Below are 524,738 nucleotides of genomic sequence, written 5' to 3'. Positions count from 1 at the left end.
ATCTGAAATTTTCTTCTAAAATTATCATTTTTATCAAGCTCGTATATTTAAGTTCAGTAATTTCACTTAAAAGCCAATGAAAATTACCTATTAATTGTCATTTAAGTGAAATTACTGAACTTAAATATACGAGATTGATAAAAATGATCATTCTAGAAGAAAATTTCAGATGGCACTTAGAGGCTTTTGCATCTGAACTGAATATGTATTTTATATATTTATACTCTTTATTATATAATTATATACTCTTATATATATATATATATAGTGTATAAATTAAAATAACATTAAAATAAAATGCAAGGTAATTATCCATATGCTCAGGCACACAAAACTTTAACACTGCTTCTTTTTTTTTCTGTTAGGTCTTTGATTAACATCAGCTTGACGTCCCAAGCTGGGGGAATTATCATATTAATAAAATATCAGAAGAAATACAGGAAGATAAGGAAGGAAGGAAAGGGAGCAAAAGAGAGTGAGGGGTAGAAAATGGGTAATGGGTAAAGTGAGAAAGAAAAAAAAAAGAAAAAGAGAGGAGCCACTAAGTGAGGATGAAATAATAAAAGGAAGTCAGCATGCTTCAAGAGACATGTGACTGAACAAAAATGAAGGTGAGCAAGAAGAGGAAAAACTACAGCATGTAAATGTGTGTGTGTTTTCAGGCTGGAGTGTGGGAATGCATCATGTGAGTCCAAGGGATTGGAGAGACAAGGTAGGTAAAAAAAAAAAAAAAAAGATCTGAGAGAAACATTAAAAATGAAAGCGTATGAAATGCGGTCAGAGAGATGCAGGGAACTGGTGGAATTCATTTAGTCATTTCCAGTGCCAGAAACACAATCATTCTTTTAACCAATTAAAGACATTGTAAAGACATTAACATTACATTTCTATTTCAATCTATTTATCAAATGATTATTAAATAAATGTATCACGGTTTCCACAAAAATATTACACAGCACAATTCTTCAGCACCAAATCAGCATATTATTAGAATGATTTCTGAAGGGTCATGTGACACTGAAGACTGGAGTAATGATGCTGAAAATTCAGTTTTGACATCACAGGAATAAATGACATTTGAAAATATACTGAAATAGAAAACAGATATTTTAAATTGTAAATAAATTGAAATTTAACTGTATTTTTGATCAGATAAATACAGTCTAAAAGTGCATTAGAAGCATTACATACATACATATATATATATACAGTACCAGTCAAAAGTTTGGAAACACTACTATTTTTAATGCTTTTGAAAGAAGTCTCTTATGCTCATCAAGCCTGCAGTTAAAAAAAAAAAAATGGTTCTCTTTTTTAATATACTTTAAAATGTAATTTATTTTTGTGATGCAAAGCTGAATTTTCATCAGCAAGTACTCCAGTCTTTGGTGTCTTATGATCCTTCAGAAATCATTCTAATATGCTGATTTATGATCAATGTTGGAAACAGTTGTGCTGCTTAATATTTTTTTATAACCTGAGATACTTTTTTCAGGATTATTTGATGAATAAAAAGTTAAAAAGAACTGTATTTATTTAGAATATAAATCTTTTGTAACAATATACACTACCGTTCAAAAGTTTGGGAACAATAATTTATTTAAAGATTAAAAGAAATTAGTACTTTAATTCAACAAGAATGTGTTAAATTGATAAAAGGTGATGGTAACGATTTATATTGTTAGAAATTTTTTTATTTTGAATAAATGCTGTTTTTATGAATAAATGCTGTTAACGTTTTACTCATCAATGAATCCTGAAAAAAGTATTCCAAAAAAATATATTAAACAGCACAACTGTTTCCATCATTGATAATAACTGAGTATCAAATCAGCATATTAGAATGATTTCTGAAGGATCATAAGACACCAAAGACTGGAGTACTTGCTGATGAAAATTCAGCTTTGCATCACAAAAATAAATTACATTTTAAAGTATATTAAAAAAGAGAACCATTATTTTAAATTGTAATAATATTTCATTACTGTTTTTTTTTTTGTTTTTTTTTTTTTAACTGCAGGCTTGATGAGCATAAGAGACTTCTTGCAAAAGCATTAAAAATAGTAGTGTTTCCAAACTTTTGACTGGTACTGTATATATATATATATATATATATATATATATATATATATATATATATATATAAAAAAATCTTACCAACCCAAAACTTTTGAACAGTATTGTACGGTATTTTTCTTAGAAAATACATCACTTACTCACTGTTATGTCATTCCAAACCTGTTTTTGTCTATAAAATAAAAGTCACTGAGGGTTCAAAATAACACTTAACCTTAAGTACTTTCATTCTATCCAAAAAGGAAAGCAAGTCATAAGGTTTGGTAAAAAAAAAGGATCATCTAGAGCACTGCTCTTTCTTTCTCTTTGCTTTCAGCAGTGTTACTCTACAAAAGCAGCACATAAAAGCATGGACACAGTAGGAGAGAATGAAACCCATGACACAGTACTCATACATTTCCACACATTCACACACACAGCAGGCATTTATGCATGAAACATGCACACACTAGAAAATGCACACTCTCAAACACAAATGGTGTTAAATGCCATAAATGCCATGTGATTAATTCTTAACAATGCTGCATTTTTTTATTTACACAAAATGCAACATAATTTAAATTAATCACATGGCATTTACGGCATTTAACATCAGTTGTTTAGAACTGAGTGTGTGTGAGCAAATATGCCAGGTTTCAAATCGTCCACGTCAACCAACTACCATTGATATGAAAGCTAACAGATAGTTTTCTCTAGGTATTATATTATAATTAAATTTGAAATGATTTAGGTAAACTGATTGTGTAGACTGCAACATCTTTTTAAGACACTTCTCCAAGGCAAATACTTCACTGGCATTTTTCCCAGAGAAAATCTGTATGCATTTAATTCAGGCAGGTCCTTGAGAACTAGTATAAAGTAAGTGGATAACATGCATTTAATATGAGCCTGGGGACGAGCAAACAATCAAGCATTGCTGATACCTCTGACTTGTTTCTTTGACACATGTTCCTCTGTTATATCCGGAGCTAGTAAAAACATCAGCACAGCTAATGGCATGTTCTTGTAGTGCATGTTTGCACTGCATATGGGACCTGCGCTTCAGCACAGACCACAGATTAAAATGTCACCCTCCTCCCTCTTCCACAGTTTGAGAGCCAGGCTTAATGATGCCTGGAACCCTCCTTCGCCCAGAGCGCACCCTCTCTTCAACTCTCTCTCTACCATAACAGCAGAGACAACAATGTCAAAGGCGTAATCGCAGTGTCAGAGTCATCCTGAGATCTGCATTATCTCAAACGGTCAGACTAATTACAGGACACAGTCTCATCTCCGCTACCAGATAATAAATAGAGCAGGAAGTGAAGGGGGGGAGATGAAGCATCCAACTGACTTCAAGTAGCCTACATAAGAAGTGGAGTCTCCTCCTCACAAAGATGTACAATTAATGATGTTACAACTGCAAGACAGACGATTTAATGGTTTTGCATAGTAGGAGGTACAGTATTATCAAGGATTTGTTCTTCTGACATTTGGATTAAATTGGATTATTTAAGTTTTACCAACTGAAAAAAGGGATAGTTCAACCAGAAACAACAACAACAAAAATCTGTCATTGTTTACTCACCCTCTTGTCGTTCCAAATCCGTACGCTGTTATTTTTTCAGCACGCACATTACTCCGACCTGCAGATACCCACACTTGGAAATTTTGAGGGATCTTAATGCAGGGTTTTTTTGCTGCACATTTTTTGTGAATAATTGGTTAAATTTGAATCTGTTTCTCACAGAAAAACCATCCTCAGAATTTGTCCTCTGCATTTGAACCCATCCAACTTGCACATACATTAGCAGTAGTGAGTAGTGAGCACACACACACACACTGCAAACTGTGGACACACACACACCCTGAGCAGTGGGCAGCCATTCACTGCGGCGCCCGGGGAGCAATTGGGGGTTAGGTGTCTTGCTTAAGGGGACCTCAGTCATGGGTATTAAGGGTGGAAAAGAGAGCTGTTCATTGACTCTCCAAACTACATTTTCCTGCCGTTATTGAGAATTGAACCCACAAGTCTCACTCTCTAACCATTAGGCCACAACTGCCCCCAGAGCTGTTTTCAACACTGATAATAATAATATTAAAAATGTTTCTTGAGCAGCAAATCAGTATATTTGAATGATTTCTTGATTAGGATGATCATGTTTCACTAAAGACTGGAGTAATGGCTGCTGGAAATTCAGCTTTGCCAGGAATAAAGTACTTTAAAATTATATAGAAATACTGTTTTACTGTATTTTAGATCAAATAAATGCAGTCTTTGTGAGTTTAAGAGACTTAATGTTACATTAATGTTACGTTAATGTTACAATTCAATGAAAAGAATAATTATTTTATACAATATACAAACACACACAAAAATAATTCCCATTTACAAAGCTGTCAGAAATCAACAATAGCTAACCTTCCATTCCATCCACCAGGATATCGCATAAAAAACGCTGGGTGGAAATGCCAAGATGTGCATAAATTCTGATGAAAAATGCGCAAGTCATTTATCAAGTAGGATAAAAGAGCCACAGTCTCTTCCCTGATTGCAACTTCCTTTTTTATTACTGATATTTTGTGGCAGTTTCCCAGGAATTGAACATTTTGTCCTCTTGAACACATGGGAGGGAAAGGCTGCTTTATTCGCAAAGGTTTTATGCGACATTCCGATTTTGTGCATAAATTAAATTTGCAACTTTGGATGGAAACGTAGCTAATGATAAGGTAGGGAGATAAACACTGCTGATAAGCAGCCAAGTGGATTTGGTTATTGACCAATGCTAATAATATCAAATCTGACAAATACTGTCTTATATATTGGTCAGTTGTTAATATGAACTACTACCAAACTTTGTTTTTGGAACTTGACTGTCATATGAAAAATGTGGACCCAATGTGTCATGTGGCCAGTGCCACACACAAAAAAAAACCCAAAGCTATATATGAAAATCTTCATAAATTCCCTGCTTTGATATTTAATATGAATATACAAGCTATTTTTAATATGCTGAAAGGAGGGTGACAACAGGGTTATGGATTTAGATCTTTGCTGGGAAACTATAAGCGTCTGAAATGCCAGCATTCTGCAGATTTATCCGGGGCCCAAAGATCAATGAGTCAGATCTCATCAGCCTGCAGTGTGCTGGATCAAAACACACTGAAAAAGAGTTCCCACTCGATGTCTCAGACTAGGCTTAAAGAAAGGCAGACTCTCTTCAGATACTGCAGGCATGAGAGAATATCTGGGATGCTTCCTTAAAAGGTCCCACATAGGTCAATGATTTTCTGTGTCTGTTTTAAGTGCCACAGAGATTATGTTGCACTGGACTTATGCAGTATTGCCTCTTTTTGCTTCTTAGATGTTTTGTTGGAAAATGAGATGAAAATACAGATGTAAAATGTTTTTTGCAGTGTAATAACTTAACCCTTAAATGCATGAATGTTTTGCAAATCATTTAAACATATTCGGGTCTTTATCTAACATGGATGGATCTCTACCTGTCGTGATCATTTTTTTTCCTGATATTAGAGTAACAATTGCAGAAGAATAAAATAAAGCATATTTTGTTACCTTTTGGAGCTTGTAAGGGTTCAGTTTGAGCAGATGTTTTTTACTATCAGCATATACATTCAGCATCTGGCTCATATTCACAATCTCATTTATCATATAATTTTCAACATCTTCAAAATCAATATTTTGATCGCTGACAGCTGAGCGGAGCCACTTCAAGTTTTGCTGATGATACTTCCTATTCTTTTGTTTTCTGCCTGCAGTAACTATGAGTGAAACGTCACTTCATCATTGTGTATCAGACATTCCCACATTGTGGAATAAAGGTGAATTGCACTTATTCAGTCATCGAAGATTCAATTATTACACTGAAAAATATATCTGTATATTTTATATCTGTATATGTATATTATATCTGTATAAAAATATATATATTAAAATATATAATTACACTGTTACACACCTCAGGTCGTTAGCAACCCTATTCAATATTTACGGCAGGTGAAAACAGGCTTTCATTTATAATTTTATAGTTTTTTTTAGTGAAATTAGTGAAATTATTGAGGAATACTAAGAAGGCTGATGTCTAACTTTAAAAAAATGAATGAGGAGAAGGGTAGTGAATGACTTCACGGGTCACTAAAGACCAGAGGTATGCGTTTAAGGGTTAAGGCCAATTCACTCCACACCGCCAGACGCGGACAATCACCAGATTACATTATGTCACTTCTCAGACATTCCACGACCCGACAAGCGCCGATTCAACGTGTTCAATCGGTGAAAACTAGCTCCGGCAGACGCCGACAGGGGTAACACATTAATCTGATGAAAACCCCATGAAGTGTCAGTTGCCGTCTGTCGGTGCGGTCTGTGATGTGAATAGGCTTTTACAATTTGGAGGTTTTAAAAGTTTTCACACCACAGTTTAGTTTGGCAATGATTTTAAGACACGTCTTACTGCTTATTCCTCAATGACATTCTCATCTAATTCTGCTAACCCTATTTTCCATCTTCATCGTTATGGTTTCACACTACAAACAGCAAAGACATAACAACTGGATCTCTTTATGTAGTGGAACATTTAAGGTACGTGTCGACAAAAGACTCTAAAGATTCACAAAATAGAAATCTGCATGTATTTGTCTATATGAGACGGCGTGATAGCATAGCCAGTGAGTCAGCTCATGAATCAGAGTAAATAAATCATACAAACACTGTACAGACCAGGCTCTCCATGCTGACCCACTGGCCCTGAAAGCATTCAGCCCAAAAATGACTCAGGCAAACTGTAATAAAAAAGAACAAAAATGAAAAAGACCAACAGGAAGAGCCCATTGCATAAGCCATATGAAGTGATTCTAGGTAGAATTTATTTTTTTATTGCTACACTACACAACTAGGGGCCATTAGTTTGAACCTGAGAATGCAACTATAAACGCACGACATGGCCAAGCTGAGAAGAATTTAAGTGTAGTGCAGGATACTTCCTTTTCTTTAGCGTGTCAGAGTGGGCAGGGGGACTACTGATCCTGCGTGTATTCACAGAACATGGACCACCTACAGATTTTGGTTTTGAACAGCACAGTGGTCATCAGGCACGGCGCCAGGATTCCAGTTTTGGATGGGCCAGACCAATTGTGGGTGGGCCTTAAATTAAAAACGTTATCAAATCACTGTTTAACCTAATAAAAATGCCTGTCTGATATACTGTTATATTATCTGTGCTTACATAATAGAGATTTTAATAGCTTGATGTTCTTTAAATATTTTGTTGCATTTTAAAAAGTTTCGGTGCATAGGACGGACCTATCCACGATCGCCCTCCTTGGTTCTGACCAAAGAAGAGCGCTTTGGAATCAATCATGCCTGGCTGTGCTTTAGCGCATCTTTCTATAGACCTAAGGCCTATAGACTGTAAAAGTGGTCAGGAATCTAATATTTCCCCAAAACATAGTTTAGTTCTGCTCGTATAACATGAAGGCGAATATTTCACAATTCTGTTTAATTGTTTTAAGTTTTCAACAATGCAGATCAACAACACTGCCCGACAGTTTCAATCAAATCCGGTCATAAATGGCAATAGACCTGTTTGACGATTTCATACAACATTAATTTCTTTCGATTTCATTAACAACAGACTGAGCTTGGCTTATTATACAGAGAAGATGCATTAAAATGAAGCCTATAGGCTACTACGAGATAATAACTAATAGAATAGGCTACCGCCAATTCACGGTCGTCCACGAAGATTAACAACTACATCCGATCCCGAACCTCATTGTCTGCTGAACTTTCGCAGAAACATCAAAATAGACATTTTTTAAATTGTTTTGAAAACTCGATTGGTGCTAGGTGACGTCACCTCGCCCCACAGGATCCACAACGAGCCGTAATTAGAGCTTGATTAAATAAATTCTTCGTTTATAGGGAGGACGTCTTAAGCTATGAAACTTTGAAAACTAAACATTTAAGACTATTTTAGCACAAATTATGAGCTTATTTGCTGAATTTTAATAATTCTTGACAAAATTTAAATATATTAAAAGTTTATTTTATTTTTGAAGAAAAGTTTTGGGTGGGCCTGTTGAAAAGTGGGTGGTCCTAGGCCCGTCAGGCCCATAACCAGGCCCACAGTGCCTGGTGGTCATGATCCAGTGTCTGGAGAAAGAGCAGATTACCAGAGACTGCCTTCACGTAGTCCAATAGATGTTCAATAGTAAGTCAGCACAAAGCGTGTGTGTTGTTCCAATCTGTGTTGAAAATGACTAGCTTATGACATAAAAGCCATTTCTCTGTCAGGCGTCTAATCATAAAGTGACAGGGTTTTAAATTTGGCTTCGGCTGATAATTACTCTATAGCACAACACCTCTTTCTTTGCTCAAAATCACTATAATTTACAGCCTATAATAACACAACTGCCCCAGGCCAATGACTAATTCCTTCGCAAATGTGCGGTTTCTTCCTGCAGGGCACAGGTTCTACGTCTGAAGTCTGAATGCTTTCTGATTACTATTTCATTTCATTCAAGGCAGTTTTATGGCCCCTTTATTTAGCTAGAGACAAACCTTAGAGCAGTGGCTCTCAATTTTTTTTTGGACTCCAAGACCCTCTATTGACAGACAACATTTGAAGACCATTTTGAAAAACATTTTTATTACATGACTTTTTTAGTTTGTAATTACCGTCCAAGATCATGAGAACCGCGGTTCGTAAATAAAAATGGCCGCTGTTAAGGGAACTATTAAAATAAGAAATTTGATTTCAAGTTACACCTTGATTGTTAGCTGTTTTAGCTAATTTTAAAGCATGTTTTAAACCTTTTGCCTTATTTAAAATGATTTGAAGCCACCTTGCGGCCTCCGTAGAAGTGTGCTGAGGCCCCCTAGTGGTTCCCGGTCCCCTGGTTGAGAAACACTGCCTTACAGCTAATCACCTAGAGACTTTCACCAATTAATTGATCATAATTAATCATAATTAATCAAAAAAGGTTCATATTTTCAGCATTCAGTAGATTACATTTATATTGTTTATATAGGATTACTCATTCTATTCATGCCATTAACATGTTGTGTCTGCTTAGAATGCTGTCTACCGTTCTCTGTTACATCGGTCATTTCTACTAAGCATTCAAAGCCGTTTGCACAAATATACCTGCCCTGCATACTGAACAGCCACTCGTTCAGGCTTATGACACACACACACACTTAAACGCACTGAGGTAAAGGAATGCCATCCCATTCACCACCTCAATCCATGCCTGAATGCTGTATGTCTACGGCAGGATTTAGCCGACAAGGTCATTTCAATGTCATCTATCTACAAGGAATGACAGTGCCATTGTTTATCTGTTCAAATGCAACAACCAATCCATTCTGCATGTGAACATTAAGAATGTAATGACTCACAGCATCCCTGAGGAACCAGGCCCAGACGAGAAGGTGAACCACCTGCCATCTTGTGAATTATGACAGACGTGATACACATGAGAGCTAAACACACACTAGTTTATGTAAGAATGGGTCTATAGGCAAGACTAGAGGTCAATAAGTGGTTTTCATGAATAATAGTGAAAAGGTGCTGCTAAGCTGTCTTAAAATAACATGTTGATTTAATGCTTGTGGTGACTATATCATTCTCTAGGTTACAATGCTGCAAGTCGGTTTTCCTATGACAATATAATTCACTGTGACACAGAAACACCAGGCGCAGCACGAGTCAGTCACGGATAATTGACAGATAGAGTCAGTCTTGTGCCTACTTGCCTGTTGCAACCGGTGAAGGACGCTGTCAATGCTTTGATCTACAGTTGGGACAGGCGAGAAGATTACTTTAATAGGCTGCAGCCCTGCAAGAAAATCCATCTTAAACTGAAAGCTGGTCCAACAGCATGGGCTAGACCATCTTAGACCAGCAACAAAACAGCTTAAGGCAGTCAAGCAGACTTTTGGAATAAAATGGAAGTTTAAAATGGATTTTGCAACAGCATTCTCACATCTATGCATATTATTAGAGTTCATTTAAAAAAAAAAAAAAGTTGTTTTCTACACTCAAGAGTAAATAATAAAATGAATTACTGAATAAATATATGAATTAAGTTGTGGGACCCTTTATTTAAAGGGATAGCTCACCCAAAATTCTAAATTCTGTTTTTTCAAAACCTGTATGATTTTTTCTTTAGTCTTGGTAACTGAATATGTCAAGGATGCAAAAGCACCATAATAGTATCACCAAACACAAACAAAATTATTATACACTATACATTTTTACAAAGATGTAGACTTTAGAGCCATAAAAGTAGGAATGATTCAATGGAAAGATTCAACACAAACGAATCTTTCATGAATTCTTCTATGCTCTAGAAGACTTTTATTATTCTTTTATGAACATATGATTTTTTTATGAGGCTAGACATATTCAGTCACCAGCCTTTGCATTTAAAGACATACTTCAGATGTTTTCCCCCTGTGAAATATGGTCATACGATACGGGTCTGGAACAACATGAGGGAAAGTAAATAAAGACAGAAACGTCATTTTGGGTGAATTAGCCTACCATTCAATGTTCACATGATATGGTAACATTAACAAATACACTCGTATTCATGACATCTATCTTCAAAATGACCCGTCTGCTCAAACAAATATCACGGCTGACCTTTCTTTTCGCACATGAATGAGAATCCAGATCCCCGTTTTGTAAGTTCAGTGGCAGTGCGCGCAGAGCTCTGAATACACACGTACGAATGCAGAGCTGATGGGCTTCATGCAGTGCATGACCCAAAACGAGTTGACAAAAAGCAGACACTCACCTAACTTTGGCTGCCACCGAAGAAATCGCATCATTTCTCAGATTCTTCCTTTTGGACGCTGCAGTTCCCATGCTGGCATGGAAACAACGCTTGCAAGAAAACAGCACATTCCAGATGTCAAAGCATTGAAGAAAACGCGTGGAAAACGGGATGGAACAGGTTGCTTTAAGAATGCGGATCCTTTGGCGGTCACATAAAGGACTGTTTATATCATAACGCAAAATTTGAAGATGATGCGGGACAGAGGATGCTGCCGTCTCCTCTTGCTGGGGTCAACTAGTTAAAGAAAAAACACACGCACGAGCACGTCCCTCCCCTCCTCTCTCTCTCTCTCCCTCTCCTCATTGAAATGAGAAAGACACGATGGCTTGAAGAGTGTTTATGGTAGTGTGTGAGGGTCCAGGCAGGAAACCCAGTGGGACCATATATGGAGCGACCACTCCTCCAATTCCACCCACTCGTCCAGCGCTAAATGCCAGGTACAGAATGAGCTGGAATACCGCACTTCTCATATAATGTTACCTGAATCATAACACTTTAGGGCATTGCTGTATAAATAATGGTGCAATTCTTAGTGTGCGTAATCTATATCTATGGAATATTTAAATGCCCGTCCATATCTATCTATCTATCTATCTATCTATCTATCTATCTATCTATCTATCTATCTATCTATCTATCTATCTATCTATCTATCTAGTCTGTCCGTTACGTCCATATCTATCTATCAAATATTCCTCTGTCCATCCATATCTATCTATGTACTATTTCTATCTGTGCATCCATATCCATCCATCCATCTATATGTTTGTCAGACAACCTAAAAATGCTTCATGTGCTAGCATCTAAATTTTGTATATATAAAAAAATCGTATTCAATATTATTGTATTAGGTTACACAAATCAGGTAGAAATAGATAATTGATTATCCAATTTAAAAAAAAACTTTTGCATGTATATGCATACCTTATAATGGTTTCAGACATTATGAATGTGACTGTAGCGCCATGCACACTCACACAGGCACATGCACAGACAGGTCTGGAGTGCAGCATTGTGTCCTTGCTCCACAGTAGCATGCTGCTGTAGCCTCACTGTAACAGACAACAAACAAATCATCCCTCTGCTGTAGGATGGCTGCACAAGCAACACGGGCTTTAGTGTAGCAGCATCAGTAGAATGAAGATCCAAACTAAATATGCATTAGTGACACTACTGTATGAACTCGGCCAAGTCATCTGAAGAGGTCACAAAACCTGATTCTTCTTTGTTTCATGTTTCTGTCCTAGGTAAACACATGGGGTATCTATCTGTGTCATACAGGGAAAGAAACAGAAGTCAGATGGATTTAAGAACAATATATTACAGAGCTTCTGGGTTTTTCCCGTGACCAATGCCGTTTTTTAAAGCAAATAATCCGTAGCTCTGGGCTGCGAGTGTGCGTGGTGGGACTGCCGATGAAGGGAGGAAAAGCAGAAATGAAATTGACAAAATGCCCTTTCTTTAACACAGCACCAAGAAGTGCAGCACTGTGTACAACATGTTCTGGCGATAAAGCCGATAGAATTTGTTAATTATCCCCACACAGACGGCACTGGAAGTTCACATCATGCACAGCTAAGCGTTACAGATTAATTATTTAGAAAATGTTTTAAGAACAATTCCCCACCTCTGCATAATAGACTTATTTTCCAACTAAATGAAACACATTGGCAACCTTGTGAACGCTGAAGTTATGGCAAGAAATGTCCTCTGAGAAGACAAATGTTAAATGAAGTGTAAAAAAAAAACACTCAGCACCTGATGCTCGCACACAAATGAGCTCGACATTGCATTTGCGCTTTTGTGTCTTATTCTTTTAGATGATGATGATGATTAAGAGGGAATGGTGAAACATTATGTTCCTCCGGACAGGATGCCCTCATCCGTTTGAACTCTGGACAAAGTCTCTATTTTTCTCTCGCACACACACCTGGATCATTTCTGGAGGGGGGCACTGCTGTTCCCATCACTCACTGTGTGTTCCAACACAAATAACCTAACAAGGTCAGCCAAAACACTCACATTCCATTACTCCACTGGCTCATTGCGTGCCAGAGCTCCTGCAACACATTTGTGTTTTGACAGTCGCTAATAATGGCATGTGAAATCTCATAAACTCCCACTGACACAAGCAAGAAGAGCCATCCTTAAAACTCATTATGATAATTGCAACAGGGAGACCCTTAATCTTTGCCACTTAACATAATTTGAAACTTAATTTGAATAATGCAATAATTGGTAATCATGTATAGGTACACCAGGCAAGTGTGTAATTCTGATTATCATAGCGTTTCAGCAAATGTCCTAGAGAAATAAGTACATATCTGATGGAATTATACATTATTTCCACATAGTACACAACTTTCGTTGTTTAAAGTCGTTTAAAGAATTTTAATGTAAAACTGACACATGTAACACAAAACACAAATATTTACACTATTATCCCATAGAAAATGACATCCTGCATTGGTTTCACAGTAAAAGTCTGCATGCATTATTGCACCCTAAATAAATATTCAAAGGTTTAATACAATGTGTCAATTACAACAAAAATTTATTTTCACTTTATTTCACTCAGATGTACTGCCACTTTATTTTCTCTCCTTTTCTATGGCCAAATATGCACACTTTAATTTCCGTTTCAGTAAAGACAGAAGATGTCAACAATATGCGTGTTAATATTACTTTAATTTGAAAAAATGGCTTACTAACCTTTCCTGTGTAAAGCTTCATCTAATTTTACATCTTCGTTTGCCATGACAATGTAATTCCTAAAACAACCTTAACAATTACAGCTTTATAGCTAAAATAATATACAAGTTTTGACAAAAGAATCAATGTTTATTTATAACATTATAACAATCTCCCAAAAGTTGCCCCATTTACTTTTATGGTAAGTGCTTGATCTTAAACTTCATTTTTAAGAAAACAGGGAAAGAGTCAAAATTATTTTTGTGGTAATCAACATTATACCACATTATGGGCTTAACTTCAGCTTAACAACCTGCTAAATGAACAAATGTAAATGTGAGAGACTACATTTAGGCCCTATCCCAAATGGCACACTTCATATGCACTTACGGTCTAGTGGACTAAGGATTCAGAAGGGTGCTCTTGATGCCCCCTTTGCGGTTGATGTGCGCACTTTTGCCGAGCCTGCACTGAAGCGACCCGACAGTCAAAGCGGCATTACGTCACAAAAGTGCTGACTTGTAAGAAGACCACGAGTGTTTAGGGTGCTATTTGGGACAGGGCCTTACAAATTGGGTCTGCAGTAGTATGGGGAGAGACAATGAAACACTGATAAGTCTGGGTAGCAATGTAGGTCAGCTAACATTGCCTTAGATTCAACATTACTCCTAGCCCTGCCAGTAATGAAAAGGTAATGATGCAGAAGATTTTTTTTTAAACAAATCCTTTTACTGTAAAGTAAGTGATTATTTCGAGACAGGAAAAGTCACACATGCTGTATCATCCTCCAGATGACACCACTGTGAGGAGGCAGCGGCGTTGATTTATTTAGAAACCCTGGATGTACACACCATTAAACAGATAATTACAGCGCAGACCCCCCCGGATACCTTTTGAGTCATACGCACACACCCCCAGACTCTCCACCTCTCCTCTGAAACCTGTCACTACAGACCATCTTTAGTCACAAGGGATGACGAAAACGGAAGGACCACAAATTTTAATGGATCATTACAACACGCTTGTTATTTATGGTTTAGTGCTGTTTGCTTGCAGTTATTTATAACCCTATTAAAAGTATTGGTTGACCCCAAAATAAAACTGTCGTCACTAACTGCTGTTCCTACCCTGTACTATTTTCTGTCGTCCTTGAAACACAAAGGTTAGGCAGAATGTCAAAGCTGCTTTTGTCCATTCAGTTAAAAACTGAATGATGATCACCGCATGAATAAGTTTCCGCCACAGAATAAAAAATAAAAAATACTTTTTTCTTGTAATTGCGAGTAATAGATTTGTGGGATATAAACTCTATAACTACAAAAATTGTAATATAAATAAATATAAACGATAAAAACTGATGCACTTCTTGATCAAGAGGTTTCTATGAATTTAAGGTCTGGACTCAGAAGTGCCAATTCATGTGTGGGAATGATTCTTCATGCTCCCTCCCAACCGTTCTTTCACAATTTGAGCCTGATGAATCTTGACATTGTCATCCTGGAATATGGCCATGATTTGTTATCCTACATGGTTGTTTAAGAAATGAAAAGCTACACACTCCATCAATTAGGGTTAGAAGAACTGTTGCCAAACATATAACATGCTAGAAACATTATAATCACTGCAATAATGATCCAATCATAGAGTCTTTAAATATCTTTAATCATTTAAATCCAGACCTTTTTTTTTTTTCTGGCCCGACAGTGTATATATGCTTATATTGAAAAAGCAACCAAAGCTGTATCTACAGATATATATTTTCACTTGATAAATATCAAGACTTGAGGATAGGCTCTTTTAATAAACTAACAACCACCTAAAAATGGCCTAGGACAACGGCCAACCAGTACACCCTATCAACCACTTAATATGGTCAAGCAATCTCTTGCATTTTTCTAGAAAAATGTGAAAATACAAGATTTAAAATTGTTCTTTATTAAGCATAGTAATCAGGTGACCGTTTAGAAAACTTTACCATAACAACTCCATGCCCTTTTGCTAAGTAGTGAGCCATATGGAGAATGAAAACAAAGAACCTTCCAGACAGCAGTACAATGACTACTTCAGAGAAGGTCAAACGCTCACATTTACAAAACTCCACCAGGCTGATTCAGACTGACAAACGAACAAAAGTCAAATAACGTAAATGCTCACATACTCGCACACATACCCCAGCTACAACAGCCCCGTCTAGTCAATATCATTACGAATATTGCTACAGTTACGGGGATTTTTTTAATACAGGTCAGTTATGCTAAATGACCAAATTGCCACTGTCATTCTCCTTGGCCACAGAGGGCGAACATCACTTCTCTGTTGGCATGCCTTCTCTTTTCTTTCAGAACACACTTACAGTGGTCCCAAAAAGTATTTGAACACTTTAGCCAAACTTAAAATCTATGAACATAAAAAGTTTTTAGGGAAGTCAGTGTTACGTTAAACATAAGTCCTGTCAGGCTTAGGTCAAAGTTTAAAATGTTTACCTTAGGCATGAGAAGTGACAACAATGATCAATCCTGAAAACAAAATTGAAATCCAATCCACAATCTACAACAATACACAAACATGCCAAAATGTACCTCGTTTTTCATTTCCATGATTGGTTATAGTATCAGTACCCTGCAGTCAGATCCCACTACCCAGTACCAATTTATTTCAACACGAGTCCCTGTTTCAAATGGCACCCTCAGCCTTCATAGTACTCCTCCAAACCTAGACATTGTGGCAAGGACTGTTGGGTTACAGTTCGCTGTGAATTTTGAACTAATCTTGGATCAGCAAAAAGCAATGCATAAAATGACTACATTCTTGTGGACTAAGCAATGGCTACAAGACTGCAACCTTCATGACAACACACAACACTTTCCCTTAACAATGCTTTCTTCCTTTCAAAATGAATGTCTGTATTCTTCTTTTCAAAAGCAGGTAGACAGGGTACACCCCACACAGTTCTTACAATAACTATTCCCATCATTGCCAAACATGTCCAGTATTGTATGTGTTAATCTTCACAAGTGTCTGAGGCTCATGGCCTCTTCTGAACAACTCGAGCAATGTCATCAGTGCTGCAGCACCGGGACGGGCACCATTAGTGCTTGCCGGATTATCCTGCCAGAGAGAGGGAGCCCTCGCACCGTACGTGAGACTCATGCCTATCAGCTCCTTGTTTCACCTTGGCACATACTGCAGTACTGAGCACTATAGTAGGGTGACGAACAGTATCATGATTTGTGTGTTTGATTCACATGTGAATATTTGCACTGGCTGCTGCCTGTATCTCACCCTGACATGAGGCTCTGAGAGAATGATGCATGTTGCAGGGAGATTATTTCTTTACACTCTCTCACCCTTGCCTGCTGTTGGCTGCGACCACGTGGCCTGATTCCTACCACGGAGGGAGGGAAATGGGAAGGAACAGCTGGGAGGGAGAGAGGGAACAATAGAACAGAGGTGGATACATGAAAGTATGTAGGAGACAGATGGAGAGGGGTACAGGCAAGGTGTTTAATACTAATGTACATGTATTGTAATTGCATACAGTTTTATGAATTATGCATTCTCTGCTGTAATAATTATATATAAAAAGCCAGGTAATAATAATAGGACTAATGACTAATTGGCTCATCCTCAGAAGTCCACACACTCATGGTCCGACAGATAAATAGTGCATGCAAGGTGCACTACTTTAAGCACATCAGAGGAAGATCTAGTTGCTTGATTTGAGAGGTTTGGTCCATGGCATCAAATATTTGAAAGATTTTTAAACATTTTTGATATATAAATATCCTGGAACACAACCATATTCTGTTATGTCTGATTTGATAGTTACCCGGAGCTGAATCATGGAGCAAACCAGAGTGATTAGTGCCCTGGAGCCTTGGACTGCCTGAGGCCTCCAAAACCTCAGGGCACAGGAGATTTCCAAGACTTCCAAAATAAGGTGGATACCACATACACTTTCATGACCTCCAAAAATGTGTACCAAAGGGTCTTGTGGAACCATGATCTTGTCCTGGAAAAGAAGGAAAACTGTGATCGGTCAATGTAAATGTCAGTCAGATGGGTTATTTCTTGTTGAAGTGCATGGGTAAAATAAGTTGAATTGTGGACTACACATAAGGGTAAATATTACTACTCTAAGTTATACATCTTTTAGATGTAAGTAAGGTACAAAGTTGTCTTTTAAGTGTACTGCCCATAGTACCCCTAATGGTGAAAATGTAGACAAGGGTATCCTGTCCTACAGAGTTTACCTCTAAACTTAGACAATTGAATGTGCTATTCAAGGTCTTCAGAATTACGAGGCATGCAGAAAAAACTGACATACTTGCTCTAAAGCAGGGGTAGCCAACCCTGATCTTTGAGGGCTATCAACCCACAGAGTTTACATCGAGTCCTAATTAAATACTCCTGAACCAGATAATCAAGATCTTCATGATCACTTAAGAAGCGTTTTCGTCAATCGATCATGAGGGGACTGCTCCAAGAGGGCTACCATCCTGCAGAGTTTACATCCAGTCCTAGTTAAACACCTGAACCAGCTAATCAAGATTTAAGGATCACTTAAGCCGTTTTCACCTAGTATTAAGAAGCATTTTTGTCAATCCAATCACAAGAGGACGATGTAAAATACAGGTGTAAATGGAGTCTAAAATATTCTGAGCTTGTCCAATTTCAACCAATTCCAGAGGTAGTTGAAAACGCATTTGACTGGATTGCTTTCATTGTGTAGACACTCATGTGGTCATATGCGTTTGAACAACCACAAGAGATGGCCTACTCTCCGCCTACTGACCTTATATGTAAACATTATGGGAAGCGAGCTGATCAGATGGGATTTAAACTTCATCGGTTGAAGACCTACATTTGGTTTGAAGACGAAAAAAGTATCAAGCACAATGTTCTCTCAGTTCCTGATTTCGGAAATGTGGATCACACGCATCTGTTTGATCGACCAAATCGCATCTTAATACCAGGTGTAAACTGGGCCTTAGAAAATTCCAGGCAGGTGTGTTGGGGCAGATTGGAGCTAAACTCTGCAGGAAGTTGGTCCATCGAAAGCTGGATTGGACATCCCTGCACTAGAGTATGTCGATTATTTAGGCTGCCCTGAACTTTGACCTCTCTGTCCTTTAGAGTTCACTATGCCTTTCTAACTCATCTTCAGTCACTACGTCTGCCTCATATCTTGTTTTACAGTTCCCCATCAGAGCCCTGGAATGGGCTGGCACTCATTTGTCTAAATGTGACTTTGTGAGGTGAGGTAGGGCCGGGAGATGAGCATGCTGCCTCAGCCGAGCCCTGGGAATGAATGAAAGCCTGGCAGCTCTCCCGTATGCTGACAGATGAATTATTGAGCTCTGTTTACCAAAACAAGAAGCCTTGGGGTGCTCATTCAGGAGGAGACTGGGGGAAGGCAAAAAACATGCCTCAAAGCAAACAGCTGGATTCTTGCTTGTTATGCTTTTTCGCATATACAAAGGCCCCAGAAAATATCTGGACGCTTAAGACACCCTTAAAAATAAATTGCATTGCAAAATATATTGCATTACAAACCCCTAAAGTTTGACAAACATCTATGATGTGTCATTTTTGTAAATAAATGCTATTTGGTTGGATGCATCTTGTTATGTAATGCTGTGTGACGTTCATTTTAAAGGGCAACTTACATGTCCAAATGCTGTTTGGGGCCACTGTATGTGGGTATTGCAGATACTAACAAACACACCTACAGACATCTAGGTACAGTAAGTGAACGTCTCTCTAGTTTTCCTGCTCACACAAGGTTTTATGTACATAGAGCCAGCTGGGATCATAGTGTTCTTTTCATGTCCAGTTGTGTGGGTGTCTGTACTGTACGTGCAGAGGGGACTGTTCTCTTATTAAGAGCAGTACAGTAGGTTGTGTTTTATGTCCCATGCAGTCTACTGAGAAAGCAAACATTGTGCATCCATGGTGATGACCCGTATCCTTGTTAGGACACCAGAGCAGGAGGAGGGAAAAGATTCTGACAAAGGCCATGATAAACAAATTACATCTGACTTTATGACTCATCTCTCAGATAAAAGGGCAGAACTTACTCAACTACTACTTTCTTCATCCAGCCTCTCTGTTCTTTAACATGACTGTAAAATCAGAAGAGTGGTTTGCTAAATAACAATGCTATGCTTTTTACAATGCGGTGCGCAATTTACATGTAAAGTGGCAATAAATACTTGGACACTATCACCCCGCCACCCAATAGAACGAGGGAATGTATTCATTAATTTGTGGCCACAATAAATATATTTTTTTTGTATGCATGTCATGTGCAGTAATTTCTCATTTCTCTGTAATTTCTTGTGTGCACGTGTGATTTTTTGCACCCCGCGGCTGCCGTAGAACTACGCCGTAATTTTTTTGACGCTGCACTACGTGCAAACGCTGCATCGTAGCGCCAAAATAAAAAAGGAAAACAGTGTGTGAGAGGTTATTTTTGTTTCAGCGGAGCGCACATTTTTTTAAACTGAAGCTAATATAAAAAGAATGAAAGTTGTTGGTATTTTACTGCCATAGTGTTCCTTTTAGCCTGAAAGTGCAGTGATTTTTTCCAAAAAAGTAGATAGAGGTACGTTTTTCCAATGAGCATAGGTTGAATACATAGGGCCCTATTTTAACGATCTGAAACGCAAGCATCAAACGCGAAACACAACTTTGTGGCCGGATCTTGGCGCAAATCTAAAATGGGGTGGTCTGAAGTAGCTACATTACTCATAGGTGTGGTTTGAGCGTAACGTGAAATAAACCAATCAGAGCGTCATCTCACATTCCCTTTAAAAGCAGGCACGCTTGTTCCATGGCGGATGCTATTATAACGGTGGATTTGCCAGGAGCGGTCCACAGCCAAGGAGACCGACGTTCTCGTCAGGGAACAGACAGAGGACAGAGAAGTGACATTGTATGGGGATGGGAGAAACCCACCCCAATAAGCTTCGGTTAAACAGGCGTATAATAATTTGGCTAAATGTGTAAGCTAGATTTATGCCTATTTTTTCACATCTTCATGGACACCACAATGATTTCCCTCGTGTGGAATATTTTTCCTTGTAATTATGTATGGTTTGCAAAAATGTCAACTGCTGCGTCTGTGTGTAGATGAGAGAAGCAAAGTGTATGAGTGTTGTGCACACACTACATTATGGCCAAGCATTCGCCGTTCCGCCCTTAAAATAGCATCTGAACGCACCACTGAAAACGCACCACTGACTTTAGACTAGGTTTTTCCTGGTTTGTGGCGGAATTGTTTTCTGAAACTGCAAAATAGCACCAGGGAACGTTTGCGCCGGAACGCGTTGCCTCTTTTCGCTGAACCGCCCCCGGTATCGCAAGTTCATTCCCTAATTTACCGACGTGCGTCTGTGGAGGGAAAAGTCCGCTGTACATCGGGTGCAAATTCAAAATAGGAATGATACATGCATCGGTGTACAAAGTCAATTGCGCTGGGTGCAAGATAGCATCTAAAACAAGCAATTTCAAGTCACCCTCTCTCACTGTTCTTTAAAAAGACAGTGAAGTCAAAGGAGATCCTTTAGCCGCTTAACAGTTTGCTACATATAAGTTAGCATAGCATTCCTAGCTATATATATATATATATATATATATATAAACAGTATATATATATAGCTTCTGTGTATATGTGTGTATATATGAACACACATAAAAGAAAGCTGAAAACAAGGATTGTACAACCAACATCTTTTTCCCAAGTAGTCATTTAGCAGACGTTTTTTTCCAAAGCAAATTACAGTACTCCCAGTAGTACTCTTATGGCATTATAAATTATAGTAATTTTAAAGTACAGGAATAAATCCCTTAGATCAAATGCCTTGCTCAAGGACAGGGTGATTGTTGCTCTTATGGGAATCAAACACTTTGCAATTGTCAGCCCTGACCTTTAGCCACTACTTTGAATATAGTGTAGAATAAAAGTGGGTGAATACATATTCATTTAAGATAAAACAAAAAAAAAACCATTGTCAATAGCTTTATTAGTAATATGCAACCGTGGCTAAGTGGTTAGAAATGTGGGCTGTAACCAAAAGTTTGTAGGATTCAACTCTAACAGGAGAGATTTATGAGCAATCATCACTGTTATGGCCTTGAGGATGGCATTTAACCTCAGGTTAGTTCAGGGCAATTGCCCCTGTTGTAGGTTACTTAGGATAAACAACAGCTAAATGTGATTTTGAATGGTGCTTTGTTCTTAATGTCACAAAATATGCAGTGCAATGACAACAGCATAAGTTCTGCACAGTGATTTTTTCATACGCAACAAATATAATTAACATGCAACAAAATCCGATGACATAATTTGTGCTGATTAGCACATAATTCTGCAGCCCAGATGTGTCCAGAAACCATCTAATGATGCAAAATGAAGTTGACAAAAAAAGTGCAGTCAATTCAAAATGTCCAAGAACAACATGTCTAGTCTGTGACAGAACAACCTCACACATTGATTTGATCTATCTGCCTTGAGGGCCTCAGCTCCTGACGTCACCACCTCTCAATAAACTGGAGCGAGAGATGCATCTTCAATGCTACAGGCCAGCGAATAAAGGTTTGTTTTTTTAGTGCAAACCCAGAGTAGCAGAGGATTGGCGGTAATAAATTGCTGCCTCTTTCTGAATGAGTTCAGGTATGGCACATCCACTTCAGTACACCACAGGGAGATTGAAAGAGAAAGATCCGGCCACCGCAGAGTTAGGAAGACAATGTGATGGGAAAACAACCTCAAGAAATAGATAGAGGTGTATAGATAGAGAAACAGAGACAGTGGAAACTGGAAAAAAACACACAAAAACAAGTGGTAATAAATGTTCAATCAATACTGTAAAAGAGGCTTAAAGAGGTCATATCATACATACATATACACAACACACTATATATATATATATATATATGTGTGTGTTTGTGTGTGCGCTTATATGTTGTATAATATGACCTCTTTAAGGCCCTTTTACGGTATTGATTGAACATTTATTACCACAGTATACACACATACACAATATGGTCACACTTTAGTTTAGGGTTCAATTCTCATTTTTAACTAACTGTTAACTACAACTTTTGCCTCAATAAACTCCTAATTATTGCTTATTAATAGTTAGTAAGGTAGTTGTCAAGTTTAGGTATTGGGTATGAGGGATGCAGAATAAGGCATTAATATGTGCTTAATAAGTACTAATAAACAGTCAATATCCTAGTAATATGCAGGCTAATAAGCAACTAGTTAATAGTGAGAATTGAACCCTAAACTAAAGGGTTACCCATAATATATATGAACACCAGGGCCCACAGGTCCCAGCTTTACATAAAAAGGTTTGACTCTCACCTACGAACTGCAGTTTGGGAAAAACATAGGGAAGATAAAATGGTTCTCAGCTTTTAAAGATCTTTTTTGTGTGTGTGTGAAAATACTGCATTATGTCTTGACTAAAAAATAAGGCCCTATTCTATCACTTCATGTTCATTTCTGCACAGGGAGAGAAGGGAACATCCATAGAAGGGAACATCCCCACATGGGACCATGATCCTGCCCGGCTTAGCGTTGGTTCCTGATAAGAATGATAGCATCGTCTTCTTCTGTTGTTTAGGAATAACTGAATCTATCCTACTTCACTGCATTGGGATTCAAAAGTCTGAGACACTAGAGAACATTACTCGTTTAATTTGATACAATATTTTTAACTGTCATTTATATTATGAGCAAAACATTTGAGTGAAAAGTTTATTTGAAAAGTCATGAGTATTACTATTCAAATAGTTTTCTTAGTTTTGAATTTGTGAAAATCCTAAAAGTTTTTTTAATTATATGAAATAAATAAATAAATAAATAGCATTTACATAAGGATATTCTTGATCTAACTAGACAGTGAGAACAAAAATAAGTAAATACATAAATAAATACATGTATACATATATAAACATATCAGTATAACAAAATTTGAGTGAAATGTTTATTTGAAAATACATTATTATTATTTGATTAGTGACAAAAAAAAACTAAAATATTAAACTATTCTTTCACTATTGTTTGATTTGTAGCCTGTACCTTTCAATTTTCTAGTATTATATTTGGATAAAAGTGTCTGCTATGAATGCTGCAGTTTGGGGAAAGACACAATAAATGAAACATATTTATAATCGAGAGTGAGAGCAATGAAGAGAGGTGGCAAAATTGCAAGGTAAAGAAATTTCAGAATATTACCCAATATGTAGCCAAACTGTGTTACTCACATAATAATAAATCACTCATAATCACATCTGTCACGACTCCCACCAAGGACCCAGGCTGGCTTCTTCACTCTCTCTCCTACACTGCAGCTATGGAGAAGATGAGCAAGCTAGACAGATGAATATTAACGTTAGTGTAACATAAATTATGGACAAATGAATACATATACACCTGTGCCAAGCATTTCAGATTGAAAAAACAGCCAAATTGATAATGAATATTTTATATCGTCATAAAAGAATCAGGTCAGAATTGGTTATGTGGAAATGTGTGCTAACAATGAAGACCATTTTTGTCTAAGAAAAGATCTGGTTTGGTATTTTTGTACTAAAAATAGCAGTTTCCCTCATCTCACATTGTGTGTGGGGTGCGTTGTGTGTGTCTGTCTGCGTTAGTGGCCACGTGTGTAGTGGATCTGTTTTTAGAAGCTGCATGCGCAGGGTGACGCACTTTCACAAGAGGTGAGTTCCCACCTTTCACAGCACATAAAAATATAGTCCCAAACCTACAAAAATAGAACAACCGGCTGATTTAATCTCCAGGTGCGCACAGACCTGCCGCTTCTCCAACCTTTAAAGCGAGATCAATCAACTCCATCCCTGGACACACACACACACACACATACATACAGTCGTGACTAACCTCAGAGGAGAGCAGCAGAGACAAACAGAAGCAGAGAAAGAGAGATGAAGAGCAGAACTCATAATCCCTGCCTCAAACAACGTACGGATCAGTGCAACCTCATGGGTCTAAAAGATTTCTGAAAATATTACCATTTTTTATTTTAAAAAGTTTCTGCAGCTGTATTTGGTATGTCTCCCTCAATTTTAAGGTATGTTTTATAATGACATTTTCCTGTACAAAAAAAGTGCTTTGGTGGCACAGTATTAGATTCCAATACTATGGTATTTTGATATAATGATACAATGATTACCATAATCATCGACAAGGTACTCTAAGGTAATTCAAAAGAATACAATTACCTTGGTGGTGCATGTCCAAAAATATGCTACCATGGTATCCCGTTCAAAAAATGGTAATACCATGGTACATTGTACGTTTTCATTTTCATTTTAGTTTAAATTCCCCCAATTATGTTATTTTAAAGGTTTCTAATTTTGTTTTGGAGTCTCCTACTATGGAAGCTTGTTTCTGCCACAGAATAAAATAGATTTTTGCGACTTCTCACAAATTCAGACTTTTTTTCTCTCGCAATTGCGAGTTATATAGTCAGAATTCTGAGAAAAGAAGTCTGAATTGTGAGATAAAAAGATATTTACCTTTTAAATTTTTTATATTTAGTCGCGGAAACAAGATTACATAGGTTCACATGCATCCAAGGTCAAAAAACACTTCTCATAATATTCATTGCATATCACCTCATTTCTCAAAGAGTCTGAAAACTGTATTTTAAGATTCAGTCTCTCTAAACCCCTTCTCTGCTCTGATTGGTCAGAGGGCCCAGTCTGCTGTGATTGGTCTATCACTTACAGCGTGTGTTGGAAACAAAACGCCCATTACCATATGTGAATTTCAGCTCCGGAGGCTTCCTCAGCATTTGATACACACAGGGATACGAACGATGGCATGTCTCCATATCAATTCCAGCACAAGTCCTCATCCTTTTGAAGTGCATGCAAAGTGGAATCGCAAACGCTGAAAACAGAGTCTTTTCGACATGTTAACAATAGCACTTTCCCAAGTCAAGGAGCCTCATTCATCAAGAACGAATTTCTGTGTAAATTATTATGCAAATTCAATGCAAATTTAAGCAAGAATGTTTTACAAACAATTTCCACAGATATTCGTTCAACTCATACACGCACATCTGCAGCAATTTTCTGTCCACTTCTGTCCATCAGTGTCGACACTGGGGGAGTAAGGAGATGCATTATCCTTTCTTTAATTTAATTGATTTAATTTAATTATAATTTAACTCATTTATCACAGCTCGAAGCTGCTACAGGACTGGACATGTTCTGCTCAAGCCAAGAGTGCTCAAGAATGAAAGCAGAGGTTGCCACTCTTAGAACGAAAGGTCATGTGACACCAACACTTATTATCTAGTCTTCAAATTAGAGGAACGACTATAAAATTGTGGTTGATGTAAACTACAGGTCATCAAAATATGAAGATCAATGCAACAGCCAAAATTTACACTTTGTATTAACATCAGTTTTTGATCACAAGTGATTGCTAAATACAGATGTAAATGGAGTCGGTGGTGATCCGATTGACAAACGCACCGGACACCAAAACCACATTCAGATACATTTAGAAATACACGTGTAAACACTTCTATATTATCATTATTTAATTAACACTTTATACTTTATTTTACACGTTATATGTAGTTACTATAGTACTATGACAAGAAAGAAAGAAGCTAGCATGAATTAACGTTTTAACACAAGCATGCTAGCATGAATTAGCATGTTTTGCTAACATTTTTAACAGGTTGTTAACATGAATTAGCATGTTGCTAACATGTTCTAACACCTTGCTAACATCAATTAGCGTGTTGCTATCATGTTTTAACGCATTGCTACCATACATTTTCATGTTGCTAACATGATTTAGCATGTTGTTAGCATGAATTAACATGACGTAGCACATTGTCCTGTGATAATCATTTACCTTTGCTAGTGATAGACAGCTTAAATACTTTATAAGTCTTACTGTACAAAAGATTTGACCCCCTCATTGAAATTCTGAAACTTCTTGAAGTTTTGATTGTATGTTGAACAAAAATCGTATGTCGGATCAGTTAAAAAAGATAACCTGAGTAGGAACAGGTCTGAGGTCTGACCCGAGTTCGGTGGTTGTAGCTTGAAAGCCCTAGGAGGAGATGCTGTTTACATTTTTGCCAAGAATAATAAGCTTTGTCAAGTCAGCATAATGATTGTAACTAAGGAACAGTTCACTTGTTCAAGGTCTTTAATTTGTCCCTGCACAGGAACACAAACAACCAAAGGCCACTGAATCAGAAAAACCAGCAGCCCTAACAAAATTAATTTTAAAAAATGTCAGTAATAAATTGAGATGTTCAATAAATCAGACCTGGTAGTGAAAGAATACACATGAGAAAAGTCCATACAGGCAAGATAAAAAAAAAGGAAAATTAGTATGTCCATGGGCCACTAGCAAAAAAGGAACCTTTATGTAGCTGTCACACTTTCCAACAAGAATTAATCACTGTACCGGCTACCTACATAGAGATGAGCAAGCAATTAATAGAGCAGAAATAAGAATAGAAATGTGTTTGACTATGAGAGAGAAAGACTGAGCTAATAATGATATAGCGCATGGCCCCAACTGCCCCATTTTAGTAACAAACAATTTTGCATACAAAGTGTCCAATCTAGCAGTAAATCCCATCAGGGGTGCGAGAGCCCCTACAGTGACGCTGTTTCTAAAAGAAGAAGAAAAGCCATGATATCAACAACAGGCAGAAGGCAAATCTGGAACATTCCGATTCACTGGATTTACAGTGGAACCAATGAGGCAAACCCGAGGGCAGAGTGACCATGACAGTTCAGCTCAAAAGAGTCTATTAGACACTATAGTTCAATTACTCTGAAGGTTGATTGGGATTCTCACCGACATTTATGCTCACGTTTATGATGCTTTCAGAAAAATGAGTACACAAATCAGTGAATCTATGAAGTGTGTCACTTCTGGATAACTATTTGGTCATCGAATTGAACTGCAAAATTAAACTATTGTTTTCAAAACATTGTTTTTCTTTTCTTCTAAAAATCACAAATTACCAACAAATCATGAAAAAATGCAATTGTGGTGAAGAAGTGTAAATAAATGACCAGATTTGGTGTATCATTTCTGTGACAAACACTTCCTTGTCTTCTATTGGTTGACCAAACCTATAGCCCCTCCCCAGATTCATGCATTCACATTTACATATCCAAAGCAACCTAAATGAGGAATACATCAAAGTGATTCATCCTAAATGACAAATGACAACCAAGCGATTCAACAAAGGGATTAATCTTAAAGCAATTCATCCTCATAACATTGGTTGAGTCAATGTTGCTGGTCAAGAAGCTCAGACAAACAGTTAATATGACAGAAATATGTCAGATTTGACAAACGTGTCTTAGTATCGAGCAGCATCCATCGATCCAGCAAATGTCGACACAAAGATCTGAGCGATAGGCTGATGCTGAGAGAATTTGATGTGAAAAAAGAGGGAGATTCAAGTCAAGGCAATTTTTTTTCCATCTGTTCCCTTCTAATAGAGGTTATGGAGTCAAGGCTTCACATCCATATAAAAACATGCAGGCACATGCATGCAAATGGAAACAAACATTGGTACGGCTTGTGAATAAACATATTTATCAGAACACAGGGTGAGATCTGATTACATTAGCGGAAACAAAGGCACCTAAAGAAACCTGCACACACACACTGGGTTTTCGTTTTATGGGGACTTTCAATACACAATGATTTCCATACTGTACAAACTGTATATTATATCCCCTAACCCTAAACCTATTCATCACGGAAAACTTGCTGCAGTTTTACATTTTCAAAAAACATTACTTGTATGATTTACAAGCTGTTTTGCCCATGGGGAGCAAAAGAATGTCCCCAGAAGGACAAGGATTTCAGATATTGCTATCTTCATGGGGACATTTTGTAACCATAACGTCGTAGAGTATACCTGAAACACACGCACAAAGTATAACTCAGACATTTCATTATGCACCCTATAAGCAAACTCTGAATTGCAAAAAGAAATGACTTTATAAATAGTAAAATAGAGCAAAAATAACATTTAAACTGAAGAAAATGTATTTAGACAGTTTCGCACATGTCAAAGCTTTAAATGAAACCGTCTAATGATGCAATGGCTCCAAAATTAAATGAGTTCCTTGATAGTCTGGAAGCCAGGGGGAAAGAAATCTTACAGCACATTCATTTTTCACCTAAATTGCTCTTTGAGCCAGCGGCAATTATTTTCCAGTTTTTGTTAATTCAGTTCTCAATGAGTGTGCTTGGAGGCTGAACTTACACCATAAGATCTTCTGTCCTATTCTGTACACCATTAATGCATTGTTAATGTTCCTCCTCTTGCTCCACCCAGCGTTCCATTATATAGAACCTTTTTGGCATAAAGGGTTATTAAAAATTAAGTCAAGAACTACATAGAACCACATTAAACATTTTTTTCTAAGAGTGCAGGTTCACTGCCACATAAAAATTTAGATTTGATCGCAGTTTGTAAAAACAAAACAAAAAACACATTTACAGTAATGCGCAATACCATGGGAGTCGATGGGGCAAGACATTCTGTAGAAATGTCAAGCTTGTCCATGTATTTCATAATGCAGATTTCAGCATCATAAATGTAGCGGATATGTTGATTAACTTCTGGTTATGCATTACGGATCTAATCGCTATGAGTAACTGATCAAACGGCCCCTTTACAGTATGTGCTTAAAACGGTCATTTACAGGAGTTCAAATATCTTTAATTAAAACAAAGTCAGCAATTGCATCCCACTAGTCTTGTGTTAATGCGTATAATGGTAATACTTTCAAAACGGTGTTTATCCTGGTGCAACATCTTGCTCACTTCCAGCTTTTTCCCCTGTGTCGACACATTTCCTATAGACATTAGAAGTTTTCTTTATTCATTAAAAAAAATAATAACAAATCCAGTATCTTACAGTTTACAAATAGTTATATACAATATTCTATTCCTAGAGAGCATGTGATCGGATTCATTTTATCGACATTTAGGTACACTACTATTCAAAGTTTAGGGTCAGAAAGTAATTCATATATTTTATTTAGCAAGGAAGCATTAAATTGATCAAAAGTGACAATTTACAGAATCCTGAAAACAATATTAAGAATTAAATATATGAATCATCACAATTGTTTTCAACATTAATAAGAAATGTTTGAGCACAAAATCAGCATATTAAATGTGACACAGAAGACTTTGCCATCACAGAAAACAAATAACATTCTTTAATTGTAATAATATTTCACAATATTACTGTTTTTGCTGTATTTTTGATCAAATAAATGCAGCCTTGGTAATCACGAGACTCCTTTCATAATCTATAACAGACATGGACTAAATGCTACAAAGCAGACAGACTCAAAGTCAGACCGTCCTATGAGACCGCAATTTGCTGTGTATTTCCCAGATAAAATTGTCAAATGGGAAACGAGGACAGATTAACTTTGAAAGAGGGCCATGGAAATCTAATGAAGCACAATGGCTTATTTGTATAATATAAATGCATAAAACCAAAATTATGCAAATTATTTTAAATGAAATAGTTTTGTGTTAACGGTCTGTGCAGTGAGCTCAGCGCTCACATTGGAGACTCATTATCTAGGGAAATAAGAGGTCATTAGTTAACACAAACTCAGAAACGCTGTTCTTACCGCGGTCAGCAATCACGTGTTCACACTGCCTACTCAAAGTCATCAGACGCCAGTGGGTTCTGTTGAGTTTGTGCTCCATGGGGCCCGCTGATCATAGCGTAGGAGTCTGATTGTACATGTGCGTCAGAGCAGGAGGGAGATCCGACTTCAGTGACCCATTTACCTGTTGTAACCCGAATTGCTTTTTAAAGACAAGAGATGAATTGAGACTGGGAGAACGAGAACGAGAGAGAGAGAGAGAGAGATGCGGCATGTCAGATTGGCAGAAAGGAAATTACAGTTGAATGTACTGCAAAGTGTTACATTTGTCCACTCCTGCATTTCTCTGCAAGTGCCAGAAACTGCAGCATTGCTCTCTTTGTTTCTTGCATTCTTTGCTTTAATCTACACGGTACACCAAACACTTTTCCGATCTACACAAACCTGCTGGACCGCTCTTTCCCACTCACATCAAACAATATGATGATATGCACACATACAACTAGAATAGTTCAATGAAAATCTGTCAGCATTTTCTCGCTCATGTCGTTCCAGACTTTCCTTCTTCCATAGAACACAAAGGTACATTTCTGAAGGCCATTCAGGCCATTCTTTTCAAAATAAGTGAAATAACTGGGCCTGTCAAGCTTTAAAAAGTGAAAGTGACATACTTGGAATTAGTCCTCTGCATTTAACCCATCCAAGTTAGTGCACACACATTAGGAGCAGTGCAACTGCAAACCATGGACTAACACACCCTGAGAAGCAGTCAGAAATTTTTTTTTTTTTTTTTTTTGCTGTGGCACCCGGGGAGCGATTGGGGGTTAGGTGCCTTGCTCAAGGGCACCTCAGTCATTTCCTGTCGGTATTGAGAATCGATCCCGCAACTTTCGGGTTTCCAGTCTGACTCTCTAACCATTAGGCCATGACTGCCCCGAAAAACACAAAAGCAACAGCAAAAAAAAAAAAAAAAGTAGTAGTAAAGAAAGAAAGTAGTTCTTATATCTTCTGATTCACTGAAAGTAGTCCAGCCTTTAACTGCTGTGACCAAATCAACTTGACAAATAAGGTCAGTCCAATTTGTGAATGATTCATTCAGACTAGGCTCGTGAACTACAATGTGCTGTTTGGATTTAAATAGGCAAATACTTAAGACTATGTGACTGGATCATTATTGCAGTGATTATAATGTTTCTAGCATGTTACACGTTTGGCAACAGTTCTTCTAACCCTAATTGATGGAGTGTGTAGCTTTTCATTTCTTAAACAACCATGCAGGATAACAAATCTTGGCCATATTCCAGGATGACGATGTCAAGATTCATCAGGCTCAAACTGTGAAAGAACGGTTGGGAGGGAGCATGAAGAATAATTTCCACACATGAATTGGCACCTCTGAGTCCAGACCTTAAATTCATAGAAATTCTTTGGCATGTGCTAGACTTTACAGAGTGCTTGTTTCTTGCATTGTCAATACAAGATCTTGACCAAAAATGTATGCACCACTTGATGGAAATAACATCACAACATTTATTTCCATCAATGGGTGCATCAATTTTTTTCACTCTCATGAATGCTGCAAAGAGAACTAATTTGAGTGAATTTGAATAATGACTACAATTTCAGTCTGTTCTTCACACAAAACGGTCATAGGCTTCAGAAGGCTTGGAATATTGTTCACAAGTCACATGGAGCACTTTTCTGGTGCTTTTTTTTGCTCCCATTTGCTTTTATTATGACCGCCGCTAGCGTAGCTAGCGAAAGCGGTCATATAGGGATTGTCAAAGTTTTTTTTTTTTTTCAATCTACTGAATTTTCCGTCAACGATACCAGGGACACCGAAACACCGGGGAACATGAAATTTGGTGGGCATGTAGCCCCACTAGACTTTTACGGAAAAATTTCGTTTGGTCCCCGGGGGCCACTCCCCTCCCCGCGCTGGGCCCCCCCAAACCCCAAAAATGCAGTTTTTCCTAAATAACTTCCTGAACCGTGGCACCGAGGATGAAGAAATTTGCAAAGTATGTTGGTCTTAAGGGCCCACATCAACCTAGCCCATAATCGATTGTCAAAGTTTTTTAGTTTTTTTTCCCCGTCAATCTACTGAATTTTCCGTCAACGATACCAGGGACACCAAAACACCGGGGAACATGAAATTTGGTGGGCATGTAGCCCCACTAGACTTTTACGGAAAAATTTCGTTTGGTCCCCGGGGGCCACTCCCCTCCCCGCGCTGGGCCCCCCCAAACCCCAAAAATGCAGTTTTTCCTAAATAACTTCCTGAACCGTGGCACCGAGGATGAAGAAATTTGCAAAGTATGTTGGTCTTAAGGGCCCACATCAACCTAGCCCATAATCGATTGTCAAAGTTTTTTAGTTTTTTTTCCCCGTCAATCTACTGAATTTTCCGTCAACGATACCAGGGACACCAAAACACCGGGGAACATGAAATTTGGTGGGCATGTAGCCCCACTAGACTTTTACGGAAAAATTTCGTTTGGTCCCCGGGGGCCACTCCCCTCCCCGCGCTGGGCCCCCCCAAACCCCAAAAATGCAGTTTTTCCTAAATAACTTCCTGAACCGTGGCACCGAGGATGAAGAAATTTGCAAAGTATGTTGGTCTTAAGGGCCCACATCAACCTAGCCCATAATCGATTGTCAAAGTTTTTTAGTTTTTTTTCCCCGTCAATCTACTGAATTTTCCGTCAACGATACCAGGGACACCAAAACACCGGGGAACATGAAATTTGGTGGGCATGTAGCCCCACTAGACTTTTACGGAAAAATTTCGTTTGGTCCCCGGGGGCCACTCCCCTCCCCGCGCTGGGCCCCCCCAAACCCCAAAAATGCAGTTTTTCCTAAATAACTTCCTGAACCGTGGCACCGAGGATGAAGAAATTTGCAAAGTATGTTGGTCTTAAGGGCCCACATCAACCTAGCCCATAATCGATTGTCAAAGTTTTTTAGTTTTTTTTCCCCGTCAATCTACTGAATTTTCCGTCAACGATACCAGGGACACCAAAACACCGGGGAACATGAAATTTGGTGGGCATGTAGCCCCACTAGACTTTTACGGAAAAATTTCGTTTGGTCCCCGGGGGCCACTCCCCTCCCCGCGCTGGGCCCCCCCAAACCCCAAAAATGCAGTTTTTCCTAAATAACTTCCTGAACCGTGGCACCGAGGATGAAGAAATTTGCAAAGTATGTTGGTCTTAAGGGCCCACATCAACCTAGCCCATAATCGATTGTCAAAGTTTTTTAGTTTTTTTTCCCCGTCAATCTACTGAATTTTCCGTCAACGATACCAGGGACACCAAAACACCGGGGAACATGAAATTTGGTGGGCATGTAGCCCCACTAGACTTTTACGGAAAAATTTCGTTTGGTCCCCGGGGGCCACTCCCCCCCCCGCGCTGGGCCCCCCCAAACCCAAAAAATTCAGTTTTTCCTAAATAACTACTTGAACCGTGGAACCGAGGATGAAGACATTTTTATGGTATGTTGGTCTTAAGGGCCCACATCAACCTAGTATATATAGCCCATAATCACTCATTTGTGATTTGCGCCCCTCTCATAAAAAATGAAAATGCAATATTATTCTGCTTTAATCGCCCCTATCTTCAGTGGAGATGTTCAGAACTGCACCATATTTCATGTGTATGATTAACTTGACATCCTCTGGGGGTATGCTAAGTTTCGTAGAATTTCATCCATGGGGGGGTATAAAATAAATTCATTTATGTGCACATTTAGTGACTGTACACTCATCGGCCTGTAGACGGTGCTGTTGAGCGAAGGGTTGCTGGTTTAGGATGATACTGTCACACACACACATGCAGGAATACAAACAAACGCAAGCATGCACACACACTGACATCCACACGCACAGACACACACCCATACACACACATACAAATCCACATGCACAGACACACACACACAAACACACACAAACACACACACATACACACACACACAGACAGACATGCACATACTACTACTTGTTTTAGGTATATACATAAACACGCAATACAACCAAATTGCTCCACGTCATTTATTTTTGTGGAAAGCCAGTGCAGGCCTGAGCGGCGGTCATATTTTGTACCGCCATGCGGTACATCTAGTTATATTGAATATAGAGTGGCCTGGGATTCACCTTTTGTGTTTTAAAGAACAAAGAAAGTAATACAGGTTTTGAAAAATGTGAGGGTAAATAAATGATGATAGAATTGTCATTTCTAGGTGAATATTCCTTTAACCGCTCACTTTCTCAGAGACTATGACCCATATTTCTCCTCACGAAACTCATTAATTAATGGTGACGTTTCTGCCTATTCCTGGGGGACAACAAGACAGTGAATTAACAAGGCTGGCAAAATATAAGTGTGCTCCAGCAGAGCAGAAAGGTCACAGCGGCACCTCATACGTCATTCTGACAGGAGCTAAACAACAGAGTAAATAACCTTCCTTTACCTGCTTTTTTTATTTTATTTTTATCTACTTGCCCTTTAGGCTAAAAATATCAACAAAAAGATAGTCTATAGGTTAAGTGGTTCAGGCTGAATTAATTGCAGAAAATTGTGGGAAAGATAAAATAAAAGAGGACAGTATAGCTCGTCTTGCAAGCAGTGTAAAAAATACAAAAAGGTGAATGCAAATAAAACATGTTCCTGATTCATACACTAATGACTGCATAATTACCACACTGTCATTGTCTGTGCACTGACCCTTCCCAAAGCTTTACAGTTTAAAGACCAGCTTTAATGGATTCTCTATCCTACATCCAGACACATTCCTCACCTTTGACCCAAACTGTGCCATCTCTCATGATCTTATTAGCACTTCTGCAAGCTCATATCTGCTCAGCCTGACGGACACACAGCCTCCTGGACCCTGTAGAAATGAGAAGAAATTTGTTTGTCTTTAGATCAGTTAGTACAGTGGTCTCATACTCGGGGCCGTTTACACGACACCGTTTTTAACTAAAAACGGAAAAACTTCTAGGCCTGCATGCGCAATACAGCATTTTTAGTCGTTTTGATCATTTTGACAACATTGTTTGTCGTATGAACGCGAAGGAAAAGCTTTTCTATTTTTAGTAGGCCTACTACATCGTTGTCGTGTAAACATACCCTCCCTCATTTCCTGGAGGGCCACAACCGTTTTTTTTTTTTGCACCAACTAACCAAACCTGCTTGGAAGTTTCTAGTAATCCTGAAGTGAAGACCTTGATTAGCTGGATCAGGTGGGTAGAGCTGAACTCTACTGAGTTTGAGGCCGTTGAGTTAGTGCATCATTGGCCGGGTTCACAGACAAGGCTTAATCCTAGTCCCAGACTAAAATGCACGTTTGAGCTGTTTTTACTGAAAACAAAATTATCTTAAAATATGTCAGTGCCATTGTTTTGGCTCATATCTTTTCTAAGTAACATAAAAAAAAAAAACATATACATACATATATATATATATATACACACACACACGTTACTTAGAAAAGATGTAAAAGAAAAGAAAAATGTTAAATGTATATGTACAGTACCAGTCAAAAGTTTGGAAACATTACTATTTTTTATGTTTTTGAAAGAAGTCTCTTATGCTCATCAAGCCTGCAGTTAAAAAAAAAAAAAAAAAAAAAAAAAAAAAAAAAATTATGAAATATTATTACAATTTAAAATAATGGTTCTCTTTTTTAATATACTTTAAAATGTAATTTATTTTTGTGATGCAAAGCTGATTTTTCATCAGCAAGTACTCCAGTCTTTGGTGTCTTATGATCCTTCAGAAATCATTCTAATATGATAATTTGATACTAAGTTATTATCAATGATGGAAACAGTTGTGCTGTTTAATATATTTTTTTGGAATACTTTTTTCAGGATTCATTGAGTAAAACGTTAACAGCATTTATTCAAAATAAAAACATTTCTAACAATATAAATCGTTACCATCACCTTTTATCAATTTAACGCATCCTTGTTGAATTAAAGTACTAATTTCTTAAAAAAAAAAAAAAAATTATTGTTCCCAAACTTTTGAACGGTAGTGTATATTGTTACAAAAGATTTCTATTCTAAATAAATACAGTTCTTTTTAACTTTTTATTCATCAAATAATCCTGAAAAAATATTGAGCAGCACAACTGTTTCCAACATTGATCATAAATCAGCATATTAGAATGATTTCTGAAGGATCATAAGACACCAAAGACTGGAGTACTTGCTGATGAAAATTCAGCTTTGCATCACAAAAATAAATTACATTTTAAAGTATATTAAAAAAGAGAACCATTATTTTAAATTGTAATAATATTTCATAATATTACAGTTTTTTGTTGTTGTTGTTGTTTTTTTAACTGCAGGCTTGATGAGCATAAGAGACTTCTTTCAAAAACATTAAAAATAGTAATGTTTCCAAACTTTTGACTGGTACTGTATGTATGTATGTATGTATGTATGTATGTATGTATGTATGTGTATATATATATCATAATGTCCTAATTTAACTAAATCCTAATCCTGGTTTAATAGAAGCCCTGTCTATGAAACCGGGTTCATAAATATTAAGTATTTGAGGAAAATTTAGATCATCATTAATTAATTTGAAGTATTTATCAAAGAATATGAAGAGGATGCAAAGTAATAAAACATGTCTTTAAACTCAAATTTATCTACTGTGTTTAGACAGAGCCAATCCAATTCAAAAGTTTAGGATTGGTGATTTTTAAAAAAATGTTTTTGAAATAAACCTCTTATGTTCACCAAGATTTGCATTTGATAAAACAAAGTAAAAACATACGTTGAAATATTACAATTTAAAATTACTATTTTAGTATATTTTCAAATGTACTTTATTCCTGTGATTGCTAAGCGGAATTTTAAGCAGTCATTTCTCCAGTCTTCAGTGTCATTATAAAATGATGATTTGCTTCTCAAGAAACATCACAGCAGAAAACAGTTGCTGCTTAATATTTCTGTGGAAACTGATAGAAATATTTTTTTTTTTTGTCAGGATCCTTGGATACATTTTAAGAAGAATGCTTTTTTTTTTTTTTGCAAAAATCTTTTGATCAATATTAAAAAGTATTTTTTTTATATATATATTTATATATATATACTTTATTATGTATCATTTTAATTTGCAAACAGGTTCTCCAATATCTCTAAAAAGCACTTGACTGACCAGTGTGACCACACACCCAGTGCAGTTGCACACGTCAGTTCACGTGATGCATAAGACGTCTGTTTATCATGTACGATTATCTCGTAGTTCTCACTTCACAAAACTCATCTGGGAAGTGCTTTTTCTTCATTACATGTCTGAGTGCATTAAATCTCACGTGCAGCGTCCTGCTGAGGCGGTTTTGCTCAAAGTTGGCTCTGAGCAATGATTGAAGACAGCAGAGTTTCCATTAGGCAGAAAAAAACGTGGATTTAGAGTCGAATCTCATAATTCATCTCCATAATTACCGCCGGGCACACATGGCTCCTGGAGTGCAGCAGACAGGGTAAACGTGAGCCTCCCTGCATTATGCAACATATGCAAATAAACAAATATTTCAAAAGCTTCACACTAGAACTCAAGACAAAGGCAAAACGCAGTTTATTAGAAATCAGCATTTTAACACGTTTGCAGAATGACACCAGATTCTCCCGTCGTTAGAAAACAATTGCATATTTTTATTGTTTGGACTTTCAGATGTCCATACTGTGGTTTTTCTAACTTTGAAAAGAAACTGATCCTAAACAACCAATGTTGACAACGTAAGTGCTTTCTTCATAGCTTTAGCACAACAGATTTAAAGCAAAACTATTGGCACAAAGCATTAAGATTGTTCCAGAAGATTCAAAAAGAATGGCCTGACCACAAACCTCTAAATTAATGTCAGTCCTGGCAACATAATCAAAACACAAACATTACCTCAAACATGTATATTAATCAATACTGGCATTATGATTAGACTGTTAATACATTTTTGGACCACTTACCCATTTCATAGTTACTATTAAGGTTAAAAGGCACAACAGGTATCATACGGCTTTTTTGTCAACAAAAACAAGAAATACAAAAAATATTGCATTGATAGGCTTGCTTTTTTGCTTGTGTTTGATCACATGCAGCAGCAGCTAGAGGTATGGTTAACTCATCCGACATATTCGGTATGATATACAATGCTGTTTAGTTTAAATCGATCACTCAACTGTTCACAGATCAGGTACCCCTCAGCAAGGAGAAGTTGGCCTGCATGAACAGCCAAGCTGTGGGACAAATCGACTTGTCAAATGGTCTAATGAAACAAAAGTCAACATTATTTTTCTGAGCTTATAAATAGAGAACTCTACAGTCAATATCTTTCCTTTTTTATCTCCAAATCATCATTTTACTGTTTTCTGCTACTTTCATTGACAGTAGAAAGAATCAACTGTGTGTGCAATCCAATATAACTGTTTGTAAATACAATGTTTGCAGTGTTGTAGCTGATTGTCTTACTCGTGCAATTTCTTCTGTTATTGACCGGTAATTCAAGATGGGCTAGAGTTGAGACTTAGTTCATTGTCAGCATGAAACTTCAGAGAAACTCTGGGATAGTCTTGAGTTACCGCTCAGATGCAAGGACAGGTATTATTTCAACCCCATGCCATGTTACCCAGTGCAACAGTAGAGATATAGATGTTTTCTTAGGATTTTTTTGCACAAGAGGAGGGGAAAAAGGCTTGTGTAAATACACAAAATACAAATGTTTTGCTCCTCAAGGCTTGGACGTATTTGGTTGGAGTGTAACTGGAATGTATACACGGGGCCAAACCCCAAATCTTGGGACTGTCAGTGTTTGTACACTACCATACTGATATCTGGGTCAGTGGTCAGGACGGAGGGGTTTCTGTCAGTGTGCTTTTCTGGTGTGGAGGGTGGGAGGGCTGTTAGGGCTGGAAGTTTGCAGTGTTTCGGAGGACGCAGGCCCCACGTCTTCCACGTCTGAAGAACGCACACGCTGTCTGCGAGTCCTCTCCAATTCTTCATCCTGGGCATAAGGACCAATACAATCAATTCATTTATTTTTTAGGATTTTGTAGGACTTTTTTTTGTTGTTGCTTTTTCACCACCAAGGCTGCATTTATCAAAAATATTGTAAACCCAATAATATTGTAAAATATTATTACAACTTAAAATAACCTTTTTTTCTCTTTTTAATATATTTTAAAATGTAATTTATTACAGTCATCAGTGTCACATGATCCTTCTGAAATCATTCTATTATGCTGATTTGGTGCTCAATAAACAATTTTTGTTATTATCAATGTGAAAGCAGTTGTGCCGTTTAATATTTTTGTGCAAACTGATACAATTGTATATTTTTTCCATGATTATTTGATGAAGAAAATTTAACAGATCTGCATGCATTTGAAATAGCAATCTTGAAATGGACATGAAGCAAAAACAGGTCATCATGGTGACTGGTGGTGATGGTGACATCATTAACATATGGTCACCATACTGACATAACATCTTAAAGGCACAGTAACAGTTTGATTGTAAGGGGGAGAAAAAAAGGGTGGACATTTTTCTGTGGTTCAAGACACTAACTCACATTAAAAGCAGATCTAAAGGAAGTAAAATTATAAAAATGTATAATTTAAATAATGGTGTCTTGTCCTCCTTAAGAACCACAGCTGGTTCAGCACAACTAATTGTAAGGGAGAAAAATGTATCATGTTCACTTAAATTAGGACTAAGAAATAATCGACATGAAGAACAAGAATAAAATGCTACAAAAGTGTAGAATGTCCCTTTAAATCTGTGTGTGTATGCAAGACTTACAGTGTCTGCGGTCAGTTCCTCCTCTGTGTGCTCACTGTAATGGTTGTAGAGCTCCATGTCTGACAGAGCACTCTCTGCCATCTCCTCTTCATAGTCAGTGTGATAGTCTGATTCATCTGAGGGAAAGATGGCGATATTCCGACCCATTAGCTTAATGATGTTTGTACACAAATCACACAACACTAAATGACATCCAACTATGAAGCAGCCAAAGAAAGATCAATATGCTGGGAATTTACGCCAAAAATCCCTGAAACAGACTGCCAAATGTTATCTTAAAAAGTACATTTACAAGAGGTGTAGCATTGATTTACCATCCACATGAGCTGGTTTGACTGGCTCAATCCGTGAGACGATCTCAGCCAGATCAGTGAAGGAAGCATTGGGACAGGTCACCACCTGCAGAACAACAAACTGAAGTAAGGAACTGTTAACACAACTTACATCTGAAAAGTCTTTTAGGTGATCTATGGCTTACACTGTTGCTTTGGGTTTTGTGGAATTCTTCCTGATGTCTGTCCTTCATCATCTTTTCTACCACGCCACTCCTGCACCACACGTCAAACACTGTCTTCCCATGCTGGTACCCCACTTCCTATATGTGCGCACAGCCACGCACGCAAACACACATGTGGCAAACCAAAACAAACCCAAAAAGTATAAGTGCAAGAGAAAGACTGAATATTTAGGGTGCAGACGGTAAAACAGTGAAGGAGATAAAACTCACGCTGATCTCATCGAACTTGCCGAACTCAAGAGTGCGGTATCTGTCGATGGGAGGTCTGATATATTCACAGTAGTCGCTGTTCTTAACAGATTCAAGCTGTCTCACTGAGCACACATAAGCCAGTCGGGCCTGGATCTCAGTCATGTTCAACACCTGAAACAGTCACACACAACTTTCAAAATTCTGAATCCACAACAACTTTTTTGCTTGGATGTTCTGGTAGATTCCTGTTTGCTAATATGTTCTGTGTTTTTTTTTTTTTTTTTTGCAGTTGCTAGGGTATTCTGTGTGGTTGCTAGGGTATTGATGTTGGGTTGCTAGTTAATATGGCTCAGGTTCCCCCAATAATGCAATTTTATCATCCGTTTAAACTGGTATAACGGTAAGACACGCACCATCACATGAATGACACTGCAACTTGTGTAAAAAGTTTAATAAATCACTAGCAGTTGACACTTAAAGTGAGGTCACATAAGTGAAATTTCGCTGCCAAAAAAGGTTCACTGTCTATTGTCAATAGTGTAGTGATATATGATGCACAGCTCAGTCATTTTCAAACCAAGCAGCTTTTACCTTCAGACCTTTACAAGTATGAGTAATAGTAATAGCAATAGCCATGCTTGCCTTAGAAAACACAACTAATTAAGTAAACACTGCACTTGGCTAATGTCTCCCTCACCTTGACTTTCTCAGCCAGTGGGTTGAACCGTTTCCATAGCAGCCACCAGCCAGAAAGGGCATCCCCATAGTTAGTGAGGTTAGTTTCATCTTGGCTTCCCACATCAATAGCAATAACCACCTTGGCACCCATGGAGCGTGCCACATCCGCTGAAATAGGGACAGAAATCAACACCCTCACCAACAATTAACCACTATCATTAAAAAGACCAAAATTGCCAAATCCTTCAGATCTGATCAAATGCAGTAGTCTCGGCCATAGACGGCACACTCACAGTCTGCCCCAGGCCCGGCGCCAGAGGGAGGCGCCCCCCCATGGACATCCCTGTGCCCCCCTCCAGGCCGAGGGAGCTGGACTTGATCCTAGCGTGTAATTTTCTCCCTCAAACCACTGCCTGCTTCTGCTACTGATTGCTTTTAGAGGGAAAAGCTGCCCATAATTGCTGGTCTAGGATTTGTTTTCTTCGTAATAATAGTGAAAAAGAGTTGGCAGATCCAGCTTATCTGTGTTTGCGCTCGTCAAATGATTAAATTTCCAACATGTTTTTGCTTTGGTGAGTAATGTGTAATCACAGACATGTTTGTTGATTTCTTGAACGCAATGGCCAATCACAGGTGTTTAAGTTACAATCCACTCACCGCTCAAGTTTTTGCCCAGTGCTGAGTTCTGTACGCGCTAAAATCCTCTCTAACAAAGTGTAGACATTATGTAAATAAGAGATTCATTGTGTAGTCAGCTTGACTGATTAATATAACGGAACTTTGTGAGATCGCGTTCATTGAATGTTTGACAGCTTTTTAGTGATTATAAAGCGCTCTTTGCACGCTGTCTAGGAGATATAAAATAATAAATAGGCCTATAATATATTCAGAATTTGAATAAAAACTTTGTTTTCCATGCTTGAAAAGCAGCCACATACACGTTTCAATACATAGGCTCATCCACATATAAATGCGGAATTCACTCTCGAAATTGTGATGACTGACAGACAGTGATAAACATAGCAAAGGACGAGACAAAAATACCCTCACTATTTTCAGAAGAAATGGGCATGGTCCAAACGCAGGATTTTGCTGCATTAGATAAGGCAATTGTTATTATTTGTATAAATATAAATAACCCCCCCCTCTTTCCTGTCTAATTAGGCGGTTCTTGGATAAGAATAAGCCAGAATTTTGCGGCCAGAATAACCCACAAACTTTGTGTGCCAACAGTTAAAGTCTGGCAGTGTTGAACGTTTTTAACAGCTTTGCATCCATGAAGACGTGTGACTGTCATGGCATTTTGGGATTTCACTGTCGAGACCTAAAGAGGTTTTACTGCGGGGAGCTGATGTCCTACTACACACCTGGCAGGTTGTTGATGTAGCCTCCGTCCATGAGCAGGTGTCCATCTTTTGGATCACACAGTGGTGGCAGGTAACCAGAAAGAGACATGCTGGAACGCACATACCTCCACAGAGAGCCTGAGATGGAGGGACAGGAAACATCAGACATTTATTCTGGTTAAGGAGAGGCTCATAAATGCAGGTGGAGTATGTGACAGTACCAACCATCAGTGTGCACTCTCATCGTGGAGGCGGTGATGTCTGTGGTGATGTTGAAATATGGGATCCAGAGATCCTGTAAACAATCCAAACACATTTAAGCTGCTGAATTTGGCAGATTGCGATCCTGTGTAGGATTTCCCGAGCTAAAAAGAACTAGTTTCCTACCTCTATCTGTTTGTCCTTGAAGACAGCATTAATGCTAGAGTTGAACGAAGCTCCGGAAAACATAGAAGTGATCGGGTATGTCAGGTCCAGCACTTTCTTAAACACTGATGTCATTTCCTGAGAGGGGAAAGGGGAAAGAGACAAAGTTAGACTTTTGGTGTCCAATTTAAGTGGCACTTTATTTAGATCCTAAACAAAAGAAGAAATTAAAAAGAAAAGGGGAAAGAAATGCTAATGAAGGGAACAACAAAACAAGAAAGGGAACAAGAAAAGGAATAGGAAAAAGAAAAAAGAAATGAAAATCAATAGAAAACCGAAAGAGGACTGAAAAGAATAGAAAAAGGGAAAGGAAATGAAAATGAGTAGGAAACTGAAAAGGTACAAGAAAGGAAAAGAAAACAAGAATAACAAAACAAGAAAGGGAACAAGACAAGGAATAGGAAAAAGAAAAAGGAAAAATAAATTAAAATTAATAGAAAAAGGAAAAATGACACAAAAAAAAAATAGGAAAAGGGAAAGGAAAGTGAGTAGGAAAATGAAAAGGTACACGAATGGAAAAGAAAAAGGAAAGGACAAATTTAAATGGAAAATTAATGGACAAGAATAAAAAAAAAATAGGAATGAAGAAAAGAAAAAGAAAAAAATAATAGGAAAGATAAAAAGAAAATTAAATTAACAGAAAAAAATAAAACAAAAAAGGGAAAGGTAAAAGAAAGAGAACAGGAAAAAAAGAATAAGAATAGGAAAGGGTTCAGTGTACTTTACTTTAATACTTTATTGTCAGACAAGTCTGACATTTTTCTTGCATAACAGTACTTAATTTACATTTTTTAATGAGCACTGTGGTGTATTTTCCACAAGGTTCATCTTTAACATTACAGTGGTCTCTCACCATGGCCCATTCTCTGGCTCTGATCTTCATCCTGCTGTAACTGCGGTCCTCTGCATACAGCGCGCCCATCATGGAGCCGATAGAGGTGCCGCCCACCAGATCAATAGGGATTCCTGCTTCACTCAATGCTCGAATGATGCCCACCTGAGAACAACCCCTGAAAGGGAAGAAGGGATGAAAAGAGGGATGAGGGGGGGGGGGGAAATAAACCCAGTAATATGAGGCCAATCAATACATAACCTTTCACTTTGGTTCTGTTCTATCTGTCAAAAAAAATTATGATGCCCAAATATGGCTTGATTGGAATCGACAACCCTGTCCTAGCCTAAAGGAGACTGGGCAGATTTAACACTGAACACAGAATCAATCACAGGTTACTACACAGAAATCAAGGGATAAAACAGCAACCAACCTTTAAACACCTCCTGCCAACCACAAAAAAGACAATAGACAAACAGAGGATGTCAGATCAAATTAAATGACAGAAAAAGAGCAACAGAGGCAAGAGGTCAAACAAAGACTGAGAGGAGGTGGTAAAGGGCTTTTAAAAGAAAATGCCACAGTAGTGTCAACAAGAGTGGGAGTGTGGAAATGCATTCAAAACAGTGGAGGTGTTTTTCTTCTCTTTTACAGTTTTTAAAAAAAGGTGCAACAAGTGAGAGTACCTGGCTCCTCCGCCCCCCAGCACTAGAGCGATGGTGTTGCCTGTCAGCACACGGGCCAGGCGTGAGAAATCAGTGTGGCGATCGGCGTGTTTCTGGAACACACGCTGGTACATCTCTCTCTGAAAACACAAATGACACAGGAACTTCTATACCAGAAATCCATGTTACATTCGCCAGTGACTATGAAAATTCTCTCACATCACCTTGGTCTTGGGTCAGATATGCTCATTACTACAGCTGCCAACCCAACTCGTTGTGATGGCCACTACTGGAAACCCTTTTATTAAGAATTTTACTGGTTTTGGTGCCATTCATAAAACATTAAAATTGTCTTTATTCCAATCTCAGCTATGAAGCAGATCAGAAAATTCATTTCATTTCATCTCATTTCTTCAAGGTTTTTGTAAAAATTGTCTGTAATTAATTCTACTTTGTGGTTTGTTTTCTCTTTATATCCTGAAAGAGATGAATATTTGCCATGACATAACACGTATTCAATGGAGCTGAAGGACACACCAGTAGCAGCCTGGGAAACTCAGAACAGAATATCAAAATGTATCATTTAAAATGTGGCAAATCAATAAAACATTTTCTCTTCACTCAAGAGAATGCTAGGGGGGGTCTGTGAAAAAAGAAATTATATTAATTTATAATAATTTTTATTTATTAAGATTATATAAAATAAATAAAAAGGAAACTCTTGCATCATTACATTTTGGGGTCTGTGGCATTAAAAGTTTGAAAACCCCTGAGCTAGACCATCACATGACTTTCAAAATGTCAGTTATTTCAGTGAAACCATGATGTAATATTGAGTGCTGTACCAATTTTGGCAGGCTCCTCTTGGAGAAGACTCTGCGGGGGCAGGACAGGTGAAGGTGCCTGGAGATCCAGCTCCGCATGTTCAGCCATTCGGCTGTTCCTTTGGGAGGAGGGCCATCCTCCCGGTGCAACAACACCAGCTGTTTCTGTGCTCTTACCGCACTCCCCTCTAACATACGTTCCAGCTGAGTGAAATAGAGACAGACAAACAAAGAGAGGGATGAATATCATCCCTTCAAAACTAGACAACACTCCATCAAAATGCATTAAGATAATAAAATCATTTTCTTTAATGGAATGCACTGAACGCAGAACCAATCCATAAATGTAATAGAAATATATCCATTTCTTTCACAAGGTCACTTCTTTCAGAATACTTATTGATTGGGATTGGGACGTTTAAGAGAAAACCTATGTCCTCTCTCAATTCTTTTCCTGTGAATACAATTACCTATTTCAAACTTGTTTAAAACATCTTTTGAGTCCCTGATTCAAAGAGCAGCGCCATAGTGGCCATCCCCTTTAAAGTTTGAAGGATATACACGATCAAAAGGAATGTTGCTCTACCCCGGACCTCTGATCCAACTTCAAACACAAAGCCGAAAGACTGCCCAAAACCCTGGATTATCTGAAACGACTCTCCCTGCTGCACTAAAATGATGAATCTCTTGCTCTTTAGGAAAAGAACTAAGCAAGTCCTGCAGTTCAACTGGAGTCCCGTCAACATGGTTGAATACCGCCTGTGATCAGAGTAGTTCGGCAGTGACTTACAGTACAAAAGAATTAAACAGCACCTGGAGTAGGTGTGTTATGGTTCAAACAACCTAATATTATTTGGCCCCAACGTATAAAAGTACCTATCATCCAGAGAGAATGATAAATTAAGCCTTGAAGCCCATTTCATTTGAGTCTGTTGAACTAAAGAGTTTTTATGATAAAGACTCTTCAGGGATGTAACAAAAGTGGTGTAGCTCAGAATCTTGGTACATAATTTACAGTAGCACCAGTTCATGTAAGTGTTTTTCACTCTGATGATGTAACACCATCATACCTCTCCCACGGCTGGGTCCTGCTCTCCCAGTCCCACGATGATGATGCAATCAGCCTGTCTGATGCAACGCTGAGTCCATGGGGTGAGTGACACATCTGTCTGATACAGGACTATGCGGTGGATGTCTTCCTGCTGACCCAGCCAACTCGACAACCTGTACTCATGCACACTGGAGTAGAGCAAAACTATTTTTAGCTACTTTTCATGGTCTCTGCAAATAACTTGATTTGTTCACTGGATTGTAAGTTATTTCTAAAAGTTTAGATAATCGAACCGGTTACATTTTAATAAACAAACAAACGAAGTCAATTGAAATAAGGATTCTAATGACGTCAGTTCTTAAAATTATGAAATGTGTGAACAGATGTAGGGGTCCCACACCTTTTGACAAGTAAATATCTATGATGTATAGAGTGCAACAGTGCCCGCCCACTTTTTCAGCGGCGTTGGTTCCGGAAGTAATTTTTCCATTAATTTCTCCCACAGGGATTTCAAAAAAGTCTTTGTTGAAGCGTTATAAGACATGAACCAATATAACATAACAAATTTTGATTTGAAGCAAAAAAAGCATTTGAAAAATCAGACTACAAGGACCACAATCTCTTGAAACATTGCGAACAACATAATCGAGTGAAAACCGATGGATAGATATAAAACTACTCATTCAAAAATGTAGAGATATATAATATATTTTAAGGTTTTGCAAAATATGCATTCAAATATTTAAGTATTTTGAGAGCATAGGGAGACCAACTCGATTACGTCATTTACGGTGCTTCATGGGAGTGGGCGGAGCTAAAGAGTTCTTCTGTTAAGCGCGCTGCCAGTCACAACACACTGGGCCAGCTAACCAATCACAGCACTTTTCTTATTTCATTTAGACATTTATAATGTTTTTGTTTCAAATAAAAGCTGTTCTTTTTAACTTTATATTCTTCAAAGAACTCAGATTTTTTTTTAACAGTTTCCACCAAAATATTAAGCAGCACAACTGTTTTTAACATTGAAAATAAAAAAATGTTTCTTGCGCAGCAAATCAGCAAATTAGAACAATTTCTGAAGGATCATGTGACACTGAAGACTGGAGTAAAGATGCTGACAATTCAACTTTGCCGTCACAGGAATAAATTACATTTTAAAATATATTAAAACAGAAGACTTTAAATTGTAATAAAAAAAAATATCTTACTGACCCTAAACTTTTGAATGGTAGTGTAGCCTATGTGTATGTCATGCACTCAAATAAATTTAACACCATGTAAGATTTAACAAAGACATTCCTACAGTTTATGAGGAATAGATTTTACATCGTCAATTTTTTTGTGAGGATGTGTGAACATTACACTCAGGAGTCCTCTTGAAGCTACTCTGATGAATGTGTGTTGGACTCGGATCCTTGTCTCAGTGGATCTGTTGCTGTTAAACTGACCAATAAACATGTGATGGATGAGAGCTTGTCAATAATCTTGACAGAAACCAGGACAGTATTGGCACTTAAAGATTTTCTGAATTTAATCTAACAGAAAACACAAAAAGCGGTTCACAACTGAGACAAACATCAGCAACAACAAGGAAAAAGGAAGATCTCATGCTGGGTTAGAGGGACCAGGACTCATGCGGACTGATTAGTTATGGGGTTAATTTACATATCACAAAACAGCTTTCATCTCGCTCATCAAACGACTACTTTAATGTGTAAAAACAACAAAAAATGAGTGTTGTTGTTTTTCATCTGAACACACAAAATCTGCATGTATTAATACATTTGCATATTCTGATAGATGGAGTGGGCACACATTTATATAAACTAATATTTGATGCCATATAAATTATATAATGACACTTTGATGCCGTACCTGTCTAATGCAGCAGAGCCGAGGCGCTGTTTGATGATGTCACTTGTCAAGAGAAGAGTGGGACCTGGAAGACATACATTTGACTCAAGCTTCCTCTCCAATTGTAAACCTTCTCATCTTTTTCATTTAAAATCTATGTAATATAGCAGTCCTCACCAATAGCTAAGAGTGCATGCTGAAGTTCCAGGGTGAACGCGGTCAGAGGAACCTCCTCTGATACCGGGAGCACAGTGACGGTGGAAAGGTTTGAGGCAGGGTTCCCCGCGTCCCATTTACTGCCGGGAGTGTGTAGAGCTAGACTGCGAGCTGGACGTTAAAATACAGATACAAAGCTGTTATCATACATTAACGGAGCCTAGAAACCTTTGCCTTTGATGCAGGGGATGGAACACTAGCCGCGTTTCCACTGTCGGGCCAGGGCCGGGCCGTGCTAGTGCGTGCCAGGGCCAGTCGCGTTTCCACTGTCACTTCCGGGGCTTGATCGGGGCTTACTCGGGGCCAACGGCCAGGATTTCTGGCCCGTCGAATACCTTGGGCCAAAGCGGGCCAGCTCGGGCTAGAGGAGTGGTTACCAACAGAGGAGGAGTTTACCGTTGGGAGACGGCAGCGCCGGATGATTCTGTCAGCATTTAAGACTTAAAAATAAAATAATTTAAATCGCGTTCATGTTTGAATGCCTTCTGTTTGTGATGCAAAAGACTATGCGCGCTAGCCGTTACCATAGTAAACATAGTAAACGCTTGAAGATACGCATAGTAAAAAAAACAACATAGCGAACGCTTGAAGAAATCAGACCAATCTTAAAGGCTATCACAGTCATGTTTTTATTTTATCTGTCAGTAGCCTACGTCTCGTCTCTTTAAACCGGACTATCAAAAAATAAAGTAACTTTTTTTTTCGGGAGCTTCCTCTGTTTCTCTGACTGAAAATATCTGTATGGGAGTCGAGAGAGTGCTAAAGCAGAAATTATCATTTTTTCTAAATGTGATGTAAATATGTCCTGTAAGTTACCAGATAAAGAAACAGACGCGACTGAAAAAGTAAGTGTGTCCTCTTTCTTTTGTGAAATAGACCTAACGCTAATTTATTTCTGAGTGACTAATGTGCAATTTTTACATAAATTAATTCATTATGATCAATGTATCACTTTTTATTGTAAACCTGTGGAAAAACATCGATGCTTGGGTTTTAAATATTCAAGTAAAGTTAGCTGCTAAACAAACAAACAAAAAAAGCTAGCAAACGGCCGCTTTTATCGTGTTTGTTTTCAACGCTGTTTCCAGTGATTTCTGATTAGTTTTCTGATAAAACTTCCATTTGTTGGTGAAATGATGGGTTAGTGTGACGTTGTCCCAGAGAGGCGTGTTACGGGCTTGTTTTAGTGAAGCGCTGTGGAGCTTCTGGCCCGACAGTGGAAACGCATGCCCGGTGCTATTGGCCCGAGGCTATTAGCCCGGCACAGCCCGTTTAAAGCCCTGGCCCGGCCCTGGCCCGACAGTGGAAACGCGGCTACTGATAGTTTTACACACACACCTGTTAAAGGTCCATTAACTTGCTGGAGGATCTTCTGTCCGAGCAGATGAATAAGCCTTGTGACTACCTAATGAGATCAAATACAGAGAACAAGGCTGATATTATACAGACACAGAGGGAGCAGAGAAACTCTAAACACTGCAGTTTCTGGCTATAAAGCAAATACAGTGTGGCTGGCATACCTGTGGGAATTTTCTCTTGATGGAACTGAGAGCGCCCTCAGGTAGTTTAGCCAATTCGGAGTCCCGAACAGCATGAACAGTAGTTGCTCTGTTCTGATGGGTCAGAGCTTCCACCTACATTCACACACATACATGCACATAAAACACATGAAAAACGTACTTGAAAAAAGTTAAATAAAAAATTAAAGCTATACAGAAACACATTTTGTATAGAAACAAAATTACCAAAAATAAAAGGAAACCTGAAAATATAAAAATAGAAGAGAACTCAAAATATGATAGTAGTAAATAATTCTAAAACAACACTATGACTCATGCTTTATAACTCAAGTCTTCGGAAAGCATATAACTGCTTTCAGTGAGAAACAGACTGAAATTTGTTATTCACCAAAACCGTAAATCATACAGGTTTCATGATTAGAGCAAAGATCAGCAGTCACAAAACTCCAATATCTAGAAATAAAGTTAATCTGTGACGTAGATTGAGACTAAATTTGGATCTTCGAAACAGGCGTCACATCACTCGCATCCATGGACAATGAACCACCGTTCTCCAGACAACGTAACCATGGCATCGCCATGGAAAGGTATTCTTAGCAGCATAGGCGTCACTACGGAGACGTCAGCCAATCACAATAAAACATTATGAATAATGAGACAGAGGGATCTCCTGGGAGATACTGGGATACTGAGATACTGGCACACCTGATTAGGTGGCACATATTCACTGAATACATCAATGCCATTGCCAGTACATTAATGTCACTACACATTTAATAGGCAGACTTTCTATATAGTACATTCACAGCATTATATAAAATGGAACGATATCTGATGATTCATTGTTGAGTCATCTTAGCACAAAATAAAGTCAAAAAAGGTAACAAATCCTGAGAAACTCTGGCCAAGGTGCAATAATTGGTTGCTAGCACAGTTTTGAACCATTTGAAGACGTTACACTATATGTTGTGCATGTGGAAAAGCTCACCACTCCAATGAGATCTCCTCGGCCATACTCTCCAGTCAGCTCCTTTTTCCCATCCTCCTTCATGATGACGGAACGCAGGCGGCCACTGAGCACTATAAAAGTACTGTCAGACTTATCGCCCTGCCTGAGAGAGAAAGAGAGAGAGAAAGGATGGGGTCGTTTATCATAAAAGATTTATGAAATGCTGAGAAAGCTTATCTGTCTCAGCCAGAGGGGGCTGAGGAGAAGAAGAAATCGCCAAGTTTATTAGATTGTATTCTGTCCAAAGCTCTTACTGAGAAGGCATAGGAAAAGATGAGAAAAAAATATCATGACAATAGAGTGTTTTTGGCTCTCCAGAGAGGAGCTCCCAGATAAACTGTTCAGGAATACACTTAATATTAATATATAGACTACACAGCCAAAAAAATATGTGGACATACAAACATCACACAAACAGACACTTATCGAACGAACGCACCTTATATATTTTGTTTTATGTTTTAAAAGAAGTCTCTCATGCCCAAGGCAAAATCAGTAATGAAGTGAAATTAAATATTATAACAACTTCAAATAACTCTTTCTATTTTAATAGATTTTAAAATGTAATATTAAGTGCTGTTTAATATTTTTGTGGAAATCGTGATACTTTTTTTCAGTATTCTTTAATGAACAGAAAGTACAAAATTCTAAATCTTTTATAGCATTATAAATGTCTTTGTCACCTTTGACCAATTTAATGCATCCTTGCTGAATAAAAGTATTAATTTCTTAAAAAAATAATAATAAAAAAATCTTCAGGGTAGTTAATTATTTTTCAAAATCAAGGGTGTTAATAAGGAGTTCGTCCTCCTGTTGCTACTGTAACTGCTTCCACTACAAAGTCACCAACCTTATTGGTACTGGTATAAAAAAAATATATATAAAAAAAATCTTTACCTATAATAACACAGTGTTTGTTTACCCATACTAAAAATGTTTGTCTAAGGATATTGCATGATTTAGTGAAACTGGGTGTAGCTAATCAAACAATAATACCTGTTAATAAGAAGGTTACATTTGGCCAAGTAGTACACTAATAGTACTTATTTACACTAAAAAAGAGGTAGAGAGAAAATAAATAGTGTGAAAGGAGAAGAAAAAAAGTAAACCTGTAGACAGCTCTCCCTGCCTCCACAGCCATCCAGTCAAGGGCAAAATCAATCTGTCTGACGAAAGATGACATCCTTCTTACAACTGTATGAGCCACATTCAGCACCACTGTGGGCTCAGCTCGCATGATCCTGACAACATACACACACACACACACACACGGGAGTGAAGTGTCAGTTGAAAAACCATTAAAACCAGCAAAAAGAGTGAGCTTATGTTCATTATTTGCAAGCCAATGTCAACAAGAAGTTACATATAACTATGTATTATACTATAGAAGACATACTAGGAATTTATAAGCCAATTATAAAGATTTACTTATTTTATATTCATGACAAAATCAACAGTTTTTCAATAAAAAAACAAAACAATTATAGTTACAATATCATTTCAATACATTGTTTCACATACATACATTAAGAGGTCACACAGAGGTAAACATTATTACTTGTGGCCAGAAAGAAATGGACACAAGTATTAATGCTAATTTCTTCTGTGCTTTCTGTACAGCAGTCATGGATGACACTGTTTTTCCATAATGGCCTATTATATAAATTGATAGATCATTTTAAATATCGGTCAGATATTAACTAACTGTTTTAGCCAGAATAACCAGAAAAGTGGGCCAGACTTTATGTTGATAGTAGTAAAGTTTGGCTACACTAATATTCTAAAGTTTGGGGTCAGTAAGATGTTTTTAATGTTTTTGAATATGTTGCTCAAGGATGTATTTATGTGTTCAAAAATACAGTAAAACCGGTAATATTGTGAAATTTTACTACAATTTAAAATAACCTTTTTAGAAAGGTCTTTACTGTCATTTTTGATCAATTTAATGCATCTTGCTGAATAAAAGTTTTTTTTTTTTTTACTAGAAAAAAAAGTAACTGACCCCAAACTGTTGAATGGTAGTGTATGTTGGATTAGAGTGATTTTGGATCATGGTCATGGTGTAAACTGGACTAACATTAGTAGTGGACTTAATACCTACTCATAGAAATGTGTTTTAGAAATGGACAGGAAGCTGCAGTCACGATGTGCCCGCACGGTGAAGATAAGTGGCTCTCCCGTCAATACAGCCAGCTGACCAACCAGCTCTCCTGGGTGAGCCACGAACAGACATGTGTCCTCCTCTCGGTCAATCATCCGCTGGTACACATGCAATGTGCCCGAAATCAAAAACTGCACACTTACTTCCTGAGGAACACACAGCCAAACAGTCAAGCAAATGATTTTGACGAAGTAAAACATTAGAAATCCATAGAAACTACACTGTCTAGATATTCTCACTGAATGTTTCAAAACCTAGTAAGTTGCCTACTTAGACAGCATTTTTGGCCAGCAAAGGTCTTCTCCTGAAGCAAAAGCTAACTTAAAAGTAGATAGTAACATTAAACCTCTTCTAAAATAGCTCATTTTATATGTATCCTTACGTAATTCTATGTTAATGAAGTTGCCGCCCATGTAGTTAACAGATATGCATTTACTGTGATGTCTGACCTGATCTCCTTGGCGAGCTACAATAGATCCAGCTTTAACTTGATGGAGCGTCACCCTGCCCTCCAGCAAACTGGGGTCCTGGAAAAACACAGCACCAATAAATATAAACAAACACAAAAATCCATGTAAATAAACATAAACCAAGAACCCATATCCCACTAATGGTGATGTATTTTGACCTGCAGTGGAATAATCCCCAGCAGGTCCTTCTTGGCGGCCTGGAATATGGCGCCTACTTTACTAGGGGGCACGTCAGAGTGTGATGCATTGTCTGTGTAGTGAATCACAGCGGACGGAGCATGCTGCATGGTCACACTCTTCTTCAAAATGGACTGAAGAACATAAAACAAATTATATGTTTTGATATATACAGATATTTAGGATGAGAGAAAGATGAGATGGAGGAAGAAAAGACCTTGTGAATGACAGAAATGGATGGAGGATCGTCAATGGTGACTCGGGCCCGTTCATAGGCCATGTTCAAGTCATTTCCTGCCACTCCTGCACAAACACACATAGAAACCAGATCTAGTTTGTAGATTTCAGTACTAGAGGTCTCATTTGTGTGTAAAAGCAAGTCTGTGTGGCGTGAATAAGAATGGATGGATAGGCAGGCAGATGGTAGGTGAACTGTTACCTGAACTCTCTACAGGCATCGAGACCGAGCGAGTCCTCCGTGCAACTATGGACGTATTTTCGTATGAACCTGCTTGCCCTCCATCTGGTGATGAGTGATGAGACATTTATATCACTCTCAAAACAGACAAGTACAATATTACAGTAAATCTGTTTTGGTTTTTTTGTAAAAAAAAAAACTAATTTTTTTTATATAGTTTTAGGCGAAAGACAAATCTGACAAAATGCCAAAAGCAAATAGTCAATGTAAATGCAAAAACTTATTTTACTTAGGCTAAAGCTCAGTCTGTAATAATTAAAGGGATCCAATTCTGGATTGTAAGAAGATGGTAAGATTTTTTTATGTTTTTAAAAGAAGTCTATTATGCTCATCAATGCTGCATTTATTTGATCAAAAATACAGTAAAACAGCAACATTGTGAAATATTATTACAATTTAAAAGCAGTCACTCTAGTCTTTAGTGTCATATGACCCTTAAAATAATTCTAATAAACTGATTTGCTGCTCAAGAAACTTTTCTTAGTATTATCAATGTTGAAAACAATTGGGCTGCTAATATTTTGGTGGAAACTGTGACAATATTTTCAGGATACTTTGAATAGAAAGTTCAAAAGACCAGCATAGAAATAAAAATATTTTGTAACATTATAAATGTCTTTACTGTCACTTTTGATCAATTTAACAAGTCCTTGCTGAATTTAAGTGCACACACACACACACACACACACACACACACATACATATTTATATACATATATAGAGTGTATATTTATATATATATATATATATATATATATATATATATATATAATGTATATTATAGAAAAACAAACGTTTACCTGAGTGTGTCATGTGATCTCCGGAGTCCTGCAGGTGCTCGTCTTCTGGTTGTGCCTGGAAGTGGGGTCTGCGGGGGACTCTGCAAGGACTCCCCTCGGTGAGCACACTGTTGACCGTGAACAGCGCCACTGCTTGTCTCTCCTATACACACACATTCACAGTTCAGACAGCCACTTACAAGCATCTGACACACAAGCTATTGTCCTGGTCTGATGTAACAGCCATTGACTCCCTGAGGTTTTTCTCCAAAGAAAGAACAATTCAATAAACAACTTGTTATTTACAAAATTACTAAAAAGTACTATAAAACTCTCATGAAATATAGTGATAAACTAATATAAAGTTTTCTAAAGCCAGCTTGACTTAAAAAAAAAAGTTATGACTTAAATTTCAAAGGTATGAAACAAACAGGAACAAAAATATATTTCAAAACACTTTGAAGTAGATCAGCATCCTTATTTTCCATCGAACCTTCCACCTTATTGATTTTTACACTAAAACTCATCACTAGCTTTTTATTTTTTCATCTCAAAATGACAAGTGTGAGAACTGCACTGAGTTTATGCTGTGTTGTCACGTAACCTTGCCTGCTGACAGGACTAAATCGCATTTATAGCCGATGGGAGAGCACTCAAATTCACAGTGCAAGCTAAAAGTACTTCTTAAATCAAAACGGAAAACAACTCCCTCGGCCTACCCGCACTGTGAAGGTAGAAGAGAGCTGCGTGTGTGTAGGGTTGTGCCGTGACATACAGTGATGGCTGATGGGAGATTTTCACCCAGAGGGTGTTAAAGTCGGTGTCCTTTAAATGAAAGCCGAGGTCTTATGATCCATGTTATTCAATCAAGCTGAGTTTTACGGCTCCAGCACAGGAGTGATAATGCCGATGGAGGTTAACGTAGCATGAAATAACGGTGTGTGTGTGTGTGTGTGTGTGTGTGTGTGTGTGTGTGAGAAAGCACATATTTTAGAAGTGATTGAGTGTGTGTGATCTTAAAAGTAATAATGCTGAGATGTACGTGTGTACGCGCTTTCTCAAACCTGATTGAAAAGCTCGGTCGTCAGCCCCAAGTAGTTGTGAAGTGCCAGGAAAGTGACTCTCTGCAGGCGCACCATGATTATCTAAACAGACAGAAATAAGCCACAAATTAACGCTGTCGTTTTTTGTAGATTACTATGCTTACTCCAGTAAATAACAGTTTGAAATCTTGCAAATAAGACACCAGTGTCTATGCAGTTAAATGGGGAGTAAATGGGAAATTTTTTTTAACATTTATTTGCTTCTATGAAAAAGATATTTGATATGCAATTTAGACACAGTCTAACTTTTCACATTATCATGTTCCATACCAAGCCCACCTTGACCATTTACAAAGACTGAACTGCAAAAACAAAAACGTAATTTAATTTAATTGTACAAACAGCATCATTAAAAGTTTTGGGTCAACATTACATATTATATTAATATAATTTTTTCATTTACTTTATCAGCCAATATTCGATATTTAATTGTATTCATTTGCTTCATTTTAACATTTAAATAACCTTATCCATCATCTAACATTTCCTTTAACTTAATATTTAAAAACACTAATAACTGATTAACACTGTTGAATGTAATTTTTAGCAAATCTCAAAATTAATATCCAATTATATTGCATAATTTATAATGACTGATTTTGGTTTTTAGTTTAATTGTATAGATTATAATAGTTACAATTACTAGTATTAGTAATAATAATAATAATATTTATTTATATTTGTTGGTACAGAATTTTAATATTGGCCATTTAATTCTAGGTCATAATATGAAAATAATTACTGGCTTATCGATATCCATCATCATTTTTATATTTGTGCATCCCTAGTATTTAGCTACTTGGCCACCCTGAAGAACTACAGTGTGAACTGTGCTGAAGTCATTTACATATAGATCTATTAAAGGTATATTATATTATTATTTTTATACAGTCCTGCCCTGTCTAAAAAAGAGAGAGAGAGAAATCCTGGTCAACATTACAGGCCCAAATATACTTCAAGCGAAATTGAAGAACGAACTAATATGACGTCCTTTCAAACAAAATCAGGCCAAATCTAAGTTTGTTTGGAGTTTGGAGAAAGATTTTGGAGAAAACAGCTTGCCAAAGTCTTCTCTGGTTCATTTCTTCTGTTCAGTCCGTAGAGGTCAGACGCAAGTAAAACATGAACAACTGGGAAGCAGCTTAATAGTAACAGTGGCAGCAATCTATAGTATAAAGTGCTATATTTTTAAACATGACATGCTGAATTGCAGAGCTTGGGCAAACATATCCACATCACTATGATCATATGCTTTTTTAACTGCTGTTTTCTCATCGCAGTTATTTTTGTTGTTGAGAGGAAAGTGCACAACACAGATTTACATATTGATGTAAACTAACACAATATTGCTACTAAAGCATTTCAAACTTATTTATTAAAAAACATGATATAAAAAGGTGTAGAAAATGGCCTGTTATTATAGTGTGGTTGAGACATATGTTCATTAAGACAGAGGTCACATTGAAGCAGACATCCATGGGGGAGTTCAAGCCCATCTGTACCTGTATGACTCTCACTAGCGTCTCTGGGTATTTCTCAAACACTGCCTGGAAAGCTGAGGCTGGCAAACGCAAAATGGTAGACCTGACCGCCGCACGAGCAGACACAGTCTTATAAGGAGCAGGATAACCCTGAAGAGAAAGGAAATATCCAAAATTAATCTCAATGCACTAGAACAGGATAAGTTATTAGGAAGGCAGACAGAGAACTTACTGTAATGATGTCTAGAATGCTGAGCAGACTGTGAACGCTGTCCCCGGGCAACACGTCCTTCACCACAGGCTCTGTGCCATCCTGAAAGACACACACACCCCAATGGAGAATGACAACATCAAGGGGGGCACAAAGTTTAATTACTCATTTGCCATTTAGCTGACAGTTCTTATCCAAAGTGACCTACAGGGAATTTATTGCAGGGACAGGCCCCCTAGACTAACCAGAGGTTAAGTATCTTAATCAAGGAAATTATGGTAATGGTTAATGAATCAATTGCTGTAGGTTTCATACCTGTAACATTTTTGTTAACAGACCAGATCTTTAATAAAAGTTATTGGACCCAATCAAACACTATTTTATTAGTTGTATTTTCATAATTAAAATTGTACACCCGTAGCCATTATAGACCTGGGTTTAGTGTTTGTTTATCTGTTAAAAATGTATAAAAATGTTAAAAAGTCATGTTTACTAACACACACACACACACACACACACACACACACACACACACACACATATATATAGCCTATACACACACATACATATGCTATATAAATAGGCGCTTTGGATTCAGCTGTTTTTTCAATAAAAACATTAAAATGTATAAAATATAATTAATATACATAATTATAATTTATAATTATAGCATTATGCATACATGATTGGTTTTCTGGGGCTGAGCAACTTTTTCCACACTTTATAAAATGCATCATATATAATTTCCTTTATATAATTTGTATAAATATATACAAATAAATATAATTCAAATTATTCATAATTATACTACTAATATAATAGTATCATTTTAAAAGCATTAGTGTGCATGAGGTTGATAACCAAGTTAACTGACATTCCCTAAACCAATGCCTCTAATGAAGTCTATGAATTTTAAAAGGTACTCCCATGTCTCATCCTTACAAACTCATGAATGCAAAGCTCAAGCCTTCCATCCTGAACCACATAAATGCTGTCATCATCATCCCCTGGCTTGAACAGCCCCTCTCCCTCCTGCAGCTCCACAAACACCATGTGCCGACACAGCTCCAAAAACAAGGGCTTTTCAAAATGACCAAGTACCCTGAAATGGATTAACAATCAACTTTAGAAGAACACCAACATTCCACTAGGCTGAAAAAGTATCATTTGATTTGCAGTTCAGCTGCGATCAAGTGAGGGTCAGAGTTGTTCACCTGACGTTCTTGAGCATGTAGAGCACCTCTGAGGGCAGGTTTGAGTTCTGCACATCAAATTCGGTGAGATCTGCTTCTAAGAGAGAGGGAGGGGGTTCTTTGGGCTGCAAAGTGGGTGGTTCCTTCCTGATCCGCAAGATCCTGCATGACATCATAGCAGGATTCAAACCAGAAGCACTGATTGGACAGCTTCTGACTTAAACTGTGTGGGCGATAATACGAGATGGCATTTGTTCCGTAAAAATGAGGTATATGAGAATCTAAACATACCTGCGCGCTATACTTAGAACTTTAGGCCTCTTCCGAGAGCGCTGCTTAGACACCGAAGTGGAGGTTGGTGTCGAGGACAAGGTCTGGACCTGAGAGACAGAAATAGAAAAACCAAGTGGAGGATGTATAGTAAATAAATAGATCAGGCTGTTAGTCATACAGGTTATGAACAGTGGCACATGCTCAGGATGTTCCACTTCGCATACTCTATGCTGCCCTCTAACGGAGGAAGACTAAACTTTCAGCTGATGATGTACATTTTAATTACACCAATAAATGAGCATTTGTGGAACAGGTCTCTGCAGAGTCAGAGTCTGAACAATCAGCTATTTATCTTGGAGCACAAATAGACTACTGTGAATGTGACCATTAATCAGCAGCTAAAACAGGGTGCAAATCACAGGAAAGCAAATGGGTTTCAGCAAGATGTGACTCACCTTTCTCATGATTTTCCTGCCGTAAAAGAGCACTTTATCTCTTTTTCTGAAGCGATAGCGAGGAACACCAGCCTGTTGACCTTAAAATACACACAAGCAAATGCATAATGAGATTCCAGCAAACTGCTCAACATTTTTTAAAGGACTTAATAGTTTTGTTTAGCAAAGATGCATTAAATCGATCAAACGTGACAGTAAAGACATGTATAATGTTACAAATAAAAAATTACAAAAATACTGTTCTTTTAAACTTTTTTACTCATCAAAGAATCCTTAAATGTATCAAAGATCCACAAAAATATTAAAGTCACCATGAAATGATTTTTTTTTAATAGAATATTGCAGTGTATATTATACATGATTTATCCATGCACATATTTTTAAATTCAATCAAAAAAAAAAAACATGCGCTTGCGCTGACATCACTTTTTTGGGGACATTTTTTGTTTTTTGGCCCAAGAGTGGGACAACCTGTCACGCACATGAGATTGCAGCAAAAGCAAAGCACAACGATCCTATCAATTCCAAATGGACAAATCAAATGGAGACCCGTCCTACATTTTTTCTTGTTTGAGAAGTTGTTTCTCTTAGATATACGTCACAATAGGGAAGAAAAAACTAATCGCAACTTCTGTTTCATGTTTTCAACATTGATTATAAGAAAAGTTTCACTGAAGCAGCATATTAGAATGATTTCTGAAGAATAAATATACAATATATAACGTATTTTACAATATTACTGTAATTTTGATCAAGTAAATGCAGACGTGAGCACCTCCATCATATTAAACCCACACAACATTTATTCAAGAATCAGAGCTGAGCAACACGCTGAAAACAACACAATTTGGAAACAAAAGGGAAACCCACTCGCCAGTTTATATCTGCGGTAGAGGAGAAGCACAGAGATTCCTATCAGACACACAGCCACCACGGCACCGATCAAAATACCCGTCAGCTGGAACAAACAACAGTTACAGAAATGTAAGATAAGGGAATTTATCTGATATTACAGGAAAACTGAAAGATGAACTTGGACTTGACAAAACAAAACATGCTGTCAGTAATAGAGCAAATAATACTGATAAAAACACTGCAAGAAATTATAATCTGATTAAACGTTGTATCGGTCAACACAAACCTGATTAAACCTGAACTAAAGTAGCCTATTTGAAATGTCTGTCACTTGTTTCATAATCTGTACGTCTGAATCTGAGCCAGTTCAGTGTCTTCCCTTTCACATGGGAAAGTAATAAGGGATAAGACAGTTTTCCAAAGAAATTCAGGGAACACTTTGTTTCTGTACCATGGTGGTCTGCATCCTCTCCTCCACAAACTGCTGCAGGCGGGAACGAATTTCACTCCCAATAGCCTGAGGAAATACATACCAATATACCAACAGTCAGACACACTCCCAGGGTTTTGGTTTGAAAATAAAAACCAGGGATAAAACACTCTTTTATATGTGTATTTATAATTCATTTATTTTTGTTCCACAGAACAATACAGAAAAAAACCCCGGCTCATGTGGGATTTCTTTGAAATCATGTTTATTTATTTTTATCCATACCAAGATCATATGAGACTCAAAGGGGCCAGTGCTTGTTCAGGTCCTTCCTGTATTGCACAAAACACAGTACTTCCCCTTGCAAAAATAAAGGGATCAATCTGCTCAATACATAATCGCGCATTCATTTTTTAAAAAGGGATAGTTCACCAAAAGAGAAAATAGTCTCTTTTTTCACTCCTCCTTTCTCATGTCATTCCAAACCAGTTTTCTGTAATTTTTCTACTGTGCATTTCAAATAAAAAGGGAGTGGCCAAACAATTAAAAAGAAATCACATAAGCAGTGTTTTTGATTTATTGTTGTATATTTATTTATTTATTCTTCTTTTCTTTATGGCAGAAATTATGAAACATATTCTTAATTATAAATATACACAGAACACATTTCCCATCCTGACTAGCCTAATCCCTTTGAACAAATTAAATTAAGCAATTACGCATACAAGTAATATCTTAAATTTGTATATGTAGTACTCTGATATATGTTAAACTTTACTTGATCTATATTGGTATTACTCTCCTGTCTATCTGTTTATCATGTCGGTGTTATTTGTTCTCTTGTTTTTCAGAATAAAAAAAATGACACAACTGATAATGATCCATTCACATGCATGATGCATAACAAATCAACTGCAACAAAAATGACATGAGATGTTGAGATCCATGATACTTACAGGATACAGGCACCGAGCTTCATCCTCCTGCTCATCATCTCCCATTTCTAAAAAGACAGTCACTCAATTTATGGAGAATGCATTCAGTTGCATCATGTTCTCAAGCTGTCATTCATTCATGAAAACAGTCAAGAAGTCTGAACTGCGACTTTTCTGGAAGTAAACTTCTGTTTTAGTTGATCTTAACACACCTTTGCAAAACCATTTCCGAGATAATCCGATGGGAATGTAAGCATGCCAGTTAAATATGACGCAGTGTTTCTGTTGTCATTGAAGCAGTGATGACATGCATTAGTGTTATGGGCGTTACAGCTATTTAATGTGTAAACAACCACGCCAACTTATGGAAACAGATGAATTCTGTTTTAGGTTTAGACTAGTTGCACAAAAATGCCAATAAAACCAGCATATCTTACAAAAACACCTGTTTAGCAGGTGGTTTATACGTGACAGAGTAATATGCTAATTAGCTAGCAAACAGTAGCTTACTTACTAAAGACAGCGAAATTGGAGACCGATGCTGAAATAATCCTTTTATTTATACCGCAGCTGCTGGCTTGGTCACTTTCCTGTCATTTCCACACAAAATTAACTCCATTGTAAACTTTGGCAGCTTCTTTTTCGCCCCATGAAGTCAAATCTCTGCTGTTGCCTTAACAGTCCTTCACGTGGCAGTGATATGCAATTTCATTGGCTACAAACAACATGAATAGGCCAATCGGAACCGCTGTTGTTTTACTTCTTTTTTTTTACATGCAAAAACAACATACACAATCCAGTGCTGCTAACCCCAATAATTCTGCAGATCATAAAATAAAAATGGGAAAAAAGTGGTGGAGTATAATAAAAAAAAGTCATTTAACTAATAGTTAGATTACATTTTTATTAGTCACATAATAATATTACATGCTTTGATAGCGTTGTTTTTTATTGATGTAAAACATAAAATATCTGTATGACATGCAGGAAATGCAAATAAAAATTATTTGGGGCCAGAACACTGTATGCAGATTTTGGGGAAGTAGGCATTGTATGCAAAACTTCCCAAATAATATTAGGCTACTGTGCGTGTGTGTGTGTGTGTGTGTGTGTGTGTGGTGATTCAGTGTACATTTCTGTTTCTGTTTTAGCTAGCTCAACCAAATTCAATCAAACAAAGCACTTTTCTTCCATCAAATTTTAATTTGTTAGCAAGCTGTTTTATACATGGGCTACTGGACGTTCCTTACAAACATTCAAATTTGACATCAATAACATCATTGTAGAAGTTGTCTAGTGCTTTGTCTTCTTTATTCTCATGGGGTAGAATTTCAGACCAATTACATGTCTCATTTCACACGGCCTTCAAAAACAACATTCATAGACGTTTCTGGCTATCAAACAAAAGTAATCCATCAAAACCACAGACAAATGCAACATACATTTAAATACAGCAACAGCAAAAAATGACAGGAACAAGCAAGACAGGCATCTGATATTCACAATTGTGTTTTTTAAATGAAAAAAATAATGAAAACAACCTCCACCAATATATTCAGATTATTCAAATCCCCATTAGGAATACATTCATAATAAAGGCAGTTTGGGGCATTAGACATATTTAAAAATGTACACTAAATTCCACACAATCTTTGTCCTCCTCCTCATTTGAAGTCCAGTTCTACTTGTTGAGATATTTGGCCACTGAATGGTAGGCAAGCAGGATCTCCTTGTCTTTGGGGCAGGTGAGGTGGAACACATCTTCCTTGTACGCTTTGTCCAAGTACTTTGTCAGGCCTTTTAGCTCTCTAGGGATCTCAAAACCACGGTACTTCTTGCAAACTACCTACAAAGTCAACAAAATATTTCGATTTAAAATAGATGAAGTTTAATTGAAGACTGTTAGTGTAGAGGAAGTGATTTCACTTACAGTAAACAGCAGTACACTGCATTATATCAGCACTACAATATACAAATTACTGCATTGCTGTCTAAATGAGAAAAAGATTAGTAACCTTGACAATGTGCAATTTTGGAAGCAGGTTGCAGTCAGCAAGAGAGAGCGAATTTCCGTCCAGGTAATGTCTTGTGGATTGGGCTGAATCTGGATTCTGGTCCAGTTCATGAGGAAGGGGAGTCAACAGGTACTGATCCAACTTCATCAAACTCCTTAGAAATTTCTTCTCCAGCACTGAAATGTATACAACCATTAAGGTGTTGATATTCAAATGCAAATATTTGATGTTGTATCATCTATCTATCTGGCCATCCATCTGTCCACCCAGCCATCCATTCACCATCTATCTTTGTCTTATATCAATTTTGAAGTGACAGCCCCCATATTTCAAACACAAAATGACATCAAGCCTTGAAGCTAATTTCTGAATTTCAATGCCTTCTGATCAGATACAGAACTCACTGTTCACTGGCCAAAAAACTTTAGAGAAGGGTGACCCTTACTGTCATTGAGCCCAGGATTGGGATTTTTGATGTAAGCCGAGAATTTGTGAAAGATGTCATCTCCAGCCGTGTTAGACTCCTTATAGCGGCAGCATAACTTGGAATAGCTGCAATGCAAAAATGGTGCAAAACTTTATATTTCATGTCATAAGGGGTGGAATTTGTAGTGGAACAAATTTTGCCATTTTGTACAAACATTAAGATACATTTTCTTTCAGGAATTCCTCTATATTTTAGGAGCAAATTTGATTACAAGTAGGGCTGTGCGCATCTCGTCAGTAAAGCCGGTTCCTTGATTAGTAGTAAATCGCCATCACCTGCTTTCAGATGGAGCGGCATTTACTACCCAGGGGTGCGTTTCCCGAAAGCATCGTTGGCCAACTATGGTCGCAAGTTCATCGCAATGTCCATTGAACTCTATTGGTAACGACGGAACTTGCGACCATAGTTGGCCAACGATGCTTTCGGGAAACGCACCACAGAGCCGTAGTTCACTAACAAGCTGAGCCATATCGCATTAATTATCGCAGGCGATATGTCCATCATAATTAATACGATATGGCTGAAATCTGAAAGCAGGTGATGGCGATTTACTACTAATCAAGGAACCGGCTTTACTGACGAGATGCGCATAACAATGTCATACGATATATCGTCCAGCCCTAATTACAAGTAACACGAGTTACGTAATCAGATTACTTTTGTCAAGTAGGCTAACTAGTAAAGTAACACATTACTTTCCTACGTCCCACTTCTGAAGTCGTGATTACGAGCTCATCGTTATGACTTGAGTGAGCCTTCGTGTCCAATTTTTAACTAAGAAACTAGTATTTACGATAACGTGAAGGCAGCATACAAGTGCAGAGGCGTTGTGTGAACATGGTTATTGTAGTTCTAGTATAAATGTGAGCATTTACTCATCTCACTTACACAAAACAGATTCAGCATTCCTCAAAATGAATAGTGAAATGCAAACTCAGAATGTTACACAAACCTGCAAAAATTAAACGTTAATTTACAAATAATTTACAACACAAATACACTATGTATTTAATCTAACTTTTTTAGCCAATGTCTTTGCTCCTGACATTTGATGATCCAGTTCAATCATACAAATAAGCATAGCTAGACTTTAGTTTTTTTTGCTTTTATTGCTAATGAGAGTGTTAAACTTTCTTCTCCATCATTTTCTTTTGCAGTTCAGATTGGCAGCACAGCTGAAAAGTTTGGTTTGAGCGGCACCCTTTGGTTTGAGCGGTTTGAGAGGCATACATTTGCATTTCCTTCGAACTGAGGCTTATTCATTTCACTTTTGTTGTGAAAGTGCCTTTACATTTGCAAAAAATATAACTTTTTTTATTATTATTACAAAAAAAGCAAGCAAGCAAGCCCAGTCCAGTTGATTAAAGAAACACATAAGTAACATAAAGCATTACTTTCCTAAAAAAGTAACTAAGTAAAGCAATTAGTTACTTTTTTAGGGAGAAACACAATATTGTAATGAATTTCACAAGCAAAATTCTTGACATCTTTGGACCGGTGGTATGAATGCATACTCACTGTGGGGGCGCAAGGGTCTCTTCCAGAAACTCTTCGATCTTGTTGGTGTCAGTACGGACCTCTTCATTATAGATGAGGAAAGGGGGCTGAGAACCTGGAGCCAGGTCCTTTAGTACCTCTGGAGCTCTAGAAAGAAAGAAAACATAAATAAAACAACAGATTTTGTTATTAAATGTAAAAAATTTTAGGGATTAAACTATTGGATCAATTCTAATGTATTTCCCTTCCTACAAAGCAAAAATCATTTTAAAAGATTTTAGAATTGCCCTGAATAGAAAAACTGAGCCATATGAAATGTTATCAATATAATATTAACCTAGAGGAAATGTTATTCCTCAGAGGTGGCTTTTTTGCAAGGTCTATTGAATACATAGTCATGTTTAGTTTGTACTACACTTTGTCTCCAAAGTTCACTAAGATCAATTAAAATAGAGAATGAGACAAATGACCCACAGTAAGAGTGCTTAGTTATAAAACTAATTATGTGGATAAAAGCTCAGATCATTTTCTAAAACTTTAGAGGAGATGTGTGATATTACTAGGGTGTATTTCTTCAAGTAAAAGGAAAGATCTTCAATTTGCACTCCACTTAATCTCATTGTTGACTAGAAGAAACAACTAAATGAAAGATTCCATTGTGAATTGTTGGCATCTCTCACCTCTTCATGTCCACTGTGGTGAGGGTGAAATTGACTCCCTTCAGCCAGAGTATCATGAAGAGCCGCTGACAAAACGGGCAGTTACCAACACTTTCACCATCATCGCTTGCCTAAAGACGACATTCAGTAAGCAAAGTGTTAAAACTCCTAAGATGGAAATTATTTAATGTACAACAAGATACATGGAATTACTTCCTGAAAAAGTACTAAAACATTAGCATCAAAATGTTCATGGTTTTGTTACTTAAAGTAATTTCACCCTTGTTCAGACATAGTTTTAGAGATCCTATCATTAGTCCTACATTCAACAAGACCAGTGAGGCCACAGATGCTCTTTTCAAACAATTGACAGGGTTATGTCAAGAATGATTGGAAGTACAACCATTTTGAGCAAGGGTTAGATCGCAAGAGACACACTTTTAGGTCTTACATCTTTAAGAAATGACAACGAGTTGTCATATATGTGACATTTGGAACTAAGCAATTAAGCTCTAACCTTGACAAAAAGTTCAATCTTTGCTGCTTCTGCCATCTCTTGTTCTCCTCCTCCTCTTTCTTCGGTGTCTCAGTTGCCCAGGATCTCAGGAGAATGAGGTCAGTTTAAATCAGTCCACTTCACCTTACACGATTTCTGTCTCAAACTGAAATCAAACTGTATCGATGGCACTGAAAACAGCACCTTCCCTTCTTCCTCTCTCAAACGCAGTTTCTATCATTTCCTTTTAGAACCCAAACTCCAACCACACCTCACCGGTCTTGAGCGTTCAGAATACCAGCCCACTGGCCGAACCTGTCCAACCTGTATCTTCCTTAATTCTCAGCTGCTGTAGTCACTTTGAGTTTCTCTCTTAACTGCTCAGTGCTGTCCTACTCCCATCATTCTTCACTCCCAGCACAGTCTATAATCTTTTTACACCCCCCCCAAAATGATTTTTTTTTTTTATCATTTACACACTGTCATGTTGTTCCAAACACACATACCCCCAGTTTCACAGACAAGGTTTAAGCTAGTCCCAGACTAAAATTGCATGTATAAGCTGTTTCACTCATTGTTTTGTCTCGAGAGATGCACACCAGTAATGTTTTTTAAGGCACGTTTATAAAAGCCACTTAAATGTCCTAATTGAACTAAGGCCTAATCCTGGTTTAATCTAAGCCCTGTCTGTCTGTCTGTCTGTCTGTCTGTGAATCCAGGCCATGATTTTGTTTTTCTTTCACAGACCAAAGGAGGAGATGTTTGGCAGGACGTTCACACTGCTCTTTTGCATACAATAAAAGTGAACGGCAACCAAATTTCAAAAATGACAAAACTGCACCATAAAGGTAAAATTATACAAATTATTCATTCATCTTTCTGAGTTTTCCTAAAGCTGTACAATAGTTCTGTGTGATAAGACTGAAATGTAAGATGTGGGAAAGAGCAGCACTAACATTCTGATACATTTTGTGTAAAAAAAAAAAGTGAGCAAATCATAACAGATTTTGATTTTTGGACTGGACTACTATAAAAATGTTTAAGTGTCATCATAAATACAAATAAAAGTTCTTTATTGGTGTTCTATAAAGAACCTTTAACATCCATGGAACCTTTCCATTGCACAAAAGGTTCTTTATAGAGGAAAAGGGTTCTTTAGATAATTAAAAAAGTTCTTCACACTAAGGCAGAAATGGTTCTTGAACTGTTCACTATGTCCACTGTTCTTTGGGAAACCCAGAATGTTTTTTTCTACTGTGGCATTGCTGTGAAACCTCTCTCTTGGAGCCTTTACTGTATGGTAACCATTTTGCGCCATGTAACCTATAACGGTACTTTAATTTCCTGTAGCATCGATCAGTGTTTTGACCCTTGATCTGATGAATGTGTGTGAGAATGAGGATACTCAGGACTGGGGAGTGATTTAAGTATGAGGTGTGACATCTAAACTGTGACAGTGTATGACAAATCATTAATTTGAATACCTACTGTTTCGACTTGTGTTGTATCTTGTAACCACCCCAACATTTTTTTAAATATATAAACATGGTGACACTTTAAAAATGCACATAAATCCTATATGTCCTTGAATACTATGCCAGCATCTGAGCATCCGACGGGTTGTCATTTATTTATTTGACATTTTCTGCACTTAAGAGCTGAGGGTCCTTCACTCTTATTGGTAGCTGAAAGAATCATCAAATGAACACTTAAGGGGCAGGGAAGTGTAGACTTTTGTGAATGATGGGCGTCCCAAGCACAACCTACTACATGTTAATACAGAGAATGAATGTACTGAATCACCACACGGCCTTTGTTCAAAATAGTCTGAGTCATTTAACTATTAGTTATGAATTCAACTGAACCAGTTTTAATCTGGAAAAATAGGGTATCACCCCTTGCAATTACCAGGGTAATTATAGATGCCCAAACATTAAAATAATATTGTCACAATAAAACTATGGCAACTTCGTATCAACCACTAATGTCATAAAAATAAATTAAATACATATTAAAATAATAAAAAAAATTGTATGAATGCTTCTTAGTGTTTTTAGAAGATAAACATATAGTAGTAGGCTATATATAGTAATATTTATTGTAAAAAGCTTTTTCATAGTATAATATTCACTTTACATGATGCCATCTTTGAGGGGACATTTTGTCCCTATAATGTATACCTGAACCACTCACACACACACACACACACACACACACACACACACACACACACACACACACACACACACACACACACACAAAATCATCTAAACATCATGTATAAACTCACATTGTACTGTGGTGGTTAATGTATTATCATTTAGAATCAGTTAGTTAATAAGAAGCACGTTTAGATTTATGTTTAGTGATAGGTTACCTTCATTTCTGTCACTGTATTATGAAAGGACATTTAAACAGCACACAGTACCTTTTAATCATAGACTGTAAAAAAAATAATAGATGTGAATGAATATGGCCTACACCTTAATCCAATTATGAGAGTTCAAGGGTCATTTTGTGCACGCTTTCTTTGAAAAAGCACCACTGCCATCTAGTGTTAAGTTTGGGCTATGTAACTCTGAGGCCTGAAAGTACACAACATTCGGAGACAGACAACAGCAAAAACGAAATGAAAACGCATGTCGTTCCAAACCTGTATGATCTTCCTTCTTTTGTGGAGCAAAAAAAAGGAAATTTGTAAGAATTTTTCAGCCGATTTTGACGTGTAATTAAAGTCAGTGGAGTCTAAAGCAACATTTGACTCTCATTGATGGACAAAAGACACTTTTGTGTTCCACAGAAGAAACTATTTCACAGAGTTTTGCAATGAGGATGAGTAAAGGGCGACACATATTTTGTGTGGACTACAATATTGCAAGAAAGCATTGTCAACAACGTTCACCAAAAGGAACATGTTGGTCAATCAACATCAGCAGTTTCCCCTAATAAAAAGAAGTATACTTAAAGTTCATTTTATGAAGTATACTTAAGTAATGTTCAAGTATATTTTTAAGTATACATTATGTAGTAAGTACTAATGTCAATATGTACTAGTAGTAAACTTGTAAGTGTACTATTTTAATACCGCTTGGGACTAAATTGACCCACTTTTAGTATATAAAAGTATAAGTGTAACAGTAGTAGCCTAAACTTTAAGTGCGCAACTAGTTCATAATTACGTTTCTCATTTGTACTGCAAGTGAACTGTATACTAGTAGTTTACTATTTTAATACTTGTAGCAACTTTGAAGTATACTCTCAGTAAACTTATACTAGTAATACTTATAGTTTTGTATTTATATATAATTTTTGCACTTGCAGTAGGCCTATAGCCTACTACTATGTTCAAATGTTATTTTTTATACTTTTAATATCATTAACTGTACTTTAATTTTCAAAACATTTTATTAGCTTCATGCATCCTTTTTTATCAACACTTGAATGTTGGTAAGTTTCATAAATAAAAGCAACATTTTAAACAAAAAAGATGAGAAAATCTAATTTTTGTCAAAGACTACGCCTTAATCAGATTCAGAAACGTGATCAAACACAGATGGAGTAGATCGAGTCCAACACCCACAAAGCTTCACAGTCGTTTCCTCACTGCAGAACACAAAATCCAGGGGGAGGAGTTGGATCCAGATCCAACTCCTCCCACCTTACATATACCTAAACCTACCCATCTCCACCCCCTGATCCCTAAACCCACCCCTAAACCTACCCATCTCCACCCCCTGATCTGGATCCAACTCCGCCCCCTGGATCTCGTGTATTGTAGTGAGGTGCTACTGGAATGGTGAAAGAGTAAAGTAGAATTAAAGTAAATTCCTATGTGCACTACCAGTGGACTACCCAAAAATTCAGATACGCAGAATTAGAAACATATCTGTTTTATATCAATATTTTAATCAATATTTTCAAACAATGTATAAGTTTCATAAGACTGTATATGAAAAACTATGTAAAAAAAAGTATATTTAATAGGCTACTCAATCAAAAGAGTTAACACAACTAGGCCTACAAGCCAAGTATACTTTGAATAATTCAACTTTTAAGTATATCTCGATCAAAAGATTGAGTACAAGTATAGGCCAAATATACTTGGACTTTTCTCTCAGTATAAGTCAAGTACACTTAAGTGTATAATTAAGTATATTTCTGAGAAGTACATAAAGTATATTTTTGAGAAGTATATAAAATGTAGACTGAAAGTATGCTTTCTTCTTTTTAGTTGAAAAGAAGTATAGTAATAGAACACTTGAATAAACGTATTTTTCGTAAGGGAATTATTTTCGCTGTGTACACTCTAAAAAATGCTGGGTTGTTTTAACCCAATGTTGGGTCAAATATGGACTAACCCAATGTTGGGTTAAAAATTTAATTAAAAAATGGACAAACCCAGCCGTTGGTTTACATTTTTACTGTAACCAATGCAATTTGTCCATTTTTAAATTGCATTTTTGTCCATTTTTGATTTTGTCCAAAATGCAATTTGTCCATTTTTAAATTGCATTTTTAACCCAACGTTGGGTTAGTCCATATTTGACCCAAAACTGGGTTAAAACAACCCAGCATTTTTTAGAGTGCAAGATCGGGTTCAGTTCCATGCTTATTTTATTTAGGCTACTCTATAAACTATTCCACCTGAAAGCTTGTTACTATATAAACTTGAACATGTTAGTTTATAAGACAGTGTGTAATATTATGTTTTAAAAAGTATTTAATAAGCTACTCAATCAAAATAGTAAACACAAGTACAAGCCAAGAATACTTAGTATACTTATTTATAGGCTACCTTTAAGTATATCTCGATCAACAAGTAGAGGCCAAATATACTTAGACTTTTCTGTCAGTATAAGTCAAGTATACTTAAGTGGAATTTGAAGTATATTTCTGAGAAGTACATAAAGTATATTTCTGAGAAGTACATACAAAGTAGACTGAAAGTATACCTTTTTATTTTTAGTTGAAAAGAAGTATACTAATAGCACACTTGAATAAACTTCTTTTTCGTAAGGGTTGTTAGTCATGCTGGGCTCAAGCTATTATTTTCAGCAGGTCTATGATACAATACTTGGTTAAGTGATTATAGATTCTGAAAACACACTATTTAATCCGAATGACATGAAAGTTGAGAGTGTTTTATCTAATGTTTTCTTGCCTTTACATTGACTCTCTCTCTTTTCATGTTCTAGAAAGACTCTTTTAGCCAACATTATACGAGTTTACAAAGAGTAGAAAAATTTTACATTTATTATATATATATATGTATATAGCATCATAAATCACCAGTGATATCACTTTTTTACTCTTTTACTCACTTACTATTTTTGGGGGACGTTAGACAAATGTCATTTGATAATGTCTATGTATCACTTTTCACTTCTCTATTTACAAAAAAGGCAACAAGCAGACGATGAATGTGTGAGAGAGAAGTTTCAAAAGCACTCACTTCCTTTTCCTGTAGTGTGTTTCAGTGCCCTCAGTACAATTCAGAAGCCAAAACCACACAACTGACACTGATACATGCACTGATACATGTGGAGCTGCCAAAAGCTAATGCTTTATCCTTATTCGTCTTGCTCTTGTAGCACACTTTATGGTTAAAGCAAACTCATCACATTTAAAAAAGAAAAAAAGAAAAAAAGAAGAAGAAGAACTTAGCAGTCAATTATTCGTCAGTTATTAGAAGGCAACACATCACATTCTACAGACTTGACCTGTAAATAATCAGATGTGGCATGTTAAAGTTAGATGCTTTAATGATCAAGGAGCCATGCAAAATGGGAGGGAAGACGTGTGAAAGGGTGGAAGAACATAACAGGAGTGAACTCAACAGGAAGCTCTTGTTTCCTATAAGTCATTTCGCAAATCTCTCCATCATTAAATGACAGCACAGGCCTCCACATCACTTCGTTTCTCAAAGGACACGACAACTGCGGTCTTCCCCACAAGCCACATTTCTCAAAGACACAGGTAAGAATTCTGCAAATCCTTTGATCTTTAACACGCTTATGTTTTTCTTTAGATCATCCGCATTTGCATACACATATGCGTTTGTCTTTTACATTCTACTTATACTTTCTCTTACATTACTGAAAAGCATCAGCAATGTAAAATCGTTTGTTCTCCTTTGCTGGAATGTGATGATCAAGAGAAAACAAAGTATTTTGGGGCTGGTTATGTGACCAAAAAACAGCGGCCCATATGAGGCAACCTGCTTGATACAAATTAAACAGCTTCAATGTTAATGTTAATAACATGACAGGAGTCTTTATCTTGATGTGAATGATTTAAAACATATTTCAGAGTAGACTTTTGTTAAATAATACCTTTTTTGGTAATTAAAATGAACAATTAATTTTTAACAGCACTTGCATTACAATTTCTTCAATAAAAGATAGAGAAAGCACAATAAAGATAAAGATCCAGGGATCCAGGGGTCCCTCTACTGGTCACTCCGCTTGTCATCTTCAGAAAGGAAAAATATGTCATAGATCCTGACTGACAAAACCTCAAGTTGTAGACGAAGTTCTTGCATAACGTCCAACAAAAATATAACAAAACAACAAACTAACGCCCAGTTCTGCTACTTCCACAGCATACGAATGGGCTCCAGCATAAGATGGAGGTGGAGATGGATAAAGAAGCGTCTTCAACCCCCCAAGACTCTCATTATTATATTCCTGACCATCAGCTTAATCTACAGTTTGGTGTTAATGGTTCAAGAACAACATCTCAATGGCAGCAATGAGTCGATCACAAACAATATCACCATCCTGTTCTGGCACTGGCCGTTCGGCACCCGGTACAGCCTTACGGGGAACGTGTGTCTGAGGGACTACGGCATCTCTGGATGTGTGCTAGTGGACAATCGCACTCTCAACGAGAGCGCCGATCTGGTAGTCTTTCATAACTTTGAGCTGAAGCAGCATAGAGAACACCTTCCAGTGCATCTCCATCGGCCCGCCAAACAGAGGTGGGTATGGCTTTCGTTAGAAGCATCACAAAACAATGGCGACTTGTCGCAATACAACAACCTATTCAACCTCACCATGTCATATCACCCTCGTGCTGACATCACTGTGCCCTACGGGAAGCTGTTACAGAGGAAGAAACCAGGTCTAGACTTTGTTATCCCAAAAAACAAGAGTTATGAAGCCTGTTGGGTGGTTAGTAACTACAAGAAACGGCACAAGAGGAGCGTGGTTTTCCAGGAGCTGAACAAGACCCTCGGCGTGCAACTGTATGGCCTTTTCGCCAAAAAAACACTACCAAAGGAGGCCCTGCTCCCAACGATTTCCCGCTGTTATTTCTACCTAGCCTTTGAAAACACAGAGTCTCCGCACTATATCACAGAGAAGCTGTGGAGAAACGCCTTTCAAGCCGGGACCGTGCCTGTGGTGCTGGGGCCGCCACGCAAAGACTATGAAGCCGTGGCGCCTTCGAAATCCTTCATCCATGTGGATGATTTTAAATCTATTAAGGCCCTGGCTGAGTACCTGAGAGGCCTAACTAAAGATCCAAAGAAGTATAGTGCATATTTTACCTGGCGACAAAACTACACAGTCAAACTATATACAGACTGGAGAGAGAGATTGTGCAATATCTGCCCCATCTTCGGACAATTGCCAGCTCAAAAGGTTTATGAGGATCTGAGAGCTTGGACAAAATGGTAACGTAACAGGACACAGAGCATGTTTTTGCATTTAAAAATGCGAAAGGTGGGGCAGAACAATATGGTCTACAGCTGTGTTTTTTTTAGGTTTGCAGTTTGCAATAAGCGAGCGCAATGGTCAAAGACATCAGTCTTAAGGCCTCATTATACTTCTGCGTCGGACCTACGCCGGAGCCTATACGCCGTAGGCAACGTGTTGGTTTTAATTTATACTTCAGTGTCGTTGTCCGCGTTGACGCGCACCTAGGGAGCATGTGAAACCCCGAGGGAGGCAATCACAGCGCTTGTGTCCGCGTAGAATTGACACGTTGTTACATTTTTGGAGAGGTGCACGTCAGGGTATGCCATATGGTCCACACAGCCTACGACGTAGCTACGGCGGCAGTTCGACGCAGAAGTATAAATAGGCTTTATGTTTAACGTTACATAGCAAAAATGCAAGACGCAGGAATGCATGATCTACAGATGTATTTTTTAAAAGTTAAACTTCTTTTAACTTGAGGCCTGCGTTTTTAGAACACTGTGTTTTTCGCAACAGCTGCAAGCAGTAAGCGCAAAGGTCAAAGACGTCAATATAGTTTAACATAAGTTGAAAAGTAGCGCACAAAGACCGAAAAATACAAATAAATAAAAAATAAGTCTAAATAAGTCTAGACTCTAGAGACACGTTGTTAAAAGTTGTACTTCTTTTAAGTTAACTTTTATCTGCGTTTTTAGAGCACTGTGTTGATGGCGACACTGCAAAAGATGCAAGACGTGAACTCTCCAAATTGTCTTTGCTGCAGCGCGATGATATACTGCATTAACCCTCACTCGTCCCTTAGGTCATTTTGACTCGAACAAAAACATTCAGTGTTCATCATCAGAGTGGTCCAAGACCTTGGGACTTTTGACGCACTTGAATCACGTATGCAAAAAAAAAAAAAGTTTATGTGGTAAAAAAAAAAAAAAAAAAAAACCTAGGAATTTTCGGAATGCAAGGAATGCTTCAGTATACATAGAAAATGCTCAAATTTAAAACTAAACTTTACCTAAAAAATGGTTTTATAATGTCTATAGGCTATGTGTATTTGAATGCGTACTGAAGAGATAAACTCGACCTTAAACGAGAAACATGTTTTGGGTAAACGATTCTATTCTACGAGTCAATTTACGCATTTTTAAACGCTGTGTCATGCACGAGACGCTATATAAGATGCGAGCGCAATGCGTATCACATCTATTATATCTAATGCATATTTAGCCTATACAAAAAAAAAAGAACAGTGGGAATGCAAAACCATGTTCTGTGTGAATAGGCCCTTAGTCTCTACATTACAGGTTACATGAGGCAATCGTTTATTTGAAGTCACAGTGGTAGACAGCACCATATATGAAGAAATAAAGCAGTGTTGGCGGCGCACACCTGCATAAAACACAAGTTCTGTTGTGAACTACCGGTACGCGCTGCTGAGGCCAAGGTGAAAAACTGAAACCACAATGTGAAAACCCTGCTTCCTCTCCTGTCAACATGCTTAGGCTATATCCTCTGTACACGGACTCTTGAAGGATGGAAAGTCAGTCGGTCAGATCTGTTTTGGGGGTGGGGAACGCTAAATGCAAATACCCATATGTCACATACACGCTTAGCCTACATTAATCTTTAAAAAATTCTTGCAATAGCTTTTGTTGTTGACAGAAGCTGTGCGTCCATTTAAGCTCCATACAATGTTTGAGAAAATAAAATAATTGGTTACATTCTAGATTGCAAAAAATTAACAGTCTAAAAAACTTTTAGATATGGGCCCTCTTGTAACGAAAATAAACTTGTTTTACATACCATGTTTTTTTGTTTGCAGTGAATTATTGGTTTAAATTTATATATTTTGGTTTGAAGACATTGGTAAAGATAAAAAAGGGGTTTGTGCTGCATGGATCGGCACTTGATACAAAAACAGCTGGGTCTAAAAGCAAAACCTGTTGTTTGGAAGACAATAAAATACACAAAAAAGCAAATATTCTCAAAAGAAACTAGAAATGACTGTCAATTGAAATGGTTTAATTGTTGCCCAGAAGATATTGTGTTGATTTAGAGCAGAATTTCAATAAATTATCAGATATAGCAGATTCATTTCCATTGCACAAGGTTGAGTGAGCATGCATGATACAAACACCAAACGATAAGGCACATGACCTCCACACAGAGGCTTTTTAAACTGGTAGCAAATTTCTTCTATAATTACCCTGATAAAAAGATATTACACGGAATTATTTTCAACTGGAGATGGGAGAGTGCAAATATTTAGAGAAAAAGAACAGTGACTGATGTTCTTTGTGGACCATCTGAAAAAGGTCTTCCTCCACATTGTAATAAAAAAAAAAATCCATCTCTTTAAAAATTCAACAATTAGTCAAAATACAAGTTCTTGAAGTATTGAATTTGCTGCCCGTTCACACAGAAAGGTTGATGAGAAAAACGATAAAGTATGGAGACATATGGAAATATACTTTTTGAAAAAAAATAACCAAATATTGAACAATAAAAGACAAACATAAGTACATAAAAATTGATACATGAGTAAAAAGTCATAAAAACAACTATAAAAATCATCTGAACCCATGACTTCATGTGCAAACGCATTCAACAAAGCACCCATTATACAAAGATCCATCAGGCTGCTAGTGTGCATGGTAAAGTCTAAACCAGACACTATACAATTAAGAGTGTCCAAAGGCATGTATGGAAAGAACCAAATAAACGGACACAATGGTTACATAAAAATAAATCTTATGACTGATTTGATCCATAGCTTGGCTCGGAGCGTTACTATAAACTTTTAGCGGGCATCTGTAGCCGGTTAGCTGGTGAGGTGACCCATCAGTCCGGGATGCAGGGCGTTTTTAAAGACCTCCTGTCGGTGGAGGGATGGCATGTATAGGGCAGGGGCTCCTCCGGGATGGGCTGGTCCAGGATAGCCTTGCCCTGGGAGGGATGTGCCACCCATGTGGTGCGGAGGTGGTGGACTCTGCTCATAATACTGCACTTCGGAACATTCGTCATCAAAGGGCAATGCTAGGCGCTTTCCCTTTTGTCTACGATTGCAGAACCACACACGTACTACCTAAAGAAAAAAAAAATAAGTCAAATGGGTTTTTAAAAGCACCGACTAATTAGGAAGGGTCCACAGACTTTGAGGCATGCTCACATCTCTCTCCAGGCCTAGATCGTCAGATATGTGTGTGATCTCTAGAGTGTTGGGTTTGGGACACTTCACAAAATACGACTCAAGAGCAGAACGGACCGTGCCTTCCAAACTGGTCCTCCGCTTTCTTTTTCTTGTGTCAACGAACACCCGTTCAATTTTGTACATCTGGAAGATATTGAAAAAAAAAAATGTATCAAGTTTCAATTAATCAGTTGATTGTACAAAGGTAGATCTTAAATGCAAGCTTTCAGTCAATTGCAAGAAAGGGGTGGGATTAATGCAGGAGAAACAATTGGATAAGTCCTGCATACATCACCAGAGAAGTATGTCAAAAATCAGTGTGGTTTCATTGTAAACTACGTAGGCTATTCTATTCCACAAAAAGCACGCGCGTTGTAAACGGGTGACTGAAGCAAACTATCCTCAAGTTCAGTGACAGGTAGTCGGTTTTGAACGCCCCTAGTGTAATGTAGTGTAGGCTACTGTAGTGTACTTACATCCTGAGGGTTTTCAGAATTCTCTGCCTCATTCAACCACCTCTGTAGCAGCGGCTTCAGTTTACACATGTTCTTGAAACTAAGTTGGAGAGCCTCAAAGCGGCAGATGGTCGTCTGACTGAACATTTTTCCTAGACAAAAAGTACAACTTAAATAAATCCACCATCACACACATATAGGCTACATTTATTTATAATGGTTAGAGACCTCAAACTCACCATACAAGTTTCCAAGCGCGAGTCCCACGTCTGCCTGCGTGAAGCCAAGAGTAATGCGTTTGTGTTTGAGCTCTTTAGCAAACTGCTCCAAGTCTTCTGTGGTCAGATTCTCCTATTTTTTTTTTTTAAATAAATAAAAAGATAAGCAAAACAATTAAATTATACTCAAACAACGCTAGATCTGAAACTACATTTAAAAAAAAAAAAAAAAAAAGCTCACCTCCTCCTCAGAATCACTACAGCCTCCACTGGAGGACCCGCTGCTCCTGGCTGCGCCCTGCGCCTGACCCGAGATGTTTGGAGCGGAGCCTCCGTTGAAAAATCCGGGGCTTCCGAAGCCATTTCCGGGTGGAGATGGAGACAGAGAGGGAGATGATGCAGAGGGAGTCGGAGGAGCTTGAGAAATATTGGCGGGGGCCGTGATATGAGCCAGTCCAGGCCAAAACGAAGGGTTCCAGGGTGCGTAATAATTCACCCCCGTGGGCACGGATGATGTACCGGGAGTGAGATGATATTGTGACGGCGGCTTGTTTTCTTCACTGGCGTATTCATCAATATCTTTCTCAGTTTTTACCTCAGATGGCATCTTGATTTGTTCCCTGGTTTCAGCGATAGGCGGGCTTATGTTTGCTGGTTGGGTGGCTGCCGTCACCCCCGCCACCTGACCGGTGAACTCGGGGGCTGCAAACGGGTACCAGTGTTTGGGTTGCGCAAAATCACTACCTTGCAAATCGTTCGTTTTAAAATCGCCAGAAAATGGGAAGAAGGCTTGGTGTGCCGCAGAGCTGATCCCGTTGAAATGGGCTTTGTTGAAAAGCAGGCTAGGATCCTGAAGCATGCCGTGCGCGAACTGCAAGGACGCACCACCAAGTCCATCCAGGCCCGGGGCTTGATGATACATGGCCCTGTTGACCTCGTAAGGTCGGCAGTCTGCTCCTGTCGGGCTTTGCGGTCTCTCCGTCATCTTCCCACAAAAAAAGTTCTTTAAGTTTCAAACAAGAAAGCGTTGAGACTGCTAGTTTGATAATCAATAATCGACGATCAGTAGCTCCATGCCAGGATGTTCTTTTAAAAATGAGCGAACCAAAACAGATCTCTAAGCCTCAGATTGTGTGTCCCAACGTCAGCCTGTGCTGCAATGCGCGCAGATCTTGTGTGATTGCCATCAATTAGGCCTTTAGAATGAACTAGAAACTCACCAACTCTTCCCAATCTCAACTCTGATCCTGTCCCACACAGGTTTTCCTAATCAATCGGAGTTGGAGGCTGGGGTCTAAACCATCTCCTCTCCTATTGGTCACCCGAGACAATAAGCCACAGCTGACTTTGTGAATGAACTTGGTTTTCTCATTGGGTGAGGACACGTTTGAGAATGTGAGATGTATATGCATTTTCCTAAGGTGCACAAACTTCAAATAGAATCTTATAACTTCACTCAAACCTTTAAAAAAATCCATAAAATGAAATGCATAATAATCTGTTGCCTAATTAGTAACATCCAGTAACATTAGCTATTATGCGTGTTGAGTATTTACAATGCAAAATAGGACTATATATTCAGGTGTTTTATATTCATGCCATTAAGTAAACTTTGTTTCAGTAATATGCACTTAATGAGATGTTCTTGATATTGAAATTCTTAACTTCCGTGGGAAATCCACTTTGTGCACACGTTTTATGTGGTAGCCTATATTATAGCCTATTTTTCTAACTTCGTTTACCATATTTCATAGACATTTAATTGATTATATTGTAAACAAAATTGGTCATAAAACGGTATAATCGATAAAAATGCATTCACATGCATTATTCCTGTTCTATTTGGTCAAGACATGTAAATAAAAGGTGAATTGTTTTGTTTGTCTGTTGCTGATAAGCAATTGGATTACAAGCGTCACATCTCCCACCTTCACGCTGAGAGAATAACAAGTTAACAAAATCGCAAAATTAAAACAGCAGTCAATGAGCCCATATATAGCGCAAAAATACACACAAAAAATGTTTTATTGTCTGAAACCATGGTGCGAAATAAAAAATGTATGATGATCTCATGTTCAGAATAGTGTGCTCCCATATCCCATCATTACTCCCTTTAAAATATGTCTACATTTCAAATACATTTAAAACCTGTTTTCTACTTTCTACTTTCCTATTATAGGCTATAGGCCAAGGGGGAGCGAACAAGCTTATATTCGATCTATTCAGTCATAGTCGAATTTATCTGGTATTTATTAGCCTATATTTTTTCATTTATTTTATTTATTCATTTATTATAGCCAATAGGAGAAATTTAGTCTGGGTGGGCGACAAACATAAAAAAAATAGAAACGTTGATTAAAACGTCACGGTAAAACAGTTTAAAGATATTGTAATATATAGCCTAAAACGAAAGTGATTGTTTTGTTAATATTAGCCTATATATGTGTCTATAAATTATATAGGCTAGCTTTTTTGCAATATTAATATTTAAAAAAAGAAAATGATATAGCCTAGGCCTAACAACAGCGCAAGCTTCGTCCACGCACTTTAAGGCTTAATATCGAGCTTGCTTTTTTTGTTTCATTAAAGTTGTTTACAGTTTGTGAAAGCGCATCGATACAGCTGTGCACCCCCGACCGAGCCGATCGGTGCAGATTGCGGCAGGAAGACGCGCCGCAGGAAAGTGGATGGGGGAGGCATTGTGCCACAAGAGCCCGAGGCCCCCCGCCGCTTCCAGAGCCACAGTTGCGATGGCCGGCCATTAGCTGCCTTTCAGCACTGAACAATAAGTCTCAACCCTTTGATTCCTCCCCTACCCCCCTCCTCTGCTCCGAAACAAACACAGTTTCAAAGTCGTCATAGTTTCACCATGCACTAGTCCAAAGTCTCTTTCCAGTATATTGCACGTGTATACTGGAGTCTGATTGTAAAGTAGACCTAGCCTATATGTTAAGGCATGAATATGTCATGCACACATATAACTCTGCAATCTGCTTTGATTTCCTGTCTAATCCCTCTGATGCTTCATCACCACCCACCCAGGGCATCACACACACACACACACACACACACACACCAACACCATCAGTACAAGCACGGCCAACACAAATCTACAACAATCAACCCCCTGCCTCCAAACACACTCTTGCAGACCAGGAGCTATAGGTCACAAACTGAGCTGTCCATCTCTCTTGGCCACAAAGCCGAGGAAAGGACACACAGGAGGACTCCGGGGCCAGTCAAAGCTTTTAAAAGACATCAAACCACTGCTGCAGGCATTGTGCTGGCCCATGGACTTGGTGGGGATTGTTATGTAAAGTGCAGACAGAGGAGGAGAAAGTGGGAAGAGATGACACAGGCCGGTGGGGTGTGCATGCAAGCGAGGGACGGCAGGACCAGGATTAGACCACAAAACACTCCCAGGTGGCTCTGTTTGGCAGGCCGTGTCTATTTTTTTTGTGTACTGTGAAATTTATACAGATAAATTCAGAGTAAACATTAACTTGTTCTAAAGACAGAGCACATTTCATTGCACAGAGCAGTTTCCGGTTGCTATTAATATTGAGCAAAAATCATCACCCCGCCCTTGTTATCACTTTGATGCACTCTGGATCATTTCAAAATGAGGCTACATCTGCATCAGCTTTTTTAGAATTACACATACAGGTGTGAAAAACCAAATCAAATAATGGTGCTAATCAAAGGGCGTATAGTGGTAAAGGGCAGGTTGAGACTGTAACATTTTTGTTACTTGCAATAAAATAAACATTAACTGAATTTTTTTTTTAAACTTATTTTATTTCATCTACTTGCCAAAACCAGCATAAAAAAAAAAAAAAAAAAAAAACCTATATAGATACATAATTATTATTTTTTTTTTATAAAATGACAAAGACAATAAAAGTTAAACTTTAGACAAACTCAAAGAGAAGGAGAAAGTGGGAAGAGATGACACAGGCCGGTGGGGTGTGCATGCAGCGAGGGATGGCAGGACCAGGATTAGGCCACAAAACACTCCCAGCTGGCTGTTTGGCAGGCCGTGTCTATTTTTTGTGTACTGTGAAATTTATACTCGGCAAATCTTTTCTTGAGATAACTTTAGAGTATAAACATTAACTTGTTCTAAAGACAGAGCACGTTTCATTGCACCGAGCAGTTTCCGGTTGCTATTAATATTGAGCAAAAATCATCACCCCGCCCTTGCTATCACTTTGATGCGCTCTGGAACATTTCAAAATGAGGCTACATCTGCATCAGCTTTTTTAGAATCACACATACAGGTGTGAAAAACCAAATCAGATAATAGTGCTAATCAAAGGGCGTATAGTGGTAAAGGGCAGGTTGAGAAACTCACAAAAAAAAAAAGAAAAAAAGAATGAATTCAAATTCTAAAATATAATATTATCTTAATGATACTAAAATAACCGATGATTAAAATGATTAATATCTATCAACATAAAATGGAAGTTGATTTTCAGTTGTTGACTGTATTCTTTTGAATACTATATATATTTCTAGAGAAATGGAGATATACTATTTTATACAATATAAAATATTTTAAACAAATATAAAATCCCATGTCATACTCTAGAAACCATTTATGTTATATTGAAGGTCTTTTTTTTTAAAGTTCCCCATTATTCTGACTTTATGTCTGAAGCTTAAAAAAACGGCTATAAATATGGTCTGGTAATCAGTGAACAGATAAAAAAAAATGGACCCTGAAGTTTTAGTATCTGATAAACAGGTATGTGACCTCTCTCCACTTCTGCCCCATTGACTTATACAACCTGTCCGATGGCCTTTTGATTGCTTTCGACACCCTGCTGACGACTACTGCCTCTCTCCCCACATATCTTGATCAGGTGGCCTATGGCTGCCTTCCTCACCATTCACAGTTACAATGGCCTTTAATGGCTCTCCCCCATAGACACCTCAATGAGGCTGGATCTGTGATGGGCTCCTCTGAACCACACCTTATGGGACAGATAAGTGGCCCGTCGCAGAAAAGAGCCTGTGTTGGGGGGGAGGTTGTGTCTGCTCTCGCCACGTTCTGTTTGGATGCTTGAGCTGGAGTGGACACACATTTAAGCTAGTTTCTTTCAGAGAACAAGCGTCTTTCAGCTCCAACCTAAAACAAATATGAATAGAAATGAAACACTGACAGATGTTTCATAACAATCAAAGATTTGAGGTCAAACATTGACAATGAAAGTCTTTGATATTCACATAGTTAATGCAACACTATCCATACAGTCCTTCTTGATTTATGGAACAATGCACAAATATGATGTTATTTACTGTAAGGTGACAATACATTAAAGTTTGATGAGAAGCTTTATGTAAATATACAATACAAAATAAAAAGTCATCTAACTGAATAATTCAATGTATTCATTCTTTAATAACCATGTGGTCTAAATACCCGCTTGAAATATATTTACTTTCTGTGCCATATGCCATCTTAATCGTTTTGAATACCGTTCAGTACAATATCATTCAAAGGTTTGGGGTCAACATTGGTGTGCAAAAGACTTCTTTCATAAACATAAAAAAAAACATTTGAACGGTAGTGTGTATGCATTATATTGCAAAAAATGAAGTATTAATAGTATCATAACAGCAATTCTTGAATCATAACATTCATCACAGCTGTGATGATATGCAAGATTGTGATTGTCATGTCATTATTACCCATAAGCTTCAAGGAAATACAATATAATACATTTATTTAAGTTTATTTATTTATTTATTTATTTACACTAAAGTGACTTGAGCACAGGAACCTCAACAACTCTGTTTCAGTCGGACTAATATTTAATTCCCAGACACAATCATTATGGATTTGATTTTTACTGAGGGATACAAAGAAAACAAAGATATAAGAGAGGCTTCATACTTCATTGAAGAAACATCCAGTGGAAAAATTACTAAAGTGACAAAAATGTAACTATTCTTAATTTTAAAAAAAGAGAAAGAATATATTGTTGTTTTAAATCAGCACAAATAAAGACAACCAAATGTTGACAACAAGAAAACAATATTCAGAAATGGAGAGACAAATAACAATGTTTGAGAGACCACTGTGTACTTCATATACACAATGATGAGAGGTGCTTCTGGAGGCAGCTTTGCCCAAAAAAGATGAACACTGCTTAAAAAAAAAACGACATCTAGCCGAAAGAGATGCTTATAAAGCTTCCTAACATGACCCTTTTAAAAGGTAGGAGACATAAAAAGATAGCAAGAGAAAACAAACTCCAGACTTATAGATAAAGATTGTGGTGGTGTAAAGAAACCGCATTAAACGGCCGCTTTGAGTTTCCACAGAGTTTGCGGTGCAAGAGTTCTTTCAGATTCAATATGTGCATTTGAGTACAAGAAAAACTTCTTAACCACTGCTGTCTTTTACTTTATTTACCTCATCATTCATCTACATATCATCCCTTCTTCAGCATCTTTAGAGTTTGAGTAATCTTTGTTCTGAGGGGGCTGGGTGCCAGCTCAGATGTTCCAGGAAAAACAGAGTCATAGTTTTTTCTTGTCATCATTTGTGTGTGGTTTCACCCAATAGCGGAGTGCTTTTAGGTGTGTTAGGCCTATTGTAAAAGTATGCAGGGTTGTGTGTGTGTGTGTGTGTCCAGGTCACTTGTGATTTGTCTGAGATTGTAAGGTGGAGTCGTCAAACAGTGGGTTTTTCACCTCCATCTCTCCAGTCTGCAGAAAAAGAAAAAAACACAGTGATCATACTCGTTTCTGGACAGAACTGCATTATTAGATGTGCATCTTATATATATATATATATATATAAATAGGAAGTTAGTAAGATAAGTGAGAGATGGAGATGATGATGATAAAAGTGTACACACCGGTGCCAGTCCAGGGCACTCATACACAGTGAAATCTCCCTCTTCATTCTCCTCATCTGATGTGGCCCCAGACTCTGACACTTTAGGTTCTGCTTTATGTCTGCGTTAAAATAAGACATGCATATTTATAACAGCTGCTTCAACTTCGTTTTCATGATTTCATATTGTTCGCACAATAGCCGTATATATATAATATATATATATATATATATTGTACATGAAAGTGGAACCAAATAAGTAGGAAGGAAATGAGTAAGGAACATTCTTGTTTTTAAAAACGTGTGTTTTTAGTCAGCAGTCTCTTAAAGCGATTTAACACAAATGATGTTAAAGGAAATCCTCAGATCAGAGAGCTGAGAAGAGACAAGGCATGCTAAAGCGCCTGAACTAATCAACAGATCATGTTTTGTGCTTACTTCTCCATAGAGAGCATCTGTTGTTTCTGATGCTGGTAGTGATACATCTGAGCACTGTGAGCCAGCGTTTTATCCCCAGACTAAAACATGGAAAGAGAACGTTCGTAAACACTTAAACATTACAAGAAGAAGTTCTGAAGTGTATATTGTATTTTCAGATGCATGAACTGGTATTAATGTGAATTCTCTTACGGAAGTATGGTTATTGGCAGAGCCCGCTGCATGAAACGCAGGGTAATCGACCTTCTGAGCCAGTTGAGATTCTCTCTGAAACCTGTAAAAAAATAAAACATAAGGCTTGCAGTATAAAACACTAACATTTACACTGACATTTACATTGTCTTAAAGAAGTACACAAATACCTTCCTAAAATAATAAAAATAATAAAAAAATCCAACCTTTAAGGACACCAATTTTCTTTGTGAATGAATAATGTATCGTAAATAAATAAATGTTCTTCCTTAAAATACATGGTGCATAAGTGAGTACACCCCTATGTTAAATTCCCATAGAGGCAGGCAGATTTTTAATTTTTAAGTATTTAAAAAAAAATTTTTTTAGGATACTATGCATCCTGATAAAGTTCCCTTGGCCTTTGGAATTAAAATAGCCCCACATCATCACATAGCCTTCACCATACCTAGAGATTGGCATGGTTTTATTTCAGTTAGCCTAAAAGCTAGTTTGATTTGCATTGAGAGATGATCTTATGGAAAGTACCCCATGCCAATCTCTAGGTATGGTGAAGGCTATGTGATGATGTGGGGCTATTTTAATTCCAAAGGCCAAGGGAACTTTATCAGGATGCATAGTATCCTAAAAAATTTTTTTTTAAAATACTTAAAAATAAAAATCTGCCTGCCTCTATGGGAATTTAACATAGGGGTGTACTCACTTATGCACCATGTATTTTAAGGAAGAACATTTATTTATTTACGATACATTATTCATTCACAAAGAAAATTGGTGTCCTTAAAGGTTGGATTTTTCCTAATTTTTTTAATTAAGGCATTAAGTTCAATTTCCAAAATATGATTTTTTATTCCTCTTTTTAGTCAACTTTAGCATGGGTGTATTCACTTATGCATTGCACTGTATATATATATACTATTGAAAAAGATGAACTGAAAAAATACTAAAAGGATCTAAACATATTTTATTTAAAATACAAAATACTGGAGAATTGTCTTGAGAAAGGCTATTTTCATTAGTTTGAACTGGAGGATTGTTTGAAACATACTACAGTGACATGATCATGGTTTTGGCTGACAAAACCAACTGTATAACTGATAATAAATAATAACGTTAATGAAAAGATTCAATTGACCTGATCCAGCAGACGGCAGCAACAACGAGTGCGACGGCCCCCACAACAATGCATAAAGATACCATCACTGCTCCCGTGCAAACACAATTATAAAAGAGAGAAACAGAGACAGACAAGAAAGTTTGAGGAGGACTGTCATAAACAGGAGATTTTGCTTCATTAAAATGGGACAGACTCAATGCTACTTTAATGAGAGCACAGTGTGTAAATTGATAAATACAAAACATCATGGGATGGGCCTACTGTTCAAATGTCATCTTTGTCAGGGATGTAGGCCAGCCAAACCACAGTAAATCCGGTAAAATTACATTAAAATTTGTGCATTTTGCACTCAATTTCTGTGGAAACCGGGTCAAAGCATGATAAAATAATAATAAAAAATAAAAAACCTTACATCAACACATTAATCATAATTAGAACTTAATCAAAAAAACGAAATCAAAAGACACATACGGACAAGCACGCTGTCTCTGGGAGGGTGGGGGTAAACCATCGGCCCATGGCGGTTGGACGAGTTTGTGTTTGGCTGGGGAGATTTAGAGGTTCGGTGTTGTGGTGTCGACGGGCTGCCGGTTGTTGGTTCTACAGTTGTGGGTTTATGCAGACTCTTCTGCTTCGATTCTGAATTGGATTGTGGAGGAGACTGTGAGTGAGAGTCTAAAGAGGGGATGAAGAGAGAGAAAAGAAGAGAAAGAAACATTAAAATCATTATTTTGATCAAATGTCCCTAATTACTACAGTGTCTTTCCACTGTTAACTAAGCGGCAAAGGCATCGGAAATCCAAACCTGCCGTTATTTGTCATGTCATACCACACTAAAACTGAAACTGCATAGCGAAGAGCGAGCGAGGTGGAAATTCAGTTTGCAATGAATCATGACCACTAAACCGCTATACTACCTCAATAACCATAACCACACAGATTTTTAAGAGCAGATAGTTCAAACCTGGCTGCTTGACTTCTGGGATTTGCTGCTTGCCAATGACAGACAGATGGTCGATTTCTTCATCAATTGTAGGATAAAAGGGCATTTTATCTGCAAAGACAAGGACAGAATTTCATTTGATAAAAATACTTTACCATACAAACATGGTTCTGCCATGCAATGCGCACAAAAATCATGGCACCATGTCTTACAAAGAACATACCACACATGTGAACTGGGAGTATATTCTGAAAATTCATAATCATTCATAAATGATCTATGAAAGCAGAAGTCTGATGACTGGGCTGTGTGTGTGTCCTGAGTGAGAGTGTGCCAGGGAGTTGTTTGTTTGACACGCTCTAAACGGAAAACAAAAGCAGCACATGGTTTAATGGTACGTTTGGCCAGACAGTAAGCTGCATTCCAAGACTATGGAAGATCGTCCCCCCCGGCAACCAGCCTGAGAGTGTGTGTGTGTGCGTGTGTGTGTGTGTGTGGCCAGTGTGAGGGGGTGTGTGATCGCTCTACCTCTTACACACAGAAACTGATTTGAAAGAACTTATTCACAGAAAAGAAGCAAAACTCTATTGTCCTTTATCTTAAATAAATCCATTTAAAATAAAATACACTGTTAAAATTGTTCTCTTATTGCTAAAATCAATAAAATCACTGTTATTGCATTAAATTACCCAATTTATATATATATATTTATACCTATTTAACATATATATATATATATATATATATATATATATATATATATATATATATATATATATATATATATATGTTAAATAGGCAACAACATAATATAGACTATATCGAACATATTTATTATATCTCCCAGCCCTCTGCATCAAAAACATTGAATACATCATAACTATTTAACATATTGCCTAGCCCTGGTTCTGTGTGCTGTTCCAGCCTGATCTGACACGTTGACAGCGATGATCTAGATGTGGTTAACTGCTATGCCGTTGAAAGGTGAGGTGTTGCATATGGTACAAAGTTTGTATCTGCAATGAGCTGCTGAAAAAATAAGTAATATTTCCATATAGGAAACTTTATCGTAATCATCGCTTCACGTTGCACACAGAAATAAATCAAGACTTTATTCAGCACTGTACCAGAAAGTGCTGACAGACTGGAAATACTGGAAAAGGGAATGTTTATTGTCATGAAAGTGTGTGTTTAGTCTACAGAAGACTGGCCATCTGTCTCGTGGAACAAGACTGATGTGATACAGCAACACATATCGCTGTCTCAACACCCCCACAGTCCAGGCTGTGTGTCTGTCCTCCACAGCAGGTGTCAAAGGAGGCGGGACAAACCATCTGTACAAGTGGACCTGAAAATCGGAGCTTTACACTACAGCCTGACAAAAGTCTGATGACCAACAAGAAGAATGAACAAAATGAATCAAGTTTTGATTCAGCTGGTGCTACATGGACAAGATCAGACCAGGGTTATATAGTTAACTAAAACCATAACAAAAATGGTTGCTTGAAATAAAATAAACAAACTTATTTCTCATTCATTTCTCATTTTCAAATAGTTTAACTTGATGTACTAAGATAACTAAAACTAAAATAAAAAATGAAACATACAAATGACAAAAACACAACAAAATTACTGCAACTCTGACTAAAATGAAAATAAAAATGGAAATAATTAAAATAAAAAGTAATTCCAAATATTATTGAAAACTACAACAGTATCTCATTGATACTAAAAATAACACACTGGATAAGACAAGTAGTTCCACAATTTTACATATAATCTTATCTTTAAACAATATAAACAGAAATTATTCAAATGATTGATTTAAAAAAAAAAGAATACACATTTGTGAAAAGTGTAAAAAGAAAGATTAATATTATATTACTCAATTTGCGCAGTAAAAGTATGGGCTTGACTGAGGGTGGGGAAGTCCATACTTGAGTGTGCATTGAGACAGAACAGCAGTACTGAGACATACTATTGTGTCATTACAAAACTGTGCCTTGGCACCACAGATTCCTTACTGTTTGCATTTGCAAGCAAATTAACCACAAAAAAAAGAATGCATGGAAGCATATACTTTAAAAAAAAAACACTTAAAAAGCGGCACCTTTGGCTGACTGTTTTCGGTATATGATTTGGGACACACTAATTTCTCTGACCTGTGCAAGTATATCATGCAGCTTTCTATAACTAGCCAGACACAACAGCTCTGAGTCTGACTGACTGGCATCTAAAGCCAATAGGCAGTATCTAAGCTATTTTTTAAATGAGTTTTTGACACGATTATGCTGCCATCTAGTGGTGACTTGGTCAGCGGATATCAATTTTCAGTTGTTTTTAACAGACTATGAGTTCTTACATCTGAATCAATGCAAAGCAATGACACATCAAAAAAAAAAAAATAATAATAATAATAATACAATTATTATATGTGATTTACTGACATCAACCAACTTTGGACAACACTCAAATACTACCGTACGTCCAGCCAAGCTATTTCAGTCAATGTGATCATTAACACAGTCATGTAAGTGTTTAAATCAGGCAAGTGTTTACTGACTGCTGTCCCCGCTAACTTCACTTTGTCGCACAAGTGCCCACTACAGGCGGAACCCTTGAAATGTGTTTAAGTGTAATGCACTAAGCCCTTTAATCACTTGGAATCCTCAATGGAGCTGATTTATTATTTACAGTTTTTCCTAATGAATCTGTTTGTAATCTCCCCCTCGCATTCGTCACGGCGCCACTGAGTGTAAAACGCGAAAGGCGAAGCTTGAATTTCCAGGTATGTCCCTATTTGGCGAATGTATTTTTAAGATGGAGGCGCAACATGGCTGCCGCCATTCGAGCGACTCGCTCGTATGTATTATAAATGGCAGATTATACGCTTACGAGAATACTTTATTAGTTGGTCGAAGTAATTACACATGAATGAGCACATATACTTTTGATAGAACAAAGTGTTTTTTGCTAAGAATCAACTTAAAAAGTTACACAGTGTAGCTTTAATGTAGCTACAAGTATTATGCGGTTAAATGTCAAAATAACTCCAAAATCATACACAAGAGTTGTGTGGGGGTAAATTAAGCGAGACGTCACAATCACGATGCATTGTGGTCTATGGATCTGCCTGAAGTGTACATGTTGAGAAGACTCGCTCCCTCAGTCAAAATCAAGGGATCGAAGGTCTGTCTAAATAAACTTCCCTCATCCACTTGCTGGGGATTTCCCCCAAGGGAAGAGCTTAAGGAAGTTTGAGTGTATGTATTTAAGTGGAGTTAAACGCAGCCATGGCCTCTGGTCTCTCTCTCTCTCTATCTGGATTAATTTCCTATCAGTGACGTAAAAATGAGACTGCTGACCTACATAGACGGATGATGGTTAGTGGCAGAGACTTCGGTTCAGCTGATGTGGCCCAAATTCAAGGGCTGAAAAAAAAAATTTCAGCATTTTAAAACCATTATGGTGGAATAAAAAAACAAATTAAATGTGATTGTGCTTTAAAACCGAAGAGCCAGTGTTGTTCGCTCGTGGCAATATTAAAGCAAATATGACGCATGACTGTTTGATAAGTAAACTCTTTAACAGCAGGTTCCACCTTGGTCTAACATACACTATCGCTTCAATTGTGCTCTTTGAATCTTTAAGACTTTCCTGTAAAGCATTTCATAAGACCAGAGGTAAAGGTATAAGAGACAAAACCGCTCTAAAAATCAAGATAACCTATCCTATTCGAGAATTCAATTCAGCAAACATTCATTAATATATCTCTGTTTATCAATAATGATGTAGAATGCACAGCAAAACACTGAACATTCATATCATGCTCTTATTTTTGAAGATATTCTTAGTAACAGAAACACACAGGCTCTGGCTACACAAATGAAATGCTCAAAATGAAAGTTGTCAGCTGTCGTCTTCAGCCCTTTATCAGGCTCTTCATCATTCAGTGAGCCAGGCCTATGTTTGCAGAGCTGAATTACAGGAAAAGTATTGCAGAGTATGAGAAAGAGAGAAGATAAGGTGGAAAGAAGGTCTGTTAGCATGAGAATTGTGGGCAAAGACAAACCCTATGAAGGAAGTGCTGATGCGTTACCACAATAGCCACTTTATTGCTCACATAGAGTACATACACTTCGATAATATGAAACAAAATGTATTAAAAATTATATATATACATATATATACTGTATATATATATATATATATATATATATATGATTACATTTTTGTAAAATAAATATATAATAATTTATAAATATAAATAATAATATATAATAATTATATTTTATAAATATAGAATATTAAATATATTTATTATTTATAGTACATATATATATATATATATATATTTCACAATTTTATATATACTAGTGCAAAATGCCCGTGCAAAATCAGTTTTTGTGTGTGTTTTTAGTAATTGTTGGTTTGGTGTGTTTGAGTGCTCATTGTTACAAATACACAGCAAAAGTTCAGTGACATTTTTATTTGTTTGTGAGAGTTTATATCAGAATGTTTATTTTTAAACCACAACCTTCTACGTGCTTCTTTTACCGATACATTTAACGATATCTTTTGCATTTCTAATCCAAACAACGTCAAACTTGGCGCTGCACTTACTCGTGCCCGTAGCGAGACACCTGTCAAGTTTGAAATCTATCGGACTAATGGTTCGAGAGATATGCGAATAACAGACATACAGACATACATACTGACAGACAGACAGACGTTTCTGTAATTTATAGATAGATAATATTTTAGAAATTATATAATAATTACATAATTTAATATTATATATATATATATATATATATATATATATATATATATATATATATATATATATATATATACATACAGTGCCCTCCACAATTAATGGCACCCCTGGTAAATATGATCAAAACTGGCTGTAAAAAATAAATCTGCATCGTTTATCCTTTTGATCTTTCAATAAAAAAATGTGCAAAATTCTAACCTTTCATTGAAGTAAAAGAATTGAAAGTGGGGGGAAATCACATTATGAAATAAATGTTTTTCTCCAAAACACATTGGCCACAATTATTGGCACCCCTAGAATTTTTTACGAGTAAAATATCTCTTAAGTATATTCCCATTAATATTGACCTTTTTTAGTACACCCTGGCTAGGAACATGAAACTGTCCAGCTATGACTTCGTGTTTCACAGAAGTTTAAATATGAGGAAACACAAAGGCCAAATCCCCTTAATCATCCATCACAATGAGTAAAACCACAGGATATAGTTCTGATGCGTAGCAAAAGATTGTTGAACTTCACAAAATAGAAAGTGGCTGTAAGACAATAGCTAAAGAATTGAAAATCCCCATTTTGACCATCAGGGCAATAATTAAGAAGTTCCAATCAACTAAAGATGTTACAAATCTGCCAGGAAGAGGACATGTGTCTATACTGTCTTAATGCACGGTGAGGAGGAAAGTTTGAGTGGCCAAAGACTCTTCAAGGATCACAGATGGAGAATTGCAGAGATTAGTTGAGTCTTGGGGTCAGAAAGCTACATCCCCACATGTTGTTTGGGAGGGTTTCATGAAAAATCCTCCTCGCTCCTCTAGAAACAAACTCCATCAAATTTAATTGTCAGACATGACTGGAACTTCAAACGGCACAGGGTCCTGTGGTCAGATGAGACTAAAAAAATAGCTTTTTGGCAGCAAACACACTAGATGGGTTTGGTGAACACAAGGATAAAAAGTACCCCATGTGTACAATTTAATATACTGTTGGATCTTTAATGTTGTGGGCATATTTTTCTGCTGGAGGTCCTGGACGTCTTGTTCAGATACATGGCATCGTGGATTCTATCAAATATCAACAGATAAAAAATCAAAACCTGACGCCTTCTGCTAGAAATCTTATAATGGGCCGTGGTTGGATCTTCCATCAGGACAACGATCCAAAACAAACATCAAAATCAACACAAAAATTTGTTGCGGAGCACAAAATGAAGCTTCTGCCATGACCGTCCCAGTCCCCTGACCTGATGAGTGGGCTGAACTGAAGAGAAGAAGCACAAACATGGATCTGGGAATCTGAAGGATCTGGAGAGATTCTGTATGGAGGAATGGTCTCTGATCTCTTGTCAAGTGTTCTCCAAACTCATCAGGCATTATAGGAGAAGACTCAGAGCTGGTATCTTGTCAAAAGGAGATTGCAAAAAGTATTTAATAAAAGGGTGCCAATAATTGTGGCCAACGTGTTTTGGAGAAAAACATTTATTTCATAATGTGATTTCCCCCCCACATTCAATTCTTTTACTTAAATGAAAGGTTAGAATTTTGCGGTTTACAAAGAGGTTTATAATATTTTTTGATATTTTGTATATTAATATATGTATATTTTGAATATTTATAATGCATCACATGACTTCAGCGTGAGTAAACCTTACTTTTTAGAAAATTTTGGTAGACAGTATTTTGACTGTTGAAATTCTTAAAATATGTATAAAAAGATATTTGAAGCTTGATTAAGGGTAAACAGTTCTTAAGTTCGATTTTTTTTTTCGTAACCTGACAAATGAAATTGTGCGAAATCCTGGAAAATGACTTAGACCGCCATTACAGTAGTCACAAAATTATCAGCTCTTAAAGCAAATTAAAAACCTAATAAATATTTAACAAAAAACTTAACAAATTTAAAATAAATATACAAATATTAAAACATATACTATTAATATACAAAAAATATATATTATTAATAAATACTATTATACATCTATCTGAAAGCATTTGTTGCTAAAGTATCTACTTACTTGACACTTAAAAGATGACATTTAAAAAATATTTAGCACAAAAGCAAAACTCTATGACTACAGTATTGCAATAGATAAAAAAGAGTGCTTTTTCTTTCTGCTAGAGCAGTGCTCACATGGAATTACATTAAAGCCAAGGCCACACACAGACATATGCGTGCAGCCGTGCACCCTTACAATCCAACTGATTAAATTCAGTCATGTGCCTCTGCCACATGAGGATAGAGAGAGAGAGAGAGAGATTACGCTCACCACAAAACCAATAGAAACAGTGAGAGAGGAGAGAACCGAGAGCAAATGCACAGGCCAGATGACGGGAGGATCTGAGGTCTAAACCATCAACATCATCTCCTCTTTCAGGACAGCATTAGTCACAGGCCGAGGGTTTGATTAATAAATGCACAGCATTCGGCTTGAGAAAACGATTGTGTGTTGCCTGACTCACAGTTTGAGTCTGTTGATGCACAAGCACTAAAGCACAAGCCAGATCAGGCAATAGGTGCTAAATAAATCGTGACACAGTAGCCAGAAGGTGGGTGTGGTGGGTGTGTGAACGCCTTCATACCGTGATTGTGTCCCCTGGGAATAACACAATGTCCGTCTTCATTTTCCTCCAATGGACTGAGGCAGGAGCCACAGTGGCAGGAGCAAGACTCACAGAAGTGCCGCCTCATCATGGTACAGTCTATGTGATCTGGGCACTTGTTTGCTGAAAAAAGAAAGAAATAAATAGAAAAAAGACATGTTAAAATGGTAAAAGAAAGTATTAGATATACTCAAATTATATTATTACATCTGAAGCACTAAACATCACACATCATGTATTTGAATATCAATGTGCCTTAAAATCTTTATGAATTAGTGCACCAGGTGTTAACAGCAAGTGTTGGTAATGTTGTTCCAACGGGTATCATTAAAAGTCATCATTTCCTCTGAAGCCACACATGCATTTAGTCACCTGTCATGTTTTTTTTATTGGTATTGTTGATTCTGAAGGTAGAAAATATCAGTATGTCCCTTTAAATAAACATAATAATGCTTTGAAATTCATAATAAAAGCTCTTGACATCTGTTGTTTACCTCAGAAAATTATTTTGCTTAAGATTTATTACATTTTATTCAGCAAGGATGCATAATTGCAATTGATGGATTTACATTGTAAAAAATGATATTTCAAATAAATGCTGCTAGTGTGAATTTTCTAATCAATCAAAGAATCCTGAAAAAATGTATCATGATTTCCACAAAAATATTAAGCAGCATTAACAATGAAAATGTTTCTTGAGCACCAAATCAGCATATTAGAATGATTTCTGAAGGATCATGTGACATATAGAAAGCAGTTAACTCAAATAGGCTATATGTCGAACGTCGCATGACGAAACCGGACACCTGGTCTCATCGCATCCGCTTGTCATAGAAAGTGTTAACAGCCGTATGAACTGATGCCGATATCTATGGAATTTTAAGGTAATCAGCTAACCTACCTATCTCACTTTGTTATTGGCTTTTTATTCTATTTAAATATCTAAACGTTAGTGTGAAGATTTTATTTTTTTTTTACTTTTAAATATCGATCTTCACATGCGAGGGACATTGGTTATGATCATCTTTGCTCGCTCCTTTTAAGTTATCTTGAGTAAAACAGTAAAAAAATGCATGAAGCACATACAAAAGACCTGAACCGGAAGCGATGCGTTCTGTTTTCCGGTTTCGTAATGCGGCGTTCGACATATACCCTATTGAAAAAAATATTTCACAATATTACCTTTTTGATCAAATAAATGCATTCTTGATGAGCATAAGAGACTTCTTTCAAAGTAATCTATCTATCTATCTATCTATCTATCTATCTATCTATCTATCTATCTATCTATCTATCTATCTATCTATCTATCTATCTATCTATCTATCTATCTATCTATCTGTGTGTGTGTATACATATATTTCAACTTGTCATGATCATGCAAAGCCAGCAAACCACTTACAACTGGTAACTTTTGCATGATGCAAGGGCAGAAAATTAGAGTTTGACGTAAAAGTGTCTGTCGATAGAGCTTAACTTGCATTGAAACTGAAAATTCCTTGAAGCCTGAAAAACATTCAATGGTAATGGTGAGTGAAGTACCCAATGACATCAGTGCTATTGAATTCATTGTGTCTGATACCCTTGACTGACTTCTAATCGTTAGAGAGACTATAAAATCAGTCAGAGACACAAACACGCTTGAATGACTCAAATCGTTCCACAGTCGCAATCATAATCTCAGCTCCTTCTCTTCAATGATACTTTATCCCATGTGCTCCTATTCTCTATAAATCCCTTAATTTTCTGTCTAATTCTCTCAGTGGGGGTGCTCTGCTCTCGGTGGAGGCTACAGAAGAAAACTGGGTCAGCAGCAGGTGTGTGTGCTGTGATGGTGCTTGTGGATTTCATTCTGGATCAGAGTTGTTTTAGAATCATTGATGTACTATTATAGTTTTTATACATTTTGTTGTGTTTTTGTCACTTTTTTTAATATATAAAACTGATAGTTCCGGGCCTTGATGCTGATTGGTCAGTAGCTGTGTTTTATTTTCTGATAAAGAAAGGCTATAGAGTGCAACAGTTCAGTTCCGGAGGTAAAAACTTCATTTCTTTTTCTCCAAAAGGAAATTGATTTTGAACGATAACTTGTAAACCTTTAAACACAGACCTACAGTGAGCTATGAGGTTAAATTATGGTATTTGCTTCTGCTGAAGCCGTCAGACCACATTAGTCCAGCTGATTTTTAGAATAATTATTGTGTTTAACAGTGGAATTCCTGGCAAAAAACTTAATTAAACATAATGCTGTACAGAAAATTACACCAATCAAGAGTCAAAAAAGTACACGCTCCTAAATAGCTTTTTAGCCCCGCCTACTACCGTGAAGCACTGCGAATGACGAAATCAAGTCGATCAACCTACACTTTCAAAATACTTCAATGTTTGTTTGTATACATATATGCTTTATACATATAATCAATGAGTAGTTTATTTCTCCATCGTTTTTAAATGCTTCATGGCACTGCAGTTCTTTACCTCACTGAAACTGTCATTTTGTCAGATTTTCGAGTAGCTGGTTGGCTTGGTTCATGGATTCACTCTTTCCCCACCAGCGTTTTCAAAAAAGTTGCCAGTCAACGCCAGCGTATTTTTCCCCCACAAACATTTCATGGCCATATTTTGCTGTAATATAACATTTTATTCTAGCTTCATGCATTCTTTTTTTTAATCAACACTTGAATATGGGTAAGTTTCATAAAAAAGCAACATTTTGAGCAAAAAGCTGAGAAAATCACATTTTTGTCAAAGACTACATCCAGATTGGATTCAGAACGATAATCAAAACATAGATGGAGTAGATCGAGTCCATCAACACACCCAAATATTCACAGTAGCCTACTATAGCTCTTCCTGGGTCGACATTTCATTCAGTAACATTAGGCAGTTTTGGCTTATATGGCGATTAATGTTGATGATCGCGTTATTTTACATATGCATATGATTACATATGATATCACTTGTTTCCATTTGTTCGTGTGTGAGGAAATATTAGCAAATGACAGAGTATGAGAACAGTTCCCAGTGTTATTTGAGCTACATCAGATGAGTCGTTACATCTAGGAACATTCTCTTGCTGTTGTGTGTCACATTCAGGGACTATTTTTCTGGCAGAAGGATGGAATATAATGATTTATTATTGCGTTCATGCCAAGTAGGCCTAATGCTTTTTACAAGTTTCGGCAAGCCGTGAACAACACACCTTAAACTAAAAGTAACATATTAACACGTATATCTTCGGGTTTAATAGACTATTTGTATTGTGTGGTAATGTTTGATAAAAGCAATAAGGTACTCGAGGCGTGCCGTATTGTAAACAGTCAAGGCTGAAGAGGTTGCAGGCACTCCGCTTCACATGCCTAACAATGCCCTTTCATCCGTGACTGTAGGTGCGCTCACGTCATGTGGTAATTACCATAAGAACAATACTTTTCGGAGAGCTCCATTGTACCACATGACCGCTGTACCACCTGACCGCTGCAGATTTATTTAGGCATTGATAGTGTTGCCCTCTAAACGCATTATTCCGAGTCCGAGGACGTGAACATCTGAACGTCAAGTGTCGTCATCTCGTGAACATCTGAACGTCAAGTGTCGTCATCTCGAAATTATGGCAATACGACATGTATTCACAATACAGCATGGCCTCTTGAACTTTATTGCTTACAAATATGTCTATATAGTTATTTATTTTTATTTTATTTAGGTTTTGTTACTATAGTGCTTAAGAAAATGAGAAATGTTTTCTTGGCAACAAGCTAAAATATCTATTTTATTAAAAACATTTTATGGTTTTAGTAAATGATAATAGGCTAACCCTGCTGTGGATGAAGGCATCTTAGGTCACAAGATGGTGCACATATTCTGTTTTCAAATTATTATTTTTTTCAATTCTGAGTAAATATTATAAAATAAATTTGTTTAATCAATTTAATACACATCTCATTTGCTGTAATTAAAATGTATTGTATTTCTCCATTACATTGGGAATCAGCCAATTTGCTTTATAGACACCAATAATGAAATTGATTCATTAAAAACCCTTATTACTTCACCAGGAAATCTATTTTTAAAATCTCATACTTATGGGTTCTGCAGAAGCATATACCATTGCCAGTGCTGGGTAGATTACTTACAAATTGTAGTCCATTACTGATTCCAAATTACATGACAAAAAGTTTTGTTAGTAACGTAATCTCTTATATTACACATTTTAGGTAATATAATCCGAACAGCCCGATCTCACGGGAAAACGTACAAATTCTACGAGGTGGCTTATTCGTACGAATTCATACGACCTGACTCGTACGAATTAGTAAGATTTTTGCAAAATCGTACATATTTTACGAATTGGCCAATTCGTATGAATTCATACGAATGACCTACCCCTGACCCCGCCCCTAAACCTACCCATCACGTGGGTTTAGACAAATCGTACAAATTCGTACGAGTGAGGTCGTACGAATTAGTACGAATTAGCCAACTTTTTATCATTCGTACGAATTGGTCGTGAGATAGCGTTGAATCCGAATACTTTTTGATTACTTTTGACCCAACAACATGTTAATATTGTAGCTTATTATTGATATACAAATACAAAGAGAAAGGAAATATATTCCATTATTTGTTATCAACAACATGAAGTGCATTAAACATTACATTATGTCATGGTTTCCCAGACTGGAGTTCGTGAAAAACTGCAAGGGTTTTGTGAGTATAATGAAAATCGAATAATTAAATAAATCATAAAAATGTATATAAAATAAAAATACATTTTAAAAGACATTAGCTTCCAAAGATTTAGCAATACATGGTTAAATGAGTTGACTGATAATTCCTTCAAATAATATATTAATTAAAGGTACAATATGTAGTTTTTTTGCTTTAAAAATAGCAAAAATCACTATATCTGTGTTACATATTTTTTTTAGTTGTGTACTTACATTATCCTGACTGTTTCCAACAACTTTCAAACCAGGAGAAATTTGTAATTTAATTTATTAAGACACGGACCGTTTCTTTATTTCCGTTTTGTCGCCGTCATATCCGCGTTGTCCCTGGTTTCCGCTCGTACTGCCATAGCAACCAGAGCCCTCTGATAGTAACCAAGGCGACAGACATGGACAACTGTGTAGTTCGTAATGTCTATCTGCACGCTGTTGTTGTTTCGTTCAAACATTATGGACCATGGCAAGCAGACTTTGGATAAAAAAGGAGAACTAAAACGAGAATCAATATCAGCGCGGTGTTTTCGAGATGCCTAGAGCTCCCATAGACAGTATATAAACGAGAGCTCCACGTCCGAGACTTCGACCGCTCCTACATGTACTTTATTAAACAGGTGAGCACATTTACATAAAACTAATCAATGTTATATAGTTCAACAATGATAAAATGTTAGAATATGAGCTGTATGTCATTCTAATGTTGATCTAGCTTACTGCTAGTCTCATACAGACAAACTAACACATACATTTCAACACATTCAAATGCAGTTTAGTGTGATAGTGTAATGTTAGACCAAGTGAAACAGCGCTGCGTTACCTCACAAGTTTAATTTGTCTAATAAACTGACCTGTGAGTAGTAATTCTGCACTTGTGTGTAGTTCGGTAGAATGAAATGTCCATATTCCTTTTATATCCGTGGGACTCGCGTCGCGTGTGGAGCTGATAGCTGTCTCTTAGCAATCCCGAACTGCTTCATATCACAGTCATGGTAAAAACATCGATGTATTTACTCATCCATAAACTTTATTAGATCAGTCGGCTTGACATTGACGACAAGATCCATAATTCTTAGCAAATGTTGCGTCATCAAACTACGCCTTTGTTATTGTAAGAGGTTAGCGACCCCTAGCGGCGAAAAAATTACATATTGTATGTTTAATAATGTTCTCCAGAAGTTGATTCGATATGCAATGTTGAGAAACCAAATGATTTCTGTAAATCCAGTGATGAAATGCTTTGTGGCCTCCCAATTTTCCAAAAAATACAAAATTACAAAGAATTAGGGAGAATCTATAATGAATTATTATGAATGAATATTACTGCCATTGTGTGAATAATATGTAATAATGTAATCAATAAAAACTAACTGCAGTCTGATTATGAGCATTTTAAAATGTAATTAATCTAATTTAACCAAGTACTAATTTTTATGCAATCAGTTACTACCAAACACTGATCATTACTTAACAACCTGGGAGCTCATGCCAAGATCTTCCTTAAATTGAAATATGATAAAAAGCCATTTCTGTATAGAGAAAATTACCAGGATTTCTACTTCCAGAGCCCTAACAGACACTCCAAGCAAAATGTCTGTTCATTTTCATCTGCCATGAATAAGCGCTTCAGTGTTCTGTGATGAGTGGATCGCTATCCGTCACTCTGACATCATCTGGCGGACGTCAGTAGGGACTCAACGCTGAGTATCAACCTGATGACACACGTCCCATCCGGAATAATTTAAATGAGCGTGAAGCATCATCAAACAATCATTCACTCTCTGTTCCGAACGGCTCATTCTTCATGGAGACCGGAGCTCAGCTGAACTGTGAAACTCAACTAATGGTGTGTATCTTGTAAGACAAACTTAATTAATTTGTTCATGTGCACATAAAACTAAATTCTGAAAGCTTTTCTTTGCTTTTACAGTCCCATTTTTATATTGACAGGTCTCCTGTGTGTTTCCAGGCAACAAAAAAGGAGCTGTTATAAAAGGGTAGAAGTGCCCTGTCAAGGCAAATGCTTACATACGCCACAGCAGTAGTGTACATAGAATCTATGCGTGTCTATGTTCTAATTAGGGTTGCAAATGGGTGGAAAATTTCCAGAAACTTTCCATGAGAAGTTAAGATGGGGAATATTGGAAATATTCCTAATTGGAAACTTACGAGAATTTATGGGAATTAATTCGAAATTTGGGGTAATTTTTACAAACTGTGTACAAAATATATAAACATATAATATGCATAACATATAATACATATATAAAATATATGAACATATCATATATTAAACATATATAAATATATAAAAAATTTATTTTATACAAAATATAAACATTTTGTTTGGTCATAAGCAGATTTGTGAGTATAAACGATTAATTCATTGAAAAAAGAAACATAAAATAAACATATTCCCAATGAGCTATGCTGAAAGCTATTGCTAGCTTCTTTGCACAGAGAGAATAACATAGTGACGAAACGCGCTCTGTAGTAGTTTGTCCGTATATATTTTTATATACAATATGTTTAGGGCTATGACTGGTTTAAATGGCTATTCACGGTGTATGTAGGTAGAAATGCCTAGTGAAGGTAATAAAAACATAACGGTTCATTATGTAAGGTCTTTATACACCACTGAAAACATAGTTATGCATATTATATCGCATTTCTGTCAACAGATCCTCCTAAATATTAAACAATGCACCTTTAATACATTTTAAAATGTAATTTATTCCTGTGATGGCAAAGCTGAATTTTCAGCATCATTACTCCAGTCTTCAGTGTCACATGATCCAGTATGTCCATAAACACTGAAATGTTTAATATTCGTATGAACTGCACAGGCCCAACATAATCAAGATCTGTCACACAATATGCTGGAATCTGCCTGGTTTGGATCGCTTCGACTGATTTTGCACCATAGGGTTTAAAAAAAAGGGAAAGTTTCAATATCGATTTCAAAATCGATATCTTTATCTTTAAATGTGTGCTGGACTGGTGGTGGGGTGCACCATTTAACTAACTAGAAGGTGCCTGGATCGATCCCTGTAAGGTTTATTAGCTTTGACCATATCATCATTGTAATCTTTACTAGGTGTTGCTTACCCTCCAGCTGCTAAATACTGTATGCATTGATTTCTGCTCATCACTAGTCATAGACATCATCATCCCTCATTAGTCTTCATAAAACGCCACCAGATTGCTTTTAAATCTGGACGAGGAGTCATGAGAACTGAGATTAACTGACTAATGAGGTGCAACTGTATGCGTGCATGTGAGAGATGCACATTTCTCTAAACACCCTGCTGGGCCGCCCACCTCCAGCCGGTCATGGACATTCATTTACACAAGCAACCACAAGCTCAAGCTGTGCTTGGAAATAAGGAGGGAATTTGGAAGCAACAGGTTTTTTAAACTACACTGCACTGAATATAATTCGATTCCAGTAACTACTTGACTTCAGTGTCATTAAGCTGAATCTTTTACCTGAAGTTTCTTGCAGTACACTTAACATCAGTAAACTGATCTTAAAGGGGTAGTTCACCCAAAAAAATAAACATTCTGTCATGATTTCCTCACCCTCATGTCGTTCCAAACCTGTATGGCATTTTCTCTCCCTGTGAAACACAAAAAAAGATATTTTGAAGAACTGTTTTTGTCATACAGTGGAAGTCAGTGGGGTTCAAAAACAACTCTGGACCCAATTGACTTTTATTGCATGGACAAAAAACACTGAGACCTCTTTCAAAATATCTGCTTTTGTGTAGGACCCTATTGTTTTAGCTAACAGGCCTCACTGACTATTTATCTGAAGCTGTAGTGTTACTGGATGGAGGAGATACTTTGATCGCCCAGATCAGTCAGTCCATCTCCGCTCAATGACATAACACTGATCAAAGTCAATCCTGACAGACCACTTACTATATTTGGATTCTCTGAAGGACCCACTAATAGAAGTGTTATGGCCCTTCATGTGTACAATCCTGCATGACACATCTAAACCTTGAAAAGGAAGGCAAGAGTGGAAGCAGTGGATCTCATCGGAAACAGAGCTGTTTCTGAAACAAACTTTATAATATAAAATAAAAAAATACGAGTAAAACTACTATACACTCACCTAAAGGATTATTAGGAACACCATACTAATACTGTGTTTGACCCCCTTTCGCCTTCAGAACTGCCTTAATTCTACGTGGCATTGATTCAACAAGGTGCTGAAAGCATTCTTTAGAAATGTTGGCCCATATTGATAGGATAGCATCTTGCAGTTGATGGAGATTTGTGGGATGCACATCCAGGGCACGAAGCTCCCGTTCCACCACATCCCAAAGATGCTCTATTGGGTTGAGATCTGGTGACTGTGGGGGCCATTTTAGTACAGTGAACTCATTGTCATGTTCAAGAAACCAATTTGAAATGATTCGAGCTTTGTGACATGGTGCATTATCCTGCTGGAAGTAGCCATCAGAGGATGGGTACATGGTGGTCATAAAGGGATGGACATGGTCAGAAACAATGCTCAGGTAGGCCGTGGCATTTAAACAATGCCCAATTGGCACTAAGGGGCCTGAAGTGTGCCAAGAAAACATCCCCCACACCATTACACCACCACCACCAGCCTGCACAGTGGTAACAAGGCATGATGGATCCATGTTCTCATTCTGTTTACGCCAAATTCTGACTCTACCATCTGAATGTCTCAACAGAAATCGAGACTCATCAGACCAGGCAACATTTTTCCAGTCTTCAACTGTCCAATTTTGGTGAGCTCGTGCAAATTGTAGCCTCTTTTTCCTATTTGTAGTGGAGATGAGTGGTACCCGGTGGGGTCTTCTGCTGTTGTAGCCCATCCGCCTCAAGGTTGTGTGTGTTGTGGCTTCACAAATGCTTTGCTGCATACCTCGGTTGTAACGAGTGGTTATTTCAGTCAAAGTTGCTCTTCTATCAGCTTGAATCAGTCGGCCCATTCTCCTCTGACCTCTAGCATCAACAAGGCATTTTCGCCCACAGGACTGCCGCATACTGGATGTTTTTCCCTTTTCACACCATTCTTTGTAAACCCTAGAAATGGTTGTGCGTGAAAATCCCAGTAACTGAGCAGATTGTGAAATACTCAGACCGGCCCGTCTGGCACCAACAACCATACCACGCTCAAAATGACTTAAATCACCTTTCTTTCCCATTCTGACATTCAGTTTGGAGTTCAGGAGATTGTCTTGACCAGGACCACACCCCCAAATGCATTGAAGCAACTGCCATGTGATTGGCTGATTAGATAATTGCATTAATGAGAAATTGAACAGGTGTTCCTAATAATCCTTTAGGTGAGTGTATAATTGATCCAATGGTGTTTGTTGGGAGCATTGAGCAAAAAGGTTTACAATGAGGAAAAGAGAGAAGAGGAGAAGACATGTACTATGGAAATTGTTATTGATAGCTAAAAAAAATTATAAAAGTGGAATGAAGAAGATCCTCCAAGCTTGATTCAATTGACTCAGAATCTGAAACAAGTTTCTACAATGAAAAAAAAAAAGAAAAGAACGCATGCCTACAAATGAAGATGGATCTTTTTCTGCAAAGATGGGAAATTACAATACATTTACAGATATGCAACTAAGATGGGTTATAAAGAATGGGATTACAAACTATATGGAGAAATAAAGTCAGAATAGTTTGATAAAAAATGCAATTATCTTTTATTTTATTTTATTTTATTTTATTCCGTGGTGGAAACAAGCTTCCATACTTATCACACCAGTCTCATTGGGTGGATTCTTCTTGGGCACTATTGGGTTACAATCAGGTAACTCAGAAATGAGAAATTTAACTGGTTGCAAACGCCCTGTTTTGTGTCCTTTTACGAACTCATCTGTAATATTCATAAAAAAAAACATATATATAAAAAAAATCCTCCCAGGAGGCTGTGGAGAATCAGATTTTTTTCAAAACATCTCTGGTCATTTGCGGTGCCAAGGAAAAGCGCACACGATTACATAAGAAAGATAAGCATGTCATGAAGCTGGATTAAAAATGAATATTTCTAACCATCTGCTGCTGGCTCAGAAATCATTAACCGAGCTCTGAGCGGGAAGGAAGCCAACATCAGCACCGAACTGCAGCACGAGAACAGAGACACACTTACGTGGCAATATTGACAGATTCCACTTACTTCGTGAAGAAGGATGTGCATCATAAGTGGCCACAAATGTAAAAAAAAAAAAAAAAAAAAACCTGTTAAAGGGATAGTTCACCCAAAAATGAGAATTTGGTCATCATTTACTCACCTTCAAATTGTTCCAAAACTGAATTGCTTACTTTCTTCTGCTGACCACAAGAGAAGATATTTTGAAGAATATGGGTAACCAAACAGTTGGTGGGCCTCACTGACTTCCAAGGTATGGGGGAAAGAAAATATACTATGGAAGCCATTGGGGTCCATAAACCATTTGCTTACCCATATTCTTCAAAATATGTCTTGTGGTCAGCAGAAGAAATACATGTTTGGGACATTTAACTATCCCTTTAAGAAGGAATAAATTAGAACAAATATTTTCAACTAGATAGGCTAATAACCTTGAAGTTGTGATGAGAGTTGCCAGGAACAGGAAAGTGGATGGATAAGGGAAAACTCCCATTGTGTGGACATCCTGTTGCTCTACCAAAAGTCAAGCTAAGTGCCAGTTCTTTTCCTTGTTTAAACTGGCTCTCTTCCATTCCTGCAGATACACATGCTTCAGATCTTAATCTCATAAAGTCATATGATTAACCTAGACTTTATATTGCCTGTAAATGCAAAATTTGCTGTGTGTTTACTGTTTAGGCACCACTAGTCATTTGCTAAGGTGTTCACAGGTTACTAGGTGTTCTGGGTGGTTTCTTCCTGGTCCAAGTAAAACAAACTCACCGCCAAGTTTCGATGATATTCTGAGCTTTCGATTCTGGGCTTGGGTATCAACTTCAATGTAAATCTAAGTGATTTTTTCACCTGTTTTCATCGATCATTAATGTCCAAAGCATTGTATGCTTACAAATATGCCTACATTCTCAATACAATATCCTTGATCTGAAAATAGACCTCAAGAGTTATTTCTGTGAGACACTCCTGGGATGTGCTCACCTGCTTCCATCCATTTGTCTCTTTCTCACTCTCGTTACTTATTCACTTCATGGGAATGGGCAACTATTCCTGCTGCTATGGAAACTATGTTGTCCGGCTAACACCCACCACGTTGCAGGGCACATGAACGGGTCGGTAATCATGACTAGGTAACGTTTTGCACAAACGTGCTGGGACTCTCAAATGCCAAATGTAAATATCATAGTAAGAATGTGATAATACAATCATACAATAATATATTCCTGCGATGCAAAGCTGAATTATCAGCATACATGATTACAGTCTTCAGTGTCACATGATCCTTCAAATATCATTCTAATATGCTGAGTTGCTGCTCAAGAAACTTTTACTATCATTATCAATCTTGAAAGCAGTTGTGCTGCTTAATATTTTTGTGGAAACATCCTATATCCTATTTCAGGATACTTTGATAAATATGTCATATTTATTGTAAAAATGTGTGTAATATTTAAAAATAAACATTTATTTATTATCTATCTATCTCCCAATTTTTTTTTATTTTTTTTTAATCATGTGAATAAATGGCAGTAGAAAAGTGTAGTAGAGTATGCAGGTTTCCACACTTCATTTGCACATTTGAGTAACTGATAGCAGTTGATTAAAGCATCATTTGAATAGTTACATTCTAGAGCAATAAAATATTTGATTGTGGGAATTTCTAGGTACAACACATTCAGCAGGGAAGACTTGTACAGAAAAAGGAACATGTGAATACAGATGGATCATCCAACAAATGACTAGAATTTAACAGCCATTCAAAAGCAGACAGACATCTGGTTGTGGAACCTGAAACCAGCTTATTCAGTTTTGAAAAATATACTGTTTTACAAATCCTCATCAGTACTTACTATCCTTAAAAAAACATATCCATAAAATAAAAATGTAAACAGTTATAAAACCAAAATAGAAGTCAACAAATGTGTCTGGAAAATTACATCAGACTGCGCTTCAAGAGTCTGAGGGTCTCTTTTATAGCCTGCCTGGCTCGGAGTCGGATCCAAATTATCATTAAAAAAACTGAATAATGACACACCCTCATTAGTGAGAGAAATGTAGTGAACCACAGGAAATGAGAACCCAGATTTACGCCCACATCTTTCAATAGCCACATTAAGACACAATCACAAACCACCCTTGTGGCCCACAAGGTTTCCGTACAATACAGAACAAAGTGTAAGTCTCAGCTGATCTAAATGTGCCTTCCGCAACCAAGCTGGCAACCTGTGTGTACTCAATGTGGGAAGACTTAAGGGTGGATGTTTGCTGTATGTTACTGAATGCTCAAGGGTGTGTTTGGATATCTTAGCGCATATTTAAACGTGTACGCCATGTTTGTTTCTGCCTTAACTGCGTAAGAAGTACACATTTTGACTCTCACAGATAATATGGCCGCAGCTGCTTCGTTCTCACACGGCGAGGTTTGTAAAGAGCATGTGGCCTTGTTCAGGGAACTGCTGCAGAGATAAGCCGCTGCTCTCAATGTGCGCTTTGCAAATCATCACTGTGACAACAACAGGCTGTTTCCAGATCTCTTTAGAGTCTTAGATTCTCACGTTCCCCTGAGACAGCAAGAGCAGGATCCAATTCAGCAGTTACTACAGCAACGCAGCTAACCTTTTCTCAATCCACTCCATCACCTCAGAAGAGAGCGAAGCAGCACTCAAGACACCTAAAACCACCCAAACACATTTTATGTAAGTGCATTACGAAGCGAGCTGTGACGAGAACTGCAGTGTAATAGAAAGAGATTTTTCCCATTATGTGAAACAGCAAGGTCCCTTTCTTATATCTCTTTTATCCTGTGCTCTATGAGGAGCAGGTTTAAGAGGGCATTTTAAGGTTCAGATTTCAAGTTTGAGCGTCTAACAAAGCGCTTAAAGTGTTCTTCAGATACACTATTGTGCACAGACTAAAAGGCCTACTTTCCAGCTTTAAAAGTCAGCAATTAACAGTTTACAAATGAAAATTAAAAGGGCTCAGGACATAGCCATGTTGTACCTCAAACCTGACACATAAACGTTAAACATTTCTGCGTTTTGAGCAAGTTGTATACCTATAGAACAAGTTTGAATTATCAAACGAAATTGGGTATTGATTAAACAGGGCCATTTTCTACAGCACAATGATGGCCTGATAACCCTGTCAATGTGATCAGTTCCTGTTAATTAAGCTAAAACTATTAAAAATCATTTTCAGCAATTGAAATAAAGCGGAATTAAAATAAAACAAAATATAAATATTAGATGAAAAAATAAACGGAATTAACAAAAAATAAGTGTTGCCTTGGCAAATAATTAAAATAAATAAGTTGAAGTTACTTAAATTACTAAAACTACAACTGAAATAAAAATAAAGCTAAACAGAAATGTTTTTTTAAATAAATAAAAAATGACAAAAGTGCATAAAAGAATTACAAAAAATTAAACAAAAATACAAATGAAAACTGAAAATATAAAAAATAAAGGTTAATTCAAAATATTAATAAATACTATACTAGTATATAAATAATACTGATAAAATTTATATAAAATTTAAATAAAAATAAAACTGATGAGACTTCCAATGTGACTATGTTTGTGAATAGAACAACATCATAAATATTAAAATTGTAGCTGCTTGCTGATTGTCCCAGGTGTAACTAAACGGTTTCACAGGCTTCGTACACTGGGAAACTATGGAAAAGGAACTTGAATCTGCTTTGAACAAGAAAAATCCTACACAGAATGAGGACTTACAGGACTACTTTCCATTACTACTAGTTTCAGAAGTCCACTACGCCACTGAGATTAACTAATGATATTCATAAAAGTGCTCTTCAAACAAGCAGACCAAGTGGTTGCTTTATTCACCTGCACGAAACAGGCCTGATTATCTTCATATGCTCTGGTCACCATCTGTGAAATTACTGCATGGCTAGCGGCTCTATCCACAGATCTGTCTTTCTCCGTGAAATTTGACATGCTGTTCTGTGTCGATCAGATAATCAACAGCCTGAGGCGGAGAGTTCACACTAAACGTGGCAGCTCTTTTCAGAAGTCACACGCTAGTGAACAACAAACAATCTACAATGGAAAACATGCATAAACACACGTTAACGGCACTAGGAGATGAGATAAGAGAGAGAAAGAGAAAAAGAAGGATGGAAAATCTCCATTGTTAGCCTGTTTTGGCACACTGGAAACCTTTCGGGCAAAATTATAGGTTGGATAGAATTAGTGCATTAGTGCATACATAAATAAAAATAATTATTTTCATCTTCAATATTTGATATTCAGTTGCTGGATAAAACGAAATAGGTCTCAGGGGAGCTCAGCGTGCAGATGTGTGTCAATGATTGTGCGATTGTGAGAGAGTGTTGTGCCAGTGTCCAGCTGTTGTAATTCCCAAAGGGGTCTGAAAAAGAAACTTGATAATCTCTGCTCATGTTCTCCATAATTGCTGCACTCACATCCCACATTCCAGCTCACACAGTCCACAATGAACCTCTTAAGACTATTACAATGAACATTCGAGAAATCAATCAGACACTGGCTCAATGAGAATAGAACAAAGGAGCAAAAATATATGGACTTCCTTATAACATATTTACAGTTTAGTGCAAACGGAACAGCAGATGATGAATAAGAGCACTTTGGATGAAAGCATTTACATAAATGCATAAGATCTACTATAAGAATACAATTTATAAAGAATGTATTATGACAACAGCATCAGATTTTTTTTTAAACTATGGTAACAGGTTTGCCAATTATTGCATGATCTAATACAAATTTTAGTGAAGAAAAAAATTGCAATATTAAGTTAGTTTCCATCAAAGCTGAAATTAAAATATTTAAGTTCAGCTAAAAGTAACTATCTCTCCCACATCACACTTAATTAAGAAGCTAAAACTTAAAAAGTAATGTACAAGTATAATCTGTACATCAATAATGAATATGTTGGCTTTGGCGTTGCAATGTAAACACCATGTTATAGAAGCATGCAAATAGTCTACATTAAAGACATATACATTAAATGTTATGCAATATCAACTTATTTCTCATTGTTTCTCCACTTGTTCAACCGGATTAGGGTTTATATTGACAGTCTGAATCCTGTTTATTCTAATTAGCATACTGGATCTACAACTACAAAAGTGTAATAAAGAATAACTCACACGTCTAAACTAAAGCAATTCCCAAGTATAAAAATACTTAAATTCACAATCAGGATACAATTTAATTAAAATAGCATTTTAACCACTTTAAATAATATTTTCATTGGCCTATCACACATTATGAATTACATATTAAGTAGCCTATTATATATTATTAATACTATATAGTATTAACCATACAGGCAGACACTTACTCGGCATACTCGCACCGACGGTGGCAAGGATTACGCAGATCAAGACCCCGGGTAAGAGGAGGGAGGCCCGGGCTCGCCGTGCGCTCCGACTCGGGTAAAACAACATCCTTCACTGCTCTTCTCAAGCCCAGGACAGCAGATAAAAGCTCCGGAGTGTCATTCCTTTATCTGTGTGGGTCAGTTGGACGTACACGATTGAGAGAGACAAACCGGCCCGAATGAAAGCGTCAACTCAAGTTAAGAGCGTTAAGCCGCTGCCCGTGTGGTATAGAGCTAAAGATAGATGAGAGAGATTGAGGAGGGAGGAGGAGGAGGAGAAGAAGGAGGACCTCCGTTGATAGACACGCTATACGAGAGATTACAACAGCTACTTGCAGCAGCGCGAGGATGAGTGAGCTCGTGACGCAATGACGCTGCTCTGACGTCGGTGCTTCTTCTCTCAGGTGAGGGAACACATTCTATTAATAACAAAAGAAAAGAGGTTTTCAGTATACAATTGTATTCACACGTTAAGTTATCAAAGTGGGAACTTGCTGTTAACAGCCTTATACTCTTTTTAGTAAAATGCAAACGGTTTTGAAGTAAATTCTGTTTTAAACACACAAAACTACTGCTAGATAAAACAATTTTGTGTTTTTGAGACAAGTGTTTTGACTCAAAGAGTTACATTTTCTTGCTGCCATTAAAAATCTTAATAGATTGAGTATGCTCTTGTAGTGTTTAGAATTATTACTGTATATTTCTGGTTTTCAAAAAGAAACAGTAGGCTATAGTATAAAATGAACAATTCATAAAAATAACATACATAATAATAAATATAAACATTATAAATTATTTTTCTTGATGGAAAAATCAACAGATAAGGTAATATTGAAATTCAGATGCCATGCTTTTTAAAATATGCTGATAGTGGCACCTAGTGGAAAAAGTTGGCACATTGTTAGGGAGAAATAAATTTCTTTCTCATGTGTTGGATATTAGGCCTATACACATGTATACAGCGTTATATATAGACACAAAGGCACATTGATGTTTTTATCACAATGTAAATCTTGTCATCTGCACATAGTAATGATCAGAACTGAGGGCTGATGCATTATTTTCTGCGCTTCCTTTCTAGGGCTGTTGCTGACAAATAGCTCAAGGTCCTTGCCCGAGTACTGACAGAGATAATAAACAAGTATTAAACACTGTAAACGTTTTAATCACCATCATAATCAGAGATCCGAAACCAAGGCAAAGGTGAAATCAAATGCAACACTGATTGTGAGACTTTTTTTTGTGGTTTGAGAAGTAGGCCTATATAGGCTACCTACATTTTGAGGGTCCTGTTCAGATTGCTTGGGTTAAAGGTATAAGTCTGCGGGATTGCGGGAATTTATCCAGAAGAGGGAGAGCCGCTGGAAACCAAGACATGAATTGTTAAGGAGGCAATGCAATGATATCTAGCAGAGTGAGGATCAAACCGTAGGTTATAGTGCTGAGAGGTTTCACACCTGTAATTTTGATTCGGACCAAACTGAAAAGTCAGAAAGTCTGGACCAAACAAGGTAGGTGTGAAAGGGCTCTAAAGTGGCGCTTACTTTTGGGTGAATCCGGTCTTGGGAGAGAAGGCCAGGAAGGGAGCCCAGGGGAGGCCTGAGGCTTTTCTACAGGGCTTCCTCTGGTCTGTTTTGGTAGTGGTAGTGTCGACTGCAAAAGCATGATCCTAGAAACAAAAAAAGTGCTTCAACACTAGGCAAACACAGGTATGAACGATTGTAACTCTCACTGATTAACCAGTAAAGGTTTTCGAAAAGTAGATACTTCAGTTTTGCTTGAGAAAGATGATTTTGGGGATGATTTCAAAGGGAATTTGCCCAAAAGAGGAAGAGCCACTGCAAACCAAAGAGATTCAAGACAAAAACTAAATGAATTGCTTGATTTGACCAAGAGCAGCTCTAAATTGTAAGGAGGCATACAAATGTACAGTTTCCATGAACATGCTATGATGTCTAACAGAGTGAGGTTACAATTGAATGTTATAGCGCTGAAATATATCGAAAGAGAAATGTGGATACAGAGTTTTTAGAGAAGGCCCAGTAGAGGCATGAGGCTTTGCTAAAGGGCGCCCTCTGTTGATAGTTTCTGGTAGTGCCACTGCCAACTGAAAAAGCATATTTCAGTTAACGACGATATAAATTTTATCTGCGATTTTAGCCAATTATTTTAGAAGTACAACTTTTAGCATAACAGCATAAAAAAAAAATCTTTAAACAATTAATCAGCCCCCGACAGCCTGACCTAGGCTAATGTGCCAGAGATTTGGAGTCTTATTCAAATAGGCTATATCACAAATTGTAATATACACAAACGTTCTCGTAGTTTCCTTGGGATTTCTGTTCCTAACCCTAACCCTTTGTGAGATAAATCAATCAGTAATAATAATAATAATAATGTTAAAAGTTTAAAAGGTATCATTTGGTCCTTAAAAAACAGGAGTAAGAAAAAGCTTACCTGAAACCCATTTGCAAATAATTCCTCTGAAAGTAAAAATTAAAAACCATTTTGATATAGTTTGTACTGAAGGTGTGTGTGAGATATAGATGACACTAGGCTACTCTTATCTGACGTACTTTTTTGTAAGACTCATCATTCCTCGACGTTTGAACGCTAATTCACGCAAAAACATATACGAGACTTGTTCAAGGGTTAAGCTTAGCCTATTAGACAAAATCTTCAGATAAACTGCAACCATGGCACTCTCTGCAAACGAGTTCTGAATGATGCCATAAGGAATGTGCACCTCAGTGAAAAAAAAAAAAAAAAAATCTATTCGAAAACACAAGGTAAAACCCTGAGGAAAGAAATAATAACAATAGTAATACTAATAATATTATTTAAAATTACATTACAGCAAAAATGAGACACACACAGTAGGGTCATAACTTGATTTTAATGGCAAGTGCTAACATTTCATCAGTCAATACAAAACAGCTAATAAAAAGACACTATAAAAATCTCGTTCTGTCACTGCAACAGAATTTATTTATCACTTTGGCCCTCGATAACAAACATCTTAATCTCAAGTATTGTATAGAAAATATCTTCAGAAATAAATATAATCCCTTCTGATCTGTATTACGCCCACACAATGAAGTAAATCTGTCATAAGCCCTTTGTGAAATTAAACAAGAGGTACACAGCCAGGTCGACATCCTTTTGAGAACAGCCATCAGCAACATAATACACGGTGTACATTGTAATTAAGACTTGAAATGGAACGTTTTTGGGCTGATATAACCGTTCTCCACATGCTATAAAGTGAAAGATTGCACTGAACTCTTAACGTTTAATACTCTTATTTTAACTGACTATGGAGTCTGAGCTACGTTATGGCTGTGTGAGACAAACTTGCATTGTAATGAACATTCAATGCAAAAGGTATTCTAATCATTGATACATTTAAAAAATTCTAAGACAAAGTGATGTGTAGAAAGCAATTAATCTGATATAAGCAACACCTCCAATGTGATTGTGAAGCTGCACGTGGGACAGTGGGGGTTGTCATATGGGACTAATTGTAATTATCACCCTGTTAAGAGACTATACCCATTTCTCTTCGATCACTATAAAATCGGTCTACGTCCTGGGCCTTTATGACAGATGCGTTACGGCGCATGTATTGCAGTAGAGGAAAGGCCAGCTCTCTCAAAAATCTTCCTTGACCAGTCACTGCATGCAAGCAGGACGAATGTGTTGGCTTCAAATATGCACACACACATACAAACACACAGATTCAATATTGGCATATGATGAAATGCATACAATCTGTGATGTAATGACAAAGGCACTGTACATGCCTTTCACACACATACACATGCAAACATGTTAAAGTCATTGATTTCCCTGATGTTTCTGTATTGAAACTATGTTATACTGGTTCATTCTCCCTCATATAAACATCTTATATATTGACTACAACACTGTTTTTTGGGGGTTTGGTCATAGAAGCCCTGTGTTAAGGATGTCCTGAAGACTTCAAGCCACTTCAATTTTGAGGATGAATAAAAAAAAATGCACAGGACTGTGAACCTGATCTGCTGTGAAAGAAAAAGACAAAGAAAAACATTCAAATAAGGTCTGATCCACATACATTTGTGTGAGAGAGAACATCTAGTACACCGCTTTAATTCCAAAACTGATTGCTTTTCAAATGTAGACAACTGAGAAGACTCAATTGCAAATACCACCATATCAGAGAGACAGAAGCTTCGCACCATCTCGCTCTGTGCAGATAAATATAGTTCCAACTTCACAAGATAAGACTTCTGATCCCCCCCCCGCGAGGAGATCATATGGTACAGTCCAGGCGGAACATTCACCATAGCACAGCCTGCATTTTCTGATCTGAGGTCAGTGAAAGGGAGCAACAGCCCTGCGTTCTGCAAAGGGGACTGTGGTCACGGATGATCCCATTGTCAGGGGCTGTTCTCAGGGTCTTTCTGTGGAAAGGTGCAAGTCTTCTGGTTGTCCCCAGTCAACGACGCAGCCTCAGTGTCCGTCTCGCTTTGCTCCAGCACCAGCTGGAAGGTAGTGCTTTCTGTCTCACCCTCAACAAGCTCACCTTCCTTAGCAAGACGGAACTTAATATTTAACTTATCAGTTTTTTCTACAAGGAAATAAAAAAGAAATCAAACAAACTTGAAATTGGAGATTACAAGAAAAATTAAATAAATACTCTATAAATTGTACAAGATATACAAGACAAATACTCATGTTATTTAGCAAATGGGTTTGTGAATAATGATGGATTAATATAAATGTTTTTTTTTTAAATAACACTAAAACTCAAATGTTTGGGGTACTTATGTTTTTTTATTTTATTTAAAGGAGTCATAACCTAGTATTACATTGGATACCTACTGCTGTATTATAGTCTTTCAGGCCCTTCTAAAAAAGATAAAAAAAATAAACACAGACCTACTTTTACCCTTATTTCTGAAGGCATTATTGTCTCGCGAGATCAATGCGATGTTTTGGCTGTCGTGGATGCTCATTTTAATAATGCAAATGAGGGGCGCGTTGATTGGTTGAAGGAAGGAGGGGGGTTGACACGCAGGTAACTTCAGCATCATTACAAACTGACATCATGGCGCAAGTGGTGAATGAACCCGACTCGGCCGCGACCTACGGGATTCAACCCTACATGTTTGAGCCGGACTCTGAACCAGAGCTGGAAAGGGAAGATGTAGAGTTGTTGGATGGACGTCTACATCAAGATGTCTCTGAATTGTAAAGACAATCATTTTGACTGAGACATACATTAACATCGGTAACGAGCTAAAACGTTTGTTGCTATTTTCTCCCACATAGGTTTACCTTTTATTTAATGTCGATTACATTAACGGAGATGTAGTCTACTTATTTTATCAGCTTACAGTGGTTATTGAGATGAGACGTTTACTATCATGATGGCACCTTTTCCCAAACGGAGCTTCGAGGCCAACTTCGCCTGATATTGCCCCAAATTTGTAAATGATTCAGGTGTAAAATGTTTAGCGCACACACATAACGATACGCCAGTTGAAAGGGTTGTTGGGACAGCGTCATTAAAAATGAATTTCATCCACTGGTCCCTGATAGTTTCGTCCGATTTTTGGAGATAAAACACATTTACATGTTTTTTATGGCAATCAACCACAGAGCAAGTCCGGTGTGCACTCGGTTTCTCCATCTTTCTCGACTGAACTGAATATGAGGGGGAGAGGGGAAGGGCAGGCTTCCTGCTGCGGTGTCCATATATGGTATATCCTACTACCTCATGACGTCAAGAGGGAGCTGAAATCAAAATCTCGTATTTGAGTGCGCGTGCACGCGCGCTGGTTTATTTACCCTGAGGTAAACAAACGCTTCACTTTTAAATATCGGCTTCCCGGCCAGTGTATAATCGTTAGTCGATCATAACATACATTGATTCTCGTGGAAAAGTGAAAATTGCAGGTTATGACTCCTTTAAATAATTGAATCATTAATTTACATTTAATCATTTAAATTAATACTTTATTCAGCAAGGATACACTAAATTGATCAAAAGTGAAATTAAAGACATTTATAAAGTACAAAAGTTATTTATATACTAAGAAACATTATTAATAATTGAGAGGATGAGCACCAATAATAACTGAGCAGCAAAACAGCATATTTGTATGATTTTTGAAGGATCATGTGACACTGAAGACTGGAGTAATGGCTGTTGAAAATACAGCTTTGCCAAGAATTATAAATAAATAATTTATTATTTAAAAAAAAAAAAAAAAAAAAAAAATCAAACTAGCAAATGTATCACTCAGTTTATTTGCTGTGACAGGGAGTCAACAAAATAAGAGTATGTGTAATCCATATTCAGCCGTTTTAGTCTGATCAAATACCTTTTCCCAGTTGTTTCTCTTTGGGGAGCAGGAGAATGTCCACATTGTGATGTTCTTGCAGAGCAGCAGTGAGTGTAGCTCCCTCTTTGCTGAAGAGGAACACCAGGGGAACTGTGATGTCATCTGTAGATTCTCCATCTCCAACCATCTGGAACAGTGGCGTCTCAGCACTGCTACTACCCTCTCTGTGATCTGAGAGAACATTCAAAACCTAAGAGTCCAGATTCTAAGAAAGAGCAGAGAAATCATGAGTGGCAGGTAATATTACACTAGACCTCACCAATGAAGATGACTCCGACGACTCCTGCTTCCTGCAGGCGGCGAGCTTTAGCAGCAAACATGCAGTCTCCTCTCAAAGCCAGCGCTATGTGTCCCTGCAGCTCTGCTGCATTCTCAATGTAACCACACGCCGTGTAAGGAACACTCTTCACAATACTACCTTTCACCTTTGAGAAAGTCAGAGGAAACAATAATTAAATGTGTTAAATGAACGACGTGCCTGCAGTGAAGTCGAGAAATTTCCATACAGTTGCTCACCCCATGCTCTTGTTTGGTAAGATCCATTCCAAACTTTGCAGGACCGGCCGTAAGGACTGTTCGACCCAAAAATGGAGGGGAAATGAGCTGCACAATCAGTGGCACCACTTCCTCATGCTCAGGGGTTTGGCTCACCTCAGCAACCAGCTTGAACTTGAACACACCCTTATGAGAGTTCTATGGAAAAAAGACAGATAAATGAATTAATGAACTGACATATAGAAGGGATGAATCACAGATTGTCCCACAGTTGGTCCCAGTGTTGTTATTGTTAATCTAATTAACGACTACCTTATTAAATTATTAAAAATCATTTTATTTAATTGAGATAATGCTGAAGTAAAATAAAATATAAATTTGAGATATTAGATAAAACATTAATAAATACTACAATAGTATATTGTGGCAAGCAGGGCAGGGCCGAGAGCCGTGGGAGAGGAGTTCCGGAAGGATAAAAGGAGGAGGTACGACCGTAAAAGACAAGAGAGGACCAGGCCTGGACTTTATGTTGGTGTTTTGTTTTAGTATAAGCGACAGTCGTCCTTGAGGGGCTGCCGCTTTACTCTTGTTTTGTTGTTTGTTTATTTGGTCATTTAAAGTTGACTTTAATTTTCCTGGTTCCCGCCTACTTCCCGTAGTATTAATATATATATATATATATATATATAGTCTACTGAAATGAATAATTCTTGCAGATTCACCTGAGATGCTGAGCCTTGGCTTGCGGAGATCAGCTCAGTGAGAGGCGTTAGAGAGATGCCCATGCTTTTCAGAAACTCGACTGGCTCCAGGCCAGTGTCATGAAGAGGCAGTTCAATCCCCCTGTGTTGAAGAAAAAGAGAGGAGTTAGGCCCTTTTTCTTGTACATGCTGCTCTACGATCAACCTGTAGCATATGACTCACCTGACAGGTGATGCCTTCTGGGCTCTTCCCACACCAGTGAGGTATTTATAGCTGTCCCTGATAGTTTTGGCGAAGGTGGGGTTGTTAGGGAACAGAGTTTGAGCACTGGGGCAAGAGTATGAAAACAAATCGTCTTCGTGAGCTTGAGGTTCCTGAAAGATACACAATGATGTTGTGACTTTAGCTATGTTACCATCGACATGTTTATGCGACTTTTGCGGTATTGCATAAAAAAAAAAGAATGCTAAAATACACATAAAAATCTTCAAATGTGGAATAAAAAAAAGCATTGAGTTACAAACTACGATGGAAACACACTTAGTGAATGTAGCAAATTAGCTCTAAGAAATATTTATGAATAATAATAATTTATCAATAATTATGAATATTTGGATCAGTTAATAGAATTAACTTAGTGTAGTAAATTTTATATTACAATCAATTAACCTGTTTGTGCCGTGAACACTCAGTGTTAATTGTTTATTAATTCTAAGAAATGTACATTTCTGGGGCATGGGAAATGTCTTTCTTACTGTACAGTACTATTCAGAGCCTGTAGTCAAAATCTATGATTAGGGACTCCAGTATATGAGCTTGAGACACGGACACCTTTACGTGTGACATGAACAAGACTTTATTAACTGGACTAAACATTTAAAGGGTTAGTTCACCCAAAAATGAAAATTCTGTCAGTAATTGCTCACCCTCAGTGAGTTCACGTAGTGTAACAGCGCAGCGCTTCTGGGTTGTACGTCAGAACGTAGGCTCACTATTGGCCAGCATCACACACGTGACCAGCGTCGGCCAATAGTGAGCCTACGTTCTGACGTACAACCCAGAGGCGCTGCGCTGTTACACACTCACTCAGAGGCCCACACAGAAGAAAAAGGAATAGTTGAATAATGTAGTTATTTTTGTTTGTTTTTGCGCACAAAAAGTATTCTCGTTGCTTGATAAACTTAAGGTTGAGCCACTGTAGTTACTTGGACTATTTTAAACATTGTCTTTACTAACTTTCTGGGCCGGCAGCAAGTTTCAATAACATAGAAGCCTATGGAGGACTGAGACTTCCGAAGAAGAACGAAAGTCTTACGGGGTTGGAACAACATGAGGGTGAGTAATTGATTCCTGACAGAATTTTCATTAACTAACTCTTAAACTACTCTAACATACACATACATACATGCAAACAGTTTACCAAGGGAAAGAGAGGTGAAGCAGAATACAGTAAAGCCAGAAGCTATAGCATTGTTTGAAATTCAGTAGATCAACAGCCTTGAGCAAACCCTCAGTTTAGTCTAAATGTGTCCTGTAACAGGACACTGGGTTCTGCCAGTGTGTTATCTTCATTTGGGATGTTAGTTTAGGGGGAAGTTTCATAGACCTTTGTTGGGAGAGTGAGTATGCTGGATTATTCATTTAATATAATGAATAAAAATGAGTAAAATTTACATGTATACATCAACAATTAGATGCATTTACAATTGTCCAGTTTTGTTTGGAATGTGTCTCAGACCACCTCCTGAAGTGGTTTGAGCAATCAGATTTAATCCCCTCTTGAAAGCGGAGGGCATTTACAATAAAAAAAAATTAACTCTCCTCCCATAAATTTTGAGTCTGACAGGGAAACTCCTACAAATGCATATGAATTAATGTCAGCCGCAAAAAAACTGTGTCCACAACTTTTCAGCGCTAATTTTTCACTGCATGTCTTTAGTAAATCCTGACAGTAGTACTGGCGCAAGCTATTAGTAAATCTGGCCCCTGGCCTATTCACAATTGGATAGCTATCCGATCAGAGAAAACACATGAAGTAACCAGGAGTAAATAGACCCTATGAAACAACTAGAGTCCTTAAAGGATTTTTTGGATCTTAAGAACTCTTGTTCCTATGACTGACCTCCAAATGATGTTCTAGACTAAACATCAATTTGCAGTGAAGTTCGTGAAAAAAAGTTGAGCACTTACCGTGTTGTTGGTATGGCAGGAGGGCTGGGTCGTTGATAGAGAGACTGGAAGCAAATGAGCCTCAGTGGTGAAAATATAGTCATCAATGTCTATAGGCAACTGACTCTTTTCTGAGAAAAGCAGGTAGAGATACTTAAACATCTCAGCCAGGAAGAAGGAATCCATCCTTGAAATAAACAAACAAATAATTTTACTAACACTGTATAACTACTAATTTACCCTTTAAAATGAATCCAGATAAAGAAGACTAATAGGGCTCCCACCTGTCCTCGTGCGTCCCTGTCCTCACATCCTGTACGGCAGCGAAGCCACAGGGGACCCGAGCGTGAGCATTCAGCTTCTCCACTATAGACTGGCCCACTTTTAAGTAGTACGGATCACCTGTGGCCTAGAAATGAGATGGAAAATGTTATTTAATAACGCTGAAGACAGACAAAAAAACTAGTTTGACAAGACAGTGCAAGTCAACTGTGACCCTTAAGCTCCGTTCACATTGACAGGGAATAAATCTCGTCACTGTTGGTTGCTAGTAGGCATTCTTATTCAACTGCTGTGTTCAACTGTATCAGGTGGCATACTTACTTTGTAAAGGAAATATGTGCTCTCAGCAAACTCCGGTCTCAATGGGTGCTGCCCCCAGTGAACTCGGAACTCAGTGGTAAAGGCCTGTTAGACAACAGATCATTTGTAGGCAAAAACATATGGAGGATTAGTATTAAAATACAATAAATTAGGCTGTGATCACTGCAGATTGAGAATTTTTCAGGTTTACGTGACTTGTGTAAATGCAGTCGTTCATTAATTACCTCAGGAAGAAAATTGTGCTGTTTAGTCACTTGGTAAAGCATCTCATGTGTCTCTATGGCAGGTTTCAAGTCTCCTCTCAGAACCTGAAAGGTATTTTTGTAAATTTTATTAAAAAAAAAAATTTTAATGAGCTATTTATGCTTTTCCCTTTGAAGTCCACATGACAGATTGTAAGCCAATGGTTTTATACAGAGAACATTTACTGAGCCAAAATATTCATTAACGACAATGAAACCATATTTCATTAAAATATTTTTTACATTTGACAATCGTGTCATTTTAAGAATCATTTGCCATTCAATCTCTTGGTAAATGAGAACCTCTCTCTAAAATGTTGTGACCAGTGTTATTTTGGTATTATTTATAAACTATTATAGTATTTATTAATATTTTAATTAGCTTTTATTTTAAAATGTTCAGTATTCATTTAAATTTGGGTTTAAGTTTTAGTCATTTTTTTTTAAATGTATTTTTGTAATTTAAATGTTTTTTTTTTTTCCTGTTTAGCTTTAATTTATTTTTATTTTTGTACTTCTACTTAAAGGCAACATGTTAATTTTTATTTAATTAAATAAATTATTTTATTTCGCTTTATTCCACTTAACTTTTAAATAAAATTAATAGTTTTAGTTAACAGTAACAACATTATTTAGCTTCACATCATCTTGGTGACTTAATTAAAAGAAGGAAAAACAAGTAAACAAAACAACATTTAGCTTCCTAGCTACACATCTGGTCTTCCACTGAGGAAAAAGTTGTTAGAGGACATTTGACAACATTTGATCTTTTTTTCTTTCTTTTTTTATATAGAGCTTTTGTATATTTGATTACGTCACAGAAGAGCCAAAATAGGTGACTTGCATTACAATTTCAATTATGTAATTCCTAAAAAAAAAAATTAAAGCCAGGAAAGTTAAATTAAACATTAACATTAATTTTGGTTTTAGTTGGAGCTAGGGTCCAAACTATGAAGTCTATTGGATTGAACCGATCCTGTAATTTCAAAAATCTCTATTTCCTCAGGCAACATGAAATAAAGAGGATGAAAAACTGAACCTGTAGTCCAGGGAAGAAAGCAAGCAAGGAATCCATCCAGCTGCGCACATTTACGGTGGGGTTGTGCATGTGCACATTGAGCAGCAGAGGAGGCTGGCTGATGTACTTCATAATGGCACTGTAGTGCTGTCACAACAGACAAAGACAAAAATCACATGTGTAGATAATAGATGTAATAAAACAAGCTCTGTTTGACTAATAGAGGTTTATTTCAGGAGAATAAAGAGCCCTTACTGTGTTGAATCTCTTAAGGTACACCTTGTCCCCGAGAAGAATGTAAGCTTTCATCAAGTATTCATAATAAGAGTCGATTCCAGCGCCAACACCGCTATCTGTCATGAGAAGCAGAGAAGGTACAAATGTGAATTTCGTCACAGTAGGGTAAGATGTGTTAAAGTGGCTGTGTGGGGTGTTTTTATTGTGTAAATGAAGTGACAACAAAAGAAGGGGCCTTACCCCTGCGAACCCAGTCTCCATTGTGGATGTTGATCACGGTGCCGACAAGGTCACTTCCTCTTTGCCTCTTTTCCCAGAGGACGTCCATAGCTTTCCTAGCGTGTTCCTTCATAGATGCAGGTTGAACAACTTTTTAGCACACACTTCTCACTGTCTGGTCTTGATCGGTTATTAGTAAAAATAAAATAAATAAAAATACATGCTGGATGTTTACCTCAAATATTGTGTCCCCGGACAATCGGCTGAGAGCTGCAAACTCCAAAATCATGGTCCCTGCGCATGCAGTGCAAGTGTCCGACTCAGTGCCTGTACGAGAAAGGGGGTTGGCGACTCCATAGCGCAAGTTTACCTGAAGGAAGAAAATTGAAATACAGCAAAAACATTACATTTCAGGTCAGGCTATAAAACAATATGGAGTCATTCTCATGTAGCTTTTACATATCAATAACAACAAACTGTTTTCAGGAATTAAAAAAGGCAAATAAGTGAATAGTGTAATTGGATCCGTCACATTTCACCCACAAAACTACAGATCTTGCATTTTTGCAATGGACAGTTAAATTGACAGTTAAATTGACAAAGGGGCGGCGCCAAAATCAAAGGTGGATTATGGGTATTGAAGTTTTGGCAAAAGGGAACGCCACAGCCCTTTTTCTCTAGTCATGTAGCACCGATTTCAGAAATATTTTTGCTTTTCTACAGAATAGACCTTAGTCAGGTTAGACGCCATATTGAATTTAATGCAGATGAAAACAAGGCTGTGAGGGTTAGACATACAGTCTTTACAATGGCATACACTGTATAAAGGTCCTAGATCATGACATTTTCACAAATTTAATAACTGTTTTATGGAGTTAATAATACTTTTTTGTGTCTTTCTGAAAGATTTTTCTTCAGTTGAACAATCGGATTGTGGTTAAACAACAGTGTAATCCATTGAGCACACTGGAACCCTCACAGCTTTGTTTTCATTCCTATCAAAAATGAAATATGGCACTACCCGGACTAAGGTCGATAGACAGCCAAGTTGTACACCTTTAAGTCACTCTGCTGCCAAAAGAAAGAGAGTTTAAATTGTTCAACCATCAGTCAACAGTGGTGGAGTTACCCGAGGATAAGGAAGGCCACTGGTGGTGTTGAAGGCAGGCAGGAGGCGGTAACCCAGTTCTTTGGCCATGTGTAGCAGTTCATCTCTGTACCACTGCATCCTCTCTCCACGCTGCTTTAGAACATCTGCCATCACATGTGCACCCAACAAGCCACTGGAAGAACAGGGAGAGGATTTGTCAATAATTCACTTCAAGATGGTAAGTCTATATGAGAGCATGAGAATATAGTCTGAAAACATTATATTATGTATATATTTCTGATCAACTTGAAAATATATACAAGATAAACGTATCCAAAGCTAGAGAACCATCATGATCCATACCCCAGCACACGGATATTGGTTTCAAAGACAGAGACAACAATGTCATTGTCCAGTCTGACATCTCTCAATGTCTTCCTCACAGCCTCTTCAAACTCATCCAGTTTGTTTAACAACTGCGCAAAACACAAGAAACAACAGTTTAGAAGCATTCATTCAATTAATTTTGTTTCATTAATTCATTTAATTAAGTCCATCAAATCAGATAAGATTTAACTCACCACAAGGGTATCTAAACTATCTATTAATGTTAGAGAGAACCTGTAAAGAGAGAAAGAAAGGTTGTTATTAAAGCCACCATTAAATAAAAATGGACAACTTTTTCTTGAATATTTTAGTATTTATCATAATGATTTATCCGTGCACATTAGGGGTTCAGTGACTTTTATGTGATTAAAGTCGAGTCAATGTTGACTAGTCGCTGATGACGTCATAAATGAACAAATAAGCCTGAACCTCAAGCTGAAACTCGAACACGGGTTGCCTTGTGCACAGCTATGGCATATGACACAGCGCTGCCCACAAGGCTATTACCCCTACATAACAGCTTATTTTATCCAGTTATATTTCTCACCGATTTCTTCTCGTTCTAAATCAGATACAGAAAAAGTAGCACAGTAATATGAATGCATTAATGAGAGAGCGATTGCGTGAGAATTAATTCTACCTGGCAACGTCTCTCTACTAATAGTGAAGCTGTGGATTTTTGTTTTTTACAAATTTATGATAGAACTTTTCAGTTTCTAAGCTATTTTATTGATAAATCAAAGAACAGTACTGACAATACACTTCAGCGGTATTAATGTTTGTTTGCACACGATCTGCGATAGGTAAATTTCAGGTCATTTAAATAGGTAAATTTGTCACTTTGACAGAATCATCATGAGCTTGACTCACTTTCCCAGAGAGTCATCAATATCCCCTCGATTGGGTTCCAGCCCTCTTACCCTCCCTCTACAGCTGAGGGGCATCAACTCGTCTGCTGGGTAGGCATAGTCCTGAAAGAGAATAGAAAAAAGAATTATACATTGTCTTAAGCAATAACAGATGCATTCATTTTCATAACAAATGGAATAGAGGTATAATACAATTAAGATGGTACAACAATTAATTCTAATGCCATTATTTAGGTACAATAAAAAAATAAAATAAAAGAATGTTCAGAAAGAAACTACTTCAGAACTAATTCTAAATTATTGACATTGGGATCTGGGTATTTACTCACCATGTAACTGTTATAGGCGTGATCAAACATCTCTAGAATTTGGTCCCTAAACAAACAAACAACATTTTTTTTTTGAGTAAGCAGCAGGTCCTCTTTTATATCACACTGAAACAAAAAATATACAACCTCAGTTCAACTGCTATGTTAACAGTTGCAGAAGTCACCCAAATTCACCTTTTCAGGTATGCCTTCCATATCCACATTAAATATACATGATCTCACTCCTTTATGTGATGTGTGTGTATAGATGTATGTGCATATAGCTTAATAGTTTGGGGTCAGTAATTTATTTCTTTTTTTTTTTTAAAGGAAAACTTTACTCAGAAAGATTGCATTAAACTGATCAAAAGTGACAGAAAAGACATTTATAACATTACAAAAGATTTCTATTACAAATGTGCTGTTCATTTGAACCTTCTATTCAAAGAATTCTGAAAAAAGTATCCACAAAAATATTAAGCAGCCACTGTTTTCAACATTAATAATAAGAATAATAAGAAGAAAGATTCTCAAGCAGTAAATCAACATATTAGAATGATTTCTGAAGGATCATGTGACACTGAAGACAGAGTACTGATGCTGAAAATTCAGCTTTGCATCACAGGAATAAATTACATTTAAAAATATTTTCAACTTGAAAACAGTTTTTGTAAATTGTAATAATATTTTACAATATTGCTGTTTTTACTCTATTTTAGCAAATAAATGCAGCCTTGGAGAGCCAGAGACTTTTTTTTTTTTAAAGATTTACAAAATCTTATAGACCCCAAACTATATCAAATATATATACACAAGTATATGGTGGGCCCAAAGATCTAATGTCATAATAAACATATCAAATGTCCTCTACTGACTGTCCACACCCTGTCTCTGGGAAAAGGTATGACATCTTGGTTAGAGACAGTCCACACTTCAGTGGTTGAAAACAAGAATTTGCATGACAACTGCAACCAGACATCACCGATTGGGTAAAAATAAGAACTGTCATTTTGAAAAATGTTTATGAATTCTTCTAATAAATACAATTAGCATATTTTTCAGAGATGTCAAAGTTGCTTTGGGGGGGGGGGGGTCAATTTGACCCCAGACACTACAGGAGGTTAAAGGGATAGTTCACCCAATTTTTTTATTTATTCTGTCATCATTTACTTTACCCTCAAGTTGTTTCAACCTGTATGAATTTCTTTCTTCTGCTGAACACAAAAGAATGAAGAATGTGGATAACAGTTGACAGGCCCCATTAACTTCCAAAGTATTTTATTTTCCCATACTATGGACGTCATAACTGGTTAAGGTCCTCAACTAAAGAGGAGTAAACGATGACAGAATGTTCATTTTCAGGTGAACAATCCCTTAGGTGTAATCATTTTTGTCAACATCTTTGTGGCAATCCTCTCCAGTTCAGACAGAGCACAAGACACAACCACTAAAACAATGAGGTCATGTTTTACAACAGCAAGAACAAGTAATTGGTGTTCTAACATTATTAGTGTCAGACAAAACCAAAATGACATGGAATTAAAGTATACAGCAGGTAATGTTTACCATTACATACCGCATTACAGCATGTCATCACCCTTAGGCATTCACAATGAGTATACAGCAATAACAATATTTGCCTAATGGGTTGGAATCAATTAAATATTAAATATACAATCCTAAATGTACACATACCCTATAGTACACACAACATACCAATTAACATCATTACCATATGACCTCCCATCAATCATCAAAATAACCATGTACCAGCACATGCAGATAAACTCACCTGATTTTAGACTTTTCCTCTGCTGTCATGGCCTGTCCATCTTGACCAGTGACTCCAATCACAAGGCAGGAGAAGATCACACCTAACAGAGTAATAACAAACCCACCACAATTGTGTGTTTCTCTTCTGGTCCAGTTTACCCCCATTTTAAGAGGTATTTTCGTGACGATATGGTTTTTAAGCCGCTTTGAAATGTATCTAGCTAACCCCTGCCTGACTCTAGAGGCCTGTCAATCTTTAATCACTTTTTATCTTGTCCTATGCAGTTCGTTGACATTAATTGATTTAACATACCTGCCTTGTTGACCGAACTTAATACTCGACAGAAAATGTTGAATTAAGTGAATAAGTACTTTGGATAAAAGCGTCTGACAATCTATTAACTTATAACACTGACTTAAAACAGATTGTCTAACGTTACCTGTCGAGCTAACGACGGCTAACTAGCAAACTTCCCCACAAATGTATTCCCCAGCACTACTTTTGATCTCTTTCGTCCCTCTTGATATTTCTGGACATATATCCTGTCGAATTGACTGCGTCCAACTCCTAATAATCTCCATCCCATCTAGATTTAGCCCCTCATTTCGCTGAGTTTGAATTAGCCGACTGATGACAAGCCTCGGGGCGCGAGCTGATGATTTCATCACCAAGAGCCGACGGATACAGTAAAAGCGGATATTTATTATTTCCACAATTGTCTTTAAAAACGTAATCGTTGTATTTGTAAACCGCGTGTTTTATATGGACTCATACATGTTAAAGTGCATTTTAAAAAGTAATTTAGAGTGATATGTAGTTTTAATCGAGTTATTTGGTCATTTCCGCATCGCAGAGCAGGCGGATGAGAGGACTTCAACTCCCAGAATCCTCTGCGGCAAATATAAATAAAGCCTCGTGATGCAATGGTACTCTTTTTGTTTGGGTTCACTGCTTCTCAGCTGCTGGGCTTGGGCTATGAAGGCAGATAAAAATGTGACGATTTTGGCTGTTGATGTGCAAGTGGTAAAGTCGTATCTTTGTCGTAAGGGACGTTTCATCTGTCTAAAATACAAATCCCCCTGAACTCATTTTTAGAGGACTGCACGCGAGTTCATCATGAATGTAAGTTGGACGCGTTGTGTCCGGTAATATAAGTTCATTGAATTAAATACGCATGTGAATTATAGTCAGCTATAGCACTGCACTTCAAAATAATGTTTTTGACTTTTTAATTAAAGTTGTTTAGTTAATATCGTTTTTAATTTCGTTGTTTTTGTGTTTTATGCTGTCATTTACATATAATTTAATGCATCTGTTAACCAAAACCGTGTTAGTTGGTAAAACATTATTGCAGTTTACTCTATGGACATGATTATTTCATTTTAATATACCAAGATGTGTTTATATATTAATTGTTACATAAAGTGATAGTTTCTTCAAAATATGGAAATTACATTTATCCCTACTGTTAGGGACTGACAGCCTCATTCACACAAATTGCATATTTTTTAAATGTAAAGGTAACTGGGGCTGTTTTTCACCAAGCCACAGCATTTTACAAAGCAAATAAAAGATGTATTCATGCAAGAGCTTTCACAGCTGCTCCGAGATAACACTGGGAATTTCTTGATAAGGCACAAATGTTTCAAAAGCTACTTGTCTCCGTTTGGCCAATGCAAAACAATCAAGAGAACAGAAGATATGCTGTACAGGACACAATGTCTAGAGTACTCGGTGGAATTCTCCAGTGCTTGGAATGGATTGGATGGAATTCTCAAATTTTGCTTCTGAGGACAGGACAGCAGATTTACTCATGATTATAGCAGGATGAGGAATGTTGTTGATCTCTAGAGGGTAACAGGGACCTCCTTGTCTACTTCTGTTTGATATGTACTTCTTGCAGCACACTTATTACTTTTTTTTTTTTTGTCTTAATGTGTCAGTCATCAAGGTGCTGTTAACCGTAATGTGACTGTCACGAGTGTAAAGGGCCAGGCTTCCTCGCCTACACTTTTATTACGTTTCTTAACAACTGCAGAAGTTCTGAGAAAAGCCAAGACCACAAATTCTGATATCATTGCATTCCGATGCTTATCTAGTTCTTAGATATTGTGTCTTGAAACTGACAGAAGTTGAGTCACTAGGGTAATTTAAAGGGATAGTTCACCCAAAAAGGAAAATTCTGTCATTAATTATTCACCCTCATGTTGTTCCAAATCCGTAAGACTTTCGTTCATCTTCGGAACACAAATGAAGATTTTTTTTTAAAATGAAATCTGAGAGCTTTCTGTCCCTCCACTGACAGTCCACGCAAATACCACTTTGATGCTTCAAAAAGGGTTCATAAAGAGATCATAAAACTAATCCAAATGAATTTGAGCGGTTTAGTCCAAATTTTCTGAAGAGACTCACTTTGATTTAGGCTTCTATTCACATATAAACATTCATCAACGCACACGTCAGTTGTGGTAAACGGAAGCTCAAAAATGTTCGCTTGACGTGTGAGAACCAACGAGGTTCATTCTTGTGTCACGCAGCACGTTTGAGCTTTCACCAGAACCAATGAGGTTCATTCTCCTGTTACGCAACATTTTTGAGCTTCTGCAAGAACCAATGAGGTTCATTCTCCTTTTACGCAGCACGTTTGAGCTTTCACCAGAACCAATGAGGTTCCTTCTCCTTTTACGCAGCACGTTTGAGCTTTCACCAGAACCAATGAGGTTCATTCTCCTGTTACGCAACACTTTTGAACTTCTGCAAGAACCAATGAGGTTCATTCTCCTGTTACGCAGCACGTTTGAGCTTTCACCAGAACTAATGAGGTTCATTCTCCTGTTACGCAACATTTTTGAGCCTCTGCAAGAACCAATGAGGTTTGTTCTCGTGCGTTAAGCAGGTTCGGTTGAGCTTCTGTTTATGTTCGCTGATCAATGTTTATATTTGAATAAAAGCCTAAATTAAATCTGTTCATCATGTAAAGCGAGCCTCCTCAGAAAATTTGTATTCGTTTTATGATCTCTATGAACTTTTTGAAGCGTCACAATGGTAGTTGCGTGGACTGTCAGTGGAGGGACAGAAAGCTCTCAGATTTAATCGAAAATCTTCATTTGAGTTCCGAAGATGAACAAAAGTCTTACGGGTTTGGCACAACATGAAGGCGAGTAATTAATGACAGAATTTTGATGTTCGGGTGAACTAACCCTTTAAGCTTGATGGCATTGAATTCTTGTGATGTGGATAATTTTAGAAGTAAACAAGACGTCTAGGATTGAACATCATAGACTTGCAGGATTATATCACCTGTTTTGACAAGGTAATGGAAGCGTTATTAACTTCTGTTTATAGACTCTTCTCTTCCCACGGGATGGGTTGAAAGTCAGCCCTCAATGGAAACATGCCACTAATTACAAGCCTTGCTTATTATGTCTTTGTCTTCTGCCTTTTACAGATGCACTTTGAAGGATCCAGCAACGTCACGCTGTTGTTTGATTTCTGGGACGTGCGTGGGCCTGCAGGTACAGGGGATTTACAAACATGACCCAACATGATCATACAAACGAAATGCATACATTTACAGAATGACAGTTTATATCCCACCAATGCATCTTGATTTTCTTCCACCAGTTGGATTGAAATGTTGTGTAACTTGCTTTCTTGTACATGTTTCTACACATTACACATTATCATTTACTTCAGTGTTATTTTAGTGTTAATTATTTACAATTATAGAATTTAGTAAAATTTCTATTTTCATTTTTTGTATATTTTCTTTCTATCAAGCTTTGATTTATTTTTTATTTTTAGTAATTGTAGGACTTTTTTACATTGGTTTTATATTTTGACACTATATTTAAATCTCAAAACAAATCAGCATGGATGTGTGTGATTTCCATTATGCCTATAACCAAATCACAATACAACAGCACAAAATTGCTGGTGTGCATCTTGAGACAAAACAATGGCATTGACATTTTAAGATATATCAGTGCAAGTTGCTTTAATTTAAAACAGCTCAAACATGCACTTTAGTCTGGGACTAGCCTAAGCCTTGTCTGTGAAACCAGGCGATAAACATTTAATTGTATTTTAAAGATGCACTTTGACTGGTGGACCATTCAGTTTAAGTCAAGACAAACTTTAAGTTGGGTTGAGAAAGCCGGACCAGAGAGTTTGAAGTAGACTTAATAGCTTTAAGTCCGACATTTTTAAGTTTGAAGTAGTTTTATAATTGAAGGTTTTAAGTTTGAAATAGTTTTAGTTATGTAGAAGTTTTAAAAGGCAGAATACAAAAAAAATAAAGTTTGTTTCGGCTCTACAGCAGATCTAGAAGAAAATAGTGTCATTGTCCAGCCTAAGTCAGTTCAGTGTTGATTCACTGCGGTTGTAAAAATCATTAGTTATTAATTTAGTTAATTTATCTATACAGCAGCTCCGGAGAAAACATCGTCCAGCTCAATTCAGTTCTCAGTTTACAATTTTGACATCAGGCTCTTTTGTTGTAGAAATGCTCCATCTTCATAGACAAGAGTGTGTAGTGTAGAGTGTACAGTAAATGTTCTGTAATCGTGTGTGTGTTCAGTCATGCTGTGAGAATCCCATAAACAACATGTTCCTGATTTGGTTTGTTCTGTATCAGTTTCACTTCATAAGAAGGAGGCAAACAGATAACTTGTAATCATGATATTATATATCACGGCTGGTACGATTTTTGAACAACAGCAATATTGTGCAATAGTATAACAATGTGATGGCAAAGATGAATTTTCCAGTCTTCAGTGTCACATGATCCTTCAGAAATCATTCTAATATGAAACATTTCTGCTTATTTTCAATGTTGAACATTTACTACTTCTCTCTCTCTACAGGGATGGTGCTGTCGGTCTTCGTAGTTCTACTGCTCACGGTGATGTACGAGTTTCTGAAAGTGTGGAAGATCAATGTCGGAAAACAGCGCTCTCCCGTTCATCCACCCGGTCCAGTGTCATTCCCTCCTGAACAGTCGTGTTTCGCCCCTGTCATGAAGTGCGGAGGGGGAAGCTCTGCTCTGTCCAGCAGCCCCTCTGAGATCTCATTATCTCCCACCGAGACTATCACCACTGCTGACACCACCGCGAGGAAGAGGTGATGCTCGCAGCAAACTCACAATACACAACTGGGAAACTGTTATGATCTCAATCATACCGAAATCTGTCGATGGGTTATACTTTTAGCACTGTCTGCCGTTTGTCTCTTTCAGCTGGCTTCTGCACTGCCTCCAGACCGCCATACACATCCTGCAGGTGACGCTAGGCTACATGCTAATGCTCTGCGTCATGTCCTACAACGTGTGGATCTTCCTGGGGGTCATCATGGGATCCGTCTTGGGCTACTTTCTGGCTTTTCCTCTTCTGAATCACATTTGAGAAGAGATGAAAACTTAAAATGTTCATCTTAGGACTCTAGATGAAGAGCAACGGGAAACCTGTTTGATTTTATGATGCCAGGTTTGTCTGCTCACGATCAATGAGAAGACGTGCAGGAGGTGTGTAGATTGAACAAGGAATGATTCTCATAATTTTGAAGGTTGGAATTTAAATATGCATGAAATCTTATTTAACTTCAGTCTGGCTTGTCAAGTGTTGAGAGGTTTGATTTTAAACCTCATTGGAAACATTTTATCTTGCGTTAAGAACGGTGTTAAACGCATGGGATTTCACATGTGACCCGTTTGAGAACGGTGATGAACAACCGTTTAAAAATGTTAAACTTTCTACAATTACTGATGTAATTAATAAGCAAATTTTCTGTTACACAAATGAATGTTTAAATTCTGCTCTGTGAGATTTGCTTCAATGTAGCTGTTGGTTTTCTGTTATTTTGGGAAATCACACTAGTTTTAAACCTTGTGATGTGTAAAATAAACTTCCTGCATGAGCCAAGATCAGGCGTTCTTATGTCATGCTGGAAATTATTGCTGAAAGGGGAACAAAACCATTGGTTGAAAAGAGAAATGCAAACCATGTGGCCTTAGTTAATGTTCACCGGCAATACAGGACACTGAAACTGATTGACAGACTGAGAGCAGAAATTGGAGACCTACAATCCTCACCGCAATGATTTCAACGCACTATTAATCATGTTCCTCCAGCCGTTCTTTTTTTCTCCAATTTTTTATTATTTTTAAATGAAATTTGTGTTTTACTTAATGTATTAAAGTGTTTAAGTCTACACCTTGTCTAAGTTCTTTGTCTATAGAAATAAGGAAAAAAGCAAGTTGCAGCACAGTTTTGAATTTTAGATTTAGCCTAAGGCTTTAAAAGTTTGTGTTTGTATATGTGTGTGTACTGTGTATAATTTTGTGTATAAATACACATGCATGTATATATTTAATCAATATTTGCATGTATATACTGTATATATTTAAACAATTTATATATGATATATTAACAAATTTTTCTTAAATATATATACATGTGTGTATTTATATATACAAAATAGTTATAAAGTACACACACATATGTAAACAAACTTTTATTTTGGATGCGATTAATCGTTGCACAGCCCTAAAAAGAACAATTTATTTTTTAGATTATGTATTACATAAAATATTTTATTATAGAGTGTGGAGCATTTTAATTAATCTAAAAAAAAATCCTTGATAAAAGTATTAATTTTCACACACACACTAAAAAAAAACTGACCAAACTTCTGAATGGTAGTGTACATTATATGATAAATCAATGCTCACAATTACCGCATTTCAAAATAATAGTGATTTATTTATCCAATTCTTTATCCAAGGAATGGAAGGCGTAGAAAACATCACAATTTCACACTTTTAAAATAAATAACAGAAGATAACTAGTGAAATATTTGTGTGGTGCTAAACATTTTTAGATAAATGCACAGAAAACATTAAAACATAAATATATCAAGTAAATAATGATTAACCATTTTGTGATTCCAGTAAAAACAAGAAAATCCCAGTCAGAGTAGACCTTTGCCCAGCCATCCCGTATGACATCCCATTACAGAATTCCTCACATACATGCATTTCAACAACTGCACCAGAGAGTTCCACTACTTCCAGAAGATATTTCAAGGTTGTAAATGACTGTAAAATGTTATATCATAGTTCAGTAGCTTTGTGGAAACTATAGAGGCAAAAACCCCTGGTGAACTAAACCTATGATGTGAACTGACTGTCTAAACCTACTTCAATCCTTTGAAATGAATCCTTTGCAATGACTTCAATCCACTGACACGGAGCTCGGAGCTCTATCTGCAACTCAGTAATGGTGTTTCCGTCCTCCATAACATGCGTAAACAGGTGGAGGATGTGGTGGACTATGAATCTGGGTCACAGCATGTCTGTGAGCACACTATATAGGCATGCCTCAATGCTAATAAACCTTTGAATTGGTTCTAAACCACAAAGTAATCACTAGAAGCATTAAAAAGCAAGCTTTAATTTATTTGAATTCATTTGCATAGTTATTGCATAAGTGCTTAATTATGCTGCATTGTTACATTTATTAGTGTCTGAATATATTCCACAGTTAAAAAACAAACAAACAAAAACTTCAGATGGCCCCTATAAAATATTACTGTAGTTTTCAACATGTCTATTTTGCCATATCACTCAGCTGTACATTATGAGTACAGTCGGGTGAAGTCTACATTTGCATTAGTTGCACCGATGTCAAGAGGCGAGCGTATGCTGGTTTACGTCACACGCGACCAAACCACAGTCTAAGTGAGCACAGACACATGAAATTGAACTGGTCGAGATAATGACGGTCAGTTTTTTTGAAACCTCTGCCACATAATTTGTGTGGGAGTCATGAGTTACGTAAAACATTAAATAAAAAAAATTTAAGGCACACTAGGTGTATATAAATCTGTGTATGAGAATATTCAATATATATACACACATATATCTCGTAGATAAACATCCCCAAAATGTCTACATTAAGAAAGCAAGATTAGAAAATAAAAGAACTAATTTAAAATAAAACTAAAAATGAACGCCAACTAGGCTGAAATATCAACCATAAGTGTTGCTGATGGAAAACAAGCAAACACTTTCAGTTTATAAAAAAATGTTTTGGTGTAAATCTCACTCAAAGCAAGGCTCTATCAGCTGTGGTTTCAATTTCCGGGTTCTTTTCTGAAGCTTTGACATCTAAATCAATGCAAGTTTTCACTCCCTCCACCAGAGTTAACATCACCAGCTCTGTGTCCGCCACCTCGTCATCTGTGATTGGCTGCGGCTCTACTTCTTCTACATTCTCATTGGCTGGAGACTGAAACCCACTGTCATCATTGCGATGAGGGCTAGAGTTGGTAGAGGTTTGAGCGAATTCCCCATCAGAGTCAACGGCGCCTTCGCTCAGGTGATCGCTGGGGTCTTCCTGGATGGCGATCTCGATCTGATGAATGGCGCTCTCGATGGCGGACACACGCTGCTGCTCTTCCAAAGTCTGTTCACTGCTCGTTGTATCTAATTTTGTGTCAACTTTTTCTGGCGACTCTCCTGGCACGGTCTCCATTACGGAGGTGATGTGCTTCACCTCATCACCCTCTTCCAAAGGAAACATCCCGTTGGTCAACTGAGAGTCATCTTTTTCGACAGGGTTGACAAATTCCAGCACAGGGTTTATGAGGTCTCGGATCTGATTGATGCTGTCCGGAGAAGCCGGTCCTTTCTCGATGGGCACGTGCTCCACTGGGCTCAAAGACTTTTCTGTTGCAAGATCTTGTTCCACCTGCCCTTCGTTCTCCTCTGGGATGCCGTCCACTCCCGGTACTTCCTGGCAGGACTCGTAAAGAAAAGGCATGCCGTCCAGTTGGATCATGGAGACTACTTGTTTGCGTTTCCTGTTGGCCACTTCGCCTCCTTGCCTCTCCCCTTTTACTCCTTCGAATTGGCCAGCCCAGTCGATGGTGTTCTCTCCCAGCAGGTGCAGGTTGAGGTCACTGTTGGTCAGTACCATGCTGTCTCTGTATAGGTTGTGCCTTCGCTGGACCGCAGCTTCCTTCACAGCTGCAAAATTAAAAGGAATGAATGAAAACACATTCAAACTAGTTTTAAGCAGTAAGGTACAGAAGTTGTGCAATATTGTGTATATTGACTCATTAATACGAACACTTACTATATCGATTTATATAAAAAATAAACAAAAAAAAAATTGCTACATGTCCTGTGCTGGACAAACTGGGACTTACAAGACTTGCATATTGTTGCCCTATTGTGGGTTTGATTGCTTTTATTGCTCTCCTCATTTGTAAGTCGCTTTGGATAAAAGCGTCTGCTAACTGATTAAATGTAAATATTAGGGGTGTAACGGCACATATATTCATCCCGAACCATCATGGTACGGACGTCACGGATTGGTGCATACAATTAGACGACAAATACAATTAGTCACAGGCGATCCACACTCCAATGCGCCACTCTAACCACCACAACAGGAAAAAGAGCAGAAGAAGAGACGATCTAAGCACCAACCAAAAACAAGAGTTCAGATGGCACACAAGAGCTTGCTAGTAGCCTATACGGCAGGTCGATTCATTTTTGCTCCACTAACTTCACGGAAAAGAAACCAGGATGGCAGAAAGCGGCATTCTGTTTGTTTTCTTTATTTTACAAAAGCACAATGTTTCGTTTTTTTATTGTGAGTGTACACAAATAAAAATACCCTTTCGAATAATGTCTTACTCTTATCTGTATGACCATAAATGACGTATTTTAAGTTGTTCTGCTGTTATAATGAGACAAAATCATTTGGCATTGTGCCAATTTGTGAATGGAAGTCTCACTACTAGAGTCCAGTGATGCAAATATGTGTCTTGAAAATGGGAAGCCTCAGGTGCTCCTTGTGGAAAGGTGAAGTAGGCTCTTTTTCTTTTCGCTCGTACATGGTTATTTTGAAAAACGGACACATTTCCCTTCGGTTGTGCCCCTTGTTTACACGCAAACGGAGAACTCGCCTCTCTGAAACTCCGGCCAGAGTGGAGATTTTGGAAAACTCTGTTTGCACGTTTGCATGTGCTTCTCGTTACACTGCCACCTACAGGTTTGGCATGCTCTTGATGGCATATACACGGGTTTGTGTAAACGAACACTTTTCTGAAAACAGAGAGGGTGAAATGTCCGTTTATGAAAATAACCGGCCACGTGTAAACATAGCCTTAGGCAGTCGACGTCACAGTATGCGACAGAACTTGCACTGCGTCGAAGCATAGACAGTATAAACTGGACACAGCGACCCCATATGTTTCAACGGAGAAAAGTGAAGTCAATTAGAAGCTCTCACTTCCTGATGGTCGAGCGTACTGCGCAGACTCAAACTGAGCTTGACGACGTAGATGTGACGCGAGCAACCAGTCTGTCTTCTAGTAGCTGTGCCAAGAGAAATCTGAATCATTCCCTTCCGAAACTTGCAGAGACGGAGAGTGTGAGGAGGAAGTGTCCATGAGCTAGGAGCAGGAGCAACTTTTGCTAAGTATTCTGATTAATTACTTTGTCATTTTGCCTCCACGTCCCCCCGATTGCCCGCGAGCTTCTCCTCCTGTCCATACGGTAATTTCTCTACTGTGCGACAGAGAGTCGCGTGGTTATGACGCAATCGTTAGCCTATTTTTACAAAAACTGCTTCTACGGGGCCATAACGTTTTTTATTTTATACATTTCGTGTTTCTTTAGAAATAATGGACAAATGGAGTCTTTAAACGCCTCAGATGTAAAGTTATTCGCTGTCAAAGTGACGCCAAAATGAATGGGAGTCAATGGAATGGTAACAGCAGGTGATGGTCCGCTAATCAATGGCGGCGCCCGGGGAAGCTTCAATATTTTATGAAACCCTGCCCCCCGCGTCGAAGGTGCGACCTATATTTTCGGGATTCTGATTGGCTAACATGGACTTGAGCTTCTCGTTACACTGCCACCTACAGGTTTGGCATGCTCTTGATGGCATATACACGGGTTTGTGTAAACGAACACTTTTCTGAAAACGGAGAGGGTGAAATGTCAGTTTATTAAAATAACCGGCCACATGTAAACGTAGCCTAAGGCTACGTCTACATTAATCCGGATACATTTGAAAAAGGCTTTTTCGTTTATTAACGTTCTCCATCCACACTAGCGTTTTCAGGCGTTTTTGGACGTTTCTGTGTATGAGAAACTTTTAAAAAATGCCTGAAAACGCTAAATTCACCTGACTGCGCATGCGCAAAACCCCACAAAAGATCACTGATATGATTCAGATGGAAAAATAAATAATGAAGCTATCCCGCAATTTTTCTGACAGGATAATTTTATATAGTAAAATATCTCACCATTCACTGATGCAGTCCAGGTCGCACGCAGTCACCATATGTTTGGACTAAAACGCAACTGCTCTCATGTATTGCCGCAGGACAGCAAATGTGAGTAAATTCTGTCATCTTTGCAGGACTGTGATATGAAGAGTGTGCAACGTCGAATATTTGTAGCAACAGTGTGAAAGTGAATAGCACATAACAGGCACAATACTGGTATAAACATGAATATATCTATTGGTACAATATGCGTCACGACTAAATTTACGTCATCGTTTTTAAATACCACCGGTTTCAGTCCACACTACAACGCGAAAACAGCGTTTTCAAATGTATCCACTTTGGAGAGCGTTTTCAAAAAAGCTTCGTTTTCATTAATAAAAACGCCATCTCAGTGTGGACGGAAGGCCAAACCGGAGAGAAAAATATACATTTCGAAAACGTATTAGTGTGGACATGGCCTAAAGGAGGCTGTACTGTTCCAACTACCTCAGAGGGGACTAAATGCCACAAGGTGGAACAAACTGTACTTTTAAAAATATATGAAAAGAAATCTAGCATCTGGGATTTGTTGCTTTTTCCTGTGGTCCCGAACTCGTATCGAACCGTGACCTCAAAACAGGGCTGAAGGGGCTGCAGACACTCACCCATCATGATGTCCTTGGAGACTGACTGCAGGACCAATTCCTCAAAAATGTTCTCTACTAGGATGAATCTAGAAAAGTCCTCAAAGATGAGCTCCTTGAACTTGGGCAATTCCTAGATGTCATAGGAAGAAAAGAAAAAAAACATGAATATTTCACATAAAATCAGCAAACATGTCTTGGTGTGCTTTATATGGAAAACAAATACTATTTATCAATTAATTGAAATAAATTCTAAATGATTAAGCTATTATCTATAAAACCAATAGATCAACAATCAACTAATTTTATGGAATAATAATAATAACCTGGTTACAAATACTACTGCTAGTAGAATACAAATTAATAAATTAACTGGTAACAAATATTAATAATAATAAATTACTGATGATAATAATAAATTAATACATTACTATATATTTGTCCCCACATTTTTAATATCTGAAAATAAATATTATATTTCTTTTTTAGTGACATTTTTTACATGAGCCCATATTAACATCTGACTCTAGGTGGGCTAATGGCCACTAAGAAAGCTGGAATAGCACGACAAAAAAAAAAAAAAAAAAAAAAAACCCTTGTTTGTTCTTACAAAGGGATGTGTAGCATAAAAATCAATAAAAAAAAAATTATACAGAACAATGGCACTCCCAACTGGCACAGAGACAGGCCATTTCATTGTACCAACCGTCGAACAGGATGGGGAGAGCTGTTTCAGCATGTATGGTATGATGATTTGAAGCAAAGCCTCTCTGAAGAACTTCTTCCTCACTGTGCTGCTGTCATAGTCATATTTCTGCGGGTCATGAACAAACAGAATTAAAATGAAGCAGGTCTTTAAAAAAAGTCTAATAACAGCAAGAATCCAGGAGCTGTGCAAACAAAACCCGTTTCAGCTTTAGAGACCCAACAAGTGGACTTACTTTGAGTACTCGGTCCTGACAGCGCTGGACTGTCTTGCAGAGGTCCTCCCCGCTGTTGCCCTCGAGACTCTGATGGACCAACTGCTCAAATGTGTGCACTGCATCATCCATTTGCTACATCCACAAATAGAGGAATTTTAGGAAGGAGGGGTGACAGATTGTCATCAACTTTGGTGGTTTATTTGTAAAATTATATAACTCTCATGGACAATGACTACATTTGGAATAACAACATACATGCAGCAGAAATAGCAAAAGTACCAAGTATACCCAGTATATGGCCATGGGATACTATATATCAAGATTGGATTGGGATAGAGGGAAGGACGGATTGGGATGGAACATGGTAAGATCATACTAACATTGATCATACCAAAGAAATATGCTGTTTTATCATATACCCATTTGATATATTGTATACTTTCATTTGAATGTCAGTAAAGTCTCAATTGCCAATAGACCTGCAATAACCGATATTACCTCAGGGTGGAGCTCATCAACAATAAACTGCATCTTAAATTTCTCTTGAATATCCACAAACCATTTTTCTCATAGATTCTTGCTCTTGGCCTCATTGCTAAATAAATGTGGACACTTGCTTTTTGATTTTGTTGCTTGGCACCAAAAAAAATGAATGCAGGCTATAGAATGATTAATAGCAAATCAATTTCAAGTGCCAGTGCCAAGTACTGCAAACCTTCAAGAAGTTTTAGATATTCAAATGGAATATTTAGAAATGACAAGAACAGTGTGGGTCTAAGGAAAGAGACCTGTCTCATGAGGATCTGAGCTCTCTGGATGAACACAGAAGGGCTGGACACGTCACATCTCTGCTGGAGGCCTTCCAGGTTCAACGTCTCCATCTTCTCATAGCAACTCTGCATCTTCACCGGGTGGAAGGCCAACATGGAGATCTTGTCCATATGCTAGGAATGAGCATTGAGAGGTTTTGGGGTTAACTAATCCTTAAAATGCATAGGCTAATGTTGTAAATCAATGTCTTGTCTCACCTCTCCCATTTTCTCCTTGCTGCCATCGTTCATTGAGTTCTTGCTGATCTCCACCAGCTCACGGAACAGGATGTCCCTCACTTCTGAGAATCCTCTGCTTGTGGGCTCCATGAGGGCCTCTAGAATGGAGTGGATGTAGGGCTGAACTTTGCTCCTCACTAGCTGTTCAACACGGGGTGACACCGATGCTTTAAGAAAAAGATTAGACAGATATTAGCACACTAGAACTTCCCTTAAGAGGTAAAAACCACATGAAACAAATTTCATGTGTGTGCATATTAAATTTGTGCGCTTTAGTTTAATAAGCTTTAAATTTGCATGTGAAATTCACGTGCTTGTTTGAGAGACATACTGACCTAACAAGGGACTTTTATGCTTAATTATGTTATGTCTCACTTCTCAAATGATGTGCCAAAACAAAGAACACCATAGAAAGAGCTCAATTATAAAAGCTTAAGACTGATCCCAATGACTCTAAGCCACATAAAGGGCCCTGGTATCTGTGAACAGGTGATTGTGGGAAAGCACCTGTCCTGAAATGTCAAAACAACCTCTATTATTCAGTGAGAATAAAGGTGGCACCACAAACACACAGATGGACTGTGTGTATATAATCATATAGATTATGAGAAACTCAAAAACATGCTGTCGAGATTATTTTGCTTATGCCATTTGAAATGTGCAACGGGTGTTTTCGGTGTAACATGGTCCCAGCCACAAATGACAAGAAAAATGTAGTACTCGAGTCTTGCCAAACCTACATTATGGCAGGACGGTCAGGGCTTTTTAGGTTATAGTTGAACTAAGCTGCGTGAAACTGAATTCCAATGAAAGAGGGATCATATGGAAGAATTTGAGACTTTCACGCTTGAATGTTCAAAAACACATTCATTTTCACATATTTTACATTATTGCAGCACAGGGCCGGATCTTGGCATAGGCATGGACATTAGTCTTGCCCACCCAATCCGAATTTAGGCAAAGATAGCGTTAAACTGTTTTTATGGTTTGTGCATTGATTAAAAGCAATCTGAGTCAGGCTGCATGTTGAGAAGTTTTATTAAGGGCAACCAACTTGACATCTGAGCTTCAAGGGCCAGACAGAGCCAGTCACTTTGATCAAGTCACCATTTTACTAAGAAGCCCCTCCTTCCGAAAAGTACAATATGCTCTGATTGGTTGGCTAGACCAGTGTTGGGGAAAGTTACTTTTAAAAGTAATGTTACAATATTGCGTTACTCCCCCGAAAAGTAACGAAATGCGTTACTTTTTATGAAATGTAATGCATTACATTTTACTTTTTCACACCAAAAGTGAAATGAACAAGCCTCAGGCTGAAGGAAATGCATATTTACGTCTGTACAGTAGAGGGCGTTCAGCTGTGCTGCCATTCTGGATTAAAGAACAATAGGATACAGGAGAAGGAAGTTCAACACTCTTATTTCTAAATCTAATCTAAAGTCATTTTTGCTTATTAGTATGGTTGAATTAGATCATTAAAAAGTCAGCAGCAAAGACATTTGTTAACAAAGTGAATTAAATACATAAAGTATATTTGTGTAATTTAATATAGTTATTTATAAAAGTTTAGCATAAAATGAATAAAAACCATAAAATACAATCTCAAAATGTTGAGGAATACTGAATGTTTTTGTGCAAGTGAGATGAGTAAATGCATGTTCACATTTAGTCTAGAACTAAAATAACCATGTTTACACAGCGCACACACCTCCTAAATTTATTTCTCTCAACATGGGGACAGCAGAGCTCTCAGTCAATAAATGTGAAAAAGTAACTAGCGTTACTTATTTAAAAAAGTGACTTAGATATTTTGTTGTAAATTGAAAAAGTAATGCGTTACTTTACTAGTTACTTGAAAAAGTAATAGGATTAAGTAATTCAAGTTACTTGTAATGAGTTATCCCCAACACTGGTTGTGATTGGTCAACCACTTTGAGCAGAAAATGACACACCCTTTACCAGAACCATGAGTTCACACACAACTAACAACCAGGCCTTGTCTCTTTTTTTTTTTTCATGTCTTGGGTGGAACATATTAAAATTAGATATTTTGTGATGTGTATGTTCCTGGAAGAAAACTCAAGACTACAATCAAGGCCTTTCAGAGAGTTCAGAAATAGTGCTTACTGATATAGAGAATAACTCTCTTTGGAGAAGAATTTGTGATTTGTAACTTTGCAGACCAATTTTAAAGATGTTGAAAATGTAAAAAAAAAAAAAAAAAAAAAAAAAAAAAAAAAAAAAAAACACAACACACAATTAGGTCCCTCTTTAAGATCTTATTTGTCATGCATCAGGCAATATGTTCTCTCTCATTTTTGCTAGTCTCTCTGTGTGTCTCTCTGTGTGTCCTAGAGGGAACGCTAGTGATTTCCACATAGTAGACAGCTTGGTTCTGCTCTTACCGCGGATCTTTCCGGAAACATGCTCTTTGGACGTGATGATTTGGTCCATATCTGTGCGTAGAGCAGCGTCCAGGCGGGGGCGCTCCAACTCACAAACCTGAACCAGAGCTTCGTGTTGAGTTCGTGTCTGTGACAACACCTGCCTGTATACTGCATCTGAGATCTGACAGGGTAAACAAACAGATGATAAACAAACCTCATACAAACTACAGCAGATATTCATACATTCATTCCTTAAATTTTCTTAATACAGTAAAAAAAAATAAAAAAATGCAGTTGTCTTTTTTGGCATATATATTATTTATATATATATATATATATATATATTTTTTTTTTTTGGAATTGTTGGTTTGTTGAAGTGTTGGTGTTCACAATGTGAACCCTAACACCAATGTATACTTATCTATAGACTGAAATGGAATAATTTTATTTATTTATATATATATATATATATATATATATATATATATATATATATATATATATATATATATATATATATATATATATATATATATATATTATATATATATATCTGTTATAAACTAATAGATTTATTATCTATTGACAAGAAACTATGATAAAATTATAAAAAAAATTTATTGCATATAAATTATTTGTGTAAATGATAAGATTTTTTTTTTTTTTTTTTTTTTTTTTTACAGCTTTACAATTTGCATATGAGAACTGACCAGCATCCAGTCCTTCTGTCTCTGTTGTAGTTTTCCTTTCAGCCGAGGTACGATCAGATTCCTCAATTCAGGGTGCAAAGTCTCCATCACCAGGTTGGCAAGAATCTAGACACACAAACAGATGCGAATGAGAAAAAGCCTTTGAAAACTAGTGGTAACACAGCAACTGGAACTATACCATTGACTTAATGATGGCATGACAAAATTTGAATACTGCTTTAGAAACCAATCAGACAGCTACGAGGGCATCATTAACTTTATGCTAACAGCTTTGTAGTTTTGCATGCATATCTTCCGTAACCATGCCATCATAGACTGCAGACTGTAGGCTACAATGTCAAATGAATAATTCTTTAAGCGTTCACACCCATAACATAGACGCCCATTACAGATGGCTGCTTTGTTTATGCTCACTTCAGTGAATGCAATGACAGACAGAACAGAAACAACCTTTGATGTGGGGAAACATGTGTCTGTGTGAATAAGTCTTTTCATGTGTGTTTTTAGGGATGGGATAATAGTTTTATCATAAATAATACACCACAAACATGACACGTTTACTTTCTAAATATTAGGATTAGCTCACACCTTAATGTTGCCTGATATCAACCAATGTGTTTGATAGTGTGAGAGAGAGGAAGGGGTCAAGAGGTCAGTAGAAAGGGGCTTCTTTATGACTTGTTGGTGATGGTGTGGAGCAAATGACTGGCATTTATTAGCTGGTCACCTGTGAAGCATCCGCCCACACCATACACATAAAAATGCACACCTCTAGGTCACACTAATATATGCTATATGCGAGCAATGTAACTTAAATTAGCCAATTATATTATTGCAGCTAATTCAAGGCTTGGCTGAACAAACTGGTATCAATAACTAAGTTGTTTGATGTTTGTGTGAATGGCATTTCAAGTTGTTCTTAGATCCATGGGCTTACAATTTCATCCAATGGTAAATAGTACAGAATGGCTTTCACCCCCTCCACTCGTCCTGTTTCCACGGTAACGCAGGGGCCAGGTGGGCAGTAACACCCTGCAGACCCCTCACAGAAAAACAAAAAACAGACGGCCCACACCCAGCAGTAATAACAACCCACGCAGCAGTTTCCAGCATGGTGTCACATCCAGGCTGACCGTGACGCCCTGTATCACTGGATCACTCTCGCACACACAAAATGTCAATACCTTCTTTATTTGCAATTCATAGTACTTTTCCCTGGTTAAAGTGTAAGAACAGAGGCATTAATTGAGTTTATACACACAAACAGCTCATTCATAGGAAACATTTCCTGGGTGTGTTCTGGCAGGGAGCAAAACATAACATTTAAAGGAAGGTAGGAAGGTGCATGTGTGCTTTTAAAGGAATATTCCTGGCTTAATACAACCTAAACTACAAAACTTATCACTTCTGATGTGTTCATCTTTCTGTTGGTAAAAATAAACCCATTAACAATAATGTACAATAAGTGACGTCAAATGTCATTGATTATCGCACGTCTTGTGACGCACCAGACTTCAGTGTGCACAAACTGAATGCTATAGAAGAGAAGATATTCAGTGGTATTTAATGAAATTCAGTTTATGCTTTTGAAGTAAATAACTGATATACAGTATTGTATGATATTTGATGTAAAAATTCATTTTGAAAGAGTCATAAAAAAACAAAACGCTCCCCTTAATTCCAGATCACGATGTGCATTAAAATGACACTAAACGTCACATGCAGGTGAGAAACGCTTTTAATTTTAATAATATTCTTGAAAACCAAGGAAAATGTGTATGAGAACATTCAAATTGCTTAACACTAAAATATCAGGTTGATACTTATCCTAAATATGTAAATTATGTAATTTTATGAAGAGAAAGGAAGAATTTGAAGGGAAAAAAAAAATTTAGTAATAAACTTTCATTTCAAGATTACGGTTACTACATTCATTTTGTAAACGTTTTTGCTGGATTGTGGAAAATAAATACAAAATGAGAAAAAGGAACACCTTTTGTATTATAGGTCCTCTTTAAGAGCACTGTATGGGTGTGCGTGTGTGTGTCCAAAGGAGAGAGAAAGAGTGTGAGGAGTGAGGGCAACCAGAACCCAATCATTTTAATGACGGCCTGTTTGCATTTCATTCAAATCTGTGCACACAAGTAGGAAAGCGAGTAAGATAGACATTCCTAAATCTATTAGAAACTAAATGTTATTTCCAGCATAATATGACTAAAATGAGACAGCAGGATAAACCACACAGACCTGACCATAACTCACCCCTCTAATGACACATTCTCAGCTGTCTCTCTGCTCTGTGGTTTAGAGATTATTGAGGGTTTGTGCTGCTCCAGACCAGTAGAGATCTTAAATACAGAGTGATCAGTCTGACTTAAAGATTAAGCTTAAAAAGAGCTAGTCTTTTTTTAAAAATGGCCTTCAGGTCAGACAAAAAGATGGAAACCATTGTATTTTGGCATTTATTTATTTTAAATGAGTTTGGGAGGGAGAAATGGGTAATTCAGAAAGCTGTTATGATGTCACAAATATTAGCACATTAACATATGATCAGTAACATTCAATACTTCATTCAAAAACTTGGTGCGCCCAAATTAACGATGGCATTAAATACATGGAGGTTGATTATCTAATTTGACCTAACCTCCATGTACTTAACACCATCGTTAATTTGGACGGACCAAGTTTTTGAATAAGTATTGAATGTTACTGATCATATGTTAATGTGCTAATATTTGTGACATCATTAGATGGATCTCTATCTCTATCAAATATATCTATACCTATATCTCATATCTATATCTAGATCCCTACATCTCATATCTATACCTATATCTATATGTAAGTTACAAAAATAACAATATACTTTGGTTCATGAAATCATGATACATAAGAAAATAAGGGAAAAATAAAAGCTACAAAACTGTAGAATATGGCCCACTCTCAGCAATAAAGCCAAAACGAACACCCTTCCACCTGTCTGCTTGTAAATTTACTTTTTTTTTTTAAACGAACATCTGATGGAAGTTGGTTTGAAGTGGTTTCTAGCTGGTCTAGGTTGATCATTTATGGTAATTAGTTGGTCTAGAGCTTCATTACAAGTTTAACCTGGTAGACATGGCTGGTTAGGACTGGTAGACAACTTTGAAATACAACTTGACCACCTTTAGCAGGTAGACCTGTTTTTTTACCTAGATTCTCCATTGCCAAAGTTCTCAGTGAAATAAATATTGTTACTTTAAGAGAGTCAGCCACACCTGAGACAAAGTTTGGGTGCCCTCCCACCTGTCTCGGACACATAAAGCCAAGATTGAGGACATTCATAGGGAACTCAATCCGAATGATCCAAGGAAAACAGAAGTGCTCAGGGATAAACGCTGTCTGTTCTGTTCTTTCCTCCTCTCTCTCTCGTTCTTTTCCAGGGAGGCTCTGATTTCTCCTCCATTCTTATTCCCATGAGTCAAAGAGAGGCCCACTAAACAGCACCTTAAACTCACTAAATATACTGTACAAGTTGCAGTATGAAATTAAACCATCACTGGAACAATGCATTTTATATGCAAAGTATCCTGTTTTGTATGAAGGATGTTTAATTGTGACAGCTGTCAGATGCTCCAAACATGAATGACCTTCACTAACCTGTGCTTGGTTTCCACACATCAAGTCCCAGGTGCCGTAGTGACCCTTGGCCTGCCTGTAGAGCCGTAGCGCATCCGTGAAAGCCGGTGTCGATACCTTGGACTCCTCTGACAGTCCTAGAGAGGTCAAGAAACATGACATGTAACAGATCAACACCCTGTTAAATTCACATGGTTTATGCCAGTGGTTCTCAAAGTGGGGTCCATGACCCATAGCCAGGGGGTCCGTGTAATATTTTGCTAGGCTACCCTATTTTTTCAGACTATAGCTTATGTTGCATTTTTTAGCATCTGAAACATGCTGCAACATAATTATTCAGAAGTGACTTACAGCCTAATGCATTAAAACTTATGGTAGACACTTAAAGGTTTTTATAGACATATTTCTCATGTTTGTGCTACAAATAGGCTTCACGCTGAGTTTCGGTTCTTTTTTGTGATGCGCTAAATAAATTTGTTTAGGCTTTAAAAGCGATGTTCTTTGTAATGAATGCCACTATAACTTGTTTATTTTATAGGCCTTTTTTTCCCTTCTAAATAGGCTAACGTTAAATATTGGGAGAGTTTCTCTCAAAAACGATGCGACATTCAGGTGCCACTTATTTTCTGGAAAATAAGGTCAATAATAAAATTATGCAGTATTATTAAAGTGTTTTTACAGGGGACCATTTGCACCAATAAAACAAGCATATGGTAAAATCAACCAGCTTTTTTTTTTTTTTTGCTGGTCCAAGCTGGTGAAAAATGGTAGACCAACTTGGACCAGCAATAAATCACTCCAAAAACACCATTAAGTGGGTACAGCAAGGAAGAGGAATGGATTACTATATTAAGAATGAGTTGTGCTCAAGGAAAGGACCTGCACTAAAAAGACCTCATCTTTACTTGGAGACCTCGACATTTAAAGGCACACTATGCAGTTTCTGTTTTTCTCAAACAGCGACCCCTAGAGTCGCTGTGGAGTACTTGTATTTAATGTTACTGTTGTAAATACCACTTCAAGCAGAGCCGTCTCTGCACTCTTCCGACCGCGCTTTCTTCGTTGACTGCCATGATTCACGTCTGAAATGCGTGCTAGTATCTTCCATAGAGGCTGCTTCATATGTTGCTGACGAATGTGACATCGTGCTGTAAAGCAAGTCGTGATTCTTGCGAGATTTGGCGGGGCGCCACCTCTCAAACCTCATTGCTGATTTTGCCAGTGGCTTCCCCACCCCCCCGCTTTGCTATCGGGATGATTCGCCCTACTACGAGTTTGTTAACCATCGAAATGATTTTGAAGCTGTTATATTAAGGTATAAATCTTGCATAGTGTGCCTTTAATAAGAGTCTATGGAAACTACAGCTACCACCACTCAAGCAGAGAACTCCACAAGGCTTTTTGGAAAAACACTTAAATGATGATATAATTATATGGTACTGAAGTGAACATGGACTGCTCCATGTAGGACCATTTACGTAAACGCTGTGCATCAGATCTGCTGAAAGGAACCCAATTTGCTATGTAGATAACAAACGCCAAACAGTCACGCTCTCTCGCTGATACTAAAAGTCGATCTGACCAGCTGTTATTTGGGGAGATTTGAGTCTTTTGGGACATTGATGACCTTTTTGAGTTGCTTTCCTGATGCCAGCAGGAAGTGAGTGTGATCCATAAAGTTACACAAGGAAAGACAAACACAGATGGACATGAGCAATGTCAAGCTGCACAAACACTCACAAGACAGGAGCTGATGAGAAATATGTGTGTACTGCAGTGAGTTTCAGATTGGCCAACACAAAGACAGGAAGTCAGCAGTGAGAGATGGAGCGTAACAGTCTGTCAGGAACAGGAAATCCACTCAGCGTTCGGTTTCCAAGACTCCAAGAGAGAAAGAGAGAGAAAGAAAGAGACGGACAGAGACACACACAGAATGGAGGAAAGTAGAAAATAACTAGCTTTTCTTGGCATAAGCCCCATGTGAAAACACTAGATACGTTTGTCAGCAGTCTGTTTGGAGAAAGTCCCTAGAGTTCTGGGCTCGATAAAACAAAATAACCCAAAAATCTGTATCATGCCTCCTTGTCCCCAAACACACACATCCACTGGTAATATCACCAACGTGTCTGTGTGTGTAAAAAGAGCTGCCTGCTCTCGTTTTCTCCAGCGAGCTGGCAGGCCTGAGAAACTCAATGCAAGAGTCTTGAGCAAAAAAATAGTACATATGGTAGAGTTTAGCGTGGGCTTCCTCTGGCACGGGACCGCGCGGTGGTTAGCCGAGACTCCTGGGATGGCTGGTTCCCAGGATTGCTCTGCCACCGCATGTGCGCGCGCTTACCATTACGGTTTCGTTCACTGGTGCATCTCTTATTTGGGTCAAAAGCACAAGAACTACACGAGTTTCAAAAGAAATGTCTCATCTCTGAACCAATAATGAGAACCCAAATACAACATATTAGCTTTTAAAATGACATTTATTTCTAAATCTTTAGGAAGCAAAAACAAATAATCCCGCCATTGACTGGCTTTTACAAGTAAATATTGACTACTTTTATATCAAAATTCACAATATAAAGTTTTTTACTTTTGGTTTCAGTATAAGTGTATAGATAAATATATCTATGTCTATAACTAAATCAGTTTAAAGGGGCCATACAATGTGTACATCAAATGTAAAAAAATCTTTAAAAAAATTAAATTAAATAAAATAAAAAGATTAAAAAAAGTTAAAATGTACTATGAAAACTGTAACTTTCAGAATGTAAAACTTCCACCCCAGGAAAAAAATTTAAGCACCCCAGGCTAATTGAAACCAAGCAGAAAAATTATTGAAAAAAAAGAAAAAAAAGTGAGATTAATATACGACTGCCCACATTTTTACACCAAGACACCTACTCACTGTACAGAGACTTGTCCTGCCCAGTAAAGGTGGGGTTATAGACAGAAATAAGAGAGAAAATAAAACATTTCTCTACACGGATGTGCATAGTTTTTTTAATTGAATGAAAGTGAGTAGAAAACGTTCATGCAAAACTAAATTGTGATTGTTGTTTTTTTGCACAAGAAACCTGAGTACATCACCTTAGGACAGTGGTTCATCAGCAAACTTTTTAATAAATTATTTAAATAAAAATACAAAAAAAAAAAATACTAAAAATCAATCAAAACTAAAATAATATTTCTTTACAGTCTGAAAATAAGCAGCATTATCATAATTACAGCAGAAATGGCAGAATTATCTTAGCATATATGGGAAGCATCATACTAGCATATCTAAGTCACTGCTCTTCAGGTTCGCATGTGGGCGTTAACTAAACAGATGGTCAAAGGGTGCCTATTACTTAGTGCAAAGGACTGTTATTAAATTTCAGCTGAATTCAAAGTGTGCCGTTTGATGGTGTATTGCATCTGTCAACAGTGTCAACAAATCCATATATGAAACTGAAATTCTCCTCTACTTCAATTTTAAAAACCTGTTTGTTTTCTTTCTGCCATGGGTCTCCATGCTACGATGTCATAATGGGTGTGATGATATGACTGATTACCAACTGTCCCAGTTGCCGAGGAGACAGGACTACAACAAAACAAGTGACTAACAACCACCACAGACCGTCAGAACAGTGACTACAATACAATTACTAGAAAAAAAAAATGTTCAGAATGCAAAATTTGCACTGAATCACCAATGGTGTAAGCTTTCCATTAATTTTGTCCCATTCCAGAAGGTTAGACAGATCAACTTAAACATGTATTGGGATCATACACAGCCTTAGTTCAAAGTCTGATAGCTAAAATAGTGTGCATCTGTGGTTTGCTTTATCTCGCACACACAAAGGCCTTTCATAGAGCTAAGATAGAGAATAATTCACCTGGATTTTGTCAATTGCTGCAATATAACCCAAGCATAATAAGCACCTGCTGTAACACCACAGCTTTGCATGTGGTTGATCTCTGCCCCTCTGGTAACCCCCCAGCCAAAACAAAGAGCTGCATTCTCACGTTTGCAGAGCAACTACCTCAAGTCATCTGTCCTCGGCTTCAGGGATTTCGCAGAGCCCTTCCCCGCTGCCTTAAATGCAAATGATGTTCACTGTGTAACTTCTAGCACTCATGACTATGTGTTTTGGCCTGTTACCGAGTCAGGCACTGTACCTCACCTTAAGATTTGAAAAAGCCTGGAGGCAAGCTAGAGATCTCATATGTTTACCGTACATATTGATCTGGGATGAAGTCCCTAGTTACATGTTAATTTTAAATCAATATGCGAAACGGGCTGAGGAACAAAACTTCCTCTTGAAAATGAGTCAACATTCCTCATCTTATTGTGCATGATTACAGTCCACGCTGTTTTAAAAAAGAAAAGGAAAATAAGGGCTACATAAATGTAATAACTTGCTTCACCTATGCTTTTGGTGATGTAAGCTGTGCAAACTATTGAAACAGCTATTGTTTTAGGCTCTTATTTATACACAATTCAGTCATCTAAAGCCAACCGTACAGTTTAATTGAAATACAAAGTAATAATAGAAGCATCACCATTTAAAAATCAAGGTTAAACTAGCTTTTTACTCAAACAAACTACTTTCAGAATCAGCTCCAAACAGAAAAATCAAACCCCACCCCAAAAAAAAAAAAAAAATGTCTCCTGTTTGTCATAAACATGAAAAATGTTTGCATTATTTCTGCAGGTAATCCAGCAGGAAGGTCACCGCCCCTGGCAATTCAAAAATCAAGTTAACAAGACCAATCTCTGACTGAGGAGAGCAGGAAGGTCTGGGTTTCCTCCAAGTGGACGGACAAGTGTGAAGGAATGCGTGAGCAATGTAGGTTTACGGTTTATTAGACACACCCCCTAATCATATTCAGCAGTCTCTTGTCACATCCCAGTGAGATACCAAGAGGTATTTGATGTTATATATCTGCGTAAATTGTATGGTATCTGGTTTTGAATCATTTGTGATCCACAAAGATAGTAATTTGCTGTCATGTCTTGACAAGCCCAACTGAGAGTGCCTCTGATCTACCTCAGGGCATTATGGGAAGGTGTTGACATTTGGTCAGAGGATATTCAGTTAGAAGTCAATGACTGGCAACATGTTGAAGCTATGCTGCTCTGCAAGTTGTATTTATTGGCCGCTATCTTAATTGCACAATTCCTCCTTTTATTAGTTTTGCAACGTCGACAGTGTAACATTCTTTCGAAAAGTAACATTTTTGATTTAAACCTTTTATGCAGCGGTAGGAATTATTTTTTTTATAATCTTAATAACCTTGGTGGTGGTTGAGGAGATTCCACCTTCCATATGAAAAGCGCTTTGAGTAGGCCTATTCAGAAAAGCACTATATAAAATGTAACAAATTATTAATAACTACATTTAAAAATGTTTAAAAAAAAAGAAAAAAAAGAAGTCTCTTATGCTCAGCAAGGCTGCATTTATTTGATCAAATATACAAGACCATAATATCTTACTGACCCCAAACTTTTGAATGTTAGTTATATAGTTTCAATGGCTTCTGATTGGCCTAAATCACTTCTTAAGTCAGCGCGTTCTGACCTGGTACGTGCAAAATACCGGTAATCTTCATTCCGTGTTCACACAGCACATATACCGGTAATTTACTGGTAATGCTACAACTTCACTCACTGATAAATTACAAGAACCAATTTACCAGTATAGTTGAAAAGTTCCTGTTCACACATGATCTGTTACTGGTAAGTTACCATTAAAGACTATATGTGTGAAAGGGGCTAATATCAGCGCATTAATGATGAATTCAAATATTAATAATAATAATTTCACAGTTCTTGCATGGGATATTTAACATCGGTTAAAATTACAACATCCTCCACACCTTAAAGTAATTTCAAAGGCATTCAACATTTCAACCTGTGACAACCTTTTTCCCCCCTCACAAACACAGACACACACCCTGTTGTGTGATTTGAAATATGACAATGAGCCAGAAGATTTGTGAGGGTGGAGATAAAGGTAATACAATACAATGAATTATTACAAAAGGCATTCAGGGAATTCTTTAAATATTCAGCTAGAAACTCTATAGATTATGTTTGATTGCAGGGAGGAAAGACAGTCAAATCTTGTTGTAGTAAAGTAAATCAGAAACAACTGACTACACAGCAAATGTTCTCGAATAAAGCTCGGTTTTAATGTTATTTTGGAGCACAGTAAAGTAGTTGATCTGGCAAAATCTACTTCTACAGCATTTTTAATTTCCACAAAACACCACAAGAACATGAATCACCGTTTCCTGCAAATGTGATATAAATGAGTAAAGTAGATAAGATAGATCTTTTTAAAGACTGACAAAAATGCATATTTAAGTTTTTTTTCAAACAGCAGGACTTTGTTTTGTCATTGTTTGTGATAGTGACTCACCGTTGTTGGTGTGTCTCACACAGTCCTGGAATACGGCATGCCACTTCTTCTGTTCTTTCTCTGTCATCACGCAGAAGTAGTGATGGCGGGCATATGGATGCCATAGGATGAGGGGAAACTGAGTGGGGCACTTCAGAAATGGGGCACTTGCCACTTTGGCCTTTGTATCTAAAACAACAGACACAATACAAGAAGATGAACACAAATTACACTGAATACACTGTATACAGAAGTATAGTCTAATCATCAGAGAACTCATTCTGCAATTTATCCTATCCATACATAAATAAAATAATGCATATTATATTATGAGATCAAATAAGAACTTTCTGTAACACTTCACTTAGAGCCTTTATATTTACTGCATTATAAAATTATTAATGCATATAAAAAAATAATGCATTTAACTATGCCTTGTGATGCATTTTATGGTCTCATGAATATCTGTAACCACAGTTATAATACTTCTGTCAGGACCACTAATCGTCAAATACGATTCGCAATTGCATACAGTTAGGATTGGCTGTATGGTTCTGTTCAAGAACTCCCATGCAGCCTAGCATGGATAAGAGCAGGGAGAGCAGCAATAACCCCCTTAGGGTAAACACAACAGAACCAACATGAATGTATTGCAGATATCATTAATTCAAGATTTTAAAGTACAACATAATTCAAGAATTTATTCTGAGTCAAGGGGAATCAGAATGCCATACTGACTGACGAGAGGAGGAGCTGGAGGGATGGAGGAGGGTAATTCGCTCCTGATAAAACGTGATAGCTGTTGATAATACTGAAGGAGCTTATATATGCATACAGTGATAGGCGTCGTATTCCTATAGGTAGACGTGGATCAGCAGAGTGTCAGCTGATACGAGCTTGACTAACGTGACCTGCCAGAACTGACGCTGCGCTTAATTTATCTAATTATTGTTAAACCTTTAGATGAAAACATGACAAAAACAATTTTAGATGTAAGGAATGTGCAAATCTTATAATGCATTATAACTTTGGTTACAATTATCTAGAAATTATACATTGCATTGTAACAAACATTATTAATACCTTATGTATTATACATAAAAGCCTAACCCTAATGTATATAATGTAATTTTTAAACCCTACTTGGACTTTTAAAATAATTTTCATAATTTAAAGTAATCTTTTAGGATTACAATAGGATTTTCTAAACAACGTTTTTTGTATCATGTAATTTATATATCATATTAATTCATTTCTCACCACTCAAGCTATTGTTGAGAAGCTCCAGGTACTCCTCCATAGAGGTTAGGGCTCTGTACCCGGCACAGTTAACGACCCCTTTGGAGTGTAGACCTCGATCATGTGCCTGTAGAGGAAACAGACTTTTCAGAATCCATCTGCAGCTGGGGAAATGACATACAGTACATGTCCACTAACAGCAATGCAAATTAAGTGAGGTCCAATAATGCAAGATTAACATTCAGATCATTTTTCTTTTGTTTACATTTAATTATCTGAGCTTGGTGTGTTTGTCGTGAACATAAAAAAAATAAAAAAATAAACCACACTCAGCGGTTTACACTCACCGCTTTGCTCTCGTACAAGCCGATGTTGTAAGAGTCGCCCACGTACAAAAAGCGACTCCTCCATTTCTTGCTCTCTTCCAGATACTGAAACAGACCGCCGGAGAAGATGGACTTGTTCTTCAGAGGGTCCTGTGGTGGGAACAAACACATTTTAAATGAATGCGAATCAAAATCATTGTACTAGATGAAAGCATGACTAAACAATAGAATGAATGATGTTTAAGAGACCAACATGAAACACTCCCAACAGTCTGGAATAACAATAAGGCTAGCTGAAGATGTGTTTATATAACATTGATCTCAGTGATACAGCCTAAAATAAGAAATGGGCAGAGCAACTGGTACATAAAAGGCATTCAAGGTTGTGTTATGTCTACAATCAAAACCACAGCTTTCTGCTAATGATGCCAAATTTACCGCCGGTGAGTGAACATGCCTTTGAACATGGTTAATCGGTTAATCTTTGAAACCAAATCCCCAAAAAATAGACAAATATTTTCAAGTTCAGCTGTACAATTGAGGGACCTGAAAAATGATTGTGCACAGTTCTTGAGAAGCGTTTTTCTTGGCTGTAGTCTCGATTTCTGTGTTGAGTTGAGATCAAATTATATCATGGACAGTTGATAATTGGAGAGGTAGGAGACTTTGTAGAGAGTTTAAAAACTCAGCAGTCTTCAATTGTGAACATTTTCCTTTCTCATTGGTCTCCAGATTAGTTAAGATAACGGAGATAACCGGGGGACTAATTTTCTTCGCAAGATCATCTCTCAAGCCCAATTCAAACTGACAGTGGCTGTTTACATGCACACCTTTTGTTTCAATCAGAATGTATTCATTACGATTGACGAATCCGAGCGTAGCGTTTCCATGAACGATAAATAAAGTGATCGGGTTGATGTATGTGTTTATATGCCACAAGCTTCTAATCAGAATTGATTATTTGACATGCACACTGTACGAATGTACAGAGTTTCCCGCTGTGTGAGCAATTCTCCTAAATTGTTTTTTCTTTGTTTTGAAGAGCAGACTTAATATTTATCTATTTTGGGTCCAGATTAGGAACCGACGAGCACATGAACCGTTATGCCACGCTGCTTATATTTATCAAACAGTAAAAACACCCCTTCCTGCGCCCCAAACAAAGTGTCTGTGGATGAGAGTATGAAGTGAGGACTGATGGGACTTCACTTCACAGACGATGAAGTGGTAGGAGAATACATTTTTTATTTAACAACTGCAGCTCGTTCCACGCATCATACGTCATTATGCCACTTCTAAGTCATTGCACATGCGCAATCTGTCGACCGGATTAGAAAAGGAATAAACCACCCCTTTGAATCCGTTTTTTTTTTTTTTTTTTGGATCGAGCTCAATTGGATCATTTAAGGTGTTAACATGTAGGCTTTTCAGTCCGACTGAGCTGTCAAAAACTATTTGAAACATTTTTCCACGGCAGAAAGCTGGTTTAGGCTCCTTAGACCTGCTGAGAGTAATAAACAAAGAGAGTAATCCTCAAAGTTTATTTGTGAGCCGGTTATGTTGTTAGTTATGTCAATATTCATAACTCAAGTCAGTGGAAATGTGGGTTGGCACCAGCACCAACATAAATGTGATTGAAAAGGAGCATGAGAAAGTCAGAACTACCCAAGATCCTTTGATTCATGATTTGGTGGAATGGTGACTGAAGTCTTTATGTGCTTTTTGTGTGTGTGCTATTCGGGTTTCTGTTACGGCTATTTAACTTGTGCGAAATTTGTTCCACTTCCTCTTTACCGACTCCATGCCGATAAGCAAGACCACAGAGAGCCTTCTTAATGAGGAGCGAAATGGCAAAAAAAAAAAAAAGCAAGGAGGCTTATTTCTTACCTCATTTTAACCTGGGGGGTGGCGGTGAGGAGGGGGGTTAACCTGGTTTCTTTGCCATTTCATTTTCGTTCTGGGATGTAAAGGTGAAATTCATGGAAATATGAGGGGCTTTACCTTTCTATGTAGTAGTTGTGTCTGGACATTCCCTCCTCCTTCGATCTCAAAGCGCACACTGTTGAACAAAGCCACGGCGTACTGCTGCTCGTAAAACCTCCCAAACTCTGCCATCACGGCACTGGTGCGGGCTAGGTTGGAACAGACACACAGGAACGTTAGATTTTAAGCAGGACCGCAGCAGAGGAAAGAAATGATCACCTTTCAGCTGCAGAGTTTACTGCAAATTGCAGGTTGCATTTGTTGGAGGTTACTCTGATTGTTAAATGTTTATACCACCATTTAACCCAATCACAAAATGTTAGAAACCTGTTAAGTTAGTTTAGTCTTTTAGTTGTGAAATGTTCCCAATAGCAATTAGGCAAGATAACAACAAAGATGCAAACACACACAGTGTGTAACTTGATCCAAGATTCTTAGTTATATAATAATAAATTCCTTTAGGCCTATATTCTATTAAAAAACACAAAGTAATTTAGATAATAAGTTAACAAAAAAAAAAACCCATAATTTATAAAATACACTGCCATATGAGATGTAAGGGATTCTAATATCACGGTTCAAATGACAAATAACAACATTAACCAAAATAAACATCATGATTTTTGGGACAGACTGTGCAATCCTCACCATGTATTCTGTTGCGACATCATAACAGTTATGTGGAAATATATAAATATAAAGATCAGTGTAAATGCTGATCCAAGCTTTCCAGAAATTCAATAGGGTTAGAACACAAAAGGAGGTCAACAATTAAAGGGCGTTCTTGATAAAAAGAGAAACAGTTGCAAAAACAGTCAAGTGTGGAAATACACAAACACAGACACAGTATGAAAATACACATTAAAAATGAAAAGACCTGAGCCTGCAGGCTTATCGAAGCTTTATGAAAAGAAGATGGTGCTATTAAGAATAATTTGCTTATATAAAGGGGGCAATAAATGGAAAAAGTGACGCATGATCGGAGGTGATCACATTTGAATGCCATATTCAAAGTATCTTGGTCTAGTTTTACAGCAAACGATAGGCTATCCTTGGTATTTCAAATTAACATGTTAAACAATCTCTTGAGGCATGTTCGCATGCATGTGAAAGGAGATGCCTCCATGAGAACAGGAAGGAACAACCTGACAAGGACGGAAAAGGAAGGCCACATCTGATGTCAAACTAAATTTATAGTACAGCGCTCCAAGTACACATGGCCTTCTGGGTATTTACATTTACTGTACCATGGCCTAGGTCTCCAAAGGAAAGAATCTTTCCACTTGTACCTTTTTTTCTTAAGAAATCCATCAGATTAGAAGCTTCTTGTTACAGGAAATTTGACCGTGAAAAGCATGTTGTTTTGTTTGCATGAATGCAGCAGCCGACGCGTCTGAGGTAGACCGTCTTCTAGAAGACCCACTATTGTAGTATTAAACTAGAATAACTTGTAGACTCAGTTTGCTTTGGCTCAGCGTTGACTATTCCACAGTATTCATTCACATGTATATTTGCAGAGAGCGTTTATAGACGTTCAATCGGCACAAGGAGGAACAGGTATCGGCGTCGATTCGCAGGAAAACTACGTTATCTTCAGAGGCGCTTAAATTGAATGCCATTGCGAACGCAGCACATCACGTCACTCGTCACATCTTAAGATGGGTTTCACTCGGAGTGTGGACATTAGAGTAGTGGTTTTCAAACCTGGGGGGGCTGCAAGGGAATGCTAGAGGGTCTGTAGAAATGTTTAGGAAAAAAATTATAATAATAAAAAAATTTATTTTAAGATACTTAAAATTGATTAAAATAAATAAATAAAATAAAGTACTGTCCCAGCACAGTACTATAGTGAGTATAAAAAGGTAATAAGTTAATAATAGCCACTAAATATTTTCCAAATAATATTTACACGTGCGTACACACACACGCCTTTGGGAAAGGGTTCCCTCACACAAAATAACAGCTGCATCATATATCATAACAGCTGGTTCATGGCATCTAAACGATTAAAAAAAAAAAACGCAATAGAGCAACTACCTGTAAGGAGACTAAAATAAACACACATACAGTTGAGACTAGTAGCCATTTTGCAATCTAAAAAAAAAAAAAAAAAAAAAAAAACAACAGGTCAAGTGAGGTTAGTAGGTCAGACACTGTTTTCAAATAAAATTTATGATTTTATATTTACATAAATTCTGTTTTTTCTTTAAAAAACATTTTACATTTGACCTGTTCCTTTAAATTATTAAAAATGTATTATTTTTCATACATTTTTACACAAAAATGTAATTTAACATTTTAAGTTAAGTTCTTTACAAAGAGCACAGCCTTAAAAAGTATGCACTCTTTTTCTGAAGAAAAAGTACATACTTTTGAGTGTGTATTAAAAAAAATAAAAAAAATAAAAAAATAAAGAGTAGACAAGCTTTGAGACATAACATCACGTCATTAAATTGCATCTTTAATGGACACTTTGTCTCATATTTACACACATCCTGTCACTGTAAACTGTCCTATTAATCATCTTGTCACAGTAAAAATCCTTCACATTTAATTTAACACTTATTACTTATTTTTAATAAAGTAGCAGCACGTTGATGTGCCAGTTGTGTGTCTTTCGTGTGGAGAACTCTCCACTTGAACATGGAGTTGAACATGAACTCTTCTCATGCGTTTCTATAACGGATCTTTATAAAAGCCCACATTGTTGTTGCAGATGAAATATTACATAGATATCAGGTTAAATGTTGATTATTAGTCACTCAACCCCCTAAACCACTCTATTTAAGCCACTCTGTTTTGGTTTTGTTTTTTTTAACACTTTTTATTCGTGTTTGTAGTCCTGAAACTAATCCTCCTTCAAAGTAATGGGTTGTGGGCGATTTTTATGGAAGCTTGTTTACGCCACAGAATAAAAAAAATCTGTAACTGAAAAAAGTAACTGAAAAATCTGAATTGTGAAAAAAAAAAAAAAAAAAAAAATTCAGAATCTCGCAATAACTCACAATTGCGAGTTTATATCCCAATTCTGAGAAAAAAGTCTGAATTGTGAGATGTAAAGTCACATTTCAGAGAAAACCAATTCTGAATTGTGAAATAAAAAGTTGCAATTACCTTTTTTATTTTTTATTTAGTGGTGGGAACAAGCTTCCATAGTTCCGTTATAGTGTGCACGGATCTACACTTCGAAAATACAAGACCATCCAGGGACTTTTGCCATACCCTTTTCAACATCCTATGCTTTGGGACACACTTATCTCACTATTTAGGATGGATAGAATGCACATAGGGATACAGGGATAGTTATTTATGCATTTACGCAACACCAAGACAACTGTACAATTCAGACACTTTTGCTGAAAAAAAATAGCATATAGAAACACATTATCAATTGGTTATAATTTTTCAACCCACTCTTATTGATGCTACCTAGAATACCATAAGTCATTCTTTGACAAAACTTCATCTGTTTGCCAGTTAGATAATTGTATCTCATTGCTGGCTTCTACAAGTCCAATAATCTATCCATCCATTGCACCATAGCGAACAAAGACCAAAAGATGACAAACATCCCCTCCCGCATGCACAGTCAGCAGATTAACCCTGCACTGTCCATGAAATTGATAGAGGGAGTGATAGACAAGGGGGAGACAGATGTATGAGGGCATGAGGACACCTTGAGAAGATCCTCCCTATTACTCCAAGACATGTTCATACTTGATCTTACTCTTAAGAAAACATCCAGCCCTATTAGTCAAATAGTTCACGAGGGAGGTCTAAAGAGGAATTTCCTGTGTTCAAACCTCCTGTCAACCTGCTGACCTCCTGTCCATCTACCACAAACATCTTCATAACTGCTCCTTAAGGGAGAGTCTATGGGGGTGGCTTTTTTGTCATCTGAAGACCAAACATCTTCCCACAGTTCATTTCAGAGCAGTGGAATTTCAGGAGGGCTGAGTCAGCAGATCGCTTTTTATGACATCAGCAAAAGCGTCTGCATGAGATCCACCTGCATTGATCTCACAGAAATATTTCTCAGAAATGAGCTTAGAACGGGACAATTATTTCATGAAGTGGCAACTCCTCAAGTGACTCAAGCCTATCATCATCAGTGAAAGATCCAGACTCGTACTTCAAACGCACACAATGAAACCTATACTTGTGAACCAGTCCTGACTTGTTAAGAGTGTGAGTGTGTGTGTGTACATACAAGGTTGTAGTGATCCAATATTTCCAGTCACAGGCAAAAGAGCTTTTGTTATATCCGAAAGTTATTATGGGAACATAGCCTATCTTTTGGATATCATTCCATTTAACTTCTTTTGGCGGCTTTCCACAACTAAAAAGAACTCTTTGTTCTAAAAGAATACTTAGGCTTTATCTATCAAGACTGTTTACACTCATAGATCTTTTCTAGGATTGACATGAGGGAAAAACTGGGGGGAGCACAGTAACCACCACATACGTCACAAATTATGGACTGGTAACATTTCCTTTCCCACGTGTCAGTTTGGTAGCGCAGGATATCTATGAAATGTTCATGGAAGTTTCTAGAAAATCTCAAAAAGCCTTGTTTAACAAAAGTATATATAAACATAATTGCGGTTTTCCAAATGATCTCTTCGGATAAAAACCTTTAATGAGAAAAGCATAGGCCCATTTCTATTAAAGAACGTAATTATTTCCCATCATATTGGGAGAGGAATTAACATATGGTTCTAGTGGAGCATGTCTCTACAGGTAGAGGATATTTACCAGTTCTCTAAACCAACTACAGGGACCATAATGCAGACAAAAGTACTTTATTTATTTATTTATTTATTTATAGTTTTAGCTATTTTATTATTATCATTATTATTATTATTATTAGAGTAAAAATTATCATTTGTGGACACAAAACTATACTATTACAGGGTTTGAAGATAATATTAAATCACTCATAGAAACACTGAGTGAAGTTTACAAAGAGGAAAAACAGTTTTTGCCAAAGGGGTAAACGCTAAACATGGCACAGGAAGCCGATTCGAAAAAAAGGATTAGCAATAGCAAGTGTTTTTAGTATAAACATTATTACTCAATAATGTCGCAAAAGGTCATTTAAACCAGTATGTGTATACTTGAGGCATTAAGGGGCGTTTACACACGACGCGTTCTTACATTCCGTCGTGTTTAAGTCACCGCGTAAAATTCAATTCTGTCATAATTTACTCACCTTCATATTCTTGCACAGTCTTGTATGACTTTCTCTATTCCGTGCAACATAAAACGAGTAAGGCAGAAAGTTATGAACTGACAGTCTCAGTTAATGATGACAGGACTGTGATTTCTAAGTAAAAAACGCGTCTCGCGAATGAGTCCAGGTTTTCTTTGTTGTACTACACTGTTTAAATAAGCTCTCTTAAACGATTGTCGTTGTTGTGTCCACGTTCACTATAAGCATTTACGTTTTAAGTATTGTACCTTTTTTGTACCGAGAATAGCTTCATCCCTTTGTAAAGTAACACAAACGCGTTTTTACCTGTAATTATTTCCCGCTTGCCTTCGTCCAGGTTGGAAGAAATCACATCACCCATGATGGCGATTTAAATGACAATCACAAATATTGAGGAAAGTTACTTTGTATCCGAAACTTAGGAAACACTACAGAAATGTGTCTTCCAAATTAACCATCCCTGGTCACGCAGAGCGTTGCGTTCATTTTGCGTTGACGTGACTGTGTGAGAAACAAGACTCATTTAAACTTGTTCAGTCAAATGAGTGCCATTCAGAGGGTGTGGTTTACACACACTGACACACCCAACTTCACAACAGACCGTGTTGTATTTTTAATCACGGCTGATTAGCCTATAGATCGAGCGTCTGATATGATCATGGAATCGCATACAGCTTTTGTTATATGATGGGATTTGCTTGATTTATTAATTAAATAAGAGTGGAAACCTGTCTTGGTTTTGAAATGACTACTGAATATGTTTTAATATAGCTCGCCAATAATTAATTAAATTATTTTTTTTCCCACAATTCTTTTCCACATTGAATTCTTTTCCACAAACATCTTTAAAACTTAATTCCCAAACTGATATTGTCTCCAGGAAATGCAAACTACTTTTCAGGAATTTGAATGGAGCCATTGAGGCTTGCTCTGCTTTCTCTTTAAGTTAATATTAAAATTGTAATATTATATATATATATATATATATAATTAAAATAAATAAAATAACATATTGCTTTGTAGTTTGGCACAGAAGTTTGATAATATATTTTCCTGAAAACCACAGTTTAAATATTTTTATTAATTTATTTTTGGCATACATTTTTTTTAATAGTTTTTCATAGCCATTTAAAATAAGTTCCTAAAAAGTTAAAAAATATTATTATTAAAATGTACTTTCATATAACATTAGGATTTAATATGATTAAATTATGATTATATGATGAAAATGTTTAGATATATTGATATAATAGCCTATAATTTTAATATACTTATATTTTATAAAAACTAAATAATATTGCTGAAATAATATAATTTATAAAATAAACTATTTAATTGTAATATAATATTATTTTAGCGTGACAAAAAAATACTGTTTAAACAATTATATTTTACAATAATTATTTTAATTAGAAACTATAGTCATAAATATTATAAAATAAACAAAAAGATCCCAAAAACCACTGTCTTTTTTTTTATATCATCGAAAGTTAAATGGCGTTACGATAAAGGGTTCATGTTTAGTAGAGTTTTGACGCCCTCATGCGGTCAAAAATTGATGATGATCACGTATGAATGATAACTACTGTGGGCTACATGACAACAGTAAAATGTGTAATATTGTTACAGTTTGTCTTTTTTATTAAATCATTTTTATTTGCATTGGTCATTACTAATAGCCTATCTTTAATTAATAACTTCACAATGTGTACACTACCAGTCAAAAGTTTTGGATCGGTAAGATTTTTAATGTTTTTTAAAAGAATTCTCTTCAGAAATCACTCTAATATGCGGATTTGATGCAAACATTAATTATTATTATCAATGTTGAAAACATGTTGAACAGCATTTATTTGAAATAGAACCTTTTGTAACATTATACTTGTCTTTACTGTAACGTTTGTAACTTGTAACTTTTGATCAATTTAATTCATCCTTCCTTCATGAATAAAAGTATTATTATTCTTTCCCCCCAAAAAAATCTATAAAAATTCTTACTGACCCCAAACTTTTGAACGGTAGTGTTACAAAAGCTTTCTATTTCAGATAAATGCTGTTCTTTTGAACTTTAATCAAAGAATCCTGAAGTAAAAATGTAAATAACTGTTTTCAACATTGTTAATATTCATAAATGTTTCTTGAGCATCAAATCATCGTATTTGATTTCTAAAGAATCATGTGACACTGAAGACTGGAGTAATGTTGCTGAAAATTCAGCTTTACTCACAGGAATAAATTACAATTTGCTTTATATTCATGTTTTATATTGTAATAATATTTCACAATATTATTATTATTTTATTTTTTGGATCAAATAAATGCAGCCTTGGTGAGCAGAAGATACTTCTTTTAAAAACATTAAAAAAACGTACCGATCCAAAACTTTTAACTGGTAGTGTATGTTTTTAATTGAATGACGTAAACTAAAACGGCTTTGTTTGCTAATGATATTAAAAGTCAATGTAAAATATTAAACCTTTAGTGGCAGCCAATGAACGCCATAGAAACAGATGCAATGATATTTTAAAATCTCCATTGATCATGGCATGGAGGAAGAAAAAAAAAAAAAAGAGAAAATCAGTATGAAATCAAGAAAGCATTCACTTTTGATTCTGTGTTTGCCGATCTGTATCATGAGCTCATGTGGAGGAGAGAGGGGCGCATGCGCAGTGACGGATCTCCGCAGTCAGTTGCCGTGAGGAGTGCGCAGCATCGCTCAACCAGAGACAGCAAGAGGAGGAGAGGGAGGAGAACACACTGCACACGGGCGAACACTCACGAGCATCATGGCACCAATTGGATTAAAGGCGGTCGTTGGCGAAAGTAAGACCATAATGTTAATTCTCCTCGGCTACTGAGGTTTAATGTTCAACCATGTGAACGTGCTATTTCATGGTACCTTCCCGTTGCATGTCATTATTGTTCCTCAGCGTTCTGTTCCCCTGGATGCGGCTGGTTGTTTCCCTGCCATTGTGCTGAACGGGGAGGACATTACTCTCGGGATGTTGCGGATTGTGCATCAGTGGAGCATGACATGAATAGGTTTTATTCCCATTGCATGTTGTTTAAATTATAAATATGTGGCACGAGAACCAGACTAACAGGAAAAAAAAGCTTGGTAGAGATGGTCCAGAACAGGAACGCCCTTGTTCTGCACGGACGTTTGAGGAATTACGCAGGGAATTGTGTCGACAGACCACTGCGATGTAATTTTATTCTACTCCTATTATTATCTGTATAGCTAATGAGAATACAATTGAAACGATGTTTGCATAACTCTACCTGCCCCATCCGAAAATTAGCTTAATAAATGCGTTTTGGCACAGCCTCACCCCTGTGATTGATCACCTAGTGCATTATATTCCATTGCGTAAAGCTCCAGCTGGTGAACTGCTCTGCCCAGGAAGTGCCCGTGCTTTTAACATGAATGCAGCTGGCTCGCATCTCCAGCTGGATGCTCGTTAAATGGCGGAGTTGTTCGTGTTCGGTTGAGTAGTGGAAAATGAGAGCACCGAATGCGCATCCCTCAGATGTGGAGCTGTATCTGTCATGTGTAGCGCAAGAGAATGGCGTTTAGTGCAGACAGATTGATGGCGGTTGTTGGTGCTTTCGTTTTTTAGAGATTTTGCTTATGCAGCAGGATAAGAAGACACTCGTTTTGAAATAGCCTGTTTGAAAGGTTGATGAAATCAATTATTACGACTCTCACTCTCTCTTTTAGAGATCTCAGGGCTTGCATGCTTATAATTGGGAATCGAAATTTGAGATTTGCCATGATCAAACGCATCTGTTCATTTATTAAAAATAATATAAACACATTAAAATGCAAGTTATAAAAAATTGTGGGGCTTATATATATATATATATATATATATATATATATATATATATATATAATATATATATTTATAAGCCCCACCAAACTACATGCCAAACTACTTTTCCCAGCATTTGTTTTTCTCCACAAAAGCCACACAATTTTTTATAACTTGCATTTTAATGTATTTATATTATTTTTAATAAATGAACAGATGCGTTTGATCATGGAAAAGCTCAAATTTCGATATATATATATATATATATAAAACCAGTGAATCAAATAAAGTATTAATATATGAAAAACTTCAGTCCAACACATTGAGATGTCAAAGATTTCAGAGAGAACCCCTTTAGGTCATCTAAAAAACCTTTTATGAAAAGACTAATTTTGTTCAGGTCAAATGGGGGGGAAATATTTTTTTACCTTGAAAAATATGTTTAAAAAGGTTTTAAAATGATGATTATATTGCCTAAATTTGATTGAGGAACATATTAAAGCAACATTTTTAATATTTCCAAAAACTTTTCCTATTTATACAGTAATTATTTGTCATTGACCCATGTATTAGGCTATCCCCTCATCATTCAACAGAATCATATTAAACATTTTGAGTTTGTTTCATTTGTAATAGATCAGTCAATGTTGTTTAAACACCTGCTAAAAAACTGAAAGCATGGAAAATATTACATAATAGTGAAAATGCTGTTGCATTGTCCAGTCCAAATGAAAGGGACACATATAATCAATATTGACTGAAACCTGATCATTGGTGCTCCGAACACCTGCGATGGATTCTGTCTTCCTCACACGCAGGATGATGGATTGGTTTTCCTGTGGTCTCTGGCGTGGGTGTGTGCGTGTGTGTGTGTTGGTTTCACTGTCTTCTCGTGGGACATGAGATACACATCATCAGACGCAGGGTCAGATAGAGAGCAAAGAGATGAGAGGGGACTGGCCAAATGCACGTACATCCTTGCTTAGATGGTCATAGTTTTATTTTTATTTTTAAAAGATGTTATATTCGCAGGGAAATGTAGGATGCAATGTAAGGGGAGTAGATGGAAAGCATGTGTAAATGACTCATAGTATTTGTCTAAAGGGTCTTTCATAGGCATTAGTCTAGTTCTGAATGAACCAGTTCTTTTGTTAGCCTGCCTATTTGTTGATCCATTTTCATGAATTGAGCTTATACTATGCCCTACTTACCAGATTCAGCCATACATTACATTCAGTATTCAGGGAAACATATTTCCTTTTATTTCTCCATAAATAATACGATTTTGATATAATTTGATATAACCAATATAATATTCTTTACCATGTTTGATAATTACATAGGCCTATATATAGTTATTATATAAAGAAATATATGGATATATTTGTATATTTAAAACACACATACACACGTATCTGCCAAGCTTATTTTGCCAATACAATGAGTCATAAAGAACATCTGGCGGGATTCTCAGATATACATCCACAAACAAAACCTATATGAAGGGTATATGACACCCCCTTAGATGAAAACGCTTCTCTGTTCTCTTAACCTTAAGCTGAATTAAAGGTGCAGTAAGTGATTTCTGAGAAACGCTGCTGAAGGTGGATCGGACCGAGCAGCCAATCAGCAGTAGGGGGCATATACACTCATGATAGGGGAGGAGAGAGAGTGAGCAAGAGGGAGATTTAAAGAAAGACTGTAGAAAGAGAGATGGCTGAGAGACATTACAAAAGAGATAAGGCCAGAGGAATATCCAAGTGGTACTCACTGCAGAAATAAATGACCTTCAGCTCCTCCTCTCTGGACGTCTAATGGGGTGGAGGGATAGAGTAGTGGGCAGGGTTAGGGTGTGGTCGGATATTCTAGCTCCACCCATTTAGGCCCAAATTACATTCGCTGGACGTAAGCTCCTCCCATTTGCTCTGCGGTCAGCAGCCTCTCAGAATATCACTGGAAATAGAAGGGTTATGATCAGGCAAGCGCATTAGGACCCACGTTAATATTAGAAAAGCTATCCAGCGCTGAAAGAGGGGAATGCCTGAAAATGGAGGTTGCGTTGTTTCTGCTCCATACGTGAGTGAGATTGGTTTTGCTATGTCTCACAGAACCAAGATATGCCGTGGTTGTAATGTTAGCTATAGCAGCGGGAGCTGGTGTGCTGCTGGTGACAAACAATGAACTCTTGCTTTTATATACTCTTGTGTATTGTATGTTCATTATTTGCTCTTCCTTCTCATTCGTTCATCATCTTCGCTTTATTTTTCACAAAGCATTATATTGCTTCGCTTCAGCTATGATAAAGAGATATCCACTCTTGTAGGGATGGAGCAATGAAGGGAGGAGAGTGTTTGTTTGGGTTCATTTCAAACATCAACAGTGTTTCTCAGAAATTCCTTACTGCACCTTTAAGACGAAAGTCCTTGATCATAGTCTACGTGTGTATGGCAAGCGAAGAGAGGACAGTCAGTGTGCCTTGCAGCAAATTGCAAGCGTGTGATTCATGCTTGACTTGAACGGAGGACATTTATAACTCCCTTAACGCTCAAAGAGAGCCCTGTGCCTTTCAAGTATTTCTCATGTATTGAGAACCATTTGTGACAATGGACAAGTTTTAATATATGAGAGTATGAATGAACGCTGCATGGAGAGCACTGATCCAGTATGTGGCTCTTTGTTTCAGAATTGCCTTCAGTAGCAATTGATCCAGGTCAGCTTTTGTTTTCTCCTCCAATTCAATACACAAGCAAACCTCCACCATATTTAAAGAACCCATGGAACAGACACACCATGATAAAAATAGCAGCCAGATAATGATGATTAATTCTAGTGTGAATGAAAAAAAAAAGAGGGGTTAAATGAAGGGCAGAGTGGAAATCAAGAAGGAATAGTGTGAATAGAATAGTGTGATCGGTACTAAAGCTTAAACCAGCCTAACGTTGGTTTTATAAGGGTTTTGAGCACTTTTCAGGTCAAGAAGACCACCAGCTAAGACTAGACTGTTTTCAGGGTGCTTATCTGTGCAAAACACATTGTCACAGTCCTAAGGGGGATTTTAGCATGTTGCTAAGGTGATTACTTTCAGAATGACAATAAAATATTTGTTTTACCCATTTTATCATCTGACCCAAAATGGTCTTATCTGTTAGAAAAGTCTTCAAATCCATTTCCATTTAAGCAGTTGTAATACAGACGCTTGCATTATCAAGCACCACTAATGACAAACCAACCAGAGAGAAGTAGGACAAGAATAAATTATATGAAAAATAAATAAATAAATAAACTGGCTTCTGTAGTCTTCTAGATATTTTAGATGTTTCACCTCATATTTTGCAATCCCAAAGTCCATTTGGAAAGCCATGAAATGCATTGAAGATGTTGCTAAATAAATCACTGTGTATTAGTCTACTGTATTTCTCCAGGTCTGAAATGCACCACTAGCCTGTCATTATCCATGATTGCTCTCGCCCTGACATTCGGGTGTTGCATTAGCTTTGTGCAAGGATGCACAGACCAGTATAACATTTTCCAATCTCTGCAGGCAAATGCAAAATGTACCAACAGTCTAAATGAATTATAGATTTCTATTAAGATCAGCCATGAGCTTGCAATCGTTCATACAGTTTTATAGTTTCTCCTTGGGTTTTACCAATGGCATGATCTGATTATTAGACATTATATTCAAGGTAATATTAAAGACTTAAGATGTTTTGTTCAAGCTCTCTGCTGACTCTCCCGGAATACATTATCTAGAATCCCGTTTAGCCTGGGTTTATGGCTTTCCTATGAAAATGAGCCAGAGTGGAGAGCTCTGGGGAAAAATATAAATCAGACCTGAGGATAAAAGATGTCGTCCCACTGAGACAGACACAGTGCTAAAATGAACAGAATAGTACAAAACATAAATTCTTAATAATAGGTTCCAAACGTTTTTTTTCATAGCTATGCCATAGAATAACCATTTTTGGTTGCACATATAACCTTTCAGTGAAGAGTTCTTAAAATTACCATTTTTCTTAGCATGAAGAACATTTTGCATAATGTAAAAATTAATTGAACGTTAAAGGTTTTTCATGGAACGATCAATGGCACTCTTATTTTTAAGAGTGTACAGTAAGATTAAAACATACTGATATCTATGAGGTAAGGAATTAAATCTGAGATTTGAAATAAAAACATTATTTTTATTTTGTAATTGAAACATTTGTAAATTTCCAAAAACACAGCGCACAGAGTGGATTTTTGAGATCACACACATATTTCTGGACATTATATCCTGTTGTATCAAAACACTTATGATTAGGGATGCACAACATATCAGTATATCGATTATCAATGCATGGCTTGCATATTAGAGATTTTCGCATTTATTGATATCGGTTGATGTTGGATATGTGACTACTCATTTCCCCTATTTTGACAGATAGATTACCTTTGCCATCATCTAAAAAGTGATTAATGACACCAATAAAGTGAACATTTATTAATATTCAATAATAACACCATATAAATAAACACCAAAATAAAAGAAACAAAAACAAAATGTTTCAATCTTTATCATTTGTTAAAATAATTTTAATAACAAATGTAATCTGCAGCAAATCTCAAAATGAATTTATTTATAATTTTTAATTTAGACAAAATAGTATAGACTACAGTTTTAGTCTGTTTATTCTTTATCATCCATAACATGAATAATATTTACGTATAACTAGTGGCTTTCTTCCACAAGAAGCTCTTCTGCACATTCATTGAATGGATAATGACTCAGCATGCTGAAATTCTATACCAGCAGGACAGCATCCGAGTCAATGTGTGTGTGTGTGTGTGTGGGTGGATGCTCTGTCCTTGGACTCTGTGACGTTGGTTGGGGGTTAGCAGAGCATCTTCTGTCTGTTATACAAGGACAATATTGGATAGTCACCTTCTCAGGGGCATTATATGACACCATGCGCATAATACTGCAGTGTGGACGAGGTGCTCTGACAACATCAATTGCCTTAAAAAGCTCTCTATAGAACTCCTCAAGAAGAAATTATTCAGTTGCTGTTTGCACTCCAACTGAACAGATATTAATAGTAAACCATGGCTCAATAATAATAAAAAACAAAACAAAACAAAAACAAGGTCACTGATGCAATCAAGCATCAATACAAAACATGAAACTTGAAAATAAAAGGTTTCTAGGTTTAGTTGTCATACCAGAAAATCAAATCAGACCCACCAGGATAAGGAAAACCACAGACTGTCTCTTTAAGGTAAATGGCCGTAAAATTCCCGAGAGACTGAGCATAAAAGTGGGTCATGAAATGAGAGTACCCTGAGGGAGCCTGGGAATATGGAGGGTTAAATCTGCAGCCGTTATACAGTTTTTTTGTTTTTTTTACTGACCAGTAGTACAGCTGGGTGATATTGCCTTTTAACGATATTTAATATTTATCTCATTATGTTTTTGCAGATTGGAAACACTGTAAAAAAAGGTCTAATTTGCTAACAATAACTATGAGCAAGCAATGTATTTTTTATTAAGTAGATCTGTTTATGTTAGTTAATAAAAATACAATTGTTTATTGCTTGTTCATGTTAGTTTACATTAACTGACTTTCACAGTTAAGTTTTTAAACAGTTTGTTTTTAAAAATGTAGAATTAACTTAAGATTTTTAAATGCTGTAGAATTATTATGTATCATTAGTTCATGCTAACTAACGTAGTTGTATAGTAGAGGAACCATCATTTTGAACATACAGCCAGTAAGATGCAAAGTAAAAATAAATGAAAAAGGTATATTTTCTATATTGCATAGTTGTGCATAGTCAACTGTTTTATTTGTGATAACGCAATGAAACATGTAGCCTGGAAATCCAGACCTAAATCTAAAAGATTAATGGTCTGGCGTCGACTAATGAAAATCGCCCAGCTCGAGGGGCGGCACCAAGCATGCATTTGAAAATCTCACTGCACGCAACTGGATAACACTACGACCAATCACAACAATAAGCCCCATACGCTTAGCTACCAGCGGTGCTAACTGGTAGATTATACTCTTACTGTATCCGGTCGGCAAAACAGCAAAAACGCCCTTCTTCCAAAGGAACGATTCGAGCGGCGTCTTCTGTTCCTGTTTTAGATAAAAAGCCTAAAGTCTAACTCGTTCATTGTAGCGGCCAAAGCCGTTTCAAACAACTGGTGTTCATCCATAGCCATCTTGCAATGTTTACTTATGACTTCGACGTCACAGCGCTGTCGTCATCTGTTTAGCTCGCCTCTGGCCCGCCTATATCAGATAACCCGATGTGATTGGTGCAGCTCAGATCGAGGGGCATATTTAATGAGCATCATTACTCGACACCAGAGTAACTCGCTGAGCAAATTCAACTCGTGCTCTCGCGAGAACTCTGGATTACCAGGGTATGAAACATGCCCAATTGTGCAGACATAATTTTTGACTAGGCTGTTGTACAAAGAAATTATGAACACATGCAAAAACAAGAGAGAACCATCAAAATAGTCAATCACACTAAACCAGAAAGCGATTGCATCATATCCAAACATCCTTGCTTAAGCCATCTTAGATTACAGCTGTAGATATAGCTTAATTTAACCAAACTTCTACTTTTATCACAAACTACAGCTCGTGCTTAATTAAGACATCTACATTAAGGTTAAATATATGAAGAGCTGGTGTGAGATGAGACTCAAGTCGGTTTACTCAGGAGAGAGGTTCAGTGTTTAAGTGAAGGAGTGTGAGACAGAAACAGCGAGGCGAGAACCGAGAGAACATGTTTATCTGCAAAGCCTGCGTGGTTCAGTTTTAAAATCAGCATGAAACAGAAATTGTGATAGTCTTTTCTTCCCTATTGTGGTGTATATTCAAATGAAACAGCTTACTGAACAAGAACAAAAGTAGGGCGGGGCTTAATATTGTCCATTGGGAATTGATTGGATCGTTGTGGTTTGCTATTGGTCGATCTCATGTGAGTGACAGGTCGTCCCGCCCTTGTGCCAGTAAGCACATCATCATAAAAGTCATTGCAAGAGGAGAGGAGGTTATTTTGATTGAAGATTACGAGTCCACATCATGTACGGATAAATTATTTAGAATAAATACTGCACTATTCCATAGAGTAGTCAATTTTGATTTCAAGTTGACTTTAATTCCGAGTGGAATCTGAACTGAAATGCTTATCATCAACACATACTGTACAGATGAATGATTCTGCTGTCGGCAAATTCGCCAGATTTGCTTCTTGCACATTCACGGTTCTACTTTAGACTAAATTACTTTGTTATGTGACCCAGAAGGGGAAATGGTCTCCTGTCCTTTGCTTTCTTCTGTTTGACATCCGATCACACAGCCTTAAATGTTTGACTGCATATAACTGCACTGTCCTTTTCTACTTTTAATTTAATGCACATAAATGGAATTACTGTTACTGTAAACAGAATTTTGTTTAATTGAATTATAATTATCTTGCATTAGTGTCACTTTCCAATCCAGCTGATCTGATAAAGCAGTCAAACTCAAACACATTATCCAGCACCTTACTGAGAAAATCAGTGCTAGAGCGATCTAGCCTGCTGTGACAAATATCTGATAGACTGCGGTACATTTTATTACCCAATATGAGGAGAAATAAAAAAACGGAGTTCATTAACTCAGACCCGGCCTGCAGTCTGTACAGTACAGCATGATTTAATACAGTATAGGCCTGCTGCACTGCAAAAATTCATATCTTGGAAAAGGCTACAGATCAGCGAGGAAGCAAAATCAATACATTGAGAAGTCTCTGTAAAGGATTGTATAAAATGCAAGAAGCTAGGATTTTTTTCTGATGATGGTTTAAATGCATAATGATTAGGATTTTGAGAATATTTTGAGATATTCCAGAAGCCTTTTGACATTCATTTTGTCCTTCTCTGTATTTTTCCCCTTCACTCGTTCAGTAACCCCCATTTGTACAGTAAAATGGTTTTTAGTCCTGGAGGCTGAACAAGTGAAGTGAGGCCAATGGGGGTTGTGCTGATGTCACATGACTAGATGAAGTGTCCTCTGGAGACAGCTGAGAACGACATGACCTAGCGTATACCTCTCAAAGGGTGTCCGCTTGCTGTTATAATGTATTATAGCTTATATTTTTATATTTTCAATTTTCATTTTAGTTTTTGTAGTAATTTTGTCATGTGCCCTTGTCATTTTTTATATATATATATTTCTATTTAGCTTTAATTTATTTGTATTAGTACTTCAACCTAAAATTCAAGTTAAGTTTGAATTGTTAAATAGTTAAAATTGTATTTATTTCAGTCAACAAAAATCATTTTTAACAGTTTTAGTTAACAATAACAACGCTGGTCACATGGAGTTAATATTTTTGAGTAGTAATATTGTGTGAAAAAACATTTAAAAAAAAAATTATCGATTTAAATTCAATTATTTGCAACATTGTGTTTGAAATTAAACTGTAAATTCTCTTTAGATATTGGTTTTGGCAACAGCTATTGACAAACCCAAATCGAATGACCTCTAGACGGTATCTGCAGAATCATAGCTATTCTAGACAGGATTTTCTTAGCACAAAGCATTTAGGTGAAAACTACAAAGAGAGCAAGAAATGAGCATTGAATTGAGACATTAACGAAGCTCTTCTGAGGTTTTGAATTACATAAGCTACTCTGAGTTCTACTGGCTACAAACAGAAGCATCCTGCACTTGTTTTTTTTTTATCGGATTTACTTGTATGAGGCTTTCTAGTCTTGGCATGACCGTTTATAAGGGAAGTCATACTTTGTTTTTTCATTATAATTACAAATAAATATTCTCCCATCAACAGAGAAATTTAACAAATATGTTTTCATTGGCACAATGAAAGTTTGATTAGCTTTGGCCCTCGTTCACATAAATGATTATTATTGTAATCTATGTTAAATCTGTTTGCTAATCTCTTCACATTTACTAAAACATGCCCTGTGTTTAAACACCCATAATCCAGACTGTTTTCATCCACAGAGGAGCTTAACTCTGTGTCACGGCACTGGCACAATGTGAAAACCACGAAATCACCCTGAGCGCCTTTATTCTGATACTACAACCAGATGGCTAGCAGTGCAATCATGCTAATATTGGCCCCAACACACAAACATGGTTGCCTCCACCCAATCGCTGCATGATGGGATTACTTACATATCAGAGTGAATAAGAGAGATCAGCCACAGAGCAGAAACAGTTACACAGAAAGAGACTCTACATACTGTAGATTCCATTCTCAATGATTTGCTGTGTTCATTTAACATTGTCTGTAAGCAGCACAATCTTGGCATCTGAACAGAGGGAGATTCCGAAGATATACAGATTCAATTTGCTGCCATAGCAAACGCTGTCTCTGCCACATCTGATAGCGCCACAGCTTCAGTCTGCAACTAATGCACTTTAGAGGAAATGGCATGGAAGCTTGTTTTTTTAACTGTTTATCTCACAATTCTGACTTTTTCTCTCACAATTGTGAGTTTTTATCTCGCAATTCCGACTTTTTCCTTTCAATTGAAAGCTGATGTCTCGCAATTCTGACTTCTTTTCTCAGAACTGCGTGATATAAATTCACAATTGCGTGCAAAAAATAAACAATTCTGAGAAAAAAATCTGAATTGCAAGGAATTGCCATTTTTTATAGTCATTGTGATTATAGCATACAATTTGACTTTAAAGCTACACTGCAAAAAACACTTTGTTCTTTCAAAATGATATGTACTCATTCATGTGTAATTACTTCTACCAACTAATCAAGTATTCTCGTAAGCGTATAATCTGCCATTTATAATACATACGAGCGAGTCGCTCGAATGGCGGCAGCCATGTTGCGCCTCCATCTTGAAAATACATTAGCCAAAGAGGGACATACCTGGAAATTCAAGCTTCGCCTTTCGCGTTTTTACACTCAGTGGCGCCGTGACGAATGCGAGGGGGAGATTACTCGCGACTGCCGGCAGATTTGAAATAATACGGCCACCGTAGGAGTTAAAACGCCCTCGGAATGGGAGGGGCTAGAAAGTAATATTCAGTTGGTAGTCATAAACAATTTCACCGCTAGATGGGAGAAAATCCTACACAGTGTAGCTTTAACTCACAATTGCTTTTTTCCCCCTCCTAAATATACGATTGACTTTATTTCTCATAATTGTGACTTTATCCTCCGGTTTCACAGACAAGGCTTAAGATTCAAGATTAAAATGCATGTTTGAGCCGGTTTAACTGAAAGCAACTTGCACTGACTTATCTTAAAATATGTCAGAGCCATTGTTTTGTCTCAAGATGCACATCAGTAATGTTTTTTTCTAAGGCACATTTATAAAAGCTACTTAAATGTCCTAACTGAACTAAGGCCTAATCCTGGCTTAATCTAAGCCCTGTCTGTGAAACCGGGCCTATATCTCACAGTGACATTTATTATATCTCACAATTGCCATTTTCTCTCATAATCTCTGGACTTTATATCTGAGAACCTGACTTTTTTATCTCCCAATTTTGTCTTTTCTCTTGTAATTGCAACTTAATCTCAGAATCTAACCTTATTTCTGTAATTGGGTGGTCAATGTTTCATAAGAGCCATCCAGTCCCGCCCACCCAGAGTTACACTCCTGATCACAATGTAATTTTTTTACCAGCATGACCAGATGAGCTGGATTTCACGAATTCCTTTTCAGAAGTCAGAGTGTTTTTATTGAGAGACAGCGGGCGCAGTCAGGCTCAGGTGTGGCAGGGACAGAATGGGCACACACATACAGTACACGACAGTGCTAGTGGCTTTGCTTGGCAACAGAGCAGGTGATAAGAGGATAAATGGAGTGATAGAATAATATACCCTGTCTACACATTGTGTCATCACCAATACGTTCATTTTTTGATTGTGTAAGATATTTATTCTCCAACACATCAACATTCAATAACCAACACGAACACACAAGCTGCTTCCTGTCAAATATAACAGTGTTTTTTGTATGATGCAGACACCACCACAAACATACAGTATGCTGCCCTTAACTGTCTCATGATTTAATGTCCTATGCTGTTCTAAACTGTCAAAGAACTATTAAATTAAATTAAGTACACTGAAAAAAATGATTCGTTGAATTTAATAAATGTTTTTATCGTAAGTGGTTGCACACAATTGATTTTAGCTACATTTAAACAAATGCATTAAGTTGAACTTAATCAATTTTAGTTCAACTTAATGCATTTGTTTAAATGTAGCTAAAATCAATTGTGTGCAACCACTTACGATAATTTTTTTTAAATTAAATTCAACGAATAATTTTTTTTAGTGTAATAAATGCTTAAGTTTGGGGTCAGTAAGATCACTTTTCAAACACTTTTATTCAGCAAGGATGCATTAAACTGATCAATAGTCACAGCAGAGACATTTATAATGTTACAAAAGATTTCTGTTTCAAATAAATGCTGTTATGTTCATCAAAAAAAAAAAAAAAAAAAATCACGCAACAGAGTTTCCACAAAAAATATTAAGCTGCACAACTTTTGTCAACAGCGAATTATCATATTATAATGATTTCTGAAGTATCATGTGACACTTAAGACTGTAATGGCTGCCAAAAATTCAGCTTTGTCATCAGAGGAATAAATTACAATTTAAAATATATTAAAATAGAAAACTGTTCTTTTAAATTGTAATAACATTTCACTTTTTTTAACTGTATTTTTGATCAAATAAAGCAATTTTGGTGAGCATAAGAGTCTTCTTTCAAAAACATTGAAAATTTAAAAACATTACTCTTTTGAGTAAAAAGGTGTGAATAGTGATAGATACTATTCACATAAAATGAAACATTTAAGTTATTGTTTAATTGCACATATTTGCACTTAGTGTAAATGAATAATAACAGATGTGATAATTACTCAAATTTGAGATGTGTATGATGAAATGCTAATATCTGAACTTTTCTCTTCTTCTGCAGAGATTATGAATGATGTCATTAAGAAGGTGAAGAAGAAGGGAGAATGGAAGGTAAGATAAACTCATTCACCCCATCACCATAGCAACCACACTCTCTTTTTGTCACGGCATCACAGTTTTGATCATTCATTGAGTCCCTGAGTCGCAAACCAGGAAATCTGTGTGAATAATTTATCAATTTTTATTGTGTTACTCCTGTATCACACCGTGTACATTTAATGCATGCTTTTCACTGCCTGCATAAGCAGTGTGGAACTGCATAGACGTTGTTGCAGGTGAAACAGGTCTTACTGTTTCTGAGACTCTCTCATCATTTCTCAAACCAACCTACAGTCGTTATGCACATTACAAAAGAGAGCATCATAATGTTGGATATCATCGGGGCCGATGGCATCGTGGGCAAGTGCGCCGACATCTAGCGCCGTTGTGCTTCGGGCGACCTGAGTTCAAGTCCCGGCTCGTGGACCTTTCCTGATCCCATCCCTCCTCTCTCTCTCCCACCTCACTTCCTGTCTAGCTACTGTCCTATCCTAATAAAAGGCAAAAATGCCAAAAAAGAAATCTTTAAATAATGTTGGATATCAGGATCAGACCATTTTATAATTCTTAAAGTCTATTGAAGTTCATTGATATGGTTAAATTGAAGACGGCACAAGTCAAGTTCAAAGCAAGAAGTAATCGACCTACGGGAAATTTACAAAAATAAATTATGGAAAGGCAGGGTGGGTATAGCTTGAGAGAAGAATTGAACTTTAAAAAGCTTATAATAAGAATAACTCGAAAAAGTATGTGCATCACTATTTGTGGGGTGAGGTTGTGGAATGATCTGGAGCAGGGGGTAAAACATTGTACAAACATTAAACAGTTAAAAAAGTTATATAAAAACACTTTATTTAAAGGATATGAAGAGGACCAGAGGTGATTATGAGTGTGGGTTATAATACTGATTGCATTGGGATATGTGAATATAGGGTGAAGGGTTGTTTGGTGCAAAATGTAAAAGTTTGGTTGGTGTTAAAAATTATAATATATACTGGAACTATTAAGAGTTATATAAGGGATGGGAAAAATAATAAGCTTATGCTTCATCCCGCTCCTTTTTCGAACATATTGTAATTATTGTTCTAATACTTTATAGATATTGTTTTTATTCTTTCGGTATGTTGCAACATACTTATTGCATTTTTACATTTTATTTTCTTTGCATCATTTTTGTTGTTCGAAATGAAAATAAATAAATAAAATGAAATGAAATTTCTGCTCTCTATTTTTGTCTATAGGCTTTGATAGTGGACCAGCTCAGCATGAGGATGCTGTCCTCTTGCTGCAAAATGACTGATATTATGACAGAGGGGATCACTAGTAAGTCACTTTTTTAAATTGTTTTCTTACAAATTAAGAAAAAAAAAGTGTCGCTTTGTTGCTAACAACTAGCCTACACAAAAAGATTCTGAAAAACTCGATTTGGAACTGATCTCTTAACCTGAAACCTTTCATATAAACGCTGGGAAATGATGGCCAGATGGAAATAAACCCAACCTTTCATATCAACAACCCAGCTAAGCACTCATATGTCACTAAATATGTCTTCAAAAGAACAGATCTGGAATGTATCACATTAAATTTAATTAAGGTTACAAGTTGTTGTGCTATATTATGAATAAGTTCTAGCTAAAGGGAGTTGTTAGGCATGGCACACAGTTGCAACCCCCTTCAGCTCTGAATATATTCATAATAGTTGTACAAGCATCTGATTAACATTTTAAAAAACAGAATTACATTCTAAATCATAAACCTTACTAACATCTGCTAAACAGTGTTCTGAAAGGAAGCACTTTAGCTAGGCATCGTATGTGACTCGACTTCTGAGCGAGACTCCATTTCAATAATTTGGCTAAAATGAGGTGTGGAAATGTATAGAAGCTTTTTTTTTCCGCTGAGGAATAAAAATTAAAAAAGGTAATTCCGACTTTTTAATCGCACAATTCTGACTTGAGAAGATATAAACTTGCAATTGTGAGGAACAAAAGTCAGAATTAACTCAATTATCTTTGAGTTTGAATCACAATTTTGAGAAAAAAGTCAGTACCAAGCGTTTCCACTAGATGAAATAAGCTTCCCATTAATTTCCAATGCAGTCATTTTTGACCGAGAGCAGTACAAGTGTGACTATTTTTTTCAAGACCATTTTACCTTTTCGAATCATGTCCATAATTTTTTTTCTGGTGTTCACATAGCAAGTACCAAAACCTTTACCAAGTTTGGTACCATTCCGATGAAGTAAAAGATTCTAAAAAACCAAAACCATAAAATAAAACAGCACCAGAGGGTTAATAAAATGACTGTTATTACTAGTTAATAATACTGTTATTAATATTATATATTTTATTACAGTTTAATTTTATTACATAGTTTAATTTTAGTATAACATTTCAATAATTTTGTTATTATTTAAGTTGAATTTATTTTTATTTCAGTTTTAGTTTTAGATTAGTTTATTTCTAGTTAGTAATTTTAGTGCTTCAACTGAAATTTCAACATTTTTGTTTAGTTTAAGTTTTTCATCTAATATTTATATGTTATTTCTGCTTTATTTCAATTAATGTTTAATGACGTAATGTTTCTCTCTTTATCTCTGCAGTTGTTGAAGACATCAATAAGCGAAGAGAGCCTCTCCCCTCTTTGGAGGCCATTTATCTGATCACCCCGACTGAGAAGGTACTCAAACATGATGATTTCAGAAGATACTAAAGCAAAATAACAGCTCCAGAGTATACGTTTGTCTCACAGTGTGGAGGCGGAACCTTCACACTGTACACACTAAACATATGTCACTCTCTAACACACACACACACACACCACACAGTACTATTGACACAGCCTACACAAACAGCTGAAAATCGTGTCATTTTTATCAGCCATTGTGGTTGCTATAACAACACACACACGTACACACACTCTTATCTAAAGCTTGTTGTATTTCTCTTACCAGTCTGTGCAGACTCTCGTCAATGACTTCAAAGATCCCCATTCAGCGAAATATAAAGGGGCTCATGTGTTCTTCACTGACTGTGAGTATCTGAGGGTACTCCACTGTACATCAAGGGCCCTGGAAGCATAATATACACTGCAGTATTAACGGGACCACGCTCAAATCTAGACTACCCCACAAGCACTCAGCCTGACACTTTCATAATGAATCTTAATGAAAAACAATGTTATGTAACATCAGATATAAATGTGACTCATCTGAAATTATTTGTTTTGTGATCATATGGATTAAACAACAGATACGTGTATAGTCTCACAAGTTCATTTCTTACTCTGTTCAAAAATAAAATAAAAATGATATAAGATAAAATCATAAATTAAGTTCTCAATAACACATATATACACAACTTAATAAATAAAATGAATAAAAACAGCATACATCATACATTTGTTTAAAAAAAAAATTTTTTTACATATAAAATCACATATATTTGGCTGCAATATTTACACACATACAGTACATATACATATATATATATATATATATATATATACAACTGTATATGTACAGTATATATGTATGAAAATACTAAAATACTATTAGGTAATGTGTAACAAAAATTGTGTAATGCATAACAATTATTGTCAGAATTCTAATACATAGCTTTCACGGCTCAAAATGATGTCAACTACCCATGTGTTTCTTACAGCTTGCCCAGACCCGCTGTTTAATGAAGTGGTGAAGAGCCGTGCCTCCAAAACCATTAAAACTCTTACTGAGATCAACATCGCCTTCCTGCCCTATGAGTCCCAGGTGAGCAATTTCGGGAGTGGAGAGGATAAGAGAGAGAAAAAATCTAGGAGGATAATGACAGTCCATATAGAGACTCCAGAAGCAACTCAGTGATTGTAGAAATAGAGTGTTCCAGAACAGCTCTGAGGCTTGAGGGATGCGGTCTGGCCCACAATGCTTTGCTGCTGAGGCTGTCTGCTATGATTAATTCAGTGGAGTCAGAGGAGCAGTGCGTGATGCTGCAGCTCAACGCTTCGCGAACACGCCTCGTTCAGCAGCACGTAATTGGCCGATGCTGCATCCATAGAGAGCCTCGGCCAATCAGAGGAGGTTACGAGAGGAAACGAGCATGAAGGGGAACCCATCTGCTGAGCAGAAGGATCGTCATGTGACCTTGTGTGTGCCGACGGGGTGGGGAGGGGTGGTTGTGAAGACCTATACAGATAAACTGTCTGCCACAGTCAGAGAGCTATAGCACAGATTCGGCCCCTAGGAAAGACTAGACTGAAGCTCATCCCTCATACCAGTTTGGTAACACCAAGTACAGTTAAGCACATTTCTGTCACAGGTCTTCAGCATGTGACATGCATACAAAATCACACAGTCATTAATTCCACTATTTAGAAATATACTTATATTTATTTATAGAAAATGGGGGAAAAACATATACACTACTGTTCCAAATATATATTTTTAAAGAAATTAATACTTTTATTCAGCAAGGATGCATTAAATTGATCAAAAATAACAGTAAAGACATTTATAATGTTACAAAAATATTCTATTTCTAATAAATGCTGTTATTTTGAACTTTCTGTTCATCAAAGAATCCAAAAAAAAATAAAAATTTGTTTATATATATATATATATATATATATATATATATATATATATTTCAACAAAGATAATAATAAGAAATGTTTCTTGAGCAGCAAATCAGAATATTAGAATGATTTCTGCAGGATCATGTGACACTAAAGACTGGAGTAATGGATGCTAAAAATTCAGCTTTGCCATCCTAGGAATAAATTACATTTTAAAATATATTAAATAAGAAAACAGTTGTTTTAAAAGTACATTCATTAATTAATGTAATTGTTTTATGAGCCCCTAAATGGCACATAAAAAAAGCAAAAAGCAACAAAAAAAAGGGCAAAATGTCATCTGACCAATTAGATTGTCCACAATACTGCTCTATCAGTAATGAGTATGAATGTGTGTGTCTTTAGGTGTTCTCCTTGGACAACCCTGATGCTTTCCAGAGCTTCTACAGCCCTCATAAGACACAGCTGAAGAACCCTGTGATGGAACGGTTGGCCGAACAGCTGGCAACTCTGTGTGCCACGCTGAAGGAATACCCCGCCGTCCGATACCGAGGGTAAGGCACGAGGGGCTGCATTGGTGCCGAGTCTTGAACTAAGTTTCTTTACATCTGACTTGCTCCTATATCTGACCTGATGTTTCTGCCCTTTCACATACGCAATCATATTTATCCAACATATATAAAGTTACAACAGGAACTAGTGGACAAGACAGATAGCAGTCAACTCTGGATCAGATTTCAGGAAGTGGCTGCTTGTCAGGATCAACAGAGCTGTCTAAAGTTCGGTCTGTCTGCTCTAATGCTCTGATTCTCTGTGCACAGGGAGTATAAAGATAACGCCACTCTGGCTCAGTTGCTTCAAGACAAACTGGATGCCTACAAGGCAGATGATCCCACAATGGGAGAGGTGAGCGGCACATCTCAGTTATTTCACTGCAGGAGATAATACATGTACCAATGAATATGCTAATACACGGGGTACATGCACAGGGGGGACAGAAGCAGCTTCCAGCGGGTTCTTGGAAAAATGTAGATTTTGTTAAACCCATAAAAGAAGAAATGATGACTTACAAATATTAGGACTGTCAAAGATTAAACTTTGACAGTGTGCACCAATATTTGACCAATATTAACCCTTCACTGCCCTGGTCTTGCTGTGAACGGATGGCCACGTACATACACTGTAAAGTTTCAGAAGTGACAACCACATTTAAATGCGGGAGTGAATCCCCTAAGTTATCGTGTGTGTATAGATCAAGACTTACTCTCGAAACTGCGATGATTGACAGCATGGAAAAACCATATCAACCTTCTGGTGTTTCGTGTGTTTGGTATCCGCTATTCTGACCATACAGTGACAAAAGACTCGTTATGTTCAGCAATTTTAAGAAAAGCATAGTCGACGGAGGCGTTGTGTTTAGCTTATGCTTGGAAAGGCTGCTTCAAGGAATGCTTTCTTGCAGTGTTGCCATGTTCACTAATTATACGCCTTTTAGGGCTTGTTGTTTAAACTTGGCTCATAAAGCGATCGAGTTTACGGAGTTATTAAAGTTAGCAGGTACGGATTGTGATATTTTGGTCTTATTTTCAGCATAAAGCATTTGTTTGGCTGTTTTTCTAGCAAGATCTGGTTCCCTGTGATTTCTTGCACCGCACATACAGAAGAGAGAAACAACTTAGTTCAGTTCAGTTCTGCACACTTCACAGGATGTTTGTCACTACCTGGATTTTTAGAATGCGAATGTCACTCCTGTAAATTGCTGAACTGTGTGTGTACAGAACAGGATTAGGCACTAAAAGGTGAATTGACAATCGAATTTAGATGCTGCAGGTACGTGGCCATTGATTTGGATTGGAATCATGTAATGCCAAAGAAAAAAATTATTCCTTTGCGTAATATGTACCAAAATGTAATTCTTCTCTGAAGCGACTTCACAACTTCCATATTGAGAAATTTTAGCTGCTTATGTCAGCTTCATTCTTGCCCACATAATTATGTTTGTGGGTGGCTTTGTTAATCTAAAAGCGTCTTGTGCTGAACATGAAACAAGACTAGATTTTTAGACATATTCTATCTCTCTGCAGGGACCAGACAAGGCTCGCTCTCAGCTCATTATTCTGGACCGGGCTTTCGACCCCGTCTCTCCCGTCCTGCACGAGCTCACCTTTCAGGCTATGGCCTATGACCTGCTGCCCATCGAGAATGATGTTTACAAGTGAGTAAAATAAAAATCAATTTAAAAAATGTAGGTATAACAAATATTTTTGTCTCGGTATATATATAATCGGTGTATATATATCGGCGATCGGCATATACGACAGCGTGTTCCAGGTCCTGCCAATATCCAGCAACTTCGCACAGCCATTGAAGAGGAGTGGACCAACATTCCACAGACCATAATCAACAACCTTTTTTTGGGGGGGGGAGGGTCCCCCCCCCCCAGACCCCCCCAATACAGTAAAACTGCAGATTTTAGAGTGGACTTTTATATTGTGGCCAGCCTAAGGCACACCTGTGCCATAATCATGTTGTCTAATCAGCATCTTGATATGCCACACCTGTGAGGTGGATGGATTATCTCGGCAAAGGAGAAGTGCTCACTAACACAGATTTAGACAGATTTGTGAACAATATTTGAGAGAAATAGGCCTTTTGTGTACATAGAAAAAGTCTTAGATCTTTGAGTTCAGCTCATGAAAAATGGGGGCAAAAACAAAAGTGTTGCGTTTATAATTTTGTTTCGTGTATATATATATTACCATGTATTTTCAAATAATATTGACTAAAATATTAACCTATTATATTATTATAATACATTCCATATAATACATATAATACAATATAAAATAATTATAAAATATAAATCATTAATATATATTAAAGAAAATTATACATTGTGCAAATGTATTATTATCATAGGATAATTATTAACAAATATTTTATATAACCAATCCTAGGTCGATTAACAAGAGATTACACTGTGTAAATGTATAAATATCTAATATATGTATAGATAATCGATAAATACCTTATATATAATATATAAATATTTGTTTGATTTGTATCTGGTAGGTATGACACAAGTGGAATAGGTGACTCAAAAGAGAAGGAAGTGCTCCTGCATGAAGATGACGACCTTTGGGTGAATCTACGGCACAAGCATATTGCTGAGGTCTCTCAGTGAGTAAAACCTTACATTTTCGACCGTAAGCTCTGGTTGTCTTGTAATATTCTTGGTCTGTAAATGTTCTCTCCCTCCTTTTCTCATTTCCCTCGCTGGCAGGGAGGTGACACGCTCCCTGAAGGAATTTTCTGCCAGTAAGCGGATGACTACTGGAGAGAAGGTACGCTGGAGTCTGGCTGAGGGGGGGAGGGGCCTGGAAGAGAGAAAAAAAAATGAGGAGTAGAAAAGAGAGAATAGTGTAGTGTGGGCGAGGAAGGATAGCCTGGCGGATGAGATTGCGTTGGCAGCCGAATCTAAAGCGTGATGGCTGACTCATGTGAAAGCACTACAGCAGGATTAGTATTGATTGACTTACTGACACAGCACAAGCAAACAGACATGAACACACACATTTCTGCTGTGACGTACTATCTGCAATTATAGTGTATAATAAGGGTGATCAGATTTCTCATGGTGGAATACGGGATGGGATGGACAGGCACCACAACACATGCATGCACACATTAAAGTATCTATTGCTGATAAGTGCTGATTTCCTACACATGCTACAAGAAATGCTAACCCCTAAATCTACCCTACACCCTAATCTTAACCAATGAAATTGACTGCAGGGTGGGATTTGCGCTGAATAGAGTGCTAAAGAAAATGGCAGTTCAGGTGATAAGCTGTTAAGATGATCATACGAAATGAAATCGCAGAGCCGAGCTGTGTGTAACTCCCCAACCGGACCTCACCATCTCGAACCCTGGGTCCAAATTACAACTTTCCCAAGTGTAAAAATAACTATTTTAGATCAACTAGAAACGTTGTAATGTCAATTGGTTGAAGCCAGAACCAATGGCTCAAGTCTTTGCGTGTGGAGACCCCGCCCCCTTTTGGAGGTTCTACTCACTTTTGGAGTTCACGCCCCATTTTGGAGATCTGCAGCTATACGTACTTGGAAATATGGGACTGTATTGGACAGGACGTCTGGTCACCCTATTCTAATATAGCATAACAGCTTTTATATTGCAATGTATTTGGCTCACTGGATCTGAGTCGCGTCTGACCTCTGCTTAGCTGTCCTTTCTGAGAAAGTCCTTTGTTTCTTTCAGACCACCATGAGGGATTTGTCTCAAATGCTGAAGAAGATGCCGCAATATCAGAAAGAGCTCAGCAAGGTGAGAGAAGTCACAGGAGATGTGCATTCAGCCAAACAGGAAACACCTCATGGGAATTGCAGTTCCAATATTTACCTTATTGACCCCTTAAAATGTGTCCCTTTAGTACTCAACCCATCTGCAGTTGGCCGAGGACTGCATGAAGCACTACCAGGGAACCGTGGACAAGCTGTGCCGTGTAGAGCAGGTACAACTTCACCCCCAGACGTCACTGCCACAGAATAGGGGGGTCTGTGAAAAATTTGAGAGAAAAACAGTCAGTGTTTGCACTTCAGAAATGAATAAAATATGTTTTCACAAAATTATTTAAACATTCATAGTCTCCAAATGTGATAATATTGTTACCATTTCATTCTGAGATTTATTGCAATGATTTTATTATTTATTTAATTCAAAACTAGTGCTGTCAAATGTAAATATCTAAAAAAAATTGTCATAATTTTAATCAAAATTATTTATTTTATTTTATTTACCAGATTATTTTAGTACAATAAGCCAATTATTGGAAATGTATAAACAATTATTTAAATTTGTTGCCTTTATAATATTACATTTATTAGTATTTTTGCCATATATATATATATATATATATATATATACATACACACACACACATATACGCACACACTGCAATATATGAATTATTTGAAAACAGCAAATGTGCATTATCCACATGCATTATTACAAATAATAATACTTAATTGGGCTAATACTTTTGTTAATCGTGTGGTTATATAGAGTATACAATTTACTTTTGTAAATATAAGGGCATGTTACTAGTTAGTTTGTTACTAGTTATTTGGTTTGCCTGCTTGCTGCAAAGTCTTGTATGTGAAATAATATTATATGTATTTACACATAATATTGATGATTATCATGTATATGACAATCATGATTGTCATAAGTGACAAAGATCGTGATTTGAAATTGCCTAATAAACCAGCTAAAATTGCAACTGTATATTTGTGAATATATTTTAGGAGCCGGGTCACATTTTATTTAGTAATTTGACTGATTAACTTGACTGTAATAGGACTGTACAGTGCTATAATCATCTATGCCTTCTCTGTTTATGGCTTCTAGCAGGTTAAAAAAGACATTTTTCATGGGCTGTTCATTGTATTTCTATGGTGTAGGCTGAAAGCAGCCAAAAGTGAGAGGAGGTGGCAGGGAGGGAAGTATAACACAAGAGCTCCTCGGAAAACTCACTAGCTCACGATTCATTTTCAAGCAGAGCGAATTGCGAAGCAATCAAACTGCCACAATGAGTGATAGAATATGAAGTGCGTGTCTAAAGCTGTGTGCCAACTTGACACGCCACTGGTTAAATGATCTAACTAAGATAATGAGGTGCAAACCATGGTTTTATCTGTAGTTATCTGGTTAAACTAGGGTTACTATTCAAGAACTATGGGAAATTTATTGCAAGGGAAAGTAAAAGTATCTGCTATTTAGAATTTATAGATTTAATTATGTAATATTTACTACATGGTACTAAATGTATTGCTATTAATACTAAAAGGACTTGAAAGCATCAAGATAATTTCTGTTTTTATTACCGTCCTTTGAGCATTATTTATTAACTGCGCTCTATCACCTGGCAGGATCTCGCTATGGGAACAGACGCAGAGGGGGAAAAGATTAAAGACCCCATGAGGGCCATCGTGCCAATCTTGCTGGATGCCAACGTCACCACCTATGACAAGATCCGCATCATCCTGCTCTACATTTTCCTGAAGAACGGTTAGGGAGTCTTTGGCAGCCATTTTATGCCTCAGTTTGCATTTTATTGCCTTGATCAGCCATTTTGTAACGTGACTTGTGTGTGCATGTGTGGCAAAACAGGGATCACGGAGGAGAACCTTAACAAGCTGATCCAACACGCCCAGATCCCTCCTGAGGACAGTGAGATCATCACCAATATGGCTCATCTGGGCGTCCCAATCGTCACAGATGTACGCTATCCGCTTCCTGTCTTAAGCAACGATTAAATCTCACTGGCTGTTAAAGCATTTTACAATTTATCTGACCTGCCATTGACGTTTTTTTTGCTTTGTTTCTGTATGCTGCAGTCCACTCTCCGCAGAGGCAAGAAGCTCGATCGTAAGGAGCGTGTGAGCGAGCAGACCTATCAACTCTCTCGCTGGACCCCGCTGATCAAGGATATCATGGAGGTAAATCCTGATCTATAGAATTTGAAGAAGAAAAAAAAATCTGTGTAAAAATGTGATCTTACTTTGATTGTGAATCTTGCAGGATGCTATTGAGGAGAAGCTGGACACCAAACATTACCCGTACATCTCCACACGCTCATCCTCTTCCTTCAGCACTTCTGCAGTCAGGTACGCACGCTCACCAAACTTCAGAATTTAAGGCTTCCTTTAAATAATACGTTGGAATTTGAACTGGCCACATCCCACAGGAAGTTCGAATGGAATGACAGAAAGAGGAATTTACTAAACTCCAAATAAAATACATTCATTGAACAAAATGAGCAAGGACAGACGATTACTGCTTCATGTTGTTTGGGTCCATTTTGAAGACTTCATTAGACATACTACAGCAGTCTGGGAAATTAAGTGTTCTTCCATCATGTTCCATAAAAAAAAAAAAAAAAAGTATTTACAATACAAAAATTTTATCATATTTTATAATAATAAAAAATAAAAGTTATTACATATTATAAAATAATAATAATAAAAAAAACTTTACTAATAGTATCTAATGTTTCTTGGAATACCTTATTTTGTGTATATGATGTATATTATGTTTATAGATAATTCACTAATGGAAAATTCTTAATTTTATTGGTAACACTTTACAATAAGGTTAACTGCATTAGTTAACATGAACTAACTATAAAAAATATTTGAAAGCATTTATTATCTTAGTTAGTTAATTTCAACATTTACTTAATTAATATTATTTAATGGACCTAAGCAAACATCAACTTACATGAATAGTTGTATTTTTACTAATACTGTAACAATTGTTAGTTTGTTGCCCATTGTTAGTTAATGCATTAACTAGCATTAACAAATGAGCCCTTATTGTTAAGTGTTACCATTTTATAATTTTACCCTATCATGATCAATCATTAAAAAAAAAATTAAGGTTACATTTTATTTTAAGGTGACGTAGTTACATTGTACTTACTCAGATAAGTACTGAGTAATATTAATTAACTACATGTACTTACTATTGAATAACAGTTAGGGTTAGGGTTTTGTTTAGGATTAGTTACTTGTAATTATGCATAATTTATTGTTATTACTATAGTAAGTACATGTAGTAATGTGGAACTACGTCACATTAAAATAAAGTGTTACCAAAATGTATTAATAATTGTTAAGTGAATAAAAACTATACTTACAGCAGTTAAATTAATTCCTTTAAATGTACTACTATTTCAAAACCTTCAAATCAAATTCACAAATTAGAATATCAAAGGCAATTCTAACACACACACACACAAACCCCAATACACAGGTGAATACATGCATTTTTGTATTGCACAAGTCGCAAGATAGAAGTAACTTGGATCAATAATCATTTGTACAGAGGGGTGGGGAGAACATTGAGATCAATACCGTGATTGGTGGCTGGTGCGATATGTGGTGGGGGTGAACATCAAGTCGCTTTTCAAAAGCAGTGGAGACTGGGGTATTTCCTCAGGGTCAGCAGTAATGATCCGCTGTTCTCCTTTCAGGACAAACAAACCAGCACAGCTCCTGTAAACAGTAGCAGAGACAAAGCAGAAAGTCCCCGACTCCCACAGAGGGAGAGCTGGGAGCTGGTGGGTCCCATTGTGTATTTATTGATTGGACTCGAGATCACTAGTGTTCACTATGCATTTTCCCCTCTCATTATGCTTGCTAATTACGAAGCGCCTCCACTTCCTTCCACTGTAGAAAAATAAAGGCAAAATGTCCCAGAAATACGTGTCCCGCCCACATTTCCATCCCAATCGGAACACAGCTGTCAATCATGAAGTTACACTCTGTTTTATAGCATCAAATAACTAACTTGAAGTGAACACTTGAACATTCGTCTGCGTGATAAGAACTACCTAAAATGACAGAAACCATCTTTGGAAAAAAAATATTTGAAGTGTAATTGGATTTTTTAGTTTGGCTTGCATCCCATTCGATTATATGGAGAGGGCGGGGTTTATAACCTAGACTCCAGCCAGCCACCAGGGGGCGATCGAAATGTTTTTGCTTCACTTTTCAGGGCTTGTTTGGCACACTTGCTGTACATACTTTGATATATGCCATAATTCAGTGGGCAAGTGTGGCGAAGATGAAACATTGTGTAAAATATCTCTAACTGCTGCCACTAGAAGGCCATAGATGGTACTGCAACAACCGATACCTTAAAAATGACAATGCAAAAACAATGTTGATTCCATCCTTTGGTTTGAAAAAAGAAACTTTACCTTGAAGTTGACATGCATTGAATGTGTTTTTCCCATGGCAGTGCCCGATATGGCCACTGGCACAAGAATAAAACCCCTGGAGAGTACCGCACAGGCCCTCGCATCATGGTCTTCGTCATCGGGGGCGCGTCCTTTAGCGAGATGCGCTGTGCTTATGAGGTCACACAGGCCAATGGCAAATGGGAGGCCATCGTTGGTGAGTCTGCAGAGGATACTGCTAAAAATCGCTGTAAATTCAAGAGTTATTAAGCAACCACCCTTTAATGCCTTAGATTTGATACCTTTAGCTTTAACTAATACATGTGTTGATATGTGTAATCAGACAGGCAAATCTGTCTTGTATATTTTTCCTGTGCTCTTGTCTTGTATTTTGTGCTTTTCATGTTTTAACTGCTTTTAAATTGCAGTCGTGAGCCTCTGCTGTGTTCATAAGTCTATGTTCGTAAGTTCTTCTGTGTGTCTGTTTTGTGTGCGTGTGATAGGGTTTATGCTTAAGATGTGCAGTTGTGTTTAGAATCGTCTTTTTATCGTACCTTTAAGGATTATGGCAGCCAATACAAATATTTGTGGATGTTCACATTGAGATCGATTCAGTCGGCAAGTCGCTAATTGGTGTTTCTACCCGACCGTGAGCTCCACCGTCTGCTCTCCTATTGGTAGTTGCCGCATTGCATTGCTATACATTTGCATATAAATTCTCAAATGCTCGCTACATTAAAATGATCGGCTTTTGGTCACTCTGTCGCTGCAAATTACTGTCAGTGTGAACGCCCCTTTAAAGGTTAATTCTGAAGTACGTCAAAAAAAAACCAAAAAAAAAACTCGCATTGAATTTCTAATTGTTGGTATTGTACGACAATTTTGTCCAAGCATGAGGCCTTTATCAGTATCTGAAACGAACAGTGCAGTTGAAAGACCTCAGTGAGACAATTGGTTACTAATTGTGGATCTTTGTGGAAAAAGTTACTATACATTTAGTTGATAAAATGAGGCCTACAAGTTGCAGAGGCTTCCTTCAACGATACATCCACCCAGAGCTTCCAAAAATCATTTTCGTCAGGGTTCTAGGTTAATATTTCTGACACATCAGGATCTACAGATTTTAACCCTCTTTTGTCCCCATAAAGATTAGCGGTGGTGAAAGAACGTGAGGTGCGGTGTGAGATTAATTCTGAGCGTGAAGCCACCTTTGTTCCTCCGCAGGTTCTACTCACTTGCTCACCCCAACCAATTTTCTAATGGACCTGCGGCACCCCGACTTCCGAGAATCCACTAAGGTGTCCTTTGAGGACCCTGACCCCTCAGAAGAGTGAGAGAGAGAAAGAGGGAAGGGTGGGAGAAAGAAATCACACTCTGACAAAGTAAAGGCAGCCGAACAAAGAAACCCTTTCTGAACCCCCACAGCACAAGGGCTTTCTTTTCTTGCTCCTGTTACCACACTCTACCGTTTTATAACGCCACCACGCCTCAGGGATGGGTGTCCGGCCCCTGCCTCACTGAAAAGCTGACCTGCAAGTCTCATTCAGGCTCCGCCTTCTATTGGGACCAGCCAATTTTAATCTGCCTCGATTGGCTGGCTGAATGCCCCGTTCAGAACTGCAGTGGGCGGAGCCTTTTTGAGTGACAGATGCAGTAGGGGTCCTGACCCCATCCCTGTTGACCACATCCTCTCAGTTGGGTGGATTAAACTGCGTTCTTCTCACTACGCGCCTTTTAATTCAATGGAGCCTCCTCTTCCGTCGAGGAAGGGCTTCCCAAATTTTAAAGCTTCATTTTCCCGCAGATTTAATCTACCCTCAAGACTCACCATATTCCGATTATTTCTGAATAACAATCCAAGGCAATCACTCATATTAACTTTGTTTTGTTTTTTCAACTATGGAGAGGTAATTGTTGGAAGCCAATTGCAGGATAATTTGTTTTTAATCTAGTTCCTCAAACTACCTCAACATCACGTCTACATGACCAAGTGGCCGTCTGCAAAGAATATATGTTAAAATTACTTCCGCCAGAGAGCGACTGGCTCTTTTCTTTCTGTATAATTCTTCTGCAGATGCCAAAGCTTGAAATGTAGCTGTGCTCTTCAGATATGCTTTAGCACTAACGCTTCCCCCCAAACACTAACCTTTTAAAACTAACTGGTTTGGGCCCTGGCTATGTCATTTCATGTTATGCCTCAGGTACTGTTTTCTGCATTCAAAAAATACTGTAGTAAATAGTTGATATTAAAGCTGACCAAGTCATATATCATAATCAGTCAATGAGACTTGTAATTGAACTGATACTTTAAAATTGATGTTTTAAACAAGCTTAGCAACACTTTATATTACAGCACTGTAATTCCTGTGCAGGCTTGTGGTTACATTAAGTGTTATAAATGACTCGTTGTAACTTGTAAGAAACCTACAATTAGTTGTCTTCGCTCTTATAAGAATTTTCTGGGTTAAATACAAGTTTATTTCTGGCTTTTGCGACTTGTTTGTAAGAACTCGCTAAACAATGTTTGCAATGGAAGTCTATGGGGCACTGCACCGTAACAATGTTCAAATGCACACAGTCATGAAAGTATAGCCATAAGACTTGAACATCATACGTGTACCTTTCCATATAAGTTTATAGTTTAGTTTTTCATTTAAACCCTTTGGAATACCTTGCCCCATAGACTTCATTGTAAGAGCATTGTTTTTACAAACAAATGGAGGAGTCAAATTATTTTCTGTGGTAATCACAGATGCTTGTATTGAACCCGGCATATTCCTTTAACCCAACACTGATCTAATCCGAAGCATTGCAAAGAGTAGTCCTGTAATACAAAGTGTCCTTCTATATACCTTTACTGACAAGAATGATCATTGATCGACCCTAGCAAGTATCCATCATTCAAGTGTCAGCCTGCTAAAGCTATATCCCTTTAATTTCCCCCCTTTTCTGTTGGTTTTTCGTGTTTGTAAATGATCACACCATATGCAGTATGCCAGTCCTAACCCATACTGCAACATGAAACACTTCTTGACTGTTCCAGCCATTATCGAACAATAACATGGTTTGTTTTCATGGATCTTTAGTTTAGACCCGTTCATCTAGTTGAAGAGCTACAAATCACATTGTGTATCTAATAAGCCATTAGCAAAGCTGCATGTTTGCATTTAGTTGACCTAGTAGATTATATCAGCTGTGTACTGTATTTGATTTGTACTGTATGTTCAAAGCCGAGCGTGCAACTACACATTCGGTTCTGCTTATTCAATGCAGGCAACCCTTGCTGAATGTAAAGGTATAATGTTACTCTCATTATCAACTGTTTTTAATCAATTGATCTTTTTAGTGCATTGCAGTGTAAACATGCAGCTCTGCTAAAAAAAAAGAAAAAAGGGAGTAGAATAAACATTTGTTCCACAGGGCACCACAAATCAGAAATTATTTCAGTGGGTTTAGCGCCCTGTGCACAAATGTTTTTGGATAGTTTGAACTTACAGTATCTGTAATGTGTTAGAAATGTGTCTTCAGCTAAATATCTTTATGTAATTATAATATTTTTAGATTCAATGCAATATATACACACTACTGTTCATATGGGTCTCTAAGATTTTATTTAATGTTTTTGAAAGAAGTCTCTAATGCTCACTAAGTCTGCATTTATTTGGTCAAAAACAGAGGGAAAACAGTTATACTGTGAAATATCATTACAATAAGAAAAATAAAAAAACTATTCTATTTTAATATATTTAAAGGGTCCACTTTAGACATTCTGTTGACTACGTCATTGCACCTACATGTCAACTAACTCTCATTAGTAGTCTGTAGTAGACAGTTAAGTTTCGGGTTAGTAGAGTAAGTTGGCATGTAGTTGCAAAGTAACTTATAGTCAGTAGAATGTCTATTGGTGGATGATCACAATAAAGAGTTAGCAGATATTAAGCAGATAGTCAGTTGCAAGTTAGTGGATAATCAAAATAGTGTTGCCTATTTTAAAAGTGTCACATGATCCTTCAGAAATCTTTCTAATATTCTGATTTGCTGCTCATGAAACATTTCCTACTATTAACAGTTGTGCTGCTTAAAACTTTTGATTCTCGTTTTCATGGTCATTTGATGAATAGAAAGTTCCAACAACATTTTTTTATTTTGGTAAAAACGTAGTCTTTACTGTCCCTTTTGATCAATTTGATGCATCCTTGCTGAATAAGAGTATTAATTTCTTTTAAAAAATTTTTTGTATATTATGTGTGCGTGTATATAGATAGATAGATAGCTGAAAACACATTTTTACAACTAATCTAAAGTACGCCTATATGTACAAATATTTAATTTTTTGTTTCTCTCCTCGGTGCTCATCTATGCAGGTTCAACCCATGTCGTCGCCCCCACCCAGCTTCTGGACGCTCTCAAGGCTATGAACAAACCCGACGAGGAGCAGACAAGCTAAAATCACAACTTCCTCCCCCCCAAACCCCTCGCCCAGTTACCCTCTCCCTCCCTTCATCCGTCGCCCTGTAAATCTCACCCGCTCCTATATAAATTGTGTATGCATCTTGCTTGAGAGAAAAAAAAAGAAAAAAAAATAGATGATTGGTTAAAGTTAAAAAGAATATTCTATAAATTTATATATATATATATATATATATCTATATAAAAAAAAAATATATATATATATATATATATATATATAAATAATGTTGAAATAAAAGAATCGCTGCAAGTATTCTGTTTTACAATGGATGCAAATGATTAGACTGTCAAACTGAGTTTTCATTATTAATTGCAATTTAAAAACCTGAAAGTACCAAATGTAATATTGTATGTTATGGAACCTGCTAGAATATGTAAATGTTAGATCACTTTGTTCCTTATTTAACTGTTTTTTTTTTCTTTTTTTTTTTTTAATGGCTTAACGTGGTTGGGGGAGGGACTGGTTTGTATGCAAATAGACCAGTGAGGCAAAATGATGCATATCACTTCCTACGCTGAAGGCTAAACTGACGCCCGGTTTAGATGCTCGGGTTTAATTGTCGTCTCATTTTAGATGTGCATGCCATGGACGTGGCCCGTGTGGCCCTTTTGACGTGTGAAAACATTGAAAAATAAAGATTAAAACATGTTAAGATGTGTAAAAATGTAACATTGAGCATCTTTTGGGACTCCAGTGATGAAGAGGAAGGAGGCCAAAGGAGTAACAGATCAAAGCCTCAAGCTGTAAAAGTGAAAGAGACACTGTACATAGATGGCGAACGTCATCCCTCCTTCAGTCGAGATTCCGGGAGCATTTACTCTCCATATCCTTTTCTTTTCACGTCTCCTTCTACAGAGACCTCATGATTTAGTGTGAAGAAGGCCGTTGCTTGCAGATGTTTAAGGAATTCAAAAAAAGGGGCCAGTTGTATTTCAGTATTGTATCTCGTCCGATTAAGTCTCATCATTGGTTAGTAAACAATGTTTAACCGGGACATGCACTGAGTAACGTGTTGTTGTATATGCCATATGTTACTGTTTTTCCGTCTCACTGTTGACTGGTGAAAATTTCTGACTGTGAAGTAGTAAAACTTTCTTTTGCCAATGTGAAGCCACTGTGTTTGTGACGTATTAGCTGTAGCTGTAGTGTTAAACTGGGAATAAAATAGGTTATATCTAGCTTTTGTTTGACTGTCTTGTAGTTTCTTTCCGATGCAATGTTTTATCTTCCACTGGTGAACGGCTTTGCAACAAAAAGCAATCCCCCTTTTTAACGTTTTCCGTTACCTCTATACTCTGTTTTGGCAGAAGGTTGTATTGCACTACGCGTTTTCGGTGATGCAAATGCTTCTATGGTTCTCTTTTTATTTATTTTTTATTTTTTAAATTATTACCCTATTTTGTGTTTGCTGTTGTATAGCTGTGTCGACTAGATTGATTTCTATTAAATTTATTTTTCAGAGACTATCAATAAATAAGAACGTAGTCTGTCTTAAACCTGTTGATCTTACTGGGATTATATGTTTGCGAGTGTTGAAGCACAAACTAAAGTATACTTCATGTGTACCGATGTAGTAAGGCTGTCTAATAAATTGGCTTCTATTACAAATATGGAATCAGTACATTTTTGTGACACTTCCTCTATACTTCCGATCACACCTCTAGACTGTGAAAATCTCAGATACGTTGATTTATATGGAAATGTATGAATTATAACAGGGTTCCCAAAACATTTTAACCATAGACCACTTTCATCACTTTTTCATAACTGTGCAGATTTCTAGCTGATATAAAACGTACAGGGGCTGGACAATGAAAACTGAAACACTGGCTAATATAGTGTCGGAGGTTTTATGCCTTATGTGCGGCCTGGTTGCCAATCTTTACTGATTTTACATTCCATCAGTAAGAGCAGAGTGTGAATTAGCAGAGCAATAGGCACAGCTGTACATAAAATATTGCAATCCACAACTTAATGGGAGACATATCAGAGTTCAAAAGAGGACAAATTATTGGTAGATGTCTCACTGGCTCATCTGTGACCAGGACAGCAAGTCTTTGTGGTGTATCGAGAGCTAAGGTATCCAGGGTAAAGTCTATGTGTGTAAAGTCAGGAGTGACTGTCGATGCAAGAGGAAGCTGTCTGAAAGGGATGTCTGGGTACTAACCCGGATTGTAACAAAACATAAAACCACAGCTGCACAACTCACTGCAGAATTAAATGCGCACCTTGACTCAACTGTTTCCACCAAAACTGTTTGCCGGGAGCTCCACAGAGTCAATATTCAAGGTGGGGCTGCTATAGCCAAACCTTTGGTCACTCGTGTCAATGCCAAATTACAGTTTCAGCAGTGCTAACAGCGCAAATCTTGGGCTGTGGACAACGTGAAAGATATTGTTCTCTGACTGAAAGAAGCTTCACACCCGGACTGTTGCTGCCCAGAGTGAAGAACAGGGGTGGATCAGTTTATTTGGACTGCAATATCATTGCATTCCCTACTGTGCTTGATGGTTGCGTCACTGCCAAAGACTACAGAATCATTCTGGAGGATCATGTGCACCGAATGGTTCAAACATTGGACCATGAAGGGGGTGCCGTGTATCAGTATGATAATGCACCAACACACAGCCAGACAGAATGGTTTGATGAACATGAAAGTAAAGTCGAACATCTCCCATGGCCTGCACAGCCAACAGATATAAACATTTTCGAGCCACTTTCGGGTATTTTGGAGGAGCAAGTCAGAAAACATTTCCTTCACCAACAATCCCTCTGGCCACTGTGAAGGACTTGTATCTGTCATTCCCAAGACAAATTGATGTATTGGCAGCAAAAGGAGGCCCTAGTAGATCATACTAATAAATTATTGTGGTCTAAAACCCGGTGTTTCAGTTTCATTCTCTAACCCCTGTATATAAAAAGTATATATTATATATATTTTATTATTAATAAAAATTACTCATTTTATTTGATTAATTACAGGTCTGGTAATGGCTACCTGTTATTTCCAGGTTTTCCATGACTGTGGGAGCCCTGTTACATTGAACAAATTGTTGTGGCATGGACCATTTGATTAGCTACCAACCTTGATCACTGGATTCTGAATGCATGATACACTAGCTGACTTTCAACTCAGACTTCTCTCCATACAAACACCTGCAGCACATCAAGAGAAATGGAGGAGGAGTGAAAGGTCCAGTTCGTTAACCAGCTGTAAGGAACAACAGTAGCATGACACGGGTCAAATATAGAATCATTTATAGTAGTAAATAAAAGTACAAAAGTACAGCTCTATAAATACAAAAACACATAAAAGAAACATTAAACAAACGCTACCAGAGTCAATAAAAACAAGCAGCACTAAAAATACAGTTTCCCAAGAAAAGTATATATAAAATATTTAGTAACAATCAATATCTCACAACCCAATAAAACAGAAAAACTTACGCGCACACCTATTCCATTATTGGTTCCACGAAGTAAAATGCATGTTGGTCTCAATGCTGCTACAAACACTTGTGGGACTCAAGGTATGCCGAATTATACACACTGAATTAAACTGCTGTTTCTGACAAGTTAAAAACAGATATCCAGTTTGAAATTTGGAAATTCCAGGTAAACAAATGCAGCACAAAAGTACTGTAATATAAATACAAACACAATCACCCAACAACTTCAAGAACAGCACTGTAACTACCCCCCCCCCCCATTAGAAAAGATAAAGATTTAAAAGCCTTTCACTAACAGATATGAAAAACAAATCCGTTTCACATTCATACTGTGAAAGTAACTTTTCTTATTTGTTAAAACAAATATAAATCTACCACACTGTGGATATTTGAAAAGGTTAACAATGACTTGCCAGGAAAAAGGTCTAGTACAGTGGACCCAAAAAGCCTTTGGACATTTAAAACGCTTACAAATCCAACTGGTATCTGTAAAACTAATTCTGTAAAATAGTGGATGTCCTCAAGTTCTACTAATATTTGGAAACCACAATGTATCCACGGCTTTATATTCATTTATAACAGTATATTTTATAGTATAGTTTTTTCCATTTAAAACCTAACAAAGGTTTCACTTCAAAAAAAAAAAAAAAACAACTTTTTAGTTCAAAAAAAGCAACATTTCTTGTATTTTTTGCTTTCTAATTCAATGACATACATCTTTAAGTGTGGATTAAGTTTTTTTGAGGTCACTGTATATACAAATCTGTATTGTTTAAGCTACCATAATGCAGCTCTCAGTCTCTAAAAGTCACCTGAGACATTTCACATTTTCCAGCATTTTCTGCTGCAGCGCTGTCGTCATTCACACTGCTACGAGAAAAAGTTGTATTATGTAAACTAATAAAAAACGTACAAACATCACTTTCTTTATGCGAAACAGCTGAGCAGCAGAAATGTATTATTCCTCATTTGAAGTCACTTTGGATAAAAGCGTCAGCTGAATGAACAAATGCTGGTGTCAGTAGGTGTAGGATGTGGTGAGGAAGCTACTGCAGTGCAGCCCTGAGGACAGAGAGTGAGCCATGCGATGCGAGACCTTTTTCATGTTTCTAGCCGCTGTGAGGGCGCGGGTCAGAGAGCCGTCCAGAGAGAGCTGCTGATGGTCCAGAGAGAAAGAGCGTCTGCGATGACCTCTGACCCCATCTCTGCTGGGACTTGCTGTGATGTTAAAGGGTTGTGAGTAGGCCTGTGTCTTCACAGGGCTGGAGAAGTAACTGCAAGAAAATGACACAGAGTTCAATCATTTTATATGAATTGTATAATATAAATGTTATATAAATATATTATATATTATTACACTGTTCAAAAGAGCTTTTTTTTTTTAAAGAAATTATTACTTTTATTTAGCAAGATTAAATAGTCATTACATCAAAGAATCCTGAAAAAAATGGCAACTGAAAATTCAGCTTTGCCATCCCATAAATAAATTCCATTTGAAAATATATTACAATAGAAGACAGTACTTTTAAATTATAATAATATTAAACACTATTAATGTTTTACCGTATTTTTGATCAAATAAATGCCGCCTTGAGCATAAGAGATGTCTTTCAAAAACATTAAATAATCTTACCAACATCAAACTTTTGAACGGTAGTGTAAATCAGCATATATAAGTCAAATCATCATAGAGCAACTGGTTGTTCTAATGGAACAAATAAAAAATATATATAAAAACAATAATACAACAAAACAAAAAGTAAAGTCCAAAACTCAGAGGGCACTAATTTTTTTTTCACTACAAATTATATAAACAACACAACAACTTGAGTAAAATCAATTAAAAAGGTATAGAATTATTTGGTTAATTTTGTGCTTCAAATTTCCACAGTGATCTCAGACAAGTTTTAATCAAGCTTGCAAAACTCATCCATTGACAGGAAGTTGAGATTGTTGAGAGTGTTCTCATACATTTTTCTAGAGTCTGATTCATTGTCGAGGCAGCAGCAGGGGAAAAAGTACTCACAGAGCTGAAGGATAGACGGGCACATATGGGATAACTGGAACACCTTCCTGCAATGTGGGGCGAGGAGCCACTGTCACATTCACGCCTCCTCTGTCCCTCTGTAAAGATCTCATTGGCTCTCTCCTTCTGGGGGTGGAAACTGGCACCTGATTGGCTAAATAACCACACATGAGAGTCAACATGATTCTTGGTGATATACAAGTCACATTAGGTGAATATATCAGCAAAATATTTCACATCTTCATTAGTTTATAGATAATGAGGTGCAAACCTGTTTGAGAGGCTCTTAATGCACCACACAAAGGGCATTGGCTACAGGAAGTTTGTGTGAGACGTGGAGAGCTCCTGCTCCTCATTGGGCCTTTAATTAATAGTGTAAAGGAAAGGAGGATAGTTCATGAAATGTTAATCTCAGTAAGTTTCAGATCCCATTATCATGATAGAGGGAGGATGCTTACGTGTCGAGGCACCAATGCGATCTGATATGCAGTGTAGACAGGTAGGTTCCGGTCCTCGGCTCGGTTCCATTTCATCGCTATTATCGGATCTGCCTGCTGATGTTCAATTAAAATGACCACAAATTGTTCTTGACTACCATATCAAAACCTGGTCATCTATGTTCAATTATAACAAAGATCTATTCTTACAGGCACTGTCCTGTTTGTGACGTTCAAATCCTCTGGTTTGTCTTCTTCCTCTTGATGTCATAGGGGACATCGGGACATGTCTTAACGTTGATGTTCTTGGCTCAGACTGGATTTCCTCAGAATCAGTTGCTGCAGCAGGGTTAATAAGGAGCATGGTGAAAAAGTAATATAATCTCTCTATCAGAGCTTAACTGATTCAAACTTGGCATCCAAGTGTTTCGTTATTCAGGGCCGTTGAGAAAATCTCTTTGCATCCCTATCTTACAACAAAGACATGTGCCATATTTATCCTACACCGATTTGGAAAGATTTGCAAGTAGCTAAACATACTCAGGTCAGTTTCAGGTCGATGTCGAGGTAAAGATGCTGATCTCTGCCTCAGGATGGGTCTTGGTGAGTATCCTTTCTCTTTTTCTCCATTCCTCTCTCTCTCTGTCTGCCTTCTCCTCCTCTCTGACCTAATAAGAAAGATTTGGTCAAATCTTTTTGAAGTTGTAACACATCTGATTATTAACTACAAGTTCAAGGCAACATATATAATATTTTGATACCTTAAATGAAACCACTGCGGTGTTGTTGTCTGTGGGTGTGCGTGTTTTCTGGTGTTTTCTGTGGCAGAAGGGGGCGCTCTAACAGGACTTGCAGGTTTGGAGAGTCTCAGATTTCCCTCTAGTCTCTCCTTTAGTCGGTTCACTTCTTGCTGTAGAGATTCAAGAGCCTCTCTGAAACATACACAATGCATAAAGGCAGTTTTTGTAGTTTAAAGAGGGAACAAAACATGAAATTCAATTAAAATCAGTCACTATCTGGAGTTCCAATTTCAATGTGTCAAATTAATGCTGCGTTGACCTTTTGTCCATCAAAAAATCTTTAAAAAAAGTAATATGGTTTCCACAAAAATATTAAGCAGCACAACTGTTTTCAACATTGATTATAAGAAGAAATGTTTCTTGAGCAGCAAATCAGCATATTAGAATGATTTCTTGATATGTAATGGACGCTAAAAATTCAGCTTTGCATCACAGGATTAAATTACATTTTAAAATATGTTACAATAGAAAATAGTTCATTTGAATTGTGATAAATATTAACGTTTTTACACTACTTTTGATCAAATAAATGCAGCCTTGGTGAACATAAGAGACTTAATTCAAGCTTCATTCAAAAAAATATACAGACCGCAAACTTTTAAACGGTAGTGTACATTAAAAGTGTAAAAGACGACAGAGCATGTCAAATGTTTCCCTTCATGAACAATTTTAAGTTATAGTAGCAGGCCAAGTGTCCTCTTCAAAAGTCCCAAGTCATGTTGGGTCAGATGATGTCAAGAAGTCATTATAAGTTTTAGTATGGACCAGATTTTAAACGGACTGTTAAACGTCACAATTTCGATGAAACTGTTCATGTTGGCTCTAAAGATATTTTGAGTATGTTAGAGTTCAGATCAACACAGGGTTTAGAAATAACCATTGCAGTGAGAAGCGTTACAGGCACTGCCAGAAGTGGTGGGTGTGTGGATGTGGGTAGGTGAATATTTCAACCATCAAAAACACACAAGGGGTTTTATTAATAGCTAATGGTGATTAATGCTGGTCTCTTGATGTGGAGCAGAATACATACCAGCACTATCTTCAGCTAGTCTATTTGAGAGACAAACTCCTGCTGAATCAAAGAAAGGAAAGAATGAAAATGAAATCTAATTATCCAGATGGAACTCTGGCTGCCATAAAGTGAAAAATGATTTTATGGAGACCACTTAACACCACTGGATTTTTTCCCAGAACACCCTTACAGTAGAGCCCTGGCTCAAAAGAGCAGCCATAAATCTCTGCTTGTTTGTGCTGAAGTGGCCATGTCAGCCTTTAGGAAACTCACTGGTGATTTGTTAGCTGAACGGAACTTTGGTCTTCGAGGTGGTCTTCGTGGTGATAAGGCAGGAAGGAGGGGCTTCTGTGAGAGCGGAGCTGCAGATTGGCTGGTTGTGGGTATTGGCTATCCTGTGCTTTTTCCTCCCCTGATAAGAAATGGACTGAAAAATTATGCATAAAAGCAGGATGCAGAGAGAGAAAAAGGATGAAAAGAGAAATGCAGGATCAGTATTAATGACGTGTTCAAATATCAGCCTTATTCAAGACAATAAATGTTTTCATGGTAATGCTGTAAAAATCATATATATATATAAAATATTATAAAAAATATTTTGACATGCTTTTTGTATGAAAGTCAAACCTATTCTAATGCTGACACCCACCATGATCACTTCCATGATCTGATTGGCTGGTCAGACTGCTTGGCCAGGGCGGGATGGCGCTATTAGGCCAATGAAGGGGGGAGATTGATGGAGAAAGGCTGGAAGAAGAACACCTTTCCTCCTCTCCTCTCTTCCTAACCGGACCTGTGCATCCTCCAGACATGCTGAGGTGTTCTCCTGGGGTATTCGGAGAGGGTTGTGAGCGAGAGGCGGAGACGGCAAAAGGCTGCCGAGAAGGAGGAGCAGACTCTGGTCTTTCTGTGTTCTTCATGTGCGAGCCAGACGGCGTGGAACTGGAGAAGATATCAGAAAAATATAAAACCGTATAAAATCACTAGTATTTAAATAAAATTTGAGTGGTGTTGCCAGACTTTTTGCCCATTTTATGACCAATCGGGTGGAAATTAAGTCTTGTCACTTAAAAAGTAAAAGCACACCTCTAGGGTTGCGCGATATGCTCCATTTTCATATCGTCCTATCGTCAGCCTGTGAGATCGGCGATACACGATATTATCGTGAGGGGGCGGGGCTTACTTATTTGATTATTAACTTGCTTATTTACTCATCAATTTGCTTGTTTTATTACTTCGTTTTAAATGAGAATCTTTTTTCTATTTTGCTAGCAAAGGTGGAGTGTTTATTAATAGGCTAAATCAGGTTATTTCCTGGTATAGTGAGGAAAAAAAAAAAGATCCTAATCATTCTTGTATCTGACTCGGAGTATTTCAACATGTCAGCGGGAAATTTACGGACACACATTATCCTCTCATGCCGTTACAGATCTGCAGCATTTTGACTGTTTGACGAGATGTGAACACGTTTTAATTTCTTGATTCAAGAAAGAGTCGGAGTCTGCGATATATGTCCTCCTACCAGTGCTCTCTCTGTCTGGATGCACTTCACATGCGCACCGCACTTCAATAACGCAGGTGTTTTAAATGCCAGGAGAAATCAGAGGCAAAAATCTAAAAGTCGATCGGTTATACGCCGACTTAAACTTATGACTTGACTCTGATAAAGGAAAACGGGTTAATCCGTTTACATGACCACATGCATTGTCAGTTTATTCAGCATAATCGAGTTAATAACGTGCATGTAAACGCGCTCAATCCCTGAAAACGAAAGCAGAAACGGACTGAGCTTTCGCTGCATTAACAGCACGTTCTCTCAGAGTCGACGGTGGATAACGGTACAGCAACTATCTTAATTTACTGGCTGAATATTTCTCTTGTGGACTTACATTATTGACAGCGAAAAAATTAGAAGAATATTTCTTGTTAAACAAGTTTGAAGTTGCTTGTGATTTTCACAGATGGCAGAGTTTCACAGATGCTTCGTGAACTAAAGACTTTTATTAGGCCTAGGCGGCCTATATCATTTTATTGATATTATTATTATAATTAATATTTTGTAATTGTATTGTTTTTAGTGTTATTCGTGTCATTAAATATTTTGTTAATGTGCTATGGAAACAAAATACTGACGAACAACGATGCCGCGTCTTCATCTAGGCTCTGTATAAAAATTATGCGTCTGTTAAAGCACTCTTGACAATTTGTGAATGGATCACCTTGCAATGAAATTTCATTGTGGGATGTAGTTTTTGTTTTGTCTGTTTTAAAAACATTTTCTTTGAGGAGTCCTCATACGCGCGTGATATGGCGCAAGTGTGGTTATGTGGTGATGTCGTTATGAATTTAGGCAAGGCAAATATAATTGTAGTTCCTAATTAATTTAATAACTATACTAGCTTCATAATAATAATAATGATTTAATACATTAATGGAAAAACGAGCCAATTATCGTATTGATATCGGCAAAGGCATCTGCCATCGGCGATATCTCTGTCTATCGTCGATACACGATACTATCGTCTATCGGCACAACCCTACACACCTCTCCTCATGTCTGTATCACAAATAGTGCAGGATGAGTCCCTAACCCGAAGTATGAGCAAGTTAAAGTGATGCTTGTTTTACTGAGTACCACTAAAGCATTATAGATCACTGGTTTCTTATCTAATTAAGGGGTCACAGAATCAAAGTCGAAGTGCTAGAGTAGACATAGTCTGGTCTACACAGTGAAGGCGCTTCATACCTCACCACTGCCCTCTGTTGTAGAGGACTGTGTACTGCAGGAGTGAGCTGACTGCTCTCAGATCCCAAAAAGCCACTGTCTGTCTCTGGAGACATGACCCCATCCTGCAGTGTAAAAATAAATGCAAGACCTCTATTAAAATAATTATTCATGCACATAAAGAAAGAATGAATCCTTTAACTATAATATATAGTGTTGTTCATCACAAATAAAGTACAGTCACCAGAAGGGGCGCTCTGACAGTCTTGGCCTTCGCTTTCAAGCCCATAGTTTTGGGCTCTATACTCTCTGCCAGGCTGGTTAGGCTACTGCTTTGAGTTTTCCTGCTTCCTGACATTTTCTTCTCACTGCCCTGTTGCCCTGGCAACACCGAGGAGTGGCAAAGAGCCTCTGGGTGAGTTTCCATAGAGTCACACACCTGTGACCTAACAGATGGGCTGGAGCGAGGGACACAATCTGCTGCTGGCTGCCTAAAGAATGAGAGACTGGAAAGGTGAATGAGAGAGCAAACAGCCAGGTGTTGATAATAGTGCAGTGCGGATTGAACTGCTGCTACCCTTAATTATCTTTCAAAATCTGATAACAACATAACAGCTGATGTTTAGATCACAAACACATAAGTATTCTTCTAAGTATCTGTGTCATTTACCTTTATTTATATCACTGAATTAGTATAAACTGATAGAATCTCAGGGTTTCTAAAATGGATGGGGCTTATCAGCCAAGATGTTCTCTAATTGGTCAGATACAATAGTTCTAATCCATGGTACACCTGTCAATTTTCTCAAATCGGTTAACATGGCCCAAACAGTGATGTCTGGATAATTAAATATAATAATATAACATTCTTTACTGTTTAAAGTTGCTGATCCCATATATCTTCTTAACACTGCAAAGAAAAAAAAATGTCTTACTAAATTTTTGTCCCGATTTCAGTACAAATATCTAAACATTCTTAAATCAAGATACATTTTCTCAAGAAACAAAATTGTCATGTTTTTTGAAAACATTCACAAAATTAAGTGAGTTTATCTGCTAGTGAGGTAATAAACGTAATTCAAAGGGAAGTGAATTTTTCTTACACCACTAGAAGATATTTTTCTTGTTTAAAGCATAAAGTCACTGAATTTTAATAAGATATAAAGTGTGGTTTTCTGCAGAGGCGGCTCATAAAAATGTTGGGGTGGAAAAAGCGAGAAGGACGATCTAATTTGAATCAAATTCCCAGTTATTCATGTAATTCATGTCTCAGAATGTGAATTTCTTGTTTGTAATTTCACCATTGTAACGGCATAAAATATTACTGACGTTGGAACCACTACTGCTTTTCCCAGAGACATAAATTACGTGATATTAGTTTGAACTGCTCCCACTGATAATCTAGCAACTACCTTAATTATGGAGAGTAAAAATATTGAATATTTGATCGCCAACAAATTTACCAAGATTAAAAATGAAGGAAGACCCCGCCACACCGAAGTTGGATATAGGCTACTACAGCAATCACCTAATCAAAAAAATTCCCATTTTAAAATCCACCAGTAGCCAAAATTAGCCATTTTGCCTTTCAAATGAATGTACCTTGATTTAAGAATGTAAAGATATTGTACTGGAAAACAATACTGAGTAAGAAAAACATTGCAGTGCATCTGTGAAGCTGATGTACTGAAATATTATGTGAAATAGGCTCAGGACTCACTGCTGAGCAGATTTTGTCATCTCACTCTCATTAATAGTCCTGTGTCGTTGTCTGACCATTACGCTTTTTTTCCCAGAGGGAACACAGTGTCCAAAATCCAGCAAGTCACGGCTCTTTAAAGTCACAGCTTGGTCCAGCATCCCAGGGAGCTCTTTAAAACTCTGATAGCTGGGTAAGAAGAAAATAAGAGATAGTCTGACATTTAAAGCTGTTTATATATATATATATATATATATATATATATATATATATGTGTGTGTGTGTGTGTGTGTGTGTGTGTGTGTGTGTGTGTGTGTGTGTGTGTGAGGTTCAAAGGTCACTCACCAACCCATGAGGTTACTGAAGTCTTTCTCCACATGCTTGTGTTTATCATAGAGTGGATGAAGAACAAATGGGAGGATCTCTTCTTCCTCTCTGTCTGCATCACTCTCTCCGCTAACTGAACTGACCTCCACACCAACACAAGCCTCAGGATAGACAGCTGACAGTGTGCTCTGAAAAAGAATGGAGGAGAAAATCAGTAATTTTCTATCCTTCATATCTGTGAGCTCATGAGGTCAGAGGTTAGTGAGGTGTCGAGGTTAAGTTTGAGGCACCTCGGGTAGAGGTTCAGTCTCCAGCAAGGACACAGAGAGCACATCTGAAGGAGGGAGCGGGGTTAAAGTAGACTCAGAAATGGGTTGGTTCTGTTCTGCTTGCTCCAGCCACTCCTTCATCTCATCCAATCGCATCCCTGACCTGAAGATCTGACCTTCTAGGTCCCTGTGTCACACACAAACACACAGTATGCATATTCTGTACATATTACAAACCAGTGTCACAAGAAGTAGACAGGAAGCACAGCTTTGTCAATATTTGCATCGTCATCAAACAAAATAAAAGTTTTTTAATGTTTTGAAAGAAGTCTTGTATGCTCACCAAGGCTGCATTAATTTGATCAAAAATCAATTAAAAATAGTAATATTGTGAAAAATTATTGCACTAAAATTTTGCTTTATATACTTTCAAAAGTAATTTATTCCTGTGATGACAAAGCAGAAGTTTCAGCAGCCATTACTCCAGTTTTCAGTGTAACACGATCTGATATGCTGATATTTAAAAAAATATGTTCTGAATAATATTTTTTATGATATTCTATGATGAATAGAAAGTTCAAAAGAACAGCAATTATTTTAATTAGAAATATTTTGTAATGTATTAATGACTTTACGGTCACTTTTGATCAAATTCATGCATCCTTGCTGAATAAAAGTATTAATTCTTAAAAAAAATGTCTATAAAAATCTAATGGTAGTGTATATATATTTAAAACATATGCTACCTGTCTGGGTCAAAGGTGACATGCCCGCCTTGTCGCTGCTGCAGCATCTGATACCGGGCTCGTGCATCTAGGTAAGCCCTCTCAAGAGACTCTTGCCCCTGTGCCAGTGTGGAGAGACCCTGTAGACAGAGGATTCAGACTCAGTCAATCTGACTTCATGTCTTTAAAAATTCACGTTTTTTTTTTGTTTGTTTTTTACAAGTATCATCATACTTTTATCTGTTCACATGGCTTGAGTTTCCCATTCTTTAGAAGTGCCTCAAAAGCATCAACCTGAACAAGCAAAAAAAACAAGAAATAAAAAGTTGATTTAGGATTCAGTGCACTGCTGTTAAAATAACAAGATTCCAGCTGATCTGAATCTTTTTTCTTGAGTTTGACATAATGATGGTCATTGTTACAGGCACATTTAAAAGATCCGAATAGGTTCTTTTAAAGTTAGTTACCTGTAGCTGAAATCTATGAGTCTGTTTGGTCAGAGTCTCTGTTAGATGGTCTGCTGTGACAGATCCAGAGCTGATGGAGCTCGCAGAAGAAGGGCGAGGTACTGTTTTTCTGGAGTTTTCTGCAATGCGAACAAAACAATTTACCAATTTAGAAGAGTCCACATACCCATAGCTCTAGAGAAGAGCATTTTGCTAAATATATGCACTCATATTCATTATAATTTTACGTAACCTGTTAGTGATGTCTTATTTAATGTATATTTGTTATTACAGTCACCATTAAAATTTCAAAAATGAATTGAAATGAAAACATATAATTGAAAAAAACTATATCATTAAAAAGTTTACATGAAAACTGCCATAATTTGTAAAAGACAGTAAATAAGTTCAATTTTTAAAAATAAATTTCATGAATTAATGTATTATTAAAGCTGCAGTCCATAACGTTTTTGGATTAAAAATGATCCAAATTAAATTTTTGAGCAAGTACATAACCAGCCAGTGTTCAAAACTATCTGCTTGCCTTAGCTCGATTCAAAACGGTAAGCTTGTAATAATGTTTTTGATTCCAGTGGTACTGGTGGATTTCCGTGGGAAATTCGAGCATGTCTCTGCGTCATTACGTCACATCTGTACACATAAAGAAGGTGTCTCGGCTAGTAGGCTATATTGCGTGTGAGGATGTTGGTGGTGGAGATTTATAGCCTTTTCTCACAGCACTTGATATAATTAAACTTATCAATTTGATGGCAGATCCAGAAAGGTTCAAACGACAATCACCAGTGACAACTGGAGATTCACCCGTTGTAAAATGCAAAAGACTTCAGAGTGGCAAAAAAAAAAAAAAAAAAAAAAAAACACTGCAACCGGGCCCATGCGAAAACAAGAATAATATCGTAAGGCATTAAATGTAGTCACGCAATGCTGATGTTGTTAACATTAACAATTTGAGAACAAAGTATAATTTGCACGGTTTGACGTGATATGATAAGCGATCGTTAGATTTAATCAGCGCGATTTACTGCAATGCTTTTTTCCCTTAGCTGGTCAGAACAAAAGTGGATGTTACTTACTTGTTCAGGTGACATTTTCTGGTGAAAATTCTTATGTTGGTCATACTTCCAAAAAGTAGAATCTGTGATTACGAATGACAGGATCCACGCCGGCGCGGTGACTGACAGCCGCACATTCTCCTCAAAACATTGGATTCATCCGTGCTGTGCCGTGCCAAGGCACAACCCGCGTAAAGTTGATAATTCCGCAAATAACTGCAATTGCAGATTTCGAACAGAGATGGCGACAAAGAGGACATAAAAACTATGGACTGCAGCTTTAAATAAACGTTATTTGGGGTTTTGGTTTTTGGCCAAATAATAGCTTTCATTTCGAAAAATTATTTTAGTGCATCAATAGAAAAAAAGAAATCACCCAAAAATAAAACTTCTGCTGTTTTCTTAACTATTACAGAAAATGTTACTTCTGTTTGATTGTGGTTAGTGTGCAATTTATGTACACTATACAAGCACACTGTTTCAAAGTGGTGTCAGTGTGGTGTACCGGAGCCATTCTTCTGCTGGGTCAGGTAAGCAGATCCTGCGCTGAACTCTGCCCTCTGTGCTTGAGGAAAACTGAGGGTTATGACCTTTGACCCTTCCTGAATAACACCTGACAGGATAGCTGTACTGGGCTTTGGGGGTTCAGAACAGAGACCAACCTGAAAACAAACAGCACATAAAAAAACAATCATGAGTTGACACGTAAAGAGCTACTTTAAACAAAATCTCTTCATTTTCTGTCTGAATTGGGAAAGGCCATTTCTTAATGCCATTTCTAGAGTTGTATTATTTATCACCCACCCCTATTTCTACATCTAAGAAACCACAACTAAGTCAATAAGGGTTATCATTGAAGTGAATGAAACCTGTCTTTCTCAAGCTGTTGTTTCTGTTAAAGCAGAAGCAGATGGCCAGGTCATGTGATGGAAGAACTTAATGAGGATTACAGCAAATGCAGCAGAAGATGCAAAACCGAACAGAGAAATGGCCTACAATTATTGGCCTAAATAATAACCAACATTGCTCTGGGAAAGGTTACGGTACTGCTGAAATGAGTTCAGATGAGGTCATGACATGTAACACTGACCTCTTATGTAACAGCGAAGGTATGTGACATCACATCCTGTTATAATTCTGGCTCAGGACCAGATTTGTTTCAGGTCACTTTGTCACTTGTTTAGGTGACAGTGCTCTGTGTTTATTAACCGTTTTCAACACTGATGCAATCTATGATCTTATTAGACACATAAAATAGAGCTCATTTCATGAGAACGATAATAATGATAATAATGATAATAATGATGATAATGCCATTTAGGTTGTTAATTGATTTAAATATTTAATCATAATAAATTCCCAAAAATTGTTTGTAGATAACGTGTTGCACTCAATTGCTTTTAAAGGAAATAATAAACTACTAAGACATGTAATTACTGTATTTGTGCAACAATTTGTGCATTTATTGGCGTAAAACAATTAAGTTAATAGTATTTTCAGTTGCATACATTTACCCGTATAATATCAAGTATGCAGATAATTGAACAATTTGTGCAAATAATGCTTTTGTATGTACACTGCTTATTGCCTTAGTTTGTTTGTTTGCTAGTTTGCTTTTCTCTGAAAGTGTTTGTCCTCTGAGGTAAACCTTCTTGGCAGGCCTTTTTATTTGAGGAAAAACATCACAATCAGAGAGAGCCCTCAGTTTGAAGATGAGCCTGTGCTTCTGTATGGCAGTGCTGCTAAACAGAGGGCTGTGATTATGGCCGTCACAAAAGAGATTCTGAATATATATTGTGTTGACTCAGCCTGAGGAGTCTAAAAATAGCTCTCGTCAACATCAGAGCAGACGGAGAAAGGAGACAGCCCTGCTGATACGAGGGAGAGCATGGCACTGAATTCACGTCAGCCTTCAAATGAAGGGAAAAAAAGCACATAACCATAAATACAGTCTGTGAAGCCAACCTTTGCTTTAAGGCGAAGTCGATCGATAGTATTTTCAGCTTCTGCATACTTGGTAAGCAGCCTGTTATAGTCCTCCTGTAAGAATAAGCGAGGTGAAAAAATAAGAGACTTAATGCTTCATCTTTCAATTTAGCCTAAATGAAAATAAATCAGTATAATTTCAAGTGTGTCAGTATGTTCAGAATGCTATGCTACCCAATTTTTTGGAAAAATAGTATGTACTGTAGTATGTATATTACAGCTATAACCTACTACTTTTGTCAAAACAAAAGGGAAAATGTTTCCCACAACACAATTTACTTATGCTTCCCTATTTAATGTGAACAATAAACTATATGAATATCAACCAGGATTTTAACATATCAGACTAATAACAGTTAAGATACCTTTACATAAAAAAATGCAAGAAATGTATTTCCAAGATGATCAAACATAAATATAGCGAGACCATATGACAGCAAAGTAGCATATTATAGCTTAAAATGTTTATTATTCAGTTTCATATAAATACACAGAATACACTACCGTTCAAAAGCTAAGGTTCAGTAAGTTATTTAGTTGATTTAGTTAATAAAAAATAAATAAATAAATAAATAATATAATATATATATAAAACAAAAATTTTAATAATATTTCACAATATTACATTTTACTGTATTTTAAAACAAATAAATGCAGCCTTGGTGAGCATAAGAGACTTTAAAAACATTTAAATGGGTCATGGGATGGATTTTTTATTATGTTAATATGTTCCTTGAGGTTCACTTATAATGTTAGTTTTTTGCACTAAAAAAAACAAATGCATGAGGAAAAACAATTGTTTTCAAGCCTCGTCCTCTGTCTGAAATGATCTGTTTTTAAAGTAAACGGCCACTGTTATGATTTGCCAGCGTCATTGCATAGGAAACAGTACCAATGCCCACTCGCTAGTGCACGCGAGTAAGTGATTTGAAAACATAAATCCATATAAAACCGTAATTTACAGACAAAGCATTATGAAATCATTTACTTACGGGTTGTAATGCAGCTGCTGTCAGATCCAATACAGCTGGCTGCTTAATCTTTCAACAAACGTTTCTTTGCAAACTCTCCATTACACTGTGCCTCGCTTACAAAATGAAATGCTCTGAACAAATATATAATCCTCCGACGTGATCCGGGATGCCATTAAAATAAACTGGACGCGTCATAGTGAACATTCTTTCACTCTTCAATTTGTCCTGTTGTCGACAGACTCAAGAGCATGGAGCATGTCAGAAACTGAACGAGCATCTGTATAGTGTATCCAGTGTAGACAGCGTCAATGATTATAATGGGTTCTATTTGCTTTTGACGCGACGCTCACATCCAGTGCAAGCAAGCAAATGTCATCTGTTAAGGAACTGAATGCCAGTGGGTGGGGCCTATGGTGAGATGATAAGAGGTGGACAGTAACGAAGTACATTTACTTATTATTAGAGTATTATTTTTTCTGGAAACTTGTTTTAATATGTTTTAATGGTACAAAGACCTTTTATATGTCAAAAGGCAAATTTGATTTCTCGTGTCATGATGACCCCTATAAAAAAATCTTACTAATCCCAACTTTTGAACAGTACTGTATACTATGCAGTGTGCAGTTAAGAGTATACTAGAATTTCATTGTGAACAGTGTGTTCACTCCTCTTTACGTACCTGCAGCTGCTGCATCAGTGTGCTGGCCTGCTGGGGGCAGCGGAACTCCTCTGGTACTGTACTGTGCAGGCGCTTGAGGGTCCCACTGGTGGAGGGACTTCCTGGAGACCCATCAGAGTTGCTCAACAGGACCTCTCTCACAATCTCAGCAGGGGATTTGAACACTACAGGAAGATCTGGGTGTGAAGTTCTATCTTGAGGGGGTCTACTGCTTTTAGGAGGTTTGTATCCACTGTTTTTCGGGAAACAAACCCTCGGCTTCACTTTGGAGAAATCAGGTAAGGGGTGACTCAGCTGTCCTTTCCTAAGAATACATACAGAGCAATAATTGATACAATTCTAGAAAATAATTAAACTTTACAATAATACAACAAATTCCTTTTTTAAAGTTTATTTTAAATAAATAAATGCACATTTATTTTTATTGACAATTCTTTATATTATTTTCATATTTTTTTATATTATTTGCAGAGAAACTTATATTATATACATTTATTATACATTTATTTTATTTATGGGCCAACAAATCATGGGTCAAATTATTGGGTCAAAATGTTTTCATATGAATTTGTGTTCGTCCATTTTTCTTCTGACCTGATGTCATCTGGATCAGTGTGAGAGGTTTTGGAGGTTCTGTGGTTCTTCATTGCTGAAGATCGGCGAGGTGTAGGAGGTGGCGTGTGCTCTGAGGGGGAGACGTTTGCTTTAGAAATGCACTGTGCTGGAATGGAAACCTGATCGTCACAGGAAGCAGGGTTTGTTTTTCTGGGAAAGGCCGTTGGAGGCTGCAGGTTGTGGTTAGGACTGTGTAACCTTCTTTCTAATTTTTCTCCACTCGTACTATCTTGCATTTTTCCCTGTCTGATTTTCATCACAGGGCTTCTTGGTGAAGCTTGAGGTGTGATCTTGTGTTTAATCTCCTCCCCCTTTGATCTAACAGCGTGGTATGTTTTAGGAGCGGGACTCTGGTAAGTGCTAAGAGATGACTCTGCCCTTATGTCTAGCTCTGGAAATGTCTCCGCTTCAATATTACAGTTATTCATCATTTCCTCTGAGGACAAATGGGGAAAACTGATGGGATCAAAAGCGTTTCTAAAGGAACGATGTGAGACTGGGAGAAATTGCTCATCGGTTTCCTTGAGTTCCTCACAATCACTTTGCTCAGATCGCTCTGGGACTCCTGAAATTGGAATGTTTTGGGGGATCTCAGTCATTTCGTGACTGAAATCAAGGCTCTTCACCATTCCAAACATAGATACCATCTCCTCTGTGATAGGAAATGTTTGGTCCGTGAATCTCTGAGTATCTTCACATGTGTCCTCATCCGTCATGTCTAACGCTGTCTCTCTCTCTGGGAAAGTGTTTAATTTGTGCCTTTGGATTATTGGGCTTCCTGTACCATCCTCATCATCAGTCCAATCTTCCAACAAATCACTCTGGTCTTCCTCTGCTCTGTGTTCTTCCACTAAAAAAAGACAGAATTATACTTACATTACTAATTAAAAGTTTGGAGTCTGCAAGATTTTTTTATATGTTTTTGAAATAAGTCTCTTATGCTCACCAAGGCAATACAATAAAAACAGTATTGTGAAATATTATTACAATTTAAATTTAAATTTAAAATGTAATTTTTTCCTGTGAAATTGTGAATACTGGAGACTGCTGAAAATGCAGCGTTGGCATCAGTGTCACATGATCCTTCAGAAATCATTCTAATATGCTGATTTGGTTCTCAAGAAACATTTCTTATTGTCACTGTTGGAAACAGTTGCTGCTTAATATTTCTGTGAAAACTGAGATAAAAATTTTTTTCAGGATTATTTGATGAATAGATAGTGTACCTATGTAATAATTATCCCTGTTCACAAAATAAAAATCATTTCACTACACAATTACTATTTATGCTATTAAACTCAGCTGCGGATGTTTAAATGAACTGAGTCCTTACGCAGGAATACAGAGCGGCAGTCGTCTCCAGTGGCCTGAGAGAGCGGCTCAGAGTCCAGCAGCTCACTCAGGTGACAGCTTATCGCCTCTAGTGCAGGTGGAGGCCCATACTCCGGTTCGGGGGTCTTCACGTCCCACAACAGGTCCTCTGCAATCTCCTCCTCTCCTCCCTGATTCAGAGAATCATGATATACTTATTAAAGAGTTTAAAAAAAAAGTACCATTATTCAAGAAATAAGGCATAAAATGGATAAGAAATGTTTCTAATTAAATGCATTTGTCTGCTGACAAGCGTTTTTAAGAGTAATGAGACACTTCTGATGAAGAGTCCTGGTGGGCCTGCTCTAAATGACCAATAAATGGGCAGATATCAGTCAAACACCTCTGATGTCCTCACCTCCTGCTGCCCTTGACTCTCTGCCAGACCGATGATGCCATTCTCATCCATCTGGCTTTGGAAGTCCTCATCCAGTTCTTCATCCCAGCTAAAGTCCGACCCCTCTGGGCTCGAGGGAGAGGGGTATGCTGGAGCTGGTGTCCACACCAGAACTCCTGCAGTGGTGCGACCACTGCTCCGCTCCATTACCTTGCTCTTTATCTCTCACTTTTATTCCACCTTGAGCTCCTGTACCACCCTCACCTCCTCCACACTGACACTGAGGTCTTCTCTCATGGTTGACCAATTACGAATGTTTTTACGGACAGGTGTAATGTCCACTTATAGGTCATCAAGGTGATTGAACACAAACTGAAAAACACAAAAATAGCATGCTTTTTTTTTTTCTTTTTTTTTACCTCTAGTGCAGTAATCAAGTTACTTTTCATGATTTTCTGAGACATAAAACGGTGTTAAAGGAATTGTTCGCCCGAAAATTTAAATTGTCATAATTTACTCACCCTTAAGTTGTTCTAAAGCTGTATGAATTTCTTTGTTCCGTTGAATACAATCGAAGATATTTTGAAGAATGTTGGTAACCAAACAGTTGCTGGTCCCCATTGACTTCAATAGGAACCAGAAAATATCTTTTTTTGTGTTCGACATACAGGTTTAGAACAACTTGCGTGTGAGTAAATGATGACAATTTTCATTTTTGGGTGAACTATCCCTTTAAGAAAAAACACTGAAACTAATTTAATTAACAAAGATAAATAACTGAAATCCATTCAAGCTGGAGGAGAAAGAGGTGACTAAAGAGAACCGTTCTAAGAGAAGATACCCTTAAGCATTTGTGTAACTCCTTACAATAGTCTAATTAATTCTGTCATTCATGTACTGTAGCTCAGTGCTAATTGAGCATGATGAAAGGCTACGCAAAGTCTGTAAACAGCTGCTCTGAAGTGGAACCACAAAACATCTGAATAAATAATGTAGCTCTTCACCTGCCTTATAAGCCCTGACACAGAGCAACCGAACATACATATACATATATAGAGAGAGAGAGAGAGAGAGAAAGATATTGAAATGTCTATTTTTTTTATCCGAAAAAAATACTTAGGCCTATCTGAAAATGATCAAATAGTATTTCATCTGAAGTTGCATGTAAATGCCTTTATAACTATAAAGCCCTATCAGCTTATTTAATATATGTACAGTACATACATTTTGAGGTCAAGGCAGAAAAAAAAAAAAGTTACTTCATTTTTTAAGTGCTTAGTTACTTATAACTTATTACTTAAGTTTATAACTTATTACTTGAGTTTATTACATTACTTAGTCTACTTTTTATGGAAAGTAATGTTATGTTACTTTTGCTTTGCCTTTTCTCATCTGGGCCGGGGGTTGGTTTATTGTTTAATAATACAAAATTTAAAAAAGTCCTAAATTTGGTAAATGTTAAGACCAAAAGTGAAATGAATAAGCCTCAGGCTGAAGGAAATGTAAATTCACACCTGTACAGTAGAGGGCACAGCTCAAACAAACCTGTGAAGAATATAATAAGCAATAAGCAATAAATGAAGCTGTGAAGCAATAAATAAATAAATACATAAACACAATGGTTATATGTAAAGTCATTATTGCTTTAGTATGGTTGAATTGGATCATCGAATTTCAGCAGCAAAGACATTGAGTAATAAAGTGAGATTAAATACATAAAATATATTTGTGTAGGGGTGGTTGAATATGATTTTATTGAATTATTTTTTTAATCCCTTTATTTTCATTTTCTTAAAGACAACAAACATGCACAATGACACCAAAATAGTAACTATACATGTAAATATCTAAATTTCACTTTTCTAACTTTAATTAGTGTGTAATATTGCTGTTTGAGCATAAACAACATCTGCAAAGTTACGACGCTCAAAGTTCAAAGCAAAGGGAGATATTTTATTTTAAAGAAATCGCTTTTTAAGGACTACAACAAATGGCTGGTAGGGACTACACAACATTCCTCCGGGGTTAGTGACATCATGAACCCTAAAATTTACATAAACACCGCCCCCGGAACACGATCTATAGATTATCAAGACAGAATATGCTAATCATTGACTAGACGATAACTACACATCAGCTACATAAATTCACCAACTAACTGAAATGTTGTCTACATGTTGTCACTTCTTCATTAGTCTCTCCATCTTTCTGACTTCGGTTTGAACATAAAAGGCTAAAAGTTTCAAAATTTTCAGTGCATGTCTGTGTGAGGTAAAAGGACTCAAGCGTTTGAAGCTCCGCCCCCCTGTGCTGGGAGCAGCAGCTCATTTGCATTTAAAGGAACAGACACAAAAACGGTGTGTTTTTGCTCACCCTCAAAAAGTGACGACTTTAACTTGCTATATAAAAATATCTGTGGGGTATTTTGAGCTAAAACTTCACATACACACTCTGGGGACATCAAAGACTTATTTTACATCTTGTGAAAAGGGCATTATACCACCCCTTTAAACATATTTAATTATTACAGGTTTGCATAATATTCTAAGTTTGCAATTCACTGTTCACTTCACTTTGAGGAATACTGAATACTAAATACTGTTTTTGTGCAAGTGATATGATCAAATGCATGCTCACATTTAGTCTAGAACCACAAAACCATCATGTTTTTCAACATGATACTAATAAGAAATGTTTCATGATTAGCAGCAAATCAGTGCCGAAGTAGTAAAATGTGAAAAAAGAAAACATTTGTGTTTGACCTGAAGGCCATTAATAATTGCATAATCAAAATGAGAGCTTCACTTTCGTTTTATTGATGCATATTATTGCTTTGGTAAAACAATAAGCAAACAACAGTGTGGGATGTGAATGGTGTGAGGTGTTCTTCAATCTCAAAAACAACCCTCAACCTTCACAGGGCCCTTGGTTGCCATGGTGACCACACAACAACAATCTCTGCCATGCGCTGCCGGCCACAGGCATCGTTCTAAGAACAGCCAATCAGCATTCAGAACACTGCTTCATGGCAAAGATGAATAGCTGGGGAAGAACTTTCCTTCTGATCTATAAGAAAAGCTGCTTTTAAAAGAAAAGCACCGCTTAATTTTTCTAGACTAAATTTGGTTTACAATCCTTTAAATTGTGACGCTGCCACATTCAGAGCATAGTTGCGAATACTTGTCATTTTAAAAATCAAAACAAGGGCATTAGGTCTAAAATACAGACTAATCATAATCTGAGAAATGGCAGTGACCCTAACAAGACACGTTTCTTCATAAACTACAAGTACGGATGACATGTCCTGTGTAGCGGACCTATTTGTGTGTGTGAAACTTTTGTTTGTAGCAAGCAACTATTCCATAAAGACTCACAAACCATAGCAGTCTGTCAGCATGAACACAAACGTCCTCGCCGAGGGAGTCTGCTAATCTCCTGAGTGCAGTGCATTCTGCAGCATACGTTAATTAACCGCTTGTCTAGATCTCTGCCATCCATTCAGCGAGCCTGTGGTGAGCTCAGCCAAAAGCAACACGTATCCTATATATAGATCATGCACTGTTACTGCACTTAATAGGCATAACAGTGGCCACACACACACACACGGCGCTGAACAGGATTAATAAAACGAACAGTGAGCCGTAAAGCTCCTTATGGGCCAAGAAGATCCACAGTGTCTGAGGAAGAATATTTGTGTTGTGATCAAACAGGCCACAAGATTGACTGTAATGTCAGTGAAATGAAATGAATGTGTCACTTTCAAACCATGAGCATCTCTTTCGGGTTGACTTGGAAGGATTGGGATTATTGACCATTATATGAAAAAGGTTGTGTTAGAAGACATTTTTAGCACAGAAACACCTGACCACAGCCTAGAGTTTTATATTACATTTTTTACGCATCAGATCTGTTTATTCTAGTTCAAATGGTTGCTTTTTGAAAATAATATATGAATATTATATAATAAATTAAATATAAATATAATATTAGGCTACATTAAATGTTAATACTTCAATAATAATCATATCAACATATATCACATCACATAATAAATGTTGAATTCATTGTATTATAACAAATGATATAAGGCTACATTGAATGCTAATAAATTAATTAAACAATAATCATAAATGTTGTTTATAATAGTTTTATATAAGGTATATCATGTCACACAGTAGAACTATTGTCACTACTTCATGTCATGTCATGTTAACTACCATTTACTGTTTCATAACTTAATTATCCAGCTTTATTTTGCATATTAGTTACGACAAAATGTTAGCATATCCAATTTATATTGCATAATTCAGTCAGTCTAGTAGGCAAAATGAATAAACATGTCCAGCTTCTATGAAATATACATATATAGCCTATATTACATTTTTACAACTTGACTAACGAGCAGATGGTGGTTTAACCTGTTGATCAAGAGCAAAAGCCCTTTGGAAAGTTGCGAAAGCACTGTTCTGAAATCTGTTATTGTGGACTTTAATTAACAAGCAAAGCTCCACTGACTGCAGTATAGTAGGATTCCTTACCTTGGACATCTAAAAACAGCCCTCTTCATGTGAATACATAAACTTCAGACTGTTTCCATGAGAGCAGCACACAAACTAGCACCACCAGCCCGTCCCTCCTCCATCACTAAGCGACGGGGCAAACATGGACTTCTCACCTGCTTCTTGACAAATGTAACTCAAGCTTCCAGGTCCCCTTTACTTTTGTTTTTGGTTCAGCTCTTCAGCTCGAGCGGGTCTCGCGTGTTGTGTTGCTCGCGCGAGCCAAAATCTCTATTACTCACTCCACGCGACTAGTTTTATTTCACTTCATACCTACGAGTTCAAGTACAAAGCGAAAAGTGTATGTTTTTTGTATTCTGGAGTGGAAAACTTTATATTTACTTTCAGATAAACCCCAGCAAGCTACAACAAAGACGCAGGATTAATTAATTATACAGTTAAGAAGAGCGAGGCGTTGATTTGAGGGCGGGGCTTCGTTGTCAAAATCAACAGAACGCTGGTTTGGACGTTTTGATTGGCTTAACAGGGAAGAGGGCGGGGTTGAAAAGACCCGGACGATTCATATGGTCCATATAACAGCATCCTTCTCTTTAACTTTACCCAGAGCCGTTAAACAACTTAATGCTTCTGAAACTACGAGATAGTATCTCTCTTTGGGATGTCATCATGTAACCGAATACTGACAGAGCAACAAGCTTATTTTTTATAGTCATAAGTTTAACTCACTCATAAGTCAACGCACTGCAAAACGGTTGTTGTGATACCATTATCAGCCACATGATGTCGCCATATAACGGCTTTTTAAACTATGTAGATCTGTAGCTGTCTTTAGTGGAAGAGCCATTCCACCGAATGGGTAACATTTTTGTCCCCAGAAGATCATTTAATTTTGAAGAGTCACAACAAGCAGATGTCACCCATTCGGTGGAATCACCCGGAAATATTCTCACATATTCTGTATCATGATTACAGTATTCTTGGAGCATCAGTAAATACCATTGTGAAAGAATATGGTAAACATAGATGGTATAGCCTAAATCAAAGTACTAGTATTATTATTATCAGTAAACAGACATTAACGTTTTTATCCATATGGAAATAATAGTGTTTTTATTTATTGATACATTCTTAATCTCATTCTGATATTTTACTTTTTACAGTTATTTCAATGTATTTTAAACACAAACAAATAGAGACCTATATGCAAAATGAAGCCTGCAATCAATTATTTCCACATAGCCTATGTTTTATTCATTCAGCCATACGCTATATGGTTAATGAGGTTTTCTGCATTGTACACCTCTAATGGTTTTTCTCTGTGTTTTGACACCTAATGAATGAGAAACCACACGATGCCTCCTGTTTGCAGATAACTAACCAGTCCAGATAATCATGTGTTTGTGTGTATGAATTGGTTTGATCAAATGCTTCAAGGCACGCTACTAGGGAATTACTTCATATTTTAGTGAGAAGTGAGGGCCTATTAATTTTGCATTATCTTACTGATTATAGTTAATGAGATTTGTACCTGCCACAAAGCACCAGAAATTGTGGGGAGGTGAAGAATAGAAAGACAAAGGGGTTATTTTTCTTTCTTTTGTTTTTTTTGCACTTTATCTTTATTGGAAAATAAAACACACTTTCTGTATAAATACCATGGCTGTGTAGTCTTTTCTTTAAACTGTACAAGAGGCAGGCAGACAGAGGAACAAAGGCAGCGGGTTGTTCAGGTAAAACAACTTTTGAAGGAATAAAATAATAAAATGACTAAACACATGATTCTGTGGAAAAGAGGTTTCAGCATGTCTAAGTTAAACCATGAGTGATGCTGAGGGAATTATTTTGAATGGAGCTCAAGCTGAAATTTCTCTCAAATGCTGTCAGTCACTTACAACACCAGCAGATATCAGCAAGATGAAGGGTCTCAAACTTTATTTTCCTCACTTACGACTGCCAAGACTCCAAGACACGTCACTTATGAATCATAAATGTAGTTTTGAAAATTCACCTGCATTTCGCACTCTCCTCAAACTCACTTCATTTTGACTTTTATTTTTAAAGCATTACCTCTATTTCCAACACCTCAGAGGTCATGACCTTATTAATGGTATCCAAGAATTAAAAACATAAATCATAATTTTAGCATGTTCAATCAATTACATTCATTGCACTAAATATATTTTTAATTAACACATTTTAAAGGACAAAACCATAATATTTAGCGGTTTATCAATTACAAAATGTAACATTCTTTAACAATCTAAAGTCCAAGTAATTTCATTCAATTTTCTTCATTTTTATAAATATGTTGAGTTGACTGTATTCATCAAGCTCAACCTTTAACCCTGTAACCGTAGTTAATATAATTTTATTAATAACATTTAGTTCCAAACTAGCATGACCTTTTAATTTTATTTATTTAATGTTTATCGGTGGAAAATCATGAAATCAAGGTTTAAAACTGTACCAGTGTTATCATTTATACCCTTATAGTATTTATTTTAATATTTTCAGTTTTCATCTTCAATTTTAGTAATTTTATGTGCTTTCGTCATTTTTTATTAGTTTTTTTCACTTTAATTAGTTTTAGTAAATGTAGTGAACTTACAAAAATTTTCATCAAATATTAAATTTAGCTTTATTTCAATTACTTAAAACGATTTGAACAGTCTTAGTTACTGATAATAACACTGAACTGTCCTTGTACAGTTACCAAATTTTGTGTACAAGGTTAATTATAAGGCAAACCTCAGTAAAAATGGACAGAGAATAAAAAAGCTAGTTTAACTGAAGTTAGCAATCAACAAATAAGCATAATTACATTTTTTAAGACTTTGAAGCCGAATCTGGAAAATCTTGATTCTGTATGTGTTTGGGGACTTGTGGATATATGTTTGTATGTATCTGAAGGTTGGTACGGTCAGAAATGCTTTGTTCTTTGATCTGTGTTCCCATCCACCAATGAAAAAAACACCGCAGCTCCACATATGCGCTACATACGAGTGTTCTCCATTTGAAGAGCTGCTTCGGTGGGATGAGATGCTGGTGCAAAGACCCCTTTCTCTCTCTCTCTCTCTCTCCTCGGATGCCTTTCATACTGATACCTTTGAGCACTGCAGGTCTTTGCCGTGAACGTTCTCCGTGGGATGAGCACTGAAGCAATGCTTTGACAAAAGAGCACATGTCATTCCTAATGCTGTCAGACAGGTGTGTGCAGAACTGAGACTTCAAGGAAGAAGATTTCACTGGATAAGTTCTTTACTGCTTTCAGATGACTTATTTAAGTGCACATTTACCCAACTGCGGGAAGTAAAAGAGATGAGGATAAAACGAATATGCAATAAGTAAAATAAACAAGAGATTTTTTTCTTTTCTTTTCTTTTTTTTTTTACAAATAATTTACCTAAAATATATAGATATACCATATTATATACACTGTTCAAATGTCTGAGTCTAACAAGCAACACACTGTGTGGGTTTGTAGAGGAGTAAAATGGTGGCGTATGTGATCTAGGTGGGCTGTCATATTAGAGAAAGTGGGCAGGTGGGAATGCTGTGCTTGCACTAGTCAATATTTCAAAGCTTCAAGTAGATCTCTCTCTCTCGCTCTCTCTCTCTCTCTCTCTCTCACACACACACCTCGGCTCTGTGGGACTGTTTCACACACTGCCTCTGCATTCAAAGCCAGACACACTTACACACACATTACAATAACACCATTTCTCAATTTCCTCTCCCACTCGTCCACCCTTATATAATATGACTGACATTGTTGCTTTGTGTCACCACCTCTTCCCAGTCTGTTCTCCCCCCCCCCCCTCAATGCATCAATCAGATCCCTCACGGAAGATCTAAACTTTTCATTAGTTTCGATGGCTGCTTGTCTCTGATTGCAATGTCAAGTTCCTGCTTCGCCTCTCGTAACTGGATAAAGGGTCTCCTCATTTTCTCGCTCCATTTAAATAAATCTGAAAGGATTTTTCTTTCTGAGACTCTTCACAATGCTGGCATGCTGTCAAAGGCTCTTCTCAAAACCTAGTGAGCAGCCTTACTGTCTATGGCCTATATAAAACCCATCCTTACTGAAATCTAAAGGGACAGTTCATTTAGAAATGAACATTTTGTCATCATTTACTCACCCTCAAGTTGTTTCAAACCTGTATGTGTTTCTTTATTCTGCTGAACACAAAAGAAGATATTTTGAAGAATGTGGGTAACCAAACAGTTGATGGACCCCATTGACTTCCATAGTATTTTTTTCTCTCCATATACTATGGAAGTCAATAGGGTCCATCAACTGTTTGGTTACCCATATTTTTGGGTGAACTGTCCCTTTAAATGATTTGGAGCGGCACAAACTCAAACAGCACACAGTGAGAGACTCGACTTGCAACTGACTTCATTAGTATGCTGCTATGCTACAGTAAATGTTTTTAAGCAATACTGAATTAATTAGATTTTAAAATATCAAACATTTATTGCTTTGTCCAACATTTTTCCTGCTTTGTACATCTCAGTGAATTCTGAGATTGTCTTCTACATGAAGGATAAATCAGAGCTCAACAGTAAGGTTTTTTTCCTGCTGTCCAGGTCAGTAGTTCAGATTTTTACTTGCCCTGGTAATGCTTTCACTGGCCCAAACACAAAAAATGACAGTTAATATAACATCTTTATAATAAATATATAATATAATTATACAGGAAATGCTAAGACAACCATAAATTCAAATACATTTTACTGGAAAATAATGATATACCCTACTATTCAAAGGTTTGGGGTCAGTAAGATTTGAGTTTTTTAAAAGAAATAATACTTTTATTCAGCAAGGATGCATTAAATTGATCAGAAGCGACAATAAAGATTTTTGTATTGTTACAAAAAAATAGATTTCAAATAAAAGCTGTTCTTTCATCAAAGCATCCTGAAAAAAAATGCTTTCCATAAAAATATTAAGCAGCAAAACTGTTTTTAACATTGATAATAATAAAAATATTTCTTGAGCAGTAAGAATGATTCAGCATATCAGAATGATTTGTGAAAGATCATGTGACACTGAAGACTGAAAATTCTGTTTTACCAATGACATTTCACTATATTACAGTTTTTACTGTATCTTTGATCAAATAAATGCAGGCTTAGGAGACTTCTTTGAAATATATTTAAAAAAAATATGCCGCAACATTTTTTTAATGGTATGGGACAGTGAGGAATCCTTATTGTTGAGCCGTGATGCACGTGTTGCTGCCTTAAAATTTGGCCAAAACAAGCTCTTCTCTTCACATCAGAAGTGCCTGCTGTCTTAAAATGCTGTCTATATAGGCAGCTCACTAGGTATTTGAACAGAGTAGCAATCTCTGAGGACTCCAGCATTTCTGTCCTAATGACTGATTGCCGTGGTTTAGCAATTACTGCATGATGCAAAAGAAAACAGCACAAACAATAATAAAATATTGAAATCGGCTGACAAGTTAAAAAAAGGCAGATGACAGATGTTTCAGCAGTTCTGCTCACAGCAAACTGTAATGAGAAGCACTTTAGTTCAAATTTCTAGTTAGTCACTATTTACTAGAATCAGTAGTTATGTCCACCTCATAAACTTTACACATATATTTTAAACACATTTTATCCATTTGCACATATTTCTTATAAAATAGCAATGACTTTTAAAAAAAACGACGATGATTTCCATGACACGTTCGCGCAGACTCTCACACCAGGACATGACGTCATATCGTGTATCAAAAACACTACACAGATCCAAGCCTAATGAAGAGTCTCTTGCCATATTGCGGTCATGTGACCAAATCTCACTATATCAGAAGCTCAGGGAATAAGCCAACTGAAAAGATGGTCCAATCATCTAAAACAAACCGGCCAGAACCGACTGAACTTTTGCTCTATTCTGGCATTTGCCGCTGGAAAGGTCGACATGGGGTTGGTCCACACAGGATGGCCTTTCAAACAGTGACTGGTTTCAAAACATCACAGAAGAGGATGAGCTGAAGTGTATGAAACGTAACAGGATTCTGGGGGTTAATCATGGCAAGACATGGAGCGGTATGTCCCAGTGCTTTTTATACAATTTCCGCAGTCAGCATCATGGGACTCGTACGGTCCTATAGAGCCACGTTGAACTCTGTGATCAAGAAGTCAATGCAGTCCTTCTCTTTGGTTTTAAAGGCCTCCGCAATGAGACGTGCAGCTTCCCGATGTTCCTTTCCTCTGAGAGACACTCCGTTCACCTCTAGGATTACCTGACCCACCTTTAGCTGTCCACAGTTATGAGCCGAACCACCTCTCTGTGGGAAAGAGAATGAGAGATAGTTTGAGAAACTTTCATTTAACACAGTGTGACAGACCGGCAGAGTTCACAGAAGCGAGAGTCGGTTGTCGGTCAGTCAGTCTATTTTAGTTCTAAATGCGGTTACAGTCACACACAGTTTGGTGTGGCTGGTAGTTAGATTAGATTTGGCTCTGAAGAGAAAGTAAAAAATGGATTTCAACTGGGAAATCACAGAAGGATGTAATCAGCGGAGTTGAAAATTAAACTATTATATCAATTCATCACTGAGTGATCCCAGGTGGACAACTGATTGATAATTTGCTGAAAACCCAGTTTTAAACATTAAAGAGATTTGGGACATTGTTCGACTCTTGCTCATCTATAAGTAAACATTAGGGGGTACTGATTGTCCCATACTGTAAATTCAGACGTAGCTATCGCTGCTCTCTGGTCACTTCAATCTGGTCAAGAACTATCTAAGAAAACACTGCACAACCACAAATCACTTATTGTGACTTTTTAAGGGATCAGTGTTGTTATTGTTAACTAAAACTATTAAAAATGAAGCATTTCACCATTTCATTTGATACAACTATTGTCAGAAGTTTGAGGTAATTATGACAGAAATATATTAGTATTGTACAGTAGAATGTACTTTTTTAAGTAATAACACTAATAATAATAATAGTTTATTAAATCATGATTTTTTTTTAGGGAAAACTCACGCAATTTTAGTTTTAATTTAACCTGAACTTCTATTGAGCAGAGCTTTGTTTGCCAAAAAATTAAAGTTGTTCAAATTTCATTTGATTACATTGTAAAAGATTAATTAAGTATATTTTCCCTATACTATATACTTAATTAATTAAGTACTCTTGTAATCTTTTGATCGAGATATAGGCTACTTAAAAGTATAATTAAGTATTCTAAGTATACTTGGCTTGTAGTTGTTTTTACTCTTTTTTTCTGTTGTCATTCAAGTGTTGATAAAAAAGGATGCATGAAGCTAGAATAAAATGCTTTTAAAGTGGAAAGAGTTAAAGTACAGTTAAAGGTAAATTACAAGTATAAAAAAATAATACCTAAATAGGATCATAGTAGTATACTTAAAGTGCAAAAAATATTTGCAGTACTAGTAGTTTAATAAGAGTAAACTTCAAAGTGTTTTTCATAACCTAAAAAAAGTATTGCTATATGCTACAAGTATTTGACTAGTAAACTCAGTATACCTACAAGTTCACTGTTGTAAACTAGCTGTGTACTCAAAGTTTACTATTGTTACACTTAATAAGTAGCAATGTCTATATTAAGTAGAACTTTACTTAAAGCCCCACTGTAGTCAATAATTGCATCCCTTAAAACACATCTTTGATCAACAAAAATTACATAATTAAAAAAAAAAATCCTGTGAAAAAAATCTTCATGCCTTAAAATAGCTTCAATGAAACTCTACACCCTTGCTTCATTTAGTATACATACAACCGGCGTAGCGTCATAGAACGTCTCTGAAAAGGTTCACGCCCACTTTTAGGGGAAAACAAACCGGCGAGCGCCATACACAGTATCGGATTGAGGACATGTACTAACCCTTACAAACATGTAATTTGTATTTAAACATTTTTTTTTTCACAGAATAGGCTACCCCTATTATGTATTTGTATTTAATTAAAATTTTCCACACAGTATTTTGTATTTTTATTTTATTTTAAATACATTTCCATGTATTTATGCCCATCTCTGCCTGCCATTATCATCAATATTTTGCTGTTATGGAAATATCATGAATTACGGATGATGCTATCGAAAGCTAAATCAGGCTAGTTGTATGGCTGGACAGAAAAGTGCACTCAGTAGCTACTCTAAATATAAAGACATAATATTATACATTTAAAGATGTTAACTTCTTAAAACCGAAGTAAAATCATTCACTGGCTACCTGGTGACTCGATGAGGTACGAGTAAATGTCCGGGTAAGACACTTCTGGCCACTGGGTGGGGTTGTTAAAGACCAATTTGACGCTGGTAGGGACATGTTTTTAAGTTGCCCAAATTAAGTTTATAAATGTATCGTTCACACTCTATGGAAGGCAGGGTGGACATATAATTACTCGACATATTTCATCTAAGTGATTTCTGAAGTTATACACGTCTGCCGGCTGTGTACGGACGTTGTTTTGTGCCGCTATTTTGTATTGAAGTCTATGGGAAGTCTGGTTTGTTTTCCCCTAAAAAGGGGCGGTTACGAAATTTACAGTTAAGTTCCCGGATGTGCCGGTTGTATGTATAGCAGATCTATGAATATGCTAATTAGCCCCGCCTCCACTCCCGCCAGCTCACAGATTCACTCGGTCAACTTACTGAGATGAGCGACACCATTGTGCAGCGTTTTTTTCATCTTCGATCACATAACGGTGATTAATATGATCAGCCTTTTGTTTGACTGTTATCAAACAGCTAATAATGTGTTGCTAATGTTACACAAACCATGTTCCCATTTGCCATCTCAGTCTGCCTTCTAACAAACATCAGAAAAGCTTTGAACAGCTCAGAATGTTAGTGGAGAAAGGCATAGTTTATCATAACATCGTAATACACATCATACACCCGCTATATTGCTTAATTTACCCGATTTTTCATATCAACAGAAAAATATACCGGGATAACCTGGCATCTCTCGAGAGACTCCCCTGCTAGTTCGGTGTTAATGATATGCTAAAGCCCACCGGCACGTTAATGTGATTGGTTACAAGGTAGTTTGTGACGTCAGAAAAACTTTTCAAACCGTGTTTTTGAGACCGTCTTTGGTTCACTGCAGTTTTAAAGAGAAAATACTCAGCAATGGTGTTGACTTATGAATTTGCACATGGTTTGTCTGAAAGCACATTAAAAACACCACATAGACATATAAACCACATTAAAAGCTTGATTTTCACCACAGGGGGACTTTAATAAAATGAACTTGAGGGTCAGAGCATGACATCACGTGTGCAACAGGAAGTAGTAAACTAGTGGAGGCTAAAATGTCAGCCACTTAGATCTCACCAGCTTCTTCGTCTTCTTTCATTCAATGCCTGATATTGATCGGAACAAAAGAGCACCACATTATCTAATCCACGGCTGCTTTTGTTGTTGGATTTTCATTATGACGCTGATGAACCGCCTGCAGCCGGGGAATTAAAACCCATTCATTTCTCTTATATACCTTTTTCTGCTCAGTCTCTCCTGTTCCCCTGCCCTTCGTATCTCAATCCTTTATTAAGAAGGAGCTGATTTGTTGCTAAATCAAAGGCAATCAGTTGCACTGTTATTTCAGCCGTCCCCTCCTTAGAACGCACTTCATTTCCTCTCCAGCACGGGTGGACACAGAAACACAGAGAGCCTTTCACATATCATCAACTCGGTCTACAAACTGCACGCATGCCTGTTCAACAGAGCGCTCGAGATTTTTAGTGAAACAAAACACAGAATCAGGAAAAATCTGCAGCCACAATGGCGTCAAACATCAACACCAACTTCCTGCTCTACACTGGCCCACAACTGGAGGTCCATGTACTGCGGTGCTTCTGTGCTCATTATTTAATTCACTCATTGACCTTTATATGACTGACGGCAATAAGCTCATGATTGGGACTCATTTTGTTTCTGTCATAGTCTCAGGCTCCGTACCGGCTTCAGACCTGAGGGTTTTGAAATTGTACAATGAACTGTAAAACCTGGCAGCCGCCCAATATGAAGAACCACAGGGTACTATTGTGATTCATCAGATTCAGTATTGAAAATGTGTGGCGCTTACACATACAAAAACCATTGCCATGTTGCTAGGATGTTTGCCAAGGTGCTATCCTGTTGCTAAGTGACATTTAAATTGCTATGTGGTTGCTAGGGTTTTCTGGGTGGTTGGTTACTAACCCCAGTAAGAAATGCCCACAACAAGTTTCTATGATATCCTTGCTCCCATTCCACCATTCAGGTGACAATGAAACAAAAAATAATTGGACATATCTCTCCTCAAGCTTCACAATTTGAGGTGTCGTTCATGTTTGTAGCACAAACGGTGCGAGATTAGTTAAGTATAATACTTAAAAGTACATCCAGCAATTTTTAGAAGTTCTAAACAAATGCATATAAAAGATCATGTTCACTCACATGAGTAAACTAATTAAAGCAGTTTTATTTCACATGCAGTGGGCCTTCTCATGGGAGCTACCATGTTGAGATCACATGACCAGCTGAATATTACCTACTTTAACCCCGTAACCTCTTCTATCATTGGACACTTTTGCTCATGGAATAAACAGAACATAGCTGACAAAAAAAGTGAATTTCTTCAATGCCACCGGTATCATCTGTACATTTCTGCACAATGCTACATCCATGTCATTAGGTGTCAGTATAAATCCAAGACAAAGTAAAAAGAATAAACAAAAAAGAGAGATTTTATATATTTAACAAGTATAACCTCATATTACATTGACATTTATGAACATTAAAACGCCTGAGATAAAAACAATCAACATGAGCCCGTTCACATTCACAGCTCTGTATGTGTGTATTTGCAGTTCTCATAGAGGTGAGGGGGCTCATGATCTTATCGACCCCAAAATTATATTATTTCATATAATATAACCCTGTCTATAATAGAACACTGTAAGGGCCACTCACTTGTATGGTAACGATGCGTGGGAGGGGCTGCCGTGTGTTTGCCCCGCCTTCTATTGCAATGCCCAGAGTGCTGGCACTTTTTGCCACCCTCACTAGAGAGGAGGTCGGCTCCAACAGACCCGGCTGCAAGGTAGATTTAGAGACAGATTAGAGACAGGACGGGAAAGATGAGGAGAGAGCGAGAGACAGGAAAGTAGCAGATCAAAGAGAGGGAGAGAGAATGAAAGAGAACAGATATAGGAAGACACATTTGGCTTTGAATGATAGACATTGCTTTGTGTCTGACAGCCTAAAATAAGGCCACAGAAAGTGGCTTGTGCCCAACCGCACTGTCCTCAGATGGCACTATTCGTTCGATCCATGAGAACAACAACACAGCTCATGCGTATAAGTAAAAGCCGAGAAGCATATAGCTAAAGGACGGCAAGAAGGAAGACGGACGCGTCTTGACTCAGCACATTGAGATTGGTTTTTCAGAGAGCTGTTGGATCAGTGATATGAGATGAGATGAAGTGGACGAGTCAACAAATAAAGAACAGAAAAAACGAAAGAAAATATGTGTACCAAAAGAAGAAAAGTGAAAATTAATTGTTAAAAGTCAAGCACGCTCAGTCACAGGGAGAGGGAGGAGGCAGATTTACGTGACTGCACTCTTCTGTCAACACTCTTTCACTCTCATTCACACTTTTAATACCATCCCTCTGTCACTGTCATTAACTCTCACACACCCATCTCTCTCTCTCTCTCTCGCTCTCTCTCTCTCTCTCGGTCTCACCGGTTTGGCAGATGTTTCTCCTCCCCCGTGCCCATCCCGTGGGGCTCTGGTCCGGGCGGGACGTGGGCTGCTATCCTTACTTAGACGTCCAGATTCAGCAATATCCACACCGCTGTCCTCGCTCAGGGTCTGTCCGCTGTCTGAGAGCTGGGACAACGTCCCTCCTGAAAGAAGACAATAAGCAAGTTTAGATGCAGTTAGAATCGAGCTAGAAGGTTTTTGTGTAGTCGAGCTGCAGTCTCCATCTGTTTGTCAAAAAATGCATGACGACACGTAATGGAATATATTTATACGCATTGTGCATCTGCCTTTCGGAGCATGTGCACAGCGTCAAGGCCCGATTAACTTATACATTCTGGGTGAAGCTGAGCTACAATCACATTCTAGATTTATGTATGAATACACTACACTTTTGCACAGATTTCTGGTCCTGATTTGCAGTGTAGACTGGAGATGTTGGATTTGAGTTGACAGATTTCACAAAAAATGATTAGCATATGATGGGCACAGACTCAGGTTTTTAGCTTCAGGCTATGATTCCATCCAGTTGGAGGATATCAAACATGTTTTATATTTTGAGCTGATTTTAGAACACCTATGCAGCATCAAGAATCGCATACTGTCTGAGTAGGACTACTTGTTAAAACAGTATGTTATATATAGTATGAATATGGGTAGTATAAATGAAATTCGGACGTATACATCCGCCATGTTGTTACTGTCATGTGACCTGCCAGCATCCGTTGCATCGCTTCACTTCTTCTCATAAATCCTCTCCCGTGGCCTCACGGAATAGTCAAGTGTCCATCGAATACGCACTTCAGAATTCCGGTGGACAGGTCATCTGGCGACCTTTTGCCTAGTGTTTTTCAAATAATATTACTGCGTATATATATATATATATATAACTTTCCTGTAGCTCAAACAGTAGAGCGTTGGCACTTGCAACCCCAAGGTCATGGGTTCGATTCCCAGGGAAAGCAAGAACTGAGAAGAATGTAAATGTGTACCTTGAAATACAACATAAGTCGTTTCGGAAAAGCATCAGCCAAATGCGTAAATATAACTATATGCCTTTCTCCACTGACGATCTATAATGTTTAAAGCCTTTCTCAGGATGCTGATTTTTAGAAGGCAGACTGAGATGGCGAACGGGAACATGGTTTGTGTAACATTAGCAACACATTGACAGATATTTGATAACGTAGTCAAGCAAAAGCCTAATCATATTAACTACCGTTATATTTAACTGATTTAACGCACATCAACTGACCACAGGGGTTCCTCAGGGTTCAGTTCTTGGACCCCTCCTCTTCTCCATCTACACCACATCACTGGGACACATCATACAGGCACATGGTTTCTCTTACCATTGCTATGCTGATGACACTCAGCTCTTCCTCTCATTTCAACCAGATGATCCCACAGTAGCTGCACGGATCTCAAGCTGTCTGGCGGACATCTTGGCATGGATGAACGAACATCACCTGCAGCTCAACCTGGCAAAGACTGAGCTTCTCTGCCTCCCTGCCAATCCGTCTTCACTATCCAGCTAGATTCATCATCAATCACCCCATCAAAGTTGGTCAGAAATCTTGGAGTAATATTTGATGACCAGCTGACCTTCACAGACCACATTTCAAAGACAGCTCGATCATGCAGGTTTGCACTGCACAACATCAGGAAGATCAGGCCTTTCCTAACTGAGCATGCAACACAACTTCTCGTCCAGGCCCTGCTTATATCTAGGCTTGATTACTGCAATGCTCTTCTGGCTGGACTTCCATCATGTGCAACTAAACCTCTACAAATGATTCAGAATGCTGCAGCTCGTCTTGTCTTCAATGAGACCAAAAGGGCCCACGTCACTCCTCTATTCATCTGGCTACCACTTGCTGCTCGCATCAAGTTCAAGGCATTGACACTTGCTTACAGATCTACCACTGGGTCAGCTCCCTCCTACTTTCACTCGCTCCTATGAGTCTACATCCCTACCAGAAGCCTACGATCGGTCAACGAGCGACGTCTCGTGGTTCTCGGTCAGAGAGCCGAATAATCACAGAGAGCCACAAAATCATTTTCCAGAACATTCTCATTCACGGTTCCAAGCTGGTGGAATGCTCTCCCCACCCTCATCCGGAATGCAGAATCCCTGACAACATTCAAAAGACAACTGAAAACTCATCTCTTCCGTGAGCACTTAACCTCATAAAAAAAGGAAAAAAAGAAAACCCTTTCTTTTTCCTTTAATCCTCCCTTATCAGGCTTATGCTAGTCTGAACAATGCCTAAACTTTGTATTTTGAGTACTTCTTGCGTTGTTTTTGCTTCGCCTAGCAACGAAGCACATGATTCTGCATTAGTTTGCTGTGTTAGGGAAACTCCACTTTGTAAACTCCGTTTCTAAAGTCAGCAAGTGGAAGATGTAAGATAGTGTAGTCTGTTCAAATTTTAAAAGTGTAGTGTATTCCAGCCATTATATGATTTCAGTTGGACTAAAGTGCTTTACATGACATTTTAAAAAGAAAAATTGTTGCTTTGGTTAGACTGAAATTTAACTTTTAAAGTGCATGTAAAGACAGTTAATTCATAAGTTAATAAATGCATAAACTTAAAGAATCTGCAAAATGTTAAGAATATAAACAATCATAACATTTATTCTTTTTAAGAACCAAGTGTATGTAAACTTTTGAACAGGGTCGGTTTTATAAATGCAGCTAATATTTTGTATTATGGACTATGTAAATCGAGAAGAGCTTAAGCAAGGGTCACATTAGACATGCAAAATCTCTATGGACACTGCAACGGTCATACTACTGCAACACATTATGCTATTTTTGTTTTAAACATAATTAAACATAATACATTCAAAACAAAAATATGCAATCTACTCCACTTTACTGCAATCCTGCAAGGTGTATTTATATTTATGACTGCGACTGTAGAAGTTCTTCAAAAAAATCAATGTGGTTCCCAAACCATCTGGTTATTTTATCCATGTAAAACATAAGGAAAGTGATTAAATTATTGAATTTTGATACCTGGCTGACAGGGGTGTAAAGTCCAGGGGTCAGAAAGTAAAAGTCCTGCCATATGTTTATTCCATCAATGAACTCAGCCAGCTGATTTCACTAATTAGATCTCCTGGCTGAAAAACCAGGTGATTGGAACAAAACGCTGAGGAGGACTTTTACTTTCTGAACCTGGGGCACGTTCAAGTTCAAAACGGTGCGCAACGTTTTGCTACGGTTTCCGGGTTGAATGTCATGTTTCCTGGAAACGGCGTGCACCGGGGTTTGAGATACGTTTTCTCTTGTTTGGTAGGTGTGTCAGAACTGCAGTCCAATCAGCAGCAACATGTATATAAAGCACGCGGTATTAAAGTGAACTCGCACAATGGGTTCAAGGAAAGTAATTTACAAATGTGTTCGATGCAGCTCGGTATACGCAACAACTGAGGATATTAGAAGACATGTTTGTAGTAAGTTTTATTGTAAAAATATAGGATATCAACATAATGATGCAGTTCTTTATATTTTTAGCTTCATTGCAAGTGTATGACATTTGGTATAGAAATAAACAATGGTAATTAAGTGCTTTTCCTAAAATTGAGAAAGAAAATAAAGGGTATTAAAACAGTATGAACTACAAATAAAGTCAGTATGTGAGGCTAAATAGATGTGTTTTAGTCTGAATTAAGTAAGATGTGTGCTTCCATTTCAGCAATCCCTTCACTCGATTGGGATGTTCTCTTTTGTTCTGGGCGGCAAGTGCGGTAACTGTAACATCGGGCATATTTTGTAGTATTAAACACATATTTATACCGACTTCATCAGGCTCCAAAAATTCTTCACAAAGAACACAAAGAATGGCCTTCTCAGCTGCCATAGTAGCAACTCTTGCATCATCAGAACAGTGTGTTCAACGCATCACCGTTTCTGTTTAAAAAACGTTGTGCACCCTAACCCTTTCTTTAACATTGCGGATAATGACTTTTTAGCCATTAAATGAGTGAAAATAACCAAATCGGCAGCTGGTTAATGACATGTTAAATATTCGCAGCTGTCCCACAATGCATCAAATCTGTGCAGTCTCACCTCGTGCCTGTGGCAGCGGCCGCACCTCGTTCACATCAGGTTCTGCGTTGGGCCTGTGCACCTCCACCATGACAAAATGCTGATTGGATGCTGGGGACGAAGGGGCGGGCTTATCTGGGCAGGGGGGCGGAGGAGGAGGTGGCCCAGGCGGTGCAGGTACATTAGGGGCGGGTGGAGGATTCGGAGACGAGGACTGGACAGCAGGCTTCCCCTTACTAGGAGACTGGACCCGAGGGAACGGTCCGATAGGGTGCTGGCTCATGATCTTGAGGGTGTCAGGAGGAGATGTGCGAGGTTTGGGAGTTTTTGGGTGTTTGGGTTCTTTGGTATGGGAACGAGAAGGGGCGGTGAAGTACAAGCCCGATTGGGAGGAGCTGGAAGAGTGACGTTTACTAAGTGTGGATTTTCGACTGGGACGGTGCTGAAGCCCTGGGGGAGGAGGAGGTTTAAAGGAAGGAGGGGAATCTGAGGTGGAATGAACCTCATCCTAGGATGAAAGAGGAGAGCATTAGTGATGGCATATTTCAGGTTATATTTCAAAGGAGATCAAGAAAACGTTCCGCATTCAATAACAGTCATCGCAACTTACAGTGCACCATATTCACATACTTCATACACACACATACGACAATTACGCACAAGTCATCGATTTGAGGACAAGAACAATTGGTTCATTCAGACCAAGAGGCAAAGCAAGAAACAAAACCAAAAAAGAAAAGAAAATGAACAAACTAAGGCTGAACAGGGTGAGCAGAAGCCAGATGAATGAGGTGTCAGTGCCATCAGAAAGTAATCAAACCAAGATGTGAGTCGTCTGTGTTGGGTTTTTATCTAGGCCTGAACATTCTTTGGAAATGCTACTTTCACACGCTTCTGACTTGTTGGCGTCTGCGCCTGATAGAGCTGTGCTGGTGCTTCATCAGTTTATCAACAGCAAACTCTCTGAGAAAGACCCTAATCTTCCTCAGCCATCTCTCTCACAACGAGCAGCCATCAGCAACAGTGTCATCATCTCCTCTATTTCTCTCCTTCACTCTTTCCTTCAAACAACCGTCAACTGTCTGAGTAGCCAAGCCCTTAGAACCGTTTGAGATAGGGCTGGGCGGCATGACAGCATAAAAAGTGTCAACCGGTAGAGATTTTTTGGCACTGTAGATGTGCAGGACTGCTTAATGTACATTCTCTTCACAGTGACAACAAACATGGAGTAATGTGAAAATAAGGATTAGGACTGAAGGATTAATCATTCTGGTGCATGCAAAGCACAGTTTAGTTAGTTGAATTTATATAGTCATGGTCAGAATTATTGGCACCCTTGGTAAATATGAACAAAGAAGCCTATGAAAATATAAAAAAAATATAAAGGACAAAGATGTTGATACATTCTCCTCTTCAGTTTCCAATAGGGTTCAGGTCAGGGGACTGGGATGGACATGGCAGAACTGGTGTTTTTTTGGCTAACGTGACCTGCCAGAACCTGCCTTGATTATAGACGCGTGTCCTATTTTCTTACAGCTACTTTCTTTTTTATGAAGCTCAACAATCTTTTGCTGCACATCAGAACTGTATTCTTTGGTTTTACCCATTGTGATGGATGATTAAGGGAATTTGGCGTTTGTGTTAAACTCATATTTATACATTCATAAATATTTACTTCGTCAGTGCAAAAACTTGTAAATATGAAGGGGAATAAACTTCAGATATATTTCACTCATAATAATTAGTATTATGTCCAATGGGCCAATGTGTATTAGAGAAAAACATTTATTTCATAATTTGATTTCCGCTCCACATTGATTAGTTTTACTTCAATGGAAGGTTAGATTTTTGTTATTTTTTCTTAATGAAAGAACAAAAGGATAAACAATGCAGATTTATTTTCACAGCCTTCTTTGATCATATTGCCAAGGGTGCCAAAAATTCTGACCACAATGGTAGTTGTAATATGGTGTACACACGCAAAATTACTTGAATTACTCTACCGTGACATAACATTGGTCATACCACCCACCCCTACAGTATGTTGACAGTTTCATACAAAAGCCATCATCACACTAGTCAAAATCTGCCCCTGGTAATTCTCAAGGTGTTCAGTGCCAGTTCTCGCAATATCATCCATTGCACACCTATAACACTCTCCTTTTTCTCTGTTCTCCCTCTTTTATCTTTCCTGTTCTCCTCAAACTGAAGGGCTTACCAGAGAGATGTCTGGCAGGGCATTGCTACGCTCGAGAGACTGTTCCCCGTTGTTCTCTGCCACACCGTCGTTCTGGGAGAGAGAAAAACAAAAGAGAGAAAAACGAGAACAAGAGACTATAAACAAATGAAAAACACAGCTGTGTGTTTATCCCCTAAACAAATGTTCAATTCAAATTGCATTTTGTTGAGGGCCCATTTCACAGAGCGGCATCAAAACAATTGCATTTACAGTCCTACATTTCAATCTCACATCCAGCCTCATTTTCAGTCCAACACTCGTCTCTCACAAACAAACACACATCGCACAGAGAGCAAGAAAAGCCCTGATTTAGCATGTGCGTGTGCTCAGTTGCAATAAGAGAGAGGTGATTTCATGACTTCGGCAGTTCAGTACATTCAGACATGTGATTCACCTCATTAAAACTCCCCTCGACCAAAACAAAAGCCTCATCAATTCCCTTTATTTACTTGCACACCACTTACAAGGCTAATTTGTTTGCTACTTGATCAGCTGAACTTTGTATGCGTTTTGGTTGTCATTCTTGCAATGTTTGTGCTTTTTTTTGCTGTGTATTTGTATATTTCATAATTCACATATAACACCTCTGTATTTAACATTTGAAAACGGTTGAAACTATTTGTAAAAAAGATAATGGAACCGAATTATTTTCACATTTATAGGCCGTGTATTGTGAAATAATAGCAAGACACGTCTTACTATTGAGTTGTCTTCATGAGCTGCACGGAAAAAAATCAACACACAATGCGAACAAATGAGTTGTGAGTTGGTAGTTGTTCAAAAAAGTTAAGGCCAATTCACACAAAATGTTTTTCCATTTCACTGTGCAACTTTTCCATAGTTTTTCAGTGTAAACATGCGATAGACGGACGTGCTTGACCTTTATGCTTGCGTCTCACGTATGACCCGGCATTCTAAAAATGCGGAACTCACGTTAAAAGAAGTTCAACCTTACATTATTTTCGTTACACTTGCGTCTTGCCTTTTTAATAGTCGTCGACCGATATATCGGCAAGGCCGATATTTGCCATTTTTTAAATATCGTCATTGGCCGACTCGTTTTTCTGTTTGGCTGTCAGAAGCTGAACTTTTGAGGACACAGCGCCTCCATTCTCCATCTTATTAGTTCATGGTCTCTGTTTAACAGTCCTATCTAATACGTTATTACTGTATATAGAACTGTTAAACAAAGAAAATAAATGAAAAAAGTACTATAGCATTTGATTTTATATTATTAGTAATAAAAAGGCAAACATTATAATACTTTTCATTTACCGTCAGCATTCAGAAAATACGCTTTTATATAATTGAAACAAATCTTTGAATATTTAATAAACATTTTATTTTCGGACGCTTGATTTCAAACTATGCTGCATTATATTCAGTTGCCCACTCTGTCATATTGATGTCATTTTTACTGTGTGATGTTTGTAAAATTAGTGTTACCAAGACTTTATTTGAAAAAATATGATTCCCAATGTGCACAAACTTACCAGATTACTGAGTGCCTTGGTTACAGTGTTTACTTCCTTTTGATTCATATATTTTTTCAACAATTTCTTTATTTGTGAAAAATACTGTAATAAGATCTCAGAATCAAGAAGTTGAATCAGAATCAAATTCATTTTCAAATGATTCATATCTAATTTATTAAGTAAAATAAATATAAATTATGAATATATCGGCTTTATATCGGCCACCCTGCTCTCTAAGATACCAGCATCGGCCATCAAAAAAATCAATATCGGTCAACCACTAGATTTTACCGTCAAAAACATGTTCAGTGTGAACCGGCCGTTACCATTTTAAATCAGTCTGATGAATCCTTTAATGAAATTAATCCATTACAGGATTTACTGAATAAGTAACTAACTCATTTACTGAATATAAAATAATAAATTTCTAAATAAATAAATAAAATAACTTACAAATCCCAAACTTCTGAATGATATTTGAGTGACCTGTGCAACTATTAGCCAATGATATCAAACCACTTTTGACCCATATGACAAATCTGGCTGGACGCAGTCATTCATTTCTTCTTCAAGCTAAAACAGACAGAAGAGCACACTCAGAGAGCACAGACACTGTACTGTGCTGGCTCAGGTCCTTCACCTTCCCACAGTCCCCTACTGTGCTCCACTAGAGCATAAATCAGGATGCTCTCTGCGAGACTTTTTGCTTTTTTTTTTTTTTTTGTCTGGGGGGGCTTATCTGCTGTGACAGCTCTGCATATGGCTGATGAGGTGCGGTACCAGGATGAGAGTCCCAGAGCGAACGTTTCGTCTGTGGTGCTCCGCAGGGCTGCGGTGTGGGCCGCCGCTGCTTCTTGTAATTACTGGAGCCAGAGCTGGCAAGCTTACAACAACACCGATCCACAGAGGAGGGCCACGAACAAAGCTTGCATACAAATATGTTCGCTCATTTCCAAAGTGCACTCACACACTCATACTACATACAGACAAATGACCCATGATGAAGAGGTACAAAGTCACAGCGGACACTTTTTTGATTTGCAACATGCATGCACTTACTGTGTGTCTGATCACTGCAACCCACACATATACACACAGACAGACATCAGACGTGAGGGACTTTCAGAGGGATCAATCCATGCAGAGAATGAAGAATGTGTTTCTTGTATGTGTGCGTGAGTATTCAAAAGAAACCAAAGATAGAAAAAGCAAACTCATTCTTTAATATGTGTGTGTGTTTGCAAAAGAGACAAACCCAACCCCAAAACGCACGTACTATATACTACTATATGCATGTACGTTTGTGATCATGCATGTTTACATACCCTTACAAAATGTTACCATAGTAACCATATTTTCCACTAAGATTTTATAGGTATTAAAAAAAGAAACTATAATTTGAGTGTCGCTGAATCAATTCTAGGGTGTTGTGGATCGTTGCTAGGGAGTTAATAAGGTCTAACAAGCTCTAAGTATATATTTTTTAGCGCAATTTTCCACCGGACAAAATTGCGATTAACAACTCATGATTTCTGTTCTGTTCTGTCTGTGCACACCAATCTTGCACTTCTATCTACTCCTCAACCAGACCACCTAGAGACTTCGGGTTTTCGGCATTATGTTAAGGAAGGTCTAATCTCGGGAACGCACAAAAAAAATCCAGGAAAAGATTTTGGATTTCCTGGAAATTCTAGAAAAAATTCAGTTTTTTGCAAATTTCTCGGCAACCATAATAGCTATCGAGTTGAAACAAATTGCAATCGATAGCTTCTAAAATTTACAATAATATTAGAAAAAAGATTTGATCAAAAATCTTTCCTTTATGCTTCAAAAATTGAATTTTGAGTGTTGTGATCCCATGACGTGAGAAAATTGCGCTAAAACACTCACTGAGTTTTTATTACTTGTTTGTGTTCCTATGTAGTTCTGTTTGGTTGGTTACTTGACAAAAATTATCCCCAACATATTAAGGCTCTATGATATTCTGGTCCCTAAAGATATTGTTCAAGTACCTCCTTCAATGTTAATAATATAAGTGAATTTTTCAACAATTTCATTACTTACGTTTCGCTTTGACATTTAATAGCACACTTCTCAATATTCCGTATCATTCATATTTGCCGAACAAATGATGCAGGAGAAACCGCGCTGAATATTACTACAGTACTTAGTTATGGGGTTACTAATGGTATTTTGTATGGTATTACAGTGGAAACGATGGTTACTATGGTACATTTTGTAAATTTAAGTGAGAGATTGTTTAACCTACCTCCATCATATCTATCAGCCAGAGCAGTCTTTCCTGTTTTATTGAGAGGGATAGGGAATTGGGTGTTAAACTGTTCCTGCAATTTACACTGGGAGTCAGCAGGCTTAAAAATCCGTCACAAAACACTTCTCCATCTGTCACACCAACACTCCTGAGACAAGTACAAATCTAAACAGCTGCACTTTCACAACGAGACGTAGATGAGTTGAGGTGAGACATGCCCAGACAAAGTGAGACAGGAGGACAGACAGGTTTCGAGCGATGGGCATAAAAGCCTGCATCAGAAAGGACAAAAGCTGTTTCCCACAGCAACTTTAGAGCCCTTCATCTTGTATCCTTGTAATCTGCACACGCCTTCTTTGTGCCCAAATTGCCCGGCAATTTTGTGAAGTTTTTTATGTCTGTCACACACATACCCAGACACACACACACACACAAAAACAATGCCATCCACTCATCCCACACAAATACAGACACAGAGCCTTAAACACTTATTGATTATAGATTATAGACAGGCCTACAGACACTAGGTCTTATTCAATAATAATTGCGGCACAAGTGTTCCTGCTTATGTGCGAATAATCTCATTGTAAATGTGGGTGCCTGCTCTTACCCGTGCAGAGCTGAGAGTGGTGTTGGTCATGAAGCTGGCTGAGGAGGAGGCCAGCGTATCAGGGTACGAGACCATGGAGAAGGAGTCCTGAAATCCAGCTCCACCCCCTTGCCTTGCCTTCAGGGCTTCGATCTCTCGTTTCAGAACCAGCCCGTCAAATCTCTCCACATCCTGAGGGGTCACGAGCCCCCTCACCTCTGACAGCAGAGAGAACTGCAAATACACACACGTACAGAGCTGTGAATGTGACCGGGCTCGTGTTGATTGTTTTAATCTCAGGTGTTTTACAATCTTCATAAATGTGAATGTAATATGAGGTTATACTTGTTGTAAATCACCAGACAACGATGGCCCATAATACTGTTAATGTCAGTATTATGTGTTTTATTAATAATAATTAATTCAGCCAATACAAGTCTTTAATAAAAAAAGATTGCGTATTAAATAAAAAAAATATAAGTCTTTTATTTGATCAAAAATATGGTAAAGACATAAGTATTGTAATATATTATTACAATTTAGCATAACTATTTTCTGATATAATACAGTACTGTGCAAAAGTCTTAGGCATTTTGTTACTACAATATAACTATAATAACATGGTATTATCTAGCATTATCAGCATAAAAAAACTTGCAAAGATTCATAAAACGTGTAGTTTTATCACACCATATAATAATACCATATTATTGTAAAAATAATTAAAACAATAGTAAATAAAGTTAAAAAAAAAAAAAATAATAATAATAATAATAAATTCTACTAAATCACTAATAATAATTTATTATAATGATTCTGGTAAAAACTATGACCATTATTTATTATTATTTTTTGTGAAAGGTAAACATGGTTCCAAAAATTAAGTCAAGAGCAAAACTGTTGGTGGCATATTATTATTATTAATTATTATGAATATGTTAAGTCCGAACAAGATCACATGCATGTTTTTTGATGAGCATGATGCCAAGTGCTCGATTCCCAGTGAATGCGTTAACCGATAAAAAATATACAGTACAGTATACCTTAAATACTATGCAAGTCGTTTTGGATGAAATTGTCTGCCAGATGCATAAATGTAAAAGTAAATGTCTCCACCTTGGCATGTGTATTGAAGAGCTCAAAGAGGGCCATGACGAGCTGCTCAACACCGATGTGTCCATCACGGTACTCTTGGATGTAGTAACCCATGGTCTGCCTCTCTGGTTCGGTCAGCAGATGTCTCGCCTGTTCCTCCAGCATAGCCCTGCTCTGGTTCACCAAACTGGACAGAGTCACCTGAGATCCCGCCACACCTTTATAAAAGCCACCCTGAGGAGAGGGAAAGTGAAAAGTGTGAAAAGAAGAAATGCAAATATTTTAAGAGCAGACTAATATTAATATTAATATTAAACTTCAGACACCTGTCGGTAGCCCACTGAGTCTCAAAGCACACACTTTAAATCTTCCATCATTATTTTTTTTTAAATGAGAACATGACTTCATTGCTACTACCATAAATCACATCTCCATAACCCTTCTCCCTATTTTCTCTCTCTCTCTCAGGTTTCAGCCTCTCTTCTCGAGAGCAGCTTTCCCTTTAATTAGTCTCCTAATCAAAAAGCACTGCTCCAGAGTCAACATGATCATCGATCTGTGTTACGCTCAGCTTAGGAATGGCATGCTCTCCAGCCAAAGGATGAAACCACAACACTTTTGCAAACCAATCTGGAAAACTAGATAACCAAACTAACTTGCTCACTACATACTTACCTATTCAGGATTGGACAGACCAATTGATTAGTTTGATGTTAATTTTGGGTCAATTAGAGGCATATCACATGCCTTAAAATCATTTGATCTAGTTATGTCTGCTTGAACAGTCTATTGACGGTTTTGTTGGGTGGAGAGGTATGTTTGTTGGCTGTCTGGTTTGCAGATGCGGTCGAGCAGCACTAGTGTCTGTTATCAAACCGTCTAAAGCCACAAGGATTTAAACTCATTACAGACAGAAACAGTGGGTGAGGTGAGTGAATGCTGATAATGCCTGAACTATTCTTGCCCTTGTTCTTTTCTTTCTCTTTAGAACAATGTGTGAGCTCGATGAGAGTATAGATGAGCTCTTTTGTAGAGCACTCCAACAGGAACTTATGCATTTTGGTTGCATCGACAGACCATTTATTTTCACAGTATTTCTGAGGAAAACTCCCTGACCGGTTTGACCATGAGGCTAATGTCCTATACTGGACATTGAGGAATAGCTAGTCTAGAAAGTTGCTTGCAAACGCATGGAAGAGACAGAAAAAGAATGAGATTAAGAACAAAATTGGCAAAGTGAACAAATAGATAGAAAATTATTAAATATAATTTGATTTGTTTTAGAAAGTTCCACAATGCACTTGGCTAAATAAAAAAATAATAATATTCTGTCCTGACCTAATATATTACTGTCACCAGGGCCAGAGTCCAAGAGAGTAACTTAAGACTATGATGTATGTGATCCATTTACTTTATTTCCTTTTTCTCTTCGTTTTATTCTGAAAATCCATGGATTTCAGATAGATTCCCTCGGTTAGAAACTCTTGAGGTTGCTTTACATTTGAACTCTAATTCATCCTCACCTGGAGTACAAACTGTTTCTGATAAACTCCTTAGATTTACTTCTGCAGCAGAGATAAATACTGATCCCTCAGATCAGTGTTGGAGTGCAACTAACTTAAAAAGCGACGCAACTAACTTTACTAAATCTTAATTTTTTTCATACTATATATAAACACACAGTATATAGATAAATATTAAGGGCGATAAGATTTTTCATGTTTTTAAAATAATTATCTTATGTGCACCAAGGCTGCATTTATTTCTTTAAAAAAATAAAACTGTAATATTATTACAATTTAAAATAACATTTTAATATATTTTAAAATGTAATTAATTCCTGTGATGAATTTCAGCATAATTACACCTTCATAGTCTTCAGTGTCACATGATCCATCAGGAATTATTCTAATATGCTGATTTTGTGTTCAAGAGACATTTCTTATAATTATCAACGTTGAAACCATTTGTGCTGCCTAATATTTTTGTGGGAACTGTAATGCGTTTTTTCAGGGTTCTTTGTTGAATGGAAAGTTCAAAAGAACAATGTCTGATATAAATTTTTTTTTTTTTTTTTTGTAAATTCTTTACTGTCACTTTTGACCAATTTCTTTTTTTTTTTAACCTTTGAACAGTAGTTTATATATCTATAACACTTCCTCAGATGAGAACACAAGTGTCTTTGTCTAGTTTGATGATGAGAGGTTCAAAATCTCTTTCCTCCAGAGCATTCTGGGATATTAGCATCACTGCTCAATTACAAAAAAGCAAAAGTTGTGGAGAATGTCTCTAACAAAAGATGATCAATAAAACTAGCAAGAGAAAAATGTGTCTTTATAATTCTTTAAGAATGATAGCGACCAAGACGGGATCGATCATGCGGCATCTCTGGTGTTACAACCTCCATGAATACCCATTATGACATAACTCGACTGACAGCATCTTTAATCACGGGAACACATAATTGCTGATCAATATCATAATTTTAAGACAGCACAATCAGGCCAAGAGTATTGTCTGCCGGAACTTTGCAGCATTGTGTGACAGAAACTCCAGCCGTGTCCCCACACATCACAGCCCAGTGAATTTGAATAGGGCCTGAATGAGATCATTTATCCCCAGATTGAGCGTTATCTTAAATGAACTGGAGATAACTCAGCTGTAAAAAAGGGCAGAAAGGCACTTTCTCTTAAATCAAATAGACCACAAATATAAAAATGAGAAAATAAAGTGTCATAGGGGATATGCTTCTGGACTAAAAGGAGGCTTGTCCTTGCAGTGATTGAACAACATGAAGGTCAGGGAAGTGCAGTAAAGGGTTGGGGCCAGGGAGAAATTGTGTCAATAATGTATAATAATCGATACAACCAAAAACTGCACTTAGTTAGATAGACAGACAGATGATTAGATAGATAGATAGATAGATAGATAGATAGATAGACAGATAGACAGACAGACAGACAGACGATAGACAGACAGACAGACAGACAGACAGACAGACAGATGATAGATAGACAGACAGACAGACAGATAGACAGACAGACAGACAGACAGACAGACAGACAGACAGACGATAGACAGACAGACAGACAGACAGACAGACAGACAGACAGATGATAGACAGACAGACAGACAGATAGACAGACAGACAGACAGATGATAGATAGACAGACAGACAGACAGACAGACAGACAGACAGATAGACAGACAGATGATAGATAGACAGACAGACAGACAGATGATTAAGCAATGTGGCATGTGTCTTATCCGCAATGGATAAGACACATGCCTTTGGTGTGAAAGACCCGGGTTCGAATCCACTGTGAGACACCAATGTGTCCCTGAGCAAGACACTTAACCCCTAGTTGCTCCAGAGGCGTGCGACCTCTGACATATATAGCAATTGTAAGTCGCTTTGGATAAAAGCGTCAGCTAAATGAATAAATGTAAATGTAAATGTAATGATTAGATAGATAGATAGATAGATAGATAGACAGATAGACGATAGATAGATACAAATAATTAAAGATAGATATAACAATATAGATAGACAGATAGAACGATAGTTAGAACGGTAGAACAAGATAGATATATAGATAGAACGATAGATAGAACGATATACATAGATAGATAGATAGAACGATAGATAGAACGATATAGAGAGATAGATAAACAAACAGACAGATGATAGATAGATAGATAGAATGAAAGACAGATAGAACAATATAGATAGACAGATAGATAGACAGAACAATAGAACAAGATAGATATATAGATAGAACGATATGGATAGATAGATAGATAGATAGATAGATAGATAGATAGATAGTGTGACGGAATGGCTGCCCCTCCCTTGTAATTAGCGCCACCCCGTCCCTTAACTCTCCACCCTTCGCCAGGTTCCCGACTGGAGTGGGTGTGATTGGAGAGGAGGGGCGCTGAAGAGGAGAATTGGCGGCGGGTAATGAGGCACACCTGAAGATAATGAAGCCTCACCACCGCGCCTCTCCTCGGGAGACCGGTCTCTTCCCTGTGCATGCACACTGGTGTCCTTGTGGGTCCAGGAAGGGAGCGCGGAGGGATTCCCACGCCGATGGAGTTGTGAGACGCCGGACCCGTGGTCCGAACGGAGAACCATGCGTGATTCCGCTGACAGGCTAGGATGCCGGGTTGCTATTCTCCTCAAGTTGTCATGGATAAAGAGGACAAGCCGCGATGCTGAAGCCGCCGCAGCGCGTGCGACCGCCGGACACCGCCCCCTTACCTGGACCCATCCCATTAAAGGACACCAGATCCCTTTTGATTGAACACTTTATTTTCCCCCATTTTTGGAAATTTTATGTTTATTTATGTTAATAAACGCCACTCCGAAGCCTGACACCACTCCCACTGTGTCTGTCGTTTGCTCTTCCCGCCACAATAGATAGATAAAATAAGATAGAATTAAAGATAGAAAGATAGATAGAATGATAGATCAATATAGAAAGACAAACAGACAGACAGAATGATAGTTAGAACGAGATAGATAGGTAGGTAGGTAGATAGAGATAGATAGATAGATAGATAGATAGATAGATAGATAGACATAACGACAGATAGAGATTGATAAATAGATAGATAGACAGCATCCCATATGACATCTGTGTTTTAATTAATTACTTGCTGATATAACTTGAATGTATTATTAAAACTTTTTTTTTAAATTAATTTTATAATTAAATTTTTTCGTCAGATATCACCCATATTAAAATGAAATGAAAGCCAAAAATTGCTGCACAAATGGTAGCTCACGTAGGTCAGAAAAAACATGAGGAGAAGTGTTAGCATAATATAATATCAGCAATCCCAGACATTCGCATTCGGACGGGATTAGATTTCTCAGAGGACCGTTGAGTTTGCCAAAAAACACTATGCAATTTGGCCTGGAATTTTTACTTAGGTTGTGTGAGAAAAACACAGACATGGCAGATTCGGACAGGATTAAAATTTACATGAAGTTACATGAATGATGAATTTCTCTATAACGTCCTCCATGAAAACTAGTCATGTCTGAATAGGGTTTATGGCAGATTACTAAAACTTTAGCATTGTGTGTTAAAGCCATTCTGCTCCATCAAAATGAAGCAAAAACAAATTAATTTCACTCCTCCTGTCACATTACCTCTAACTACTAAAAACATAAGGCCATTGAGCAAGAAATTAAATAATTAGATGATCAAGATGAGTGTCACCTTGGTTAGACGTTAATTAAAATGACAAATGTTTGGGTTCGGGAGCTGCTGTCGGTTACAGCTCTATCTGTCTCATTATCAGTGTTTTAATATGCTAACCGACAACATGGGGAGAATGACTAAGCTTTTCAACAAGGCACAAGATCTCAGTTCTCAGACTATATCACCGTCCCAGCCTGACTACGGCCCATGTCGAAATTGGATCTTCATTTCCTCCCTCTCGAGCTACATTAAGTCCTGCGCTTAGAAGAGCACGTCTCTCTCGAAGAGATGATAGATTTTACAGCTCTTTTTAGAACAGTGGCAGAGCGGAGCAGTCAATAGATGTCCTAAAGGCACACCGGAGATAAGCTCTCTGAGATAAGCAATCTTTCTTATATACAGACCAAACCAAACATAAAAACAACCTGTGAGTGCAGGTGTCAGTAGAAGTTTTCAAACAAATCTCAAAATGGTGACAGTGTTGAAGACGACAATTTGGATGGAGGGAAAATGCACTTTACAGCCATTACAGCTATTTACAATCATTCTTGTTTAAGTAAAAAAATATTTATATTATAATATTATAATTATAATATAGGAATAAGGAATATAATTGTGGCAAGTTAATGCTAATGAGTGTCACCTGCGCGACACACTGGTCTCGAGTCCCACTGAGGAGTTCCGGAAGGATAAAAGGAGGAGTGACAACAGTGAAGGATGAGAGAGGACCAGGCCTGGACTTTATGTTGGTGTTTTGTTTCGGTTTATGCAGCAGTCGTCCGTGAGGGGCTTTAGTTTTGTTTTGTTTTCTTTGGGAAAGTATTTGGGATGTGCTGGAGTAGACTTTACAGAGTGCATCACAACAACATAACATTTATTTCCATCAAGAGGTCCATACATTTTTGGTCAAGATCTTTTGTCGTCAATGCAAGAGTCAAGCTTTCTGTAAAGTCTATTCTAGGGCTGTAATCTCCCAGTCGATTAGTCGATTATTTGGTCGATACGTTCTGGCTCGACCAAAATTCTGATTGGTCGATTTTTTTGCCGCGTTCATTACATCAGTTTTGCCGCGTTCATTTCATCAGGTGGAAAGCACTAATTGCTAATGGGGGTGTTTTCAGAGCACCCCTGTTTCACAGGTAACAGTCTGTCTTCAGAACACCCCCCTTGTTTTCACTTCTTTTGGATTAGCCCAACCCACTGGAGAAGAGCGACAGATTGAAGAAAGTAGGCTACTAGAAGGTTTGCTGAATATTATTTATTTAATTGTGAGAGCGTTTAATTCATAGTCAGTCAGTCCTCTTCTACCATGTCAACAAAGACATCGGCAGTGTGGCAGCATTTTTTTTTAAGTTAATAGTCTATTCGTGTCTCAGCCGCGAAGCTGAGCTCCACAGAGCGGCTGAAATGATAGTCTGTCAGTTATTATAATACATATGACAAAAACAACTAACAGTCTAAATTATGTTGCATATTCCTCAAAAGTTCTTGTGATGATATCACTAGTTGACAACATAGTACTATTTTCATAAATCATAGGCTCTGATATTGCGCAGGTGCACGTGATGCAACGCTGCCAGAGCCGACAGACTTGTGTGTCACACTCATTTCAGTGCAAAATAATTAGGTCAAAAACGATTTAATATACTGCAAAAAGCCTACTAGTTTTTTATGTTTATTTATAATTCATTTAGGCGGACAACAAGGCTACCAAGTACAGCGCACAGTGCGCAGCTAATTAATTTAACGTTTTTTTTCCTAACGTAATTTTTAGTCGAAAATTTCAGGACTTCAGTCGACCAAGATTTTCTTTGGTTGATTACAGCCCTAGTCTATTCCAGCTAGGGCTGCATGATTAATCGAAATGAAACCGCACGTGATTTGGCAAAGGCTGCAATTATTTTAATTTGCAGCTTGTCAGTGCAAAACGGCTGATTGGTAGTAAATGCTGCTCCATCTAAAAACCAGAGGATGCTCAACTGTCATTACGAAGTGAGTTTGGAGTAAAAGCATGTTATTAAATGTTGTCTTTTGTTGGACAAGAGGTTCATAAATGCACTTTTTCAAATGCACGTTATAAGTGACTCAAACTCAGAGTGCTTTCAGATGGAGCAGCGTTTACAGAGGTGACAAACTGCGCATAAAAAAATAATCGCAGCCTTTGTGATTTCAAAATCGCGATAAGCCAAATCGGTTTAAGCGCGATTTCATGCAAATTGAGATTAATCGTGCAGCCCTAATTCCAGCACATCCCAAAGACTTTCAATGAATTTAAGGTCTGGACTCAGATGTGCCAATTCATGTGTGAAAATCATTCTTCATGCTCCCTTCCAACCGGTCTTTTACAATTTGAGCCTGATGAATCTTGACATTGTCATCCTGGAATATGGCCATGATTTGTCTTCCTACAAGGATGTTTAAGAAATGAAAAGCTACACACTCCATCAATTAGGGTTAGAAGAACTGTTATATAACATATAACATGCTAGAAACATAATCATCACTGCATTAATGATCCAATCAAAGAGACCCGTAAGCATTTGCCTATTTAAATCCAAACAGTGACTTTTTATGGTTGGGCAGTGATATATATATATATATATATATACATATATATATATACATATATATATATTCGGCAATTTCACTTGGTGTCAGTAGTGGAATATAAATTCGTGAGCTTAGAATTATAAGGTTCTATCTCCGTTTAGGGTAGGTCTGAGATATTGAGCATCAAAGGTTTTACATCCCAGCTGGCAAAACTGTTATGTAGTATAATCTATTTTATTAATAACTACTAACAAATTTTTTTTTTTTACAAAAATAACACCACACAGCATTAATAAACACCTAATGGATCAGATTATGTCAAAAACTCAATTTCGACCAAAAGTGGAGATAGAACCTTATAATTCTAAGCTTGCGAATTATAAATGCCTTTCACCTTTAGGTGACAGAATTCCCCAAGAGACCCTCCAGTCACCAATATCCTGAAATATTTTCAGAAATGTTAAATCTTTTTTGTGCTTTGTTTACTTGGCTAATGCCGTTGTTCTGAGCCCCCCAAGGGCCACCGTAGTTCTGGTCTTAAAAGGCCAATGTCAATTTGGAGAATTCAATCAGCTTCAAAATGAGGGCCGCTGAAATGGGTTTAAGCGGCAATGAGTTGGCAAGGACGGGCTGGCGTCAAACAACGTAAGCCTCGCTTGGGATATATAGAGATTTCACATCAGGCAAAGTGCCTTACTCAGCGAAGATTCGACAAGGTCACACAGCAAGGAATTTAGGCCTTTAAATAAGCAAAAAAAAACTTCAGCACACAACAGCAGAAAACTTCTGAGGCAGAATAATTATTGCAGAATACTTTGCCAAGTTCTCTCATTTGACCGAGACAGACCGCAGTTTGATTCGTTTCGATTTTGTGAGTGTTGTGAGTGTTAAACTAGGCAGAAAGTGTCAATTACAACCAGACGTGAACTCACTCTTAAATATCTAAATCAGAAATACGTTTGTACAACAGTTTCTTAAAAATAACTAACCAAAACATCGTAATTTTCTGTGTTTGCCCTATTTATGCTTAACTTGCTCCTATGTGACCTACAATTAATCAACGCCTCTCGCCCCCCCCATTGAGCTAGGAGCAATTACTTTCCCAACTATTAAGTGTTTACAGGGAGCTTTAAATGTATACTGATGAAAACATAATGAAGCATTTATGTGATTATCAATTTATACGCTTGGATCGTTCTGCAGACAAACACTGGGAAATCTTCTTAGTGAACTGAAAGACTAAAAAAACTATTTGATGTATAACCACAAAAATATCATTAATATATATATAAATATTCCTGTTAAGCAATGCACGTTTGTTGCAACGTGTGCTTTTTTACTGCAGCTACTAAGACAAAATCAGGTAATTATAATAATAACTGTAATTTGAATGTTATTTCATAGGAAATGCATAACTCACAAGTGTCCACATACAATTACACACTTATGTCTACAGATCCGGAGTGATTTATGGCTGACTGTGCCTTTCTCGCAAAAACTGATGTATGTAACTTATCAATGTCCTCCGAAGCATCGCAGAGCTGTGAGTCTTTGGAATACAAAGTAAGTAGTTTACAGAAAAAGCTCATAGCCCACAGACACTTCATCTAACTGTGTCCTTTAGCCTGTCATTCCCACTGTATGCAATAATCAGCCCATCGTAATAAGTTAGTGTTCATGCACTGCTCGCGCTTTATAGGAATCCATTGTTTTGTGCATAAAACTCGGCTTACAGAGGAGGACCTTGTAAAACCCTGTTCGCCGGATGGGTCACCTTGCTGTTTTTATTCCTCTCCTCACTCTCACCGCCTATTTCTTATGCTGTCTTTTTATTATGTCTTCCATTCTTGCACTCTCTTCTGTCCATATTTTTTCATTCTCCTATTATTAATTCCTGTTATGCAGACAATTTTCATGTCTCTAACATATAGCTTAAATGAAATGTTCAGTCAAAAAGGAAAATTCTGTCATCATTTACTCATCAAGCCGTTTTGGTTACCATTGACTTCCATTGTAAAAACCCCAAAAAACAAGACATTTCTCAAATGATCTTTTATGCTCCACAGAATAAAGAAAATAATACAAGTTTTTGAAGGTGAGTGAATGACGACAGAATTTTCATCTTTTGGTGAAATATCCTTTTAATATACTTGGTAAAATATTATACTAACAATTTTTAAAGATGGAAATCATATTAGTTTGTTTCCATACAATAAAATTCACTAATATGTTTGCCATGTCCCCAGGTTCTATACTAATAACCTGACAATTTAATAAAAGGTGTTCTTCATATTCTGATAAACAATTTATGCATGCCCCCAATATCTCTTTACATTCTGTAAATCTTTTGCAAAACGTTTAATAAATACCTTTAACAAAAGCCAATTCATTTCATCCTCCTCTGGGAAGTGACTTTATTTTTGGTCTAAAAACAACAGCACAATTATAGAAATCAATATGATAATATAACATTTTTAAAAGATGGTTAAATGTCCAAAAAAAAAAAAAAAAAAAAAAAAAAAAACGTATTCTCAATCTGTCACTTGCAATGGCTAGGTTTAGGGCTTTATTTAATCAAGTTACTTTTAATAATAAAGTTTAAGATGACACGCATCTGAAAGTGTGGCATATGCTTTTCTGGAACTACTTTCTTATATTACACAAGCATATTCATTTTCATCAAGTCATAGTTCAAAAGATACTGCATAACAGAAATGACCCTTCTATTTTTTCCTGTTCACTCATATATATTATAATTTAGCTCTATGCCAGTCACACACACACACACACACACACACACACACACACACACACACACACACACACACACACACACACACACACACACAGGGATGGTAAGAATGTTAAGTGCACAAGACTTTTGAGGAAACCAGTCTGAATACAGATCAGCGTGGATACCATATGCCCAGGGGATCAAAGCCTTCTGGCAGCATCTACCTGACACACTCTTTACCCAGACCAAGACGAAAATTTACAGCGATACCACCTTCCTCTTTCATCCCATTCTCTTCCATCTCTTGCCCTTCCTGTGTCTTTCAGTTCTCCTGCTCTCCTCATTACGTATGAGCATCCCCCGTCATCTTTCCTTGTGGCCGCAGTACTGGAACAGGTGCATGATTGCCTAGCAAGAGTGGTTCGGCAATAATGATAGCGACTCTTTCCAAATATGATATGATCTGTAATTCTGACTCATTTTTTCTTTTGATTAGTCTGGCTACAATGGAAAAAAAAAGCACACAAGGACTGGTTCTTTAGATTATCAAAGTAATGCAAATACATGAGTCTGATCTATTATGCAGCTTAATCGCTGGCTGACTCATTTGCATAACGACAATATATATATATATATTCACTATGGAGGACAAAAGGGATATTCTTTGAACATAAATGGACCTGCAGAAAAGATCCTGGAGGCATTTTTGTATTCCTGTTATGCAGTACTTTTTTAACTCTGTAACTTTTTAAGAATGAATATTTATTTTATATAACGTAGGGAAGCGTTCAAAGAGTACACCATACTTTCAGAAATATGTTTTGGTCAAGTTATGGCACTTACCAAGTGTCTTGGTGTGAGTGCGGCAATCCTGAAGGCACTTTTCCAATGTCTATAATTAATAATGCAATGTCTTTGAATTTACTTTATTTAATGGCTCTGCAAAAAAATTACAATTTTAATTAATATAATATAATTAATACGTTTTAATTGAATATTTTATATGCAGTTGAGCACCAGTGGCCGATTTCTGTCTTTTTTATATTAAACTATTTATATTTAAGTAAAGTGGTCTTTATTTAATCTTGACAAACTACATCATTAGAAATGTCAAAGTCTTTCTGACCTCTGTTTTCTTTCTTAATTTTTGTCGGGAGGTATGCAAAATGAAAGTCCATGCCTTTAATATGAATTATGATGTATTACATATATGTTATTTATTATTTATTTTTCTGTAAAGCTGCTTTGAAATGAATTCATTTCAATATACAAATTAATGTGAATTGAATTGAACAGAATTCGTCAAATGATTAAATAAATTTGTTTAAAATTTTGAATCATTTGACAGGCCTAATTAAGACAAATATGATATGGATATGAAAATGTACGGCATAGTAGAAATGACCCTTATGGGTTTTCGCGAGCAAGACTCTATAATGACAATAAAATGGGTACAGTCTGAAGACCACCAGGATTTGCCAAGAGTACTTCAAAAATCACCTTCACGATTTAACTCACTCTTTTAACACTGCTGAAACCAAACAGTTGAGAACATCCTGTTCAAATATAGAAACAAAGTACTCACCTTTCCTGATGCTGATGCTCCCTGGTCCAGAGAGAGGCTGTGAGAGAGAAGTAAATATGGAGAAATCAATAGCAGATATATGCTCTACAGCCTCTTCAAGAATCCACAAATGGATGCAGAATCATACAGAGACTCTGATGCACACCTGCCATGTATGAAACTAATCTAGTTTCTGGTTTTAGATCTAAGGGAAATGGAAATTTGAGGCTTTTAAAATCTCGATTCATCAAAGGATCCTGAACAAAAAATGTATCATGGTTTCCAAAAAACAGTTTTCAACATTGAAAATAATAATAAGAAATGTTTCTTGAGCAGCATATGATTTCTGAAGGATCATGTGACACTGAAGACTGGAGTAACGATGCTGAAATTTAGCATATAAATATATTTCACAATATTTATGTTTTTACTGTATTTTTGATTAAATAAATGCAGCCTTGGTGAGAAAGAAATAAAAAACATTACAAATATTTTTAACAATCCCATGTATTATTATATTATCCACAAAGCTGAATGGTCATTTTCTGTATTGCCAGGTCAAATATGGTTGTATAATGACCACTAAACTATATAATTGACCATTGTGCCAGACACCCGATTTCCAACATAGCTGTGCTAGTTTACATTCACTCTGTAGCCTTTTTGCAGTCAAATCTAGAATAGCAATTTTAAAAAAGTCAATTTGGTCTGTAACAATGATAGGTGCAAACACCTCCCTGTGCCAGTTCTGCCCTTGGCTTTAACTTGAGATAATAAGCCTTTTTATAAAATGCCACCTTGCATTTTTCCCCTGGCATGAGAGCAGAGCAACCGGCTCACTTCATCAGCTAACCTCCATTAAAGAGAAGGTCCAGAGAGCTGGCACAAGACACACCTGAGCTGCTTTATGATCCTGTTAGTGTGCTGCGTGCGCACACACACACACACACACACAGTCTTGAATAATACCATGACCAGACTCCTTACAGTTTACAGTCCACTAAGAGCGAGTGGAAAGATGCTAATATTCAGAACAAAATAATTAAAGCTCAGCTATTGTATAATCTGCTCTTAAAACAATAAATTGAACTAAGCCTGGAAGCGTCACCTCAGTCCTAATTAAATTACTTTGGCTGAAATACAGTACATTTTTTATTTATTAAACAAGAATGTTAAGTCACACCACCAAGACGTGATTCGTGCTATTTAAAAACAAATTAACAAATCAGTAACTATTTGTCAGTATTATTTTGCATATTGCTTAATTTACAAGACAGGGACATGGAAACATGTCTAGAAACACATTATAGCCCAAAGCTTACTCATAAGCCTGTTTTAGAAAAATATGTTAAAAAAAACTATTTCCTCAGGCTTTTCAGTTACGGTACTGCTACTTTTGGTGGCTTCACACTTCTTCCCTGCATGGCGGATGTTGGAAACCATCAAATCTGTCTATAAATGACATGCCAAGACCTTATGAATCTAGTAAGAGACCTTGGATATTTTCCTTTTCATTATTTTTTTTTCACTTCTCCGTTAACACTAGCCAGATAACACACAAAGAGACCAGTGATCTCTTTGCTAAATCTGACAAACTAGATTTAGCAAAGCCCAAATTTTTCTATATTTTTTATCATTATTTTTCAGCCTTTTGGCATGATTCAATATATCTAACTTATTTATTTACTGAAATGACTAGGGTGATTTAAAAATAAAATAAAATAAAAATAAATTGTTCCAGCCAAAATGTTTAAAGCCATACATATGTCAAAAATAAGACGTTAATATTTTCTGTTTAACATGTTAAAAATATTCAAAGCAATTAATGCAGCATCCGTTTTTTCTCTTCGTAAAGTAGCTATGCTAATGTCCCCCCACATTCTTTGGCTAGCTTTACAGTACTTGGTTATGCTTGCTGTGTTCCGCTCACCAGGTCCGCAAAGTGAGAGAGCGTGGCCAACCGAGGATGGTCCACATGTAGGGCTAATCTATAATCAGCCACGCTCACGTGCTTCTCTTTGGGAGGCCGATGAGAGGCTGGTTGCCTGTCTGTCTGCCTTTCTTTTAACCTGTCAGTAATGTGCTTGTCTCAATGATTAAGACACGCAAGTGTAAGTGCGAAAATAAGTGTAAATTCTTGGGATGCTCACATTGTATCAAGAGGATAAATCCCAACATAAGTACTTATTGTGAAAATTACTGTACAAAAAAAAAACTGACAGCTCTCATTCAAACAGAGAAAGCTGATATTGACTAGGGCTGCCCCCTAATAGTCAGCTAAACGTTAATCGACGAGAAGAGGCTTAGTTTGATACTGTTATTTGAGTTAACTCACAATAGCCGCGTTTCCACTGTCGGGCCAGGGCCGGGCCAGGGCTTTAAACGGGCCGTGCCGGGCTAATAGCCTCGGGCCAATAGCACCGGGCATGCGTTTCCACTGTCGGGCCAGAAGCTCCACAGCGCTTCACTAAAACACGCCCGTAACACGCCTCTCTGGGACAACGTCACACTAACCCATCATTTCACCAACAAATGGAAGTTTTATAAGAAAACTAATCAGAAATCACTGGAAACAGCGTTGAAAACAAACACGATAAAAGCGGCCGTTTGCTAGCTTTTTTTTTTGTTTGTTTGTTTAGCAGCTACTTGAATATTTAAAACCCACGCATCGATGTTTTACCACAGGTTTACAATAAAAAGTGATACATTGATCATAATGAATTAATTTATGTAAAAATTGCACATTAGTCACTCAGAAATAAATTACCGTTAGGTCTATTTCACAAAAGAAAGAGGACACACTTACTTTTTCAGTCGCGTCTGTTTCTTTATCTGGTAACTTAGTTACAGGACATATTTACATCACATTTAGAAAAAATTATCATTTCTACAAATATATGCCATACGACCTGAGGAGCTTTAGCACTCTCTCGACTCCCATACAGATATTTTCAGTCAGAGAAACAGAGGAAGCTCCCGAAAATGACAGATAAAATAAAAACATGACTGTGATAGCCTTTAAGATTGGTCTGATTTTTTACTATGCGTATCTTCAAGCGTTTACTATGTTTACTATGGTAACGGCTAGCGCGCATAGTCTTTTGCATCACAAACAGAAGGCATTCAAACATGAACGCGATTTAAATTATTTTATTTTTAAGTCTTAAATGCTGACAGAATCATCCGGCGCTGCCGTCTCCCAATGGTAAACTCTTCCTCTGTTGGTAACCACTCCTCTAGCCCGAGCTGGCCCGCTTTGGCCCAAGGTATTCGACGGGCCAGAAATCCTGGCCGTTGGCCCCGAGTAAGCCCCGATCAAGCCCCGGAAGTGACAGTGGAAACGCGACTGGCCCTGGCACGCACTAGCACGGCCCGGCCCTGGCCCGACAGTGGAAACGCGGCTAATGACAACGTGTCACATAAATGAACTGAAACTCAGCGCTTAGGCTACTTGCCTCGCAGACCTGAGACATACTGTATATCTATAGAAAGCTTGAAATGTCAAACAAACCAATTCAAATAGAAAACAAATACTCTCTGATTATGTAATCCGTGTCTAAAAGTACAACACTGTGGAGATGGCAAGTCAGCATTAGGGCTAGGAATCGAGTTTGATACTTTTTAGGCACCGACCGAATTGCCTCGATACCATAATAAAGTATCAAAAAATGTATTGTCGTTCAGTGCCAAATTTTGATACCCAAGGGGTTAATCTCATCAACGTTAGTGAGCCAATAACAAGCAGCATGATTGGCTGTGGCGAGGCATCAAGGAAAAGACGTTGCTCACACATCAGAGATATTTGACTGATATCTGCCCATTTAGAGGCTATAGTGTGGAAGTGTCCCAACCCCCATAGATGTAAAAGGTGTGGAAAAGAACAAAAGTGTGGCTACATTTCACCAGGCTCGATGCCAACAGAGCACGATGCAATATTTGCAACAAGATAATTGCTGCCAAGACCGGCAACACGACAAAACTGATGAAGCACTTGACAGTGGACGGAATAAACTTACGAGCAGAAAGTTGCTTCGTCTTCGACTGCAAGAATAACTGTATCGTGTCACAAATGAACCAAAAGTCAGCGTATAGGATACTTGCCTCACAGACATGAGAAATAGCCATATAGAAAGCTTGAAATGTCTACTTTTAAACAAACTCAATAAAAATACACCAAATAATCCAAATGAAAGGTGCATTTCACTATACTGCAGAAATGACAAGTCAGCAACGTCAACTTCATCTTTGTAGTCAACACTGACTCAGAAAACACAAGTTTATTAATAAATAATCAAATGTCTCCTTGCAATTTTTTCCTGACACATTCATAATCATTATTAATTATGAATCATTGCGGCAAGTGTGCATACGCTTGAGCGCGGAATAGGCTATATATTACACCTATATATATTAAAGGTTCATTATGGTTTAGTATTAACCCCAGTATATATTTAAGTAATTAAATTAATATAAACGTGCGATTAGTCAACTAATGGCTTAAATGAACGACTAGTCGACTAGAAAATCTTTAGTCGGGGCAGCTCTAATTGATAACAAATGTTTTAACTAGTAATTTTCTTACTTACTGTGAAAATGATTGCACCAAAAATAAACTGACAGCTCTCATTCAAACAGAGAGAGCTGATATTTATTGACAGACAGAAATATCACCAGTGTTGGGGTTAACACATTATAAGTAACGTGAGTTGCGTAATCAGATTACTTTTTTCCAAGTACCTAGTAAAGTAACACATTACTTGCAAATTTACAACAAAATATCTGAATTACTTTTTCAAATAAGTAACGCAAGTTACTTTGTTTTCCCATTTATTGACTGACAGCTCTCCTGTCCACATGTTGAGAGAAATCGAGAGTAAGGTGCAGAGGCGTTGTGTGCGCTCTGTGAATTATTAGTAGTTATATATATATATATAATAACTATATATATAACTATACTATATATATAACTAAATTATATATAGTTCTAGACTAAATGTGAGCATGCATTTACTCATCTCACCTGCACAAAAACAGATTCAGTATTCCTCAAAATGAATAAAAAGAGTGAAATGCAAACACAGAATATTACACAATAATTAAATTAGTTAAATAACACAAATATACTTTTTGTATTTAATCTCGCTTTATTAACCAATATCTTTGCTGCTGACCTTAGGTTATCTGAATTGGATACTAATAGCTTTCTAATCTATTCTCATGACTCCCTTTCTCTCTTTCCTTATTTCCTCACATTCCCATCATGCCTTCACACTCACCCTGTGACACTGCTGCTGGCAGAACTCTCTGTGATCTGCGAGCTTGCGATCCACTTGGTCTCGCCCACTACGGTGCGGGCATGAGGAAGTCGCCCGACATCCTTCACCGTCATCATCAGATGGTGTGAAGACTTCAGCACTCGTACGGCTTCATCGTGTGGGATGCCGAGGAAACTCCGTCCGTTCACCTCAAGGATCTGATCTCCCACCTGTGGAAAAGACAGGGCAGAGACAGGAGAAAGTGGGTGGGCCGGTGGTGGCAGAGCAGGCCGGGAAGTAAAGGGGGGTCGTGATGAGGCCGGAGACGGGGCAGTCTGGACACCGAATATGGTAGAGTGGTGTGGTCAGGCCAAATTTGTGGAACAATAGAGAAGGTTTTGGTGAGATAAACAGAAAGTCAATTATGGTGACTGACTACAAAGAACACATCAATAGAAAAACACATTTTAAATATTCATGCCCACTTTAAAAAGAGAATACAAAAAGAGCACAAGTAAAAAGAAATACATAATGAAGAAATTGCACAAAATATGCCTTCTCCAAAATAATAGCTGTATAGCCTAAATTTCCAAATACAAAAATAAAGACCACAGCTATGCTCTTATTCAACTTAAAAATAATTGTATATGAAAATACAAATGTTTCCTTAATAACATTAGTAATAATACTAATGACAAATGCACATAACAAATATACTACTTCAACTAAAATTAAAATTAAATCCGAAAAATAATAAAAAAATAATTCAAAATATTAATAAATTCTATAATAGTATATAAATTCTATAATAACAATAATACTATTTTTCCAAGGACCCCCAAATATGATGATTTCCTTGCAAGATCCCCTTTCCAAAAATATAAAGCCACTAAATATTTGAATGTAAAAGACATGATATTAAAGGCAATGTTGATTTGAAAATTTAAATAGTGAAATAAAAATGATCTCATGATTTCCAACAAGCCTTAAAGTAGAATGAAAACTGTAATATTGTAAATGTTTTATGGCATTAAACATATTAAATCAATATCTTAATGTGTTAATGTTAAAATATAAATAAATAAATAAATAAATAAATAAATAAATAAATAAATATATTTATATATATCTAAAAATTGACCCCGAATTGCATGTTAAATTTAAATACACAAAATACATGGCATTCCAAAAGCCTTTAACCTAGAAACTGGATTTAAAAACACCGGATAAAAAGAGAGAGAGAGGATTTTCCCTCCTCAATTCAGTCCACCACATGCCACTGAAATCAAAAGATTCAATTTAGATGGCAAGGCATGTAGTCCTGCTTTTACTGTATATTTAATACATCAATCACTTCATTTCTCAGTATTGGATGAGAAACTGAATTGTTGCCAAAAAGCAGAGACATGCTGCAGCTTTAGTTCAGTCCTGAGCTACAGTACAACAGTGTCACATTTCTTCTGTATCGTTCTGACAGTCTCCCAAGCCAATCTCCTCATCTCATCTCATCCATTCATCCTCCCACTCGTTGATCTGCTCTTTATCTTTTCCCCATGCTCCCTCTGCTTGTCACTCATTTATCTCACTCATTGTTTCTTCTTTTGCCAGTCCGACTCTGAGTAAAATATTTCTATTTGTGAAGCTCTTACTGTGTGATTAACTCGTCACAACAGCAAACCGGCTCCGTTTCTCTTTATCTCGCTCTCTTTCTGTTTTCATCACTATCTTCTTCTTTCAGTTTCATTCCAGGTCTCTTTATAGATCAATATCCTTACCGCCCCTCTGCCCGCCCAAAGATGCTTGAGGGTAATTAAAGAGGCTTTGGAGTAATCATGATATTAATAAATTACGGTGTTGTGCAGCTTTGCTTTCCCAAAGAACACAAGAAAGGTATTTGAAATCAATGCGACAGATACAAGCTCTTGCTTTCCCAAGGAAATATCTGATCATTAGCCTCAGGTTTATCTCCCAGTGTTTCTTTTCAGTGTATCACTCCAGAGTGTTCAAACACCATGAGATACCAGATACGGTTATTACAGGAAACACATCAAACCACTGAGGAATGCGAGTGAGGACTGAGTGAGTGAAAAAAAAAGACTTCACCCCAAAATTAAAGTTGTTCCAAACCTGTATGCCTTTCTTTCTTCTGTGAAACACAAAAAGAGAGATTCTAAAGAATGTCCACGCAACTATTTATTTGTTTTTTACAAAAAAACAAGCTATAAAACTCCAAAAAGGACAACAACAAAAACACCTTAAATTCATAGGAATCGCATATATTCAAACTTGACTTCAGAGTCTGTTCCTCTCGCAAAGCAAAAATAAATAAATCTGAAATGAAATAAAAGTAGATGTAATTAAAAATTAAACTAAACTGGGGCCATTTCACAAAGATAGACTTTGACTATGGCTTAGATATAGTAGTCAGACTTCAGATAGACATCTAAATCAGACCGTTGCACAAAGCACTTAAGACTCTGACTATCTTAAGTAGGACTACACTGCAATGCATTCTGGGAAAAATTAAGACACTTTTCAAAACAAAAAACATGGCGGATTGAGTAGGCGCATTCAACCGCTCAATGCAGTTTACCCCAGCGGAAAATATGTGTTTGTTGGAGGAGTATAACAGTTACAAGGACATTTTACTTGGGAAATTTAGCGGAGAATGTAGTAACAAGAAGAAATGTTTAAATTATGAGCCATTTTCCCTTTTCTTTTGGCTGTTTGTAATGTAACTGATTGTTACTGCTGGTTGCCAAGGTAACAGAGACTTAGACCTAAGTTAGCCTGGGGGTAAGGGGTCTAATCTTTATTTTTGTGAAACATTAGACTAGTCTATGAGCAAATTTTAGACTTGTCTAACACTATAGACCGGTCTAAAATAGCTTTGTGAAACCGGCCCCTGAACTTTAAACTGAACTAATAAATGAAGTTGAAATAAAAAAACTATCTATTTAATTTGTATCTTTGTTCTATTGTATTTATATATTTGTGCAATTGCTATCTTATTACTGATGACTGTTTACTTGTCTCTAATAATCTTTGACATTTATATTAGTAGGTTTAGCTGTGGTATCGCAATTTGAAAAGCCTTAGGAATCGAGAATTGTTAAATTCACTGGTATCTAAAATTGTGGGTGTCATTACCTTATTTATTTTTTTACAATAAAAGGATACATGGGTTGAAAACAATAACTATTTTATTCATTTATTATTTTTATTTTTTTGGTGGGGCCAGTAAAAATGTAATCATTAAATTCATTGAATCGAAAATTGAATCGAGAATCGAATCAAATTGAGAGCTTGTGAATCGAAATCAAATCGGGACACCTGTATTGGTGAAATAAAAATAAATTAAAGCTATAAAGACTAAAGCTATAAAATAAAAAAATAAAAATGACAAACACGCATAACAAAATTAAAATTAAAACTAAAATTAAAATTCAAAATAAAAAATAATTACTATATAGAATATAAATAATACTAAAATAACATTGCAATGGATGACTTTTATGATGCCTTAAAGGTCACTGGTTTGATTTCATTGTGGAAAATGTTGATTTTGGTTAACTGTATTAATAATAAAGTTATTTAAACTGAAACATTTAAATTGGAAAAAAGAATCACATGACAGGACTAGACTGAAAAACCTGGAAAGTTTTAGGAAACACAAAAAGCAATTGCAAGACTTTTCATCTAGATTTAATTCAAGAATTTTAATTGAGCACTTTAAATACAGTTTTGCTTTAAAAATGTAATAAACAACATTACATTACATATTAATTACTATTAATTAAATCTAAAATATTATTTAAAATCCATGGTCACGAAAGTTTATCGTTTATCGATATAATAATTATCGTTATTTATGTTTTCAAGCCTTGCAAATTTAAGCATTCAAGCGAAAGAGAACTTGCGTGTGCAGTGTGAGAAGTTTTGTGCGCGCACACCTGAAGCTGCGCCTCTCAGACAGCGAACAAATAATAAAATTAATTCTCTTTCATGCCTCCTTGCGCTTAAACGAACAAATTCACACAGATTTACAATATCTTAAAATGCCCCCTTTTGCGAGTATCCAAGTAAACATAGTTGGTTATGGTTTAAATAAGCAGTAGAGATTGAACGAATGTGTATCATTCATTATATTGGATCCGTGCATTAGTCTTAAAGTGACAGCAGCCTAATATTCCTGCTGCTGTCTGTTTCAATCAAACTACAAAAGACAAAGAAATAGGGCTGGGCGATAATTCGATCTCGATACGGGATCGCGATAATATTCTGAACGATTTCGATAATATGCTTGGGACGTATTATTCGATATCACATGAAAAACTAAGCGCAACAGTATCTGCCGGCTGGGCACGCCCACTTCTCAGCGAGCACCGTGGCTACAGTAAACAGAAGGAGACTGAGAGAGAGGGAAAAAAGTTGTAAAAAGGATTAAAAAAAAATGAGCGAAACTGAAGTTGAGGACAGCGAAAATAATGCCGAATGTGAAGGCGACATCACTACATAACTCGAGACCGAAGACATTGTTGAAAAAAAAGGTAACACGACGTCAATTGTGTGGACGCGTGGTTTGGATATGGCAGACAACTGACAAGCTGAGCCATATAGCATTAATTATCACAGGCGATCCAGATCCGTGATAATTAATGCGATATGGCTCAGCTTGTCAGTTAACTACGTCTCTGTGTTGTAAATGCTGCTCCATCTGAAAGCAGGTGATGGCGATTTACTACTAGCTGCTAATCAAGGAACCGGCTTTACTGACGAGATGTGCCTAACAATGTCATGCGATATATCGCCCAGCCCTTGGTTTACTATGTTTACATATTTGTGCAATTTTGGCTCAGATTTCATTCTACTTATAAAACAGTTCTAGAGATCTACCTTAATCTTACAGGTAGTATTTGTGCCAGGGCCATGTTTACTCTTTTTGTAGGCTAGAGATGTTCACTGTCCAGCCAAAGCAATTTGATGTGATAGTTGTCACAGCTGTTAGTTTATATACAATGTTTCAATAAGTAAAAGTTTGTATTATTGTATAAAGGGAGATGACTCATGTTTGCAATTACAAATGATGTGCACAACCTTTTATTTTTGTATTTTTCAATACCTCCAAATACACTGCTCTCTTGACTAGAAAGATTCATAAATGTGGGAGTGTAATGTGAATCCTTTGGCTGCATGAAGACCTTAACAAAAATATTTTGTGCTCATTATTGAAAGGCATATTCTTTAATTTTTTATGTTATTAAACTTTATTCTAAAGTTTCAGTGAATATCTTGTTTCTTCAAGCTTCAGGATGTCCCTTACACTGGCAGCATCTGCAAAAACTACATATCGTGATAAGAATCGAGATCGATCAATATGGAAAAACATATCGTGATAAAAAAAAATTCCATATCGCCCAGCCCTACAAAGAAATCAATCACTGCTCTTCACTGAATATCGTTTAGTAACTTTAATAAGGATTAACATTTATTTAATTTGTACAGTGAAGATTATATGCAATGTTATTTTATATATTTTATATGCAAAACCACTGTTAGACCTACCTGAAAAACCTTGAAATCACTGATTATTTCATTTGTATCTTTGCTCTATTGTATTTATGGTAACACTTTATTTTACAGTGTCCTTGTTACATATGTTACATGTACTTACCATAGTAATAACAGTAAACTATGCATAATTACATGCAACTAACCCTCAACCAAATCCTAATCCTACCCTAACCCTATAGTAAGTACATGTAGTTAGTTACTTAATATCACTCAGTACTTAAATATATAATTACACTGTAACAATGACACCTTAAAATAAAGTGTTACTGTATTTATTTATTGACCAAAAAAAAAAAAAGTTTTACAGTAAACAGTGTTGCCAGTATATACCTGTTTTTTAACTTCAAGTTTATTACTGTTAAAATACATTTTGTGGGTGTGTTTTTTTATCTTACACTGACTTATCTTCAAAAGACCTTATTTTCTGCAATAATCCAAAAGTAAGTGGAAAAATCATATTGGATTTGTGTCGAGGGAACCGGGTGATGCTAACTTTTGGGTTGGCCCACAGAAATACGTCATCCCTGCACCACTCTATAATCTCTCTCTTTCTTTTAAAAAAATTCCTCCATCTCTTTTCCTTTCATTGCATTTTACATGCATTTTACACTTCTTGCCCTGAAGGAATGGCAACGATTTGTAGCCTCAAAGCAACCTGCAGTCATTCATTTTTCAACGAAAGACATCGATTTCCAACAACATGAGAGACAACTTAATGCAAATGAGCAGCGGGTGATGCTGCGACTACCAATGGGAAAGCATGCAGTCGACTAGAAAGTTGAGCAGTCAACAAGAAACCAACGGCAAAGACTCGAAGGCCTCCAGAGATTTCATCGCTGTCAGTGCAAACGCCCTCGAGAGTGATGAGAAAAATGCTTGGCATTTGGAAAAACGCCTGCCCCGACCACGGCATCCCTGACATTTCTCTCCTTCCCGCTTCTCTATAGTGATGGAGGATGAAGAAGATGATGAAAGAGAAGAAGGATGAGAAACCAGCTTGGCTGCTTGTTTTCCCCAAATCACTCCAATATCCGCACAGCAATCAGGAACAGCGGGCTAATGCACACGGCAATCGCGCTTTGTTACAAATCCAGGTCTGTGAGAGGAATAACATCTGCTCTACGTCAAACATCAGAACACAGTGCATCACTCATTCTTCATTTAGCGAAGTAATTTAGAGGTGACTGCTGTAAGCCAAATACAAGAATATAAATATCTATCTTTACACGTATTCACTTTGTCCCCGTTGTCGTTTTAGGCCTGGTTTCACAGACAGGGCTTAGATTAAGCCAGGATTAGGCCTTAGTTCAATTAGGACATTAAAGTAGCTTTTTTAAATGTGCCTTAGAAAAATACATTACTGGTGTGCATCTTGAGACAAAACAATAGCACTGACACTGACATTTTAAGATATGTCAGTACAAGTTGCTTTCAGTTAAAAGCAAAGCCTTGTCTTTGAAACGTTTGGGACGTGTGTATTGTCACACAGAGGTTGTGTAAGTGCATTTATTCAGCAACCGCAATTGCAAATATAGTCGAGATCCTAGTTTGGATTTATAACAGTTCATCACAAACAGCTAAAGAACACAGACTGACTTAATGACACTTTAATTTAAGCAGAATATCTCAAATGGAGTTTGCTGAACTCCAGCTAACAAGTTTGTCTGTGTTTTCAGATCATTGGCGGAACTTCCGCAGCATTTTAAGCATGAAAGTCTGTAATATTTTGATATACAAAGATAGGTTTTAGTAAAGTTACATTTTAGTCTCGTCTTTTTTCATCAACGATATTGCATGTTGATTTAGTCACAGATATCGTTCAGTGATGTTGGTCTCATCTCATCTTAGTCGTGGCAAAAAAGGTTGTTTTTCATCATAGATTTTGTTAACGAAATGAACACTACACAGAATACATTAAAAAGTCCCAAGTTCTTCACTAGCTTTTGTCGGCTAGAATTATTACATCAAATGCAGCAGACAGGTAAAAATATAGGCTAACTGTAAAAACGGTTTTAACATACTCTGTACTGTTAAAAAAATAACTGTCATAAAATAATGTGTACTTTAAAAAAATGTCATGCTTTTAAGAGCCCTCCAATAAAATTAGTTCTCCTATAAAGCTTGACAAAATTGACTGCAGAATACTTCAGAATACAGTTTAATGACAGTAATATGAAAAATGTAGATTTTTCAATCATCAGATTCACCTGTGAAACACCACCTGTGAAACACACTATTCTTATATATATATATGAACCCGTTCTCATCCCAAGGCGTCATACACTGACGCTTTTGACATTTTGTCTACATCGAACGCACATGGCACCCTTTAGCGTCAATATGAGACGCAGATAGATATGGGCCAGAAGGCGCCTCCTAGCGGTCTAACCCTAACCCTAACCCTACCCCAGACCTAAACCTACCCATAACCGAACAAAGCTCTGTGCGTGTCATATTGACGCTAAAGGGTGCCATGTGCGTTGGATGTAGACGAAATGTCAAAAGCGTCAGTATATGACACCCTAGGATGAGAATGCGTTGATATATATATATATATATATATATATATATATATATATATAAAGAATAGTGTGTAATATCTAATAATTTATCCACATAAGGTTATAAAAACATTTTTAAATAAATTTTTTGTCTTAGTTGAGGTATTCAGAGATATGGACACTAGAATAAGTTTTGAAGAACTTTTGTCTTTCAATCTGTCATGTCATCATTCTTTTATATCCACTGTCTGTCTTTCTCACCCTCCATCTTTCTTTCTGCCATTCTCTGATGACCTGCCATGCTCTGAATACGGACATAGTGGTGCTTAGCCCATCCGGTCATTCATTCATCATTGTACTTAATGAACTTTTTAGACTTATGGCAACACCAAGAGTACTTAAAGTTTGAGTAACACTCACTCACAGTGGCAGGAGCAGCAATACAGACAGATCTGCCCACAGTGCAGATGCTTCTTCATTAAAACGACCATATTTGTCAATCACACAGAGGCGTGACCATTTCAAAGTGGATTACAAATGTGCAAAAGTAGTCACGTTCACAGTCTAAAAGGCTTTTTTTTTAGTCCGGAGGGACTTTTCTTATGATGAGCAGCCTACTTTTTCTGAAAGACTGCCTATCAGTCTGTGGATGTGGCTATGTGCTTCAAGAGTTGAAAACTTGAAAACTGAAAAAGTCCCCAAATATCACAGTAAAAGTGTACGACTCCCCAGGGCGAAAGTTTCCACGCCAAATTACTTTCTTCTAAAACTCCTCAAGGACCAAAGTGAATTGGCTTTATGTGACGCAGGGTGGATAGCTGAATAGAGAAGGAACCGGCCGCTCAATATGACTGATAAAAATCTTGACAGCTTTAAAAAGTATGGGCTATAAAATATTATTAAGGTGAAAAGCACATCGGGCAAAGGTGAGGGGACATCCAACTGCAGATCATAGATATTCAAGCAATTTGCAAGTACAAGACAGCACTGTATAAAAGCCTCTGAGGTCCTGCAATTATTTTCAAGGAAACTGGCAGGGCAATGTTATATGATTTTAACTTAAAGATCAGCTTCAAGATTTTTTTTTAGATATTGTCAAAGAATTTACTTGACAGTAAAATAAATAAATAAATAAATAAATAAAATGCAATGGATTCTAAGACATAGATTGCTTTTAAAACTTAAACTTATAAAAATAAAATAAAATATATATTTTAAAGAATTTCAAAGAATTTTATTAAATGTACTTGACAGTTTAAAAAATGATGCATTTTATCTAGAATTGAATGATAGATTCTAAAACATAAAAAGTAAAAATTATGAGAACCTATGAGAGATTGAGAGATATGAGAAACCAGAGAAAGAAACAGGGACAGATTTATGAATGAATGAAAAATAACTTGTAACTGTGTTGACAATATCAGCTAATGGAGCAATGGCTCTTCAAAATGCTGAGTTTCACTAAAAACTGTGTTAAATGAAGTCCTAAAAAGCCTTTATCCTTTTTTATGGGTTTTAGTAATATGGGCCCGGTTCCCCGATAACGCTCACTTTTAGCACGCTAAGAAGACTCGAAAGATATAAGTTCCTAAGTGTGTTCCCCGAACCATACCTTAGGAAGCTGCTTAAGATATACCTTCTTACGTGCGACGTTACCCGGCGCTGTCCGTGGCGATGGTGCTGAATTGGTTGATATCGATGGCTCGAGAATCAATTATTCTCTCGTGCAGGGGCTGTTTATGTGAGAAAGGGGTGTTCTTTATAAAAGAAGCACTTCAGAAATAGTTGAAATTGCATTTATTAGGACTCATGGGATATTATAAAAAATAATCCAAACTATAATAGCCTATAATAGCCTAGCCTACATATTTTTAAATTGTATCATATATTGCTGCCATAATAACCATTTCAAATTTGTACGTGCTTTCTTCTCTTTCCCATTTTTGTTCGCTGAGGTGGAGCTGCGATGAAATATTGTTCTTGGAAATACTTTCCAGCATTTCAGTAATAAAAGTGTAGGCCTACATCTCGGTGCTCGGCAGTGAGCAAAAAGGGTTTAAACAGTGGATTTTGAATCTCTTCTTGTAAACTCAGAGATGTGGATTCAGACGGCAATTAAATTACCATGACCTGTTTGTCAAAAAACAGTAGGTACTAATTTGACCAGGGATTTTTACCTAGTGGGTGAGAAAAAACACTGATATTATGGATTCGGACGGCACTAAAATCACAGACTCACCCCTATAAATGTTTAAAATACCATGAGAAACAATATTAGCGTCCGAATAGGACTTAACTGACAGTAGCCTATGCTTTCACTGGCCTTTAAAAGCGCTTTTTAATTAAATTAATAATATTGTATAATAATATAATTAAAAATCTAAATCGTATAGACCTGCAACAGTGATAAGGTAAAGCTAAGAGTGGTCCAGACCAACCTTACGAAAGTGTGACTTACAGAAGATATACTTAGCGTACGAACGTGTCGGGAATCGTGCCATAACGTTAAGAGAGAGGTTAAGGAATAGGTTAAGAACTACTTAGCGATAAGAACGTTTTGGGGAACCGGGCCCAGACCATTTCACACTGATTAACTGAAAAACAACCTTTTTTTTCCACGACTAAGATGAAGACGAGACCAACATCACTGAACGATATCTGTGACTATATCAACATGCAATATCGTTGATAAAAAAAGTCGAGACCAAAATGTAACTTTTCTAAAACCTCTCTTTGTTTTTGTTGACTTATATTACAGACAGTTTTTAAGCTTTCATGCTTTCGGTTGCCAGATTTTACGATTTTTAATCCCCCAATCAGAGCTTTTCTGTTAAATGATACATTTTCTGCCCTGTGTTTTAATATTTGTAATCTGGCAACCATGCGCACGCGCTGTTTCTACACTGCTCCAGCTCTTCTGAGGTCAGTAGGGGTTTTGTGCTCTGAAACACTGAGGACCAGAGACGCGCAAGCCCATTATTCCATCCAATTCAAACTCCATGAGCTGTATCTACCTCAAAGACCTCAAACTAAACCACAGGGTTTGAGATAAAGATAAATGCAAGGAGTGATATAGGAAAACAGATGATGTTTGCAAACAAGTGCTGATGTTGCCTGTGGAAGAATGCGTTACTGCGGTCATAATCATTTCAGAGATAAGACTTAATTCATCCATCACCACTATCCTGAGTGTACGATAAGCACATTCCTCTATGGCAGCGTGGAATAAACAACATTGGACCCCACTGTCTTTCATTGTACGATACAGACAAAGTACCGTAGAGACGTTTTTCAAAATATCTTATTTTGAGTTCCACAGAATATAGAAATGCATGCAGGTTGGACATTTTTCAGTAGCTCTTTTCAAAATTTAACAAGCTACATCTTTCAACAAAGTATGGGTGTCACAAAATGCTATGCTGCTGTTGTTAATGTCACACTGTATTGTAAACGCAGTGAGCTGAAGCAATAATCAAACGCTCTCATTGACTATTCCTCTGTCTGATATGTTACAGTGGGGAGTGTTTCATTTTCAGTGAAACAGTTCATTTGGACATGAGCCTGTTCAAGAAAACAATTCACGGATGATTTTTTTTTTTTATTGCCATATATTCAGTGAAATACCGCTGTGCATTACCCAATGTGGTAACACTTTACAATAAGGTCCTATTAGTTTAAGTTTTCCCTTTATGCTTTTTCGAATAATACCATTCATGCAGGGTAATATAGCTGTTTGTGAATGTAAAAGGTCTGCAAAGGCCTGAAAGAGTTTGGTTCGTGTTGTCGACATTATTCATCTTTGTTAAAGTTAGTTAATAAAAAGACAGCTGTTCTTGTTAAATCAGCTTGTGTCTATTAAATAATCATTTAATTAACATAAACTTTTGATTTTAATAATACATTAGTATTAGTAAAGTATTAGTAAAGTATTATTAGTAAATGTTGGAATAAACATTATCTAAGATTAATAAACTCTTAATGAATGTTAACTATAATGTAGTTAAAGGCACAGTATGTAATTTTTGCAGCTAGAGATTGCATTTAAAAACAACAATAAAGGCCCTTTCACACCGGATGCGTAACGGAAAAGCGAAACGAAAAAGCAAATAGTTTGTGTGCGAATAGTTCGCGTCAAAACCATTCAGATCAGCCGCGATGCGAATTTGCGACGTCTGTGACATTCAGAGAGCTTCAACATTCCAAAACTATTGCGCCGACAGTTGAGAAAACATGGACACTTCATCATCATCATCCAGTGAAGACGAGCTTTTCATTTTCTTTAAAAGACAGAAAAGAAGGTTTTGGGTGCACCCAATATTAAAGAACAGAGAGTCTGAAGGGGAGTATGCTAATGTGCACAGTTTTTTTGCGTCTTCAACTAAACACTATGTCACTTCAATGTCACTACACATTACATGTAACACACGAAGTAAGTAAGTTCAAATCATTTGACTAGAAACTGTATATCACACAAAGAATGTATAGTAATAGTATACTAAAAGCAGCCCTAAATTTGTTACATGTTCAAACACGGTCTCTCTATCTTTGACGATAATAGTGTTAGCTTTCTATCCCAAATGTAGTTTAGCCTGCTAGCCTACACAGCACAGGACTATACAACGACTAAAACTATCACACAACATACTCACAGTATGTAGTTGGTTGGCAATGCTACGCCACACATTGTCTTTCAAATCGTTGTCCTTGTAGTATGTGATTGGCTGAAGCCTTTTCTGTCGGCGCAAAAGTTTTTAAAAAAATCGACATCGAAGCGGAAAAAAATAAAAGTCGTTTTTTCGCCGCAGCACATTCGCGTTCGGTGTGGAAGCACTCATTACACAAACAGCTGATCAAAAAATAAAACCATCGCGCGAATGATTCGTGCGTCAAATTCGCGTCCAGTGTGAAAGGGCCTTAAAGGTGTAGCTTGATGATGCTGTTAAAGAGCGTGGAATGATGGGAGTTGTTGTCTTCACCTCCACAGCCCATGGAAATCAATCCGACGGGACTCACAAATAATGTTCATGAATGAACAGTGAACAGTTAAAATTGCAAATTTCTCTGGATTTGGAAACATTTGGGATAATGTAAGTACACAAGTCAACAAAATATATAACACTGTGCTAGTGGATATTCTAATGCAAAAATCTTACACATTGTGCCTTTAACTAATGTTAACAAATGGAACTTTATTGTAAAATGTTACCCTGTGTTTTTATAAATTAGGGTGTTTCTACTTTAATTAGCAAACTAATTTAGGACTTTTTAGTGAACTGAATCAAAAGATTTAAGTCACTGGCAAAACCGTAAAATAAACACTTATTGTAATAATAAATTTGATGAATCATCTGATAATTATTCTGATATACAGTATATTTATAAAGACACTGTTCCAATGTAGTAGTTTCAATGTAGTTTTGTTTTGTAGCTAACTACATTCAAAAGAATTTGATTGATTGAAGTTAAATCTTGAGTAGCTTCCCCAACACTGGAAAACAGAAAGCATTTTAACATCAAAATCTGTCTCTGCTATGCAGCATGCCATCAAACGACACATATTGGCAAAGTCAATTTGTGATTTCTGAGTCGAAAGTCTCAAAACTGGAAATTTGATCCAAGTCGGAAATTGAACGGAACACAGCATTAATATTTATAAAGTCCAGTAATTCCAAAATGGATAACTTCCTCCTCCTCCTGCTTTGAACAAATAGGGATTTGTTGGCAATACCAATTTATACTTCTTTTCTGGCAGGATATATATATATGGATAAGCTGCACATATTGAAAGCAACCTCTCTACAGACCTCCAGGCCTTACATCCATCTCATGGGACCTGTTGGGAAATAGATGGCTCATCCACCTGGTTCCATTGATCTGTGCATTTGTGTTTTTCTGTTTGTGTGTGTCTATATCGGGGTGTCGGGTCAGGGGTTCATCTGCTGCTAACACTATAATAACACAATCACTCTGAGTGTCGGGTTATTTGGATGAAAGCTATTTTCTCACTCTGAAGTGGTGGCTCAAACTCGAGGGCTTACCTGCCAATTTTACAGCGAAAGTTCATAGCGACCACAGCTGTAAAACTATACAAAAAGGACAAAATAACACCCTAAAAAAACACTATAAAAATAGTCCATGTTGCACACACAGTGCTTCACTTTTCATATTGATGCATGGAAATTAGCCGTGTAAAGATTCTTCAAAAGTTCTCCTTTTGTGTTTCAAAGAAAAGCATAACAGTCTACAGGTATAGGGTGAATAAATGATCAAAGAATCTTAATTTTTGGGTAAACTATTTCATCAGCGTTCAAAAGTCTGGGGTTGGTAAGATTTTTTTATGTTTTGATAGAAGTCTCTTATGCTCACCAATATTGTCCCCTTATGCTGCATTTATTTGTGAAATATTATTACAATTTAAAATGACAGTTTTCCATTTTAATATATTTTAAAATGTAATTTATTCCTGTGATGGCAATGCTGAATTACTCCAGTCTTCAGTGTCACATGATCCTTCAGAAATCATTCTAATATTCTGATTTACTACTCAAGAAACATTTTTAATTTTGTATCAATGTTGAAACCAGTTGTGTTGCTTACTATTTCTGTGGAAACTGTAATACATTTTTACAGGATTCTTTGATGAATAGAACGTACAAACGAAATATAAATTGTTTAAATGTCTTTACTGTCACTTTTGATCAAAATAATGCCTCTGCTGCAGAATAAAAGTATTAATTTCTTTCAAATCTTACTGACCCCAAATATTTGAACAGTACTGTATGTCAAGTCAAGTCAAGTCAAGTATATTTGTATAGCGCTTTTCACAATACAGATTGTATCAAAGCAGCTTCACAGTATTAAATTAAAATAATACAACAAGGTTTGTTTCTAGTGGAATTTATTGATTGATAAAATCAAATTAAATATCCCCAGAATATCCCCAGTATGTGTTTATCATAAATATGCCATGGTTTTTTTCACATACAGTACTGTGCAAAAATCTTAGGCATGTAAATCTTACTGGATTATTACAATTAATGGCTGATGGTTACAATTAATTAACTGACTTAAAACCTTTTTTTTTTTGAGGGGGGGGGGGGGGGGGGGGGGGGTATTAACAGGCCTAAGACTTTTTCTCAGTACTGTATGTGACATGATAAATGCTGCTGTTTTCATGTTTGTGTCCGCTGCTGCCCAGAAATCCATCTCACATCTCTCTTCTGAACAGACATAAGGCCTGAAGATAAAACATCCAGCACTCTCTCTCTCTCTCTCTCTCTCTCTCTCTCCACAGAGCGTATCTGGATCGCCCTCCCTTTAAACTGCCTTCTCCTCTCAATCCCATCATGAATCTAAAGGCCAGGCACAAAGCGAACTGCCAGATTGAAAAGAGCTTAAAACTTTCTCTAACACCACATAATAATGATATTCACCACAAATTGTGGTAAAAATGAATAAAGGGAATAAACGCAGGATGTCTGGGCCTATTATGAAACAGGGGAATAGCTGGAGAAAAATCACACGCAGTTCACAGTGAACTCTGATAATTATTTTTTCATCTTTCATGCACAAAGACACTTGACGGAATTGCTCTACTGAAAGTAGGTAGAGTAAAACCAGCTGGACACTTTATGCCGGAATAAACAAACATGTTTTATCAATCAACAAACCGTCGGGTTTATGGGGTGCCTGTTGGATAGTGGGCAAAGGAAGAACGGTACATCTTGGTTGGGATTTTTCACTGACTTGTATTGTTTTTACACTGAGCTAATGATATATTCTAACCACTAACCTTACCCCTAATCCAAACCATCATAGAAAGCTTTTTTGCATTTTCACAAATACATTGTGAAGTCTGTTTACTAAGCTGCTTTCCTCATGGGCCCCACTGGCTGCTGCTCACAAATGTAGGTAAACCCTGATAAAAGACTAAAAGCTTAAATATTTGGAAAGAGAAAATCAACTTGATAATTAACATGTCAGAGTTGTGGATCAATTAATGCATGAAATGAAAAAGAAAGATAGACTACGGGAGTGTGAAATACTCTCAACAGTGAGACAGTTAGTGGTCACGGTAAAACAAAATTAAGGGAAAAAAATGCTACAAAAATAGATCAAATGAAAGGATGTGGGTAAAATAGGCATAAATTGTACCTTCAGTCCTCCACACTCCGCTGCAGACCCTTTGTCTACACCTGTAATGTAGATACCCAGAGAGTATTCAGCCCCTCCGCGGATCATGAGACCCAGAGAACGGCCGTCATCCAGCACCAAATTTACCTGTGAAGAGGAAGGAATTGTAAATCAAATTAATACATTTCACACTTAAAATTCATTTTGAACAATATAAACTACTGTTCAAAAGTTTGGAGTCGGTAAGATTTTTTTGTTTTATTTTTTTACTTAATACAACAATAAATTGATCAAAAGTGTCATTTTTAATGTTTCAGAATATTTCCATAAATATATGTATCTCAGATTTCACTAAAATATTAAACTGCACAACTGTTTTAAAAATGGAAAATAGTACAAAATGTTTCTTGAGCACCAAAATTAGCATATTAGAAAGATTTTTGAAGGATCACGTGACACTGAAGACTGAAGTAATGGCTAATCATTTGCCATTATTTCCTGTGCTTCCTTTCTGTTGTCAAGGTTTCTAGCACGTTTATCATTGGTTATCATGGTTATTTATTGTTTAATTGATTTCACACACCTGTTCCTCGTTTTGAGCCTTTGTTAGTTTTATATATAATGCGCTCTCAGTTTCATTCACCCACTGTCTGGTGTTAGCTTATGCACACAGTTTCGTTTACCTTCATTTGTGGATTTCGCTCAGTTGATTTATTTAATAAAGTAACTGCTGCATTTAGATCCGCTTCACCTGCCTCATCTTCAGCCCGAAACGTTACAGTTTGTGCTCTGTTCCTTTAAAACGAATGCACATGTTTGACATTGTATCTAATGCAATAACAATCAGACATTTTGAAGAGTCCTATAAGTTCCAAATACATTACACAGGCTGCTTTACACACCCAAACAAATCTCTGAAATGTGGCATTGACACTGAGGTGTGACAAGGAAATTAATATATTTCTCAAACACAATGTGTTGTTACAATTCACCTCTCAAACCTAGAGCACCCATTACTGTGCCTTACAACTATAATTCTCGACTATAACAACCCATGTGCCATAGCAAATGGCAGATCTGCTGAACCAGCAGAAGGACTAATGTGACTCCCATGACCTCTTAACAAAAGCAACAATAGTGCTGTGATTAGAATGCATCACAGAATCCCAGCAGAGCCAATCAAAGGGGGTCACCGGAGCGCATGTGCGCTCTGGGAGATCAATGCAGAAGCGTGTCGTCTCTTCCAAACACCAGAACCCACCAAAAGCATCTGTCGCTCACTAGCACGCTGCTTAAAGGTTAGTACTAGCCATCCCTGAAAGGTCAAGGTGGTGTAGGGCCATACTGTGTCATTGTTCATAATGCCACACATTTATAAATGTCTCTCCCATGAATGGCTCCTTATATTTATGTTTTATTTTTCTTTAGAAGCGTGCTAGAGGCTAAATAGAGTTTGGCTTCCAACAGAGCTTTCGACGCAACTTTTGTATCAGTACCTAGGAATTTGTTAGAATTACCCTGCAAATTGCTTCACCGTGATGTGAGACGCGAGCAAGCAGGGTAGTAAATCAGGGCGGACCGATAGAGATTTCTGCTGCGCTGTGCAGTACTGATGAAGCCGCGCGCCACGCTAGCGCTCTCGCTTCCAACGGCCGCAGGGCCCGAGAAAGAGCGCGCGCTCTCCAATAGCCTTGGAAGATTTACACCTGGATGAACAGCTCATAAAACTCTCCCTATAATCACATTTAACAAATTCTGGCACACAGGTGAGAGTATAAGAAAATACAGGGGTGAGGAATAGTGCTAGGGTAAATTTGGGCTGCAAACAGAAAACGGTTCTCATTTAAAATGAGCCAAAATGGACAATGTTCAGTGATTGATTGCTTAATTTATTCGACAAACAGTGTGTGTTCACAGTTCCTTAGGCATATAATGCTGTGAAAACAAAATCATTTTTTTCCCTCACCCTTCATTGATTTATTTATTTAATTCAGAGTTTAAAATTCATAACAGGGCACCTGCATTCAACTGCAGATGTCTTAGTTTTGTTCAGGTCTGATGGAGACTGAGTAACTGCGGAACAGACTCTCTTGTATTTGCTGCCACTTAATGTTTCATACATATTCAATAATTGTCTGATAAAAAGACATCTAGCCCCAAACACTAATCCACCGGTTTGGATTTGCCCCAACAGACGGCATTGTTCTAAATGGAAATGCATCGGCGTAAAGGGTTTATCAGCAGAGTACACATTGTGTATGTTTACCAGAAAGACTTCTGTAAAATGCAAATCAAACACACAGCCACACATACACGCACACACATACTCCTGGTTCTTAACTCAATCAAATCAAAGTAGCACAAAACGCCTATCAGAAGTACCAAGAAAATCATCCCAGGTGAACCACATCAGGGCTAGTTTATAAATCCCCTTCTTAAAGTGCCACTGCCCATTAGTTATGGGAGATGACCACAGATAGTTTAGCCCAGAGATATGCATGCGTGACAGCAGATAAATTATGACTTATAGAAAAGGGCAGCGGTCCAATGGCACTTCAGCATCATTGGGGTTGTCATCAGCTGGCACAAATAAGATAAAGAGCTTTGGTTTACAGAAATAGTAGCATAAACAGCATTTCATGAAAGACAAGGCAAATTCTTCATTCGCTCCTCTCTTGCACACCAGTGAAAACTCATTTCTGCACTCAACCTATACAGGAGCAGAGCACTTAAAATGACATCCATTTATTGAAGCTGGTGAGCTGTAAACAACGTAGCTTTAGCATTGAGTTTCTGAAGGCTCTTGCACATGCAAATGATCAGAAGTTCTCCATCCATACTGTATTTGAACAACTATGTAACTGTCGCCCACACCTTTACTTTATGAACAAGAAACTTTCACCTAACAAACTGTTTACATGGACAAATACACTACTGCTCAAAAGTTTGGGGTCAGTAAGTTTTTGTTTAGGGGGACGCAGAAGCGCTTGCCCAAAAAGGTGCGTACTGAATTGAGTTCTCTGTCACGTGCTCTTGCGCTTGAATGGACATATTCACACACAATTATGACAAAAATGGCCATATTGGCAAGTATCCTAGTAAACATAGCCAGTTATGTCTTAAGTGAACGTAAACAGTTGAGAAATAATGCACATGTGTAAGGACCGGTTCACACAGGACGCGTTTTTGCTTTTAAAAGCACGAGATGCAAGTCAATGGAACGAATACAACCACAAGGTCTAGGTTTACTTGTCTTAAACAATATTTGAAATTTATATGAGGTTACATGGATCAAAAACACAGAAAACAATAACTAGGTCTATTTTATTTTATTTATTTATTACACTTTTGGTGGTGGGGCAAGTAAAACTTTTAACAATTGGCCCGGAAAATAATTCTTAGTGGTGAGCCCTGACTTCTTTCAAAAACATGAAACCATGAAATTATCATAAAGATCCCAAACTTTTAAACAGTAGCATATATTATTGTTAGCCCGTTTATCGGTCCAATGGCGGTTTTTCCAATAATATGGGTGAAGGTCTTTGCACGTTACTGTTTCTCCTTACGCAACACAACAAGATTAAATGAAATACATTTTCTCATATGTATTACCTCGTTATTTCATCTGACTCCATAAATGAAAAAGGTTTTAATGATATATCTGAGCATCATTAAAAGTGAGCGAATGTTTGATTATTCTTTTTAACTCTTTAAGTATATTTTACCCCGTTCCAGATTAGGAAACTATGTCGCTCAGAGGTCCTCACGTTTCCTGTTTTTAACTCGGGTCTCACGATCACAATCTCGTCAGTTTTTATCATTAAACAGAGATAATTGCTATATACCTGAGATCGGTCACATTCACGTTTACACAATCAAAGATACTTTGGTGTAGCCATCATGGAAATGCATACACTTGAATTTAATTTAAACGTTTACTTCAGTAGAGGTATGGCCACTATTACAGATATAAGTCGACCAACATTACTTCTCTTATATTAGCTTTGGATTGGCCATGCCGGGGTTTCCCACATACACTTTTCTAAAGTAACATTAAATTAAAACAGAGGTAAGACACCCAAATTTAGATTGGCCAAGCAGCATTTGCTGTTCTAAACGGAAATTCCCGTCTTGTCTTTGCAAACCAAGTACACTTGAATTGATGCCAAATATTAGTTGTCACTAATCTGACGCAAAACTTGCGGGACCATACAAATCCGTTTAATCTACTTGGGAAAACAATTGGAGAGTCAGTCAGAAAATGTCTCATGCCAATTTCATAATCAATTACAAAACATCAAATGCTCTGGAATAAAGAGAAAAGATGCGTGATGCTGAGAGTACATGATGTACTGAGAGTCTCGGCTACTCTCAGCATCACGGGCCAATTTGAGCTACAAATCGCCCTGAGCCTTCTTCAGCATCTCCCTAAATACTCAGACCAAGGCAGAAACCTCTTTTCAAATGTAAACACGAGTTCACAGTAAGAATTTGCATTAATCACCGTCCCAGACTTACTGGGAACAGAAGTTGATTTACATGGGGGCACACCCACAGCAGTTAACAAGATATCTCTAAACTCTTAAACACCTTATTACCTTTTGGTTTACTTCTTTGGGAATGAGAACTTTGTACCAGTCGCACTGAGACATTTCAAATGAAACCAAACATGTATAATATTGTATGATAATTGTTCATATTAAACCATATAGATTTTTGGGTGAATTCAGGTTGGGATGGGTGAAGGGAATGATGTGTAAATTGGGAGGTGATCAACTCAAGTGTGATCGTGTCTCGAATGGGGATGGTAACATAGCAAGAAAGTTCAAATGTTAATTTCCTTTGTTTTCTCGCAGGGTAGCCCAGGAGTCAGGCCCAGGACCTTAACTGGCACCCGCCTTACATTATCTTAATCGGAATTGGGTCATATCCTCATTACATAAGCATAATGTAAACACATTCAACTTGCTATAACTCGATTAAGGACTGCTGTAAATGTGAATCTTCACCTTCTTCTCATCTCCGTCCTGCAGAAGCTGCATGTGGCTGCGGCCCTGACTGTTAGACCTGCGCAGAGTGGCACTGCGATGCTCAGCCAGCAGGTCAGGGGGTGGGGACACACTGCGCCCCTGTGGATCCACCCAGGTGTAGACATGATTTGTGACATAACCACCTGGGATACGGCCCACAGAACGCACCGACATGGAGAGCTTTTTGCTGCCCTTCAGCACCTGTGAGACAGAGAGACAGTGACAGAGAGATGAAGAGGTACAATCAGTCCAGCGTGTCTGCTAAGCGATAAAAGGCAGAAGCAGTTACGGGAATATAAAGATATTCATGAGAAAATGCTAACATTTCCACTCCAAATGATAAAGAGCTCCATCGATATTCGAGCTGCAAACAACAAACACAAGAAGCTACCTGGAAACTGACGCTTACCAATCTACAAGCTACACATCATTTTAAAGCAGTTTAACACTACAAGTTACCAGCTAAAACCGGCTGAATAAATACATTGAAGCTATTTAAGAAGGAAATATCTTAAAAAAAATATATATATATATAGTATCTGATGATATATGAATGAGAGCTGTTTTTATCTGGCACAAAACAAACAATAAGTATCTTTAAGACTTGCAAACGTAAGCAGATTTTGATTCATCCCAGTAAATTGAATCTTTTGATTCAGTTCAGCAATAGGACTCAGATTCAAATAGGGTTCAGTTCAGATTCATTGAATAATATAGACTAAATGCAACTAATAAATCAAAACACCCTAATTAATCTAAAACATAGTGATGAACAATGAACTAAATATTTCATAAAATGCGATGCAGGCAATTGATGAATTGGTGAATAATTTTAGAAGCAGTTCACTTTCATGAATCATTTGAATGAACTAAAATGAATCATGCTACTGGTTAGAAATAACTATATTTTTCAGTATTTTAACTCTTTTTAAATAACATAGCTAAGTTAGCAGTGTTACTCCTTTAACTAGGCTAGTCCCTAACACTGCTAAAACGCAAGGGCAAATCTCTTTTCAGAGACATACAATACAGAGGAACATGGTGCGGAGATGAAAGTCCTATTTGTGGTGTTTGCCTCATTGGTCTCTGATGGTCTGCTATGCTCACCGTCACTCCACAGATCAAGTCTAGTGCAACTGGCACTGCGGGACGCCACAAATTCAGCTGAGTGTGAAATGACACCATTATCTCCTACCACACACACAAACATACACCAAGTCGGCATTAAACACACACATTCCAATGCAACAACTTATAATTGGGCTGAACTCAAAGAACTTCCTGTTCTCAGGGTGGCCTCGCAGTATCTACTTCCCATGCAGCTCAGACTCCCTCGCAATGCACTTCAGAAACGGTTAGGGAGTTTGTGTCTGCAGGCGTGCTCTGTTGCGTATCTCTGACCTAGTTCTGCGGAATGTTTATTGAGTTGCAAAATACAGTAGTCCAGATTTTAAGTGTAACAAAATAAAACTGCTTATACGTGAGTCACTCCCTATGTTGAAAATAAACACCAATGGTGCTTCGTTAATCCCCAGAAATGTTTCAAAGCCCAAAGTTTGGATTTATTTAGGAGTTAATCTGGACCGTAAGCATCTGGTTTCCTTTCTTTCCTGGGCCATGATTTGCCTGGGTTTTTTAAGCGAGTGACAAGTTGTTTTTTGGGGATGCAAAGCAAAGACTAATAAAATGAAGACACATTGGAATGAACAGAAAATAAAAAATATGAGAAAGCGAACAGATGAATGACAGAATACAAATTACTTAAAGGGATACAGTAATTCACCCAAAAATTTAAATTCTGTTTTCTCAACCTCATGTTGTTCCTGTATGATCAAGCCTTTCTTATGTGGAACACAAAAAGGGAAATATTAAAGAACTTGCCAGGATTCTCTTTTCCATGAAATCATAATGAATCCAGACTAACACTTTCAAGTTTGAAAAGGACATGAACTCAAAGGCCCTGTCCCAAATGGAACCCTATGCCCTTGCAATCTTCCTTTGAGTCCACGCTTTCTTGAAGTAATGCCGCTTTGACTGTCTGGTGAAAGTCTCCTGCAGGGCTCACTTCAGTGAGGGCTCGGCAAAACTGCGCATATCGGCCGCAAAGGGGGCGCTCGTGAGCACCCTTCTTAAAGCTAACATGACAAATGGAACACCCTACAGTCTTGCGGACTTAACGGACACGTGCACTCTGCGGCCATTATAAGTCCACAAGACCGCAAATGCATATGAAGTGTGCCATTTGGGACAGGGCCAACATCAACTTTTCATACAAGTATCATAATACACTGCCCGGCCAAAAAAAAAAAAAAACTACGTAGGAAAACACATCATGGCCATATTCCAGGATGACAATGTCAAGATTCATCAGACTCAAAATGTGAAAGAATGGTTGGAAGGGAGCATGAAGAATCATTTTCACACATGAACTGGCACCTCTGAGTCCAGACCTCAAATTCATTGAAAGTCTTTGGGATGTGCTGGAGTAGACTTTACAGAGTGCTTGTCTCTTGCATTGTCAATACAAGATCTTGACCATAAATTGATACACCTCTTGATAGAAATAACATTTCCATCAAGGTGCATCAATTTTATATTATAATTTGATGATTTTGTTTACTTCTTGAAGCTTGCAAGCCTCACTAATTGTAATGCATGAAAAAAACATTACATACATTTAAATGTTAGTATTAATGGATCAAGTGTTGCTGAAAAAGATGCGTCTTCAGCTGTTTCTTGAAAATGGCTACGGACTCAGCAGCTCTGGTTGAGTTAGGCAGGTCATTCCACCAGCAGGGAACTGTCAAGGTGAAGGTCAGTGAAAGTGATTTCGTGCCTCTTTGAGATGTAACAACTAGTACATTCTTTAAAATGCTTCCTGTTATGTTCCACAGAAGAAATAAAGAGATACGGGTATGGAACAACATGAGGGTGAGTAAATGATTTTCCTTTTTGGGTGAACTACTCCTATGGGAGACTACAGGAGAAGATAAAAAACAGCTTTGTCCCTGCTGTGAATACTAACAAATAAAAGAGCGCCTGGCAGCGAGATTCTTAATGCACCATCGCTACTCTAAAGTGCTGACTGTGACACTGTCTGATGGAGTGTGTCAACAAATGAGTGGAGTAACAGAATACTGTTGGATGAGAGAGAGAGAGAGAGAGAGATGAAGGGATGAAGAAAGACAGCAAGCAGGCATCTTATATGATATGCTACAATGTCACCTTAGGAAAGCCAATAATGCCAATAATGTGGAAAAATGCATTAACAGCCCCAAGCAAGAGCAGAAGGACATGATTAAAGAAAGTTACATGCTGCTGAGAGAGAAGCGAAATGTAGAAGACTTAAACTCAATATAAAACATTTGCAAGCCATTTTACTTCCATAATGTGATGGGAGCAACACAATACAGCAAGGAACTTGCATTAAGAATTCATGTTGACTTTAAAGTCGCATTAAATGGAAGTCTTTTCATCCCTATTGTGACAAATATCCGAGTGAAACGGTTTGAACAAATGTAGGCCGGGACTTGATTTTGTCCATTGGGATTTGATTGGATCATTGTGCTTTTCTTTTACTTCAGATAAATCATCTATAATAAATACTGAAATACTGCATAAAAAAATGCTAATTTTCCATTATGATTTCATGTTGACTTTAAAGGCCATGAACACTTAAAGCTAATTGCTCCAAGTAATTTCACATCTGAGCCTGATGGCCCTACCAATTCACATGAAACCCAGCGCGCACACACACACACACACTGAGCTGCCTGGCATTCTGTTTATTTACTGTCATTTCCAATGGGACCGATAAAGCATCCGAGAGCAGAATGAGAAATCAAGTCATAAATGCCGAATGTTTGAGCATGTGAAGCTCAGTGTGCACTGACCAGCTGGCATGGATACTGAAGCAAACAGAAAACGCATACATAAACAGACAATCTGCGATTGCTGCTTTGAATTAGCATTACAAAAAGGGGCCAATTAGATGATCACAAAGGGTAATTGGGTCTGGTTAGCAGTGCCATGTGCTCAGAATGAGTTTATGAGATTACGCAGACAAGCTCGGAAGGGACGCAGGAGACATTTGCATGTGATTGAGCGATTCAGGATGAAAACCAGGAGGACAATGAATCTAAAAGATTTAAGAATCGCTGTAGTACAATTAGATGGATCCGAGTCAGTTCTTGTGCTCATATATAGCGGATTTTGCGTAGGTGTGTTTATTTTTATTTTTAAAGTAGCTAGTACTGTATGTGTAGGTGTTCATTTGTGAACAGTGGTATTCTGAATGTCATCCCAACAAATATACAGCTCTTTCATACAGTACTGAGTTATGATCTTTGAACAATTTACACTACCATTCAGATTGGTAAGATTTTTAATGAAAAATTTGTAAAAATGTAAAAAATACTCATCAAAAATATAGTAAAATAGTAGTAATATTGTGAAATATTATTACATTTTAAAAGAACTGTTTTCAATTTGAATAAGTTTTAAAATGTAATTTATTTTTGTGATGGCAGAGCTAAATTTTTAGCAACCATTACACCAGTCTTCAGTGTCACATGAAAATCATTATAATATGCTAATCAACATTGAAAACAGTTGTGAAGCTTAGTAATTTTGTGCAAACCATAATCATTTTCTTCAATATTTTTTTGGAAATAGAAATATTTTGCAACATTGTTTTTACTGTCACTTTTGATAATTTTAGAGCAATCAACTGTATTGTATTATTCTCACAACCCCCCCAATTTTTTTTTTAACCCACACTTTTGAAAGATACAGTGTATCTTGAAGATTAATTTCAAGTAACTGTCAGATGTTTCTCCTAAAAGAATAAAAAGGTAGATTTAAATGGTTAATTCACCTAAAAATTACAATGATGTCAATAATTACTCGCTTGTTACGTTGTAAACACAGTGCACGGCTTACGGGTTCTACATCAGAACGTCGGCTCAGTATTGGCCGACTTCTGCATCAGCGTCACACGCATGTGTCTTGGTGCTCACGTGAACAACGTCAGAGACTGACACGGAAGAGAAGAAATAGTTGAATAAACTCATTACTTTTGTTTTTTGCGCTCAAAAAGTATTCTCATTGCTTCATAACATTAAGGTTGAACCACTGTAGTCACATGGACTATTTTTACGATGTCTTTACTACCTTTCTGGACTTTGAAGGTGGCAATTACGTTTCAGTCTATGGTGGGGTCAGAAAGCTCTCGAATTTCATCAAAAATATCGACACGAGGGTGAGTAATTAATGACAGAATTCTCATTTTTGGGTGAAACAACCCTTTAAATTTGATCAATTTACAGCTCTAAAACTAATATGAATAGCACAGCTGAGATAATTAGGTTTCAAGAGAATTTGATGAGAAATGTTTAAGTTCAAATTGAAATCTATAACTTTTGATTGCAGATTTGGCACATGCGAGATTGCTATGATGTTTCGAAGGACAAAAAAAAAAAAAAAAATTCTGAGAAGTCTTCCCATTAAAAGTTTCCATTTGCTCTCCATTTAATCTCCTTTTCAAATGTTTTTCACACTACTTATCTGAGAGTTAAGGCCACTTTTAACCCTGGGTAAAGCAAAGTTGTTTGAGCTTGTATCAATGAGCTTTTTATCCAAAAAACATGGTGTGCATCGTAAGACAAAACAATGGTACTGACATATTTTAAGATGTGTAAGTGCAAGTTGCTTTTAGTTAAGACCGCTCAAACATGCATGTCTCAAGTACACTTGAGCCTTGTCTGTGAAACGGGCTTTTCACACTGTGCTTAACCCCAGGTTATCATAATTCTAAACCACAATTTTAACCCCGGGTAGAGGAACATTTCACAATTGTAATTTAGAACCACTTTTTACCCGGGGTTATAAAATCCTGCTCCAGAGCAGGGTTTAGAACCACCTTTGCTGTGTTTACCCCACATTGCAGTGCTAATCTTGAGTAGTGTGAAATGTCTGCGGTGTTAGAATGTTACCAACAGCACACCTTTTGTCACGGACAGAATTTAACATTTTCCTCTTCAAACGTTGAAATGAGCCATGGCGTGCATGTCGTTTCAGCGTTTGAAGAGGAAAATGTCAAATGGTGATAAAAACATCAATTGGAGTGAAGAAGAGAATATTCAGTTCTTACCCTTATATATGAAAAAGTCCATTTAGGAAAAACTTGATAGTACAGTCAGCAATATATAATACAAGGATGCACAATGCTAGAGCCTTAAATGTAAACAGGTTGCATGCGCCATTCGTCCAATCAGTGCTGACATTAACATTAACCCAGGGTGTACAGTGCAAAACGTCAGTTTATGAATATCCAGGATTAATTGCAGTGTGAAATGTGATAACTCATGATTCCATTTACCTGTGGTTTAGAATAACCCAGGATTAAAGGTGCAGTAAGTAATACTGACAGCTAGCAGTTGAAATTAGTACTGAAGTCCAAATTCAAAATACTGGAGAGTTGTTACCCCCGCCCCCTCCTCCTCCTCAGACTCGGCGCTCACGCAGGTTGCCAAATTGAGGACATGGAACAGGAACAAGCGCAGATGACAATGGATGGCAACAAGCCTTACATTGCAATTTGATGAGTTTATTTATCCGTGTTTAATGGACAGATGGATGCTGAGGCTTTTTAGGTTGGGTAGAATCTGCGATCTCTGACCCAGTTTGATGCATTGATGGATGAAATAAGCTGTGTTTTCCTCCAACTGGCAACCCAGGGATGTCAAAATACTAATGGATAAATTGGCAGTGGGCGAAATCGCACAGACCAAAACAAAAACAGACATTCCAACACTGAACGCAACGCACATTTCGAATTAGAATAACTCGCTGTAGCAATGTTTTTCAAAGAAACAAGTATGTGAACATAGTATGTGATAAATATCTGCAAACATATTATGGTATTTTTATGACTTAGCTAAGTCAAAAAAAAAAAAAAAAAAAAATACATACAGCACCTTGTATCAGTGATTTCAGGCCCCCCCCCAAAAATGATCACATTCATCTAATCTTTCCTAATGATCCGCTAGCTGCCCGCGTATACAGTAAAGACAATAAAGTATAAACAAAACAATGCAACCTCATTAGATATTCAAGCACTTTCTACATCCGCAGAAACGTTTACATTGTAGTGTCTGAGTGGAAGCCATTAAAAATGTACAAAAATGATGACAAACATATTAACTGGAGCATCTAAAACAGGTTACATGATTGCTGCAAGCTGTACTTCAGCCTAATGTTAAAAAAAAAAGTAATATGCCAAGTAACCTTTGTGTTCCTTTATTAAAGCGCTATGCTCAAATTGCAGGGAATTTTTACATTGGAAGTGCGTTCTATGACAAGTAGGCAATACCATAAAAGAAGATGATGATACCATACCATACCATAATATTGATACTAAAGAGGTCTCATTTTCGATGGGAAATAATAAAGTAAGATACAAAGCTAGCCTGGATGCCAGCCAAACTTAGCCCCGCCCACAACATTTGAGGTCGGGAAGTTCGGTCTGGACTTGATCCGTTGTGGAGCAACTATGCTCGAACCAGAGCTGGTCGGACCAATCAAATTGTCAGGGCGGGCTTTATACGATGAGGGACAGATGATCAACAGTAACGTAATCATCCACGTCACCAAAGAGCGCTTGGGTTGAATTCGTTTACAACAAAGATGACTGCTGCTGGAGAATTGAGATGTGTAGATTCAGCCATCGCGTCTGTTATAGAAGATATCAACAGCGCATTCATTTTAAAAGAGGAATAGAGAACCGCGATCAAGGTATTTGTCGATAGGAAATATGAATGAAGAACATATGTCACTTACTCCGTTGCTCTGATTGGTTGTAGGTCTATCCAATTGAGTGCAGAGGCATTTTCTTTCCTGGTTCGGTTGAAACACACCCCATAATCACAGCCCAATGGAGCAGTATCAGACTCATTTTCTGACTAGAATCTGAGTATGACGACGTCAGGCTAATACAGAGCACTACCTGGTCACAAAATGCACCTGATTCTCTCTATTTTTGCCTCCATATACTGACCATCCACCTGTGACTGCCATGACACATGTTCCCCTTAGGCGTTACTGCATAAGCAAAATCTCATCTGTCAAAGAAATAACAAAACAAATTCTTATTTAGTCCCTTTAATGAGAGACCCTGAGACCAAACACAACAAAGTGAAATTTTAATTAAAGTTTGTCACTGAAGGATATTGAAATACGCTCAAAATTAAGATGTAAAATGGCAGATTTTGTCAGATATGTCAGCTGGAGAAAGACATGTGTTTAAAGCAGTGAGGTCTGATATAGTTTGACAGCTCTGGACAACACTGACATCTTTCAACAGTTCTGTCCAGAGCTGTGGCATCTTATGCTGAAGGGATCGATCAGACTAAAACAAGCAGCTACAGCAAACATTTCTCGCTCTCTCTACACTTCTTTCCATTTATCAGCTTTCCCTGCTTTCCAACTTCTTGTCTCATCTCTCATTCTTATTTATGAGTTATATAGTAGGGGTCGCCACCACATGGGATGAAGAGGGATGTAAAAGGAAAGAGAGGAGGAGTGAGAGAGAGCGCTTGACTTAAGGGCAGATTTTGTGCTTGAATCAGGGGGGAGATTAAGAGAGATTTTTCACTCTTTGACTGAAACATGAGAGAATACTTTAAGAGGTTTTGCGAACAACAAAAACAGACAAAGCATGGTAGGACATACAAATATAGTACAGACAAACAACAATATCATCTCTCCGGGATTGTTGAAGGCGTCTATGTCAGGGAGAATTGTTTCAGTTAAATCAAAGCTGACAGGAGACCGGATAAACATACTAATGCTCTCCTCAAAATGCAAAAACAGCTCGAATCAGACACATCAAATGCATGCAAATACTGTACAAAGCCTGTCAAAGCACAACATTGCAAAAAAAAAAAAATCATTTCTTAACCAGTATTTTTGTCTCGTTTTCCACTGAAAACCATCTAAATATCCTTAAAACAAGATCAGTTTACTGGGGAAGCAAAACTGCAAAAGATATAGAGACTTGACAAACCTGATGACTAATGTCTTGAGAATTGAGATTGAAGAACTACTTTATATGCTGAAGAACCAGTACAGTTGAATGTAGCATCCCTAGAGAGATTCATACTTGGTTCAGGTGACTTTCTGTGCTGTATGTTACTGTTGCACCATCTCCTGTAATCAACTTCACCCAGCCTCCACTAGCGCTGTCACACTAAAGGTGATCTGCTCTCCCCAACAGACCGTAGCATGGCTACTTGTTCCTACATATAAGAGCAAATGATTTAGAGACCCACAAACCAACACATCTACAAGAATACATATACGGTATAACCTTTATATGACATTATCAAAGCACATAAAACACCATGCATTCATATGATCATTTGTTTTGTGCGAGATACGCAATCATCCTTCCCCCTAGCTCAGTTTCAGATCAAAAATGCATAACAAGAAAAGACAGTAATTACAACAGGGGGATGTAGTCCTGTTGGGCGAACTCCAATAAGATTTAGTCTCCGAGATCTTATTATTGTGTTGGCAAACGATGCCACCGGCAGCGCTCGCCGGTGCTGTATTATACATGTGGTTATGGAATGATATCTGATTTTCTCTCTGCCTGGAAGTGAGGGAAAGATGAAGAAATTGAGAAAGAAATAAATTGAAAAAATATCCATAACCTGTTCTCCATTTGCTCCCAGACCTCCCGGTTTGTATTTGCTTTGCTGAGGTGAATGGTATCAGAATAGAAAAATGGCCCATAATTTGGGGTAAATTATGCCTTTAACAGTGAAGTCTGTAATTGTCCTCATTTCTGCACATCACCTCATTTCACAAAGAGTCTGAAAACGACTCGTTCGAAGATTAAGTCTCTCTAATCCTCGTCTTTCCGAGAGCTACTCTGGTCAAATTGCTCAGACTGTTGTGATTGGTCGACCGCTTGCAGCACATGCCGGAAATGAAACGCCACGTTCCATAACTGAATTTCAGCTCCGGGGGCTTCCTAAATCCTCAGCAATTGTACACACTGTAAAGACAGTGACAAAGGCATACATTTTAACCATATCAATTTGATAAATAAAAAATTATAATAATAAAAAAGGATTTTATACATGATAAATCACACTTTTAAAATCATGCAACTGTACATCTTATATCCACGTTTTCCAAGACCACGACAACTAGTTCTTCAACGAGAAAAAAAACAAAAAAACAGTTAAGGTGGTAATTTAAGGTGGACTTTTAGTTGTTATCGTTTATTTTAATGCTTGTTTTGTATAATTTTAAATCATTTTAAGTCATCTTGAGGCCCCTGGTTGAAAGTCACTGGTGTAGAGACTACAAGTAAGCCATTTGTAGGCCAATTTCCCTGAAAAGGGAAACACTGTTATTATGGTTCTATCAAAACATTTGGTTTTGTTTAGTGGCTTAACCAATGGTGTGAATTTTTCCCGGGACTATGTTTAATCATTATTATTTATCACAATCCTATATATCTCACAAAAATATAACTCAAAATAGAAGATACCGCTCTTTTAAGTCAACAACAGCTTGACAGCTTTCCACAGTTCAGTTCACCTCTCTGTTCCACAGCCCCCACTGCACAGGCTACCTCAGTTCATTATTTGTGCTCTGCTTGTGCTGGCAAGATAGAGTGACCCAAGGACTATACCGCAAGTTTGTGTAAATGGCTAGCTGGGAAGAGCTGTTGACCCTGAGCTCAAAACCATCCATCTCCTCTACCGGGACTGGAGAGGGAACACAGAGGCATGAAACTCTTTCTTTATTATGTAAAAAGTGTAGTTAATCACTCTTTCTCCTAATAAGATGAGGAGCGGAGGAGAAGAGAGCGGAACAGCAGTGATTTTGATAACGCTTAAATCACAGCAATAGCACGAATCAGACTGCCTTTGTTTATGATCGCTGCCTTGAGCAGCCAAACACCACTGAAAGTTAAAAAAAGAAGCTTCTCAAGGGCCCATTGTGCTCTCAGAGGAGAATCAATCCATACATACTACTCAGTTGCCTTTTTCGCACGTTTTTCACTATATAGTAGGGAAGTATTTGATTTCAGACGTAGCATCTGTTTACAACTGTGACCAAAACAAGAAGGAAGACAAGAAGAAGAAGGACAAGATGAAGAATAATAAGATGGACAAGAAGGAGGACACGAAGAAGAAGGAGGAGGAGAAGGAGAATAATAAGAATGACAAGAAGAAGAAGCAGGAGGAGGACAAGAAGAAGAACAAGACTACGCAGAAAAAGTAGTAGTAGAAGGACAAGAAGAACAAGATCAAGTAGTGATAATGACTCTTATTAACTCAGTTTGACAAAACAATAATAAAAACGACTATTATTAATTATTAATAATATAAACTACTGTGTGATATTAGGGGTGTGTAGGGGTGCACACACGCTTGCTTGCATGCATACACACACCTTCGCATGCACACGCTCACACGCTGTAAATGTTAAAATAGTGGGTGCTTTTTTTATTACTAGCTTTTGTGTTTTGCCTCCCTCCGCCTCCGAATGACCTAATCGATAATGGTCTATTACTGCATCGATGCAGTATCGTCCACATCCGCATATATGTATATATACAGTATATATATACTGTATATATAGATTATATACAGAAAATTCACCATGTTTTGTCCCTGTCAACTTCTCTTTCTTTTTCTTTTCTTATATTTGTTGAATTGTGATGCTGTTCTTTAATGCATTGAACGATGACCTGAATTTCAGCATCTTCTGAGGGAGGTGTATGAATTCAGAGTGTGTTTGTGTATCAGGACAGAGATGAAGTGTTGCCTGTGGATCTACACTGCCACGGGCTGCTTTCTCTGGTACATTCAGTGGTCACCTGTGCGTAAAATTAACTCCACCACCTGGGTCTCCACCAGAAGGGATGCTTCCCTACAAAACACACACAAAAGTAACATGACCCGACACAATGATGCAAACAGTGGCCTTGCAGTGGTGTCAGGCAGGTCTATTTTGTTGTTTGGTCTCTATGGTGAGATTTCAGCATACTCACTACATTATGATTAAATTCTCAGATGGGGTTAGCATGGTCTAGTTAGCCCCTGCTGGTTAATGCCATTACTACTATACATCTGGCATCTTTCTCCATTGACAGCCATTCAGAATTAGTTGTGTATTCTGACAAAATATATTTCAAATGTTTTATACATTATATACACATATGTTTTGCAAACAAAATGTATTTAACTAAAATGTATTTAAATTGCAAATTTAAAGTGCCCCTATTATGCTATTTCAAAGGATCCTAATTTAGTTTTTTAGTCTCCTACAATAGGTTTACAGGCATCCAAGGTAAATGCAATATACATTGCACATCACCACATTTCTCTAAGAGTCTGAAAACGATTAGTTTGAAGATTCGGTCTCTCTAAACCACTCCTTACCGTGACTCTACTCTGCTCTGCTCTGATTGGTCATACGGCCCAGTCGATTGTGATTGGTCAACGGCACTTTAAAGGGGTCATATGATGTGATTTCTTGTATTCCTTTTTCTTTAGTGTGCTATCTGTTAGTGCAAGTATAAGATCTGCAGAGTTACAAAGCTCAAAGTGTCAAACCTAAAGAGATATTCTTCATAAAGTTAAGGCTCAGCCACGCCTTCCTAAAACGCTTTGTTCAAACACGCCCCCACAAATCTACGTCAGTGTGTGGGGGCGGAGTTTCATAACACCACCCACTGTTGCCACCGGTGTTACGAGATTTTCGGTTTCTGAGATTTTCAGTGGGCGGAGTCGACATGAATATTCATGAGTTTCCCGGGCATGCGCGTGGAACTGAGAATTTTAGTTCGCTCTTCGTTTCTCAGTAGGTTTAATGCATTATTTAAAAAAAATACATTCAGCGCAAACTTAAACTACAATTGTTTATCGTTTCGTAAAGTTCATAATGTTTTTATTAGTTTGCACGTTTTTTGTAGGAGTCCCTGAATGCAGACATTCACTTTGTGTAATGTTAGGATAAAGCAGCAAACTTCAACTCGTTGTGCTTTTCCTTTGTCCCTTGCAATGCTTCAAAACTGTGTCTTTTGTTGTCATTTATTGAATGTCACTGTCTGTAACAACTGAAATAAACTTGTATAAATCTGTAATTTTATTTTGTAACACAATATACTGCTATGATGATCCATATGATCTGTTTAACCCTATTCGGAGCCATACTATTAAGCTTTCTCCATGTTCTCTGGTTGTAAACTGTCTGCTATTGTAAAAGTCATAATGCTGATGCTTTCCATTTCCAATCTTTTTTTTCTTCTTTTTTTTTTTTCAAATGTAAATTATCACAAGGTTTAAGGTTACACTTTTACTGAAACCAAAAATTCCAGAACACCTGAATGATTAGCCTATATGTAGCCTGATTTCCAATAGAAGAGCAGATATAGAATATTCTTAAGTACATTAACCAATTAACATTTAATTTATCTATTGCTATGTTCTTCTATAACCTTATGAAGCTTTAAAACTGTGTCATCACTGGAAATGACCAAAATAACGTCCACCACCATATCAGTGTCCTAATAAACTATTTGCACCCACACTTACATTTCTTTGTCATCTGTTCTTTGACCGTGACAAAAGACAGTACAAGTCATTATAATCAGTAATTATGTCCCCAATTAAATAAATCCTTACCAATCTGATATGATCTGGTCCAGTCGCGCTGGCAAAGATGATCGATCAGCTTGGTCATCTGCATTTTCCGGTTCAGATTCGGGCTCGAATTGATAAGGTAGTACAACATTATCACCTGTCATTATTGGTCTGGGAGCTGATGTTCCAAATATGATAAGGGTCGTGGCATTTCCATCACACGCTTAAGGAATTTGGGCCAATCGCAAGCACTGGATCGCTGGCCAATCAGAGCACACCGCGCTTTTCTTTTTTTTCTTTTTTTATTGAACAGATATAACCGCAAATACATAGTTAAATCTCAAAACACACCGCGCTTTTCAGAACGATAAGCTTTGTAAACATCGATGCGTTTCATAAAGGCGTGGCATAGGCTATGTGTAAAATTTGACTTTTTTCAAATCTAAAACCGTGTAAACAAACTGCATTAAACCAAATACACAAAATAATGTTTTTTTTCTAGAACCATCATATGACCGCCCCTTAAGGCCTCATTATGCTTCTGCGTCAACTCCTACGGCGTCTTGGCCGTATTATGGTTCTGCGTCGGGTTGCGTTGCATCGCGGTGCATTTCACCGCCAGAACCCTAGGGGGGTGTGTGGTTTGCGAATCTCTTTGCTAGTTTGTTTTGGTTCCGTGCGCCGGTTCCGCTTTTTCATTTCCGACAATGGCGAGCGAAAGAGAGAGAGTGTTGTTGCAGCTGGAGCTAATCGACGTTGAACAATAAATTATTTTATTGCAAATGTTTAATCGCAGAAGAAAAAGAAGACGTCAGCGAAGGTGGTCTGTACGACCAGTGCACGAAGACAGTGGCGGTATAGCGGGAGGGGGAAACCGGAAAAGCTACACTCCGGAAATGATGTCTAATCTGACCAATCACGGCCCTTGCGGTCTGCGTCGCCTCGACGCGTAGTTAAAAATTTTTGGAGGTGCACATCGAGCTACGGCGGAGGGGTCGGAGAGGGGTTCGCGGCGACGCAGAGGGGTCTGCGGGGGTACGCCGTCGATTCGACGCAGAAGCATAAAACAGGCTTTAATCTGCACGTTTCCACCCACGTGCCGCCATTTGGTTTTCGCAAGCGACAACAGTGTAACCAGTTCTAATAGTCCAGTCATTTTATGAAAAAAGGTTGAACAAATTGCAACAGAAGCAAACTCAACTGATTTTGTATCCTCAATATGTCCTGAGTAAGGAAAAAAAAGTCCCGAAGAAACCTTTACGCTCGTGCGGACGCGTCGAGTATAAAACCACACCGCCAAGCGAAATGGGGTCTTGCGCACCCAACGCGCACGACCGCCCACACCGCATTGACGTCATTTTTGCCGTGCGCACCTTTGCAGCCTATGACGTAGCTATGGCATGAGTTCAACGCAGAAGTATAAATTGGGCTTTAACCTGGCTTAACGCAATGGCAAAAGTTCGAGCAAAGCATGCAAACTGTTCTGTCGTTGCTGCACAGACGAGCACAGAACACTATTTGACCAAAAAAAAGTCACAGCTGTCTTATAAAGACCTCAGGGAACTTCTCAACTTGTGTAAAAGATAAGCATGACGGTACATGCCAGTCGATTAGATGAATCAATGTAACTCCACAACAACTACATATATGTATCCACTAACCATTCATAAACGTCCAGGTGCAGTCTAAAAGTTACAATCTCTTCCTAAGTCTCTCTGTAAGGCTGCACTCCGCAGCCGCTACGGGTTATTTTTGAGATTTGACTGAAATTCGCATTTGTTATTGCTGGGGTATCCGAAGCTCGTGTAAAGGATCGGCCGTCTTCTGAGCGGGGTGGAGCAGCAGCTCATTTGCATTTAAAGGGACACACACAAAAACGGCGAGATTTTGGTCACACCCAAAAAGGGGCAACTTTGACAAGTTATGATAAATGATCTGGGGGGTATTTTGAGCTGAAATTTCGCAAACACATTCAGGGGACACCATAGATTCATAATACATCTTGTGAAAAGTTGCATAATATGTCACCTTTAGATTATTACAAGCAATGTAGTTCATCAGAAGAGGAATGGCTGCCAAGCAACACACAGACTCAGTGGCGCAGAAATACTCATGTAATCCGGTCACGTGTATGTTTGAACTTTGAAGAGTAATTTACAATGGCTTCGAACATGGCTCAACCAATCATAACCAAGGACCGGAACTATACGTTTTATAACAGATGTTTTATCAGTGTGATAAAAGGATAGCTTTGTCCAGAAATTGTAGACCTCTTTGGTTAAATCATACCTTTAATTTTTATATATATATATATGAGAAACAAGAAAGAACATCATTATGCATTGTCGGACCCTGGGGGACAAGCCATGCTAACTGTTGTTTCCTTGAATATCTGTAAGAGTCTAATAACAGCCTTAAATGTCAAAAAGAAGCCGTACTGAATGAAAGTGGCTTTTTCCAACGACTTCCTAGAAAAGACTAGGACTCCATGAGGTGCATGTGTTGAATCCAGCGGCGTTGACTTCTCCGAAACCCTCATTTCATTTTTGAACACATTGTGCTTTGTGGGATGTGTTTATGTGAGAAATCAGGCTGTAATTGTGTTTCTAGCCCTGATTTCTGTCTCCTGGAGTGTTATTTCCTTTTCTGTGGGTTCAGCCAGTTAGGTTGAGCACATAAAGATGGGCTGACTGTCCGAATCACTTCATTAGTGGCTTGTCAGTGTCACTTGTGGCCTTTTCAACCGGGTCCAATTATGGTCCACCCACCAGCTCGAGAGAGGAAGGAGCCGCCGTGCTTGAGTCATGCGCGGCCGCGTTAGCGCAGGGAATCAAATCACACATGGCAAATGGCAGCCAAATTTAATTACACAAGAGATAATCTGCTAGATATCTGCCCGCCGTTCAGACACACTTCAATACATATGTCCACCTACTGTACAGGTGCAGACAGGATGCAACAATCCTTATGCAAAACTGAAGTGGACTAATTCAACTGTGTAAGAGGCAATTTAGTCAAGTTAGTCAAGTCCAAATACACACCAGTGAAAATCCTTTTCTTAATCTGTAGTTTTATCTTCTCCAGTAAAAATCTCTAAATATCCTTAAAACACAGCTTTAGTGAGAAGCAAATCTGTATATGATATTAAGACTTTCAGAGAATACACAATTAATCTTAGGCTATATACAGTCATGGTCAGAATTATTGGCACCCTTGGTAAATATGATCAAAGAAGGCTGTGAAAATAAATCTGCATTGATTATCCTTTTGATCCTTCCTTCAAATATTTTACAAAAATCGAACCTTTCATTGAAGTGAAAATAATGAATGTGAGTGTGTGTGTGTGTGTGTGTGTGTGGGGGGGTGGGGTGGGGGCACAATTATATATATATACCCCTAGAAATTCTTATAAGTAAAATATATCTGAAGTATATTCTCATTCATATTTACAGTTTTTAGCACACCAACAAGGATCATGAAATCTGTTTCACAAGAGTATAAATATGAGGAAACACAAAGGCCAATATCCTCAATCATCCATCACAATGAGTAAAATCAAAGCATATAGTTCTGATGTGCAGCAAAAGATTGTTGGGCTTCACTTGATTGGGATTGATGGGCTTGGGATTGATGTCCTGGACGTCTTGTTCAGATACATGGCATCATAGATTCTATAAAATATCAACAAATTTTAACCTGAACGCCTCTGCTAGAAATCTTCTAATGGGCCGTGGTTTGATCTTCCATCAGGACAATAATCTAAAACAAACAACAAAATCAACACAAAAATGGGTCACTGAGCACAAAATGAAGCTTCTGCCATGACCACCCCAGTCCCCTAACCTAAACCCTATTGAAAACCGAAGAGGAGAGTGTATCAACATGGACTTGGGAATGTAAAGGATCTGGAGAGATTCTGTATGGAGGAATGGTCTCTGATCTTTTGTCAGACTTAGAGCTGTTATCTTGGCAAAAGGAGGTAACAAGAAATATTGATTAAAAGGGGACCATTAATTGTGGTCAGTGTGGATTAGAGAAAAACATTTATTTCATAATGAGATTTTCCCTCCATCTTCAATTCTTTTGACTTCAAGGAAAGGTTAGTTAATTTTTAAATAAAAGATGAAAAAGAATTAACAATGCTGATATTTTTTCACGGGCTTCTTTGTTCATTGTTAATTCTGACCAGGATTATGTGTGTATGTGTGTGTGTGTATTTTCCTTGAAGAATCCTGAAAAGAAAAAACTATCACAGTTTCTACAAAAATATGAAGCAGCGCAACTGTTTTCAACATTGGTAATAATAAGAAATGTTTCTTGAGCACCAAATCAGCATATGAGAATGATTTCTGAAGGATCATGTGACACTGAAGACTGTAATGTAGTAATGGCTGTTTAATATACATTATATATTGACTACAATATATAACTAAACAATTTAATCTTGCAGCAATATATGCAACAGTATGTGGGAGTACAGTAAGAGTTGCTTATTTGTTGTTTTCAATGGAACTAGAATCCTGTGTAACACACACTTAAAAACATCCTAAGACATCGCAAAGGTAATAGAAAAGTCGAGGTGAGATATCTTCCACATAATCTAGCTAACACTGCAATCTCACCCAGCAACACTAACTGAAGCAAAAACATTTCCAAAACAGCTGTGGGCTGGACTGACCGACCACCGATCAATTTCCTTCACATCAAGCTCCTCGCAAAGATGAAAAAGAAAATAAGAGTAAGAAAGAGAAAAACAAAGAGAAAAAGGGGAAAGAGATGGACTAGCTTGTTGACCCAGCTCTTCAATTACAAGCTCCCTTCCCCAGTGGTGCTTTAATTTTACGTTCAATACTGTGGCGTTGCACTGCATGTCTCGTCGGGTCTGTCTGGGTGATAAGACAGAGTCCCGCTTATCAATTCAGCCATCACACACACACACACACATCAGCCTCATCCAATCAACCTCACTGAATTCATTGCCAAAAGCTTAAGCTCTCCTCAAACAGAGATACAGTGGGGTTTACTGGATAATTTCCACTCTCCACTTACTCCTTAACTCTCTGTTTACCTAATCTTAACCCTCACCCTCAGGGTTGTGACTAGTACTCAACAATCTGATAAAGACTGTACAGAAGGCTATAGTGGGTTTGTGTTTGGCCAATAGATGTTAAAGTAATGAGAGCCTGCACTAGGCTAATCTAGAAACGGCAGGACAAAGACATGGACTACTTGTAGAAAAATGAAAGGGAGAAAATTCAAAGCTCAATACAGAAGCTGCAAGAAAGTAAATTTGACCTTAATTAAAAAGTTAAAAGAGACAATTCACTTTTATTCTAGAATATACACCAGCTGGACCATCTGGAAAAAATTGCATGTTTTTAAAAGTAATTAAAACCAAATTAAGTGAAATTTATGACACCATTTTTACATAGATTTGATAATGTCTTATTCAAGTAGATAGGAGCTACACTTAGAAAATACTATAACTGCCTGTGAGCCATGCAAAGATGGCCAGAGTGACTTGTTTAAAAGAGTTATCTTTTGATTCCGTTCACCAAAAGGATTCATTTAAATGTGTTACATTTAAGGCACTTTCCACTGCGTGGTACGACTCGGCATGACTCGGCTCGCTTTACTTTGGCTTGGTTTGCTTTTCCGCTGCAGTTTAGTATAAAATAGAAAAAGCCACCGCTCATCCGTCAAGAAAGTATTTAGTGAGGTGCTGCTAAACTAAATCATCATTAAAAAATTTAAAAATACAGCAGCCGCACACTCAAACACTGTGCAAGATCAATTTATTAGCAAGCTTTCGGTCTTGCAACCTTCTTCAGGCATTTAGTTGCAGTTTAGTACCGCTTCAAAGTGGGTGAGATTATACAATGATCGTTATAGTTGTGCTGCCTCTACTGCCGTGACATCATCGTAAACACTGGATCCACTCCTCACCAACAACGAGAGGAACGTCTGCACTTCGTCTACTGACCATGATACAGCCATTTCTTTTTTCAAGTTGCGTGAGACGGTCGTTTAAAGCAAGTCGTTTAAAAAACAAATGATACTGCGGTGGCTGTTGCTGACTATTTAAATCTAGCGGGTTTGGTGTCTCGTGTCGCAAATCCAATGACGCTGGTAGTGACGATTCTCTCTGACCAATCAGTGATCTGGAGTGTGCATACATCACATTGATACATCAAATTTTAGTATCAGTACGGCTCGCTTGAAACCTCAACCAAGGTGGTACTAAAAACCTACCAGGCACTACCAGGTACACAGTGGAACCCCCTGTATCAAGCCGTACCATGCAGAGGAAAAGTGCCAACACAGAGTGGAAAACAGCTCTAAACATCAGCATTTATCTGATTAACATCAACAGAACAACATAATTTCGCTTGGGTTCATTGACATTTCCAAACACACCGATTCCCTAAAATTAATTGAACTACAGTACTGTGCAAAAGTCTTATAGGCATGTTAATATGCCTGCTAATTCTGTTTCTTCATGTAATCACAGACGGACTCGATGATGGTGAGATCAGATCATACCGGCTGTTGTCAGATTCCTTGTGCATACACAAATCTCACTGGATTATTACAATTAATGGCAAAAAGAATGTTTGGAAATGTAAACTGATATTTCCCACTGACACACTACAGCAAAATATATAAATAACGGATTTAAAACCATTTTGGGGGGGGGGCGGGGGGGATATTAACATGCCTAAGACTTTTGCACAGTACTGTATATGAAAACGATAGTTTAGGAGAGTGTGCTTGATTGTTGCATCCATCAGTAACACTTTATTTTAGTGTGTCTGTTAACCATGTTACATGCACTTACTTATGCATAATTACATGCAACTAACCCTAAACCAGGTAGCACTTTATTTTACAGTCCTGTTCCCCATGTACATGTAATTATTACAGCAATTACAATAACTAGGTAATAACTAGGTACTAACCATGAACCTACACCTAAACCTTACCCCTGTAGTTACCTTATTACCCAGTATTTTCTTAGGGAATGTATGTACATGTACTGTAAAATAAAGAGCAACCCCAAACTCTAATCCTAAGCCTAACCCTCAGTGCATGTTGTTAATTAATATTACTCAGAGTCAGTACTTAAAATTACACTGTAACAAGGACATCTTAAAATAAAGTCTAACCCATCTGTTACATCCCCCCCTGTATGGGGTAGAGGAGGGGGAACAGTTATAAAATAATTTCCAGTTTCCAGCAGTTTTCAATAAACAGCTGTTTTAGTCAACTAAATCTACTAACGGACTCCCTCTCTAACTATAAACAGGCGTAAAAATACATAAAAGATAATTGGCGGCCACCTCCCTACAGCTTCCTTAAATTGAAATCGTTACATAAAGAAAGAAACACAAGAAAATGCAACACGCCCTGCACTCATTAAATAAATATCAATTTACAATCAGTGCCACAAATCTTCCTTGCAATAGTATCACATGCTAAAATACCTTACACAGTACACAAACACAAGGATAATTTATCAAATGCCTTGGAACAGCAAGAGAGACGCCGGGGGGAAACTCCAGCCTCACATCTCTGCAGTAACTCCAAACTGGACAGTTTTTATATCAGAGCACATGGCCACAGGCGCTAATCTGAAGGAGGGAGGCGCTCAAGCGTTGATTAGCTGCAGGTGCTACTTCTCACGCTAGCAGAGCAGAGTGCAAAACAGACAAGCAAGTATGCACAAAACATTTACAAAAATAAGCTCTGGAACGTAACACATACATCTGCTGTGCTGAAAAGCTGTGTGGGCAACATAACGTAACATTAAAAACAGCAGTGCAGTTTTTTTTCCACATTAGAGCTCATTGGAAAAATCTGTAAAATGAGATTAGGAAATATTAAAAAAAAAATATTCACACTGAATCAACATAATTGATGTTTAATCCACGGTTATGCTTAGCTGGATGTGGACCAATGAGATTTCATGGTGGGTGGGACCATCACACAATGATATGAAATAATAAAAAAGTGTCATCTCAGAATTCAAACAATACATGCCAACAGAAGATCAGCAACATGATTGGTCACATTGCACAGAAATGACTGGTTGCACTGTAGTGAAAAAGCACACTAATAAAACACAGCTCTGCTATAAGTATGAAGCAAGCAATATTATAACCGCAGAAGAGCAGCCACTGGCCTCTACAACAAAATTAATCAATAACCATTTACGGGAGAATTTTTGTTCTTGTTTCGTCTTCGCTAATGCAAGCCACTTTCTAAGGACGAAGGACGGGTCAATATTTCCAACCCCACGATTTCACTCGCCCAAGAAAACAAAAAAACAGGAACTTCCCTGCAAAGTCTGATTTCCTAATTCCTATTTACAAATAATGAAACCACAAACACAGCAGCATTGATTAACTTCATAACTGCACCTAAAAGTGACATGACGAGCCACGCAAGCATTCAATGAGTTTTGTTCCTCTACATTCGGCAGGCTCGTTCATTAAGCATAAAGCCTATGAGGAAGTCATTAGGTAATGACTGGACTATGAGAGACCAATAAACAAGGCTTGTACAATAGGCCCCTGCAGAGAGAGACTTAACAGCAATTTATGTTGAGGACATCAAGAGACCGATAATCTTTTTATAGCATCCATTCTTTCAGCTTAATCCATTACTAAATACACTGGTGGCTTGCACACACACAAGAGGACAGAAAAAAAGGTAAGTGTTCTTTCACACTCAGTCAAGTACTAGTGATACAAAATTGAGAGTCAGATTTCACTATACAGTATAATAAAGCTTATACAACAGTGAGTTTTGGTCCTGTAATCTAATAGGAAAAATTGTGTTACAAGTCAAGTTTCCATAGTACAAAAAAAAGATTTTACATGGAATTTTTTTTTAGCTGCTCATAATTACTGGTAAAAGAAATATATAGCCAATTACATATTGAAAAATGTAGAAAAAATTATTAATTTCTTGTTCTGCAATGCCGTGAAGTCCTAAGCGAATCAACCTTTTGATTCAAGGCATTTCTATCAACCGTGTTACAGCAATGTTTATTTTCATTTCTCCGACCTAAAATGGAATTTCAGAAGCCATGCTAGTTATACGTAACTTTGAATGTCACTGCATGGTTTACGGCTTGATTACAGTGTATAAAAACATTTTGGAGTGCTGCATGCAAGAGCGATGTCTGCTGTATTCCATTAAAGGAGGATGCTTTTGCTAATGCATGATATTAGAAGTCACTTCTACCCTGCACTGTCGCCCACTCCATCCTATAGAGAGCCTGAGAGTGCATAATTACAAAGGAGCAATGGTATAAAATAAGCACTCCTGGATTGACAGACATGAAGGTGGGTGGGTGGATGGACGGATGGACTGACAGAAGAAGGAATGGATGCATGTAGAAGTGAGACAGATAAAACAACAGACAGACAGATCGATAGAATAAAATACAGACAGAAAGACAGACAGACAGACAGATAGATACATAGATAGATAGATAGATAGATAGATAGATAGATAGATAGATAGATAGATAGATAGATAGATAGATAGATAGATAGATAGATAGATAGATAGTAGATATAATGACAGACAGACAGACAGAATTATGAAGAATGATAAAATGATAGAAAGATAGAGGGCATAGATAAAAAGAAAGAACCATAGATAGAACAATGGATAGAAAGATATAGGTAGAATGAAAGAAAGATGGACAGACAGACAGACAGATAGAATGAGATAGACAGATAGATAGACAGATAGATAGATAGATAGATAGATAGATAGATAGATAGATAGATAGATAGATAGATAGATAGATAGATAGATAGATAGATAGATAGATAGATAGATAGATAGATAGATAGATAGAACGAGACAGATAGATAGATAGATAGAACGAGATAGATAGATAGATAGAACGAGATAGATAGATAGAACGAGACAGATAGATAGATAGATAGAACGAGATAAATAGATAGATAGATAGATAGAACGAGACAGATAGATAGATAGAACGAGATAGATAGATAGATAGAACGAGATAGATAGATAGATAGAACGAGACAGATAGATAGATAGAACGAAATAGATAGGTAGATAGATAGATAGAACGAGACAGATAGATAGATAGAACGAGATAGATAGGTAGATAGATAGATAGAACGAGACAGATAGATAGAACGAGATAGATAGATAGATAGAACGAGACAGATAGATAGATAGATAGATAGAACTAGACAGATAGATAGATAGATAGAACGAGACAGATAGATAGATAGAACAAGATAGATAGGTAGATAGATAGAACGAGACAGATAGATAGATAGATAGATAGATAGAACGAGATAGATAGATAGAACGAGACAGATAGATAGATAGAACGAGATAGATAAATAGATGATAGAACGAGATAGACAGATAGAGAACGAAATAGACAGACAGACAGACAGACAGACAGATAGATAGATAGATAGATAGATAGATAGATAGATAGATAGATAGATAGATAGATAGATAGATAGATAGATAGATAGATAGATAGATAGATAGATAAAAATGATTGGTAGAATGATAGATAAAAATGATTGGTAGAATGATAGATAAAACTAGATAAAACAGACTGAGAACGATACAAAAAATAACTGAAAGAATGAGACAAATAGATAGAATTACAGAGAGACAGATAGACTAATTGAACAACAGACAGATAGATAGATAGATAGATAGATAGATGGATAGATGGATAGATGGATAGATGGATAGATGGATAGATGGATAGATGGATAGATGGATAGATAGATAGATAGATAGATAGACAGACAGACAGACAGACAGACAGACAGACAGACAGACAGACAGATAGATAGATAGATAGATAGACAGACAGACAGACAGACAGACAGACAGACAGACAGACAGACAGATAGATAGATAGATAGATAGATAGACAGACAGACAGACAGACAGACAGACAGACAGACAGACAGACAGATAGATAGATAGATAGATAGATAGATAGATAGATAGAAAAAAGACTGATAGAATGATAGACAAAAATGATTGGTAGAATGATAGATACAACTGTAGATAAAACGAACAGACTGATAGAACGATAAAAAACCTGAAAGAATGAGACAAATAGATAGAATGACAGACAGAGAGACAGATAGATAGACTAATTGAACGACAGACAGACAGACAGACAGACAGACAGATAGATAGAACGAGATAGATAGATAGATAGATATAAAAAAGACTGATAGAATGATAGACAAAAATTATTGAATGATAGATACAACTAGATAAAACGAACAGACTGATAGAACAATAGAAAAAAACAACTGAAAGAATGAGACAAATAGATAGAATGACAGACAGACAGATGGATAGATAGACTAACTGAACGACAGACAGACAGACAGACAGACAGACAGATAGATAGAACAAGATAGATAGATAGATAGATAGATAGATAGATAGATAGATAGATAGATAGATAGATAGATAGAACGAGATAGATAGACAGATAGATAGATAGAACGTGATAGACATATAGAACGAGATAGACAGACAGACAGACAGATAGATAGACTAGTTGGAGAGTAGAGTTAGAAACAGACACTTGATGTGGAGGAAAGGCAGGCTGACACAGGAACAGTGCTTTTCTGTCGTCACAGCTGCTCTACAAGAGCTTCTTGACCCCATGTATGCCTGCACTGTTTTCTGCTTTTTTCCCCTCTTTACTCTCATTCCACTGTTTCTTTCACGTGTTTGATTCTGAAGCCTTACCTTCAGGTGTCAATGTGTAAAACACTACAACAACCGCATTATCTACATGAATGCTGATCTTGGATCCATAAGGAATATTTCAGTTCCGTGTCTATTTTAGCCTGCAAAATCTTTTTTCTTAACTGGTTTGACCTTTTATTAGTTCTCTTAATAAAAGCATAGTTCAAGCAAAAATGAGAATTCTGTCATTATTTACCCAAATCTGTTTGACTTTTCTTTCTTTTGTGGAACATATAAGAATATATTTGAAAAAAGTATGTTGTTGTTGTTTTTTGTCCATATAATGAAAGCCAGTGGGGTCCTGTGTTGTTTTGGACCCCATTTACTTTCACTGTATGGACTAAAACGTTTGAAATATTTGTAAATATTGCAGAAGAAAGTAATGCTTGTAGAATGTATACTTCTTGCATCACACAATTACTTCTAGTTGAAAAAGTGCTGGAAAAGCTACACTGTTAGCAGTATTACAGCTTTTAATTAGTTACATCCTTTATGCAAGTTACTTAATTGGAGTTAATGAGCATTGTTAGAGCGCGTGTGCGCAGGGTTAAGCTGATTACCGCATGGGACATTGTTCTTCCTGTGCATGTCGTGTGCTCCTGCTGTCCAGAGCAGCACTTCTGGGCTTTAAGTTGAAATGCAGCAAAGCCATTAGTTCTACTTAAAAGCCAACACATCTTTTCCTACAAAGGAAACGAGTGGGAGCGGAAGAGCGAGAGTAAAAAAAAGGATAATTGAACAGCCTGATCCCTAGGTTCCACCTAATCCTGTTTAATTAACAAAAAATCCTCCAGCGTTTCATCAAAGCCAGCCAGAAAAGGAGGAGGAATGACAAATCTTGTGATATGTCGTTTTAAAAGCTCCGTCTTTCCTCCGTGTTCTCCTCTGGTTTGGAGGGTCCACCTGCTGTGAGTATTTCTATTGTGGCTCAGAGCTCTTCACGCAGCCAGCCGTGTGACTCAAAGTGCCTCTTAACCCCTCCGTTGCACCTGTCTTCCCAGCATGCACCACTCTGCGGTGTTCAGAGTATCAGAACACATGGGCTCCGCAGCGCAGTGATTGAGCAGCACTGAATGTTCTTTATGGAGAAAAGTTCATGTGTTAGTGTCTCGCCCTCTCTGAACCCCCCTCAGACCGTCAGACCCGGAGTTCGGCTGAATGGATTCTAAAACGGTAAACCTCAACTGTTTAACTCTGGGGGAGTTGTAAAATGAGCATATTTCCGAAAAAAGTGGAGTATCCCTTTAAAAAAATTAACATTACCATTAATTATTAATACAACATTAATGAAACCATAAAGAAAATCAATTATTTATTACATTGTATTGATATTGTTGTGAGCAACTCAAAAAAACAACAACTTCAAAGTGGAAAGTGTTTCATGAATGCTGAATACGAAGGTTCTGCCGCTTTAAGATACGAGTTATAATACAATTCTCAACAAAATAAAAAATATATCGCTTTCAAATGTTTGGGATTGGTGAGATTTCTTAAATGTTTTTTAAAAGTTTCACCAAGGCTGTATTTATTTGATTTAAAAGAAAACACACAGTAAAAACAGTAATATTGTGAAATATCATTATTATTTAAAATAACTATTTTCCATATTTTAAAAAGGTATTTATTCCTGTGATGGAAAGCTGAATTTTCTTTTCAGGATTCTTTGATGAATAGAAACTTTAAAAGAACAACATGTGTCTGAAATAGAAAGCTTTTGTAACATTATAAATGTCACTTTTAATCAATTTAACGGATCCTTCCTGAATAAAAGTATTAACTTCTTTTTTTTTTAAATAATAATAAAAAAAAAAACTTTTGAATGGTAGTGTATAATGTTACAAAATCTTTATATTTCAGATAAATGCTGTTCTTTTGAATTTTCCATTCATTAAAGAATCCTGAAAAAAATGTACACAACTGTTTTCAACATTGATAATAATAATAAATGTTTCTTGGGCAGTAAATCAGTATATTAGAACGATTTCTTGAAAGATCATGTGACACTGAAGAAAGCTGAAAATTCAGCTTTGCCATCACAGGATTAAATTACATTTTAAAATACATTCAAATAGAAAACAGCTATTTTAAATTGTAATAATATTTCACAATTTTGTATTTTACTGTATTTTGGATTGAATAAATGCAGCCTTGTTGAGACTTCTTTTAAAGACATGAAAAATCTTACTGATCCCAAACTTTTGGTGGTGTATTATATAAACAGTAGCCTACTGTACATTTCAATTGCAATTTTTTTTCCTGAAGTCATCTTACAAGCCACAATGCACTACTATAGGCCGTGTTTGACAGCCTTGCGATCTACAAAAGTGGCTTACTGCAGTGCAAACAATTCCCTCTCTCGTGGAGTGTCACTGTTCTATTCTCAAGTTTTGAGCAATAGAGAAAGAGAAGGTTATGCTTCCTCAGCACGTCTCCTACTTCAGGCCCATGTGGGTGGGTTAATGCAGGTCAGAACTAAGGGCGAGATCTATACTTTAAAATCAGCGGTCTTCCTTCTCAACTAGAATGTTGAAAACAGTGAGAGAACATATGAAGTGGTCTAGAGACACGCGAGTTTCAAGTACACGCGAGTCAGATGGACGACTCATCAGTGCACTGCATCCCGCCATGTTTTAAATCTCAGAAATGTGTTAAAAACATAAACTGGCTGAAATGTATCTCAAAAAGCAACTTGTACACAATTATTAGTGAATGAGAGTAGCAACTGTAACATTTGTGTGCTACAATTTTTAGCTAACCCACTTTACGCTATAACAAGTAACCATGTTATGTTCAATTCTGCTACACTCCATTTAGCTGTTTTGAACGCTAGAAAATAAAAAGGTTTGCAAATCTCTGGTCTCCATGTTCCGTCTCATTAATCCCTCTCTCTAATCAGCCGTCCATCTCACTTCCCCTTTATTTCCATCTGATTCATGCTCTAATGTTCTTTCTTAGAGGAGCTTGTGATCCTCCTCATATCTATCTCTCCCTCCATTTTCCTATTGTCTCATCCATCACACCCTCTTATAATGTTCCCGTTGGCCTTGAGGTTGAGGGTTAGGATTGAGGGGCCAGGAAAGCAAGAAGGACAGAGAAAGAAAGCAGTTGCAATCCACAAGGGATTTTTTTCTGGGGAATCTCTCTTCAAGAAATATTGCCTTTAAAATAATGCCAGAAAATGACCAAACCGATTCGTCATCTCCAAAAAGCCAAGCCAATGTTATACGCTGAGGAAGTTTTTTGCTCTTTAAATAACAGTTTCTCCATGTTGAAGCCAATGATGTCGTTTTATTTCGAGCCTCTTGCTTTCTCTTTTTGCCAGCATACTCTCCTCTGTTTGGCGTTTTTTTTTTTTTAAAACGTGTGATTCTCTGGAGATTAAAATTGAGTGTGCTCCATGTCAACCTTTCTCGCTCGTTGTGACAACTAACCTATGTCACGTTACGTTACAATCATTTTGACGGACAGGGTTGTAAAAATTCCTTCATAGTATTAGCCTACCCGTCATTTTAATTTTAATATTTTAATGATAATAAGCCATTTCATAGGCTAGCTGTTTTTGTTCATGAATTTACAGGACAAATAGGCTAGATTATGCATTTATTTATTTATGACAAGAAAGTTGACCACTTTTCTGGTTTCATCATGGATGTTTGTCCAATAAATCGAAATAAGATTTCTGCTTTTGTTATTTTAGAAATGAAACAAAGTCTCAGCTTTCAAATTATGTCAATTTTATCACAAAATTCAAACAATAAATACCGTTTTGGCGCTCTTTAATGTAGCGCGAGAGATAAGCACCCAAGTTCAAGCGGAGCGCGCGTGAACGCGATAATCCCTTCCTCACTACGTTACAGAACGAAAAACATGAATGAACATCAGAAAAATATGTTAAAATATACAGTCCAACTTACCGAAATCCGTATCATGTCTCTCATGTTATCGCTCAATCAGTGTTTCAGCCGCAGAAACAGCTTGTAAACAATGTCATTCGCCATTCGTTGACTATTACAGTATCTATCTCGATAATATCAGCAAGAGCTCACTCGCCACCAAGTGGAGAGGGGTTAGAATTACAGTTACAATCATTTCACCCTCAGTGCAATCTGTCAAAATTACGGACGGCTTTCAGATTTTTCACTGCAAAAATATTCCGTCAATGATGGAAAATTTTCGGTTAACGTGACCTCTGTTTCCACACACCATACACACGTCAAAGTAACCAGAGCAACTTTTCTCTATTTACGCATATGACGAGACACACACAGGTGAGTAATGTAGCCTTCGCAATTTCCCGACAGGTCTAAAACATAAACACTTATAATAGGCTTACTATAAATCAGGGTAAGACAAAAACACTTTTTGGAAGAAGGATTGATGATGTATTGACTTAAATAATATTATAAATTTTGTTGATTTTGAACAAAATAAATTACACTGTGTAGCCTACCTTTAATTGTTCAAATTTCAGTATAAAAATTGACAGTTTGAAAGCTGAGACTTTGTTTCATATCAAAAGTACAAAGCTAATTGTGATTAGTGTATGGTATGTGCGCCAGAAATAATGTTTAGTGAAGCTTTGACTCACACATCAACTGAAAACAGCATAGACATGTTTACCTGTTGAAGCTTATCCATGTTATGCACGAAACAGTCATAATGCCCCATTGGAGAAGCGCTAATTAAACATCACCGTTTCGGTCAATGATTTCGCCCCTCCAAAACTGTTTCAGCCAAAAAAATAATAATAATAATTTTAAAAAAATTCGGTTGCCAAAATGTCAGTGCGTCACTATTTTTGGATACATTTTTGCAGAGCTCAACTTACTGCTTTGATGTTTGTGTTTAAGTATTGTCCCCTTCTGTTCTCTAAAGCATCATTTACACTGGTGGAGTTGTGTTGAGAGCCGTCCACCTGAGTCCTGCCACACAGCTGTTCCCATCTCTCCTGGGAAACATCCTGTCACACAGAAACACTGACACACAGCATGATGGCCATCAGGGACAAGCTAACCATATCCTTCACCTGACATGTAAGTGCTCTCTGTACATACAAAGAGTGTTTACAACAGCACAACCCTTCTTGACATGAAGGCTCCAATCACAAGGAAAAAAATAGTAGAGAGAGATGTCATGTTAGAGAGAACACAGACACAGCCTAAACCATCAGCATGCAAGTTAAAGCCAAAATCACTATTAGATATAAGACCTTGAGTTGAGACCCGACTAGGAGCACCATGAAACAAGCCAAAAAAGTGAAATAAGCCAATAAACAAAACAACGCAGTAGCTCTTTATGTAATTTAATGTTCTATCCTGACCTAATATTTTTAGGAAACCAAGAAAAATTGCAACTGAACTTGACAGCCAGCCAGCTTGACAACAGACACAGCTTTGACATGATAATAAGTCATTTTGTGTTTCTACAATAATGATCAAAAGACTGTTTTTTGGGATGTTGCATTCAAAATTCAATTTGAGATTTTTGCTAAAAAAAAACAAATTATTTATTTTATTAAATTAAATAGCATAATATTTAAACATTATTTAACAACTGGAACTTAAACCTGAAAAACTGACCGAATACGGGTAAAAGACCTCTTGAGCCAAAAGGCAAAAGCATGAGACCATGTCGTGACTGGCATGAGATAATATCTGCAAAAAAAAAAAAAAGCAAGGTTCACATTCCTTCTGCATGACTTTATTACTGCATGCATGTGCCTTGACTCTGTAAACAGCAGGGGAGGGAGGAATAATATACATGGAAATTGAGAGGGACAAATACGATCTGGTGTCTTGCCAGCGTTCCTCAAAGTGCAATTCTTTGCTAAAGTAGATATAATAGAGAGATGTTAAAAACAGATGGCTAACTGCTGCGCTAATGCTTCAGTCCCTGATTCTTTTACTTTTTCAGTAAGAGCAATAAAGGAGATTTTGCTTACTCAGCAGCACCTATGTGGATGGGTTAATGTAGGTCAGAACCAAGGGTAAGATCTACATTAACATCACTGGGCCTCCTGCCCAATGTTGAACAGAGAGGAGAAATGTAAAAGAGGCACAAAACAAAGTTCTCTATAGATGCATTTCAAGAGGACAGTGATATTACTTTGTATTAATTTTCAATGCTTTGAAAGTAAGTTATTTACAGCACTATTATCTACAGCATCTTACAGTATAAGCACAAAAGTCCACACCTAACTCTAACACTAAACATAAGAGGGGTGTAAGCAGATTAGATCTGCATGATTAATTGTTAATTGTTGCAATCTCGATTCAAACACCAATGATCCTAAATGACATCGATTCAGCTTTGTCTGTTAAAACTTTGACAAGTACGAACATTCAAATAAGCATTGCCGCTGCCACTGAGCCAGAGAGAGCAGCTGTCCTGTATAGGTAAAACAGTTGTCTCAACCACACAGTATCATTATTTCTGTCTTACATTCATTCAAATGATCGCAGAAGTACAAGAATACAAGTTTACATATAGGATATAAACACTGATGTCTACAGTAGCGATCAAAATGACAAAGTAATGTGAATCGCCTTTTGAAAGTAACTTCAAATATTGTATCAATTACATCGTTACACCAGTAGGTGGCGACAAGTGAGTGTTAAAAATGTATTTGTTATTTATTCATTATTTGTTCAAAAACGCTGATTTAAACAGTAATGAAACTAAGTGAAGTCTGTATGAGTAAGTCATTGAATCACTAATTCAAACTGATTTTAAAAATAATAATTAAAAATGAAATAAATATATTTTTTAATAGACTTCAGCAATTATAATTTTGCCAGAACCTCTAAATGACATGCTATTTTGTTTAGTTGTCTATTCAGAACCTTGGGAGACTTGTGATTCTCTATTTTAAACCAAAAAATTGTGATTCAGTTTATTCAGAATCCTGCAGCTCTAAAGCAAATCATTAGAAAATGTAGGAATGAGACTGTATGAATTCATTCAAATTAGCCACTAATTTGCAGAAACGTAAAAAAGTTACTAATTGCAACAGGACTATTTCAGATAATGATAATAAACGGAGCAATTCCAAGAGTACCATATAATAGTACCAATAATAATAAAATGACAAACCAATCATTAATGTTACTATGTCATAGTTTTTAATTAATGTATGTAGTTAAATTAGTTAGGCTATATCTATACAGTTTCCAACTTTTGCATATTTTCTTTTTATAAAAAAATATATATATTTGAATGAACAAAAAAGTAAGAAATCTTTTAATATAAAATATTAGCTATGTATAAATTATTTCTACCCAAAATAAAAAATCTTATTTTTGAGCCCTCACACTATCACATCCTTTCATTGCAGTGGCTTTTACACAGATAGGTAACACTCTAAAATCCAGGTGTGGGAATAATTTCCCTTGAAGCAACTTCAAGCAAAGTTTCTTGCTCAAGGGCTCAATAGTGTAATCTTATGGCTCACTTCACCTCTTGCAGAAATCAAACCAACAGTTTGATTACAGGCTCTAAGCTTTAACCTCTCCACCACACCACCCTTGGGAGAAACGAGTGTCATATGATGTAACGATGGCAACAAATAACTAAATGAATCACTGTCCGAAAATACAAAACCTCTTTATAACCACCAGATATGAAACATGTCGGTTTGACTGGATCACTGAATTATCAGCTCTGAGCAGTCTGTATCTGTCAGTAACCCACACCGCTCATGAGGAACATATGAGCATGTTGTCTTCTGATCCTGAGTGGCAGAACAATTATATCACCTATCAAAATCCATGCTCTCTCATTATAGCGCCGTTCAATCATAAATCTCAACAGCCCGCCACCCCCATCCTCCTCTAGCCAGAAAATTCCCCAGATTCTGTTATTTTCCCTGATGCAAGGCCTTTAAGGTACAGCCAGCCTGTGGAGATGAGTGTTCTTGGCAGCGGTCCACTGGGAAAAACTCATCAGCCTGTGTCCATGGTTCGGTATGCAGTGTTTTGCGGGGACAACAAGGTCTGAACTTCTCCAGGATGGGATGAAAGATTTCTACCTCTGACACTGATCTGAAGGTTAGACTTCATAACCACGAACAGAACTCATTTTTTGGGACATTCGCAGAAACATAAATCTCAGGTCGGAATCAATTATCTGGACCCGGAGCAGACTTAAGTCCTTCGGTACGGAGGACCGGATTATTAATCCAGGGGAGTTATAATAAAACATAGCGCCCCTTCATGACCCTGAACACATCGTTGCATAATTAATATCTCCGTATGGCTCTGACCCCGTACCTATTATTCATTTTCTTCATATGAGAGGGGAAAACAGTCAGTTGGGAATTAAATCGAGTCCTTTTGAAGGCACATCCTCAGTAATCTGCCCGAAACATCTTAATTATCTCTCTAAATCTAAATCCTCGGTGACCAAACAATGTGTCATCCCTCCATATCTGAATATATGCGTGCTTTCAAATCTGCCAATTTCCTTTTAATAAGATAACAGACCTGATCCTTCTGGGAGGAGGACAGTTTTAAGTATTTTAAGCACTATTCTATAACAGAGTCCCAGTACGTCAGCAGATTAAAAGGATATATTGCTTAAATCTGACTGAACATTCAATCAAAATGTAACAGTAATTTAGCCAGGAATCAAAATTTGGGATTTTTAGCTATTGCAGAGGTCTTCAAATGGAGTTGCGCCAATAATTGAAAAAATCTAAATAAATTACAAAATGAAAGCCACAGCTGAATTTATTCATCACAATATAATACAAAAATATAAATTTTGAGATTTGCTAAAGATGACATTTAACAGTGTTAAATTCTTAATTCTATAGATAAACAATAACTTCATGACATCAAGTAAATTAAATGTACAAATAGAGAAAAGATAGATACATTAAAAAAAAAAAAAAATGTAATTTAAAAAAAGTAGTACATTACATTTTAGTTTTACATTTTGCTGCTTTTAATTTAGCATTTTTGTTTGATGCACATTTTTACAAAATCAATAAATAAAATAAACATACATGCATACATAATTTACTGTAATTAAAATGTGCATTATAATTAGTTTTAAAATGTACAATTAAAATGTATAATAAAACAATACAATTATTTTAATATTTAATTTAAATGTACAAAAAAAGAAAATTAAACATCAAATATGGACAGATAAAGATAAATGTAAAAAAAATGTAGTTGTAATTTTTAAAAGTAGTACATTACATTTTATTTTTACATACAGTACATACACCATTTACTTAAATTAAAATGTGCATTATAAATACAGTATTAAAATGTACAATTAAAATTTATATTAAAACACTTTGTATTACACAAAATTATATTAGTTTAAAATAAAAGTACTTAAAAATGGTAAAGCAATGTTTGGACAAAAGGTTATTATGTCATTCAACATCGTTGTCTGATAAACGGCATAGAATAGTGCACAAGTACTGTACTCAAACTGGGACGCACCTACAGTCTCCACAATAGTGGTGTGTTGTGATATTTCATTGCTGTTTGTTGACAAACTGGTCACGGAGCTGGTGCCCATGGGCCCAGTCACCCAACCTAGCATGAAAACAAACCATAGAAAGAGAGTGTCAATTAGCAGATGCATCTGGTGCTATAAACCCGTCGAGCAAATCAGAAACGATGTCCGCTGCCAATAAAGTCCAGATCGATAGGCCGAGAGCTGATGATTAATCTGGATGCTGAATGCAAACAGACAAACAACTGGGGCAGATGACAGTGACAGAGGCTGGATGGTACACAGATAAAAGAGAAAAACTACATGAAAGTAACCTTTGTAGGTCAATTACCTCCATCCCTCACATGCAGCGGTGAAAATTGGCAAGTGTAGGGACTAGGCACTCTGGGTAAGAGTGGTTCAAGTTCGTAGAGGAGTCACATGCACATCGACAAAGGCTCAGTGTGAAGTTCACTCAGAGAGTGATGGCCATTTAGTCATTTAATGGGTTTTACCCAGCAGACAGTCTCAGCAGGAAAAGCTCATACTGTTACTTTTGCAGCTATATTCAACAAACACTAAAGACCAGTCATTAGAGAGTCACATGACACTAAAAACCAGATGGAACAAACAAAACAAACCCACATAGTGACGATTCACGTTGTGCTTGCTAATTTCCTGTGCTCTTGCCAGCGATCATGCACACTCGCACAGTAAATTCAGGCCGTGTTCATCTCACACATGATGTAGTTTTGCCCTGGGCGCTGTGTATGCTTCCTAACAAATGTCATTCGGATCAATAAAAATCTTGCATAAAAACTATATACTTAGATGGATGCACCCGAGTTTATGCCTATGCGTGCATTACTGTGTGTGCGTTTGAGTGTGGGGATGTCTGCATAGGCCTATATGGTGTATCCATGTGTGTCCAACCATGCACTTAAAGATGAACAGGGCGTATAATGCAGGGAAACAATGGATTTTGCATTCAAGGCATGTGTGCAGGTAAAACAGTCTAATCAAGTGGAGAAAGAATTGAAAGAGGAGAGAGGGGGTGGGGAAATATTATTTTGGGGATTATACTGTGTGTAGAAATACATTTTTAATACATTAAATATATATTCTATAACAATTCTATTATTCATAAAAAACATTTTTTTAATTTTAATTTTATTTTAATCCTGACATTTGAAATAATAGTCAGAAAAATATTTTATTTAAAGGAAAAATGAAACTTTAGAAAAAAAGAAAGATTGTAAATGTGCATATGTGTTTTTGTTTAGTATTATATTTGACCAACATGCTTTTATGGCTGATATAGGATTATATATGAGTTAAATAAAAATCAAAGCTCTGTAGTTTTTATTGTGCGGGCAAAACATATGCAATGCAGTGATGATTGAGAGATGTACAAATAAACGTTCCTCAAAAGTATATCATATTTTATGCTCACATTTTAACTAGCCTTACACCTTTAACTAGGTTACACCGTGTTACACTGTACACAGATTATATAACTTTTCCACCGCGGCACAACCGCAGGCACCATACTGATAGCGGCTCCCTGATGCCCGAAAATGTTAGGCCTATATACACACACACACACACAGAGTACACGCATTTAAAAGTGAAAAGCGAGCGAGCATAGATTTTTCAGCAGCGTGCTGATCATGCTGATAAATTAGAGGCCTTGGAAATTTGTGCATCAAATATGATACAGCAGGCTTTATAGGATTCAATGAATACAATAATACATCATTAAAAAAATCCATTTATTCCTGCAACAGTACATCCCACACTCTTCTCTTTTCATCTCTCTCTGTCTGACTAACATTAGTGTTGAGACAAGGTGGAGCTTCTTCAATTATTTACCAACAGGAGTCCTTGAAAGAGGTGTCAGCCAATCAGAGGCCAAAGTCAAGAGACCGGCCAATGAGAGAAAGGATCACGTGTATCATCAACACTGCACTGCCTAATGTGGACAAACTGAATATTCTCTGTCATGAGACTATGAGTGGCGAGTCATGCTGTAGATCAAGAGCGTGTGCAACAGATGGTCTGGGTCCAGACAGGACAATGGGACGCAGGGTTTGGGAGGCGGGGGAGGGGCCAGGCTCAACTGTATTAAATGACATACTTTAAGGCTTAAAAGAAGACAGAGGAGATGAAAGGCAAAAACAGGGTGGAGAGCGCTATTAATAATCTACAAGCTTCTACTGCTCAAAATTGCTAATTATATTGCAACCACAAAACACAGACGAACAAGTCACTTGAGCAGATGTTAGTTGTAAACACTTTGTACCCTTATTGTTATGTCTGTTACAATAAACAGTGGTCTACTCAATATGCAAATACAATTTATTAATTCAGATGGCACTTCTGAAACTTACCAGTAGTCCACTGTATGAAGAAACTTTTGAGTATAATGTCACAGTTTACTTTATTTTGCTATCCTCACTTACATATATATATATATATATATACAGCAATGTTACTATGGATAAAAGCATAAATATACATAAATAGGACTGTGATCCAGTTCCGATATCGTAGTAAGGGAAATGGGTCTAAATTCTCAATATTCTCCTGTTTTGTATCCAGACTGTCACGGGATCTTTAAAAATCCTGTTGTCAAGAACAACCGGTTATTTCGATCTACATTATACAAGGATTGTGTAACCAGACTAAAGCTCAAACTCATTTCCTTGTGTGGATTGTGGAGGATTTTATGCTGCATGTTTCTCACTGTGTTAAGTCAAAAAAAAAAGAAAAAAAAAAGTAAACCAAACCTTAAACCCGTCAAGAGTTCTGTGCATTATGGAAGAGAGACTGCCACATCAAGTTGCTCTTTCCCTTCACAGAATATGCAGTGCTTCTGTGTGTGTGAGTGAGTGAATGAATGAATGAGAATGTGAGTGAGAGGTTCATTCATCTAAAATTGCTTTATGTGTAGTTATTTCAAAAGCATAAATGGCTTAGGAGCCATAAAACATCTAGAAAGTATTTTCGCAGGCGAATAACTACAATTATACTGCACTGTGCTTTCACATGCTACAATATCTCAGAATACTCATACTGAATGCAAATACATATCGGAAATTCTACAGCTTCTAACTTTCATTACAAAAGGTTAAATCCATTTGACATACTGATAAAATACCCAGGCCCTTACAACCTTGACGCAACAGGCATGTGATTTCTTTTCACAAACACAAAAGCGACAGATCTGGGATCAGTATATCACAAAGATATCATGTGCTGAGAGAGGCAGGTCTTAAAAATCGCAGAAATGTGGACCAATGATCCGCAGTCAGTCAGTCATATATCAACAGGTCCCCAACAGTGTGTAATGACTGAGCATCAATCCTGCCCTGCCTCAAATTGATGAGGTCTGTCAGAGAAAGCCAGTGTATATTCTCCGCTTTATGGTGGAGCTAAATCAAGATGAAGAATACAACGGACAGTCAGTCACCTGCTCTAAGCCCATGTAATGAACAAGAGATTATTGGAACAGGGGCCAAAACATTTGTGCCGCCTACTCAGTCAGAGACAATTAGCAGAGGGGCTGAGAAATGAAATAAAGCTGATATGCAGCCTTAAATTCAATTTAATGAAGAAAATCCAGTGAATAAGATCATGGAGGAAAGGCTCTCCCTCCCTTCCTCCATTCTCTGATTACCTTGTTTTTCCTTCATTGGGAGAATGGGCAGGAATCTCTTATCCTGGGTTTCTACTTGTGCGTAACTGTCAGAAAAAGTCATGGATTTTTTATGCCAGATTTAGACTTTATTATTCAAAGAAGCAAACCCGAGCAAGCTTCTTGCAAGGAGCGGCTCCAGATTTCTACCCCGTTCTTAATATATACCTATACATCCTTCACACACCCTTAGGCAAAGGTTTTTTAGTTGTTTTTTTTACCATGTGACACACTAGAATAGAATTTCTTGCTGTAAACATACACAGACACCACACAGCTAGATAAATAATAGTGTTCACACAAATAGCTATATTATATTAAATTACTTATTTTCTAAATAATAAAATCTTCTTCATATGCTAACATAAAAATAAAAAAAATTACAGAAAAAAACGTCACCTGCCGTTGCCAAAAATTCACCATAAAAACATTATGTGACAATATTTCATGGATAGCATATTGGTGCCTGTATATTTTACAGCTTATAACTGTATATTTTGGTGTGGGACAGTGGCTCAGTTTGCATGTTTTCCCTGTGTCTGCATGGGTTTCCTCCGGGTGCTCCCGTTTTCCTCCTTTTTGTGTGTGTGTGTGTGTCCCAAGCCATGTAATGGGAAGGGTTGGGGAAAGACGTGGCAAGCAACCTACCCCAGAAAAATCATTGGCAAGAAAATTCATGGACAGTCTCTCGCAGTATGGCTAGATATGGCCATAGAATCACCAAGAGTCAGATACGACTGAAATGGTAATTGATAGATAGATAGAAAAGTAGCCTATATGTTATTAAGTAATATCATTTTAATACCAAGCTTCTTGAACTATGAAAATCATAGCTTTTACTTGCAAAAACATACATTTTTACAGCATTTTACAGTAAAATTACATATGCGTTAAACCATTCACACCGTATACAGTGTCACCTCACCTCACACCACCTAATTTTTTGCCTCTCATTTGCATAAAGTTCAGCAACTTTTTGACTCACTCTCTCACTGCATGCACCACTCTACTGTCAATACCACAATGCCCCAAACGAACCTTCTGCTCAGCTACCGTGAGTAAATTGAACACGCTCACTGCGCTCTGCTAAGCACAAGTGGACAGGTACGGTTAGAGGCACTGGTTATGAGTCTTCTCGCTTGGCTCTAACTGAGATTACAAAGCAGCGTTTGACTGTCAGCTGGTAAACACTGTCTTAATCATCTTTCGGTGTCAGGACAAAGGCGAGAGGCAACCTCCTCTAAGTTTGAGCCATGGCAGCTTGCATGAGAGTCACAACAGCATTAAAATTCAATCAGCTTGACTAACAGGTGCTCTTATATGCGGTCACCCTTGAAGCAGGAGATGAGGAAAGATCATTGATCATATGGGCTATCATAGCAGCACAGTGAACAAACACTGAAGGCCATGCGGATAGACCAACCAATCATGTGATGCCAAAGGGCATCACACGCATTCAATATAGTCTATAAAGATGGTGCGGACAGGTCACCTAGAGCATGTACAATCCATCCTCATCATTGAGTCTGTAGACGCATAGAGAGAGAGAGATGGAGACAGCTCAGACATCTGGACATACAGGAAGAGACATAATGATGTCAGTCCAACTGGAGAGATTCCTCTATCGACCTCATAGGACCAGAAACATCATGGATATAAACTAGTATAATAATACTCGTGTCACGATTCGGTTTGACACAAGATACTGATCTCACCATTACGATACTCTCACTTACTTTGAACACAGCCAAAATAGAGTTAAAATGGAACTTTTTTATATAGTGCTATTAAAGCGAAAAGTGCTTTTAAAATTCTAAATTTGGCATTGCATCAAATTTTGCACAGGATAAAATGGTGACACCAGAATAGAAATGTTCATTTCTATTCTAGAAATATTCATTCAGATAAAAATTATGTTAGATACATATCCCTGAATGCACACATTAAAGAAGTTTTAAACATCTTATTTTATTAAATAACAGGGCTGCACAATTAATCGAATTTCAAATCGAATTACAAAAGGCGCAATTACTAAAAAAAAAAAAAAATCCACTGAAATTATTCTGTGTGCTTAAGATGTTTCTTTATAACATTAGCCTATAATAGAATTAATATTTTACTTTGGTTTGGTTTCTTCAAATAAAAATATGGATATTTGACATTTGAGGCTTAATGCTATAGAAAAGCACTACGTTTTTCAGGAACAGCTTGTTTATTTTGATATAGCCAAACAATATGGCATGCAGTTGCTTCAAACAATGGTATAATGCTATTTAAAACATCATTCAATGTAAATTCTGATAATAGTAATTAATAATCACAATTACAATTTCAAGGTAATAATCAACATTTACGATTTTTGTCCTAATCGTGCAGCCATATTAAATAATGTATTTTATTTTAATTTATGAATAATAATTTTTCATAAATTACCATATTTACCATATTTGATGCACCATTACCATTTCTAACGCTAAATTAAATCTGTCTAAACTTTCATTTTGGGTGAACTATGCAGGAAAGATATTGTCGCAATACTCAAATGATGCCGTGCGTCACATGATGTACACAGTGACAGTGACAAATGTAGTACATCCGAATTGCATTAACACTACACACGTCAAACTATAACATACTTTTGAATGGTCACAAAGCAAGTACTTACTCAAAAAAGTACCCACTTAAAGAGGATTCAGTTTCAGATGGAGCCACTGTGTTACTTTTTCCATGAGTTTTACCAAGTAGCATTGTAACATGCAAATTATTTTAGTGTTTATGTCTGAAAACTTAAAGAAACCACAAAATAAACCAAGAAAGAAAAAGAAGAACAAAACGGATAATGTTCAGGGTTCATTTACAAAGGTCAACAGAGTCTGAGGAAATCCTCACTGTAACTAAAAAAAGATAACTTCTTCCTTCTGCTAGAAAAATGAGAGATAACTTGAGGGAGAGGCAAACTGTGCTGAATTTACCTGCACCTACTGTAGCAAAAACCCAGTCGAATCGCTCTCCGTTCTGGCTGCTTATACAGTTTGTGTCTTCACTCAGGCTATGTCTGCATTACATGAGAACAAGAGCATCAAGACAAGCGGAAGGTCATGTTCAGCCTGGGGAGAGGCCCGTCCATTTACTCATGCAGATCAATATGATTAACTGGGAGGAAGCAGCCTTCCCCCACTGCCAGCTTCTGTTTAAGAAAGGCACCGTGGAAAGAATTTATACCCTGCTGCTCAACTGTGCCAGTTTTCCCCCGGCGAAGGGAAACAATGACACAGAAAGGAGGCAAACTGTTCATGTTCAGTTTCTCTTTCTCTTGGCACACACAACTCTACAGAGATTCGCAAACGTGGGAATATGGAAGAGTCAAACAGGAAAGTATCAGTGGAATGGAGTTCCTAGTCATATGCCAACTTTGAAATATGCTCCGCTCGGGATCTCCACCGTCAGATGCTTCCATGTTTTGTAATTTAGTTAAAAATATAATCACTGTAATAATGAAATCTTTTGAGGTTCCACGCTGGTGGAAGCCTTCGGAGAAACTAAGTCTTAAGACTTTTTGAAGATGACTCAAAGTGTACTAAAGGAACTTCGATATGCAAGTGCATCAAAGCCTTTTCCTTGTTATGATGGCAAATGTTTAGTTTCTTGAATAAACTAATAGGTTCCTCAGAGAACTGCTCTTTTAAAAGTGCGCCTAGAGGTTCTCCAGAGGGTTTCACCACACCAGTGTCTGTGGCAAACTAGTGATCTTGCCACAAACACTATGTTTGTTGGGGACAACTTTTGACAGAATGCAATCTATAATGAATAGCTGGATTCAGCACCATGGACAGCGCCCGTAACAATACATGTGAGGTCCAACATGTAGGATTACTTCCTATTAATTATGATTACAGTTCTATTATAGTTAGTATGTTAAGGGTCAGGCAAAATCAGCTCTTCTTTTGAATGACAACTATAGACCGGCAAGGAAATGCTTTTGCACTGAAACCTGCGTATGACAGCAAGTATTGATACAAAATCGACAAGCCAGTGCAAGTGACAAGCCACAACTACATCTAATCCATACACACTGATCAATAACATCAACATTTGTACAGGCCTTCCTGGATAACACATCTCAATAAAACTCAGCATTTATCATTCTGGTCCTTAAAGGGACACTTTCAGCTGCTTGTCTTGCATTAATAATCAATCAATCAATCAATCAATCAATCAATCAAGGAGGAGTAGTTGCAGTCTGTTTCCCTGTGGTCTAATGACTGGCCAGAAGCTGGTGATCTCAACACAGTTATGATATCTGTGGCCATGTGCATAGGTAATATTGAGGAAAGAAAGAAAAATAGCTCACACATTATACCAACAACAACAGCATAATTGAACCAACAATTTAATTTAACACAATATTTAATCGCATATTTAAAGGATATTTAATCTAATTCACTTAGCCTAAACATTACACAAAATATTAATGAAATAAAATAAATATATCTTACCTTAACTGCCTCTGCGTGCGTGACCCGGTCGAACACTTTGTCGTTAACTTTCATTATCTGGTCTCCTATTCTCAAACCCTCCTTTTCTGCCAGTGAACCCGGTTCCACCAGTGACACATAGATCCCAACTCCATGCTCGGAACCTCCGCGGATGCTAAATCCCAAACCCTCGTTGCTCTTGTGACGCTTGAGGATCACCTGTCGGATCTCTCCAGGGGGCTCCGGTAAGAAATTTCTGCCCAGTAAAGGAATAAGAGTCGCTGTCCCATCGCTGCTGGTGCTGATACTGTCAGGAGATCCGCGCAGAGCGGCTAGAGGCGCGGAAGCAGGCGAGAAATGAGCCCCGTGTGTTGGACTGGAATTAGCAGCCTCGTGGGAGCCCTCCGGGTCACCATTGCGCGCAAGAGCATCAGATTTCAAGTAGAGCCCCTCTGATGTGTACTGATCGAACAGAAGCTGATCCGAGCGCGGGATGACCAGCCGCAGCATGGGCAGGAGCTGACGCTTGCTCGGGACGTTCAGTATAACCTTAAGCGTCTGGACCAGATCGTACACATTGCGCTTGGAGTGGTACACGTTGAGGCAGTGGATGAACTGCTCTCTCTCGAGGTCGCTGAGCAGCAGGTTGAGAGCGTTGTGAAGCTTCTTCACGTTGGCGGACAGAGAACGCGCGCTGGAAGCCACGGAGTTGCCCGAGGAAGAGTTGAGCGACAGGCGCTCCAGGTCTGTGCTCATCCTCGCGCCCTTTGCCTGGTTCACAGAGCCACGCGGAAGCGGAGGGGTCCGGCGAGCATTGCAGTAGCACCGGAGCCGAGTCTACAGGAGCCTGTGGAGCGGCGCATGGCACTGCGATGCCTTGATGTTCACGGTCATACTCAATATTATATCAAACGAGTCACACAGGACCTACAAAACCAAACACATAAATCTAATTAGCAAAAAAAAAAAAAAAAAAAGTTTGGAATTGAAATAAACACTTTCAATTTTAAATGCTACTAGGCTACATTTAAATGTTAAGGCCTATGTAAAAATAAATTAATAATAATTTACTTTAATATTCTAAAAGTTAATACAACGTATATTATGACTTAACTTAGTTACATATTAAATTTATGAGGAACATGAAATAAAATTTGTTTTGTTCTCATGTACATTGGAGTGTTTTACATTACATGTTGTGTTGTTTAGTTGGCTAATGTTTGCTGCATTCATTTAATGTCATGTGTTACCTGGAAGCACTGTGATCTGTCATTGTTATTAATCACAGTTGCTGGAGATAACAACTTGTGGGATTCAACAGTACCCGGTATATTATTGGAACAGTTATTTTACAATGGCAAACAGATTAAATAACTCACGATAGTGTATTTTGGAATATTAATAGCCTTACTGAATGAAATAATGACATACAGTCTACGATTATGAATTTAAAAATATGATCATCAAAATTCATTCCCATCATCACTACATTTCATATTTATAAAAAAAAAATATGAAATTCAGATTTCACGGTAAAAACAGAACTGTAAAATAATTTTAAAAAGCCCTATATTCGAGCGCAAAGTGCACCTTCCCAATAACGGTGGCAGAAAGCTGCGCGCTCCGGTGCGTCTTGTGCTCGTGAAAAGGGGTCAAGTGGCCAGTGCGTCTTCTCCAATATCTCTGTCGTCAACAGCGAATCCCTCATGAAGGAGTTCAGGATCTTTGCCCAGAAATCCAAAGCTTTACAACGACCACAATCATACGAATGCGTTCCCGTTGATTAGTTTTTAAAGTAGAGCACCGGATCAGCGTTCAGTTCTAATCCACTCGTCCCTGTATTTGGAGGATATGACACCCAAACTAAAATGCAGAGTTGTTTTCCTTTGGCACGCTCAAATCAGAAAGTTGAAACGCGCTTTAGTCCCTTGGAAAGTGCGCTGGATGAATTCCACAGACAAATAAATCAAACAGGTTGGAAAGTTATTTGTTGCGTTAGCGCGCAAAGAAAGAAAGTAAAACGGCACGGACTCGACTGTGTCTCCGTCTAGCCTTCAGCTGTCGGAGGGGATCGACTGAACTGGCTCTCTTCAGCGAGTCCCTACACAGGAAATGACGCAGCTTATGTGGTGCGCGTAAGTTGCTTAGTAACCAACAACACACGAGTCATGCCCATGGTCATGCCGGGTGCGCGCAGGACTTGCAAATGACCATCTGCTTATTTTAAGAGCAGTGTCATTGACCGTATTCAGAGCAGCGCCATGACAGGTATGAAAGCGAGGCTGTGAGGAATAGACTTACCCTGTTTTAAATGGCATCCGCTGTAAAAAAAATAAAAATAAAAATAATAATATTTTTAAAGTATAATTTTCCACAGCTCATTGTCTGTTTTTTTTTTTTCTTTTGTATTTTTTTGTATTTGTCTACTGAAATTTCTTGGAAAGATACTTTTGCAGTGTTTCGTCAGCAGAAAAATCCCAAAACACATTAAATAACCCATTGAAGAGATGTAGCCTATGTCTATCCCCCAGAGCCTCGCTTTCATTCCTAAAAATATGACATAGCTGCTGTGTGATCTATTTATTATCATTGAAATATTTTTTTATTCATATTTTGATATTATTTTAATTTTAGTAATTTTGTTGTGCACATTTATATAATACTTTTTTGATTGATTATTCATTTGGACTAGTTTAATTAAGTTTTATGTCTTGCTGATAAAATGACTATTTATTTTTGTTTCAGTTTATTTTAGTACATCAAGTTTAACTAAATGAAAATGTTGCCCTGGCAGATAGCTGAAATAAAATAGGCTAAGTTTATTAATACTTTTTATGGTTTTAGTTTTAGTTAACTATAATAATCCTGTTTAAGAGTCATTTGAAAGCAAACTATCATTAATCCTGGACAGCATAAACATAAATAGCTTTTTACTCAAAGATCATTAAAATCCTATTAAATAGCATTGCTGTAACTCCATCAGAAATGCAAAAGTTGTCGCAAAAAAAAAAAAAAACTCTTTATTTGAGTCAATAACAACTATAACAATCGTTGATTAGGATTTGATGATGCAATTAATTAACCAAAATGTTTAGTTAAAGCAGAAACACATAACCTACTAGTTAATAAAGAAACCAGGTTAATACTCTAAAGTGTATATGGCCCTCAAGGGTTTTAGATGCATCCCTCAATCATGTTTTACCCCTCTATAAACATTTACAGCTCTGACCACATTAGTACGGTTCACATTACGGGAGTACACGATAGAAAGCCTTTAAATCAAAACCTTTTACAGCATTTCAGAACTGATCCCATAAACCAGCAAGCTGAAATCCTGCCACAAATCTGAGTCAGCATTTCACACATAAAAAGCCAAATGGGTTTCTGGCCGGCACTGGCACAGGTGTCGATGTTGAGGCACGTCAAAAGATGACAGCTGGATATACCGTCAGAATCTCAACTCACCTGAGCTTTGGCCACACGATTCCCAAAGAATCGCTCTAATCAGTTCCCAATCCACCTGTATTGGATAATGAGGTGTCTAGTCATTTTCTCAGAGCTTAGCAACACACACAGGTCAGAGAGGGAGTGACAGAGTGACAGTGAGTGATTGATGGGCGTAATTAATGCAGTTACTGAGTATAAGCGACAAGATGGCAAGGTAAACACGATTATTATGCCGTGCCTCCGATATGGACATAGACAGAGTAACAATGAGCTGAATTCCAGCCTGGTAGGCACGGGAAGAAAGATCTAATTAACTCTCCCTATCCTCCTGCCTGCATCAGCACTGCTAATGACTTTGTCTATCTGTTTGATTTTCAATTTATAGTGCCGACTACAGCACCTTATTGCACATGCCAAAGCTGAAAAATGTCCTGAGGAATAAAGCACAATTACAATAACTCTATAGTCAGTTTGACAGGGAACTAATGAGGGGCATGTGCACAAGAAAATGCACTGGTGATGATGTGAATTTGTTTATATAGTCGAACTAAGGAGTTTTGTCTCTGCACCGGCTGACTGTATTAATCTCTGTTTTGAGAAAAAGCAGCTAAGTACTTTATGTAATAGGCTTTGGAAAGAGTGACTCAGAGCAACCTGGAGGTACCGGTGAAGAGCGTGAATGGATTCGGCCTTAAAGAACATTTGTTCCATTGGCGGTGACTGTTTTAAATCAAATTCTCAATTTAGGTAGTTACTATAGGTGTATGAATGTGTGTATACATATTGTATTCATTTGTTTTAATCATGCACTGTATGTCCCATGTGTTTTATTGTGTGGTATACAATGTGGTTGTACAGTGTTGTCTGATGTATGTTTTTTATGCCAGTGTTAAAGGGGTCATATAATGCCATTTTTGTACAAGCTAATATGATTCTTTAGGGTCTAAATTAAAAGTTTGTAATATACTTTAATTAAAAATTCTCATTAGTATTGTAAGAAAACACTCATTTTACCTGGTCAAAAACAACTCTGTTTTCAACACACCGTTTAAGTGCATGTGTCTTTAAATGATAATGAGCTTTGCTCACCCCGCCCCTCTGTTCTGTGCATACACCGTTTGAAATAACACAATAACCATAACGCGTTGTTCATTATAAACGTGGGATTATGAATTATATTGAGAACGTCGTACATAGAAAACATGCCGTAATGTACCCTGAGTGTAAACAGCCGCAAAGCGATTTGCAAAGATTAATATAAATATTCATATAAAGGTTAATAAAACGTTACACTCACTTCTTCTTCTGGAGGTGCAGCAGGAACACGAATAGTTGGTACCGATCCTTTTTTCAGGAGCAGCTTCTTAGCAAAACCAGCTTTATACTGACCCTTGAGCAGTCTGGTGTGTGAAATGATTCGCGCAAACATGAAAGCATTGACGTTGATCGTGGGGAATATTCCTTCGAAAACAAAACTCAGCCACTGCGTCTTCAGCGGTTCGGATTTAGGAACATCACAACAGTCACAACAAATGACTGATGTGTTCGTTATTGCACCCAAGAACAGAACACCACAATCGCTTAGACGCCATTCTGCTCATAGACAGTGCTCCAGCGTATCAACAATGACGCGCGGACTATGATGACAGACAGCTCGCTCACGAGCGAGGGCGGGTCTGTGTTGAAACGCTGCTGTCAATCAACAATCGTGGGAGGGGCGTCCGACCGTGTGACGTCACTAGGTCGAACGGCTTGATTTGAGATGGGGGGGAAACATATAAGGAGATAAAAAAAAAAAAACACTGGATGATTTTTATCATTTTATGATGGTTGTGTACAGGCACTGCCAACACACATTTCAGTACAATCAACTTGTAAAAGTGCATGTACCATTATATGACCCCTTTAAAGATGAATTTCTGTCCAGTAAATCTGAACGGACAATAAAGTCAAACAAACAAACAAACAGCTCTGACACAGACACTATTCAAGATCGCAGAGAGTCAGTTTTTGTGTTCATGCCTAATAAACAACTGCATGTTTCATCTAGTTCTTGATCAAGTGGATAATGGGAATTACCCCAGTCACCTTTTTCTCTACTCACCCTAATTTATTTGTCAATTTATCAGCCACTTAGCCATAAAACTATGTTAACTTAGGGTTAACTACGTTAAAGGTTGTATAAGCGATTTCAGGCCCAAACATAAATGATCCCATTAATCTTTCCTAATGATCCGCTAGCTGCCCGTCCCATAAGCAGGTCGTCAAAAAAATGCGTCTCTGTAGGCAGCCTAGGCTCTGAGATCTGCACACAAAAACAATTGGTTTCACCAACCACTCAAAACCAAAATAAATAGTGTTCCAATCAATCACCACCAGGGGTGGGTGTTGTGAGGTTTTGCGCTCGTGCACGGCTGCCTATGACGGCAGCATGCGAAAACCTCACAACACCCACCCCTGTCGGTGATTGATTGGAACACTATTTATTTTGGTCATTTATGTTTGGGCCTGAAATTGCCGATACAACCTTTAACTTGCTCGACAACGATGTACTAAAAATGAAACAGTTTTTCCTTTGCTTTTTTCGCGTACAGACGACAATGTTGCCTAAACATTCACATGGATCTGTGAAAATAACAAAAAATGTTGTATTATTCATGCCAGACCAGTAGTTGGCGATATCACTTTGTAAAGTAACTCTACACACTTATAGATTAAACACATAATAGGCATGCACATGACATCATTGTTTTCACAAATTCATGTTTTTGTAGAAGATAATCGTTTTCGACAACTTGCACTTTGAAACCTGTTTTCAAAAGTTTGCATTTTCAGGCCAGTCAAAATGCCGTTGTCGTGTAAATGAACGGTCAAAACACATAAAAGTGTTCTGTTTTTAGTTGAAAACGGTGTCGTGTAAACGGCCCCTTAGTTGATAACCCATTAATAGGCCAACAGGAACCATTTGATTTGGAACCAAGATGTCCGAGTTTGGCTGGTTAGTGTCAGACCCTGCTTGTAGATATTGGAACTACACACAAAAGTTCAGAATACAAACTGTTAAATTGTAAGAGCCTTAAAGGGCAGGTCTAAAAATAGGGAAGCGTTTGAGATAAGGACTTGAAATAAGTTTGCTGTAAATATATATCTGTGATATGTGCCTCCCAGCAAGCAATTTTGCGTTTAAAAGACGTCTAATAGCTGTCCAAACACAGACCTGACATCTTGGCTAAAACAAGGCAAACTTTGGGCTGTCAGTGAAAATTGTATACACGTCTAACCATATTCCAAGAATAGACTAGTCACATAGAACATGAACATGTCAAAGAAATGAAACCAAAAACCTTGTAATAACTGTTGACTTTGCTTACATGATGGAATATCATACATCTCGCAAGTTATTTTGGCAATAACGACATGTAACCAAATTTAAGGTTATTTTGGCTAGAAGTGTGTTACTTATACTTGGACTATATCGGGTCTATAGTTAACCTAGACGGTGAAATGACGGCTATTGTTTGCTGGTTCTCTATATGGATCTCATTTGTCTGCCAGTCCCTCACTTGCTCAAGCATCTCAGGTAATGTCATTGAATTACAAGGGCAATTTGCCTCCAGTGGCAGATCTTGGAAACCGGTGGGGTCGGAGAAGGAACGTGAAAGTCCCTGCTTTTATTGCTAACGTAAATTAGTCCGCATTCCTTGGCCTTATAGAGAGATGGATGGGTTCAATTAACTGATCTATTTCTTTGGCACTGTCTCTCATTTTCAACTATAATATATTTGTCCTCTAGGCAGTTTAGGATAAACGGGGTGCTTTTTGATATAAAGTGTTAAAAGTCAATATCTTAAAATACTGCATCAGTCAGTGTAGAGTACAGTACAATTAATTTGAGAGGTGTAGTTGAAACCCCTTTTCAAGGACAAGAGTGTATATTGTGCAGTGAGTCCACAAAAATACTATTTTCAACCAGTAAAAATCCTTAAAACAAAATGCATATTAAGACTTTTCAAAGAATGCATGTGCATTTGTATAATTCCATTTAGGTGAAGGTTATGTTCAATTTAGAGAGGTTTATGCTTTAAATAAATAAAAATCAAATCCAGGGTTTTAGAAGTAGTCATAGTTGGGTGAATATCTGAACGGAAACTACAACAAATATAATTTTTGTCTTTTCATTTGCTCCAATAGCAAAAAAAATAAAAAATAAAATCCATGATAGCGTTCTATGACTTCAAAAAAGATATTGAGAGATTGATTATAATGGTCAAAAGAGAGAGAATTTGCCAAATTTCCCAAGAATACTAACACTTTTTTTTTCTTTTTTTTTAATGACAAGGTCATATAACACAAAGTATAGTGTTGTAATTGTACATTAAATTATTTAAAATGCATCATTACAGTCTGTGAAAAGGGTCCAACTTTTTTTATTCTTAAAATAAATTATAATAAATATAATATAAAAAATTATAAATTAAAGAAAAATAATTTTTTATTCTTAAAATAAGTCAATAAAAATAATACAGTAAGTCCTGCCTTAACAAGCAGTCTAACAGCTTGTGCATTTATCATTTTGAACTGTACTCAGTGTGCCCTGCAATATTTTTCTTAACATAATTTTTCTTACCCCTTATATTTATCGTTTGTTATTTACTGTCGTATCTGGAGTGACCTGCCACTGCTAGCATCATTCGCTTTGTTATACGTTGCACCTTGACTATGTTATATTTCATTGTCATTACGCATGACTTTCTTATTCATCCATTTTCTTTACGTGGCCTGACATGGAGCTTCAGGAAAATGCTCAGTCCATAAAACACAAAGGCTGTCTGTGGGTGACCTATAGAAAAAAAACATAACAAAACAAACAACAGCATACTCCCATTTTATATTATGAATGCTCCTATTTATAACAAGCACAAAGCTTTCATTTCATCTCGCCTTGAAGTGAATACTTGCAGGGAAGCGATTTCACATTATGGGTCGAATATAATATGCCACGAAGACTCTTCATTTGTATTGATCTAACAGTTTGTGGTAACAAATACCATTAAAGCTTTAATGACAAGAATTGATTGCTTCTTCTGTCTTCACTTTTGTTCAGAAAAACTGTAATCAGCTCTCTTTGATGGCTTTAAACCACCACCATATTGTGGGACATAAACATTATCGCTTTGTAATACAAATGATCAGCAGCGCAAAAATGGCAGTTCTCCAACACCGTGTCCTCAGTGGAGGGTTATATGGGAACTCTGCATGTCTAATTCTCAGTAGCGAAAAGCAATTTACAGCAAAAACAGCCAAATGGCCAAGGATGACTTTTCCAACCTGCTTTTAACACCCATCCAGCATCCACTTTTTCTCTTCCACACCCTTGACCTTTAGTCCCTCATTCTGACTGTCTGTACCATTTCTGTCCCCATTAAACTGAGTGGCACATCTCCCAAAGGGCATTAAGGGTTTTAAACATCACGTTACAGTAAGTCCAGTCCTCACAAATCCAGGTCTGCGGCATCAAACGACCAATGACAATATCTCTGATACGTATGGAACTGCAATCCATCTGCATTGCTTTAACTTTAGTTTGAATCTACCCAGATCAGCCATGTCTTTTTATTTGATTTTGTGAATGTTAAGAGGTAGCACATACCCAGCCATTTCCCGTCTCTATGTTTCCAGTGCGTATCATAATAGCAAACGTCAGCAGGGACCAGAACCTTTAAGTTCTTCAGTGGTGCTCCATTAGCGTGGGTTGGACTTTCGTACATACTGTATACATATGTCAAGAGCCTGTGTGAGTATTTATACATGCACAGTGTTATTTACAGCTGCAGGGCCGCTGCCTGCACTTATGAATCTTTGCCGTCCCAGACGCTGGCTCTCAGGCAAACAGCTATCAGCTGTACTCAACCTCTCCCCTTTGGTTTTCAAGTGACCTTTGCTTTGCCTCCTTTTAAAAAGCAGTCACTGAAATAGCAAATAGGCAAGATGCTTCATTTAGAACTTGCCTCATGGCATGAAATTAATAGGGACAAGGAAACAACTTGTTGGAATGCAGTAACAGCACGTATTAAGGCTTTTTGTTATGCAGAAGGCAACAAATAATGAGTCCCGTGTGAAAATTAGTTCACTTTGCAATCAGGCATGCGTGCACTCAAAGCTCCATATGCACCTTTAGCAAGGGAATACTATGTCTGTGGAGGTATGAGTCAAAGGCCCCTTGAAAAATAACTGCATATGTGTGAATGTGGCACATTCATAATCATAAATGCATGAAATATTATTTTGTACATCATGAAAATGTGCTTTCAACATACTTATCATGCTAATCAGGCTCTACTAGAGGGACAACTAAAACAATAAAAAATATTATTATCAATCAATTTTAATTAATGTGCATAACTCACATTCATATTATTTTCTTCTTTCATGTGTGGTACCAGCAAAGATGAATAAATTGAAATCCTTCTCCTCTCCCTCCTTCCTCAACTCTAACAGCTGACAACTTTGCCAGACGCTTCACAAATAAAACAACAACCATCAGTGGCCTATTCTCTGCATCACAAACTGACAAAAGCATCTTAACAGCAATCACACACATTCTCCCCTCCTTCTCTTCACTCTCAGAGGCAGAAGTATCCAAACTCATCCTTTACAATCACCCTACTAACAGCCCACTTGATCCTATCCCCGTCATCCCCTTCAAGCCATTTCTTCTTCAGCTGGTACCTTTCCCACAGCGTTTAAGCAGGCTCGGTTAACCCCTTTATAAACCCACTCTAAATCCAGCACTTTTAGAAAACTACATACCGCTATTCCTTCTTCCATTCAACCAAGTCTACCTTTCTCACAGATCAACCTCCTGACCTGGAAAACAACCAGTCTGGCTTTAAGAGCGGCCACTCAACCGAGACTGCTTTGCTCTCGATTATTGAAGCTCTGACTGGCAAGAGTAGCTTCCAAATCATCAGCGGTCATCTTGCTGGATCAGTCTGCTGCTTTTTACAGGGTCAACCACCAGATTCTCCTGTCAACCCTCATGACAATGCGAGCATCTCAGGAACTGCACTCCAGTGGTTCAAGTTTTCAGGGTCCTTCAGTGTGTTTTGGAGGGGAGAGCTACTGGGGTGCCTCATGGCTCAGTGCTTGGACCACTTCTTTTCTCCATCTATATGAAATCACTAAGATCTGTCATTCAGAAACATGGCATTTCCTGTCACTGCTATGCTGATGACGCACAACTCTACCTCTCATTCCAGCCAGATGCTCCGACGGTAGCTGCTCGCATCCCAGTGTACCCGACAGACAAATTTTAGACAGGATGAAGGACCAGCACCTATAACTCAACCTTGCAAAGATAGACTGCTTGTGACCTCGGCCAACCCAACACTTCATCACAACTTCTCCATTCAGCTAGGATCATCATCCATAACTCCTTCCAGGACAGCCAGGAACCTTGAGAATCTGAGATCACCTGTGTGTAAGAATAAAATCATCAGAAAAAAGATACAATCTTTTATTTTGACAAGGTACTGTGGGTTGATCAATATTAATTTACACATCAGCCTTCGCCTCCCCAGAAAATTCTCTCACTGCTCCAGACAGAGTGTGTGACAATTTTGCAAACACAGTAAAGGCAAAATTCTTGATATTTGGAGCAAAAGTGCAAACCATGTTTCAAATATCATTCACAGCCCAGACGTTTAATCAGGCGCTGAATTTATCAGCAAGACAGTCTTATAGCCAAACAAAGCGCACAGAGCATACTGATGCTGCTCTTTGTATTGTCTGAGCCGCTCTAATCTGATGCTGAACTTCCCTTTTTATCATGGATGTCATTCCGCATCACCTGTCTTTGTTTTATGGGTCTGGTTGGAGCTCTTTTTAAAGAGCGAATGGCGTGGGCGTACCACGCACCTGTCAGCTCATTTTAGTGCGCGGCGCGCACTCTCCAGCTCGACCGAGAGCTGCTGTGTTTATCCTTAGCTTATTATTGTCAGTCCGACAGGCCGTCCCTGCGGAGCTGCTGTCAGACCACCGGGGACCGTGTGTGACGCATACCGCCCACGCTCTAAAGGCCCTCTTCAGACAAACCTTAATCTAACTGTACCTGCACCAGGAGGAGGCAGTCGGAGCTTCACGACATGAGTGAACTGATTTAAAAATAATTTCCACGGTCCTCCTTATATGAAAGGAACATCTCTCTCTGTCTTTACTGTCAGTCTGCGATTCTAATTCTGCCCTGCCTTCCATTTACCTTGAAATCTGAAAGCCCCTCATCCCTCTGTCTGCAGGATTCACATTTCAGTATCCGAAACCCTTTTAGTCTCATGTTATGAGTCCTAGTTCATCATGGTAATGTGTTAAGAGTCATAAAGTAGAAAAAAAAGTGGTTATGAAATCGAAGAAACTTTTGTTTAATGTACCTCCAAAGGAAACTGGGTCAGACTTCAGAAGAACCATAACATCATGTGTAATGATCCCGAGAAAATTCAGGTTAGCTTAAACGTAACAAACCAAATATTTAACAATTATGCGTTATTAATGAAAATTTCAAATGGGGTCACGTAAATGGACATTTATGAATTAACCACTCTGCCAGGAGGCATTTTAATTATTTGACAAACTTCTGAATAACAAAGAATTTTAGGATATCACTGGATTTCATCTGTTTCAAGTTTCATAAATATGCATGTATTAATGCATGTTTTACTTTCTTTTTTTCTTTCTTTTTTTTTGAGCCAGAGGCAAATAACAGATGCATGTTACATCAACACTTCTTGTTTTTATTCTTCCACAACAATTTTAAATTGTTTTAAATTGTTAAAACATCAATTTTCAAAGTCTGTTGAAGCTAGGCTATATATTTTTTTATATTATTATTATTATTTTTGTATCTGTCTAGAATCACACTGTCACACCTGATTCCATTTATCAATCATGCAGACTTAAATACGCTGTAAACTTTACTTCCAGGCCACCAATCCATCTACTCCTCCCCTGACGTTTAAAAAGGATCCTTCAAAGTTCAGCTCTTTAGCCCAGGGCTTTCAGGCAGTTTTGCAAGCTCTCACTAATGCATCCCTAGTTTTCACCCTCAGCTCCACACGGATTTCCCAATTCACAAGCCAGCTGGAATACTGGTGGAATTTTGTGTTTACCCCCTAACCAAGCCCTAGGGTCTGTTTAACACCCTCTTATTAGACCCAAACGGCTTTAAAACTCTGGCTGAAAGTGAGCAACTGAGCATTTTATCACTTTAATGAGTACATTTAGCTGTCACTATTAAGGGACAGATCATGAATGCCAAAGAATTCCCTTTCCCAGTGAAGTGCCTGTGTTCCACTTCCATGACAGAATACAACAGTCAGATTATGAAAAAAAAAAAAAAAGTCTCCATAGAGAAATTGATTATCAATATCAATAAACCTCTGTTGGTTTGATTTGTGATTAAACAAGATGTTATCATATCATAAAGGTGCAAAATAAAACTATAAATTATACTAATATAATTCTGTATGTATAATATTATTTTAAAAACTAAATAATATTTAAAGATTTACCGCAATATATTTTATTGTTGTAAAATGTATTTAAAACACATTAACAAATTAAATGTTTAATTTCAATAACTATTTATATGTTTTTTTTTATACAATGCTTAGAATCAGTGATTATAATTCAATACTTTTATGATTTGATTGCATAATTTTTCACGCTTTATTTTTGTTTGTGATCAAATCAATGACATTAACAGCAAATCACACAAACAAGATCAAATCAAGCAGGTTTAAGACCTTTTAAGGATAAAAAGACGCCAACTGTGTTAGAAAAAAAAGAAGAAAAGAACCAATTAAAGTTCCAGCATTCAATCTTAAAACAAATGTCATATTCCTTTAATTTGGTGCCCTTTTCTCGGTGGAGCCAACAGAGGACATGATGTTTGAAGAGGCAGGAACAGTCCTGATGAGACGAGAAGCAATTATACAGCGCTTTCTCAACGCTCGAGAGGTAGCAGCCGCGGGCCTGTCACACTTCACCGTCATGCAGAAAATTGGCCATGCTCAAGCTGTAAACTCTGGGAACAAATTTAACCGTATCAGGTCAGGTATTCCTCAGGTGTGGTCCAGCTATTCTATGGCCAAACAAGTGGATATGCTTGAGTTGTAGTTCTCGAGCTCTGCTCTAGGATATAGACACAAACGTTTGCTCTCTCAACCAAACGTTTGTGTTCAACTATTCAATGAACATTTTCCAACTTTAGAAAGCACAACAAAATTTTCAAACACAATTAAGAAAATTGATATGTAATAAAGTAAAGTAATATAAAGTAATATGTTTTTTCCAGACCAAGGACCAAAAACAAAGGATCCAAAACCAACTCATCAAAGATATTACTCATTTCGGAAACTATCTTGGCCCGATATACTTTTAACTGATTGCATGACCAAAGACAGTGCGAATTTATTAACTTCAAACTTTAACCATTGATCTTGAATTTAGAACTATATTTAATGTCAGAATGATAATTGATATGTAGAAGAATGTCTGGAAGAGTAAAACAATGTAGTCATAAGCAGTTAAAAATTCAATAATAATCACTTTTTTCAGTTTTTAATCAGTGTTCTTTTCCACAAAAAATCCTTTAAATATATCCTTAAAACAAAATCATTTTAACTGAGACGCAGAAACCCTGCGCATCGAGGGCGCATATTGGCCGCAAAGGGGGATCTCGCGAGCACCCTTCTGAACCTAAAATGACAAAGGGGACACCCTACTGTCACAGTTACGTTCAGTTAGTTTCTGTTTTCATGGACTTTTAGTTTGTTATTTTCAGTCACATGTGTTCCTTTGTTCAGTTTCCCGCCACTCTTTAGTTGTCATGGAGATTCATTTAATCTGCACAGGTGTTAATCATCATTACCCATGTTTGCTTTGTATTTAGGTTGCAGTCTTTTCGGTTCCCAGTAGTCCGGTCAAATGCATTTACAGACTTACAATGGCAACCGTGTGCATGTCCGTTAAAGGGTTAGTTCACCCAAAAATGAAATCACTTACCCTCATGTTGTTGCACACCTGACTTTCGTTCATCTTCAGAACACGAATGAAGATTTTTATATTAAGTGGCTTTAAGTAGTATGTTCTTACATCGAAAAATAAGCACAATGTACTTATTGTGTTCATGTTGTATTGTAAAACACTTTTGCTGCTGTTGAGGTGTGATACGGGTAAGGTTAGGGACAGGTGTGGTGGTATGGGTAGGTTTAAGGGTGGGTTAACCGTGTAATTACAAAATATAAGTACAATGTAAAAACATGGATGTACACAATAAGTCCATTGTATCAAATTATTAATTTCAATGTAAGTACATAGTACTTAAAGGACTTCAACCCGACAGTCAAAGCAGCAGTCTACGTCATAAAAGTGCAGACTCAGAGGAAGGTCGCGAGGGTTTAGGGATCCATTTGGGACAGGGTCACTAATGCAACTCAACCAGGCCTTGCCTCCCCTTTTTTTTTGCATATACCTTGGGTGAGAATTATTTAAATGAGGGATATCAACTATAATAATCAAGGCAATTCAGGGCGTTAAGGGAATCACTCCCTTTGGGGTGGACTTTGTGATTTGCAGACCTTTTCATGCTCAAACAGCAACATTACACACTAAAGAAAGATATACAAAAATACTGATTAAGGACTGGACACAAAGACATTACGTATTGTTCTCTCAGATGGCAGGAAGTTGTGATCTACAGTAAACTAGTTCTGGGCAGTATGTGTTCGAACCTTATTATAAATGCATGACCAAACACGACATTGACATTCTGCGGTCAGGTCAGAGGCGCAGGACTCTCTCACATCGGCAACCAAGAAAGTGCATGACTGAAAACCCTCAAACAGATCAACAACAAAAAATGTTCACAGCGGAAATTGGAAATTCTCACAGTGCGGTGTCTGCCTTGGTTGAGACGGGCATCCGAGTGGGATCAGAGATAAAGTGTGCTCGGCTGAACTACATATCTGAGTGGATGTCAGGCGATGTATTGGTTGCACTGATTTTATGTATACCGACGAACCTCTGCATTTGTTAAAAAGAACACAACTTCTGCTGGATGGTTTTATTTTGTTGAGTTTTTAATGTAGGAATCAGACTATACACAAAAAAAAGTTGACTTTCTTAAACAGTATTTTTATCTTATTTTCCAAAATATCTAAGCATCCTTACTCGAACAAAAACTCACACGAGAAGCAAAATTACAAAATATGTTGACTTGTTTTACAAGAATATATTTTGAATGAACAATTTTGACAAATTGTGTGTTTTGCCTGTTTTAAGCATAAACTTCACTAAATTTTGTTAGATTTATAGGGTAAAAAAAATGCACAAATTTTTTTTTGTTCGATTTAATAGGGTAAGAAAAATAAACACCCCAAGAAATTAATGCATTATCGTTTGCTTATCATGTACATTTAACTTGTTTTAAGGATGTTTAAATATTTTCACTGGACCACAAGACAAAATACTGGATTAAGAAAATGATGTAGCAAAGCAAGTTTTTCAAACACTATTTACAAGAACAACTTTTACAATATTAATTTAAATTTCCACTTCCAGAGGGGCCATTTTACAGGATAGCAGTTTTTCCATAGATTTTAAATTATGAATATGTAATTAGCATAATTTGATTAGCATTAATAAGTATGCATATAATTAAAAACATGAACAAAATGCATAATCACACTAGGCTAGGTAGAGTTCCTTTTTGTTAGGAAATTGTAGAAATATACATTCTCTATAATATTAAATCTCAAAGGTGGCACTTTGCAATTGCATGTGATAAATCTGCGAATTTTCATTTCGCCATCCAAAATAATAACAACAATAATTTGAATAATTAAAGAAAGTAAAGCCTAGCCCAAGATGAATCTCAAACAAATAATTTACTTCCTGTATAGTCTACTTTTTAATCCATTTCATTTTTACACTATACAAATGGTCAACAACCCCCAGAGACCTGCTTGTATCTTACAAAATACATATAATCACAACTTCACCATTATGAAATATAGCTCAGCTGTGCTGGATATTAATACATCTAACACAACCTGACCTTCACAAACCCTCTCATCAGCTCTGTGTCCACTCCGGGCTCCTTCATTTAACATTGGCTGGCGAGCACAAACGGTAATCACAAACCGCTGATTGCAGCAAAGAGACGGGAGAAGCAATCAGAGGGAAATCGCTCATTATCATGCGATCACTCAATTCTGGAAATCCAAAGGCACAAGCGATGCAGATTTTTACGCCGTCTCACTAGAGGCAGCAAGCGGATTGTGACACGGAACAGACATATTGTAATGCAAATGTCAATCACCTTGAAAATGGATTGTTTCAGATGAAGGATTGTTTGACAGCTTCTGAAGGCCTGGATGTTTTGATTGGATGACTTCTGTTTGACCAAAGACACGAGATGAGAAGAGAATCAAACACTCGACGGCGCAAATAAACTCGACGAGCGAAATTATCTCGCAAGAGAAATTACAGAAGCTTGTTTCCACCACTGAATAAAAATTATAAAGGTAGGCTAATTGCGACTTTTTATCTTATAGTTCTCGCAATTGCGAGTTTACGTCTCAGAATTGCGTGATATAAACTCGCTATTGCGAGAAAAGTCAGATTTGCGAGTTTATATTATGCAATTCTGAGAAACAAAGTCTGAATTGCAAGATGTAACTTGTAGGCTACCTGTGAGGGGAAAAAAAAGTCTAAATTGAGATAAAAAGTTGCAATTATCTTTTACAGATTTATTCTGTCATGGAAACAAGCTTCCATAATAAATACAGTTGCAATTGCGATTTTTTTTTGTTGTTGTTAAGAACTGCGAGATATAAACTTGTAATTTCGAGACCCGCTATTCAGATTTTTTTCCCTTAAAAATTAATTTTTAGAATGTAGAATTAACTTCTGGCAATTGTGCATTATAGTGAGCAAAAAAAAAGTCAGCTCACAATTTTGACATTTTCTCGCAATTGCGAGTTTATATCCTGCAGTTCTGACTTTTTTTCCCCTTGAGTTATAAAGTCCAATTCTGAGGAAAGAAATTGAGAGATGTAAATTCACAATTGCGAGAAAAAAAGTCAGAATTGTGAGATAAAAAGTTGCAATTACCTTCAATATTATTGTTATCCAGTGGCGGAAACAACCTTATTATCAGAAAATATAAAGGACCTAAATGAAGGATTTATCATAAGACAGCTAAAATGAAACTTCTGTGATCGTTTATTCACCCTCATGTCATTCCAAACCTGTACGACCTTCTTTCTTGGACCACAAAAGGAGAAATTAATTCAGAATTGACCAGGAAGAAAGAATGTAATTCGGGTTTGGAATGGCATGAGGGTGAATATATGATGACGTTTTCATTTCATTGTTGGGTAAGTGATTCATTCAACTGTTTCAAACCTGTCTACAATAATCTAACATATTGAAACAGATGGCAGTGTGCGGATAGAGATTATGACTGCACTCTAATATGACAAGGACAATTTTGTAGCTTTAATGTCAGAAGTAATCCTGACTGTTGATGAGAATCAGTTTATCCTTCAAGCAATGTTTTCAATTAGTTGTGCTGTGAAATTTGAATGGATGGTAACACTTTACAATAAGGTCTCATTTATTCACATTAGCTAATGCATTAGTGATGGACTAATGTATTATTACAACATTTATTACCCTTTATAAATGTCAGTAAAAATACAATTGTTCATTGTTTCATGCTAGTTCTTAATGCATTGACTAATGTTAGCAGATACAACTTTTGATTTTAAAAGTGTTTTAGTAAATGTAGAAACTAACATTACAGATTAATAAATGCTGCAGAAGTATTGTTCATGGTTTGGTTACGCATTAAATAATGTACAGTGAACATTTGAAAACTTCTTGTAAAGTGTTACCGAATCAATAAATGGACATATATATACACCTTTGATCGCGGTTCAGCTCAATGTAGCATCACAGCATCCAGTGCCGTGCAACAGCTTCAAAAATGTGTAGATAATAACGTAAATCTACAGTGTATAACACAAGCAGGGCTTCGGGCGAAATCCACTACATCAAATCATTAGCGTTTACTGAAGTACGCTCACTTAAGTCAACATAAATAACAGAAAAATACACAATCCCACAGGGCTCCCACATAAATCTCAAGATGATCTGTAAATATGTTCCCTAATGCACCCTGACTCTCACAAAAAAGAAACATTTAGCAATTGACACGCAGTTTCCTTCTGTAACAGCCTGCAAAAATAAAGGCGAGGCACTCCCATCGAGAGCGTCCTTCATATATACGCAGAAATAACAACGTTCACAAAAAAAAAAGTCTTCATTTTACAAAGTGCTTGGCATTTTCACAGTGTGTGATTTCAGCAGTCTGCCTTGTGATTTACGGAGCTCTGACACTAATGTTTCTGTCCCAAATATGGAAGATGAGACATCTACAAACTGTGGCAGCTGCATGGGCTTGTCCAACACTTTGCAGTTGTCCCGTGAGCTCAAAGGTAAGCGAAGTCTTGTAAAGGAGGAAACAATGTTTGAGATGTTTCACCAACCATAATGAGTAACGCCTCCACCAAACCAGGAAATAGTCTCACCACATTTGAATAAAGCTCAAGTGCACAGTTAAAGGTCAATGCATAACCTGCCACCTCAGTTTAGAGCAGAAACATTCCTGCAGAGCAGCTCTGAGGGGTCACTTCCTGTGAAGCCTGCATCATTTCCTGTTGAAACCCAAACGTCTCTGCGAGGGAGGACTGGCGTGATTCTCTCACGAGGCTGAGGGCCATATGGGCAGCGGATGGGCTTCAGTGTTGAACACGTACTTATCCAGACTGAGCAGCTCGGTGTCTTCAGAGAACAGGAGGAAGAGATACTTCAGCGTCTCGCCCAGGAAGAAGCTCTCCATCTTATCTCTGGGTGCGGGGTTCAACGGGTCACGGACGTTACCTATGGAGGTGTAGCCCCCGCTGGGGACCTGAGACAGAAATTGAGTAAAGAAGTCAAGTTTCTTTATTTATTATTGGCACAGCTAGCACACTGTTCAATGGGCAGTGAAAGTGCTGAGACCGATAAATGAAATATATAAAAATTCTGTACTATTTTGTCTTTAAAAAACACCAACACCCACTAAAAGATAGAATCAAGCATCTTAAAAGCTACTAAAAGGGGGGAAATCATTTTGAGATTTGCTCAAGATTACATTTAACAGTGTTATTAATGTTAAATCTTTAAGTGAACATTAGATGATGGACAAGGTAATCTAAATATATAGTACAATCTTGGATCTTCTCTAGTATGGACGGATTCTGATGAATACATTTTTTTTAACATTGTCTGATTTAATAAATTGTGAAAGGAATGGTTGGGAGGGAGCATGAAGAATGATTTCCACACATGAACTGGCACCTCTGAGTCCAGACCTTAAATTCATTGAAAGTCTTTGGGATGTGCTGGAGTAGACTTTCTTGGACTTACATTTTTGGTCAAGATCTTGTATTGACAATGCAAGAGTGAAGTACTCTGTCTGGACTCAGAGGTGCCAATTCATGCGTGAAAATGATTCTTCATGCTCCCTCCCAACCATTGAGCCTGATGAATCTTGACATTGTCATCCTGGAAATATGGCCACGATGTGTCTTCCTACATGGTTGTTTAAGAAATGAAAAGCTACACACTCCATCAATTAGGGTTAGAAGAACTGTTCCCAAACATATAACATGCTAGAAACATAATAATCACTGCAATAATGATCAGATTCAAAGACTCTTAAGCATTGGCCTATTCAGATTTTGGATCCTACAGTATCTTTCTTGTAATGTAAGAAAAACTATCAAATGTGCTATTTACAAAATGATGGAAAAAATGTCATGTCAAATTCAGAGATAATTCTTGCAGGTCTCACTCACTCTGGTGTGCTTGTTGAAACTTTGCAGAATGTCCCAGCCCCAGTCCCTGTATTTGCTGTCATTGGTGAATCTGTACATGTAGAACAGACTCTCTACGGTCTCTGGTCTCAGCAAGTTGTGTCTGTCGGCAGGCTGCACATACATATCGAGAGAGGGGAAACAAAATCTATTAAAAGGGCACCAACTATTATAAAGGTCATCTCATCAGTGCTGAGCGCAGAAACTGTTTTGTTCTTCAGAACAGAAGGATAAACATAAAGACCTTGATTAGACAATCTGAACCCAACACAGCCTCTGCACTGTTTGGGGGTCTATTACCATTTTATTTCTAGACAAAGGAGAGAAAAGGCATTATGGTTTTGTTCCAAAACCTGCAGTTTAAGGCCTTGTCTCCAACCACCAAGGGAGTTTATTGTCAAAAATGAGAGGTGACTGTAGAGGTTAATGAACCTTCACATCGATGTCCCGTCCGCTTTGGTACTGCAGGTTAAAGTGAGCGATCTCTGGGCTCAGGCCCGTCTCCATCTGAGCGTACATCTGATGGCACGTCTCCATCAACTGCAGAGCCAGGTCCATGTGATCAGCGGGCAGGCCGTTGTGAGCGCCGAGAGCCAGCGTGCCAGGAAGAAAACACACCAAGTGATCCTGGATGAGACCGAGAAAAAGCCTACTATATCATATTTGATACACAAAATGACAAAGCCTCTAAATTGATCAGACATGATCAAAAGTTGCTACATACCTTCTGCCCTCTGACTGATAGTTCATACCTTTTTAGTAAGTTTACAATTTAAAAAAACGTTATCCTTCAGGTCGTGGCACATGTGTCTTTTTGCTGTGAAATCTTTACTGATTTTTATAAAGTAAACATAAAAGTAACTTTTATATTGTTAGTGATATTTTAAGATGAACATTTACTAGACTGAAACAACTTAGCTTTACTTGATTATCTTGTTGAAAAAGCATGATTAAATGTATCAAATATGATACACTGCTTTTGAGGAAAGTTTATTTGTACATCTTTCAATCATCATTGTGTTGCATTGCATTGTTTTGCCATTATCAGAATTTTATATAAACATCAGCAACTGCACCAAATTGCATATTTGCATATAGTTTTTTTCCTCCTCTTCCAATGAGCTCCATATTCTCCTACAGTATATCTGTATGATATGTATGACTGTATGAGCCATAAAAACAGATTTATCAAATATGATACTTAAAAAATGTCTGCAAATTTTCTCTCTCTATCTCTTTTTAAAGATTTTGTCTAAAGGTTCAGTAAACTGTTCCATAAAAAAAAAAAAAAAAAAAAAAAAAAGGATTTTACTGACTATATTTCATATGTCAGGCTTTACAGGGTTAAAAAGGTGTATGTGTCACAAAGGTCTCAAATCTCCATTATGCTGGTTTATTTCCATACTCATGAAAAAGCCAATTTCATTAAAACCACTAGATTATAGGAGGTATAGAGGTATAGCTTAGATTACATATATTTATAGAGCAAACACAAAATTAAATAATCAAAATAAAAATTCTGTCACTGTACTCACCCTTATGTTGCTCAAAATCTGTACGCTGTTATTTTTGTCTTGGAAACATTAAAGTAGAATTTTTTGCTATTTCCAATTTTGTGATCCACAGACAAAAAATAACAGCATACATGTTTGGAACAACATGAATTTTCATTTTTGGGTGAACTATCCCTTTAAGAATGACAAATTAAGTTATGACTCTCTCACCATCTTGGGATTGAGACGGCCATTGGACAGCTCCCCAACGAAGGTCAGTTTACTAGGAGAAGTCTGTCTCAAGAGATTCTTTTTGACACCTTCTACAGCCTGAAGATAGTCCTCCAGCAACCTGAAACAATATGCAAACATCACACTACGCATTTGACGTGATTAAGTTCGCCCTCTAGAGACAAAAATAAGCTACTGCATCTTAATTGAGCATTGAGAGCGTCCCAGACTTCAGTTGATGTGATGTGATGTATAAAATCAAACATAGATAGATAGTGAAGGCACCGATCCCACCCCATCAGTGTCTTGGCGAGATAACAGACAGGATTCAGACTCAGAGGTCATTTAAATAGACCACATTCCCCATCATTGACTAGCATATCCATCACCAACCTGGTGGATTTGATATTCCACACCAGACATTTATCAAAACTCATTAACAGTCAGTGTCTACTGAGCCCCAGTGAACACCTTTTTACTGAATTATTCAAAACCGAACCCAATGAAAAAAATACTATCAGCGAGAAGCAAGTGTGTGTGATGTCAACACAGCGGGAGTCTAACGAGACTCAGGTGTGAGCAGTGCATGACAATGATCCGTCAAGCTTAACAGAGACTGAATCGCACTGGCAGAGAGAACAGGAAGACAGAATAACATCCTGTCAAGTGCACAAAATGGCTGATGTCGCATTTCGCCAGGAGCAATGACACCTTGGCACTGTCCCTAATGGTGGTGGACATTTGCGAAACATGCCCATGACAGTCATCATGTTGATACGGTCTTGTGAGTGCTTTTTTACTCATTTTATTGTCAGACAAAAAGTTTAAGTTCAACTAGTTAGAAACGTAACAGCACGCCTCTCCTCAAAAAAGCTACACCATTTAAGGGATCATTTATGTCTGAGATGATTTATGTGCCAATACAAAAAGTCAATAATTATTTCAATGTTATGGTTGATAACTGAAAATGGCTGATATTACAATTCAATACTAATTTGTCTAAATAAATGAAATGAAACTCTAACAAATATAACAACACATGAAATCAATCATTTTAAATGTATCACGAATTCATTTACAGTGTTATAAAATTATTCGATTGCTTAGCGTTAATGAGCGTTAATTGACAGAAGGGGTAATCTAAATGTAATTTTATATATATATATGAAGAGTTCAGATGCAAAAGCCTCTAAGTGCCATCTGAAATGTTCTTCTAGAATGATCATTTTTATCAAGCTTGTATATTTAAGTTCAGTAATTTCACTTAAATGACAATTCATAGGTAATTTTCATTGCCATTTAAGTGAAATTACTATATATATACATACATACATACATATATAAACAGCTACGGTACATTACAGCAAAGGAATAAGGAATACAAATAAAGGAAATGAGCATGCACAATTAAATATACAATATACAATTTTGATAAACAAAAAAAACTATAATAATAATAATATTGTACATCCCCACTTAAATATGAGCAATAGTGATTTTTGCTGGAATTACAGCTAAAAGAATTTTGCATTATTATACCAATATACCATTTTTTTTATATTAAAAGGGTGAGTGTTCAGGAAGCCTATTTGAAAACCGTCTTTATTTCTGTAACTGTTATTTCTGGTGATCCTAGCAGCACACAAATTACACACTTATCACCACTGTTTGTTTTCTACTTCATAGCACAATGTCTTTAAGTGCCTGAGTCCCAAATTTGACATTCAAATAGAAGCATTCACACTTATATAATTTGAGACCTCTTGAAACCAATTCCATCAAGAAATGATGACATCATAATAAAATAATGTAATACTAAATGCACCGAAGTCACCTCCAGGTTTTGAAGAGCAACACAAGTGCCATGTACTTGTATCACTGTCAAGGCTAAGTAGCATGTAGTTACATAACAATTAAACCATGCTCAGTTTTTTTGTTCTTTCCCAGTGCAATTCACTCTATCAGTAACTGACAATGTGAATCAATCATACCACCCCAGACCAGAGGCATAACCTCAGTACATTAGGCTCAGTGAGCATCGCCAATTCTCTGAAACCCATTAGCTAAAAGCACCAGTGGGCTATTGACACCCGGTCTAAGCACTAAATTTATGAACCGTCAGCCAAAGCTGCATTAGTATCTGCTGTTAGTGTAACTCACTCAGTCTCTTTCTTGCCACCCTGTAGCCACTGTTTGAGCAGGTACTCGTAGTAGCTGTCCGCACGGGCCCCCAGCGTAAAGGCCCCTCGCCGAGTGAATTTACCACTGTTTGTGTTGATGAACATGGGCACCAGACCATCACGCTTTCCCTCCAATCTGTGGACCTGTCTGGTCACCTCCTCCACTGCATTCTGAGAACAGAGGGAGATAAAAAATAAAATAAAATAATAATAATAATAAAAAAAGAAAAGAAAAAAATGGTACAAATAACGTACCTGGTACTGCGGGTCCTGTGTGAGTCGGCTGAGCTCTCTGAACTCCAGCTGAATGCTGGTCACCTCTGCGACTGTGCTGTCTGTGGTCCAGCGTGGAGGGTGAGCGGTTCCTTTACCAATGTTCACGTCAGAGTAGGGGATTTTAGATGGCGTTTTGAAAGCAGGCATTAATCTGAAGCCAATGTCTTTCTACAAAAACAGAGACACAACAAGTGTTTTATCTGTGGTCTATTAAAATAGTTATACTCATCTGTGCAAGCCAAAAGCTATAAACCTTTTGAGGCTATACTTTGTCCTTTACTAGGATGATGAAGTATAATGAAGGATATGAAGGATAATGAGGATGATACTAAATTAAATAAGGATATGAAGTACTTACAGCTTTTTCCAGGAAGAGTGTGTCCCCGGACAAGTGGTATGTGCTCAAGAGACCCCCCAAAATACGGATGGTGCTCTCAAAAAGATTCACATCCACATTCTTGGAAAAAGATAATTCTGTCTCGACCCACATCATCGCCTCTGCAAACTCTAATATACAAAGATTTAGAAAGAGAGAGACACATAGAGAGAGGAGAGAGAGAGAGAGAGAGAGAGGGGGGGGGTGTACAAAGTAAAAATTTTCCATCATTCATATTTACATAGCCTTTTTCACTCAATATATTTTTGATTAATGGGTTTATCTTCAAAAATGGGAACTTTAGGCCCCGTGGACTTTCTTTCTTAAAACACACTTTTGACACTCACTAGTTTATTCAATTTGTATGCTAGCAACGTCCAACTGTGGATATGCACAACTGTTCAAAGGTTTTGGGTCAGAATGATATTTAATGTTTTTTATGCTCACCAAGGCTGCATTTATTTGATCAAAAATCCTGTAAAAACACATACTTTAAAATGTAATGTATTACATTAAAACACATGATCCTTCAGAAATCATTCTAATATGCTGATTTGCTGCTCAAGAAACATTTTATATTATTATCAATGAGGAACACTTAATATTTTTGTGGAAACCTTAATACATTTTTGAAGGATTCTTTGATTAATGGAAAGTTCAAAATAACAGTATATATTTAACAACATTTTTTTTTTGTAACAATGTGAAAGTCTTTACTGTCGCTTTTAATCAATGCTGACAATCGGAAATGAAACAAGCAATAGATTTGAAATGTGCATAAATGTGCATATAAGACTCACCGTCTTTCAGGCCAAGGATCCACATGGTGTCTAGCGCATCTATAAGTGTGAGGCCCAGACCGAACCACTCTCCGTGAGTCTTAGATATGGGCTTCAGTTCATCATGACCCCACGCAAAAGCCTTGTAGCCCTTCCACGCGTGCCTGAAAGCCTCCCGCACCGCCTCTACGCGATCCACGGGCTTCACTGTGCCTGTGTATAACAAATAAATCACAGAAAGACATTAAGATGATCACACGTCTGAGACGTTTGGCCTTTGTGCTACAGACGTAACTAATAATTATGGGATGAACTCTGATACCTGGTTCTAAGTTGGTAGCTCCCTCGGCATCAGCCACCGTTCCTTCTTTCCCATGGGCGGTGGACTGAAGCTCCGCCTCGATCATTGCCCCGCGCCAGCTAGGAGTCCAAAAACAACACTGGCATCAATTGTAACATCCAATCCAGAGATTCAGCACCCATAACAGCACTGATTCCTTCCACATGACCCATGATTATAACTGCAATTACACATGAGCAGGAGTCCCACAACAGGACACAGCTGGAGGAAATGAAAGCTCATCACAACTCACTTCAAAAACGCTGCATTACCAGCTCAACTGTTAATAAACTGTTCCCTGAGGCACTATCAGCACACAGGAGTGTTTGTCCTCTGCTCCTGTAATGTATTCTCTGCTCTTTCTAAAGGCAGTGACACACCAAGCCAAGGTAAAAGAACTGGTGACGATAAAAGCTGACTGTGTTGTCACCTCACGTCGGCCAGAAACCTGCGCTTGAACACACCGAAAGGACTACAGGAGACTGTCGACGAGCAGGGTTTTTAGGATTTTAGGCGTTTTTATCATTTTTATGCGTGCTTGCTAAATAAAAGCATTAACTGTTTTAAAAAAATATTATTAAAGAGCGGTAGTGTACTTTTTTTTCATATATTTGTCTACCTTTATATTTAAGGAGGGGGGGTTCCTCGCAAGAGGATCATAATATTGCTGGTCTGTGGCAAAAAAAGTTTGAAAAAATCCAATTAGCAGCGTACATGTTTCGGATGGCATGACGGTGAGTAAATTAACACACAATTAACTATTTCTTAAAGAAATTTGTCATTAATATGTACCCAAATACAGTGGCGGATGAATCTGACAAGCATCAATGTGAAAATGTATTTCATTTAGTGGAGGGGATACAATTCTTAGTAGCTTCCAAGCGTGTGAGTGAGACTAATAACAAATAATTGGCAATAAAACTCAAATTTTAATACCTCTACTTACTCATAAGGTTAAAGCCAACACTAAGCCAACAACAAATAAATATCAATGACTAATACTTTAACCATTTATCATAATTAAAAGTTTGAATGTTTGCTTGAATGTAAAATGTCCAAACCTAATGACTGTTTTTGCTTCTTTCCCTCCGTCGTCTTCTCTCTTGATCTCGGGTTCGGGTTCTTCTCTATCTTTCACCTGCCAATCTGACACATTCCCCCGCTTCTGTAGAGCTGGAGGACCACGCTTGCTAGGGGGCTTCCTCTGCTGATTCAAACCGCCCAACATAAAAAGACAAGAGTAGATAAAGAATCTTAGGATACATTTACACGACAATGATATACTAAAAACGGAAACGTTTTTTCTTTGCATTTTGCGCATACAGATAAACGAAATAAAAACGCTGTATTTTGCATGCCAGGACAGTAGTTGGCAATGTCACTTTGTGAAGAAACACTACGTGCCTATAGACTGAACACATAATACGCATGTGCATAATGTCACCGGTTTCACAAACTCATGAATTACCTTATTAACATAATATTTAAATATTTTATTTATTTTGTATTTAGAAACAATCAAAACATTTTCTATATTTTAATTAATGTTATTTGTAATGGTTTTTTTATTATTATTTAGTAACAATTGTAATTTTTTAATCTTTTTAAATTTACTTTATCAATATAATAATGCTATAATTGATCACATTTATTTATTTAAAAAGCTTTTATTTTGAATTTACACATTTTTTAATTTTAGTTTAAGATTCAAGTTGTTTTGTTGTTGTTTTAGCAGGGGCTGGAAAAATCCTTAAAAATTAGTAGAAAAATTATAAATTAAACAATATAATAAATATACCAAATAACTGAGAAATATTCCTACTAACCATAGCTGGAGGTTTGGGAAGTATTGGAATGCTTGGTCTTTGAAGCTCCGGCAGCACTTCTGGTGGGACGTCCTGGACCCCAGGGACAACTCCTGGTGGGAGCTTTGCGACGAGGCCAGGAGGAATGGGCCTGAGACCTCTGTTTTCCATTTCAACCCAGTCCTCTTTCAACGATCTGTCAGAGAGCCCTAGACAATAAACAAATCTCATGCGAATTATTAATAGCAAACCGTGTGATGTTTAATAAAACTTTTACCCCAGCAGCTAATATAAACGGGCGGAGGCTGCGCCAATCATCTATCTTTTGTGATTTCACCTTTCATATCCTGTGAAATGTCATTAAAGAGGACTGAATAAGTACCTCTCCACTGCTCCGACAGACTGGAATAGGAAAGAATCCCACAGATGAAGAGGAAGGCAAGCAGGAAAAGAATCAGACTGCGCTGAAGCCGAGACAGCTGCTTCCATTTCTGCCAAAGCAAACGCAAACAATACATGGACAATCGGAGGAAAGTGCAGCAATTTTATATTTGATGGATTGACGTGGCAACTGCAACGACCGCCAAATATAGTGCTACAAAAACAAAGCTAAAGGGAAAAAACGACAATATGATTTATCCTGCACTCGCAAATCAAATCTAAAAGACCTTTTCTCTCAGTACAAACGTCACTATAGTTTAATCAACCTAACTAATTAAATCAACATGCATTTCAGATAATGGAAGGCATTAAAGGGACAGTTCACCCAAAAAATGTCCTCACCCACGTGTTGTTCAAACCTGCATGATTTGCTTTTTCTGTGAAACAAAAATTAGATACTAGGGGTGCAACAATATATCGTGTCACAATATATCGCAATACAAAAATGCAACAATATGTATGGTGGATAGTTCACCCAAAATAAAAATTACCCTGTGAGAAAAAATTGAAGTTTTCAGAGTCAGTACTACATTAAACTACAATATATTATGTTGAATATAATGTATAATAATGGGGGAATATTAGTGGGTCCTGATAATGCTTATGTTATAAGTCTTATGTTACCAGTAAAACGTGGCCTACGTTATTTTAAATATATCTAGCCAGTGACAGAGTGCAAGCATATTCGTCTAAAATAATTCAGTATTTTCAGGTTCAGAATCATGAATATATTTATTCTGGTGTTACCATTGTCCAAGCCTATTCATTTACACCCACAATATTATATCAAATTTAGCATTTAATCAACAGTAAAAATGTTCTTAACCTTTTATTATATGTCTTGGAGTATCGCAATAGTATCGTATCGTGAGTTCAGTATCGTGATATGTATCGAATCGTGAAATTAGGGTATCGTTACACCCCTATTAGATACACTACTAAAAGTTTGGGGTCACTTTGAATAAAAGCTGCATTTATTTGATTTAAAATATAGTAACTGTTTTCTATTTTATATATTGTAAAATGTAATTTATTTCTGTGATGATAAAGCTGAATTTTCAACTTTCAACGTCTTCAGCGTCACATGATCCTTCATAAATGATTCTAATTTGCTGCTCAATAAACATTTCTTCTTATTATCAATGTTGAAAAAAAATTAGTTTTGCTTCTTAATATTTGATACATTTTATTCACAATTGTTTGCTGAATAGAAAGTTTGAACAGCATTTATTTGAAATATTGTGTCAATTTAATGCATCTTTGCTGAATAAAAGCTTTAATTGCTGAATTAAAATAAAAACAGTTGTTATAGTCAGTGAGCTGACTGAGGACAATTCATTCACTAACCGAGTTCTTGACTTGAACTTACTGACTTTGTTTGCTTTTTTTGGTGTTCTTATGTTGTTGTTTTTTACATAAAAATAGTGTTGCATGAACAAGAGCCTCAATTTGGGTTCCCAAGAAAAAAATTAAGTAGTTTAGAAAGACTAAATCCTAGCAGAACAGTTTAAATTTTTTTTATGAACTGTTCCTTTAAGCTACATTTTTAAATTAAAAGTTTTGTTTTTTTCAAACCACAAAATTGTGTTTTTGGCTTAGCAGGGTTTCCGGTGATAATTAAGTATATACAAATTAGTAGATTAAATGTCAGGGGGAAAGAAACAAGGGTTTTGACATCCCCGGTGTGGCTAGGACTGAACACAATGACTACAGTGCCAGCATATTCTTCTCAGAATATTAAATAGATGTCAAGATGCTTCGCAGACAGGAAAAAGGCACTCATTTACACAAACAAATAAAGACGAAGAAGCCATCAGCCGTCGAACATCACAGTTAATGAATGAAAAATATATAATGTCCTGCAGAACAAGGGTTTAGATGGCATCTTAAGAATAAAATAGGCAAACACTAACCCTCCAGCAGGACTGTCTCCGGTGCTTGCCGTTGGTGTAGCTGCGGTTGTGTTGGTCTCCCAGCGTCAAAGAGACAAAGTCCTTCCTCTGTGGCGAGTACATCTCTAACACAGCCCACCACTCAAACACACTGAATCAAATAGGCGAGAGAGGGGGAAAAAAAAAGACAAGAATGACACAGATATCAAGTGATTTTCCCACAAATCACAATTCGTTACATGAGCCGAGCACATGAAGGTCTGTTGCTCCTGCCATGCTGATCTTCGCAGCTCCCTGAGGAGAACTGAGGTGTAAAACACAGATCTCTTCACAAGATTGCTTGATACCAGACTAAATCTGAAGTGAAATGAGGCACGAGGTGGCACATCTGATCTGAGAACAACACCATGGGACAGGGCTGTTCACCTCGCTGTCCCAGAGCCATGAGAGCCATGTAAGAGGGGATTAGGAACATTAGCCTAAGTCCATCTGGTTTCTATCATACCAAACCCAGTTTATCGGATAGAATAGATTTAAAAACACTGGCCTGCTAAGATGACACACATATATATGCTGCAGGATGGAGGAAGGTTGAATGCAGACTGTGTCCCAAATGCAAATTACAAGTAAAATCATCTGAGTGTGTCATTTAAGTGTGAAGGTGAACATGAAAGTTCAGTTCTGTTTTGAGACAACGTTCCCACACTTTTTAACCATTTCATTGCATTTCCTGTTGGTTTTGATTACTGGATATGAATGTTCCTTTTACATAGCATGCAAATTAAACAGATTTGCTGATGAATCATTCAAAATGATTTGAGAACTGGTCGACTGATTAACTGATTCGCTCACAGATTGAGTCAAATGACCATTTACCACCATTTTAAATTTTCTAAAATACATAGGCTGCATTCGAAATCACATACTTACTAAAAGTACCGGGATGACCTACTTCTTCCGGTGATATTCTGAAGTGTGCATACATTGGATCCTTTACTTTATCCCATGAGGCCACGGGAGAAGATTTGTGAATGGCAATGTTGGTAGGTCCCATAATAATGACAACATGGCAAATTCATACTATATAGAACATCCTTTTTTAGTGGCCGTGAAGTAATTACTTATTCAAAATAAGTACCTAAACAAAATAATCTGTGATTTTGGACGCAGTATGCACGCTCCGTCGTATGCACACTTAAGAATCTCACCGGAAGTAGTAGGTCATCCGGGTACTTTTTTTGCCTACTCCTTTATGAGTACTGTGAATTCGGACATACTTCTTTTGTCACCTTCTGTTTTTCACCTACTATGTAGTAGGGAAGTATGCAATTTCGGATACAGCCAATAACTGAAGTGTGCATACAACATGGCAAACGTAGTACGTCCAGATTATACTCATATACAGACATTCATAGAACATACTTTATTCAAAATAAGTACCTACTCAAGAGAATATGTGATTTCAGATGCAGACATAGTTTTACAATGTCCTTCCTTGATATTGTTTTTATTTTTAAACCTCTGAATACTTCCTAGGCCAGCCATATTGAATTTTGTCGTAAAATGCAGTCATTTTGTCATAACATTTGGCAGCCTGTTTTGAGGGTACCTGAGATTTGGTTTCGGTCATCTACCCGATTTTTAAATCAAATAGCTTTGCAATACCATATCAATTAGGTGCCAGTGCCCCTATTAAGGATATAAGTGTTTGTATTGCAAGTAATTCTACTTATGACATTTAAATCACTTTTCTTAAAATCATCATCAGTCAAATTAAAAATACTTGAAAATATGTTGTCACGTGCCTGTAGACTACTTGTTATATTTAGGCTATTTCACATTGACCGATTTTCCATTGTACACATCTATGCTGCAAACGCTTTGGCAAAACAAATGCAGTGTTTCTTATTAAAGCACACTGGAATGAAAGAGACATATGCATTCATTTTTTTATCAAGCGTTTAACCCTGCTCAGGTGAGGGACTAACTGGCCTCCAAACGTATCCTTGTTTTACCTTTCTCTTGACAACTTGCTGATCCCGGTAAGAAAGAGGATCTATATGCATGAAGCGGAGGAGGTCACAGCCAAGGCATCCCATCCACTGTGCGTGTAGTATTAGTGAACCCAGTGTGTAGGCTAGGTGACAGCAGGAGTGGCTATCAGATCTCTATCTCTCCTCCATCACGCTGCTCTCATACAAACCGCGCATTACTCGCACAAAACCGCATGCTGATAGACAGTCTAATCGTAATGTATCAATCTGTATAAAAATAAGCATGATCGCTGTTAATCACCAGAAAGCTGTGTTCAGTACAATGTTTATGTGACAGCTCCTACTGTATCACGTGATCCTCATGCACACGCGTCATTCGGTCGGGCTCCGCCCTGTTTTATTAACACGTTCATGACCTTACAACAATCTCCCTTTTCACATGGAGGTTTCACTTCAACAATGAAGGAATCATTTATCAGTTAACATAATTATATTTATGATAACGTGGTTTGTGACCTGAAGTTAAAAAATGATTGAAAATGAAAAATGCTGCTTGATTAATTAAATTGTAAACACAATTAAATACAATAGGCCTACATTTGGAAATTGGAATAATCCTAATAGTGTATAATTATTGCATACGTTATCATATAAATAGAAATGCAGTAATATATTAAATAATTTGTAATATTACTGTACTATATACTAAGTCATTTGATACACTTAAATAAAAGAATTAAATTGACATAAGTACTGTAAATAAGTATATTAATGACTCAGACAAGGGAGATGGTGGTGGAGTGAAATTAAAGGAACACTTTGCTGACCTGTTTTGTTGGACTGATAATACTCCTTCCTCATGATATTCATACAATACTGGATTATGATGTCCTCATGCACACACTGCAAATTTGTGTGTGTGTTTTTTAGCAAGATGAATTCCGACACTTTCCATTGCTTTTCCAGATATTAACACTTTTAAACATTTATGGCAAGTTCAGGTATGCAGTGATTTCCCACTTCATCCCATTCCACACAGATTTTCAGACGTTAGAGACTACATTCAGAAAGGAAATACAGACAAAAGGCGGCACAGCTAGGGCGCCTTGTGCTAAAGCAAATTGTACCTGCTCATGGATCCTCCTGAGGTATAACTGGGCAGCTGCAGTTCAGCTCATTAGCATGCTTTTTGGTTTGAATAGGGAAAAATACAACTTCACAAAATATTTTTTAAGAAACGGGTCGTGTTTCAAACAATGATACAAAACAGTTCGACACGATTTAAATGATACATTATTAATGCATTTTTTATAGCTGATGCTCAAACAGATGACCAGCATGTGATTTCTGATAACACCAAAAATACATAGAAAACACAATATACATTACAAAATATAGGCTAATTGAACAAAATAAAGCACCTGTGCCTAAATTCAATGTGGTTTAAAATGTTATTAGTGATATCTGCTTTAAAGCAATGCTGAATGATTAAATTTGGCTTTGTCTGATTATTCTCAACATTATCCAATATAATTTGTGTATTTTCTTACATTTATGTCATAAGTGCTCCCTGAGACCTACATACAGTAAATGTGAACTAAAGAACACGTCTCTATGACTTTTTGCATGTCTCGTACCCATAATGCACATTAGATCACTGCTTGCAGTTATTTGCTGTGGTTAGTATTATTCTTCTCTTTTTGAAACAACTATTACTGCTGTATCGTAAATCTTAGCACCCATAAATCATCTAACCACATATTTGAACAATATTTAGGCAATATGACACTTTCTGAAATTAAACTATGACATGAACCGAGAAAATGGAAAGGTAGCACAAACCTCATGGGAAGGTTAGCTGTGTCCTCACTGGGACGCTTTGTTTGTATCAGTCCTTAAATCCAAGTTTGACAAAAGTGTCATTTATAAACTCCAAGTATGCACTTATATTGCCTTATAATGCAAAGTCTTAACATGATGCACATGATTAAAGTAGTATACAGCTGAAACTTGGACCATGCAACCACATAGTGGTCACGTCAGAACCCTATCATTACACTTGATGTGATCCAAGCGTCCTCTACAACGTTATTACAAGACCAGCTAGTGATTAAAAAACATTGCTAACTCAAATAAAATTAGTTATAAAACAGTACATCAATTACAAAGCCGTAAGTCCCTGTAAACAAAAAAAGGATATTGTCCATTTTTCTGGCAGCACCGGGAAAGACAGGACCCTTGTGTGGAGTCACTGTCTGAAGGACTTCTGTAGAGTATTTCATTTACCACAAGCCATAGATGCCACATGCTTCTTCAGAGTGTTCTGTTTTCCTCTCTTTGTTGCTTGTATTTAAACACACAGAATGCACCGTTATCATTCAGTACGTCTCTAGCTGAAGCACACAGGGCCGATGGTGAAGCCAAACTCGTGACTGCTGTTGCCAAAGATTCCTATGTCATGTAGAGGAAGCAGGTCCATGTCCTCAAACTGAAACACAGACTCACGCGGACCGGGATCCACTTCCTTTGCAGACTGGTACACAAAACATAAACATAAAGGGTTTACAAATGGTTGTTAAAGGTGAAGAGTGTAAATTCCGCCACAAAATAAACAGTTTCCATTGGTCGGTCAAACAAAGAGTCCCAACTTTTCCACTTTTCCAAAATCTGAGTTGATGAAAAGCTAATAATAAAATAAAAAATTATATAATTTAATATAATTAAATGCAATTATTTAAAATTAAATCACTTAATAAAAAATAAAAAAGATTTTATATAAAAAAGATTAAAAACAATATTTGTTTACCTGCATGTCATGTGTACATTAACAGACATGAGAGAGTCGTGCATATGCGAATAAATTATATATTTTTTTAAATATTAACTTAAAACCCCAGGGGGACTTCAAGTAAATATTGTAGGTCAAAGGGGATCAGCTGACAAAAATCCCTAATGTAAACCAATAGCCAAATAGCGATTTAGGCTTCATTTTAGCAAGCTTACATTCAGGTCAGGCTTTCTACGCCTACTTTTCCCAATCTAATCAATTCTCAAAGGATCAAATCAAAACCAGCCCTACATTTTTGATAATAATAAGATATGCTTCTTGAGCACCAAATCAGTATATTAGAATGATTTCTGAAGGATCATGTGACATTGAAGACTGAAGTAATGATGCTGAAAATGCAGCATTATCATCTTAGGCATAAATTACATTTTTAAATATATTTAAATAGAAAACAGGTATTATTTTCAGTTGTAATAATATTTCACAATATTACTGTTTTTACTGTATTTTTGATCAAATAAATGCAGCCTTGGAGACTTGATAAGTGACTTCTTTCAAAAAAAATAAAAAATTTTTTTTATATAGATAGACACCAAACTTCTGAATATTAGTGTACAGTATAGCAAAATAAGTTGATTCACTACTGCAATGAATGAATCGTGGACAAAATATTCACCTGAGTTGAAAGTAATTGAATAAAAAAAAAAAAAATCACTTTTTTTTTTCATAACTAGTGCCGTTAGACACCACGTACCACGCAATCCTGTAATGTTCCTAAATAGCTCTGCTTCACGGCGTCTGTGAGGAACTGGACCTGTCGCTGTGTCTGGCCCAGTCGGTGTCCAGGGTAACAGGAGTACGTCACTCTCTGCTCTGCTCTGTTGCTCTGGAGTCGTAGGAACCGCAGCTGAACCACACTGAGGGCTGGATACTCAAGCTGACCAAAGATGGACAGATGGGATTTGATGGTAAAATGTAGAACACAGACTGTATACAGTTTACTGTATACAACAACAGGGCTTAAAACTGAACATAAAAAGAGCAAGAATTTTATGGGTAATAAAAACAACATTATTAGAAGCTATTAACCTGGACAATAAATTAATAAATTAGCGTTAAAAGGACAGCTCAATAAATAAAAAAACGGAAAAAAAACCTCTGTCTTCATTTAGTCAGCATCATGTCACTCAAAAAAGTTTATTTTAGTTATTTAAAATTTTAATTTAATTTAATTTCAAGGTTTTTATTTTCCATACAACATAAAGGGAAGGTAACTGGGTCCAAAAAAACACATAAAAGTACCATAAAAGTAAACTATTGACTTAAATATACAAGTCGAGAGTCTGTAAGTCTGCATCAAAAAGGGAGGTAACTGGTTCCAAAAAACACAAAAAGTACCATAAAAGTAACCTTTCTAGAGTCTGTAAGTCTACAAGCTCTGTGATATGAATCTCACAGACTCCCTTCTTGCCGATAACACAAACTTTGACCCAATATGAAGTAAACATTTCCACAGACCAATAGCACTACTTACTTTAAAACCTCCCTCCAGTGAACTTAACCAGTAGAACTTGCTGTTATTCCCTAAGTCATTCAGCCAAGTCCTTATGGGCAGCTGTGGAAATTGAAAGAGCAATAATAAGATTTTGATGTTTTTTGACATCAAAGAGACACAGTACTGAGGTGTTAGGTAGAACATTACGTGTGCATCTCTGGGGTGAAGGCAGGTCTCGGCTCCTGAATCTGAGAAGTTACAGTAGGCCAAAAAAGCATCTAAAGGACTGCCTTGGTTTGGGTCAATGTAGTAGAAACCTGAAACAGTTACAAAAGTAGTTATTTAACAGACTGCTCTATCCAAAACAACTTACAGTATACTTCATAGAACACAGACAAGTCTTTCTTTAGTAGTAATGCAACTGAATTGGATGTCCAAAATAGCATTTTGGACCTAATTTTGGACCTTTTTAGTGCTGTTTATGAAATATTGTATTTATCCTATAGAACACAATTGTAGAAATAGTTTGAATACTAAAAAAAAACAGATGTGTTTTTTGAAGGCCTCATGGCCTACTACATGACTTGTAGAAAAGTCACTCGGGAAAGAATGAGATTTAGCTGAAGCTGCTTGCGGTTGGCATCTGCACTGATACTAAGTTGCTCTTTTGGTTCACATGGCCTTCAACATGTTCTCTTGATAAAAATAATGAGGCAAAATCACTGAATAATCACTTTGTGAGACAATCAAAATATGTTTTTGACTAGTTGGCAGTCGGTCACCCTTACAAAGAGAACAGGCTAGCCAATTAATGAAATAACTGTGGCGAAAGTGTTGGGGGAGATTCCAGGAAGAGAAAAGGGAGGAGAGCACCTGCAATTGAGATCATTAGTTAAAACTGTATAAAAGTGTTTTGAGTTCAGATGTTCTGCAGGAATCTCGGCTATGTTGCTTTGTCCGAAAAAGTCTCATTTTGACTTCTGAACCTCTGCATCAAGAGCATTACTTTTGCAAGATTGAGAAGACTTTTCTCCACGATACTGTCCACTTGTTGAGATAGAACTGAGCGTATGCGTTTAAAAAGTTTTTAAAACACCAAAAACACAACCACAACCAAAAAATACAATTGTAATTCAGAGATTTCTAAAAGACAGCACAAAGGAGAACATGAACAAACAGATAAATGTTTGAAAGAGAGAGGTGGGCTCTGACCGCTGGTGTAGTTGGGATGGCACAGCCACAGCTCCAGACAGGTAGAGGCTGGGTGCTGCTTGCTGCCGTCCGGAGGGGCCACCAGCAGACGGAGGTCATGGTACAGAGAGTCCAGCAGTGTCTGAATCAGAGGGTAATTGGGCTTGTCTGAAATGTACATCAGGTCCTATTGGAGATGAAAAAGTAAGACAAAGAGATTTACTATGCATTTTACTGTATTTTATTCAATGATATCAGCACAAAATACGAGATTACCTTCATTCAAATTTAAAATAAAAACATTATCTACTTCGATAAATGTCTAAATCATGAAAATAAAAAAGATAGATGACTGAAAGCCAAAAAGAAGGTAAAATGGGCCTTGTTCTTACAAAAAAAAAAAAATCTAAATTTATATGTAGACAGAAAATCGCAAAAACCTTGAAATCAGGTTTTTACAAATCCAAATTTCTAGACGGCTTGGAACATCTTGATTGGAAATGCATCTCAGTCTGAATAGTCGTTCAGGATGTATGTAACATCATGCAAAATATGCTAATTTTAGTGCATACAGTGAACTATGTGGCATTTGCTAGTGCCGTGTGAACAAGGCTTTAACAACATGATAATTGGTATTAAATTGTCAGCAAAGTATTTAAGAGAAAAGGGCCATTAAGTTTTTAAACAACTTGCCTTGATCTGAGTCATGGTCAGGTTCACATTATAACCAGGAGGTCCTGGTGGCCCCGGTGGACCCTAAAATAATCAAACAAACATTGAAATAGTTTTTTTTGTCTCTGTTTTTCTGTTTCATGTTGTTAAAAACACCGTAAAGTGTGTCTGGCAACTTACTGGAAAGCCCCTTCTTCCAATGGGGCCAGGAGGCCCCTGAAATCCCTTGAGTCCCTAAAATTAAAATGACAAGAGATATTTAACTAATGTACAAACCTTAACATGGTCAATTTAATACATACTGTAAATAAAGAAATAAATGAATACATTATATAATTATAAAAATAAAAATAACTGTAAAATATTTTTTGTATGTATTTGTATGTTGTTTAATCTGGAACATTGCCTTTTAACCTGATAGATGCTGACTAAAGAAAGCTTTGAAAATTAAATTTCATACCTTGTCTCCAAACAAGCCCTGCAGGGTGGAGGAGATAAAAGAGAAATAAATTATAAATGATCTTCATGCTCATCCGGGAAAAAATAAAAAATAAAATAAAAAATCTGTGGCTGCGATAAAGCACTTCACTGTCCTTGCTTATGTCATTAAAAATGAATTAACCATGCTTTCATATCTTAAAAGGACAGAGCACATGTAAATGCATCTGCAGCAGATGTGTTAATACAAATTAGGCCACGGTTTAAAAGGCACAGTTCGCTATTAGTTTAAATGCTGAAACATTTTTCAAAAAGACATTTACCGGTAGTCCAGGTATTCCAGGTGTCCCTCTAGGCCCAGCAGGACCAATATTGCCCTTTAGGAAAAGTATATGCATTTCATAATTAGTTATGTAGCAGATGCTTTTAACCAAAGCAACTTAAAAATGGAGAAAGAATTGAGACTGCGATATCTAAGATTAATGAACTGTACATGTATCATATTAAAAACTAAGAAAAAACAAAAGAATATATGTGTTCAAGATGTTTTGACTTTTACCTGATCCCCCTTTGGTCCTGGGGGTCCTGGAGGACCAAGAGGCCCCAGACTCCCCTAAAGAGGATAAATAAATACTCTTATAAGAGAACTGAATAGGTTGTACTGCAGAATCATTGGATGTGCTTGTGATACACCATACCTTCAAGCCATCTCTCCCTGGTGGACCAAGAGTTCCCTGATCCCCTTTCTCACCCTATTATGGACAGGTTAAGGAATTAACATTAAGAATGTATTTTTAAGGCACAAAAAGAATCATGTCAGAGTACATTTTTAAAAGCACCTCTGCTCCTTTGACACCATGCTCCCCAGGCTCTCCTTTCACCCCTTGGATTCCCTGTCAAGCATCAAGCATCTTAATATTATCATATTTTATTCATTCCCACAATGTTATTTAATCCAAAAGATGTGACAATTTTGAAATGGACTGTTCTGACCAGGAGTATCAATCTTACCATACTTCCCCCCCATCCAGGAAGTCCTTTCTCTCCTACATCTCCTCTCTCTCCCTATTGGACAAGGAGAGGGAAATACCTAACTTGTCCAATTCAAGCCATGGGTTTCAAAAATTAAGCTTGTCATGTGTTTAAATGCCATGTTGATATAATCTCTGAACTCTGACCTTTTCTCCTCTTGGTCCTCTGGTCCCCCTCAACCCTGCCTTGCCTCTTTTACCCTTTAGATGTCAAACACCAAAAATAAAAGAATAATAATCAGTTTTTCAATCATAATCACCACAATTTTACAAATGTTTGTCCTGCATTATGACATAAATCACATCAGAGTCTAAAATAATCTACATATATTCATGAAAATTTAATCTCACTAAACTTCATTGTCTTTTACTTAGAGATTTGGAAACATTTAATAGAATCTAAGAGCATATCACATCTTACCCTCCGTCCAATGTGACCCATTTTTCCAGGTGCTCCATCTTTCCCCTGAGCTCCCTAAAATGCATCAATAACCAAATTCAAATTTGAAATGAATTTGCAGATAAGAGTCCTGGGAAATCTGTATGCTTAAACACAGCTCTCATATCTGACAGCAAGGACAAAGGCATAGAGGAAGAACTTTTATTTTAGATAGCAGACAGGGATTAAGACAGAGAAAATAACATTGTGACCTTACCTTCTCTCCTTTTATGCCTTCTTTTCCTTCAGGTCCTGGGTTACCCAAACGGCCCTGCAACAACCAAAACTCATTAAGGGCCTGATGATTAAGCAAGCAGAGTTGAAACAAAGGCATAATTAAATTAAGGTGTATCTATTTGTTGTCTCTTTTCTGTAAATGTACACTTTTGTCTCACTGGGCACTGACCTGAGCTCCTGGTAGGCCTGGCGAGCCCCTTGCCCCTTCCTCACCTTGTGGACCCTAAGGTAGTAGATTTGAATTAATATAACTGGGTTAATCAAACACATGTACTGTATTTCTATATACAGCCATGCACAAAATGCCACACCAACTGATTTTAATGTCTGTACCTCCAAACCAAGCAGTCCTGGTGGCCCTTGTATGCCTTGAAGGCCGTCTGACCCCTAAAGGGAAGAGATGGGTTCATTTTTAACATGTAGTAGATTTATTTGCGATCAATTTAAAGAATCAGTTTCCATCTTAGTGGAGTTCATCACAAGCTCACCTCCATCCCTGGTTCTCCTTTATCTCCTGGGTCTCCTTTCTCCGCTTCAGGCCCTGGGAGACCTTTAGGGCCCAAATGACCTTGGGGACCAAATGATCCAACACCACCCTGTGTAGGTCAAGGTATGATCATGAATCAGTTACTCTGAGGTAAAACACATTGATTGCCCCCTGTTGTTCCTAAGAATAGGCTAGGATATGAATATAAACATGAACAAATTATATTTACCTGTGTGCCAGCTTTTCCTGAGTCACCTCGCACGCCTTTGCGACCTGCAATTCCCTAAGGCACAAAGCAAAGATATGAATAACGTAACATAAATAAAACAGCTATTTTTTCGACATTCAAAATGCAATGCAAATAAGATGTTCCATGTTATGAGTTTTGCAGAATATATTAATATAGTAATGTATTTTCATTTAAGTGGATCAGAACCTCAGGTCCAGCATCTCCTGGCTCACCAAGTAAACCATTTGGCCCAGCTTCTCCCTAAAAGAGACACTTAGATTTAGACCATAAAAAGAAATAAAATAATCCAAAGATGCTCTAAGTGAACAATCAAATGTGGTACCTTGCTTCCTGGAGGTCCATCTGGCCCCACCAACCCTGGATGGCCTGGTCCACCCTGAAACACAAGAAAACAGGAACTGTTTATCAGTAACAACCATATCAAACAGGAATATAGGAGTCAATCATTCCCAGGTGAAACAGATCATAGAGTATGATGAACTATAGTAAAATAAGGATACTACACACCTCTACACCTTTCAGACCAGCAGGTCCATTCCCGCCCATGAGGCCTGCCTCACCCTGACATAAAAACAGCAAACGATCAACAAAAATGCAATAAAATTGGACAAAAAAATTATTGACAGATATAGCATTTTACATGGTAAAAGACACATATTTTAGTGTTTTCCATTTAGGAAAAATACCTGCACCTCCATTCAAAAGTTTGAGGTCAATAAGATTTTTTAAAGCTTCTGAAAGATCTCTTGCTTACCAATACATTTATTTGATCAACTGTACATACAACACTAATATTGTGAAATATTATTACATTTTAAAATAACTCATCTACTTTAATATATTTTAAAATGTAATTTCTTTCTGTGATGGTCAGGCTGAATTTTGAGCAGCCAGTTTCACATTATCCTTAAAAAAGTCTAAAAATGTACCGATTTGGTGCTCAAGAAACATTTAATTTATTATTAATGTTGAAAACAGTTTGTGCTGATTAATATTTTAGCATTTACTTGAAATAAATATTTTTTGTAATATTATAAATGTATTTACTGTCACTTTTAATAAAATTAATGAATCCTTGCTGAATAAAAAATACAGATTTCTTTCCAACAGTAGTGTAAATCAAATGATACAATAAACAGAGAAGATACTTAATAAAATAACGTAAGGGTAAATAAAATGTTATGCAAACATAATATGAAATGCTGATTTGCACTCACCAGCAGTCCAATTTGGCCCTTGGCTCCCTTGAGTCCCCTCTCTCCCTGCTCCCCCACGTCTCCCCACGGCCCCTCTAAACCAGTAAATCCTCTCGGCCCTATATCACCCTGAGGGGAAAAAAGAAATATAGTACAACAGCATTTTCCCTTGTGAAATGACACTATAGCTGTAAAAGATGAATGACCTTTTCTCCTTTAGGGCCAGGGTCTCCAGCAACGCCAACTGGACCAGCATCACCCTTCATCAGGAGAAAAACACCAATATTACTCTTTTAAAAGACAGTGAGACTGATCGTATTTGAGACAGATGACTTTAGAGGTAATTTGCACAGTTGTGCCGACATTAAGAAATTAATCTCCACACCTCATTGCCTGCTGGGCCTGGTGGACCCATTGGACCTTTAGCACCTGGAGGGCCAATGTTTCCTTTTGGTCCTTGAAGACCAAGCTTTCCGAAGGGACCTCTGTCCCCCTGCCAGTAGAAATAAATGTTAAAAGATAAAAAAAAAAAAAAAACGACATTAATGTTATTTTTGTCTATAATTTTATTATCTATAATGTTATTTAGTGCATATAATTTCAATTGTCACCTGACCTTATCACCTTTCCTTCCAGGAGTCCCCTCCAAACCCGTCGGACCAGTTGGACCCTACAGAGGTCAGAAAGCTTGCATTATATCTCAGTTGCCACCAATTTATTAAAGCTATAACCATTTAATACTGTCATCGTGATTTTACTCTGGTTCATTAAAAAACCACATGGCTTAATGTTTTAGTTTGCTATTCTGTACAGAACATAAAGATCAAATAATTTTGCAGTGCCAATCTAACCTGTGGCCCTTCCAGTCCGAGAGGCCCATTGTCACCAGGAGGGCCCATCATTCCCTGTGCATTTATAGCAACTTTTAGTGATTTCATAAGTAAACACAATTTGAGATACTCTAAATCTCTTAAATCACTTAAATCACCTGTTCTCCTTTCATCCCGTCTACACCTGGCACTCCATTTTCCCCCAGTGAACCCTGAAGAAAGATTTGCAACAATTTTAACTTGATATCCATCAACGTCTTTCATATAGCAAAGCTTTTGAAATCCATCATCATGTATGGTAGGGAGAATTTTCACTTACTGGAATACCTTGGGGCCCGTTTGGCCCAGGTTCCCCTGAGAGCCCTTTACTTCCTCTGGGTCCTGGTTTTCCAGTGACCCCACTGACTCCCTGAAGTCCTGGAGGACCCTATATAGACAATCAATCATAATCAGCATTTAAAAATTAACAGCCAAACTGAGATATAATGTAAATGACAGAGCTGATTGTGTGCTCACACATGGCCCCTCTGTTCCCTGATGCCCGGGATCTCCCTGACGGCCCTGCAAAGAGGTAACCCATTTATTTTACAAAGGAAATAAATGAAACCTTTTATATTTCAGCACTGCTTTATGAGAAATCAAACTTCACTGAAGGAGTTAGGTCAGGATCTTTTATTTTCTTTGAGAAGTGGTATATACCTGGGGTCCTGGCAGGCCTTTTTCTCCTACTGGACCAGGGGGACCCTAAAAAACACACATAAAGGTTAACAGTATTAGTCACCACAACATGCAAATGGCAGTGTTACAGCAGTGGAAACTGAAATACATTTGTCCATGGACTGAAAGAAATGAAGGTACAGGAACTGAAGTTATAAATAAAAATGATCTGCTCGATTTAGGATCCCAGTGTTTGTACTAGATCCATCACACACTTACTGGTGGTCCAGGCTTTCCAGGTGGTCCAGGAGGCCCTCTTAGACCTGGCTCTCCCTATGACAAAAGAAATGAGTAAATGAGTAACTTTTTTTTTTAGATAAAGTTACTATTAAGAAGACTAAAAACAGTGCAGCTTTGCTCTAAACCCAAGTGAGCTGTCTACATTTGTAGTCATCATCATAATAGGAAGGTTGTTCCAAGCTTATAATGGATAGGAAAATCCCAGAATGCATAGTGACAAACTCAGAAAGTGATATGTTGATCAATAAAATACTTTATATAACAATTTAAGGTATTCTGAAACATTATTTAACAAAATATATAAAAAATATATATTCAGTTACAGTACTGAGAAATATTGACTTTAAATACACGGCCGTTCAAATGTTTGTGGTCTGGTCAGACTCAGTACGATTTTTTTTTACATTTTGGAAAGAAGTCTCTTATGCTCACCAAGGCCGCAATTATTTTATCAAAAAATACAGTAAAAACCGTAATATTGTGAAATATTACAATTTAGGCTGAATTTTTGGCAGCCACTACTCCAGTCTTTAGGGTCACTTGATCATTCATAAATCATTCCATTCTAATACGCTTATGTAGTGTTCAAGAAACACTTCTTACTATTAATGTTGAAAACGGTTGTGCAGCTTAATATTGTTTTGTGGAAAACTTTTTTTCAGGATTATTTGATGAACAGAAAGATTAGAACAGCAATTATTTTAAATAAAAATATTTAGAAATATTATGTCTTTACTGTCACTTTTGATCAATTTAAAGTGAAAAAAATGAAACTTTTGTAATCACTTACTCACCCTCATGTTGTTCTAAATGTGTATAACACAAAAGAAGGTTGGTAATTAAACAGCTGATGGCAGCCTTTGATTTCCATAGCAGGAAAACAAATACTAAAAAGTCAAAGGCTACCATCAACTGTCTGGTTACCAACATTCTTTAAAATATATTCTTTTGAGTTCAACAGAAGAAAGAAATTCATACATGTTTGGAACAACATGAGTGATTAAATGATGACAAAATGTATATTTTTGGGTGAACCATCCCTTTAATGTGTCCATGCTGAATAGAAGTATTAATTAAACATTTTTACTTCACTAAAAAAACTTTCTGACCTGCCTAAATAAAAATTCACCCAATGTCTGTGTGTGCTGTCATTTTCTCTTATATGTGTATCATGTTAGCTTAGCAACATGCAAACTTTGTTCAAAGTCAACTTTGAGGTTAGTCAAATCTCTTCTCTTCAAAACTGATAATTGAGCTGCTGAGTGTTTCCAGTCATTTATAGGTTCCATTTAGGTTAGGATGTTGCCTTACAGGTCAGCATATTATGCAGACTACGAGGCAGGTTCACTAAGATAAGAACAGAGCCTTTCTCTGTGGTTATGCTTTGACATTATAACTGTAATGTACAACAGCATACAGTAATATAATAACATTGTGGTTAATGCAGGATGGTTAAAGTGCAATTTGTCTTTACTCTGTCTCCAGCGTGGCCTGGTCTTCCTCTCATACCCATGTTTCCTGGAAAACCCTTAAAAGAATAGGATAGTTATAGGATAATAGGAAGAATAGAAGTTAGGTGGCTATGTCAAAACATCAACCTCAAGTACAATACTCCTCATCCTGCTCCCTTTTTCCTCCATAAAGCCCTGTAGAGGGGTCACTTACATACATGCCAACAGGGCCCTGCGGTCCCTCCACTCCTGTCTTTCCAGAGAAACCCTGAGAAAAATACACACCAAAACATCATGAAAAATCAGCAGCTTGGTTATATGAGTTATCTGAGAGAAATAAGTCGTAACATACCCTCTCTCCCGGTGGTCCTGGACTGCCCATGGGTCCCTCTCGTCCAGGCAGACCCTGTAATTGAAACACATAATCAGTACAGATTTAACAATCCACAAACAGATCACAATGCAGAATATTTATTTTTGTATTAAGTTGCTGAAGTGATCTTATAGACCTTAGTCAGGGTAGTGCCATATTAGATTTTTGACAGGAATCAAAATGAGGTTGTGAGGAATAGAATACAGTGCGTTCAATGTATTGTACTGTTGTTTAACAACATAAAAATGATGTGATCTTAGACCTTTATACTATACAGTGTGTGCCATTGTAAAGACTGTACATCTATCCCTCACAGCCTCGTTTTCATCTGTTAAATTCAACATAGCATTTACTGTAACCTGACTAAGGTCAATTAATCTAATTATGTTTATTCCTGTGAAGACAAAGCTGAATTTTCAGCAGCCATAACTTCAGTCTTCAGCGTCACATGATCCATCAGAAATCATTCTAATATGCTGAACGGGGGTCAAGAGTTGAATCCTGTGAAACAGCTACTGTTAACTTGTGTCCGAGCCGATTACCTCAAGTTTGTAAGTATGCTTTGTAGTCTGTCTTACAAGGCAAGTTACATAAACAATGGCTGATTCAAAGATCCAAATACGCTTTGATCTCTATTTGCATGCGCTCCATTGTTGTCTGAGAAAGAGTAGAATGTGTGTAAGTGTAACCGTATGCATTATAGAAACAGAACACATATCTTCAAGACTACCACCTCAACTTTTTTAGATATTGAAAGGCAGGCGTGCCAAGAATTGTAGAAAATGATTACACAGAGTAAAAAATTCAATACTATGAAAAATAATATGTAATATGGATTCAGTTTATTACGTTTTCTAAACATACTATAGGTAATAAAATTGGCAAGTCAAAAAGGGGTCAGGAGGGTGTCTGTCTTGCAAGCAGGGGAATTTTTTTTTTCTATTATGCTGACATTTTGTCATCATTCTTGTGCTTACAAATAAGCTATTCAGCTTCAGGCACAGCAGACTAGTAAACTCTGAAGTGATTTAAAGACGTGTGTGGAAATGACAGAGAATAGAGAAGAAAACTCACCATAGATCCTGGGGGTCCATCCTGACCAGGTTCTCCAGGAATACCTTGCAATCCCTGAGGTTTGAGAAACCAACCAAGAACTTAAAAGCCTGTGTGTTCATGTGTGTACCAGTGTTTCTGCTACCACCACTGACCATCACTCTTCTTGCCTACAGCATTTTACTGGAGTCATTTATAGCTGGTAGGGTGCAAATTAAACTTTGACAAGCTGCACATAACACTGGTGCCCACTAAATTCCTGGAAAGGCTGTCTTTGTTTGAATAACCTCTTTATGATTCATAAAAGGCATAGCCCATCCTCTATAAAATGTGATCATCGCTTTTTTATTTGATCTGCACTGGGAGCTCAGTCTGCTGGATTCATGACAACAATCTGCATTATAGAGCTCCATTTACTGCCAAAAACAGCTCATTAATGGTAAATAAAGTCTGTTAGAGGTGCTCAATATGAAAGCTTAGCAGTGATAAGTAAATAAACAGTTTCTGCCCAGTAGCAAAAGACTACATTAAAGACTTTATAAATGCTGACATAGACTTTAAAACCAGTCGTAGGTGGGATATTACATAAAGAGTTCTGAACCCACCATTGGTCCTTTACTTCCTGCATTACCCACAAGGCCTTGCAGTCCCTGGAGCACAAGAAAGAACAATGAGAATGAATTTGAACTTTTTACAGTCTCTGTTGAAGTAGCTGTTTATTCTTACTAGAACCTTTATTGAGCTATTTATAGTAATTCTAACTATAGACAAATGTATCTGTATTTATTATAATACTCTATTCTACAACTAAATTCTAGTACCCTCCTTCCAAAATACGAAATGTGCTGTGATTGGTTAGATGGCCCAGTGTGTCGTGATTGGCACAGCTTAGCACATGTTCGGGAAATGTCCCGCCCCTCCATAAATGCGAGTTCTTCTGTAGTGTAAATATTAATGATGGCGTGAACTTCAAACCAATCCGAGCCCAATTCAGACCCTGACAATGTTAACGAACAAGAGGATCGTGCAGAAGGGATTTCATGCACAGACTTTGAAGCATGGATTTAATGTTTCAGAGTGGTATGTTTTTGTAATTTTCTTATACATTATAGATACAATGTTATCTACCCTTTAATCGTGATATTTGTCGGAAAACTAAGATAATACAAACAGTAATCGATCACTAAACCATGGTTCATTTTTCCTAAGGAGCAGTAAACCGTCTTACAAAAGCGAGAGCTTACAAAAGCTACAGTAAACAAGCTGTTCTCCATAAAATGTACAGATAAACGTTTGGGTTTTAATGTTCAGGAACAGTGTTTAAAATAAGTTAACCACTCTTTAAGACTAGAATAAAGTCTAAAATTAGAAACCATAATATAATGTTTTCATAATATAATGTAGCCTTCTTGCTTTTATATATTTTTAATTGAAGTAAAAATGCATCAACGATATCTTTTTACAGTTATCATGGTATTAGAATATAGAATGGGAACCTGTGTACCAGGCTTTCCTTCAGCTCCAACAGGTCCAGGTGGGCCAGGTAAACCCTGCAATAAACACCATCAACACTGACATCATCAACATTCTACACAGAAGATTGATAACGGGGAGGTAAGGATTTCCATTACTCTCAGCTTTTGTGTATGGACACTTACAGGAAGTCCAGGCATGCCATTGTGACCCCTCTGCCCTGTTCGTCCCTGAAAATGTATTGAGACTTCATTAAATACAATATCAAACAGCTTTTTTTTTCTATTTGTAATACTTTAAAGCTTATGACCATAATACACAACCATTCAAATATTTGGGGTCAGTAGGATTCTTATGCTCACTGCATTTATTTGACAAAAAAATACAGTAAAACATTTCATATTGTGAAATATTATTACAATTTAAAAGAACTGTTTTCTATTTTAATATATTTTAAAATATAATTTACTACTATAATACAGCTGAATTTTCAGCATAATTACTTCAGTCTTCAGAGTCACATGATCATTAGTATTAAATTATTTAAAAAAAAATCTTACTGACCTCAATCTTACATGGCAGTGTATATGATAATATACCATAAAGTGTATTACCTTTAGGCCTCTAGGACCATGCTTTCCAGGGAGGCCTTCAGGACCTCTGCTCCCCTTCAGTAAAATGGACATTTCACATTAGTAATGAAGAATATTACACTGTAAATCCTAATGCCTATAGTACAGAGCAACTCTGACCTTTAACCCCTCCTTGCCCACTTTGCCATGCGTACCAGCCTCTCCATCCTCTCCCTATGTGTGAGAGGAAATTGTGTTATGACTCTTAAGACTAACCGTGGACTGGCAAACAAACTAAAAGCAAATGTGATATAAGTGAAGCAATAATAGTGTAACTCATACCTGAATACCCAGTGGTCCTGGCAGACCTCTGATGCCTGGGAAACCAGGAAAGCCCATTGGTCCCTGCTCACCTTGAATGCCCGGAACCCCTGGGGCTCCTATAGCACCCTGGGAGGAAAATACAATTTTCAACAAGTGACATCTGTTATCATGAGGGTAACAACCTAGAACAATGTGCAATGTAGACTGTATACTTTAATTCATTTTTAAAGTTTACTTTGTTTCCTTTAGGTCCAAAGTCTCCCTGGTCTCCATCAGGTCCTCTGTTACCCTTAAAGACAGTAAAGCTATTAGAGCTAAAATAAAAACTCAGAGCAGAGACAGGTTAAAATAGAGATGGCATGAACTTACTTTGATACCAGTAAAACCTTTTGGACCTTGTGTTCCTAGTACACCCTTAAATGAAGAAAACACAAGTAAGATTAACCAGTACATGTAAGAAACAGGACATTACCTTGGTTACATTTGAATGACACAATTACCAAAAAATACATTGGGATATATTTTATATGCGTATATATGTTTTATATGTGTATTTTTGTATATGGGATGAGTGGCTTTTACCATTATTCCTTCAAATCCTGGCTCCCCTCTGAGGCCCATTGGCCCTGCAGGTCCCTGTAAATGAACAGGGATAAGAATGTATACTACCGTTCAAAACTTTTATTCAGCAAGAACGCATTAAATTGAACAAAAGTGACAGTGAATACATTTATAATGTTACTATATATATATATATATAATGCTGTTATTTTAACTTTCCTTTCATCATGGTTCCCTGTTTTCAACGTTGATAATCATAGGAAATGTTTCCTGAGCATCAAATCAGAATATTAGAATGATTTCTAAAGGATCATGTGACACTAAAGACTGGAGTAATGATGCTGAAAATTCAGCTTTGCCATCACAGGAATAAATTAAATAAATTAAAAGTAATTTTTTAGAGTGAAATAATATTTCACAATATTCAGTTTTACTGTATTTTTGATCAAATAAATGCAGGCTTGGTGAGCATAAGAGAAATCTTATCGACCTCAAATTTTGAACAATAGTGGATGTGTTCAGATTAAATATCTTGGTAGAACGTTTAACAGCATGAAGGCCCGATCATTACTGAGTTAGGAAGATTAAAGAAATTTAAAGAAAGATGTTTCACTCTGTGAGAAAAAAGTGCTTACAGGCTCTCCTTTAGGACCAGGAAAACCCTCCCGCCCTGACAGCCCCTAGTGAAGAAACATATGAATACAATAATATGGATCACGTTCAAGTAAAATATTGTTTGACAGAGCCTGTCAGATACCTAAAATAACCTCCAAGACTACCATCTCTTTATTCAATCAATTAGATTCATTATAGTAGACAATTTATATAAGACATTCACCTGTGGACCCCTTTGCCCTGAATGCCCGATCTGTCCCTCTAATCCCTGGGGACCCTAATAAATGACATATACGTTATGCAGAGGTCATTTATCAGCAACATTACACTGTCCCAAATAATAAATAGCATACCTGTGGCCCCGGAAGACCAACAGCTCCTGGAGGTCCAGGCTCCCCCTAGAAAATATAACAGAAATTGTTAGTATGTCACGGATTGACATAGTTGAGTGGAACAGAATGAAACAGCCTAAACACTTACACGCGACCCATTAGGCCCCTGGGCACCAACCACACCTGTCCAACCAGGAGCTCCCTGCAAACATTTAAATAAACTGAGATTGAAAGAAAATGGACAAATAATACAAGAAAAGTAAGATAAAATACAGTGTAATGAAAAGGAAAGTAATTTATTTTTAAACAGGAAGCATATAATGTAGAGTCAATGCAATGGTGGTTTAGTCAGTACGTACTGAGTCACACCATCAGTTTGTGATATTCTGTATTACTCACAGGTGCACCTGGAAGACCTGGTGGTCCACCCAGCCCATCATCCCCCTGTAAACAGTAACATTAACAGATAACTATAACTAGATTAAGATTAACTAGACTAGGTCCTCATGTTATATATACACAATGTTGAGCATTTAGTGCATTATAATCATTTTGTCTTCACTTACATCTGGCCCTGGATGCCCTTCAGGGCCCTCCATCCCTCTCATGCCTTGTGGACCCTGAAGGATAATTAAAATACAATTATAACTATGTACATTAAAATGTACATTAAAATGACAAAGCCAGATGTAATTAAAGAATCAGTCTTGATTATTCTGTTCATTCATAGCTATAATGAATGGTGCTGCAGTCATAATTAGATGACTTACAGGAGAGCCGACAGGACCAGGAGAGCCAGGTGCTCCTTTTGAGCCCTGTAAATGTGAACCACGGGTTAAATATGTTCATAAACACTTAATATTACCAAGCACTGTTCCCAGAATGATGCAACTGTAGATTATAAAAATACATAATAAATCAAGTGCCTGTTTAATAGTTCTTTGCTTGAGCACTAGATGGCGATATATACAAACAATGCACCCTATATAATAGGGTGCTTGAATTTACATTGACTATTGGTTTAATGATGGCTTACTTTCTCACCGGCTTTTCCCATATCTCCACATGGACCCTCTGGTCCAATAATGCCCTGCAAAATAATTTATGGTGTTAGTCCTTGGGGTAAAAAATGCCGTGTTGAAGGGTATAAATGATAGTTCACCATGGGATTTGAACCTACAACATTTTAGTGACCAGCTTCAATTTTGTCTCACCTCCTCTCCTTTTTCTCCAGGTGAGCCTGATTCACCTTTATAGCCTAGAGGACCCTGTGTTTTAGAATTTAAAACTGAATTTTAAAACTGTTGTGTTAACAGGAATCAGGAAACATCACACACAATTAAAACACTTATAGGTCAGGATACTAAAATAAATTGCTTATTTCTGCCAAAATAAAGCAGTCTGGATCAGAGTCTGTAACAAGAGTAATTTGTTTATGGTGTAAGATGTAACATGGTTACTTGACCTTTGGTCCTGGAATTCCTGGAGACCCCTGAGGCCCGTCCAGTCCGTTTTCCCCATCCTTTCCAAAGACTCCTGCTCTTCCAACCACACCATTTGGTCCACGGTCACCCTTCAAAATAGCACAGATTAAATCATTATAAAAGAAGGAAAAGTATATGAGAATCATAATAGCATGAACTAATACTGTAACTGTGGCTATATTATGTAATGTCTAAAACTTTCAGTGCTGGTTGCTTATAGTAGATCTACAGGTACTAAATTTACTCCTGGAGAATGTGCAGATGGATGCTAAACATGTTGGTTTTCTGACCTACAGTTAAATTACATCTAAATATATCAGAATGGTGAAGTGATTTAAAAGGAATATAAAGTGATAGTTTCATGTTAATGTGGACATAGTTGATAATGTCTTGTGAATACAAATAGGCAGGACTTAAAATCAGGTATAAGTCAAAATATCTATGTCTGTGCATTAGGCCTTGCAATGTAAATGCATCCAAAGAAACCTGGGATTGATTTCCTGACCTGAAGCTTGTCTGTCTGTCTGTCTGTCTGTCTGTCTATCTATCTATCTATCTATCTATCTATCTATCTATCTATCTATCTATCTATCTATCTATCTATCTATCTATCTATCAACTCCTTCCCATAGCAGTGCACTCTACTTCATTAAATGTTGACAGAAGCTCAGTTTAGCAGTGATTCATGCATGGGCTTTGGGAAGTGACATGTCAGTCACAAACCGCAATGGGGAATGCAGATACAAGGACCTTTGTTTACATCTGTGGTTAAATCTCAACAATGATTGGGTGGGGTAGTGTGTGTAATAACTCCCACGCAGTTCAATAAAAAGGCAGCTAATTAATTGCCACTAATTTGAGGTGACATGATGTCTTGCTCTGGGTCAAGACATTGACCGACTCAGCCGACGTTGATTAGGAGATCCGCTAGAGGATAAATATTATTGAACGTCGATCAGGACTTTAATTGAGGTTAATAGTTTTACGATAGCAGTCGGGATGCTTGCCATAACAAGCACCACTGATAAAAATGATGCTTGCCTTAGTAAGGACCACTAAAAATGAGAATGATTGCATTATAGGATATTACCATGTCTCCCATACGTCCTGGATGGCCTCGTTCACCTGGCTCCCCAGGTGGCCCCTAGTAGAGATAGAGAGAGAGAGAGATAGAGAGAGAGAGAGAGAGAGAGAGAGAGAGAGAGAGAACGAACATGATTTAGCAGAGCAGGTGTTGTCATCTGAGATCAGGAAGTACTGAGCTACATAACACAGGTGTCACTAAACCTCATCAAAGTCTAATTAAAGGAGCCGGTAAACACAGACAGGATCTGCCTCACCTGCCGCCCAGGTTTTCCCATCTCTCCTTCCGGACCAGGCAGGCCTTGCACTCTCTACAAGCTCACAGGAAATAGAACAGTGTCAGGGATATTCCATGTTCAGAAACATAAATCACACAAACATGTGCTGTATACTTACAGGCCAGCCTGCAAGGAGAAGCTGGAAGAACGATGTTTGCTGGAGGAGAGAGTGAGAGAAAAATATTTCATTGATTTGAGCCATCACATGACTATCCATGTTTATCACATCTTCCAAATCACTGCTGATATTAAAGCATTATCTGATAATCTGTAAAGCTAAACCTCCTAAGAAATGTGTCTGATTGGTAGGGCAACACAGTATTAGGAAACAATGACATTGCAATATTTAGTTTTTCTACAATATATATTGCAATCTGAAAACATATATATAATTCATGCAAGTCACTAGATTACCTGAATAGCTATAGTTGAAAATAACTAATTATTATAGAAGGGGAGTGCATCTGCAAAGATAAAATAAAAAATAAAAAAATCCTTCTTTTAAGCATGAAACATCCTTTTAGGGTAGAACAATATGGGAAAATGGGAAAACAATTAGTGTTCACACTTGGGTATACTCTTTACATGAACCAACTCAAGCCTCTTTAAGTAACCATTAAAGTAAACAGACTTCAGACTTGAGTTCCACTTGAAGTTTTCAACATTCCCACTGTTTTTGAAGTGCAGTTGTGTTTTTAATTCAAATCACACCCTTAACGATTTTACTATTGCAAATCGAAATGCAAATACTATACTGAAAATCAATATCAAGATATGGCATTAGTACTGATTCTATTTCAATGTATTGTGCAGCCCTACAAATCGAGGTCAGGAGAATTTAAAACCAGCCTAATTATACTGAGCTTCCTTGGGCAGAATAATTGGTGAGTCATTCAGACAACCCACAAATTAGCCAATTTTCTAAATATTTTTTTTTCTCATTCCTAGTCTATTCTTGAAGCTTTCCACTTCATTACTCTGAGGAGTCATTTTAATGAAGACAAAAGCCATAGCCATGCTATTCTGGTCTTACTAAAGCTTTACATTCTCATCCAACCAGACTCTAGACTTAAAAGCTGCCCTGTAAACTACAAAGGCCTTCACAAAGGCAGCATCTTGCACACAGGACACGGATACCAAAATAAGCTACGAGGTCACAGGCTGCTTTTAATTACACCACGCCGAGGTTTCAGTTATCACAAAGGAGATGCGTTCGGAGATACAGAGCTGGAAACTGACATGAAGGGTGAGACTGATTGATAGTGTTGAGGTAACCTTGTTCTGGGCTTGAGCAAAGTGGATATCTCTCCTGCTTTCCCTTCGGTTACAGGAACAACTTATGACCTCATGCGCCAGTAAGTGAAAAAAAAAAAAAAAGCCCTTGCCCTCAGCTGGATTGCTGGATGTGCAGTGCGGGACGGTTCAAAGGCTGTAGGAAACAAATACCCCATTACAGCAACAAGAGAGAATTCCTTCCTCTTTCTCTCTCTTTCTCTGAGGGCATCTTTATTCAATCACGGCTGTGGTGCTCCTCTGAGCTATTACACAAGATACAGCTGTGCGCTGACAGCCAGTTTAAAGGGATGAGGAATGAAGACAGGGAGACCTGTAAAAGAAGAAACCGAGAAAAAAAAAAAGAAGAGAAAACTCACCTGAAACGCAGCCCATTCTTCAGGTGTGTTTCTCCACAGGTAGAATGTGGGCAGCCCAGGTGGCCCAGGAGGTCCTGGGAATCCACGGCGACCTAGACGGCCCCTAAGCCCAATGGCACCCTAGAAAACATCACAAGAATAAGGAGGACTGAACAGTTCCTCAGAACACAGGCCAGAAAAGACACCACCAGATAACTGATAAATTACTACATTTGTCTCTCAAGTTATAATACAATTTTCTTTTCCAGATGTAAATACAAGTGCCTGCTACACTACTTAACTTTAAGACTTCATGGCCTGGTTTCACAGACAGGAATTGGATTAAGCCAGGATTAGGCCTTAGTACAATTAGGACATTTAAGTAGCTTTTATAAACAGGCCTTAGAAAAAAATATATTACTGGTCTGCATCTTGAGACAAAACAATGGCACTGACATATGATGATTGAGATATGTCAGTGCAAGCTGCTTTCAGTTAAAACAGCTCAAACATGCATTTTAAAGGCTTAAGCCTTGTCTGTGAAATTGGGGGCAAAAGTTTAGGGTCAATAAGATTTTTTATTTTGAAAGAAATTAATCTTTTTATTCAGGGAGGATGCATAAAGCTGATCAAAAGTAACAGTAAAGACACTTATAATGTTACATACGATTTCTATTTCTCATAAACATTCAAAGAATCCTGAAAAAAAGGATCATGATGTCCACAAAAATATGAAAGGTGTGGTTGATTATGAATTCACTTTTCTAACTTTAGTTAGTGTTTAATGTTGCTGTTTGAGCATAAGCAACATCTGCAAAGTTACGACGCTCAACGTTCAAAGCAAAGGGAGATATATTCTTTTAAAGAAATCGCTTTTTAAGGACTACAACAAACGGCTGGTAGGGACTAGACAACTTTCCTCCCGGGTTAGTGACAACATGAACCCTAAAATTTACATAAACACCGCCCCCGGAACACGATTTATAGATTATCATGACAGAATATGCTAATCAATGACTAGAAGATAACTACACATAAGCTACATAAATTCATAAACTAACCATTCAGAAATGTTGTCTACATACATGTTGTCACTTCTTCTTTAGTCTCTCCATCTTTCTAACTCCGGTTTTCAGTGCATGTTTGTGTGAGGTAAAAGGACAGGAGCTCTTGAAGCTCCGCCCTCTGTGCCGGGTGCTGCAGCTCATTTGCATTTAAAGGGACAGACACAAAAACTGTGCGTTTTTGCTCACCCTCAACTTTGAGCTAAAACTTCACATACACTCTCTGGGGACATCAGAGATTTATTTTACATTGTGAAAAGGGCATTATACCAGCCCTTTAAGCAACTTTTTTCAACATTGATAATAATAAGAAATGTTACTTCAGCACCAAATCAGCATATTAGAATGATTTAAAAGGGTCATGTGACACTAACGACTAGAGTAATAATGCCTGCTGAAAATTCAGCTTTGCAATAACGGGAATGTGTAAAATATATTAAAATAGAAAACTGTTACTTTACAATATTACAGATTTTTTTTTTTTTACTTTATTTGCAGTAATATTACTGTAAATGCAGCCTTGATGGGCATACATGACTTCTTACAGAACCCAAACTTATGAATGGTATTGTACGTAGTGTTAAAATGTTTGATAAACTTATCTTTTTGGTTTTGCATAAACAAAATGGTGCAACAGAACCCTTTTTGTCTTTGAACCAATGGTTATGACAATTAAAACATATTGCACAAGTTTACAGTGTAAATATGACTATAGATCTTTAAAGAGATGTACAAAAGACTAGTCAGTTTGCAAATATTACAATGATTTCATTACTTTTGGTTTGGTTTTGAATGCTGAATTGATTAACATTCCAATGGGATGGGATATTTTTAAACTTTAAATGTTACATTTCTTACTATAAAGTGAATGAAGAAAAAGAAAAAGAATGAAATTGAAAGACATTTATTTATGTAATTTTAAAGAAATACTACATATTTGGCATTTGGACTTCTGTTTGGATAGACTGAACATATAAGAAGTCTTTTGAAGTGACAAAGGTCATAAAAGGACACGAAGGGTCATCCGGTCATGACCAAAGGTACATGAACTTTCCATGAACTTCAGTGGTGAAGCACTCTGACCTCAGCTTGCCTTCATTCATCCTGAAGACTTTGACTCATTTCTCATTAGTAAACACTCTGATTATCATACCTTATCTCCTTTGGCTCCTGGATAGCCAACACTGCCAGGACATCCCTGAGGAGGAAAGAAAGAAATATATGTAAATATACAAAGTAAAACATGCGTCTTTCATTTTTAACGGCAAGCAAGCTTGTTTAAACAAAAGGTTTACAGCTAGTGGAAATAAGTAAATAAGCAATAACAAACTGACAAACAATTTTCCTAGTTGTCTTGATCTGAACAAACAAAAAACAAACATTCAGAGTTCAGAGGTCAGACAAGTTAATAAAATCCATTAACTTTAGTGGCACTCTGATCAGGGTAATAAAAGCACATTGTTAAACTTAAACATAATCTTTTAACCATCACAAAGACAGTCAAAAAGCTGACTTCCTCCAAGATGACATCTGGTTAGCAAGTTTCTTGCAACAAAAACATTCACATAGAGTACAAACTTTTATCACAGAATGGCACTAAACCGTTTTTGAGTTTATTGTTATCTGAACACTAAAAGAAATTGATCTAGCCTCAAAAATAAATAAATAAATTACTGTACTCATTTTAGTGCAAGTTTTAGTAATTGTGTACTGCTTTTGTCATTTTATTATTTTTTGCTTTATTTATTAATTAATTTTAGTTCTTCAACTTAACCCTATTTTATTTCAGCTTGTTGCCAATGCATTCTAATTTTAGTTTTTCATCTAACATTTACATTTTAATAGTTTTAGCTAACAATATCAACAACACTGCATTGCAGTACAATATTTTAAACTCAAGTGAAGCGGTTCATAAACTAAAAGCTTAGTTTAACTAAAAGCTTGACCCCCACAGAAATCCAGGGTATGATAGTAATAAAGACGTGAAAAAGAGGGGTCTCTACTGCATTTTATTCTCAGGCAGTGAAGTGTGTCCTTAATGGTTTCAGCCAACTGGTATAAATCAAGCGTTCATGAACTAATGGAGGCCTTTTACAGTGCCTGGGCCACAGGAGCTCAGACAGAAGCCTCCAGATGGCACCATCTCTGGGTTTACTCCTGTTATGCCCAGTCACTTGTAAAGCCAGGTGAACGTTGCATTTTGAATGGGTGATGCAGATGGGTTGTTCCTCCTACAGCCAATTTTAGAGAGCCGGATTAATCTAAGGTGGCCAGTGAGAAAAGCTGAAATATACATATACAAAATCAAAGTCCTAATAATTCCCTTCTTTAATTTTTCCCTCTTGTGCTTTCTGCATCAGACTTGGTTCTCCTGCTTTTGCAGATTGTGGAAGATGTTTCCTATTCTATTTATTGTGTAAAAACCTACACATGCCTTGTCTGACGTATCTGCTAACTGATTTCAGCTATTGTGTCCATTTCCTTCTTAGACAGACTGGTTTCACATAATTCTTTAGTGTTAACAGAATTTGACACAAGACTGACAATTTCTGCAAGATATATACCAGTGTTATTTAGTATTATTTATACACTATGATAGTATTTATTAATATTTTGAATCAGCTTTTTCATTAAATGTTCAAATTAGCAGTACTCATTCTAATTGAACTTTTAGTAATTTTGTCATTATTATTTCTAATTAGCTTAATAACTTACATTTAATTTATTTCAGTTAGCAAAAATTCTATTCAATGGTTTATAACAACAACACTGATATATACAGAATTTATACTCACAGGCTCACCTCGGGGCCCCACTGGCCCCATGGGTCCCCGTTGGATGCGATACATATTCCCATCAGAGCCTCGGACAAGGTCTCCATGCCTGCCTGTGAGTATAACAGTACCTGGGTGCTCCTCAGATCCCCAACCAGACCCCGCAGGGATATCTGGAGTCCTGGATGCTGTACTTCCACTGCCTTTTGAGATGCCTTCCCAAGAAGTTGTGCTAACAGGAGCCTGTGTGGTGGCCCCCAGATCCTCTTTTAACACGTTGGATTCTCGATCCTCAGGACTGGAGGTGGTTTCTAGGTGGGTTTCTGCAGTACTTCCGGTAGGTTTCTCGGGTACCTGAACATCCAGGTTGATAATTGTGGTATCCACTGGTTTCTTTGGAGAAGGTTTGCCAGGTTTGTGCTTGTCAGTGGTGATGTTTTCATCTAAACGTTTAGATGTGGATTGTGGTTTTCCGTCACGACTTTCTGTAGTGTCAGTTGGGAAGGATTTGGAAGGTTTACCACCATTTTTGGACAAGATGTTTTGGTCCACAAGGTCTGTATCCTCATCCACCTCAAACACATCACCTCGCCCAACAAGGACAGGACGTTTGGATCCAGTGGGAAGAGTACCATCACCACGTATAATCCCACGTCTACGGAGACCCTATCAACATAAAGAAATTACTTAATGTGTGCCAAGAATTGTGTGTAAGCTACTATTCAATTTCATCTGGGAGCTTTATTTTTAGTATAACATGTTTAATGTAGATGTAATCACTTGTATTTCTTCATAAGGTCTAATTTACCATGAGAATGTTTATGTGATTTGATTAAAGCTGTAATCCATTTTAATATTCGGTTGTGAAGTTGCTGCTGTTAACAGATGCTCAGGTAAATACGCAATAATTCCAGGAAGATAAACAACAGTCCTATAAACTATTAAGCATCTTGTAGCAATCAGCTACACACACACACACACACACGCTACATTTTGAGACAAAGTCAATGAGATTTGGATAAAGAGACAAAAAGAAAAAAAGAAAAACAACAGAATCAAGGTCTGGATTCCATATGATCTGTCTTGGTTCTGAATGATGAAAAGGGAAATGAAAAACAGCCTCTCTCTGCCATGAAACACCCACATCAGGGTGTCAAAGGCAGGGGATTGTTGCTGTACATCAAAATGACATACAAAATTGAAACATGTGTCTCTTTAAAGTCTGCTGTGATTCTGTCGAGTTGCTTTATTTGCATGAAGTCTAAGCCAAGTGTTTTAGTAATGTGACTTGTGTAGGACAATACGAGTGCTTCAGTTCTTTTGGTGGCATCTGCAATGTATACAAAAAAGAGAAACTCAAAAAGAGAGTTGGGAGACATGAAAAGTTGTATATTAAGCTATTTATATGTTGCACGGTTATAACCATGCTATTTTGTGTTGCCAGATTGATAGGGTCAAATGTGACATAAATCTTACACATTATATTGTATATTTTATTATATTAATATGTATATATATATATATATATATATATATATATATATATATATTCAATGAATAATATGTCAGTCAGCAAGATGACATTCTACTGTAGCCTATAAGGGTGAGATGGAAGAGCCTTTATACGACGGAAACGTAGGTTAAATCAGACCCTATGGTCTAATACCATGAGTAACAATGGCTCTTTCTGTGGCCACAGCCTGATAAACCGACACTTGATCTCCACCTGGCTACGAAGGGCCGTCGTCCAGCTTATCTTCCTGTTGGTCTGATATCCCTCTAATAGCCTGCCAAAGAGGGTCTGAACACACTGACTCACATTAAGTGTCCAGTCACCCAGAAAAGAGCAACTTCCTCTCCAGCTCTAGCTATAATAGCATTGAGCCACAAGGGGGCTTCCTGTGACTAGGACCACCATGAAAACATACTTGTAACCTCACTGCTACAGTGCTTTGTCCTTAATTAATAACCAGAGTCCTTTTTTTGTGCTGTTTTTTTTTCTCTTGCACAAAGTTTGGAAATAGAGGCTGAATTTGATCACTGAAAAAAGAAGTCACTAAAGTGATTTTCTCCTAGTGGGCAAAAAACTTTGACATTCAAGGAGGGATTCAAGTCATATCTAGGGATCAGCATAACATAGAGCCACCTAGCAACCATATAGCAACAACTCGGGATTGTGGTGGTGACTTTTACACAAGAAACCCTAACTCACATCGACTGTCATGGCAAGTGGCGGAAATACAGAAGCTGTGACAAGATTAAGCAAAGATCTGTCTACAGGAGTAAAGCTATTGAGACATAATCCAGATCAACGATCACTTCAAGAATGAATGTTCCCAGAGCTGTTGCTGTGATGTGCACATGATGTACAACCCTGCTGCTATTTAAGGTCTGCTACAGAAACCTTTCCTGACTGAACACAGTTTAGACAGATCAGTGAAAAGGGCCAGATGATAAGTCTGTAGGAGAGGTAAAGAGTTTCCCTAATAAATAAAAGGGATATGCCTTTAGGCTTCGGATACATTACTTAAACACATGTCTACATGCCAGCTAACCAATGCAAGCATATGAGCAAAAGAAATTTGCCTATTATCATTCTGTATAATATCATCATTATTATTATCACTTCAGTTCTGAAAGTTATACATTTACATCTAATGCCTTGGTCTGTAAATATATTAAGTGGAAAAGCCTACAAAAAAGGGTCTAGTACATACAATCACGCACACACATAAGTCAGCACGAAAGAAGACTTGAAAGACTATCTGTAAATCTATCACAGAGACGCAGGTATTTATGGGCAATGTCAAACCAGCCGTATCTTGCATTTTGACTGATTTAACTACAGCGCCCCATAAAATATTTCCCATAAAGCAATGTCCTACATTTCCGAAGAAAGTGGGCATTGGAAACTAAATTTAATATGGAGAAAATATGGTTAGGCCCAAAAAGAAAATTAAGTAAGAAAACACCAATTACATCTGAAGATGAACAATTCTCAGTCTCATCCATTGTTATATTGGTCTTGTCATAAAACTGTTGCCACAGCTGTTGTTTTCCTGCCACCGAGAGTTTGTCAGGCTGAGAATTCAATTTAGCTCTATGCATAATAGTAAAATATTATTAATACAAATCCTATAAAGAGCAATGGTTATAATACAGTAAGCTATAATAAGCAGCACAAAAAGTAAACAAAAAAATGAGAAAAGTGCGAAAAATCAATTGCAATATTGTAAAATGCTGCTGCAACCAATAAATGTAAATTATAGTCAAAATCTGCACCCTGACACTGGACATGAACTCAGCATTTGTGGTAATCTGGGTCGAACTATAGCTCAGTGAAAACTATTTCCCTCATATAAACCAAAACCACTGTAACCTCTCACATCTGCAGCCAAACCACTGTCAGCCTTCAGGAGAAACGGACTAACACTTGATTACACGCATATGTCTTATTTTTCAACACGAATTATTTATACACATACTAAAAGCCACAAAAAATTAAATCAAAGTGGAGAAACCCACGTTTCATTAGTTCATACATGATTTGTAAGAACAATTTTCCCAAACAAACACATTTCGGAAAGGTTTCCAGAATGAAGCCATACCTCTGGAATGTGATTTCTCTGACCTTGCGCTCCGAATCTCATTAAATCCAACAGGAACCATCCAAGCAAACACATCCAGATCCTCATGGTGGCACACACACATTTACTCACACATACATCACCAACAACAAAAATTCTGTGAAGCTCACAGAGACTAGTCACAAGACTAGTCAATAATGTGCAAAACACGCTAGCACACCCACAAACTCTCAATCCACCCACATTCACGCAGATTACACGCAGACACACACATATCATCAACTTCACACAATGAGACACCTGTTTGGCTGTGTGGCCTCAGGGCAAATTGTGTATGTGCGAGCGTGCGCTCTTGTCTTTGTGAGTGGTTATGTGTATAACGCTTGTAGTGTCCAGATACAAGTACTTACATGCTTGCTGAGGTGGATCAGAATTAACTGACAGAAACATTATGGTTTATACAATAACTTTCTGCTAATAGGGACAAATGGACCATTGGAAAATTCATACACTGCCCACATGCAGACACATTTTGGCATCGTCAGACGGAATGACAAGCTTGACAGCTTGTTGAGATTCTGCTGATGTGAATTATGTGCAAGTAGAGGAGAAAAAGTGACTATCAGTGCTCTGAATAAAAAAGAAAACCCTAAATCAAAGAGGAGGCTATCCACACTCTTCACCCAGAAAGCAATGTGAAGTCTTCATGGAGACAATCCACAGAGATCTGTCACAAGGGTCCTTTCCAAACAGCAGATAATTGCTTCCAGAAAATTCCAGTCAGTTCTGATTTATAGAATCCTGACCAGTTTTGACAAGTATGTCTGTCTGTCTGTCTGTCCATCTTTCTATACAGTATCTACTGTATCTATTTACAGGAGTGACCAAAAGAGATGTTCAGCCTTGAAACATACGGATATAATTTTTGGACAGGCTGTCATACAAAAAAGTATGAACACATGAGAGAATCAACAAAATATTAATAACTGATTATATTGTTGTCAATGTATGCCTTTTCCTATGGGCTTTTCAATGCATTTTTGTAAAATCATTGTAAAATAAAACCTTTTATTTTAAAAATAAAATTTTGTCAGATAAATACCATAAAGTATTGGATTAGTGCACTCCACCAAACACGTGTCATTATTAGATAGGAGTAGTTGTTCATTGCGAACAGCTGAAAGTCTGTACATTTTGGCAATAAACCTGATTTGAAATGGTGGTTAAAGGTTGTATCAGCGATTTCAGGCCCAAAAAAGGCCCAAACATAAATGATCACATTCATATAATCTTTCCTAACGATCCGCTAGCTGCCCGCCCCATAAGCAGGCCGTCAAAAAAACACGTCTCTGTAGGCAGCCTAGGCTCTGAGATCTGCACACAAAAACAATTGGTTTCACCAACCACTCAAAACCAAAATAAATAGTGTTCCAACCAATCACCGACAGGGGGAGGGTGTTGTGAGGTTTTGTGCAGCCCGACCTCTCCCTCTCCCTCTCCCTCTTCCTCTTCCTCTCCCTCGTACAGAACTGTACTAGGTAAATAAATAATAATAGGCAACGTTATGACACCTTGCTAGTAACCATTTATATTTCAAATGAATATTCTGTTAGCTGGGAGCAAAGCTGGAAGCGAGTTATGTAGTTGATAACAATGTTCATGCATACAAAGTAAAAAAAAAAAAAAAAAAAAAACATTCTCTGCATTAGCCTATTTTAGAATACACAATATTGAATGTGCAAGTAACGGCTATTATATTTACTTGGTTATAAAATTATGTTACAAAACAACTATAATGACTTACCCAGCAGAATGAGCCATCATTGAGGTAGAACGTCTATCCGAATATCGTGTGTCTGTCACTTTAAGAAATGTGCGTGCATGATCGTTTTTTTCATGATGCACGAAACGGGAGGGAGGGGCGAGCTAACTTGGTTTGTTTGGGATCTCGCTTCAAACACAAACAGAACTGACGTCACCCACAATCGCTGATAGAACCTTTAAATATTTTCATTTAAATATTTACAACAGCATTTGTACACCACCAACACATGTTGATGATGTTTTATTCTTCTACGCTAACTTGCGTCGTAGCCAACGATTCAATAGGTGTCATCATCAAACAGTCTACTTACATGTCGTACCCAAGTTTATTAGATCCATGTCGTACAGTGTGATTTGTAATGATCTTATAGGATTGCCAAAATCGCACAGTCTGTTTTAATTGCTCTTTGTCCATTCTCGTGGGAAATATTGTGTTTTGCTTCATCTACTGCATTTTCCTCTTGCTCCTGTGTGTTTTTTATTGTTATTAAAAGATACTGCTGCACCTCGATCCTGCCTCAACTCATCCTTGTTGCAACCCATGCTGACACCTATAAATCTGTCAATCCAGCATATATGATCTATTCACCCATCCATCCACCCATCCAACCAACCAACCACCCATCCATCCATCCATCTATCTAGAAAGAAAGAATGAGAAAGAGTAATATTTCTGCATGTTAAAGCCACTTTGCATTAACTGCATGTGATTTATTGTGGGTTTGCGGATGGGCTGGTACTAAATTACTGTCTCAGAACTGATCATTACAGCCTGTGGAGTTGAGGTCTGTGAATGCCCGAGGATAGAGACACAGTGAGGAGGAGAGCAGGCGTGATATAGACGCCTGCACTATGACATATAATTATGGAGTTTTCAGTAAACCATCAGTCACACCAAAAAGGGAAAAAATGCCTTAATGTATGTAACAGTTTGCACATCTGAGCTCTAAAAGGCCGGACTGTTGCATAATGGCGCTGTTACTCTTGTTTATTGTCATTGTGACATACAAATGGGAAACAAGTTTTCGCACATGTATAAATAGATATTAAATTAATTACAAACACATTCATATTTGTTGTACTAAACAACTGACAGCTGGAAACAGATCAATCGTTTTATGGATTTAACTCTCAGCAGCTGTCTTAACCAAAACCCATGACTCAGCTTGTAAAAACTTTTTAGAATTTAAATGTAATTTGTATTTACAATAAATGAATTTACATCTCTTGGATGAAAAAGTTTTAACAGAATTCTGTTTTCTAAAACCAACTTTGTCTCGTGTAGGCATTGATAAAGCCTAATACAGTCATAACTTTATTTATGCTATTCAGATTTTGAAGTAAATTACTTTTCATCCCATGAGTGAAATCCTAGATACACTCCAATGATCTTACCTTATCTAATCGGAGATGTCTGAAAGAGACACTTCTCAGTTCAATGTGTCAGTGCATTCTTGATGTAGCATCTAATGTAATCTGCTGAGAGGGATTTTTTAAGCCATGGAAATGGCGTGCGCAAAATACATAAAGAAAACAGACAAGAAAACAACTTATTGCTTCAATTACTACTCAGATGACACGTGTTCATAGGCTCATAACTCTTAAATATATTTTTTTTATCCAAGGTTGCCTGGCAACTGATCTATGAGCTCACCTTACCTCAGCATGTGCGCCAGTATGTGTGTGTCAACATCTTTGTAGAGTTTTGCTAATCAAAAAGTGAGGAAAGAGGTTTGGAAGGACAGAAAAATAGGAACCTACAACACCGTTAGAAATTCTGGGGTCAGTAATATTTATTAAAGGATTAGTTCATCCCAAAATGAAAATTTCCTAATAATTTACTCACCCCAATGCCATCCAAGATATCCATGTCTTTCTTTCCTCAGTGGGAGAGAAATTATGTTTTTTGAGGAAAACATTTCTGGATTTTTCTTCTAACAATGGACTTAATTGGTTACCATAGTTTTTAAGTCCAAATCAATGCAGTTTCAAAAGTCTTTTAAGTGTTTAAACGGGCTGTACGCGATCACAAACGGACACGGAACTACGTCATCACGTTGAAAGGTCACGCCGGCGCCGGCAATACTATTTGAACTACTATTCATATTCATCAGAATGTTATTCATATACTATTCATATTCATATTCACTGAATACTATTACTATATATATAATAGCAAACAATACTATTTGAACTATCCTCCTACGTACGGTCGCATTGTAAACAGTGGGGCGGTACTTCTGCCGCCGCCGGCGTGACTTTTCAATGTGATGACGTAGTTCCCTGTCCGTTTGTTGATCAGCTCAATCCGAACTATTGAAGGTAAAAAGTCTATAAATTAGATTTTCTTTTTGAAAATGACCTATCGTTTCGCTAGATAACAACCTCTTCTTCAGCTGTGATCGCGTACAGCCCGTTTAAACACTTCAAAGACTTTTGAAACAGCATTGATTTGGACTTAAAAACGATGGTAACCAATTAAGTCCATTGTTAGAAGAAAAATCCAGAAATGTTTTCCTCAAAAAACATAATTTCTCTCCCACTGAGGAAAGAAAGACATGGATATCTTGGATGGCATTGGGGTGAGTAAATTATTAGGACATTTTCATTTTGGGGTGAACTAATCCTTTAATGTTTTTGCAAGAAGTCTCTTACACCAAGGCTGCCTTAATTTGATCAAAAATACAGTAAAAATACTACAATACTACAATATTCTACTATATGCTATTCTACAATTTCAAATAAATGTTTCTATTTTTAATACATTTTAAAATGTAATTTATTCTTGTGATGACAAAGTTGAAATGACTCCAGTCTTCAATTTCACATTGAAATTTCCTTCAGAAATCATTCTAATATGAAGATTTGGTAATCAAGAAACACTTATTATTATCAATGTTGAAAACCTGAAAAGTTGTGCTGTTTAATATTTTTGTGGTGACCATTAAACACTTTTTTCCAGAATCTTTGATGAAAAGATTGTTTAAAAGAACAGCATTTATTTGAACTAGAATTTTTGGTTGCACTTTACTTAACAGTACGTGCACTTATGTAAACTTACAGTGAACTTACCTAAGAATGTACTGGGTAATATAAGGTAACTACATGGGTTAAGGTTAGGTTTAGGGGTAGATTCGGTGTTAGTACATAGTTATTACCAAGTTATTACAATTCCTATAAGTACATAGTATGTACATGGGGAACAGGACTGTAAAGTGCTACTACATTTTTTTTTTTTTTGCAAACATTATAAATGTCTTGACTGTCACTTTTGACTATATTTAATGCACTTTTGCTGAATTAAAAGTATTTATTTCTATTAAAAAAATCTGTCTAACTCCGAACCTTTGAGGAGTAGTACTGTATATCACCACATTTAGAAATAAAAATGAAAGGTAAAGTGTCTAAACAACTCAACTAACTGATATAACAAATTAGCATTTTGTTCAAATCCAGGCCTTCTCAAGAACCATTCATATTAACCCTTTGGCCAGAGAATGACATGAATGGACAAAATGCACTCAACCTAACATTTGACCTTAGTCCCTGATGTCAGGAAGAAGAGGTGAGGAAATTAGCAGCTCAGGTTCTTTGTAAACGAACACAATACTTGTAGCTGGCACTGTCTCATGCATGTCCACACTTTTATCCATGAACAAATAAACAACCTTTAAACACAGATCATACATTTATTACTTTATTCTCACAGACAGAGCGAGTTCAAAGGCACGTTTGGAGCTGTTGAATCCTTTACAGCCTGTCTGAGTAATTCTGACACTTCCCTAGAGGAGTACTCCGTCCAACTCAAACCTAATTTTAGTGCCGAGCAAATCAATTACAGGCTTGTGCCAACCCCTGCCAAACGAAACCCACAGAAATAACAAGGCTATTTCTATTTCTAAACACGCTAACACCACTTTTAAACAAACACACTGCCCCTGTAGACTGAACAGAACAACCCAAAACAAATCAGGCAGACACAAACACATATGCATTATAAACCCTGCCCAATCGCCCAATGGGTCAAGCAAACATGTACTATAACATTTACAAATGCAAAACCTAATGTCTCGACAGGGCCTCTGCTCCAGACCTTGAGCCATAGTGCTTATTTAGAAGTGGGTTGTATTCCCTCTATTCTATCCCTTAAATTTGCAAAAATCCTTAATCATAATAATAATAATAATAATAATAATAATAATAATAATAATAATGGTTTGAGGTCTCATTCATATAGCAGTAATGGTCAGTGGTATACAAGGTATACACATATATACCACACACATACCTGTACATAGACATATACATAAAATATATCAAGTCTCTCAATTGGTCATCTGACCCAAAAATATGCATACTGTACACATATCCAACTAAACATTCATGACTTGGGCTTCAAAGCTGTGACTTTGGAAATGAGTGACAAGATAATTTAGTGATTACCTTTAACCCCTGACCTCCTGTTGGGTTAAAGAGATCAAAGAAAACCATACGTTTCCCATTAATCCATCCAGGAAACTGGCAAACCAAAAACGGCAGAGGCATCAAAGCGAAACACCACAACAAAAAGTTCATAGTCAAGAGGTTACACCACAAGAGAGAACTGGAGAAATAAAACAGGTTATTTAAAAAAAAATCTGGTGTTCTTTAGTCTTTGAAATCCTCCACCTTTATGACATAACATAATGGAGTCCAGGTGATTGATTGAGGCACTATAGATGTTTTAAACATGCTATGCTACGGTCTCACAGAAAGAAACATTTGGTTTTGAATCAGAAGGAATATGGAGTCCATCAATATTCATATCTGCAATTTCTAAACTTAATTCAAAGCCCACAATGACCATGAATCCATGGGCCAAACAGCTCACAGCAGCCAAACACACACGGACTTGGCTCTTGTAGCTCAACTACACCCCACGCCATCTTTCTTTGGCTTAAGAGAAGACAGAGAAGATTTGGAAAGCCTGTTTGGGTTTGTGACTACAGGTTTACAGAATGTTATTAGACTGTCTTTTTTGGTTTTGTACACATAAAAACCACTGGCAGGATCATAAAATATTAAATGACTATCAGTCTGACAGAAATGGTATGTAAATACAGCTTCTTAAAAGGTATACGATTATTAATGGAAATATAAACTGACGGTTCACATGTAATGCTCTAGGCTACAATTTCAAGCAGTTATATACACATCAAACATCCAATCAAAATATGATTCACAAAACTAAATGCTCTTCAGTACTTCTTGTGAGTAAAAACAACCCTATGGAGGTAACTATGGAAATCAGCTCTTGCCGAGATGTGCATAAGGTTTAAATTACAAGAAAGCAAGTCACGATGTGGCCACTGCAGATAGGAGTGAGCAATTCCTCATCCAAATAATTCATAAACTGCAGGGGAATACCAATATCAACATATTAAATAGTATTTTAGTAGGTTGTTTGATCTTTTGCTAGATAATTTAAAGGCTGGTTTAGACAGATACAGGTTCCTTCACCCAAAATCCTGTCTTCAAAATTCACTCATATTGCTCCAAAGCCGTTTTTCTTTCTTCCATGGAACACACAAGAAGGTATACTGCAGATTGTTCAAAGTGCTCTCATTCATAATGGGAATCAAAATAAAAAAAACAACATAAATGTAGCATAAAAGTGGTTTATATGACTTGTCTGCTATATACCTATTCCTACATTGTGTTCTGAAGCTGTATGATAAGACAAAAAATTCTATGGCTTCAAAAGACTTGTAACATAACACAAAAGCATAAAACACTTATGATGCTTCTTCATCATGTGTGAAGTGTGACAGTCCTCTTCTTTTTGTTTGTGGTATAGAAAAGATCACTCTGGTTATTGTGCAATACATCCTCTTTTGTGTTTCACAGAAGGTCATATGGGTTTGGAATGACATAAGGGTGAGTAAATGATAGAATGTTCATTTTGGGGATAACTAATTTACTACATACAGTAAATCTAATTGTAAAATAACAGTATTGATACTTACCGTCAGTTTTGCACGAATAGAGTCATTGTCCTTTGCTGACACTAATAAGTCTTCCAGGTCATTTGAGGACAGTAAAAGTTCCTGGACAGAGAAAAAAAAAGATGGAATATAGACAGGAAGACAGAAAAGATGAATATTGAAATAAAAATGGATATGAATTGCAGTGGCAAAAAATTACAAATACTGTGATATTTTGGCACAAATTGATCTGTCACTAGGTAGAAACTAGCCTGATTTGGAAGGCGGGTTATATAAAATTCCCTGTACAGTATGGCTCGCTCACCTCTTCAGTGTCTATGCGAGGAGAGCGAGGTGGTTTGTGTCCGACTCCGTCACACTGGGGCTGGAAACCGGCACACTGATCTCGAGCTGCATCTGGTTCTCCCATCAGAAATGCCACCTGCATCAAATCACCCTGAAGAAACGAGGCAAATGAAAATATTACACCAATACAGATTCACACATACAACCCATATGGTCACAAGGCACATACATTCAAAGCATGCATGCTTAGACACACAAACACATAAAAATGCACACTTATTAACAGTTTTTATTAGCAACTATTATATAAAACAGAGCAAATTATTTGTCAATTATTCAGCAAGAGTTCATGTCAGATATGAACACAACAGATATGAGTTCAGATGACAGTCTAGCAATCTGTTAACGTCAAATAATATGATGATCATGAAGTGTTGCCTTAGAAGTCAAGAAATTTACTAAAATGCAAACTCTCACCATGTTACCCTATGACTGAGTTCAGTGTGTAAGTATGTAAATGGGATGTTTGGACTCTATGATGTAATTCTCTGAGATTCAGCCTAGACTTCATGCTGTATTAACTTTCCCTGTCTAACACAACTAAAAAAGGGCATTTAACTTGTGCACAGCTGTCTAAACTATACTCCTAGCCCCATTAAAATGCCTGTTCTTCAGAACACAACATAACATACAGTAAATCCATTTTAAAGTCCAAAAAAATCTGCTAAAAAAACTGCTTGTTCAAATTTTTCATCAGATATTATTTATGTAAGAAATCGTGCTGGTAAATTGTAACAGATAGTTGCACATAAAAAATACAAAGTCTCAATCTGCTTGTCAGCAACAAAATGGCAAATCCATCTGGAATCTTGGATGAGTAAAAACGCAGATGTTCGGCTTGGGGTATAGTAACTCCTATACGAGAGACCCTCATCCTTCATAAACCTGACTTTGGGTTTAAATGCCGACTGGGAACGTTCTGGAGATGTATTTACAGTACGTGTCATGTGCTGAGAGCTGGTGAGATGAAGGACATTCTCATCCTACACATAGTAGGTACTACATCCTTGCATGTTTCGACCACACAAAACAAAATTATGTTTGAAAACTGACCTCAAAAGGGGTCTCAAACCCCTCAATGATTCCTCCCACCATTACCAGGCCATCAGTGGATATTCCCAGACCGTCCTTATAGGCCCAGTCCACGCTCTCAACCATTGAGCAATCCACATACAATGCCAAACGGCCAGAGGACACGCTGATGGCCACGCGGTGCCAACCTCCATCGGACAGCACTGCCACGGGGAATCTGGGAATGACAGGAAAGGTTTTGAAAAACTAACTACTTTATTTAGTTTTCTTGACAAGGTGGGATAAACAAATCGCATGTTAAAGTATCAGAGAACAGGGAGAGTTGGAAGAACCCAAGAAAAGTAGAAGCCATTAAATTTCCTGGCAAAACATTCAGAGACACAACACTTCCTGTCTGTGTAATGATACATGACTTTTTTTTGCATATGCAAGCTTAAACTAAACAGAAAACCATATGAGAACACAGTAAGAACATTTTGGCATTGTTATGTCACCTTATGATGAATGAGAAGCACAAACAGGTAAAATGCATTCCATTTATTTTGTCCTGCAGGTGGGTAATTAGGCGACAGGTCCAAATATTAGTTTTGAGAGGCCACGAGTTAAATCTCATGCCTCATTTATACGTCTCGACTGTAAGGCTTGGCTTAAGTCACAGAAATCTAGATTTAATATATCCCAGAGCTTCACAAAACGGTGGGGTCTGTGCTTGTGTTTAAGATTAACAATTAGCCAAAACTAATACTCTACTGACATGAAGAATGAGGAGATGATGAGAATGGTTTTGTCATCATGGAAGAGGAACAAAGAAGGTCAATGACATTAAAAAGCAAGCAACAGAAAAAAAAAAGAGGAGAAGTAGAATAAACAGACTGTGGTTACATAAGAGGATTCACTGAGATGTGCCTTTTTAATTATCTTTTTCCTGCCAAGATGATGGCTTTGGGACCAAAGTATGGACCACAAAATAATCAAGACCACCAAGTAATTGAGTTTTCAGATGGTTGCCTGCTAATCCTCATTTAAGAATGATTCAACATTGGCAATTAGATAGTCTTGTCTTCTTTCCAAGCGTTCTTGTCATGAATTTTTTTTTTCCTGTGATTAATTGTTCAGATCAGATGCTTTAACTGCTTAATAATTTTTTTTTTTAAATAAGAACAGAGATCAGAGACTCTCTGAAATTTCTTAGGGACTTCTAGATATTTCCTACATGGCAAATGCAAGAGATAAAATTAAAGTTTGCAATTTTTAAAACAGGTTTCCTAAACACTCCCTGTCCGCCACTGAAGTGAAGACTCACTCGTAGTGTCGTTGTTGGGTGCTGATGAAGGTGAAGGTGTAGGCACTGATGCGGATCTGCAGGAGAATGTGTCCGTCTGGACAGAGGAAGGTCAGCACACTGCGGTCTTCAGACTGGGAGCTACGCAGACGCAACAGCAAACTGAACTCATCACCAAACCTGAGAAAGAATAAAAGAGAAAACTTGATATTACATGATTCCACTAGTTTTAAGAAAGAATATCATACATAAAGTAAAAAAAAAGAAAAACCCAAGTAGATATTCTAGTAAAGACCCAACATTGTTATATTGTATATGTACATGTTTCAATCATAACGCATATACACATCAAGTTTGGAGTGTCTAAACTGAAGAACAAAATAAAAATGCTTTTTTTTATGTCAGTGGCACGTGAGTGTACGTACCTGTGTCCAAACACCTGCTGTAGTGGTACAGAGAGGGTGGAGTACTGGCCTACACGCAGGACTGGACATCTTCGATTTTCATGGGTTACTGATGCGTTGCTGAGATTAGCCACCTGCCATAGATGATCAAGAAGGTCTACAGCTTCTGACAAATAATTAAAAGTAAAAAAAAAAAAAAGAAGTTAGGTCCATTTAAGCACATTTTCAACAAAACTGCAGCATTTTTGCTGAAACATACTGTGGGAGGGTGAGGAAGTCACAGGGTGACTAGGTCTAACCCTAAATTGCATAATGGATCCCAGAAACATCTGTTTTAGATAACACAGCAGGTATGAGAACCGAGCCTGTAAACAAAAGGCTCTGTTGTGTAGGTGCATTTTTCCAATATTAATCATTAGCTCTGTTGAAGTCTTAGCAACTTTGAGGGTAGTCTGTGTGAGAGAGCAGTCACTCAGGAAATCAGTTCAACATACAAAGAAACAGACCTGTTCAGTCCTTTCATTAAATGTTTAGAGGGTCATAACAAGTCAGCTGGTCTTAAATGGAGCAGTCATACCCCATAGTGCCCACCATTGTGTTCCCTCTTTAACATGCTCATTTCCTGCGGGCGCTGAAGGTCTTAATTTACAGAGTATACTGTGTGATTGCTCGTGTTTATGTGTGTGTGAATATCTCATGCCTCCAGTTGTGTTTTAGTGTGTAGTATTGTACAAAATGAGACAAATAAATCTTGCAGAATGCTGAATTTAATCAAATGAGAGTAAGTGACTCAGAAAGCACAGCTTGTAATGAGCAGGTCTGAAACACACCTGGCAGGGAAGCCTGCTGGGTCTGAGATAACTGATCCATCAACACAGACTTTGTATTGGACTGCAAATCTTCATTTACAAGACAAAGTTGAAAGCGAAGGCCTAGAATTAAATTTAAACAGCCACTTAACATGGATGGGTTAAATTGTTATATATAAATATAAAACACTATAAAACAGATATGTTTTAGCCAATTTTGGGTAAAAGAGATTCTAGTTAAAGTGCCCCAGTGCATACATCCAAGGTAAAAAAAACTCTTTCATTTTCTCAGGCGGGTCACAGTAGCTGTCGTTCACACGCAGACAATGAAAACCATAGGCTGGCATTACGCAAATGTGTTACATTGTTACACAGGTATAGAACAGGACAGGAAGTGAGAATAGAACTGCTGACGACTCGTTTAAGCAGTTCAGAATTGATTCTTTTTGGAGACAAAAACTTCATTTGTTGTGCACTTTGATCTTTAAAACTTTGCAGACCTTTTACCTTCACAAACAGCTAGCTACATTACACACTGCATAAAAGGTAATATTTGAAAAAGCATTATAGGGGCACTTTAGTATTGGTGATTGTCACTCTTGAAATGAAAGATCAAGATGAGCAGTGCATTGTGGGATACAGTATTCCACGCAGAATACTCAGACTGTACTGCATACTATACGTGTTATGGCTGATAAACAATAAATAGAGAATATTAATTTATACTACCGTTCAAAAGTTTGAGGTCTGTAAGATTTTTCAATGTTGTTGAGAAAATCTTATGCTCACCAAGGCTGCATTTATTTGATGAAAAATACAGTAAAAACAATAATAACGTGAAATATTGTTACAATTTACAACAAACGGTTTACTATTTTAATACATTTTAAGCCGTTACTCCAGTCTTCAGTGTCACATGATCATTAATAAATCATTCTAATAGGCTGAACTGGTGTTCATGAAACATTTCTTGATATAATCAATATCAAAATAACACGAAAACCATGATACATTTTTTTTCAGGATTCTTTGATGAACAGAAAGTATTTATTTTATTTGAAATAGAAATCTTTTATAACAACATAAATGTCTTCACTGTCACTTTTGATCAATTTAATACTTATATTCAGCAAGGACATATTGATTTCTTTCAAAAGAATAAAATACTAACACTATTGAACGTATAGTATGAAAAATGGATATTCATTTTTAGATCTGCAAAATAATTACTTTATTATTATTATTCAGTTATTAGTGTTTTTAAAGATTACCTGTGAGTGTTAGATGTAAAAATAGGTGAAATGAGCATGCAAAATTATACATGATGACACTGACATCAAGACTGCCTCTGCCAACACTGTTAACAAGGAGAAGAGTGAGTCAAACAGGTTAAGCGAGGATTCTGACGACTGAACATGCACATTGACCACAGCAGATTTACACACTGTGTAACGAGCACTGCACCAAGACTGCAAGCCTTTTTCCAGGAACATGTAATTGCTCCAACAGGATTACACATCCCCCTCTTCCCTTACTCACCCCCAGTCACACAGTAAACACACTGCAAAGCGAACATGCTCCAAACGTTCACCAGACTTTTTGATTTTAGAAATTTCAGCAATTCCTTAATTACATTTTCTCATACTCTTCCAGCTCATATATAACAGTTCTAAATGGACAGCTAGATTCTATGCTGCACTCCAGTCAATTCCACAGTGGTTGTCACATTATTCATGGAAATTAGTCAAGCTGTATTGGTCACACAGATATACGTTGGAAACAAGATATGCAAACCCCTATCTGGTGACACAGACTTAAATCCACCTTTCAAAACCTTTCTATGATTGTTTCTGAACCACTAGCCAACAATATTAGCAAGATATCCAATGGAAACTTTCACTGATATTCTGAGAGAATTTGGCTCACTTCTTGTCCTTACAATGATATATCAACAAACCAAGCCTGCAGGCTGAAAGTCTGAAAACAAAAGAAGTGATTTTCAGGTTAAGACCTGCTTTAGAATAACAAAAAGATCCATAAATACTAAGGATATGACATCACACTCACATCAAAGCTCAGATGACTTCAGTCCAGATGTTGAGATGCTGTCATCCCGACAACCCAAGGATATTCCACTTATTTAGATTATAATCTATAGAGAGTTGGTTGGAGAAATTTGCTTGTGAAGCATTACGGCAACATGGTGTCATTTATCAAAGAACTCAAGAAAAGAAAGTAAGACAGGAAGGAGGAGAAGAGCGAAATAAAGGGAACTAGAGAAAGGATACACTCCGCGCTTTTAGGAAAGGTTAAGGTTAAACGATTCTTACCCAAGTTCTTACAAGTACGACACAGAAATGACAACACACGAAAAAAAGAAGAAAAAAAAAACCAAACCAGATGCCAGAAATCGTTCTTACTTGAAACTTGTGCACTCGTAAACTATCGCCATATCCTGAGGGGAACTGTGGTGTCCGTGTTTCAGAACAAGCCTCGTGATCAAAGCTGTGTTTATGACAGGGAAGATTGATTTGGGGGTCACACAATGCATACAGTCTGAATACTTTCTGCGAGGGCTGTGAGTGATACATTCTCATCAGTCAAGCATTTTCCATATCGGGCCTACAGTACTTCCTGTGGCTGTGTTTGGGAGAGCATGGACTTCGCCAAGGAGAACATTCCTCTAGGACACATCATGTCTGCAAGCCGTACGACTGCCACATGGATGTGCAACAGAGTGGATAATAGGGCACATAAACCAACTCCGATAAAAGACAAACTTCTTCAATTACAAGTTATTAGAGCTAGTGTGGAAAGTGTGCTTTGAAACTACAGCTATTATCACTCATAGCAGATTTCAAAATTAGTACACAGAAGAGTTTGATCAAAATTACCTTGTTATTTAAATACAATTTAAATTTGAAATTAGAATAGTTAAGTATAATTTCATTAATTAATCTTATTTAAATTTTTGCTACTCAACAAAGGGTGACTCGACCAAATAATGAATGATCTTCATAGTTAAAACAATTTCACTTAAGGAAGGAGTTCGGACACTCAGGAGTACATGGCACAACTATACTGCATGGCGAGCTGGCGGCAATCGCATGAGCTTTGGTGCTATGCAGAGACTGGAGCTTTCAAAGTAGCTGCTATAGCTTCAGATAGAAAAAAGAAAAAGACGAGTGAGCAAATTATTTGCTGAAAAGCAAAGAAAGTCATAGCCATTCCTTTCAACAAAAACAACTATAGTGCATTTGTGTGTGTGTGTCAGTGTATCACGCTGTAGGGTTGCACCTATAATAATATTTATAGATCTAGCTAGCCTATGTGACGTGGTTGTTATTTGGCATTAGGGGACAGCCTACCTGTATATGCTGGTTAAAATCGGGCAGACTCCCTGATTTTTTAAAACATGTTTAAAAATGATCGAGAGTTCGGGAGGTGGTCGTAACATGCTCGGCTTGGCTTGTAATTCCTCTCACACATTGTGAGCCGTGACCATACAAGCATCAATGATTTCTTCCGAGAGGGGGTGAAGCTTGTACGACAGCAAAAATCGTATGCCCGGCTTTAGTAGTCAAAAGATTTCAGTCAATTAAAAGTAACTATAAAAGTACTAATTATGCAACCACTGTTTCATTTTCTGTCTGTACCTCTATGTGATGCATAATCAGAATAATTGATCAAACGTAAGAGAACTAGAATAATGAATGTTCGGCATTCTGTAATAACGGGATATGATAATAACTTGTCTGTAGTGTCTCAACAGCCATAGCACAGCACTGTATTGTTCTACAAGACATGCATCAAAAGCCACAACTGCATCTCAAATGAAAGACCCTTCATCTATGCCCATGCCCTGCAGCGAAGACCCTCATGATTATTCACACATGCTGGTTGGAATCTTTCTTTAGAAACAAACAACATTTGTGGTGAAATGTGCAAGCTCTTTTCCAAAATACAGAGGTGGACAAACCACTTAGAGAGGCCACGGGTGAATGACACAAAAAAAGTGTGGAAAGAATGTGCCAGAGACAAAGCGATGGAAAGATAATTTGAAGGCAGACGAATGAGTTGCTCTGCCCTGGTAGTAAAGTCTGTTCTTCTCTCATAACTCTTCCATAATGGTTTGTAGTGGGTAGAAGAATCCTTCAGCAGGCTCATTTGAAACGGGATGCTGCATGAGGAGTAACCTAGAGAATAAAAGCAAAACCCTTACGGTCAAGCCATAAATACATGAGCCACAGACAGCTTAGAGTTTAAAAGCAGGAGGGATGACAAGACTGATGCAAAACAGTTACCCTTTACATGAGAAGGTGAAATAGATAATACCGCATTGCAACCATTTAAATTCATTCATTTTTAAATTCAAATTCATTTTTAAATTCAAAACCATTTAAAAGAGTAAAATACCAGAAGGATGAAAAGGACTTTTATTCATTGTGTAGAACTCAAAAATACATGCTACAAGAAAATCAAACAGAAAAAGCCTTTACATATGGCATATTTCTGCAGAAAAGCTCGAAAGTGCAAATAAGAGATGCCTGTAAAGTAATAAAGTAGCATATGGTGCAAAACAACTGAAGTAAAGCATCTTCTTAAGCATATCCTGCGAATGCCGGTTAGTTTTGTTCCTAACAGCCCAATACACAGCTCCAGATGTCGATGTCTGTATCATGTGGGAGGAGTGTTCAGACACCGCATAACACTGGCACACTGGATTGTGTTGATGGATCGCATGTGCGGACACTAAATAAAATCCAGAATTAGCCACAAGTCACATCATGTCACATGCTGCATGCATGAGGCACAAACTTTGATCACAAAAATTAGATACAGAGCCACTACAGTATCTTAAAACACTGTTCTTTATCATTCACCGGAGTCTAGGCTTCTCTAGCCGATAATAGCAAGATGTGATGCCCTAATATAGAATCAGCACAGCTATCAGTGCAGCTTATGTCAAGCTTTTAGACTTCAGCAAATTGTTTGTTATTTTGTTGTAAGCTTTAACAGTTTTAGCAGTGCTGTTTTAAAGGGGATTAATTTAGAGATAAAACAGAAATTATAGCATGCTGACAATGTGCTGTAATGAAAATGCCTTTAAAATTCCAGTTCAGTTCCTGACTTTGAAACAAAGAATTGCAATTTGAAATTAAGGAAATATAATTACAATGAAGACAAGCTTAGAATGTCCGCTTGGGAAAGCAAAGCAGTGTTTACAATTTAAAAAAAAGTGTGCAGGTTTATCAACCTTACAAATAGACAGAAAAATTGTACATTTACATTTAGTTTTATCCAAAGCAACCAACAAAGTAAGGGAAATAAAGTGACTGGCTATAAAAGTAAGAAATTGTGAAAAAAACCCCAGCTGTTTAGACAACCCTTTGAATTGCAATTTTTTTTTAAATAGTAGTTTTGGGTGTTCTGTAAGAAGGTTCTGCTTGTTGAAACATCCAAGCAGATGTTGAGGTCCAGAAGTCATCTCACCTGGACCTACCGAGTGGCTGAAAGAGGGTTGAAACTGCCTCAAAAAGACTGGATTGATGGGCTGTGATACAGACTCCATGAAAACTCTCAGAGGAGATATGGAGATGAGAAACCAGACATAGAGCTCATGTTCTGAAAGGCAGGTGAGAGGTCAGAGGTCATATTGATCCCATGTGACACAACGACGCTTAGCTGTGCTGACTGATAAAATCCAGTTGAAAATTCCCAAAATGTTCTGCTCTCATAAAGTTATGAGATGGGGTTCACACGTTTCATCAAATGAGAAAAACAGCTGCTTTACAGGGTATTTCTTTCAATTTTACTTGAATACAGAATATTATACAATCCAACAGAGCAAGAGGGACATCACAACCCAATCATTATGAACACTCTCCATTTGACTTGCCTATGAAAACCTTATGTCATATTTCTTTAAAGAACATAAAAGGAGATTCATGCTTTCGATTATGCAAGGCATTACCATAAAGCGAATCAACTAAATCAATTGGATTTTTCCTGATGTGTTTGAGTCCCTTGAGTTATTTTAGTAGAGCTGTTTTTTATAAATTATTTAAAGGCTCTCTAGCTTATATTAAAACACAAAACCAAAACAGATTTTGTATCTATAGCATGCACGAATTTCTTCTACAGATAGAGCTTATTGATCTGGAGCTTGTTAGTGCATCAAAAAGTAACCGTCTAGCAAAAAAGCAGCAGAAAATACAACAATTTGTTTTGTTTTTTTAAGCGATTTTAAATGCAACAAAATCAGCCTTTGTAGAAAGACATATGCTTAACCTTTTTCCCAAGTCACAACTACATTTCCTGGAGAACTCTTCTTCCATATGGAAGCTGTTGTCACCCTGTACCCCACGGTAATGGATTATTTAGCCATTTAACCACCCCATGTGAGGTCATATCAGGCTCTGTCCTTGGCGAAAATGCCCTACCAGAACCAAATGGCTAATTTCCAAGAGTAATGCAGGGCTATCAGCTGATATCCACCCTGGGCCCCTTTCGCCTGGATCCTGTGAAGCTCCATAATCGTAGGAAGTAGAGTCGCCTGCCGCAGCGTCTTCCCTCCAGGATCGCATTACACTAATGGTACGGGAAGGGCCAGAGGATGGCTCAATTACTGTACCCCAATTATGCAGGGCAGCCTGAAGAGATTGAGGTTGGATGGCACTAATAATCAGTGATTAAAGACTTCCCCTAGACCACTGCATCGTAACAACCCAAGATGTGGTTACTTCGATACATTTGTTTCTGTCCAATATTAGGCTTCCACAGAGCAGGAGAAGGTTCTAATCACTCGTGCTTGTCCATTAATAAATCAAAAGTAAAAAGAAAATGTAATTAGATTGAATTTCCAATGACTTGATGGCCATCTCACAGTGACCCTGTTATTTTATGGCTTCAACCTTCTGCAGGGCCAGGGATATTTACTTTATACAAGATATATGAGGACCCTGCTGGACTCATTAGGACTGTCTAAATAAGAACACGTGCCTTAACAGAATTATTTTCTTCGCTCTGCCGCTCATCTGGAAAATGAATGAAATATACAGGCTGTAAGTAACTGCCCGGATATAGGGGGGCAAATTGTCTACTGGGTGCCAGTGTGGAACTCAAACTCAAGGGAGAGGAAAAGGAAAGAAACATCCAGTAAAGAAAAAATATGATCTTCCACTTACTTGCTGAAGCAAGAACTATAGTAAATAAGTAAGCAAGTGCACTCAAAGATAACTAGTGAGTATTTGAGGGAGTCACGCAACAACTTTACTGCTATGTGGCGATGGCATTTCTTCGGGGCAAGCCTTTTCAAAACACAGAGACTTGTTAAGTCTTAGGAGTTAAGTCAGGCATGTCTAGAATTCTGTTTAACCTTCTCGGAATGGTTTGAATTGACAGCACTTGGCAGCTTTTGACTACAGAGAAAAAGGCAAGTTCCTCGGGGAATACTCTGGAGCAAAGGCTCAAAAGACTCACTGTAAGAAAGGAGACTTTACTTGTAATAGCTGTGCAGTGGTTCATCTGCCAAGATCTTAAAGGATCATTAAGTAGTATCAGCTTTCTTGCCCTAAAATGTGAGAGATGAACTGAGTAGTAGTACTCAAGATTGTCAGCTGTTTAAAAGTGATCAGAAGCAATTCTCTAGTAGTGTGTGATAACCACAGCTGTACAAATGAGACAGTGATAATGAGGAATATCCTTTCGTCTTGGAAAGACATTGGATATTTTTTTAAATGAAGTAGTATGCAAGATTGTATACTGTGCACAGTATGCTATGGGCCCTATCTTACACTCGGCGCAATGCAATTGGTTTTTTGCTAGTTTCAGTCCAACGCAGTTATCATTTTCACATCCTGCGCCATGTTGTTTAAATAGCAAATGCATTTGCGCCCATTTGTGCGCCCATGGGCGTGCTGGTCTGAAAACGAGGTGTGTTCTGGCGCATTGTTGGCACGTTGCTATTTTGAGGCAACAGAAATAGACCAACTGAAACCTGGTCTAAAGTCAATGGCGCAATATATATTTTTTGTTATTTAAAGAGCGCGTTAGTAATGTGCGCCTATAGGCGGGTCCACAACGCGCGTACACTCTGCTTATTAAACACACAGGGACAGACAGCAGCACACAAACATTTAAAATAAAAGGATTACAATGTAAAAGATTATTATTGTGTACATAAAGATATGGTGGAATCCGGCTTGTCCCGAAGATGGTCTGCTTGCACACTTTTACCTCGCGCACGAGCAGTTCCGTTTGCACTCTGGAGATGGCTTCGGTCTGTCCACTATCAAATTCTATCATGTAAATAGCAAATTGCTATGGCGCGAGCGCAGCTGCCATTTAAAGGGAATGGGAGATGAGACTCTGATTGGTTTAACGCACGTAAATCCCAAAACACACCCATTACTCATTAAGAGAATAGGGACAACCCTTTTAGACCATGCGCCTGGCGCGCCGACCATTTTTTCCGTCGTTAAACTAGGAAAAGTGGATTCGGACTCGCCCTAAGTGAACTTGTGCCCTGCGCTTTAGACCATGCGCTTAGATCGTTAAAATAGGGCCCTATGCCTGACCTATACTAATTTGTCAAAATTTATGCACTATACAACTACAATGCAATTCAACTTAATGAATCTTTAGTAGTATCAAATGTGCTTTTTTTTAAACCACCATTTCAATGGACTGGCATTGGAAGTCTTTTTTTTTCATGACCCCCCTCCCCCCCTTTCTTTATACATTAAATGCACTGAGGTCATGTGGCAACAACGTGGCATAAGATTGTTTAAAATGTTTTGCATTGCATAATTCTTTTTGTTTAAAATGTTGTTTTGCATGTATTTAATTACTATTAAATAATAATAATAATAATAATAATAATAATAATTGCATGCAGTATAGTGCAAAAAAAGCAGTATGTCTATGCTAGTATGCCATTCTGAAAATATAACTCCTACAACTCAATATAAGTAGCGGGTACTTTTAACTTTAATAATTTAAACATTTTTCATCTTTCACAGATATTTTCATGATATAACCCTGGCTTGACTTGATCCCGCCACTTAAGCTGTCTAAAATATAATGCCCAAAACCATGAGAGGCACAACAGCATTGCGTCAGAGAAAAAGATGTATGCAGAGCCAGTCAATACATGTCTGTCTCAAAATGGACACTTGTGAATACTCATCTGCAGACAATAACAGGAGACAGATGACTGAAATTGCTCCTGGTCAAATTCTCCATGGTTTTTTGCAAACCTGAATAGAGGTAATCACAAGTTAATATGCATTATGGTTGAGGTCAGACATCTCTATCTAGAATGTGATGGTGTGTTAGCCGGTTGTCAAATATCCATGTCAAACATGGTCTTTGTAGCAGCTATCCAACCATAAAAATTAGGCCTAGTTGTCTACTGTTATCTCAAAAAAGCCTAAGAATAGAAACATACTCTACGCCGCTGTAAAGACCATGAACTTCCATTCTGGTTTAATCCTAGTGAACAAGTACAGCCATGCCATTCACCAGCAAAAAAAAAAAAAAATGTTGGTTGACCAAAGTGGTCTTTGTGGTGAAGCTGGTTGACCAAGGAACAGTTGCTCTTACAGTAGTTGACCTAAAAGAGATATCTAACTGGAAATTGACAATTTACACTAATGTCTGCTATAGCAAGCCCAGCTGGTATGCAAGATGCACTTGCGGTATTATTATTGCACTATGACACGTTTTAGGGGGGGGAATTACAATGCACTTGTGAAGCTAGAAACGTCTGCATTTATGTACTCACCAAAATCTCCGGTTAAGTCTGTAGTTAGAAAAGAAAAAAAATATATTTAATCTAGACAGGGGTGGATGTCAAATTTGCACATTTATATTATTTTGTAATACAAGTGAATCTAGGCAACTTGTATAATGTACAGGAAGAAAGATGGAGAAATGTTCACTTCGAAGTTTACAAAAAAAATCACATTAAAATAAAAAAGTATTTAACATGCATGGTAACATGGTATGAGTACAAAAACAGCTTCACAATATGTAGCCCTTACATACAGTCCAGCCCTGTGTTTATATTATTTTCAGCAATCCAGTATTTTTGAGGAATGTAAACCATTTCTCATAGTGCCAAAAAAGACAGTGCCATTTTGGACTTAAATTCAAGGACTGATCATAAATACTTTTTTTTAGATAACTAAATACACCAATGCATATAGATATGTGTTTTGTGGTGAAGTTTGGGTATGTAAATGTAAATCACCCTGTGTGTGTGTGTGTGTGTGTGTGTGTGTGCGTGCGTGCGTGCGTGCGTGCGTGTGTGTGAGAGAAAGTGTAAAAGCCCATGAGAGGGAGCAGTGTTTTGTAGGTCAAGAGGTGACTGCTTGTAACCTGTGTTCTGCACCAGATGAGAAAAACAGAGAACACAAGCTCTCAGCAGACCCCTGATGCTACAGACGCCTGTTACAAGCTGAGCAGAAACGTTGAGAACGTCTGAAAGAGAGTGAACAATGCCAGCACAAACACTGCACAGAAAACATTAAAGAATGCCAGCATTCACATCACGAAAATATCATATTCATCAGATGGCTAGGTTTTCAGATCCGTAATTTGCAATTTTGTTTTTATATTTAGTTTTATTCGTAGGAATTTTCCAGAATAAATGGTCATTAGCAGCAGCATCATTTTCATTCATATTAACAGACCTATAGGTGTGATTGGGTTTGTGATCTTACATGAACCACTTCATCAACCTAAACCTAAACAGACTGACAGCTACTTTGGGAATCATTTAAGGAGATCCATCATTTTAGGACAAGCCCATGCCTCTATTTTGAACATGAGCCAACTAATCATTTTCCCCCCTAGAAAGCAATTTGAGGAATATTTATGTAGCTCACCGTCTACATCTATACGAAGCTTTGGAAAACAGTACAGATCCTAACATGAACTATGTTGCGTAACTCAGCATAAGACCTTTGTTGAGGTTTGGCGGGCAGACTAGGCAGAATTGTTTGAGATGCTTATTTTTGATAAAAAAAAAAAAAAAAGATTCATTTTAACCTGGAAAAAATATACAGCTGCAGACATACTCATCAATATTTTTAAGCGAAAATGATTTTACTTTAATAACGCATAATCACGAGATGTTGGAATGTGCAAGGTAAACATCTGGCGATGGGGTATTTGTGTGAACATGCATAAACCAAGGCAGAGTAGTGTTGCAGTTACAAAAAACATTAGAAGACCAGCCAAAAAAGAGACCTTTGGGGGATGACTTATATGATCTTGAGGCCCATCAAGGGTGAATATGGAGATCTACGAATACAGAAATGTTATATGTCATTCCAGTACATCCCTATATTGTTTTATTTTATATCATATGCAATCACATTCCAGCCAGACTGTAAAGATTAAGCTACAGAAGAAACATCAAGTTCACTCTCAAAGTCTAGCGGCTCTCTGAATCTGACTAAACTTCATTGTTGGAGATAACACTAACAACCCCAATGAATCCACAATCCACTTTGTTCTTAACAAATGTTGCGTTTCCATGACATAGGGGTCAACCTTATCACATAAAAGGCCACTAAAAGGGCAAGACAACACCAGAAATTGCTCCAACATGGCTTTTTAGTATCTTGTAAAAAGCTCTTGTAAAAATTTTACAGGGTTTTACCGTGCACCCTACAGGCTGGGCTAAGACTGCCCCCCACCAAAGCCAGCCTTCAAGCTAGACCTTCAGAGGCCAAACAAAAGCAAGAATCTGGACCAGCTGGGAGGTGAACATCTCTCTTGACCACAGCATCTGTACATTGACAGGTTAGAAACAATAACACAAAATCTGATGTAGGACCACAACCCACTCGCCGTCTGAAGACACTTGCGTCATGGTAAACTGTTCACAGAGTGAAATATGATGTTATGACTGAAACAACACATGCCCTCATCAGATTTTTAAGTATGACATGGGTGTATACACATAACAAAGGCTAATCATTGGCAGTGTTCATTAATAAAAGAGTTATAGATACTCTTTAACACACAGAAATCATGCTTACTCTTTCATTTGTGTCAAATTAAATAGTGCATCAACGTTAAGTCCTCACTTCCCAGTTTAAAGGAGATGAGGTCCTGCTTGTCGCCACAACAAACAGCTCGTTGCGTAAATATTCAGATTTACAATGGCTTGTATACTTGAATAATCACATCTTGCTATCTGCTTGATGAGACTGTTTAAGAGAACTGAAGGCCTGAATGTGTTTAGTTAATGTTTTCCTTTAGTAGATTGCGTTTAATAAGTACTTTTATGTCTTTAAAGTGTGTTTGGAAGGTATTATATTTTATGAGGAAGACAACAGAACCACATATAATCAAATTGTGATCAAGCTTAGATGCGCATACTAAAACACACAGTTTATCTAGCTATCCTATTTTACCTAATGAGGACATACTGACTTACACTCTAAAAAATAATTCTGTGGCTTAGTAAATATCACAGTAACATTTAACTTTATTAACTTAATAAAATCTCTGAATATCATTTACTTGATTGTTTGAGTTAAACGTACCAAAATAATTGACTAAAAATCCATCCAACAGTTAATTTTATCTAAAATTTACCGTTATATTAAAAAAAATTTCACTAAAAGAATTTAGTATTTGACTAACCAATTATTTATTTATAATACACTTAATATATTTGTGAAATTTCTATCAAAATATTTGAGAATGGAGAATTAAACTGATCTGTTTCAAGAACCACAAATATTACTTAATTCAAATAAATATTATTAATATATTTAACACACTCTTAAGAAATTGAGTAAGTTTAACTCAATTAAACAATGCACCCCTCCCCCACCCTCTGATGTAACAACATGGCTATTCCTAATATCGTATAAGGTTGTTACATATAAGGAGTTGAATCTCTTATTCAGATGTTAGACCTTATGTAGCCCCGCCCCTTTTCAGCGCTGCGCTCGTTGTCTTTTGACTTCCGCTCTGTATTTTCACAGCGATCTTGAGTATTTATGAATTAACGGCTCGTTTTAAAATCTTCCCGGTCTACTGACATTTGTTAAGACATCTGCTTTAAACATTACAATCCTCGTGATAACTTTCGTTAACTTTACATTAAGTAAATCAACTTCAAAAGCTAATTACTCCTAGACAGCAATGCCATAGAAATATACCGCAAAAACGGAAGTTCAAAGGCAATATTCTAAAGATGGCGGCGCCCTCGTTTCTCTGGCGCATAAGGTCTATACCATTTGAAAGAAGGAAAGAAAGAAAGAAAGATAGAAAGAGCACAAATGTGTGTCAGAGCTTCAGAACCTGCCGATTTGACTTGAGAAGTTAGCTGACCTCAGATTCCACCTGAAAGCCTGTCATTATTCAAGATTAGTCAAGCAGAGAGATTTGAGAGATTTGACAAGTCACAAATAAGTAGAGACCAAAAAAAAAAAACGGAAAAAAAGAAAGAAATGCTGACAACCATTGGCATTTATCTTGCTTGTCATAATTCAAACAGCAGCCATCAGCCATGATTCTCATAAAGATGCTAAACCTCTAATCTCCACAACAACAAATAGCAATAAACAACAGTTTAGCAATAAAGTATGAAAGGCTACAGTCTTGGCTACAGATTGTTGTGTGCATTCACCTTATAATGCTTGCTAATTATTAAACACACCATTGGTTATACACAGATATTATAATCAGAGGGTCTTTACACAGCAATGTGTGCACCATGTTTGGCCCATATGTTCTAACAGAATATTTCTTTTCCCAAATTGGTTTGTGGTGATGTCATTCATAGTGCCCACAGGTCAATGGGCCCCAGTGTGTGCCAGTAGAAACAGGTTGTATTGTCGGTTGAATAGTCTAATACATGAGTGCGTGTTTAAGTGCTCATGAACAGCATGACATCATCTGGCATACATTTTAGTGCAGAATACATGCAGGGATGTTGGGGCTGCTATTCTAGTTAGATGCCCACTTTTTTTTTAAAGATATATGAATATTGTGATAGTTTTAAAGTTTGGCTAAAGGCAAAACTGTGTCAAGAGCACCATTAGGTCCAAATCTAAAGCAGGCCTGCTCTTGCCAGCCAGCCAGCAGACAGGCACTACTCCTAACTCACACCGGGTGTTTTCCTTGGATGCTTTTTTTCCCCCTTTCACCACCTGCATGCGCGAAGCCACTGAAGCTTTCAAATCTGTTTAACAAAACAGAATGTTACAAGAAAATAAGAGACAACAATAGAGAGCGAGTGTAGTTCTTTAAACTTTCTCTTTCTAATTATTAGAGATGTATAAAATCATATTGATGCCAGGTGTTCCTCTTGTTTTTTTGTTTTTTTTTACTTGCTAACATGATATTACCATGGTTTCTGCTTCACTGTTTGGATCAACAGCCATTTGAAGAGTACCAAAGTACATTACAGGCAGCTGTGCGCTGTTTACAATCTCAACCGGCCTCAACGAGTGTCAAACCCACAAGAAAAATGGTCATATTTGTGACATGTTTATATCTAGATATCCCATCGGAATCTCATGACCATTGAAAAGCTCTTTGGACATAAAAAAAAAGCACACCAAAGAACCTGATTTGATGATTAGGCTATTTTCTGATTTATGGGTTTCCCCCCAGCTGTCTGTCTGCCTGACACAGACGTTGCAGATTACATTACAGCGGTGATTGAGTGTAACGTAAGTGGTAATAAATTACCAATCTGACAGACCCAGAGGCACTATGAGGGCCTCAAATGTAAACGATGCCAACATTACGATCAACCCCTATCAAGATGACAAGGACAAAACCTGGCAGGTTCCAGTTTAACACAATCAAAACAAACCAATGTAGTCATTGATATTGTTTAACCAGTGTGCATTGTGCTGTTTAGGAACGCAAACCATGTAATCTGGATAATACATGGCCTCAATATGACACACAATGTCAAAAGTGATATTTTATCCAAGATATTTTGAAGAATGTTCAAACAATGAAAGTCAATGGGGTCCAAAAGGATGCTGGACTAGGTCTGTGCGATCGAAATCATAATACAATCGCGACGTGAGCATGCGCGATTTCTAAACCGCAGAAAGCATGATTTTTCCACCAGCCCTCTAAGTGTACAATCTGAATGCAGTGCGCCTTAATCTAGCGCAAGAACAGAACAGAGTGGGTTTACCATTATGACATGAAAGAAAGCACAGAAACAAGGAAGATGAATTCAGGACAGGATATGGACAAAAAAAGCAAACAAATAAATAATCTAAATATGTGGTTTGGGAATATTTTGGATGCAGGAGAGATGATGTATCTGAGCCAGGTAATTTGCAAGGCCTGTCAAACTATGACTGCGGAAAAAAAAACTTCAGGTCTGCTGTTTAGACACAGAACGTGTTTTTGTGGTTAAAAACATGAGACACAGGTCTAAAGACGCATTTTTTAAAAGTTGAACTTCTTTTACTATGAGTGCAGTGTAGTACGTTGTGTCATGTGCAAGATGCAAAAAAAGATTCTTCCAAACCACGTATATACAAAAATCAATAATACAGGTATTTGCGAACTGCACAACATACAAAAAGAGTTACGCCATAAAAAAATAACCGACGTTGTCATGTATTATTAATGAAAAGATATGGTGCCCACAAATACAATAAAACTGGCTTGAGTGGCTTCCAAAAAAAATTATTCAGTAATTATGTGTGTAAGGAAATATTGTTTCAAAATAAAATCGAAATTGCAATATTGATAAAAAAATAATAATAATTATAGTATTTTAATTGTCCATGTCGCACTGTCGCTGGACAAATTTGGCACAAATTTACCTCTATGTTGAAGCCCACTGACTTTCATTATATGGGCAGAAAGAAAAAAAAAAGTTCCACAGAAGAAACCAAGACAAACAGATTTGGATAAACGATGACAGAATTTCCATTTTGGCCCATTTAAAAACAGGATCATATGACATCACTGAAATCAATCAAGCCTAGTCACATAACATACAGCATCCCACAGAGAGACCGACAGACACCAGATTTAGTGTGATGTGAGAAAAATGCACCGAATAAAATGTTTGTTACCCTTTAAGAAACTTTAACTCTTTAAATCTTTAAGGCTTTAAGAAATTACTAAATTCTGGCTGCTAAGTAAGCACTATCTTTCATCCAAGACTAATGTTATTCATATGTTACCATATGGTTCTATTTTCTTTTATCCACTAAATAAGAAATACAATGGAAAAATGTTTTTGTTATCCAGCATGTGATAATCTTGTGTTTTATGGAAAACAACAGCATTAGCCAATTATGATCTCCTACAGGACTAAATTATTAAAATAAAAACATAAATGAAGGTCATAAATGAATGTCTATATTCATAAAATGTTTTTTTTTTTTTTGTGAGTGTGTGCTCTGTATGAAGTAAAATAACCTCATGCCAAATAGAGGTTTTATAATGTGACTCTTTTGTTTTAGGTTGGACAAAACTGAAACTTGCATTTGTTTCCAACTCAAACTAAATGAATCTAGTTGAAAAAAGGACACTGTAAGGTTACAAACATTATATTTATTCAAACGTTATTGGGAACGACTGAAGATCTGTGTGCCGAACTGATTACATCATAGAAGCGTTATGGAAAGCCACAAAGAGCGTCGTCGGAAACAGCCGAACTCAACTCATGGGAAATGTGCATCAGGTGCGCTTGTAATTAGTGCACATTGAACGCCAAACACAGGCAGAAAAAAATTGTGACAGAGCGCTTGTCCTGAGAGATTAACGCTTTTTGTCCAGTTACACAATGTCTCCTTTTGAGGAAAGAACTGCGTGACTGAAAAGAGTCATGAGTGAATGAGGACGACAGAAATTGGATGGACATCAGTGATTAGTCAACCCGAGACGCTGCTGGTAGGATGATTGTTTGAACAAGCTTAATGCCAGTTTATAGTTTGTGTGTTATTTGAACTGTTTGCGTGTTTTGAGACATTTTACTCATGTATATTGTGTATGATAAGGTTGCATTAGAGTGCATACGGTTCATATGTGGATTTAAACGTCTGTTAAAAATGTGCAAATTGTGTTAATGCATAGGGTGTCAAATGTTTGTTTATAATTGTTTTTTTTTAACGGTTATCAACCTAATTTGAGCTTGAGCTTAAACCAACGTTTTCTACTAAAAGAATTACTTTCAAGTCTCTTATCTAACTGCAGACTAAGTTCATCTGTTGGGAAGCTGCTCTAATCAATTGTGATGTGAATGGAAATCAACAGACTGCAAACCAAGTAACAACTTTATTGAAGATTGAAAGTAAAGGCCATTTTGAGATGACCCTTGTGTCCGTGGTTGACTAAGCTCTTTTTCGAGTTAGAGGCAGGACTGATGTGTGTAATCCAAGAAATAACTCGACAGACACCAAACAAAAGAACGTAATTCGTCAAGACTGTCAAAAGATCCAAAGCAACTCAAGTACAGTAAAAGTAGCTTTGATGAACAAGATAAGATACACTTTCAAAAGCATGACATCACAGCACCAAGCAAACGTGTTTGCTTACACACACTTTTCACACACCTCCATGGTGGGTGGCGTTCACATGACGTCATCTGTCAGAATCATTGGTGATCATATTTTCATCACATTTCCCAGTGGGTTTTGATTTCGCAAAAACAACACAGCCCGAACGAGCACGACCGGTTTTACTGCATGGACATAACGGCTATAAAATTTGAAATAACTTGGCGTCCACCTCATAAAGTCAAGAGCTGGTTATAAAGCTACCTGGAGAAGGCTGAATGCCATGTGCACAACATAACTACATGCCTTACGGTCTGAACCTGTTGAGCTTAAATGGGCTTTTCATGGCACGCTATAGCACATTGACTCTAACAAGTCATCTCAGTGATTGCATACACTCTTCAGCTAGCGTCTGGATTTAATAAACCCGTTCATATGTCAGCCTGACCGTAAAATCTGAGTTTATTAAGCCAAGCCAAACTTGTTGTAGGTTGTTTGCTGAGATCACAGAAGGTTGATTAAAACAATTGAAAAGAAGAATGAGCTAAAACTAATAAAGTCTCTTAATGAGCACAGGGAGTGGGCAGTCATTGCAGCTTCATTGGTTTTTTTTTTTTTTTTTTTTAAGAAAAACTGTAAGGGAACTTTGGTAGTTTTCATAATAGAGATCAACCAAAATTGCTTGTTTACATTCTTAATTTATATTTGCTTTTGCCACACTAATATCTGAATTATCAGTATACTACTAACAATAAATCTACAACACATTGTGAATATTTAATCATTCTTAATAATAACATAATAATAATAATAATAATAAATACCAATAAGCCGATAATTTTGATATTTAATCACTATTAAATTGATAGAGAAATAAAAAATGGTTAACATCAGCTGTTAAAAGATGTTAAAGGTGTCCCTGTGTGACAACTGGCAATAGTATAAAAGACTGTGTATGGCAAAAAGAAGCTTTTTTTAGTCGCTAGTGGTACTGGAGGAAGCAAAAAGCTGATTAATTTGCAAAGTTCCTTAACAATGCCCTGGGGGACAGATATAATGTACAAATGACGCATAAACACAATTTAATTGCAGAAATCCCTTTAAGTAAAAGAACATCAGGTTAAACCATAGCATAATTTTTCAAATGCATCTGCTTGTGCATAATAAACACAAATGAGCCTTCTTGGTGATTTAATGAATTCGGGGAACTATATATTTGATGATGATGGCAATGGCATCATCTACTTTCTCCCAAGATTGCTGTAACTAATTGCCCTCACATCTGCCACAAATCTATTAAACGTGTTTTTGGACAAAAACAGTGAAAATGGGTGAGGTGTTGCATGCAACAATCTCTGTCCAGTGTTTAACATGTAGGCTATGTGAGTTCAGACCTCATGTTTGGAAAAACAGCAGTAGTGTGATTTAAATAGGCGGGGTGTCAAAATAGTTCATTGCAAAAGTACCTGCACCTGCTCTAATGTACAGTAAAGTTTTAAACAACAGCGGCTCCCAGAGGGAAACATTGGACATGAAAAATAAAGGTAAAACAACATGTAGGCTACTGTAGGCTACATGAAAGAACTTTCATCATCGACGGTTGATATTTATGTATGAGAGAAAGTGTATATTTCCTTTATTTATTCCGAGCTCACATTTTAAATTTAGAATTTATTTGAATACAAAAGTGATACTTTTAAATTAATTTACCAGTTATCTAAACATGCAAATTAGCAACATTAGTGGTCAGTCAGGCACCTTCTACGCTATTCTCAACAGATGTAAACATATAGCCTACTCTATGAACTACACAATACAGTATTTTATTAAATGTTGACGACTTACCTGTCAGCAATATCCCCGAACCGCTCTCCATCTCTGCTGTGTCAGTTGGACCGGTGTCCGGGATACTGGCTTTTACCAAACTAAATAAAACAGCTGTCCACCACACCACAGGCGCGAGCATCATGTTTACCTGATTTATAGAGTCGCGAGACAAGCACTGTAATTATTCATCGCATTTTACATAGTTTAGAAGTAAATGAAATGTGTCTGAGGCCGTTAATACTGGAGTGGTACGTGTCTACCGTTGAAGTTTGGTCACTGTACCAACGCGCCTCAGCGTCACTGTGAACACCTTGCGCTTGCCGCCAGACACCTTCATCTGGACCGTATTTGCTCAATGGGCTCCGCCCACACTCACGCCGCTGGCCAATGAGAAGCGGCATCCCAACAATCATTAACATCTCAGGACATGAGAAAGGCAGAGACGTACTGTGCTCATTTCACATATAATGTAAAACATGAAAGAAATGTATTAAATATGTAATATTTAATTATTTTATATATACTTTTTTTTAATTTATTTTTTACATTTGACATTTGCATTTCATAGGTTCAGCTTTTCTCATGACATAAACATCTCATTACCAAATTAAAATTGATTAGAAAAGATTGAAGAAAGGCAATTTTTCCCCAAGATTTATTTCCACATATCTCTCAGTTCAGTGATGGTTTTTTCATACAAAATGTAAATGGTAGAAATGATAAGAGTCAATGAGCAGAAATATATGGCATCATAGATCAATCATCAGATCACAGGAGTGAGGCAGTCTCTCTGTGCATCGCTCTACTGTTCAACAACCTTTTTACAACAAACTGAGAAGTGAAGGGTCTTTTAATTTTCTCCCAGGAATCCAGGGGTAAGTGTATCAAAGATAGTTTCTTAAAAAAAAAAAAAAAAACCAGCAGCCATTTAACTCCTCATAGAAAAACATGAATGAAGATATACAATTTCCTACATGCACATATGTCATCATAACATGCAAACATGACATCATCCAAAGAGATTAGCCACAGGTTAGTTGGACAGAGTAGCCTATACAGCACACAGAGACAAACTAGTGCTGTAATAAATTTGGCACCTGGTATATATATATATATATTTATTTATTATTTTTTTTTAAAAGAGGAAAGGTGATTTCTAAATTTAGGGGAAATCAAAGATCTACTGGGTAATGGGTAAATCACAAAACTCCACATCTCATCCCAAAACAAGGAAATGGTGGCCAAAGGCATTTCACTAGGATATCACGTACTGTAAAAAATAAAGAAATCAAATGTCTTAACATTAACCATCCGTTTAAGTGACATGTTGCGTAAAACTACATTGGTTCACTTCCTAGTGCAACCAGTACAAATACCACTATATTATTTCATATTCTTTCAGAGGGCAGATCAACATCAAGCATAATCATCAATGCATTTTTAGGTGAGCTACACATCCTGTATATCAAGATCTCTGTGAAGCGGTGAATTGGTCCCACTGGTGCTAAAGCTAGAGTGTGTTGAGTGCAGGTAAAGCTACAGGATGAGGAGCAGTCCTAAAGTGTCATTTTGTTGCATAGCCCTACTGTACTTCAACAGTCAACATTTCCCTGCACTTAAGGAACAGAGCGCAACAGTCAGGTTCCACAAGTAAAGATACCAACTCGATATTTTAACAAATGTATAAACCTTTCAAATTATCATGAATGTTGAGATTCTTAATGAGTGGTTAGCACATAATGTAGTCTATACATGGATGTTTAATAATGAAATTCCCTGTGAAGAACTACTGTACACCACTCATTAACAGATTCCCAGTAGAATACTTCTTTTTTTTTAAATCAATATAGAAATCTTTCAATTTACGTTTCCAGTCACTTTATAGACCTTATGCACCAGAGAAACGAGCATGCAGCCATCTATAGAATTCGTTTTTTGCAGTGCCTCTGTATATTTCTATGGCATTGCTGTCGAAGAGTAATTAGCTAGTGAAGTGGATTTACTTATTGTAGAGTTAATGAAAGTTATCATGAGCATTGTAATGTTTGAATAAGATGTCATAACAAATGTCAGCAGACCAGGGACATTTTAAAACGAGCCGTTCATTCATAAATCAGTAAGATCTTAACTTCATGCTGTGGAAATACAAACCGAAAGACAAAAAACGACGAGTGCAGCGCCGAAAAGGGGCGGGGCTACATAAGGTCTATACTGTAAGTCATAAGTTCATTCATTCCTTCATTGTATTTTACTTTTTGCCCAATTTTCATTCACTATTTTGCTTCAAATACTTTTTTGCTTGGGATTCCTGTGGAGACAATGTATAGTAAAACATTTCCAGAACCAAAACAGCTGAAAAAGTGGACCGCAACTGTTGCGCTCTATTGCAGGCTCACCCTAAAAATACCACCATCTAATAAACCCCTAACATAGAAAAGACACGGTTGGAAACGACAAACAGAAAACATGGGCAGGATCAGAGTAAAATTCACCTTCTCTGAATAAATTAACCTCAATTTATTAACTATCATCAAAAAACATTACAATATCTCACTTAATGAGAGAATACAACATACTCTTTTATTTCAAATAGGTTGCACTGAAGCATTTTGCGTGATGAATAATAGATACAAGTGGAAGTCAATAAAGCGCTTCAATTCCCTCACCTTCTTCCTCTAATTAAATCCTGGAAGAAAAAGGCGTGAGCTCACAACACACCCTCTGGAAACAACACTAACACCAACAGCAACCAACAAATACAACCTTCTACCATCCTTTCAGTCCTCTATAAATCATCTGCATTAGCATTTTTCATATATCATCTATTTTCCCCTGAATTGTTTTAATAATACACTCTGAAAAGACCAACATCATCAACATCCACCTTAACTATCTTTATAACGCTACAGTCTTTGTTTTGTGCAATATCTTTCCTCAAATACATGCTAAAGTACATTTAAGAAACAAAAATCCGTGACATTTAACCTACACCATACAGCATCTGTTCACTGCCTCTTTCAGGCCAAAATACTTTGTGATGCATTGCACACCAATGTGGCAATAAAATCGTAAAATTTAGGCACTTGGTATCTTACCTCTCAAGAGTAAGAAAAGGATTAGACCTTATGTAATGTCCAGCTACACTCGGATCATTTACAAGGTACAAAATGGAACACTGTGAAAAGATATTCAATCTACTGCAGTCTGATAGAAAAGTGAGTTCAATTTGGCCTTTTTTCAGTAGGTGGAGGCAGACCGTCTATTCCACTCAAGCTAGAGAAGGATGTAGAGTTACAGCAGCAAGAACCTTAAGGCTGTGTGTCCACCAAAGAGCGCTTTTCTGAAAATGCCCAGTTGTGGGCGCTTGAGAACGCTTTTGGAGGTGCAGTGTTTAGCTGTTTATCTGGTAGACCCACTGCGAAAAAAATGTTCCTCCAATCATTATTTTTTACATTAGTAATGTGGTAGTCCAGGGATGTCGATGTCATCTGGTATGGTCATGGAAACTCTGAGACAACTCTGTTGATCATTAGTTGTACAAGCAGATTGTGACAGTTAGTCGGTGCGGTATTTGTCCCACCTCTCCTCCACTGCGATTAGACGACTGGGTAAGAAGTGATTGATTAGCGCTGTGTTTTATCCAAAGTTGAACATCAACATCAAGCGTGCAACACTCAGTGTGGAATAAACGCTTGATGGAGCTTCCATTGCAAACAACTGAACAAAAATGCCAAACGTTTTGGTGGACACAGAGCCAATAACCCTAGAAATAACTTTTCAGTCATCGCGTCCTGTGCAAAGAGTCTAAACAACCTCTCAAACCACAACAACTAAACATCTCACTTTTTCCACACAACTGATCAAGAGTGTTTCCATCATAGCTTGTATATTTGGGCATCTTCCTCTCTGAGGTCTGAGGTCTTGATCACAGGCACAGCTGATGTGACCATCTCCATTGTGACCCTTCTGGAATCAGCCCTAATTAAATTAAAAGCAGTGGGGAGTGTCACTTGAGGCTAAACTGTTCTGTTTGAAACCTATCAAGACCTCCAAACGCTTTGCATCTTGCCGCTATCGTAAACAGTGACAAGGATGTCTGCTTCTTTCTAAACAAGAGAAGTACACATTTAAAAACCTTATGTGCTCAATCTGATGGTAAACGGGCAGAAAACAGTGTAAACTGTGGACATAACTCTTGTTTCCCTCCAAACATAGGCTCCTCTTCTCAGGGCAAAGACGATAAAACGCATGCTAGATTGAATCATGCTAACACCAGTCATCTCTCTCGGTCTCCTGGTAGCTTCCAGATGCTCTGCCGCTCGAACCGGGTGTCGAGTTCACTCCGAGGGAGTAGTGATAGCCGTTGGGGACTCCGCTCTGGCTGCGCGAGAGCAGTGTGGAAGTGGGGGTCGCACCTGACGACGTGTGGGTGACGGAGAGTGCAGTCCTGGGGGAGCGGCCCGCACCGTACGTGCTCAAGGCATCGTGGAAGTCGTCCGCTTCAGACAAGTTCGAGTCTTGCTGGAGGGGACCTAAGTTGGGGTCAGAGCTGATACGAGTGACAGGCACGGGAGATTGGCGGTGGGCGTTACCACTGAGTAGGGCATCATGCTCTGACAGGCCACGACTAAGGCGAGAGGGGCAGGGCCCTGTAGACTGAGCAGTGTTGAACTGGACCGGGGAGGAGTTGGCAGTCTTGTAGGCAACAGCAGGCCGAGGGGTAAGGGGCGTCTGAGGGAGCTGTCTACGCCCACGGCAGGGAGTGCTGGTGCCTGAGGTATGAGTGACTGAATTTCCTTTAGCTGTGTTAATTCCCTGAAACACAACAGAGAGAAGCGAAAGAGTGAGCCCCTGTCAAAACAGCACTTGCAGAAGCTAGTGTGACCGAGAGAAACCACCTGACCTGTTTAAGCCTGTTTGGGTCATGTGGTTCTCCTGGCGACGTGGACCGGCTGGGTCCGGCGGACACGCTGTGGCCGAGTTCATGGCTGCCGTAGCGGTCGCACGAGTAGTATCGTTGCTGTCTTTCTGCCGCTGAGGATGAATGATGCTTCCTCTCGTGGGAGCGTCCGCGGTCACGCTCCCGCGCTCGTTCCCTAGGCAATGACTCGGTGTTTGGATCTGCTGATGCACAGACAAACATCACATTTATTAACGGGCCATGTCCTATTCAAAGCAGAATGGTGTATTTATTTTAAAATGTTAAAATAAGATATTCTGTGGAAACGTACTGAATAAGGAAGAAAAAGAATGTGGGCTGTTTACTTAAAAATGGTGTAATTTCAAATTAAGTTAAATGATTAATTTCTCATTTTCTCTGCTTATATTCTCCCCAAGTGTGTCAATAAATAAGTTTATCCATGAGCCGTAAACACCAGACACTGCCCAACGCTAATTGAAACCACTTTGAATTCAAAACACCAGAGGGCATTTACATATCACAACAAAAGGACTTGTGTGTGTGTGTGTGTGTGTGTGTGTGCGCGCGCGCGCGCGCATGTGTGAGCCCTGCTGTTTGGTGCTGTTGTAATCTTTGACTACAGAGGAACAAAAACATGTAGAGGAAGATGTATGTGGGTGTCTGTGTGTTTGAAATCTGAGTACAAACACACCCAAGTAAAATGAGCTTTCAGTGGACTGATGTATTGCCCTGTTTCAACTCAGTCAAAGCTGACTGATCTATTAAGAGCAGAGCCAGACTCCAGCTGAGAAACATGTTTACGTTCCAGTGTTTCTAAGAACAGAATAAGAGGAGCAGAGAAAGAAAGAGTAGGAGTCTTGTAGTAAAAAAATAAGATGTGGTTAATTTTGGCATCCTGAGAGCGCTCTTCTATTGAGGAACCAAGAGCTGCTTTCTCTCGATGACTGACTTTCCCGGTCGCACTACAAACTGGCCAAGAAACAAAAATCAGAAGAAAAATTCAAAAGCACATTTTCTAGCAATGGTTTGTAAGCCTCACTCTCAGTCAAATAAAGAAGCTGACAAAGTAAATCCCAGACCAAAGCGCTTTGGAGAGCAATAAAGAGTATTTTCCTCGATAACCTGATCACAATAATCCTTAAAAGAATTTACATCACTGTGCTAAGCAAAAGAAGCTGGGATTTTCTACTAGTAAAGATTTTACAGATCTCTATAATGTAAATGTCAAATCTTATTTAAAAAATAGCATAGCAACAAAACACATTTGTATATATATACAGTACTGTGCAAAAGTCTTAGGCATGTTAATCCCCCCCACAAAAAAAAATGGTTTTAAGTCAGTTATTTATATCTTTTGCTGTAGTGTGTCAGTAGGAAATATCAGTTTACATTTCCAAACATTCTTTTTGCCATTAATTGTAATAATCCAGTGAGATTTGTGTATGCACAAGGAGTCTGACAACAGCCGGTATGATCTGATCTCACCATCATTGAGTCCGTCTGTGATTACATGAAGAAAGGGGGGGGGGTATTAACATGCCTAAGACTTTTGCACAGTACTGTATATATATATATTAAATATAAAAGTTGCTGTGCTGAAGTTGCTGAGCAGATTTTAACGCAATGCTATGTGTCTGCTAGGAACGTATTTAAAGGTGAAGTATGTAAAACTTTTATGTTAAAAGTTTATTGTTCATTGACTACTATTAGTGTGCCATTCATGGGTTTATCTCCCACAAAAGTGTAAACATTGAGCCTCCCAGGCACCATTAAACATTGAGAGTGGTCCACTCCGATCTGTCCATCTCTTACCAGCTCAACCAATATTGTGAGTTTGGGGCGCAGCTACTGTAGTAGGCTGAGTCAGACGGTGTTTAGCTGCTGTGAGACCATGGCTGATGCGTTACATATGAAAAGACATTCAGCTTTGGGTACAGAAGGCGAAATTTGCTGCATTTCAACCTTCAAAGATTAAACGGGTAATTTTCACACATGAACTGGCACCTCTGAGTCCAGACCTTAAATTCATTGAAAGTCTTTGGGATGTGCCTGAATAGACTTCACAGAGTGCTGGACTCTTGCATTGTCAATACAAGAACTTGACCATTAATTGATGCACCTCTTGATGGAAATAAATGTCGTGATGTTATTTTTTTTCAAGAGGTGCATCAATTCTTGGTCAAGACCTTGTATTGACAATGCGAGAGTCGAGCACTTTGTAAAGTCTACTCAAAACATATTTTAAAGTCTTCCCAAACATATAACATGATAATCACAGCAATTATGATCCAGTTACAGACTCTTACACATTTGCCTATTTAAATTCGAATGAGAATATCGCGTTAGACAGTGAGGAGTCAAAAAGGTTAAGATCCACTGTTCAAGGTGGTTGCTTACTGGCTGAAATCAAAAGAGGCCATATCAAGACTCTATGATATTTTTGTGCTGTATGATATTCACTATTTTCTCACATGGATATGCCGAAGAGCATGAAAGAATGAGAGGAAAATGAAGCCCACCTGTAGGCGGTGGCTGCTCCTCGCTAATGGCTCGATCCAGTGATTTGTGCTTCTTGTCTTTGCGTCGTTGGCAGCGGTGATGATGATGGTGATGATGATGATGGGCTCGCTCCCTCTCTCTCTCCTGAGCGAGGGTCTGGCCTGAGACCATCTGTGGTCTCTTCAGGTCATATTCACTCAGACTGACCTCTCGCACCCCTCTCTGAGGAGTCAACGAGGACGTGGACCGCCGCATGGGACTCACGTCTGCGATAGGCTGTGTGGCAGAAATAAAGCGAGTTAACATGTGAACGACGTAGAAAGGAGATAAAGGAGAGGACACATATCTAGCACGGTACTAGAATGACAAGAGTTTCAGACCACTAGACCTGTCACAACAGACGCACAACACCAGCTGAGCATGAAAACACACTTCCACTGAAGAGCCCGTTCCTGCGGACCCACGCACGCATCGGAGAGCAGTGGAACACCGTCACGGTCGATGCAAACACTCGGCTGTTTGAATGCTGTCATCGAGTCGTCTCTTATACACACGGACTGGACGGCTGGAATAGTTGCTGCGTGAACTATCCACAGCCAAGCAGCGGTCACTGATCAATGAAGAGTCACTGGCGCTTTTCTTGGATAACTGTTGCTGTTAATCACTACATAATCTATGTATACAGTGTATTTACTGTCTCGAAAAAATGTAAATTAAATGTAAAATTGGCCTAAAGGTCATTTAGGCCAGACTCTTTGGAGAATCCATGACCACTGCTTGATGACTGGAATTTCTACTTTTGTAGTAGTGAGTCTTCTACAAACACTCACTAGTGCCGCCCAGTGGCATATGATTTCAGAAACTCCAAGAAGCAGTGCATCCCCTCTCCACATAGCTTGAAACAGCTTGAAAATACCTCAATCATTGGTTTGAATTAGATAGCATAAACTTTTATGAATAAAAACCACAGACTATGGAAGTTTTTAAGGTTTTCACAGTAAAATCATTTAGTCCCTCCCAATCCAACTACCGTTCAAAAGCTTGAGGTCAGTATTATTTTTAAGAAATTAATACTATGATTTTGCAAGGACAAATTAAATAGATCAAAGAGTCTGAGTGAGAGTTAAGACATTTATAATATTACAAAAGATTTCTATTTTAAATAAATGCTGTTCATTTGACTATCTATTCATCAAAGAATAGCCAACTTTTTCAAGTTTCCAAAAAAAAAAGCAACATTGATAATAATAAGAAATGTTTTTTGAGCACCAAATCAGCTTATTAGAACGATTTCTGAAGGATCATGTGACACTGATGCTAATGGCTGCTGAAAATTCAGTTTTGCAATCACAGGAATAAATTACATTTTTAAATATATTAAGATTATTATTATTTATTTATTTTTAATAATCCACAATATTACAGTTTTTTTTATCAAATAAATGCAGCCTTGGTGAGCTGAGAGTTCTTTCAAAAACATAAAAAAATCTTACCGACCCCAACATTTTGAACAGTAGTGTACGCGATTTATACAGCTGAAAGATATGTGAAGAGATGACTGCACTAATACAAAATAAAAATGATACACAACCCACAAAATGAAACACACACATACTTACAGTTAGCACCTCACAACATCCAAGATAAAATAAGCACTGCATTTTATTCTTTGCTTTTCATATTGCTGTAACAAAACTAATCTAATCCATTACTTGTAAAATTAGTTGCCCACAGTGATTAACTACTATATATATATATATAATTTCTAGTGCATGCTAGTTTTGCGTTTACCTCACCAGGCTAATATGAAGTGTGCCTGTACAAGTTTATTGGCTTGCTAAAAGAGTGTAGACTCTAAAAGAGCTGGAATGGACAAAGCACACACAAGCCAACATAGAAATGGAGTGGCTGGCAGAGAGAGAGAGAAAGAAAGAGAGAGCGATTGCAGGTGGAACACTTGTACATACTGCTAGATACGTTCCGGCGGTGTGGCGTAAGTGGCTCCGCTGTTGGACGGGAAGAGGAAGAGGACACATAGGTGAGGAGAGCAGGGTACACAGCTGTGGCACTCATGGACACAGCAACAGAGTGAGACAGGAGAGGAGGAAAGAGAGCAGAAGAGAGGGACAGAGTAAAGAAGACTGGATGATGTTTATGAAAAGTAGGGATGGTGGAGAGAAAGAAGAGATAGACAAGACAGGACAAGACAGGACAAGACTGAAGACAAGACATTATTACAAGGATGCTTGACACTGTTTGAGTTCTTTAGCGATGTGGCAAAAATAACAAAACAAAAAAAATATTCAAAAAAAAATGTATGTACACAAATAAATTACAGTTAAAAAGCAACAAAATAATTACACTACAGTAGTTAATGAGGAAAAAAATTCATATGAAACATGTAAAACAAAATTACATATGTGTTATTACTGTTAACTAAAGCTATTAAACTGTTTTCATTAATTGGAATAAAACTGGCATACAATACATTATAAATATTAGATGAAAAACTTCAATAAGAAATTTTGCCGTGGCAACTAACAGAAAATAAGTTGAAGCTGAAGTTTTTACTAAAACATACTAAAATTAAAATAAAAACATTAAAAAATAATATTAAAAACTTATATTTCAAATGTATTCAAATTTAAAATATTAATTAATACTACAATACTAAAATAAGAATCCTAGAAATCTATATGATATAAATATAATTTAAAATAAATTCAAAGATTAAATTACAACAGATATAAGATAAAAATCTAAATACTCCAATATAGTTTGGTATATAAATATACAGTATGTAGATTTGGCATTGTCCCTCTTCCTCTCCTTTACTCTCTCTCTCACAGACACACACACACACACACACACACACACACACACACACACACACACACACACACACACACACACACACACACACACACACTCAACTGAACTGAAGATAATAAATGTGTCTCTCAGTATAGAGTGGTGTATAAATTAACCTCTTCTGACTTCCACCAATTCATTTGCTTGAATTCTTCACCTCCTCTCTGCATTCATTAATACACCCTCCCCATTACCTCCATTCATCCATTCTTTCATACAGCTGCCCATTCACTCCATCTTCCTGCAGTCATCCTCCAGCTGCCTCTTTCTTTGCAGGAATTAATTTTGTGAGAATAAGAAACAAAGGCTGTACGGCAGTTATATTCAACTCCCAACTCCCACCAGAATGACCTCATATGGCCACTACAGATAGGAGATGATCACCTGAAAGCCAGCGTTGAGTCTGGGCATGGAGGCAGCTCTGCCGTGACCCTCCAGCACAGGATACCCGCCCGCATCCGAGTCATTCTCCAAGTCACTCATCTCAACTAATTCCTGCAACATATGTAGAGCCAGATAAAAACAAATGCATTAATAAAAAACCTACGTGAAAAAGAAGTACACTTAAGTATACACATAAAAAGTGTACATATTATTTAAATAATATACTTAAGTGCAAAATGTGTGGTTTGCACGCAAGTATACATTTTAAATTTACATGCAATTGAACTTTAGAGTGCTTTGACCCACTTACATAGGGCTTTAATACATCTTTATATCTAATTTCATAATTACTTCCATTGTCTTTGAAATATGGTTAGTGTACTGCCGTCTGCCGAATATACTGACAAGCATTTATGGAACCTAATATATACGTTAATGCACTTTCTATTGTGTCCCATGTATTTAAATATATTTATAATTACACATTTGTAATGGTGAAGTTTTTAGTGTAATTTAGTACATTTAAAATATATTAGCTTTTAATGTAATATTGAAAACAGTTACATTTATAATCAAATACTTTAAATGTGCTTTAGTATGTTAGTCAGCACAAAAAGTGTACTTCTTTAAAACAGGACAAAAGATTATTAAAACATAGTGATTCAAAATGTACTTTATGGTCAAACTTATAATTTGATATTACAAAGTGCACTAGAAAGTGTACTTAGAAACAGTCATAAAAGTATACTCTCTTTAAAGGAACACTCCACCGTTTTTTCATATTAAACTATGTTATTCCCTTAACTAAGACGAGTTGATACATACCTCTCTCGTCTCAGTGCATGCACTCAATCGCTCTGGCGCGCGGCGACACATTGATAGCACTTAGCTTAGCCCAGTTCATTCATTAGGGACCAAACAGAGATGAAGTTAGAAGCGACCAAACACCTCCACGTTTTCCCTATTTAAATACAGTTACACGAGTAGTTACACGACCAAGTATGGTGACACAAAATAAAACGTGGCGCTTTTCTAAGCGGGTAAAAAGGATAACTATAATGTATGGCTTTTTACCCGCTTAGAAAAGCACCACGTTTTATTTTGTGTCACCATACTTGGTCGTGTAACTACTCGTGTAACTGTATTTAAATAGGGAAAACGTGGAGGTGTTTGGTCGCTTCTAACTTCATCTCTGTTTGGAACCTAATGAATGTCTTAGTTAAGGGAATAACATAGTTTAATATGAAAAAAATGGTGGAGTGTTACTTTAAGTACATTTAAGTTGCCTTTTATTTCAGTAATATTATATTATCTGCAAGTACAGTTTTTTTTATTTTTTTATATATATATACTTATATACTATGCTTATAAACTATACTATACTATAATATATAATAGATTTGAAGTACACTACAAGTATACATTCAATGCAATTAAGCAAACTTATTTTTAACAAAGGATTGGACAGTGAAAAGAAGTTACAGCAGTTACTAATGGTACAAATGGACAAACATTGTGTTTTGAAAAGTTTCTGGTGGATGTGGCAGTTTGTACTCATTTAATTTAAAGAAGGCCACAGAAACTAGGGTTTAACTAAATGGCTGTAAATGTCTGACACGCCTAACTTAAATAGGACTGATTATTCTGCAATAAATCACCTGAGATCTGTACGTGTTTGGCACGTCTTCTGATTGGCCACGTTGGACAGGCCTTCTGTTTGCTTCCTGTGCGACTTCCTGAGGTATGCCCCCTGAAGGAAACTTTTTCGTGCCACTGCTCTGGCTTTGTCTGTGATACACAAAAAAAGATCAACTCAAAAATAATAAACACAAAACACATTCTCAAAAGGAAAGTATAATGTTACGAAGACCAGAATGGCAGAACACTCACACTGCATCCCCATTGGTCAGGTGAAAGGATGTGGGCGGGGCCTCTGGCTGTGGTGTGGTATCTAATTGAGAAGGGGTTGGGGATTTTGGCAGCATTGGATCCTGATCGTGTAAGTGTGTGAGAGGAAGCATCGGTCTGAAGAGAACTCCGACTTTACTCTGAGGAGAAAACACAATATACACAAAGATGAGTTTAATAAGGACCACATTAATCAATTATTAAGAATTTCTCTTTGAGGAACTATGAATACTAATAATCGAATTAATAATAAAGTGTGGCTTTAATCTACATCTAACATACTTTTTCTAATTTTAATAATAATTCTGCAGGTCACCATCTGATTGGTTAAATTCTACAGGATTTCTGGGAGACGTGTGTCACGTTCTTTAACGTTCTGCCACGCCAACCCCCTCGTGGAAGATGAAAGTACTGGTCTGGTTACGCAAGACTAAATCTGTAGTGGTATATTCAGTTGTTTGTAGATCCCTCATGAAGATGCTCTACCTGTGTGCCTGGTGCAGCCTGCTGCTGTTGGAGTCTCTTGGCTCGGTTCTGCTTATAGTAGTCGAAAATCATCAGAGCTGCATAGACCTTCCCTACGGTCAGTTCATTATCTAAGAGAGAGTGAAAAGGACATGGGGTATCATATGTCCACTAGGTGGCACCAAAAACTCAGAAGTCACAGGCAAAACCAGGCTGAATCACTCAGGCGGAAAATGGCATTAATATTATTTCAAAATGAAAAATCAAACTTCCATAAGCAGTTAATTAAGATTCCATATAAATGCTAATTGCTTTTCAAACAGAAATCGTCATTTTTTTTTCTACATGCAGGGCTTACGTTTGTGAGGTGTCACCAGCAGGTCCACTGTTTTTGAAGACAAGTTAGGCCAAATTTTATTTATTTCCTTCCTTAACTCAGCATCACAAAGTCTCTGAGCCAGAACTCCTGGAAAAAACAATAAGAAAGCAAGTCTGGGAGATGCAATAATGTTAACAGAATCAAACAGAGTTGTTCATAACCTTACTAATTCCTGCAGACCTTAATATCCCCAGTGAGACTTCTTTTGTTGGGCTGTTAATGGGTGTTATCTTTTTTTTTTTTATCATATTTTGCACCAAATAAAAGGCTGAATAAAAGTCAAAGTCAGAGAGGAAATCATCATTCAATTAATTTGTAATGTTTTTAAAGACGGTGGAGTGTTAAATTAAATTAGGCTGATGAAACAAAGCAGTGACTGGTGGAGTAGATGGACAGTTTTTGACATATTGTAGTGCCCTGCCGGACACTCACCTGAAGCCAGTTTAATCTCCAGGGCGGTCCGAATGAGAGCCATTAAAGTGGAGGTAAAGTGAACCGTGTTGTCTTCAGCTATGGGCATGTTCATCCTCACCAACCGCTGTGGAGTCCAAACACAGATAGTGTGTGATTAATATTACACATGACTGGGGGATACAGAAATAACACACGTCAGGAGGAGTTTGCATGCTGAGGGAGAGTAACGACTTGGGCTATGTAATTTCTCTTTCGTCAATTGTCATTTTCGAACGCTCATCTCAGCACACAAATTGTCTCATCAGGACATTTAAATGATGATAGGAAGAAGAGAGTGTGTATATTTCATGCAGGTGCTGTGGAGTGAATGAGTGATGTTGGAGATGGAGGATGTTTTGCTGCATTTCTCCAGGTGGCAGAGAGTAAAGCTGTTTCACTGTGGAGGTTTACACGTTTCTCAGTAAGTGCGGTTACATGCACGACCAATACACTGATTATGCTTAATAACCTGATGATGTGTAATATCATGTTAACACCTTGAGTTATGTGGTTTAAAAAAAAAAAAAAGGTTTAAGCAAAAACTGCGCAAATAGATTTTTTTGGTCCATTGCTCCAATTCCACTTTGCAATTGAACACATTTAACAGTATTTGGACTTCAACATCAAAAAAAAAAAAAAAAAAACGGGAACGATTTTAAAATCACTGTTAAAATTTTAGATTTTAGATATCAGCTTTTTGTTCATATAAACACACTGAAATCAATGTATACGTCTGCACGTAATTATATAGTATTCTATTTTTCACATGGAATACATATTTCACCCCAAATCAAAAGCAATAAACAACCAAATAAATACATATATATATATATATATATATATATATATATATATATATATATATTTGGCATATAATAATTAAGTCTTTTAAAAACAAAATTAAGACTCAATAACTCATCCTGCCAATACACAACATTTATTTTTAAACTAAAACCACAAAATTGAAATAAATTCAGCTAGAACAAACAGTAACAAGATGTATCAAAACTTAATAATGTCAATATAATTTTTGTAATATATATTAGAGGGACGTGTTTGTGCTTGATTGTCATGAAAATAAAGACACAATGCACTTCAGCTTCTCAAATTATTATTTACTTTTTTTTTGATTTTGGGGTAAAACATGACCGGAATTTGTTCTTGACAGAATTTGTCAAAATCAAACTACTTTAGTACTTTGTGTCTGAGGTCTCTACGCGGGCAGCTTCGACTACTGTCCACGTCGAGAATGCATTTGTTAATGTGCACTGAAACATGAGGTGTTAATGGGCTGCTTTTCTTGTGTTTTCACAGAGTCATCGATGATGACCAGAGAAAAGATGCATGCTGACCAACCAAAACCAAGAGCCACGAACAGCACCCATCACACAAACACATCACTCAAGCTGAAATCAGAGCAAACGCTTCACACATTAACACACCCAGTTGGTAATTGAAAACAGAGTTGAAAAGAAAACAGATGCAAAATAAACAAAGAATTGTTTCTGTGGTGTAGTGTGTAACAGCGTAAAATCATGCACAGGGACAACACTCTGCCTTCATTAGAGAGCGTAGGCCAGTGAAGACATGTTTCCACAACAACTACCAATAAAAAAAGAGAAAGGAAGAAAGGACGCTCCACTGAGCACATCTACAGCAAGCTTTCGCTCTTTCCTCCCTGTTGATTCAGTGCTCTGATGTGGGGGGTGGGGGGGCTTGTTCTATTTAGAGCTCGCTGGAGAACGTCTCAACATCACGCAGACTGTGTGGCCTCAGAGAGTAGCTCAGCAGACAGCCACGGACGCGTGTCTTGAACGTTACCCATTCAGACAGCTGGAACAGGGTGTGTAAACTTATTGACTCGGAGGCAGCTCTCAAAGTGGCACAACGGCCTGCGACTAAAACAGGCAGCCCTGTACCAGTGACGTTTTGATTTTTCAGATTTTCTCATCCCCACCCCACACTATTCTTTAATTTCTCTTACACGATGCAACAATTTTAGTATAGCTGCAGATGCCTCAGGACATTCAGTGCTTTCTGTGTATTTATTCTACCGTCTGCATTTGTTCTGTTTCAAAATCTATTAAGCTGCCAATCAGGACAGCATTTTAAGGGCATGCTCAAGACACACACTACCCGTATTCTGCCTTCTAAGAAACGTTACAACCTTAGTGAGTATCAGAGACTTCTTTCACAATGTTTTGGGAAAGAACTATTGTGTCTAAAACCCTGTATTCTGCTGCCAGGCCATTAGATGGCGATGAAACACTATCGACTGAACACGTAATACGCATGTGCATGACGTCATCGTCTTCAGAGATTCGCGTATTTGCTGTTTACACGGAGACCGTTTTCAAAAACGTGCACTTTGAAACCTGTTTTCAAAAGTTAGCATTTTCAGGTACCCAAAACGCCGTTGTCGTGTAAACGAACGACCAAAATGCATGAAAAGTTTTACGTTTTTAGTTGAAAACGGTGTCGTGTAAACAGCCCGTAAATCTAGAAATTTGAGAACATCAGTAAGATCAAAAGAAGCAAAAAAGCACACCACGAAACACACACGAGAAAACACTTCCACAATTAGAACACTGACTGACAGCCACATCAGCCAATGAGAGGACAGAAGAGGAGCCAGAGAAAGGTCAGGGGGACGGGATCTACCTTGTAGGCGATTCGTGGAGGACATTTCTTTCCCAAACCTAGCGGAGGGGACATGTGGCGAAACATCTTGTACATATCGAGGTAGGACATGCGTCCACTTCACAGGGGCGACACCCAGAGTTCAAAAGTCACACAGACAAGAAAAGGAGAGGGAAGAGGTAGTGGAGTACATGAAGGAAATGTGATGTGAATGAAAGAAAGAAAGGAAAAGGAACAAAAAAAAACATTGTTATTAAGGATTCTGAAGGAAGGTCAAGGGTATCCGATGCCATCCTGTCTCGGAAGGACGGATGGATCACGTAGCTACAGCTGCTTTTGTAGCTACAGGCTGTCGGTGATCCAGGGATGAAGAACATGGCATGATGGGTTTGGGCTGAGGGGCTTCAGTCTGGAGCTTCCGTCCTTGCATGCTAGGACGCAACCACGGATAACCAATCAGATACTCAGGAGCAAAGCTAATATTTGGCCTAATTTTAAGCACAGTATTAACCGAGCAAATAAAAGCTGCTCTAGTATATCGATATTTACAACAAGCCAGATAGAAATGTGCATTGTGAACATATGGGATTAGTTTGGGATGAGGGACTTAGCATTTGGCTTTGTTTCCTGGTTACCATGGTTACCCATATTACAATTAGTAAGGGAAGAGGGGGGGAGTATAATCCCATCAGACATCAGGCATTTTACGGACATTTGTTTTTACAGCACCGCCCTCTAGAGGAGAGGTGTGTAGGTTTTCAAACCTTGTATGCCACCCTATTAGGGCACTTCTTTCCTAAACCGAGGGGGGGTGAGATTATGCGCAACAAATTGTACATATCCATATAGCGTATCCTTCCACTGCAAAAAACAGATATGGATTAAAAAGACACATTTTAATACATTTCTTTCCATATTCCGTCAATACATGTATCCAAAGACGTCATGCTTATTGAGATAACTATGCTCAGCTCAGTTAGAATGGATTACACTGACAGAGAGGATAGGATTTAAATCCGTTCTGCTCAAGACTAAAAAGTGGATGGTGTGCAAAGATTTGCATTCCTCAGCATTGACAAAGCTTGAGGATTTGATGTTAGCCATGGTCGCACAGTAAAATGGGATTCATGTGACTTGAGGCCATGAGTAAATCAGACACCTGTGGCAGACTCTCTTAAGCCAGCATCTTTCAATCACTTAGACTTTAGCTGTCACATTCTTTTAAAGTGGCACTAACTGAGGTGTCACAGTGGAGGAGAGATACGCACCAGGCGGCAGGGTCGTACTCAGCCCAGACGCGGATGAACTCGTCGAGGTGATGAGGCCCGAGAATAGAAGCGTCACGTGTCAGGTACTCAAAGTTATCCATGATGACAGCGACAAACAGATTCAGCATCTGGTGGTTGTGGGATAGAGGAAGGATTATGAAAAATAGAAGGTGAAATCTCAATCAGAATTATGCAAAACAAGACAACAGATTTTGTTTTAATATTCGAGTGTTGGGTAGACATAAAGGAAGTTGGCACTGATTAAATCTAATGCACTCTAGGCGTTTTTATGTTTTGAGTACTGTAAGTGCTTTGTTTGTGCACACACATTACCGATCAAAAGGTTGGGGGTTGGTTAGATTTTTGTTTTTGAAAAAAGTCATTTATGCTCACCAAGGCTGCTTATTTGTTTAAAAATACAGTAATATTGTAAAATATTCTATTCGATTTTTATTTTATTACACTTTAAAATGTAATTTATTCCTGTGATGGCAAAACTGAGTTTTCAGCAGCAATACAGAAATTATTCTAATATGCTGATTTGCTGCCTAAGAAATATTTTTTTTTCTTAATTTCAGTTGAAAACAGTTGTGCTGCTTAATGTTTTTATGGAAATTGTAATACATTGCCTTCCAAGATTCTTTGATGAATAGAAAGTGTAAAAGAACAGCATTTATTTGAAATAGAACATTTCTTTACTGTCACTTTTGATCAATTTGATGCGTCTTTCTTTTATCCTTTACATTGACCTTTGGAACGATAGTGTTGAATGAACAAACTATCTATTTTTAGCCACTTGGTAGATATCTGTATGGATTAGGATGTTATGTCCAAGTAAGATCATGGAAGACTGCTGAAAGGGATAGTTTAACCAAAAACAAAATGTCATTCCAAACTCAAGACATTATTTCCCTGTGGAACATTAAAGGAGAAGTTTAGCAAAATGTCTGAGCTGCTCTTTTTTATACAATGAAATTGGATGGGGACCAGGGCTTGTCAAGTTCCAAAAAAAGAACCTCAAAAGCATAATTCAATTGGTCAACATTACTTTTGCGCTTAATTTCAAGTGCTCTGAAGCCTTAAAGTATGTATGAGAAACAGAGCAAATGTAAGTCTTTATCTGCTGAAAACCTCACTTAACAGCCATGGTCACCATTCACTTTCATTGTATTTAAAAGAGCAGCTTAGAGAGATAAATAACTTGTGTTTTTTTTTTTTTTTTTTTCATGTACATCTGTTTGAATGTGAGATGTGCTCCACTAACCAGGAAAGAACAAAGGAAGATGAAAGAGACAAAGTAGAAGTAAGCGAAATCACTGCCACACTCCTTTCCACTGTAGCCAGACCCATCTTCACATAGCCTTTCACTCAAACAAGCCAGCATTATATCATGCCAACCTTCCCCTGTAGCACTCCTGTAAACATACATGCACACAAACTTTGGCTTCACTTGCACTACATTGCAAAAGCTGTGAGAGTTGATATTTTAGGAAGACTGAACAGAGATCAAACGATCGCTTTACCTGAACAACAACATGAGGGCCTGAAAAAAGGTTTGGAAGTTATTATGATGATTGATAGCCGACTCTTCTGTCAACTTGATGTTACCAAACACCTGACACAGAGAGAAAAGCACATCAGAATTCTAATTTTGGATGAATTACAACGGAAAAAAAACAAAGCACAATGTGTGCACTTTCCTATTGGAGCTTCATGAAAATACCTGCAGGGAGTGTCAATAATTCAGACTGCCTGGAAGGCATGTTACAGTAAGCATCTGCAGTATTAACAAGGCCACATACACATATTGTGCAAACTGTGACTCATGCTTATGAATTGTATGACTTTATGTCAGACAGCAGACACGTAAATAAACACACTGACTCACTCAAATCTACAGAGTTGTAATGCACTGACAGACAGTCAACCAAATCACAATAATCTGTCATCCGCATACATTATGAAAGTACATCCAGTGACTAAGGTTGGATCATCTTTTAGGCATATGCACAAAATTGTATAATAAAAGTAATATATTTATACACATTTCTGCCATCAAGAATGCACATCAAACCCACTGCTAAGAGTGTGCTTTCGATTATTTCTAAAATAACTGACTTTTCTGAAACATTTTGTGCCAAGTTATGTCCAAATGTCTTTTCATGACAATGTAAACCCTGTACATTTTTGCACAATATGTGCAAGGATAGCACAGAGGGAGAATTTACACAGGAAATACGTTCACACACCTAGTGCAAAATTTGCAAATACGAATTGACAACTAAAATAACACATTTATGTTCAAGTATTAATGCACATGACTGTTCAAAACTTTCCTGTTAAAACAGTCATATTGTGAAATAATATTACAATTTAAAATCGGTTTTCTTTTTTATATATACAGTGAGGAAAATAAGTATTTGAACACCCTGCTATTTTGCAAGTTCTCCTACTTGGAAATCATGGAGGGGTCTGAAATTGTCATCGTAGGTGCATGTCCACTGTGAGAGACATAATCTAAAAAAAAAAATCCAGAAATCACAATATATGATTTTTTAACTATTTATTTGTATGATACAGCTGCAAATAAGTATTTGAACACCTGTCTATCAGCTAGAATTCTGACCCTCAAAGACCTGTTAGTCTGCCTTTAAAATGTCCACCTCCACTCCATTTATTATCCTAAATTAGATGCACCTGTTTGAGGTCGTTAGCTGTATAAAGACACCTGTCCACCCCATACAATCAGTAAGAATCCAACTACTAACATGGCCAAGACCAAAGAGCTGTCCAAAGACACTAGAGACAAAATTGTACACCTAGCTCCACAAGGCTGGAAAGGGCTACGGGGAAATTGCCAAGCAGCTTGGTGAAAAAAGGTCCACTGTTTGAGCAATCATTAGAAAATGGAAGAAGCTAAACATGACTGTCAATCTCCCTCGGACTGGGGCTCCATGCAAGATCTCACCTCGTGGGGTCTCAATGATCCTAAGAAAGGTGAGAAATCAGCCCAGAACTACACGGGAGGAGCTGGTCAATGACCTGAAAAGAGCTGGGACCACCGTTTCCAAGGTTACTGTTGGTAATACACTAAGACGTCATGGTTTGAAATCATGCATGGCACGGAAGGTTCCCCTGCTTAAACCAGCACATGTCAAGGCCTGTCTTAAGTTTGCCAATGACCATTTGGATGATCCAGAGGAGTCATGGGAGAAAGTCATGTGGTCAGATGAGACCAAAATAGAACTTTTTGGTCATAATTCCACTAAACGTGTTTGGAGGAAGAAGAATGATGAGTACCATCCCAAGAACACCATCCCTACTGTGAAGCATGGGGGTGGTAGCATCATGCTTTGGGGTGTTTTTCTGCACATGGGACAGGGCGACTGCACTGTATTAAGGAGAGGATGACCGGGGCCATGTATTGCGAGATTTTGGGGAACAACCTCCTCCCCTCAGTTAGAGCATTGAAGATGGGTCGAGGCTGGGTCTTCCAACATGACAATGACCCGAAGCACACAGCCAGGATAACCAAGGAGTGGCTATGTAAGAAGCATATCAAGGTTCTGGCGTGGCCTAGCCAGTCTCCAGACCTAAACCCAATAGAGAATCTTTGGAGGGAGCTCAAACTCCGTGTTTCTCAGCGACAGCCCAGAAACCTGACTGATCTAGAGAAGATCTATGTGGAGGAGTGGGCCAAAATGTGTGCAAACCTGGTGAAAAACTACAGGAAACGTTTGACCTCTGTAATTGCAAACAAAGGCTACTGTACCAAATATTAACATTGATTTTCTCAGGTGTTCAAATACTTATTTGCAGCTGTATCATACAAATAAATAGTTAAAAAATCATACATTGTGATTTCTGGATTTTTTTTTTTAGATTATGTCTCTCACAGTGGACATGCACCTACGATGACAATTTCAGACCCCTCCATGATTTCTAAGTGGGAGAACTTGCAAAATAGCAGGGTGTTCAAATACTTATTTTCCTCACTGTATATATATATATATATAATTTAAAATGTACTATTTTTACTATTTTTTCTGGAAACTGTGATACTTTTTCAATATTCTTTGATGAATAGAAAGAACAGTATTTATTTGAATGTCTTTACTGTCACTTTTTTAATCAATTTAAAACATACTTGTTGAATAAAAGTATTGATTTCTTTAAAAAAAATTATCTTATTAACTTTTTAATGGTAGTGTAACAAAAAGATTTAGTTTAATTTAGCAAAAATATAAGCTTCACATTTATGATTTAAAACACTTTGAAATGTCTTGCCTCAGATATATTCATTACAAGATAAGCACAGAATGAAGGATGTGAAATTGTCTGTGCTGTGCAGCGTGTCACATGGTGCAAATAAAGCTTAAACTTTAAACATGAATCTAATAGGATTATTATTCAAATCCTCCTATAAAAATACTAGAAAGGCTGCAAAAAACTGGTTCAAAGGCACGTTTTATGCTGAATGATGAAGTGAACACACAGTTGGCGGTAGGAGTTCCAAGCGTACAGTTGATTACATGGCTTACTGATGATGTTATTTCCCCAGTCTTACAGGATACAATTAGCATTGATTTACAATGCAGTCCTAATCTACTAGATGGCAGGCGCCATCATTCCCGACACAATCTGGGAGATTGCCTGTGCGTCCTTAAACGAGCAATCAAACTTAAAGAAGAGATCAGTCCGTTACATTAGAACAATGGCCTCTTTTTCATAAAGAAGCTTTCATATGGAAAAACACCACCTGCTCATGCAAAACACTTATGGTTAAACGTATCACTTTGCTTACCGGGTTCATTCTCAATAAACCCGAGATCAATACTCTGTTTATCTCGTTGAAGCTGTTAAACGTGAAGCGTGACGCGTGTAGAAGCTCTGGTGATGAGATCCACTGGTGTAACAGGCTCAGATGGAAAGGTTGCATGAAGGATAATGTTTATGAGAAAGCAACAGAGGCTTTTAAAGCTCTCTGGATCTCACCTGCATCCCGATGATGGCGTAAATGAAGAATAGCATTGCAATGAGGAGACACACATACGGCAGAGCCTGAGGACAAAATACAGTTGTTTTAGAGACAAACAGAAATCTTAAAAGCAAGATTAGACTGATTCTGATGCATCTGATCTACTCAGGAAAAGATAGTAAGAATTTATTATACAATGTTATTATCTGTTCATAAAAAGTGTTGATAATGTAAGATAATGGTTTTAAAAAGGCATATTCTTTGAATGTATAATAATGATATAAGAAATAATATAAGAATATATATATATATATACAGTGCAATGCATAAGTTAATACACCCATGCTAAAGTTGACTAAAAAGAGGAATAAAAAATCATATTTTGGAAATTGAACTTAATGCCTTAATTTAAAAAATTAGGAAAAATCCAACCTTTAAGGACACCAATTTTCTTTGTGAATGAATAATGTATCGTAAATAAATAAATGTTCTTCCTTAAAATACATGGTGCATAAGTTAGTACACCCCTATGTTAAATTCCCATAGAGGCAGGCAGATTTTTATTTTTAAAGGCCAGTTACTTCATGGATCCAGGATACTATGCATCCTGATAAAGTTCCCTTGGCCTTTGGAATTAAAATAGCCCCACATCATCACATAGCATTCACCATACCTAGAGATTGGCATGGTTTTATTTCAGTTAGCCTAAAAGCTAGTTTGATTTGCATTGCTCTCAATGTATTTTAAGGAAGAACATTTATTTATTTACGATACATTATTCATTCACAAAGAAAATTGGTGTCCTTAAAGGTTGGATTTTTCCTAATTTTTTAAATTAAGGCATTAAGTTCAATTTCCAAAATATGATTTTTTATTCCTCTTTTTAGTCAACTTTAGCATGGGTGTATTAACTTATGCATTGCACTGTATATGTAATATAAAAAATAAAGCTTGAACATGGGAATTATTGTTTACAATTAATGTTGTCTAAGTTGTCAGAGTAAAGTCAAGGGTTAGGGTCTGACCTTAAATGACTGAACGAAGGTCCAGAGGAGGATGCGAATGGTGTAGCCCTGCCGGAGGAGTTTAATGAGACGAGCGGCCCGGAAGAGTCTCAGGAAACTCAGATTAATCCTCTTATCCTGGATACAAGAAAGAAAGAAAGAAAGAAAGATCAGAGCCGCATCACTGGTGCTGTATCTGAACCCGAGACGAGGACGCATCCTCAGTCAGTCAGAGTGTCAGCATCTGTTATTGATAAGGTATTAAAACTAGTTAGTCTCATGCAGGACAATGTTGTTGATAGTCTGGTTATGATGCATGAATAGTCTTGCATGAACATGCTTTTATCCATTAGGGATGGGCGATATGACCAAAATCTTATATCACAGTAACAAAATAAATTTAACAATACTTCACAAATTAAAGATATATTTATTTTAGATTTTCAGTTTATTATTTGGAACTTGATGGACGCAAACCAACGGAAAATGATTCATAACAATTGACCACAGACTTCACATTATATATTGCCCATACATATACCACCCATCCCTACTCTTTTAATTCTGGAAAAGAGGGTAAATATAGGGAACATTTATTCGTCATTAGCTATGTTTCCATCTACCTTTGCAAATTTAACTTACAGTGTGCACAAAATTGCAATATAGCAAAAACATCTGCAAATAAAGCAATGTTCAAGAGAACAAAATCATCACTTCACAATCCTACATTATAATTGTCTTGCGCCTCAGAGAGTGCAGACGAACGCGCTCAGATGTGTTTGTGAACGTAACTCATGTGAGAGTTCTGGGAGGCCATTATACCAAATCATTTTGATGACAGACTTTGGCTCAGGCCTTTCAGAATAACTAAAACAACATTGAGATGCTGTGCAATGAAACTGATCCGCTGGTTAATCCAGTTATCCAATCACATCCACTGCCGAGGCAAAGTCACGTGAGTTTTTTTGCGCATCAAGGGATTTATTCAGTAATGTGTTTCCAGCGTCTTTTATGTGATATCCCAAAATTTGCATACAAATATGTGGATGGAAACATGGCTACAGTGAATAGACCTTACAAATCCCCCCCCACCCTTCACATCCAAGCCTGGTGCTGGATTGAACAAGTTCGAAAATAGTCAAGCCTGATCTCAGCAGGTAAAAAGGTGAGCATTCAAAATTAGCATAAAGATGTTTGACAGGAGGAGAGGTTTGGATGAAGACAAGCAGTGCAGGAGCGATGAAGCCACTTACCGTCTGTGCAGTCCGTTGGGGAAAGGAAGGGGACAGGTGCCAACAGAGATTTAGCATGAAAATAAGAGTCACAATGAAATCGTTAGGAGAGGCCGGAGTCCGTCTCCTACACGCAGAGACGCGGCTGTCAAAAGTCATTGGGGGAGATCTCCGGATTGTCATCTTCAGCAGATGATTTGGTCTTACAACAGATCAAAGGTCTAAACCAAATTCATTTGAAATCATCTAGTGCAAATGTTGCAAGGAGCGAATTTGAATGGGCCCATTTTTGATTCACGAAATATACTATATTTAAATGTAAATACAGTCCAATTTAGAGTATATATATATATATATATAGTCCTAAATTAATATTAAAAAATATTTAGGACTGAGCAGAATGAGAAAACCTTTTTTAAAAGATATTAAGGAAAAAATCCATGACTTTTCACCATTTTTGACCAATTTTCCTAATAGTTCCAGGTTTTCAATGGAACCCTGTCCCCACGATTTTAACCAAAGACAAACGGAAAACAGACTAAAAGTGCAACACAAATACGACACAAAAAATAAACGCTGAAAGCTCACAAAGAGACAAAGTTAAGCTTCAAGAGTTTCTCATCTGGAACATCCACTGCAGTAAGATAGCTACATAATTTATAACATCTATCATATATGTGTTGAGATTTAAAATGATTTTACTTTTAAATACCTTTGAATTTTGGTTCTCAAAAACTTTGATGTGTTTCTTTGATGACTCACCTTGATCTCAGTAACCAGAATGTCTGTGATGCTCCCCAGAACAGTAACGAAGTCAAAAATGTTCCATGCCTCCTTCAGGTAATTCTGCACACATTGAGAAAAATATGCAAGTCTGATGAAATCAGGTGAATTAGACAAATCTCCCATAAAGAGTGTTATTTATGTGCCATGTGGAGTTTCTGTCATTCAAAATGAGTCACTTTTGAGGTTCGATTTCGGTTATAATGCTGGGTTAAAAGGCATGTGTTTTCAGCAGAGCTACATTTTGTGAATTCATCATTTACAATGACCGCACTTTAAATCTACACTTATTCTTAATCCTTAGAGACAACTTTGGGCATTTTTAGATCGATTTAGGATGAGTATGGACTGATTTTACTTGTGAAAACACCAGTCAATTTTAAAAGCTTTTACTATTCTAGTGAGGACAATGTGGCACACAAAAACAGGCAGCCTAAAATGCAGACATTGGAGAGTCATGTAATAGATCTTTCATGGCAGGACGGTCTGTCAGGTGTCTTAGCCTTGGGTCCATGTCTCTCATGAACGCCGCAAAGATTAGTCGACTGGTGCTAGACATGGATCGCGGACAGAACAACATGAGCGAGACCCATTCATCAACCCCGGGCTCCAAACAGGTGAGGTAAACGTAAGCGTCACGCACCAGAAAAGCTTCTTAATAAATGAGCCTCATAAATGGAAATGGAGCTTGAGATGAGACCTTCTGCTGCAGGTCAGACCATCCGGCACTGAAGAGAGATTTATGATGCATTGCTCATACCGTACACACAACCACACTCATACTTACACATTCTTCTCACCCACAGGGCCGTCATTAGCCTCTCACTGATTTCACAGTTCTTGCGCTACTGACGGCCCTGTAGGCTGGTCAATCAACCGACAGAGCACCGCTTTTTCATTCAAATCAGTCATTCATACTCTCACTTTTTTTTCAGTTCCTCTCAACTTTGGGTCAAACTAGCCTACCAGTTTATTCTGCCCAAGAGTTGCCCTCTCCGCCTAATCTAAATGCTCAGTAGGAAAAAAAAATACTATGGAAGTCAATGGGGTCCATCAACTGTTTGGTTATCGACATTCTTCAAAATATCTTCTTTTTTGTTCAGCAGAAGAAATAAATTCATACAGGTTTGAAACAACTCAAGGGTGAATAAATGATCACAGAATTTCCTTTAAGGACCTATCAGCCTACGCCAGGGCTATTCAACTGGCAGCCCGCGGGCCAAATGCGCCCCGCCAATCATCTCCATCCGGCCTGACGGTACCAACCTCCCTCCTTCTCTTTTCCTGGCGGTGCGGCTAATATAGTTTGATACTCGCTCCGATTGACCTGAGAAACGTTTTACATGCGAATATTTCAGCAGTTATTATGTGTCCCGAATTTATGTCGACTGAACCAGCGATACAAATCATTCGTGAATGAATCATTCTTTTGGTTCGATTCTTTCTAAACGCGCTTGCATAAAGGTCTAAAACTATTCGGATTCATTCGGACCACTCCGTCACTTTGTCAGTCAGGACAGTAACAACAAATAGCGCTGTTTTCAGTTGTTTCACTAGTTGTTTCAACACCGCCCAGCACGGAGTTGAGTTTACTCCCGGTCCCGGACACTAATATTAAACAGCGTTGCGACAACCAGTGGGAAGCGTTTCAATTCGAAAGACACCTCTCTGTTACAAACCACAAATCACTCGATGGTTTAGCGAGTATTAAATCGGATGAAACAGCCTCAACATTCCCAACAAGACTGATGAGGAAAGCAGGAGAAACATTGTGGCATGAATGAAATTAGAAGACTTTAAATCCCTGGCCTACGTCATATAGAGTTTCATGCCAGAACTACTGTAGGTATTTGCGGGAGTGACAAATGCATTATATCACCGAACTCACACCCGTACATTTTCAGGAATCACAACCGCATTCATGGAAAACCGCGCTGTGTGAACGGATCCAGACATTTTTGTAAACTGACTATACTGTGCATAATTGTGTTATATGTGGATTGGGATACAAGTTTAGTATCAAACACTGACTGTAATGATAAAAGGTAAGTGTTATCAGAGTCTCTCCACTCTCACCAGAGGGCCGAAGGCGATGACCTTGAGAATACACTCCAGTGTGAAGAGAGCCGTGAAGATGATGTTCAGCCACTTTAACATGTCCTCATACGGTTTAGGAGCATCATGGAACTGCAGAGGAAGAAAAAAACACGCAGTGATAGCGACTCACTCTGCACTCACTCAAATATTCAAAAGACCTGTAAAATAGGCTTTCAAGACTCCAAAATTAGAAATGACTTATTCATAACTGAATATTCACGCACATCATTTCGTATGTAATAATTAGCATTGCTGAACCTCAATCAACCTTTGCAATGCCTTTACACACTAACTTACAGATAAAGCACAAGAGGGCACTTCCTGTTGGCAGCTTTCCAGACGTACAATTGACTGATGAACTGAGCCGCACTAGACCGTTCCCAAAGGAAAAAAAACATTATGCTTGGATGTTTGGATGCACTGATTTAATCTAAATAGCCTCTTTTGTTCAATTTAATTAGAAAGTCTTCTGTATAACTTACAGGCCACAGGGAGTTATTATGGAGAAAAAAGCATCCTAGATAAACCCAGAGAGTAAATTTCCCTTTAACCTGTTAACTCTTTGAGTAAAGAGGTGAAAATGCATTCTGAAAATGGTTGTAATTCATGAATGCTTTGGAATACAGCCCTAGGGCAAAGAATACGTTTATGTTTAGTAAATATACTGCACTAAACATTTCAATATTATACAAAAAATATATTTTACTAAATAATTTAGACTTGAAACCTAGGCCATATGTCTAAACAAGTTGTGCTCCAATTTTGAAGTTGATATCACAAAAATGTAGGCTCCTGTAAGAATTTGGGAAACAGGATGAAACTAACACTACACTGAATTTTGATGTGCTCTACTGACATAAATTAATACATTTCTGTCACAAAACAGTGGCCAAATGTGAAACCTTGAGTTTCAGACCTTTCCAACAATATGTGTTTTCTTAAGATTAGAAAAACTTTTGATTACAAAATAGTGCAGTAAATTTTGTAAAATGCGAAACAACACCGCCTATAGGGAGAGGAATCTGGTAACCATGGTATCGCAATGTCCGATCTCAAAACAGTTTTCACAGGATGGATTTTGAGTTGAGTTGTCGAATGACACCTAATTTATGATGATTACTAAATATTTATTAGGGAAAAAAGGATAGTAAATAAAAGTGAGACACTAGTGAGACACTGACTAAAAATGACAACAGTTTTACCTTCATCATGAGGACCACCGTGTTGATGGCGATCATGGTCAGGATGGAGTACTCAAACGGAGTGGACACCACAAACTTCCACATCTTGTACTGGTAAGACTTCTTGTCCTGCGGCATGTAGCGGGTCAGGGGTTTGGCGTTGATGGCAAAGTCGATACAAGCTCGCTGTTGATGAAAGCGCACTTATCTCATCAAGAGTTCCTCAGCAAAATGTTGATGTGAATATCTACAAGCTTAAAACTACTCATCACGCTGATCTTTCCATGTTTGATTATTAGAACAGGATTGGTATTCCCAGAGCTCTCTAAATCAAACGAATGAAACAACTAATGAGTGCTTGTAGACAAACATCAAACCAGCAGCACAAATCTGAACAGAGCTCCGTTAAATATTTAAACACAGGCTAATAATTCATCTGAGAGAATATATAGATACAGATCAGAGACAAATACTATATAAAGAAACCAGAAAAAAGAGAAAAATAAGAAATAGATTAATCCTCCATTCCAAAACCTAGTGCTGCATAATCATCCTGCCTTTTAAGATTTTTGTTCAAATTCCAATGACACATTCACAGAATTCACAGCAATGAGCTCCGTTGAAAAAAAAAAAAATCTTAAATGTAGTCCATAGAAACATATATATTAACGTGACCAGATTTCTGAAATAGGGGACATTTCCTACTTCAGTGGTCAAAATTTAATTGAAAGCTCACTAGTAATTATCAAATAATTAAAAAACTGGGACAATATATTTAGTATGTTTTTAATATAATTAATAATTATGCTGTTTGCCGGTCAAACTGACCCTAATTGGTTATTAGTATAATTCACTAAAAAACACACTATGAAATACTAGTAACCACTGCAAATAGCAAACAGATCAAAACAGTATTATATTATAACAAAATTAGGACTTTACAAGAACAGATTACAAAAATAAAACAAAATATTAAACATAATGATAAATAAAACTATTTCACAATATTTTTTTACATTTTCTAATTGTAATTTTAATATTTTCACAAACCGTGAAAAAATATATAGTAACTACAACTGCTAAAGAACATCTTAAACCAGCCTGGTCTTAGCTGGACTCCTAGGCTGAATAGACTGGACTGTTGGCTGGTTTTAAGAGGTTTCGGACACTTTTCAGCTAATCGGGCTAGGAGAACATCTGGATGCCCAGCTAAATGCGTTTTTTTTTTTCAGCAAGGTAGCAACTATGCTTATATCGAGTGCTTCAGAACAGTTATTTATGAGGACTAATAACTTTTTGAATGCTGCCTTAGTAGACAAAAGGCAACAATGCAGCTTAATATGTTTTAGAACAGAGCCAGAGTTTTCAATTCAGTTGAAAGAGTTCTGCCTGACTGGTCTAAGAGTTCCTCCTGGGATTTAGTTATGTGCTTTGTGTGTGTGAGCATGTGTTTGTCAAAAGAGCTAAGACTCAAGGTAGTAGAGATGTAGACGGACAGGCGCGCTGGCCTCACACAGGTGAGAGGAATTCTCTTAAGAGCGCTTCTCCTCCAGGCATCTCAAAACTGTCCGTGCATTTATAAAACAAGACTTTGCCCTTATTTGCATATACACTGAAACTCCATTTAAGCAACACTGATTTGTGTCTACAGTTTACCCCCCCCCCCCCCATCTACTCATCCGTTCATGGTTGATTGTAACTGACTATGCAGGCTTCCAACTGCCCCGACCTACCTCGTTCTTTTCCAAGCTGCACTCTGACATGGCTTTATCTCCCTGCTCCTGGAACGTGATTATGATCAAAGCCACAAAGATGTTGACAAAGAAGAAGGGGAAGACGATAAAGTAGACCACGTAGAAGATGGAGGTTTCCATGCGATAACCCGGACTGGGACCTTGGTCTTCAAAAGTGGCATCTACAGAATGTTTCAGCACTCTACAGAACCACAGGGAGAATGTCAGCAAGATGCTCACATAAAACATAGAAAGGTTCAAATGAGGGAACATATGCATTACAAGAATGAAAAGAAGTCTGCAGGAAATGGGAATTGCGGTCGTATTTTCTTCCCTATTGTGACTTATATTGCCGTGAAATGACTTGAATGTAAGGATTTTGTCTATCGCAAATAGATATTTTTTTTAAATAATGATGTGCATGGATAAATATTTTATAATAAACACTGAAAAATTCCATTAAAAATAAGAATGGTCAATTTTGATTTCATGGTGACTTTAAGATTTTTTCCTTAAATTATGTAATAATTCATGCATCAAATAGTTAAGATTATTACAAAACCGGACTAACACTAAAAGTTCAAAATATAAATTGAATACATATTTAGTTTCAGCGCTTATTTGCTGTAGAATTTTATCCCTTTTGCTTCCTCTGCCTTTTTTGATTGTCCCTCTATAAAAAGGCAAAAAGTCGAACAAAAAAGACATGAACACATTTAAAAGCATTCAAGTATATATTTAAAAACTTTTTACAAAGTAGAACAGACAGAAAATATCAGCTTAAAGCAGCAGAGAGGGAAAACGTGTTTATATACTGTACCATCCAGTGGTTAAGATAACATGTCCACGTCCATTAAAACTCAGAGTACTAGAGGCAACTCTTGAATGTTAAAGAGGGATTTAAGTTATTAAAAAAGAACTTTCTGGATTTTCTTGATTCAACGCTTGAGTTTCTTTCTCTCAACCAAGTATGTGTTTTTCTATGGAATTAAAAGTAAAAACACAGATTACACCAGAGAGAGTTGAGCAAGACGAGAACCTTGATCAGAATAGAGTAAAAGAGGAAAGAGATTCGAGTAAGAAAAGCAACATTAAGTGTCTCAGTGTGATGTGTTTGTGTGATGAGGAGGACTCACGTTGGCCAGCCCTCTCCTGTAGAGACAGTGAACAGGGTCAGAAAGGCCCACAGGACGTTGTCATAATGGAAATCATACTTCTTCCACTCGCGCGGCTGCGTCAAGGCCACTCCATCACTGCCGTATTCCAGGAACTGACCCCTGAGTGCAGACACAACACAATCCACCACAAACTCTTCCTTTGTCTTTATTTACTTTGAATCCTTCCTTTCCTTTTTCCAACTTCCTCTGCTTCTTCCTCTTTTACATTCTTCCTTCCTAATTTCTTTACTTCCTTCTGTCCCTTTTCTTTTTTTCCTCTCACTTTCATCCTTTCTTTCCTCTTCTTTTCCATTCCCTTCCTTTCCTCTTTCCTTCCTCCCTGCCTTAATAAAATTTCCCCCTTCCTTCCTTCCTTCCTTCCTTCCTTCCTTCCTTCCTTCCTTCCTTCCTTCCTTCCTTCCTTCCTTCCTTCCTTCCTTCCAGCCAGCCTTAATTTAATTTTCCCCTTCCTTCCTTCCTTCCTTCCTTCCTTCCTTCCTTTCTTCCTTTCTTCCTTCCTTCCTTCCTTCCTTCCTTCGCTCGTCCTTTCCGTTTATCTTTCGTTTTTCTTTCCTTGCTCCCTACTTTTGCACTTCCTTCATTCCATTCCTTCGCTCTTCCTTTCCTTTTTACCTTTTGTATTTCCTTCCTTTCTGCCTGCCTACCTTCACTCTTCCTTCCTTCCTTCCTTCCTTCCTTCCTTCCTTCCTTCCTTCCTTCCTTCCTTCCAGCCTTAATTTAATTTTCCCCTTCCTTCCTTCCTTCCTTCCTTTCAGCCTTAATTTAATTTTCCCATTCCTTCCTTCCTTCCTTCCTGCCTTTCGCTCGTCCTTTCCGTTTATCTTTCATTTTTCTTTCCTTGCTCCCTACTTTTGCTCTTCCTTCATTCCATTCCTTCGCTCTTCCTTTCCTTTTTACCTTTTGTATTTCCTTCCTTTCTGCCTGCCTACCTTCACTCTTCCTTCCTTCCTTCCTTCCTTCCAGCCTTAATTTAATTTTCCCCTTCCTTCCTTCCTTCCTTCCTTCCTTCCTTCCTTCCTTCCTTCCTTCCTTCCTTCCTTCCTTCCTTCCTTCCTTCCTTCCTTCCTTCCTTCCTTCCTTCCTTCATTTCAGCCTTAATTTAATTTTCCCATTCCTTCCTTCCTTCCTGCCTTTCGCTCATCCTTTCCGTTTATCTTTCGTTTTTCTTTCCTTGCTCCCTACTTTTGCACTTCCTTCATTCCATTCCTTCGCTCTTCCTTTCCTTTTTACCTTTTGTATTTCCTTCCTTTCTGCCTGCCTACCTTCACTCTTCCTTCCTTCCTTCCAGCCTTAATTTAATTTTCCCCTTCCTTCCTTCCTTCCTTCCTTCCTTCCTTCCTTCCTTCCTTCCTTCCTTCCTTCCTTTCAGCCTTAATTTAATTTTCCCATTCCTTCCTTCCTTCCTTCCTTCCTTCCTTCCTTCCTTCCTGCCTTTTGCTTGTCCTTTCCGTTTATCTTTCGTTTTTCTTTCCTTGCTCCCTACTTTTGCTCTTTCTTCATTCCATTCCTTCGCTCTTCCTTTCCTTTTTACCTTTTGTATTTCCTTCCTTTCTACCTGCCTACCTTCACTCTTCCTTCCTTCCTTCCTTCCTTCCTTCCAGCCTTAATTTAATTTTCCCCTTCCTTCCTTCCTTCCTTCCTTCCTTCCTTCCTTCCTTCCTTCCTTCCTTCCTTCCTTCCTTCCTTCCTTCCTTCCTTCCTTCCTTCCTGCCTTTCGCTCGTCCTTTCCGTTTATCTTTCGTTTTTCTTTCCTTGCTCCCTACTTTTGCTCTTCCTTCATTCCATTCCTTCGCTCTTCCTTTCCTTTTTACCTTTTGTATTTCCTTCCTTTCTGCCTGACTACCTTAACTCTTCCTTCCATTCCTTCATTCTTCCTTTCCACCTTTTATCTTTTTGTCCTTTCTGCCTTCCTATTCTTCCTATTCATTCGCTCTTCATTACATTATCCCCTTTTTACCCTGCGTCTTTCCATCCTTCCTTTGCGCTTCCTTCCCTTTCCTTTTCCTCTTTCGTTTGCTCTAGTTCCTTTGTGCCAGGGTTATTATTCGTTAACTAAAACTATTAAAACAGTTTAGTTATTTGAAATAAGGCTGAAAAAAATTTAATATAAATATTAGATGAAAATTTTGAAATGTTCCATTGGCAACTAACTGATATAAGTTTAAGTTGAACCACTAAAATTACAAGCTTAAAAAAAATAAAATAATAATACTGAACTAAAACTGAAAACTTAAACAGTAATATTTAAGATCAACACAATTACTAAAAATTGTATTTAAATTAATTCAAATAACTATACTAGTATATACAACTACTTGACACTTGCTTTTCTTTTTACCTTTTGATTTTCCTTTCTGCCTGACAACCTTCCTTCCCTCATCCTTTCCATATTTTCTACTTTCACTTTCATCCTCCTCCCTCCATCCACTCTTTCTCTTCCCTATATCCATCTATCCATCCATGTAGAATACATCCAGACAGTCCAGCCAGAGCACAGCCGTACCTGCAGTCCTTCTCCAGGGCTTTGGACTCATCGGTGCAGTGAAAAAACTTCCCCTTGAAAAGCTGCACAGCAATGACGGCGAAGATGAACATGAAGAGGATGTAAACGATGAGGATGTTGAGCACATTCTTCAGAGAGTTCACTACGCAGTCAAACACGGCCTGGAGACACACAAACGGCACAAATCAAATCTCCTGCAAACAGTGGACAGCCTCACTGCCACGTGCAGACCATAATGCACACTTTCATTAAATCCATCTGTGTGGAAGCACACAACTTCACTAACTGTAGGCTGTGACGTAATTGATTACTGCTCCTCTTGCTCTAGATAATCACATGATTGCACTAAGGCTGAGGATAAAATAAGTGTAAGATGTGTAAATCTACTCATTTTTCTGTCATTTCTGCTTGTTTAATTTCCTCAGGGTATCATTATTAGCACGGAGTAGTATATATTTTTCACCATTAATGCTAATAAGATCTCTGTAGGCAGGATAAATGTCTCTGTGGCCCTGTGAGGCTTTATCTGTGCATTAGTATTGCAACTAACCTAAACTGCAGTTTTATTTGTTAGTCTATTATTTATTTGAATGCCACCGGTGATGAATCTTCAGCAAAATGAATAAATTATGCTGTGAAATATTAGTTTAAATGTATAATTTAGCCATGTAATGAGATAACAGTAAGTGTCTCTAAAACGATTTGTTTGTGTGCCTAAGTGTGTGATTTGATTAGAGAGAAAGATGCGACAAGGCTGTTAATGTTGAGGGCAACACAAGGGGCATCCCTGCCTGCAAAATATTCACACAAACAAGCACAATATCATCAGTGGCAGCTTCAGATTTTTTTTTTCTTGCCTAACAGTTCAGATGGGGTGCTAAGATTTTTTTTAAGTGCATTATTAACTTCAATATCCTGCATTTATTGCATTTTCCATTTAACCGTAAAACTACACATTTACAAGGTCACATTATAAAGTGTGCAGAGTTAATAAGCACATGATATCAATTTCGCTGAATATCTTTATTATTGCCTTATCAGGTCTTTAAATCAAACACGGTTTATTCTGCGAGCATGTTATTTTAGAATTATTATACACACTGTTATAAATTCGCTTTCATTATTTAAGCTTTATTTCAAATACCAAAATATACCAATATAGTTTTATAGTTTTACTGAACAATAACAACAACAGCATGGAAAACACTATCGTTAGCATCTTTTTTTATCAATGCCTCTCAGTAAGACTGAATACACCTCAACCTCAACCCTCTTTAATGAATGATAATCTTTCACTGGTGGATCTGATCTTGTCATTTTAAAACTAAAACCCCCATAATTCCACTTGCATGCTCTCAGAGGAGTAAGATAAGAGCTAAGCAGGGACATTACCTTGAGTTTGGGCAAACGTTTGATGGTCTTCAAGGGCCTCAGGACTCGAAGGACCCTTAGGGACTTGATGGTGTTGATGTCCTTGCCTTTTGTTCCCCTGTAAGGAAAAAGCAATGACTTAGAGACATTTGAACACGCTTGCATTCACACATTTTAACATACACTTGATGCATTTTGATGTCATCCGCCAGCACATGCACAAAGCCTTAATTCAATTACATTTTTCATGAGCTAATCACTTCCTCCAGCCCATCATGTAATTCAGAATTACATTAGCTAGAGGTCATTTGGTTAGTAGAAAGCATGCCTTTAAGGGGAGGTTATTTTACAGAAACAAACCTACCTCTGAGCATGACAATAAATATAATTTAACATGTAATATTTCTGTAAAATAACACTCATTTACCAGAAAAAGATACAAAGAAACAATCCATTCAGCAGGAGTGGTTTCTTTGTAAAAACCACAGTTGGCCAAGTCATATACTGATGCTGAAAAGCTTAAAAAATAAATCAAATACATGTTGCCGCCATGTTGCTAGGATGTTGTGGGAGTTACTTTACTATTAGATTGCTAGTGGTTATTTACTGGCTTAAGCCAAAAGACACCGACTCTCTATGATGTTCTGTGACCAGTCGCATAAACCTCTAAGATTCATCATACAAGTCATCTCATTTTTTTTCTTTAAGACTGATCATAACTTTAAAAAATAATAATTTACATTAAAAGAAAGTAGATTGGCCAAATTTGAATCCGAAATATAAGACAGACGAGTTCTAAAGACACTTCTAAATATGTTTTTTCTGTTTTTTTATTTATTTTTATAATCCACCAGGCAAAAGCCATGAATTCTAAAGCTACAAGTTTAATGAAGTTTAATACCTTCTTTTTTTTTTGAGAAATCATAACAGTGATGAACCACTAATGAAATGTATTGAACATAAAATAAACCCTTTTAAAGGCTTAATAATGAATGTCGCTTTAATGTTTGAGTTCCATTCAGTTTAACTGTTTCCAGGATTGACTTGAAGTTAAATGAAGTCACAGAAGCCTGTAAACATCAATGCCACACTGAAAAATTCATTCTCTGAATGTTACAGCAGGTAGATTCGCATTGAATGACAGATGAAATTACACAGTTCAACAGAAGGGAACTCACCTGAGAAGATAAGAAAAGGCTATTTAAAAACTTTTACTCTAAACTTCAGCAGCCACATCTAAACACAAGAATGACCTCAATTTGAACCTTGTTTAAACCAAAAAGGCTGAGTCCTTTCTGACCGGTGAGATGTTTCCTTGACAGTTAAAAGTACTCTGAAGATGAGCTTTTCATAATTTTCTTTACATTCATCATTCAAAACACAAACTTCAAATGCCCTGCATTGCAAATAAGCATTTACTTCCCGATACTAAAAAGAGTGGGTTTAGGGAGTCATAGCTTAGCTCTGTGATTGTTCTGCTTACTTTTTCTCTCCCATGAGGAGTTGGGTCTCTATCACTCTGGCATGCAATGTCCATGCAATGTCTGTCAGTCATACACGCACACGCACACACACACACCCCATGGGTGCATGTGGATCTCTGCTTAATGAGACAGTCAACTATACTCCCATAGATTTCAGAGGACTATCTGTCTCCAACCCCCCATCACACATGAGGTCCAGTGAAATTATATTGAAAGTAAGATAAAAACTTTTGTTTCTGGTAATTCTGAAAGTTCATAATATTATAAATATTATAATTTCATAATATTATATATACACAATCACATTTCGTATTATATATCATATAAAATTATAGTACAACAAATTGTTACATTTATGTGTGTGTGTGTGTGTGTGTGTCTTGAATAATGGGCTTAATTTGTATGCAAAATGCTATATTTTTCATATTATTGTTATATAAAATTATATGCAAACATATATTTTCCCATATTATCCAGATATTTATTGACAGCCTGTGAGTTTTATCCACAAATGTTTAGTGAAGGAATATAAGCATTTTAGAGCGATCTGCCATCAACTAGCTTCTAAAATACAAAGACAGTAAAAACATCCATCTGCTGTTTTCACTGCTTATCCATATTCAAAACAAGTTGGTTATAGAACTTCTTTTGATATGTATGTAGCAGATGTTCAGTTTATGCAATAATTTAACAGCAATAATCAGAATTAATTCAGCTTCTGTTTGGCCATTATCATAAGGGGTGGCTGTCCTCTGGAAACAGTAGGAGTAGTAGTTTCTATAAGCCCTTGCAAAGGTCGAAGGTCATGTAATTGGGAAAGAGTTGGTCCATCCCCTTCCGCAAAGGCTGAATGAGAGGAAGAGTCGAAGGGTGGTGAGTTTGGAGTGGTCCGTGGGAAGGTTGTGGGGTAAAGGGTATGTTTTTAATAGATATATAGACTGTCCCCACCTGGTCACGCTTTGCTGTGATCTGACGAGGGAAACCGATGAAAAACCATGCACATGTGCACAAACACAGAAACACACACATAATAAGGCGCGTCGCAGACACAGAAGAAGCAGTAAATGCAGATCAGCATGAAGAGATTAAATGAGATCAGAACGGAAGTGAGCTGTCACTGAGCGGAAAACACTGTGGAAGGACGGACAGCAAAGAAAGATTAAAAAAAGCATTGAAGCAACTCTAGTGCACAATAACACATTACATTAATCAAAGACATGATGCAATGGGGGATTATTAGTTACTGTTTGTTTGTAACATCTCTGCAAGATAAATAACACTCAGCAGTAAATATAGAGGCATCGGAAACATGAATCACAAATGTGAATAGGTCACAGACCTACATATATCACGTATACACACCCACACACACTATAAGAAAATGCATGCATGTGCTAGAGATTCATGCAACTCCTGGTAATGGATGCTGATTGTGTACAGCAAGTAAAAGTAAAATGGATTCACCGATTGCTGCAAGTAACGGGGACTCATCATTTATCTTTTTTTTCGCATTGTATCAAATATGAGATGAGGTATTTTTCATAGAAAAAATACAAACTCTTTTCTTTATTTATCTATATTTTCTTTATGGTGGCTTAATAAGGAAGGGATAAATAAATAAATAAATTAAATTTAAAATAAAAATAAAACATGTTGCAACAGATGTTTTCTTTACTAGATGGTTGTAATGTCTTTAATCTGATTGGCTCATATCACTTACTGTACAGCAGCAAGTATCATTCTGTCTTTCTTAAAATTCGATTTAAAAATGCATTATGTTGGGCTTCCTTATGAATGTACCGAACTGTGAGTAACTCAGTTTTATTTACTTGCTGAAGTGTATTGAGTTTAAGAATTCATTTTAGACGCTGCTTATGTCCAGTTGTGAATGTCTTGCACTGGTCTACCGATTCCTTATCCACACAAACACACACTAATACTCAGGCAGTTTAACATGAAGCAGGTAATAACAAATGCGTACCCCATGAAGCTCCTGAAAGCAACGCAAGCGAAAAGGAAAGACAGGGCAGATAAAGAAAGAGAGAAAGAGAGAGAGACAGAAAGAGAAAGAAAGATGGATGGAGAAAGAAGGAGCTGAATGAGAAACATTAAAACCCACAGGACACAAACCACTGAAGAACAGCACAGGAGAGAAAAGAAGATTACAGCACAGTTTAAGAGAAACAAGCACAGGAGTATCAGAAAGAGCAAAACACAGTATATGAGATACATTTATATTCACTGTACAACATTAAACTGAAACCAAAGCTAATACTGCCCTAAATTAATCTTTCTTCAACTACAGACACTTTGACGTCCTAGGGGTTGGTTTTTTATTAAAACTAACACGTTTTATTTATCTTTTGTTATATTATATGAACGAAGGTTCACACTAGAACCATCTTGGTTTTATCAGTCCTTCATCATTTCTCACTTTCAAATACCAGAATTTATTGTTTTACACTTACCAAAATGTGAAAATTTGTAAATATTTTATTAATTGAAACCTAATCATCCCTCAGTTCTGGTGCCATTTCACATGACCAACCTAATAAATGTTTTTAGTTTTAGGGTTTTTACTATTTTAATTATGTACCATTTCTGATCTAATTGGATTTTGTCAAATTATGCAGAAAATGTGAAAATATTAGGTAACACTTTATTTTAAGGTGATGTAGTTACACGTTACTACATGATAAATTGAGCATAATTGCAAGTCACTAATCATAAAACAAACACTAATAACTCTATAATAAGTACATATTACTCAGTACTTATTTGAGTAAGTACAATGTAATGTCAGCTTAAAATAAAGTGTAACCAAATATAATTTACATTTGTGTATCAAAATAGATACATTTGCTTTAGCAAGACAAAGGAGTCGGTTATTTTATTGCAAAAATGTTTTAAATGTAATTTCCACCATATAATGCTAATAAAACCAATACATCCTTTTAGATTTGTTGGAAATTACACTGTTATAGAAATGCTTATGATTTCCAGAAATAAATGACAAAAACGGTAGCATTATTTTATGGTGCAAGCGAAACTACTGCTGGACGTTAATTTATAAAAAAAATGTATTAACAATGTAAATAAAGTAGAATAATAAAAAAATTGTGCGTGTTTTGTAAATCCACAAGGGCAAAAGTGTCCGTAGCTTAAGAAACTCTTGGCGAACGTGATTTCACCAAGCGTAACATGTTCTTGGATCAATATCTTTGTTGATCATGGAACAACATTCCAATCAACCAATTAGATTTGAGGGACAAATTTACAGTTTATGTCCGGTTTAGGCTTGAAACCAGGTTAAAGTGCTTCTAAATCAGTGTTATTCACGTATTATTTCCCTCTGATTTTAGGGATAAGTTATTGATAGGGTTAGGTTTAGGGGTGGGGATATGGTTAGAAGTATATTTAGGATGCAGGAACATGTCTTTCTTGGCAAAATCACAGTGAATATGCTGTAGTACCACCATCAGAAGCACAGGTGCCAGTCGGAGCTGGTGGAGAATTTCTGCACTACTGAATAATACAGCTGCAAACTCACACAAAATGCCTGGTCTCAAAAGCGGAGCAGTTTTCTCTCACCTCTTTTTCAGCTATTTTAAAGCACCCCGGGGTCTCTCTGTCAAATGCAGAGGTGGAGATGGAGAGACAGCTCAGCATCTGCACATGACGACTAAGAAGATTCAGCCACACTAGACCTTGGGATTCATTACACAAATCACACACGCGCTGTCAAACCAAATGTGTGTGTGTGCATTTATGTTTGCCTTGCAGAGAAATCTGCACCCGACTGGGTTCATAAACTACATTATGTTGGCTCTCGGCTATGAAAAACTCATGCCGTCGTGATGTCACGGTGGTTGCCATGGCTATACAGTTGCTAAATTTTCTGACTGGTTGCTAGCGTGTTGCAATGTGGTTGCTAGGGTAGCTTGTGGCTTAGGTGGTTGCTAGGCACCTACATCATTGTGAGTCTAGGGGATTTTATTGCTGCTTTATCATCCATCAAATGAAATGTTTAAATTCAATCAATTAGAAGAGTAATAGCACACTAAGGAAATCATTACTAATTACCATGGGTGGCTCAGGAACAAAAAGAATAAGGCCTTGTCCACACTAATACGGTTTAATTTAAAAACGCATCTTTTACTCTCTGTTTTGGCCTTCCGTCCACACTGAGACAGCGTTTTGTCCTGCGAAAACTGAGCTAAAAGTGGATAAATTTGAAAACACCGTTTTCACGTTGTAGTGTGGACTGTGAGAATGGATGACGCGTTTAGCACCTGAGCACCTGTTATGTGCTATTCACTTTCACACTGTTGCTAAAGATATGTTACTTTGTACACTCTTCATATCGCAGTTGCGTTTTAGACCAAACATATAATGGTGACTGAGTGCGACCTGAACGCATCAGTGAATGCTGAGATATTTTGCTAAATATATATGGTGTCTGTATCATCTCAGTGAGCTTTCCTGAGAGTTTACGCATGCGCGGTAAAGTAAATTTAGCCTTTTCCGACGTGGTTTCAGTGTAGATGAAAAACTTTTGGAAAACGCTAGTGTGGACGGAGTGTTTTGAAACGAAAACGCCGTTTTCAAATGTATCCGGATGACTATGTAGACGTAGCCTTAAAGGAAAACCGTTGGGAAATATGTCCTCTCTGCAACTGTCTGGCTCAGATCCTGTGGGAAATACTAAATCCGAACCATTAGCACAGGTGTGCGCGCTGCACACGATCCCATTATGAGCTAAAAAAAAACAGATGCACGTTAAACCGATCAGTTCCTAAGACCAAACTGCACACAGATGCCACACTTCCCCTCATCACAAAGCTTCATCTCACACCAGAAAATAAACAGCGAGCAGTCACATCCTGTTTCTGTCATTTTCGACTGAATGCTCTCTTGCCGGATTTGAACTGACAGTCTGCTCGTCTCTGCTCCGCTCTGACAGAATTACAAAAAAAGCCACTCACGAGCAGGCGAAGGCCACCAGGGCGCCGCTGACTACAATGAAGTCCAGTATGTTCCACAGGTCCCTGAAGTAAGACCCAGGATGCAACAGCAGCCCAAGATCAATCATCTAGAAGGAAGAAGGTGAACAAAAAAGAAATTAATACTTATATTCAAGCAAGGACGCATTTAAATTGATCAGAAGTGACAGTAAATACATTTAGAATGTTACAAAATAAATGCTGTTCTTTTGAACTTTCTATTCATCAAAGAATCCTGAAGATAAAGTATCAGGGTTTCAACAAAAAATATTAAGCAGTACAACGGTTTTCAAAATTGATAATAATAAGAAATGTTTCTTGAGCAGCAAATCAGCATATTTGAATGATTTCTGAAGGATCATGTGACACTGAAGACTGGAGTAATGATGCTGAAAATTCAGCTTTGCCATCACAGGAATAAATTACATTTTAAAATATATTATTACAAATTGTAATAATATTTCACAATATTTCAGTTTTTACTGTTTTTTTTATCAATTAAATGCAGCTTTGGTGAGCATAAGAGGCTTCTTTAAAAAAAATAAACATGAATAAATCGTGCCAATCCCAAACAGGGTAGAATTATAAAATTATTAAAAATATTATATACAGTATATAGTATATGTATATACACTATATGTATATAAAATTTCATACAGCAAAACATAAAAATATATTCTTGCGTCAATGACACAGTGACAAGGAGGTTTTATTTACCTTTATAACCATCTCAAATGTGAACACACCAGTGAAGACGTAATCTAGATATTTCAGCACCTGAGGGAACCACAAAACAGTGTGAGTGCTAGAAATAAGAAGTAATTTTCTTCCTATTTCTGCAGTCCCACAGACCGTTTGAGCAAGGGAAAGCATATGATGCCATAAATACTGAAAAAAAATCTGTGTAAACCATAGTGTTGGGCCCCACTGCAGCTATGATTCAGCGAGTAATTCAATAATCTTCAAAACAGAACAGACATGATGTACAATGTATTTTTCTGAGAGACAAAAATAGATGTTCTGAATAAACACTCAAGCTTTTCCATCCTTTCATTCCTCCCACATGAGCAGTTGGGGAATATTGCGTGAAAGCAGAGATTCATCAGACAAGCCGATCACCCTCAATGAATCAATTACAGAGAAAACAGTGGACAGTGGGATTCTTGAAGACATGTGTACATGTAATTCTCTGTTATTCAGAGAGCGCTGCTACGTTTATGGGCTAATGCAGTCTGAAGTCTTCTCGCAGGCTTTCCCGAAAAAAAAAAAAAATTGTGCAAAAGCCAGTCAGATGGGCTAGTGACATTTCAGCATGACATTTCAGACAAGGGCTGCCATACTGCCCTACAGGACTGGTCTTGAGTTATGTAAAATCCACTGATGTCATAACCCCATCTTACAACGAAAGACAGTGACAATGAGATCAAAGTTTGTTGCATTTTATAGATTTATAAGACAGCACTTTAAAAACAGACGTGGCAAGACGATTCACTAAATAGACTTTTTCAGGTCTGGAAACTACTTTTATTTCTTGACATTTGCAAGTGTGTCTTACGTCATTGCGAGGGGCATTGGCCTGCACAGGGTCTTCAGCAGCGAGAGCGATGCTGCTCATGGTGATGACTGTGAGGATACACATCTCAAAATACCTCAGGTTCACCACATAATGACACAGCCGTCTCACTCTACAGAGGCAACATGAAAACACAAAGCTTATTCACACTATTCAGTAGGTACATCGAAATCTAGATGTTTATTCACAGCAGTTCTATGCAGGTAATATATGTGATACACATTTCATGTCTCTCCCGAAGACTGCGCTAGAACATATAGGGTTTGGGGTTTAACTCACGGGTTAGTTGGACCAAACACAAACATGGAGCTGTATGGCAGAATGTGTTTGGGCGCATTCTGATTTAACTCATCAAGATCTTTCTTTTCCTCGTTCAGCAGTAGACTGTCACCATCAATGTTGTTCACTGTCAAACAGATAATCATTAGAGCAAAGATGAGGAGGGGATGTCACAAGTGGCAAATAAACATTCAAAGCTGCCTTCTTTTTAGCAGTGCTGAATTTGTAGTTAGTAGATAATACTTGTGGATAATACTAATTCAACCAAAAATGAATAGTCTGTCATCATCTACAGTATTTACCCTCATGTCACCTAAAACACTTTTTCCTCTGTGGAACACAAAAGTAGTCATTTAGCATAATGTCTAAGCTGCCGTTATACAAGATCTTGACCAAAAACTGATGCACCTCTTAATGGAAATAACATCACAACATTAGCTTTTTAGCTACATTTTTGGTCAAGATCTTGAATTGACTATGCAAGAGTAAAGCACTATGTAAAGTCTACTCCAGCACATCCCACAGACTTTCAATGAATTTAAGGTCTGGACTCAGAGCTGCCAATCTATGTGTGGAAATGATTCTTCATGCTCCCTCCCAACCATTCTTTCACATTTTGAGCCTGATGACTCTTGACATTGTCATCCTGGAATATGGCCATGATTTGTTTTCCTAAATGAAAAGCTACACACTCCATCAATTAGGGTTGCCAAACATATGCTAGAAACATAATAATCACTGAAATAATAATCCAATCATAGACTCTTAAGTATTTGCTTATTTAAATCTAAAGATAAATGTTAAATAATACTTACTGGGGATGATTATGGTCTCTCCTGGTGGGGCAGTTATGGTGACGGGGATGTTGACTCCGGTTGGGCCTGCTCTGGTGCTGTTTTTTAGATTATCCGTGACTTCTGGCTTCTCATCAGTAGGAGACTGGAGAGGGCTGGTGGCTAGGCTGTCTGTTTCTGTCGGTCTGCCCCTGTAATAATTGGAAAGCTATACATCTGAACAAAATAATATACAACATACACAATATAACTCAAAGTGCTCCCTAATGCTTTGCAAAGTATGTGCACATCAAAGCAACAATAAAATTGTAGCAACAAATGCCATGTCTGATCATATACTCAATGTCAGTCTATTCAGAATGTACACGGCTTCAAAATGCCTCGCATAAAATGATGAATGACACTGCGTTATATAACAAAAATATCAAAGTAATTTCATTTAGAAAACAAACAAACAAAAAAACAGCATACTTTTCAAGAAAAACCTTTGAAAGAAAAAAGTATTTGGACTCTTTGTGGTTATCAAACATTAGTGGAACAAATTCAAAATTCATGTGAACGGAAATGTTGGCTACTCTGCTACACCTGTGTGAATCTGATGAGAATCTGACTTGATCATCTAAGAATCATCTTGAAACAAGCTGGTCAAAAGATATTGCAAAAATGTTTATGTGTATGTGTAGTTTTGAGAAAAGCTCTAGTATTTTTTGTTTCTGCAACTTCCACTTTTAGTATTTTGTTATCTAAATGTCATGTTTTTTTATTTATTTATGGCTTAAAGGGATAGTTCACCCAAAAATGAAAATTCTGTCATCATTTACTCACCCTTGTGTCATTCCAAACCTGTATGACTTTCTAAGAAAGAAAAGAAAGTGATGTGACGTGTGTATTCAAGTATGGTGTCCCATATTCGGAATTTGTGCTCTGCATTTCACCCATCCAAGTGCACACACACAGCAGTGAGTATTGAACGCACACACTCCGTGAACACACACCCGGAGCAGTAGGCAGCCATATTTGCTTGCTCAAGAGCACCTCAGTTGTGGGTAATGAGAGTGGAAGAGAGCGCTGTTCATTCACTCCCCCCACCTACATTTCCTGCCGGTACTGAGACTCAAACCTGCGACCTTCGGGTTACAAGTCCGACTCTCTAACCATTAGGCCACAACTTTTTCTTTTTTTTTTAAAGAAAGTGAAAGATTTTACAATGGGCACTGGTTTTCTGTACTGTCTCAGACGAGACAGATGGGACTCGAACCCACAACCCTTATCTCCGAAGGCTGATGCCTTATTCATTCGGCCACTGGTTTCTTTGTTCTGTGGAACATTAAAGAAGATATTTTGAAGAATGTTGGTAACAAAACAGTTTTGGTTCCCATTGACTTTCATTATACGGACAAAAAGGGAAACTGAAAATAATTGGTTACCAACAATATTCAAAATATTTTTTTTGTGTCTGTGCTCTTCAGAAGAACATACAGTCGACATACAGTCTGAGAACATACCTGCGTTTTCCACCATTCTCCCTGCATTCTTCTCCATCCAGTGTAGACTGGGCTTTAACACGGGGCCGGTGTCTCCTCCTCTCTCCATTCCCTCCTTCGCCCTCTTTGTGACCTCGAACCCTACTCTCACCCCTGCCTCCGTTACCGATCGGGCCGTTTCCGTTCCCGTTGAGCTCTCTTGATCGGCGAGAATGGTGATGTCTGTGTTCTCTCTCCTCCATCCCTGAGCCCTCCTCAGGAGAGCCAGCCATGTGGTTCATGTGTCCCCCATCCTGACTGCTGCTGCGCTCCAGGCCGCCCTGGTGCTCTCTGTTTCGGCTGTGGTGTCTATGCTGCCGCCCTTCCCCTGCATCTCCGTTCTCTCCTCGACATCGATGGGGCTTCTTTGTCGGTTGACACTCTCGACTGTCCCCATCTCCGTCAGTCCTGGAATTGTCCACAGTGCCGTCTCGATGTTCCACCACCAGAGGCCGATCGTGGTGGGTCTTCATGTCGGGCCGCAGATGCAGCGCAGAAGACAAGTGCAGACGCTCTTCGGGCTCTAGTTCGTTGAAAAGGGCCTCGCTGCTGTTGCGCAGATTGTGTCTGCGCAGCTGGTTGGTGCGCTGCTCCCATATGGACATCTTCTGCAGTGACCTCTGCTGCTCTTTACTGAGGGACGGGAGAACATTCGCCTGAATTACACACATCAATTATGTACCTACTCCGATAACACCCACATCCATGAGCCTACCACTGTCGACCACTCAAAATCACTCCGATCACAGTAAGTTTTCATGATATCATATGTCATGAGTTTGACATAAGATGACATGATCAACAGTAATGTTGTTTGCAAACAATACAGCATGAATGGCTTTTTTATTTTTATTTTTTAAGAATAAACAATTAGCCAATCAAAACAGAGGTAGACCTAATTTTAAATCTTGATGGTACAGGAAGCTTTTAAAAAAGTAAGTAAAGCATTAAAACTAAAACTAAAAGTGAAATAAAAATAAAGCAATATAGAAAATATTTAAACAAAAACAAATGAAATGTACAACAAATATACAACAAAATTACCGAAACCTAAAATAAGTTACTTTACTTTAACTAAATAAAGTACAAAAATAAAAGTTAACTTAAAATATTAACAAATACTATACAAGTATTCATCAAAACAGAGGTCATTTGCATACAGTTCATTCATTCTTAAAGGTAGGGGTGAGCGGGGCACAACCTAACGTGGGGCTAGTTGTAACACACATGGTTTAAAACTTTCCACACATGCCAGCATGACGAAACTTAATGTATTTTACTAGTTGCCAAATCAACACTTTATAAAGAAAAACTTTTGCCAAAATTAAAAAAAATCTTTTTTAAACATTTATTTAACCATAGCAAAAGTACATTTCTTACTTAAGTTAATTTTTCATCTCTGTTTTTTGTGTTTCTTATATCTTACATCTGTTATTTAGCAATTGAGATAGTTCTTTAACGCTGATCTAACCAGCAGAAGACCCTAGCCAGGTTTAAATCCCGGTTGCACATGTGGGGCATGTTTTAACACTGCGTTACAATGTGTCCCTCACATGTTACAATGTGCCCCACCTGTGGGGCATGTTGTCACATTTCACTTCCAGTCTTTCGGTGTAAATCAAGAAAAATGTATACACTCTATTAATGAAACAAACCCACATAATTGTACTAGACGTGTGAAATTAATGTGGGGAAAAATAAACACTCTGAACCCCAAGTGAAATTACACAAACTGAGAAAGTCAAAAAGTGTTAGGTTGTGTCCTGCTCTCCCCTACTTTTAAAGTCACTTTTGGGTGAGCTACCCCTTTAAGAATATCAGGCTCTCAAGCATCCGAGTGGAACAGTGGTTGGCATAGATGTTTTTCTATACAGTATACAGTTTCAGTATAATCTGTACCTCATGCTCTTTAACTCATGCATTTCACTTACGTCCAACACCAAATGCATTGTTAAGAAGAGACAGAGACTACAGGGACTCGGAAGCCCTAATGATGTGCTAATAGCATGTGCTAATGATAAAAATCACTAAAGTTGAACAAAAATAATAATAGCATCCTGAGCTGTGTCACTATACCTCACAAAGCGACGACATGGAGTGTAGACATAACTCCTTTGAGACACATTCAGGGTAGCACAACACAGAAAAATGACAGACATGTTTAAGACAAACAATCACATTATATGAAAAGAGGTCAAGAGAGAAGGGAAGAACAACTAGTGAGAAAGAAAAACACACACAAATAGAAAAATGCAACAAGAAATGCGAATGTTGACACACAAACAACACAAAACCTGCAGATGTCAATAGAATTTCAATGCACCAAATGATGTTTTCTGATGAAAAGTCCCATTCTATCCCTTGCATGCAGAAACATACACACACAAACCCCAAACCCACACACTTCAAAGCCCGCTGATCCAAATAGTCAGTGAAGCTTGCAGACAGCACACCCAGACTGCTCTGTTTAGCTTGGCCTTCATTCATATTGGAAAAGTTATCCGCTATCAAAAGGATAAAAATCAAAGTGCTGCAGGCCTCTGCAGCCTTCACATATATAATACATCTATCTAAGGACAAAAGGAGACCATGTAAAGGAGGAATAACAAGCTCCAAGTACCAAGCACAAATAGTTATATCTATCTATCTATCTATCTATCTATCTATCTATCTATCTATCTATCTATCTATCTATCTATCTATCTATCTATCTATCTATCTATCTATCTATCTATCTATCTATCTATCTATCCATCCATCCATCCATCCATCCATCCATCCATCCATCCATCTATCCATCCATCCATCCATTTATCTAAGCAACTTCCTTGCAACAGGCTAGCAAATATTTAAACTAGAGATGCGCGGTTGGCGGTTACAATGGATGACGTGACGAAAAATAATATTTTAATTAAATTCGGGCGGGTGGCGGTTGAACCAATCAAATGATTGTTAGGCCTGCTGGTGTAAAATGAATTGCACTGTCTAGCTGAAAAAGACGCGCTCTCTTCCCATGCAGTCAAAATTAACGGGAGTCTTCAGAATAGGCTCGTCCTAGTCGTCACCCTGACATAACCGTGCGTAGAGTAAATTGACTATAATGTGGATGACTTGTTATTTTATTCGAGCTTTCTTTCTTTTTGCAAAAGTGCAATAGGCATTAATTAGTAGTAGGCTTAATAGCAGCATGTTGAAATTATGTGCCAAATTGCGTTTTTTATTACAATGATATAATTGTACAGTAGCCTAGTCAGGTAAGGTCAGGTTTGCCGATGTGCGTTTTATTTAGGCTATTTATTTATTTTTGTCCCTGTGCGCCGATCGGAGACGGAGTTCACTGCTGATATTCTGGGGATATAACATAGCCAATAGGCTGTACTAGTATGGACTTTAGCCTTTAAATATCTTTGCTGCATTGGATCAGTATCCTTTCTAGAATAGGCAAGAGCTTTAAAGCCTCGCGGCTCGCGTCAGCCATAGACCTTAAAACAATCAGCGGATGACGGGTGGGTACGGCTTTGAAAATTGGTCAAAAAACGTTGGTGCGGATGGATGGCGGACGGATGATGAGTTTTGTGATGCGGTTGCGAATGAAATAATAGCCCATCAGTGCATCTCTAATTCAAACATACATAAAACCGAAATCTTTTTTTTACCCATTTTCGTTTTTTCTTAATTTCAGACAACATTCTGTGACGCCAACATTCAAGGTTGTGTTGATTAATTGGAATCTGTATGAAAGCATTTGTTTACTACTAAAAATTGATGCTGTGATCAACCCCAAAATCAATGAGATGAGCTAAGAATAAAAAGACAGAGGGGAAACAATGAGAGAATTAAAGCATTAAGGAGATAGAAAGAGGAGAGGAGAGGAGAGGAGGAGTATTGTAAGTGAGAGCACAACTCACGGTGAGTGAACGCTGCAGACTGAAGACCTGCGAGAGATTGCATCTCGATTTTGCTTTACAAAACTGCACATGCGAAACAAAAAAACAAAACAAAAGAATGAGACACAAACTCAACTGAAAAAAGTGCCGAGGGAGCAGATGGCAGTCAGGGTGATGTCACTTCTGTCTGCCCACCTGCCCCCGTGTGTTTCAAATACAAGACACAAACATTGGTAACACTTCAGTAAAGGACACTTTAAACACTGTACAGACTGTGGCCTTGGAGAATGTCTCAAGACTTTGAAATTATGAAATTATTTAAAACAATTCTGGCCTTCCACTTCAGTGTCACCAAAATATAAAGCTAAAAATACATGTGTTAAAAACAACTCAGACGAAATTAAAGATCTTAACAATAAACAAGCTGCATTACAGAAATGTACAGTTGGCAGTTTAGTAAATTTGATTTGATGTGATCAAATGAAATGTGGATTATAATTAGTTTTGTTGAGAAATATTGAGGTGACAATTGTAAAGTACTAACATCATGTGCTCTGTGAACAGAAAAAAAATGGTTACACATATGAACACAAATGTAAATGAAAGTAGCACAACAAGACAACCATTCAGACTGTTTTGTTTTCTAAAAACCTACTGCAGATTGGCATCACTCAGTGTTTCTTCAAATAAAGTCATTTGTATAGAAGAGGATGATTTGTAAAAATGTTTAGTTATACTCTTATAACGTCTTAGAAACGTTCGACAAGGAATATACTAAATTATATTAAACATATTGTATATTGTTATTACACATTTTATTACACAAATTATGTTGTGGGTTCGTTTCCATCATGACCAACAATTTTACCACTAATACAGTTAGCAACTGTTAGTGTACTTGTTTACAAAAAAAGATGGGCATAACATGAAATTAATTAAAGATGTTCAATTTCAATCTGAAAATATTAGAAAAAATATTGTGTACTTGTGTAAAAATGCTTAAATGTCATTTCTGTCACTGTCATTTTCTGTGATGCATGTATATAGACTGTTTGATGTTTACAAATTACTGTAAAAATTACTAATGAGAAACCTAATTCCACTCCTAATTTCCTTAAACTACAAAACATTTTAGGTTTATTTACCTAGTAGAAGCTTTTGGGCAAAAATGCGCATATGTAAAAAGCATATGGCACCATAATAACTATCTCTGCAGATGACATATAATTAAAATATAATAATATACTGTAGCTTTGAAACACCATAAACACACTTATGAAGAACAGACTACACAGAGCAGGTTTAAAGGGGAGGCCAGGGTCACACTGACATTGACTATACAAACAATCAAGCAATCACAAAATAATTAACAGAGAAGTAACAAACAACAGCTACAGTGCACATTATAGGAAAAGTTCCATAGAGCAAAGTTGGATACAAAAAAAAAATCAAAGGGAAAGTAACACAGACACTTACGCTGCTATTGAGATGTTGGCAGCAGACATAGGGCTGACCTCCTTCACCTCCATGGCCTTCTGAAGAGCCAAGCTCTTCTTCGCTGCCTCCTCTTGTTGCTCTTCATCCTAAATTCAAGGACATTGCAGAAATGAAAGCTCAGGATAAAAGAAACATACTGCCTCTTCAGGTGACATGCAGATATAGGAAGCCTTATTAAGGTCAAATTACCTTTGTCAGCTCCTGTGCGTTGGCGAGGTTATCCACGGCAATGGCCAAGAATACATTGAGAAGCGTGTCTGGTTGTTTTCAGGTTAGAGAATTGTCTGTATTTCATATTGTATTTCAATTAAAGGGATAGTTCACCCAAAAATGTATTTCATACAGGTTTGGAACAATTTACAAGTGAGTAAAAAATAACACAATTTTTATTTTTGGGTGAACTATCCCTTTAACATACATGAAATTTGCATTAAAGGTGCATTGCGCAACTTTTCATGTTAAAAATACCCGTTTTCTAACCCATACATGCTTAAACAATTGCCTGATGGGCTGAATGAGCCCTTCTCTGATCACTGCGATTGCCTCTATAATCCTGTACAGTAAAATAAATAAGAGGGATTCGGGTCGGAATCTGAGACTGGGCGTGACGTCATGCGCGTTCACGGCACGCTCATATGTCTGGCAGGTTTGTGTATGCGCCGACGCCGCCATTCTCCGTAGAAAATGGATTCTAAGAGACCGGCTTGTAGTTCATTTCAAACACCAACGCAAACTCCACGTCAGATAAAAAAAGAGAACTTTTGTCTAGTGCAACCAAAAGGTCCAAATTGGAGTCAGACAGGCGTCGGGGTAAGACGAGAGTAAACATAGGGAAGGCTTTCAACAAATGGAGAGATCTCCGGTCTGCTCTAGGGCTCAAACGGGATCCTCAGTTGGCTTTTTTCTTGATAAAAAAGGTAAGATATATCCCATTCTCTAATGTCTGATACGGCCAATAATGACAATAAATGACGATCCATAAAATGTGTAATGCTTTAGCGTAAGCTAGATAAATGTACAATCGGAATAGGTTTTACTAACTTACCATTGTCAGTGATCAGGTTCAGAATGATTGTGATATAAAATGCTGATATATAAGTTAGATACTTAGACACAAATTTTGAGCAAATTACTGCTTAATTACGATGTATTGCTATTGGAATATGCTACTTAGCTGATCAATAAAACAGGCTAAACCCCCGCAAATCTTCGGCGGATTAAGTTAGCCTATTTGGCTTTTATGGTAACGTCATAGTGCCACTTGATTGTTTATTACCTTGAGACATTTGGGTGTACTTTGTTGACCGACTGTGTATGGTATGGTATCATGATTACTATTTTGAGCTTTTACAAAGTAATAACTTATATTGTTCATGAACGTGTTTCCATAATAATAGTCATAAGTGGATACAGTAAACACATAACACAGTTCAACATGGAGATAGATGGGAATAAAAAACGAAGTTTTCTACTACCCCCATTTTTTCCCTCACACATAAGTGTGTTATTTACTCAATTGCCTTTCCTTTCACATATTTTAAATTACTTGCAGATTTAAAACTTTATTACCTCTGAAGACATTATGATTGTAAACAAAAAATTTGTGCGGCTGATGCTCCTTGGGTTATGACCAGCTCGTGCTCGTGCAAGCGTGCGTGTGCGTGTGGTCCGTGAGCGTGCACACCTCTGGTTGCAGTTTCGCTTGCCGCCAGAGGGGGCGTAGTTCTGCGAAAACTCAGACTTTTGCGCAATGCACCTTTTAGACCAGATTATATTTTTACATTTTATCAATAATTTCAAGAAATTCATTTGAATGAATTTGAGTTGAATTTGAATCTTTTTTTCATGAAAAAGTATTATTTTTTCTTAAATAAATAAATAAATAGAAATGTATATATATTTGTATTATATGTTCTTTGCCTCTTAGAATATTCACTGTAAGGTTTTCCATATGCAGAACTTTTTAATGTAGATGCATTGAAAATATTTTTGTCCTAACCAGATGCAACTCCGTAACGTGTGATAAAAGGTCTCAGACCTTTCATCTTTACCAGCTGCGATTGTGATACATGAAGAGCAACAGGGGATTCTATTTACTGTTAAAAATAACAGTTTCTATTTAGGTGACGTCGCGGCTGGAACAACAACATACATAGAATAATAATGATAATCTCAGGTACTGATTATGTGCTTTAATTAAAGTTAAAAGAATGTTTTATGAGTTTGAATATCATTTTGTGTGGCCTTTATGACAGCGACGATGGATAACTCACCTCAGATCTTGAAAAAAAAAGAAAAAAAATCTAATTGTGAACTCAATGTGAACAGTCCTATGACAAAGTTTGTTTCAGTCACTCAGTATGTATTTTTAATAATGTTCAAATGGTGTAATATCTATAAATTTGATTATGTACTTATCCATTGCGAGTGCAGTTCGCTTGCAAAGAGAGCTCTACTCATACGCTCCTCTGATTGGCTGTGATTGATTTGTCATGTCTCAAAGTTGTGTCTCTTCTGTTGTGGACAGACAAATGTCGCTGAAATCTTATCGCATTGTGTCTGGTTAGGACACACAGTGATGCTGAATATTTAAAACATCTGAACATATGTAGGACAGGATACAGTTTCCAAAAAGCGTAAGAACAATAAAGTAGACGGAGGAGAACATTCCACTCCGGACGCCACCCTGGGACTCGATGCCATGATACATCACAGCATTCCAATCCTCTCCTGTCAAAATCTGCAAGAGGCATAAACAGGTCAAGCACACCAAACAGTCTTATCGTTTAATATATATATATATATACTGTATGTATATGAAAAACACATTAAACATTCATAAGGCCAAAATAAAATAAAGTATACCTGGAAGACTGTCATTATGGCTGCAGGGAAGCTGTCAAAGTTTGTAGTGGGTGTTTCGTCTTCAAAATTAAACCTAGTTGGGAAGAGAGAGAGCTTCAGCGCACTTGGTGTAAAAAGGCTTCATATGTACACTGAAGATTTTGATGTCAGTTCTGGTTTGCTTTAATTTGGTTCAGCGATGCAGGGCTGTCAAAACAAACATACTGAGTTACCAGGATCAAAATTCTGTTTTATCATCATTTGTACCTTTGAGCGCGGCACTTATCAGTAATTTGTCGACTTGAATCTGAGGAACAATCAGAATAAAATGTACTCAAATGAGACATGGCTTGTTTTTAGCTTTATTTTAATTTGTTTCATTCACCCTCTGAATGAAAACACAGAGAGTTTTTCCAAACCTTAAAACTGTCCCCACAGAGACCCTAGTCTTTCATCTTGACCCCCGTAAAACACACCCAACATTCATAAAATTCAGTCAAATATGCCACCATTTCTGAAATACTAACAAACAGATGCACTTAAAAAACTGTCTGTCAAGCAAGATTTAGATTCACCACCTCTTGCATGTAAGGCAAGGAATATTTGTCCCTGTCTCAGATGAAATCAACCGGAGGATCAGTTTTCCTCTTTTGTCATTTATCCCTGCCATTCTCTTTCTCTTTCTAGCATTTTATTTTTAGATTTCAAAGTTCTCTTTTCAGCCCTGCCTTTAAATCGCCTTTCAGAGTCTGGCCTTCAAGGGAACCACAAGATCACAGCGGTGACTCATCCATTCATAAAGGAGATTCAGAGCACGCTTGCTTTCACAACAGAGAATTATTGCACAAGGGATATATAATTCAGTCCTGGCTTGTCGTGGGATTTGTGCATTAGCTTTACATTGCAAACACAAAGAGGTTTCCAACAGAAGCTGCAGTAGATGCATTATTGCATCCTCAGTTCACTTGAAAAAGAAGCTTAGAATATGCTTGATTACACGGAATTTTGTAAATGCAAAAAAGATTTTGTAACTGCTGGGGAAGCATGGAAGGGTTTTGTATTTCATGCCTACACATGCAAACACTTATTTTCTTCATAGAACAAACCTGAGCGAGCTTGTGTTTCAGGGCCTTCAGGGGCCACACAACTAAAGACGACAAAAACAGGATGAAAACGTCGACAGAGGCTCATTTGACAGGATGTTCTGCTGGAGGGAAAATCTCCAAATACTTCATCGCAGTATGATTTGCATCAGCAACTGAAAACTAAACCTAAAAGTCGGTTATATCATTCTCTGCAACACAAGGAATAAAGCAACCACTTCACTCAGAGCGTTTTAGCGAGCACAGACAGGGTCAAGAAACTCAATGAGCATAGACTAAATTAGAAAGTCTCTTCAAACCACTCAAATGTTTATGCTTGTACTCTACAATCCCTTCCAAAACTCCAGCGCTTTCACTGGTAATCTGCATGACAGCAATTTAACAAACTCTAGGGGCTTTTGACAGGACCTCAAAAACACAGTCACCAAACAAAGCCAGGTGAGTTAATACGATCAGACCCTGCAGGCATTAAACCTTGATTACGTCACAGCCAATAGGAGATGTGCATGTATACTGACGTCACAACACGCACGGGACGACCACCTATCAGAACACATCATCATGAATGAAGATCATAAATGCTGTATGTGTCAAATTAAAAATAGGACTACCAGTGCATGTGAGCTTTATTTGGAAGGGGAGAGTGACTCATGGGTACCATTTCCCATCTGACTCTTGAATATGCATTTCTTCCTTTAGACCCACAGTCTGGCTGTGATGACTAATGGGCATTCACTCAGGACGCGTTCTTGCGTTAAAAACAGCTAGACGGAGCGCAACTATACTAAAAAGAAGCCATGTTTAAGTGTGTGAACACGCATAATCTATTGCTAACAATAATAAACACTATTACTACACTGGAGATGTTCAGATTCATCTGATTGGATTTCAAAATTTAAAATGATCCGTTGTGCACAAGAGGCCAAGGTTTGGCTGGTTAATACAATAAATAATAAAATAAACAAAAGAGGGAGAGAAAGTGGAAGGGCATGACTAAAGCTTTCATTCATCAAGCTTGTTGTCAGCGGGGTGTCTTTCGTTAAAGTATAATCAGCTCAGTAATTCTTTGAGCGTAGAGATCTAAATCCTTGTTGGCATGCCGTATCACTCCCTCTGCTCACAAGAGTTGGCACGAGGGCAGAGGAATTATAGAAAAGAAGGGAGCGGATGATGGATGGTTGGATTGAAATTCTGACAGAAAATGCATTTGTAAAATTTAATTGATGCGAGATGGCAACAGAAGAAAATGAATGAACTAATTACTATTGAAGGAAGGTAGGTAGTAAAGTGCGCATCCAGTAGATTCTTACGCGAACGTGAGGATCAGCGTGCAGTGTGTGTGACGCGAATTTCGTCATCAGAAGAGTACGCGTGTACTCTGTATTTCATTTTTTGGCAGTATTTCCATGGGTTGGAACTCGTGGCGAGAGATTGCTCTAAATTATGTATGCGTCGAACGCCTGTGTGCACGCGTATGATAGGGTGACCTGTCCTGGCCGTCCTGGCTGTTTTTTATAAAGTGATGAAAATGTCCTGGTTTTCATTATTTTTCATTGGGCCATTAAGCGTGTACTCCTTTGCACACAAAACATATGAAACCGGCTTCGGCTTCGGCTTGTCTTGTTATAATCAGCGCGTTCCTCAATCCGCAGCGGCAAGCAGAGAGCACGTCAGAATACAGAGGCCTGTGTGTGTGTGTGTGTGTGTGTGTGTGTGTGTGTGTGTGTGTGTGTTCATCTCAGCCTCAATGGTCTGTCACTGCTCGTCAATGTCAGAATATTTGAAATGACCAATCAAATCAAAGTAGGCGGACTTTACGTTCACAGAATTTTAGCAGCGTGACTCGACGCTTCAGTTTACGGTCAAGTGCGAGATAAGATGTAAGTAGCTAACAGTGTAAAAAAAGCCCAAATGTAAATTCACAGATGATTTACAGAGAAAATTCCCCAAAATTACTTTATGTATTAGAGTACAATAACATAGTTGCAAGGTTGTGAATGCATTTGTCAAGTATTTTTTTATGCATTCACCCCCAACCACGCCCCCACCCCTTAACCCCCCCCCCCCCCCCAAACCACACCCCCACCCATCAACCACGCCCCCGTCCTGTTTTCTGAAAACTAAAATATGGTCACCCTAGCGTATGATTCAAAGGAAGTATGCTTTGGGAGAGGATATGTGATCACATGACAATAACAACATGATGTAGAACGTTGGGATTACATTCTGCACACATTCACACTATTTAGAACATACTTTTTGAGAAATAAGTACTTGTACAAAAGAAGTAGAGAGTATGCAATTTAGGATGCTGACAGTGTCCAGGAAGAAAATTCAAATGTATCCAAAGCTAACAGCTCAAACTTGAGACTGACTATTAAAACATATTACCAAAACTGCACTTGACAGCAGGACACGCTTTTACAAGCCCATTACATAAATGAGATTGCACAATTGAGCACATGTTGTGACCAGTTTTGTTCATGGATAAGGCAGATGGAGCCTAGGGCTGATCTTAGTCTGACAGAAGACACATCAAACACGCCGTCAGGCTTTAGATCAGCTCCAGAAAACTGATCTGAAGCAGATGCCACAGAGATATTACGGAAACTTCTGTTAGAGCTTCATGGTAGACTCGCTGTGGTCATAAGGTTGCATTCAGACGTGCAATTCCAGCATCTTTACAGAATCTGCTCCAGTCTGACACAGTCACTTTTTGATTGTAGTTGTGTTTTAAATGGCTGTGCCTATTAATTGATCAAAAAGAGCATGAGGGTTGTCTATATCTTTCAATTTGCAAATTGTTTGGTGGATGATATTTGAGAAAGTTTTTTTTTTTTCAACAGAACACATAAATATTCTTTCTTGGATAAATCAAAAGGGTGAAATTGGACAGAAATGGCTAGAATGACGGAAGATCAGAAATCACTCACTGGCCCCCGAAGAGCTGCATGCCTAGCAGAGCAAACACCACGATGAAGAGGAAGAGGAGGAAGAGCAAGCTAATGATGGACTTCATGGAGTTTAACAGTGAAACCACCAGATTCCGCAAAGAGTTCCAATACCTGCAAAGAGAGAGAAAGAGAGAGAATTAACATATAGACCACAACATATAGAAGTGGCTCTGATCACTTTAAGAAATGCTGGTTTCAGAGTGTAAAATAAAAAAATAAAACAAATTATTAAAAATATTCATCCTATGATTCTGTAAGGGGTTTGTTATATTGTGATAGAAGTGTCAAAGCTGATTTATATTAAACCTTATATATATATAAGGTTTATATATATAAACACACATCTACTTACTTGGTTACTTTAAATATACGGAGCAGACGCAGGGCTCTCAGAACACTGATCCCAAAAGATGCACCAGGCTGGATTGCTGCCCACACCACCTCAAATATACTGCCCACAATTACCTGAGAATATAAATTAAGAGTCTTTCTGTTATATGGGTTTATTTTTTGTGAGCAGATTGCAATTATTAAAACAGTCTGGACTAACTAGAAAACAAATAAAATATAATGGAAAAATAACAGTTGGAGTGAATGTGAGTAAAATGGCTCAGAGCATGCATGTGGCGATCCAGCGTGGACACAAGTATCACAGTGGCTGATAATGACTGACTGGATGCAGCCTCACAGGCTCGTCTGAATCATGTGTGCTGTGACTCACCCCAAAGTCAAAACAGTTGAATGAGGAGTGAAAGTAGTTTCTGGGCCCCAGGCCGTACATCTTTAGAGTCATCTCTGTCAGAAACAGACCCAGGAATACAAACTCTGCCAGGTCTAACAGCCCATAGAAATGAAAGGAGAGATTAGGTTATCCATCACCACCCAAGCTTTTCCCACACAAACCCTTCAAACTAATGCTATTACATGGTAGAGCTGGGCAACAAAGCTAAAAGAAATAAAACACCAATTTTTTCAGCATTTCGACAATCTTCAATATATACTTTTATTAAAAAATGTAATTAAATGTATATATATATATATATATATATATATACAGTGCTATGCATAAGTTTAGACACCCATGCTAAAGCTGACTAAAAAGAGGAATAAAAAATCATCTTTTGGAAATTGAACTTAATGCCTTTTAAAATAAACGATGTGAGAGATTGGCATGGTTTTATTTCAGTTAGCCTAATAGCTGGTTTGATTTGCATTGAGAGATGATCTTATAGAAAGTACTCCATGCCAATCTCTAGGTATGGTGAAGGCTATGTGATGATGTGGGGCTATTTTAATTCCAAAGGCCAAGGGAACTTTATCAGGATGCATAGTATCCTGGATCCATGAAGTAACTGGCCTTTAAAAATAAAAATCTGCCTGCCTCTATGGGAATTTAACATAGGGGTGTCCAAACTTATGCACCCTGTATTTTAAGGAAGAACATTTATTTATTTACGATACATTATTCATTCACAAAGAAAATTGGTGTCCTTAAAGGTTGGATTTTTCCTAATTTTTTTAATTAAGGCATTAAGTTCAATTTCCAAAATATGATTTTTTATTCCTCTTTTTAGTCAACTTTAGCATGGGTGTCTAAACTTATGCATAGCACTGTATACAGTATATATATATATATATATATACATAATACATATATGTATTTAAATGTATTTATATCTCAATATTTATCTCAAGTTGTTAATTCGATTTTTTTCAATCAGAGGATCAATCATTTAAGCAAAAAGTAAAATAATGTAATTAAATGTTATAATAATTTTACGATTTAATCATTTTTTATTTTATTTATTATTTACAATAATTTACAATTTCTACAAAAACATTTTTATATACACTTTATATAGTGTTGTTATTACAGTGCACATTATTGTTAGCTACAACTAAAACCAGACTAAAATTAGAAATGTTGCTTTGGCAACTAACTGAAATCAATAAGTTTAATAAAATTTGTAATACATTTACGTACATTAGTAATAAAATTACAAAAACTAAACCTGAAATAAAAATAAATTAAAAGTAAATAGAAATATTAAAAGAAATATATATCAAATTTACAAAAGCGCATAGCAAAATAAATAAAACAAACTACAATGAAAATGGACAAAACTGAAATATAAGCTAATTCAAAATACTAATAATATATTAATAACACTGAATATATGAAAAATGCCACAGGCATTAAGTGATTAATCTAAATCCTAGCTTTGAATTGATTTATTAAAACAAGCTGCTTTATAGAAATGAATGAAATTTATCAAGTCATTTTTTGCTTGAGAAACTGAAATGAGATCTTGAATCGTGACTCACGGAGCAAGGAGAGATTGCGAAACTAGTCTAATAACATGCAGTTTAGGAAACTAAATAGCCCAAAAATAATCAATGTGTTTTGACACAGTTCAGTTGTATTTGCTAGTGAACAGAAAGCAAGCGCTCTTACACAGGGCCTTGGTGAGCCCCTCAGGCTGGTCGTAATGGACCATAGCCACACACATCGTGTTCAATCCCACCAAGCAGAGAACGATCCAGTAGAAACTTTGTGCCTTCACCATCCGCCGGATGAAAAAGCGGATCCTCTTTTCCTTTCGACGGAAGTACGAGGAGCTATCGTTCTTACTGCTCTTCAGGCTAGCTCGGGCGAAAGGTGATCCAGGTGGCGCTAGAGAGGTTAAAAAACATTCAAAAACAAGATACTTAAACTCTGATCACAGAACTACTACTGTAAATTCATCTGTAATGTGACTATGAATAATACATGCAAAAATATAAACAGCATCTTGTTGAGATCAGTGGAAATGGATTTGTTATTTATTATATTGTTAGGCTGAGACACTTAAGTGTTTAAGATTATAAATCATTCTATCCTTTTTAAATCTAAAAACTGAAGAGAACATCTACTCAAGCTTGAAAGATTTTAAGGCTTATTACAGCAGTACTAATACATAGCAGAAGTCACCTGATCCTGTTTTCCCTTCTCCAGTTTACGTTTTACCAGGGGAAGTGATTTCTTTGCTTTTTGCTGACTATTAAAATCATTCTATACCAGATATACAAAATAAAATAAAATCAATTGAACAAATTCTATTCTAATGCTATATTGCAGAAAAATTTGATGCAGGCTATGTTAAAAAGTAGCATTTGGCATAGACAAAAAGGGTCATGCATCACAGTAATTGATAATGAGAGTTTCTTAAGGTTAAAGGTCAAAGCTTACCGACAGAGGAGATGTCTGTGAAATGTTCCTCTCCTTCTTCAGCACTGATGAGGTCGTTTCTACCCTTTCTGGTCTTTGTTCTTTTCAGGACTGAACACAAAAAGTGCATAAGCATGCAAATACATATACACAAACATTATGATAGAGTTTAAAGAAACATTAAATTCCTAATCAGATGGGGAAAAAAATTCTTAGCACAGTCAAGCACAAGTTATGTAAATAAAACCAAAACATGTTTTTACTAGCATATGATTTTTATCAAATGAGGAACAAGTGGTTAACAATATTACATCTGGAAAACAATCATTTTACTTGTCTGTCAAAACAATGTAATGTCTTAATTTTTCATTAATTGAATGATACTATACTTATTATATAAGCTTAATATGAGTGTCTAGCTACAGTGATCTTGGCCTGATCTTGCAGTGACTAGTCATGTAAAAACACAATCCTGGGTTCCCGCCACTCTCACACTTTCACTTTCTCTCTCTATCTATCCCCTGTTCTCTAAATGCATAGATCCAGTCGACACCACTAATTACAGCTCAAGAAGGAACCATAGCTTTAATCATCTGCCCTCTGCCTGATAGTGAAAACAGTGAAGATAAAAAACAAACAGATGTAATGACATTCTGTTGTAAGATGGGCAAAGCTATATACAATCACAACTTTACCTGATTTACTTATTGATTAATATTGCTTGTCAGCTCATTAATTACAGCAGGTTAGCAGGCCACTAAATAACAAAAACATTGATTCATAGACTGGTTTAAAAAACAAAAATCTGCCTCAAAGCGAACCACATCAAAATAGAATTTTCTATTGTCCAAGTTTTTGAATAAACATAACGGGCCCTATTTTAACGATCTGAAACGCAAGTAACAAACGCGAAACGCAAGTAACTTTGTGGGCGGATCTCGGGCACTGTTGCTATTATTCCGGCGGGATAAATTACTCTTGCCGCCGACGCAAATCTAAAATGGGTTGGTCTGAAGTAGCTACATTACTCATACTGTAGGTGTGGTTTGGGCGTAACGTGAAATAAACCAATCAGAGCGTCATCTCACATTCCCTTTAAGAGCAGGCACACTTGTTCCATGGCGGATTGCTATTATAACGGCGGATTTGCCAGGCGCGTTTCACAGCCGAGGAGACCGACGTTCTCGTCAGGGCCGTAAAAGACAGAGAAGTGACATTGTATGGGGATGGGATAAACCCACCCCAAATTAGCTTCGGTTAAACAGGCATATACATTTTTTTACCCACACTACATTATGGCCAAGCATGCACCCTTAAAATAGCATCTGAACGCCACTGAAAACGCACCACTGACTTTAGACGAGGTTTTTCCTTGTCTGTGGCGGAATTGTTTTCTGGAACTGCAAAATAGCACAAGGGAATGTTTGCGCTGGAACACACCTCCTCTTTTCGCTGAACCGCCCCCCGGGAGCGCAAGTTCATTTCCTAATTTACCGACGTGCCCCTGTGGAGGGAAAAGTCCGCTGTGCGTCGGGTGCAAAATAGGAATGATACATGCATTGGTGTACAAAGTCAATTGCGCTGGGTGCAAGATAGGGCCCAACGAGTTAAACGCAGGTAAATGTATATTATTAATACAGCTAATAAAACTAAAATACACCACAACTGCAGCCCGCTGGAAAAACAGCATTACCTGTATTTTGAAAATAGTTGAACTAATGTCATGCAGCAGAAAATGTACTTAGGTTAGTGGCATCATTACTTAGTCAGTGCCCAACATTGTGTGGCACGCATGTGAGAATGTATGTGTGTGCATGCGTATAATCCAATTATACCAGTCGTCTTAATCCCTGTAATTACTCCTGGCTTCCAAAACAGCCCAAATTGACAGAGATTATGGCCTTGATAAAACAGAGTCTGCGAGTAGAAAAGCAAGTAGCTTGCAGTGCGAATACAGGCAATATGGCATTAAGGATAAATAAAACAAATATTTTCTTTCCTGTCTTCCTACTGAAACTGGACGTTTAACTGGTTTTAGGAGTATTTTAGTATATAAATACATTACACATGGATGTTTGTTTTTATTTACAATTTACTTTTATTTACATTTATTCTTGTATCTGTGGGAAATTTCTTATTTTGAGAGGACTCTGCACAACATGTGATCAATTCACTTATCTAGCAACTGTGCCCAGGTGAAAAGATCGAAATCTAAACTCAGATTTACCAAAAGCCATTTTGCCCCATTACAGTACAAAAGCATGGTCACATATGATGGCTCATGTAACAAGAGGGCATTCCTTCCACTGGCCTGGTTTGACATAGGATACTATGGTAAACCAGCCCCATTGACCCTTGCCCAGTGCTTAATTTGAATCGGTTCCTGTTCTGGATTTTTTGCGTTCCGACATTGTTTTTAAACGATCCGGCATAAACATGCGCTGTCAGTTCATTTCTATGGAAGTTGAGCTTCACGCAAATGTATTTGGAGTTTATGTTTTGCTATTGACATATATATTTTTGATCAGCTTTCTTAAGTTCAAAATCACTATCATTGGTTGGTGTTTACTGCTTATTGTTTTGCACGCAGTAAAGCGTAACGTTTGGAGAGTAGAATGAAGTTTGGAGAAAGTGTATATACCTGATGGATTCTTCTAATATAAATAAGTTCATATTGCCAAAATGTCAAAAAGACAGTCAAGCATATTTTTATTTTCCATATCCATGAGTAAAGCTGGTAGTGTTTTAAATCAAAAGAGATCCCGAAGATGGAACTGCTAATAATAATCAGGATAACGGGAGACACGAGCAACGGGAGTTAGATCAGTCAGAATCAGAAATCGATGTAGTGGAAAAGGTAACAAAGTCGTCCGTGAGAGAATATCACTGATCAGCTGAATGATATTATGTCTCAACAAAGCTATATACGAGACAGAATAATACACTAGGCTGTAGTTAGGGCTGTGCAGAAACTAGTGAATGATGCTCTTACAGTTGTGCTGTCACTGTTTAGAGACATCATTGTATGTTCCGGGAAAACTTAAGTTGTATGGTCCGTGTCGGGCACAGTGCCTTTTAATTGCTGTTTTTGATCCGGCAATTATTTATTTACAAATTAAGCACTGCCCTTGCCCTCTTTTCACCTGGGTTGTTTTGTTTCCTCCTGTACCACGCACCATCCAAAGGGGATTTCTCCTCAGCATTCTGATCCTCCTCTGCCAGCAACACCTCCTCTGGAATGAACAAATATAAGTAAGAAAATCAGTGAAACCATTATATGAAATACACTCTATAAAGAATTAAGGTCCATTCTCACTAGTACTGTACAGAGGACTAAATGATACAAACATTTTTGCACTACAACTTTTCAGATAATGTACTTTCTTTTAAATATATAAGAATATATTAGACTTTATCTGACGTACTTTACAGAGATGCATTATTGAATTTTCAATATCTTGTAAAATTCTTGATATGAATAGGGTTGTATTCATAATTAAATATTTCTATGCATGGTGGTGAAGTGTTTAACAGAATCCTTTGACACAGCATAGAGAGGTCACATTTATACCAACCTGCCTTGCAGATCCACTCCAGGTATCCCGTGAGCTCTCTCTCAATCTGCTGCTGTCTGCGGAGCTTCAAGAACTCCTGCCTCTTCTCCACTCGCTCTCTTTCTTTGGCAAACTCCCTAAGACCAAACACACATAATAAAAATAATGCACATAAATCATCTAAATTCTGTATACTTTTCAAGACAATTTTCTGAGTGTGTTGTGTTCAAAAGCCCATCTTATTCTAGGTTACAGTTCTTGCTCAGAACATTCCTATCATTTTGTTTTGTTTCTCAAACCACTCCAAGAGGTTTCTCAGAACTACACACTGTAATTGTCTCACTATCCTGACACACACAAAAATGTCTATAAATCCTGAATAAAGTTAACCATTAGTGTTACTATTCATCTTAAAAGGGGCAGGTATTTGTCTGGCACAGGACTTCCCAAAAGCAAGCAATCTGAAATCTGCCCTCTTTTTACATGGAACCACAAAACATTTTGAGCCAATCAACTGAGCCGTAAATGCCATTTGACTAATAACTTTGGATATACAATAAAATGATGTCATGCAAATAGGCCTACTGATAGACTGATGGTACTGTAAAAACACCCACAGTATCAAACAACGCACTAGTGACTATCCTGAGTTGTGAAGTCAAAGAAAAATATACTATTTTACACTTTAAAGAACCCTCAAGTAAATAATCAGGCATTGGTAAAACATTTACTGTTCACACTTTAAATAATATCTGGTTTAAGTAGTATATTTGAACCTACAGTAAAATGAAGGGACTAAAATCAGTTACCACTGAAAATAATAGTTATTTTTATTTTCCCTAGCACTGAAGCATTTTTTTTAAAGACCTGGCAACCTACATGCTGTTGACAAGAAATATGAAGAAGCCTTTCACTTTCATTTTAAGCTGCTACATGATACACGCAATAGGTAAGACATATTTGAATTTATCTCGAAACAAAACTAATATACATGTCTCTAAGAACTTAAATCATGTACTTAAAGGATAATTCCGTTATTTAGCACTTTGAGTCTCTTTTCTGGTTTGTTTGGATGAACTAGAGTGGTGGACACAGAAATTTTGACGATGGGTCCTGTCTAGACTTTTGACTCGTTTAGAATCGTCTTTGACGGCTTCAGAGTGGCTGGCTACTGGCATGCACAAACATGTCCTTAAAACAACCCTTAACGTTCGTTTTCAAAACTGTGCAACTCACATTATGTTACCATACCATTAACATACATAAAATAGCAAACATGATTGTTTGAATAAGTTGTATGTGAATAGTCAATTACATTATTTTGAAATCAGGAAATGAAAGATGTCAGAACAAAGGACACAGGGAAGCCTTTCAACCATCTCAAACAGTCTCTCAAGCAGTAAGCTATCCTTCTCTTTTGTCATGCCTACAATTAACTTAAACTAATTATATTTGAATACACCTTTTGGACAGTTCCAATATATAATCATTTTAAACTATTTTTTTAAGGCAAAGAATTCCCTGAAATAAGAATTGTACTGATTGGGGGTCGACAACTGGGTGGAATAGAATCAAGTGGAAAAAGTTCGGTAGGAAACACCATTCTGGGAAGAAATGCTTTTGTTGTTGGAAGAAGAACTGCCCGATCTGTTCAAGCAGAGGGTGAAGTACACGGAAGACATGTGACTGTGGTTGACACCCCAGGCTGGTGGTGGCATTATGCTGTGGAAAATACTCCAAAGTTTGACACACTGGAAATTATAAGGTGCCCAACACTGTGTCCTCCTGGACCTCACGCCTTCCTTCTGGTCATTCCTGTAGATAATATTTTTCCAGAAATCTATAGAATGGCTTTGAATGAACATCTGGAGTTTTTGTCAGAGAATGTCTGGAGACATATTATTGTGCTGTTCAGCTCCATCACTCCATATGATGATAGATCTTTCAAAAACAATCTTAGAAACTGGCCAGACCTCCAATTAATTCTAAGAAGGTGTCAGAACAGGTATCATGTCCTTAATATTAAAGAAAGGAATGACAGCTCTCAAGTGATCACACTGCTGGAAGAAATTGAGAAAATGGTAGCCCAAAACAATCACAATTACTTTAAAATCAGCAAAGCTGTGTCTCTAGAGGATGAGCGAGAGAAAATAAGAAAGGAAAAAGTCAAACAAAGAATTCTTGCTGTCAAGAGTCAGAGGACTGAACTCGAGCCTGTATCAAGCAACTTTCAAGCATGTATTAAAGGTAAGAAAATATAACATACTAATGATAGACACAAAACTGATTTCAGAGTCTGGGATTGCTGCCTTTAGAAGTAACAAGTTATTACCGGTACTTTAAAAACATGATTACATTACATTGTTTCACTTTATAGAAAGTAATACTAGATAAGTGAGAAACTCTGCCTACCATTGGTAAAATATTTTACCTTTAGTACAAATAACAAACGGCAAACAGTATCTACAGTTATTTAGTGTAATAAATAATCCACCATTTTTTTACACAATAGCCACTGTATTGAAAAAAATCTGTATCTGTATCAGTCATAAGAAAAGCAACATCAATCATTCTCTAATAAAGTACATACTTGTAAATGAAAGAAAAAAACATGCTGATGCAATAATAGTCCTGAATTAAACCTATGTTATATAAACTGCAACATAATTTATAAAAATAGAAGAAAAAGAACAGAGAAAAATAAATTTGACCTCTTCTTTCAGCTGAGGAACAACATCTTACTGATATAAAGATTGTAATACTTGGAGCATCATGGGCTGCAAGGAGTTCTGCAGGCAACCTCATTCTGGGTGAAGAAGCTTTTCAAGTTGATGAATCAAGAACAACAGTATTCAGTGAGGTTAGGCATGCTGAAGTGGACAGAAAACAGTTGACTATAGTCGATACTCCAGGCTGGTTCTGGCTATCTCCTCTCGAAAAGACATCAGAGATTGACAAACTGGAGATTAGACGAAGTGTGCATCTATGTCCTCCTGGCCCACATGCAATTCTGTTAACTGTTCCTACTGCCATAGCATTTAATAAAACTTATCGAACAGCAGTGGAGGAACACATGAGTCTTTTAGGTAAGGAGGTGTGGAGCCATACAATCGTGCTGTTCACCAGAGGAGACTGGCTTGGGGAAACAAGCATTGAGGAACGTATTGAAGAAGAAGGAGAGCATCTTGAGTGGCTAATGGAAAAATGTGGGTACAGATATCATGTTGTTAACTGTAAGAATCACACTGACAGCACACAAGTCACAGAACTCCTTAAGAAGATCGAGGAAATGGTGATGGAAAACAACGGTTGTCACTATGTGCCAGATGAGAAGAGCAATCCATTCAACGAGCTTGAGCTGAAGTTGAAGAAAGGCAAAACAGACATGGAGAAAGGGCGTAGACAAAAATACATGCTTCAAGAGCTGCTTAAAGGTACAAGAGATATTTAAAACAAAAGTTGCACAATGTAACAATGCAAGATATTCTTTGTAGACAAAAACACATACCATTTTTTTCTCATTAACAGAACGGAAAAAAAAACTCTCAGAAGTTAGGATTGTGCTTCTTGGAGGAGAAAGAGTTGGGAAAAGTACATCAGGAAACATGATTTTGCAAAGACAATTTTTTGACATTACACCACAGAAGGTACTTAACTTTTCTTATCTTTAATACCAAATTATTGTGTAATTCCTAAATGCCTGCACATTATTATTATTACATTATTTATATTCGGTCTAGGGATTTAAACCCCAGCCAAGACCAAAGCAATGTATGATGAAAGGAAGAAAAGTAGCAGGATGTCAAATCTCAGTGGTTGACACACCAGGATGGTCAACATCAAATCTGGAAGACGCAAAAGAAATTTTACGCAGTGTGACGGTTTGTTCGCCTGGCCCACATGCATTCCTACTCGTGCTACCAGTAGATAAGTCTTTTACAAAAAAAGATGAAAAAACAGTGATGGAGTTAATGAGCCTTTTTGGGGAGCATGTCTGGAGATATACTCTAATTATATTCTCTGGACACTGGCTGAAGGACACACCCGTTGAGCATTACATTGCGTGTGAAGGAGAAGCCCTGCAGACTTTGATAAGAAAGTGTGAGAACAGATATCATGCACTGGCTTATAACAGTCAAAACATCAAAAATCTGCTTGAGAATATTGAAGAGATGGTGGCAAGGAACAGAGGGGAATACTTTACTCTACAAAAGGGAGAAAGAGAGGCAACAACATCAGTGATCCAATTGTTTACTGGGAAGGTACTGACTGAAGAAGAGTGGAATAAACGTGAGGATGAACTCATCGTGAGGATGCTGGAAGCAGCAGTTGTGGACCTTGATCCAGAATCCAAACAACCATCTGGCAGACGAAGGCAAAGCTTTGACAAACTGATCCCTAGTAGTAAGTTTCTGTTTATCTATAACTAATCCCGCTACAATTTTACTGTGTTAGAGTAAAAGATTATACATCTGTGTAATAAATTGTTTGCTGTCGAAATTTATGACACTTTAACTTATGTAATCAAATAAGTTTGATGCTACTGTTAAGGTGCCATTAAAACCACCCTACCGCTCAAAGGTTTGGAATAATTAAGATTGTTTTAATGTTTTTTAGAAAAAAAAGTCTCTTATACTGTTACTCATGTCAACAAATGTCTTGGATTATCTTAATTTGTATTAAGCAAATATCAGATATACTACTATGAGAGATACTGTATGCATGTAAAACAAATATCCGGCAAAAAAGAAAATTAACCAAACCTTCTAACATTCATTGTATTTTCAGTGAGTGGAGATTCATTGTCTGATACCACCAGTTCAGTTGGAACTCTGAACCCTGCTGATAAAGTATTTCGATGGCTCTGGCATCCAAGAAATAATGCACCGTCATCTGGATATGACACTATGAGCATTACATCAAGTTCTCAGCATTCAAAAATGGAAAGAATCATAGATGATATTGCAATGGTCCAAAACCATCCTAGTGACATGGACACTCCAAAATATGCAAGGAATATGAGAGGAGAAAACCGTGCTAGATCATTTTCAATGTAGAATGTTCTCTAGAACCCAAACTATGTCAGTTTACATTATATACTGTATGTGCAATGACTTGATATAATGATTAATAACTCAGTATGGTAAGATTTTACCGAAGTACTTTTGTCAACATAACATTTTCTATTTCACATTGAGAAGAAGCCAGTGTGGGCTGTTGATCAACCTGTTATATGAGTGTGTTTTAGTGACTCTGCACTGTTTCTGTAGGTGTGTGAGGATTATTGTTATTATTTTTGATTCAGAATTGTTCAAGCAATGATGTAAATGTATAAACTATAAAAATTGTAAGTTACCTATTTATTATTATTTATTATTTACCGGAAACACTTAAGGCATGTTATGTGCCTCAACAATTTAAGTCATAACATAGCTATCTTTGCAAATTGTTAACTTAATGATTGCTTAAAGCAGACATTGAAATCCACATCTTCAACTTATTGTGGTAATTAACATATTTATTTACACTATTAGTTAATACTATATGTTAAGGAATTAATACATGATGACACATTTAATTAATAACAATTCATATAGTTTAATCCACTAGATGCAGCACTGCTGCGTTGTTCATTCAAAACATTGAAGAGCCTCAATGCCGAGAAGATCTTAGTTACATCAAAACCAAGCCGTTCACATAGAATGCATTTTCTGTGCTGCAAATAATTGTTTATGCAATTTCCGAATTTATATTTGATTTATAAACATTATGCACTTTTTTGTACAGTCATGTTATTTCATTGCTTTGAATAAACAATTTAATGTGGTGCATTAATATTTTGCTCATTGTGCCTTCTTGTGGTCTCGGGAGACAAGCCAACAGCTTTTTCCCTTAAACTGAAAATATGCCTTTTAAATTATCCCAAAAAAAAATGATATTACTAATATTTAAGTATAAAATTCAAATTTAGTTTTTCAGCCACCTTGACAGCCCTAATGTTCATTAACTATATCTACTACTATCTACTATATCAAAACTATATCAGTTTTGTCCATAATGAGAGTATGCAAGAATAGATTTCAAATATGATATGAATTTCTCTTTCAGTCCACAGAGCATGTGATCAGAAAACTTGAACTTTAGAACTAACTAACTGCAACAGTTTTTGTTACCACCATAATATATGATGCAGGCATGAACAAACTAAATAAAAAAATAGAAATCTTTTTAAAGCCAGTGGAGTAAAGTAGAATAGTGGGAACAGCAAAACTGAATGAACCTTCTTTTTTATTTCAGTTGCCATTTCAGAATCAGCATATTTACTATATTAATACTGTACATATATTTACTAATTTAGAAGTAACTTTTTAGCACTTTTATCAAAATGCACATACAGTACATCTTGCAGAAAAAAAAAGTCTTGATTAAGCTTATGATTCAAATTAGCTTTAAATATTTCACAACGCTCTCCATCAACACTGTAGAATACATGCATATATAGTACATGACAGTGGTTAGATCATCAATGATTGAGCTAAAAATCAGCTCAACCATGTGTCTATTTTCACCATGGACTAGGAAAGGAAGTTAGAAAGAGAAGGAAAGACACAGAGGGAGAAAGAGCATCAACCGTGATGTACAACTTACCCTGATAAGACACCCAGGACAAGGTTAAGCATGAAGAAGGAGCCAATGATGATGAGAGGGATGAAGTACAGCCAGTTCCAGGTGTTCCCAGAGGCATCATTGGCCTGTGCATAAACAAATAAAGCAAGAGATGTTACAGTAGGGCCCTTACACAACCCATTCACACAGACAATTAAGAAATCCCCAAGCTCATTACAAATAAAGGTTATATCAACATTGTGTGCAGTATCCATGTACAATAACTTGTGAATGAAAACACATCTAAGACTACAACTATCCAAAGCATTTTGAGACTAATTACTTTAATCATTCTCATGGTTTAAGAATCTAATGCTAAATAAATTAAGTCATTACAAATTCACTCCCACAAGCCACCACTGAGAAAATATTGCTGAAGCCATTCAGATTGTTGCAGCAATAACGTTAGCACTGACTCTCTGCTATAACCTGCTTATGCGTTAGTGAGGTCCCACTTTTTATCACTTCTCTCCTTAAGTAAACATCACTTTTACCTCCATCTCACTTTTGAAGGGGGTATCAGATGTTTTTCAATTCAAAAGCTTTTTTATTTTTTGGAGAAAATTGAGAACAAATCAATTTGATTTCAACAAAGATTCAATCCAGTAACTTTTTGCAAATGTCTAAAATGCATTCATAAACATTTGAAAACACTTCCCTTTGTATCGGAGGCAAGAAATACAGAAATAAAGTGTTTGAATAGTGTTAAGCTACTCAAACCACATCATTCAATGAATCATTTTTAATAACTGTTGCTGCTTTGAATAACATCCTCATGGGACACTACACAGACATCAAAGCAACATGGATCAATGTTGCCCTCTCTATATAGCCCTGCTGCTAATGCCATTGATTGTGTTTCTCATAAAACAACCCCCATAGGTGAGATGAGGCACTAGTGAGACTTAATGCTGCTCAATAAACACTGAAGCAAGTGGGAGATAAGAAACAAGATAAATCATTAATGAACAGGTAAATTATTCAGCCAAAAAAAGCACAAGGTATAGATGAGCTCAGTGATGTGACATACTGTAAAAATACATCTCTCAGTTGTTTTGTTTCCATTGGTTTTAGTCCAGATCAGATTAGATGTTAGCACTTTTCCGAAGCCTAACACGCTCATAGACAGTAACACTCGTCATATGAAGCATACAGGAGACTCCACTCACAATTGATTTCAATGGAGTTTGATGATAGTATGTTGCTAAGCTAACAACATGGTATTCTAAAAAAAACATAACTAAAGTCAATTATATTGAATTAGTTTTTATTCTTTTCTCTTTTTTTCAGTCTTGAATGAATTTGATTTAAAATCTATATTTCTTTTACTTTTTCTGCCATCTTGTATTTATTTATTTGGGACTGACTTCTCTCATAGAAGAATAAATTGGTTGCTGCCACATAATGTGGCTTAAATGAGGGTTCTTAGAAAGGAGCATAAATATGATGCTTACCTTTATCTAAAATGTCTCTGTCTTGTTTTCAATATCTCTACTCGACTTTATATACAGTGCGTGCGATATAATTCCTGCTATAACTATAGTACAAATATAAAATTAAAGGTGAGAATTTGCATCAACATCCAGCAGGTAGAGGGACAATGAAGGAGAATCAATCCTTCTTTTACATTAAAGAAAAAACATGACCATACTGAAACTATCATTTGAGGCTACAGTATCCACAGTTTTTTCCCACCACCATCAGCGTGTCTCAGTATTCCTGCAGGCTGCCTGAGACCTGCACTCAGTCATTTCACTCCTAATTAAGCAACAGTGAGAGCAGGAGGTATAAGCTCCCATGAGGGACGATGGGAACCTGTGTGAAACAGTCCCTCAGTCAATGCTCAGTGCCCAGATGAGCCCGTCTATTCTCACTTGTGCTGACGAAGGAACTACTTAGGGAATTACGTTTCTCTGGAACGTCAAAGCAATTCATCATTGCAGAGTGTTAAGATAGAATATAAGTGGCTTAGTGTCTACAATCAAAATAAAAGGAAGTACAATATGTACAAGAACAAACCAGAACATTCATTTTGCAATTACATTTTGAGGGATATTATGTAATTGTACTGCACTTCTTTATTTATTCACTATACTATTCACTATAAAGAAGGATGTTACATGTTTCCCAGCAACCACACGTTGAAATCATCTAAACCGGATGTCTAAACTGGGTTAAGGTAAAGTTTTGCAGCGAAATCAGGAACTGCAAGACCTCATGGTTATGAACCTGTTATGAAAGAGACATCACAGGATTACTACTTAACTACTTAAGCTACTTAACAAAAAGTAACAGAGAGAAGATGCAGCAAAGGTCTCTCAATTTGTAGATTTTTTTTTATCACGATGCAAAGGCTGCTTGTCTTTAAACAGTCCCAAAAGAACTTGACTACTAAAGCCAAGAAACAATCAACAAGGTCACACACAAAGCAACAATGGTATTTTCCCACAAACATTTGAACTATAATCAGATGCCAAAACAAGGCAAATTTATGGAATTATATATTAGAGGTGTGAGAATTTTGAAGCAAAAAGCACATTTATCATATTCCCCTTAATCTGTTTCACTGTGACATTGCACTTCATCTAATTTATCGTCTTTGGTCTACTGCATCCTTAAAGGCTTTTGTAACACTTCCTTTGAAACACTGTGAGCACACACCTCTACTTAATCTGTAAACGGTGATTATCATAATGCTTTATTCAGCATTATGCACAGTCAACTGAATAAAGTGTCAGAACAAGTAAGTGTGATATTAGTGTAATATTTAGTTCTTACAGGGACACAAACTATATAATAAGCTCTTCTGATGTAATGAACATTCGTTTTCTTTCTCTCCCTCTCATGCCAAGATAATACAAATAATAAAGACTGTGGGATGAATTCAAAATTTAAGAATGAACTGCATAATTTATTTGATTTAGCACCTGATTCACTATGTTGAGCACTTTCCTGAGACCGTACAGTGTCGGTCTAATATTGTGATTTATACCCCTGAATCAGCTCTTTAAAATGCTGAGTGTCTCGACTGCACTGTGGGTCTGGATATATGCCCAGATATAATGCTTTTCTCCATCATTTGATCATAATTCGATGATTATTGCTGCCGCACCTTTCTGGGCCCACAAGAAACCCCACGGCTTACTTTAATTATGGTGCAGCATTATTTCAGTGCACTTAGCTCCTGCACGGTTAAACTGGATTGCAGGGCGATAGGGAATAAGACACATGCATTTCTATCCACGCATATTTTTCACTACCACTGTAATGAGTTATATCCAAAAGGGGGGAGGGGAAAGAAAGGTATGAAATGATTCAATGCTGCATGCATCCAAATAAGATTGTCCTCCATCCAGCTCCCAACAGGCTATTTTTAAAGATGTTTAATGAGCTCTGGGATGGGTCTGACAGCCCAGGATGACCGGCTGACAGGGTCAAGGTGCACAGAGGCCTGGTGACTCAGCCTGCAGTAACAAGAGCAAAAACACTGATTACATCCAAACACACACACACTGGCTACTGGAATAGCACAACAGCTGCGGGCTGACTATACATTTTAGTGAAACAATTGTCACACATGGGGCTACTGACCACATGACGTCTCATTTCGGGCAGCATGCTCTCACACGTCAATAAATGACACCTTATTACCGCCCCGGTGGGAGTTGACTGTTTTATTATAGACATATTAACATTACAAATGCTTGACCAGAAGGTAGATTTTAGATTAATTAAAGATGCTGTAGGTACAACAACATCAAGACGTGACTAATTTCAAAATCACCACAAAAAGGTCCCTTAAAATACTTTTAGAAATTACGAGATCTTCAACAAGGGTTAAAATAAATTTCAAGATCAGTGATCGAAGGAAAACCAATCTAGTTTAATGCTGCATTCCATTCAAAGACGTGGGTTATTCCTACTTCTTATAAATCAATAAGATGTTCCCTTGCTTGATGCTCAAAAGATGACAGGCATGTAAGGAAACAAAATGGCAGTATGCCAGTGTCAACAGGTCTTCTAGCAACCAATGATACTGTCCAATGTAAGCATTCCTTCTGCAAATGTACGATTATGAACAGAAAGTTCTTGTTTTTTTAATCCTGTTTCTGCTAACTGAATTTATTATGTAATATATGAGTTTAGACGTATTTGCATGCAACTGAATGTTTATCATTAACTGTATATATCTCCCTGGCTGGGTTTGGCCATGTTCATACAAATCTCCTTGCCACAAAAGTTTTCGAGTCCAAATTCAAATGCCACTCTATTGCACTTTTCAAGGTTGAAAATGACCAAAGATGTTGACTTCTATAACACTAGAAAGTCTTAAAACAACTGACACTGTAACAAATCCAATCAAGTACAAATTACAAATAAAATCTTAATGAATAATAACCAAACTGTGTGAAGTCATGACATGTATTTAGCTCTCTAAAACACTGTTTTCTGCATATAGCCATGGTGACATAAAGAGAAAGTCTGTAAATTCATTCTACTCTGTAAATAAATTCTAAATGATAAAAAATACATTTAAATAAACTGTCCTCTTTAGATACATTTTATTTAAAAGCACACAATGTAACTTTTCGCCACTAGAGGTCGTTTATTCAAAACAAAGGCGTAGCTTGATGAAGCCTTGATTTCGGGGAATCATGGGAGTTGTTGTCTTCACCTCTACAGCCAGTGGAGAATACGAAGGGACTCGGGCAGAAATCATATTCATGGATGACCGGTAATGTATTAAAAATGTATTAACGTTATGAAAGCCGTTGGAGCGGAACGAGGCCGCTGGAGCGATTGCTAAGGAGAGACAAGTACGACACACAGCTCGAGAGCAGTGGAGCTTTTATTATGCCTTCTTCCGGAGTGCTGTTTTATCATATTAGATACATTTGAGTGTGATGAGAGTTGTTATAATGCTCCTCTGTGTGTTCGCTCGGCGGCTACTATATGGGACACTTGTTGCACACTGCAGCGATATTAGGCATGGTAAATATGGTACTTGCGGTAAATCAAGAAAACGAGATTTAAACAAAAAGACTAACTGTGTTGAGCTGTAAAACAATGATTCCTTTTCTGTCGATGAATGTATCCAAACAGTTGCTCACCTGTTTAATAAAACACATAATATATTAAAGCGTCTTTAGTGTTTCCATGGTTTTTACAAAACAAAACCGGAAATCGAGAGTAACACAGATATGATGTCATTGATAGGCGACACAAGGACACGGTCCGTGTCCTGGTTAAAACTGCTTATTTCTCTGGATTTAAACATTCTTAGAAACATTTGGGATAATGTAAGTACACAAATCAACAAAATATGTTCTAGTGGTTTTTGGCTATTTTGATCCAAAAATCTTACATAGTGTGCCTTTAAATAAGTAAATACATTTTCTCAATAACAACAGCAACAACATCATCATCTCCAACAGGTAGTGTTGTTCCACTACAGGGGATCTGACCAGCGTCCCCAAACAAGCATGACACAGCAGTGGTAATTAAGCATAAAGTGATTAATCTCTAGCACAGTGAGAGGGTAATAAAACTAACAGGCATGAAATGAGGAGTGCCGTGTCATTAGCAGAAGACTCCGCCCCCGCTGGCTTGCTATGCCGCAGCTCATTATAGGTGGAGATAATGTAGCTCCTTAGGTTGAGAAACTTACACTAACCTCTGGCTCTCTGCATGTCTGTCATTTATAGAGCTACAACTTGATGCTCAATAAAGAAATGCCTTTTCATTTCGACAAAGGCACACAACCGGTTGTTTCTACCTGGGATTTGAATCTTAGAATATGATTATATATCACAGTCACGGTTTTGCTGCATTGGGAACATTTGGTATGTAAAAGAAAGAATTCATTTGTATAATCCATTACAAACAATCCCATTATTCCATTGTGCCGTTCCATCACAGCGCAATAAAGACATCCATCCGAGGAGTCACATTCCAGCTACTCCGACATGCAATCTAGAAAATGGAGTGCTGTCATTATTCTTATTTCACGATGTGATCCATCCTGCATTCAAACCATAAACAGGATCTCAAAAAGCAGCATATCACACATCATCTTCCACAGTAGCCTTAGAAAAGTATTCAGAACACCATATTCCCTGAATTACTAAGATGGAGGCTGATTTCATGCCTTGTGCTGTTTCTATACATTAACTGTTTTGTGGTGGAAACAGATGTAACTCCTTACAAATATCTTTGGCAACACTTTACAATAAGGTTTAATTTGTTGTATTAACTAACATTAACCATGAGCAATACATTTGTTGCTGTATTTGTTCATCTTTGTTAACACTATAAAAATAACGCTGTTCGTTGTTTGTTCATGTTACTTCACAGTGCATTAACTAATGTTAACAAATACAACTTTTGATTTTAATAATGTATTAGTAAATGTTGAAATTTCATTTTCAAAGATTAATAAATGCTGTAGAAGTGCATTTCATTATTAGTTCATGTTAACTTGTGTAGTTACACATATATTATGTAGTTACATATATTATGTATGTAGTTACAGTAACACTTTATTTTACAGTGTCCTTGTTACATGTTACATGTACTTACCATAGTAGTAAAAGTAAATTATGCATAATCACATGCAACTAACCCTCAACAAAACCCTAATCTACCCTAACCCTATAGTAAGTACATGTTGTTAATTAATATTACTCAGTACTTAAATATATAATTAAACTGTAACAATGACACCTTAAAATAAAGTGTAACCGTAGATACATATATGATGTAGTTACCATTACCGTAGTGTTACCATATCTTTTTAGAACATTGTTTAGTAAATTGTATTTAATTATATTACTGTATAATATCTTCTGTATAATATTTTATATATAATATCAAACTTTTTTGGAAGAAATGCATGTTGAAATACTGAAATACTGAAATACTGTATTTTTTAAATGTTTGGCTAAACTGCATAATGCATTATGTCTATATAAATAACTTGGTTTAATATATATATTAAAAAATACAGTATGTTTTCTTCAAACTTGCTTCTGGCACACCGTTAAGAACTGCCACTCATACGGGTGACTTCTGGGAAAGATCTAAGGCTTATGATGAACAATACATAATATTGATTTACTCTCTATTTGTCACCAATTATAGGTCTTTGCTTTTCAATGCAGAGGGATTAAGAACTGCACTGAGATACTTTATAAACGAGTCAGTCTCTGTGAAATAGGATTGAAGCCCCAGGGCTATAAGGAATGGTTAAACTACAAGCTCCAGTAGTTACAAATTGGCAATAAAATTATGAAGCCGCTGTGGTCTCCCAGAGACGTGTTTTTACAGTATTCTGAGAACAAATGTTGTTTTTAAAGGCCCTGCAGAATGCCTGAGGGGCCACCAATGCAGTTTGAGAGGTCATGTGGCCCTCAAGCCCATGTTAATCAGATACACTCACGCATACTGTACACGCAGGCTGTGCTAAAGTTGCCTTGTGAAAAGGTTTATCGTACTTAATAAAAAAACTCATAGCAAGTGCATGAGTGTAGAGAGAGGAGAGATGTGCTCTGTTCTAAAACATAGTGAGCTGCCTTCAGGGGCAGCATTTGTTTGTCTTTTCTGTGCTTTTTAGTAATAGTGATTGCGAAATGCAGTCATCTTTTTTTTAGCTTGTCAGCTAGGTAAAAATATGTAACTGTGTGACACCGAGGATTTGCCAAATTTGCAATGTTTGTGACAATCTTGGTAGCATCAGTAAGAATGGGTTAAAAATTACAATCTAATTATAGTAATAAATAGTCATGTATGCCATCATTTTCCAGCTAAAGTGTTTGTATCATTACAATAGCTGTATAATTTACAGACATATTTCAACTTTTCTTTGTAAGGAAAATCTAACATTTAGTTAAAACAATTATTAATTTACATATGCAAAATATATTTTATATTTAAAATAAAATTGCCTGAATTTATCAAAATTCCAAGATTTGTGACAGTCTGGGTAGCATCATTAAGAATGGGTTAAACATTACAAGTTAATTAATAATAATAAGTCATGTATGGCATCATTTTACAGCAAAAGCATTTATATGTTTATTTCTGCCATGTATTTTCTTGTATTTTCAGGATAAATAAAATCTGTATTTTCCTATAATTTACAGACATATGTAAAATTTTCTTTGAAAGAAAAATCTAACATTGAATGAAAACAATTATGAAAAATTGTGCACAAGTGTGAAAAATGTATAATACTTAAAATATAAAATATAAAATAAATAATAATATAATAAAATAATAAAATAATAATAAAAAGGTTTAATCATCTGTAAAAAAAAAAAAAAAAATCAGATGAAAGTAGAGTATAATTAAATAAAGTATTATTAGTATTAGTATTATTATATCAACACTTTAAAATGTATATATTTTTTCATAAAAATATGTAGTTTTGTGTTGGAAAAATCAAGTTGTTTAGTTTAAGCAAGCATTAAAAAAATCTTACTTTTGAACCCTGCAAATAAGCTTATTCAATCCTAACAAGTATCGATGAAAAATATTGAGTGTAATTAAAAAGGATTGTTTAACCCAATATTAGCTCTAATTGTTCATTTAAGAGGTTCTATTATGGTTAGGATACTAAAATGAAGTAGACCGTGAGGCGGCTCACTAGATTTTGGAACAGAGTTCGTGTGTTAGAAAGTGGGTGGGTGAAAGTGAGAGAAAGAGAGAGGGCATCAGCATAACCAGCAGACCTCCACATATGACAGGAACAGGTTGGCAGCGTACAGTTTGAGTTCAGCTTAGCATAATTCTCATCTCAGTCTGTGGCGGGAGGAGGAGTGGTGTGGGAACAGGGTGGCATATGCTGCCCCACACCATGTTCTGGCAGTCTAATGCTCTACACATTAGTAAACTGTGAGGAGAAGGGGAGCAGGTGAAACTACAGCAGTCTGTCTTTGCTGTCACTCAGCAGGATTTATACTGCGCTCCCAGGAAGCGTTACTGAGACAGTTCCGTCCATGCCAGCATCTATCCTGAATGTGATATCTCTATAATGACTGGCCTGTGGTAAAAACACACGGCCACAGTAGAGTTTTCTATAAGCGTGAAATTCCTGCATAAATTATGTTATTTTGCATATTTAACAGTCTGCAATTAAAGCAAACTCCACTCTTCCACTCTGTATTCACATCAGCAGGCACACACACACAGATTTTAGCACCTTTAGACAGTCTCATGAGCTCAACACTCAGACAAGCAGAACACAGGCTGTCAGATGTTCTAAAACAAAACACAAAATTCAGAAACAAAGAAATGCCTTTGAGATTACACAAACAATATTCCACATCAACATTCCACACTGTGCATGTCTGTAAATGCATGTGTGTTTATGTGTGTGTGAGGTTAAAGGAACACGCCAACTAGGGCTGGGCGATATATCGCATGACATTGTTATGCGCATCTCGTCAGTAAAGCCGGTTCCTTGATGTAGTAAATCGCCATCACCTGCTTTCAGATGGAGCGGCATTTACTACACAGAGCCGTAGTTCACTGACAAGCTGAGCCATATCGCATTAATTATCACGGACGTATCGCCGACTTTTTGGGACTTTAGCTTATTCACTGTATCCCCCAGAGTTAGATAAGTCCATACATACCTTTTTCATCTCCGTGCGTGCCGTAACTCTGTCTGACGCTCCCACCGCTAGCCTTTAGCTTAGCACAAAGACTGGAGGTAAACGGCTCCAGCTAGCATACTGTTTAGAGCCCTAAGCCCTAACCGAGACCTGGCCCGTGGTGTTCAAGCCCTAATCCGGCCCCAGCCCGAAGATGTCTGCAATTTTTCAGCCCAAACCTGACCCGAGACCAACACCAATATCACTTTAAGCTCTCTCTGACGCGCGCTCTCTGCTAGACGCACACACATACACACACGCTATTAGGTAAAATTTTATTATAGGCTTCAAACATAACTACCACCACCGACAATTATGCCCACAAATATTAATACAGACTGTCCATTACAGAGAAGCATAAGCATGCAGTAGAGAATATTATATAACCAAATGTGATCCAGCAGTAAATAAAGATTTACGGCCTACCTTTTTTTGATGTTAAGTAACTTTACTGAAGAACAACGCTTCAAAGAACTCTTCGCCAACTGGCTAACATTAAATAATAATAAAAATATAATAAATAAAAAAAATCCATTGAACTGAGTAGGCTCATTCACTGTTTATTCGCGAGTGTTGTGAAGAAAAAGAATAGCATCCACTGTTGAAGGCTTCAGGCTCATTGTTTGTTGTGGTAATCAAATCAAAACTCTTTCAAAATGCAACTTTTCCTGAAGCATTGGGAACTTTTTGTAACTCCCCACGCTCCAACTTCTCCCTGATGCTCTGCATGGTCAACTGTCACCTAATGCATTGCACGCGCGTCGATCGCGTTACTCCCGTAATTGCATATTGCGTTGCATATTTATAATATTATCAATATAACAATATTTCATACAGTAGCCTGCGCTCTGCACGTATATTATGGGCACGATGAAAGGAGAGAAGCTAAATGAGCCCGAGTCCGACCAAAGCCCGATCTGTAAAAAACAAAAACAAAAGGCCCGACTGCTCCCAATAAGTGACAAAATAACGCCAACATTTTCCTATTTACATGTTGTGATTTGAATAGTCACAGCGTGTACGAATAACAAGGTCACATGAGACACAGACATCTTCTAACGTATACATACTGGGAACTATATTCTCAGAAGGCTATTCCTATTTACACAACATGTAAACAGGAAAATGTTGGCGTTATTTTGTCACTTATTGGGAACAGTATGCTAGCTGGAGCCGTTTACCTCCAGTCTTTGTGCTAAGCTAGGCTAGCGGTGGGTGCGTCAGACAGAGTTACGGCACGCACGGAGATGAAAAAGATATGTATGGACTTATCTAACTCTGGGGGATACGGTGAATAAGCTAAAGTTCCAAAAAGTCGGCGTGTTCCTTTAAAGAGTTCACCTAAAAATGAAATTGATGTCATTGGTTACTCGCCCTCATGTTCCAAAATTGAATAATTTTCTTCCTCCCGGGAAGATTACAATTCTTTCAATGCATGGAAAAGTCATTTTGTGATGGTGATTAATGCCAAGCTCCAAAATTACAAAAAAGGACCATAAAGATTAAAAAAATAGGGCATATGACTTGTGCACCATATTCCATGCCTTCTGAATTTATCTAAAATATATTTTTTATTGTAGCCATTTCTGTAATCTGTTTGTCTTTTTAGTCTGGTTTAGAGCCATTTTTGTACAATGAGAACTTTTGAACATAAAGGCCCATTTTCAGTGTAAAACCATATTCAGTGAATATAATTATCAAAATCATAAATGGATGCTGCTTTATTAGGGCATTACTTGTCCCTATCCCTAAAGCCCACTTCCTCTACACTTACTCCTAAACATGTGTTTAAAGTACTTTATTCCCACTACTAAATACCTGTTAGGCACTTCATTTCCACTTTTCGAATATTTTCTAACTTATTTAAAATAAACTTTATCAACTCTTTGAGCTGATATGTGATGGGAAAAGGGAGAAGAATGAGTTTGGATGTCTCTGAAACCATTGGCTTATAGGACAGTGAGGCGACAAGTCTCGCATAAGCCTAAGCTTTCTCAGTCTATATATCACCTCAGAAAACTTAGAACGTAGTGCACAGATTCGATGGAATACTTCTATGATGCTTTGTTTGCCATTTGGTATGATAATTCACCATCTACCGTTTTATGGAAAAGAGCTGCTCACACATTCAGCCTCACATCTCCATATATGTATGGATTATAGAAGAAAGAAAATAATAAGGATTAGGAATGATGTGTGAGCGAGTAAATGACAATTTCCATTTTTCGCATGAACTTTCCTTTAAATTATTTTAACAGCAACTCACATAATATAGTACATCAGTCCATCCTTCCATGGTGATGCACTGGAAGACTGTGAGGATGGCGAAGAGGATGTTATCGAAATTTGTGATGCCGAAGTTGGGTCCTTTCCAGTACTCTTTACATTCTGTTCCATTGGGACACCGTCTTGAGGGAGGCTCTACACCACACGGGTACTCGTCAACCTTTTCTCCTAAACATACAAACAGAAAAGAATCATGTACTGTACATAGGCCTAAATCAATAATCATTACATACATAAAGGGGAAATTACTGCAACCACTCTTTCCAAACTGGTCAAACACACACACACACACAGTTATGTTGTGTTTTCATGTTTTTGGGGGACTTTCCATAGATTTTTATATTGTACAAACTGTACATTCTATCCCCTTACACTCTGTAAAAATTAATATGATTTATAAGCTGTTTTCTTCATGGGGACCAAAAAATTTCTCCACAAGGACAATCATTTCAGATATTGCTATCTTTGTGGGGACATTTTGCCCCCATAATGTAGGGTTTACCTGAACCACACACACACACACACACACACACACACACACACACTCTCTCTCTGAGGCATAGCACCTGCTGATGTTACTGATTGAGGTGTGAAGCAAGCAGCAGCTGAGCACATGTTAGCAGCTCATCTTCTTATTGGAAACCTCATTACCAACACAAGCTAATTACACGCACTGTGTCGAACTGAAATAACTCACACACACACACATATGACATTAACGACCTGTCAAGATCCCTCACACCATGGACACCGAAATATAGTACATAAATACACAAACATGTGTGCACGCACACACAGACACAGCCTCCAGCTGCAATAACACAGCTTACGTCCTCATCTTCAAGAGCCGTGCTGTGAGGATACAATAGAAAAACATTTGCTCTTCAAGCTCTCGAGAAAAATGTTATGCGCAATTTTATACAGGATATGTTTTGTTTAAATATTAAATAGAGGATATTTATGTTATAATTGTACAAAAGTACAAAATTATCATTATTAAGCCTTAAATATTATTTAAAATATAATGATCCCCTCTAATTCCAATATATATTGTCTATGTATGATTTTTTTTAAGTAGCCTACACTGGAATTTTTCTTCACAGGTTACTGCGTGATTGAGCTGCAGTTGGCTCTACAGGACGGGATTTACGCTTAACTGGTTTCGGGGGGGGGGGGGCAAGGTTTTGTGGGTAAATGTCAGTCAGTTAAGAGCAAGGCAGGTGAAGGAATTTGCATAAGCAAAAGAAGAGCCTGACAGGACCGCTGATCAGAACGGGTTTTGTCTAGCTTTAGTGTTGCAAGTAAGAACAAGAGGCTAAAGTTTGTGAACAAACTTTGATGTTGGATTGAGAAAGCCTGAACCATAAACCGGGACTCAGACTCAGGTCATCTTGCAAATGTGTTGTTTTGGCAGGTTTGGAATTCCACACCCACAGTGATATTGCTCCGACATTACAGCTATTTTGTCTATGGGTTGAAATTTTAGGCTCAGAATAATAATAATAATAATAAGAAATATAAGTTTAAGTAGTGTAACAGTATGTTGGCTTTCTCATATTTTATTCAATAATACTTTCCCATAATAATTTTGTGTACAGAGTGTGTTCCTATTTTGTTTTTCTTTTGTTTTTTGTGATACCAATGCAGGTTTCTTTCTGCTAAAGTGTCTTTATTATCTTCATTCTTCAACATAATCTGATAAGGAGTTACTTTCCTTGGACAACCTGAATTTGTTATTTCATGTGTGATTCAAAGGGATGTTTAGAGATGCTGTGCTTTGAAACGTCTCTGACTGCAGTGGCTGTATGATTTATTTCCTGGGTCCTCTCATAAGAAGCTTCACACTCTGATAGGAAATTTTCAATAAAAAACACCAAGAAGTAGACTAACCTGTATCCAATCTAAAGCAGGTGAGGTGGAACTTGCCCATGTAGAACTCCACACCGATGATGGCAAACATAACTATGGCAAAGAAGAGCAGCAATCCAATCTGAAGAAGGGGAACCATGGCCTTCATTATGGACTTTAATACTACTTGAAGACCTAAAGAGAGAACCAGATTTGGTTACATTTGGAAAAACTGTCTCACTTTATCATTACTACCTATTTGTAATGTCTGAATATCTGAACAAACAGTGTTAAATCAAAGTGTTCTGTACTGCCAAACACTTACTTGGGATTCCTGACACCAGTTTGAGGGGTCTCAGGACTCTGACGGCCCGCAATGTTCTTAAGTCGAACTCTGAACCAACTGTGGTTAAAATCCTGTCACAAACACAAACATGCGAAAGTCATTAGAAAGCAGGGACCACCATAGACATTTAGTTCAGATTAGTGGCCAATCAGTATGGGTTGTTCGTTTTTTAAATCATTCCATTTGGCCTGCTCCCACTTTGGATATTTGATTACATCCTTTATAGAAATATAGAATGTTTAAATACATTTAAACAAAACAATTTAAATAGAAACAATATAACATTGTAAATAATATTATTTATCTTAAATATAATAATGATATTTACATTATATTATTTGTGTCTATTGTTTTTATTTGATAAATTGCTGTTCATAATAATAATACTTAAAAAAATTATTGTAATAAATTTCAATATTCAATTATCATATTTTATAATGTTCATATTAATTTCTTTTGTAATTTATAAAAAAAAAAATAATCATCACTAAACGTTGAATTTAAAGATTATTGTATATATTATTTTCATTTGGTAATAATTAGTGATTCATAATAATAATAATAATATGTATAATAATAATAATAATAAACATTTTATTGTAAAATTTTATTTTTGTAACAAATGGACTTAATCAAAATGCTCTAGACATCATAAAGCCATCCCCCTCTCCCCTGTTGTCATCGGCACTCAAACCAGTTCTCTTCAAAGACCGTTATCACCTCTGCTCTCCTGAACGATCTCAGCAAGGGACTGTGTCTGCAACCCTCAAAGACAGCACAGGAGACCTGACGGCACTAGCCATTTGGTCAAAGACTATAGAGATAAACTTCCAATACACAAGGACATTTTCTCCATTCTTACCCACAAACTTTCCCAATGTTTATAGTATTTCTCATGTGGTTTATGCATGTCCCTATGTTTATTAGCCTAGTTATGATTCTTTAGTTATGTTAGAGTAACTTCAAATGTTGATTTCCAAAGATGATGTATCACTGCTTTAATATCTTCAAATCCACTCTTTCTTGGTATCAAAAGAATCCTCTTTTGATTTTATAATCAATGGTGTACAACATGTTATGATAAATATTTTTACCATACTTTTGTGTAAAGACTGCACAAATTCTCCATACCACCATGAACATGCAAATGGAGTGTGGTTAACTGATTGTAATCTTGTCATTCTCTTTTCTTCTCTCTCTCTTTCTTCACTTTTCTTTACTTTCTTGATTCTGTATACAATCTTTGCTTAGTTTAGTTGTATGTGTAGCCTACCGTAGTTTCGTTTATAAACCATTATATCCACGCTTTATTGTCTCTGTTTGCCACTCACAAAAATATGCTATTACCCTGCTAGTACTTTATTTAATTTATTTCCTAGAATTAATAATTGATTATGCTTTCTGTTCATTTTAATGAACTGATTAAATAATTGTACAAATATTTGAATTATTTTTAGAACTGACTGTAGCAGAATTTATTAAAAATAATTCAAATATTTATAATTAATTATAATACATTAAAATTATATATATATATATATATATATATATATATATATATATATATATTTGTTTTTGTTTTTTAGCTAATTTGCTACATTGTAATTCATTCAATAGTCAATTATCATATTTTATAATATAATTTTTTTGTAATTTATTATTTTATGCATTCATCATTAAATATTGAATATAAATATTATTTATATAAGCATTATTAAGGTTATATATAATACAAAATTAATTCATTATTTACATTAAATTATATACAATTTTTACTTGTTGACTGATACTACAACTAATAATAATAATAATAATTTATATTGTTGATACTGCTAAAATGATGTTTTATAGTATTCATATTTATGTTTGTAATTGATTATTTTATGCATTCATCAATAAATATTGAATTTAAAGATTATTTATATAAAGATTATTCATATAATACATTTGTATTTACATTACATTATATACTATTGATAATTACGACTACTAATAATAATTATTGGTCCCCAAAATGCAAGCAAAACAAGAGCATTACAAATCTACAAGGATACCACAGGTGTCACTCTATATATTTAATTATCTTTTTCCACACACCAAAAAAAAAAAGCATGCCAAAAAAAACGTCTTTAATTCTCATCTCACACTGTATTAAATGGCTGGATCACCTTTTGGGGCAGTGATTCGTGTAAGGTAGCAATCACAAGAAATCTCTCTGAAGCAGACTGTCAGCTTTCAGTGTTGTGTGTGTTTATGTTCTGGAAAATCAGCATAACCTAATCTAATCTAATCCCATCAACACAGTGACACCGCCGAGATGACAGCCATTAGATGTTGCCAAGGCAATGTGCCTGGCTGGCGTAGCGCATATGAGCCTGTATGTCCTCAGCAGCACTGGAGTGGAACCAGCCGCGCACTGCATTTGTGCAAATGTGGCCGTGAATAAGATCTTCCCATTAAATCACAATCATCAACTCACAGCAGGCAAACTGAGTAAGCTTATATAAAAGTTACAGTTCTTATGTTTGGCAGAGGAGCATCTTTCTTCACTGACATCTGATCTGATTTGCTCATAACACGAGAAAGAATAGGAGGAGGAGAGATTGAAAGAAAGATGGATGTCTGAAAAGGGAAGAGAGGATAGCAGCAGAGGGTTGGGGTGGAGGGATCATGCAGAGTACTGTGAGGCTGAGCAGACATGCCCCATTAAATATGATAGAGCTGCCGCAACACCCCCGCAATCTATCTAACTCACTACACAAACAGGGAGGAGGAAGAGAGGAAGAAAGTTAGACAAGGATGAAGAGTTGGCAAAGTTTTCAACATTCTTTTTTTTTAATAAAGTTGACCTTTTCAGGAACACGTAATCTAGCGTAGCGACAACAGCGCCCTCTGCTGGAGCTGTGCAGTCAGAGTCTGAGCTTCATATGCAATGCAAGTCAAGGGCTATCCACACATTATGAAGAGCCAAAATCTCATTATATGCAAACATTCAAAATACACCGTGACATAGTGAATGTGTTATGTCGTTAAAGTTTATTATTGCCACACAATCAACATGTCACAATGACTATTTTCACTTGCACAGACACTCAGTGTCTGTATTAAGATTCTTACTTTATAACTAAAATGTGTATATATGTATGGTGATATTCGACAAATGCAAAGTAGATTCTCTGAAGTTTCTGAGAAAATATAGTAAAAAAACACATAAAAAACGTAACTTCGCTGATTTTCAACCTGATTTGTATTGTTACAGTGTCGGTAGTATGTAAATTACCAATGTTTACTCGTTCTTTGTAGTTACCTGGAAAGAGAAATTCATGTTTATTTGTCAGCAGAAGCTCCACTGGATGACAGCTCCAGGGCTTTTGTGAAAACAGAGGTTTTTCAGATTTTCTCTCTGCATTTATAATTCTTTGCAGCCGTTAGCTGCTGCCTACAACATGCTAGATCCTTCACTGGAAACCTCAAGTAACTCACTACACCTGAACATTTTCTCTTGGAATTTTATCACCCGGGAACAATTCAAGTTGACACCATTATGACTACAAGTTTGCTAAGAAGTATATCCTACTAAAGCAAGGCGGTATTTGGTTCTGGTCAAGCGTATCCATAGCAGACTGGTGGGAGTGGCCTTGGATGGCAACATGCCCAGTGCATTATGGGTGTTGAAGTTTTCCTACCTATTTGGCAAAAGGGAAGACAGCAGCCCATTTTCTCTGTTTTCCATAGGTTCACCGATTTCAAAAGTTCACCTTTCTACTGAGTAGGCGGCAAGTTTTATTGAAAGCCAATTTTGCCAGCAGTGAAGAAAAATAAATACGATTAAAATTACCATGAAATCCCATTTGACAATTCTTATTTTTTATGGAATATTGCAGTGTTTATTATAATTTATTTATCCGTGCACATAAATTTTTTTTTTTTATTCATGTGTCCTTGTAATCTTTAATTAAAATAACTTCCCCTCCCTCCTCTCCTCTGCTCATGTTTAATGGTGCGGGACAACCTGTCAATCACATGAGATCACAGCAATAGCAAACCACTACAATCCAACGATCCAATCAATTCCCAATCAACAAAATCAAGTTCTGCCCTACTTTTTTCTTGTTCAAGAAACCATTTCATTTAGATAATCGTCAAAATATGGAAGAAAAGACTATCACAACTTCTGTTTCATGCTTACTTTAAAGTTACAATATGTATTTTTTTTCGCCGCTAGGGGTTGTTAACCTCTTAAAATAAAGGCGTAAGTTGATGACGCAGTGAATAAGCGGAATGATGGGACTTGCTGTCATGCTAATGGATCTAAAAATGTTTATGGATGAGTGAAAACATTCATGTTTTTTTAACATGACTGTGGTATGAAGCAGGGTGCGATTGCACGCGAATGAGAGACAGATATCAGCCCCACGGAGTCCCACGGATATTAAGGAATAAGGACATTCAATTCTACCGAACTACCCGCAAGTGCTGAATTACTACTCACACAGGTCAGTTTATTTGACGAATTAAACTTGTGAGGTAACGCAGCGCTGTTTCATTTGGTCTAAAGTTACACTATCATACTAAAATGCATTTGAGTGTGTTAAAATTTATAATGTTATTCTATGTGTTAGTTTGTTGGCTGTATGAGACTAGCAGTAAGCTAGATCAACATTAGAATAACATACTGATCATAATCTAACATTTTATCATGTTGAGCTATATAACATTGATTTACTTTATGTATTTGCTCACCTGTCTAATAAAGTACATGCAAGAGTGGCATCTCTGTCAAGTCGTGACTCGTGAAGCTCTGTCAAGTCCAAGTTAGTCATGGACGCGGAGCTCTCGGCATCTCGAAAACGCCACGCTTATATTGATCCTTGTTTTAGTTCTCCTTTTGTCCCAAAGTCTGCTTGCCATGGTCCATAATGTTTGAACGAAACAACAACAGCGTGCCGCTAGACGTTACGCATTACGCAGTTGTCCACGTCTGTCGCCATGGTTACTATGGCAGTACAAGCGGAAACCAGGGATAACGCGGATATTACGTCATTGACAGGCGACAAGTGAACAGGGACGGGCACTTTTTAAAATTGTGAATTTCTCAGAATTTACAAATTCTTGGAAACATTTAGGATAATTGAAGTACACAACTGAAAGAAATATATAACACTGTGCAAGTGGTTTTTGGACATTTTGATACAAAATTCTTACATATTATACCTTTAATACATCATTTACTTGTGTATATCATTTCATACTAAGAAAAGGGCCATTTTCATAGTATAAAACCTGTAAGTATGGGCAATGTATACTCGTTAACTATTGGAAAAGATGACCGATATATATGACTTATAAGATTACGCTTTATATAAGGACTCTTATAGGACCCTCATGGTAAGATATGACTCTGATGGTCTGTGGTTTGGAGAGACTAGCAGAAAAAGACCATTATTATTTTGAATGTAGCAGGGTAGCTGCAAGCAAAAAAGAGAGATTTTTAATATCCCGCTTATCAATGACATGAGGGCAGAAAGCTCAGGCACAGGAAATATGGCTGGGAACGATATCTGCTATTGGTCAAAGAAAAACTCTCTCACATAAAGAAACAAAGGCATTTACACAATAACACATACATACATTACACAAAAATAGACACTGTCATGAGAAATTGGCAATCAACTCCTGCTTTGGAGTCCCACAAGCTAAAACTAAAATTTCAGTGAGTTACTGGTAGATTTGGCCCAGCGCATAATGAGAATGGAGACAATAGAAGTCAGAATGAGCATATGTGGCTGTTTCAACAAAGAATAGCAGTCAGATGACGAACCAGAATTAAGTAGTTGGGAGCTGAATGTTTATGAAAGCAGTCCCTGTGACTGCGGTTCATAACTAACACACACGTGATTGACAGCTACTGATTTTGTCTGCTACAGAGGTGAAGGGCAGCTGACTTCTGTGGCACACAACTGAATGAGCTGCTAAACTCAAGCTGCACTCGCCAGTGCTACAAACTGAAAGAGAGGATGGAAAGGGAGAGCGTGAGGGAGACTTCTCACCCTCAGCGGGGGTGCCGTGATGTAATTATCATTGCACGGTGCACATGGTGCTGGAATTAGGTTTTTCACAAGTCTCAGAAAGAGACTTATCCCTCTCAGATGATCATCCAGTGTCAGAGGAGAGCTGTCAGTCAGCCTCGGGCACACAGTGACCTCACGACCTCAACCGAGCAACTGAGACCTCTAAGATCAGAGAACAAGCCTGAGCAGAATCCAAAGGGAAATGTACCTGGAAAATGTTACAAGCAGTACACCTGTCGACAATGATGATCTTACAGGAGTCAAGAGAATCTGTTGTAAAAAATCGTATTATATCTTTAGTGTCTCAATTGTTATATGGACAGCAAATGGAGAGTTAAATCGCCTTTTTATGCTATTTTAAAGGCTCCTAATTTTGTTTTGGAGTCTCAATAGGTTTACATCCATCCAAGTTAAAAAAATATACGAGATATTTTCTCACAATATACATTGCATAACCTCTTTTTTTCAGTGTCTGAAACGGTTCGATAAAGCATTCAGTCTCTCATCCCCTCCTTTCCGAGACTCGCTCTGATTGGTCAGATAGCGCAGTCTGTTGTGAACGGTCAACCACTTAAAGCTTGTGTTGAAAACAAATTGCCCATAACCATATCTGAATTTCACCACTGAATAGGGACGCAGTTAGTGATTTCAAACAGTAACAATTCGCCTTTGGCTAAGCCACACCCTAGAATGTAGATTTACCAATCACAGCGCAGCCAAGAACGAGCTCCCACAGAGGTCCGTCACTTTTTCACAGCGCTCCATTGACTTTAACACAGGCGTCTCATATTTTTGGTCTCGGCAGGCTATTACCGTCGTAGTTTTATCAAAAATATGGTTAAACGTTGTGCCTGGGGCATTTGTAACACAGATACGCGTTTCCCAGAGAGGTTGGAGGGGGGTGTCCGTTTTTTTTCCCTTCCCAAAACCGAAGTCAAATCCTGACAAGTGTCATCTTTGGATTAAACTGTGTGGACGTCCTCACAGTCAGCTAAACCCCTCAAGGATCAACAAGCACACTTTTGTGTGCTTTAGGTACATTTTGCTTTTAACCTTACTGTGAAGTTATACTAGTTAGACAGTTTTATGCTGTTTTAGGTTATGATTTCGGTTCTCTACCCTAATTAATGAAGAATTAAGGTGCTAGCAAGCAAGCTTAGCGATAGTTTAGTTATCACGTAAGTCAGGATTGTATGTTTTGACTAGAGGCTGGATGTTAGCTAACTTTGTTATTCAAGATACAAACACCTAACGTTAATGTTACAGACACGCTGTTGTGGTAGTTTTGAAGGTGACTAACGTTACCGCCACCGTGTTGACACAGTCGAACAATATGAAGTTGTCGGACGTAGCAACAGTAACTAAGGGGGGCGGGGCTTAGCCAAAGGTGAATTGCGACGGTCCTCATCCTTTGCAAGTGCATGTAAAGTGAATTTGCTTTTGCAGCACAGAAAACAAACAGCATCTTCTTGACATGTCGACAACACAAACTCTTTTAGGCCTGCAATTACAGTGTTTGAGGGCGGGTCAAAGTAGATGCCGTTCGCGGGCAGCCAATGAAGACCACAGGCTGGCATTATGCAAATTTGTTACAAGCCTACATAGGAAGCAAGACTGGAATTACTGAAGACTCGTTTCAGGCAGTTCAGAATAAAGCGGAAAAAGCTGCCACTTTATATATTTGTTGCTTCTAAATATAGCATCATTTTAATCTCAGCACAACTTTATTTTAGAGTAATTTTAGAATTTTAATCTGATATTTCAAGCAGAGTGTCTTTTGATGTGTCACATGATCTGAGTTGCTGTCCTGTGAAACCTTGCGCGTGCATATTTATGGGCTTTCCGGATGTTGCGCTCAGACAGATGTTTTCTTCTGAAGTCGAACTAATCTGCAAAGTTGAAACCCTTGTTTTGGAGGAACGATTGCATGCTAGGTCAGAAGGCAGTCTTTCGCTGTTGCCTGAGGCGCATCAGGATGCTTTAGCGTTCACAATGTGGTGACGTGCATTTCTGACTACTAAACGAGATTTCAGTAATCAGTGAAAGTTTCACAGGGCCCTAAAGTTTCAGAATAGATTTCAAGAATATCACAAACTATGCAAAGATTTGTTAAAAGTCATTTAACAGTTTTCTTTTATTTTCAATCTTCTTTTATTATTTTATTTTCAATCTTCCATTAACAAATTACCTGTATTGTTATCTACATTCATTTAATATTAAACAACTTATATTGTACACTGTCGTTCAAAAGTTTGCAGTCAGTTAGTTACAATTTTCTCTTATGCTCACCAAAGCTAAATTTATTTGATCCAAAACACAATAAAAAAAGTAATTTTGTGAAATATTATTACTATTTAAAATAACTGTTTTCTATTTTGATATATTTTAAAATGTAATTTATTCCTCTGATGTCAAAACTGAATTTTCAGCATCCATTATTACTCCAGTCTTCAGTGTCACATGATCCTTCAGAAATCATTGCTAATTTTGGGCGCAAGAAACATTACTTATTATTATCAATGTTGAATAAAGTTGTGCTACTTAATATTTAGCTGGAAACCATGATACATAAGAGTCTATCACATCAATTTAATGCATCCTTGCTAAAAAATAAATAAATAAATAAATAAATATTCGTACTGACCCTAAACTTTTGAAAGATAACGTACACCAATAATTGTCTTATTTGTGTCATTTCTTTTTTCTCCACTGTCATTATTGAAAATTGATATAGCTGAGAAATGCTAGGAAGTATGTTAGAAAAGTCATTTATTTTGCAATCCCAATTGTTGACGCTAGTGGCAAAGAAATTGCACTGCTTTAAAAAGGAATATAATAAATGAGCTATGAAACCTTTGAGCAAAAACATAAATAAAATAAAATTCCTTTAGTAATGGCATAAAAAGATAAGTTATGAAACTAAATCTCTATAGTTCAATGTCCTGCTCAAGTTTCAGAGAGATTAAAAACCCCAAAAAGGCTTTTTTTTTTTTTTTTGAGGAATTTCAACCCCAATTGATTCCCCTAATGTAGAAAAATGAGTGTAGCCACACAGCCCTTCTGGTATCACTTAGTCATAGATCATTTCCTGAATCAGTGTTGGCGTCTGTCATGTCTCTCTCCATTACTCGCCACACTTTTACCTTCCTTAGTACACATTATGTCACCACATCATGCCACCACATCATGCTCAATCAGAATAGAAACAGTCAAAAGGTCACCGCATTAGACATTAGACGTGGAGCTGTCCAGAGGCACATGACCAACAAGGACGGGCATATCAGAGTGCCAAACAGGGGGTTCATTGCCATGGTGCCCATGAAGGGAGCGCTAATGAAGTCATCCTGCCTGCCACAAGGCACCAGCGTCATACAGAGAGCTTTAATGATTTGCGGTTAATAGATACACACACTTACACACAAATACTTACACCAAAGCAGAAGCCTGTCTCATTGCAACAATTACACTCGTATAGAGATGCACTCTATCCACTCTAATGTGACACATGCACAAACATACACACTCCTACGCACATGCCCACACACATTAAAAGCTGCCTGTCATCACCTACACCCTTCAGATTACACCCAAAACACAAACCTAAAAAAAGCGCAATCATCTTAAAGGGACAGTTCTCCAAAGAAAATAAAAAAATTAACCTCATCATCATGTTGTTCCAAACTTTTATGGCTCTATTTGTACAGTGGAACAAAAAAAAGGAGCATTTAGCAGAATTAGCAAGTGTCCAAAAATAACTATAAAAGTAAAAAATGGCTCATCTACTATATTTACACACACACACAAAATTGTACAAAGGTTTGGAAATGTAAATAAAATTAATAAAATCCATAGTAAGTTAAAATAAGTATGAACAAAATGTAACTGACAAATGCAAGTAAAAAATCAATAAAATGTTTGTAATTTCGTAACACTATTGTCATTTTTATTAGCTTTTTTAATATTTCTTTTGAGATTTAATTGATTTCTGTTTCAGCTTTAGTTACAGTAATTATAGTACTAAAACTTATTTTATTTCAGTTTGTTGCCAAGGCTTTCATCTACTGTGTTTATTCTATTTAAGCTATTTAACAAAAATGATATTTTCAATATCATTGATGGGTGAACTGAAAATGATAATATATCATGGGATGACGACACAAATGGCAGATTGTTTTGGGTAAATCATTCCTTTAAAAACAATACCTTCATCCTTCAGTAAATGGCTGACAGAAGTGTTGGAATATGTGTTTTTGTCCTCTGAGGCCTCTTAAGCTGTTGTTTGCTTCCAATGTAGCAAAGACAGTAAAAACAGCGAGCCACAGCAATGTCTCTGCGGAGTTGTCTTTCCGGCATTAAAACCTCCCGTGTTAAAACCTTGTGTGTGTGGTGAAACGGCATGATTAAACGGCAAACTAAGAGCGTGTAACATGACCAGAACTTCCATTTACGTTAAAAATGGCTTTAATTAATGCTGTCCCTTCATTGTGTCCCCTGATTCAACTCCAATAACTGCGTTAAAAAAATAGACTCATCTCTATATCCCCCTCCACCTTGCTTTCATCTCGCCATCCATTAGTCACATACAGCTTGCATGAAAGGAACAGTAACAAAAGGAGACAAAAATGGCTGCCAATACTGGAATAAACTGGACGCAGAGGACACAGGAATGTCACATATCTGGAAGTGAACGGTACTGGGTCCCAACCTTATGCATCAGCCAGACCATTACCCAAGTGAAAAACAACATGTTTGGATGCAAAGAAACATTAAGCTTGACTTGAGCATGAACATGAAACAGCCTGGTTAAAATCTACAGCTAAATCTATCAGTGATATTTTCTTTGCGGATGCAATGGCGAAAGTGCTTCCTCAAAAAGATGGATGATCAACAGTTCAAAAACAGCACAATTATAAATTGAAATCTCAATAAAGGAGAAATCTCTTATTTTACTTGAAATCATTACATCTAAAGTATGAAGTGAATGCAATGGTGATATATAGGGGGAAAACTGAGAGATAAAGCAGTGTCTGATTACTGTCAATGTGATAATGCCAACCTGTTCGCAACCTGTTAGTAAATCAACAGTCAAAGGTCAAACTGGTGTAAAAAGTGTCATATTTAACATTTAAACAAATCAGCCACTCAGTCCTCGGGCCCTATTTTAACGATCTGAAACGCAAGTATCAAACGCGAAACGCAAGTAACTTGGTGGGCGGATCTTGTTGCTATTATACTGGCGGGATAAATGACTCTTGAACCCGACGCAAATCTAAAATGGGTTGGTCTGAAGTAGCTACATTACTCATAGGTGTGGTTTGGGCGTAACGTGTAATAAACCAATCAGAGCGTCATCTCACATTCCCTTTAAGAGCAGGCGCGCTTGTTCCATGGCGGCTTGCTATTATAACGGCGGATTTGCCAGGCGCACGCCAGGAGCGGTTCACAGCCGAGGAGACCGACGTTCTCGTCAGGGCCGTAAAAGTCAGAGAAGTGACATTGTATGGGGATGGGATAAACCCACCCAAACTAGCTTCGGTTAAACAGGCGTATGATAATTTGGGTAAATGTGTAAGCTAGATTTATGCCTATTTTTTCACATCTTCATGGACACCACAATGATTTCCCTCATGTGGAATATTTTTCCTTGTAATTATGTATGGTTTGCAAAAATGGGAACTGCTGCCTGCGTCTGTGTAGATGAGAGAAGCAAAGTGCATGCGTGTTGTGCACACGCTACATTATGGCCAAGCATGCGCCCTTAAAATAGCATCTGAATAACGCACCACTGACTTTAGACTAGGTTTTTCCTGGTCTGTGGCGGAATTGTTTTCTGAAATTGCAAAATAGCACCAGGTAAAGTTTGCGCCGGAACACGCTTCCTCTTTTCGCTGAACCGCCCCCGGGAGCGTAAGTTCATTCGCTAATTTACCTATGTGCGTCTGTGGAGGGAAAAGTCCGCTGTGTGTCGGGTGCAAAATAGGAATGATACATGCGTTGGTGTACAAAGTCAATTGCGCTGGGTGCAAGATAGGGCACCTGTCCTCATCACTTTTGGTCACATCCAAATCAAAACGAAATGATTTGAAACACAAAATGATGGGTGAGTTGGAGCACTCAGCTCAATTAAATCACAGATGCAACCAAGGTTTATAGCTCTGTACCAGAGCTAAGCAACTAATGGGTCTTTTGGAAAAGAGTCTGTTGGTTCTAGCAGGTCTCCTATGATATTAAACACATTTGAGGTGGAGAGAAGCCTTGGCCTTGAGGGAGGCGCAGTGAGCGTCATTACCTCATTACAGGCCCCAGTGCTCTGGCAAGGAGGACAGGATGAGAGCAAATTAAAAGGACTGGCTGGCCATGTCAGGTTGGCAAAGCAATGACACGCTGACTAGCCAGGACCCAGAGGTGTACGTCAATGGTGAAATTTCTTTAACATAATAAAAAAGTCTAAAGGGAGGAATCATTTTACTCAAACTTTTGAACAATTATATCATCATAGTAATGCATCTGCAACTACAGTAATTGAACAAACATACCAAGACATTAATTATATGAAAACAACTCTTCAATGGAGTGGTAACAATTTTGGAATACACTACTGTTAAAAATTTTGGGGTTTTTGAAACAAGTCTCTCATGCTTAACAGGGCAACATTTATACAGTAAAACAGTTATATTGTGAAATATTATTATAATTTAAAATAATTTTCTATTTTAATATATTTTAAAATGTAATTTATTCCTGTGATGGCAAAGCTGAATTTTCAGCAGCCGTTACTCCAGTCTTCAGTGTCACATGATGCTTCAGAAATCATTCTAATATATTGATTTTCTGCTCGAAAAACATTTCTTTACTATCAATGTTGAAAACACTTGTTCTGCTTCATATTTGTTGTGAAAACTGAGATACAGTTTTATAGGATTTGTTTTATAGAGTTTTATGAGAAGAACAAGAAACAGATTAAGGGACCAATGGTGAAAGAAAAAAGAAAAAAAAACTCCTCTTTCATGCTTGGCATGCCAGTGAAGCATCATGGGCGACTGTGCCTGCACAGTTGGAAGTTAACAGCTAAAGCATGCGTTGTGTGAATCTCATCCTTCTCTGGTTCTTTCAATTTTTCATTCAGGATGATTAAAAAATCAAAGTTGTACTTTGGATAAACAATTTACAAACCTGAAAGTCTGTTGGTGGCAAGATTTGAAGAAAGTCTTCTGACAGAAGGATTGTAAACATGGATGGCGGCATTGCTGAGATTTTACCAACAGGCATTAGATCCAGTGCAAGGAGCCTGAATATGTGCAATAAAGTGGAAAAAATTGCTCATACTTATACTTGGCCCTACTATTGTAATTCTCTTTAATTTTTTATTTCAGACTGTTTAGATACCGGAGCCATTGGCATCATTATTGTTTCAAATCTCCAATCTGGTTTCACATTATCTTCAAAAATTGTGAAGACAATGTGTTTAAAGTTTGAGGTACAACGTCCTACCACATCTACCATTTATAACCTCATTGTTAAGAAACAAAACAACACAACGTGTAAAATCTACAAAATGTATGTATTTATTGAATTATTTCATTAATAATAGTACTAAATTTGTAATGTTTTTAATGTTAGCATATTTGTTTGTTTACGTTTGTATGATTAACAATTTTGGTAGTGTGCTGGGTCACCACTATATAAATCCAATGCAAAATTTGGGTCATGAAGCAAAACAAAAAAGTGGTACATTTTTTTGAAGAAAATGAGAGAGGAATAATATAAATGGAAGTTAAGCATTTCTAGACAACCTCTTCACTTACAATGGGAAATTCTGTCATTTCAGAAGACCATACAAATGCACAAACATACACCAGATCCGGGAAGCATCTGTCCAATTACACAACAACCCTCAAAGTGCCTAATAGAGATCCCACTGATCAGCCAGAATCCGGGACGGATGTGTTCCCCCCAGCTGTGCTCCTCAGAGCTGTTTTCATTTTGAGCTCAATTTGTCAAAGCACTTAAAAACGGCCAGAGAAAAGATGCTCATGAAGTCTAAAAATGGGTGATTAAGCAGTATTCAGATGAAATGTAGTGTAGTGTACAGTTTTTTTTTTAAAGCACACTTTTAAAGGAAAAGACACAGAGGAATGAAATAAAGAGGGTAGACATAAAAGTAGCAGCTATATGGAATGAGGACAAAGTTCAGTGCTGAGAGTGAGAAGACACTTTAAGAACGAGTCGCCAAACAGACCCTCAGTCAACAAGACAAGTATACCTCATTATTTGTAGTGGCAAGGCAGCTGGGTCCTCTTCCTACACAGCCACTGAGAGAAGCAATATCAAGACACAAATAACTGTTTCCTCAAGCTGTTCAGATGGACATTTTAGTGATAACAAATGCCCAGAGAACATTATTCTTCACATGTCTTTTTACACCATAGAAACCAATTACACTACAGTCCTTTTTTTTTGTTTTTTTATGTTTTAAATAAGTCTAACCAAATCTGCATTTATTTGATCGAAAATAGAGTGAAAACAGTAATATTGTGAAACTTTATTCCAGTTTAAAATAACAGTTTTCTATTTTAATATATTTTAAAATGTAATTTATTCCTGTGATGGCAAAGCTGAATTTTCAGCAGCCATTAATTCAGTCTTCAGTGTCACATGATCCTTCAGAAATCATTCTAATATTCTGATTTGGTGCTTAAAGGGTAACCTAGGGTCTTTTTGTTAATCTACCCGAGCCAAACTTTCGTTTAAAAGCATAATTAGAATGGAAACGCCACTTTTAAGTTTGACCGTATTTTTGTTTTCGGTCAAATTGCCTTTTGAATGGGAGTGTTTGGGGCACTACTATGATAGCATCAAAAATCGCTATTTTTAAAACACTAAGAAGGCTCGACACAACATGAAACTTTGCTCGAAGTATCACCAGGGGCTCTACACATGAACTCTAGCATTGAGAACATTGTTTGTGTGTACACATAGTTTACTAAAAATAATGATTTAGAATAACTCGCTATAGCTGTGTCGGCCGGCATTTTGTCAGTCAAAAATAGTCGATCTCCGAATGCGAATGAACTGACTCTGAATTTTAGTATTGTTTCTTATATGAGGATCCTTTTTCAAATACAAGGTCAGTATTGATTTTCACTAACGACAAATAAATTATCCGTGAATTTATATGGAACTAAGCTTTAGGAGCTTTCCATCTTTACTCTCCTCCCTGTTACGTTGCATTCGGAGATCGACTATTTTTGACTGACAAAATGCCGGCCGACACAGCTACAGTGAGTTGTTCAAAATCGTTCTTTTTAGTAAACTCTGTGTACACAAACAATGTTCTCAATGCTCGAGTTCATGTGTAGAGCCCCTGGTGATACTTCGAGCAAGGTTTCATGTTGTGTCGAGCCTTCTTAGTGTTTTAAAAATAGCGATTTTTGATGCTATCATAGTAGTGCCCCAAGCACTCCCATTCAAAAGGCAATTTGACCGAAAACAAAAATACGGTCAAACTTAAAAGTGGAGTTTCCATTCTAATTATGCTTTTACACGAATGTTTGCCTCGGGTAGATTAACAAAAAGACCCTAGGTTGCATTTTGGCGAGAGTTACCCTTTAAGAAACATTTCTTGTTATCATCGATGTTGGAAACAGATTAGAATGTTTAGTTACATGTTCATTTTCTCTATTTTTACACTGAAAAGATGCTGTATATTACTGCTTGATATACCGTTAACAAGAAATCAAAACGTGTTCTTCCCTGAAAAACTAAATTAAACACAGGCAAAATCCTCCCTATATTTTTAGGGAGTATAAGAGGATTTAAAGAGACTTTTAATCCTA

At 37.3% G+C, this 524,738-nt stretch overlaps 16 protein-coding genes across 21 annotated transcripts in view; 4 read left to right on the top strand and 12 right to left on the bottom strand.

Moving 5' to 3' along the window:
- nsmfa (NMDA receptor synaptonuclear signaling and neuronal migration factor a) overlaps positions 1–11,200 on the bottom strand; it is a 44,497-nt gene extending 33,297 nt beyond the window's left edge. For both annotated transcript variants that reach the window (XM_084386588.1, XM_084386589.1), the window contains exon 1: positions 10,882–11,200. In XM_084386588.1, coding sequence (XP_084242714.1) covers positions 10,882–10,952 — 71 coding nt within the window. In that variant the 5' untranslated portion in view covers positions 10,953–11,200. The remainder of the gene's footprint in view (positions 1–10,881) is intronic.
- A 26,666-nt stretch (positions 11,201–37,866) lies between these two features.
- Positions 37,867–62,934, bottom strand: pnpla7a (patatin-like phospholipase domain containing 7a). Its single transcript, XM_084387083.1, has 36 exons — positions 62,752–62,934; positions 62,259–62,305; positions 61,324–61,389; positions 60,888–60,975; positions 60,018–60,097; positions 59,581–59,669; positions 59,311–59,451; positions 59,039–59,198; positions 58,118–58,198; positions 57,907–58,035; positions 56,366–56,446; positions 55,323–55,464; positions 54,484–54,567; positions 54,262–54,347; positions 54,026–54,178; positions 53,847–53,924; positions 53,338–53,543; positions 52,346–52,477; positions 51,216–51,339; positions 50,228–50,341; positions 50,046–50,112; positions 48,669–48,818; positions 48,513–48,576; positions 46,657–46,825; positions 45,608–45,790; positions 44,784–44,902; positions 44,119–44,275; positions 43,227–43,343; positions 43,065–43,134; positions 42,861–42,977; positions 41,513–41,661; positions 40,834–40,986; positions 40,585–40,701; positions 40,421–40,505; positions 40,107–40,222; positions 37,867–39,309 (listed from the first exon to the last, which is right to left on the bottom strand). The coding sequence occupies exons 2-36, from the start codon at positions 62,301–62,303 to the stop codon at positions 39,172–39,174; spliced, it is 4,050 nt and encodes a 1,349-aa protein (XP_084243209.1). The 5' UTR covers positions 62,304–62,305; positions 62,752–62,934; the 3' UTR covers positions 37,867–39,171.
- A 228-nt stretch (positions 62,935–63,162) lies between these two features.
- On the bottom strand, positions 63,163–67,994 carry clic3 (chloride intracellular channel 3). Its single transcript, XM_084387980.1, has 6 exons — positions 67,413–67,994; positions 66,917–67,026; positions 66,258–66,383; positions 64,698–64,804; positions 64,253–64,428; positions 63,163–64,083 (listed from the first exon to the last, which is right to left on the bottom strand). The coding sequence occupies exons 1-6, from the start codon at positions 67,446–67,448 to the stop codon at positions 63,919–63,921; spliced, it is 720 nt and encodes a 239-aa protein (XP_084244106.1). The 5' UTR covers positions 67,449–67,994; the 3' UTR covers positions 63,163–63,918.
- A 4,904-nt stretch (positions 67,995–72,898) lies between these two features.
- On the top strand, positions 72,899–76,005 carry fut7 (fucosyltransferase 7 (alpha (1,3) fucosyltransferase)). The gene is made up of 2 exons (XM_084386587.1): positions 72,899–73,367; positions 73,993–76,005. The coding sequence occupies exons 1-2, from the start codon at positions 73,279–73,281 to the stop codon at positions 75,068–75,070; spliced, it is 1,167 nt and encodes a 388-aa protein (XP_084242713.1). The 5' UTR covers positions 72,899–73,278; the 3' UTR covers positions 75,071–76,005.
- A 1,306-nt stretch (positions 76,006–77,311) lies between these two features.
- On the bottom strand, positions 77,312–80,325 carry pou5f3 (POU domain, class 5, transcription factor 3). The gene is made up of 5 exons (XM_084386586.1): positions 79,190–80,325; positions 78,970–79,081; positions 78,752–78,882; positions 78,255–78,419; positions 77,312–78,170 (listed from the first exon to the last, which is right to left on the bottom strand). Exons 1-5 carry the CDS (start codon positions 79,931–79,933, stop codon positions 77,907–77,909), a joined length of 1,416 nt encoding a protein of 471 aa, XP_084242712.1. The 5' UTR covers positions 79,934–80,325; the 3' UTR covers positions 77,312–77,906.
- A 4,335-nt stretch (positions 80,326–84,660) lies between these two features.
- Positions 84,661–112,508, bottom strand: npdc1a (neural proliferation, differentiation and control, 1a). Its single transcript, XM_084386296.1, has 9 exons — positions 112,075–112,508; positions 95,839–95,982; positions 88,507–88,596; positions 88,014–88,217; positions 87,561–87,627; positions 86,426–86,507; positions 86,234–86,313; positions 85,818–85,917; positions 84,661–85,665 (listed from the first exon to the last, which is right to left on the bottom strand). The coding sequence occupies exons 1-9, from the start codon at positions 112,178–112,180 to the stop codon at positions 85,594–85,596; spliced, it is 945 nt and encodes a 314-aa protein (XP_084242422.1). The 5' UTR covers positions 112,181–112,508; the 3' UTR covers positions 84,661–85,593.
- Positions 112,509–114,990: 2,482 nt separating this feature from the next.
- On the bottom strand, positions 114,991–129,294 carry LOC311277771 (ER degradation-enhancing alpha-mannosidase-like protein 3). The gene is made up of 20 exons (XM_084388196.1): positions 128,637–129,294; positions 126,866–126,911; positions 126,538–126,638; positions 125,862–125,901; positions 125,644–125,756; positions 125,320–125,473; positions 124,426–124,560; positions 124,212–124,317; positions 123,990–124,087; positions 123,756–123,881; positions 122,699–122,782; positions 122,475–122,558; positions 122,156–122,280; positions 121,893–122,058; positions 119,925–120,076; positions 119,723–119,843; positions 119,022–119,198; positions 118,765–118,930; positions 118,485–118,676; positions 114,991–116,725 (listed from the first exon to the last, which is right to left on the bottom strand). Exons 1-20 carry the CDS (start codon positions 128,780–128,782, stop codon positions 116,535–116,537), a joined length of 2,523 nt encoding a protein of 840 aa, XP_084244322.1. The 5' UTR covers positions 128,783–129,294; the 3' UTR covers positions 114,991–116,534.
- A 239-nt stretch (positions 129,295–129,533) lies between these two features.
- slc31a2 (solute carrier family 31 member 2) lies at positions 129,534–134,825 on the top strand. Its single transcript, XM_084387556.1, has 4 exons — positions 129,534–129,740; positions 132,067–132,133; positions 133,484–133,739; positions 133,855–134,825. Exons 1-4 carry the CDS (start codon positions 129,735–129,737, stop codon positions 134,018–134,020), a joined length of 495 nt encoding a protein of 164 aa, XP_084243682.1. The 5' UTR covers positions 129,534–129,734; the 3' UTR covers positions 134,021–134,825.
- A 530-nt stretch (positions 134,826–135,355) lies between these two features.
- Positions 135,356–164,951, bottom strand: niban2a (niban apoptosis regulator 2a). Its single transcript, XM_084387607.1, has 14 exons — positions 164,676–164,951; positions 159,176–159,306; positions 157,196–157,324; positions 156,870–156,975; positions 155,631–155,798; positions 149,254–149,369; positions 145,615–145,719; positions 144,923–145,085; positions 142,497–142,684; positions 142,257–142,412; positions 141,487–141,600; positions 141,252–141,359; positions 140,567–140,678; positions 135,356–137,643 (listed from the first exon to the last, which is right to left on the bottom strand). Exons 1-14 carry the CDS (start codon positions 164,728–164,730, stop codon positions 136,721–136,723), a joined length of 2,574 nt encoding a protein of 857 aa, XP_084243733.1. The 5' UTR covers positions 164,731–164,951; the 3' UTR covers positions 135,356–136,720.
- A 2,109-nt stretch (positions 164,952–167,060) lies between these two features.
- On the top strand, positions 167,061–198,165 carry stxbp1a (syntaxin binding protein 1a). 2 transcript variants are annotated; one of them, XM_084387377.1, is made up of 20 exons: positions 167,061–167,192; positions 180,153–180,202; positions 181,432–181,513; positions 182,793–182,869; positions 183,144–183,222; positions 183,853–183,956; positions 185,165–185,313; positions 185,581–185,665; positions 186,844–186,974; positions 187,832–187,939; positions 188,043–188,103; positions 189,038–189,103; positions 189,210–189,290; positions 190,708–190,846; positions 190,949–191,058; positions 191,176–191,277; positions 191,360–191,445; positions 193,583–193,737; positions 194,745–194,902; positions 197,885–198,165. In XM_084387377.1, exons 1-19 carry the CDS (start codon positions 167,156–167,158, stop codon positions 194,852–194,854), a joined length of 1,812 nt encoding a protein of 603 aa, XP_084243503.1. In that variant the 5' UTR covers positions 167,061–167,155; the 3' UTR covers positions 194,855–194,902; positions 197,885–198,165. The 2 variants fall into 2 exon arrangements, with proteins under 2 accessions (XP_084243503.1, XP_084243504.1); XM_084387378.1 differs by lacking the exon at positions 194,745–194,902.
- Positions 198,166–201,238: 3,073 nt separating this feature from the next.
- On the bottom strand, positions 201,239–223,859 carry akna (AT-hook transcription factor). The gene is made up of 24 exons (XM_084386749.1): positions 223,480–223,859; positions 218,963–219,313; positions 218,567–218,735; positions 217,213–218,083; positions 216,619–216,922; positions 214,945–215,019; positions 213,485–213,641; positions 211,928–212,046; positions 211,695–211,754; positions 211,482–211,600; positions 210,757–210,922; positions 210,485–210,654; positions 210,161–210,328; positions 208,685–208,931; positions 208,462–208,565; positions 206,365–206,657; positions 205,989–206,142; positions 204,665–204,835; positions 204,444–204,571; positions 204,114–204,242; positions 203,925–204,020; positions 203,738–203,827; positions 203,467–203,620; positions 201,239–202,714 (listed from the first exon to the last, which is right to left on the bottom strand). The coding sequence occupies exons 2-24, from the start codon at positions 219,146–219,148 to the stop codon at positions 202,459–202,461; spliced, it is 4,386 nt and encodes a 1,461-aa protein (XP_084242875.1). The 5' UTR covers positions 219,149–219,313; positions 223,480–223,859; the 3' UTR covers positions 201,239–202,458.
- Positions 223,860–228,897: 5,038 nt separating this feature from the next.
- Positions 228,898–330,669, bottom strand: whrna (whirlin a). 2 transcript variants are annotated; one of them, XM_084387376.1, is made up of 13 exons: positions 330,153–330,669; positions 328,584–329,489; positions 285,460–285,681; positions 280,472–280,597; positions 264,264–264,472; positions 259,009–259,045; positions 246,948–247,160; positions 245,853–246,065; positions 245,240–245,272; positions 239,278–239,764; positions 235,182–235,345; positions 234,407–234,529; positions 228,898–229,760 (listed from the first exon to the last, which is right to left on the bottom strand). In XM_084387376.1, the coding sequence occupies exons 2-13, from the start codon at positions 329,316–329,318 to the stop codon at positions 229,578–229,580; spliced, it is 2,745 nt and encodes a 914-aa protein (XP_084243502.1). In that variant the 5' UTR covers positions 329,319–329,489; positions 330,153–330,669; the 3' UTR covers positions 228,898–229,577. The 2 variants fall into 2 exon arrangements, with proteins under 2 accessions (XP_084243502.1, XP_084243501.1); XM_084387375.1 differs by lacking the exon at positions 245,240–245,272 and adding an exon at positions 241,475–241,546.
- Positions 330,670–345,883: 15,214 nt separating this feature from the next.
- man1b1a (mannosidase, alpha, class 1B, member 1a) lies at positions 345,884–361,158 on the bottom strand. Of its 2 annotated transcripts, none has more exons than XM_084387553.1 (14): positions 360,817–361,158; positions 358,823–358,952; positions 356,851–356,959; positions 356,490–356,677; positions 355,725–355,870; positions 354,646–354,743; positions 354,345–354,536; positions 353,527–353,675; positions 353,148–353,336; positions 352,873–353,063; positions 350,713–350,833; positions 349,421–349,615; positions 348,971–349,102; positions 345,884–348,039 (listed from the first exon to the last, which is right to left on the bottom strand). In XM_084387553.1, the coding sequence occupies exons 2-14, from the start codon at positions 358,922–358,924 to the stop codon at positions 347,833–347,835; spliced, it is 2,019 nt and encodes a 672-aa protein (XP_084243679.1). In that variant the 5' UTR covers positions 358,925–358,952; positions 360,817–361,158; the 3' UTR covers positions 345,884–347,832. The 2 variants fall into 2 exon arrangements, with proteins under 2 accessions (XP_084243679.1, XP_084243680.1); XM_084387554.1 differs by having other exon boundaries at positions 355,725–355,867.
- An 869-nt stretch (positions 361,159–362,027) lies between these two features.
- On the bottom strand, positions 362,028–422,805 carry LOC311276994 (uncharacterized protein). Its single transcript, XM_084387082.1, has 68 exons — positions 422,500–422,805; positions 402,354–402,498; positions 401,950–402,108; positions 400,668–400,863; positions 399,574–399,705; positions 399,291–399,371; positions 387,896–388,540; positions 386,254–386,298; positions 384,058–384,177; positions 382,524–382,562; positions 382,385–382,438; positions 382,135–382,188; positions 381,026–381,133; positions 380,775–380,828; positions 380,597–380,650; positions 380,331–380,375; positions 380,127–380,180; positions 379,960–380,004; positions 379,709–379,762; positions 379,582–379,626; positions 379,452–379,505; positions 379,249–379,293; positions 378,635–378,688; positions 378,422–378,466; positions 378,288–378,341; positions 378,071–378,178; positions 377,909–377,962; positions 377,771–377,824; positions 377,342–377,386; positions 377,180–377,233; positions 376,289–376,333; positions 375,705–375,758; positions 374,610–374,663; positions 374,472–374,525; positions 374,281–374,334; positions 372,786–372,839; positions 372,549–372,593; positions 372,366–372,410; positions 372,169–372,276; positions 372,008–372,061; positions 371,871–371,924; positions 371,636–371,689; positions 371,405–371,512; positions 371,226–371,279; positions 371,041–371,148; positions 370,331–370,384; positions 370,146–370,199; positions 370,010–370,063; positions 369,803–369,856; positions 369,575–369,682; positions 369,420–369,473; positions 369,256–369,309; positions 369,067–369,120; positions 368,832–368,885; positions 368,558–368,611; positions 368,391–368,444; positions 368,219–368,272; positions 368,078–368,131; positions 367,939–367,992; positions 367,703–367,756; positions 367,402–367,419; positions 367,122–367,175; positions 366,963–367,025; positions 366,291–366,456; positions 365,286–365,395; positions 365,118–365,198; positions 364,338–364,520; positions 362,028–363,328 (listed from the first exon to the last, which is right to left on the bottom strand). The coding sequence occupies exons 1-68, from the start codon at positions 422,621–422,623 to the stop codon at positions 363,185–363,187; spliced, it is 5,448 nt and encodes a 1,815-aa protein (XP_084243208.1). The 5' UTR covers positions 422,624–422,805; the 3' UTR covers positions 362,028–363,184.
- A 278-nt stretch (positions 422,806–423,083) lies between these two features.
- Positions 423,084–508,897, bottom strand: cacna1bb (calcium channel, voltage-dependent, N type, alpha 1B subunit, b). Its single transcript, XM_084387925.1, has 45 exons — positions 508,811–508,897; positions 508,528–508,680; positions 506,618–506,805; positions 494,681–494,784; positions 488,054–488,169; positions 487,622–487,711; positions 484,500–484,589; positions 483,726–483,944; positions 481,992–482,104; positions 481,623–481,735; positions 481,250–481,381; positions 477,235–477,307; positions 476,992–477,109; positions 474,559–474,626; positions 474,349–474,455; positions 472,894–472,956; positions 468,968–469,618; positions 467,484–467,653; positions 466,669–466,795; positions 466,372–466,501; positions 465,534–465,593; positions 464,799–464,905; positions 458,351–458,447; positions 456,959–457,119; positions 454,414–454,554; positions 453,278–453,479; positions 451,566–451,730; positions 450,343–450,453; positions 448,246–448,329; positions 446,273–446,389; positions 445,265–445,330; positions 441,793–441,884; positions 441,534–441,684; positions 440,270–440,397; positions 439,023–439,119; positions 436,341–436,446; positions 435,888–435,995; positions 435,551–435,660; positions 435,047–435,204; positions 434,815–434,944; positions 433,157–433,267; positions 431,869–431,907; positions 429,922–430,177; positions 427,385–427,605; positions 423,084–427,296 (listed from the first exon to the last, which is right to left on the bottom strand). Exons 2-45 carry the CDS (start codon positions 508,652–508,654, stop codon positions 426,748–426,750), a joined length of 6,366 nt encoding a protein of 2,121 aa, XP_084244051.1. The 5' UTR covers positions 508,655–508,680; positions 508,811–508,897; the 3' UTR covers positions 423,084–426,747.
- LOC311277573 (GTPase IMAP family member 8) lies at positions 488,932–493,845 on the top strand. 2 transcript variants are annotated; one of them, XM_084387940.1, is made up of 7 exons: positions 488,932–488,981; positions 489,364–489,431; positions 489,542–490,279; positions 490,756–491,466; positions 491,561–491,679; positions 491,773–492,436; positions 492,821–493,845. In XM_084387940.1, exons 2-7 carry the CDS (start codon positions 489,374–489,376, stop codon positions 493,087–493,089), a joined length of 2,559 nt encoding a protein of 852 aa, XP_084244066.1. In that variant the 5' UTR covers positions 488,932–488,981; positions 489,364–489,373; the 3' UTR covers positions 493,090–493,845. The 2 variants fall into 2 exon arrangements, with proteins under 2 accessions (XP_084244066.1, XP_084244067.1); XM_084387941.1 differs by lacking the exon at positions 488,932–488,981 and adding an exon at positions 488,994–489,241.
- Positions 508,898–524,738: the final 15,841 nt, after the last annotated feature.

The sequence above is a fragment of the Rutilus rutilus genome (assembly GCF_951802725.1).
Source record: "Rutilus rutilus genome assembly, chromosome: 18".
Lineage (NCBI taxonomy): Eukaryota > Metazoa > Chordata > Actinopteri > Cypriniformes > Leuciscidae > Rutilus > Rutilus rutilus.
The sequence above is the reverse complement of the archived record's forward strand: the minus strand, read 5'-3'. Positions and strand labels throughout refer to the sequence as shown.

Bases quoted from the DNA above. Each gene is read 5' to 3' on its own strand.
- pnpla7a (XM_084387083.1), bottom strand. From the start codon at position 62,303: ATGGGAGATGATGAGCAGGAGGATGAAGCTCGGTGCCTGTATCCT. The intron at 60,976-61,323 runs GTACAGAAACAA...TGTTTGTTCCAG, and splicing joins AGAGGATGCAGACCACCATG to CTGACGGGTATTTTGATCGG. The intron at 54,179-54,261 runs GTCTTTTCTTCC...TATGTTCTTCAG, and splicing joins CCATTTCTGTCATTCACAAG to TCCATTTTGAAGAAGAGTGT.
- clic3 (XM_084387980.1), bottom strand. From the start codon at position 67,448: ATGGCAGAAGCAGCAAAGATTGAACTTTTTGTCAAG. The intron at 64,429-64,697 runs GTAAGGGTCACC...TATACATTTCAG, and splicing joins CAATCCTGGGCTCAATGACA to TGCTGGAGAAGAAATTTCTA. The intron at 64,084-64,252 runs GTTACTAATCTT...TTGACTTTGTAG, and splicing joins CAAAATTGCACATTGTCAAG to GTAGTTTGCAAGAAGTACCG.
- fut7 (XM_084386587.1), top strand. From the start codon at position 73,279: ATGACAGCACAGGCCTCCACATCACTTCGTTTCTCAAAGGACACGACA. The intron at 73,368-73,992 runs GTAAGAATTCTG...CTACTTCCACAG, and splicing joins CACATTTCTCAAAGACACAG to CATACGAATGGGCTCCAGCA.
- pou5f3 (XM_084386586.1), bottom strand. From the start codon at position 79,933: ATGACGGAGAGACCGCAAAGCCCGACAGGAGCAGACTGCCGACCTTAC. The intron at 78,883-78,969 runs GTGAGTTTGAGG...CTTTTTGTCTAG, and splicing joins CGCGCTTGGAAACTTGTATG to GAAAAATGTTCAGTCAGACG. The intron at 78,171-78,254 runs GTGAGCATGCCT...TTTTTTCTTTAG, and splicing joins ATCTAGGCCTGGAGAGAGAT to GTAGTACGTGTGTGGTTCTG.
- npdc1a (XM_084386296.1), bottom strand. From the start codon at position 112,180: ATGTTGTTTTACCCGAGTCGGAGCGCACGGCGAGCCCGGGCCTCCCTC. The intron at 95,983-112,074 runs GTAAGTGTCTGC...TTCTTTTTTCAG, and splicing joins CGTCGGTGCGAGTATGCCGA to CAAACAAGTGCCCAGATCAC. The intron at 85,918-86,233 runs GTAAGCACAAAA...ATTTTAACGCAG, and splicing joins CAGATGCTCTCTATGGAGAA to ACATAAAGCAGAACCTAAAG.
- LOC311277771 (XM_084388196.1), bottom strand. From the start codon at position 128,782: ATGGGGGTAAACTGGACCAGAAGAGAAACACACAATTGTGGTGGGTTT. The intron at 124,318-124,425 runs GTAAACATCCAG...GCATCTATGAAG, and splicing joins CCGGGGACACAATATTTGAG to GAACACGCTAGGAAAGCTAT. The intron at 122,559-122,698 runs GTAATTAATGAA...GTTGTCTAACAG, and splicing joins AGCACAATTTTCTTCCTGAG to GCCTTTACCACTGAGTTCCG.
- slc31a2 (XM_084387556.1), top strand. The intron at 132,134-133,483 runs GTACAGGGGATT...CTCTCTCTACAG, and splicing joins GGACGTGCGTGGGCCTGCAG to GGATGGTGCTGTCGGTCTTC. The intron at 133,740-133,854 runs GTGATGCTCGCA...TGTCTCTTTCAG, and splicing joins GACACCACCGCGAGGAAGAG to CTGGCTTCTGCACTGCCTCC.
- niban2a (XM_084387607.1), bottom strand. From the start codon at position 164,730: ATGGGTGATGTGATTTCTTCCAACCTGGACGAAGGCAAGCGGGAAATA. The intron at 159,307-164,675 runs GTAAAAACGCGT...GTTCCAACCTAG, and splicing joins CAAGCGGGAAATAATTACAG to CCCGCACCAGTGCCGTGATG. The intron at 145,086-145,614 runs GTCAGTTCTCAT...TTACCCTGTCAG, and splicing joins GACAGAAGGACTGGATGCTG to ATCTCAGATGCAGTATACAG.
- stxbp1a (XM_084387377.1), top strand. From the start codon at position 167,156: ATGGCACCAATTGGATTAAAGGCGGTCGTTGGCGAAA. The intron at 182,870-183,143 runs GTACTCAAACAT...TTCTCTTACCAG, and splicing joins TGATCACCCCGACTGAGAAG to TCTGTGCAGACTCTCGTCAA. The intron at 183,223-183,852 runs GTGAGTATCTGA...TGTTTCTTACAG, and splicing joins TCATGTGTTCTTCACTGACT to CTTGCCCAGACCCGCTGTTT.
- akna (XM_084386749.1), bottom strand. From the start codon at position 219,148: ATGGAGCGGAGCAGTGGTCGCACCACTGCAGGAGTTCTGGTGTGGACA. The intron at 210,923-211,481 runs GTAGCATATGTT...TGTGTGACACAG, and splicing joins GTCACCTTTGACCCAGACAG to GGACCTAGAAGGTCAGATCT. The intron at 208,932-210,160 runs GTGAGTCCTGAG...CTCATTCTTTAG, and splicing joins ATGACAAAATCTGCTCAGCA to GCAGCCAGCAGCAGATTGTG.
- whrna (XM_084387375.1), bottom strand. From the start codon at position 329,318: ATGAGCACAGACCTGGAGCGCCTGTCGCTCAACTCTTCCTCGGGCAAC. The intron at 280,598-285,459 runs GTGAAGATTCAC...TCCTCTTCACAG, and splicing joins AGGACGGAGATGAGAAGAAG to GTAAATTTGGTGCTGGATGA. The intron at 229,761-234,406 runs GTGAGTGGCCCT...TCTTTCCCACAG, and splicing joins CACGCATCGTTACCATACAA to AGAGGTGGTTCGGCTCATAA.
- man1b1a (XM_084387553.1), bottom strand. From the start codon at position 358,924: ATGTACTCGCCACAGAGGAAGGACTTTGTCTCTTTGACGCTGGGAGAC. The intron at 356,678-356,850 runs GTACTTATTCAG...TTTATTGTCTAG, and splicing joins TCTGTCGGAGCAGTGGAGAG to GGCTCTCTGACAGATCGTTG. The intron at 354,744-355,724 runs GTTTGGACATTT...TTGGACTCCTAG, and splicing joins GAAGCAAAAACAGTCATTAG to CTGGCGCGGGGCAATGATCG.
- LOC311276994 (XM_084387082.1), bottom strand. From the start codon at position 422,623: ATGATGCTCGCGCCTGTGGTGTGGTGGACAGCTGTTTTATTTAGTTTG. The intron at 368,132-368,218 runs GTGCTTTTAAAA...TGTCCATAATAG, and splicing joins ATGGTGTCAAAGGAGCAGAG to GGTGAGAAAGGGGATCAGGG. The intron at 366,457-366,962 runs GCAAGTTGTTTA...CATCTCCAATAG, and splicing joins TGACCATGACTCAGATCAAG to GACCTGATGTACATTTCAGA.
- LOC311277573 (XM_084387940.1), top strand. From the start codon at position 489,374: ATGTCAGAACAAAGGACACAGGGAAGCCTTTCAACCATCTCAAACAGT. The intron at 489,432-489,541 runs GTAAGCTATCCT...TATTTTTTTAAG, and splicing joins CTCAAACAGTCTCTCAAGCA to GCAAAGAATTCCCTGAAATA. The intron at 490,280-490,755 runs GTAAGAAAATAT...CTCTTCTTTCAG, and splicing joins CTTTCAAGCATGTATTAAAG to CTGAGGAACAACATCTTACT.
- cacna1bb (XM_084387925.1), bottom strand. From the start codon at position 508,654: ATGAAGGCCATGGTTCCCCTTCTTCAGATTGGATTGCTGCTCTTCTTT. The intron at 477,110-477,234 runs GTATACTTTATT...TGCCTCTTGCAG, and splicing joins CCATAATGACAGTCTTCCAG to ATTTTGACAGGAGAGGATTG. The intron at 431,908-433,156 runs GTGATCATCTCC...CCCGTCCAACAG, and splicing joins GACTCAACGCTGGCTTTCAG to CGGAGCCACTTACGCCACAC.